Below are 561,030 nucleotides of genomic sequence, written 5' to 3' on the forward strand. Positions count from 1 at the left end.
TTCTTTCGTTCTGAACAAGTGTTAGTGTTTTCTGCACAAAAGCGATTCTTGCGAAGCAATGTGAACACTTCTGCTTCCCAGGCACAGAGAAGGTGCTATCAGGGAATTCTCTGCCTGCCTTTCCTCAATGCTCTGCAAGCTCTCCAGGACAACATAGAATCTGGGGCTCTGTGCTTTCTTTCGTTCTGAACAACTGTTACTGTTTTCTGCACAAAAGCGATTCTGCGAAGCAATGTGAACACTACTGCTTCCCAGGCACAGAGAAGGTGCTATCAGGGAATTCTCTGCCTGCCTTTCCCCAGTGCTCTGCAAGCTCTCCAGGACAACATGGAATCTGGGGCTCTGTGCTTTCTTTCGTTCTGAACAAGTGTTACTGTTTTCTGCACAAAAGCGATTCTTGCGAAGCAATGTGAACACTTCTGCTTCCCAGGCACAGAGAAGGTGCTAGCAAGGAATTCTCTGCCTGCCTTTCCCCAGTGCTCTGCAAGCTCTCCAGGACAACATAAAATATGGGGCTCTGTGCTTTCTTTCCTTCTGACCAAGTGTTACTATTTTCTGCACAAAAGCGATTCTGCGAAGCAATGTGAACAGGCACAGAGAAGGTGCTATCAGGGAATTCTCTGCCTGCCTTTCCCCAGTGCTCTGCAAGCTCTCCAGGACAACATAAAATCTGGGGCTCTGTGCTTTCTTTCCTTCTGAACAAGTGTTAATGTTTTCTGCACAAAAGCGATTCTGCGAAGCAATGTGAACACTTCTGCTAACCAGGCACAGAGAAGGTGCTAGCAAGGAATTCTCTGCCTGCCTTTCCCCAGTGCTCTGCAAGCTCTCCAGGACAACATAAAATCTGGGGCTCTGTGCTTTCTTTCCTTCTGAACAAGTGTACTGTTTTCTGCACAAAAGCGATTCTTGCGAAGCAATGTGAACACTTCTGCTTCCCAGGCACAGAGAAGGTGCTAGCAGGGAATTCTCTGCCTGCCTTTCCCCAGTGCTCTGCAAGCTCTCCAGGACAACAGCAAATCTGGGGCTCTGTGCTTTCTTTCCTTCTGAAAAAGTGTTACTGTTTTCTGCACAAAAGCGATTCTTGCGAAGCAATGTGAACACTTCTGCTTCCCAGGCACAGAGAAGGTGCTAGCAGGGAATTCTCTGCCTGCCTTTCCCCAGTGCTCTGCAAGCTCTCCAGGACAACATAGAATCTGGGGCTCTGTGCTTTCTTTCCTTCTGAACAAGTGTACTGTTTTCTGCACAAAAGCGATTCTTGCGAAGCAATGTGAACACTTCTGCTTCCCAGGCACAGAGAAGGTGCTAGCAGGGAATTCTCTGCCTGCCTTTCCCCAGTGCTCTGCAAGCTCTCCAGGACAACAGCAAATCTGGGGCTCTGTGCTTTCTTTCCTTCTGAAAAAGTGTTACTGTTTTCTGCACAAAAGCGATTCTTGCGAAGCAATGTGAACACTTCTGCTTCCCAGGCACAGAGAAGGTGCTAGCAGGGAATTCTCTGCCTGCCTTTCCCCAGTGCTCTGCAAGCTCTCCAGGACAACATAGAATCTGGGGCTCTGTGCTTTCTTTCGTTCTGAACAAGTGTTACTGTTTTCTGCACAAAAGCGATTCTGCGAAGCAATGTGAACAGGCACAGAGAAGGTGCTATCAGGGAATTCTCTGCCTGCCTTTCCCCAGTGCTCTGCAAGCTCTCCAGGACAACATAAAATCTGGGGCTCTGTGCTTTCTTTCCTTCTGAACAAGTGTACTGTTTTCTGCACAAAAGCGATTCTTGCGAAGCAATGTGAACACTTCTGCTTCCCAGGCACAGAGAAGGTGCTAGCAGGGAATTCTCTGCCTGCCTTTCCCCAGTGCTCTGCAAGCTCTCCAGGACAACAGCAAATCTGGGGCTCTGTGCTTTCTTTCCTTCTGAAAAAGTGTTACTGTTTTCTGCACAAAAGCGATTCTTGCGAAGCAATGTGAACACTTCTGCTTCCCAGGCACAGAGAAGGTGCTAGCAGGGAATTCTCTGCCTGCCTTTCCCCAGTGCTCTGCAAGCTCTCCAGGACAACATAGAATCTGGGGCTCTGTGCTTTCTTTCCTTCTGAACAAGTGTACTGTTTTCTGCACAAAAGCGATTCTTGCGAAGCAATGTGAACACTTCTGCTTCCCAGGCACAGAGAAGGTGCTAGCAGGGAATTCTCTGCCTGCCTTTCCCCAGTGCTCTGCAAGCTCTCCAGGACAACAGCAAATCTGGGGCTCTGTGCTTTCTTTCCTTCTGAAAAAGTGTTACTGTTTTCTGCACAAAAGCGATTCTTGCGAAGCAATGTGAACACTTCTGCTTCCCAGGCACAGAGAAGGTGCTAGCAGGGAATTCTCTGCCTGCCTTTCCCCAGTGCTCTGCAAGCTCTCCAGGACAACATAGAATCTGGGGCTCTGTGCTTTCTTTCCTTCTGAACAAGTGTACTGTTTTCTGCACAAAAGCGATTCTTGCGAAGCAATGTGAACACTTCTGCTTCCCAGGCACAGAGAAGGTGCTAGCAGGGAATTCTCTGCCTGCCTTTCCCCAGTGCTCTGCAAGCTCTCCAGGACAACAGCAAATCTGGGGCTCTGTGCTTTCTTTCCTTCTGAAAAAGTGTTACTGTTTTCTGCACAAAAGCGATTCTTGCGAAGCAATGTGAACACTTCTGCTTCCCAGGCACAGAGAAGGTGCTAGCAGGGAATTCTCTGCCTGCCTTTCCCCAGTGCTCTGCAAGCTCTCCAGGACAACATAGAATCTGGGGCTCTGTGCTTTCTTTCGTTCTGAACAAGTGTTACTGTTTTCTGCACAAAAGCGATTCTGCGAAGCAATGTGAACAGGCACAGAGAAGGTGCTATCAGGGAATTCTCTGCCTGCCTTTCCCCAGTGCTCTGCAAGCTCTCCAGGACAACATAAAATCTGGGGCTCTGTGCTTTCTTTCCTTCTGAACAAGTGTACTGTTTTCTGCACAAAAGCGATTCTTGCGAAGCAATGTGAACACTTCTGCTTCCCAGGCACAGAGAAGGTGCTAGCAGGGAATTCTCTGCCTGCCTTTCCCCAGTGCTCTGCAAGCTCTCCAGGACAACAGCAAATCTGGGGCTCTGTGCTTTCTTTCCTTCTGAAAAAGTGTTACTGTTTTCTGCACAAAAGCGATTCTTGCGAAGCAATGTGAACACTTCTGCTTCCCAGGCACAGAGAAGGTGCTAGCAGGGAATTCTCTGCCTGCCTTTCCCCAGTGCTCTGCAAGCTCTCCAGGACAACATAGAATCTGGGGCTCTGTGCTTTCTTTCCTTCTGAACAAGTGTACTGTTTTCTGCACAAAAGCGATTCTTGCGAAGCAATGTGAACACTTCTGCTTCCCAGGCACAGAGAAGGTGCTAGCAGGGAATTCTCTGCCTGCCTTTCCCCAGTGCTCTGCAAGCTCTCCAGGACAACAGCAAATCTGGGGCTCTGTGCTTTCTTTCGTTCTGAACAAGTGTTACTGTTTTCTGCACAAAAGCGATTCTTGCGAAGCAATGTGAACACTTCTGCTTCCCAGGCACAGAGAAGGTGCTAGCAAGGAATTCTCTGCCTGCCTTTCCCCAGTGCTCTGCAAGCTCTCCAGGACAACATAAAATATGGGGCTCTGTGCTTTCTTTCCTTCTGACCAAGTGTTACTATTTTCTGCACAAAAGCGATTCTGCGAAGCAATGTGAACAGGCACAGAGAAGGTGCTATCAGGGAATTCTCTGCCTGCCTTTCCCCAGTGCTCTGCAAGCTCTCCAGGACAACATAAAATCTGGGGCTCTGTGCTTTCTTTCCTTCTGAACAAGTGTTAATGTTTTCTGCACAAAAGCGATTCTGCGAAGCAATGTGAACACTTCTGCTAACCAGGCACAGAGAAGGTGCTAGCAAGGAATTCTCTGCCTGCCTTTCCCCAGTGCTCTGCAAGCTCTCCAGGACAACATAAAATCTGGGGCTCTGTGCTTTCTTTCCTTCTGAACAAGTGTACTGTTTTCTGCACAAAAGCGATTCTTGCGAAGCAATGTGAACACTTCTGCTTCCCAGGCACAGAGAAGGTGCTAGCAGGGAATTCTCTGCCTGCCTTTCCCCAGTGCTCTGCAAGCTCTCCAGGACAACAGCAAATCTGGGGCTCTGTGCTTTCTTTCCTTCTGAAAAAGTGTTACTGTTTTCTGCACAAAAGCGATTCTTGCGAAGCAATGTGAACACTTCTGCTTCCCAGGCACAGAGAAGGTGCTAGCAGGGAATTCTCTGCCTGCCTTTCCCCAGTGCTCTGCAAGCTCTCCAGGACAACATAGAATCTGGGGCTCTGTGCTTTCTTTCCTTCTGAACAAGTGTACTGTTTTCTGCACAAAAGCGATTCTTGCGAAGCAATGTGAACACTTCTGCTTCCCAGGCACAGAGAAGGTGCTAGCAGGGAATTCTCTGCCTGCCTTTCCCCAGTGCTCTGCAAGCTCTCCAGGACAACAGCAAATCTGGGGCTCTGTGCTTTCTTTCCTTCTGAAAAAGTGTTACTGTTTTCTGCACAAAAGCGATTCTTGCGAAGCAATGTGAACACTTCTGCTTCCCAGGCACAGAGAAGGTGCTAGCAGGGAATTCTCTGCCTGCCTTTCCCCAGTGCTCTGCAAGCTCTCCAGGACAACATAGAATCTGGGGCTCTGTGCTTTCTTTCGTTCTGAACAAGTGTTACTGTTTTCTGCACAAAAGCGATTCTGCGAAGCAATGTGAACAGGCACAGAGAAGGTGCTATCAGGGAATTCTCTGCCTGCCTTTCCCCAGTGCTCTGCAAGCTCTCCAGGACAACATAAAATCTGGGGCTCTGTGCTTTCTTTCCTTCTGAACAACTGTTACTGTTTTCTGCACAAAAGCGATTCTTGCGAAGCAATGTGAACACTTCTGCTTCCCAGGCACAGAGAAGGTGCTAGCAAGGAATTCTCTGCCTGCCTTTCCCCAGTGCTCTGCAAGCTCTCCAGGACAACATAGAATCTGGGGCTCTGTACTTTCTTTCGTTCTGAATAAGTGTTAGTGTTTTCTGCGCAAAAGCGATTCTGCTAAGCAATGTGAACAGGCATAGAGAAGGTGCTAGCAGGGAATTCTCTGCCTGCCTTTCCCCAGTGCTCTGCAAGCTCTCCAGGACAACATAAAATCTGGGGCTCTGTGCTTTCTTTCGTTCTGAACAAGTGTTACAGTTTTCTGCACAAAAGCTATTCTGCGAAACAATGTGAACAGGCACAGAGAAGGTGCTAGCAAGGAATTCTCTGCCTGCCTTTCCCCAGTGCTCTGCAAGCTCTCCAGGACAACATAGAATCTGGGGCTCTGTGCTTTCTTTCCTTCTGAACAAGTGTTACTGTTTTCTGCACAAAAGCGATTCTTGCGAAGCAATGTGAACACTTCTGCTTCCCAGGCACAGAGAAGGTGCTAGCAGGGAATTCTCTGCCTGCCTTTCCCCAGTGCTCTGCAAGCTCTCCAGGACAACAGCAAATCTGGGGCTCTGTGCTTTCTTTCCTTCTGAACAACTGTTACTGTTTTCTGCACAAAAGCGATTCTTGCGAAGCAATGTGAACACTTCTGCTTCCCAGGCACAGAGAAGGTGCTAGCAAGGAATTCTCTGCCTGCCTTTCCCCAGTGCTCTGCAAGCTCTCCAGGACAACATAAAATCTGGGGCTCTGTGCTTTCTTTCCTTCTGAACAAGTGTTACTGTTTTCTGCACAAAAGCGATTCTTGCGAAGCAATGTGAACACTTCTGCTTCCCAGGCACAGAGAAGGTGCTAGCAGGGAATTCTCTGCCTGCCTTTCCCCAGTGCTCTGCAAGCTCTCCAGGACAACATAAAATCTGGGGCTCTGTGCTTTCTTTCGTTCTGAACAAGTGTTACTGTTTTCTGCACAAAAGCTATTCTGCGAAACAATGTGAACAGGCACAGAGAAGGTGCTATCAGGGAATTCTCTGCCTGCCTTTCCCCAGTGCTCTGCAAGCTCTCCAGGACAACATAAAATCTGGGGCTCTGTGCTTTCTTTCCTTCTGAACAAGTGTTAGTTTTTTCTGCACAAAAGCAATTCTTGCGAAGCAATGTGAACACTTCTGCTTCCCAGGCACAGAGAAGGTGCTAGCAGGGAATTCTCTGCCTGCCTTTCCCCAGTGCTCTGCAAGCTCTCCAGGACAACATCAAATCTGGGGCTCTGTGCTTTCTTTCCTTCTGAACAACTGTTACTGTTTTCTGCACAAAAGCGATTCTTGCGAAGCAATGTGAACACTTCTGCTTCCCAGGCACAGAGAAGGTGCTAGCAAGGAATTCTCTGCCTGCCTTTCCCCAGTGCTCTGCAAGCTCTCCAGGACAACATAAAATCTGGGGCTCTGTGCTTTCTTTCGTTCTGAACAAGTGTTACTGTTTTCTGCACAAAAGCGATTCTGCGAAACAATGTGAACAGGCACAGAGAAGGTGCTATCAGGGAATTCTCTGCCTGCCTTTCCCCAGTGCTCTGCAAGCTCTCCAGGACAACATAGAATCTGGGGCTCTGTGCTTTCTTTCGTTCTGAACAAGTGTTACTGTTTTCTGCACAAAAGCGATTCTTGCGAAGCAATGTGAGCAGGCACAGAGAAGGTGCTAGCAGGGAATTCTCTGCCTGCCTTTCCCCAGTGCTCTGCAAGCTCTCCAGGACAACATAAAATCTGGGGCTCTGTGCTTTCTTTCCTTCTGAACAAGTGTTACTGTTTTCTGCACAAAAGCGATTCTTGCGAAGCAATGGGAACACTTCTGCTTCCCAGGCACAGAGAAGGTGCTAGCAAGGAATTCTCTGCCTGCCTTTCCCCAGTGCTCTGCAAGCTCTCCAGGACAACAGAGAATCTGGGGCTCTGTGCTTTCTTTCCTTCTGAACAAGTGTTACTGTTTTCTGCACAAAAGCGATTCTTGCGAAGCAATGTGAACACTTCTGCTTCCCAGGCACAGAGAAGGTGCTATCAGGGAATTCTCTGCCTGCCTTTCCCCAGTGCTCTGCAAGCTCTCCAGGACAACATAGAATCTGGGGCTCTGTGCTTTCTTTCGTTCTGAACAAGTGTTACTGTTTTCTGCACAAAAGCGATTCTGCGAAGCAATGTGAACAGGCACAGAGAAGGTGCTATCAGGGAATTCTCTGCCTGCCTTTCCCCAGTGCTCTGCAAGCTCTCCAGGACAACATAAAATCTGGGGCTCTGTGCTTTCTTTCGTTCTCAACAAGTGTTAGTGTTTTCTGCACAAAAGCGATTCTTGCGAAGCAATGTGAACACTTCTGCTTCCCAGGCACAGAGAAGGTGCTAGCAGGGAATTCTCTGCCTGCCTTTCCCCAGTGCTCTGCAAGCTCTCCAGGACAACAGCAAATCTGGGGCTCTGTGCTTTCTTTCGTTCTGAACAAGTGTTACTGTTTTCTGCACAAAAGCGATTCTTGCGAAGCAATGTGAACACTTCTGCTTCCCAGGCACAGAGAAGGTGCTAGCAGGGAATTCTCTGCCTGCCTTTCCCCAGTGCTCTGCAAGCTCTCCAGGACAACATAGAATCTGGGGCTCTGTGCTTTCTTTCGTTCTGAACAAGTGTTACTGTTTTCTGCACAAAAGCGATTCTGCGAAGCAATGTGAACAGGCACAGAGAAGGTGCTATCAGGGAATTCTCTGCCTGCCTTTCCCCAGTGCTCTGCAAGCTCTCCAGGACAACATAAAATCTGGGGCTCTGTGCTTTCTTTCCTTCTGAACAACTGTTACTGTTTTCTGCACAAAAGCGATTCTTGCGAAGCAATGTGAACACTTCTGCTTCCCAGGCACAGAGAAGGTGCTAGCAAGGAATTCTCTGCCTGCCTTTCCCCAGTGCTCTGCAAGCTCTCCAGGACAACATAGAATCTGGGGCTCTGTACTTTATTTCGTTCTGAATAAGTGTTAGTGTTTTCTGCGCAAAAGCGATTCTGCTAAGCAATGTGAACAGGCATAGAGAAGGTGCTAGCAGGGAATTCTCTGCCTGCCTTTCCCCAGTGCTCTGCAAGCTCTCCAGGACAACATAAAATCTGGGGCTCTGTGCTTTCTTTCGTTCTGAAAAAGTGTTACTGTTTTCTGCACAAAAGCTATTCTGCGAAACAATGTGAACAGGCACAGAGAAAGTGCTATCAGGGAATTCTCTGCCTGCCTTTCCCCAGTGCTCTGCAAGCTCTCCAGGACAACATAGAATCTGGGGCTCTGTGCTTTCTTTCCTTCTGAACAAGTGTTACTGTTTTCTGCACAAAAGCGATTCTTGCGAAGCAATGTGAACACTTCTGCTTCCCAGGCACAGAGAAGGTGCTAGCAGGGAATTCTCTGCCTGCCTTTCCCCAGTGCTCTGCAAGCTCTCCAGGACAACAGCAAATCTGGGGCTCTGTGCTTTCTTTCCTTCTGAACAACTGTTACTGTTTTCTGCACAAAAGCGATTCTTGCGAAGCAATGTGAACACTTCTGCTTCCCAGGCACAGAGAAGGTGCTAGCAAGGAATTCTCTGCCTGCCTTTCCCCAGTGCTCTGCAAGCTCTCCAGGACAACATAAAATCTGGGGCTATGTGCTTTCTTTCGTTCTGAACAAGTGTTACTGTTTTCTGCACAAAAGCGATTCTGCGAAACAATGTGAACAGGCACAGAGAAGGTGCTATCAGGGAATTCTCTGCCTGCCTTTCCCCAGTGCTCTGCAAGTTCTCCAGGACAACATAGAATCTGGGGCTCTGTGCTTTCTTTCCTTCTGAACAAGTGTTACTGTTTTCTGCACAAAAGCGATTCTTGCGAAGCAATGTGAACACTTCTGCTTCCCAGGCACAGAGAAGGTGCTAGCAGGGAATTCTCTGCCTGCCTTTCCCCAGTGCTCTGCAAGCTCTCCAGGACAACAGCAAATCTGGGGCTCTGTGCTTTCTTTCGTTCTGCACAAGTGTTAGTGTTTTCTGCACAAAAGCGATTCTTGCGAAGCAATGTGAACACTTCTGCTTCCCAGGCACAGAGAAGGTGCTAGCAAGGAATTCTCTGCCTGCCTTTCCCCAGTGCTCTGCAAGCTCTCCAGGACAACATAAAATCTGGGGCTCTGTGCTTTCTTTCGTTCTGAACAAGTGTTACTGTTTTCTGCACAAAAGCGTTTCTGCGAAATAATGTGAACAGGCACAGAGAAGGTGCTAGCAGGGAATTCTCTGCCTGCCTTTCCCCAGTGCTCTGCAAGCTCTCCAGGACAACATAGAATCTGGGGCTCTGTGCTTTCTTTCCTTCTGAACAAGTGTTACTGTTTTCTGCACAAAAGCGATTCTTGCGAAGCAATGTGAACACTTCTGCTTCCCAGGCACAGAGAAGGTGCTATCAGGGAATTCTCTGCCTGCCTTTCCCCAGTGCTCTGCAAGCTCTCCAGGACAACATAAAATCTGGGGCTCTGTGCTTTCTTTCCTTCTGAACAAGTGTTAGTGTTTTCTGCACAAAAGCGATTCTTGCGAAGCAATGTGAACACTTCTGCTTCCCAGGCACAGAGAAGGTGCTAGCAAGGAATTCTCTGCCTGCCTTTCCCCAGTGCTCTGCAAGCTCTCCAGGACAACATAGAATCTGGGGCTCTGTGCTTTCTTTCGTTCTGAACAAGTGTTACTGTTTTCTGCACAAAAGCGATTCTGCGAAGCAATGTGAACACTTCTGCTTCCCAGGCACAGAGAAGGTGCTATCAGGGAATTCTCTGCCTGCCTTTCCCCAGTGCTCTGCAAGCTCTCCAGGACAACATAAAATCTGGGGCTCTGTGCTTTCTTTCGTTCTGAACAAGTGTTAGTGTTTTCTGCACAAAAGCGATTCTTGCGAAGCAATGTGAACACTTCTGCTTCCCAGGCACAGAGAAGGTGCTAGCAAGGAATTCTCTGCCTGCCTTTCCCCAGTGCTCTGCAAGCTCTCCAGGACAACATAGAATCTGGGGCTCTGTGCTTTCTTTCGTTCTGAACAAGTGTTACTGTTTTCTGCACAAAAGCGATTCTTGCGAAGCAATGTGAGCAGGCACAGAGAAGGTGCTAGCAGGGAATTCTCTGCCTGCCTTTCCCCAGTGCTCTGCAAGCTCTCCAGGACAACATAAAATCTGGGGCTCTGTGCTTTCTTTCCTTCTGAACAAGTGTTACTGTTTTCTGCACAAAAGCGATTCTTGCGAAGCAATGTGAACACTTCTGCTTCCCAGGCACAGAGAAGGTGCTAGCAGGGAATTCTCTGCCTGCCTTTCCCCAGTGCTCTGCAAGCTCTCCAGGGCAACATAAAATCTGGGGCTCTGTGCTTTCTTTCCTTCTGAACAAGTGTTACTGTTTTCTGCACAAAAGCGATTCTGCAAAGCAATGTGAACACTTCTGCTTCCCAGGCACAGAGAAGGTGCTAGCAAGGAATTCTCTGCCTGCCTTTCCCCAGTGCTCTGCAAGCTCTCCAGGACAACATAGAATCTGGGGCTCTGTGCTTTCTTTCGTTCTGAACAAGTGTTAGTGTTTTCTGCACAAAAGCGATTCTGCGAAGCAATGTGAACACTTCTGCTTCCCAGGCACAGAGAAGGTGCTAGCAAGGAATTCTCTGCCTGCCTTTCCCCAGTGCTCTGCAAGCTCTCCAGGACAACATAGAATCTGGGGCTCTGTGCTTTCTTTCGTTCTGAACAAGTGTTAGTGTTTTCTGCACAAAAGCGATTCTTGCGAAGCAATGTGAACACTTCTGCTTCCCAGGCACAGAGAAGGTGCTATCAGGGAATTCTCTGCCTGCCTTTCCTCAATGCTCTGCAAGCTCTCCAGGACAACATAGAATCTGGGGCTCTGTGCTTTCTTTCGTTCTGAACAACTGTTACTGTTTTCTGCACAAAAGCGATTCTGCGAAGCAATGTGAACACTACTGCTTCCCAGGCACAGAGAAGGTGCTATCAGGGAATTCTCTGCCTGCCTTTCCCCAGTGCTCTGCAAGCTCTCCAGGACAACATGGAATCTGGGGCTCTGTGCTTTCTTTCGTTCTGAACAAGTGTTACTGTTTTCTGCACAAAAGCGATTCTTGCGAAGCAATGTGAACACTTCTGCTTCCCAGGCACAGAGAAGGTGCTAGCAAGGAATTCTCTGCCTGCCTTTCCCCAGTGCTCTGCAAGCTCTCCAGGACAACATAAAATCTGGGGCTCTGTGCTTTCTTTCCTTCTGACCAAGTGTTACTATTTTCTGCACAAAAGCGATTCTGCGAAGCAATGTGAACAGGCACAGAGAAGGTGCTATCAGGGAATTCTCTGCCTGCCTTTCCCCAGTGCTCTGCAAGCTCTCCAGGACAACATAAAATCTGGGGCTCTGTGCTTTCTTTCCTTCTGAACAAGTGTTAATGTTTTCTGCACAAAAGCGATTCTGCGAAGCAATGTGAACACTTCTGCTAACCAGGCACAGAGAAGGTGCTAGCAAGGAATTCTCTGCCTGCCTTTCCCCAGTGCTCTGCAAGCTCTCCAGGACAACATAAAATCTGGGGCTCTGTGCTTTCTTTCCTTCTGAACAAGTGTACTGTTTTCTGCACAAAAGCGATTCTTGCGAAGCAATGTGAACACTTCTGCTTCCCAGGCACAGAGAAGGTGCTAGCAGGGAATTCTCTGCCTGCCTTTCCCCAGTGCTCTGCAAGCTCTCCAGGACAACAGAGAATCTGGGGCTCTGTGCTTTCTTTCCTTCTGAACAAGTGTTACTGTTTTCTGCACAAAAGCGATTCTTGCGAAGCAATGTGAACACTTCTGCTTCCCAGGCACAGAGAAGGTGCTATCAGGGAATTCTCTGCCTGCCTTTCCCCAGTGCTCTGCAAGCTCTCCAGGACAACATAGAATCTGGGGCTCTGTGCTTTCTTTCGTTCTGAACAAGTGTTACTGTTTTCTGCACAAAAGCGATTCTGCGAAGCAATGTGAACAGGCACAGAGAAGGTGCTATCAGGGAATTCTCTGCCTGCCTTTCCCCAGTGCTCTGCAAGCTCTCCAGGACAACATAAAATCTGGGGCTCTGTGCTTTCTTTCGTTCTGAACAAGTGTTAGTGTTTTCTGCACAAAAGCGATTCTTGCGAAGCAATGTGAACACTTCTGCTTCCCAGGCACAGAGAAGGTGCTAGCAGGGAATTCTCTGCCTGCCTTTCCCCAGTGCTCTGCAAGCTCTCCAGGACAACAGCAAATCTGGGGCTCTGTGCTTTCTTTCCTTCTGAAAAAGTGTTACTGTTTTCTGCACAAAAGCGATTCTTGCGAAGCAATGTGAACACTTCTGCTTCCCAGGCACAGAGAAGGTGCTAGCAGGGAATTCTCTGCCTGCCTTTCCCCAGTGCTCTGCAAGCTCTCCAGGACAACATAGAATCTGGGGCTCTGTGCTTTCTTTCGTTCTGAACAAGTGTTACTGTTTTCTGCACAAAAGCGATTCTGCGAAGCAATGTGAACAGGCACAGAGAAGGTGCTATCAGGGAATTCTCTGCCTGCCTTTCCCCAGTGCTCTGCAAGCTCTCCAGGACAACATAAAATCTGGGGCTCTGTGCTTTCTTTCCTTCTGAACAACTGTTACTGTTTTCTGCACAAAAGCGATTCTTGCGAAGCAATGTGAACACTTCTGCTTCCCAGGCACAGAGAAGGTGCTAGCAAGGAATTCTCTGCCTGCCTTTCCCCAGTGCTCTGCAAGCTCTCCAGGACAACATAGAATCTGGGGCTCTGTACTTTCTTTCGTTCTGAATAAGTGTTAGTGTTTTCTGCGCAAAAGCGATTCTGCTAAGCAATGTGAACAGGCATAGAGAAGGTGCTAGCAGGGAATTCTCTGCCTGCCTTTCCCCAGTGCTCTGCAAGCTCTCCAGGACAACATAAAATCTGGGGCTCTGTGCTTTCTTTCGTTCTGAACAAGTGTTACAGTTTTCTGCACAAAAGCTATTCTGCGAAACAATGTGAACAGGCACAGAGAAGGTGCTAGCAAGGAATTCTCTGCCTGCCTTTCCCCAGTGCTCTGCAAGCTCTCCAGGACAACATAGAATCTGGGGCTCTGTGCTTTCTTTCCTTCTGAACAAGTGTTACTGTTTTCTGCACAAAAGCGATTCTTGCGAAGCAATGTGAACACTTCTGCTTCCCAGGCACAGAGAAGGTGCTAGCAGGGAATTCTCTGCCTGCCTTTCCCCAGTGCTCTGCAAGCTCTCCAGGACAACAGCAAATCTGGGGCTCTGTGCTTTCTTTCCTTCTGAACAACTGTTACTGTTTTCTGCACAAAAGCGATTCTTGCGAAGCAATGTGAACACTTCTGCTTCCCAGGCACAGAGAAGGTGCTAGCAAGGAATTCTCTGCCTGCCTTTCCCCAGTGCTCTGCAAGCTCTCCAGGACAACATAAAATCTGGGGCTCTGTGCTTTCTTTCCTTCTGAACAAGTGTTACTGTTTTCTGCACAAAAGCGATTCTTGCGAAGCAATGTGAACACTTCTGCTTCCCAGGCACAGAGAAGGTGCTAGCAGGGAATTCTCTGCCTGCCTTTCCCCAGTGCTCTGCAAGCTCTCCAGGACAACATAAAATCTGGGGCTCTGTGCTTTCTTTCGTTCTGAACAAGTGTTACTGTTTTCTGCACAAAAGCTATTCTGCGAAACAATGTGAACAGGCACAGAGAAGGTGCTATCAGGGAATTCTCTGCCTGCCTTTCCCCAGTGCTCTGCAAGCTCTCCAGGACAACATAAAATCTGGGGCTCTGTGCTTTCTTTCCTTCTGAACAAGTGTTAGTTTTTTCTGCACAAAAGCAATTCTTGCGAAGCAATGTGAACACTTCTGCTTCCCAGGCACAGAGAAGGTGCTAGCAGGGAATTCTCTGCCTGCCTTTCCCCAGTGCTCTGCAAGCTCTCCAGGACAACATCAAATCTGGGGCTCTGTGCTTTCTTTCCTTCTGAACAACTGTTACTGTTTTCTGCACAAAAGCGATTCTTGCGAAGCAATGTGAACACTTCTGCTTCCCAGGCACAGAGAAGGTGCTAGCAAGGAATTCTCTGCCTGCCTTTCCCCAGTGCTCTGCAAGCTCTCCAGGACAACATAAAATCTGGGGCTCTGTGCTTTCTTTCGTTCTGAACAAGTGTTACTGTTTTCTGCACAAAAGCGATTCTGCGAAACAATGTGAACAGGCACAGAGAAGGTGCTATCAGGGAATTCTCTGCCTGCCTTTCCCCAGTGCTCTGCAAGCTCTCCAGGACAACATAGAATCTGGGGCTCTGTGCTTTCTTTCGTTCTGAACAAGTGTTACTGTTTTCTGCACAAAAGCGATTCTTGCGAAGCAATGTGAGCAGGCACAGAGAAGGTGCTAGCAGGGAATTCTCTGCCTGCCTTTCCCCAGTGCTCTGCAAGCTCTCCAGGACAACATAAAATCTGGGGCTCTGTGCTTTCTTTCCTTCTGAACAAGTGTTACTGTTTTCTGCACAAAAGCGATTCTTGCGAAGCAATGGGAACACTTCTGCTTCCCAGGCACAGAGAAGGTGCTAGCAGGGAATTCTCTGCCTGCCTTTCCCCAGTGCTCTGCAAGCTCTCCAGGACAACAGAGAATCTGGGGCTCTGTGCTTTCTTTCGTTCTGAACAAGTGTTACTGTTTTCTGCACAAAAGCGATTCTTGCGAAGCAATGTGAACACTTCTGCTTCCCAGGCACAGAGAAGGTGCTATCAGGGAATTCTCTGCCTGCCTTTCCCCAGTGCTCTGCAAGCTCTCCAGGACAACATAAAATCTGGGGCTCTGTGCTTTCTTTCGTTCTGAACAAGTGTTACTGTTTTCTGCACAAAAGCGATTCTGCAAAGCAATGTGAACACTTCTGCTTCCCAGGCACAGAGAAGGTGCTAGCAAGGAATTCTCTGCCTGCCTTTCCCCAGTGCTCTGCAAGCTCTCCAGGACAACATAGAATCTGGGGCTCTGTGCTTTCTTTCGTTCTGAACAAGTGTTAGTGTTTTCTGCACAAAAGCGATTCTTGCGAAGCAATGTGAACACTTCTGCTTCCCAGGCACAGAGAAGGTGCTATCAGGGAATTCTCTGCCTGCCTTTCCCCAGTGCTCTGCAAGCTCTCCAGGGCAACATAAAATCTGGGGCTCTGTGCTTTCTTTCGTTCTGAACAAGTGTTACTTTTTTCTGCACAAAAGCAATTCTTGCGAAGCAATGTGAACACTTCTGCTTCCCAGGCACAGAGAAGGTGCTATCAGGGAATTCTCTGCCTGCCTTTCCCCAGTGCTCTGCAAGCTCTCCAGGACAACATGGAATCTGGGGCTCTGTGCTTTCTTTCGTTCTGAACAAGTGTTACTGTTTTCTGCACAAAAGCGATTCTTGCGAAGCAATGTGAACACTTCTGCTTCCCAGGCACAGAGAAGGTGCTAGCAAGGAATTCTCTGCCTGCCTTTCCCCAGTGCTCTGCAAGCTCTCCAGGACAACATAAAATATGGGGCTCTGTGCTTTCTTTCCTTCTGACCAAGTGTTACTATTTTCTGCACAAAAGCGATTCTGCGAAGCAATGTGAACAGGCACAGAGAAGGTGCTATCAGGGAATTCTCTGCCTGCCTTTCCCCAGTGCTCTGCAAGCTCTCCAGGACAACATAAAATCTGGGGCTCTGTGCTTTCTTTCCTTCTGAACAAGTGTTAATGTTTTCTGCACAAAAGCGATTCTGCGAAGCAATGTGAACACTTCTGCTAACCAGGCACAGAGAAGGTGCTAGCAAGGAATTCTCTGCCTGCCTTTCCCCAGTGCTCTGCAAGCTCTCCAGGACAACATAAAATCTGGGGCTCTGTGCTTTCTTTCCTTCTGAACAAGTGTACTGTTTTCTGCACAAAAGCGATTCTTGCGAAGCAATGTGAACACTTCTGCTTCCCAGGCACAGAGAAGGTGCTAGCAGGGAATTCTCTGCCTGCCTTTCCCCAGTGCTCTGCAAGCTCTCCAGGACAACAGAGAATCTGGGGCTCTGTGCTTTCTTTCCTTCTGAACAAGTGTTACTGTTTTCTGCACAAAAGCGATTCTTGCGAAGCAATGTGAACACTTCTGCTTCCCAGGCACAGAGAAGGTGCTATCAGGGAATTCTCTGCCTGCCTTTCCCCAGTGCTCTGCAAGCTCTCCAGGACAACATAGAATCTGGGGCTCTGTGCTTTCTTTCGTTCTGAACAAGTGTTACTGTTTTCTGCACAAAAGCGATTCTTGCGAAGCAATGTGAACACTTCTGCTTCCCAGGCACAGAGAAGGTGCTATCAGGGAATTCTCTGCCTGCCTTTCCCCAGTGCTCTGCAAGCTCTCCAGGACAACATAGAATCTGGGGCTCTGTGCTTTCTTTCCTTCTGAACAAGTGTTACTATTTTCTGCACAAAAGCGATTCTGCGAAGCAATGTGAACAGGCACAGAGAAGGTGCTATCAGGGAATTCTCTGCCTGCCTTTCCCCAGTGCTCTGCAAGCTCTCCAGGACAACATAAAATCTGGGGCTCTGTGCTTTCTTTCGTTCTGAACAAGTGTTAGTGTTTTCTGCACAAAAGCGATTCTTGTGAAGCAATGTGAACACTTCTGCTTCCCAGGCACAGAGAAGGTGCTAGCAGGGAATTCTCTGCCTGCCTTTCCCCAGTGCTCTGCAAGCTCTCCAGGACAACAGCAAATCTGGGGCTCTGTGCTTTCTTTCGTTCTGAACAAGTGTTACTGTTTTCTGCACAAAAGCGATTCTTGCGAAGCAATGTGAACACTTCTGCTTCCCAGGCACAGAGAAGGTGCTATCAGGGAATTCTCTGCCTGCCTTTCCTCAATGCTCTGCAAGCTCTCCAGGACAACATAGAATCTGGGGCTCTGTGCTTTCTTTCGTTCTGAACAAGTGTTACTGTTTTCTGCACAAAAGCGATTCTGCAAAGCAATGTGAACACTTCTGCTTCCCACGCACAGAGAAGGTGCTAGCAAGGAATTCTCTGCCTGCCTTTCCCCAGTGCTCTGCAAGCTCTCCAGGACAACATAGAATCTGGGGCTCTGTGCTTTCTTTCGTTCTGAACAAGTGTTAGTGTTTTCTGCACAAAAGCGATTCTTGCGAAGCAATGTGAACACTTCTGCTTCCCAGGCACAGAGAAGGTGCTATCAGGGAATTCTCTGCCTGCCTTTCCCCAGTGCTCTGCAAGCTCTCCAGGGCAACATAAAATCTGGGGCTCTGTGCTTTCTTTCGTTCTGAACAAGTGTTACTTTTTTCTGCACAAAAGCAATTCTTGCGAAGCAATGTGAACACTTCTGCTTCCCAGGCACAGAGAAGGTGCTATCAGGGAATTCTCTGCCTGCCTTTCCCCAGTGCTCTGCAAGCTCTCCAGGACAACATGGAATCTGGGGCTCTGTGCTTTCTTTCGTTCTGAACAAGTGTTACTGTTTTCTGCACAAAAGCGATTCTTGCGAAGCAATGTGAACACTTCTGCTTCCCAGGCACAGAGAAGGTGCTAGCAAGGAATTCTCTGCCTGCCTTTCCCCAGTGCTCTGCAAGCTCTCCAGGACAACATAAAATATGGGGCTCTGTGCTTTCTTTCCTTCTGACCAAGTGTTACTATTTTCTGCACAAAAGCGATTCTGCGAAGCAATGTGAACAGGCACAGAGAAGGTGCTATCAGGGAATTCTCTGCCTGCCTTTCCCCAGTGCTCTGCAAGCTCTCCAGGACAACATAAAATCTGGGGCTCTGTGCTTTCTTTCCTTCTGAACAAGTGTTAATGTTTTCTGCACAAAAGCGATTCTGCGAAGCAATGTGAACACTTCTGCTAACCAGGCACAGAGAAGGTGCTAGCAAGGAATTCTCTGCCTGCCTTTCCCCAGTGCTCTGCAAGCTCTCCAGGACAACATAAAATCTGGGGCTCTGTGCTTTCTTTCCTTCTGAACAAGTGTACTGTTTTCTGCACAAAAGCGATTCTTGCGAAGCAATGTGAACACTTCTGCTTCCCAGGCACAGAGAAGGTGCTAGCAGGGAATTCTCTGCCTGCCTTTCCCCAGTGCTCTGCAAGCTCTCCAGGACAACAGAGAATCTGGGGCTCTGTGCTTTCTTTCCTTCTGAACAAGTGTTACTGTTTTCTGCACAAAAGCGATTCTTGCGAAGCAATGTGAACACTTCTGCTTCCCAGGCACAGAGAAGGTGCTATCAGGGAATTCTCTGCCTGCCTTTCCCCAGTGCTCTGCAAGCTCTCCAGGACAACATAGAATCTGGGGCTCTGTGCTTTCTTTCCTTCTGAACAAGTGTTACTGTTTTCTGCACAAAAGCGATTCTGCGAAGCAATGTGAACAGGCACAGAGAAGGTGCTATCAGGGAATTCTCTGCCTGCCTTTCCCCAGTGCTCTGCAAGCTCTCCAGGACAACATAAAATCTGGGGCTCTGTGCTTTCTTTCGTTCTGAACAAGTGTTAGTGTTTTCTGCACAAAAGCGATTCTTGTGAAGCAATGTGAACACTTCTGCTTCCCAGGCACAGAGAAGGTGCTAGCAGGGAATTCTCTGCCTGCCTTTCCCCAGTGCTCTGCAAGCTCTCCAGGACAACAGCAAATCTGGGGCTCTGTGCTTTCTTTCGTTCTGAACAAGTGTTACTGTTTTCTGCACAAAAGCGATTCTTGCGAAGCAATGTGAACACTTCTGCTTCCCAGGCACAGAGAAGGTGCTAGCAGGGAATTCTCTGCCTGCCTTTCCCCAGTGCTCTGCAAGCTCTCCAGGACAACATAGAATCTGGGGCTCTGTGCTTTCTTTCGTTCTGAACAAGTGTTACTGTTTTCTGCACAAAAGCGATTCTGCGAAGCAATGTGAACAGGCACAGAGAAGGTGCTATCAGGGAATTCTCTGCCTGCCTTTCCCCAGTGCTCTGCAAGCTCTCCAGGACAACATAAAATCTGGGGCTCTGTGCTTTCTTTCCTTCTGAACAACTGTTACTGTTTTCTGCACAAAAGCGATTCTTGCGAAGCAATGTGAACACTTCTGCTTCCCAGGCACAGAGAAGGTGCTAGCAAGGAATTCTCTGCCTGCCTTTCCCCAGTGCTCTGCAAGCTCTCCAGGACAACATAGAATCTGGGGCTCTGTACTTTCTTTCGTTCTGAATAAGTGTTAGTGTTTTCTGCGCAAAAGCGATTCTGCTAAGCAATGTGAACAGGCATAGAGAAGGTGCTAGCAGGGAATTCTCTGCCTGCCTTTCCCCAGTGCTCTGCAAGCTCTCCAGGACAACATAAAATCTGGGGCTCTGTGCTTTCTTTCGTTCTGAACAAGTGTTACTGTTTTCTGCACAAAAGCTATTCTGCGAAACAATGTGAACAGGCACAGAGAAAGTGCTATCAGGGAATTCTCTGCCTGCCTTTCCCCAGTGCTCTGCAAGCTCTCCAGGACAACATAGAATCTGGGGCTCTGTGCTTTCTTTCCTTCTGAACAAGTGTTACTGTTTTCTGCACAAAAGCGATTCTTGCGAAGCAATGTGAACACTTCTGCTTCCCAGGCACAGAGAAGGTGCTAGCAGGGAATTCTCTGCCTGCCTTTCCCCAGTGCTCTGCAAGCTCTCCAGGACAACAGCAAATCTGGGGCTCTGTGCTTTCTTTCCTTCTGAACAACTGTTACTGTTTTCTGCACAAAAGCGATTCTTGCGAAGCAATGTGAACACTTCTGCTTCCCAGGCACAGAGAAGGTGCTAGCAAGGAATTCTCTGCCTGCCTTTCCCCAGTGCTCTGCAAGCTCTCCAGGACAACATAAAATCTGGGGCTATGTGCTTTCTTTCGTTCTGAACAAGTGTTACTGTTTTCTGCACAAAAGCGATTCTGCGAAACAATGTGAACAGGCACAGAGAAGGTGCTATCAGGGAATTCTCTGCCTGCCTTTCCCCAGTGCTCTGCAAGTTCTCCAGGACAACATAGAATCTGGGGCTCTGTGCTTTCTATCCTTCTGAACAAGTGTTAGTGTTTTCTGCACAAAAGCGATTCTTGCGAAGCAATGTGAACACTTCTGCTTCCCAGGCACAGAGAAGGTGCTAGCAGGGAATTCTCTGCCTGCCTTTCCCCAGTGCTCTGCAAGCTCTCCAGGACAACAGCAAATCTGGGGCTCTGTGCTTTCTTTCGTTCTGCACAAGTGTTAGTGTTTTCTGCACAAAAGCGATTCTTGCGAAGCAATGTGAACACTTCTGCTTCCCAGGCACAGAGAAGGTGCTAGCAAGGAATTCTCTGCCTGCCTTTCCCCAGTGCTCTGCAAGCTCTCCAGGACAACATAAAATCTGGGGCTCTGTGCTTTCTTTCGTTCTGAACAAGTGTTACTGTTTTCTGCACAAAAGCGTTTCTGCGAAATAATGTGAACAGGCACAGAGAAGGTGCTATCAGGGAATTCTCTGCCTGCCTTTCCCCAGTGCTCTGCAAGCTCTCCAGGACAACATAGAATCTGGGGCTCTGTGCTTTCTTTACTTCTGAACAAGTGTTACTGTTTTCTGCACAAAAGCGATTCTTGCGAAGCAATGTGAACACTTCTGCTTCCCAGGCACAGAGAAGGTGCTATCAGGGAATTCTCTGCCTGCCTTTCCCCAGTGCTCTGCAAGCTCTCCAGGACAACATAAAATCTGGGGCTCTGTGCTTTCTTTCCTTCTGAACAAGTGTTAGTGTTTTCTGCACAAAAGCGATTCTTGCGAAGCAATGTGAACACTTCTGCTTCCCAGGCACAGAGAAGGTGCTAGCAAGGAATTCTCTGCCTGCCTTTCCCCAGTGCTCTGCAAGCTCTCCAGGACAACATAGAATCTGGGGCTCTGTGCTTTCTTTCGTTCTGAACAAGTGTTACTGTTTTCTGCACAAAAGCGATTCTGCGAAGCAATGTGAACACTTCTCCTTCCCAGGCACAGAGAAGGTGCTAGCAGGGAATTCTCTGCCTGCCTTTCCCCAGTGCTCTGCAAGCTCTCCAGGACAACAGCAAATCTGGGGCTCTGTGCTTTCTTTCCTTCTGAACAACTGTTACTGTTTTCTGCACAAAAGCGATTCTTGCGAAGCAATGTGAACACTTCTGCTTCCCAGGCACAGAGAAGGTGCTAGCAAGGAATTCTCTGCCTGCCTTTCCCCAGTGCTCTGCAAGCTCTCCAGGACAACATAAAATCTGGGGCTATGTGCTTTCTTTCGTTCTGAACAAGTGTTACTGTTTTCTGCACAAAAGCGATTCTGCGAAACAATGTGAACAGGCACAGAGAAGGTGCTATCAGGGAATTCTCTGCCTGCCTTTCCCCAGTGCTCTGCAAGTTCTCCAGGACAACATAGAATCTGGGGCTCTGTGCTTTCTATCCTTCTGAACAAGTGTTAGTGTTTTCTGCACAAAAGCGATTCTTGCGAAGCAATGTGAACACTTCTGCTTCCCAGGCACAGAGAAGGTGCTAGCAGGGAATTCTCTGCCTGCCTTTCCCCAGTGCTCTGCAAGCTCTCCAGGACAACAGCAAATCTGGGGCTCTGTGCTTTCTTTCGTTCTGCACAAGTGTTAGTGTTTTCTGCACAAAAGCGATTCTTGCGAAGCAATGTGAACACTTCTGCTTCCCAGGCACAGAGAAGGTGCTAGCAAGGAATTCTCTGCCTGCCTTTCCCCAGTGCTCTGCAAGCTCTCCAGGACAACATAAAATCTGGGGCTCTGTGCTTTCTTTCGTTCTGAACAAGTGTTACTGTTTTCTGCACAAAAGCGTTTCTGCGAAATAATGTGAACAGGCACAGAGAAGGTGCTATCAGGGAATTCTCTGCCTGCCTTTCCCCAGTGCTCTGCAAGCTCTCCAGGACAACATAGAATCTGGGGCTCTGTGCTTTCTTTACTTCTGAACAAGTGTTACTGTTTTCTGCACAAAAGCGATTCTTGCGAAGCAATGTGAACACTTCTGCTTCCCAGGCACAGAGAAGGTGCTATCAGGGAATTCTCTGCCTGCCTTTCCCCAGTGCTCTGCAAGCTCTCCAGGACAACATAAAATCTGGGGCTCTGTGCTTTCTTTCCTTCTGAACAAGTGTTAGTGTTTTCTGCACAAAAGCGATTCTTGCGAAGCAATGTGAACACTTCTGCTTCCCAGGCACAGAGAAGGTGCTAGCAAGGAATTCTCTGCCTGCCTTTCCCCAGTGCTCTGCAAGCTCTCCAGGACAACATAGAATCTGGGGCTCTGTGCTTTCTTTCGTTCTGAACAAGTGTTACTGTTTTCTGCACAAAAGCGATTCTGCGAAGCAATGTGAACACTTCTCCTTCCCAGGCACAGAGAAGGTGCTAGCAGGGAATTCTCTGCCTGCCTTTCCCCAGTGCTCTGCAAGCTCTCCAGGACAACATAAAATCTGGGGCTCTGTGCTTTCTTTCGTTCTGAACAAGTGTTATTGTTTTCTGCACAAAAGCGATTCTTGCGAAGCAATGTGAACACTTCTGCTTCCCAGGCACAGAGAAGGTGCTAGCAAGGAATTCTCTGCCTGCCTTTCCCCAGTGCTCTGCAAGCTCTCCAGGACAACATAGAATCTGGGGCTCTGTGCTTTCTTTCGTTCTGAACAAGTGTTACTGTTTTCTGCACAAAAGCGATTCTTGCGAAGCAATGTGAGCAGGCACAGAGAAGGTGCTAGCAGGGAATTCTCTGCCTGCCTTTCCCCAGTGCTCTGCAAGCTCTCCAGGACAACATAAAATCTGGGGCTCTGTGCTTTCTTTCCTTCTGAACAAGTGTTACTGTTTTCTGCACAAAAGCGATTCTTGCGAAGCAATGTGAACACTTCTGCTTCCCAGGCACAGAGAAGGTGCTAGCAGGGAATTCTCTGCCTGCCTTTCCCCAGTGCTCTGCAAGCTCTCCAGGACAACATAGAATCTGGGGCTCTGTGCTTTCTTTCGTTCTGAACAAGTGTTACTGTTTTCTGCACAAAAGCGATTCTTGCGAAGCAATGTGAACACTTCTGCTTCCCAGGCACAGAGAAGGTGCTAGCAGGGAATTCTCTGCCTGCCTTTCCCCAGTGCTCTGCAAGCTCTCCAGGGCAACATAAAATCTGGGGCTCTGTGCTTTCTTTCGTTCTGAACAAGTGTTACTGTTTTCTGCACAAAAGCGATTCTGCAAAGCAATGGGAACACTTCTGCTTCCCAGGCACAGAGAAGGTGCTAGCAAGGAATTCTCTGCCTGCCTTTCCCCAGTGCTCTGCAAGCTCTCCAGGACAACATAGAATCTGGGGCTCTGTGCTTTCTTTCATTCTGAACAAGTGTTAGTGTTTTCTGCACAAAAGCGATTCTGCGAAGCAATGTGAACACTTCTGCTTCCCAGGCACAGAGAAGGTGCTAGCAAGGAATTCTCTGCCTGCCTTTCCCCAGTGCTCTGCAAGCTCTCCAGGACAACATAGAATCTGGGGCTCTGTGCTTTCTTTCGTTCTGAACAAGTGTTAGTGTTTTCTGCACAAAAGCGATTCTTGCGAAGCATTGTGAACACTTCTGCTTCCCAGGCACAGAGAAGGTGCTATCAGGGAATTCTCTGCCTGCCTTTCCCCAGTGCTCTGCAAGCTCTCCAGGGCAACATAAAATCTGGGGCTCTGTGCTTTCTTTCGTTCTGAACAAGTGTTAGTTTTTTCTGCACAAAAGCAATTCTTGCGAAGCAATGTGAACACTTCTGCTTCCCAGGCACAGAGAAGGTGCTATCAGGGAATTCTCTGCCTGCCTTTCCCCAGTGCTCTGCAAGCTCTCCAGGACAACATGGAATCTGGGGCTCTGTGCTTTCTTTCGTTCTGAACAAGTGTTACTGTTTTCTGCACAAAAGCGATTCTTGCGAAGCAATGTGAACACTTCTGCTTCCCAGGCACAGAGAAGGTGCTAGCAAGGAATTCTCTGCCTGCCTTTCCCCAGTGCTCTGCAAGCTCTCCAGGACAACATAAAATATGGGGCTCTGTGCTTTCTTTCCTTCTGACCAAGTGTTACTATTTTCTGCACAAAAGCGATTCTGCGAAGCAATGTGAACAGGCACAGAGAAGGTGCTATCAGGGAATTCTCTGCCTGCCTTTCCCCAGTGCTCTGCAAGCTCTCCAGGACAACATAAAATCTGGGGCTCTGTGCTTTCTTTCCTTCTGAACAAGTGTTAATGTTTTCTGCACAAAAGCGATTCTGCGAAGCAATGTGAACACTTCTGCTAACCAGGCACAGAGAAGGTGCTAGCAAGGAATTCTCTGCCTGCCTTTCCCCAGTGCTCTGCAAGCTCTCCAGGACAACATAAAATCTGGGGCTCTGTGCTTTCTTTCCTTCTGAACAAGTGTACTGTTTTCTGCACAAAAGCGATTCTTGCGAAGCAATGTGAACACTTCTGCTTCCCAGGCACAGAGAAGGTGCTAGCAGGGAATTCTCTGCCTGCCTTTCCCCAGTGCTCTGCAAGCTCTCCAGGACAACATAGAATCTGGGGCTCTGTGCTTTCTTTCCTTCTGAACAAGTGTTACTGTTTTCTGCACAAAAGCGATTCTTGCGAAGCAATGTGAACACTTCTGCTTCCCAGGCACAGAGAAGGTGCTATCAGGGAATTCTCTGCCTGCCTTTCCCCAGTGCTCTGCAAGCTCTCCAGGACAACATAGAATCTGGGGCTCTGTGCTTTCTTTCGTTCTGAACAAGTGTTAGTGTTTTCTGCACAAAAGCGATTCTGCGAAGCAATGTGAACACTTCTGCTTCCCAGGCACAGAGAAGGTGCTAGCAAGGAATTCTCTGCCTGCCTTTCCCCAGTGCTCTGCAAGCTCTCCAGGACAACATAGAATCTGGGGCTCTGTGCTTTCTTTCGTTCTGAACAAGTGTTAGTGTTTTCTGCACAAAAGCGATTCTTGCGAAGCAATGTGAACACTTCTGCTTCCCAGGCACAGAGAAGGTGCTATCAGGGAATTCTCTGCCTGCCTTTCCCCAGTGCTCTGCAAGCTCTCCAGGACAACATAAAATCTGGGGCTCTGTGCTTTCTTTCGTTCTGAACAAGTGTTAGTTTTTTCTGCACAAAAGCAATTCTTGCGAAGCAATGTGAACACTTCTGCTTCCCAGGCACAGAGAAGGTGCTATCAGGGAATTCTCTGCCTGCCTTTCCCCAGTGCTCTGCAAGCTCTCCAGGACAACATGGAATCTGGGGCTCTGTGCTTTCTTTCGTTCTGAACAAGTGTTACTGTTTTCTGCACAAAAGCGATTCTTGCGAAGCAATGTGAACACTTCTGCTTCCCAGGCACAGAGAAGGTGCTAGCAAGGAATTCTCTGCCTGCCTTTCCCCAGTGCTCTGCAAGCTCTCCAGGACAACATAAAATCTGGGGCTCTGTGCTTTCTTTCCTTCTGAACAAGTGTACTGTTTTCTGCACAAAAGCGATTCTTGCGAAGCAATGTGAACACTTCTGCTTCCCAGGCACAGAGAAGGTGCTAGCAGGGAATTCTCTGCCTGCCTTTCCCCAGTGCTCTGCAAGCTCTCCAGGACAACATAGAATCTGGGGCTCTGTGCTTTCTTTCGTTCTGAACAAGTGTTAGTGTTTTCTGCACAAAAGCGATTCTGCGAAGCAATGTGAACACTTCTGCTTCCCAGGCACAGAGAAGGTGCTAGCAAGGAATTCTCTGCCTGCCTTTCCCCAGTGCTCTGCAAGCTCTCCAGGACAACATAGAATCTGGGGCTCTGTGCTTTCTTTCGTTCTGAACAAGTGTTAGTGTTTTCTGCACAAAAGCGATTCTTGCGAAGCAATGTGAACACTTCTGCTTCCCAGGCACAGAGAAGGTGCTATCAGGGAATTCTCTGCCTGCCTTTCCCCAGTGCTCTGCAAGCTCTCCAGGGCAACATAAAATCTGGGGCTCTGTGCTTTCTTTCGTTCTGAACAAGTGTTAGTTTTTTCTGCACAAAAGCAATTCTTGCGAAGCAATGTGAACACTTCTGCTTCCCAGGCACAGAGAAGGTGCTATCAGGGAATTCTCTGCCTGCCTTTCCCCAGTGCTCTGCAAGCTCTCCAGGACAACATGGAATCTGGGGCTCTGTGCTTTCTTTCGTTCTGAACAAGTGTTACTGTTTTCTGCACAAAAGCGATTCTTGCGAAGCAATGTGAACACTTCTGCTTCCCAGGCACAGAGAAGGTGCTAGCAAGGAATTCTCTGCCTGCCTTTCCCCAGTGCTCTGCAAGCTCTCCAGGACAACATAAAATATGGGGCTCTGTGCTTTCTTTCCTTCTGACCAAGTGTTACTATTTTCTGCACAAAAGCGATTCTGCGAAGCAATGTGAACAGGCACAGAGAAGGTGCTATCAGGGAATTCTCTGCCTGCCTTTCCCCAGTGCTCTGCAAGCTCTCCAGGACAACATAAAATCTGGGGCTCTGTGCTTTCTTTCCTTCTGAACAAGTGTTAATGTTTTCTGCACAAAAGCGATTCTGCGAAGCAATGTGAACACTTCTGCTAACCAGGCACAGAGAAGGTGCTAGCAAGGAATTCTCTGCCTGCCTTTCCCCAGTGCTCTGCAAGCTCTCCAGGACAACATAAAATCTGGGGCTCTGTGCTTTCTTTCCTTCTGAACAAGTGTACTGTTTTCTGCACAAAAGCGATTCTTGCGAAGCAATGTGAACACTTCTGCTTCCCAGGCACAGAGAAGGTGCTAGCAGGGAATTCTCTGCCTGCCTTTCCCCAGTGCTCTGCAAGCTCTCCAGGACAACATAGAATCTGGGGCTCTGTGCTTTCTTTCCTTCTGAACAAGTGTTACTGTTTTCTGCACAAAAGCGATTCTTGCGAAGCAATGTGAACACTTCTGCTTCCCAGGCACAGAGAAGGTGCTATCAGGGAATTCTCTGCCTGCCTTTCCCCAGTGCTCTGCAAGCTCTCCAGGACAACATAGAATCTGGGGCTCTGTGCTTTCTTTCGTTCTGAACAAGTGTTACTGTTTTCTGCACAAAAGCGATTCTGCGAAGCAATGTGAACAGGCACAGAGAAGGTGCTATCAGGGAATTCTCTGCCTGCCTTTCCCCAGTGCTCTGCAAGCTCTCCAGGACAACATAAAATCTGGGGCTCTGTGCTTTCTTTCGTTCTGAACAAGTGTTAGTGTTTTCTGCACAAAAGCGATTCTTGCGAAGCAATGTGAACACTTCTGCTTCCCAGGCACAGAGAAGGTGCTAGCAGGGAATTCTCTGCCTGCCTTTCCCCAGTGCTCTGCAAGCTCTCCAGGACAACAGCAAATCTGGGGCTCTGTGCTTTCTTTCGTTCTGAACAAGTGTTACTGTTTTCTGCACAAAAGCGATTCTTGCGAAGCAATGTGAACACTTCTGCTTCCCAGGCACAGAGAAGGTGCTAGCAGGGAATTCTCTGCCTGCCTTTCCCCAGTGCTCTGCAAGCTCTCCAGGACAACATAGAATCTGGGGCTCTGTGCTTTCTTTCGTTCTGAACAAGTGTTACTGTTTTCTGCACAAAAGCGATTCTGCGAAGCAATGTGAACAGGCACAGAGAAGGTGCTATCAGGGAATTCTCTGCCTGCCTTTCCCCAGTGCTCTGCAAGCTCTCCAGGACAACATAAAATCTGGGGCTCTGTGCTTTCTTTCCTTCTGAACAACTGTTACTGTTTTCTGCACAAAAGCGATTCTTGCGAAGCAATGTGAACACTTCTGCTTCCCAGGCACAGAGAAGGTGATAGCAAGGAATTCTCTGCCTGCCTTTCCCCAGTGCTCTGCAAGCTCTCCAGGACAACATAGAATCTGGGGCTCTGTACTTTCTTTCGTTCTGAATAAGTGTTAGTGTTTTCTGCGCAAAAGCGATTCTGCTAAGCAATGTGAACAGGCATAGAGAAGGTGCTAGCAGGGAATTCTCTGCCTGCCTTTCCCCAGTGCTCTGCAAGCTCTCCAGGACAACATAAAATCTGGGGCTCTGTGCTTTCTTTCGTTCTGAACAAGTGTTACTGTTTTCTGCACAAAAGCTATTCTGCGAAACAATGTGAACAGGCACAGAGAAGGTGCTAGCAAGGAATTCTCTGCCTGCCTTTCCCCAGTGCTCTGCAAGCTCTCCAGGACAACATAGAATCTGGGGCTCTGTGCTTTCTTTCCTTCTGAACAAGTGTTACTGTTTTCTGCACAAAAGCGATTCTTGCGAAGCAATGTGAACACTTCTGCTTCCCAGGCACAGAGAAGGTGCTAGCAGGGAATTCTCTGCCTGCCTTTCCCCAGTGCTCTGCAAGCTCTCCAGGACAACAGCAAATCTGGGGCTCTGTGCTTTCTATCCTTCTGAACAACTGTTACTGTTTTCTGCACAAAAGCGATTCTTGCGAAGCAATGTGAACACTTCTGCTTCCCAGGCACAGAGAAGGTGCTAGCAAGGAATTCTCTGCCTGCCTTTCCCCAGTGCTCTGCAAGCTCTCCAGGACAACATAGAATCTGGGGCTCTGTACTTTCTTTCGTTCTGAATAAGTGTTAGTGTTTTCTGCGCAAAAGCGATTCTGCTAAGCAATGTGAACAGGCATAGAGAAGGTGCTAGCAGGGAATTCTCTGCCTGCCTTTCCCCAGTGCTCTGCAAGCTCTCCAGGACAACATAAAATCTGGGGCTCTGTGCTTTCTTTCGTTCTGAACAAGTGTTACTGTTTTCTGCACAAAAGCTATTCTGCGAAACAATGTGAACAGGCACAGAGAAGGTGCTAGCAAGGAATTCTCTGCCTGCCTTTCCCCAGTGCTCTGCAAGCTCTCCAGGACAACATAGAATCTGGGGCTCTGTGCTTTCTTTCCTTCTGAACAAGTGTTACTGTTTTCTGCACAAAAGCGATTCTTGCGAAGCAATGTGAACACTTCTGCTTCCCAGGCACAGAGAAGGTGCTAGCAGGGAATTCTCTGCCTGCCTTTCCCCAGTGCTCTGCAAGCTCTCCAGGACAACAGCAAATCTGGGGCTCTGTGCTTTCTTTCCTTCTGAACAACTGTTACTGTTTTCTGCACAAAAGCGATTCTTGCGAAGCAATGTGAACACTTCTGCTTCCCAGGCACAGAGAAGGTGCTAGCAAGGAATTCTCTGCCTGCCTTTCCCCAGTGCTCTGCAAGCTCTCCAGGGCAACATAAAATCTGGGGCTCTGTGCTTTCTTTCGTTCTGAACAAGTGTTACTTTTTTCTGCACAAAAGCAATTCTTGCGAAGCAATGTGAACACTTCTGCTTCCCAGGCACAGAGAAGGTGCTATCAGGGAATTCTCTGCCTGCCTTTCCCCAGTGCTCTGCAAGCTCTCCAGGACAACATGGAATCTGGGGCTCTGTGCTTTCTTTCGTTCTGAACAAGTGTTACTGTTTTCTGCACAAAAGCGATTCTTGCGAAGCAATGTGAACACTTCTGCTTCCCAGGCACAGAGAAGGTGCTAGCAAGGAATTCTCTGCCTGCCTTTCCCCAGTGCTCTGCAAGCTCTCCAGGACAACATAAAATCTGGGGCTCTGTGCTTTCTTTCCTTCTGAACAAGTGTTAATGTTTTCTGCACAAAAGCGATTCTGCGAAGCAATGTGAACACTTCTGCTAACCAGGCACAGAGAAGGTGCTAGCAAGGAATTCTCTGCCTGCCTTTCCCCAGTGCTCTGCAAGCTCTCCAGGACAACATAAAATCTGGGGCTCTGTGCTTTCTTTCCTTCTGAACAAGTGTACTGTTTTCTGCACAAAAGCGATTCTTGCGAAGCAATGTGAACACTTCTGCTTCCCAGGCACAGAGAAGGTGCTAGCAGGGAATTCTCTGCCTGCCTTTCCCCAGTGCTCTGCAAGCTCTCCAGGACAACAGAGAATCTGGGGCTCTGTGCTTTCTTTCCTTCTGAACAAGTGTTACTGTTTTCTGCACAAAAGCGATTCTTGCGAAGCAATGTGAACACTTCTGCTTCCCAGGCACAGAGAAGGTGCTATCAGGGAATTCTCTGCCTGCCTTTCCCCAGTGCTCTGCAAGCTCTCCAGGACAACATAGAATCTGGGGCTCTGTGCTTTCTTTCCTTCTGAACAAGTGTTACTGTTTTCTGCACAAAAGCGATTCTGCGAAGCAATGTGAACAGGCACAGAGAAGGTGCTATCAGGGAATTCTCTGCCTGCCTTTCCCCAGTGCTCTGCAAGCTCTCCAGGACAACATAAAATCTGGGGCTCTGTGCTTTCTTTCGTTCTGAACAAGTGTTAGTGTTTTCTGCACAAAAGCGATTCTTGCGAAGCAATGTGAACACTTCTGCTTCCCAGGCACAGAGAAGGTGCTAGCAGGGAATTCTCTGCCTGCCTTTCCCCAGTGCTCTGCAAGCTCTCCAGGACAACAGCAAATCTGGGGCTCTGTGCTTTCTTTCGTTCTGAACAAGTGTTACTGTTTTCTGCACAAAAGCGATTCTTGCGAAGCAATGTGAACACTTCTGCTTCCCAGGCACAGAGAAGGTGCTAGCAGGGAATTCTCTGCCTGCCTTTCCCCAGTGCTCTGCAAGCTCTCCAGGACAACATAGAATCTGGGGCTCTGTGCTTTCTTTCGTTCTGAACAAGTGTTACTGTTTTCTGCACAAAAGCGATTCTGCGAAGCAATGTGAACAGGCACAGAGAAGGTGCTATCAGGGAATTCTCTGCCTGCCTTTCCCCAGTGCTCTGCAAGCTCTCCAGGACAACATAAAATCTCGGGCTCTGTGCTTTCTTTCCTTCTGAACAACTGTTACTGTTTTCTGCACAAAAGCGATTCTTGCGAAGCAATGTGAACACTTCTGCTTCCCAGGCACAGAGAAGGTGCTAGCAAGGAATTCTCTGCCTGCCTTTCCCCAGTGCTCTGCAAGCTCTCCAGGACAACATAGAATCTGGGGCTCTGTACTTTCTTTCGTTCTGAATAAGTGTTAGTGTTTTCTGCGCAAAAGCGATTCTGCTAAGCAATGTGAACAGGCATAGAGAAGGTGCTAGCAGGGAATTCTCTGCCTGCCTTTCCCCAGTGCTCTGCAAGCTCTCCAGGACAACATAAAATCTGGGGCTCTGTGCTTTCTTTCGTTCTGAACAAGTGTTACTGTTTTCTGCACAAAAGCTAATCTGCGAAACAATGTGAACAGGCACAGAGAAAGTGCTATCAGGGAATTCTCTGCCTGCCTTTCCCCAGTGCTCTGCAAGCTCTCCAGGACAACATAGAATCTGGGGCTCTGTGCTTTCTTTCCTTCTGAACAAGTGTTACTGTTTTCTGCACAAAAGCGATTCTTGCGAAGCAATGTGAACACTTCTGCTTCCCAGGCACAGAGAAGGTGCTAGCAGGGAATTCTCTGCCTGCCTTTCCCCAGTGCTCTGCAAGCTCTCCAGGACAACATAGAATCTGGGGCTCTGTGCTTTCTTTCCTTCTGAACAAGTGTTACTGTTTTCTGCACAAAAGCGATTCTTGCGAAGCAATGTGAACACTTCTGCTTCCCAGGCACAGAGAAGGTGCTAGCAGGGAATTCTCTGCCTGCCTTTCCCCAGTGCTCTGCAAGCTCTCCAGGACAACAGCAAATCTGGGGCTCTGTGCTTTCTTTCCTTCTGAACAACTGTTACTGTTTTCTGCACAAAAGCGATTCTTGCGAAGCAATGTGAACACTTCTGCTTCCCAGGCACAGAGAAGGTGCTAGCAAGGAATTCTCTGCCTGCCTTTCCCCAGTGCTCTGCAAGCTCTCCAGGACAACATAAAATCTGGGGCTATGTGCTTTCTTTCGTTCTGAACAAGTGTTACTGTTTTCTGCACAAAAGCGATTCTGCGAAACAATGTGAACAGGCACAGAGAAGGTGCTATCAGGGAATTCTCTGCCTGCCTTTCCCCAGTGCTCTGCAAGTTCTCCAGGACAACATAGAATCTGGGGCTCTGTGCTTTCTTTCCTTCTGAACAAGTGTTACTGTTTTCTGCACAAAAGCGATTCTTGCGAAGCAATGTGAACACTTCTGCTTCCCAGGCACAGAGAAGGTGCTAGCAGGGAATTCTCTGCCTGCCTTTCCCCAGTGCTCTGCAAGCTCTCCAGGACAACAGCAAATCTGGGGCTCTGTGCTTTCTTTCGTTCTGCACAAGTGTTAGTGTTTTCTGCACAAAAGCGATTCTTGCGAAGCAATGTGAACACTTCTGCTTCCCAGGCACAGAGAAGGTGCTAGCAAGGAATTCTCTGCCTGCCTTTCCCCAGTGCTCTGCAAGCTCTCCAGGACAACATAAAATCTGGGGCTCTGTGCTTTCTTTCGTTCTGAACAAGTGTTACTGTTTTCTGCACAAAAGCGTTTCTGCGAAATAATGTGAACAGGCACAGAGAAGGTGCTATCAGGGAATTCTCTGCCTGCCTTTCCCCAGTGCTCTGCAAGCTCTCCAGGACAACATAGAATCTGGGGCTCTGTGCTTTCTTTACTTCTGAACAAGTGTTACTGTTTTCTGCACAAAAGCGATTCTTGCGAAGCAATGTGAACACTTCTGCTTCCCAGGCACAGAGAAGGTGCTATCAGGGAATTCTCTGCCTGCCTTTCCCCAGTGCTCTGCAAGCTCTCCAGGACAACATAAAATCTGGGGCTCTGTGCTTTCTTTCCTTCTGAACAAGTGTTAGTGTTTTCTGCACAAAAGCGATTCTTGCGAAGCAATGTGAACACTTCTGCTTCCCAGGCACAGAGAAGGTGCTAGCAAGGAATTCTCTGCCTGCCTTTCCCCAGTGCTCTGCAAGCTCTCCAGGACAACATAGAATCTGGGGCTCTGTGCTTTCTTTCGTTCTGAACAAGTGTTACTGTTTTCTGCACAAAAGCGATTCTGCGAAGCAATGTGAACACTTCTCCTTCCCAGGCACAGAGAAGGTGCTATCAGGGAATTCTCTGCCTGCCTTTCCCCAGTGCTCTGCAAGCTCTCCAGGACAACATAAAATCTGGGGCTCTGTGCTTTCTTTCGTTCTGAACAAGTGTTATTGTTTTCTGCACAAAAGCGATTCTTGCGAAGCAATGTGAACACTTCTGCTTCCCAGGCACAGAGAAGGTGCTAGCAAGGAATTCTCTGCCTGCCTTTCCCCAGTGCTCTGCAAGCTCTCCAGGACAACATAGAATCTGGGGCTCTGTGCTTTCTTTCGTTCTGAACAAGTGTTACTGTTTTCTGCACAAAAGCGATTCTTGCGAAGCAATGTGAGCAGGCACAGAGAAGGTGCTAGCAGGGAATTCTCTGCCTGCCTTTCCCCAGTGCTCTGCAAGCTCTCCAGGACAACATAAAATCTGGGGCTCTGTGCTTTCTTTCCTTCTGAACAAGTGTTACTGTTTTCTGCACAAAAGCGATTCTTGCGAAGCAATGTGAACACTTCTGCTTCCCAGGCACAGAGAAGGTGCTAGCAAGGAATTCTCTGTCTGCCTTTCCCCAGTGCTCTGCAAGCTCTCCAGGGCAACATAAAATCTGGGGCTCTGTGCTTTCTTTCGTTCTGAACAAGTGTTACTTTTTTCTGCACAAAAGCAATTCTTGCGAAGCAATGTGAACACTTCTGCTTCCCAGGCACAGAGAAGGTGCTATCAGGGAATTCTCTGCCTGCCTTTCCCCAGTGCTCTGCAAGCTCTCCAGGACAACATGGAATCTGGGGCTCTGTGCTTTCTTTCGTTCTGAACAAGTGTTACTGTTTTCTGCACAAAAGCGATTCTTGCGAAGCAATGTGAACACTTCTGCTTCCCAGGCACAGAGAAGGTGCTAGCAAGGAATTCTCTGCCTGCCTTTCCCCAGTGCTCTGCAAGCTCTCCAGGACAACATAAAATATGGGGCTCTGTGCTTTCTTTCCTTCTGACCAAGTGTTACTATTTTCTGCACAAAAGCGATTCTGCGAAGCAATGTGAACAGGCACAGAGAAGGTGCTATCAGGGAATTCTCTGCCTGCCTTTCCCCAGTGCTCTGCAAGCTCTCCAGGACAACATAAAATCTGGGGCTCTGTGCTTTCTTTCCTTCTGAACAAGTGTTAATGTTTTCTGCACAAAAGCGATTCTGCGAAGCAATGTGAACACTTCTGCTAACCAGGCACAGAGAAGGTGCTAGCAAGGAATTCTCTGCCTGCCTTTCCCCAGTGCTCTGCAAGCTCTCCAGGACAACATAAAATCTGGGGCTCTGTGCTTTCTTTCCTTCTGAACAAGTGTACTGTTTTCTGCACAAAAGCGATTCTTGCGAAGCAATGTGAACACTTCTGCTTCCCAGGCACAGAGAAGGTGCTAGCAGGGAATTCTCTGCCTGCCTTTCCCCAGTGCTCTGCAAGCTCTCCAGGACAACAGAGAATCTGGGGCTCTGTGCTTTCTTTCCTTCTGAACAAGTGTTACTGTTTTCTGCACAAAAGCGATTCTTGCGAAGCAATGTGAACACTTCTGCTTCCCAGGCACAGAGAAGGTGCTATCAGGGAATTCTCTGCCTGCCTTTCCCCAGTGCTCTGCAAGCTCTCCAGGACAACATAGAATCTGGGGCTCTGTGCTTTCTTTCCTTCTGAACAAGTGTTACTGTTTTCTGCACAAAAGCGATTCTGCGAAGCAATGTGAACAGGCACAGAGAAGGTGCTATCAGGGAATTCTCTGCCTGCCTTTCCCCAGTGCTCTGCAAGCTCTCCAGGACAACATAAAATCTGGGGCTCTGTGCTTTCTTTCGTTCTGAACAAGTGTTAGTGTTTTCTGCACAAAAGCGATTCTTGCGAAGCAATGTGAACACTTCTGCTTCCCAGGCACAGAGAAGGTGCTAGCAGGGAATTCTCTGCCTGCCTTTCCCCAGTGCTCTGCAAGCTCTCCAGGACAACAGCAAATCTGGGGCTCTGTGCTTTCTTTCGTTCTGAACAAGTGTTACTGTTTTCTGCACAAAAGCGATTCTTGCGAAGCAATGTGAACACTTCTGCTTCCCAGGCACAGAGAAGGTGCTAGCAGGGAATTCTCTGCCTGCCTTTCCCCAGTGCTCTGCAAGCTCTCCAGGACAACATAGAATCTGGGGCTCTGTGCTTTCTTTCGTTCTGAACAAGTGTTACTGTTTTCTGCACAAAAGCGATTCTGCGAAGCAATGTGAACAGGCACAGAGAAGGTGCTATCAGGGAATTCTCTGCCTGCCTTTCCCCAGTGCTCTGCAAGCTCTCCAGGACAACATAAAATCTCGGGCTCTGTGCTTTCTTTCCTTCTGAACAACTGTTACTGTTTTCTGCACAAAAGCGATTCTTGCGAAGCAATGTGAACACTTCTGCTTCCCAGGCACAGAGAAGGTGCTAGCAAGGAATTCTCTGCCTGCCTTTCCCCAGTGCTCTGCAAGCTCTCCAGGACAACATAGAATCTGGGGCTCTGTACTTTCTTTCGTTCTGAATAAGTGTTAGTGTTTTCTGCGCAAAAGCGATTCTGCTAAGCAATGTGAACAGGCATAGAGAAGGTGCTAGCAGGGAATTCTCTGCCTGCCTTTCCCCAGTGCTCTGCAAGCTCTCCAGGACAACATAAAATCTGGGGCTCTGTGCTTTCTTTCGTTCTGAACAAGTGTTACTGTTTTCTGCACAAAAGCTAATCTGCGAAACAATGTGAACAGGCACAGAGAAAGTGCTATCAGGGAATTCTCTGCCTGCCTTTCCCCAGTGCTCTGCAAGCTCTCCAGGACAACATAGAATCTGGGGCTCTGTGCTTTCTTTCCTTCTGAACAAGTGTTACTGTTTTCTGCACAAAAGCGATTCTTGCGAAGCAATGTGAACACTTCTGCTTCCCAGGCACAGAGAAGGTGCTAGCAGGGAATTCTCTGCCTGCCTTTCCCCAGTGCTCTGCAAGCTCTCCAGGACAACATAGAATCTGGGGCTCTGTGCTTTCTTTCCTTCTGAACAAGTGTTACTGTTTTCTGCACAAAAGCGATTCTTGCGAAGCAATGTGAACACTTCTGCTTCCCAGGCACAGAGAAGGTGCTAGCAGGGAATTCTCTGCCTGCCTTTCCCCAGTGCTCTGCAAGCTCTCCAGGACAACAGCAAATCTGGGGCTCTGTGCTTTCTTTCCTTCTGAACAACTGTTACTGTTTTCTGCACAAAAGCGATTCTTGCGAAGCAATGTGAACACTTCTGCTTCCCAGGCACAGAGAAGGTGCTAGCAAGGAATTCTCTGCCTGCCTTTCCCCAGTGCTCTGCAAGCTCTCCAGGACAACATAGAATCTGGGGCTCTGTGCTTTCTTTCGTTCTGAACAAGTGTTACTGTTTTCTGCACAAAAGCGATTCTGCGAAGCAATGTGAACAGGCACAGAGAAGGTGCTATCAGGGAATTCTCTGCCTGCCTTTCCCCAGTGCTCTGCAAGCTCTCCAGGACAACATAAAATCTCGGGCTCTGTGCTTTCTTTCCTTCTGAACAACTGTTACTGTTTTCTGCACAAAAGCGATTCTTGCGAAGCAATGTGAACACTTCTGCTTCCCAGGCACAGAGAAGGTGCTAGCAAGGAATTCTCTGCCTGCCTTTCCCCAGTGCTCTGCAAGCTCTCCAGGACAACATAGAATCTGGGGCTCTGTACTTTCTTTCGTTCTGAATAAGTGTTAGTGTTTTCTGCGCAAAAGCGATTCTGCTAAGCAATGTGAACAGGCATAGAGAAGGTGCTAGCAGGGAATTCTCTGCCTGCCTTTCCCCAGTGCTCTGCAAGCTCTCCAGGACAACATAAAATCTGGGGCTCTGTGCTTTCTTTCGTTCTGAACAAGTGTTACTGTTTTCTGCACAAAAGCTAATCTGCGAAACAATGTGAACAGGCACAGAGAAAGTGCTATCAGGGAATTCTCTGCCTGCCTTTCCCCAGTGCTCTGCAAGCTCTCCAGGACAACATAGAATCTGGGGCTCTGTGCTTTCTTTCCTTCTGAACAAGTGTTACTGTTTTCTGCACAAAAGCGATTCTTGCGAAGCAATGTGAACACTTCTGCTTCCCAGGCACAGAGAAGGTGCTAGCAGGGAATTCTCTGCCTGCCTTTCCCCAGTGCTCTGCAAGCTCTCCAGGACAACATAGAATCTGGGGCTCTGTGCTTTCTTTCCTTCTGAACAAGTGTTACTGTTTTCTGCACAAAAGCGATTCTTGCGAAGCAATGTGAACACTTCTGCTTCCCAGGCACAGAGAAGGTGCTAGCAGGGAATTCTCTGCCTGCCTTTCCCCAGTGCTCTGCAAGCTCTCCAGGACAACAGCAAATCTGGGGCTCTGTGCTTTCTTTCCTTCTGAACAACTGTTACTGTTTTCTGCACAAAAGCGATTCTTGCGAAGCAATGTGAACACTTCTGCTTCCCAGGCACAGAGAAGGTGCTAGCAAGGAATTCTCTGCCTGCCTTTCCCCAGTGCTCTGCAAGCTCTCCAGGACAACATAAAATCTGGGGCTATGTGCTTTCTTTCGTTCTGAACAAGTGTTACTGTTTTCTGCACAAAAGCGATTCTGCGAAACAATGTGAACAGGCACAGAGAAGGTGCTATCAGGGAATTCTCTGCCTGCCTTTCCCCAGTGCTCTGCAAGTTCTCCAGGACAACATAGAATCTGGGGCTCTGTGCTTTCTTTCCTTCTGAACAAGTGTTACTGTTTTCTGCACAAAAGCGATTCTTGCGAAGCAATGTGAACACTTCTGCTTCCCAGGCACAGAGAAGGTGCTAGCAGGGAATTCTCTGCCTGCCTTTCCCCAGTGCTCTGCAAGCTCTCCAGGACAACAGCAAATCTGGGGCTCTGTGCTTTCTTTCGTTCTGCACAAGTGTTAGTGTTTTCTGCACAAAAGCGATTCTTGCGAAGCAATGTGAACACTTCTGCTTCCCAGGCACAGAGAAGGTGCTAGCAAGGAATTCTCTGCCTGCCTTTCCCCAGTGCTCTGCAAGCTCTCCAGGACAACATAAAATCTGGGGCTCTGTGCTTTCTTTCGTTCTGAACAAGTGTTACTGTTTTCTGCACAAAAGCGTTTCTGCGAAATAATGTGAACAGGCACAGAGAAGGTGCTATCAGGGAATTCTCTGCCTGCCTTTCCCCAGTGCTCTGCAAGCTCTCCAGGACAACATAGAATCTGGGGCTCTGTGCTTTCTTTACTTCTGAACAAGTGTTACTGTTTTCTGCACAAAAGCGATTCTTGCGAAGCAATGTGAACACTTCTGCTTCCCAGGCACAGAGAAGGTGCTATCAGGGAATTCTCTGCCTGCCTTTCCCCAGTGCTCTGCAAGCTCTCCAGGACAACATAAAATCTGGGGCTCTGTGCTTTCTTTCCTTCTGAACAAGTGTTAGTGTTTTCTGCACAAAAGCGATTCTTGCGAAGCAATGTGAACACTTCTGCTTCCCAGGCACAGAGAAGGTGCTAGCAAGGAATTCTCTGCCTGCCTTTCCCCAGTGCTCTGCAAGCTCTCCAGGACAACATAGAATCTGGGGCTCTGTGCTTTCTTTCGTTCTGAACAAGTGTTACTGTTTTCTGCACAAAAGCGATTCTGCGAAGCAATGTGAACACTTCTCCTTCCCAGGCACAGAGAAGGTGCTATCAGGGAATTCTCTGCCTGCCTTTCCCCAGTGCTCTGCAAGCTCTCCAGGACAACATAAAATCTGGGGCTCTGTGCTTTCTTTCGTTCTGAACAAGTGTTATTGTTTTCTGCACAAAAGCGATTCTTGCGAAGCAATGTGAACACTTCTGCTTCCCAGGCACAGAGAAGGTGCTAGCAAGGAATTCTCTGCCTGCCTTTCCCCAGTGCTCTGCAAGCTCTCCAGGACAACATAGAATCTGGGGCTCTGTGCTTTCTTTCGTTCTGAACAAGTGTTACTGTTTTCTGCACAAAAGCGATTCTTGCGAAGCAATGTGAGCAGGCACAGAGAAGGTGCTAGCAGGGAATTCTCTGCCTGCCTTTCCCCAGTGCTCTGCAAGCTCTCCAGGACAACATAAAATCTGGGGCTCTGTGCTTTCTTTCCTTCTGAACAAGTGTTACTGTTTTCTGCACAAAAGCGATTCTTGCGAAGCAATGTGAACACTTCTGCTTCCCAGGCACAGAGAAGGTGCTAGCAAGGAATTCTCTGTCTGCCTTTCCCCAGTGCTCTGCAAGCTCTCCAGGGCAACATAAAATCTGGGGCTCTGTGCTTTCTTTCGTTCTGAACAAGTGTTACTTTTTTCTGCACAAAAGCAATTCTTGCGAAGCAATGTGAACACTTCTGCTTCCCAGGCACAGAGAAGGTGCTATCAGGGAATTCTCTGCCTGCCTTTCCCCAGTGCTCTGCAAGCTCTCCAGGACAACATGGAATCTGGGGCTCTGTGCTTTCTTTCGTTCTGAACAAGTGTTACTGTTTTCTGCACAAAAGCGATTCTTGCGAAGCAATGTGAACACTTCTGCTTCCCAGGCACAGAGAAGGTGCTAGCAAGGAATTCTCTGCCTGCCTTTCCCCAGTGCTCTGCAAGCTCTCCAGGACAACATAAAATATGGGGCTCTGTGCTTTCTTTCCTTCTGACCAAGTGTTACTATTTTCTGCACAAAAGCGATTCTGCGAAGCAATGTGAACAGGCACAGAGAAGGTGCTATCAGGGAATTCTCTGCCTGCCTTTCCCCAGTGCTCTGCAAGCTCTCCAGGACAACATAAAATCTGGGGCTCTGTGCTTTCTTTCCTTCTGAACAAGTGTTAATGTTTTCTGCACAAAAGCGATTCTGCGAAGCAATGTGAACACTTCTGCTAACCAGGCACAGAGAAGGTGCTAGCAAGGAATTCTCTGCCTGCCTTTCCCCAGTGCTCTGCAAGCTCTCCAGGACAACATAAAATCTGGGGCTCTGTGCTTTCTTTCCTTCTGAACAAGTGTACTGTTTTCTGCACAAAAGCGATTCTTGCGAAGCAATGTGAACACTTCTGCTTCCCAGGCACAGAGAAGGTGCTAGCAGGGAATTCTCTGCCTGCCTTTCCCCAGTGCTCTGCAAGCTCTCCAGGACAACAGAGAATCTGGGGCTCTGTGCTTTCTTTCCTTCTGAACAAGTGTTACTGTTTTCTGCACAAAAGCGATTCTTGCGAAGCAATGTGAACACTTCTGCTTCCCAGGCACAGAGAAGGTGCTATCAGGGAATTCTCTGCCTGCCTTTCCCCAGTGCTCTGCAAGCTCTCCAGGACAACATAGAATCTGGGGCTCTGTGCTTTCTTTCCTTCTGAACAAGTGTTACTGTTTTCTGCACAAAAGCGATTCTGCGAAGCAATGTGAACAGGCACAGAGAAGGTGCTATCAGGGAATTCTCTGCCTGCCTTTCCCCAGTGCTCTGCAAGCTCTCCAGGACAACATAAAATCTGGGGCTCTGTGCTTTCTTTCGTTCTGAACAAGTGTTAGTGTTTTCTGCACAAAAGCGATTCTTGCGAAGCAATGTGAACACTTCTGCTTCCCAGGCACAGAGAAGGTGCTAGCAGGGAATTCTCTGCCTGCCTTTCCCCAGTGCTCTGCAAGCTCTCCAGGACAACAGCAAATCTGGGGCTCTGTGCTTTCTTTCGTTCTGAACAAGTGTTACTGTTTTCTGCACAAAAGCGATTCTTGCGAAGCAATGTGAACACTTCTGCTTCCCAGGCACAGAGAAGGTGCTAGCAGGGAATTCTCTGCCTGCCTTTCCCCAGTGCTCTGCAAGCTCTCCAGGACAACATAGAATCTGGGGCTCTGTGCTTTCTTTCGTTCTGAACAAGTGTTACTGTTTTCTGCACAAAAGCGATTCTGCGAAGCAATGTGAACAGGCACAGAGAAGGTGCTATCAGGGAATTCTCTGCCTGCCTTTCCCCAGTGCTCTGCAAGCTCTCCAGGACAACATAAAATCTCGGGCTCTGTGCTTTCTTTCCTTCTGAACAACTGTTACTGTTTTCTGCACAAAAGCGATTCTTGCGAAGCAATGTGAACACTTCTGCTTCCCAGGCACAGAGAAGGTGCTAGCAAGGAATTCTCTGCCTGCCTTTCCCCAGTGCTCTGCAAGCTCTCCAGGACAACATAGAATCTGGGGCTCTGTACTTTCTTTCGTTCTGAATAAGTGTTAGTGTTTTCTGCGCAAAAGCGATTCTGCTAAGCAATGTGAACAGGCATAGAGAAGGTGCTAGCAGGGAATTCTCTGCCTGCCTTTCCCCAGTGCTCTGCAAGCTCTCCAGGACAACATAAAATCTGGGGCTCTGTGCTTTCTTTCGTTCTGAACAAGTGTTACTGTTTTCTGCACAAAAGCTAATCTGCGAAACAATGTGAACAGGCACAGAGAAAGTGCTATCAGGGAATTCTCTGCCTGCCTTTCCCCAGTGCTCTGCAAGCTCTCCAGGACAACATAGAATCTGGGGCTCTGTGCTTTCTTTCCTTCTGAACAAGTGTTACTGTTTTCTGCACAAAAGCGATTCTTGCGAAGCAATGTGAACACTTCTGCTTCCCAGGCACAGAGAAGGTGCTAGCAGGGAATTCTCTGCCTGCCTTTCCCCAGTGCTCTGCAAGCTCTCCAGGACAACATAGAATCTGGGGCTCTGTGCTTTCTTTCCTTCTGAACAAGTGTTACTGTTTTCTGCACAAAAGCGATTCTTGCGAAGCAATGTGAACACTTCTGCTTCCCAGGCACAGAGAAGGTGCTAGCAGGGAATTCTCTGCCTGCCTTTCCCCAGTGCTCTGCAAGCTCTCCAGGACAACAGCAAATCTGGGGCTCTGTGCTTTCTTTCCTTCTGAACAACTGTTACTGTTTTCTGCACAAAAGCGATTCTTGCGAAGCAATGTGAACACTTCTGCTTCCCAGGCACAGAGAAGGTGCTAGCAAGGAATTCTCTGCCTGCCTTTCCCCAGTGCTCTGCAAGCTCTCCAGGACAACATAAAATCTGGGGCTATGTGCTTTCTTTCGTTCTGAACAAGTGTTACTGTTTTCTGCACAAAAGCGATTCTGCGAAACAATGTGAACAGGCACAGAGAAGGTGCTATCAGGGAATTCTCTGCCTGCCTTTCCCCAGTGCTCTGCAAGTTCTCCAGGACAACATAGAATCTGGGGCTCTGTGCTTTCTTTCCTTCTGAACAAGTGTTACTGTTTTCTGCACAAAAGCGATTCTTGCGAAGCAATGTGAACACTTCTGCTTCCCAGGCACAGAGAAGGTGCTAGCAGGGAATTCTCTGCCTGCCTTTCCCCAGTGCTCTGCAAGCTCTCCAGGACAACAGCAAATCTGGGGCTCTGTGCTTTCTTTCGTTCTGCACAAGTGTTAGTGTTTTCTGCACAAAAGCGATTCTTGCGAAGCAATGTGAACACTTCTGCTTCCCAGGCACAGAGAAGGTGCTAGCAAGGAATTCTCTGCCTGCCTTTCCCCAGTGCTCTGCAAGCTCTCCAGGACAACATAAAATCTGGGGCTCTGTGCTTTCTTTCGTTCTGAACAAGTGTTACTGTTTTCTGCACAAAAGCGTTTCTGCGAAATAATGTGAACAGGCACAGAGAAGGTGCTATCAGGGAATTCTCTGCCTGCCTTTCCCCAGTGCTCTGCAAGCTCTCCAGGACAACATAGAATCTGGGGCTCTGTGCTTTCTTTACTTCTGAACAAGTGTTACTGTTTTCTGCACAAAAGCGATTCTTGCGAAGCAATGTGAACACTTCTGCTTCCCAGGCACAGAGAAGGTGCTATCAGGGAATTCTCTGCCTGCCTTTCCCCAGTGCTCTGCAAGCTCTCCAGGACAACATAAAATCTGGGGCTCTGTGCTTTCTTTCCTTCTGAACAAGTGTTAGTGTTTTCTGCACAAAAGCGATTCTTGCGAAGCAATGTGAACACTTCTGCTTCCCAGGCACAGAGAAGGTGCTAGCAAGGAATTCTCTGCCTGCCTTTCCCCAGTGCTCTGCAAGCTCTCCAGGACAACATAGAATCTGGGGCTCTGTGCTTTCTTTCGTTCTGAACAAGTGTTACTGTTTTCTGCACAAAAGCGATTCTGCGAAGCAATGTGAACACTTCTCCTTCCCAGGCACAGAGAAGGTGCTATCAGGGAATTCTCTGCCTGCCTTTCCCCAGTGCTCTGCAAGCTCTCCAGGACAACATAAAATCTGGGGCTCTGTGCTTTCTTTCGTTCTGAACAAGTGTTATTGTTTTCTGCACAAAAGCGATTCTTGCGAAGCAATGTGAACACTTCTGCTTCCCAGGCACAGAGAAGGTGCTAGCAAGGAATTCTCTGCCTGCCTTTCCCCAGTGCTCTGCAAGCTCTCCAGGACAACATAGAATCTGGGGCTCTGTGCTTTCTTTCGTTCTGAACAAGTGTTACTGTTTTCTGCACAAAAGCGATTCTTGCGAAGCAATGTGAGCAGGCACAGAGAAGGTGCTAGCAGGGAATTCTCTGCCTGCCTTTCCCCAGTGCTCTGCAAGCTCTCCAGGACAACATAAAATCTGGGGCTCTGTGCTTTCTTTCCTTCTGAACAAGTGTTACTGTTTTCTGCACAAAAGCGATTCTTGCGAAGCAATGTGAACACTTCTGCTTCCCAGGCACAGAGAAGGTGCTAGCAGGGAATTCTCTGCCTGCCTTTCCCCAGTGCTCTGCAAGCTCTCCAGGACAACAGAGAATCTGGGGCTCTGTGCTTTCTTTCGTTCTGAACAAGTGTTACTGTTTTCTGCACAAAAGCGATTCTTGCGAAGCAATGTGAACACTTCTGCTTCCCAGGCACAGAGAAGGTGCTAGCAGGGAATTCTCTGCCTGCCTTTCCCCAGTGCTCTGCAAGCTCTCCAGGGCAACATAAAATCTGGGGCTCTGTGCTTTCTTTCGTTCTGAACAAGTGTTACTGTTTTCTGCACAAAAGCGATTCTGCAAAGCAATGTGAACACTTCTGCTTCCCAGGCACAGAGAAGGTGCTAGCAAGGAATTCTCTGCCTGCCTTTCCCCAGTGCTCTGCAAGCTCTCCAGGACAACATAGAATCTGGGGCTCTGTGCTTTCTTTCGTTCTGAACAAGTGTTAGTGTTTTCTGCACAAAAGCGATTCTGCGAAGCAATGTGAACACTTCTGCTTCCCAGGCACAGAGAAGGTGCTAGCAAGGAATTCTCTGCCTGCCTTTCCCCAGTGCTCTGCAAGCTCTCCAGGACAACATAGAATCTGGGGCTCTGTGCTTTCTTTCGTTCTGAACAAGTGTTAGTGTTTTCTGCACAAAAGCGATTCTTGCGAAGCAATGTGAACACTTCTGCTTCCCAGGCACAGAGAAGGTGCTATCAGGGAATTCTCTGCCTGCCTTTCCCCAGTGCTCTGCAAGCTCTCCAGGGCAACATAAAATCTGGGGCTCTGTGCTTTCTTTCGTTCTGAACAAGTGTTAGTTTTTTCTGCACAAAAGCAATTCATGCGAAGCAATGTGAACACTTCTGCTTCCCATGCACAGAGAAGGTGCTATCAGGGAATTCTCTGCCTGCCTTTCCCCAGTGCTCTGCAAGCTCTCCAGGACAACATGGAATCTGGGGCTCTGTGCTTTCTTTCGTTCTGAACAAGTGTTACTGTTTTCTGCACAAAAGCGATTCTTGCGAAGCAATGTGAACACTTCTGCTTCCCAGGCACAGAGAAGGTGCTAGCAAGGAATTCTCTGCCTGCCTTTCCCCAGTGCTCTGCAAGCTCTCCAGGACAACATAAAATATGGGGCTCTGTGCTTTCTTTCCTTCTGACCAAGTGTTACTATTTTCTGCACAAAAGCGATTCTGCGAAGCAATGTGAACAGGCACAGAGAAGGTGCTATCAGGGAATTCTCTGCCTGCCTTTCCCCAGTGCTCTGCAAGCTCTCCAGGACAACATAAAATCTGGGGCTCTGTGCTTTCTTTCCTTCTGAACAAGTGTTAATGTTTTCTGCACAAAAGCGATTCTGCGAAGCAATGTGAACACTTCTGCTAACCAGGCACAGAGAAGGTGCTAGCAAGGAATTCTCTGCCTGCCTTTCCCCAGTGCTCTGCAAGCTCTCCAGGACAACATAAAATCTGGGGCTCTGTGCTTTCTTTCGTTCTGAACAAGTGTACTGTTTTCTGCACAAAAGCGATTCTTGCGAAGCAATGTGAACACTTCTGCTTCCCAGGCACAGAGAAGGTGCTAGCAGGGAATTCTCTGCCTGCCTTTCCCCAGTGCTCTGCAAGCTCTCCAGGACAACATAGAATCTGGGGCTCTGTGCTTTCTTTCCTTCTGAACAAGTGTTACTGTTTTCTGCACAAAAGCGATTCTTGCGAAGCAATGTGAACACTTCTGCTTCCCAGGCACAGAGAAGGTGCTAGCAGGGAATTCTCTGCCTGCCTTTCCCCAGTGCTCTGCAAGCTCTCCAGGACAACATAGAATCTGGGGCTCTGTGCTTTCTTTCGTTCTGAACAAGTGTTAGTGTTTTCTGCACAAAAGCGATTCTGCGAAGCAATGTGAACACTTCTGCTTCCCAGGCACAGAGAAGGTGCTAGCAAGGAATTCTCTGCCTGCCTTTCCCCAGTGCTCTGCAAGCTCTCCAGGACAACATAGAATCTGGGGCTCTGTGCTTTCTTTCGTTCTGAACAAGTGTTAGTGTTTTCTGCACAAAAGCGATTCTTGCGAAGCAATGTGAACACTTCTGCTTCCCAGGCACAGAGAAGGTGCTATCAGGGAATTCTCTGCCTGCCTTTCCCCAGTGCTCTGCAAGCTCTCCAGGGCAACATAAAATCTGGGGCTCTGTGCTTTCTTTCGTTCTGAACAAGTGTTAGTTTTTTCTGCACAAAAGCAATTCTTGCGAAGCAATGTGAACACTTCTGCTTCCCAGGCACAGAGAAGGTGCTATCAGGGAATTCTCTGCCTGCCTTTCCCCAGTGCTCTGCAAGCTCTCCAGGACAACATGGAATCTGGGGCTCTGTGCTTTCTTTCGTTCTGAACAAGTGTTACTGTTTTCTGCACAAAAGCGATTCTTGCGAAGCAATGTGAACACTTCTGCTTCCCAGGCACAGAGAAGGTGCTAGCAAGGAATTCTCTGCCTGCCTTTCCCCAGTGCTCTGCAAGCTCTCCAGGACAACATAAAATATGGGGCTCTGTGCTTTCTTTCCTTCTGACCAAGTGTTACTATTTTCTGCACAAAAGCGATTCTGCGAAGCAATGTGAACAGGCACAGAGAAGGTGCTATCAGGGAATTCTCTGCCTGCCTTTCCCCAGTGCTCTGCAAGCTCTCCAGGACAACATAAAATCTGGGGCTCTGTGCTTTCTTTCCTTCTGAACAAGTGTTAATGTTTTCTGCACAAAAGCGATTCTGCGAAGCAATGTGAACACTTCTGCTAACCAGGCACAGAGAAGGTGCTAGCAAGGAATTCTCTGCCTGCCTTTCCCCAGTGCTCTGCAAGCTCTCCAGGACAACATAAAATCTGGGGCTCTGTGCTTTCTTTCCTTCTGAACAAGTGTACTGTTTTCTGCACAAAAGCGATTCTTGCGAAGCAATGTGAACACTTCTGCTTCCCAGGCACAGAGAAGGTGCTAGCAGGGAATTCTCTGCCTGCCTTTCCCCAGTGCTCTGCAAGCTCTCCAGGACAACATAGAATCTGGGGCTCTGTGCTTTCTTTCCTTCTGAACAAGTGTTACTGTTTTCTGCACAAAAGCGATTCTTGCGAAGCAATGTGAACACTTCTGCTTCCCAGGCACAGAGAAGGTGCTATCAGGGAATTCTCTGCCTGCCTTTCCCCAGTGCTCTGCAAGCTCTCCAGGACAACATAGAATCTGGGGCTCTGTGCTTTCTTTCGTTCTGAACAAGTGTTACTGTTTTCTGCACAAAAGCGATTCTGCGAAGCAATGTGAACAGGCACAGAGAAGGTGCTATCAGGGAATTCTCTGCCTGCCTTTCCCCAGTGCTCTGCAAGCTCTCCAGGACAACATAAAATCTGGGGCTCTGTGCTTTCTTTCGTTCTGAACAAGTGTTAGTGTTTTCTGCACAAAAGCGATTCTTGCGAAGCAATGTGAACACTTCTGCTTCCCAGGCACAGAGAAGGTGCTAGCAGGGAATTCTCTGCCTGCCTTTCCCCAGTGCTCTGCAAGCTCTCCAGGACAACAGCAAATCTGGGGCTCTGTGCTTTCTTTCGTTCTGAACAAGTGTTACTGTTTTCTGCACAAAAGCGATTCTTGCGAAGCAATGTGAACACTTCTGCTTCCCAGGCACAGAGAAGGTGCTAGCAGGGAATTCTCTGCCTGCCTTTCCCCAGTGCTCTGCAAGCTCTCCAGGACAACATAGAATCTGGGGCTCTGTGCTTTCTTTCGTTCTGAACAAGTGTTACTGTTTTCTGCACAAAAGCGATTCTGCGAAGCAATGTGAACAGGCACAGAGAAGGTGCTATCAGGGAATTCTCTGCCTGCCTTTCCCCAGTGCTCTGCAAGCTCTCCAGGACAACATAAAATCTGGGGCTCTGTGCTTTCTTTCCTTCTGAACAACTGTTACTGTTTTCTGCACAAAAGCGATTCTTGCGAAGCAATGTGAACACTTCTGCTTCCCAGGCACAGAGAAGGTGATAGCAAGGAATTCTCTGCCTGCCTTTCCCCAGTGCTCTGCAAGCTCTCCAGGACAACATAGAATCTGGGGCTCTGTACTTTCTTTCGTTCTGAATAAGTGTTAGTGTTTTCTGCGCAAAAGCGATTCTGCTAAGCAATGTGAACAGGCATAGAGAAGGTGCTAGCAGGGAATTCTCTGCCTGCCTTTCCCCAGTGCTCTGCAAGCTCTCCAGGACAACATAAAATCTGGGGCTCTGTGCTTTCTTTCGTTCTGAACAAGTGTTACTGTTTTCTGCACAAAAGCTATTCTGCGAAACAATGTGAACAGGCACAGAGAAGGTGCTAGCAAGGAATTCTCTGCCTGCCTTTCCCCAGTGCTCTGCAAGCTCTCCAGGACAACATAGAATCTGGGGCTCTGTGCTTTCTTTCCTTCTGAACAAGTGTTACTGTTTTCTGCACAAAAGCGATTCTTGCGAAGCAATGTGAACACTTCTGCTTCCCAGGCACAGAGAAGGTGCTAGCAGGGAATTCTCTGCCTGCCTTTCCCCAGTGCTCTGCAAGCTCTCCAGGACAACAGCAAATCTGGGGCTCTGTGCTTTCTTTCCTTCTGAACAACTGTTACTGTTTTCTGCACAAAAGCGATTCTTGCGAAGCAATGTGAACACTTCTGCTTCCCAGGCACAGAGAAGGTGCTAGCAAGGAATTCTCTGCCTGCCTTTCCCCAGTGCTCTGCAAGCTCTCCAGGACAACATAAAATCTGGGGCTCTGTGCTTTCTTTCGTTCTGAACAAGTGTTACTGTTTTCTGCACAAAAGCGATTCTTGCGAAGCAATGTGAACACCTCTGCTTCCCAGGCACAGAGAAGGTGCTAGCAGGGAATTCTCTGCCTGCCTTTCCCCAGTGCTCTGCAAGCTCTCCAGGACAACATAAAATCTGGGGCTCTGTGCTTTCTTTCCTTCTGAACAACTGTTACTGTTTTCTGCACAAAAGCGATTCTGCGAAGCAATGTGAACACTTCTGCTTCCCAGGCACAGAGAAGGTGCTAGCAGGGAATTCTCTGCCTGCCTTTCCCCAGTGCTCTGCAAGCTCTCCAGGACAACATAGAATCTGGGGCTCTGTGCTTTCTTTCCTTCTGAACAAGTGTTAGTGTTTTCTGCACAAAAGCGATTCTTGCGAAGCAATGTGAACACTTCTGCTTCCCAGGCACAGAGAAGGTGCTAGCAGGGAATTCTCTGCCTGCCTTTCCCCAGTGCTCTGCAAGCTCTCCAGGACAACATAAAATCTGGGGCTCTGTGCTTTCTTTCGTTCTGAACAAGTGTTACTGTTTTCTGCACAAAAGCGATTCTGCGAAGCAATGTGAACAGGCACAGAGAAGGTGCTATCAGGGAATTCTCTGCCTGCCTTTCCCCAGTGCTCTGCAAGCTCTCGAGGACAACATAAAATCTGGGGCTCTGTGCTTTCTTTCCTTCTGAACAAGTGTTACTGTTTTCTGCACAAAAGCGATTCTTGCGAAGCAATGTGAACACTTCTGCTTCCCAGGCACAGAGAAGGTGCTAGCAAGGAATTCTCTGCCTGCCTTTCCCCAGTGCTCTGCAAGCTCTCCAGGACAACATAAAATCTGGGGCTCTGTGCTTTCTTTCCTTCTGAACAAGTGTTAGTGTTTTCTGCACAAAAGCGATTCTGCGAAGCAATGTGAACAGGCACAGAGAAGGTGTTAGCAGGGAATTCTCTGCCTGCCTTTCCCCAGTGCTCTGCAAGCTCTCCAGGACAACATAGAATCTGGGGCTCTGTGCTTTCTTTCGTTCTGAACAAGTGTTACTGTTTTCTGCACAAAAGCGATTCTGCGAAGCAATGTGAACAGGCACAGAGAAGGTGCTATCAGGGAATTCTCTGCCTGCCTTTCCCCAGTGCTCTGCAAGCTCTCCAGGACAACATAAAATCTGGGGCTCTGTGCTTTCTTTCGTTCTGAACAAGTGTTACTGTTTTCTGCACAAAAGCGATTCTGCGAAGCAATGTGAACACTTCTGCTTCCCAGGCACAGAGAAGGTGCTAGCAAGGAATTCTCTGCCTGCCTTTCCCCAGTGCTCTGCAAGCTCTCCAGGACAACATGGAATCTGGGGCTCTGTGCTTTCTTTCGTTCTGAACAAGTGTTACTGTTTTCTGCACAAAAGCGATTCTGCGAAGCAATGTGAACAGGCACAGAGAAGGTGCTATCAGGGAATTCTCTGCCTGCCTTTCCCCAGTGCTCTGCAAGCTCTCGAGGACAACATAAAATCTGGGGCTCTGTGCTTTCTTTCCTTCTGAACAAGTGTTACTGTTTTCTGCACAAAAGCGATTCTTGCGAAGCAATGTGAACACTTCTGCTTCCCAGGCACAGAGAAGGTGCTAGCAAGGAATTCTCTGCCTGCCTTTCCCCAGTGCTCTGCAAGCTCTCCAGGACAACATAAAATATGGGGCTCTGTGCTTTCTTTCCTTCTGACCAAGTGTTACTATTTTCTGCACAAAAGCGATTCTGCGAAGCAATGTGAACAGGCACAGAGAAGGTGCTATCAGGGAATTCTCTGCCTGCCTTTCCCCAGTGCTCTGCAAGCTCTCCAGGACAACATAAAATCTGGGGCTCTGTGCTTTCTTTCCTTCTGAACAAGTGTTAATGTTTTCTGCACAAAAGCGATTCTGCGAAGCAATGTGAACACTTCTGCTAACCAGGCACAGAGAAGGTGCTAGCAAGGAATTCTCTGCCTGCCTTTCCCCAGTGCTCTGCAAGCTCTCCAGGACAACATAAAATCTGGGGCTCTGTGCTTTCTTTCCTTCTGAACAAGTGTACTGTTTTCTGCACAAAAGCGATTCTTGCGAAGCAATGTGAACACTTCTGCTTCCCAGGCACAGAGAAGGTGCTAGCAGGGAATTCTCTGCCTGCCTTTCCCCAGTGCTCTGCAAGCTCTCCAGGACAACATAGAATCTGGGGCTCTGTGCTTTCTTTCCTTCTGAACAAGTGTTACTGTTTTCTGCACAAAAGCGATTCTTGCGAAGCAATGTGAACACTTCTGCTTCCCAGGCACAGAGAAGGTGCTATCAGGGAATTCTCTGCCTGCCTTTCCCCAGTGCTCTGCAAGCTCTCCAGGACAACATAGAATCTGGGGCTCTGTGCTTTCTTTCGTTCTGAACAAGTGTTACTGTTTTCTGCACAAAAGCGATTCTGCGAAGCAATGTGAACAGGCACAGAGAAGGTGCTATCAGGGAATTCTCTGCCTGCCTTTCCCCAGTGCTCTGCAAGCTCTCCAGGACAACATAAAATCTGGGGCTCTGTGCTTTCTTTCGTTCTGAACAAGTGTTAGTGTTTTCTGCACAAAAGCGATTCTTGCGAAGCAATGTGAACACTTCTGCTTCCCAGGCACAGAGAAGGTGCTAGCAGGGAATTCTCTGCCTGCCTTTCCCCAGTGCTCTGCAAGCTCTCCAGGACAACAGCAAATCTGGGGCTCTGTGCTTTCTTTCGTTCTGAACAAGTGTTACTGTTTTCTGCACAAAAGCGATTCTTGCGAAGCAATGTGAACACTTCTGCTTCCCAGGCACAGAGAAGGTGCTAGCAGGGAATTCTCTGCCTGCCTTTCCCCAGTGCTCTGCAAGCTCTCCAGGACAACATAGAATCTGGGGCTCTGTGCTTTCTTTCGTTCTGAACAAGTGTTACTGTTTTCTGCACAAAAGCGATTCTGCGAAGCAATGTGAACAGGCACAGAGAAGGTGCTATCAGGGAATTCTCTGCCTGCCTTTCCCCAGTGCTCTGCAAGCTCTCCAGGACAACATAAAATCTGGGGCTCTGTGCTTTCTTTCCTTCTGAACAACTGTTACTGTTTTCTGCACAAAAGCGATTCTTGCGAAGCAATGTGAACACTTCTGCTTCCCAGGCACAGAGAAGGTGATAGCAAGGAATTCTCTGCCTGCCTTTCCCCAGTGCTCTGCAAGCTCTCCAGGACAACATAGAATCTGGGGCTCTGTACTTTCTTTCGTTCTGAATAAGTGTTAGTGTTTTCTGCGCAAAAGCGATTCTGCTAAGCAATGTGAACAGGCATAGAGAAGGTGCTAGCAGGGAATTCTCTGCCTGCCTTTCCCCAGTGCTCTGCAAGCTCTCCAGGACAACATAAAATCTGGGGCTCTGTGCTTTCTTTCGTTCTGAACAAGTGTTACTGTTTTCTGCACAAAAGCTATTCTGCGAAACAATGTGAACAGGCACAGAGAAGGTGCTAGCAAGGAATTCTCTGCCTGCCTTTCCCCAGTGCTCTGCAAGCTCTCCAGGACAACATAGAATCTGGGGCTCTGTGCTTTCTTTCCTTCTGAACAAGTGTTACTGTTTTCTGCACAAAAGCGATTCTTGCGAAGCAATGTGAACACTTCTGCTTCCCAGGCACAGAGAAGGTGCTAGCAGGGAATTCTCTGCCTGCCTTTCCCCAGTGCTCTGCAAGCTCTCCAGGACAACAGCAAATCTGGGGCTCTGTGCTTTCTTTCCTTCTGAACAACTGTTACTGTTTTCTGCACAAAAGCGATTCTTGCGAAGCAATGTGAACACTTCTGCTTCCCAGGCACAGAGAAGGTGCTAGCAAGGAATTCTCTGCCTGCCTTTCCCCAGTGCTCTGCAAGCTCTCCAGGACAACATAAAATCTGGGGCTCTGTGCTTTCTTTCGTTCTGAACAAGTGTTACTGTTTTCTGCACAAAAGCGATTCTTGCGAAGCAATGTGAACACCTCTGCTTCCCAGGCACAGAGAAGGTGCTAGCAGGGAATTCTCTGCCTGCCTTTCCCCAGTGCTCTGCAAGCTCTCCAGGACAACATAAAATCTGGGGCTCTGTGCTTTCTTTCCTTCTGAACAACTGTTACTGTTTTCTGCACAAAAGCGATTCTGCGAAGCAATGTGAACACTTCTGCTTCCCAGGCACAGAGAAGGTGCTAGCAGGGAATTCTCTGCCTGCCTTTCCCCAGTGCTCTGCAAGCTCTCCAGGACAACATAGAATCTGGGGCTCTGTGCTTTCTTTCCTTCTGAACAAGTGTTAGTGTTTTCTGCACAAAAGCGATTCTTGCGAAGCAATGTGAACACTTCTGCTTCCCAGGCACAGAGAAGGTGCTAGCAGGGAATTCTCTGCCTGCCTTTCCCCAGTGCTCTGCAAGCTCTCCAGGACAACATAAAATCTGGGGCTCTGTGCTTTCTTTCGTTCTGAACAAGTGTTACTGTTTTCTGCACAAAAGCGATTCTGCGAAGCAATGTGAACAGGCACAGAGAAGGTGCTATCAGGGAATTCTCTGCCTGCCTTTCCCCAGTGCTCTGCAAGCTCTCGAGGACAACATAAAATCTGGGGCTCTGTGCTTTCTTTCCTTCTGAACAAGTGTTACTGTTTTCTGCACAAAAGCGATTCTTGCGAAGCAATGTGAACACTTCTGCTTCCCAGGCACAGAGAAGGTGCTAGCAAGGAATTCTCTGCCTGCCTTTCCCCAGTGCTCTGCAAGCTCTCCAGGACAACATAAAATCTGGGGCTCTGTGCTTTCTTTCCTTCTGAACAAGTGTTAGTGTTTTCTGCACAAAAGCGATTCTGCGAAGCAATGTGAACAGGCACAGAGAAGGTGTTAGCAGGGAATTCTCTGCCTGCCTTTCCCCAGTGCTCTGCAAGCTCTCCAGGACAACATAGAATCTGGGGCTCTGTGCTTTCTTTCGTTCTGAACAAGTGTTACTGTTTTCTGCACAAAAGCGATTCTGCGAAGCAATGTGAACAGGCACAGAGAAGGTGCTATCAGGGAATTCTCTGCCTGCCTTTCCCCAGTGCTCTGCAAGCTCTCCAGGACAACATAAAATCTGGGGCTCTGTGCTTTCTTTCGTTCTGAACAAGTGTTACTGTTTTCTGCACAAAAGCGATTCTGCGAAGCAATGTGAACACTTCTGCTTCCCAGGCACAGAGAAGGTGCTAGCAAGGAATTCTCTGCCTGCCTTTCCCCAGTGCTCTGCAAGCTCTCCAGGACAACATGGAATCTGGGGCTCTGTGCTTTCTTTCGTTCTGAACAAGTGTTACTGTTTTCTGCACAAAAGCGATTCTGCGAAGCAATGTGAACAGGCACAGAGAAGGTGCTATCAGGGAATTCTCTGCCTGCCTTTCCCCAGTGCTCTGCAAGCTCTCGAGGACAACATAAAATCTGGGGCTCTGTGCTTTCTTTCCTTCTGAACAAGTGTTACTGTTTTCTGCACAAAAGCGATTCTTGCGAAGCAATGTGAACACTTCTGCTTCCCAGGCACAGAGAAGGTGCTAGCAAGGAATTCTCTGCCTGCCTTTCCCCAGTGCTCTGCAAGCTCTCCAGGACAACATAAAATCTGGGGCTCTGTGCTTTCTTTCCTTCTGAACAAGTGTTAGTGTTTTCTGCACAAAAGCGATTCTGCGAAGCAATGTGAACAGGCACAGAGAAGGTGCTATCAGGGAATTCTCTGCCTGCCTTTCCCCAGTGCTCTGCAAGCTCTCCAGGACAACATAAAATCTGGGGCTCTGTGCTTTCTTTCGTTCTGAACAAGTGTTACTGTTTTCTGCACAAAAGCGATTCTGCGAAGCAATGTGAACACTTCTCCTTCCCAGGCACAGAGAAGGTGCTAGCAAGGAATTCTCTGCCTGCCTTTCCCCAGTGCTCTGCAAGCTCTCCAGGACAACATGGAATCTGGGGCTCTGTGCTTTCTTTCGTTCTGAACAAGTGTTAGTGTTTTCTGCACAAAAGCGATTCTTGCGAAGCAATGTGAACACTTCTGCTTCCCAGGCACAGAGAAGGTGCTAGCAGGGAATTCTCTGCCTGCCTTTCCCCAGTGCTCTGCAAGCTCTCCAGGACAACATAGAATCTGGGGCTCTGTGCTTTCTTTCGTTCTGAACAAGTGTTACTGTTTTCTGCACAAAAGCGATTCTGCGAAGCAATGTGAACAGGCACAGAGAAGGTGCTAGCAGGGAATTCTCTGCCTGCCTTTCCCCAGTGCTCTGCAAGTTCTCCAGGACAACATAGAATCTGGGGCTCTGTGCTTTCTTTCCTTCTGAACAAGTGTTACTGTTTTCTGCACAAAAGCGATTCTGCGAAGTAATGTGAACACTTCTGCTTCCCAGGCACAGAGAAGGTGCTAGCAGGGAATTCTCTGCCTGCCTTTCCCCAGTGCTCTGCAAGCTCTCCAGGACAACAGCAAATCTGGGGCTCTGTGCTTTCTTTCGTTCTGCACAAGTGTTAGTGTTTTCTGCACAAAAGCGATTCTTGCGAAGCAATGTGAACACTTCTGCTTCCCAGGCACAGAGAAGGTGCTAGCAAGGAATTCTCTGCCTGCCTTTCCCCAGTGCTCTGCAAGCTCTCCAGGACAACATAAAATCTGGGGCTCTGTGCTTTCTTTCGTTCTGAACAAGTGTTACTGTTTTCTGCACAAAAGCGTTTCTGCGAAATAATGTGAACAGGCACAGAGAAGGTGCTATCAGGGAATTCTCTGCCTGCCTTTCCCCAGTGCTCTGCAAGCTCTCCAGGACAACATAGAATCTGGGACTCTGTGCTTTCTTTCTTTCTGAACAAGTGTTACTGTTTTCTGCACAAAAGCGATTCTTGCGAAGCAATGTGAACACTTCTGCTTCCCAGGCACAGAGAAGGTGCTATCAGGGAATTCTCTGCCTGCCTTTCCCCAGTGCTCTGCAAGCTCTCCAGGACAACATAAAATCTGGGGCTCTGTGCTTTCTTTCCTTCTGAACAAGTGTTACTGTTTTCTGCACAAAAGCGATTCTTGCGAAGCAATGTGAACACTTCTGCTTCCCAGGCACAGAGAAGGTGCTAGCAAGGAATTCTCTGCCTGCCTTTCCCCAGTGCTCTGCAAGCTCTCCAGGACAACATAAAATCTGGGGCTCTGTGCTTTCTTTCCTTCTGAACAAGTGTTAGTGTTTTCTGCACAAAAGCGATTCTGCGAAGCAATGTGAACAGGCACAGAGAAGGTGCTATCAGGGAATTCTCTGCCTGCCTTTCCCCAGTGCTCTGCAAGCTCTCCAGGACAACATAGAATCTGGGGCTCTGTGCTTTCTTTCCTTCTGAACAAGTGTTACTGTTTTCTGCACAAAAGCGATTCTGCGAAGCAATGTGAACACTTCTGCTTCCCAGGCACAGAGAAGGTGCTAGCAAGGAATTCTCTGCCTGCCTTTCCCCAGTGCTCTGCAAGCTCTCCAGGACAACATGGAATCTGGGGCTCTGTGCTTTCTTTCGTTCTGAACAAGTGTTACTGTTTTCTGCACAAAAGCGATTCTGCGAAGCAATGTGAACAGGCACAGAGAAGGTGCTATCAGGGAATTCTCTGCCTGCCTTTCCCCAGTGCTCTGCAAGCTCTCGAGGACAACATAAAATCTGGGGCTCTGTGCTTTCTTTCCTTCTGAACAAGTGTTACTGTTTTCTGCACAAAAGCGATTCTTGCGAAGCAATGTGAACACTTCTGCTTCCCAGGCACAGAGAAGGTGCTAGCAAGGAATTCTCTGCCTGCCTTTCCCCAGTGCTCTGCAAGCTCTCCAGGACAACATAAAATCTGGGGCTCTGTGCTTTCTTTCCTTCTGAACAAGTGTTAGTGTTTTCTGCACAAAAGCGATTCTGCGAAGCAATGTGAACAGGCACAGAGAAGGTGTTAGCAGGGAATTCTCTGCCTGCCTTTCCCCAGTGCTCTGCAAGCTCTCCAGGACAACATAGAATCTGGGGCTCTGTGCTTTCTTTCGTTCTGAACAAGTGTTACTGTTTTCTGCACAAAAGCGATTCTGCGAAGCAATGTGAACAGGCACAGAGAAGGTGCTATCAGGGAATTCTCTGCCTGCCTTTCCCCAGTGCTCTGCAAGCTCTCCAGGACAACATAAAATCTGGGGCTCTGTGCTTTCTTTCGTTCTGAACAAGTGTTACTGTTTTCTGCACAAAAGCGATTCTGCGAAGCAATGTGAACACTTCTGCTTCCCAGGCACAGAGAAGGTGCTAGCAAGGAATTCTCTGCCTGCCTTTCCCCAGTGCTCTGCAAGCTCTCCAGGACAACATGGAATCTGGGGCTCTGTGCTTTCTTTCGTTCTGAACAAGTGTTAGTGTTTTCTGCACAAAAGCGATTCTTGCGAAGCAATGTGAACACTTCTGCTTCCCAGGCACAGAGAAGGTGCTAGCAGGGAATTCTCTGCCTGCCTTTCCCCAGTGCTCTGCAAGCTCTCCAGGACAACATAGAATCTGGGGCTCTGTGCTTTCTTTCGTTCTGAACAAGTGTTACTGTTTTCTGCACAAAAGCGATTCTGCGAAGCAATGTGAACAGGCACAGAGAAGGTGCTAGCAGGGAATTCTCTGCCTGCCTTTCCCCAGTGCTCTGCAAGTTCTCCAGGACAACATAGAATCTGGGGCTCTGTGCTTTCTTTCCTTCTGAACAAGTGTTACTGTTTTCTGCACAAAAGCGATTCTGCGAAGTAATGTGAACACTTCTGCTTCCCAGGCACAGAGAAGGTGCTAGCAGGGAATTCTCTGCCTGCCTTTCCCCAGTGCTCTGCAAGCTCTCCAGGACAACAGCAAATCTGGGGCTCTGTGCTTTCTTTCGTTCTGCACAAGTGTTAGTGTTTTCTGCACAAAAGCGATTCTTGCGAAGCAATGTGAACACTTCTGCTTCCCAGGCACAGAGAAGGTGCTAGCAAGGAATTCTCTGCCTGCCTTTCCCCAGTGCTCTGCAAGCTCTCCAGGACAACATAAAATCTGGGGCTCTGTGCTTTCTTTCGTTCTGAACAAGTGTTACTGTTTTCTGCACAAAAGCGTTTCTGCGAAATAATGTGAACAGGCACAGAGAAGGTGCTATCAGGGAATTCTCTGCCTGCCTTTCCCCAGTGCTCTGCAAGCTCTCCAGGACAACATAGAATCTGGGACTCTGTGCTTTCTTTCTTTCTGAACAAGTGTTACTGTTTTCTGCACAAAAGCGATTCTTGCGAAGCAATGTGAACACTTCTGCTTCCCAGGCACAGAGAAGGTGCTATCAGGGAATTCTCTGCCTGCCTTTCCCCAGTGCTCTGCAAGCTCTCCAGGACAACATAAAATCTGGGGCTCTGTGCTTTCTTTCCTTCTGAACAAGTGTTAGTGTTTTCTGCACAAAAGCGATTCTTGCGAAGCAATGTGAACACTTCTGCTTCCCAGGCACAGAGAAGGTGCTAGCAAGGAATTCTCTGCCTGCCTTTCCCCAGTGCTCTGCAAGCTCTCCAGGACAACATAGAATCTGGGGCTCTGTGCTTTCTTTCGTTCTGAACAAGTGTTACTGTTTTCTGCACAAAAGCGATTCTTGCGAAGCAATGTGAACACTTCTGCTTCCCAGGCACAGAGAAGGTGCTAGCAAGGAATTCTCTGCCTGCCTTTCCCCAGTGCTCTGCAAGCTCTCCAGGACAACATAGAATCTGGGGCTCTGTACTTTCTTTCGTTCTGAATAAGTGTTAGTGTTTTCTGCGCAAAAGCGATTCTGCTAAGCAATGTGAACAGGCATAGAGAAGGTGCTAGCAGGGAATTCTCTGCCTGTCTTTCCCCAGTGCTCTGCAAGCTCTCCAGGACAACATAGAATCTGGGGCTCTGTGCTTTCTTTCCTTCTGAACAAGTGTTACTGTTTTCTGCACAAAAGCGATTCTTGCGAAGCAATGTGAACACTTCTGCTTCCCAGGCACAGAGAAGGTGCTAGCAGGGAATTCTCTGGCTGCCTTTCCCCAGTGCTCTGCAAGCTCTCCAGGACAACATAGAATCTGGGGCTCTGTGCTTTCTTTCGTTCTGAACAAGTGTTAGTGTTTTCTGCACAAAAGCGATTCTGCGAAGCAATGTGAACAGGCACAGAGAAGGTGCTATCAGGGAATTCTCTGCCTGCCTTTCCCCAGTGCTCTGCAAGCTCTCCAGGACAACATAGAATCTGGGGCTCTGTGCTTTCTTTCCTTCTGAACAAGTGTTACTGTTTTCTGCACAAAAGCGATTCTTGCGAAGCAATGTGAACACTTCTGCTTCCCAGGCACAGAGAAGGTGCTAGCAGGGAATTCTCTGCCTGCCTTTCCCCAGTGCTCTGCAAGCTCTCCAGGACAACAGCAAATCTGGGGCTCTGTGCTTTCTTTCCTTCTGAACAACTGTTACTGTTTTCTGCACAAAAGCGATTCTTGCGAAGCAATGTGAACACTTCTGCTTCCCAGGCACAGAGAAGGTGCTAGCAAGGAATTCTCTGCCTGCCTTTCCCCAGTGCTCTGCAAGCTCTCCAGGACAACATAAAATCTGGGGCTATGTGCTTTCTTTCGTTCTGAACAAGTGTTACTGTTTTCTGCACAAAAGCGATTCTGCGAAACAATGTGAACAGGCACAGAGAAGGTGCTAGCAGGGAATTCTCTGCCTGCCTTTCCCCAGTGCTCTGCAAGCTCTCCAGGACAACATAGAATCTGGGGCTCTGTGCTTTCTTTCGTTCTGAACAAGTGTTACTGTTTTCTGCACAAAAGCGATTCTTGCGAAGCAATGTGAACACTTCTGCTTCCCAGGTACAGAGAAGGTGCTATCAGGGAATTCTCTGCCTGCCTTTCCCCAGTGCTCTGCAAGCTCTCCAGGACAACATAAAATCTGGGGCTCTGTGCTTTCTTTCCTTCTGAACAAGTGTTAGTGTTTTCTGCACAAAAGCGATTCTTGCGAAGCAATGTGAACACTTCTGCTTCCCAGGCACAGAGAAGGTGCTATCAGGGAATTCTCTGCCTGCCTTTCCCCAGTGCTCTGCAAGCTCTCCAGGACAACATAGAATCTGGGGCTCTGTGCTTTCTTTCGTTCTGAACAAGTGTTACTGTTTTCTGCACAAAAGCGATTCTGCGAAGCAATGTGAGCAGGCACAGAGAAGGTGCTAGCAGGGAATTCTCTGCCTGCCTTTCCCCAGTGCTCTGCAAGCTCTCCAGGACAACATAAAATCTGGGGCTCTGTGCTTTCTTTCCTTCTGAACAACTGTTACTGTTTTCTGCACAAAAGCGATTCTTGCGAAGCAATGTGAACACTTCTGCTTCCCAGGCACAGAGAAGGTGCTAGCAGGGAATTCTCTGCCTGCCTTTCCCCAGTGCTCTGCAAGCTCTCCAGGACAACATAGAATCTGGGGCTCTGTGCTTTCTTTCCTTCTGAACAAGTGTTACTGTTTTCTGCACAAAAGCGATTCTGCGAAGCAATGTGAACACTTCTGCTTCCCAGGCACAGAGAAGGTGCTAGCAGGGAATTCTCTGCCTGCCTTTCCCCAGTGCTCTGCAAGCTCTCCAGGACAACATAGAATCTGGGGCTCTGTGCTTTCTTTCCTTCTGAACAAGTGTTAGTGTTTTCTGCACAAAAGCGATTCTTGCGAAGCAATGTGAACACTTCTGCTTCCCAGGCACAGAGAAGGTGCTAGCAGGGAATTCTCTGCCTGCCTTTCCCCAGTGCTCTGCAAGCTCTCCAGGACAACATAAAATCTGGGGCTCTGTGCTTTCTTTCGTTCTGAACAAGTGTTACTGTTTTCTGCACAAAAGCGATTCTGCGAAGCAATGTGAACAGGCACAGAGAAGGTGCTATCAGGGAATTCTCTGCCTGCCTTTCCCCAGTGCTCTGCAAGCTCTCGAGGACAACATAAAATCTGGGGCTCTCTGCTTTCTTTCCTTCTGAACAAGTGTTACTGTTTTCTGCACAAAAGCGATTCTTGCGAAGCAATGTGAACACTTCTGCTTCCCAGGCACAGAGAAGGTGCTAGCAAGGAATTCTCTGCCTGCCTTTCCCCAGTGCTCTGCAAGCTCTCCAGGACAACATAAAATCTGGGGCTCTGTGCTTTCTTTCGTTCTGAACAAGTGTTACTGTTTTCTGCACAAAAGCGATTCTGCGAAGCAATGTGAACAGGCACAGAGAAGGTGCTAGCAGGGAATTCTCTGCCTGCCTTTCCCCAGTGCTCTGCAAGCTCTCCAGGACAACATAGAATCTGGGGCTCTGTGCTTTCTTTCGTTCTGAACAAGTGTTACTGTTTTCTGCACAAAAGCGATTCTGCGAAGCAATGTGAACAGGCACAGAGAAGGTGCTATCAGGGAATTCTCTGCCTGCCTTTCCCCAGTGCTCTGCAAGCTCTCCAGGACAATACAAAATCTGGGGCTCTGTGCTTTCTTTCCTTCTGAACAAGTGTTAGTGTTTTCTGCACAAAAGCGATTCTTGCGAAGCGATGTGAACACTTCTGCTTCCCAGGTACAGAGAAGGTGCTAGCAGGGAATTCTCTGCCTGCCTTTCCCCAGTGCTCTGCAAGCTCTCCAGGACAACATAAAATCTGGGGCTCTGTGCTTTCTTTCCTTCTGAACAACTGTTACTGTTTTCTGCACAAAAGCGATTCTTGCGAAGCAATGTGAACACTTCTGCTTCCCAGGCACAGAGAAGGTGCTAGCAGGGAATTCTCTGCCTGCCTTTCCCCAGTGCTCTGCAAGCTCTCCAGGACAACATAGAATCTGCGGCTCTGTGCTTTCTTTCGTTCTGAACAAGTGTTACTGTTTTCTGCACAAAAGCGATTCTGCGAAGCAATGTGAGCAGGCACAGAGAAGGTGCTAGCAGGGAATTCTCTGGCTGCCTTTCCCCAGTGCTCTGCAAGCTCTCCAGGACGACATAGAATCTGGGGCTCTGTGCTTTCTTTCGTTCTGAACAAGTGTTACTGTTTTCTGCACAAAAGCGATTCTTGCGAAGCAATGTGAACACTTCTGCTTCCCAGGCACAGAGAAGGTGCTAGCAGGGAATTCTCTGCCTGCCTTTCCCCAGTGCTCTGCAAGCTCTCCAGGACAACATAAAATCTGGGGCTCTGTGCTTTCTTTCGTTCTGAACAAGTGTTACTGTTTTCTGCACAAAAGCGATTCTGCGAAGCAATGTGAACAGGCACAGAGAAGGTGCTATCAGGGAATTCTCTGCCTGCCTTTCCCCAGTGCTCTGCAAGCTCTCCAGGACAACATAAAATCTGGGGCTCTGTGCTTTCTTTCCTTCTGAACAAGTGTTACTGTTTTCTGCACAAAAGCGATTCTGCGAAGCAATGTGAACACTTCTGCTTCCCAGGCACAGAGAAGGTGCTAGCAAGGAATTCTCTGCCTGCCTTTCCCCAGTGCTCTGCAAGCTCTCCAGGACAACATGGAATCTGGGGCTCTGTGCTTTCTTTCGTTCTGAACAAGTGTTAGTGTTTTCTGCACAAAAGCGATTCTTGCGAAGCAATGTGAACACTTCTGCTTCCCAGGCACAGAGAAGGTGCTATCAGGGAATTCTCTGCCTGCCTTTCCCCAGTGCTCTGCAAGCTCTCCAGGACAACATAAAATCTGGGGCTCTGTGCTTTCTTTCCTTCTGAACAAGTGTTAGTGTTTTCTGCACAAAAGCGATTCTTGCGAAGCTATGTGAACACTTCTGCTTCCCAGGCACAGAGAAGGTGCTAGCAAGGAATTCTCTGCCTGCCTTTCCCCAGTGCTCTGCAAGCTCTCCAGGACAACATAGAATCTGGGGCTCTGTGCTTTCTTTCGTTCTGAACAAGTGTTACTGTTTTCTGCACAAAAGCGATTCTGCGAAGCAATGTGAACACTTCTGCTTCCCAGGCACAGAGAAGGTGCTATCAGGGAATTCTCTGCCTGCCTTTCCCCAGTGCTCTGCAAGCTCTCCAGGACAACAGCAAATCTGGGGCTCTGTGCTTTCTTTCGTTCTGAACAAGTGTTAGTGTTTTCTGCACAAAAGCGATTCTTGCGAAGCAATGTGAACACTTCTGCTTCCCAGGCACAGAGAAGGTGCTAGCAAGGAATTCTCTGCCTGCCTTTCCCCAGTGCTCTGCAAGCTCTCCAGGACAACATAGAATCTGGGGCTCTGTGCTTTCTTTCGTTCTGAACAAGTGTTACTGTTTTCTGCACAAAAGCGATTCTTGCGAAGCAATGTGAGCAGGCACAGAGAAGGTGCTATCAGGGAATTCTCTGCCTGCCTTTCCCCAGTGCTCTGCAAGCTCTCCAGGACAACATAAAATCTGGGGCTCTGTGCTTTCTTTCCTTCTGAACAAGTGTTACTGTTTTCTGCACAAAAGCGATTCTTGCGAAGCAATGGGAACACTTCTGCTTCCCAGGCACAGAGAAGGTGCTAGCAGGGAATTCTCTGCCTGCCTTTCCCCAGTGCTCTGCAAGCTCTCCAGGACAACAGAGAATCTGGGGCTCTGTGCTTTCTTTCGTTCTGAACAAGTGTTACTGTTTTCTGCACAAAAGCGATTCTTGCGAAGCAATGTGAACACTTCTGCTTCCCAGGCACAGAGAAGGTGCTAGCAGGGAATTCTCTGCCTGCCTTTCCCCAGTGCTCTGCAAGCTCTCCAGGGCAACATAAAATCTGGGGCTCTGTGCTTTCTTTCGTTCTGAACAAGTGTTACTGTTTTCTGCACAAAAGCGATTCTGCAAAGCAATGTGAACACTTCTGCTTCCCAGGCACAGAGAAGGTGCTAGCAAGGAATTCTCTGCCTGCCTTTCCCCAGTGCTCTGCAAGCTCTCCAGGACAACATAGAATCTGGGGCTCTGTGCTTTCTTTCGTTCTGAACAAGTGTTAGTGTTTTCTGCACAAAAGCGATTCTTGCGAAGCAATGTGAACACTTCTGCTTCCCAGGCACAGAGAAGGTGCTATCAGGGAATTCTCTGCCTGCCTTTCCCCAGTGCTCTGCAAGCTCTCCAGGGCAACATAAAATCTGGGGCTCTGTGCTTTCTTTTGTTCTGAACAAGTGTTAATTTTTTCTGCACAAAAGCAATTCTTGCGAAGCAATGTGAACACTTCTGCTTCCCAGGCACAGAGAAGGTGCTATCAGGGAATTCTCTGCCTGCCTTTCCCCAGTGCTCTGCAAGCTCTCCAGGACAACATAAAATCTGGGGCTCTGTGCTTTCTTTCCTTCTGAACAAGTGTTACTGTTTTCTGCACAAAAGCGATTCTGCGAAGCAATGTGAACACTTCTGCTAACCAGGCACAGAGAAGGTGCTAGCAAGGAATTCTCTGCCTGCCTTTCCCCAGTGCTCTGCAAGCTCTCCAGGACAACATAAAATCTGGGGCTCTGTGCTTTCTTTCCTTCTGAACAAGTGTACTGTTTTCTGCACAAAAGCGATTCTTGCGAAGCAATGTGAACACTTCTGCTTCCCAGGCACAGAGAAGGTGCTAGCAGGGAATTCTCTGCCTGCCTTTCCCCAGTACTCTGCAAGCTCTCCAGGACAACAGAGAATCTGGGGCTCTGTGCTTTCTTTCCTTCTGAACAAGTGTTACTGTTTTCTGCACAAAAGCGATTCTTGCGAAGCAATGTGAACACTTCTGCTTCCCAGGCACAGAGAAGGTGCTATCAGGGAATTCTCTGCCTGCCTTTCCCCAGTGCTCTGCAAGCTCTCCAGGACAACATAGAATCTGGGGCTCTGTGCTTTCTTTCGTTCTGAACAAGTGTTACTGTTTTCTGCACAAAAGCGATTCTGCGAAGCAATGTGAACAGGCACAGAGAAGGTGCTATCAGGGAATTCTCTGCCTGCCTTTCCCCAGTGCTCTGCAAGCTCTCCAGGACAACATAAAATCTGGGGCTCTGTGCTTTCTTTCGTTCTGAACAAGTGTTAGTGTTTTCTGCACAAAAGCGATTCTTGCGAAGCAATGTGAACACTTCTGCTTCCCAGGCACAGAGAAGGTGCTAGCAGGGAATTCTCTGCCTGCCTTTCCCCAGTGCTCTGCAAGCTCTCCAGGACGACATAGAATCTGGGGCTCTGTGCTTTCTTTCGTTCTGAACAAGTGTTACTGTTTTCTGCACAAAAGCGATTCTTGCGAAGCAATGTGAACACTTCTGCTTCCCAGGCACAGAGAAGGTGCTATCAGGGAATTCTCTGCCTGCCTTTCCCCAGTGCTCTGCAAGCTCTCCAGGACAACATAAAATCTGGGGCTCTGTGCTTTCTTTCCTTCTGAACAAGTGTTACTGTTTTCTGCACAAAAGCGATTCTGCAAAGCAATGTGAACAGGCACAGAGAAGGTGCTAGCAGGGAATTCTCTGCATGCCTTTCCCCAGTGCTCTGCAAGCTCTCCAGGACAACATAAAATCTGGGGCTCTGTGCTTTCTTTCCTTCTGAACAAGTGTTACTGTTTTCTGCACAAAAGCGATTCTTGCGAAGCAATGTGAACACTTCTGCTTCCCAGGCACAGAGAAGGTGCTAGGAAGGAATTCTCTGCCTGCCTTTCCCCAGTGCTCTGCAAGCTCTCCAGGACAACATAGAATCTGGGGCTCTGTACTTTCTTTCGTTCTGAATAAGTGTTAGTGTTTTCTGCGCAAAAGCGATTCTGCTAAGCAATGTGAACAGGCACAGAGAAGGTGCTAGCAGGGAATTCTCTGCCTGCCTTTCCCCAGTGCTCTGCAAGCTCTCCAGGACAACATAAAATCTGGGGCTCTGTGCTTTCTTTCGTTCTGAACAAGTGTTACTGTTTTCTGCACAAAAGCTATTCTGCGAAACAATGTGAACAGGCACAGAGAAAGTGCTATCAGGGAATTCTCTGCCTGCCTTTCCCCAGTGCTCTGCAAGCTCTCCAGGACAACATAAAATCTGGGGCTCTGTGCTTTCTTTCCTTCTGAACAACTGTTACTGTTTTCTGCACAAAAGCGATTCTTGCGAAGCAATGTGAACACTTCTGCTTCCCAGGCACAGAGAAGGTGCTAGCAAGGAATTCTCTGCCTGCCTTTCCCCAGTGCTCTGCAAGCTCTCCAGGACAACATAAAATCTGGGGCTCTGTGCTTTCTTTCGTTCTGAACAAGTTTTAGTGTTTTCTGCACAAAAGCGATTCTGCGAAGCAATGTGAACAGGCACAGAGAAGGTGCTATCAGGGAATTCTCTGCCTGCCTTTCCCCAGTGCTCTGCAAGCTCTCCAGGACAATACAAAATCTGGGGCTCTGTGCTTTCTTTCCTTCTGAACAAGTGTTAGTGTTTTCTGCACAAAAGCGATTCTTGCGAAGCAATGTGAACACTTCTGCTTCCCAGGTACAGAGAAGGTGCTAGCAGGGAATTCTCTGCCTGCCTTTCCCCAGTGCTCTGCAAGCTCTCCAGGACAACATAAAATCTGGGGCTCTGTGCTTTCTTTCGTTCTGAACAAGTGTTACTGTTTTCTGCACAAAAGCGATTCTTGCGAAGCAATGTGAACACTTCTGCTTCCCAGGCACAGAGAAGGTGCTAGCAGGGAATTCTCTGCCTGCCTTTCCCCAGTGCTCTGCAAGCTCTCCAGGACAACATAGAATCTGGGGCTCTGTGCTTTCTTTCGTTCTGAACAAGTGTTACTGTTTTCTGCACAAAAGCGATTCTGCGAAGCAATGTGAGCAGGCACAGAGAAGGTGCTAGCAGGGAATTCTCTGGCTGCCTTTCCCCAGTGCTCTGCAAGCTCAGCAGGACAACATAAAATCTGGGGCTCTGTGCTTTCTTTCCTTCTGAACAAGTGTTACTGTTTTCTGCACAAAAGCGATTCTTGCGAAGCAATGTGAACACTTCTGCTTCCCAGGCACAGAGAAGGTGCTATCAGGGAATTCTCTGCCTGCCTTTCCCCAGTGCTCTGCAAGCTCTCCAGGACAACATAGAATCTGGGGCTCTGTGCTTTCTTTCGTTCTGAACAAGTGTTACTGTTTTCTGCACAAAAGCGATTCTGCGAAGCAATGTGAACAGGCACAGAGAAGGTGCTAGCAGGGAATTCTCTGCCTGCCTTTCCCCAGTGCTCTGCAAGCTCTCCAGGACAACATAAAATCTGGGGCTCTGTGCTTTCTTTCCTTCTGAACAACTGTTACTGTTTTCTGCACAAAAGCGATTCTTGCGAAGCAATGTGAACACTTCTGCTTCCCAGGCACAGAGAAGGTGCTAGCAGGGAATTCTCTGCCTGCCTTTCCCCAGTGCCCTGCAAGCTCTCCAGGACAACAGCAAATCTGGGGCTCTGTGCTTTCTTTCGTTCTGCACAAGTGTTAGTGTTTTCTGCACAAAAGCGATTCTTGCGAAGCAATGTGAACACTTCTGCTTCCCAGGCACAGAGAAGGTGCTAGCAAGGAATTCTCTGCCTGCCTTTCCCCAGTGCTCTGCAAGCTCTCCAGGACAACATAAAATCTGGGGCTATGTGCTTTCTTTCGTTCTGAACAAGTGTTACTGTTTTCTGCACAAAAGCGTTTCTGCGAAATAATGTGAACAGGCACAGAGAAGGTGCTAGCAGGGAATTCTCTGCCTGCCTTTCCCCAGTGCTCTGCAAGCTCTCCAGGACAACATAGAATCTGGGGCTCTGTGCTTTCTTTCCTTCTGAACAAGTGTTACTGTTTTCTGCACAAAAGCGATTCTTGCGAAGCAATGTGAACACTTCTGCTTCCCAGGCACAGAGAAGGTGCTATCAGGGAATTCTCTGCCTGCCTTTCCCCAGTGCTCTGCAAGCTCTCCAGGACAACATAAAATCTGGGGCTCTGTGCTTTCTTTCGTTCTGAACAAGTGTTAGTGTTTTCTGCACAAAAGCGATTCTTGCGAAGCAATGTGAACACTTCTGCTTCCCAGGCACAGAGAAGGTGCTAGCAAGGAATTCTCTGCCTGCCTTTCCCCAGTGCTCTGCAAGCTCTCCAGGACAACATAGAATCTGGGGCTCTGTGCTTTCTTTCGTTCTGAACAAGTGTTACTGTTTTCTGCACAAAAGCGATTCTGCGAAGCAATGTGAACACTTCTGCTTCCCAGGCACAGAGAAGGTGCTAGCAGGGAATTCTCTGCCTGCCTTTCCCCAGTGCTCTGCAAGCTCTCCAGGACAACATAAAATCTGGGGCTCTGTGCTTTCTTTCGTTCTGAACAAGTGTTACTGTTTTCTGCACAAAAGCGATTCTGCGAAGCAATGTGAACACTTCTGCTTCCCAGGCACAGAGAAGGTGCTAGCAAGGAATTCTCTGCCTGCCTTTCCCCAGTGCTCTGCAAGCTCTCCAGGACAACATAGAATCTGGGGCTCTGTGCTTTCTTTCCTTCTGAACAAGTGTTACTGTTTTCTGCACAAAAGCGATTCTTGCGAAGCAATGTGAGCAGGCACAGAGAAGGTGCTAGCAGGGAATTCTCTGCCTGCCTTTCCCCAGTGCTCTGCAAGCTCTCCAGGACAACATAAAATCTGGGGCTCTGTGCTTTCTTTCCTTCTGAACAAGTGTTACTGTTTTCTGCACAAAAGCGATTCTTGCGAAGCAATGTGAACACTTCTGCTTCCCAGGCACAGAGAAGGTGCTAGCAGGGAATTCTCTGCCTGCCTTTCCCCAGTGCTCTGCAAGCTCTCCAGGACAACATAGAATCTGGGGCTCTGTGCTTTCTTTCCTTCTGAACAAGTGTTACTGTTTTCTGCACAAAAGCGATTCTTGCGAAGCAATGTGAACACTTCTGCTTCCCAGGCACAGAGAAGGTGCTATCAGGGAATTCTCTGCCTGCCTTTCCCCAGTGCTCTGCAAGCTCTCCAGGACAACATAAAATCTGGGGCTCTGTGCTTTCTTTCCTTCTGAACAAGTGTTACTGTTTTCTGCACAAAAGCGATTCTTGCGAAGCAATGTGAACACTTCTGCTTCCCAGGCACAGGGAAGGTGCTAGCAAGGAATTCTCTGCCTGCCTTTCCCCAGTGCTCTGCAAGCTCTGCAGGACAACATAAAATCTGGGGCTCTGTGCTTTCTTTCCTTCTGAACAAGTGTTACTGTTTTCTGCACAAAAGCGATTCTGCGAAGCAATGTGAACAGGCACAGAGAAGGTGCTATCAGGGAATTCTCTGCCTGCCTTTCACCAGTGCTCTGCAAGCTCTCCAGGACAACATAGAATCTGGGGCTCTGTGCTTTCTTTCGTTCTGAACAAGTGTTAGTGTTTTCTGCACAAAAGCGATTCTGCGAAGCAATGTGAACAGGCACAGACAAGGTGCTAGCAGGGAATTCTCTGCCTGCCTTTCCCCAGTGCTCTGCAAGCTCTCCAGGACAATATAAAATCTGGGGCTCTGTGCTTTCTTTCGTTCTGAACAAGTGTTACTGTTTTCTGCACAAAAGCGATTCTGCAAAGCAATGTGAACACTTCTGCTTACCAGGCACAGAGAAGGTGCTAGCAAGGAATTCTCTGCCTGCCTTTCCCCAGTGCTCTGCAAGCTCTCCAGGACAACAGAGAATCTGGGGCTCTGTGCTTTCTTTCCTTCTGAACAAGTGTTAGTGTTTTCTGCACAAAAGCGATTCTTGCGAAGCAATGTGAACACTTCTGCTTCCCAGGCACAGAGAAGGTGCTAGCAGGGAATTCTCTGCCTGCCTTTCCCCAGTGCTCTGCAAGCTCTCCAGGACAACATAAAATCTGGGGCTCTGTGCTTTCTTTCGTTCTGAACAAGTGTTACTGTTTTCTGCACAAAAGCTATTCTGCGAAACAATGTGAACAGGCACAGAGAAAGTGCTATCAGGGAATTCTCTGCCTGCCTTTCCCCAGTGCTCTGCAAGCTCTCCAGGACAACATAGAATCTGGGGCTCTGTGCTTTCTTTCCTTCTGAACAAGTGTTACTGTTTTCTGCACAAAAGCGATTCTTGCGAAGCAATGTGAACACTTCTGCTTCCCAGGCACAGAGAAGGTGCTAGCAGGGAATTCTCTGCCTGCCTTTCCCCAGTGCTCTGCAAGCTCTCCAGGACAACATAGAATCTGGGGCTCTGTGCTTTCTTTCCTTCTGAACAAGTGTTACTGTTTTCTGCACAAAAGCGATTCTTGCGAAGCGATGTGAACACTTCTGCTTCCCAGGCACAGAGAAGGTGCTAGCAGGGAATTCTCTGCCTGCCTTTCCCCAGTGCTCTGCAAGCTCTCCAGGACAACAGCAAATCTGGGGCTCTGTGCTTTCTTTCCTTCTGAACAACTGTTACTGTTTTCTGCACAAAAGCGATTCTTGCGAAGCAATGTGAACACTTCTGCTTCCCAGGCACAGAGAAGGTGCTAGCAAGGAATTCTCTGCCTGCCTTTCCCCAGTGCTCTGCAAGCTCTCCAGGACAACATAGAATCTGGGGCTCTGTACTTTCTTTCGTTCTGAATAAGTGTTAGTGTTTTCTGCGCAAAAGCGATTCTGCTAAGCAATGTGAACAGGCATAGAGAAGGTGCTAGCAGGGAATTCTCTGCCTGCCTTTCCCCAGTGCTCTGCAAGCTCTCCAGGACAACATAAAATCTGGGGCTCTGTGCTTTCTTTCGTTCTGAACAAGTGTTACTGTTTTCTGCACAAAAGCTATTCTGCGAAACAATGTGAACAGGCACAGAGAAAGTGCTATCAGGGAATTCTCTGCCTGCCTTTCCCCAGTGCTCTGCAAGCTCTCCAGGACAACATAGAATCTGGGGCTCTGTGCTTTCTTTCCTTCTGAACAAGTGTTACTGTTTTCTGCACAAAAGCGATTCTTGCGAAGCAATGTGAACACTTCTGCTTCCCAGGCACAGAGAAGGTGCTAGCAGGGAATTCTCTGCCTGCCTTTCCCCAGTGCTCTGCAAGCTCTCCAGGACAACATAGAATCTGGGGCTCTGTGCTTTCTTTCCTTCTGAACAAGTGTTACTGTTTTCTGCACAAAAGCGATTCTTGCGAAGCAATGTGAACACTTCTGCTTCCCAGGCACAGAGAAGGTGCTAGCAGGGAATTCTCTGCCTGCCTTTCCCCAGTGCTCTGCAAGCTCTCCAGGACAACAGCAAATCTGGGGCTCTGTGCTTTCTTTCCTTCTGAACAACTGTTACTGTTTTCTGCACAAAAGCGATTCTTGCGAAGCAATGTGAACACTTCTGCTTCCCAGGCACAGAGAAGGTGCTAGCAAGGAATTCTCTGCCTGCCTTTCCCCAGTGCTCTGCAAGCTCTCCAGGACAACATAAAATCTGGGGCTATGTGCTTTCTTTCGTTCTGAACAAGTGTTACTGTTTTCTGCACAAAAGCGATTCTGCGAAACAATGTGAACAGGCACAGAGAAGGTGCTATCAGGGAATTCTCTGCCTGCCTTTCCCCAGTGCTCTGCAAGTTCTCCAGGACAACATAGAATCTGGGGCTCTGTGCTTTCTTTCCTTCTGAACAAGTGTTACTGTTTTCTGCACAAAAGCGATTCTTGCGAAGCAATGTGAACACTTCTGCTTCCCAGGCACAGAGAAGGTGCTAGCAGGGAATTCTCTGCCTGCCTTTCCCCAGTGCTCTGCAAGCTCTCCAGGACAACAGCAAATCTGGGGCTCTGTGCTTTCTTTCGTTCTGCACAAGTGTTAGTGTTTTCTGCACAAAAGCGATTCTTGCGAAGCAATGTGAACACTTCTGCTTCCCAGGCACAGAGAAGGTGCTAGCAAGGAATTCTCTGCCTGCCTTTCCCCAGTGCTCTGCAAGCTCTCCAGGACAACATAAAATCTGGGGCTCTGTGCTTTCTTTCGTTCTGAACAAGTGTTACTGTTTTCTGCACAAAAGCGTTTCTGCGAAATAATGTGAACAGGCACAGAGAAGGTGCTATCAGGGAATTCTCTGCCTGCCTTTCCCCAGTGCTCTGCAAGCTCTCCAGGACAACATAGAATCTGGGGCTCTGTGCTTTCTTTACTTCTGAACAAGTGTTACTGTTTTCTGCACAAAAGCGATTCTTGCGAAGCAATGTGAACACTTCTGCTTCCCAGGCACAGAGAAGGTGCTATCAGGGAATTCTCTGCCTGCCTTTCCCCAGTGCTCTGCAAGCTCTCCAGGACAACATAAAATCTGGGGCTCTGTGCTTTCTTTCCTTCTGAACAAGTGTTAGTGTTTTCTGCACAAAAGCGATTCTTGCGAAGCAATGTGAACACTTCTGCTTCCCAGGCACAGAGAAGGTGCTAGCAAGGAATTCTCTGCCTGCCTTTCCCCAGTGCTCTGCAAGCTCTCCAGGACAACATAGAATCTGGGGCTCTGTGCTTTCTTTCGTTCTGAACAAGTGTTACTGTTTTCTGCACAAAAGCGATTCTGCGAAGCAATGTGAACACTTCTCCTTCCCAGGCACAGAGAAGGTGCTATCAGGGAATTCTCTGCCTGCCTTTCCCCAGTGCTCTGCAAGCTCTCCAGGACAACATAAAATCTGGGGCTCTGTGCTTTCTTTCGTTCTGAACAAGTGTTATTGTTTTCTGCACAAAAGCGATTCTTGCGAAGCAATGTGAACACTTCTGCTTCCCAGGCACAGAGAAGGTGCTAGCAAGGAATTCTCTGCCTGCCTTTCCCCAGTGCTCTGCAAGCTCTCCAGGACAACATAGAATCTGGGGCTCTGTGCTTTCTTTCGTTCTGAACAAGTGTTACTGTTTTCTGCACAAAAGCGATTCTTGCGAAGCAATGTGAGCAGGCACAGAGAAGGTGCTAGCAGGGAATTCTCTGCCTGCCTTTCCCCAGTGCTCTGCAAGCTCTCCAGGACAACATAAAATCTGGGGCTCTGTGCTTTCTTTCCTTCTGAACAAGTGTTACTGTTTTCTGCACAAAAGCGATTCTTGCGAAGCAATGTGAACACTTCTGCTTCCCAGGCACAGAGAAGGTGCTAGCAGGGAATTCTCTGCCTGCCTTTCCCCAGTGCTCTGCAAGCTCTCCAGGACAACAGAGAATCTGGGGCTCTGTGCTTTCTTTCGTTCTGAACAAGTGTTACTGTTTTCTGCACAAAAGCGATTCTTGCGAAGCAATGTGAACACTTCTGCTTCCCAGGCACAGAGAAGGTGCTAGCAGGGAATTCTCTGCCTGCCTTTCCCCAGTGCTCTGCAAGCTCTCCAGGGCAACATAAAATCTGGGGCTCTGTGCTTTCTTTCGTTCTGAACAAGTGTTACTGTTTTCTGCACAAAAGCGATTCTGCAAAGCAATGTGAACACTTCTGCTTCCCAGGCACAGAGAAGGTGCTAGCAAGGAATTCTCTGCCTGCCTTTCCCCAGTGCTCTGCAAGCTCTCCAGGACAACATAGAATCTGGGGCTCTGTGCTTTCTTTCATTCTGAACAAGTGTTAGTGTTTTCTGCACAAAAGCGATTCTGCGAAGCAATGTGAACACTTCTGCTTCCCAGGCACAGAGAAGGTGCTAGCAAGGAATTCTCTGCCTGCCTTTCCCCAGTGCTCTGCAAGCTCTCCAGGACAACATAGAATCTGGGGCTCTGTGCTTTCTTTCGTTCTGAACAAGTGTTAGTGTTTTCTGCACAAAAGCGATTCTTGCGAAGCAATGTGAACACTTCTGCTTCCCAGGCACAGAGAAGGTGCTATCAGGGAATTCTCTGCCTGCCTTTCCCCAGTGCTCTGCAAGCTCTCCAGGGCAACATAAAATCTGGGGCTCTGTGCTTTCTTTCGTTCTGAACAAGTGTTAGTTTTTTCTGCACAAAAGCAATTCATGCGAAGCAATGTGAACACTTCTGCTTCCCATGCACAGAGAAGGTGCTATCAGGGAATTCTCTGCCTGCCTTTCCCCAGTGCTCTGCAAGCTCTCCAGGACAACATGGAATCTGGGGCTCTGTGCTTTCTTTCGTTCTGAACAAGTGTTACTGTTTTCTGCACAAAAGCGATTCTTGCGAAGCAATGTGAACACTTCTGCTTCCCAGGCACAGAGAAGGTGCTAGCAAGGAATTCTCTGCCTGCCTTTCCCCAGTGCTCTGCAAGCTCTCCAGGACAACATAAAATATGGGGCTCTGTGCTTTCTTTCCTTCTGACCAAGTGTTACTATTTTCTGCACAAAAGCGATTCTGCGAAGCAATGTGAACAGGCACAGAGAAGGTGCTATCAGGGAATTCTCTGCCTGCCTTTCCCCAGTGCTCTGCAAGCTCTCCAGGACAACATAAAATCTGGGGCTCTGTGCTTTCTTTCCTTCTGAACAAGTGTTAATGTTTTCTGCACAAAAGCGATTCTTGCGAAGCAATGTGAACACTTCTGCTTCCCAGGCACAGAGAAGGTGCTAGCAAGGAATTCTCTGCCTGCCTTTCCCCAGTGCTCTGCAAGCTCTCCAGGACAACATAGAATCTGGGGCTCTGTGCTTTCTTTCGTTCTGAACAAGTGTTACTGTTTTCTGCACAAAAGCGATTCTGCGAAGCAATGTGAACACTTCTCCTTCCCAGGCACAGAGAAGGTGCTATCAGGGAATTCTCTGCCTGCCTTTCCCCAGTGCTCTGCAAGCTCTCCAGGACAACATAAAATCTGGGGCTCTGTGCTTTCTTTCGTTCTGAACAAGTGTTATTGTTTTCTGCACAAAAGCGATTCTTGCGAAGCAATGTGAACACTTCTGCTTCCCAGGCACAGAGAAGGTGCTAGCAAGGAATTCTCTGCCTGCCTTTCCCCAGTGCTCTGCAAGCTCTCCAGGACAACATAGAATCTGGGGCTCTGTGCTTTCTTTCGTTCTGAACAAGTGTTACTGTTTTCTGCACAAAAGCGATTCTTGCGAAGCAATGTGAGCAGGCACAGAGAAGGTGCTAGCAGGGAATTCTCTGCCTGCCTTTCCCCAGTGCTCTGCAAGCTCTCCAGGACAACATAAAATCTGGGGCTCTGTGCTTTCTTTCCTTCTGAACAAGTGTTACTGTTTTCTGCACAAAAGCGATTCTTGCGAAGCAATGTGAACACTTCTGCTTCCCAGGCACAGAGAAGGTGCTAGCAAGGAATTCTCTGCCTGCCTTTCCCCAGTGCTCTGCAAGCTCTCCAGGACAACATGGAATCTGGGGCTCTGTGCTTTCTTTCGTTCTGAACAAGTGTTAGTGTTTTCTGCACAAAAGCGATTCTTGCGAAGCAATGTGAACACTTCTGCTTCCCAGGCACAGAGAAGGTGCTATCAGGGAATTCTCTGCCTGCCTTTCCCCAGTGCTCTGCAAGCTCTCCAGGGCAACATAAAATCTGGGGCTCTGTGCTTTCTTTCGTTCTGAACAAGTGTTAGTTTTTTCTGCACAAAAGCAATTCATGCGAAGCAATGTGAACACTTCTGCTTCCCATGCACAGAGAAGGTGCTATCAGGGAATTCTCTGCCTGCCTTTCCCCAGTGCTCTGCAAGCTCTCCAGGACAACATGGAATCTGGGGCTCTGTGCTTTCTTTCGTTCTGAACAAGTGTTACTGTTTTCTGCACAAAAGCGATTCTTGCGAAGCAATGTGAACACTTCTGCTTCCCAGGCACAGAGAAGGTGCTAGCAAGGAATTCTCTGCCTGCCTTTCCCCAGTGCTCTGCAAGCTCTCCAGGACAACATAAAATATGGGGCTCTGTGCTTTCTTTCCTTCTGACCAAGTGTTACTATTTTCTGCACAAAAGCGATTCTGCGAAGCAATGTGAACAGGCACAGAGAAGGTGCTATCAGGGAATTCTCTGCCTGCCTTTCCCCAGTGCTCTGCAAGCTCTCCAGGACAACATAAAATCTGGGGCTCTGTGCTTTCTTTCCTTCTGAACAAGTGTTAATGTTTTCTGCACAAAAGCGATTCTTGCGAAGCAATGTGAACACTTCTGCTTCCCAGGCACAGAGAAGGTGCTAGCAAGGAATTCTCTGCCTGCCTTTCCCCAGTGCTCTGCAAGCTCTCCAGGACAACATAGAATCTGGGGCTCTGTGCTTTCTTTCGTTCTGAACAAGTGTTACTGTTTTCTGCACAAAAGCGATTCTGCGAAGCAATGTGAACACTTCTCCTTCCCAGGCACAGAGAAGGTGCTATCAGGGAATTCTCTGCCTGCCTTTCCCCAGTGCTCTGCAAGCTCTCCAGGACAACATAAAATCTGGGGCTCTGTGCTTTCTTTCGTTCTGAACAAGTGTTATTGTTTTCTGCACAAAAGCGATTCTTGCGAAGCAATGTGAACACTTCTGCTTCCCAGGCACAGAGAAGGTGCTAGCAAGGAATTCTCTGCCTGCCTTTCCCCAGTGCTCTGCAAGCTCTCCAGGACAACATAGAATCTGGGGCTCTGTGCTTTCTTTCGTTCTGAACAAGTGTTACTGTTTTCTGCACAAAAGCGATTCTTGCGAAGCAATGTGAGCAGGCACAGAGAAGGTGCTATCAGGGAATTCTCTGCCTGCCTTTCCCCAGTGCTCTGCAAGCTCTCCAGGACAACATAAAATCTGGGGCTCTGTGCTTTCTTTCGTTCTGAACAAGTGTTATTGTTTTCTGCACAAAAGCGATTCTTGCGAAGCAATGTGAACACTTCTGCTTCCCAGGCACAGAGAAGGTGCTAGCAAGGAATTCTCTGCCTGCCTTTCCCCAGTGCTCTGCAAGCTCTCCAGGACAACAGAGAATCTGGGGCTCTGTGCTTTCTTTCGTTCTGAACAAGTGTTACTGTTTTCTGCACAAAAGCGATTCTTGCGAAGCAATGTGAACACTTCTGCTTCCCAGGCACAGAGAAGGTGCTAGCAGGGAATTCTCTGCCTGCCTTTCCCCAGTGCTCTGCAAGCTCTCCAGGGCAACATAAAATCTGGGGCTCTGTGCTTTCTTTCGTTCTGAACAAGTGTTACTGTTTTCTGCACAAAAGCGATTCTGCAAAGCAATGTGAACACTTCTGCTTCCCAGGCACAGAGAAGGTGCTAGCAAGGAATTCTCTGCCTGCCTTTCCCCAGTGCTCTGCAAGCTCTCCAGGACAACATAGAATCTGGGGCTCTGTGCTTTCTTTCATTCTGAACAAGTGTTAGTGTTTTCTGCACAAAAGCGATTCTGCGAAGCAATGTGAACACTTCTGCTTCCCAGGCACAGAGAAGGTGCTAGCAAGGAATTCTCTGCCTGCCTTTCCCCAGTGCTCTGCAAGCTCTCCAGGACAACATAGAATCTGGGGCTCTGTGCTTTCTTTCGTTCTGAACAAGTGTTAGTGTTTTCTGCACAAAAGCGATTCTTGCGAAGCAATGTGAACACTTCTGCTTCCCAGGCACAGAGAAGGTGCTATCAGGGAATTCTCTGCCTGCCTTTCCCCAGTGCTCTGCAAGCTCTCCAGGGCAACATAAAATCTGGGGCTCTGTGCTTTCTTTCGTTCTGAACAAGTGTTAGTTTTTTCTGCACAAAAGCAATTCATGCGAAGCAATGTGAACACTTCTGCTTCCCATGCACAGAGAAGGTGCTATCAGGGAATTCTCTGCCTGCCTTTCCCCAGTGCTCTGCAAGCTCTCCAGGACAACATGGAATCTGGGGCTCTGTGCTTTCTTTCGTTCTGAACAAGTGTTACTGTTTTCTGCACAAAAGCGATTCTTGCGAAGCAATGTGAACACTTCTGCTTCCCAGGCACAGAGAAGGTGCTAGCAAGGAATTCTCTGCCTGCCTTTCCCCAGTGCTCTGCAAGCTCTCCAGGACAACATAAAATATGGGGCTCTGTGCTTTCTTTCCTTCTGACCAAGTGTTACTATTTTCTGCACAAAAGCGATTCTGCGAAGCAATGTGAACAGGCACAGAGAAGGTGCTATCAGGGAATTCTCTGCCTGCCTTTCCCCAGTGCTCTGCAAGCTCTCCAGGACAACATAAAATCTGGGGCTCTGTGCTTTCTTTCCTTCTGAACAAGTGTTAATGTTTTCTGCACAAAAGCGATTCTGCGAAGCAATGTGAACACTTCTGCTAACCAGGCACAGAGAAGGTGCTAGCAAGGAATTCTCTGCCTGCCTTTCCCCAGTGCTCTGCAAGCTCTCCAGGACAACATAAAATCTGGGGCTCTGTGCTTTCTTTCCTTCTGAACAAGTGTACTGTTTTCTGCACAAAAGCGATTCTTGCGAAGCAATGTGAACACTTCTGCTTCCCAGGCACAGAGAAGGTGCTAGCAGGGAATTCTCTGCCTGCCTTTCCCCAGTGCTCTGCAAGCTCTCCAGGACAACATAGAATCTGGGGCTCTGTGCTTTCTTTCCTTCTGAACAAGTGTTACTGTTTTCTGCACAAAAGCGATTCTTGCGAAGCAATGTGAACACTTCTGCTTCCCAGGCACAGAGAAGGTGCTAGCAGGGAATTCTCTGCCTGCCTTTCCCCAGTGCTCTGCAAGCTCTCCAGGACAACATAGAATCTGGGGCTCTGTGCTTTCTTTCGTTCTGAACAAGTGTTAGTGTTTTCTGCACAAAAGCGATTCTGCGAAGCAATGTGAACACTTCTGCTTCCCAGGCACAGAGAAGGTGCTAGCAAGGAATTCTCTGCCTGCCTTTCCCCAGTGCTCTGCAAGCTCTCCAGGACAACATAGAATCTGGGGCTCTGTGCTTTCTTTCGTTCTGAACAAGTGTTAGTGTTTTCTGCACAAAAGCGATTCTTGCGAAGCAATGTGAACACTTCTGCTTCCCAGGCACAGAGAAGGTGCTATCAGGGAATTCTCTGCCTGCCTTTCCCCAGTGCTCTGCAAGCTCTCCAGGGCAACATAAAATCTGGGGCTCTGTGCTTTCTTTCGTTCTGAACAAGTGTTAGTTTTTTCTGCACAAAAGCAATTCTTGCGAAGCAATGTGAACACTTCTGCTTCCCAGGCACAGAGAAGGTGCTATCAGGGAATTCTCTGCCTGCCTTTCCCCAGTGCTCTGCAAGCTCTCCAGGACAACATGGAATCTGGGGCTCTGTGCTTTCTTTCGTTCTGAACAACTGTTACTGTTTTCTGCACAAAAGCGATTCTTGCGAAGCAATGTGAACACTTCTGCTTCCCAGGCACAGAGAAGGTGCTAGCAAGGAATTCTCTGCCTGCCTTTCCCCAGTGCTCTGCAAGCTCTCCAGGACAACATAAAATATGGGGCTCTGTGCTTTCTTTCCTTCTGACCAAGTGTTACTATTTTCTGCACAAAAGCGATTCTGCGAAGCAATGTGAACAGGCACAGAGAAGGTGCTATCAGGGAATTCTCTGCCTGCCTTTCCCCAGTGCTCTGCAAGCTCTCCAGGACAACATAAAATCTGGGGCTCTGTGCTTTCTTTCCTTCTGAACAAGTGTTAATGTTTTCTGCACAAAAGCGATTCTGCGAAGCAATGTGAACACTTCTGCTAACCAGGCACAGAGAAGGTGCTAGCAAGGAATTCTCTGCCTGCCTTTCCCCAGTGCTCTGCAAGCTCTCCAGGACAACATAAAATCTGGGGCTCTGTGCTTTCTTTCCTTCTGAACAAGTGTACTGTTTTCTGCACAAAAGCGATTCTTGCGAAGCAATGTGAACACTTCTGCTTCCCAGGCACAGAGAAGGTGCTAGCAGGGAATTCTCTGCCTGCCTTTCCCCAGTGCTCTGCAAGCTCTCCAGGACAACATAGAATCTGGGGCTCTGTGCTTTCTTTCCTTCTGAACAAGTGTTACTGTTTTCTGCACAAAAGCGATTCTTGCGAAGCAATGTGAACACTTCTGCTTCCCAGGCACAGAGAAGGTGCTATCAGGGAATTCTCTGCCTGCCTTTCCCCAGTGCTCTGCAAGCTCTCCAGGACAACATAGAATCTGGGGCTCTGTGCTTTCTTTCGTTCTGAACAAGTGTTACTGTTTTCTGCACAAAAGCGATTCTGCGAAGCAATGTGAACAGGCACAGAGAAGGTGCTATCAGGGAATTCTCTGCCTGCCTTTCCCCAGTGCTCTGCAAGCTCTCCAGGACAACATAAAATCTGGGGCTCTGTGCTTTCTTTCGTTCTGAACAAGTGTTAGTGTTTTCTGCACAAAAGCGATTCTTGCGAAGCAATGTGAACACTTCTGCTTCCCAGGCACAGAGAAGGTGCTAGCAGGGAATTCTCTGCCTGCCTTTCCCCAGTGCTCTGCAAGCTCTCCAGGACAACAGCAAATCTGGGGCTCTGTGCTTTCTTTCGTTCTGAACAAGTGTTACTGTTTTCTGCACAAAAGCGATTCTTGCGAAGCAATGTGAACACTTCTGCTTCCCAGGCACAGAGAAGGTGCTAGCAGGGAATTCTCTGCCTGCCTTTCCCCAGTGCTCTGCAAGCTCTCCAGGACAACATAGAATCTGGGGCTCTGTGCTTTCTTTCGTTCTGAACAAGTGTTACTGTTTTCTGCACAAAAGCGATTCTGCGAAGCAATGTGAACAGGCACAGAGAAGGTGCTATCAGGGAATTCTCTGCCTGCCTTTCCCCAGTGCTCTGCAAGCTCTCCAGGACAACATAAAATCTGGGGCTCTGTGCTTTCTTTCCTTCTGAACAACTGTTACTGTTTTCTGCACAAAAGCGATTCTTGCGAAGCAATGTGAACACTTCTGCTTCCCAGGCACAGAGAAGGTGATAGCAAGGAATTCTCTGCCTGCCTTTCCCCAGTGCTCTGCAAGCTCTCCAGGACAACATAGAATCTGGGGCTCTGTACTTTCTTTCGTTCTGAATAAGTGTTAGTGTTTTCTGCGCAAAAGCGATTCTGCTAAGCAATGTGAACAGGCATAGAGAAGGTGCTAGCAGGGAATTCTCTGCCTGCCTTTCCCCAGTGCTCTGCAAGCTCTCCAGGACAACATAAAATCTGGGGCTCTGTGCTTTCTTTCGTTCTGAACAAGTGTTACTGTTTTCTGCACAAAAGCTATTCTGCGAAACAATGTGAACAGGCACAGAGAAGGTGCTAGCAAGGAATTCTCTGCCTGCCTTTCCCCAGTGCTCTGCAAGCTCTCCAGGACAACATAGAATCTGGGGCTCTGTGCTTTCTTTCCTTCTGAACAAGTGTTACTGTTTTCTGCACAAAAGCGATTCTTGCGAAGCAATGTGAACACTTCTGCTTCCCAGGCACAGAGAAGGTGCTAGCAGGGAATTCTCTGCCTGCCTTTCCCCAGTGCTCTGCAAGCTCTCCAGGACAACAGCAAATCTGGGGCTCTGTGCTTTCTTTCCTTCTGAACAACTGTTACTGTTTTCTGCACAAAAGCGATTCTTGCGAAGCAATGTGAACACTTCTGCTTCCCAGGCACAGAGAAGGTGCTAGCAAGGAATTCTCTGCCTGCCTTTCCCCAGTGCTCTGCAAGCTCTCCAGGACAACATAAAATCTGGGGCTCTGTGCTTTCTTTCGTTCTGAACAAGTGTTACTGTTTTCTGCACAAAAGCGATTCTTGCGAAGCAATGTGAACACCTCTGCTTCCCAGGCACAGAGAAGGTGCTAGCAGGGAATTCTCTGCCTGCCTTTCCCCAGTGCTCTGCAAGCTCTCCAGGACAACATAAAATCTGGGGCTCTGTGCTTTCTTTCCTTCTGAACAACTGTTACTGTTTTCTGCACAAAAGCGATTCTGCGAAGCAATGTGAACACTTCTGCTTCCCAGGCACAGAGAAGGTGCTAGCAGGGAATTCTCTGCCTGCCTTTCCCCAGTGCTCTGCAAGCTCTCCAGGACAACATAGAATCTGGGGCTCTGTGCTTTCTTTCCTTCTGAACAAGTGTTAGTGTTTTCTGCACAAAAGCGATTCTTGCGAAGCAATGTGAACACTTCTGCTTCCCAGGCACAGAGAAGGTGCTAGCAGGGAATTCTCTGCCTGCCTTTCCCCAGTGCTCTGCAAGCTCTCCAGGACAACATAAAATCTGGGGCTCTGTGCTTTCTTTCGTTCTGAACAAGTGTTACTGTTTTCTGCACAAAAGCGATTCTGCGAAGCAATGTGAACAGGCACAGAGAAGGTGCTATCAGGGAATTCTCTGCCTGCCTTTCCCCAGTGCTCTGCAAGCTCTCGAGGACAACATAAAATCTGGGGCTCTGTGCTTTCTTTCCTTCTGAACAAGTGTTACTGTTTTCTGCACAAAAGCGATTCTTGCGAAGCAATGTGAACACTTCTGCTTCCCAGGCACAGAGAAGGTGCTAGCAAGGAATTCTCTGCCTGCCTTTCCCCAGTGCTCTGCAAGCTCTCCAGGACAACATAAAATCTGGGGCTCTGTGCTTTCTTTCCTTCTGAACAAGTGTTAGTGTTTTCTGCACAAAAGCGATTCTGCGAAGCAATGTGAACAGGCACAGAGAAGGTGTTAGCAGGGAATTCTCTGCCTGCCTTTCCCCAGTGCTCTGCAAGCTCTCCAGGACAACATAGAATCTGGGGCTCTGTGCTTTCTTTCGTTCTGAACAAGTGTTACTGTTTTCTGCACAAAAGCGATTCTGCGAAGCAATGTGAACAGGCACAGAGAAGGTGCTATCAGGGAATTCTCTGCCTGCCTTTCCCCAGTGCTCTGCAAGCTCTCCAGGACAACATAAAATCTGGGGCTCTGTGCTTTCTTTCGTTCTGAACAAGTGTTACTGTTTTCTGCACAAAAGCGATTCTGCGAAGCAATGTGAACACTTCTGCTTCCCAGGCACAGAGAAGGTGCTAGCAAGGAATTCTCTGCCTGCCTTTCCCCAGTGCTCTGCAAGCTCTCCAGGACAACATGGAATCTGGGGCTCTGTGCTTTCTTTCGTTCTGAACAAGTGTTACTGTTTTCTGCACAAAAGCGATTCTGCGAAGCAATGTGAACAGGCACAGAGAAGGTGCTATCAGGGAATTCTCTGCCTGCCTTTCCCCAGTGCTCTGCAAGCTCTCGAGGACAACATAAAATCTGGGGCTCTGTGCTTTCTTTCCTTCTGAACAAGTGTTACTGTTTTCTGCACAAAAGCGATTCTTGCGAAGCAATGTGAACACTTCTGCTTCCCAGGCACAGAGAAGGTGCTAGCAAGGAATTCTCTGCCTGCCTTTCCCCAGTGCTCTGCAAGCTCTCCAGGACAACATAAAATCTGGGGCTCTGTGCTTTCTTTCCTTCTGAACAAGTGTTAGTGTTTTCTGCACAAAAGCGATTCTGCGAAGCAATGTGAACAGGCACAGAGAAGGTGTTAGCAGGGAATTCTCTGCCTGCCTTTCCCCAGTGCTCTGCAAGCTCTCCAGGACAACATAGAATCTGGGGCTCTGTGCTTTCTTTCGTTCTGAACAAGTGTTACTGTTTTCTGCACAAAAGCGATTCTGCGAAGCAATGTGAACAGGCACAGAGAAGGTGCTATCAGGGAATTCTCTGCCTGCCTTTCCCCAGTGCTCTGCAAGCTCTCCAGGACAACATAAAATCTGGGGCTCTGTGCTTTCTTTCGTTCTGAACAAGTGTTACTGTTTTCTGCACAAAAGCGATTCTGCGAAGCAATGTGAACACTTCTGCTTCCCAGGCACAGAGAAGGTGCTAGCAAGGAATTCTCTGCCTGCCTTTCCCCAGTGCTCTGCAAGCTCTCCAGGACAACATGGAATCTGGGGCTCTGTGCTTTCTTTCGTTCTGAACAAGTGTTAGTGTTTTCTGCACAAAAGCGATTCTTGCGAAGCAATGTGAACACTTCTGCTTCCCAGGCACAGAGAAGGTGCTAGCAGGGAATTCTCTGCCTGCCTTTCCCCAGTGCTCTGCAAGCTCTCCAGGACAACATAGAATCTGGGGCTCTGTGCTTTCTTTCGTTCTGAACAAGTGTTACTGTTTTCTGCACAAAAGCGATTCTGCGAAGCAATGTGAACAGGCACAGAGAAGGTGCTAGCAGGGAATTCTCTGCCTGCCTTTCCCCAGTGCTCTGCAAGCTCTCCAGGGCAACATAGAATCTGGGGCTCTGTGCTTTCTTTCCTTCTGAACAAGTGTTACTGTTTTCTGCACAAAAGCGATTCTGCGAAGTAATGTGAACACTTCTGCTTCCCAGGCACAGAGAAGGTGCTAGCAGGGAATTCTCTGCCTGCCTTTCCCCAGTGCTCTGCAAGCTCTCCAGGACAACAGCAAATCTGGGGCTCTGTGCTTTCTTTCGTTCTGCACAAGTGTTAGTGTTTTCTGCACAAAAGCGATTCTTGCGAAGCAATGTGAACACTTCTGCTTCCCAGGCACAGAGAAGGTGCTAGCAAGGAATTCTCTGCCTGCCTTTCCCCAGTGCTCTGCAAGCTCTCCAGGACAACATAAAATCTGGGGCTCTGTGCTTTCTTTCGTTCTGAACAAGTGTTACTGTTTTCTGCACAAAAGCGTTTCTGCGAAATAATGTGAACAGGCACAGAGAAGGTGCTATCAGGGAATTCTCTGCCTGCCTTTCCCCAGTGCTCTGCAAGCTCTCCAGGACAACATAGAATCTGGGACTCTGTGCTTTCTTTCTTTCTGAACAAGTGTTACTGTTTTCTGCACAAAAGCGATTCTTGCGAAGCAATGTGAACACTTCTGCTTCCCAGGCACAGAGAAGGTGCTATCAGGGAATTCTCTGCCTGCCTTTCCCCAGTGCTCTGCAAGCTCTCCAGGACAACATAAAATCTGGGGCTCTGTGCTTTCTTTCCTTCTGAACAAGTGTTAGTGTTTTCTGCACAAAAGCGATTCTTGCGAAGCAATGTGAACACTTCTGCTTCCCAGGCACAGAGAAGGTGCTAGCAAGGAATTCTCTGCCTGCCTTTCCCCAGTGCTCTGCAAGCTCTCCAGGACAACATAGAATCTGGGGCTCTGTGCTTTCTTTCGTTCTGAACAAGTGTTACTGTTTTCTGCACAAAAGCGATTCTTGCGAAGCAATGTGAACACTTCTGCTTCCCAGGCACAGAGAAGGTGCTAGCAAGGAATTCTCTGCCTGCCTTTCCCCAGTGCTCTGCAAGCTCTCCAGGACAACATAGAATCTGGGGCTCTGTACTTTCTTTCGTTCTGAATAAGTGTTAGTGTTTTCTGCGCAAAAGCGATTCTGCTAAGCAATGTGAACAGGCATAGAGAAGGTGCTAGCAGGGAATTCTCTGCCTGTCTTTCCCCAGTGCTCTGCAAGCTCTCCAGGACAACATAGAATCTGGGGCTCTGTGCTTTCTTTCCTTCTGAACAAGTGTTACTGTTTTCTGCACAAAAGCGATTCTTGCGAAGCAATGTGAACACTTCTGCTTCCCAGGCACAGAGAAGGTGCTAGCAGGGAATTCTCTGGCTGCCTTTCCCCAGTGCTCTGCAAGCTCTCCAGGACAACATAGAATCTGGGGCTCTGTGCTTTCTTTCGTTCTGAACAAGTGTTAGTGTTTTCTGCACAAAAGCGATTCTGCGAAGCAATGTGAACAGGCACAGAGAAGGTGCTATCAGGGAATTTTCTGCCTGCCTTTCCCCAGTGCTCTGCAAGCTCTCCAGGACAACATAGAATCTGGGGCTCTGTGCTTTCTTTCCTTCTGAACAAGTGTTACTGTTTTCTGCACAAAAGCGATTCTTGCGAAGCAATGTGAACACTTCTGCTTCCCAGGCACAGAGAAGGTGCTAGCAGGGAATTCTCTGCCTGCCTTTCCCCAGTGCTCTGCAAGCTCTCCAGGACAACAGCAAATCTGGGGCTCTGTGCTTTCTTTCCTTCTGAACAACTGTTACTGTTTTCTGCACAAAAGCGATTCTTGCGAAGCAATGTGAACACTTCTGCTTCCCAGGCACAGAGAAGGTGCTAGCAAGGAATTCTCTGCCTGCCTTTCCCCAGTGCTCTGCAAGCTCTCCAGGACAACATAAAATCTGGGGCTATGTGCTTTCTTTCGTTCTGAACAAGTGTTACTGTTTTCTGCACAAAAGCGATTCTGCGAAACAATGTGAACAGGCACAGAGAAGGTGCTAGCAGGGAATTCTCTGCCTGCCTTTCCCCAGTGCTCTGCAAGCTCTCCAGGACAACATAGAATCTGGGGCTCTGTGCTTTCTTTCGTTCTGAACAAGTGTTACTGTTTTCTGCACAAAAGCGATTCTTGCGAAGCAATGTGAACACTTCTGCTTCCCAGGTACAGAGAAGGTGCTATCAGGGAATTCTCTGCCTGCCTTTCCCCAGTGCTCTGCAAGCTCTCCAGGACAACATAAAATCTGGGGCTCTGTGCTTTCTTTCCTTCTGAACAAGTGTTAGTGTTTTCTGCACAAAAGCGATTCTTGCGAAGCAATGTGAACACTTCTGCTTCCCAGGCACAGAGAAGGTGCTATCAGGGAATTCTCTGCCTGCCTTTCCCCAGTGCTCTGCAAGCTCTCCAGGACAACATAGAATCTGGGGCTCTGTGCTTTCTTTCGTTCTGAACAAGTGTTACTGTTTTCTGCACAAAAGCGATTCTGCGAAGCAATGTGAGCAGGCACAGAGAAGGTGCTAGCAGGGAATTCTCTGCCTGCCTTTCCCCAGTGCTCTGCAAGCTCTCCAGGACAACATAAAATCTGGGGCTCTGTGCTTTCTTTCCTTCTGAACAACTGTTACTGTTTTCTGCACAAAAGCGATTCTTGCGAAGCAATGTGAACACTTCTGCTTCCCAGGCACAGAGAAGGTGCTAGCAGGGAATTCTCTGCCTGCCTTTCCCCAGTGCTCTGCAAGCTCTCCAGGACAACATAGAATCTGGGGCTCTGTGCTTTCTTTCCTTCTGAACAAGTGTTACTGTTTTCTGCACAAAAGCGATTCTGCGAAGCAATGTGAACACTTCTGCTTCCCAGGCACAGAGAAGGTGCTAGCAGGGAATTCTCTGCCTGCCTTTCCCCAGTGCTCTGCAAGCTCTCCAGGACAACATAGAATCTGGGGCTCTGTGCTTTCTTTCCTTCTGAACAAGTGTTAGTGTTTTCTGCACAAAAGCGATTCTTGCGAAGCAATGTGAACACTTCTGCTTCCCAGGCACAGAGAAGGTGCTAGCAGGGAATTCTCTGCCTGCCTTTCCCCAGTGCTCTGCAAGCTCTCCAGGACAACATAAAATCTGGGGCTCTGTGCTTTCTTTCGTTCTGAACAAGTGTTACTGTTTTCTGCACAAAAGCGATTCTGCGAAGCAATGTGAACAGGCACAGAGAAGGTGCTATCAGGGAATTCTCTGCCTGCCTTTCCCCAGTGCTCTGCAAGCTCTCGAGGACAACATAAAATCTGGGGCTCTGTGCTTTCTTTCCTTCTGAACAAGTGTTACTGTTTTCTGCACAAAAGCGATTCTTGCGAAGCAATGTGAACACTTCTGCTTCCCAGGCACAGAGAAGGTGCTAGCAAGGAATTCTCTGCCTGCCTTTCCCCAGTGCTCTGCAAGCTCTCCAGGACAACATAAAATCTGGGGCTCTGTGCTTTCTTTCGTTCTGAACAAGTGTTACTGTTTTCTGCACAAAAGCGATTCTGCGAAGCAATGTGAACAGGCACAGAGAAGGTGCTAGCAGGGAATTCTCTGCCTGCCTTTCCCCAGTGCTCTGCAAGCTCTCCAGGACAACATAGAATCTGGGGCTCTGTGCTTTCTTTCGTTCTGAACAAGTGTTACTGTTTTCTGCACAAAAGCGATTCTGCGAAGCAATGTGAACAGGCACAGAGAAGGTGCTATCAGGGAATTCTCTGCCTGCCTTTCCCCAGTGCTCTGCAAGCTCTCCAGGACAATACAAAATCTGGGGCTCTGTGCTTTCTTTCCTTCTGAACAAGTGTTAGTGTTTTCTGCACAAAAGCGATTCTTGCGAAGCGATGTGAACACTTCTGCTTCCCAGGTACAGAGAAGGTGCTAGCAGGGAATTCTCTGCCTGCCTTTCCCCAGTGCTCTGCAAGCTCTCCAGGACAACATAAAATCTGGGGCTCTGTGCTTTCTTTCCTTCTGAACAACTGTTACTGTTTTCTGCACAAAAGCGATTCTTGCGAAGCAATGTGAACACTTCTGCTTCCCAGGCACAGAGAAGGTGCTAGCAGGGAATTCTCTGCCTGCCTTTCCCCAGTGCTCTGCAAGCTCTCCAGGACAACATAGAATCTGCGGCTCTGTGCTTTCTTTCGTTCTGAACAAGTGTTACTGTTTTCTGCACAAAAGCGATTCTGCGAAGCAATGTGAGCAGGCACAGAGAAGGTGCTAGCAGGGAATTCTCTGGCTGCCTTTCCCCAGTGCTCTGCAAGCTCTCCAGGACGACATAGAATCTGGGGCTCTGTGCTTTCTTTCGTTCTGAACAAGTGTTACTGTTTTCTGCACAAAAGCGATTCTTGCGAAGCAATGTGAACACTTCTGCTTCCCAGGCACAGAGAAGGTGCTAGCAGGGAATTCTCTGCCTGCCTTTCCCCAGTGCTCTGCAAGCTCTCCAGGACAACATAAAATCTGGGGCTCTGTGCTTTCTTTCGTTCTGAACAAGTGTTACTGTTTTCTGCACAAAAGCGATTCTGCGAAGCAATGTGAACAGGCACAGAAAGGTGCTATCAGGGAATTCTCTGCCTGCCTTTCCCCAGTGCTCTGCAAGCTCTCCAGGACAACATAAAATCTGGGGCTCTGTGCTTTCTTTCCTTCTGAACAAGTGTTACTGTTTTCTGCACAAAAGCGATTCTGCGAAGCAATGTGAACACTTCTGCTTCCCAGGCACAGAGAAGGTGCTAGCAAGGAATTCTCTGCCTGCCTTTCCCCAGTGCTCTGCAAGCTCTCCAGGACAACATGGAATCTGGGGCTCTGTGCTTTCTTTCGTTCTGAACAAGTGTTAGTGTTTTCTGCACAAAAGCGATTCTTGCGAAGCAATGTGAACACTTCTGCTTCCCAGGCACAGAGAAGGTGCTATCAGGGAATTCTCTGCCTGCCTTTCCCCAGTGCTCTGCAAGCTCTCCAGGACAACATAAAATCTGGGGCTCTGTGCTTTCTTTCCTTCTGAACAAGTGTTAGTGTTTTCTGCACAAAAGCGATTCTTGCGAAGCTATGTGAACACTTCTGCTTCCCAGGCACAGAGAAGGTGCTAGCAAGGAATTCTCTGCCTGCCTTTCCCCAGTGCTCTGCAAGCTCTCCAGGACAACATAGAATCTGGGGCTCTGTGCTTTCTTTCATTCTGAACAAGTGTTACTGTTTTCTGCACAAAAGCGATTCTGCGAAGCAATGTGAACACTTCTGCTTCCCAGGCACAGAGAAGGTGCTATCAGGGAATTCTCTGCCTGCCTTTCCCCAGTGCTCTGCAAGCTCTCCAGGACAACAGCAAATCTGGGGCTCTGTGCTTTCTTTCGTTCTGAACAAGTGTTAGTGTTTTCTGCACAAAAGCGATTCTTGCGAAGCAATGTGAACACTTCTGCTTCCCAGGCACAGAGAAGGTGCTAGCAAGGAATTCTCTGCCTGCCTTTCCCCAGTGCTCTGCAAGCTCTCCAGGACAACATAGAATCTGGGGCTCTGTGCTTTCTTTCGTTCTGAACAAGTGTTACTGTTTTCTGCACAAAAGCGATTCTTGCGAAGCAATGTGAGCAGGCACAGAGAAGGTGCTATCAGGGAATTCTCTGCCTGCCTTTCCCCAGTGCTCTGCAAGCTCTCCAGGACAACATAAAATCTGGGGCTCTGTGCTTTCTTTCCTTCTGAACAAGTGTTACTGTTTTCTGCACAAAAGCGATTCTTGCGAAGCAATGGGAACACTTCTGCTTCCCAGGCACAGAGAAGGTGCTAGCAGGGAATTCTCTGCCTGCCTTTCCCCAGTGCTCTGCAAGCTCTCCAGGACAACAGAGAATCTGGGGCTCTGTGCTTTCTTTCGTTCTGAACAAGTGTTACTGTTTTCTGCACAAAAGCGATTCTTGCGAAGCAATGTGAACACTTCTGCTTCCCAGGCACAGAGAAGGTGCTAGCAGGGAATTCTCTGCCTGCCTTTCCCCAGTGCTCTGCAAGCTCTCCAGGGCAACATAAAATCTGGGGCTCTGTGCTTTCTTTCGTTCTGAACAAGTGTTACTGTTTTCTGCACAAAAGCGATTCTGCAAAGCAATGTGAACACTTCTGCTTCCCAGGCACAGAGAAGGTGCTAGCAAGGAATTCTCTGCCTGCCTTTCCCCAGTGCTCTGCAAGCTCTCCAGGACAACATAGAATCTGGGGCTCTGTGCTTTCTTTCGTTCTGAACAAGTGTTAGTGTTTTCTGCACAAAAGCGATTCTGCGAAGCAATGTGAACACTTCTGCTTCCCAGGCACAGAGAAGGTGCTAGCAAGGAATTCTCTGCCTGCCTTTCCCCAGTGCTCTGCAAGCTCTCCAGGACAACATAGAATCTGGGGCTCTGTGCTTTCTTTCGTTCTGAACAAGTGTTAGTGTTTTCTGCACAAAAGCGATTCTTGCGAAGCAATGTGAACACTTCTGCTTCCCAGGCACAGAGAAGGTGCTATCAGGGAATTCTCTGCCTGCCTTTCCCCAGTGCTCTGCAAGCTCTCCAGGGCAACATAAAATCTGGGGCTCTGTGCTTTCTTTTGTTCTGAACAAGTGTTAATTTTTTCTGCACAAAAGCAATTCTTGCGAAGCAATGTGAACACTTCTGCTTCCCAGGCACAGAGAAGGTGCTATCAGGGAATTCTCTGCCTGCCTTTCCCCAGTGCTCTGCAAGCTCTCCAGGACAACATAAAATCTGGGGCTCTGTGCTTTCTTTCCTTCTGAACAAGTGTTACTGTTTTCTGCACAAAAGCGATTCTGCGAAGCAATGTGAACACTTCTGCTAACCAGGCACAGAGAAGGTGCTAGCAAGGAATTCTCTGCCTGCCTTTCCCCAGTGCTCTGCAAGCTCTCCAGGACAACATAAAATCTGGGGCTCTGTGCTTTCTTTCCTTCTGAACAAGTGTACTGTTTTCTGCACAAAAGCGATTCTTGCGAAGCAATGTGAACACTTCTGCTTCCCAGGCACAGAGAAGGTGCTAGCAGGGAATTCTCTGCCTGCCTTTCCCCAGTACTCTGCAAGCTCTCCAGGACAACAGAGAATCTGGGGCTCTGTGCTTTCTTTCCTTCTGAACAAGTGTTACTGTTTTCTGCACAAAAGCGATTCTTGCGAAGCAATGGGAACACTTCTGCTTCCCAGGCACAGAGAAGGTGCTATCAGGGAATTCTCTGCCTGCCTTTCCCCAGTGCTCTGCAAGCTCTCCAGGACAACATAGAATCTGGGGCTCTGTGCTTTCTTTCGTTCTGAACAAGTGTTACTGTTTTCTGCACAAAAGCGATTCTGCGAAGCAATGTGAACAGGCACAGAGAAGGTGCTATCAGGGAATTCTCTGCCTGCCTTTCCCCAGTGCTCTGCAAGCTCTCCAGGACAACATAAAATCTGGGGCTCTGTGCTTTCTTTCGTTCTGAACAAGTGTTAGTGTTTTCTGCACAAAAGCGATTCTTGCGAAGCAATGTGAACACTTCTGCTTCCCAGGCACAGAGAAGGTGCTAGCAGGGAATTCTCTGCCTGCCTTTCCCCAGTGCTCTGCAAGCTCTCCAGGACGACATAGAATCTGGGGCTCTGTGCTTTCTTTCGTTCTGAACAAGTGTTACTGTTTTCTGCACAAAAGCGATTCTTGCGAAGCAATGTGAACACTTCTGCTTCCCAGGCACAGAGAAGGTGCTATCAGGGAATTCTCTGCCTGCCTTTCCCCAGTGCTCTGCAAGCTCTCCAGGACAACATAGAATCTGGGGCTCTGTGCTTTCTTTCGTTCTGAACAAGTGTTACTGTTTTCTGCACAAAAGCGATTCTGCGAAGCAATGTGAACAGGCACAGAGAAGGTGCTATCAGGGAATTCTCTGCCTGCCTTTCCCCAGTGCTCTGCAAGCTCTCCAGGACAACATAAAATCTGGGGCTCTGTGCTTTCTTTCCTTCTGAACAACTGTTACTGTTTTCTGCACAAAAGCGATTCTTGCGAAGCAATGTGAACACTTCTGCTTCCCAGGCACAGAGAAGGTGCTAGCAAGGAATTCTCTGCCTGCCTTTCCCCAGTGCTCTGCAAGCTCTCCAGGACAACATAAAATCTGGGGCTCTGTGCTTTCTTTCCTTCTGAACAAGTGTTACTGTTTTCTGCACAAAAGCGATTCTGCAAAGCAATGTGAACAGGCACAGAGAAGGTGCTAGCAGGGAATTCTCTGCATGCCTTTCCCCAGTGCTCTGCAAGCTCTCCAGGACAACATAAAATCTGGGGCTCTGTGCTTTCTTTCCTTCTGAACAAGTGTTACTGTTTTCTGCACAAAAGCGATTCTTGCGAAGCAATGTGAACACTTCTGCTTCCCAGGCACAGAGAAGGTGCTAGGAAGGAATTCTCTGCCTGCCTTTCCCCAGTGCTCTGCAAGCTCTCCAGGACAACATAGAATCTGGGGCTCTGTACTTTCTTTCGTTCTGAATAAGTGTTAGTGTTTTCTGCGCAAAAGCGATTCTGCTAAGCAATGTGAACAGGCACAGAGAAGGTGCTAGCAGGGAATTCTCTGCCTGCCTTTCCCCAGTGCTCTGCAAGCTCTCCAGGACAACATAAAATCTGGGGCTCTGTGCTTTCTTTCGTTCTGAACAAGTGTTACTGTTTTCTGCACAAAAGCTATTCTGCGAAACAATGTGAACAGGCACAGAGAAAGTGCTATCAGGGAATTCTCTGCCTGCCTTTCCCCAGTGCTCTGCAAGCTCTCCAGGACAACATAAAATCTGGGGCTCTGTGCTTTCTTTCCTTCTGAACAACTGTTACTGTTTTCTGCACAAAAGCGATTCTTGCGAAGCAATGTGAACACTTCTGCTTCCCAGGCACAGAGAAGGTGCTAGCAAGGAATTCTCTGCCTGCCTTTCCCCAGTGCTCTGCAAGCTCTCCAGGACAACATAAAATCTGGGGCTCTGTGCTTTCTTTCGTTCTGAACAAGTTTTAGTGTTTTCTGCACAAAAGCGATTCTGCGAAGCAATGTGAACAGGCACAGAGAAGGTGCTATCAGGGAATTCTCTGCCTGCCTTTCCCCAGTGCTCTGCAAGCTCTCCAGGACAATACAAAATCTGGGGCTCTGTGCTTTCTTTCCTTCTGAACAAGTGTTAGTGTTTTCTGCACAAAAGCGATTCTTGCGAAGCAATGTGAACACTTCTGCTTCCCAGGTACAGAGAAGGTGCTATCAGGGAATTCTCTGCCTGCCTTTCCCCAGTGCTCTGCAAGCTCTCCAGGACAACATAAAATCTGGGGCTCTGTGCTTTCTTTCGTTCTGAACAAGTGTTACTGTTTTCTGCACAAAAGCGATTCTTGCGAAGCAATGTGAACACTTCTGCTTCCCAGGCACAGAGAAGGTGCTAGCAGGGAATTCTCTGCCTGCCTTTCCCCAGTGCTCTGCAAGCTCTCCAGGACAACATAGAATCTGGGGCTCTGTGCTTTCTTTCGTTCTGAACAAGTGTTACTGTTTTCTGCACAAAAGCGATTCTGCGAAGCAATGTGAGCAGGCACAGAGAAGGTGCTAGCAGGGAATTCTCTGGCTGCCTTTCCCCAGTGCTCTGCAAGCTCAGCAGGACAACATAAAATCTGGGGCTCTGTGCTTTCTTTCCTTCTGAACAAGTGTTACTGTTTTCTGCACAAAAGCGATTCTTGCGAAGCAATGTGAACACTTCTGCTTCCCAGGCACAGAGAAGGTGCTATCAGGGAATTCTCTGCCTGCCTTTCCCCAGTGCTCTGCAAGCTCTCCAGGACAACATAGAATCTGGGGCTCTGTGCTTTCTTTCGTTCTGAACAAGTGTTACTGTTTTCTGCACAAAAGCGATTCTGCGAAGCAATGTGAACAGGCACAGAGAAGGTGCTAGCAGGGAATTCTCTGCCTGCCTTTCCCCAGTGCTCTGCAAGCTCTCCAGGACAACATAAAATCTGGGGCTCTGTGCTTTCTTTCCTTCTGAACAACTGTTAACTGTTTTCTGCACAAAAGCGATTCTTGCGAAGCAATGTGAACACTTCTGCTTCCCAGGCACAGAGAAGGTGCTAGCAGGGAATTCTCTGCCTGCCTTTCCCCAGTGCCCTGCAAGCTCTCCAGGACAACAGCAAATCTGGGGCTCTGTGCTTTCTTTCGTTCTGCACAAGTGTTAGTGTTTTCTGCACAAAAGCGATTCTTGCGAAGCAATGTGAACACTTCTGCTTCCCAGGCACAGAGAAGGTGCTAGCAAGGAATTCTCTGCCTGCCTTTCCCCAGTGCTCTGCAAGCTCTCCAGGACAACATAAAATCTGGGGCTATGTGCTTTCTTTCGTTCTGAACAAGTGTTACTGTTTTCTGCACAAAAGCGTTTCTGCGAAATAATGTGAACAGGCACAGAGAAGGTGCTAGCAGGGAATTCTCTGCCTGCCTTTCCCCAGTGCTCTGCAAGCTCTCCAGGACAACATAGAATCTGGGGCTCTGTGCTTTCTTTCCTTCTGAACAAGTGTTACTGTTTTCTGCACAAAAGCGATTCTTGCGAAGCAATGTGAACACTTCTGCTTCCCAGGCACAGAGAAGGTGCTATCAGGGAATTCTCTGCCTGCCTTTCCCCAGTGCTCTGCAAGCTCTCCAGGACAACATAAAATCTGGGGCTCTGTGCTTTCTTTCGTTCTGAACAAGTGTTAGTGTTTTCTGCACAAAAGCGATTCTTGCGAAGCAATGTGAACACTTCTGCTTCCCAGGCACAGAGAAGGTGCTAGCAAGGAATTCTCTGCCTGCCTTTCCCCAGTGCTCTGCAAGCTCTCCAGGACAACATAGAATCTGGGGCTCTGTGCTTTCTTTCGTTCTGAACAAGTGTTACTGTTTTCTGCACAAAAGCGATTCTGCGAAGCAATGTGAACACTTCTGCTTCCCAGGCACAGAGAAGGTGCTAGCAGGGAATTCTCTGCCTGCCTTTCCCCAGTGCTCTGCAAGCTCTCCAGGACAACATAAAATCTGGGGCTCTGTGCTTTCTTTCGTTCTGAACAAGTGTTAGTGTTTTCTGCACAAAAGCGATTCTGCGAAGCAATGTGAACACTTCTGCTTCCCAGGCACAGAGAAGGTGCTAGCAAGGAATTCTCTGCCTGCCTTTCCCCAGTGCTCTGCAAGCTCTCCAGGACAACATAGAATCTGGGGCTCTGTGCTTTCTTTCCTTCTGAACAAGTGTTACTGTTTTCTGCACAAAAGCGATTCTTGCGAAGCAATGTGAGCAGGCACAGAGAAGGTGCTAGCAGGGAATTCTCTGCCTGCCTTTCCCCAGTGCTCTGCAAGCTCTCCAGGACAACATAAAATCTGGGGCTCTGTGCTTTCTTTCCTTCTGAACAAGTGTTACTGTTTTCTGCACAAAAGCGATTCTTGCGAAGCAATGGGAACACTTCTGCTTCCCAGGCACAGAGAAGGTGCTATCAGGGAATTCTCTGCCTGCCTTTCCCCAGTGCTCTGCAAGCTCTCCAGGACAACAGCAAATCTGGGGCTCTGTGCTTTCTTTCCTTCTGAACAAGTGTTACTGTTTTCTGCACAAAAGCGATTCTTGCGAAGCAATGTGAACACTTCTGCTTCCCAGGCACAGAGAAGGTGCTATCAGGGAATTCTCTGCCTGCCTTTCCCCAGTGCTCTGCAAGCTCTCCAGGACAACATAAAATCTGGGGCTCTGTGCTTTCTTTCCTTCTGAACAAGTGTTACTGTTTTCTGCACAAAAGCGATTCTTGCGAAGCAATGTGAACACTTCTGCTTCCCAGGCACAGAGAAGGTGCTAGCAAGGAATTCTCTGCCTGCCTTTCCCCAGTGCTCTGCAAGCTCTGCAGGACAACATAAAATCTGGGGCTCTGTGCTTTCTTTCCTTCTGAACAAGTGTTACTGTTTTCTGCACAAAAGCGATTCTGCGAAGCAATGTGAACAGGCACAGAGAAGGTGCTATCAGGGAATTCTCTGCCTGCCTTTCCCCAGTGCTCTGCAAGCTCTCCAGGACAACATAGAATCTGGGGCTCTGTGCTTTCTTTCGTTCTGAACAAGTGTTAGTGTTTTCTGCACAAAAGCGATTCTGCGAAGCAATGTGAACAGGCACAGACAAGGTGCTATCAGGGAATTCTCTGCCTGCCTTTCCCCAGTGCTCTGCAAGCTCTCCAGGACAATATAAAATCTGGGGCTCTGTGCTTTCTTTCGTTCTGAACAAGTGTTACTGTTTTCTGCACAAAAGCGATTCTGCAAAGCAATGTGAACACTTCTGCTTACCAGGCACAGAGAAGGTGCTAGCAAGGAATTCTCTGCCTGCCTTTCCCCAGTGCTCTGCAAGCTCTCCAGGACAACAGAGAATCTGGGGCTCTGTGCTTTCTTTCCTTCTGAACAAGTGTTACTGTTTTCTGCACAAAAGCGATTCTTGCGAAGCAATGTGAACACTTCTGCTTCCCAGGCACAGAGAAGGTGCTAGCAGGGAATTCTCTGCCTGCCTTTCCCCAGTGCTCTGCAAGCTCTCCAGGACAACATAGAATCTGGGGCTCTGTGCTTTCTTTCGTTCTGAACAAGTGTTACTGTTTTCTGCACAAAAGCGATTCTGCGAAGCAATGTGAACAGGCACAGAGAAGGTGCTAGCAGGGAATTCTCTGCCTGCCTTTCCCCAGTGCTCTGCAAGCTCTCCAGGACAACATAGAATCTGGGGCTCTGTGCTTTCTTTCCTTCTGAACAAGTGTTAGTGTTTTCTGCACAAAAGCGATTCTTGCGAAGCAATGTGAACACTTCTGCTTCCCAGGCACAGAGAAGGTGCTAGCAGGGAATTCTCTGCCTGCCTTTCCCCAGTGCTCTGCAAGTTCTCCAGGACAACATAGAATCTGGGGCTCTGTGCTTTCTTTCGTTCTGAACAAGTGTTAGTGTTTTCTGCACAAAAGCGATTCTTGCGAAGCAATGTGAACACTTCTGCTTCCCAGGCACAGAGAAGGTGCTAGCAGGGAATTCTCTGCCTGCCTTTCCCCAGTGCTCTGCAAGCTCTCCAGGGCAACATAAAATCTGGGGCTCTGTGCTTTCTTTCGTTCTGAACAAGTGTTACTGTTTTCTGCACAAAAGCGATTCTGTGAAGCAATGTGAACAGGCACAGAGAAGGTGCTAGCAGGGAATTCTCTGCCTGCCTTTCCCCAGTGCTCTGCAAGCTCTCCAGGGCAACATAAAATCTGGGGCTCTGTGCTTTCTTTCCTTCTGAACAAGTGTTACTGTTTTCTGCACAAAAGCGATTCTGTGAAGCAATGTGAACAGGCACAGAGAAGGTGCTAGCAGGGAATTCTCTGCCTGCCTTTCCCCAGTGCTCTGCAAGCTCTCCAGGACAACATAAAATCTGGGGCTCTGTGCTTTCTTTCCTTCTGAACAACTGTTACTGTTTTCTGCACAAAAGCGATTCTTGCGAAGCAATGTGAACACTTCTGCTTCCCAGGCACAGAGAAGGTGCTAGCAAGGAATTCTCTGCCTGCCTTTCCCCAGTGCTCTGCAAGCTCTCCAGGACAACATAGAATCTGGGGCTCTGTGCTTTCTTTCCTTCTGAACAAGTGTTACTGTTTTCTGCACAAAAGCGATTCTTGCGAAGCAATGTGAACACTTCTGCTTCCCAGGCACAGAGAAGGTGCTATCAGGGAATTCTCTGCCTGCCTTTCCCCAGTGCTCTGCAAGCTCTCCAGGACAACATAAAATCTGGGGCTCTGTGCTTTCTTTCCTTCTGAACAAGTGTTACTGTTTTCTGCACAAAAGCGATTCTTGCGAAGCAATGTGAACACTTCTGCTTCCCAGGCACAGAGAAGGTGCTAGCAAGGAATTCTCTGCCTGCCTTTCCCCAGTGCTCTGCAAGCTCTGCAGGACAACATAAAATCTGGGGCTCTGTGCTTTCTTTCCTTCTGAACAAGTGTTACTGTTTTCTGCACAAAAGCGATTCTGCGAAGCAATGTGAACAGGCACAGAGAAGGTGCTATCAGGGAATTCTCTGCCTGCCTTTCCCCAGTGCTCTGCAAGCTCTCCAGGACAACATAGAATCTGGGGCTCTGTGCTTTCTTTCGTTCTGAACAAGTGTTAGTGTTTTCTGCACAAAAGCGATTCTGCGAAGCAATGTGAACAGGCACAGACAAGGTGCTAGCAGGGAATTCTCTGCCTGCCTTTCCCCAGTGCTCTGCAAGCTCTCCAGGACAACATAAAATCTGGGGCTCTGTGCTTTCTTTCGTTCTGAACAAGTGTTACTGTTTTCTGCACAAAAGCGATTCTGCAAAGCAATGTGAACACTTCTGCTTCCCAGGCACAGAGAAGGTGCTAGCAAGGAATTCTCTGCCTGCCTTTCCCCAGTGCTCTGCAAGCTCTCCAGGACAACAGAGAATCTGGGGCTCTGTGCTTTCTTTCCTTCTGAACAAGTGTTACTGTTTTCTGCACAAAAGCGATTCTTGCGAAGCAATGTGAACACTTCTGCTTCCCAGGCACAGAGAAGGTGCTAGCAGGGAATTCTCTGCCTGCCTTTCCCCAGTGCTCTGCAAGCTCTCCAGGACAACATAGAATCTGGGGCTCTGTGCTTTCTTTCGTTCTGAACAAGTGTTACTGTTTTCTGCACAAAAGCGATTCTGCGAAGCAATGTGAACAGGCACAGAGAAGGTGCTAGCAGGGAATTCTCTGCCTGCCTTTCCCCAGTGCTCTGCAAGCTCTCCAGGACAACATAGAATCTGGGGCTCTGTGCTTTCTTTCCTTCTGAACAAGTGTTAGTGTTTTCTGCACAAAAGCGATTCTTGCGAAGCAATGTGAACACTTCTGCTTCCCAGGCACAGAGAAGGTGCTAGCAGGGAATTCTCTGCCTGCCTTTCCCCAGTGCTCTGCAAGTTCTCCAGGACAACATAGAATCTGGGGCTCTGTGCTTTCTTTCGTTCTGAACAAGTGTTAGTGTTTTCTGCACAAAAGCGATTCTTGCGAAGCAATGTGAACACTTCTGCTTCCCAGGCACAGAGAAGGTGCTATCAGGGAATTCTCTGCCTGCCTTTCCCCAGTGCTCTGCAAGCTCTCCAGGGCAACATAAAATCTGGGGCTCTGTGCTTTCTTTCCTTCTGAACAAGTGTTACTGTTTTCTGCACAAAAGCGATTCTGTGAAGCAATGTGAACAGGCACAGAGAAGGTGCTAGCAGGGAATTCTCTGCCTGCCTTTCCCCAGTGCTCTGCAAGCTCTCCAGGGCAACATAAAATCTGGGGCTCTGTGCTTTCTTTCCTTCTGAACAAGTGTTACTGTTTTCTGCACAAAAGCGATTCTGTGAAGCAATGTGAACAGGCACAGAGAAGGTGCTAGCAGGGAATTCTCTGCCTGCCTTTCCCCAGTGCTCTGCAAGCTCTCCAGGACAACATAAAATCTGGGGCTCTGTGCTTTCTTTCCTTCTGAACAACTGTTACTGTTTTCTGCACAAAAGCGATTCTTGCGAAGCAATGTGAACACTTCTGCTTCCCAGGCACAGAGAAGGTGCTAGCAAGGAATTCTCTGCCTGCCTTTCCCCAGTGCTCTGCAAGCTCTCCAGGACAACATAGAATCTGGGGCTCTGTGCTTTCTTTCGTTCTGAACAAGTGTTACTGTTTTCTGCACAAAAGCGATTCTGCGAAGCAATGTGAACAGGCACAGAGAAGGTGCTATCAGGGAATTCTCTGCCTGCCTTTCCCCAGTGCTCTGCAAGCTCTCCAGGACAACATAGAATCTGGGGCTCTGTGCTTTCTTTCCTTCTGAACAAGTGTTACTGTTTTCTCCACAAAAGCGATTCTGCGAAGCAATGTGAACACTTCTGCTTCCCAGGCACAGAGAAGGTGCTAGCAAGGAATTCTCTGCCTGCCTTTCCCCAGTGCTCTGCAAGCTCTCCAGGACAACATAGAATCTGGGGCTCTGTGCTTTCTTTCGTTCTGAACAAGTGTTAGTGTTTTCTGCACAAAAGCAATTCTGCGAAGCAATGTGAACACTTCTGCTAACCAGGCACAGAGAAGGTGCTAGCAAGGAATTCTCTGCCTGCCTTTCCCCAGTGCTCTGCAAGCTCTCCAGGACAACATAGAATCTGGGGCTCTGTGCTTTCTTTCGTTCTGAACAAGTGTTAGTGTTTTCTACATAAAAGCGATTCTGCGAAGCAATGTGAACAGGCACAGAGAAGGTGCTAGCAGGGAATTCTCTGCCTGCCTTTCCCCAGTGCTCTGCAAGCTCTCCAGGACAACATAGAATCTGGGGCTCTGTGCTTTCTTTCGTTCTGAACAAGTGTTACTGTTTTCTGCACAAAAGCGATTCTTGCGAAGCAATGTGAACAGGCACAGAGAAGGTGCTATCAGGGAATTCTCTGCCTGCCTTTCCCCAGTGCTCTGCATGCTCTCCAGGGCAACATAAAATCTGGGGCTCTGTGCTTTCTTTCCTTCTGAACAAGTGTTAGTGTTTTCTGCACAAAAGCGATTCTTGCGAAGCAATGTGAACACTTCTGCTTCCCAGGCACAGAGAAGGTGCTAGCAGGGAATTCTCTGCCTGCCTTTCCCCAGTGCTCTGCAAGCTCTCCAGGACAACATAGAATCTGGGGCTCTGTGCTTTCTTTCGTTCTGAACAAGTGTTACTGTTTTCTGCACAAAAGCGATTCTGCAAAGCAATGTGAACACTTCTGCTTCCCAGGCACAGAGAAGGTGCTAGCAAGGAATTCTCTGCCTGCCTTTCCCCAGTGCTCTGCAAGCTCTCCAGGACAACATAAAATATGGGGCTCTGTGCTTTCTTTCCTTCTGACCAAGTGTTACTGTTTTCTGCACAAAAGCGATTCTGCGAAGCAATGTGAACAGGCACAGAGAAGGTGCTTTCAGCGAATTCTCTGCCTGCCTTTCCCCAGTGCTCTGCAAGCTCTCCAGGACAACATAAAATCTGGGGCTCTGTGCTTTCTTTCCTTCTGAACAAGTGTTACTGTTTTCTGCACAAAAGCGATTCTTGCGAAGCAATGTGAACACTTCTGCTTCCCAGGCACAGAGAAGGTGCTAGCAGGGAATTCTCTGCCTGCCTTTCCCCAGTGCTCTGCAAGCTCTCCAGGACAACAGCAAATCTGGGGCTCTGTGCTTTCTTTCCTTCTGAACAAGTGTTACTGTTTTCTGCACAAAAGCGATTCTTGCGAAGCAATGTGAACACTTCTGCTTCCCAGGCACAGAGAAGGTGCTAGCAGGGAATTCTCTGCCTGCCTTTCCCCAGTGCTCTGCAAGCTCTCCAGGACAACATAGAATCTGGGGCTCTGTGCTTTCTTTCGTTCTGAACAAGTGTTACTGTTTTCTGCACAAAAGCGATTCTTGCGAAGCAATGTGAACACTTCTGCTTCCCAGGCACAGAGAAGGTGCTAGCAGGGAATTCTCTGCCTGCCTTTCCCCAGTGCTCTGCAAGCTCTCCAGGACAACATAAAATCTGGGGCTCTGTGCTTTCTTTCGTTCTGAACAAGTGTTACTGTTTTCTGCACAAAAGCGATTCTGCGAAGCAATGTGAACAGGCACAGAGAAGGTGCTATCAGGGAATTCTCTGCCTGCCTTTCCCCAGTGCTCTGCAAGCTCTCCAGGACAACATAAAATCTGGGGCTCTGTGCTTTCTTTCCTTCTGAACAAGTGTTACTGTTTTCTGCACAAAAGCGATTCTGCGAAGCAATGTGAACACTTCTGCTTCCCAGGCACAGAGAAGGTGCTAGCAGGGAATTCTCTGCCTGCCTTTCCCCAGTGCTCTGCAAGCTCTCCAGGACAACATGGAATCTGGGGCTCTGTGCTTTCTTTCGTTCTGAACAAGTGTTAGTGTTTTCTGCACAAAAGCGATTCTTGCGAAGCAATGTGAACACTTCTGCTTCCCAGGCACAGAGAAGGTGCTATCAGGGAATTCTCTGCCTGCCTTTCCCCAGTGCTCTGCAAGCTCTCCAGGACAACATAGAATCTGGGGCTCTGTGCTTTCTTTCGTTCTGAACAAGTGTTACTGTTTTCTGCACAAAAGCGATTCTGCGAAGCAATGTGAGCAGGCACAGAGAAGGTGCTAGCAGGGAATTCTCTGCCTGCCTTTCCCCAGTGCTCTGCAAGCTCTCCAGGACAACATAAAATCTGGGGCTCTGTGCTTTCTTTCCTTCTGAACAAGTGTTACTGTTTTCTGCACAAAAGCGATTCTTGCGAAGCAATGTGAACACTTCTGCTTCCCAGGCACAGAGAAGGTGCTAGCAGGGAATTCTCTGCCTGCCTTTCCCCAGTGCCCTGCAAGCTCTCCAGGACAACAGCAAATCTGGGGCTCTGTGCTTTCTTTCGTTCTGCACAAGTGTTAGTGTTTTCTGCACAAAAGCGATTCTTGCGAAGCAATGTGAACACTTCTGCTTCCCAGGCACAGAGAAGGTGCTAGCAAGGAATTCTCTGCCTGCCTTTCCCCAGTGCTCTGCAAGCTCTCCAGGACAACATAGAATCTGGGGCTCTGTGCTTTCTTTCGTTCTGAACAAGTGTTACTGTTTTCTGCACAAAAGCGTTTCTGCGAAATAATGTGAACAGGCACAGAGAAGGTGCTATCAGGGAATTCTCTGCCTGCCTTTCCCCAGTGCTCTGCAAGCTCTCCAGGACAACATAGAATCTGGGGCTCTGTGCTTTCTTTCCTTCTGAACAAGTGTTACTGTTTTCTGCACAAAAGCGATTCTTGCGAAGCAATGTGAACACTTCTGCTTCCCAGGCACAGAGAAGGTGCTATCAGGGAATTCTCTGCCTGCCTTTCCCCAGTGCTCTGCAAGCTCTCCAGGACAACATAAAATCTGGGGCTCTGTGCTTTCTTTCCTTCTGAACAAGTGTTTGTGTTTTCTGCACAAAAGCGATTCTTGCGAAGCAATGTGAACACTTCTGCTTCCCAGGCACAGAGAAGGTGCTAGCAAGGAATTCTCTGCCTGCCTTTCCCCAGTGCTCTGCAAGCTCTCCAGGACAACATAGAATCTGGGGCTCTGTGCTTTCTTTCGTTCTGAACAAGTGTTACTGTTTTCTGCACAAAAGCGATTCTGCGAAGCAATGTGAACACTTCTGCTTCCCAGGCACAGAGAAGGTGCTAGCAGGGAATTCTCTGCCTGCCTTTCCCCAGTGCTCTGCAAGCTCTCCAGGACAACATAAAATCTGGGGCTCTGTGCTTTCTTTCGTTCTGAACAAGTGTTAGTGTTTTCTGCACAAAAGCGATTCTGCGAAGCAATGTGAACACTTCTGCTTCCCAGGCACAGAGAAGGTGCTAGCAAGGAATTCTCTGCCTGCCTTTCCCCAGTGCTCTGCAAGCTCTCCAGGACAACATAGAATCTGGGGCTCTGTGCTTTCTTTCGTTCTGAACAAGTGTTAGTGTTTTCTGCACAAAAGCGATTCTTGCGAAGCAATGTGAGCAGGCACAGAGAAGGTGCTAGCAGGGAATTCTCTGCCTGCCTTTCCCCAGTGCTCTGCAAGCTCTCCAGGACAACATAAAATCTGGGGCTCTGTGCTTTCTTTCCTTCTGAACAAGTGTTACTGTTTTCTGCACAAAAGCGATTCTTGCGAAGCAATGTGAACACTTCTGCTTCCCAGGCACAGAGAAGGTGCTAGCAGGGAATTCTCTGCCTGCCTTTCCCCAGTGCTCTGCAAGCTCTCCAGGACAACATAGAATCTGGGGCTCTGTGCTTTCTTTCCTTCTGAACAAGTGTTACTGTTTTCTGCACAAAAGCGATTCTTGCGAAGCAATGTGAACACTTCTGCTTCCCAGGCACAGAGAAGGTGCTATCAGGGAATTCTCTGCCTGCCTTTCCCCAGTGCTCTGCAAGCTCTCCAGGACAACATAAAATCTGGGGCTCTGTGCTTTCTTTCGTTCTGAACAAGTGTTACTGTTTTCTGCACAAAAGCGATTCTGCGAAGCAATGTGAACAGGCACAGAGAAGGTGCTAGCAGGGAATTCTCTGCCTGCCTTTCCCCAGTGCTCTGCGAGCTCTCGAGGACAACATAAAATCTGGGGCTCTGTGCTTTCTTTCCTTCTGAACAACTGTTACTGTTTTCTGCACAAAAGCGATTCTTGCGAAGCAATGTGAACACTTCTGCTTCCCAGGCACAGAGAAGGTGCTAGCAAGGAATTCTCTGCCTGCCTTTCCCCAGTGCTCTGCAAGCTCTCCAGGACAACATAGAATCTGGGGCTCTGTGCTTTCTTTCCTTCTGAACAAGTGTTACTGTTTTCTGCACAAAAGCGATTCTGCGAAGCAATGTGAACAGGCACAGAGAAGGTGCTAGCAGGGAATTCTCTGCCTGCCTTTCCCCAGTGCTCTGCAAGCTCTCCAGGACAACATAGAATCTGGGGCTCTGTGCTTTCTTTCGTTCTGAACAAGTGTTAGTGTTTTCTGCACAAAAGCGATTCTGCGAAGCAATGTGAACAGGCACAGACAAGGTGCTAGCAGGGAATTCTCTGCCTGCCTTTCCCCAGTGCTCTGCAAGCTCTCCAGGACAACATAAAATCTGGGGCTCTGTGCTTTCTTTTGTTCTGAACAAGTGTTACTGTTTTCTGCACAAAAGCGATTCTGCAAAGCAATGTGAACACTTCTGCTTACCAGGCACAGAGAAGGTGCTAGCAAGGAATTCTCTGCCTGCCTTTCCCCAGTGCTCTGCAAGCTCTCCAGGACAACATAAAACATGGGGCTCTGTGCTTTCTTTCCTTCTGACCAAGTGTTACTGTTTTCTGCACAAAAGCGATTCTGCGAAGCAATGTGAACAGGCACAGAGAAGGTGCTTTCAGCGAATTCTCTGCCTGCCTTTCCCCAGTGCTCTGCAAGCTCTCCAGGACAACATAAAATCTGGGGCTCTGTGCTTTCTTTCCTTCTGAACAAGTGTTACTGTTTTCTGCACAAAAGCGATTCTGCGAAGCAATGGGAACACTTCTGCTAACCAGGCACAGAGAAGGTGCTAGCAAGGAATTCTCTGCCTGCCTTTCCCCAGTGCTCTGCAAGCTCTCCAGGACAACATAGAATTTGGGGCTCTGTGCTTTCTTTCCTTCTGAACAAGTGTTACTGTTTTCTGCACAAAAGCGATTCTTGCGAAGCAATGTGAACACTTCTGCTTCCCAGGCACAGAGAAGGTGCTAGCAGGGAATTCTCTGCCTGCCTTTCCCCAGTGCTCTGCAAGCTCTCCAGGACAACAGAGAATCTGGGGCTCTGTGCTTTCTTTCCTTCTGAACAAGTGTTACTGTTTTCTGCACAAAAGCGATTCTTGCGAAGCAATGTGAACACTTCTGCTTCCCAGGCACAGAGAAGGTGCTAGCAGGGAATTCTCTGCCTGCCTTTCCCCAGTGCTCTGCAAGCTCTCCAGGACAACATAGAATCTGGGGCTCTGTGCTTTCTTTCGTTCTGAACAAGTGTTACTGTTTTCTGCACAAAAGCGATTCTGCGAAGCAATGTGAACAGGCACAGAGAAGGTGCTAGCAGGGAATTCTCTGCCTGCCTTTCCCCAGTGCTCTGCAAGCTCTCCAGGACAACATAGAATCTGGGGCTCTGTGCTTTCTTTCCTTCTGAACAAGTGTTAGTGTTTTCTGCACAAAAGCGATTCTTGCGAAGCAATGTGAACACTTCTGCTTCCCAGGCACAGAGAAGGTGCTAGCAGGGAATTCTCTGCCTGCCTTTCCCCAGTGCTCTGCAAGCTCTCCAGGACAACATAAAATCTGGGGCTCTGTGCTTTCTTTCCTTCTGAACAACTGTTACTGTTTTCTGCACAAAAGCGATTCTTGCGAAGCAATGTGAACACTTCTGCTTCCCAGGCACAGAGAAGGTGCTAGCAGGGAATTCTCTGCCTGCCTTTCCCCAGTGCTCTGCAAGCTCTCCAGGACAACATAAAATCTGGGGCTCTGTGCTTTCTTTCGTTCTGAACAAGTGTTAATGTTTTCTGCACAAAAGCGATTCTTGCGAAGCAATGTGAACACTTCTGCTTCCCAGGCACAGAGAAGGTGCTATCAGGGAATTCTCTGCCTGCCTTTCCCCAGTGCTCTGCAAGCTCTCCAGGACAACATAAAATCTGGGGCTCTGTGCTTTCTTTCCTTCTGAACAAGTGTTACTGTTTTCTGCACAAAAGCGATTCTGCGAAGCAATGTGAACAGGCACAGAGAAGGTGCTAGCAGGGAATTCTCTGCCTGCCTTTCCCCAGTGCTCTGCGAGCTCTCGAGGACAACATAAAATCTGGGGCTCTGTGCTTTCTTTCCTTCTGAACAACTGTTACTGTTTTCTGCACAAAAGCGATTCTTGCGAAGCAATGTGAACACTTCTGCTTCCCAGGCACAGAGAAGGTGCTAGCAAGGAATTCTCTGCCTGCCTTTCCCCAGTGCTCTGCAAGCTCTCCAGGACAACAGCAAATCTGGGGCTCTGTGCTTTCTTTCCTTCTGAACAAGTGTTACTGTTTTCTGCACAAAAGCGATTCTGCGAAGCAATGTGAACAGGCACAGAGAAGGTGCTAGCAGGGAATTCTCTGCCTGCCTTTCCCCAGTGCTCTGCAAGCTCTCCAGGACAACATAGAATCTGGGGCTCTGTGCTTTCTTTCGTTCTGAACAAGTGTTAGTGTTTTCTGCACAAAAGCGATTCTGCGAAGCAATGTGAACAGGCACAGACAAGGTGCTAGCAGGGAATTCTCTGCCTGCCTTTCCCCAGTGCTCTGCAAGCTCTCCAGGACAACATAAAATCTGGGGCTCTGTGCTTTCTTTCGTTCTGAACAAGTGTTACTGTTTTCTGCATAAAAGCGATTCTGCAAAGCAATGTGAACACTTCTGCTTACCAGGCACAGAGAAGGTGCTAGCAAGGAATTCTCTGCCTGCCTTTCCCCAGTGCTCTGCAAGCTCTCCAGGACAACATAAAACATGGGGCTCTGTGCTTTCTTTCCTTCTGACCAAGTGTTACTGTTTTCTGCACAAAAGCGATTCTGCGAAGCAATGTGAACAGGCACAGAGAAGGTGCTTTCAGCGAATTCTCTGCCTGCCTTTCCCCAGTGCTCTGCAAGCTCTCCAGGACAACATAAAATCTGGGGCTCTGTGCTTTCTTTCCTTCTGAACAAGTGTTACTGTTTTCTGCACAAAAGCGATTCTGCGAAGCAATGTGAACACTTCTGCTTCCCAGGCACAGAGAAGGTGCTAGCAAGGAATTCTCTGCCTGCCTTTCCCCAGTGCTCTGCAAGCTCTCCAGGACAACATAGAATCTGGGGCTCTGTGCTTTCTTTCGTTCTGAACAAGTGTTACTGTTTTCTGCACAAAAGCGATTCTTGCGAAGCAATGTGAACACTTCTGCTTCCCAGGCACAGAGAAGGTGCTAGCAGGGAATTCTCTGCCTGCCTTTCCCCAGTGCTCTGCAAGCTCTCCAGGACAACATAAAATCTGGGGCTCTGTGCTTTCTTTCCTTCTGAACAAGTGTTAGTGTTTTCTGCACAAAAGCGATTCTTGCGAAGCAATGTGAACACTTCTGCTTCCCAGGCACAGAGAAGGTGCTATCAGGGAATTCTCTGCCTGCCTTTCCCCAGTGCTCTGCAAGCTCTCCAGGACAACATAGAATCTGGGGCTCTGTGCTTTCTTTCCTTCTGAACAAGTGTTACTGTTTTCTGCACAAAAGCGATTCTGCGAAGCAATGTGAACAGGCACAGAGAAGGTGCTATCAGGGAATTCTCTGCCTGCCTTTCCCCAGTGCTCTGCAAGCTCTCCAGGACAACATAAAATCTGGGGCTCTGTGCTTTCTTTCCTTCTGAACAAGTGTTACTGTTTTCTGCACAAAAGCGATTCTTGCGAAGCAATGGGAACACTTCTGCTTCCCAGGCACAGAGAAGGTGCTAGCAGGGAATTCTCTGCCTGCCTTTCCCCAGTGCTCTGCAAGCTCTCCAGGACAACAGAGAATCTGGGGCTCTGTGCTTTCTTTCGTTCTGAACAAGTGTTACTGTTTTCTGCACAAAAGCGATTCTTGCGAAGCAATGTGAACACTTCTGCTTCCCAGGCACAGAGAAGGTGCTAGCAGGGAATTCTCTGCCTGCCTTTCCCCAGTGCTCTGCAAGCTCTCCAGGGCAACATAAAATCTGGGGCTCTGTGCTTTCTTTCCTTCTGAACAAGTGTTAGTGTTTTCTGCACAAAAGCGATTCTGCGAAGCAGTGTGAACAGGCACAGAGAAGGTGCCAGCAGGGAATTCTCTGCCTGCCTTTCCCCAGTGCTCTGCAAGCTCAGCAGGACAACATAAAATCTGGGGCTCTGTGCTTTCTTTCCTTCTGAACAAGTGTTACTGTTTTCTGCACAAAAGCGATTCTGCGAAGCAATGTGAACACTTCTGCTAACCAGGCACAGAGAAGGTGCTAGCAAGGAATTCTCTGCCTGCCTTTCCCCAGTGCCCTGCAAGCTCTCCAGGACAACATAGAATCTGGGGCTCTGTGCTTTCTTTCCTTCTGAACAAGTGTTACTGTTTTCTGCACAAAAGCGATTCTTGCGAAGCAATGTGAACACTTCTGCTTCCCAGGCACAGAGAAGGTGCTAGCAAGGAATTCTCTGCCTGCCTTTCCCCAGTGCTCTGCAAGCTCTCCAGGACAACATAAAATATGGGGCTCTGTGCTTTCTTTCCTTCTGACCAAGTGTTACTGTTTTCTGCACAAAAGCGATTCTGCGAAGCAATGTGAACAGGCACAGAGAAGGTGCTTTCAGCGAATTCTCTGCCTGCCTTTCCCCAGTGCTCTGCAAGCTCTCCAGGACAACATAAAATCTGGGGCTCTGTGCTTTCTTTCCTTCTGAACAAGTGTTACTGTTTTCTGCACAAAAGCGATTCTTGCGAAGCAATGTGAATACTTCTGCTAACCAGGCACAGAGAAGGTGCTAGCAAGGAATTCTCTGCCTGCCTTTCCCCAGTGCTCTGCAAGCTCTCCAGGACAACATAGAATCTGGGGCTCTGTGCTTTCTTTCGTTCTGAACAAGTGTTACTGTTTTCTGCACAAAAGCGATTCTTGCGAAGCAATGTGAACACTTCTGCTTCCCAGGCACAGAGAAGGTGCTAGCAGGGAATTCTCTGCCTGCCTTTCCCCAGTGCTCTGCAAGCTCTCCAGGACAACATAGAATCTGGGGCTCTGTGCTTTCTTTCGTTCTGAACAAGTGTTACTGTTTTCTGCACAAAAGCGATTCTGCAAAGCAATGTGAACACTTCTGCTTCCCAGGCACAGAGAAGGTGCTAGCAAGGAATTCTCTGCCTGCCTTTCCCCAGTGCTCTGCAAGCTCTCCAGGACAACATAAAATATGGGGCTCTGTGCTTTCTTTCCTTCTGACCAAGTGTTACTGTTTTCTGCACAAAAGCGATTCTGCGAAGCAATGTGAACAGGCACAGAGAAGGTGCTTTCAGCGAATTCTCTGCCTGCCTTTCCCCAGTGCTCTGCAAGCTCTCCAGGACAACATAAAATCTGGGGCTCTGTGCTTTCTTTCCTTCTGAACAAGTGTTACTGTTTTCTGCACAAAAGCTATTCTGCGAAGCAATGTGAACACTTCTGCTAACCAGGCACAGAGAAGGTGCTAGCAAGGAATTCTCTGCCTGCCTTTCCCCAGTGCTCTGCAAGCTCTCCAGGACAACATAAAATCTGGGGCTCTGTGCTTTCTTTCGTTCTGAACAAGTGTTACTGTTTTCTGCACAAAAGCGATTCTTGCGAAGCAATGTGAACACTTCTGCTTCCCAGGCACAGAGAAGGTGCTAGCAGGGAATTCTCTGCCTGCCTTTCCCCAGTGCTCTGCAAGCTCTCCAGGACAACATAGAATCTGGGGCTCTGTGCTTTCTTTCGTTCTGAACAAGTGTTACTGTTTTCTGCACAAAAGCGATTCTGCAAAGCAATGTGAACACTTCTGCTTCCCAGGCACAGAGAAGGTGCTAGCAGGGAATTCTCTGCCTGCCTTTCCCCAGTGCTCTGCAAGCTCTCCAGGACAACATAAAATATGGGGCTCTGTGCTTTCTTTCCTTCTGACCAAGTGTTACTGTTTTCTGCACAAAAGCGATTCTGCGAAGCAATGTGAACAGGCACAGAGAAGGTGCTTTCAGCGAATTCTCTGCCTGCCTTTCCCCAGTGCTCTGCAAGCTCTCCAGGACAACATAAAATCTGGGGCTCTGTGCTTTCTTTCCTTCTGAACAAGTGTTACTGTTTTCTGCACAAAAGCTATTCTGCGAAGCAATGTGAACACTTCTGCTAACCAGGCACAGAGAAGGTGCTAGCAAGGAATTCTCTGCCTGCCTTTCCCCAGTGCTCTGCAAGCTCTCCAGGACAACATAGAATCTGGGGCTCTGTGCTTTCTTTCGTTCTGAACAAGTGTTACTGTTTTCTGCACAAAAGCGATTCTTGCGAAGCAATGTGAACACTTCTGCTTCCCAGGCACAGAGAAGGTGCTAGCAGGGAATTCTCTGCCTGCCTTTCCCCAGTGCTCTGCAAGCTCTCCAGGACAACATAAAATCTGGGGCTCTGTGCTTTCTTTCCTTCTGAACAAGTGTTAGTGTTTTCTGCACAAAAGCGATTCTTGCGAAGCAATGTGAACACTTCTGCTTCCCAGGCACAGAGAAGGTGCTATCAGGGAATTCTCTGCCTGCCTTTCCCCAGTGCTCTGCAAGCTCTCCAGGACAACATAGAATCTGGGGCTCTGTGCTTTCTTTCCTTCTGAACAAGTGTTACTGTTTTCTGCACAAAAGCGATTCTGCGAAGCAATGTGAACAGGCACAGAGAAGGTGCTATCAGGGAATTCTCTGCCTGCCTTTCCCCAGTGCTCTGCAAGCTCTCCAGGACAACATAAAATCTGGGGCTCTGTGCTTTCTTTCCTTCTGAACAAGTGTTACTGTTTTCTGCACAAAAGCGATTCTTGCGAAGCAATGGGAACACTTCTGCTTCCCAGGCACAGAGAAGGTGCTAGCAGGGAATTCTCTGCCTGCCTTTCCCCAGTGCTCTGCAAGCTCTCCAGGACAACAGAGAATCTGGGGCTCTGTGCTTTCTTTCGTTCTGAACAAGTGTTACTGTTTTCTGCACAAAAGCGATTCTTGCGAAGCAATGTGAACACTTCTGCTTCCCAGGCACAGAGAAGGTGCTAGCAGGGAATTCTCTGCCTGCCTTTCCCCAGTGCTCTGCAAGCTCTCCAGGGCAACATAAAATCTGGGGCTCTGTGCTTTCTTTCCTTCTGAACAAGTGTTAGTGTTTTCTGCAAAAAAGCGATTCTGCGAAGCAGTGTGAACAGGCACAGAGAAGGTGCCAGCAGGGAATTCTCTGCCTGCCTTTCCCCAGTGCTCTGCAAGCTCAGCAGGACAACATAAAATCTGGGGCTCTGTGCTTTCTTTCCTTCTGAACAAGTGTTACTGTTTTCTGCACAAAAGCGATTCTGCGAAGCAATGTGAACACTTCTGCTAACCAGGCACAGAGAAGGTGCTAGCAAGGAATTCTCTGCCTGCCTTTCCCCAGTGCCCTGCAAGCTCTCCAGGACAACATAGAATCTGGGGCTCTGTGCTTTCTTTCCTTCTGAACAAGTGTTACTGTTTTCTGCACAAAAGCGATTCTTGCGAAGCAATGTGAACACTTCTGCTTCCCAGGCACAGAGAAGGTGCTAGCAAGGAATTCTCTGCCTGCCTTTCCCCAGTGCTCTGCAAGCTCTCCAGGACAACATAAAATATGGGGCTCTGTGCTTTCTTTCCTTCTGACCAAGTGTTACTGTTTTCTGCACAAAAGCGATTCTGCGAAGCAATGTGAACAGGCACAGAGAAGGTGCTTTCAGCGAATTCTCTGCCTGCCTTTCCCCAGTGCTCTGCAAGCTCTCCAGGACAACATAAAATCTGGGGCTCTGTGCTTTCTTTCCTTCTGAACAAGTGTTACTGTTTTCTGCACAAAAGCGATTCTTGCTAAGCAATGTGAATACTTCTGCTAACCAGGCACAGAGAAGGTGCTAGCAAGGAATTCTCTGCCTGCCTTTCCCCAGTGCTCTGCAAGCTCTCCAGGACAACATAGAATCTGGGGCTCTGTGCTTTCTTTCGTTCTGAACAAGTGTTACTGTTTTCTGCACAAAAGCGATTCTTGCGAAGCAATGTGAACACTTCTGCTTCCCAGGCACAGAGAAGGTGCTAGCAGGGAATTCTCTGCCTGCCTTTCCCCAGTGCTCTGCAAGCTCTCCAGGACAACATAGAATCTGGGGCTCTGTGCTTTCTTTCGTTCTGAACAAGTGTTACTGTTTTCTGCACAAAAGCGATTCTGCAAAGCAATGTGAACACTTCTGCTTCCCAGGCACAGAGAAGGTGCTAGCAAGGAATTCTCTGCCTGCCTTTCCCCAGTGCTCTGCAAGCTCTCCAGGACAACATAAAATATGGGGCTCTGTGCTTTCTTTCCTTCTGACCAAGTGTTACTGTTTTCTGCACAAAAGCGATTCTGCGAAGCAATGTGAACAGGCACAGAGAAGGTGCTTTCAGCGAATTCTCTGCCTGCCTTTCCCCAGTGCTCTGCAAGCTCTCCAGGACAACATAAAATCTGGGGCTCTGTGCTTTCTTTCCTTCTGAACAAGTGTTACTGTTTTCTGCACAAAAGCTATTCTGCGAAGCAATGTGAACACTTCTGCTAACCAGGCACAGAGAAGGTGCTAGCAAGGAATTCTCTGCCTGCCTTTCCCCAGTGCTCTGCAAGCTCTCCAGGACAACATAGAATCTGGGGCTCTGTGCTTTCTTTCGTTCTGAACAAGTGTTACTGTTTTCTGCACAAAAGCGATTCTTGCGAAGCAATGTGAACACTTCTGCTTCCCAGGCACAGAGAAGGTGCTATCAGGGAATTCTCTGCCTGCCTTTCCCCAGTGCTCTGCAAGCTCTCCAGGACAACATAGAATCTGGGGCTCTGTGCTTTCTTTCGTTCTGAACAAGTGTTACTGTTTTCTGCACAAAAGCGATTCTGCGAAGCAATGTGAACAGGCACAGAGAAGGTGCTAGCAGGGAATTCTCTGCCTGCCTTTCCCCAGTGCTCTGCAAGCTCTCCAGGACAACATAGAATCTGGGGCTCTGTGCTTTCTTTCGTTCTGAACAAGTGTTACTGTTTTCTGCACAAAAGCGATTCTTGCGAAGCAATGTGAATAATTCTGCTTCCCAGGCACAGAGAAGGTGCTAGCAGGGAATTCTCTGCCTGCCTTTCCCCAGTGCTCTGCAAGCTCTCCAGGGCAACATAAAATCTGGGGCTCTGTGCTTTCTTTCCTTCTGAACAAGTGTTAGTGTTTTCTGCACAAAAGCGATTCTGCGAAGCAATGTGAACAGGCACAGAGAAGGTGCCAGCAGGGAATTCTCTGCCTGCCTTTCCCCAGTGCTCTGCAAGCTCTCCAGGACAACATAAAATCTGGGGCTCTGTGCTTTCTTTCCTTCTGAACAAGTGTTACTGTTTTCTGCACAAAAGCGATTCTGCGAAGCAATGTGAACACTTCTGCTAACCAGGCACAGAGAAGGTGCTAGCAAGGAATTCTCTGCCTGCCTTTCCCCAGTGCCCTGCAAGCTCTCCAGGACAACATAGAATCTGGGGCTCTGTGCTTTCTTTCCTTCTGAACAAGTGTTACTGTTTTCTGCACAAAAGCGATTCTTGCGAAGCAATGTGAACACTTCTGCTTCCCAGGCACAGAGAAGGTGCTAGCAAGGAATTCTCTGCCTGCCTTTCCCCAGTGCTCTGCAAGCTCTCCAGGACAACATAAAATATGGGGCTCTGTGCTTTCTTTCCTTCTGACCAAGTGTTACTGTTTTCTGCACAAAAGCGATTCTGCGAAGCAATGTGAACAGGCACAGAGAAGGTGCTTTCAGCGAATTCTCTGCCTGCCTTTCCCCAGTGCTCTGCAAGCTCTCCAGGACAACATAAAATCTGGGGCTCTGTGCTTTCTTTCCTTCTGAACAAGTGTTAGTGTTTTCTGCACAAAAGCGATTCTTGCGAAGCAATGTGAACACTTCTGCTAACCAGGCACAGAGAAGGTGCTAGCAAGGAATTCTCTGCCTGCCTTTCCCCAGTGCTCTGCAAGCTCTCCAGGACAACATAGAATCTGGGGCTCTGTGCTTTCTTTCGTTCTGAACAAGTGTTACTGTTTTCTGCACAAAAGCGATTCTTGCGAAGCAATGTGAACACTTCTGCTTCCCAGGCACAGAGAAGGTGCTAGCAGGGAATTCTCTGCCTGCCTTTCCCCAGTGCTCTGCAAGCTCTCCAGGACAACATAGAATCTGGGGCTCTGTGCTTTCTTTCCTTCTGAACAAGTGTTACTGTTTTCTGCACAAAAGCGATTCTGCAAAGCAATGGGAACACTTCTGCTTCCCAGGCACAGAGAAGGTGCTAGCAAGGAATTCTCTGCCTGCCTTTCCCCAGTGCTCTGCAAGCTCTCCAGGACAACATAAAATATGGGGCTCTGTGCTTTCTTTCCTTCTGACCAAGTGTTACTGTTTTCTGCACAAAAGCGATTCTGCGAAGCAATGTGAACAGGCACAGAGAAGGTGCTTTCAGCGAATTCTCTGCCTGCCTTTCCCCAGTGCTCTGCAAGCTCTCCAGGACAACATAAAATCTGGGGCTCTGTGCTTTCTTTCCTTCTGAACAAGTGTTACTGTTTTCTGCACAAAAGCTATTCTGCGAAGCAATGTGAACACTTCTGCTAACCAGGCACAGAGAAGGTGCTAGCAAGGAATTCTCTGCCTGCCTTTCCCCAGTGCTCTGCAAGCTCTCCAGGACAACATAGAATCTGGGGCTCTGTGCTTTCTTTCGTTCTGAACAAGTGTTACTCTTTTCTGCACAAAAGCGATTCTTGCGAAGCAATGTGAACACTTCTGCTTCCCAGGCACAGAGAAGGTGCTAGCAGGGAATTCTCTGCCTGCCTTTCCCCAGTGCTCTGCAAGCTCTCCAGGACAACATAGAATCTGGGGCTCTGTGCTTTCTTTCGTTCTGAACAAGTGTTACTGTTTTCTGCACAAAAGCGATTCTGCGAAGCAATGTGAACAGGCACAGAGAAGGTGCTAGCAGGGAATTCTCTGCCTGCCTTTCCCCAGTGCTCTGCAAGCTCTCCAGGACAACATAGAATCTGGGGCTCTGTGCTTTCTTTCCTTCTGAACAAGTGTTAGTGTTTTCTGCACAAAAGCGATTCTTGCGAAGCAATGTGAACACTTCTGCTTCCCAGGCACAGAGAAGGTGCTAGCAAGGAATTCTCTGCCTGCCTTTCCCCAGTGCTCTGCAAGCTCTCCAGGACAACATAGAATCTGGGGCTCTGTGCTTTCTTTCGTTCTGAACAAGTGTTAGTGTTTTCTGCACAAAAGCGATTCTGCGAAGCAATGTGAACACTTCTGCTTCCCAGGCACAGAGAAGGTGCTAGCAAGGAATTCTCTGCCTGCCTTTCCCCAGTGCTCTTCAAGCTCTCCAGGACAACAGAGAATCTGGGGCTCTGTGCTTTCTTTCGTTCTGAACAAGTTTTAGTGTTTTCTGCACAAAAGCGATTCTGCGAAGCAATGTGAACACTTCTGCTTCCCAGGCACAGAGAAGGTGCTAGCAGGAAATTCTCTGCCTGCCTTTCCCCAGTGCTCTTCAAGCTCTCCAGGACAACAGAGAATCTGGGGCTCTGTGCTTTCTTTCGTTCTGAACAAGTTTTAGTGTTTTCTGCACAAAAGCGATTCTGCGAAGCAATGTGAACACTTCTGCTTCCCAGGCACAGAGAAGGTGCTAGCAGGGAATTCTCTGCCTGCCTTTCCCCAGTGCTCTGCAAGCTCTCCAGGACAACATAGAATCTGGGGCTCTGTGCTTTCTTTCGTTCTGAACAAGTGTTAGTGTTTTCTGCATAAAAGCGATTCTGCGAAGCAATGTGAACAGGCACAGAGAAGGTGCTAGCAGGGAATTCTCTGCCTGCCTTTCCCCAGTGCTCTGCAAGCTCTCCAGGACAACATAAAATCTGGGGCTCTGTGCTTTCTTTCGTTCTGAACAAGTGTTACTGTTTTCTGCACAAAAGCGATTCTTGCGAAGCAATGTGAACACTTCTGCTTCCCAGGCACAGAGAAGGTGCTAGCAAGGAATTCTCTGCCTGCCTTTCCCCAGTGCTCTGCAAGCTCTCCAGGACAACATAGAATCTGGGGCTCTGTGCTTTCTTTCCTTCTGACCAAGTGTTAGTGTTTTCTGCGCAAAAGCGATTCTGCGAAGCAATGTGAACAGGCACAGAGAAGGTGCTAGCAGGGAATTCTCTGCCTGTCTTTCCCCAGTGCTCTGCAAGCTCTCCAGGACAACATAGAATCTGGGGCTCTGTGCTTTCTTTCCTTCTGAACAAGTGTTACTGTTTTCTGCACAAAAGCGATTCTTGCGAAGCAATGTGAACACTTCTGCTTCCCAGGCACAGAGAAGGTGCTAGCAGGGAATTCTCTGGCTGCCTTTCCCCAGTGCTCTGCAAGCTCTCCAGGACAACAGCAAATCTGGGGCTCTGTGCTTTCTTTCGTTCTGAACAAGTGTTACTGTTTTCTGCACAAAAGCGATTCTGCGAAGCAATGTGAACAGGCACAGAGAAGGTGCTAGCAGGGAATTCTCTGCCTGCCTTTCCCCAGTGCTCTGCAAGCTCTCCAGGACAACATAGAATCTGGGGCTCTGTGCTTTCTTTCCTTCTGAACAAGTGTTACTGTTTTCTGCACAAAAGCGATTCTTGCGAAGCAATGTGAACAGGCACAGACAAGGTGCTAGCAGGGAATTCTCTGCCTGCCTTTCCCCAGTGCTCTGCAAGCTCTCCAGGACAACATAAAATCTGGGGCTCTGTGCTTTCTTTCCTTCTGAACAAGTGTTACTGTTTTCTGCACAAAAGCGATTCTTGCGAAGCAATGGGAACACTTCTGCTTCCCAGGCACAGAGAAGGTGCTAGCAGGGAATTCTCTGCCTGCCTTTCCCCAGTGCTCTGCAAGCTCTCCAGGACAACATAGAATCTGGGGCTCTGTGCTTTCTTTCGTTCTGAACAAGTGTTACTGTTTTCTGCACAAAAGCGATTCTTGCGAAGCAATGTGAACACTTCTGCTTCCCAGGCACAGAGAAGGTGCTAGCAGGGAATTCTCTGCCTGCCTTTCCCCAGTGCTCTGCAAGCTCTCCAGGGCAACATAAAATCTGGGGCTCTGTGCTTTCTTTCCTTCTGAACAAGTGTTAGTGTTTTCTGCACAAAAGCGATTCTGCGAAGCAATGTGAACAGGCACAGAGAAGGTGCCAGCAGGGAATTCTCTGCCTGCCTTTCCCCAGTGCTCTGCAAGCTCAGCAGGACAACATAAAATCTGGGGCTCTGTGCTTTCTTTCCTTCTGAACAAGTGTTACTGTTTTCTGCACAAAAGCGATTCTGCGAAGCAATGTGAACACTTCTGCTAACCAGGCACAGAGAAGGTGCTAGCAAGGAATTCTCTGCCTGCCTTTCCCCAGTGCCCTGCAAGCTCTCCAGGACAACATAGAATCTGGGGCTCTGTGCTTTCTTTCCTTCTGAACAAGTGTTACTGTTTTCTGCACAAAAGCGATTCTTGCGAAGCAATGTGAACACTTCTGCTTCCCAGGCACAGAGAAGGTGCTAGCAAGGAATTCTCTGACTGCCTTTCCCCAGTGCTCTGCAAGCTCTCCAGGACAACATAAAATATGGGGCTCTGTGCTTTCTTTCCTTCTGACCAAGTGTTACTGTTTTCTGCACAAAAGCGATTCTGCGAAGCAATGTGAACAGGCACAGAGAAGGTGCTTTCAGCGAATTCTCTGCCTGCCTTTCCCCAGTGCTCTGCAAGCTCTCCAGGACAACATAAAATCTGGGGCTCTGTGCTTTCTTTCCTTCTGAACAAGTGTTACTGTTTTCTGCACAAAAGCTATTCTGCGAAGCAATGTGAACACTTCTGCTAACCAGGCACAGAGAAGGTGCTAGCAAGGAATTCTCTGCCTGCCTTTCCCCAGTGCTCTGCAAGCTCTCCAGGACAACATAAAATCTGGGGCTCTGTGCTTTCTTTCGTTCTGAACAAGTGTTACTGTTTTCTGCACAAAAGCGATTCTTGCGAAGCAATGTGAACACTTCTGCTTCCCAGGCACAGAGAAGGTGCTAGCAGGGAATTCTCTGCCTGCCTTTCCCCAGTGTCTGCAAGCTCTCCAGGACAACATAGAATCTGGGGCTCTGTGCTTTCTTTCGTTCTGAACAAGTGTTACTGTTTTCTGCACAAAAGCGATTCTGCAAAGCAATGTGAACACTTCTGCTTCCCAGGCACAGAGAAGGTGCTAGCAGGGAATTCTCTGCCTGCCTTTCCCCAGTGCTCTGCAAGCTCTCCAGGACAACATAAAATATGGGGCTCTGTGCTTTCTTTCCTTCTGACCAAGTGTTACTGTTTTCTGCACAAAAGCGATTCTGCGAAGCAATGTGAACAGGCACAGAGAAGGTGCTTTCAGCGAATTCTCTGCCTGCCTTTCCCCAGTGCTCTGCAAGCTCTCCAGGACAACATAAAATCTGGGGCTCTGTGCTTTCTTTCCTTCTGAACAAGTGTTACTGTTTTCTGCACAAAAGCTATTCTGCGAAGCAATGTGAACACTTCTGCTAACCAGGCACAGAGAAGGTGCTAGCAAGGAATTCTCTGCCTGCCTTTCCCCAGTGCTCTGCAAGCTCTCCAGGACAACATAGAATCTGGGGCTCTGTGCTTTCTTTCGTTCTGAACAAGTGTTACTGTTTTCTGCACAAAAGCGATTCTTGCGAAGCAATGTGAACACTTCTGCTTCCCAGGCACAGAGAAGGTGCTAGCAGGGAATTCTCTGCCTGCCTTTCCCCAGTGCTCTGCAAGCTCTCCAGGACAACATAAAATCTGGGGCTCTGTGCTTTCTTTCCTTCTGAACAAGTGTTAGTGTTTTCTGCACAAAAGCGATTCTTGCGAAGCAATGTGAACACTTCTGCTTCCCAGGCACAGAGAAGGTGCTATCAGGGAATTCTCTGCCTGCCTTTCCCCAGTGCTCTGCAAGCTCTCCAGGACAACATAGAATCTGGGGCTCTGTGCTTTCTTTCCTTCTGAACAAGTGTTACTGTTTTCTGCACAAAAGCGATTCTGCGAAGCAATGTGAACAGGCACAGAGAAGGTGCTATCAGGGAATTCTCTGCCTGCCTTTCCCCAGTGCTCTGCAAGCTCTCCAGGACAACATAAAATCTGGGGCTCTGTGCTTTCTTTCCTTCTGAACAAGTGTTACTGTTTTCTGCACAAAAGCGATTCTTGCGAAGCAATGGGAACACTTCTGCTTCCCAGGCACAGAGAAGGTGCTAGCAGGGAATTCTCTGCCTGCCTTTCCCCAGTGCTCTGCAAGCTCTCCAGGACAACAGAGAATCTGGGGCTCTGTGCTTTCTTTCGTTCTGAACAAGTGTTACTGTTTTCTGCACAAAAGCGATTCTTGCGAAGCAATGTGAACACTTCTGCTTCCCAGGCACAGAGAAGGTGCTAGCAGGGAATTCTCTGCCTGCCTTTCCCCAGTGCTCTGCAAGCTCTCCAGGGCAACATAAAATCTGGGGCTCTGTGCTTTCTTTCCTTCTGAACAAGTGTTAGTGTTTTCTGCACAAAAGCGATTCTGCGAAGCAGTGTGAACAGGCACAGAGAAGGTGCCAGCAGGGAATTCTCTGCCTGCCTTTCCCCAGTGCTCTGCAAGCTCAGCAGGACAACATAAAATCTGGGGCTCTGTGCTTTCTTTCCTTCTGAACAAGTGTTACTGTTTTCTGCACAAAAGCGATTCTGCGAAGCAATGTGAACACTTCTGCTAACCAGGCACAGAGAAGGTGCTAGCAAGGAATTCTCTGCCTGCCTTTCCCCAGTGCCCTGCAAGCTCTCCAGGACAACATAGAATCTGGGGCTCTGTGCTTTCTTTCCTTCTGAACAAGTGTTACTGTTTTCTGCACAAAAGCGATTCTTGCGAAGCAATGTGAACACTTCTGCTTCCCAGGCACAGAGAAGGTGCTAGCAAGGAATTCTCTGCCTGCCTTTCCCCAGTGCTCTGCAAGCTCTCCAGGACAACATAAAATATGGGGCTCTGTGCTTTCTTTCCTTCTGACCAAGTGTTACTGTTTTCTGCACAAAAGCGATTCTGCGAAGCAATGTGAACAGGCACAGAGAAGGTGCTTTCAGCGAATTCTCTGCCTGCCTTTCCCCAGTGCTCTGCAAGCTCTCCAGGACAACATAAAATCTGGGGCTCTGTGCTTTCTTTCCTTCTGAACAAGTGTTACTGTTTTCTGCACAAAAGCGATTCTTGCGAAGCAATGTGAATACTTCTGCTAACCAGGCACAGAGAAGGTGCTAGCAAGGAATTCTCTGCCTGCCTTTCCCCAGTGCTCTGCAAGCTCTCCAGGACAACATAGAATCTGGGGCTCTGTGCTTTCTTTCGTTCTGAACAAGTGTTACTGTTTTCTGCACAAAAGCGATTCTTGCGAAGCAATGTGAACACTTCTGCTTCCCAGGCACAGAGAAGGTGCTAGCAGGGAATTCTCTGCCTGCCTTTCCCCAGTGCTCTGCAAGCTCTCCAGGACAACATAGAATCTGGGGCTCTGTGCTTTCTTTCGTTCTGAACAAGTGTTACTGTTTTCTGCACAAAAGCGATTCTGCAAAGCAATGTGAACACTTCTGCTTCCCAGGCACAGAGAAGGTGCTAGCAAGGAATTCTCTGCCTGCCTTTCCCCAGTGCTCTGCAAGCTCTCCAGGACAACATAAAATATGGGGCTCTGTGCTTTCTTTCCTTCTGACCAAGTGTTACTGTTTTCTGCACAAAAGCGATTCTGCGAAGCAATGTGAACAGGCACAGAGAAGGTGCTTTCAGCGAATTCTCTGCCTGCCTTTCCCCAGTGCTCTGCAAGCTCTCCAGGACAACATAAAATCTGGGGCTCTGTGCTTTCTTTCCTTCTGAACAAGTGTTACTGTTTTCTGCACAAAAGCTATTCTGCGAAGCAATGTGAACACTTCTGCTAACCAGGCACAGAGAAGGTGCTAGCAAGGAATTCTCTGCCTGCCTTTCCCCAGTGCTCTGCAAGCTCTCCAGGACAACATAAAATCTGGGGCTCTGTGCTTTCTTTCGTTCTGAACAAGTGTTACTGTTTTCTGCACAAAAGCGATTCTTGCGAAGCAATGTGAACACTTCTGCTTCCCAGGCACAGAGAAGGTGCTAGCAGGGAATTCTCTGCCTGCCTTTCCCCAGTGCTCTGCAAGCTCTCCAGGACAACATAGAATCTGGGGCTCTGTGCTTTCTTTCGTTCTGAACAAGTGTTACTGTTTTCTGCACAAAAGCGATTCTGCAAAGCAATGTGAACACTTCTGCTTCCCAGGCACAGAGAAGGTGCTAGCAGGGAATTCTCTGCCTGCCTTTCCCCAGTGCTCTGCAAGCTCTCCAGGACAACATAAAATATGGGGCTCTGTGCTTTCTTTCCTTCTGACCAAGTGTTACTGTTTTCTGCACAAAAGCGATTCTGCGAAGCAATGTGAACAGGCACAGAGAAGGTGCTTTCAGCGAATTCTCTGCCTGCCTTTCCCCAGTGCTCTGCAAGCTCTCCAGGACAACATAAAATCTGGGGCTCTGTGCTTTCTTTCCTTCTGAACAAGTGTTACTGTTTTCTGCACAAAAGCTATTCTGCGAAGCAATGTGAACACTTCTGCTAACCAGGCACAGAGAAGGTGCTAGCAAGGAATTCTCTGCCTGCCTTTCCCCAGTGCTCTGCAAGCTCTCCAGGACAACATAGAATCTGGGGCTCTGTGCTTTCTTTCGTTCTGAACAAGTGTTACTGTTTTCTGCACAAAAGCGATTCTTGCGAAGCAATGTGAACACTTCTGCTTCCCAGGCACAGAGAAGGTGCTAGCAGGGAATTCTCTGCCTGCCTTTCCCCAGTGCTCTGCAAGCTCTCCAGGACAACATAAAATCTGGGGCTCTGTGCTTTCTTTCCTTCTGAACAAGTGTTAGTGTTTTCTGCACAAAAGCGATTCTTGCGAAGCAATGTGAACACTTCTGCTTCCCAGGCACAGAGAAGGTGCTATCAGGGAATTCTCTGCCTGCCTTTCCCCAGTGCTCTGCAAGCTCTCCAGGACAACATAGAATCTGGGGCTCTGTGCTTTCTTTCCTTCTGAACAAGTGTTACTGTTTTCTGCACAAAAGCGATTCTGCGAAGCAATGTGAACAGGCACAGAGAAGGTGCTATCAGGGAATTCTCTGCCTGCCTTTCCCCAGTGCTCTGCAAGCTCTCCAGGACAACATAAAATCTGGGGCTCTGTGCTTTCTTTCCTTCTGAACAAGTGTTAGTGTTTTCTGCACAAAAGCGGTTCTTGCGAAGCAATGGGAACACTTCTGCTTCCCAGGCACAGAGAAGGTGCTAGCAGGGAATTCTCTGCCTGCCTTTCCCCAGTGCTCTGCAAGCTCTCCAGGACAACAGAGAATCTGGGGCTCTGTGCTTTCTTTCGTTCTGAACAAGTGTTACTGTTTTCTGCACAAAAGCGATTCTTGCGAAGCAATGTGAACACTTCTGCTTCCCAGGCACAGAGAAGGTGCTAGCAGGGAATTCTCTGCCTGCCTTTCCCCAGTGCTCTGCAAGCTCTCCAGGGCAACATAAAATCTGGGGCTCTGTGCTTTCTTTCCTTCTGAACAAGTGTTAGTGTTTTCTGCACAAAAGCGATTCTGCGAAGCAGTGTGAACAGGCACAGAGAAGGTGCCAGCAGGGAATTCTCTGCCTGCCTTTCCCCAGTGCTCTGCAAGCTCAGCAGGACAACATAAAATCTGGGGCTCTGTGCTTTCTTTCCTTCTGAACAAGTGTTACTGTTTTCTGCACAAAAGCGATTCTGCGAAGCAATGTGAACACTTCTGCTAACCAGGCACAGAGAAGGTGCTAGCAAGGAATTCTCTGCCTGCCTTTCCCCAGTGCCCTGCAAGCTCTCCAGGACAACATAGAATCTGGGGCTCTGTGCTTTCTTTCCTTCTGAACAAGTGTTACTGTTTTCTGCACAAAAGCGATTCTTGCGAAGCAATGTGAACACTTCTGCTTCCCAGGCACAGAGAAGGTGCTAGCAAGGAATTCTCTGCCTGCCTTTCCCCAGTGCTCTGCAAGCTCTCCAGGACAACATAAAATATGGGGCTCTGTGCTTTCTTTCCTTCTGACCAAGTGTTACTGTTTTCTGCACAAAAGCGATTCTGCGAAGCAATGTGAACAGGCACAGAGAAGGTGCTTTCAGCGAATTCTCTGCCTGCCTTTCCCCAGTGCTCTGCAAGCTCTCCAGGACAACATAAAATCTGGGGCTCTGTGCTTTCTTTCCTTCTGAACAACTGTTACTGTTTTCTGCACAAAAGCGATTCTTGCTAAGCAATGTGAATACTTCTGCTAACCAGGCACAGAGAAGGTGCTAGCAAGGAATTCTCTGCCTGCCTTTCCCCAGTGCTCTGCAAGCTCTCCAGGACAACATAGAATCTGGGGCTCTGTGCTTTCTTTCGTTCTGAACAAGTGTTACTGTTTTCTGCACAAAAGCGATTCTTGCGAAGCAATGTGAACACTTCTGCTTCCCAGGCACAGAGAAGGTGCTAGCAGGGAATTCTCTGCCTGCCTTTCCCCAGTGCTCTGCAAGCTCTCCAGGACAACATAGAATCTGGGGCTCTGTGCTTTCTTTCGTTCTGAACAAGTGTTACTGTTTTCTGCACAAAAGCGATTCTGCAAAGCAATGTGAACACTTCTGCTTCCCAGGCACAGAGAAGGTGCTAGCAAGGAATTCTCTGCCTGCCTTTCCCCAGTGCTCTGCAAGCTCTCCAGGACAACATAAAATATGGGGCTCTGTGCTTTCTTTCCTTCTGACCAAGTGTTACTGTTTTCTGCACAAAAGCGATTCTGCGAAGCAATGTGAACAGGCACAGAGAAGGTGCTTTCAGCGAATTCTCTGCCTGCCTTTCCCCAGTGCTCTGCAAGCTCTCCAGGACAACATAAAATCTGGGGCTCTGTGCTTTCTTTCCTTCTGAACAAGTGTTACTGTTTTCTGCACAAAAGCTATTCTGCGAAGCAATGTGAACACTTCTGCTAACCAGGCACAGAGAAGGTGCTAGCAAGGAATTCTCTGCCTGCCTTTCCCCAGTGCTCTGCAAGCTCTCCAGGACAACATAGAATCTGGGGCTCTGTGCTTTCTTTCGTTCTGAACAAGTGTTACTGTTTTCTGCACAAAAGCGATTCTTGCGAAGCAATGTGAACACTTCTGCTTCCCAGGCACAGAGAAGGTGCTAGCAGGGAATTCTCTGCCTGCCTTTCCCCAGTGCTCTGCAAGCTCTCCAGGACAACATAGAATCTGGGGCTCTGTGCTTTCTTTCGTTCTGAACAAGTGTTACTGTTTTCTGCACAAAAGCGATTCTTGCGAAGCAATGTGAACACTTCTGCTTCCCAGGCACAGAGAAGGTGCTAGCAGGGAATTCTCTGCCTGCCTTTCCCCAGTGCTCTGCAAGCTCTCCAGGGCAACATAAAATCTGGGGCTCTGTGCTTTCTTTCCTTCTGAACAAGTGTTAGTGTTTTCTGCACAAAAGCGATTCTGCGAAGCAATGTGAACAGGCACAGAGAAGGTGCCAGCAGGGAATTCTCTGCCTGCCTTTCCCCAGTGCTCTGCAAGCTCAGCAGGACAACATAAAATCTGGGGCTCTGTGCTTTCTTTCCTTCTGAACAAGTGTTACTGTTTTCTGCACAAAAGCGATTCTGCGAAGCAATGTGAACACTTCTGCTAACCAGGCACAGAGAAGGTGCTAGCAAGGAATTCTCTGCCTGCCTTTCCCCAGTGCCCTGCAAGCTCTCCAGGACAACATAGAATCTGGGGCTCTGTGCTTTCTTTCCTTCTGAACAAGTGTTACTGTTTTCTGCACAAAAGCGATTCTTGCGAAGCAATGTGAACACTTCTGCTTCCCAGGCACAGAGAAGGTGCTAGCAAGGAATTCTCTGACTGCCTTTCCCCAGTGCTCTGCAAGCTCTCCAGGACAACATAAAATATGGGGCTCTGTGCTTTCTTTCCTTCTGACCAAGTGTTACTGTTTTCTGCACAAAAGCGATTCTGCGAAGCAATGTGAACAGGCACAGAGAAGGTGCTTTCAGCGAATTCTCTGCCTGCCTTTCCCCAGTGCTCTGCAAGCTCTCCAGGACAACATAAAATCTGGGGCTCTGTGCTTTCTTTCCTTCTGAACAAGTGTTACTGTTTTCTGCACAAAAGCTATTCTGCGAAGCAATGTGAACACTTCTGCTAACCAGGCACAGAGAAGGTGCTAGCAAGGAATTCTCTGCCTGCCTTTCCCCAGTGCTCTGCAAGCTCTCCAGGACAACATAAAATCTGGGGCTCTGTGCTTTCTTTCGTTCTGAACAAGTGTTACTGTTTTCTGCACAAAAGCGATTCTTGCGAAGCAATGTGAACACTTCTGCTTCCCAGGCACAGAGAAGGTGCTAGCAGGGAATTCTCTGCCTGCCTTTCCCCAGTGTCTGCAAGCTCTCCAGGACAACATAGAATCTGGGGCTCTGTGCTTTCTTTCGTTCTGAACAAGTGTTACTGTTTTCTGCACAAAAGCGATTCTGCAAAGCAATGTGAACACTTCTGCTTCCCAGGCACAGAGAAGGTGCTAGCAGGGAATTCTCTGCCTGCCTTTCCCCAGTGCTCTGCAAGCTCTCCAGGACAACATAAAATATGGGGCTCTGTGCTTTCTTTCCTTCTGACCAAGTGTTACTGTTTTCTGCACAAAAGCGATTCTGCGAAGCAATGTGAACAGGCACAGAGAAGGTGCTTTCAGCGAATTCTCTGCCTGCCTTTCCCCAGTGCTCTGCAAGCTCTCCAGGACAACATAAAATCTGGGGCTCTGTGCTTTCTTTCCTTCTGAACAAGTGTTACTGTTTTCTGCACAAAAGCTATTCTGCGAAGCAATGTGAACACTTCTGCTAACCAGGCACAGAGAAGGTGCTAGCAAGGAATTCTCTGCCTGCCTTTCCCCAGTGCTCTGCAAGCTCTCCAGGACAACATAGAATCTGGGGCTCTGTGCTTTCTTTCGTTCTGAACAAGTGTTACTGTTTTCTGCACAAAAGCGATTCTTGCGAAGCAATGTGAACACTTCTGCTTCCCAGGCACAGAGAAGGTGCTAGCAGGGAATTCTCTGCCTGCCTTTCCCCAGTGCTCTGCAAGCTCTCCAGGACAACATAAAATCTGGGGCTCTGTGCTTTCTTTCCTTCTGAACAAGTGTTAGTGTTTTCTGCACAAAAGCGATTCTTGCGAAGCAATGTGAACACTTCTGCTTCCCAGGCACAGAGAAGGTGCTATCAGGGAATTCTCTGCCTGCCTTTCCCCAGTGCTCTGCAAGCTCTCCAGGACAACATAGAATCTGGGGCTCTGTGCTTTCTTTCCTTCTGAACAAGTGTTACTGTTTTCTGCACAAAAGCGATTCTGCGAAGCAATGTGAACAGGCACAGAGAAGGTGCTATCAGGGAATTCTCTGCCTGCCTTTCCCCAGTGCTCTGCAAGCTCTCCAGGACAACATAAAATCTGGGGCTCTGTGCTTTCTTTCCTTCTGAACAAGTGTTACTGTTTTCTGCACAAAAGCGATTCTTGCGAAGCAATGGGAACACTTCTGCTTCCCAGGCACAGAGAAGGTGCTAGCAGGGAATTCTCTGCCTGCCTTTCCCCAGTGCTCTGCAAGCTCTCCAGGACAACAGAGAATCTGGGGCTCTGTGCTTTCTTTCGTTCTGAACAAGTGTTACTGTTTTCTGCACAAAAGCGATTCTTGCGAAGCAATGTGAACACTTCTGCTTCCCAGGCACAGAGAAGGTGCTAGCAGGGAATTCTCTGCCTGCCTTTCCCCAGTGCTCTGCAAGCTCTCCAGGGCAACATAAAATCTGGGGCTCTGTGCTTTCTTTCCTTCTGAACAAGTGTTAGTGTTTTCTGCACAAAAGCGATTCTGCGAAGCAGTGTGAACAGGCACAGAGAAGGTGCCAGCAGGGAATTCTCTGCCTGCCTTTCCCCAGTGCTCTGCAAGCTCAGCAGGACAACATAAAATCTGGGGCTCTGTGCTTTCTTTCCTTCTGAACAAGTGTTACTGTTTTCTGCACAAAAGCGATTCTGCGAAGCAATGTGAACACTTCTGCTAACCAGGCACAGAGAAGGTGCTAGCAAGGAATTCTCTGCCTGCCTTTCCCCAGTGCCCTGCAAGCTCTCCAGGACAACATAGAATCTGGGGCTCTGTGCTTTCTTTCCTTCTGAACAAGTGTTACTGTTTTCTGCACAAAAGCGATTCTTGCGAAGCAATGTGAACACTTCTGCTTCCCAGGCACAGAGAAGGTGCTAGCAAGGAATTCTCTGCCTGCCTTTCCCCAGTGCTCTGCAAGCTCTCCAGGACAACATAAAATATGGGGCTCTGTGCTTTCTTTCCTTCTGACCAAGTGTTACTGTTTTCTGCACAAAAGCGATTCTGCGAAGCAATGTGAACAGGCACAGAGAAGGTGCTTTCAGCGAATTCTCTGCCTGCCTTTCCCCAGTGCTCTGCAAGCTCTCCAGGACAACATAAAATCTGGGGCTCTGTGCTTTCTTTCCTTCTGAACAAGTGTTACTGTTTTCTGCACAAAAGCGATTCTTGCGAAGCAATGTGAATACTTCTGCTAACCAGGCACAGAGAAGGTGCTAGCAAGGAATTCTCTGCCTGCCTTTCCCCAGTGCTCTGCAAGCTCTCCAGGACAACATAGAATCTGGGGCTCTGTGCTTTCTTTCGTTCTGAACAAGTGTTACTGTTTTCTGCACAAAAGCGATTCTTGCGAAGCAATGTGAACACTTCTGCTTCCCAGGCACAGAGAAGGTGCTAGCAGGGAATTCTCTGCCTGCCTTTCCCCAGTGCTCTGCAAGCTCTCCAGGACAACATAGAATCTGGGGCTCTGTGCTTTCTTTCGTTCTGAACAAGTGTTACTGTTTTCTGCACAAAAGCGATTCTGCAAAGCAATGTGAACACTTCTGCTTCCCAGGCACAGAGAAGGTGCTAGCAAGGAATTCTCTGCCTGCCTTTCCCCAGTGCTCTGCAAGCTCTCCAGGACAACATAAAATATGGGGCTCTGTGCTTTCTTTCCTTCTGACCAAGTGTTACTGTTTTCTGCACAAAAGCGATTCTGCGAAGCAATGTGAACAGGCACAGAGAAGGTGCTTTCAGCGAATTCTCTGCCTGCCTTTCCCCAGTGCTCTGCAAGCTCTCCAGGACAACATAAAATCTGGGGCTCTGTGCTTTCTTTCCTTCTGAACAAGTGTTACTGTTTTCTGCACAAAAGCTATTCTGCGAAGCAATGTGAACACTTCTGCTAACCAGGCACAGAGAAGGTGCTAGCAAGGAATTCTCTGCCTGCCTTTCCCCAGTGCTCTGCAAGCTCTCCAGGACAACATAAAATCTGGGGCTCTGTGCTTTCTTTCGTTCTGAACAAGTGTTACTGTTTTCTGCACAAAAGCGATTCTTGCGAAGCAATGTGAACACTTCTGCTTCCCAGGCACAGAGAAGGTGCTAGCAGGGAATTCTCTGCCTGCCTTTCCCCAGTGCTCTGCAAGCTCTCCAGGACAACATAGAATCTGGGGCTCTGTGCTTTCTTTCGTTCTGAACAAGTGTTACTGTTTTCTGCACAAAAGCGATTCTGCAAAGCAATGTGAACACTTCTGCTTCCCAGGCACAGAGAAGGTGCTAGCAGGGAATTCTCTGCCTGCCTTTCCCCAGTGCTCTGCAAGCTCTCCAGGACAACATAAAATATGGGGCTCTGTGCTTTCTTTCCTTCTGACCAAGTGTTACTGTTTTCTGCACAAAAGCGATTCTGCGAAGCAATGTGAACAGGCACAGAGAAGGTGCTTTCAGCGAATTCTCTGCCTGCCTTTCCCCAGTGCTCTGCAAGCTCTCCAGGACAACATAAAATCTGGGGCTCTGTGCTTTCTTTCCTTCTGAACAAGTGTTACTGTTTTCTGCACAAAAGCTATTCTGCGAAGCAATGTGAACACTTCTGCTAACCAGGCACAGAGAAGGTGCTAGCAAGGAATTCTCTGCCTGCCTTTCCCCAGTGCTCTGCAAGCTCTCCAGGACAACATAGAATCTGGGGCTCTGTGCTTTCTTTCGTTCTGAACAAGTGTTACTGTTTTCTGCACAAAAGCGATTCTTGCGAAGCAATGTGAACACTTCTGCTTCCCAGGCACAGAGAAGGTGCTAGCAGGGAATTCTCTGCCTGCCTTTCCCCAGTGCTCTGCAAGCTCTCCAGGACAACATAAAATCTGGGGCTCTGTGCTTTCTTTCCTTCTGAACAAGTGTTAGTGTTTTCTGCACAAAAGCGATTCTTGCGAAGCAATGTGAACACTTCTGCTTCCCAGGCACAGAGAAGGTGCTATCAGGGAATTCTCTGCCTGCCTTTCCCCAGTGCTCTGCAAGCTCTCCAGGACAACATAGAATCTGGGGCTCTGTGCTTTCTTTCCTTCTGAACAAGTGTTACTGTTTTCTGCACAAAAGCGATTCTGCGAAGCAATGTGAACAGGCACAGAGAAGGTGCTATCAGGGAATTCTCTGCCTGCCTTTCCCCAGTGCTCTGCAAGCTCTCCAGGACAACATAAAATCTGGGGCTCTGTGCTTTCTTTCCTTCTGAACAAGTGTTAGTGTTTTCTGCACAAAAGCGGTTCTTGCGAAGCAATGGGAACACTTCTGCTTCCCAGGCACAGAGAAGGTGCTAGCAGGGAATTCTCTGCCTGCCTTTCCCCAGTGCTCTGCAAGCTCTCCAGGACAACAGAGAATCTGGGGCTCTGTGCTTTCTTTCGTTCTGAACAAGTGTTACTGTTTTCTGCACAAAAGCGATTCTTGCGAAGCAATGTGAACACTTCTGCTTCCCAGGCACAGAGAAGGTGCTAGCAGGGAATTCTCTGCCTGCCTTTCCCCAGTGCTCTGCAAGCTCTCCAGGGCAACATAAAATCTGGGGCTCTGTGCTTTCTTTCCTTCTGAACAAGTGTTAGTGTTTTCTGCACAAAAGCGATTCTGCGAAGCAGTGTGAACAGGCACAGAGAAGGTGCCAGCAGGGAATTCTCTGCCTGCCTTTCCCCAGTGCTCTGCAAGCTCAGCAGGACAACATAAAATCTGGGGCTCTGTGCTTTCTTTCCTTCTGAACAAGTGTTACTGTTTTCTGCACAAAAGCGATTCTGCGAAGCAATGTGAACACTTCTGCTAACCAGGCACAGAGAAGGTGCTAGCAAGGAATTCTCTGCCTGCCTTTCCCCAGTGCCCTGCAAGCTCTCCAGGACAACATAGAATCTGGGGCTCTGTGCTTTCTTTCCTTCTGAACAAGTGTTACTGTTTTCTGCACAAAAGCGATTCTTGCGAAGCAATGTGAACACTTCTGCTTCCCAGGCACAGAGAAGGTGCTAGCAAGGAATTCTCTGCCTGCCTTTCCCCAGTGCTCTGCAAGCTCTCCAGGACAACATAAAATATGGGGCTCTGTGCTTTCTTTCCTTCTGACCAAGTGTTACTGTTTTCTGCACAAAAGCGATTCTGCGAAGCAATGTGAACAGGCACAGAGAAGGTGCTTTCAGCGAATTCTCTGCCTGCCTTTCCCCAGTGCTCTGCAAGCTCTCCAGGACAACATAAAATCTGGGGCTCTGTGCTTTCTTTCCTTCTGAACAAGTGTTACTGTTTTCTGCACAAAAGCGATTCTTGCTAAGCAATGTGAATACTTCTGCTAACCAGGCACAGAGAAGGTGCTAGCAAGGAATTCTCTGCCTGCCTTTCCCCAGTGCTCTGCAAGCTCTCCAGGACAACATAGAATCTGGGGCTCTGTGCTTTCTTTCGTTCTGAACAAGTGTTACTGTTTTCTGCACAAAAGCGATTCTTGCGAAGCAATGTGAACACTTCTGCTTCCCAGGCACAGAGAAGGTGCTAGCAGGGAATTCTCTGCCTGCCTTTCCCCAGTGCTCTGCAAGCTCTCCAGGACAACATAGAATCTGGGGCTCTGTGCTTTCTTTCGTTCTGAACAAGTGTTACTGTTTTCTGCACAAAAGCGATTCTGCAAAGCAATGTGAACACTTCTGCTTCCCAGGCACAGAGAAGGTGCTAGCAAGGAATTCTCTGCCTGCCTTTCCCCAGTGCTCTGCAAGCTCTCCAGGACAACATAAAATATGGGGCTCTGTGCTTTCTTTCCTTCTGACCAAGTGTTACTGTTTTCTGCACAAAAGCGATTCTGCGAAGCAATGTGAACAGGCACAGAGAAGGTGCTTTCAGCGAATTCTCTGCCTGCCTTTCCCCAGTGCTCTGCAAGCTCTCCAGGACAACATAAAATCTGGGGCTCTGTGCTTTCTTTCCTTCTGAACAAGTGTTACTGTTTTCTGCACAAAAGCTATTCTGCGAAGCAATGTGAACACTTCTGCTAACCAGGCACAGAGAAGGTGCTAGCAAGGAATTCTCTGCCTGCCTTTCCCCAGTGCTCTGCAAGCTCTCCAGGACAACATAGAATCTGGGGCTCTGTGCTTTCTTTCGTTCTGAACAAGTGTTACTGTTTTCTGCACAAAAGCGATTCTTGCGAAGCAATGTGAACACTTCTGCTTCCCAGGCACAGAGAAGGTGCTATCAGGGAATTCTCTGCCTGCCTTTCCCCAGTGCTCTGCAAGCTCTCCAGGACAACATAGAATCTGGGGCTCTGTGCTTTCTTTCGTTCTGAACAAGTGTTACTGTTTTCTGCACAAAAGCGATTCTTGCGAAGCAATGTGAACAGGCACAGAGAAGGTGCTAGCAGGGAATTCTCTGCCTGCCTTTCCCCAGTGCTCTGCAAGCTCTCCAGGACAACATAGAATCTGGGGCTCTGTGCTTTCTTTCGTTCTGAACAAGTGTTACTGTTTTCTGCACAAAAGCGATTCTTGCGAAGCAATGTGAATAATTCTGCTTCCCAGGCACAGAGAAGGTGCTAGCAGGGAATTCTCTGCCTGCCTTTCCCCAGTGCTCTGCAAGCTCTCCAGGGCAACATAAAATCTGGGGCTCTGTGCTTTCTTTCCTTCTGAACAAGTGTTAGTGTTTTCTGCACAAAAGCGATTCTGCGAAGCAATGTGAACAGGCACAGAGAAGGTGCCAGCAGGGAATTCTCTGCCTGCCTTTCCCCAGTGCTCTGCAAGCTCTCCAGGACAACATAAAATCTGGGGCTCTGTGCTTTCTTTCCTTCTGAACAAGTGTTACTGTTTTCTGCACAAAAGCGATTCTGCGAAGCAATGTGAACACTTCTGCTAACCAGGCACAGAGAAGGTGCTAGCAAGGAATTCTCTGCCTGCCTTTCCCCAGTGCCCTGCAAGCTCTCCAGGACAACATAGAATCTGGGGCTCTGTGCTTTCTTTCCTTCTGAACAAGTGTTACTGTTTTCTGCACAAAAGCGATTCTTGCGAAGCAATGTGAACACTTCTGCTTCCCAGGCACAGAGAAGGTGCTAGCAAGGAATTCTCTGCCTGCCTTTCCCCAGTGCTCTGCAAGCTCTCCAGGACAACATAAAATATGGGGCTCTGTGCTTTCTTTCCTTCTGACCAAGTGTTACTGTTTTCTGCACAAAAGCGATTCTGCGAAGCAATGTGAACAGGCACAGAGAAGGTGCTTTCAGCGAATTCTCTGCCTGCCTTTCCCCAGTGCTCTGCAAGCTCTCCAGGACAACATAAAATCTGGGGCTCTGTGCTTTCTTTCCTTCTGAACAAGTGTTAGTGTTTTCTGCACAAAAGCGATTCTTGCGAAGCAATGTGAACACTTCTGCTAACCAGGCACAGAGAAGGTGCTAGCAAGGAATTCTCTGCCTGCCTTTCCCCAGTGCTCTGCAAGCTCTCCAGGACAACATAGAATCTGGGGCTCTGTGCTTTCTTTCGTTCTGAACAAGTGTTACTGTTTTCTGCACAAAAGCGATTCTTGCGAAGCAATGTGAACACTTCTGCTTCCCAGGCACAGAGAAGGTGCTAGCAGGGAATTCTCTGCCTGCCTTTCCCCAGTGCTCTGCAAGCTCTCCAGGACAACATAGAATCTGGGGCTCTGTGCTTTCTTTCCTTCTGAACAAGTGTTACTGTTTTCTGCACAAAAGCGATTCTGCAAAGCAATGGGAACACTTCTGCTTCCCAGGCACAGAGAAGGTGCTAGCAAGGAATTCTCTGCCTGCCTTTCCCCAGTGCTCTGCAAGCTCTCCAGGACAACATAAAATATGGGGCTCTGTGCTTTCTTTCCTTCTGACCAAGTGTTACTGTTTTCTGCACAAAAGCGATTCTGCGAAGCAATGTGAACAGGCACAGAGAAGGTGCTTTCAGCGAATTCTCTGCCTGCCTTTCCCCAGTGCTCTGCAAGCTCTCCAGGACAACATAAAATCTGGGGCTCTGTGCTTTCTTTCCTTCTGAACAAGTGTTACTGTTTTCTGCACAAAAGCTATTCTGCGAAGCAATGTGAACACTTCTGCTAACCAGGCACAGAGAAGGTGCTAGCAAGGAATTCTCTGCCTGCCTTTCCCCAGTGCTCTGCAAGCTCTCCAGGACAACATAGAATCTGGGGCTCTGTGCTTTCTTTCGTTCTGAACAAGTGTTACTCTTTTCTGCACAAAAGCGATTCTTGCGAAGCAATGTGAACACTTCTGCTTCCCAGGCACAGAGAAGGTGCTAGCAGGGAATTCTCTGCCTGCCTTTCCCCAGTGCTCTGCAAGCTCTCCAGGACAACATAGAATCTGGGGCTCTGTGCTTTCTTTCGTTCTGAACAAGTGTTACTGTTTTCTGCACAAAAGCGATTCTGCGAAGCAATGTGAACAGGCACAGAGAAGGTGCTAGCAGGGAATTCTCTGCCTGCCTTTCCCCAGTGCTCTGCAAGCTCTCCAGGACAACATAGAATCTGGGGCTCTGTGCTTTCTTTCCTTCTGAACAAGTGTTAGTGTTTTCTGCACAAAAGCGATTCTTGCGAAGCAATGTGAACACTTCTGCTTCCCAGGCACAGAGAAGGTGCTAGCAAGGAATTCTCTGCCTGCCTTTCCCCAGTGCTCTGCAAGCTCTCCAGGACAACATAGAATCTGGGGCTCTGTGCTTTCTTTCGTTCTGAACAAGTGTTAGTGTTTTCTGCACAAAAGCGATTCTGCGAAGCAATGTGAACACTTCTGCTTCCCAGGCACAGAGAAGGTGCTAGCAAGGAATTCTCTGCCTGCCTTTCCCCAGTGCTCTTCAAGCTCTCCAGGACAACAGAGAATCTGGGGCTCTGTGCTTTCTTTCGTTCTGAACAAGTTTTAGTGTTTTCTGCACAAAAGCGATTCTGCGAAGCAATGTGAACACTTCTGCTTCCCAGGCACAGAGAAGGTGCTAGCAGGAAATTCTCTGCCTGCCTTTCCCCAGTGCTCTTCAAGCTCTCCAGGACAACAGAGAATCTGGGGCTCTGTGCTTTCTTTCGTTCTGAACAAGTTTTAGTGTTTTCTGCACAAAAGCGATTCTGCGAAGCAATGTGAACACTTCTGCTTCCCAGGCACAGAGAAGGTGCTAGCAGGAAATTCTCTGCCTGCCTTTCCCCAGTGCTCTGCAAGCTCTCCAGGACAACATAGAATCTGGGGCTCTGTGCTTTCTTTCGTTCTGAACAAGTGTTAGTGTTTTCTGCATAAAAGCGATTCTGCGAAGCAATGTGAACAGGCACAGAGAAGGTGCTAGCAGGGAATTCTCTGCCTGCCTTTCCCCAGTGCTCTGCAAGCTCTCCAGGACAACATAAAATCTGGGGCTCTGTGCTTTCTTTCGTTCTGAACAAGTGTTACTGTTTTCTGCACAAAAGCGATTCTTGCGAAGCAATGTGAACACTTCTGCTTCCCAGGCACAGAGAAGGTGCTAGCAAGGAATTCTCTGCCTGCCTTTCCCCAGTGCTCTGCAAGCTCTCCAGGACAACATAGAATCTGGGGCTCTGTGCTTTCTTTCCTTCTGACCAAGTGTTAGTGTTTTCTGCGCAAAAGCGATTCTGCGAAGCAATGTGAACAGGCACAGAGAAGGTGCTAGCAGGGAATTCTCTGCCTGTCTTTCCCCAGTGCTCTGCAAGCTCTCCAGGACAACATAGAATCTGGGGCTCTGTGCTTTCTTTCCTTCTGAACAAGTGTTACTGTTTTCTGCACAAAAGCGATTCTTGCGAAGCAATGTGAACACTTCTGCTTCCCAGGCACAGAGAAGGTGCTAGCAGGGAATTCTCTGGCTGCCTTTCCCCAGTGCTCTGCAAGCTCTCCAGGACAACATAGAATCTGGGGCTCTGTGCTTTCTTTCGTTCTGAACAAGTGTTAGTGTTTTCTGCACAAAAGCGATTCTGCGAAGCAATGTGAACAGGCACAGAGAAGGTGCTAGCAGGGAATTCTCTGCCTGCCTTTCCCCAGTGCTCTGCAAGCTCTCCAGGACAACATAGAATCTGGGGCTCTGTGCTTTCTTTCCTTCTGAACAAGTGTTACTGTTTTCTGCACAAAAGCGATTCTTGCGAACCAATGTGAACACTTCTGCTTCCCAGGCACAGAGAAGGTGCTATCAGGGAATTCTCTGCCTGCCTTTCCCCAGTGCTCTACAAGCTCTCCAGGACAACATAGAATCTGGGGCTCTGTGCTTTCTTTCCTTCTGAACAAGTGTTACTGTTTTCTGCACAAAAGCGATTCTTGCGAAGCAATGTGAACACTTCTGCTTCCCAGGCACAGAGAAGGTGCTATCAGGGAATTCTCTGCCTGCCTTTCCCCAGTGCTCTGCAAGCTCTCCAGGACAACATAGAATCTGGGGCTCTGTGCTTTCTTTCGTTCTGAACAAGTGTTACTGTTTTCTGCACAAAAGCGATTCTTGCGAAGCAATGTGAACACTTCTGCTTCCCAGGCACAGAGAAGGTGCTAGCAGGGAATTCTCTGCCTGCCTTTCCCCAGTGCTCTGCAAGCTCTCCAGGACAACATAAAATCTGGGGCTCTGTGCTTTCTTTCCTTCTGAACAAGTGTTAGTGTTTTCTGCACAAAAGCGATTCTTGCGAAGCAATGTGAACACTTCTGCTTCCCAGGCACAGAGAAGGTGCTAGCAGGAAATTCTCTGCCTGCCTTTCCCCAGTGCTCTTCAAGCTCTCCAGGACAACAGAGAATCTGGGGCTCTGTGCTTTCTTTCGTTCTGAACAAGTTTTAGTGTTTTCTGCACAAAAGCGATTCTGCGAAGCAATGTGAACACTTCTGCTTCCCAGGCACAGAGAAGGTGCTAGCAGGAAATTCTCTGCCTGCCTTTCCCCAGTGCTCTGCAAGCTCTCCAGGACAACATAGAATCTGGGGCTCTGTGCTTTCTTTCGTTCTGAACAAGTGTTAGTGTTTTCTGCATAAAAGCGATTCTGCGAAGCAATGTGAACAGGCACAGAGAAGGTGCTAGCAGGGAATTCTCTGCCTGCCTTTCCCCAGTGCTCTGCAAGCTCTCCAGGACAACATAAAATCTGGGGCTCTGTGCTTTCTTTCCTTCTGAACAAGTGTTACTGTTTTCTGCACAAAAGCGATTCTTGCGAAGCAATGGGAACACTTCTGCTTCCCAGGCACAGAGAAGGTGCTAGCAAGGAATTCTCTGCCTGCCTTTCCCCAGTGCTCTGCAAGCTCTCCAGGACAACATAGAATCTGGGGCTCTGTGCTTTCTTTCGTTCTGAACAAGTGTTAGTGTTTTCTGCGCAAAAGCGATTCTGCGAAGCAATGTGAACACTTGTGCTAACCAGGCACAGAGAAGGTGCTAGCAAGGAATTCTCTGCCTGCCTTTCCCCAGTGCTCTGCAAGCTCTCCAGGACAACAGAGAATCTGGGGCTCTGTGCTTTCTTTCCTTCTGAACAAGTGTTACTGTTTTCTGCACAAAAGCGATTCTTGCGAAGCAATGTGAACACTTCTGCTTCCCAGGCACAGAGAAGGTGCTAGCAGGGAATTCTCTGCCTGCCTTTCCCCAGTGCTCTGCAAGCTCTCCAGGACAACAGAGAATCTGGGGCTCTGTGCTTTCTTTCCTTCTGAACAAGTGTTACTGTTTTCTGCACAAAAGCGATTCTGCGAAGCAATGTGAACAGGCACAGAGAAGGTGCTAGCAGGGAATTCTCTGCCTGCCTTTCCCCAGTGCTCTGCAAGCTCTCCAGGACAACATAAAATCTGGGGCTCTGTGCTTTCTTTCCTTCTGAACAAGTGTTACTGTTTTCTGCACAAAAGCGATTCTTGCGAAGCAATGGGAACACTTCTGCTTCCCAGGCACAGAGAAGGTGCTAGCAGGGAATTCTCTGCCTGCCTTTCCCCAGTGCTCTGCAAGCTCTCCAGGACAACAGAGAATCTGGGGCTCTGTGCTTTCTTTCGTTCTGAACAAGTGTTACTGTTTTCTGCACAAAAGCGATTCTTGCGAAGCAATGTGAACACTTCTGCTTCCCAGGCACAGAGAAGGTGCTAGCAGGGAATTCTCTGCCTGCCTTTCCCCAGTGCTCTGCAAGCTCTCCAGGGCAACATAAAATCTGGGGCTCTGTGCTTTCTTTCCTTCTGAACAAGTGTTAGTGTTTTCTGCACAAAAGCGATTCTGCGAAGCAATGTGAACAGGCACAGAGAAGGTGCTTTCAGCGAATTCTCTGCCTGCCTTTCCCCAGTGCTCTGCAAGCTCTCCAGGACAACATAAAATCTGGGGCTCTGTGCTTTCTTTCCTTCTGAACAAGTGTTACTGTTTTCTGCACAAAAGCTATTCTGCGAAGCAATGTGAACACTTCTGCTAACCAGGCACAGAGAAGGTGCTAGCAAGGAATTCTCTGCCTGCCTTTCCCCAGTGCTCTGCAAGCTCTCCAGGACAACATAGAATCTGGGGCTCTGTGCTTTCTTTCGTTCTGAACAAGTGTTAGTGTTTTCTGCACAAAAGCGATTCTTGCAAAGCAATGTGAACACTTCTGCTTCCCAGGCACAGAGAAGGTGCTAGCAGGGAATTCTCTGCCTGCCTTTCCCCAGTGCTCTGCAAGCTCTCCAGGACAACATAGAATCTGGGGCTCTGTGCTTTCTTTCGTTCTGAACAAGTGTTACTGTTTTCTGCACAAAAGCGATTCTGCGAAGCAATGTGAACAGGCACAGAGAAGGTGCTAGCAGGGAATTCTCTGCCTGCCTTTCCCCAGTGCTCTGCAAGCTCTCCAGGACAACATAGAATCTGGGGCTCTGTGCTTTCTTTCCTTCTGAACAAGTGTTAGTGTTTTCTGCACAAAAGCGATTCTTGCGAAGCAATGTGAACACTTCTGCTTCCCAGGCACAGAGAAGGTGCTAGCAAGGAATTCTCTGCCTGCCTTTCCCCAGTGCTCTGCAAGCTCTCCAGGACAACATAGAATCTGGGGCTCTGTGCTTTCTTTCGTTCTGAACAAGTGTTAGTGTTTTCTGCACAAAAGCGATTCTGCGAAGCAATGTGAACACTTCTGCTTCCCAGGCACAGAGAAGGTGCTAGCAAGGAATTCTCTGCCTGCCTTTCCCCAGTGCTCTTCAAGCTCTCCAGGACAACAGAGAATCTGGGGCTCTGTGCTTTCTTTCGTTCTGAACAAGTTTTAGTGTTTTCTGCACAAAAGCGATTCTGCGAAGCAATGTGAACACTTCTGCTTCCCAGGCACAGAGAAGGTGCTAGCAGGAAATTCTCTGCCTGCCTTTCCCCAGTGCTCTTCAAGCTCTCCAGGACAACAGAGAATCTGGGGCTCTGTGCTTTCTTTCGTTCTGAACAAGTTTTAGTGTTTTCTGCACAAAAGCGATTCTGCGAAGCAATGTGAACACTTCTGCTTCCCAGGCACAGAGAAGGTGCTAGCAGGGAATTCTCTGCCTGCCTTTCCCCAGTGCTCTGCAAGCTCTCCAGGACAACATAGAATCTGGGGCTCTGTGCTTTCTTTCGTTCTGAACAAGTGTTAGTGTTTTCTGCATAAAAGCGATTCTGCGAAGCAATGTGAACAGGCACAGAGAAGGTGCTAGCAGGGAATTCTCTGCCTGCCTTTCCCCAGTGCTCTGCAAGCTCTCCAGGACAACATAAAATCTGGGGCTCTGTGCTTTCTTTCCTTCTGAACAAGTGTTACTGTTTTCTGCACAAAAGCGATTCTTGCGAAGCAATGTGAACACTTCTGCTTCCCAGGCACAGAGAAGGTGCTAGCAAGGAATTCTCTGCCTGCCTTTCCCCAGTGCTCTGCAAGCTCTCCAGGACAACATAGAATCTGGGGCTCTGTGCTTTCTTTCGTTCTGAACAAGTGTTAGTGTTTTCTGCGCAAAAGCGATTCTGCGAAGCAATGTGAACAGGCACAGAGAAGGTGCTAGCAGGGAATTCTCTGCCTGTCTTTCCCCAGTGCTCTGCAAGCTCTCCAGGACAACATAGAATCTGGGGCTCTGTGCTTTCTTTCCTTCTGAACAAGTGTTACTGTTTTCTGCACAAAAGCGATTCTTGCGAAGCAATGTGAACACTTCTGCTTCCCAGGCACAGAGAAGGTGCTAGCAGGGAATTCTCTGGCTGCCTTTCCCCAGTGCTCTGCAAGCTCTCCAGGACAACATAGAATCTGGGGCTCTGTGCTTTCTTTCGTTCTGAACAAGTGTTAGTGTTTTCTGCACAAAAGCGATTCTGCGAAGCAATGTGAACAGGCACAGAGAAGGTGCTAGCAGGGAATTCTCTGCCTGCCTTTCCCCAGTGCTCTGCAAGCTCTCCAGGACAACATAGAATCTGGGGCTCTGTGCTTTCTTTCCTTCTGAACAAGTGTTACTGTTTTCTGCACAAAAGCGATTCTTGCGAAGCAATGTGAACACTTCTGCTTCCCAGGCACAGAGAAGGTGCTATCAGGGAATTCTCTGCCTGCCTTTCCCCAGTGCTCTACAAGCTCTCCAGGACAACATAGAATCTGGGGCTCTGTGCTTTCTTTCCTTCTGAACAAGTGTTACTGTTTTCTGCACAAAAGCGATTCTTGCGAAGCAATGTGAACACTTCTGCTTCCCAGGCACAGAGAAGGTGCTATCAGGGAATTCTCTGCCTGCCTTTCCCCAGTGCTCTGCAAGCTCTCCAGGACAACATAGAATCTGGGGCTCTGTGCTTTCTTTCGTTCTGAACAAGTGTTACTGTTTTCTGCACAAAAGCGATTCTTGCGAAGCAATGTGAACACTTCTGCTTCCCAGGCACAGAGAAGGTGCTAGCAGGGAATTCTCTGCCTGCCTTTCCCCAGTGCTCTGCAAGCTCTCCAGGACAACATAGAATCTGGGGCTCTGTGCTTTCTTTCCTTCTGAACAAGTGTTACTGTTTTCTGCACAAAAGCGATTCTGCGAAGCAATGTGAACAGGCACAGAGAAGGTGCTAGCAGGGAATTCTCTGCCTGCCTTTCCCCAGTGCTCTGCAAGCTCTCCAGGACAACATAAAATCTGGGGCTCTGTGCTTTCTTTCCTTCTGAACAAGTGTTAGTGTTTTCTGCACAAAAGCGATTCTGCGAAGCAATGTGAACAGGCACAGAGAAGGTGCCAGCAGGGAATTCTCTGCCTGCCTTTCCCCAGTGCTCTGCAAGCTCTCCAGGACAACATAGAATCTGGGGCTCTGTGCTTTCTTTCGTTCTGAACAAGTGTTACTGTTTTCTGCACAAAAGCGATTCTTGCGAAGCAATGTGAACACTTCTGCTTCCCAGGCACAGAGAAGGTGCTAGCAGGGAATTCTCTGCCTGCCTTTCCCCAGTGCTCTGCAAGCTCTCCAGGACAACATAGAATCTGGGGCTCTGTGCTTTCTTTCGTTCTGAACAAGTGTTACTGTTTTCTGCACAAAAGCGATTCTTGCGAAGCAATGTGAACACTTCTGCTTCCCAGGCACAGAGAAGGTGCTAGCAGGGAATTCTCTGCCTGCCTTTCCCCAGTGCTCTGCAAGCTCTCCAGGACAACATAGAATCTGGGGCTCTGTGCTTTCTTTCCTTCTGACCAAGTGTTACTGTTTTCTGCACAAAAGCGATTCTGCGAAGCAATGTGAACAGGCACAGAGAAGGTGCTTTCAGCGAATTCTCTGCCTGCCTTTCCCCAGTGCTCTGCAAGCTCTCCAGGACAACATAAAATCTGGGGCTCTGTGCTTTCTTTCCTTCTGAACAAGTGTTACTGTTTTCTGCACAAAAGCTATTCTGCGAAGCAATGTGAACACTTCTGCTAACCAGGCACAGAGAAGGTGCTAGCAAGGAATTCTCTGCCTGCCTTTCCCCAGTGCTCTGCAAGCTCTCCAGGACAACATAGAATCTGGGGCTCTGTGCTTTCTTTCGTTCTGAACAAGTGTTACTCTTTTCTGCACAAAAGCGATTCTTGCGAAGCAATGTGAACACTTCTGCTTCCCAGGCACAGAGAAGGTGCTAGCAGGGAATTCTCTGCCTGCCTTTCCCCAGTGCTCTGCAAGCTCTCCAGGACAACATAGAATCTGGGGCTCTGTGCTTTCTTTCGTTCTGAACAAGTGTTACTGTTTTCTGCACAAAAGCGATTCTGCGAAGCAATGTGAACAGGCACAGAGAAGGTGCTAGCAGGGAATTCTCTGCCTGCCTTTCCCCAGTGCTCTGCAAGCTCTCCAGGACAACATAGAATCTGGGGCTCTGTGCTTTCTTTCCTTCTGAACAAGTGTTAGTGTTTTCTGCACAAAAGCGATTCTTGCGAAGCAATGTGAACACTTCTGCTTCCCAGGCACAGAGAAGGTGCTAGCAAGGAATTCTCTGCCTGCCTTTCCCCAGTGCTCTGCAAGCTCTCCAGGACAACATAGAATCTGGGGCTCTGTGCTTTCTTTCGTTCTGAACAAGTGTTAGTGTTTTCTGCACAAAAGCGATTCTGCGAAGCAATGTGAACACTTCTGCTTCCCAGGCACAGAGAAGGTGCTAGCAAGGAATTCTCTGCCTGCCTTTCCCCAGTGCTCTTCAAGCTCTCCAGGACAACAGAGAATCTGGGGCTCTGTGCTTTCTTTCGTTCTGAACAAGTTTTAGTGTTTTCTGCACAAAAGCGATTCTGCGAAGCAATGTGAACACTTCTGCTTCCCAGGCACAGAGAAGGTGCTAGCAGGAAATTCTCTGCCTGCCTTTCCCCAGTGCTCTTCAAGCTCTCCAGGACAACAGAGAATCTGGGGCTCTGTGCTTTCTTTCGTTCTGAACAAGTTTTAGTGTTTTCTGCACAAAAGCGATTCTGCGAAGCAATGTGAACACTTCTGCTTCCCAGGCACAGAGAAGGTGCTAGCAGGAAATTCTCTGCCTGCCTTTCCCCAGTGCTCTGCAAGCTCTCCAGGACAACATAGAATCTGGGGCTCTGTGCTTTCTTTCGTTCTGAACAAGTGTTAGTGTTTTCTGCATAAAAGCGATTCTGCGAAGCAATGTGAACAGGCACAGAGAAGGTGCTAGCAGGGAATTCTCTGCCTGCCTTTCCCCAGTGCTCTGCAAGCTCTCCAGGACAACATAAAATCTGGGGCTCTGTGCTTTCTTTCGTTCTGAACAAGTGTTACTGTTTTCTGCACAAAAGCGATTCTTGCGAAGCAATGTGAACACTTCTGCTTCCCAGGCACAGAGAAGGTGCTAGCAAGGAATTCTCTGCCTGCCTTTCCCCAGTGCTCTGCAAGCTCTCCAGGACAACATAGAATCTGGGGCTCTGTGCTTTCTTTCCTTCTGACCAAGTGTTAGTGTTTTCTGCGCAAAAGCGATTCTGCGAAGCAATGTGAACAGGCACAGAGAAGGTGCTAGCAGGGAATTCTCTGCCTGTCTTTCCCCAGTGCTCTGCAAGCTCTCCAGGACAACATAGAATCTGGGGCTCTGTGCTTTCTTTCCTTCTGAACAAGTGTTACTGTTTTCTGCACAAAAGCGATTCTTGCGAAGCAATGTGAACACTTCTGCTTCCCAGGCACAGAGAAGGTGCTAGCAGGGAATTCTCTGGCTGCCTTTCCCCAGTGCTCTGCAAGCTCTCCAGGACAACATAGAATCTGGGGCTCTGTGCTTTCTTTCGTTCTGAACAAGTGTTAGTGTTTTCTGCACAAAAGCGATTCTGCGAAGCAATGTGAACAGGCACAGAGAAGGTGCTAGCAAGGAATTCTCTGCCTGCCTTTCCCCAGTGCTCTGCAAGCTCTCCAGGACAACATAGAATCTGGGGCTCTGTGCTTTCTTTCCTTCTGAACAAGTGTTACTGTTTTCTGCACAAAAGCGATTCTTGCGAAGCAATGTGAACACTTCTGCTTCCCAGGCACAGAGAAGGTGCTATCAGGGAATTCTCTGCCTGCCTTTCCCCAGTGCTCTACAAGCTCTCCAGGACAACATAGAATCTGGGGCTCTGTGCTTTCTTTCCTTCTGAACAAGTGTTACTGTTTTCTGCACAAAAGCGATTCTTGCGAAGCAATGTGAACACTTCTGCTTCCCAGGCACAGAGAAGGTGCTATCAGGGAATTCTCTGCCTGCCTTTCCCCAGTGCTCTGCAAGCTCTCCAGGACAACATAGAATCTGGGGCTCTGTGCTTTCTTTCGTTCTGAACAAGTGTTACTGTTTTCTGCACAAAAGCGATTCTTGCGAAGCAATGTGAACACTTCTGCTTCCCAGGCACAGAGAAGGTGCTAGCAGGGAATTCTCTGCCTGCCTTTCCCCAGTGCTCTGCAAGCTCTCCAGGACAACATAAAATCTGGGGCTCTGTGCTTTCTTTCCTTCTGAACAAGTGTTAGTGTTTTCTGCACAAAAGCGATTCTTGCGAAGCAATGTGAACACTTCTGCTTCCCAGGCACAGAGAAGGTGCTAGCAGGAAATTCTCTGCCTGCCTTTCCCCAGTGCTCTTCAAGCTCTCCAGGACAACAGAGAATCTGGGGCTCTGTGCTTTCTTTCGTTCTGAACAAGTTTTAGTGTTTTCTGCACAAAAGCGATTCTGCGAAGCAATGTGAACACTTCTGCTTCCCAGGCACAGAGAAGGTGCTAGCAGGAAATTCTCTGCCTGCCTTTCCCCAGTGCTCTGCAAGCTCTCCAGGACAACATAGAATCTGGGGCTCTGTGCTTTCTTTCGTTCTGAACAAGTGTTAGTGTTTTCTGCATAAAAGCGATTCTGCGAAGCAATGTGAACAGGCACAGAGAAGGTGCTAGCAGGGAATTCTCTGCCTGCCTTTCCCCAGTGCTCTGCAAGCTCTCCAGGACAACATAAAATCTGGGGCTCTGTGCTTTCTTTCCTTCTGAACAAGTGTTACTGTTTTCTGCACAAAAGCGATTCTTGCGAAGCAATGTGAACACTTCTGCTTCCCAGGCACAGAGAAGGTGCTAGCAAGGAATTCTCTGCCTGCCTTTCCCCAGTGCTCTGCAAGCTCTCCAGGACAACATAGAATCTGGGGCTCTGTGCTTTCTTTCGTTCTGAACAAGTGTTAGTGTTTTCTGCGCAAAAGCGATTCTGCGAAGCAATGTGAACACTTGTGCTAACCAGGCACAGAGAAGGTGCTAGCAAGGAATTCTCTGCCTGCCTTTCCCCAGTGCTCTGCAAGCTCTCCAGGACAACAGAGAATCTGGGGCTCTGTGCTTTCTTTCCTTCTGAACAAGTGTTACTGTTTTCTGCACAAAAGCGATTCTTGCGAAGCAATGTGAACACTTCTGCTTCCCAGGCACAGAGAAGGTGCTAGCAGGGAATTCTCTGCCTGCCTTTCCCCAGTGCTCTGCAAGCTCTCCAGGACAACAGAGAATCTGGGGCTCTGTGCTTTCTTTCCTTCTGAACAAGTGTTACTGTTTTCTGCACAAAAGCGATTCTGCGAAGCAATGTGAACAGGCACAGAGAAGGTGCTAGCAGGGAATTCTCTGCCTGCCTTTCCCCAGTGCTCTGCAAGCTCTCCAGGACAACATAAAATCTGGGGCTCTGTGCTTTCTTTCCTTCTGAACAAGTGTTACTGTTTTCTGCACAAAAGCGATTCTTGCGAAGCAATGGGAACACTTCTGCTTCCCAGGCACAGAGAAGGTGCTAGCAGGGAATTCTCTGCCTGCCTTTCCCCAGTGCTCTGCAAGCTCTCCAGGACAACAGAGAATCTGGGGCTCTGTGCTTTCTTTCGTTCTGAACAAGTGTTACTGTTTTCTGCACAAAAGCGATTCTTGCGAAGCAATGTGAACACTTCTGCTTCCCAGGCACAGAGAAGGTGCTAGCAGGGAATTCTCTGCCTGCCTTTCCCCAGTGCTCTGCAAGCTCTCCAGGGCAACATAAAATCTGGGGCTCTGTGCTTTCTTTCCTTCTGAACAAGTGTTAGTGTTTTCTGCACAAAAGCGATTCTGCGAAGCAATGTGAACAGGCACAGAGAAGGTGCTTTCAGCGAATTCTCTGCCTGCCTTTCCCCAGTGCTCTGCAAGCTCTCCAGGACAACATAAAATCTGGGGCTCTGTGCTTTCTTTCCTTCTGAACAAGTGTTACTGTTTTCTGCACAAAAGCTATTCTGCGAAGCAATGTGAACACTTCTGCTAACCAGGCACAGAGAAGGTGCTAGCAAGGAATTCTCTGCCTGCCTTTCCCCAGTGCTCTGCAAGCTCTCCAGGACAACATAGAATCTGGGGCTCTGTGCTTTCTTTCGTTCTGAACAAGTGTTAGTGTTTTCTGCACAAAAGCGATTCTTGCGAAGCAATGTGAACACTTCTGCTTCCCAGGCACAGAGAAGGTGCTAGCAGGGAATTCTCTGCCTGCCTTTCCCCAGTGCTCTGCAAGCTCTCCAGGACAACATAGAATCTGGGGCTCTGTGCTTTCTTTCGTTCTGAACAAGTGTTACTGTTTTCTGCACAAAAGCGATTCTGCGAAGCAATGTGAACAGGCACAGAGAAGGTGCTAGCAGGGAATTCTCTGCCTGCCTTTCCCCAGTGCTCTGCAAGCTCTCCAGGACAACATAGAATCTGGGGCTCTGTGCTTTCTTTCCTTCTGAACAAGTGTTAGTGTTTTCTGCACAAAAGCGATTCTTGCGAAGCAATGTGAACACTTCTGCTTCCCAGGCACAGAGAAGGTGCTAGCAAGGAATTCTCTGCCTGCCTTTCCCCAGTGCTCTGCAAGCTCTCCAGGACAACATAGAATCTGGGGCTCTGTGCTTTCTTTCGTTCTGAACAAGTGTTAGTGTTTTCTGCACAAAAGCGATTCTGCGAAGCAATGTGAACACTTCTGCTTCCCAGGCACAGAGAAGGTGCTAGCAAGGAATTCTCTGCCTGCCTTTCCCCAGTGCTCTTCAAGCTCTCCAGGACAACAGAGAATCTGGGGCTCTGTGCTTTCTTTCGTTCTGAACAAGTTTTAGTGTTTTCTGCACAAAAGCGATTCTGCGAAGCAATGTGAACACTTCTGCTTCCCAGGCACAGAGAAGGTGCTAGCAGGAAATTCTCTGCCTGCCTTTCCCCAGTGCTCTTCAAGCTCTCCAGGACAACAGAGAATCTGGGGCTCTGTGCTTTCTTTCGTTCTGAACAAGTTTTAGTGTTTTCTGCACAAAAGCGATTCTGCGAAGCAATGTGAACACTTCTGCTTCCCAGGCACAGAGAAGGTGCTAGCAGGGAATTCTCTGCCTGCCTTTCCCCAGTGCTCTGCAAGCTCTCCAGGACAACATAGAATCTGGGGCTCTGTGCTTTCTTTCGTTCTGAACAAGTGTTAGTGTTTTCTGCATAAAAGCGATTCTGCGAAGCAATGTGAACAGGCACAGAGAAGGTGCTAGCAGGGAATTCTCTGCCTGCCTTTCCCCAGTGCTCTGCAAGCTCTCCAGGACAACATAAAATCTGGGGCTCTGTGCTTTCTTTCCTTCTGAACAAGTGTTACTGTTTTCTGCACAAAAGCGATTCTTGCGAAGCAATGTGAACACTTCTGCTTCCCAGGCACAGAGAAGGTGCTAGCAAGGAATTCTCTGCCTGCCTTTCCCCAGTGCTCTGCAAGCTCTCCAGGACAACATAGAATCTGGGGCTCTGTGCTTTCTTTCGTTCTGAACAAGTGTTAGTGTTTTCTGCGCAAAAGCGATTCTGCGAAGCAATGTGAACAGGCACAGAGAAGGTGCTAGCAGGGAATTCTCTGCCTGTCTTTCCCCAGTGCTCTGCAAGCTCTCCAGGACAACATAGAATCTGGGGCTCTGTGCTTTCTTTCCTTCTGAACAAGTGTTACTGTTTTCTGCACAAAAGCGATTCTTGCGAAGCAATGTGAACACTTCTGCTTCCCAGGCACAGAGAAGGTGCTAGCAGGGAATTCTCTGGCTGCCTTTCCCCAGTGCTCTGCAAGCTCTCCAGGACAACATAGAATCTGGGGCTCTGTGCTTTCTTTCGTTCTGAACAAGTGTTACTGTTTTCTGCACAAAAGCGATTCTGCGAAGCAATGTGAACAGGCACAGAGAAGGTGCTAGCAGGGAATTCTCTGCCTGCCTTTCCCCAGTGCTCTGCAAGCTCTCCAGGACAACATAGAATCTGGGGCTCTGTGCTTTCTTTCCTTCTGAACAAGTGTTACTGTTTTCTGCACAAAAGCGATTCTTGCGAAGCAATGTGAACACTTCTGCTTCCCAGGCACAGAGAAGGTGCTATCAGGGAATTCTCTGCCTGCCTTTCCCCAGTGCTCTACAAGCTCTCCAGGACAACATAGAATCTGGGGCTCTGTGCTTTCTTTCCTTCTGAACAAGTGTTACTGTTTTCTGCACAAAAGCGATTCTTGCGAAGCAATGTGAACACTTCTGCTTCCCAGGCACAGAGAAGGTGCTATCAGGGAATTCTCTGCCTGCCTTTCCCCAGTGCTCTGCAAGCTCTCCAGGACAACATAGAATCTGGGGCTCTGTGCTTTCTTTCGTTCTGAACAAGTGTTACTGTTTTCTGCACAAAAGCGATTCTTGCGAAGCAATGTGAACACTTCTGCTTCCCAGGCACAGAGAAGGTGCTAGCAGGGAATTCTCTGCCTGCCTTTCCCCAGTGCTCTGCAAGCTCTCCAGGACAACATAAAATCTGGGGCTCTGTGCTTTCTTTCCTTCTGAACAAGTGTTAGTGTTTTCTGCACAAAAGCGATTCTTGCGAAGCAATGTGAACACTTCTGCTTCCCAGGCACAGAGAAGGTGCTAGCAGGGAATTCTCTGCCTGCCTTTCCCCAGTGCTCTGCAAGCTCTCCAGGACAACATAGAATCTGGGGCTCTGTGCTTTCTTTCCTTCTGAACAAGTGTTACTGTTTTCTGCACAAAAGCGATTCTGCGAAGCAATGTGAACAGGCACAGAGAAGGTGCTAGCAGGGAATTCTCTGCCTGCCTTTCCCCAGTGCTCTGCAAGCTCTCCAGGACAACATAAAATCTGGGGCTCTGTGCTTTCTTTCCTTCTGAACAAGTGTTACTGTTTTCTGCACAAAAGCGATTCTGCGAAGCAATGTGAACAGGCACAGAGAAGGTGCCAGCAGGGAATTCTCTGCCTGCCTTTCCCCAGTGCTCTGCAAGCTCAGCAGGACAACAGCAAATCTGGGGCTCTGTGCTTTCTTTCCTTCTGAACAAGTGTTACTGTTTTCTGCACAAAAGCGATTCTGCGAAGCAATGTGAACACTTGTGCTAACCAGGCACAGAGAAGGTGCTAGCAAGGAATTCTCTGCCTGCCTTTCCCCAGTGCCCTGCAAGCTCTCCAGGACAACATAGAATCTGGGGCTCTGTGCTTTCTTTCCTTCTGAACAAGTGTTAGTGTTTTCTGCACAAAAGCGATTCTTGCGAAGCAATGTGAACACTTCTGCTTCCCAGGCACAGAGAAGGTGCTAGCAGGGAATTCTCTGCCTGCCTTTCCCCAGTGCTCTGCAAGCTCTCCAGGACAACAGAGAATCTGGGGCTCTGTGCTTTCTTTCCTTCTGAACAAGTGTTACTGTTTTCTGCACAAAAGCGATTCTGCGAAGCAATGTGAACAGGCACAGAGAAGGTGCTAGCAGGGAATTCTCTGCCTGCCTTTCCCCAGTGCTCTGCAAGCTCTCCAGGACAACATAAAATCTGGGGCTCTGTGCTTTCTTTCCTTCTGAACAAGTGTTACTGTTTTCTGCACAAAAGCGATTCTTGCGAAGCAATGGGAACACTTCTGCTTCCCAGGCACAGAGAAGGTGCTAGCAGGGAATTCTCTGCCTGCCTTTCCCCAGTGCTCTGCAAGCTCTCCAGGACAACAGAGAATCTGGGGCTCTGTGCTTTCTTTCGTTCTGAACAAGTGTTACTGTTTTCTGCACAAAAGCGATTCTTGCGAAGCAATGTGAACACTTCTGCTTCCCAGGCACAGAGAAGGTGCTAGCAGGGAATTCTCTGCCTGCCTTTCCCCAGTGCTCTGCAAGCTCTCCAGGGCAACATAAAATCTGGGGCTCTGTGCTTTCTTTCCTTCTGAACAAGTGTTAGTGTTTTCTGCACAAAAGCGATTCTGCGAAGCAATGTGAACAGGCACAGAGAAGGTGCCAGCAGGGAATTCTCTGCCTGCCTTTCCCCAGTGCTCTGCAAGCTCAGCAGGACAACATAAAATCTGGGGCTCTGTGCTTTCTTTCCTTCTGAACAAGTGTTACTGTTTTCTGCACAAAAGCGATTCTGCGAAGCAATGTGAACACTTGTGCTAACCAGGCACAGAGAAGGTGCTAGCAAGGAATTCTCTGCCTGCCTTTCCCCAGTGCCCTGCAAGCTCTCCAGGACAACATAGAATCTGGGGCTCTGTGCTTTCTTTCCTTCTGAACAAGTGTTACTGTTTTCTGCACAAAAGCGATTCTTGCGAAGCAATGTGAACACTTCTGCTTCCCAGGCACAGAGAAGGTGCTAGCAGGGAATTCTCTGCCTGCCTTTCCCCAGTGCTCTGCAAGCTCTCCAGGACAACAGAGAATCTGGGGCTCTGTGCTTTCTTTCCTTCTGAACAAGTGTTAGTGTTTTCTGCACAAAAGCGATTCTGCGAAGCAATGTGAACAGGCACAGAGAAGGTGCCAGCAGGGAATTCTCTGACTGCCTTTCCCCAGTGCTCTGCAAGCTCAGCAGGACAACATAAAATCTGGGGCTCTGTGCTTTCTTTCCTTCTGAACAAGTGTTACTGTTTTCTGCACAAAAGCGATTCTTGCGAAGCAATGTGAACACTTGTGCTAACCAGGCACAGAGAAGGTGCTAGCAAGGAATTCTCTGCCTGCCTTTCCCCAGTGCCCTGCAAGCTCTCCAGGACAACATAGAATCTGGGGCTCTGTGCTTTCTTTCCTTCTGAACAAGTGTTACTGTTTTCTGCACAAAAGCGATTCTTGCGAAGCAATGTGAACACTTCTGCTTCCCAGGCACAGAGAAGGTGCTAGCAGGGAATTCTCTGCCTGCCTTTCCCCAGTGCTCTGCAAGCTCTCCAGGACAACAGAGAATCTGGGGCTCTGTGCTTTCTTTCCTTCTGAACAAGTGTTACTGTTTTCTGCACAAAAGCGATTCTGCGAAGCAATGTGAACAGGCACAGAGAAGGTGCTAGCAGGGAATTCTCTGCCTGCCTTTCCCCAGTGCTCTGCAAGCTCTCCAGGACAACATAAAATCTGGGGCTCTGTGCTTTCTTTCCTTCTGAACAAGTGTTACTGTTTTCTGCACAAAAGCGATTCTTGCGAAGCAATGGGAACACTTCTGCTTCCCAGGCACAGAGAAGGTGCTAGCAGGGAATTCTCTGCCTGCCTTTCCCCAGTGCTCTGCAAGCTCTCCAGGACAACAGCAAATCTGGGGCTCTGTGCTTTCTTTCGTTCTGAACAAGTGTTACTGTTTTCTGCACAAAAGCGATTCTTGCGAAGCAATGTGAACACTTCTGCTTCCCAGGCACAGAGAAGGTGCTAGCAGGGAATTCTCTGCCTGCCTTTCCCCAGTGCTCTGCAAGCTCTCCAGGGCAACATAAAATCTGGGGCTCTGTGCTTTCTTTCGTTCTGAACAAGTGTTAGTGTTTTCTGCACAAAAGCGATTCTGCGAAGCAATGTGAACAGGCACAGAGAAGGTGCCAGCAGGGAATTCTCTGCCTGCCTTTCCCCAGTGCTCTGCAAGCTCAGCAGGACAACATAAAATCTGGGGCTCTGTGCTTTCTTTCCTTCTGAACAAGTGTTACTGTTTTCTGCACAAAAGCGATTCTGCGAAGCAATGTGAACACTTCTGCTAACCAGGCACAGAGAAGGTGCTAGCAAGGAATTCTCTGCCTGCCTTTCCCCAGTGCCCTGCAAGCTCTCCAGGACAACATAGAATCTGGGGCTCTGTGCTTTCTTTCCTTCTGAACAAGTGTTACTGTTTTCTGCACAAAAGCGATTCTTGCGAAGCAATGTGAACACTTCTGCTTCCCAGGCACAGAGAAGGTGCTAGCAGGGAATTCTCTGCCTGCCTTTCCCCAGTGCTCTGCAAGCTCTCCAGGACAACAGAGAATCTGGGGCTCTGTGCTTTCTTTCCTTCTGAACAAGTGTTAGTGTTTTCTGCACAAAAGCGATTCTGCGAAGCAATGTGAACAGGCACAGAGAAGGTGCTAGCAGGGAATTCTCTGCCTGCCTTTCCCCAGTGCTCTGCAAGCTCTCCAGGACAACATAGAATCTGGGGCTCTGTGCTTTCTTTCGTTCTGAACAAGTGTTAGTGTTTTCTGCACAAAAGCGATTCTGCGAAGCAATGTGAACACTTCTGCTTCCCAGGCACAGAGAAGGTGCTAGCAAGGAATTCTCTGCCTGCCTTTCCCCAGTGCTCTTCAAGCTCTCCAGGACAACAGAGAATCTGGGGCTCTGTGCTTTCTTTCGTTCTGAACAAGTTTTAGTGTTTTCTGCACAAAAGCGATTCTGCGAAGCAATGTGAACACTTCTGCTTCCCAGGCACAGAGAAGGTGCTAGCAGGGAATTCTCTGCCTGCCTTTCCCCAGTGCTCTGCAAGCTCTCCAGGACAACATAGAATCTGGGGCTCTGTGCTTTCTTTCGTTCTGAACAAGTGTTACTGTTTTCTGCACAAAAGCGATTCTTGCGAAGCAATGTGAACACTTCTGCTAACCAGGCACAAAGAAGGTGCTAGCAGGGAATTCTCTGCCTGCCTTTCCCCAGTGCTCTGCAAGCTCTCCAGGACAACATAAAATCTGGGGCTCTGTGCTTTCTTTCCTTCTGAACAAGTGTTAGTGTTTTCTGCACAAAAGCGATTCTTGCGAAGCAATGGGAACACTTCTGCTTCCCAGGCACAGAGAAGGTGCTAGCAGGGAATTCTCTGCCTGCCTTTCCCCAGTGCTCTGCAAGCTCTCCAGGACAACATAGAATCTGGGGCTCTGTGCTTTCTTTCCTTCTGAACAAGTGTTAGTGTTTTCTGCACAAAAGCGATTCTGCGAAGCAATGTGAACAGGCACAGAGAAGGTGCTAGCAGGGAATTCTCTGCCTGCCTTTCCCCAGTGCTCTGCAAGCTCTCCAGGACAACATAAAATCTGGGGCTCTGTGCTTTCTTTCCTTCTGAACAAGTGTTACTGTTTTCTGCACAAAAGCGATTCTGCGAAGCAATGTGAACAGGCACAGAGAAGGTGCTAGCAGGGAATTCTCTGCCTGCCTTTCCCCAGTGCTCTGCAAGCTCTCCAGGACAACAGCAAATCTGGGGCTCTGTGCTTTCTTTCCTTCTGAACAAGTGTTACTGTTTTCTGCACAAAAGCGATTCTTGCGAAGCAATGGGAACACTTCTGCTTCCCAGGCACAGAGAAGGTGCTAGCAGGGAATTCTCTGCCTGCCTTTCCCCAGTGCTCTGCAAGCTCTCCAGGACAACAGAGAATCTGGGGCTCTGTGCTTTCTTTCGTTCTGAACAAGTGTTACTGTTTTCTGCACAAAAGCGATTCTTGCGAAGCAATGTGAACACTTCTGCTTCCCAGGCACAGAGAAGGTGCTAGCAGGGAATTCTCTGCCTGCCTTTCCCCAGTGCTCTGCAAGCTCTCCAGGGCAACATAAAATCTGGGGCTCTGTGCTTTCTTTCCTTCTGAACAAGTGTTAGTGTTTTCTGCACAAAAGCGATTCTGCGAAGCAATGTGAACAGGCACAGAGAAGGTGCCAGCAGGGAATTCTCTGCCTGCCTTTCCCCAGTGCTCTGCAAGCTCAGCAGGACAACATAAAATCTGGGGCTCTGTGCTTTCTTTCCTTCTGAACAAGTGTTACTGTTTTCTGCACAAAAGCGATTCTGCGAAGCAATGTGAACACTTGTGCTAACCAGGCACAGAGAAGGTGCTAGCAAGGAATTCTCTGCCTGCCTTTCCCCAGTGCCCTGCAAGCTCTCCAGGACAACATAGAATCTGGGGCTCTGTGCTTTCTTTCCTTCTGAACAAGTGTTACTGTTTTCTGCACAAAAGCGATTCTTGCGAAGCAATGTGAACACTTCTGCTTCCCAGGCACAGAGAAGGTGCTAGCAGGGAATTCTCTGCCTGCCTTTCCCCAGTGCTCTGCAAGCTCTCCAGGACAACAGAGAATCTGGGGCTCTGTGCTTTCTTTCCTTCTGAACAAGTGTTACTGTTTTCTGCACAAAAGCGATTCTGCGAAGCAATGTGAACAGGCACAGAGAAGGTGCTAGCAGGGAATTCTCTGCCTGCCTTTCCCCAGTGCTCTGCAAGCTCTCCAGGACAACATAAAATCTGGGGCTCTGTGCTTTCTTTCCTTCTGAACAAGTGTTACTGTTTTCTGCACAAAAGCGATTCTTGCGAAGCAATGGGAACACTTCTGCTTCCCAGGCACAGAGAAGGTGCTAGCAGGGAATTCTCTGCCTGCCTTTCCCCAGTGCTCTGCAAGCTCTCCAGGACAACAGAGAATCTGGGGCTCTGTGCTTTCTTTCGTTCTGAACAAGTGTTACTGTTTTCTGCACAAAAGCGATTCTTGCGAAGCAATGTGAACACTTCTGCTTCCCAGGCACAGAGAAGGTGCTAGCAGGGAATTCTCTGCCTGCCTTTCCCCAGTGCTCTGCAAGCTCTCCAGGGCAACATAAAATCTGGGGCTCTGTGCTTTCTTTCCTTCTGAACAAGTGTTAGTGTTTTCTGCACAAAAGCGATTCTGCGAAGCAATGTGAACAGGCACAGAGAAGGTGCCAGCAGGGAATTCTCTGCCTGCCTTTCCCCAGTGCTCTGCAAGCTCAGCAGGACAACATAAAATCTGGGGCTCTGTGCTTTCTTTCCTTCTGAACAAGTGTTACTGTTTTCTGCACAAAAGCGATTCTGCGAAGCAATGTGAACACTTCTGCTAACCAGGCACAGAGAAGGTGCTAGCAAGGAATTCTCTGCCTGCCTTTCCCCAGTGCCCTGCAAGCTCTCCAGGACAACATAGAATCTGGGGCTCTGTGCTTTCTTTCCTTCTGAACAAGTGTTACTGTTTTCTGCACAAAAGCGATTCTTGCGAAGCAATGTGAACACTTCTGCTTCCCAGGCACAGAGAAGGTGCTAGCAGGGAATTCTCTGCCTGCCTTTCCCCAGTGCTCTGCAAGCTCTCCAGGACAACATAGAATCTGGGGCTCTGTGCTTTCTTTCCTTCTGAACAAGTGTTAGTGTTTTCTGCACAAAAGCGATTCTGCGAAGCAATGTGAACAGGCACAGAGAAGGTGCCAGCAGGGAATTCTCTGCCTGCCTTTCCCCAGTGCTCTGCAAGCTCTCCAGGACAACATAAAATCTGGGGCTCTGTGCTTTCTTTCCTTCTGAACAAGTGTTACTGTTTTCTGCACAAAAGCGATTCTTGCGAAGCAATGGGAACACTTCTGCTTCCCAGGCACAGAGAAGGTGCTAGCAGGGAATTCTCTGCCTGCCTTTCCCCAGTGCTCTGCAAGCTCTCCAGGACAACAGAGAATCTGGGGCTCTGTGCTTTCTTTCGTTCTGAACAAGTGTTACTGTTTTCTGCACAAAAGCGATTCTTGCGAAGCAATGTGAACACTTCTGCTTCCCAGGCACAGAGAAGGTGCTAGCAGGGAATTCTCTGCCTGCCTTTCCCCAGTGCTCTGCAAGCTCTCCAGGGCAACATAAAATCTGGGGCTCTGTGCTTTCTTTCCTTCTGAACAAGTGTTAGTGTTTTCTGCACAAAAGCGATTCTGCGAAGCAATGTGAACAGGCACAGAGAAGGTGCCAGCAGGGAATTCTCTGCCTGCCTTTCCCCAGTGCTCTGCAAGCTCAGCAGGACAACATAAAATCTGGGGCTCTGTGCTTTCTTTCCTTCTGAACAAGTGTTACTGTTTTCTGCACAAAAGCGATTCTGCGAAGCAATGTGAACACTTCTGCTAACCAGGCACAGAGAAGGTGCTAGCAAGGAATTCTCTGCCTGCCTTTCCCCAGTGCCCTGCAAGCTCTCCAGGACAACATAGAATCTGGGGCTCTGTGCTTTCTTTCCTTCTGAACAAGTGTTACTGTTTTCTGCACAAAAGCGATTCTTGCGAAGCAATGTGAACACTTCTGCTTCCCAGGCACAGAGAAGGTGCTAGCAGGGAATTCTCTGCCTGCCTTTCCCCAGTGCTCTGCAAGCTCTCCAGGACAACATAAAATCTGGGGCTCTGTGCTTTCTTTCCTTCTGAACAAGTGTTAGTGTTTTCTGCACAAAAGCGATTCTTGCGAAGCAATGTGAACACTTCTGCTTCCCAGGCACAGAGAAGGTGCTAGCAGGGAATTCTCTGCCTGCCTTTCCCCAGTGCTCTGCAAGCTCTCCAGGACAACAGAGAATCTGGGGCTCTGTGCTTTCTTTCCTTCTGAACAAGTGTTAGTGTTTTCTGCACAAAAGCGATTCTGCGAAGCAATGTGAACAGGCACAGAGAAGGTGCTAGCAGGGAATTCTCTGCCTGCCTTTCCCCAGTGCTCTGCAAGCTCTCCAGGACAACATAGAATCTGGGGCTCTGTGCTTTCTTTCGTTCTGAACAAGTGTTAGTGTTTTCTGCACAAAAGCGATTCTGCGAAGCAATGTGAACACTTCTGCTTCCCAGGCACAGAGAAGGTGCTAGCAAGGAATTCTCTGCCTGCCTTTCCCCAGTGCTCTTCAAGCTCTCCAGGACAACAGAGAATCTGGGGCTCTGTGCTTTCTTTCGTTCTGAACAAGTTTTAGTGTTTTCTGCACAAAAGCGATTCTGCGAAGCAATGTGAACACTTCTGCTTCCCAGGCACAGAGAAGGTGCTAGCAGGAAATTCTCTGCCTGCCTTTCCCCAGTGCTCTGCAAGCTCTCCAGGACAACATAGAATCTGGGGCTCTGTGCTTTCTTTCCTTCTGAACAAGTGTTAGTGTTTTCTGCATAAAAGCGATTCTGCGAAGCAATGTGAACAGGCACAGAGAAGGTGCTAGCAGGGAATTCTCTGCCTGCCTTTCCCCAGTGCTCTGCAAGCTCTCCAGGACAACATAAAATCTGGGGCTCTGTGCTTTCTTTCCTTCTGAACAAGTGTTACTGTTTTCTGCACAAAAGCGATTCTTGCGAAGCAATGTGAACACTTCTGCTTCCCAGGCACAGAGAAGGTGCTAGCAAGGAATTCTCTGCCTGCCTTTCCCCAGTGCTCTGCAAGCTCTCCAGGACAACATAGAATCTGGGGCTCTGTGCTTTCTTTCCTTCTGAACAAGTGTTAGTGTTTTCTGCACAAAAGCGATTCTGCGAAGCAATGTGAACAGGCACAGAGAAGGTGCCAGCAGGGAATTCTCTGCCTGCCTTTCCCCAGTGCTCTGCAAGCTCTCCAGGACAACATAAAATCTGGGGCTCTGTGCTTTCTTTCCTTCTGAACAAGTGTTACTGTTTTCTGCACAAAAGCGATTCTGCGAAGCAATGTGAACACTTCTGCTAACCAGGCACAGAGAAGGTGCTAGCAAGGAATTCTCTGCCTGCCTTTCCCCAGTGCCCTGCAAGCTCTCCAGGACAACATAGAATCTGGGGCTCTGTGCTTTCTTTCCTTCTGAACAAGTGTTACTGTTTTCTGCACAAAAGCGATTCTTGCGAAGCAATGTGAACACTTCTGCTTCCCAGGCACAGAGAAGGTGCTAGCAGGGAATTCTCTGCCTGCCTTTCCCCAGTGCTCTGCAAGCTCTCCAGGACAACAGAGAATCTGGGGCTCTGTGCTTTCTTTCCTTCTGAACAAGTGTTAGTGTTTTCTGCACAAAAGCGATTCTTGCGAAGCAATGTGAACACTTCTGCTTCCCAGGCACAGAGAAGGTGCTAGCAGGGAATTCTCTGCCTGCCTTTCCCCAGTGCTCTGCAAGCTCTCCAGGACAACATAGAATCTGGGGCTCTGTGCTTTCTTTCCTTCTGAACAAGTGTTAGTGTTTTCTGCACAAAAGCGATTCTGTGAAGCAATGTGAACAGGCACAGAGAAGGTGCTAGCAGGGAATTCTCTGCCTGCCTTTCCCCAGTGCTCTGCAAGCTCTCCAGGACAACATAGAATCTGGGGCTCTGTGCTTTCTTTCCTTCTGAACAAGTGTTACTGTTTTCTGCACAAAAGCGATTCTTGCGAAGCAATGTGAACACTTCTGCTTCCCAGGCACAGAGAAGGTGCTATCAGGGAATTCTCTGCCTGCCTTTCCCCAGTGCTCTGCAAGCTCTCCAGGACAACATAAAATCTGGGGCTCTGTGCTTTCTTTCGTTCTGAACAAGTGTTACTGTTTTCTGCACAAAAGCGATTCTGCGAAGCAATGTGAACAGGCACAGAGAAGGTGCTAGCAGGGAATTCTCTGCCTGCCTTTCCCCAGTGCTCTGCAAGCTCTCCAGGACAACATAGAATCTGGGGCTCTGTGCTTTTTTTCGTTCTGAACAAGTGTTAGTGTTTTCTGCACAAAAGCGATTCTGCGAAGCAATGTGAACACTTCTGCTTCCCAGGCACAGAGAAGGTGCTAGCAAGGAATTCTCTGCCTGCCTTTCCCCAGTGCTCTTCAAGCTCTCCAGGACAACAGAGAATCTGGGGCTCTGTGCTTTCTTTCGTTCTGAACAAGTTTTAGTGTTTTCTGCACAAAAGCGATTCTGCGAAGCAATGTGAACACTTCTGCTTCCCAGGCACAGAGAAGGTGCTATCAGGAAATTCTCTGCCTGCCTTTCCCCAGTGCTCTGCAAGCTCTCCAGGACAACATAGAATCTGGGGCTCTGTGCTTTCTTTCGTTCTGAACAAGTGTTAGTGTTTTCTGCGCAAAAGCGATTCTGCGAAGCAATGTGAACAGGCACAGAGAAGGTGCTAGCAGGGAATTCTCTGCCTGTCTTTCCCCAGTGCTCTGCAAGCTCTCCAGGACAACATAAAATCTGGGGCTCTGTGCTTTCTTTCCTTCTGAACAAGTGTTACTGTTTTCTGCACAAAAGCGATTCTTGCGAAGCAATGTGAACACTTCTGCTTCCCAGGCACAGAGAAGGTGCTAGCAAGGAATTCTCTGCCTGCCTTTCCCCAGTGCTCTGCAAGCTCTCCAGGACAACATAAAATCTGGGGCTCTGTGCTTTCTTTCGTTCTTAACAAGTGTTACTGTTTTCTGCACAAAAGCGATTCTTGCGAAGCAATGGGAACACTTCTGCTTCCCAGGCACAGAGAAGGTGCTAGCAGGGAATTCTCTGCCTGCCTTTCCCCAGTGCTCTGCAAGCTCTCCAGGACAACAGAGAATCTGGGGCTCTGTGCTTTCTTTCGTTCTGAACAAGTGTTACTGTTTTCTGCACAAAAGCGATTCTTGCGAAGCAATGTGAACAGGCACAGAGAAGGTGCTATCAGGGAATTCTCTGCCTGCCTTTCCCCAGTGCTCTGCAAGCTCTCCAGGACAACATAAAATATGGGGCTCTGTGCTTTCTTTCGTTCTGTACAAGTGTTAGTGTTTTCTGCACAAAAGCGATTCTTGCGAAGCAATGGGAACACTTCTGCTTCCCAGGCACAGAGAAGGTGCTAGCAGGGAATTCTCTGCCTGCCTTTCCCCAGTGCTCTGCAAGCTCTCCAGGACAACAGAGAATCTGGGGCTCTGTGCTTTCTTTCGTTCTGAACAAGTGTTACTGTTTTCTGCACAAAAGCGATTCTTGCGAAGCAATGTGAACAGGCACAGAGAAGGTGCTATCAGGGAATTCTCTGCCTGCCTTTCCCCAGTGCTCTGCAAGCTCTCCAGGACAACAGAGAATCTGGGGCTCTGTGCTTTCTTTCGTTCTGAACAAGTTTTAGTGTTTTCTGCACAAAAGCGATTCTGCGAAGCAATGTGAACACTTCTGCTTCCCAGGCACAGAGAAGGTGCTAGCAGGGAATTCTCTGCCTGCCTTTCCCCAGTGCTCTGCAAGCTCTCCAGGACAACATAGAATCTGGGGCTCTGTGCTTTCTTTCGTTCTGTACAAGTGTTACTGTTTTCTGCACAAAAGCGATTCTTGCGAAGCAATGTGAACACTTCTGCTTCCCAGGCACAAAGAAGGTGCTAGCAGGGAATTCTCTGCCTGCCTTTCCCCAGTGCTCTGCAAGCTCTCCAGGACAACATAAAATCTGGGGCTCTGTGCTTTCTTTCCTTCTGAACAAGTGTTAGTGTTTTCTGCACAAAAGCGATTCTTGCGAAGCAATGGGAACACTTCTGCTTCCCAGGCACAGAGAAGGTGCTAGCAGGGAATTCTCTGCCTGCCTTTCCCCAGTGCTCTGCAAGCTCTCCAGGACAACATAGAATCTGGGGCTCTGTGCTTTCTTTCCTTCTGAACAAGTGTTAGTGTTTTCTGCACAAAAGCGATTCTGCGAAGCAATGTGAACAGGCACAGAGAAGGTGCTAGCAGGGAATTCTCTGCCTGCCTTTCCCCAGTGCTCTGCAAGCTCTCCAGGACAACATAAAATCTGGGGCTCTGTGCTTTCTTTCCTTCTGAACAAGTGTTACTGTTTTCTGCACAAAAGCGATTCTGCGAAGCAATGTGAACAGGCACAGAGAAGGTGCTAGCAGGGAATTCTCTGCCTGCCTTTCCCCAGTGCTCTGCAAGCTCTCCAGGACAACAGCAAATCTGGGGCTCTGTGCTTTCTTTCCTTCTGAACAAGTGTTACTGTTTTCTGCACAAAAGCGATTCTTGCGAAGCAATGGGAACACTTCTGCTTCCCAGGCACAGAGAAGGTGCTAGCAGGGAATTCTCTGCCTGCCTTTCCCCAGTGCTCTGCAAGCTCTCCAGGACAACAGAGAATCTGGGGCTCTGTGCTTTCTTTCGTTCTGAACAAGTGTTACTGTTTTCTGCACAAAAGCGATTCTTGCGAAGCAATGGGAACACTTCTGCTTCCCAGGCACAGAGAAGGTGCTAGCAGGGAATTCTCTGCCTGCCTTTCCCCAGTGCTCTGCAAGCTCTCCAGGGCAACATAAAATCTGGGGCTCTGTGCTTTCTTTCCTTCTGAACAAGTGTTAGTGTTTTCTGCACAAAAGCGATTCTGCGAAGCAATGTGAACAGGCACAGAGAAGGTGCCAGCAGGGAATTCTCTGCCTGCCTTTCCCCAGTGCTCTGCAAGCTCAGCAGGACAACATAAAATCTGGGGCTCTGTGCTTTCTTTCCTTCTGAACAAGTGTTACTGTTTTCTGCACAAAAGCGATTCTGCGAAGCAATGTGAACACTTGTGCTAACCAGGCACAGAGAAGGTGCTAGCAAGGAATTCTCTGCCTGCCTTTCCCCAGTGCCCTGCAAGCTCTCCAGGACAACATAGAATCTGGGGCTCTGTGCTTTCTTTCCTTCTGAACAAGTGTTACTGTTTTCTGCACAAAAGCGATTCTTGCGAAGCAATGTGAACACTTCTGCTTCCCAGGCACAGAGAAGGTGCTAGCAGGGAATTCTCTGCCTGCCTTTCCCCAGTGCTCTGCAAGCTCTCCAGGACAACAGAGAATCTGGGGCTCTGTGCTTTCTTTCCTTCTGAACAAGTGTTACTGTTTTCTGCACAAAAGCGATTCTGCGAAGCAATGTGAACAGGCACAGAGAAGGTGCTAGCAGGGAATTCTCTGCCTGCCTTTCCCCAGTGCTCTGCAAGCTCTCCAGGACAACATAAAATCTGGGGCTCTGTGCTTTCTTTCCTTCTGAACAAGTGTTACTGTTTTCTGCACAAAAGCGATTCTTGCGAAGCAATGGGAACACTTCTGCTTCCCAGGCACAGAGAAGGTGCTAGCAGGGAATTCTCTGCCTGCCTTTCCCCAGTGCTCTGCAAGCTCTCCAGGACAACAGAGAATCTGGGGCTCTGTGCTTTCTTTCGTTCTGAACAAGTGTTACTGTTTTCTGCACAAAAGCGATTCTTGCGAAGCAATGTGAACACTTCTGCTTCCCAGGCACAGAGAAGGTGCTAGCAGGGAATTCTCTGCCTGCCTTTCCCCAGTGCTCTGCAAGCTCTCCAGGGCAACATAAAATCTGGGGCTCTGTGCTTTCTTTCCTTCTGAACAAGTGTTAGTGTTTTCTGCACAAAAGCGATTCTGCGAAGCAATGTGAACAGGCACAGAGAAGGTGCCAGCAGGGAATTCTCTGCCTGCCTTTCCCCAGTGCTCTGCAAGCTCAGCAGGACAACATAAAATCTGGGGCTCTGTGCTTTCTTTCCTTCTGAACAAGTGTTACTGTTTTCTGCACAAAAGCGATTCTGCGAAGCAATGTGAACACTTCTGCTAACCAGGCACAGAGAAGGTGCTAGCAAGGAATTCTCTGCCTGCCTTTCCCCAGTGCCCTGCAAGCTCTCCAGGACAACATAGAATCTGGGGCTCTGTGCTTTCTTTCCTTCTGAACAAGTGTTACTGTTTTCTGCACAAAAGCGATTCTTGCGAAGCAATGTGAACACTTCTGCTTCCCAGGCACAGAGAAGGTGCTAGCAGGGAATTCTCTGCCTGCCTTTCCCCAGTGCTCTGCAAGCTCTCCAGGACAACATAGAATCTGGGGCTCTGTGCTTTCTTTCCTTCTGAACAAGTGTTAGTGTTTTCTGCACAAAAGCGATTCTGCGAAGCAATGTGAACAGGCACAGAGAAGGTGCCAGCAGGGAATTCTCTGCCTGCCTTTCCCCAGTGCTCTGCAAGCTCTCCAGGACAACATAAAATCTGGGGCTCTGTGCTTTCTTTCCTTCTGAACAAGTGTTACTGTTTTCTGCACAAAAGCGATTCTTGCGAAGCAATGGGAACACTTCTGCTTCCCAGGCACAGAGAAGGTGCTAGCAGGGAATTCTCTGCCTGCCTTTCCCCAGTGCTCTGCAAGCTCTCCAGGACAACATAGAATCTGGGGCTCTGTGCTTTCTTTCGTTCTGAACAAGTGTTACTGTTTTCTGCACAAAAGCGATTCTTGCGAAGCAATGTGAACACTTCTGCTTCCCAGGCACAGAGAAGGTGCTAGCAGGGAATTCTCTGCCTGCCTTTCCCCAGTGCTCTGCAAGCTCTCCAGGGCAACATAAAATCTGGGGCTCTGTGCTTTCTTTCCTTCTGAACAAGTGTTAGTGTTTTCTGCACAAAAGCGATTCTGCGAAACAATGTGAACAGGCACAGAGAAGGTGCCAGCAGGGAATTCTCTGCCTGCCTTTCCCCAGTGCTCTGCAAGCTCAGCAGGACAACATAAAATCTGGGGCTCTGTGCTTTCTTTCCTTCTGAACAAGTGTTACTGTTTTCTGCACAAAAGCGATTCTGCGAAGCAATGTGAACACTTCTGCTAACCAGGCACAGAGAAGGTGCTAGCAAGGAATTCTCTGCCTGCCTTTCCCCAGTGCCCTGCAAGCTCTCCAGGACAACATAGAATCTGGGGCTCTGTGCTTTCTTTCCTTCTGAACAAGTGTTACTGTTTTCTGCACAAAAGCGATTCTTGCGAAGCAATGTGAACACTTCTGCTTCCCAGGCACAGAGAAGGTGCTAGCAGGGAATTCTCTGCCTGCCTTTCCCCAGTGCTCTGCAAGCTCTCCAGGACAACATAAAATCTGGGGCTCTGTGCTTTCTTTCCTTCTGAACAAGTGTTAGTGTTTTCTGCACAAAAGCGATTCTTGCGAAGCAATGTGAACACTTCTGCTTCCCAGGCACAGAGAAGGTGCTAGCAGGGAATTCTCTGCCTGCCTTTCCCCAGTGCTCTGCAAGCTCTCCAGGACAACAGAGAATCTGGGGCTCTGTGCTTTCTTTCCTTCTGAACAAGTGTTAGTGTTTTCTGCACAAAAGCGATTCTGCGAAGCAATGTGAACAGGCACAGAGAAGGTGCTAGCAGGGAATTCTCTGCCTGCCTTTCCCCAGTGCTCTGCAAGCTCTCCAGGACAACATAGAATCTGGGGCTCTGTGCTTTCTTTCGTTCTGAACAAGTGTTAGTGTTTTCTGCACAAAAGCGATTCTGCGAAGCAATGTGAACACTTCTGCTTCCCAGGCACAGAGAAGGTGCTAGCAAGGAATTCTCTGCCTGCCTTTCCCCAGTGCTCTTCAAGCTCTCCAGGACAACAGAGAATCTGGGGCTCTGTGCTTTCTTTCGTTCTGAACAAGTTTTAGTGTTTTCTGCACAAAAGCGATTCTGCGAAGCAATGTGAACACTTCTGCTTCCCAGGCACAGAGAAGGTGCTAGCAGGAAATTCTCTGCCTGCCTTTCCCCAGTGCTCTGCAAGCTCTCCAGGACAACATAGAATCTGGGGCTCTGTGCTTTCTTTCGTTCTGAACAAGTGTTAGTGTTTTCTGCATAAAAGCGATTCTGCGAAGCAATGTGAACAGGCACAGAGAAGGTGCTAGCAGGGAATTCTCTGCCTGCCTTTCCCCAGTGCTCTGCAAGCTCTCCAGGACAACATAAAATCTGGGGCTCTGTGCTTTCTTTCCTTCTGAACAAGTGTTACTGTTTTCTGCACAAAAGCGATTCTTGCGAAGCAATGTGAACACTTCTGCTTCCCAGGCACAGAGAAGGTGCTAGCAAGGAATTCTCTGCCTGCCTTTCCCCAGTGCTCTGCAAGCTCTCCAGGACAACATAGAATCTGGGGCTCTGTGCTTTCTTTCCTTCTGAACAAGTGTTAGTGTTTTCTGCACAAAAGCGATTCTGCGAAGCAATGTGAACAGGCACAGAGAAGGTGCCAGCAGGGAATTCTCTGCCTGCCTTTCCCCAGTGCTCTGCAAGCTCTCCAGGACAACATAAAATCTGGGGCTCTGTGCTTTCTTTCCTTCTGAACAAGTGTTACTGTTTTCTGCACAAAAGCGATTCTGCGAAGCAATGTGAACACTTCTGCTAACCAGGCACAGAGAAGGTGCTAGCAAGGAATTCTCTGCCTGCCTTTCCCCAGTGCCCTGCAAGCTCTCCAGGACAACATAGAATCTGGGGCTCTGTGCTTTCTTTCCTTCTGAACAAGTGTTACTGTTTTCTGCACAAAAGCGATTCTTGCGAAGCAATGTGAACACTTCTGCTTCCCAGGCACAGAGAAGGTGCTAGCAGGGAATTCTCTGCCTGCCTTTCCCCAGTGCTCTGCAAGCTCTCCAGGACAACAGAGAATCTGGGGCTCTGTGCTTTCTTTCCTTCTGAACAAGTGTTACTGTTTTCTGCACAAAAGCGATTCTTGCGAAGCAATGTGAACACTTCTGCTTCCCAGGCACAGAGAAGGTGCTAGCAGGGAATTCTCTGCCTGCCTTTCCCCAGTGCTCTGCAAGCTCTCCAGGACAACATAGAATCTGGGGCTCTGTGCTTTCTTTCCTTCTGAACAAGTGTTAGTGTTTTCTGCACAAAAGCGATTCTGTGAAGCAATGTGAACAGGCACAGAGAAGGTGCTAGCAGGGAATTCTCTGCCTGCCTTTCCCCAGTGCTCTGCAAGCTCTCCAGGACAACATAGAATCTGGGGCTCTGTGCTTTCTTTCCTTCTGAACAAGTGTTACTGTTTTCTGCACAAAAGCGATTCTTGCGAAGCAATGTGAACACTTCTGCTTCCCAGGCACAGAGAAGGTGCTATCAGGGAATTCTCTGCCTGCCTTTCCCCAGTGCTCTGCAAGCTCTCCAGGACAACATAAAATCTGGGGCTCTGTGCTTTCTTTCGTTCTGAACAAGTGTTACTGTTTTCTGCACAAAAGCGATTCTGCGAAGCAATGTGAACAGGCACAGAGAAGGTGCTAGCAGGGAATTCTCTGCCTGCCTTTCCCCAGTGCTCTGCAAGCTCTCCAGGGCAACATAGAATCTGGGGCTCTGTGCTTTTTTTCGTTCTGAACAAGTGTTAGTGTTTTCTGCACAAAAGCGATTCTGCGAAGCAATGTGAACACTTCTGCTTCCCAGGCACAGAGAAGGTGCTAGCAAGGAATTCTCTGCCTGCCTTTCCCCAGTGCTCTTCAAGCTCTCCAGGACAACAGAGAATCTGGGGCTCTGTGCTTTCTTTCGTTCTGAACAACTTTTAGTGTTTTCTGCACAAAAGCGATTCTGCGAAGCAATGTGAACACTTCTGCTTCCCAGGCACAGAGAAGGTGCTATCAGGAAATTCTCTGCCTGCCTTTCCCCAGTGCTCTGCAAGCTCTCCAGGACAACATAGAATCTGGGGCTCTGTGCTTTCTTTCGTTCTGAACAAGTGTTAGTGTTTTCTGCGCAAAAGCGATTCTGCGAAGCAATGTGAACAGGCACAGAGAAGGTGCTAGCAGGGAATTCTCTGCCTGTCTTTCCCCAGTGCTCTGCAAGCTCTCCAGGACAACATAAAATCTGGGGCTCTGTGCTTTCTTTCCTTCTGAACAAGTGTTACTGTTTTCTGCACAAAAGCGATTCTTGCGAAGCAATGTGAACACTTCTGCTTCCCAGGCACAGAGAAGGTGCTAGCAAGGAATTCTCTGCCTGCCTTTCCCCAGTGCTCTGCAAGCTCTCCAGGACAACATAGAATCTGGGGCTCTGTGCTTTCTTTCGTTCTGAACAAGTGTTAGTGTTTTCTGCGCAAAAGCGATTCTGCGAAGCAATGTGAACAGGCACAGAGAAGGTGCTAGCAGGGAATTCTCTGCCTGTCTTTCCCCAGTGCTCTGCAAGCTCTCCAGGACAACATAGAATCTGGGGCTCTGTGCTTTCCTTCGTTCTGAACAAGTGTTACTGTTTTCTGCACAAAAGCGATTCTTGCGAAGCAATGTGAACACTTCTGCTTCCCAGGCACAGAGAAGGTGCTAGCAGGGAATTCTCTGGCTGCCTTTCCCCAGTGCTCTGCAAGCTCTCCAGGACAACATAGAATCTGGGGCTCTGTGCTTTCTTTCGTTCTGAACAAGTGTTAGTGTTTTCTGCACAAAAGCGATTCTGCGAAGCAATGTGAACAGGCACAGAGAAGGTGCTAGCAGGGAATTCTCTGCCTGCCTTTCCCCAGTGCTCTGCAAGCTCTCCAGGACAACATAAAATCTGGGGCTCTGTGCTTTCTTTCCTTATGAACAAGTGTTACTGTTTTCTGCACAAAAGCGATTCTTGCGAAGCAATGTGAACACTTCTGCTTCCCAGGCACAGAGAAGGTGCTAGCAGGGAATTCTCTGCCTGCCTTTCCCCAGTGCTCTACAAGCTCTCCAGGACAACATAGAATCTGGGGCTCTGTGCTTTCTTTCGTTCTGAACAAGTGTTACTGTTTTCTGCACAAAAGCGATTCTTGCGAAGCAATGTGAACACTTCTGCTTCCCAGGCACAGAGAAGGTGCTATCAGGGAATTCTCTGCCTGCCTTTCCCCAGTGCTCTGCAAGCTCTCCAGGACAACATAGAATCTGGGGCTCTGTGCTTTCTTTCGTTCTGAACAAGTGTTACTGTTTTCTGCACAAAAGCGATTCTGCGAAGCAATGTGAACACTTCTGCTTCCCAGGCAGAGAGAAGGTGCTAGCAGGAAATTCTCTGCCTGCCTTTCCCCAGTGCTCTGCAAGCTCTCCAGGACAACATAGAATCTGGGGCTCTGTGCTTTCTTTCGTTCTGAACAAGTGTTACTGTTTTCTGCACAAAAGCGATTCTTGCGAAGCAATGTGAACACTTCTGCTTCCCAGGCACAGAGAAGGTGCTAGCAGGGAATTCTCTGCCTGCCTTTCCCCAGTGCTCTGCAAGCTCTCCAGGACAACATAGAATCTGGGGCTCTGTGCTTTCTTTCCTTCTGAACAAGTGTTAGTGTTTTCTGCACAAAAGCGATTCTGCGAAGCAATGTGAACAGGCACAGAGAAGGTGCTAGCAGGGAATTCTCTGCCTGCCTTTCCCCAGTGCTCTGCAAGCTCTCCAGGACAACATAAAATCTGGGGCTCTGTGCTTTTTTTCCTTCTGAACAAGTGTTACTGTTTTCTGCACAAAAGCGATTCTTGCGAAGCAATGGGAACACTTCTGCTTCCCAGGCACAGAGAAGGTGCTAGCAGGGAATTCTCTGCCTGCCTTTCCCCAGTGCTCTGCAAGCTCTCCAGGACAACAGAGAATCTGGGGCTCTGTGCTTTCTTTCGTTCTGAACAAGTGTTACTGTTTTCTGCACAAAAGCGATTCTTGCGAAGCAATGTGAACACTTCTGCTTCCCAGGCACAGAGAAGGTGCTAGCAGGGAATTCTCTGCCTGCCTTTCCCCAGTGCTCTGCAAGCTCTCCAGGACAACATAAAATCTGGGGCTCTGTGCTTTCTTTCCTTCTGAACAAGTGTTAGTGTTTTCTGCACAAAAGCGATTCTGCGAAGCAATGTGAACAGGCACAGAGAAGGTGCTATCAGGGAATTCTCTGCCTGCCTTTCCCCAGTGCTCTGCAAGCTCTCCAGGACAACATAAAATCTGGGGCTCTGTGCTTTCTTTCCTTCTGAACAAGTGTTACTGTTTTCTGCACAAAAGCGATTCTGCGAAGCAATGTGAACACTTCTGCTAACCAGGCACAGAGAAGGTGCTAGCAAGGAATTCTCTGCCTGCCTTTCCCCAGTGCCCTGCAAGCTCTCCAGGACAACATAGAATCTGGGGCTCTGTGCTTTCTTTCCTTCTGAACAAGTGTTACTGTTTTCTGCACAAAAGCGATTCTTGCGAAGCAATGTGAACACTTCTGCTTCCCAGGCACAGAGAAGGTGCTAGCAGGGAATTCTCTGCCTGCCTTTCCCCAGTGCTCTGCAAGCTCTCCAGGACAACAGAGAATCTGGGGCTCTGTGCTTTCTTTCCTTCTGAACAAGTGTTAGTGTTTTCTGCACAAAAGCGATTCTTGCGAAGCAATGTGAACACTTCTGCTTCCCAGGCACAGAGAAGGTGCTAGCAGGGAATTCTCTGCCTGCCTTTCCCCAGTGCTCTGCAAGCTCTCCAGGACAACATAGAATCTGGGGCTCTGTGCTTTTTTTCCTTCTGAACAAGTGTTAGTGTTTTCTGCACAAAAGCGATTCTGTGAAGCAATGTGAACAGGCACAGAGAAGGTGCTAGCAGGGAATTCTCTGCCTGCCTTTCCCCAGTGCTCTGCAAGCTCTCCAGGACAACATAGAATCTGGGGCTCTGTGCTTTCTTTCCTTCTGAACAAGTGTTACTGTTTTCTGCACAAAAGCGATTCTTGCGAAGCAATGTGAACACTTCTGCTTCGCAGGCACAGAGAAGGTGCTAGCAGGGAATTCTCTGCCTGCCTTTCCCCAGTGCTCTGCAAGCTCTCCAGGACAACATAAAATCTGGGGCTCTGTGCTTTCTTTCGTTCTGAACAAGTGTTACTGTTTTCTGCACAAAAGCGATTCTGCGAAGCAATGTGAACAGGCACAGAGAAGGTGCTAGCAGGGAATTCTCTGCCTGCCTTTCCCCAGTGCTCTGCAAGCTCTCCAGGACAACATAGAATCTGGGGCTCTGTGCTTTCTTTCCTTCTGAACAAGTGTTACTGTTTTCTGCACAAAAGCGATTCTTGCGAAGCAATGTGAACACTTCTGCTTCCCAGGCACAGAGAAGGTGCTATCAGGGAATTCTCTGCCTGCCTTTCCCCAGTGCTCTGCAAGCTCTCCAGGACAACAGCAAATCTGGGGCTCTGTGCTTTCTTTCCTTCTGAACAAGTGTTACTGTTTTCTGCACAAAAGCGATTCTTGTGAAGCAATGTGAACACTTCTGCTTCCCAGGCACAGAGAAGGTGCTAGCAAGGAATTCTCTGCCTGCCTTTCCCCAGTGCTCTGCAAGCTCTCCAGGACAACATAAAATCTGGGGCTCTGTGCTTTCTTTCCTTCTGAACAAGTGTTAGTGTTTTCTGCACAAAAGCGATTCTTGCGAAGCAATGTGAACACTTCTGCTTCCCAGGCACAGAGAAGGTGCTAGCAGGGAATTCTCTGCCTGCCTTTCCCCAGTGCTCTGCAAGCTCTCCAGGACAACATAGAATCTGGGGCTCTGTGCTTTCTTTCGTTCTGAACAAGTGTTACTGTTTTCTGCACAAAAGCGATTCTGCGAAGCAATGTGAACAGGCCCAGAGAAGGTGCTAGCAGGGAATTCTCTGCCTGCCTTTCCCCAGTGCTCTGCAAGCTCTCCAGGACAACAGCAAATCTGGGGCTCTGTGCTTTCTTTCCTTCTGAACAAGTGTTACTGTTTTCTGCACAAAAGCGATTCTTGCGAAGCAATGGGAACACTTCTGCTTCCCAGGCACAGAGAAGGTGCTAGCAGGGAATTCTCTGCCTGCCTTTCCCCAGTCCTCTGCAAGCTCTCCAGGACAACAGAGAATCTGGGGCTCTGTGCTTTCTTTCGTTCTGAAAAAGTGTTACTGTTTTCTGCACAAAAGCGATTCTTGCGAAGCAATGTGAACACTTCTGCTTCCCAGGCACAGAGAAGGTGCTAGCAGGGAATTCTCTGCCTGCCTTTCCCCAGTGCTCTGCAAGCTCTCCAGGGCAACATAAAATCTGGGGCTCTGTGCTTTCTTTCCTTCTGAACAAGTGTTAGTGTTTTCTGCACAAAAGCGATTCTGTGAAGCAATGTGAACAGGCACAGAGAAGGTGCTAGCAGGGAATTCTCTGCCTGCCATTCCCCAGTGCTCTGCAAGCTCTCCAGGACAACATAAAATCTGGGGCTCTGTGCTTTCTTTCCTTCTGAACAACTGTTACTGTTTTCTGCACAAAAGCGATTCTTGCGAAGCAATGTGAACACTTCTGCTTCCCAGGCACAGAGAAGGTGCTAGCAAGGAATTCTCTGCCTGCCTTTCCCCAGTGCTCTGCAAGCTCTCCAGGACAACATAGAATCTGGGGCTCTGTGCTTTCTTTCCTTCTGAACAAGTGTTAGTGTTTTCTGCACAAAAGCGATTCTGCGAAGCAATGTGAACACTTCTGCTTCCCAGGCACAGAGAAGGTGCTAGCAGGGAATTCTCTGCCTGCCTTTCCCCAGTGCTCTGCAAGCTCTCCAGGACAACATAGAATCTGGGGCTCTGTGCTTTCTTTCGTTCTGAACAAGTGTTAGTGTTTTCTGCACAAAAGCGATTCTGCGAAGCAATGTGAACAGGCACAGAGAAGGTGCTAGCAGGGAATTCTCTGCCTGCCTTTCCCCAGTGCTCTGCAAGCTCTCCAGGACAACATAAAATCTGGGGCTCTGTGCTTTCTTTCGTTCTGAACAAGTGTTACTGTTTTCTGCACAAAAGCGATTCTGCAAAGCAATGTGAACACTTCTGCTTCCCAGGCACAGAGAAGGTGCTAGCAAGGAATTCTCTGCCTGCCTTTCCCCAGTGCTCTGCAAGCTCTGCAGGACAACATAAAATCTGGGGCTCTGTGCTTTCTTTCCTTCTGACCAAGTGTTACTGTTTTCTGCACAAAAGCGATTCTGCGAAGCAATGTGAACAGGCACAGAGAATGTGCTTTCAGCGAATTCTCTGCCTGCCTTTCCCCAGTGCTCTGCAAGCTCTCCAGGACAACATAAAATCTGGGGCTCTGTGCTTTCTTTCCTTCTGAACAAGTGTTACTGTTTTCTGCACAAAAGCGATTCTGCGAAGCAATGTGAACACTTCTGCTAACCAGGCACAGAGAAGGTGCTAGCAAGGAATTCTCTGCCTGCCTTTCCCCAGTGCTCTGCAAGCTCTCCAGGACAACATAGAATTTGGGGCTCTGTGCTTTCTTTCCTTCTGAACAAGTGTTACTGTTTTCTGCACAAAAGCGATTCTGCGAAGCAATGTGAACACTTCTGCTTCCCAGGCACAGAGAAGGTGCTAGCAAGGAATTCTCTGCCTGCCTTTCCCCAGTGCTCTGCAAGCTCTCCAGGACAACATAGAATCTGGGGCTCTGTGCTTTCTTTCCTTCTGACCAAGTGTTACTGTTTTCTGCACAAAAGCGATTCTGCGAAGCAATGTGAACAGGCACAGAGAAGGTGCTTTCAGCGAATTCTCTGCCTGCCTTTCCCCAGTGCTCTGCAAGCTCTCCAGGACAACATAAAATCTGGGGCTCTGTGCTTTCTTTCCTTCTGAACAAGTGTTACTGTTTTCTGCACAAAAGCTATTCTGCGAAGCAATGTGAACACTTCTGCTTCCCAGGCACAGAGAAGGTGCTAGCAAGGAATTCTCTGCCTGCCTTTCCCCAGTGCTCTGCAAGCTCTCCAGGACAACATAGAATCTGGGGCTCTGTGCTTTCTTTCGTTCTGAACAAGTGTTACTGTTTTCTGCACAAAAGCGATTCTTGCGAAGCAATGTGAACACTTCTGCTTCCCAGGCACAGAGAAGGTGCTAGCAGGGAATTCTCTGCCTGCCTTTCCCCAGTGCTCTGCAAGCTCTCCAGGACAACATAGAATCTGGGGCTCTGTGCTTTCTTTCGTTCTGAACAAGTGTTAGTGTTTTCTGCACAAAAGCGATTCTGCAAAGCAATGTGAACACTTCTGCTTCCCAGGCACAGAGAAGGTGCTAGCAAGGAATTCTCTGCCTGCCTTTCCCCAGTGCTCTGCAAGCTCTCCAGGACAACATAAAATATGGGGCTCTGTGCTTTCTTTCCTTCTGACCAAGTGTTACTGTTTTCTGCACAAAAGCGATTCTGCGAAGCAATGTGAACAGGCACAGAGAAGGTGCTTTCAGCGAATTCTCTGCCTGCCTTTCCCCAGTGCTCTGCAAGCTCTCCAGGACAACATAAAATCTGGGGCTCTGTGCTTTCTTTCCTTCTGAACAAGTGTTACTGTTTTCTGCACAAAAGCTATTCTGCGAAGCAATGTGAACACTTCTGCTAACCAGGCACAGAGAAGGTGCTAGCAAGGAATTCTCTGCCTGCCTTTCCCCAGTGCTCTGCAAGCTCTCCAGGACAACATAGAATCTGGGGCTCTGTGCTTTCTTTCCTTCTGAACAAGTGTTACTGTTTTCTGCACAAAAGCGATTCTGCGAAGCAATGTGAACACTTCTGCTAACCAGGCACAGAGAAGGTGCTAGCAAGGAATTCTCTGCCTGCCTTTCCCCAGTGCCCTGCAAGCTCTCCAGGACAACATAGAATCTGGGGCTCTGTGCTTTCTTTCCTTCTGAACAAGTGTTACTGTTTTCTGCACAAAAGCGATTCTTGCGAAGCAATGTGAACACTTCTGCTTCCCAGGCACAGAGAAGGTGCTAGCAAGGAATTCTCTGCCTGCCTTTCCCCAGTGCTCTGCAAGCTCTCCAGGACAACATAAAATATGGGGCTCTGTGCTTTCTTTCCTTCTGACCAAGTGTTACTGTTTTCTGCACAAAAGCGATTCTGTGAAGCAATGTGAACAGGCACAGAGAAGGTGCTAGCAGGGAATTCTCTGCCTGCCTTTCCCCAGTGCTCTGCAAGCTCTCCAGGACAACATAGAATCTGGGGCTCTGTGCTTTCTTTCCTTCTGAACAAGTGTTACTGTTTTCTGCACAAAAGCGATTCTTGCGAAGCAATGTGAACACTTCTGCTTCGCAGGCACAGAGAAGGTGCTAGCAGGGAATTCTCTGCCTGCCTTTCCCCAGTGCTCTGCAAGCTCTCCAGGACAACATAAAATCTGGGGCTCTGTGCTTTCTTTCGTTCTGAACAAGTGTTACTGTTTTCTGCACAAAAGCGATTCTGCGAAGCAATGTGAACAGGCACAGAGAAGGTGCTAGCAGGGAATTCTCTGCCTGCCTTTCCCCAGTGCTCTGCAAGCTCTCCAGGACAACATAGAATCTGGGGCTCTGTGCTTTCTTTCCTTCTGAACAAGTGTTACTGTTTTCTGCACAAAAGCGATTCTTGCGAAGCAATGTGAACACTTCTGCTTCCCAGGCACAGAGAAGGTGCTATCAGGGAATTCTCTGCCTGCCTTTCCCCAGTGCTCTGCAAGCTCTCCAGGACAACAGCAAATCTGGGGCTCTGTGCTTTCTTTCCTTCTGAACAAGTGTTACTGTTTTCTGCACAAAAGCGATTCTTGTGAAGCAATGTGAACACTTCTGCTTCCCAGGCACAGAGAAGGTGCTAGCAAGGAATTCTCTGCCTGCCTTTCCCCAGTGCTCTGCAAGCTCTCCAGGACAACATAAAATCTGGGGCTCTGTGCTTTCTTTCCTTCTGAACAAGTGTTAGTGTTTTCTGCACAAAAGCGATTCTTGCGAAGCAATGTGAACACTTCTGCTTCCCAGGCACAGAGAAGGTGCTAGCAGGGAATTCTCTGCCTGCCTTTCCCCAGTGCTCTGCAAGCTCTCCAGGACAACATAGAATCTGGGGCTCTGTGCTTTCTTTCGTTCTGAACAAGTGTTACTGTTTTCTGCACAAAAGCGATTCTGCGAAGCAATGTGAACAGGCCCAGAGAAGGTGCTAGCAGGGAATTCTCTGCCTGCCTTTCCCCAGTGCTCTGCAAGCTCTCCAGGACAACAGCAAATCTGGGGCTCTGTGCTTTCTTTCCTTCTGAACAAGTGTTACTGTTTTCTGCACAAAAGCGATTCTTGCGAAGCAATGGGAACACTTCTGCTTCCCAGGCACAGAGAAGGTGCTAGCAGGGAATTCTCTGCCTGCCTTTCCCCAGTCCTCTGCAAGCTCTCCAGGACAACAGAGAATCTGGGGCTCTGTGCTTTCTTTCGTTCTGAACAAGTGTTACTGTTTTCTGCACAAAAGCGATTCTTGCGAAGCAATGTGAACACTTCTGCTTCCCAGGCACAGAGAAGGTGCTAGCAGGGAATTCTCTGCCTGCCTTTCCCCAGTGCTCTGCAAGCTCTCCAGGGCAACATAAAATCTGGGGCTCTGTGCTTTCTTTCCTTCTGAACAAGTGTTAGTGTTTTCTGCACAAAAGCGATTCTGTGAAGCAATGTGAACAGGCACAGAGAAGGTGCTAGCAGGGAATTCTCTGCCTGCCATTCCCCAGTGCTCTGCAAGCTCTCCAGGACAACATAAAATCTGGGGCTCTGTGCTTTCTTTCCTTCTGAACAACTGTTACTGTTTTCTGCACAAAAGCGATTCTTGCGAAGCAATGTGAACACTTCTGCTTCCCAGGCACAGAGAAGGTGCTAGCAAGGAATTCTCTGCCTGCCTTTCCCCAGTGCTCTGCAAGCTCTCCAGGACAACATAGAATCTGGGGCTCTGTGCTTTCTTTCCTTCTGAACAAGTGTTAGTGTTTTCTGCACAAAAGCGATTCTGCGAAGCAATGTGAACACTTCTGCTTCCCAGGCACAGAGAAGGTGCTAGCAGGGAATTCTCTGCCTGCCTTTCCCCAGTGCTCTGCAAGCTCTCCAGGACAACATAGAATCTGGGGCTCTGTGCTTTCTTTCGTTCTGAACAAGTGTTACTGTTTTCTGCACAAAAGCGATTCTGCGAAGCAATGTGAACAGGCACAGAGAAGGTGCTAGCAGGGAATTCTCTGCCTGCCTTTCCCCAGTGCTCTGCAAGCTCTCCAGGACAACATAAAATCTGGGGCTCTGTGCTTTCTTTCGTTCTGAACAAGTGTTACTGTTTTCTGCACAAAAGCGATTCTGCAAAGCAATGTGAACACTTCTGCTTCCCAGGCACAGAGAAGGTGCTAGCAAGGAATTCTCTGCCTGCCTTTCCCCAGTGCTCTGCAAGCTCTGCAGGACAACATAAAATCTGGGGCTCTGTGCTTTCTTTCCTTCTGACCAAGTGTTACTGTTTTCTGCACAAAAGCGATTCTGCGAAGCAATGTGAACAGGCACAGAGAATGTGCTTTCAGCGAATTCTCTGCCTGCCTTTCCCCAGTGCTCTGCAAGCTCTCCAGGACAACATAAAATCTGGGGCTCTGTGCTTTCTTTCCTTCTGAACAAGTGTTACTGTTTTCTGCACAAAAGCGATTCTGCGAAGCAATGTGAACACTTCTGCTAACCAGGCACAGAGAAGGTGCTAGCAAGGAATTCTCTGCCTGCCTTTCCCCAGTGCTCTGCAAGCTCTCCAGGACAACATAGAATTTGGGGCTCTGTGCTTTCTTTCCTTCTGAACAAGTGTTACTGTTTTCTGCACAAAAGCGATTCTGCGAAGCAATGTGAACACTTCTGCTTCCCAGGCACAGAGAAGGTGCTAGCAAGGAATTCTCTGCCTGCCTTTCCCCAGTGCTCTGCAAGCTCTCCAGGACAACATAGAATCTGGGGCTCTGTGCTTTCTTTCCTTCTGACCAAGTGTTACTGTTTTCTGCACAAAAGCGATTCTGCGAAGCAATGTGAACAGGCACAGAGAAGGTGCTTTCAGCGAATTCTCTGCCTGCCTTTCCCCAGTGCTCTGCAAGCTCTCCAGGACAACATAAAATCTGGGGCTCTGTGCTTTCTTTCCTTCTGAACAAGTGTTACTGTTTTCTGCACAAAAGCTATTCTGCGAAGCAATGTGAACACTTCTGCTAACCAGGCACAGAGAAGGTGCTAGCAAGGAATTCTCTGCCTGCCTTTCCCCAGTGCTCTGCAAGCTCTCCAGGACAACATAGAATCTGGGGCTCTGTGCTTTCTTTCGTTCTGAACAAGTGTTACTGTTTTCTGCACAAAAGCGATTCTTGCGAAGCAATGTGAACACTTCTGCTTCCCAGGCACAGAGAAGGTGCTAGCAGGGAATTCTCTGCCTGCCTTTCCCCAGTGCTCTGCAAGCTCTCCAGGACAACATAGAATCTGGGGCTCTGTGCTTTCTTTCGTTCTGAACAAGTGTTAGTGTTTTCTGCACAAAAGCGATTCTGCAAAGCAATGTGAACACTTCTGCTTCCCAGGCACAGAGAAGGTGCTAGCAAGGAATTCTCTGCCTGCCTTTCCCCAGTGCTCTGCAAGCTCTCCAGGACAACATAAAATATGGGGCTCTGTGCTTTCTTTCCTTCTGACCAAGTGTTACTGTTTTCTGCACAAAAGCGATTCTGCGAAGCAATGTGAACAGGCACAGAGAAGGTGCTTTCAGCGAATTCTCTGCCTGCCTTTCCCCAGTGCTCTGCAAGCTCTCCAGGACAACATAAAATCTGGGGCTCTGTGCTTTCTTTCCTTCTGAACAAGTGTTACTGTTTTCTGCACAAAAGCTATTCTGCGAAGCAATGTGAACACTTCTGCTAACCAGGCACAGAGAAGGTGCTAGCAAGGAATTCTCTGCCTGCCTTTCCCCAGTGCTCTGCAAGCTCTCCAGGACAACATAGAATCTGGGGCTCTGTGCTTTCTTTCCTTCTGAACAAGTGTTACTGTTTTCTGCACAAAAGCGATTCTGCGAAGCAATGTGAACACTTCTGCTAACCAGGCACAGAGAAGGTGCTAGCAAGGAATTCTCTGCCTGCCTTTCCCCAGTGCCCTGCAAGCTCTCCAGGACAACATAGAATCTGGGGCTCTGTGCTTTCTTTCCTTCTGAACAAGTGTTACTGTTTTCTGCACAAAAGCGATTCTTGCGAAGCAATGTGAACACTTCTGCTTCCCAGGCACAGAGAAGGTGCTAGCAAGGAATTCTCTGCCTGCCTTTCCCCAGTGCTCTGCAAGCTCTCCAGGACAACATAAAATATGGGGCTCTGTGCTTTCTTTCCTTCTGACCAAGTGTTACTGTTTTCTGCACAAAAGCGATTCTGCGAAGCAATGTGAACAGGCACAGAGAAGGTGCTTTCAGCGAATTCTCTGCCTGCCTTTCCCCAGTGCTCTGCAAGCTCTCCAGGACAACATAAAATCTGGGGCTCTGTGCTTTCTTTCCTTCTGAACAAGTGTTACTGTTTTCTGCACAAAAGCGATTCTTGCGAAGCAATGTGAACACTTCTGCTTCCCAGGCACAGAGAAGGTGCTAGCAGGGAATTCTCTGCCTGCCTTTCCCCAGTGCTCTGCAAGCTCTCCAGGACAACATAGAATCTGGGGCTCTGTGCTTTCTTTCCTTCTGAACAAGTGTTAGTGTTTTCTGCACAAAAGCGATTCTGCGAAGCAATGTGAACAGGCACAGAGAAGGTGCTAGCAGGGAATTCTCTGCCTGCCTTTCCCCAGTGCTCTGCAAGCTCTCCAGGACAACATAGAATCTGGGGCTCTGTGCTTTCTTTCGTTCTGAACAAGTGTTAGTGTTTTCTGCACAAAAGCGATTCTGCGAAGCAATGTGAACACTTCTGCTTCCCAGGCACAGAGAAGGTGCTAGCAAGGAATTCTCTGCCTGCCTTTCCCCAGTGCTCTTCAAGCTCTCCAGGACAACAGAGAATCTGGGGCTCTGTGCTTTCTTTCGTTCTGAACAAGTTTTAGTGTTTTCTGCACAAAAGCGATTCTGCGAAGCAATGTGAACACTTCTGCTTCCCAGGCACAGAGAAGGTGCTAGCAGGGAATTCTCTGCCTGCCTTTCCCCAGTGCTCTGCAAGCTCTCCAGGACAACATAGAATCTGGGGCTCTGTGCTTTCTTTCGTTCTGAACAAGTGTTACTGTTTTCTGCACAAAAGCGATTCTTGCGAAGCAATGTGAACACTTCTGCTTCCCAGGCACAAAGAAGGTGCTAGCAGGGAATTCTCTGCCTGCCTTTCCCCAGTGCTCTGCAAGCTCTCCAGGACAACATAAAATCTGGGGCTCTGTGCTTTCTTTCCTTCTGAACAAGTGTTAGTGTTTTCTGCACAAAAGCGATTCTTGCGAAGCAATGGGAACACTTCTGCTTCCCAGGCACAGAGAAGGTGCTAGCAGGGAATTCTCTGCCTGCCTTTCCCCAGTGCTCTGCAAGCTCTCCAGGACAACATAGAATCTGGGGCTCTGTGCTTTCTTTCCTTCTGAACAAGTGTTAGTGTTTTCTGCACAAAAGCGATTCTGCAAAGCAATGTGAACAGGCACAGAGAAGGTGCTAGCAGGGAATTCTCTGCCTGCCTTTCCCCAGTGCTCTGCAAGCTCTCCAGGACAACATAAAATCTGGGGCTCTGTGCTTTCTTTCCTTCTGAACAAGTGTTACTGTTTTCTGCACAAAAGCGATTCTGCGAAGCAATGTGAACAGGCACAGAGAAGGTGCTAGCAGGGAATTCTCTGCCTGCCTTTCCCCAGTGCTCTGCAAGCTCTCCAGTACAACAGCAAATCTGGGGCTCTGTGCTTTCTTTCCTTCTGAACAAGTGTTACTGTTTTCTGCACAAAAGCGATTCTTGCGAAGCAATGGGAACACTTCTGCTTCCCAGGCACAGAGAAGGTGCTAGCAGGGAATTCTCTGCCTGCCTTTCCCCAGTGCTCTGCAAGCTCTCCAGGACAACAGAGAATCTGGGGCTCTGTGCTTTCTTTCGTTCTGAACAAGTGTTACTGTTTTCTGCACAAAAGCGATTCTTGCGAAGCAATGTGAACACTTCTGCTTCCCAGGCACAGAGAAGGTGCTAGCAGGGAATTCTCTGCCTGCCTTTCCCCAGTGCTCTGCAAGCTCTCCAGGGCAACATAAAATCTGGGGCTCTGTGCTTTCTTTCCTTCTGAACAAGTGTTAGTGTTTTCTGCACAAAAGCGATTCTGCGAAGCAATGTGAACAGGCACAGAGAAGGTGCCAGCAGGGAATTCTCTGCCTGCCTTTCCCCAGTGCTCTGCAAGCTCAGCAGGACAACATAAAATCTGGGGCTCTGTGCTTTCTTTCCTTCTGAACAAGTGTTACTGTTTTCTGCACAAAAGCGATTCTGCGAAGCAATGTGAACACTTGTGCTAACCAGGCACAGAGAAGGTGCTAGCAAGGAATTCTCTGCCTGCCTTTCCCCAGTGCCCTGCAAGCTCTCCAGGACAACATAGAATCTGGGGCTCTGTGCTTTCTTTCCTTCTGAACAAGTGTTACTGTTTTCTGCACAAAAGCGATTCTTGCGAAGCAATGTGAACACTTCTGCTTCCCAGGCACAGAGAAGGTGCTAGCAGGGAATTCTCTGCCTGCCTTTCCCCAGTGCTCTGCAAGCTCTCCAGGACAACAGAGAATCTGGGGCTCTGTGCTTTCTTTCCTTCTGAACAAGTGTTAGTGTTTTCTGCACAAAAGCGATTCTGCGAAGCAATGTGAACAGGCACAGAGAAGGTGCTAGCAGGGAATTCTCTGCCTGCCTTTCCCCAGTGCTCTGCAAGCTCTCCAGGACAACAGAGAATCTGGGGCTCTGTGCTTTCTTTCGTTCTGAACAAGTGTTACTGTTTTCTGCACAAAAGCGATTCTTGCGAAGCAATGTGAACACTTCTGCTTCCCAGGCACAGAGAAGGTGCTAGCAGGGAATTCTCTGCCTGCCTTTCCCCAGTGCTCTGCAAGCTCTCCAGGGCAACATAAAATCTGGGGCTCTGTGCTTTCTTTCCTTCTGAACAAGTGTTAGTGTTTTCTGCACAAAAGCGATTCTGCGAAGCAATGTGAACAGGCACAGAGAAGGTGCCAGCAGGGAATTCTCTGCCTGCCTTTCCCCAGTGCTCTGCAAGCTCAGCAGGACAACATAAAATCTGGGGCTCTGTGCTTTCTTTCCTTCTGAACAAGTGTTACTGTTTTCTGCACAAAAGCGATTCTGCGAAGCAATGTGAACACTTCTGCTAACCAGGCACAGAGAAGGTGCTAGCAAGGAATTCTCTGCCTGCCTTTCCCCAGTGCCCTGCAAGCTCTCCAGGACAACATAGAATCTGGGGCTCTGTGCTTTCTTTCCTTCTGAACAAGTGTTACTGTTTTCTGCACAAAAGCGATTCTTGCGAAGCAATGTGAACACTTCTGCTTCCCAGGCACAGAGAAGGTGCTAGCAGGGAATTCTCTGCCTGCCTTTCCCCAGTGCTCTGCAAGCTCTCCAGGACAACATAGAATCTGGGGCTCTGTGCTTTCTTTCCTTCTGAACAAGTGTTAGTGTTTTCTGCACAAAAGCGATTCTGCGAAGCAATGTGAACAGGCACAGAGAAGGTGCCAGCAGGGAATTCTCTGCCTGCCTTTCCCCAGTGCTCTGCAAGCTCTCCAGGACAACATAAAATCTGGGGCTCTGTGCTTTCTTTCCTTCTGAACAAGTGTTACTGTTTTCTGCACAAAAGCGATTCTGCGAAGCAATGTGAACACTTGTGCTAACCAGGCACAGAGAAGGTGCTAGCAAGGAATTCTCTGCCTGCCTTTCCCCAGTGCCCTGCAAGCTCTCCAGGACAACATAGAATCTGGGGCTCTGTGCTTTCTTTCCTTCTGAACAAGTGTTACTGTTTTCTGCACAAAAGCGATTCTTGCGAAGCAATGTGAACACTTCTGCTTCCCAGGCACAGAGAAGGTGCTAGCAGGGAATTCTCTGCCTGCCTTTCCCCAGTGCTCTGCAAGCTCTCCAGGACAACAGAGAATCTGGGGCTCTGTGCTTTCTTTCCTTCTGAACAAGTGTTAGTGTTTTCTGCACAAAAGCGATTCTGCGAAGCAATGTGAACAGGCACAGAGAAGGTGCTAGCAGGGAATTCTCTGCCTGCCTTTCCCCAGTGCTCTGCAAGCTCTCCAGGACAAGATAAAATCTGGGGCTCTGTGCTTTCTTTCCTTCTGAACAAGTGTTACTGTTTTCTGCACAAAAGCGATTCTTGCGAAGCAATGGGAACACTTCTGCTTCCCAGGCACAGAGAAGGTGCTAGCAGGGAATTCTCTGCCTGCCTTTCCCCAGTGCTCTGCAAGCTCTCCAGGACAACAGAGAATCTGGGGCTCTGTGCTTTCTTTCGTTCTGAACAAGTGTTACTGTTTTCTGCACAAAAGCGATTCTTGCGAAGCAATGTGAACACTTCTGCTTCCCAGGCACAGAGAAGGTGCTAGCAGGGAATTCTCTGCCTGCCTTTCCCCAGTGCTCTGCAAGCTCTCCAGGGCAACATAAAATCTGGGGCTCTGTGCTTTCTTTCCTTCTGAACAAGTGTTAGTGTTTTCTGCACAAAAGCGATTCTGCGAAGCAATGTGAACAGGCACAGAGAAGGTGCCAGCAGGGAATTCTCTGCCTGCCTTTCCCCAGTGCTCTGCAAGCTCAGCAGGACAACATAAAATCTGGGGCTCTGTGCTTTCTTTCCTTCTGAACAAGTGTTACTGTTTTCTGCACAAAAGCGATTCTGCGAAGCAATGTGAACACTTCTGCTAACCAGGCACAGAGAAGGTGCTAGCAAGGAATTCTCTGCCTGCCTTTCCCCAGTGCCCTGCAAGCTCTCCAGGACAACATAGAATCTGGGGCTCTGTGCTTTCTTTCCTTCTGAACAAGTGTTACTGTTTTCTGCACAAAAGCGATTCTTGCGAAGCAATGTGAACACTTCTGCTTCCCAGGCACAGAGAAGGTGCTAGCAGGGAATTCTCTGCCTGCCTTTCCCCAGTGCTCTGCAAGCTCTCCAGGACAACAGAGAATCTGGGGCTCTGTGCTTTCTTTCCTTCTGAACAAGTGTTAGTGTTTTCTGCACAAAAGCGATTCTTGCGAAGCAATGTGAACACTTCTGCTTCCCAGGCACAGAGAAGGTGCTAGCAGGGAATTCTCTGCCTGCCTTTCCCCAGTGCTCTGCAAGCTCTCCAGGACAACAGAGAATCTGGGGCTCTGTGCTTTCTTTCCTTCTGAACAAGTGTTAGTGTTTTCTGCACAAAAGCGATTCTGCGAAGCAATGTGAACAGGCACAGAGAAGGTGCTAGCAGGGAATTCTCTGCCTGCCTTTCCCCAGTGCTCTGCAAGCTCTCCAGGACAACATAGAATCTGGGGCTCTGTGCTTTCTTTCGTTCTGAACAAGTGTTAGTGTTTTCTGCACAAAAGCGATTCTGCGAAGCAATGTGAACACTTCTGCTTCCCAGGCACAGAGAAGGTGCTAGCAAGGAATTCTCTGCCTGCCTTTCCCCAGTGCTCTTCAAGCTCTCCAGGACAACAGAGAATCTGGGGCTCTGTGCTTTCTTTCGTTCTGAACAAGTTTTAGTGTTTTCTGCACAAAAGCGATTCTGCGAAGCAATGTGAACACTTCTGCTTCCCAGGCACAGAGAAGGTGCTAGCAGGAAATTCTCTGCCTGCCTTTCCCCAGTGCTCTGCAAGCTCTCCAGGACAACATAGAATCTGGGGCTCTGTGCTTTCTTTCGTTCTGAACAAGTGTTAGTGTTTTCTGCATAAAAGCGATTCTGCGAAGCAATGTGAACAGGCACAGAGAAGGTGCTAGCAGGGAATTCTCTGCCTGCCTTTCCCCAGTGCTCTGCAAGCTCTCCAGGACAACATAAAATCTGGGGCTCTGTGCTTTCTTTCCTTCTGAACAAGTGTTACTGTTTTCTGCACAAAAGCGATTCTTGCGAAGCAATGTGAACACTTCTGCTTCCCAGGCACAGAGAAGGTGCTAGCAAGGAATTCTCTGCCTGCCTTTCCCCAGTGCTCTGCAAGCTCTCCAGGACAACATAGAATCTGGGGCTCTGTGCTTTCTTTCCTTCTGAACAAGTGTTAGTGTTTTCTGCACAAAAGCGATTCTGCGAAGCAATGTGAACAGGCACAGAGAAGGTGCTAGCAGGGAATTCTCTGCCTGCCTTTCCCCAGTGCTCTGCAAGCTCTCCAGGACAACATAAAATCTGGGGCTCTGTGCTTTCTTTCCTTCTGAACAAGTGTTACTGTTTTCTGCACAAAAGCGATTCTGCGAAGCAATGTGAACACTTCTGCTAACCAGGCACAGAGAAGGTGCTAGCAAGGAATTCTCTGCCTGCCTTTCCCCAGTGCCCTGCAAGCTCTCCAGGACAACATAGAATCTGGGGCTCTGTGCTTTCTTTCCTTCTGAACAAGTGTTACTGTTTTCTGCACAAAAGCGATTCTTGCGAAGCAATGTGAACACTTCTGCTTCCCAGGCACAGAGAAGGTGCTAGCAGGGAATTCTCTGCCTGCCTTTCCCCAGTGCTCTGCAAGCTCTCCAGGACAACAGAGAATCTGGGGCTCTGTGCTTTCTTTCCTTCTGAACAAGTGTTAGTGTTTTCTGCACAAAAGCGATTCTTGCGAAGCAATGTGAACACTTCTGCTTCCCAGGCACAGAGAAGGTGCTAGCAGGGAATTCTCTGCCTGCCTTTCCCCAGTGCTCTGCAAGCTCTCCAGGACAACATAGAATCTGGGGCTCTGTGCTTTCTTTCCTTCTGAACAAGTGTTAGTGTTTTCTGCACAAAAGCGATTCTGTGAACCAATGTGAACAGGCACAGAGAAGGTGCTAGCAGGGAATTCTCTGCCTGCCTTTCCCCAGTGCTCTGCAAGCTCTCCAGGACAACATAGAATCTGGGGCTCTGTGCTTTCTTTCCTTCTGAACAAGTGTTACTGTTTTCTGCACAAAAGCGATTCTTGCGAAGCAATGTGAACACTTCTGCTTCCCAGGCACAGAGAAGGTGCTATCAGGGAATTCTCTGCCTGCCTTTCCCCAGTGCTCTGCAAGCTCTCCAGGACAACATAAAATCTGGGGCTCTGTGCTTTCTTTCGTTCTGAACAAGTGTTACTGTTTTCTGCACAAAAGCGATTCTGCGAAGCAATGTGAACAGGCACAGAGAAGGTGCTAGCAGGGAATTCTCTGCCTGCCTTTCCCCAGTGCTCTGCAAGCTCTCCAGGACAACATAGAATCTGGGGCTCTGTGCTTTTTTTCGTTCTGAACAAGTGTTAGTGTTTTCTGCACAAAAGCGATTCTGCGAAGCAATGTGAACACTTCTGCTTCCCAGGCACAGAGAAGGTGCTAGCAAGGAATTCTCTGCCTGCCTTTCCCCAGTGCTCTTCAAGCTCTCCAGGACAACAGAGAATCTGGGGCTCTGTGCTTTCTTTCGTTCTGAACAAGTTTTAGTGTTTTCTGCACAAAAGCGATTCTGCGAAGCAATGTGAACACTTCTGCTTCCCAGGCACAGAGAAGGTGCTAGCAGGAAATTCTCTGCCTGCCTTTCCCCAGTGCTCTGCAAGCTCTCCAGGACAACATAGAATCTGGGGCTCTGTGCTTTCTTTCGTTCTGAACAAGTGTTAGTGTTTTCTGCGCAAAAGCGATTCTGCGAAGCAATGTGAACAGGCACAGAGAAGGTGCTAGCAGGGAATTCTCTGCCTGTCTTTCCCCAGTGCTCTGCAAGCTCTCCAGGACAACATAAAATCTGGGGCTCTGTGCTTTCTTTCCTTCTGAACAAGTGTTACTGTTTTCTGCACAAAAGCGATTCTTGCGAAGCAATGTGAACACTTCTGCTTCCCAGGCACAGAGAAGGTGCTAGCAAGGAATTCTCTGCCTGCCTTTCCCCAGTGCTCTGCAAGCTCTCCAGGACAACATAGAATCTGGGGCTCTGTGCTTTCTTTCGTTCTGAACAAGTGTTAGTGTTTTCTGCGCAAAAGCGATTCTGCGAAGCAATGTGAACAGGCACAGAGAAGGTGCTATCAGGGAATTCTCTGCCTGTCTTTCCCCAGTGCTCTGCAAGCTCTCCAGGACAACATAGAATCTGGGGCTCTGTGCTTTCCTTCGTTCTGAACAAGTGTTACTGTTTTCTGCACAAAAGCGATTCTTGCGAAGCAATGTGAACACTTCTGCTTCCCAGGCACAGAGAAGGTGCTAGCAGGGAATTCTCTGGCTGCCTTTCCCCAGTGCTCTGCAAGCTCTCCAGGACAACATAAAATCTGGGGCTCTGTGCTTTCTTTCGTTCTGAACAAGTGTTACTGTTTTCTGCACAAAAGCGATTCTGCGAAGCAATGTGAACAGGCACAGAGAAGGTGCTAGCAGGGAATTCTCTGCCTGCCTTTCCCCAGTGCTCTGCAAGCTCTCCAGGACAACATAGAATCTGGGGCTCTGTGCTTTTTTTCGTTCTGAACAAGTGTTAGTGTTTTCTGCACAAAAGCGATTCTGCGAAGCAATGTGAACACTTCTGCTTCCCAGGCACAGAGAAGGTGCTAGCAAGGAATTCTCTGCCTGCCTTTCCCCAGTGCTCTTCAAGCTCTCCAGGACAACAGAGAATCTGGGGCTCTGTGCTTTCTTTCGTTCTGAACAAGTTTTAGTGTTTTCTGCACAAAAGCGATTCTGCGAAGCAATGTGAACACTTCTGCTTCCCAGGCACAGAGAAGGTGCTAGCAGGAAATTCTCTGCCTGCCTTTCCCCAGTGCTCTGCAAGCTCTCCAGGACAACATAGAATCTGGGGCTCTGTGCTTTCTTTCGTTCTGAACAAGTGTTAGTGTTTTCTGCGCAAAAGCGATTCTGCGAAGCAATGTGAACAGGCACAGAGAAGGTGCTAGCAGGGAATTCTCTGCCTGTCTTTCCCCAGTGCTCTGCAAGCTCTCCAGGACAACATAAAATCTGGGGCTCTGTGCTTTCTTTCCTTCTGAACAAGTGTTACTGTTTTCTGCACAAAAGCGATTCTTGCGAAGCAATGTGAACACTTCTGCTTCCCAGGCACAGAGAAGGTGCTAGCAAGGAATTCTCTGCCTGCCTTTCCCCAGTGCTCTGCAAGCTCTCCAGGACAACATAGAATCTGGGGCTCTGTGCTTTCTTTCGTTCTGAACAAGTGTTAGTGTTTTCTGCGCAAAAGCGATTCTGCGAAGCAATGTGAACAGGCACAGAGAAGGTGCTAGCAGGGAATTCTCTGCCTGTCTTTCCCCAGTGCTCTGCAAGCTCTCCAGGACAACATAGAATCTGGGGCTCTGTGCTTTCCTTCGTTCTGAACAAGTGTTACTGTTTTCTGCACAAAAGCGATTCTTGCGAAGCAATGTGAACACTTCTGCTTCCCAGGCACAGAGAAGGTGCTAGCAGGGAATTCTCTGGCTGCCTTTCCCCAGTGCTCTGCAAGCTCTCCAGGACAACATAGAATCTGGGGCTCTGTGCTTTCTTTCGTTCTGAACAAGTGTTAGTGTTTTCTGCACAAAAGCGATTCTGCGAAGCAATGTGAACAGGCACAGAGAAGGTGCTAGCAGGGAATTCTCTGCCTGCCTTTCCCCAGTGCTCTGCAAGCTCTCCAGGACAACATAAAATCTGGGGCTCTGTGCTTTCTTTCCTTCTGAACAAGTGTTACTGTTTTCTGCACAAAAGCGATTCTTGCGAAGCAATGTGAACACTTCTGCTTCCCAGGCACAGAGAAGGTGCTAGCAGGGAATTCTCTGCCTGCCTTTCCCCAGTGCTCTACAAGCTCTCCAGGACAACATAGAATCTGGGGCTCTGTGCTTTCTTTCGTTCTGAACAAGTGTTACTGTTTTCTGCACAAAAGCGATTCTTGCGAAGCAATGTGAACACTTCTGCTTCCCAGGCACAGAGAAGGTGCTATCAGGGAATTCTCTGCCTGCCTTTCCCCAGTGCTCTGCAAGCTCTCCAGGACAACATAGAATCTGGGGCTCTGTGCTTTCTTTCGTTCTGAACAAGTGTTACTGTTTTCTGCACAAAAGCGATTCTGCGAAGCAATGTGAACACTTCTGCTTCCCAGGCAGAGAGAAGGTGCTAGCAGGAAATTCTCTGCCTGCCTTTCCCCAGTGCTCTGCAAGCTCTCCAGGACAACATAAAATCTGGGGCTCTGTGCTTTCTTTCGTTCTGAACAAGTGTTAATGTTTTCTGCACAAAAGCGATTCTTGCGAAGCAATGTGAACACTTCTGCTTCCCAGGCACAGAGAAGGTGCTATCAGGGAATTCTCTGCCTGCCTTTCCCCAGTGCTCTGCAAGCTCTCCAGGACAACATAAAATCTGGGGCTCTGTGCTTTCTTTCCTTCTGAACAAGTGTTAGTGTTTTCTGCACAAAAGCGATTCTTGCGAAGCAATGTGAACACTTCTGCTTCCCAGGCACAGAGAAGGTGCTAGCAGGGAATTCTCTGCCTGCCTTTCCCCAGTGCTCTGCAAGCTCTCCAGGACAACATAGAATCTGGGGCTCTGTGCTTTCTTTCCTTCTGAACAAGTGTTAGTGTTTTCTGCACAAAAGCGATTCTGCGAAGCAATGTGAACAGGCACAGAGAAGGTGCTAGCAGGGAATTCTCTGACTGCCTTTCCCCAGTGCTCTGCAAGCTCTCCAGGACAACATAAAATCTGGGGCTCTGTGCTTTTTTTCCTTCTGAACAAGTGTTACTATTTTCTGCACAAAAGCGATTCTTGCGAAGCAATGGGAACACTTCTGCTTCCCAGGCACAGAGAAGGTGCTAGCAGGGAATTCTCTGCCTGCCTTTCCCCAGTGCTCTGCAAGCTCTCCAGGACAACAGAGAATCTGGGGCTCTGTGCTTTCTTTCGTTCTGAACAAGTGTTACTGTTTTCTGCACAAAAGCGATTCTTGCGAAGCAATGTGAACACTTCTGCTTCCCAGGCACAGAGAAGGTGCTATCAGGGAATTCTCTGCCTGCCTTTCCCCAGTGCTCTGCAAGCTCTCCAGGGCAACATAAAATCTGGGGCTCTGTGCTTTCTTTCCTTCTGAACAAGTGTTAGTGTTTTCTGCACAAAAGCGATTCTGCGAAGCAATGTGAACAGGCACAGAGAAGGTGCCAGCAGGGAATTCTCTGCCTGCCTTTCCCCAGTGCTCTGCAAGCTCAGCAGGACAACATAAAATCTGGGGCTCTGTGCTTTCTTTCCTTCTGAACAAGTGTTACTGTTTTCTGCACAAAAGCGATTCTGCGAAGCAATGTGAACACTTCTGCTAACCAGGCACAGAGAAGGTGCTAGCAAGGAATTCTCTGCCTGCCTTTCCCCAGTGCCCTGCAAGCTCTCCAGGACAACATAGAATCTGGGGCTCTGTGCTTTCTTTCCTTCTGAACAAGTGTTACTGCTTTCTGCACAAAAGCGATTCTTGCGAAGCAATGTGAACACTTCTGCTTCCCAGGCACAGAGAAGGTGCTAGCAGGGAATTCTCTGCCTGCCTTTCCCCAGTGCTCTGCAAGCTCTCCAGGACAACATAGAATCTGGGGCTCTGTGCTTTCTTTCCTTCTGAACAAGTGTTAGTGTTTTCTGCACAAAAGCGATTCTTGCGAAGCAATGTGAACACTTCTGCTTCCCAGGCACAGAGAAGGTGCTAGCAGGGAATTCTCTGCCTGCCTTTCCCCAGTGCTCTGCAAGCTCTCCAGGACAACATAGAATCTGGGGCTCTGTGCTTTTTTTCCTTCTGAACAAGTGTTAGTGTTTTCTGCACAAAAGCGATTCTGTGAAGCAATGTGAACAGGCACAGAGAAGGTGCTAGCAGGGAATTCTCTGCCTGCCTTTCCCCAGTGCTCTGCAAGCTCTCCAGGACAACATAGAATCTGGGGCTCTGTGCTTTCTTTCCTTCTGAACAAGTGTTACTGTTTTCTGCACAAAAGCGATTCTTGCGAAGCAATGTGAACACTTCTGCTTCGCAGGCACAGAGAAGGTGCTAGCAGGGAATTCTCTGCCTGCCTTTCCCCAGTGCTCTGCAAGCTCTCCAGGACAACATAAAATCTGGGGCTCTGTGCTTTCTTTCGTTCTGAACAAGTGTTACTGTTTTCTGCACAAAAGCGATTCTGCGAAGCAATGTGAACAGGCACAGAGAAGGTGCTAGCAGGGAATTCTCTGCCTGCCTTTCCCCAGTGCTCTGCAAGCTCTCCAGGACAACATAGAATCTGGGGCTCTGTGCTTTCTTTCCTTCTGAACAAGTGTTACTGTTTTCTGCACAAAAGCGATTCTTGCGAAGCAATGTGAACACTTCTGCTTCCCAGGCACAGAGAAGGTGCTATCAGGGAATTCTCTGCCTGCCTTTCCCCAGTGCTCTGCAAGCTCTCCAGGACAACAGCAAATCTGGGGCTCTGTGCTTTCTTTCCTTCTGAACAAGTGTTACTGTTTTCTGCACAAAAGCGATTCTTGTGAAGCAATGTGAACACTTCTGCTTCCCAGGCACAGAGAAGGTGCTAGCAAGGAATTCTCTGCCTGCCTTTCCCCAGTGCTCTGCAAGCTCTCCAGGACAACATAAAATCTGGGGCTCTGTGCTTTCTTTCCTTCTGAACAAGTGTTAGTGTTTTCTGCACAAAAGCGATTCTTGCGAAGCAATGTGAACACTTCTGCTTCCCAGGCACAGAGAAGGTGCTAGCAGGGAATTCTCTGCCTGCCTTTCCCCAGTGCTCTGCAAGCTCTCCAGGACAACATAGAATCTGGGGCTCTGTGCTTTCTTTCGTTCTGAACAAGTGTTACTGTTTTCTGCACAAAAGCGATTCTGCGAAGCAATGTGAACAGGCCCAGAGAAGGTGCTAGCAGGGAATTCTCTGCCTGCCTTTCCCCAGTGCTCTGCAAGCTCTCCAGGACAACAGCAAATCTGGGGCTCTGTGCTTTCTTTCCTTCTGAACAAGTGTTACTGTTTTCTGCACAAAAGCGATTCTTGCGAAGCAATGGGAACACTTCTGCTTCCCAGGCACAGAGAAGGTGCTAGCAGGGAATTCTCTGCCTGCCTTTCCCCAGTCCTCTGCAAGCTCTCCAGGACAACAGAGAATCTGGGGCTCTGTGCTTTCTTTCGTTCTGAAAAAGTGTTACTGTTTTCTGCACAAAAGCGATTCTTGCGAAGCAATGTGAACACTTCTGCTTCCCAGGCACAGAGAAGGTGCTAGCAGGGAATTCTCTGCCTGCCTTTCCCCAGTGCTCTGCAAGCTCTCCAGGGCAACATAAAATCTGGGGCTCTGTGCTTTCTTTCCTTCTGAACAAGTGTTAGTGTTTTCTGCACAAAAGCGATTCTGTGAAGCAATGTGAACAGGCACAGAGAAGGTGCTAGCAGGGAATTCTCTGCCTGCCATTCCCCAGTGCTCTGCAAGCTCTCCAGGACAACATAAAATCTGGGGCTCTGTGCTTTCTTTCCTTCTGAACAAGTGTTACTGTTTTCTGCACAAAAGCGATTCTTGCGAAGCAATGTGAACACTTCTGCTTCCCAGGCACAGAGAAGGTGCTAGCAAGGAATTCTCTGCCTGCCTTTCCCCAGTGCTCTGCAAGCTCTCCAGGACAACATAGAATCTGGGGCTCTGTGCTTTCTTTCCTTCTGAACAAGTGTTAGTGTTTTCTGCACAAAAGCGATTCTGCGAAGCAATGTGAACACTTCTGCTTCCCAGGCACAGAGAAGGTGCTAGCAGGGAATTCTCTGCCTGCCTTTCCCCAGTGCTCTGCAAGCTCTCCAGGACAACATAGAATCTGGGGCTCTGTGCTTTCTTTCGTTCTGAACAAGTGTTAGTGTTTTCTGCACAAAAGCGATTCTGCGAAGCAATGTGAACAGGCACAGAGAAGGTGCTAGCAGGGAATTCTCTGCCTGCCTTTCCCCAGTGCTCTGCAAGCTCTCCAGGACAACATAAAATCTGGGGCTCTGTGCTTTCTTTCGTTCTGAACAAGTGTTACTGTTTTCTGCACAAAAGCGATTCTGCAAAGCAATGTGAACACTTCTGCTTCCCAGGCACAGAGAAGGTGCTAGCAAGGAATTCTCTGCCTGCCTTTCCCCAGTGCTCTGCAAGCTCTGCAGGACAACATAAAATCTGGGGCTCTGTGCTTTCTTTCCTTCTGACCAAGTGTTACTGTTTTCTGCACAAAAGCGATTCTGCGAAGCAATGTGAACAGGCACAGAGAATGTGCTTTCAGCGAATTCTCTGCCTGCCTTTCCCCAGTGCTCTGCAAGCTCTCCAGGACAACATAAAATCTGGGGCTCTGTGCTTTCTTTCCTTCTGAACAAGTGTTACTGTTTTCTGCACAAAAGCGATTCTGCGAAGCAATGTGAACACTTCTGCTAACCAGGCACAGAGAAGGTGCTAGCAAGGAATTCTCTGCCTGCCTTTCCCCAGTGCTCTGCAAGCTCTCCAGGACAACATAGAATTTGGGGCTCTGTGCTTTCTTTCCTTCTGAACAAGTGTTACTGTTTTCTGCACAAAAGCGATTCTGCGAAGCAATGTGAACACTTCTGCTTCCCAGGCACAGAGAAGGTGCTAGCAAGGAATTCTCTGCCTGCCTTTCCCCAGTGCTCTGCAAGCTCTCCAGGACAACATAGAATCTGGGGCTCTGTGCTTTCTTTCGTTCTGAACAAGTGTTAGTGTTTTCTGCACAAAAGCAATTCTGCGAAGCAATGTGAACACTTCTGCTTCCCAGGCACAGAGAAGGTGCTAGCAGGAAATTCTCTGCCTGCCTTTCCCCAGTGCTCTGCAAGCTCTCCAGGACAACATAGAATCTGGGGCTCTGTGCTTTCTTTCGTTCTGAACAAGTGTTACTGTTTTCTGCACAAAAGCGATTCTGCGAAGCAATGTGAACAGGCACAGAGAAGGTGCTAGCAGGGAATTCTCTGCCTGCCTTTCCCCAGTGCTCTGCAAGCTCTCCAGGACAACAGCAAATCTGGGGCTCTGTGCTTTCTTTCCTTCTGAACAAGTGTTACTGTTTTCTGCACAAAAGCGATTCTTGCGAAGCAATGTGAACACTTCTGCTTCCCAGGCACAGAGAAGGTGCTAGCAGGGAATTCTCTGCCTGCCTTTCCCCAGTGCTCTGCAAGCTCTCCAGGACAACAGAGAATCTGGGGCTCTGTGCTTTCTTTCGTTCTGAACAAGTGTTACTGTTTTCTGCACAAAAGCGATTCTTGCGAAGCAATGTGAACACTTCTGCTTCCCAGGCACAGAGAAGGTGCTAGCAGGGAATTCTCTGCCTGCCTTTCCCCAGTGCTCTGCAAGCTCTCCAGGGCAACATAAAATCTGGGGCTCTGTGCTTTCTTTCCTTCTGAACAAGTGTTAGTGTTTTCTGCACAAAAGCGATTCTGCGAAGCAATGTGAACAGGCACAGAGAAGGTGCCAGCAGGGAATTCTCTGCCTGCCTTTCCCCAGTGCTCTGCAAGCTCTCCAGGACAACATAAAATCTGGGGCTCTGTGCTTTCTTTCCTTCTGAACAAGTGTTACTGTTTTCTGCACAAAAGCGATTCTGCGAAGCAATGTGAACACTTCTGCTAACCAGGCACAGAGAAGGTGCTAGCAAGGAATTCTCTGCCTGCCTTTCCCCAGTGCCCTGCAAGCTCTCCAGGACAACATAGAATCTGGGGCTCTGTGCTTTCTTTCCTTCTGAACAAGTGTTACTGTTTTCTGCACAAAAGCGATTCTTGCGAAGCAATGTGAACACTTCTGCTTCCCAGGCACAGAGAAGGTGCTAGCAAGGAATTCTCTGCCTGCCTTTCCCCAGTGCTCTGCAAGCTCTCCAGGACAACATAAAATATGGGGCTCTGTGCTTTCTTTCCTTCTGACCAAGTGTTACTGTTTTCTGCACAAAAGCGATTCTGCGAAGCAATGTGAACAGGCACAGAGAAGGTGCTTTCAGCGAATTCTCTGCCTGCCTTTCCCCAGTGCTCTGCAAGCTCTCCAGGACAACATAAAATCTGGGGCTCTGTGCTTTCTTTCCTTCTGAACAAGTGTTACTGTTTTCTGCACAAAAGCTATTCTGCGAAGCAATGTGAACACTTCTGCTAACCAGGCACAGAGAAGGTGCTAGCAAGGAATTCTCTGCCTGCCTTTCCCCAGTGCTCTGCAAGCTCTCCAGGACAACATAGAATCTGGGGCTCTGTGCTTTCTTTCGTTCTGAACAAGTGTTACTGTTTTCTGCACAAAAGCGATTCTTGCGAAGCAATGTGAACACTTCTGCTTCCCAGGCACAGAGAAGGTGCTAGCAGGGAATTCTCTGCCTGCCTTTCCCCAGTGCTCTGCAAGCTCTCCAGGACAACATAGAATCTGGGGCTCTGTGCTTTCTTTCGTTCTGAACAAGTGTTAGTGTTTTCTGCACAAAAGCGATTCTGCAAAGCAATGTGAACACTTCTGCTTCCCAGGCACAGAGAAGGTGCTAGCAAGGAATTCTCTGCCTGCCTTTCCCCAGTGCTCTGCAAGCTCTCCAGGACAACATAAAATATGGGGCTCTGTGCTTTCTTTCCTTCTGACCAAGTGTTACTGTTTTCTGCACAAAAGCGATTCTGCGAAGCAATGTGAACAGGCACAGAGAAGGTGCTTTCAGCGAATTCTCTGCCTGCCTTTCCCCAGTGCTCTGCAAGCTCTCCAGGACAACATAAAATCTGGGGCTCTGTGCTTTCTTTCCTTCTGAACAAGTGTTACTGTTTTCTGCACAAAAGCGATTCTGCGAAGCAATGTGAACACTTCTGCTAACCAGGCACAGAGAAGGTGCTAGCAAGGAATTCTCTGCCTGCCTTTCCCCAGTGCTCTGCAAGCTCTCCAGGACAACATAGAATCTGGGGCTCTGTGCTTTCTTTCCTTCTGAACAAGTGTTACTGTTTTCTGCACAAAAGCAATTCTGCGAAGCAATGTGAACACTTCTGCTAACCAGGCACAGAGAAGGTGCTAGCAAGGAATTCTCTGCCTGCCTTTCCCCAGTGCCCTGCAAGCTCTCCAGGACAACATAGAATCTGGGGCTCTGTGCTTTCTTTCCTTCTGAACAAGTGTTACTGTTTTCTGCACAAAAGCGATTCTTGCGAAGCAATGTGAACACTTCTGCTTCCCAGGCACAGAGAAGGTGCTAGCAAGGAATTCTCTGCCTGCCTTTCCCCAGTGCTCTGCAAGCTCTCCAGGACAACATAAAATATGGGGCTCTGTGCTTTCTTTCCTTCTGACCAAGTGTTACTGTTTTCTACACAAAAGCGATTCTGCGAAGCAATGTGAACAGGCACAGAGAAGGTGCTTTCAGCGAATTCTCTGCCTGCCTTTCCCCAGTGCTCTGCAAGCTCTCCAGGACAACATAAAATCTGGGGCTCTGTGCTTTCTTTCCTTCTGAACAAGTGTTACTGTTTTCTGCACAAAAGCGATTCTTGCGAAGCAATGTGAACACTTCTGCTAACCAGGCACAGAGAAGGTGCTAGCAGGGAATTCTCTGCCTGCCTTTCCCCAGTGCTCTGCAAGCTCTCCAGGACAACATAGAATCTGGGGCTCTGTGCTTTCTTTCGTTCTGAACAAGTGTTACTGTTTTCTGCACAAAAGCGATTCTTGCGAAGCAATGTGAACACTTCTGCTTCCCAGGCACAGAGAAGGTGCTAGCAGGGAATTCTCTGCCTGCCTTTCCCCAGTGCTCTGCAAGCTCTCCAGGACAACATAGAATCTGGGGCTCTGTGCTTTCTTTCGTTCTGAACAAGTGTTACTGTTTTCTGCACAAAAGCGATTCTGCAAAGCAATGGGAACACTTCTGCTTCCCAGGCACAGAGAAGGTGCTAGCAAGGAATTCTCTGCCTGCCTTTCCCCAGTGCTCTGCAAGCTCTCCAGGACAACATAAAATATGGGGCTCTGTGCTTTCTTTCCTTCTGACCAAGTGTTACTGTTTTCTGCACAAAAGCGATTCTGCGAAGCAATGTGAACAGGCACAGAGAAGGTGCTTTCAGCGAATTCTCTGCCTGCCTTTCCCCAGTGCTCTGCAAGCTCTCCAGGACAACATAAAATCTGGGGCTCTGTGCTTTCTTTCCTTCTGAACAAGTGTTACTGTTTTCTGCACAAAAGCGATTCTGCGAAGCAATGTGAACACTTCTGCTAACCAGGCACAGAGAAGGTGCTTTCAGCGAATTCTCTGCCTGCCTTTCCCCAGTGCTCTGCAAGCTCTCCAGGACAACATAAAATCTGGGGCTCTGTGCTTTCTTTCCTTCTGAACAAGTGTTACTGTTTTCTGCACAAAAGCGATTCTTGCGAAGCAATGTGAACACTTCTGCTTCCCAGGCACAGAGAAGGTGCTAGCAGGGAATTCTCTGCCTGCCTTTCCCCAGTGCTCTGCAAGCTCTCCAGGACAACATAGAATCTGGGGCTCTGTGCTTTCTTTCGTTCTGAACAAGTGTTACTGTTTTCTGCACAAAAGCGATTCTGCAAAGCAATGGGAACACTTCTGCTTCCCAGGCACAGAGAAGGTGCTAGCAAGGAATTCTCTGCCTGCCTTTCCCCAGTGCTCTGCAAGCTCTCCAGGACAACATAAAATATGGGGCTCTGTGCTTTCTTTCCTTCTGACCAAGTGTTACTGTTTTCTGCACAAAAGCGATTCTGCGAAGCAATGTGAACAGGCACAGAGAAGGTGCTTTCAGCGAATTCTCTGCCTGCCTTTCCCCAGTGCTCTGCAAGCTCTCCAGGACAACATAAAATCTGGGGCTCTGTGCTTTCTTTCCTTCTGAACAAGTGTTACTGTTTTCTGCACAAAAGCGATTCTGCGAAGCAATGTGAACACTTCTGCTAACCAGGCACAGAGAAGGTGCTAGCAGGGAATTCTCTGCCTGCCTTTCCCCAGTGCTCTGCAAGCTCTCCAGGACAACAGAGAATCTGGGGCTCTGTGCTTTCTTTCCTTCTGAACAAGTGTTACTGTTTTCTGCACAAAAGCGATTCTTGCGAAGCAATGTGAACACTTCTGCTTCCCAGGCACAGAGAAGGTGCTAGCAGGGAATTCTCTGCCTGCCTTTCCCCAGTGCTCTGCAAGCTCTCCAGGACAACATAGAATCTGGGGCTCTGTGCTTTCTTTCCTTCTGAACAAGTGTTACTGTTTTCTGCACAAAAGCGATTCTGCGAAGCAATGTGAACAGGCACAGAGAAGGTGCCAGCAGGGAATTCTCTGCCTGCCTTTCCCCAGTGCTCTGCAAGCTCAGCAGGACAACATAAAATCTGGGGCTCTGTGCTTTCTTTCCTTCTGAACAAGTGTTACTGTTTTCTGCACAAAAGCGATTCTGCGAAGCAATGTGAACACTTCTGTTAACCAGGCACAGAGAAGGTGCTAGCAAGGAATTCTCTGCCTGCCTTTCCCCAGTGCCCTGCAAGCTCTCCAGGACAACATAGAATCTGGGGCTCTGTGCTTTCTTTCCTTCTGAACAAGTGTTACTGTTTTCTGCACAAAAGCGATTCTTGCGAAGCAATGTGAACACTTCTGCTTCCCAGGCACAGAGAAGGTGCTAGCAAGGAATTCTCTGCCTGCCTTTCCCCAGTGCTCTGCAAGCTCTCCAGGACAACATAAAATATGGGGCTCTGTGCTTTCTTTCCTTCTGACCAAGTGTTACTGTTTTCTGCACAAAAGCGATTCTGCGAAGCAATGTGAACAGGCACAGAGAAGGTGCTTTCAGCGAATTCTCTGCCTGCCTTTCCCCAGTGCTCTGCAAGCTCTCCAGGACAACATAAAATCTGGGGCTCTGTGCTTTCTTTCCTTCTGAACAAGTGTTACTGTTTTCTGCACAAAAGCGATTCTTGCGAAGCAATGTGAACACTTCTGCTAACCAGGCACAGAGAAGGTGCTAGCAAGGAATTCTCTGCCTGCCTTTCCCCAGTGCTCTGCAAGCTCTCCAGGACAACATAGAATCTGGGGCTCTGTGCTTTCTTTCGTTCTGAACAAGTGTTACTGTTTTCTGCACAAAAGCGATTCTTGCGAAGCAATGTGAACACTTCTGCTTCCCAGGCACAGAGAAGGTGCTAGCAGGGAATTATCTGCCTGCCTTTCCCCAGTGCTCTGCAAGCTCTCCAGGACAACATAGAATCTGGGGCTCTGTGCTTTCTTTCGTTCTGAACAAGTGTTACTGTTTTCTGCACAAAAGCGATTCTGCAAAGCAATGTGAACACTTCTGCTTCCCAGGCACAGAGAAGGTGCTAGCAAGGAATTCTCTGCCTGCCTTTCCCCAGTGCTCTGCAAGCTCTCCAGGACAACATAAAATATGGGGCTCTGTGCTTTCTTTCCTTCTGACCAAGTGTTACTGTTTTCTGCACAAAAGCGATTCTGCGAAGCAATGTGAACAGGCACAGAGAAGGTGCTAGCAGGGAATTCTCTGCCTGCCTTTCCCCAGTGCTCTGCAAGCTCTCCAGGACAACATAAAATCTGGGGCTCTGTGCTTTCTTTCCTTCTGAACAAGTGTTACTGTTTTCTGCACAAAAGCGATTCTTGCGAAGCAATGTGAACACTTCTGCTAACCAGGCACAGAGAAGGTGCTAGCAAGGAATTCTCTGCCTGCCTTTCCCCAGTGCTCTGCAAGCTCTCCAGGACAACATAGAATCTGGGGCTCTGTGCTTTCTTTCCTTCTGAACAAGTGTTACTGTTTTCTGCACAAAAGCGATTCTGCGAAGCAATGTGAACACTTCTGCTAACCAGGCACAGAGAAGGTGCTAGCAAGGAATTCTCTGCCTGCCTTTCCCCAGTGCCCTGCAAGCTCTCCAGGACAACATAGAATCTGGGGCTCTGTGCTTTCTTTCCTTCTGAACAAGTGTTACTGTTTTCTGCACAAAACCGATTCTTGCGAAGCAATGTGAACACTTCTGCTTCCCAGGCACAGAGAAGGTGCTAGCAAGGAATTCTCTGCCTGCCTTTCCCCAGTGCTCTGCAAGCTCTCCAGGACAACATAAAATATGGGGCTCTGTGCTTTCTTTCCTTCTGACCAAGTGTTACTGTTTTCTGCACAAAAGCGATTCTGCGAAGCAATGTGAACAGGCACAGAGAAGGTGCTTTCAGCGAATTCTCTGCCTGCCTTTCCCCAGTGCTCTGCAAGCTCTCCAGGACAACATAAAATCTGGGGCTCTGTGCTTTCTTTCCTTCTGAACAAGTGTTACTGTTTTCTGCACAAAAGCGATTCTTGCGAAGCAATGTGAACACTTCTGCTAACCAGGCACAGAGAAGGTGCTAGCAAGGAATTCTCTGCCTGCCTTTCCCCAGTGCTCTGCAAGCTCTCCAGGACAACATAGAATCTGGGGCTCTGTGCTTTCTTTCGTTCTGAACAAGTGTTACTGTTTTCTGCACAAAAGCGATTCTTGCGAAGCAATGCGAACACTTCTGCTTCCCAGGCACAGAGAAGGTGCTAGCAGGGAATTCTCTGCCTGCCTTTCCCCAGTGCTCTGCAAGCTCTCCAGGACAACATAGAATCTGGGGCTCTGTGCTTTCTTTCGTTCTGAACAAGTGTTACTGTTTTCTGCACAAAAGCGATTCTGCAAAGCAATGGGAACACTTCTGCTTCCCAGGCACAGAGAAGGTACTAGCAAGGAATTCTCTGCCTGCCTTTCCCCAGTGCTCTGCAAGCTCTCCAGGACAACATAAAATATGGGGCTCTGTGCTTTCTTTCCTTCTGACCAAGTGTTACTGTTTTCTGCACAAAAGCGATTCTGCGAAGCAATGTGAACAGGCACAGAGAAGGTGCTTTCAGCGAATTCTCTGCCTGCCTTTCCCCAGTGCTCTGCAAGCTCTCCAGGACAACATAAAATCTGGGGCTCTGTGCTTTCTTTCCTTCTGAACAAGTGTTACTGTTTTCTGCACAAAAGCGATTCTGCGAAGCAATGTGAACACTTCTGTTAACCAGGCACAGAGAAGGTGCTAGCAAGGAATTCTCTGCCTGCCTTTCCCCAGTGCCCTGCAAGCTCTCCAGGACAACATAGAATCTGGGGCTCTGTGCTTTCTTTCCTTCTGAACAAGTGTTACTGTTTTCTGCACAAAAGCGATTCTTGCGAACCAATGTGAACACTTCTGCTTCCCAGGCACAGAGAAGGTGCTAGCAAGGAATTCTCTGCCTGCCTTTCCCCAGTGCTCTGCAAGCTCTCCAGGACAACATAAAATATGGGGCTCTGTGCTTTCTTTCCTTCTGACCAAGTGTTACTGTTTTCTGCACAAAAGCGATTCTGCGAAGCAATGTGAACAGGCACAGAGAAGGTGCTTTCAGCGAATTCTCTGCCTGCCTTTCCCCAGTGCTCTGCAAGCTCTCCAGGACAACATAAAATCTGGGGCTCTGTGCTTTCTTTCCTTCTGAACAAGTGTTACTGTTTTCTGCACAAAAGCGATTCTTGCGAAGCAATGTGAACACTTCTGCTAACCAGGCACAGAGAAGGTGCTAGCAAGGAATTCTCTGCCTGCCTTTCCCCAGTGCTCTGCAAGCTCTCCAGGACAACATAGAATCTGGGGCTCTGTGCTTTCTTTCGTTCTGAACAAGTGTTACTGTTTTCTGCACAAAAGCGATTCTTGCGAAGCAATGTGAACACTTCTGCTTCCCAGGCACAGAGAAGGTGCTAGCAGGGAATTCTCTGCCTGCCTTTCCCCAGTGCTCTGCAAGCTCTCCAGGACAACATAGAATCTGGGGCTCTGTGCTTTCTTTCGTTCTGAACAAGTGTTACTGTTTTCTGCACAAAAGCGATTCTGCGAAGCAATGTGAACAGGCACAGAGAAGGTGCCAGCAGGGAATTCTCTGCCTGCCTTTCCCCAGTGCTCTGCAAGCTCAGCAGGACAAAATAAAATCTGGGGCTCTGTGCTTTCTTTCCTTCTGAACAAGTGTTACTGTTTTCTGCACAAAAGCGATTCTGCGAAGCAATGTGAACACTTCTGCTTCCCAGGCACAGAGAAGGTGCTAGCAAGGAATTCTCTGCCTGCCTTTCCCCAGTGCCCTGCAAGCTCTCCAGGACAACATAAAATCTGGGGCTCTGTGCTTTCTTTCCTTCTGACCAAGTGTTACTGTTTTCTGCACAAAAGCGATTCTGCGAAGCAATGTGAACAGGCACAGAGAATGTGCTTTCAGCGAATTCTCTGCCTGCCTTTCCCCAGTGCTCTGCAAGCTCTCCAGGACAACATAAAATCTGGGGCTCTGTGCTTTCTTTCCTTCTGAACAAGTGTTACTGTTTTCTGCACAAAAGCGATTCTGCGAAGCAATGTGAACACTTCTGCTAACCAGGCACAGAGAAGGTGCTAGCAAGGAATTCTCTGCCTGCCTTTCCCCAGTGCTCTGCAAGCTCTCCAGGACAACATAGAATTTGGGGCTCTGTGCTTTCTTTCCTTCTGAACAAGTGTTACTGTTTTCTGCACAAAAGCGATTCTTGCGAAGCAATGTGAACACTTCTGCTTCCCAGGCACAGAGAAGGTGCTAGCAGGGAATTCTCTGCCTGCCTTTCCCCAGTGCTCTGCAAGCTCTCCAGGACAACATAGAATCTGGGGCTCTGTGCTTTCTTTCGTTCTGAACAAGTGTTACTGTTTTCTGCACAAAAGCGATTCTGCAAAGCAATGTGAACACTTCTGCTTCCCAGGCACAGAGAAGGTGCTAGCAAGGAATTCTCTGCCTGCCTTTCCCCAGTGCTCTGCAAGCTCTCCAGGACAACATAAAATATGGGGCTCTGTGCTTTCTTTCCTTCTGACCAAGTGTTACTGTTTTCTGCACAAAAGCGATTCTGCGAAGCAATGTGAACAGGCACAGAGAAGGTGCTTTCAGCGAATTCTCTGCCTGCCTTTCCCCAGTGCTCTGCAAGCTCTCCAGGACAACATAAAATCTGGGGCTCTGTGCTTTCTTTCCTTCTGAACAAGTGTTACTGTTTTCTGCACAAAAGCTATTCTGCGAAGCAATGTGAACACTTCTGCTAACCAGGCACAGAGAAGGTGCTAGCAAGGAATTCTCTGCCTGCCTTTCCCCAGTGCTCTGCAAGCTCTCCAGGACAACATAGAATCTGGGGCTCTGTGCTTTCTTTCCTTCTGAACAAGTGTTACTGTTTTCTGCACAAAAGCGATTCTGCGAAGCAATGTGAACACTTCTGCTAACCAGGCACAGAGAAGGTGCTAGCAAGGAATTCTCTGCCTGCCTTTCCCCAGTGCCCTGCAAGCTCTCCAGGACAACATAGAATCTGGGGCTCTGTGCTTTCTTTCCTTCTGAACAAGTGTTACTGTTTTCTGCACAAAAGCGATTCTTGCGAAGCAATGTGAACACTTCTGCTTCCCAGGCACAGAGAAGGTGCTAGCAAGGAATTCTCTGCCTGCCTTTCCCCAGTGCTCTGCAAGCTCTCCAGGACAACATAAAATATGGGGCTCTGTGCTTTCTTTCCTTCTGACCAAGTGTTACTGTTTTCTGCACAAAAGCGATTCTGCGAAGCAATGTGAACAGGCACAGAGAAGGTGCTTTCAGCGAATTCTCTGCCTGCCTTTCCCCAGTGCTCTGCAAGCTCTCCAGGACAACATAAAATCTGGGGCTCTGTGCTTTCTTTCCTTCTGAACAAGTGTTACTGTTTTCTGCACAAAAGCGATTCTGCGAAGCAATGTGAACACTTCTGCTAACCAGGCACAGAGAAGGTGCTAGCAGGGAATTCTCTGCCTGCCTTTCCCCAGTGCTCTGCAAGCTCTCCAGGACAACAGAGAATCTGGGGCTCTGTGCTTTCTTTCCTTCTGAACAAGTGTTACTGTTTTCTGCACAAAAGCGATTCTTGCGAAGCAATGTGAACACTTCTGCTTCCCAGGCACAGAGAAGGTGCTAGCAGGGAATTCTCTGCCTGCCTTTCCCCAGTGCTCTGCAAGCTCTCCAGGGCAACATAAAATCTGGGGCTCTGTGCTTTCTTTCCTTCTGAACAAGTGTTAGTGTTTTCTGCACAAAAGCGATTCTGCGAAGCAATGTGAACAGGCACAGAGAAGGTGCCAGCAGGGAATTCTCTGCCTGCCTTTCCCCAGTGCTCTGCAAGCTCTCCAGGACAACATAAAATCTGGGGCTCTGTGCTTTCTTTCCTTCTGAACAAGTGTTACTGTTTTCTGCACAAAAGCGATTCTGCGAAGCAATGTGAACACTTCTGCTAACCAGGCACAGAGAAGGTGCTAGCAAGGAATTCTCTGCCTGCCTTTCCCCAGTGCCCTGCAAGCTCTCCAGGACAACATAGAATCTGGGGCTCTGTGCTTTCTTTCCTTCTGAACAAGTGTTACTGTTTTCTGCACAAAAGCGATTCTTGCGAAGCAATGTGAACACTTCTGCTTCCCAGGCACAGAGAAGGTGCTAGCAAGGAATTCTCTGCCTGCCTTTCCCCAGTGCTCTGCAAGCTCTCCAGGACAACATAAAATATGGGGCTCTGTGCTTTCTTTCCTTCTGACCAAGTGTTACTGTTTTCTGCACAAAAGCGATTCTGCGAAGCAATGTGAACAGGCACAGAGAAGGTGCTTTCAGCGAATTCTCTGCCTGCCTTTCCCCAGTGCTCTGCAAGCTCTCCAGGACAACATAAAATCTGGGGCTCTGTGCTTTCTTTCCTTCTGAACAAGTGTTACTGTTTTCTGCACAAAAGCGATTCTTGCGAAGCAATGTGAACACTTCTGCTAACCAGGCACAGAGAAGGTGCTAGCAGGGAATTCTCTGCCTGCCTTTCCCCAGTGCTCTGCAAGCTCTCCAGGACAACATAGAATCTGGGGCTCTGTGCTTTCTTTCGTTCTGAACAAGTGTTACTGTTTTCTGCACAAAAGCGATTCTTGCGAAGCAATGTGAACACTTCTGCTTCCCAGGCACAGAGAAGGTGCTAGCAGGGAATTCTCTGCCTGCCTTTCCCCAGTGCTCTGCAAGCTCTCCAGGACAACATAGAATCTGGGGCTCTGTGCTTTCTTTCGTTCTGAACAAGTGTTACTGTTTTCTGCACAAAAGCGATTCTGCAAAGCAATGTGAACACTTCTGCTTCCCAGGCACAGAGAAGGTGCTAGCAAGGAATTCTCTGCCTGCCTTTCCCCAGTGCTCTGCAAGCTCTCCAGGACAACATAAAATATGGGGCTCTGTGCTTTCTTTCCTTCTGACCAAGTGTTACTGTTTTCTGCACAAAAGCGATTCTGCGAAGCAATGTGAACAGGCACAGAGAAGGTGCTTTCAGCGAATTCTCTGCCTGCCTTTCCCCAGTGCTCTGCAAGCTCTCCAGGACAACATAAAATCTGGGGCTCTGTGCTTTCTTTCCTTCTGAACAAGTGTTACTGTTTTCTGCACAAAAGCTATTCTGCGAAGCAATGTGAACACTTCTGCTAACCAGGCACAGAGAAGGTGCTAGCAAGGAATTCTCTGCCTGCCTTTCCCCAGTGCTCTGCAAGCTCTCCAGGACAACATAGAATCTGGGGCTCTGTGCTTTCTTTCCTTCTGAACAAGTGTTACTGTTTTCTGCACAAAAGCGATTCTGCGAAGCAATGTGAACACTTCTGCTAACCAGGCACAGAGAAGGTGCTAGCAAGGAATTCTCTGCCTGCCTTTCCCCAGTGCCCTGCAAGCTCTCCAGGACAACATAGAATCTGGGGCTCTGTGCTTTCTTTCCTTCTGAACAAGTGTTACTGTTTTCTGCACAAAAGCGATTCTTGCGAAGCAATGTGAACACTTCTGCTTCCCAGGCACAGAGAAGGTGCTAGCAAGGAATTCTCTGCCTGCCTTTCCCCAGTGCTCTGCAAGCTCTCCAGGACAACATAAAATATGGGGCTCTGTGCTTTCTTTCCTTCTGACCAAGTGTTACTGTTTTCTGCACAAAAGCGATTCTGCGAAGCAATGTGAACAGGCACAGAGAAGGTGCTTTCAGCGAATTCTCTGCCTGCCTTTCCCCAGTGCTCTGCAAGCTCTCCAGGACAACATAAAATCTGGGGCTCTGTGCTTTCTTTCCTTCTGAACAAGTGTTACTGTTTTCTGCACAAAAGCGATTCTGCGAAGCAATGTGAACAGGCACAGAGAAGGTGCTAGCAGGGAATTCTCTGCCTGCCTTTCCCCAGTGCTCTGCAAGCTCTCCAGGACAACATAGAATCTGGGGCTCTGTGCTTTTTTTCGTTCTGAACAAGTGTTAGTGTTTTCTGCACAAAAGCGATTCTGCGAAGCAATGTGAACACTTCTGCTTCCCAGGCACAGAGAAGGTGCTAGCAAGGAATTCTCTGCCTGCCTTTCCCCAGTGCTCTTCAAGCTCTCCAGGACAACAGAGAATCTGGGGCTCTGTGCTTTCTTTCGTTCTGAACAAGTTTTAGTGTTTTCTGCACAAAAGCGATTCTGCGAAGCAATGTGAACACTTCTGCTTCCCAGGCACAGAGAAGGTGCTAGCAGGAAATTCTCTGCCTGCCTTTCCCCAGTGCTCTGCAAGCTCTCCAGGACAACATAGAATCTGGGGCTCTGTGCTTTCTTTCGTTCTGAACAAGTGTTAGTGTTTTCTGCGCAAAAGCGATTCTGCGAAGCAATGTGAACAGGCACAGAGAAGGTGCTAGCAGGGAATTCTCTGCCTGTCTTTCCCCAGTGCTCTGCAAGCTCTCCAGGACAACATAAAATCTGGGGCTCTGTGCTTTCTTTCCTTCTGAACAAGTGTTACTGTTTTCTGCACAAAAGCGATTCTTGCGAAGCAATGTGAACACTTCTGCTTCCCAGGCACAGAGAAGGTGCTAGCAAGGAATTCTCTGCCTGCCTTTCCCCAGTGCTCTGCAAGCTCTCCAGGACAACATAGAATCTGGGGCTCTGTGCTTTCTTTCGTTCTGAACAAGTGTTAGTGTTTTCTGCGCAAAAGCGATTCTGCGAAGCAATGTGAACAGGCACAGAGAAGGTGCTATCAGGGAATTCTCTGCCTGTCTTTCCCCAGTGCTCTGCAAGCTCTCCAGGACAACATAGAATCTGGGGCTCTGTGCTTTCCTTCGTTCTGAACAAGTGTTACTGTTTTCTGCACAAAAGCGATTCTTGCGAAGCAATGTGAACACTTCTGCTTCCCAGGCACAGAGAAGGTGCTAGCAGGGAATTCTCTGGCTGCCTTTCCCCAGTGCTCTGCAAGCTCTCCAGGACAACATAAAATCTGGGGCTCTGTGCTTTCTTTCGTTCTGAACAAGTGTTACTGTTTTCTGCACAAAAGCGATTCTGCGAAGCAATGTGAACAGGCACAGAGAAGGTGCTAGCAGGGAATTCTCTGCCTGCCTTTCCCCAGTGCTCTGCAAGCTCTCCAGGACAACATAGAATCTGGGGCTCTGTGCTTTTTTTCGTTCTGAACAAGTGTTAGTGTTTTCTGCACAAAAGCGATTCTGCGAAGCAATGTGAACACTTCTGCTTCCCAGGCACAGAGAAGGTGCTAGCAAGGAATTCTCTGCCTGCCTTTCCCCAGTGCTCTTCAAGCTCTCCAGGACAACAGAGAATCTGGGGCTCTGTGCTTTCTTTCGTTCTGAACAAGTTTTAGTGTTTTCTGCACAAAAGCGATTCTGCGAAGCAATGTGAACACTTCTGCTTCCCAGGCACAGAGAAGGTGCTAGCAGGAAATTCTCTGCCTGCCTTTCCCCAGTGCTCTGCAAGCTCTCCAGGACAACATAGAATCTGGGGCTCTGTGCTTTCTTTCGTTCTGAACAAGTGTTAGTGTTTTCTGCGCAAAAGCGATTCTGCGAAGCAATGTGAACAGGCACAGAGAAGGTGCTAGCAGGGAATTCTCTGCCTGTCTTTCCCCAGTGCTCTGCAAGCTCTCCAGGACAACATAAAATCTGGGGCTCTGTGCTTTCTTTCCTTCTGAACAAGTGTTACTGTTTTCTGCACAAAAGCGATTCTTGCGAAGCAATGTGAACACTTCTGCTTCCCAGGCACAGAGAAGGTGCTAGCAAGGAATTCTCTGCCTGCCTTTCCCCAGTGCTCTGCAAGCTCTCCAGGACAACATAGAATCTGGGGCTCTGTGCTTTCTTTCGTTCTGAACAAGTGTTAGTGTTTTCTGCGCAAAAGCGATTCTGCGAAGCAATGTGAACAGGCACAGAGAAGGTGCTAGCAGGGAATTCTCTGCCTGTCTTTCCCCAGTGCTCTGCAAGCTCTCCAGGACAACATAGAATCTGGGGCTCTGTGCTTTCCTTCGTTCTGAACAAGTGTTACTGTTTTCTGCACAAAAGCGATTCTTGCGAAGCAATGTGAACACTTCTGCTTCCCAGGCACAGAGAAGGTGCTAGCAGGGAATTCTCTGGCTGCCTTTCCCCAGTGCTCTGCAAGCTCTCCAGGACAACATAGAATCTGGGGCTCTGTGCTTTCTTTCGTTCTGAACAAGTGTTAGTGTTTTCTGCACAAAAGCGATTCTGCGAAGCAATGTGAACAGGCACAGAGAAGGTGCTTTCAGCGAATTCTCTGCCTGCCTTTCCCCAGTGCTCTGCAAGCTCTCCAGGACAACATAAAATCTGGGGCTCTGTGCTTTCTTTCCTTCTGAACAAGTGTTACTGTTTTCTGCACAAAAGCGATTCTTGCGAAGCAATGTGAACACTTCTGCTTCCCAGGCACAGAGAAGGTGCTAGCAGGGAATTCTCTGCCTGCCTTTCCCCAGTGCTCTACAAGCTCTCCAGGACAACATAGAATCTGGGGCTCTGTGCTTTCTTTCGTTCTGAACAAGTGTTACTGTTTTCTGCACAAAAGCGATTCTTGCGAAGCAATGTGAACACTTCTGCTTCCCAGGCACAGAGAAGGTGCTATCAGGGAATTCTCTGCCTGCCTTTCCCCAGTGCTCTGCAAGCTCTCCAGGACAACATAGAATCTGGGGCTCTGTGCTTTCTTTCGTTCTGAACAAGTGTTACTGTTTTCTGCACAAAAGCGATTCTGCGAAGCAATGTGAACACTTCTGCTTCCCAGGCAGAGAGAAGGTGCTAGCAGGAAATTCTCTGCCTGCCTTTCCCCAGTGCTCTGCAAGCTCTCCAGGACAACATAAAATCTGGGGCTCTGTGCTTTCTTTCGTTCTGAACAAGTGTTAATGTTTTCTGCACAAAAGCGATTCTTGCGAAGCAATGTGAACACTTCTGCTTCCCAGGCACAGAGAAGGTGCTATCAGGGAATTCTCTGCCTGCCTTTCCCCAGTGCTCTGCAAGCTCTCCAGGACAACATAAAATCTGGGGCTCTGTGCTTTCTTTCCTTCTGAACAAGTGTTAGTGTTTTCTGCACAAAAGCGATTCTTGCGAAGCAATGTGAACACTTCTGCTTCCCAGGCACAGAGAAGGTGCTAGCAGGGAATTCTCTGCCTGCCTTTCCCCAGTGCTCTGCAAGCTCTCCAGGACAACATAGAATCTGGGGCTCTGTGCTTTCTTTCCTTCTGAACAAGTGTTAGTGTTTTCTGCACAAAAGCGATTCTGCGAAGCAATGTGAACAGGCACAGAGAAGGTGCTAGCAGGGAATTCTCTGACTGCCTTTCCCCAGTGCTCTGCAAGCTCTCCAGGACAACATAAAATCTGGGGCTCTGTGCTTTCTTTCGTTCTGAACAAGTGTTAGTGTTTTCTGCACAAAAGCGATTCTTGCGAAGCAATGTGAACACTTCTGCTTCCCAGGCACAGAGAAGGTGCTATCAGGGAATTCTCTGCCTGCCTTTCCCCAGTGCTCTGCAAGCTCTCCAGGACAACAGCAAATCTGGGGCTCTGTGCTTTCTTTCCTTCTGAACAAGTGTTACTGTTTTCTGCACAAAAGCGATTCTTGCGAAGCAATGGGAACACTTCTGCTTCCCAGGCACAGAGAAGGTGCTAGCAGGGAATTCTCTGCCTGCCTTTCCCCAGTCCTCTGCAAGCTCTCCAGGACAACAGAGAATCTGGGGCTCTGTGCTTTCTTTCGTTCTGAAAAAGTGTTACTGTTTTCTGCACAAAAGCGATTCTTGCGAAGCAATGTGAACACTTCTGCTTCCCAGGCACAGAGAAGGTGCTAGCAGGGAATTCTCTGCCTGCCTTTCCCCAGTGCTCTGCAAGCTCTCCAGGGCAACATAAAATCTGGGGCTCTGTGCTTTCTTTCCTTCTGAACAAGTGTTAGTGTTTTCTGCACAAAAGCGATTCTGTGAAGCAATGTGAACAGGCACAGAGAAGGTGCTAGCAGGGAATTCTCTGCCTGCCATTCCCCAGTGCTCTGCAAGCTCTCCAGGACAACATAAAATCTGGGGCTCTGTGCTTTCTTTCCTTCTGAACAACTGTTACTGTTTTCTGCACAAAAGCGATTCTTGCGAAGCAATGTGAACACTTCTGCTTCCCAGGCACAGAGAAGGTGCTAGCAAGGAATTCTCTGCCTGCCTTTCCCCAGTGCTCTGCAAGCTCTCCAGGACAACATAGAATCTGGGGCTCTGTGCTTTCTTTCCTTCTGAACAAGTGTTAGTGTTTTCTGCACAAAAGCGATTCTGCGAAGCAATGTGAACACTTCTGCTTCCCAGGCACAGAGAAGGTGCTAGCAGGGAATTCTCTGCCTGCCTTTCCCCAGTGCTCTGCAAGCTCTCCAGGACAACATAGAATCTGGGGCTCTGTGCTTTCTTTCGTTCTGAACAAGTGTTAGTGTTTTCTGCACAAAAGCGATTCTGCGAAGCAATGTGAACAGGCACAGAGAAGGTGCTAGCAGGGAATTCTCTGCCTGCCTTTCCCCAGTGCTCTGCAAGCTCTCCAGGACAACATAAAATCTGGGGCTCTGTGCTTTCTTTCGTTCTGAACAAGTGTTACTGTTTTCTGCACAAAAGCGATTCTGCAAAGCAATGTGAACACTTCTGCTTCCCAGGCACAGAGAAGGTGCTAGCAAGGAATTCTCTGCCTGCCTTTCCCCAGTGCTCTGCAAGCTCTGCAGGACAACATAAAATCTGGGGCTCTGTGCTTTCTTTCCTTCTGACCAAGTGTTACTGTTTTCTGCACAAAAGCGATTCTGCGAAGCAATGTGAACAGGCACAGAGAATGTGCTTTCAGCGAATTCTCTGCCTGCCTTTCCCCAGTGCTCTGCAAGCTCTCCAGGACAACATAAAATCTGGGGCTCTGTGCTTTCTTTCCTTCTGAACAAGTGTTACTGTTTTCTGCACAAAAGCGATTCTGCGAAGCAATGTGAACACTTCTGCTAACCAGGCACAGAGAAGGTGCTAGCAAGGAATTCTCTGCCTGCCTTTCCCCAGTGCTCTGCAAGCTCTCCAGGACAACATAGAATTTGGGGCTCTGTGCTTTCTTTCCTTCTGAACAAGTGTTACTGTTTTCTGCACAAAAGCGATTCTGCGAAGCAATGTGAACACTTCTGCTTCCCAGGCACAGAGAAGGTGCTAGCAAGGAATTCTCTGCCTGCCTTTCCCCAGTGCTCTGCAAGCTCTCCAGGACAACATAGAATCTGGGGCTCTGTGCTTTCTTTCGTTCTGAACAAGTGTTAGTGTTTTCTGCACAAAAGCAATTCTGCGAAGCAATGTGAACACTTCTGCTTCCCAGGCACAGAGAAGGTGCTAGCAGGAAATTCTCTGCCTGCCTTTCCCCAGTGCTCTGCAAGCTCTCCAGGACAACATAGAATCTGGGGCTCTGTGCTTTCTTTCGTTCTGAACAAGTGTTACTGTTTTCTGCACAAAAGCGATTCTGCGAAGCAATGTGAACAGGCACAGAGAAGGTGCTAGCAGGGAATTCTCTGCCTGCCTTTCCCCAGTGCTCTGCAAGCTCTCCAGGACAACAGCAAATCTGGGGCTCTGTGCTTTCTTTCCTTCTGAACAAGTGTTACTGTTTTCTGCACAAAAGCGATTCTTGCGAAGCAATGTGAACACTTCTGCTTCCCAGGCACAGAGAAGGTGCTAGCAGGGAATTCTCTGCCTGCCTTTCCCCAGTGCTCTGCAAGCTCTCCAGGACAACAGAGAATCTGGGGCTCTGTGCTTTCTTTCGTTCTGAACAAGTGTTACTGTTTTCTGCACAAAAGCGATTCTTGCGAAGCAATGTGAACACTTCTGCTTCCCAGGCACAGAGAAGGTGCTAGCAGGGAATTCTCTGCCTGCCTTTCCCCAGTGCTCTGCAAGCTCTCCAGGGCAACATAAAATCTGGGGCTCTGTGCTTTCTTTCCTTCTGAACAAGTGTTAGTGTTTTCTGCACAAAAGCGATTCTGCGAAGCAATGTGAACAGGCACAGAGAAGGTGCCAGCAGGGAATTCTCTGCCTGCCTTTCCCCAGTGCTCTGCAAGCTCTCCAGGACAACATAAAATCTGGGGCTCTGTGCTTTCTTTCCTTCTGAACAAGTGTTACTGTTTTCTGCACAAAAGCGATTCTGCGAAGCAATGTGAACACTTCTGCTAACCAGGCACAGAGAAGGTGCTAGCAAGGAATTCTCTGCCTGCCTTTCCCCAGTGCCCTGCAAGCTCTCCAGGACAACATAGAATCTGGGGCTCTGTGCTTTCTTTCCTTCTGAACAAGTGTTACTGTTTTCTGCACAAAAGCGATTCTTGCGAAGCAATGTGAACACTTCTGCTTCCCAGGCACAGAGAAGGTGCTAGCAAGGAATTCTCTGCCTGCCTTTCCCCAGTGCTCTGCAAGCTCTCCAGGACAACATAAAATATGGGGCTCTGTGCTTTCTTTCCTTCTGACCAAGTGTTACTGTTTTCTGCACAAAAGCGATTCTGCGAAGCAATGTGAACAGGCACAGAGAAGGTGCTTTCAGCGAATTCTCTGCCTGCCTTTCCCCAGTGCTCTGCAAGCTCTCCAGGACAACATAAAATCTGGGGCTCTGTGCTTTCTTTCCTTCTGAACAAGTGTTACTGTTTTCTGCACAAAAGCTATTCTGCGAAGCAATGTGAACACTTCTGCTAACCAGGCACAGAGAAGGTGCTAGCAAGGAATTCTCTGCCTGCCTTTCCCCAGTGCTCTGCAAGCTCTCCAGGACAACATAAAATCTGGGGCTCTGTGCTTTCTTTCGTTCTGAACAAGTGTTACTGTTTTCTGCACAAAAGCGATTCTTGCGAAGCAATGTGAACACTTCTGCTTCCCAGGCACAGAGAAGGTGCTAGCAGGGAATTCTCTGCCTGCCTTTCCCCAGTGCTCTGCAAGCTCTCCAGGACAACATAGAATCTGGGGCTCTGTGCTTTCTTTCGTTCTGAACAAGTGTTAGTGTTTTCTGCACAAAAGCGATTCTGCAAAGCAATGTGAACACTTCTGCTTCCCAGGCACAGAGAAGGTGCTAGCAAGGAATTCTCTGCCTGCCTTTCCCCAGTGCTCTGCAAGCTCTCCAGGACAACATAAAATATGGGGCTCTGTGCTTTCTTTCCTTCTGACCAAGTGTTACTGTTTTCTGCACAAAAGCGATTCTGCGAAGCAATGTGAACAGGCACAGAGAAGGTGCTTTCAGCGAATTCTCTGCCTGCCTTTCCCCAGTGCTCTGCAAGCTCTCCAGGACAACATAAAATCTGGGGCTCTGTGCTTTCTTTCCTTCTGAACAAGTGTTACTGTTTTCTGCACAAAAGCGATTCTGCGAAGCAATGTGAACACTTCTGCTAACCAGGCACAGAGAAGGTGCTAGCAAGGAATTCTCTGCCTGCCTTTCCCCAGTGCTCTGCAAGCTCTCCAGGACAACATAGAATCTGGGGCTCTGTGCTTTCTTTCCTTCTGAACAAGTGTTACTGTTTTCTGCACAAAAGCGATTCTGCGAAGCAATGTGAACACTTCTGCTAACCAGGCACAGAGAAGGTGCTAGCAAGGAATTCTCTGCCTGCCTTTCCCCAGTGCCCTGCAAGCTCTCCAGGACAACATAGAATCTGGGGCTCTGTGCTTTCTTTCCTTCTGAACAAGTGTTACTGTTTTCTGCACAAAAGCGATTCTTGCGAAGCAATGTGAACACTTCTGCTTCCCAGGCACAGAGAAGGTGCTAGCAAGGAATTCTCTGCCTGCCTTTCCCCAGTGCTCTGCAAGCTCTCCAGGACAACATAAAATATGGGGCTCTGTGCTTTCTTTCCTTCTGACCAAGTGTTACTGTTTTCTACACAAAAGCGATTCTGCGAAGCAATGTGAACAGGCACAGAGAAGGTGCTTTCAGCGAATTCTCTGCCTGCCTTTCCCCAGTGCTCTGCAAGCTCTCCAGGACAACATAAAATCTGGGGCTCTGTGCTTTCTTTCCTTCTGAACAAGTGTTACTGTTTTCTGCACAAAAGCGATTCTTGCGAAGCAATGTGAACACTTCTGCTAACCAGGCACAGAGAAGGTGCTAGCAGGGAATTCTCTGCCTGCCTTTCCCCAGTGCTCTGCAAGCTCTCCAGGACAACATAGAATCTGGGGCTCTGTGCTTTCTTTCGTTCTGAACAAGTGTTACTGTTTTCTGCACAAAAGCGATTCTTGCGAAGCAATGTGAACACTTCTGCTTCCCAGGCACAGAGAAGGTGCTAGCAGGGAATTCTCTGCCTGCCTTTCCCCAGTGCTCTGCAAGCTCTCCAGGACAACATAGAATCTGGGGCTCTGTGCTTTCTTTCGTTCTGAACAAGTGTTACTGTTTTCTGCACAAAAGCGATTCTGCAAAGCAATGGGAACACTTCTGCTTCCCAGGCACAGAGAAGGTGCTAGCAAGGAATTCTCTGCCTGCCTTTCCCCAGTGCTCTGCAAGCTCTCCAGGACAACATAAAATATGGGGCTCTGTGCTTTCTTTCCTTCTGACCAAGTGTTACTGTTTTCTGCACAAAAGCGATTCTGCGAAGCAATGTGAACAGGCACAGAGAAGGTGCTTTCAGCGAATTCTCTGCCTGCCTTTCCCCAGTGCTCTGCAAGCTCTCCAGGACAACATAAAATCTGGGGCTCTGTGCTTTCTTTCCTTCTGAACAAGTGTTACTGTTTTCTGCACAAAAGCGATTCTGCGAAGCAATGTGAACACTTCTGCTAACCAGGCACAGAGAAGGTGCTTTCAGCGAATTCTCTGCCTGCCTTTCCCCAGTGCTCTGCAAGCTCTCCAGGACAACATAAAATCTGGGGCTCTGTGCTTTCTTTCCTTCTGAACAAGTGTTACTGTTTTCTGCACAAAAGCGATTCTTGCGAAGCAATGTGAACACTTCTGCTTCCCAGGCACAGAGAAGGTGCTAGCAGGGAATTCTCTGCCTGCCTTTCCCCAGTGCTCTGCAAGCTCTCCAGGACAACATAGAATCTGGGGCTCTGTGCTTTCTTTCGTTCTGAACAAGTGTTACTGTTTTCTGCACAAAAGCGATTCTGCAAAGCAATGGGAACACTTCTGCTTCCCAGGCACAGAGAAGGTGCTAGCAAGGAATTCTCTGCCTGCCTTTCCCCAGTGCTCTGCAAGCTCTCCAGGACAACATAAAATATGGGGCTCTGTGCTTTCTTTCCTTCTGACCAAGTGTTACTGTTTTCTGCACAAAAGCGATTCTGCGAAGCAATGTGAACAGGCACAGAGAAGGTGCTTTCAGCGAATTCTCTGCCTGCCTTTCCCCAGTGCTCTGCAAGCTCTCCAGGACAACATAAAATCTGGGGCTCTGTGCTTTCTTTCCTTCTGAACAAGTGTTACTGTTTTCTGCACAAAAGCGATTCTGCGAAGCAATGTGAACACTTCTGCTAACCAGGCACAGAGAAGGTGCTAGCAGGGAATTCTCTGCCTGCCTTTCCCCAGTGCTCTGCAAGCTCTCCAGGACAACATAGAATCTGGGGCTCTGTGCTTTCTTTCCTTCTGAACAAGTGTTACTGTTTTCTGCACAAAAGCGATTCTGCGAAGCAATGTGAACAGGCACAGAGAAGGTGCCAGCAGGGAATTCTCTGCCTGCCTTTCCCCAGTGCTCTGCAAGCTCAGCAGGACAACATAAAATCTGGGGCTCTGTGCTTTCTTTCCTTCTGAACAAGTGTTACTGTTTTCTGCACAAAAGCGATTCTGCGAAGCAATGTGAACACTTCTGTTAACCAGGCACAGAGAAGGTGCTAGCAAGGAATTCTCTGCCTGCCTTTCCCCAGTGCCCTGCAAGCTCTCCAGGACAACATAGAATCTGGGGCTCTGTGCTTTCTTTCCTTCTGAACAAGTGTTACTGTTTTCTGCACAAAAGCGATTCTTGCGAAGCAATGTGAACACTTCTGCTTCCCAGGCACAGAGAAGGTGCTAGCAAGGAATTCTCTGCCTGCCTTTCCCCAGTGCTCTGCAAGCTCTCCAGGACAACATAAAATATGGGGCTCTGTGCTTTCTTTCCTTCTGACCAAGTGTTACTGTTTTCTGCACAAAAGCGATTCTGCGAAGCAATGTGAACAGGCACAGAGAAGGTGCTTTCAGCGAATTCTCTGCCTGCCTTTCCCCAGTGCTCTGCAAGCTCTCCAGGACAACATAAAATCTGGGGCTCTGTGCTTTCTTTCCTTCTGAACAAGTGTTACTGTTTTCTGCACAAAAGCGATTCTTGCGAAGCAATGTGAACACTTCTGCTAACCAGGCACAGAGAAGGTGCTAGCAAGGAATTCTCTGCCTGCCTTTCCCCAGTGCTCTGCAAGCTCTCCAGGACAACATAGAATCTGGGGCTCTGTGCTTTCTTTCGTTCTGAACAAGTGTTACTGTTTTCTGCACAAAAGCGATTCTTGCGAAGCAATGTGAACACTTCTGCTTCCCAGGCACAGAGAAGGTGCTAGCAGGGAATTCTCTGCCTGCCTTTCCCCAGTGCTCTGCAAGCTCTCCAGGACAACATAGAATCTGGGGCTCTGTGCTTTCTTTCGTTCTGAACAAGTGTTACTGTTTTCTGCACAAAAGCGATTCTGCAAAGCAATGTGAACACTTCTGCTTCCCAGGCACAGAGAAGGTGCTAGCAAGGAATTCTCTGCCTGCCTTTCCCCAGTGCTCTGCAAGCTCTCCAGGACAACATAAAATATGGGGCTCTGTGCTTTCTTTCCTTCTGACCAAGTGTTACTGTTTTCTGCACAAAAGCGATTCTGCGAAGCAATGTGAACAGGCACAGAGAAGGTGCTTTCAGCGAATTCTCTGCCTGCCTTTCCCCAGTGCTCTGCAAGCTCTCCAGGACAACATAAAATCTGGGGCTCTGTGCTTTCTTTCCTTCTGAACAAGTGTTACTGTTTTCTGCACAAAAGCGATTCTTGCGAAGCAATGTGAACACTTCTGCTAACCAGGCACAGAGAAGGTGCTAGCAAGGAATTCTCTGCCTGCCTTTCCCCAGTGCTCTGCAAGCTCTCCAGGACAACATAGAATCTGGGGCTCTGTGCTTTCTTTCCTTCTGAACAAGTGTTACTGTTTTCTGCACAAAAGCGATTCTGCGAAGCAATGTGAACACTTCTGCTAACCAGGCACAGAGAAGGTGCTAGCAAGGAATTCTCTGCCTGCCTTTCCCCAGTGCCCTGCAAGCTCTCCAGGACAACATAGAATCTGGGGCTCTGTGCTTTCTTTCCTTCTGAACAAGTGTTACTGTTTTCTGCACAAAACCGATTCTTGAGAAGCAATGTGAACACTTCTGCTTCCCAGGCACAGAGAAGGTGCTAGCAAGGAATTCTCTGCCTGCCTTTCCCCAGTGCTCTGCAAGCTCTCCAGGACAACATAAAATATGGGGCTCTGTGCTTTCTTTCCTTCTGACCAAGTGTTACTGTTTTCTGCACAAAAGCGATTCTGCGAAGCAATGTGAACAGGCACAGAGAAGGTGCTTTCAGCGAATTCTCTGCCTGCCTTTCCCCAGTGCTCTGCAAGCTCTCCAGGACAACATAAAATCTGGGGCTCTGTGCTTTCTTTCCTTCTGAACAAGTGTTACTGTTTTCTGCACAAAAGCGATTCTTGCGAAGCAATGTGAACACTTCTGCTAACCAGGCACAGAGAAGGTGCTAGCAAGGAATTCTCTGCCTGCCTTTCCCCAGTGCTCTGCAAGCTCTCCAGGACAACATAGAATCTGGGGCTCTGTGCTTTCTTTCGTTCTGAACAAGTGTTACTGTTTTCTGCACAAAAGCGATTCTTGCGAAGCAATGCGAACACTTCTGCTTCCCAGGCACAGAGAAGGTGCTAGCAGGGAATTCTCTGCCTGCCTTTCCCCAGTGCTCTGCAAGCTCTCCAGGACAACATAGAATCTGGGGCTCTGTGCTTTCTTTCGTTCTGAACAAGTGTTACTGTTTTCTGCACAAAAGCGATTCTGCAAAGCAATGGGAACACTTCTGCTTCCCAGGCACAGAGAAGGTACTAGCAAGGAATTCTCTGCCTGCCTTTCCCCAGTGCTCTGCAAGCTCTCCAGGACAACATAAAATATGGGGCTCTGTGCTTTCTTTCCTTCTGACCAAGTGTTACTGTTTTCTGCACAAAAGCGATTCTGCGAAGCAATGTGAACAGGCACAGAGAAGGTGCTTTCAGCGAATTCTCTGCCTGCCTTTCCCCAGTGCTCTGCAAGCTCTCCAGGACAACATAAAATCTGGGGCTCTGTGCTTTCTTTCCTTCTGAACAAGTGTTACTGTTTTCTGCACAAAAGCGATTCTGCGAAGCAATGTGAACACTTCTGTTAACCAGGCACAGAGAAGGTGCTAGCAAGGAATTCTCTGCCTGCCTTTCCCCAGTGCCCTGCAAGCTCTCCAGGACAACATAGAATCTGGGGCTCTGTGCTTTCTTTCCTTCTGAACAAGTGTTACTGTTTTCTGCACAAAAGCGATTCTTGCGAACCAATGTGAACACTTCTGCTTCCCAGGCACAGAGAAGGTGCTAGCAAGGAATTCTCTGCCTGCCTTTCCCCAGTGCTCTGCAAGCTCTCCAGGACAACATAAAATATGGGGCTCTGTGCTTTCTTTCCTTCTGACCAAGTGTTACTGTTTTCTGCACAAAAGCGATTCTGCGAAGCAATGTGAACAGGCACAGAGAAGGTGCTTTCAGCGAATTCTCTGCCTGCCTTTCCCCAGTGCTCTGCAAGCTCTCCAGGACAACATAAAATCTGGGGCTCTGTGCTTTCTTTCCTTCTGAACAAGTGTTACTGTTTTCTGCACAAAAGCGATTCTTGCGAAGCAATGTGAACACTTCTGCTAACCAGGCACAGAGAAGGTGCTAGCAAGGAATTCTCTGCCTGCCTTTCCCCAGTGCTCTGCAAGCTCTCCAGGACAACATAGAATCTGGGGCTCTGTGCTTTCTTTCGTTCTGAACAAGTGTTACTGTTTTCTGCACAAAAGCGATTCTTGCGAAGCAATGTGAACACTTCTGCTTCCCAGGCACAGAGAAGGTGCTAGCAGGGAATTCTCTGCCTGCCTTTCCCCAGTGCTCTGCAAGCTCTCCAGGACAACATAGAATCTGGGGCTCTGTGCTTTCTTTCGTTCTGAACAAGTGTTACTGTTTTCTGCACAAAAGCGATTCTGCGAAGCAATGTGAACAGGCACAGAGAAGGTGCCAGCAGGGAATTCTCTGCCTGCCTTTCCCCAGTGCTCTGCAAGCTCAGCAGGACAACATAAAATCTGGGGCTCTGTGCTTTCTTTCCTTCTGAACAAGTGTTACTGTTTTCTGCACAAAAGCGATTCTGCGAAGCAATGTGAACACTTCTGCTTCCCAGGCACAGAGAAGGTGCTAGCAAGGAATTCTCTGCCTGCCTTTCCCCAGTGCCCTGCAAGCTCTCCAGGACAACATAAAATCTGGGGCTCTGTGCTTTCTTTCCTTCTGACCAAGTGTTACTGTTTTCTGCACAAAAGCGATTCTGCGAAGCAATGTGAACAGGCACAGAGAATGTGCTTTCAGCGAATTCTCTGCCTGCCTTTCCCCAGTGCTCTGCAAGCTCTCCAGGACAACATAAAATCTGGGGCTCTGTGCTTTCTTTCCTTCTGAACAAGTGTTACTGTTTTCTGCACAAAAGCGATTCTGCGAAGCAATGTGAACACTTCTGCTAACCAGGCACAGAGAAGGTGCTAGCAAGGAATTCTCTGCCTGCCTTTCCCCAGTGCTCTGCAAGCTCTCCAGGACAACATAGAATTTGGGGCTCTGTGCTTTCTTTCCTTCTGAACAAGTGTTACTGTTTTCTGCACAAAAGCGATTCTTGCGAAGCAATGTGAACACTTCTGCTTCCCAGGCACAGAGAAGGTGCTAGCAGGGAATTCTCTGCCTGCCTTTCCCCAGTGCTCTGCAAGCTCTCCAGGACAACATAGAATCTGGGGCTCTGTGCTTTCTTTCGTTCTGAACAAGTGTTACTGTTTTCTGCACAAAAGCGATTCTGCAAAGCAATGTGAACACTTCTGCTTCCCAGGCACAGAGAAGGTGCTAGCAAGGAATTCTCTGCCTGCCTTTCCCCAGTGCTCTGCAAGCTCTCCAGGACAACATAAAATATGGGGCTCTGTGCTTTCTTTCCTTCTGACCAAGTGTTACTGTTTTCTGCACAAAAGCGATTCTGCGAAGCAATGTGAACAGGCACAGAGAAGGTGCTTTCAGCGAATTCTCTGCCTGCCTTTCCCCAGTGCTCTGCAAGCTCTCCAGGACAACATAAAATCTGGGGCTCTGTGCTTTCTTTCCTTCTGAACAAGTGTTACTGTTTTCTGCACAAAAGCTATTCTGCGAAGCAATGTGAACACTTCTGCTAACCAGGCACAGAGAAGGTGCTAGCAAGGAATTCTCTGCCTGCCTTTCCCCAGTGCTCTGCAAGCTCTCCAGGACAACATAGAATCTGGGGCTCTGTGCTTTCTTTCCTTCTGAACAAGTGTTACTGTTTTCTGCACAAAAGCGATTCTGCGAAGCAATGTGAACACTTCTGCTAACCAGGCACAGAGAAGGTGCTAGCAAGGAATTCTCTGCCTGCCTTTCCCCAGTGCCCTGCAAGCTCTCCAGGACAACATAGAATCTGGGGCTCTGTGCTTTCTTTCCTTCTGAACAAGTGTTACTGTTTTCTGCACAAAAGCGATTCTTGCGAAGCAATGTGAACACTTCTGCTTCCCAGGCACAGAGAAGGTGCTAGCAAGGAATTCTCTGCCTGCCTTTCCCCAGTGCTCTGCAAGCTCTCCAGGACAACATAAAATATGGGGCTCTGTGCTTTCTTTCCTTCTGACCAAGTGTTACTGTTTTCTGCACAAAAGCGATTCTGCGAAGCAATGTGAACAGGCACAGAGAAGGTGCTTTCAGCGAATTCTCTGCCTGCCTTTCCCCAGTGCTCTGCAAGCTCTCCAGGACAACATAAAATCTGGGGCTCTGTGCTTTCTTTCCTTCTGAACAAGTGTTACTGTTTTCTGCACAAAAGCGATTCTGCGAAGCAATGTGAACACTTCTGCTAACCAGGCACAGAGAAGGTGCTAGCAGGGAATTCTCTGCCTGCCTTTCCCCAGTGCTCTGCAAGCTCTCCAGGACAACAGAGAATCTGGGGCTCTGTGCTTTCTTTCCTTCTGAACAAGTGTTACTGTTTTCTGCACAAAAGCGATTCTTGCGAAGCAATGTGAACACTTCTGCTTCCCAGGCACAGAGAAGGTGCTAGCAGGGAATTCTCTGCCTGCCTTTCCCCAGTGCTCTGCAAGCTCTCCAGGGCAACATAAAATCTGGGGCTCTGTGCTTTCTTTCCTTCTGAACAAGTGTTAGTGTTTTCTGCACAAAAGCGATTCTGCGAAGCAATGTGAACAGGCACAGAGAAGGTGCCAGCAGGGAATTCTCTGCCTGCCTTTCCCCAGTGCTCTGCAAGCTCTCCAGGACAACATAAAATCTGGGGCTCTGTGCTTTCTTTCCTTCTGAACAAGTGTTACTGTTTTCTGCACAAAAGCGATTCTGCGAAGCAATGTGAACACTTCTGCTAACCAGGCACAGAGAAGGTGCTAGCAAGGAATTCTCTGCCTGCCTTTCCCCAGTGCCCTGCAAGCTCTCCAGGACAACATAGAATCTGGGGCTCTGTGCTTTCTTTCCTTCTGAACAAGTGTTACTGTTTTCTGCACAAAAGCGATTCTTGCGAAGCAATGTGAACACTTCTGCTTCCCAGGCACAGAGAAGGTGCTAGCAAGGAATTCTCTGCCTGCCTTTCCCCAGTGCTCTGCAAGCTCTCCAGGACAACATAAAATATGGGGCTCTGTGCTTTCTTTCCTTCTGACCAAGTGTTACTGTTTTCTGCACAAAAGCGATTCTGCGAAGCAATGTGAACAGGCACAGAGAAGGTGCTTTCAGCGAATTCTCTGCCTGCCTTTCCCCAGTGCTCTGCAAGCTCTCCAGGACAACATAAAATCTGGGGCTCTGTGCTTTCTTTCCTTCTGAACAAGTGTTACTGTTTTCTGCACAAAAGCGATTCTTGCGAAGCAATGTGAACACTTCTGCTAACCAGGCACAGAGAAGGTGCTAGCAGGGAATTCTCTGCCTGCCTTTCCCCAGTGCTCTGCAAGCTCTCCAGGACAACATAGAATCTGGGGCTCTGTGCTTTCTTTCGTTCTGAACAAGTGTTACTGTTTTCTGCACAAAAGCGATTCTTGCGAAGCAATGTGAACACTTCTGCTTCCCAGGCACAGAGAAGGTGCTAGCAGGGAATTCTCTGCCTGCCTTTCCCCAGTGCTCTGCAAGCTCTCCAGGACAACATAGAATCTGGGGCTCTGTGCTTTCTTTCGTTCTGAACAAGTGTTACTGTTTTCTGCACAAAAGCGATTCTGCAAAGCAATGTGAACACTTCTGCTTCCCAGGCACAGAGAAGGTGCTAGCAAGGAATTCTCTGCCTGCCTTTCCCCAGTGCTCTGCAAGCTCTCCAGGACAACATAAAATATGGGGCTCTGTGCTTTCTTTCCTTCTGACCAAGTGTTACTGTTTTCTGCACAAAAGCGATTCTGCGAAGCAATGTGAACAGGCACAGAGAAGGTGCTAGCAGCGAATTCTCTGCCTGCCTTTCCCCAGTGCTCTGCAAGCTCTCCAGGACAACATAAAATCTGGGGCTCTGTGCTTTCTTTCCTTCTGAACAAGTGTTACTGTTTTCTGCACAAAAGCTATTCTGCGAAGCAATGTGAACACTTCTGCTAACCAGGCACAGAGAAGGTGCTAGCAAGGAATTCTCTGCCTGCCTTTCCCCAGTGCTCTGCAAGCTCTCCAGGACAACATAGAATCTGGGGCTCTGTGCTTTCTTTCCTTCTGAACAAGTGTTACTGTTTTCTGCACAAAAGCGATTCTGCGAAGCAATGTGAACACTTCTGCTAACCAGGCACAGAGAAGGTGCTAGCAAGGAATTCTCTGCCTGCCTTTCCCCAGTGCCCTGCAAGCTCTCCAGGACAACATAGAATCTGGGGCTCTGTGCTTTCTTTCCTTCTGAACAAGTGTTACTGTTTTCTGCACAAAAGCGATTCTTGCGAAGCAATGTGAACACTTCTGCTTCCCAGGCACAGAGAAGGTGCTAGCAAGGAATTCTCTGCCTGCCTTTCCCCAGTGCTCTGCAAGCTCTCCAGGACAACATAAAATATGGGGCTCTGTGCTTTCTTTCCTTCTGACCAAGTGTTACTGTTTTCTGCACAAAAGCGATTCTGCGAAGCAATGTGAACAGGCACAGAGAAGGTGCTTTCAGCGAATTCTCTGCCTGCCTTTCCCCAGTGCTCTGCAAGCTCTCCAGGACAACATAAAATCTGGGGCTCTGTGCTTTCTTTCCTTCTGAACAAGTGTTACTGTTTTCTGCACAAAAGCGATTCTGCAAAGCAATGGGAACACTTCTGCTTCCCAGGCACAGAGAAGGTGCTAGCAAGGAATTCTCTGCCTGCCTTTCCCCAGTGCTCTGCAAGCTCTCCAGGACAACATAAAATATGGGGCTCTGTGCTTTCTTTCCTTCTGACCAAGTGTTACTGTTTTCTGCACAAAAGCGATTCTGCGAAGCAATGTGAACAGGCACAGAGAAGGTGCTTTCAGCGAATTCTCTGCCTGCCTTTCCCCAGTGCTCTGCAAGCTCTCCAGGACAACATAAAATCTGGGGCTCTGTGCTTTCTTTCCTTCTGAACAAGTGTTACTGTTTTCTGCACAAAAGCGATTCTGCGAAGCAATGTGAACACTTCTGTTAACCAGGCACAGAGAAGGTGCTAGCAAGGAATTCTCTGCCTGCCTTTCCCCAGTGCCCTGCAAGCTCTCCAGGACAACATAGAATCTGGGGCTCTGTGCTTTCTTTCCTTCTGAACAAGTGTTACTGTTTTCTGCACAAAAGCGATTCTTGCGAAGCAATGTGAACACTTCTGCTTCCCAGGCACAGAGAAGGTGCTAGCAAGGAATTCTCTGCCTGCCTTTCCCCAGTGCTCTGCAAGCTCTCCAGGACAACATAAAATATGGGGCTCTGTGCTTTCTTTCCTTCTGACCAAGTGTTACTGTTTTCTGCACAAAAGCGATTCTGCGAAGCAATGTGAACAGGCACAGAGAAGGTGCTTTCAGCGAATTCTCTGCCTGCCTTTCCCCAGTGCTCTGCAAGCTCTCCAGGACAACATAAAATCTGGGGCTCTGTGCTTTCTTTCCTTCTGAACAAGTGTTACTGTTTTCTGCACAAAAGCGATTCTTGCGAAGCAATGTGAACACTTCTGCTAACCAGGCACAGAGAAGGTGCTAGCAAGGAATTCTCTGCCTGCCTTTCCCCAGTGCTCTGCAAGCTCTCCAGGACAACATAGAATCTGGGGCTCTGTGCTTTCTTTCCTTCTGAACAAGTGTTACTGTTTTCTGCACAAAAGCGATTCTTGCGAAGCAATGTGAACACTTCTGCTTCCCAGGCACAGAGAAGGTGCTAGCAGGGAATTCTCTGCCTGCCTTTCCCCAGTGCTCTACAAGCTCTCCAGGACAACATAGAATCTGGGGCTCTGTGCTTTCTTTCGTTCTGAACAAGTGTTACTGTTTTCTGCACAAAAGCGATTCTGCGAAGCAATGTGAACAGGCACAGAGAAGGTGCCAGCAGGGAATTCTCTGCCTGCCTTTCCCCAGTGCTCTGCAAGCTCAGCAGGACAACATAGAATCTGGGGCTCTGCGCTTTCTTTCCTTCTGAACAAGTGTTACTGTTTTCTGCACAAAAGCGATTCTGCGAAGCAATGTGAACACTTCTGCTTCCCAGGCACAGAGAAGGTGCTAGCAAGGAATTCTCTGCCTGCCTTTCCCCAGTGCCCTGCAAGCTCTCCAGGACAACATAAAATCTGGGGCTCTGTGCTTTCTTTCCTTCTGACCAAGTGTTACTGTTTTCTGCACAAAAGCGATTCTGCGAAGCAATGTGAACAGGCACAGAGAATGTGCTTTCAGCGAATTCTCTGCCTGCCTTTCCCCAGTGCTCTGCAAGCTCTCCAGGACAACATAAAATCTGGGGCTCTGTGCTTTCTTTCCTTCTGAACAAGTGTTACTGTTTTCTGCACAAAAGCGATTCTGCGAAGCAATGTGAACACTTCTGCTAACCAGGCACAGAGAAGGTGCTAGCAAGGAATTCTCTGCCTGCCTTTCCCCAGTGCTCTGCAAGCTCTCCAGGACAACATAGAATTTGGGGCTCTGTGCTTTCTTTCCTTCTGAACAAGTGTTACTGTTTTCTGCACAAAAGCGATTCTGCGAAGCAATGTGAACACTTCTGCTTCCCAGGCACAGAGAAGGTGCTAGCAAGGAATTCTCTGCCTGCCTTTCCCCAGTGCTCTGCAAGCTCTCCAGGACAACATAGAATCTGGGGCTCTGTGCTTTCTTTCGTTCTGAACAAGTGTTAGTGTTTTCTGCACAAAAGCAATTCTGCGAAGCAATGTGAACACTTCTGCTTCCCAGGCACAGAGAAGGTGCTAGCAGGAAATTCTCTGCCTGCCTTTCCCCAGTGCTCTGCAAGCTCTCCAGGACAACATAGAATCTGGGGCTCTGTGCTTTCTTTCGTTCTGAACAAGTGTTACTGTTTTCTGCACAAAAGCGATTCTGCGAAGCAATGTGAACAGGCACAGAGAAGGTGCTAGCAGGGAATTCTCTGCCTGCCTTTCCCCAGTGCTCTGCAAGCTCTCCAGGACAACATAAAATCTGGGGCTCTGTGCTTTCTTTCCTTCTGAACAAGTGTTAGTGTTTTCTGCACAAAAGCGATTCTTGCGAAGCAATGGGAACACTTCTGCTTCCCAGGCACAGAGAAGGTGCTAGCAGGGAATTCTCTGCCTGCCTTTCCCCAGTGCTCTGCAAGCTCTCCAGGACAACAGAGAATCTGGGGCTCTGTGCTTTCTTTCGTTCTGAACAAGTGTTACTGTTTTCTGCACAAAAGCGATTCTTGCGAAGCAATGTGAACACTTCTGCTTCCCAGGCACAGAGAAGGTGCTAGCAGGGAATTCTCTGCCTGCCTTTCCCCAGTGCTCTGCAAGCTCTCCAGGGCAACATAAAATCTGGGGCTCTGTGCTTTCTTTCCTTCTGAACAAGTGTTAGTGTTTTCTGCACAAAAGCGATTCTGCGAAGCAATGTGAACAGGCACAGAGAAGGTGCCAGCAGGGAATTCTCTGCCTGCCTTTCCCCAGTGCTCTGCAAGCTCAGCAGGACAACATAAAATCTGGGGCTCTGTGCTTTCTTTCCTTCTGAACAAGTGTTACTGTTTTCTGCACAAAAGCGATTCTGCGAAGCAATGTGAACACTTCTGCTAACCAGGCACAGAGAAGGTGCTAGCAAGGAATTCTCTGCCTGCCTTTCCCCAGTGCCCTGCAAGCTCTCCAGGACAACATAGAATCTGGGGCTCTGTGCTTTCTTTCCTTCTGAACAAGTGTTACTGTTTTCTGCACAAAAGCGATTCTTGCGAAGCAATGTGAACACTTCTGCTTCCCAGGCACAGAGAAGGTGCTAGCAAGGAATTCTCTGCCTGCCTTTCCCCAGTGCTCTGCAAGCTCTCCAGGACAACATAAAATATGGGGCTCTGTGCTTTCTTTCGTTCTGAACAAGTGTTACTGTTTTCTGCACAAAAGCGATTCTGCAAAGCAATGTGAACACTTCTGCTTCCCAGGCACAGAGAAGGTGCTAGCAAGGAATTCTCTGCCTGCCTTTCCCCAGTGCTCTGCAAGCTCTCCAGGACAACATAGAATCTGGGGCTCTGTGCTTTCTTTCCTTCTGAACAAGTGTTACTGTTTTCTGCACAAAAGCGATTCTGCGAAGCAATGTGAACACTTCTGCTAACCAGGCACAGAGAAGGTGCTAGCAAGGAATTCTCTGCCTGCCTTTCCCCAGTGCCCTGCAAGCTCTCCAGGACAACATAGAATCTGGGGCTCTGTGCTTTCTTTCCTTCTGAACAAGTGTTACTGTTTTCTGCACAAAAGCGATTCTTGCGAAGCAATGTGAACACTTCTGCTTCCCAGGCACAGAGAAGGTGCTAGCAAGGAATTCTCTGCCTGCCTTTCCCCAGTGCTCTGCAAGCTCTCCAGGACAACATAAAATCTGGGGCTCTGTGCTTTCTTTCCTTCTGACCAAGTGTTACTGTTTTCTGCACAAAAGCGATTCTGCGAAGCAATGTGAACAGGCACAGAGAAGGTGCTTTCAGCGAATTCTCTGCCTGCCTTTCCCCAGTGCTCTGCAAGCTCTCCAGGACAACATAAAATCTGGGGCTCTGTGCTTTCTTTCGTTCTGAACAACTGTTACTGTTTTCTGCACAAAAGCGATTCTTGCGAAGCAATGTGAACACTTCTGCTAACCAGGCACAGAGAAGGTGCTAGCAAGGAATTCTCTGCCTGCCTTTCCCCAGTGCTCTGCAAGCTCTCCAGGACAACATAGAATCTGGGGCTCTGTGCTTTCTTTCGTTCTGAACAAGTGTTACTGTTTTCTGCACAAAAGCGATTCTGCAAAGCAATGGGAACACTTCTGCTTCCCAGGCACAGAGAAGGTGCTAGCAAGGAATTCTCTGCCTGCCTTTCCGCAGTGCTCTGCAAGCTCTCCAGGACAACATAAAATATGGGGCTCTGTGCTTTCTTTCCTTCTGACCAAGTGTTACTGTTTTCTGCACAAAAGCGATTCTGCGAAGCAATGTGAACAGGCACAGAGAAGGTGCTTTCAGCGAATTCTCTGCCTGCCTTTCCCCAGTGCTCTGCAAGCTCTCCAGGACAACATAGAATCTGGGGCTCTGTGCTTTCTTTCGTTCTGAACAAGTGTTAGTGTTTTCTGCACAAAAGCGATTCTGCGAAGCAATGTGAACACTTCTGCTTCCCAGGCACAGAGAAGGTGCTAGCAGGAAATTCTCTGCCTGCCTTTCCCCAGTGCTCTGCAAGCTCTCCAGGACAACATAGAATCTGGGGCTCTGTGCTTTCTTTCGTTCTGAACAAGTGTTAGTGTTTTCTGCACAAAAGCGATTCTGCGAAGCAATGTGAACAGGCACAGAGAAGGTGCTATCAGGGAATTCTCTGCCTGCCTTTCCCCAGTGCTCTGCAAGCTCTCCAGGACAACATAAAATCTGGGGCTCTGTGCTTTCTTTCGTTCTGAACAAGTGTTACTGTTTTCTGCACAAAAGCGATTCTTGCGAAGCAATGTGAACACTTCTGCTTCCCAGGCACAGAGAAGGTGCTAGCAAGGAATTCTCTGCCTGCCTTTCCCCAGTGCTCTGCAAGCTCTCCAGGACAACATGGAATCTGGGGCTCTGTGCTTTCTTTCCTTCTGAACAAGTGTTACTGTTTTCTGCACAAAAGCGATTCTTGCGAAGCAATGTGAACACTTCTGCTTCCCAGGCACAGAGAAGGTGCTAGCAGGGAATTCTCTGCCTGCCTTTCCCCAGTGCTCTGCAAGCTCTCCAGGACAACATAAAATCTGGGGCTCTGTGCTTTCTTTCGTTCTGAACAACTGTTACTGTTTTCTGCACAAAAGCGATTCTTGCAAAGCAATGTGAACACTTCTGCTTCCCAGGCACAGAGAAGGTGCTATCAGGGAATTCTCTGCCTGCCTTTCCCCAGTGCTCTGCAAGCTCTCCAGGACAACATGGAATCTGGGGCTCTGTGCTTTCTTTCGTTCTGAACAAGTGTTACTGTTTTCTGCACAAAAGCGATTCTGCAAAGCAATGTGAACACTTCTGCTTCCCAGGCACAGAGAAGGTGCTAGCAAGGAATTCTCTGCCTGCCTTTCCCCAGTGCTCTGCAAGCTCTCCAGGACAACATAAAATATGGGGTTCTGTGCTTTCTTTCCTTCTGACCAAGTGTTACTGTTTTCTGCACAAAAGCGATTCTGCGAAGCAATGTGAACAGGCACAGAGAAGGTGCTATCAGGGAATTCTCTGCCTGCCTTTCCCCAGTGCTCTGCAAGCTCTCCAGGACAACATAAAATCTGGGGCTCTGTACTTTCTTTCCTTCTGAACAAGTGTTACTGTTTTCTGCACAAAAGCGATTCTGCGAAGCAATGTGAACAGGCAGAGAGAAGGTGCTAGCAGGGAATTCTCTGCCTGCCTTTCCCCAGTGCTCTGCAAGCTCTCCAGGACAACATAGAATCTGGGGCTCTGTGCTTTCTTTCGTTCTGAACAACTGTTACTGTTTTCTGCACAAAAGCGATTCTTGCGAAGCAATGTGAACACTTCTGCTTCCCAGGCACAGAGAAGGTGCTAGCAAGGAATTCTCTGCCTGCCTTTCCCCAGTGCTCTGCAAGCTCTCCAGGACAACATAGAATCTGGGGCTCTGTGCTTTCTTTCGTTCTGAACAAGTGTTAGTGTTTTCTGCACAAAAGCGATTCTGCGAAGCAATGTGAACAGGCACAGAGAAGGTGCTAGCAGGGAATTCTCTGCCTGCCTTTCCCCAGTGCTCTGCAAGCTCTCCAGGACAACATAGAATCTGGGGCTCTGTGCTTTCTTTCGTTCTGAACAAGTGTTACTGTTTTCTGCACAAAAGCGATTCTGCGAAGCAATGTGAACACTTCTGCTTCCCAGGCACAGAGAAGGTGCTAGCAAGGAATTCTCTGCCTGCCTTTCCCCAGTGCTCTGCAAGCTCTCCAGGACAACATAGAATCTGGGGCTCTGTGCTTTCTTTCGTTCTGAACAAGTGTTAGTGTTTTCTGCACAAAAGCGATTCTGCGAAGCAATGTGAACACTTCTGCTTCCCAGGCACAGAGAAGGTGCTATCAGGGAATTCTCTGCCTGCCTTTCCCCAGTGCTCTGCAAGCTCTCCAGGACAACATGGAATCTGGGGCTCTGTGCTTTCTTTCGTTCTGAACAAGTGTTACTGTTTTCTGCACAAAAGCGATTCTGCAAAGCAATGTGAACACTTCTGCTTCCCAGGCACAGAGAAGGTGCTAGCAAGGAATTCTCTGCCTGCCTTTCCCCAGTGCTCTGCAAGCTCTCCAGGACAACATAAAATATGGGGTTCTGTGCTTTCTTTCCTTCTGACCAAGTGTTACTGTTTTCTGCACAAAAGCGATTCTGCGAAGCAATGTGAACAGGCACAGAGAAGGTGCTATCAGGGAATTCTCTGCCTGCCTTTCCCCAGTGCTCTGCAAGCTCTCCAGGACAACATAAAATCTGGGGCTCTGTACTTTCTTTCCTTCTGAACAAGTGTTACTGTTTTCTGCACAAAAGCGATTCTGCGAAGCAATGTGAACAGGCAGAGAGAAGGTGCTAGCAGGGAATTCTCTGCCTGCCTTTCCCCAGTGCTCTGCAAGCTCTCCAGGACAACATAGAATCTGGGGCTCTGTGCTTTCTTTCGTTCTGAACAACTGTTACTGTTTTCTGCACAAAAGCGATTCTTGCGAAGCAATGTGAACACTTCTGCTTCCCAGGCACAGAGAAGGTGCTAGCAAGGAATTCTCTGCCTGCCTTTCCCCAGTGCTCTGCAAGCTCTCCAGGACAACATAGAATCTGGGGCTCTGTGCTTTCTTTCGTTCTGAACAAGTGTTAGTGTTTTCTGCACAAAAGCGATTCTGCGAAGCAATGTGAACAGGCACAGAGAAGGTGCTAGCAGGGAATTCTCTGCCTGCCTTTCCCCAGTGCTCTGCAAGCTCTCCAGGACAACATAGAATCTGGGGCTCTGTGCTTTCTTTCGTTCTGAACAAGTGTTACTGTTTTCTGCACAAAAGCGATTCTGCGAAGCAATGTGAACACTTCTGCTTCCCAGGCACAGAGAAGGTGCTAGCAAGGAATTCTCTGCCTGCCTTTCCCCAGTGCTCTGCAAGCTCTCCAGGACAACATAGAATCTGGGGCTCTGTGCTTTCTTTCGTTCTGAACAAGTGTTAGTGTTTTCTGCACAAAAGCGATTCTGCGAAGCAATGTGAACACTTCTGCTTCCCAGGCACAGAGAAGGTGCTAGCAGGAAATTCTCTGCCTGCCTTTCCCCAGTGCTCTGCAAGCTCTCCAGGACAACATAGAATCTGGGGCTCTGTGCTTTCTTTCGTTCTGAACAAGTGTTAGTGTTTTCTGCACAAAAGCGATTCTGCGAAGCAATGTGAACAGGCACAGAGAAGTTGCTATCAGGGAATTCTCTGCCTGCCTTTCCCCAGTGCTCTGCAAGCTCTCCAGGACAACATAAAATCTGGGGCTCTGTGCTTTCTTTCGTTCTGAACAAGTGTTACTGTTTTCTGCACAAAAGCGATTCTGCGAAGCAATGTGAACACTTCTGCTTCCCAGGCACAGAGAAGGTGCTAGCAGGAAATTCTCTGCCTGCCTTTCCCCAGTGCTCTGCAAGCTCTCCAGGACAACATAGAATCTGGGGCTCTGTGCTTTCTTTCGTTCTGAACAAGTGTTAGTGTTTTCTGCACAAAAGCGATTCTGCGAAGCAATGTGAACAGGCACAGAGAAGGTGCTATCAGGGAATTCTCTGCCTGCCTTTCCCCAGTGCTCTGCAAGCTCTCCAGGACAACATAAAATCTGGGGCTCTGTGCTTTCTTTCGTTCTGAACAACTGTTACTGTTTTCTGCACAAAAGCGATTCTTGCAAAGCAATGTGAACACTTCTGCTTCCCAGGCACAGAGAAGGTGCTATCAGGGAATTCTCTGCCTGCCTTTCCCCAGTGCTCTGCAAGCTCTCCAGGACAACATGGAATCTGGGGCTCTGTGCTTTCTTTCGTTCTGAACAAGTGTTACTGTTTTCTGCACAAAAGCGATTCTGCAAAGCAATGTGAACACTTCTGCTTCCCAGGCACAGAGAAGGTGCTAGCAAGGAATTCTCTGCCTGCCTTTCCCCAGTGCTCTGCAAGCTCTCCAGGACAACATAAAATATGGGGTTCTGTGCTTTCTTTCCTTCTGACCAAGTGTTACTGTTTTCTGCACAAAAGCGATTCTGCGAAGCAATGTGAACAGGCACAGAGAAGGTGCTATCAGGGAATTCTCTGCCTGCCTTTCCCCAGTGCTCTGCAAGCTCTCCAGGACAACATAAAATCTGGGGCTCTGTACTTTCTTTCCTTCTGAACAAGTGTTACTGTTTTCTGCACAAAAGCGATTCTGCGAAGCAATGTGAACAGGCAGAGAGAAGGTGCTAGCAGGGAATTCTCTGCCTGCCTTTCCCCAGTGCTCTGCAAGCTCTCCAGGACAACATAAAGTCTGGGGCTCTGTGCTTTCTTTCCTTCTGAACAAGTGTTACTGTTTTCTGCACAAAAGCGATTCTGCAAAGCAATGTGAACACTTCTGCTTCCCAGGCACAGAGAAGGTTCTAGCAAGGAATTCTCTGCCTGCCTTTCCCCAGTGCTCTGCAAGCTCTGCAGGACAACATAAAATATGGGGCTCTGTGCTTTCTTTCGTTCTGAACAAGTGTTACTGTTTTCTGCACAAAAGCGATTCTTGCGAAGCAATGTGAACACTTCTGCTTCCCAGGCACAGAGAAGGTGCTAGCAAGGAATTCTCTGCCTGCCTTTCCCCAGTGCTCTGCAAGCTCTCCAGGACAACAGAGAATCTGGGGCTCTGTGCTTTCTTTCCTTCTGAACAAGTGTTACTGTTTTCTGCACAAAAGCGATTCTTGCGAAGCAATGTGAACAGGCACAGAGAAGGTGCTAGCAGGGAATTCTCTGCCTGCCTTTCCCCAGTGCTCTGCAAGCTCTCCAGGACAACATAAAATCTGGGGCTCTGTGCTTTCTTTCCTTCTGAACAAGTGTTACTGTTTTCTGCACAAAAGCGATTCTTGCGAAGCAATGTGAACACTTCTGCTTCCCAGGCACAGAGAAGGTGCTAGCAAGGAATTCTCTGCCTGCCTTTCCCCAGTGCTCTGCAAGCTCTCCAGGACAACAGAGAATCTGGGGCTCTGTGCTTTCTTTCCTTCTGAACAAGTGTTACTGTTTTCTGCACAAAAGCGATTCTTGCGAAGCAATGTGAACACTTCTGCTTCCCAGGCACAGAGAAGGTGCTAGCAGGGAATTCTCTGCCTGCCTTTCCCCAGTGCTCTGCAAGCTCTCCAGGACAACATAGAATCTGGGGCTCTGTGCTTTCTTTCGTTCTGAACAAGTGTTAGTGTTTTCTGCACAAAAGCGATTCTTGCGAAGCAATGTGAACAGGCACAGAGAAGGTGCTATCAGGGAATTCTCTGCCTGCCTTTCCCCAGTGCTCTGCAAGCTCTCCAGGACAACATAAAATCTGGGGCTCTGTGCTTTCTTTCGTTCTGAACAAGTGTTAGTGTTTTCTGCACAAAAGCGATTCTTGCGAAGCAATGTGAACACTTCTGCTTCCCAGGCACAGAGAAGGTGCTAGCAGGGAATTCTCTGCCTGCCTTTCCCCAGTGCTCTGCAAGCTCTCCAGGACAACATAGAATCTGGGGCTCTGTGCTTTCTTTCGTTCTGAACAAGTGTTACTGTTTTCTGCACAAAAGCGATTCTGCAAAGCAATGTGAACAGGCACAGAGAAGGTGCTAGCAGGGAATTCTCTGCCTGCCTTTCCCCAGTGCTCTGCAAGCTCTCCAGGACAACATAAAATCTGGGGCTCTGTGCTTTCTTTCCTTCTGTACAAGTGTTACTGTTTTCTGCACAAAAGCGATTCTTGCGAAGCAATGTGAACACTTCTGCTTCCCAGGCACAGAGAAGGTGCTATCAGGGAATTCTCTGCCTGCCTTTCCCCAGTGCTCTGCAAGCTCTCCAGGACAACATGGAATCTGGGGCTCTGTGCTTTCTTTCCTTCTGAACAAGTGTTACTGTTTTCTGCACAAAAGCGATTCTTGCGAAGCAATGTGAACACTTCTGCTTCCCAGGCACAGAGAAGGTGCTAGCAGGGAATTCTCTGCCTGCCTTTCCCCAGTGCTCTGCAAGCTCTCCAGGACAACATAGAATCTGGGGCTCTGTGCTTTCTTTCGTTCTGCACAAGTGTTACTGTTTTCTGCACAAAAGCGATTCTGCGAAGCAATGTGAACAGGCACAGAGAAGGTGCTAGCAGGGAATTCTCTGCCTGCCTTTCCCCAGTGCTCTGCAAGCTCTCCAGGACTACATAGAATCTGGGGCTCTGTGCTTTCTTTCGTTCTGAACAAGTGTTACTGTTTTCTGCACAAAAGCGATTCTTGCGAAGCAATGTGAACACTTCTGCTTCCCAGGCACAGAGAAGGTGCTATCAGGGAATTCTCTGCCTGCCTTTCCCCAGTGCTCTGCAAGCTCTCCAGGACAACATAGAATCTGGGGCTCTGTGCTTTCTTTCGTTCTGAACAAGTGTTACTGTTTTCTGCACAAAAGCGATTCTGCGAAGCAATCTGAACAGGCACAGAGAAGGTGCTATCAGGGAATTCTCTGCCTGCCTTTCCCCAGTGCTCTGCAAGCTCTCCAGGACAACATAAACTCTGGGGCTCTGTGCTTTCTTTCGTTCTGAACAAGTGTTAGTGTTATCTGCACAAAAGCGATTCTTGCGAAGCAATGTGAACACTTCTGCTTCCCAGGCACAGAGAAGGTGCTAGCAGGGAATTCTCTGCCTGCCTTTCCCCAGTGCTCTGCAAGCTCTCCAGGACAACATGGAATCTGGGGCTCTGTGCTTTCTTTCGTTCTGAACAAGTGTTACTGTTTTCTGCACAAAAGCGATTCTGCGAAGAAATGTGAACAGGCACAGAGAAGGTGCTAGCAGGGAATTCTCTGCCTGCCTTTCCCCAGTGCTCTGCAAGCTCTCCAGGACAACATAAAATCTGGGGCTCTGTGCTTTCTTTCCTTCTGAACAAGTGTTACTGTTTTCTGCACAAAAGCGATTCTTGCGAAGCAATGTGAACACTTCTGCTTCCCAGGCACAGAGAAGGTGCTAGCAGGGAATTCTCTGCCTGCCTTTCCCCAGTGCTCTGCAAGCTCTCCAGGACAACAGAGAATCTGGGGCTCTGTGCTTTCTTTCGTTCTGAACAAGTGTTACTGTTTTCTGCACAAAAGCGATTCTTGCGAAGCAATGTGAACACTTCTGCTTCCCAGGCACAGAGAAGGTGCTAGCAGGGAAGTCTCTGCCTGCCTTTCCCCAGTGCTCTGCAAGCTCTCCAGGACAACATAGAATCTGGGGCTCTGTGCTTTCTTTCGTTCTGAACAAGTGTTACTGTTTTCTGCACAAAAGTGATTCTGCGAAGCAATGTGAACAGGCACAGAGAAGGTGCTATCAGGGAATTCTCTGCCTGCCTTTCCCCAGTGCTCTGCAAGCTCTCCAGGACAACAGAGAATCTGGGGCTCTGTGCTTTCTTTCGTTCTGAACAAGTGTTACTGTTTTCTGCACAAAAGCGATTCTGCAAAGCAATGTGAACAGGCACAGAGAAGGTGCTAGCAGGGAATTCTCTGCCTGCCTTTCCCCAGTGCTCTGCAAGCTCTCCAGGACAACATAAAATCTGGGGCTCTGTGCTTTCTTTCCTTCTGTACAAGTGTTACTGTTTTCTGCACAAAAGCGATTCTTGCGAAGCAATGTGAACACTTCTGCTTCCCAGGCACAGAGAAGGTGCTATCAGGGAATTCTCTGCCTGCCTTTCCCCAGTGCTCTGCAAGCTCTCCAGGACAACATGGAATCTGGGGCTCTGTGCTTTCTTTCCTTCTGAACAAGTGTTACTGTTTTCTGCACAAAAGCGATTCTTGCGAAGCAATGTGAACACTTCTGCTTCCCAGGCACAGAGAAGGTGCTAGCAGGGAATTCTCTGCCTGCCTTTCCCCAGTGCTCTGCAAGCTCTCCAGGACAACATAGAATCTGGGGCTCTGTGCTTTCTTTCGTTCTGCACAAGTGTTACTGTTTTCTGCACAAAAGCGATTCTGCGAAGCAATGTGAACAGGCACAGAGAAGGTGCTAGCAGGGAATTCTCTGCCTGCCTTTCCCCAGTGCTCTGCAAGCTCTCCAGGACTACATAGAATCTGGGGCTCTGTGCTTTCTTTCGTTCTGAACAAGTGTTACTGTTTTCTGCACAAAAGCGATTCTTGCGAAGCAATGTGAACACTTCTGCTTCCCAGGCACAGAGAAGGTGCTATCAGGGAATTCTCTGCCTGCCTTTCCCCAGTGCTCTGCAAGCTCTCCAGGACAACATAGAATCTGGGGCTCTGTGCTTTCTTTCGTTCTGAACAAGTGTTACTGTTTTCTGCACAAAAGCGATTCTGCGAAGCAATCTGAACAGGCACAGAGAAGGTGCTATCAGGGAATTCTCTGCCTGCCTTTCCCCAGTGCTCTGCAAGCTCTCCAGGACAACATAAACTCTGGGGCTCTGTGCTTTCTTTCGTTCTGAACAAGTGTTAGTGTTATCTGCACAAAAGCGATTCTTGCGAAGCAATGTGAACACTTCTGCTTCCCAGGCACAGAGAAGGTGCTAGCAGGGAATTCTCTGCCTGCCTTTCCCCAGTGCTCTGCAAGCTCTCCAGGACAACATGGAATCTGGGGCTCTGTGCTTTCTTTCGTTCTGAACAAGTGTTACTGTTTTCTGCACAAAAGCGATTCTGCGAAGAAATGTGAACAGGCACAGAGAAGGTGCTAGCAGGGAATTCTCTGCCTGCCTTTCCCCAGTGCTCTGCAAGCTCTCCAGGACAACATAAAATCTGGGGCTCTGTGCTTTCTTTCCTTCTGAACAAGTGTTACTGTTTTCTGCACAAAAGCGATTCTTGCGAAGCAATGTGAACACTTCTGCTTCCCAGGCACAGAGAAGGTGCTAGCAGGGAATTCTCTGCCTGCCTTTCCCCAGTGCTCTGCAAGCTCTCCAGGACAACAGAGAATCTGGGGCTCTGTGCTTTCTTTCGTTCTGAACAAGTGTTACTGTTTTCTGCACAAAAGCGATTCTTGCGAAGCAATGTGAACACTTCTGCTTCCCAGGCACAGAGAAGGTGCTAGCAGGGAAGTCTCTGCCTGCCTTTCCCCAGTGCTCTGCAAGCTCTCCAGGACAACATAGAATCTGGGGCTCTGTGCTTTCTTTCGTTCTGAACAAGTGTTACTGTTTTCTGCACAAAAGTGATTCTGCGAAGCAATGTGAACAGGCACAGAGAAGGTGCTATCAGGGAATTCTCTGCCTGCCTTTCCCCAGTGCTCTGCAAGCTCTCCAGGACAACAGAGAATCTGGGGCTCTGTGCTTTCTTTCGTTCTGAACAAGTGTTACTGTTTTCTGCACAAAAGCGATTCTTGCGAATCAATGTGAACACTTCTGCTTCCCAGGCACAGAGAAGGTGCTAGCAGGGAATTCTCTGCCTGCCTTTCCCCAGTGCTCTGCAAGCTCTCCAGGACAACATAGAATCTGGGGCTCTGTGCTTTCTTTCGTTCTGAACAAGTGTTATTGTTTTCTGCACAAAAGCGATTCTGCGAAGCAATGTGAACAGGCACAGAGAAGGTGCTAGCAGGGAACTCTCTGCCTGCCTTTCCCCAGTGCTCTGCAAGCTCTCCAGGACAACATAAAATCTGGGGCTCTGTGCTTTCTTTCCTTCTGAACAAGTGTTACTGTTTTCTGCACAAAAGCGATTCTTGCAAAGCAATGTGAACACTTCTGCTTCCCAGGCACAGAGAAGGTGCTAGCAGGGAATTCTCTGCCTGCCTTTCCCCAGTGCTCTGCAATCTCTCCAGGACAACATAAAATCTGGGGTTCTGTGCTTTCTTTCCTTCTGACAAAGTGTTACTGTTTTCTGCACAAAAGCGATTCTGCGAAGCAATGTGAACAGGCACAGAGAAGGTGCTATCAGGGAATTCTCTGCCTGCCTTTCCCCAGTGCTCTGCAAGCTCTCCAGGACAACATAAAATCTGGGGCTCTGTGCTTTCTTTCCTTCTGAACAAGTGTTACTGTTTTCTGCACAAAAGCGATTCTGCGAAGCAATGTGAACACTTCTGCTTCCCAGGCACAGAGAAGGTGCTAGCAAGGAATTCTCTGCCTGCCTTTCCCCAGTGCTCTGCAAGCTCTCCAGGACAACAGAGAATCTGGGGCTCTGTGCTTTCTTTCCTACTGAACAAGTGTTAGTGTTTTCTGCACAAAAGCGATTCTTGCGAAGCAATGTGAACACTTCTGCTTCCCAGGCACAGAGAAGGTGCTAGCAGGGAATTCTCTGCCTGCCTTTCCCCAGTGCTCTGCAAGCTCTCCAGGACAACATAAAATCTGGGGCTCTGTGCTTTCTTTCCTTCTGAACAAGTGTTACTGTTTTCTGCACAAAAGCGATTCTTGCGAAGCAATGTGAACACTTCTGCTTCCCAGGCACAGAGAAGGTGCTAGCAAGGAATTCTCTGCCTGCCTTTCCCCAGTGCTCTGCAAGCTCTCCAGGACAACATAGAATCTGGGGCTCTGTGCTTTCTTTCGTTCTGAACAAGTGTTACTGTTTTCTGCACAAAAGCGATTCTGCAAAGCAATGTGAACAGGCACAGAGAAGGTGTAATCAGGGAATTCTCTGCCTGCCTTTCCCCAGTGCTCTGCAAGCTCTCCAGGACAACATAAAATCTGGGGCTCTGTGCTTTCTTTCGTTCTGAACAACTGTTACTGTTTTCTGCACAAAAGCGATTCTTGCGAAGCAATGTGAACACTTCTGCTTCCCAGGCACAGAGAAGGTGCTAGCAGGAAATTCTCTGCCTGCCTTTCCCCAGTGCTCTGCAAGCTCTCCAGGACAACATAGAATCTGGGGCTCTGTGCTTTCTTTCGTTCTGAACAAGTGTTAGTGTTTTCTGCACAAAAGCGGTTCTTGCGAAGCAATGTGAACAGGCACAGAGAAGGTGCTATCAGGGAATTCTCTGCCTGCCTTTCCCCAGTGCTCTGCAAGCTCTCCAGGACAACATAAAATCTGGGGCTCTGTGCTTTCTTTCGTTCTGAACAAGTGTTACTGTTTTCTGCACAAAAGCGATTCTTGCGAAGCAATGTGAACACTTCTGCTTCCCAGGCACAGAGAAGGTGCTAGCAGGGAATTCTCTGCCTGCCTTTCCCCAGTGCTCTGCAAGCTCTCCAGGACAACAGAGAATCTGGGGCTCTGTGCTTTCTTTCCTTCTGAACAAGTGTTACTGTTTTCTGCACAAAAGCGATTCTTGCGAAGCAATGTGAACACTTCTGCTTCCCAGGCACAGAGAAGGTGCTAGCAGGGAATTCTCTGCCTGCCTTTCCCCAGTGCTCTGCAAGCTCTCCAGGACAACATAGAATCTGGGGCTCTGTGCTTTCTTTCGTTCTGAACAACTGTTACTGTTTTCTGCACAAAAGCGATTCTGCGAAGCAATGTGAACAGGCACAGAGAAGGTGCTATCAGGGAATTCTCTGCCTGCCTTTCCCCAGTGCTCTGCGAGCTCTCCAGGACAACAGAGAATCTGGGGCTCTGTGCTTTCTTTCCTTCTGAACAAGTGTTACTGTTTTCTGCACAAAAGCGATTCTTGCGAATCAATGTGAACACTTCTGCTTCCCAGGCACAGAGAAGGTGCTAGCAGGGAATTCTCTGCCTGCCTTTCCCCAGTGCTCTGCAAGCTCTCCAGGACAACATAGAATCTGGGGCTCTGTGCTTTCTTTCGTTCTGAACAAGTGTTATTGTTTTCTGCACAAAAGCGATTCTGCGAAGCAATGTGAACAGGCACAGAGAAGGTGCTAGCAGGGAACTCTCTGCCTGCCTTTCCCCAGTGCTCTGCAAGCTCTCCAGGACAACATAAAATCTGGGGCTCTGTGCTTTCTTTCCTTCTGACCAAGTGTTACTGTTTTCTGCACAAAAGCGATTCTTGCGAAGCAATGTGAACACTTCTGCTTCCCAGGCACAGAGAAGGTGCTATCAGGGAATTCTCTGCCTGCCTTTCCCCAGTGCTCTGCAAGCTCTCCAGGACAACATGGAATCTGGGGCTCTGTGCTTTCTTTCGTTCTGAACAAGTGTTACTGTTTTCTGCACAAAAGCGATTCTTGCGAAGCAATGTGAACACTTCTGCTTCCCAGGCACAGAGAAGGTGCTAGCAGGGAATTCTCTGCCTGCCTTTCCCCAGTGCTCTGCAAGCTCTCCAGGACAACATAGAATCTGGGGCTCTGTGCTTTCTTTCGTTCTGAACAAGTGTTACTGTTTTCTGCACAAAAGCGATTCTGCGAAGCAATGTGAACAGGCACAGAGAAGGTGCTATCAGGGAATTCTCTGCCTGCCTTTCCCCAGTGCTCTGCAAGCTCTCCAGGACAACATAAAATCTGGGGCTCTGTGCTTTCTTTCCTTCTGTACAAGTGTTACTGTTTTCTGCACAAAAGCGATTCTTGCGAAGTAATGTGAACACTTCTGCTTCCCAGGCACAGAGAAGGTGCTATCAGGGAATTCTCTGCCTGCCTTTCCCCAGTGCTCTGCAAGCTCTCCAGGACAACATGGAATCTGGGGCTCTGTGCTTTCTTTCCTTCTGAACAAGTGTTACTGTTTTCTGCACAAAAGCGATTCTTGCGAAGCAATGTGAACACTTCTGCTTCCCAGGCACAGAGAAGGTGCTAGCAGGGAATTCTCTGCCTGCCTTTCCCCAGTGCTCTGCAAGCTCTCCAGGACAACATAGAATCTGGGGCTCTGTGCTTTCTTTCGTTCTGCACAAGTGTTAGTGTTTTCTGCACAAAAGCGATTCTGCGAAGCAATGTGAACAGGCACAGAGAAGGTGCTAGCAGGGAATTCTCTGCCTGCCTTTCCCCAGTGCTCTGCAAGCTCTCCAGGACAACATAAAATCTGGGGCTCTGTGCTTTCTTTCCTTCTGAACAACTGTTACTGTTTTCTGCACAAAAGCGATTCTTGCGAAGCAATGTGAACACTTCTGCTTCCCAGGCACAGAGAAGGTGCTAGCAGGGAATTCTCTGCCTGCCTTTCCCCAGTGCTCTGCAAGCTCTCCAGGACAACATAGAATCTGGGGCTCTGTGCTTTCTTTCGTTCTGCACAAGTGTTACTGTTTTCTGCACAAAAGCGATTCTGCGAAGCAATGTGAACAGGCACAGAGAAGGTGCTAGCAGGGAATTCTCTGCCTGCCTTTCCCCAGTGCTCCGCAAGCTCTCCAGGACAACATAAAATCTGGGGCTCTGTGCTTTCTTTCCTTCTGAACAAGTGTTACTGTTTTCTGCACAAAAGCGATTCTTGCGAAGCAATGTGAACACTTCTGCTTCCCAGGCACAGAGAAGGTGCTATCAGGGAATTCTCTGCCTGCCTTTCCCCAGTGCTCTGCAAGCTCTCCAGGACAACATAGAATCTGGGGCTCTGTGCTTTCTTTCGTTCTGAACAAGTGTTACTGTTTTCTGCACAAAAGCGATTCTGCGAAGCAATGTGAACAGGCACAGAGAAGGTGCTAGCAGGGAATTCTCTGCCTGCCTTTCCCCAGTGCTCTGCAAGCTCTCCAGGACAACATAAAATCTGGGGCTCTGTGCTTTCTTTCCTTCTGTACAAGTGTTACTGTTTTCTGCACAAAAGCGATTCTTGCGAAGCAATGTGAACACTTCTGCTTCCCAGGCACAGAGAAGGTGCTATCAGGGAATTCTCTGCCTGCCTTTCCCCAGTGCTCTGCAAGCTCTCCAGGACAACATGGAATCTGGGGCTCTGTGCTTTCTTTCCTTCTGAACAAGTGTTACTGTTTTCTGCACAAAAGCGATTCTGCGAAGCAATGTGAACAGGCACAGAGAAGGTGCTAGCAGGGAACTCTCTGCCTGCCTTTCCCCAGTGCTCTGCAAGCTCTCCAGGACAACATAAAATCTGGGGCTCTGTGCTTTCTTTCCTTCTGACCAAGTGTTACTGTTTTCTGCACAAAAGCGATTCTTGCGAAGCAATGTGAACACTTCTGCTTCCCAGGCACAGAGAAGGTGCTATCAGGGAATTCTCTGCCTGCCTTTCCCCAGTGCTCTGCAAGCTCTCCAGGACAACATAAAATCTGGGGCTCTGTGCTTTCTTTCCTTCTGAACAAGTGTTACTGTTTTCTGCACAAAAGCGATTCTTGCGAAGCAATGTGAACACTTCTGCTTCCCAGGCACAGAGAAGGTGCTAGCAGGGAATTCTCTGCCTGCCTTTCCCCAGTGCTCTGCAAGCTCTCCAGGACAACATAGAATCTGGGGCTCTGTGCTTTCTTTCGTTCTGAACAAGTGTTACTGTTTTCTGCACAAAAGCGATTCTGCGAAGCAATGTGAACAGGCACAGAGAAGGTGCTAGCAGGGAATTCTCTGCCTGCCTTTCCCCAGTGCTCTGCAAGCTCTCCAGGACAACATAGAATCTGGGGCTCTGTGCTTTCTTTCGTTCTGAACAAGTGTTAGTGTTTTCTGCACAAAAGCGATTCTGCGAAGCAATGTGAACAGGCACAGAGAAGGTGCTATCAGGGAATTCTCTGCCTGCCTTTCCCCAGTGCTCTGCAAGCTCTCCAGGACAACATAAAATCTGGGGCTCTGTGCTTTCTTTCCTTCTGAACATGTGTTACTGTTTTCTGCACAAAAGCGATTCTTGCGAAGCAATGTGAACACTTCTGCTTCCCAGGCACAGAGAAGGTGCTAGCAGGGAATTCTCTGCCTGCCTTTCCCCAGTGCTCTGCAAGCTCTCCAGGACAACATAGAATCTGGGGCTCTGTGCTTTCTTTCGTTCTGAACAAGTGTTACTGTTTTCTGCACAAAAGCGATTCTGCGAAGCAATGTGAACAGGCACAGAGAAGGTGCTAGCAGGGAATTCTCTGCCTGCCTTTCCCCAGTGCTCTGCAAGCTCTCCAGGACAACATAAAATCTGGGGCTCTGTGCTTTCTTTCCTTCTGTACAAGTGTTACTGTTTTCTGCACAAAAGCGATTCTTGCGAAGTAATGTGAACACTTCTGCTTCCCAGGCACAGAGAAGGTGCTATCAGGGAATTCTCTGCCTGCCTTTCCCCAGTGCTCTGCAAGCTCTCCAGGACAACATGGAATCTGGGGCTCTGTGCTTTCTTTCCTTCTGAACAAGTGTTACTGTTTTCTGCACAAAAGCGATTCTTGCGAAGCAATGTGAACACTTCTGCTTCCCAGGCACAGAGAAGGTGCTAGCAGGGAATTCTCTGCCTGCCTTTCCCCAGTGCTCTGCAAGCTCTCCAGGACAACATAGAATCTGGGGCTCTGTGCTTTCTTTCCTTCTGCACAAGTGTTACTGTTTTCTGCACAAAAGCGATTCTGCGAAGCAATGTGAACAGGCACAGAGAAGGTGCTAGCAGGGAATTCTCTGCCTGCCTTTCCCCAGTGCTCTGCAAGCTCTCCAGGACAACATAAAATCTGGGGCTCTGTGCTTTCTTTCCTTCTGAACAAGTGTTACTGTTTTCTGCACAAAAGCGATTCTTGCGAAGCAATGTGAACACTTCTGCTTCCCAGGCACAGAGAAGGTGCTAGCAGGGAATTCTCTGCCTGCCTTTCCCCAGTGCTCTGCAAGCTCTCCAGGACAACATAGAATCTGGGGCTCTGTGCTTTCTTTCGTTCTGAACAAGTGTTAGTGTTTTCTGCGCAAAAGCGATTCTGCGAAGCAATGTGAACAGGCACAGAGAAGGTGCTATCAGGGAATTCTCTGCCTGCCTTTCCCCAGTGCTCTGCAAGCTCTCCAGGACAACAGAGAATCTGGGGCTCTGTGCTTTCTTTCCTACTGAACAACTGTTACTGTTTTCTGCACAAAAGCGATTCTTGCGAAGCAATGTGAACACTTCTGCTTCCCAGGCACAGAGAAGGTGCTAGCAGGGAATTCTCTGCCTGCCTTTCCCCAGTGCTCTGCAAGCTCTCCAGGACAACATAGAATCTGGGGCTCTGTGCTTTCTTTCGTTCTGAACAAGTGTTAGTGTTTTCTGCACAAAAGCGATTCTGCGAAGCAATGTGAACAGGCACAGAGAAGGTGCTAGCAGGGAATTCTCTGCCTGCCTTTCCCCAGTGCTCTGCAAGCTCTCCAGGACAACATAGAATCTGGGGCTCTGTGCTTTCTTTCCTTCTGACCAAGTGTTACTGTTTTCTGCACAAAAGCGATTCTTGCGAAGCAATGTGAACACTTCTGCTTCCCAGGCACAGAGAAGGTGCTATCAGGGAATTCTCTGCCTGCCTTTCCCCAGTGCTCTGCAAGCTCTCCAGGACAACATAAAATCTGGGGCTCTGTGCTTTCTTTCGTTCTGAACAAGTGTTACTGTTTTCTGCACAAAAGCGATTCTTGCGAAGCAATGTGAACACTTCTGCTTCCCAGGCACAGAGAAGGTGCTAGCAGGGAATTCTCTGCCTGCCTTTCCCCAGTGCTCTGCAAGCTCTCCAGGACAACATAGAATCTGGGGCTCTGTGCTTTCTTTCGTTCTGAACAAGTGTTAGTGTTTTCTGCACAAAAGCGATTCTGCGAAGCAATGTGAACAGGCACAGAGAAGGTGCTATCAGGGAATTCTCTGCCTGCCTTTCCCCAGTGCTCTGCAAGCTCTCCAGGACAACATAAAATCTGGGGCTCTGTGCTTTCTTTCCTTCTGAACAAGTGTTACTGTTTTCTGCACAAAAGCGATTCTTGCGAAGCAATGTGAACACTTCTGCTTCCCAGGCACAGAGAAGGTGCTAGCAGGGAATTCTCTGCCTGCCTTTCCCCAGTGCTCTGCAAGCTCTCCAGGACAACATAGAATCTGGGGCTCTGTGCTTTCTTTCGTTCTGCACAAGTGTTACTGTTTTCTGCACAAAAGCGATTCTGCGAAGCAATGTGAACAGGCACAGAGAAGGTGCTAGCAGGGAATTCTCTGCCTGCCTTTCCCCAGTGCTCTGCAAGCTCTCCAGGACAACATAAAATCTGGGGCTCTGTGCTTTCTTTCCTTCTGAACAAGTGTTAGTGTTTTCTGCACAAAAGCGATTCTTGCGAAGCAATGTGAACACTTCTGCTTCCCAGGCACAGAGAAGGTGCTATCAGGGAATTCTCTGCCTGCCTTTCCCCAGTGCTCTGCAAGCTCTCCAGGACAACATAGAATCTGGGGCTCTGTGCTTTCTTTCGTTCTGAACAAGTGTTACTGTTTTCTGCACAAAAGCGATTCTGCGAAGCAATGTGAACAGGCACAGAGAAGGTGCTAGCAGGGAATTCTCTGCCTGCCTTTCCCCAGTGCTCTGCAAGCTCTCCAGGACAACATAAAATCTGGGGCTCTGTGCTTTCTTTCCTTCTGTACAAGTGTTACTGTTTTCTGCACAAAAGCGATTCTTGCGAAGCAATGTGAACACTTCTGCTTCCCAGGCACAGAGAAGGTGCTATCAGGGAATTCTCTGCCTGCCTTTCCCCAGTGCTCTGCAAGCTCTCCAGGACAACATGGAATCTGGGGCTCTGTGCTTTCTTTCCTTCTGAACAAGTGTTACTGTTTTCTGCACAAAAGCGATTCTTGCGAAGCAATGTGAACACTTCTGCTTCCCAGGCACAGAGAAGGTGCTAGCAGGGAATTCTCTGCCTGCCTTTCCCCAGTGCTCTGCAAGCTCTCCAGGACAACATAGAATCTGGGGCTCTGTGCTTTCTTTCGTTCTGCACAAGTGTTAGTGTTTTCTGCACAAAAGCGATTCTGCGAAGCAATGTGAACAGGCACAGAGAAGGTGCTAGCAGGGAATTCTCTGCCTGCCTTTCCCCAGTGCTCTGCAAGCTCTCCAGGACAACATAAAATCTGGGGCTCTGTGCTTTCTTTCCTTCTGAACAAGTGTTACTGTTTTCTGCACAAAAGCGATTCTTGCGAAGCAATGTGAACACTTCTGCTTCCCAGGCACAGAGAAGGTGCTAGCAGGGAATTCTCTGCCTGCCTTTCCCCAGTGCTCTGCAAGCTCTCCAGGACAACATAGAATCTGGGGCTCTGTGCTTTCTTTCGTTCTGCACAAGTGTTACTGTTTTCTGCACAAAAGCGATTCTGCGAAGCAATGTGAACAGGCACAGAGAAGGTGCTATCAGGGAATTCTCTGCCTGCCTTTCCCCAGTGCTCTGCAAGCTCTCCAGGACAACATAAAATCTGGGGCTCTGTGCTTTCTTTCCTTCTGAACAACTGTTACTGTTTTTTGCACAAAAGCGATTCTTGTGAAGCAATGTGAACACTTCTGCTTCCCAGGCACAGAGAAGGTGCTAGCAGGGAATTCTCTGCCTGCCTTTCCCCAGTGCTCTGCAAGCTCTCCAGGACAACATAGAATCTGGGGCTCTGTGCTTTCTTTCGTTCTGAACAAGTGTTACTGTTTTCTGCACAAAAGCGATTCTGCGAAGCAATGTGAACAGGCACAGAGAAGGTGCTAGCAGGGAATTCTCTGCCTGCCTTTCCCCAGTGCTCTGCAAGCTCTCCAGGACAACATAAAATCTGGGGCTCTGTGCTTTCTTTCGTTCTGAACAAGTGTTAGTGTTTTCTGCACAAAAGCGATTCTTGCGAAGCAATGTGAACACTTCTGCTTCCCAGGCACAGAGAAGGTGCTAGCAGGGAATTCTCTGCCTGCCTTTCCCCAGTGCTCTGCAAGCTCTCCAGGACAACATAGAATCTGGGGCTCTGTGCTTTCTTTCGTTCTGAACAAGTGTTACTGTTTTCTGCACAAAAGCGATTCTGCGAAGCAATGTGAACAGGCACAGAGAAGGTGCTAGCAGGGAATTCTCTGCCTGCCTTTCCCCAGTGCTCTGCAAGCTCTCCAGGACAACATAAAATATGGGGCTCTGTGCTTTCTTTCGTTCTGACCAAGTGTTACTGTTTTCTGCACAAAAGCGATTCTTGCGAAGCAATGTGAACACTTCTGCTTCCCAGGCACAGAGAAGGTGCTAGCAGGGAATTCTCTGCCTGCCTTTCCCCAGTGCTCTGCAAGCTCTCCAGGACAACATAGAATCTGGGGCTCTGTGCTTTCTTTCGTTCTGAACAAGTGTTACTGTTTTCTGCACAAAAACGATTCTGCGAAGCAATGTGAACAGGCACAGAGAAGGTGCTATCAGGGAATTCTCTGCCTGCCTTTCCCCAGTGCTCTGCAAGCTCTCCAGGACAACAGAGAATCTGGGGCTCTGTGCTTTCTTTCGTTCTGAACAAGTGTTACTGTTTTCTGCACAAAAGCGATTCTTGCGAATCAATGTGAACACTTCTGCTTCCCAGGCACAGAGAAGGTGCTAGCAGGGAATTCTCTGCCTGCCTTTCCCCAGTGCTCTGCAAGCTCTCCAGGACAACATAGAATCTGGGGCTCTGTGCTTTCTTTCGTTCTGAACAAGTGTTATTGTTTTCTGCACAAAAGCGATTCTGCGAAGAAATGTGAACAGGCACAGAGAAGGTGCTAGCAGGGAACTCTCTGCCTGCCTTTCCCCAGTGCTCTGCAAGCTCTCCAGGACAACATAAAATCTGGGGCTCTGTGCTTTCTTTCCTTCTGAACAAGTGTTACTGTTTTCTGCACAAAAGCGATTCTTGCGAAGCAATGTGAACACTTCTGCTTCCCAGGCACAGAGAAGGTGCTATCAGGGAATTCTCTGCCTGCCTTTCCCCATTGCTCTGCAATCTCTCCAGGACAACATAAAATCTGGGGTTCTGTGCTTTCTTTCCTTCTGACCAAGTGTTACTGTTTTCTGCACAAAAGCGATTCTGCGAAGCAATGTGAACAGGCACAGAGAAGGTGCTATCAGGGAATTCTCTGCCTGCCTTTCCCCAGTGCTCTGCAAGCTCTCCAGGACAACATAAAATCTGGGGCTCTGTGCTTTCTTTCCTTCTGAACAAGTGTTACTGTTTTCTGCACAAAAGCGATTCTGCAAAGCAATGTGAACACTTCTGCTTCCCAGGCACAGAGAAGGTGCTAGCAAGGAATTCTCTGCCTGCCTTTCCCCAGTGCTCTGCAAGCTCTCCAGGACAACATAGAATCTGGGGCTCTGTGCTTTCTTTCCTTCTGAACAAGTGTTACTGTTTTCTGCACAAAAGCGATTCTGCAAATCAATGTGAACACTTCTGCTTCCCAGGCACAGAGAAGGTGCTAGCAGGGAATTCTCTGCCTGCCTTTCCCCAGTGCTCTGCAAGCTCTCCAGGACAACATAGAATCTGGGGCTCTGTGCTTTCTTTCGTTCTGAACAAGTGTTACTGTTTTCTGCACAAAAGCGATTCTGCGAAGCAATGTGAACAGGCACAGAGAAGGTGCTAGCAGGGAACTCTCTGCCTGCCTTTCCCCAGTGCTCTGCAAGCTCTCCAGGACAACATAAAATCTGGGGCTCTGTGCTTTCTTTCCTTCTGAACAAGTGTTACTGTTTTCTGCACAAAAGCGATTCTTGCGAAGCAATGTGAACACTTCTGCTTCCCAGGCACAGAGAAGGTGCTATCAGGGAATTCTCTGCCTGCCTTTCCCCATTGCTCTGCAATCTCTCCAGGACAACATAAAATCTGGGGTTCTGTGCTTTCTTTCCTTCTGACCAAGTGTTACTGTTTTCTGCACAAAAGCGATTCTGCGAAGCAATGTGAACAGGCACAGAGAAGGTGCTATCAGGGAATTCTCTGCCTGCCTTTCCCCAGTGCTCTGCAAGCTCTCCAGGACAACATAAAATCTGGGGCTCTGTGCTTTCTTTCCTTCTGAACAAGTGTTACTGTTTTCTGCACAAAAGCGATTCTGCAAAGCAATGTGAACACTTCTGCTTCCCAGGCACAGAGAAGGTGCTAGCAAGGAATTCTCTGCCTGCCTTTCCCCAGTGCTCTGCAAGCTCTCCAGGACAACATAGAATCTGGGGCTCTGTGCTTTCTTTCCTTCTGAACAAGTGTTACTGTTTTCTGCACAAAAGCGATTCTGCAAATCAATGTGAACACTTCTGCTTCCCAGGCACAGAGAAGGTGCTAGCAGGGAATTCTCTGCCTGCCTTTCCCCAGTGCTCTGCAAGCTCTCCAGGACAACATAGAATCTGGGGCTCTGTGCTTTCTTTCGTTCTGAACAAGTGTTACTGTTTTCTGCACAAAAGCGATTCTGCGAAGCAATGTGAACAGGCACAGAGAAGGTGCTAGCAGGGAATTCTCTGCCTGCCTTTCCCCAGTGCTCTGCAAGCTCTCCAGGACAACATAAAATCTGGGGCTCTGTGCTTTCTTTCCTTCTGAACAAGTGTTACTGTTTTCTGCACAAAAGCGATTCTTGCGAAGCAATGTGAACACTTCTGCTTCCCAGGCACAGAGAAGGTGCTATCAGGGAATTCTCTGCCTGCCTTTCCCCAGTGCTCTGCAAGGTCTCCAGGACAACATAGAATCTGGGGCTCTGTGCTTTCTTTCGTTCTGAACAAGTGTTAGTGTTTTCTGCGCAAAAGCGATTCTGCAAAGCAATGTGAACAGGCACAGAGAAGGTGCTAGCAGGGAATTCTCTGCCTGCCTTTCCCCAGTGCTCTGCAAGCTCTCCAGGACAACAAAAATCTGGGGCTCTGTGCTTTCTTTCCTTCTGAACAAGTGTTACTGTTTTCTGCACAAAAGCGATTCTTGCGAATCAATGTGAACACTTCTGCTTCCCAGGCACAGAGAAGGTGCTAGCAGGGAATTCTCTGCCTGCCTTTCCCCAGTGCTCTGCAAGCTCTCCAGGAAAACAGAGAATCTGGGGCTCTGTGCTTTCTTTCCTTCTGAACAAGTGTTACTGTTTTCTGCACAAAAGCGCTTCTTGCGAAGCAATGTGAACACTTCTGCTTCCCAGGCACAGAGAAGGTGCTAGCAAGGAATTCTCTGCCTGCCTTTCCCCAGTGCTCTGCAAGCTCTCCAGGACAACATAGAATCTGGGGCTCTGTGCTTTCTTTCGTTCTGAACAAGTGTTAGTGTTTTCTGCACAAAAGCGATTCTGCGAAGCAATGTGAACAGGCACAGAGAAGGTGCTAGCAGGGAATTCTCTGCCTGCCTTTCCCCAGTGCTCTGCAAGCTCTCCAGGACAACATAGAATCTGGGGCTCTGTGCTTTCTTTCGTTCTGAACAAGTGTTAGTGTTTTCTGCACAAAAGCGATTCTTGCGAAGCAATGTGAACAGGCACAGAGAAGGTGCTATCAGGGAATTCTCTGCCTGCCTTTCCCCAGTGCTCTGCAAGCTCTCCAGGACAACATAAAATATGGGGCTCTGTGCTTTCTTTCGTTCTGAACAAGTGTTACTGTTTTCTGCACAAAAGCGATTCTGCGAAGCAATGTGAACACTTCTGCTTCCCAGGCACAGAGAAGGTGCTAGCAAGGAATTCTCTGCCTGCCTTTCCCCAGTGCTCTGCAAGCTCTCCAGGACAACATAGAATCTGGGGCTCTGTGCTTTCTTTCGTTCTGAACAAGTGTTAGTGTTTTCTGCACAAAAGCGATTCTGCGAAGCAATGTGAACACTTGTGCTTCCCAGGCACAGAGAAGGTGCTAGCAGGAAATTCTCTGCCTGCCTTTCCCCAGTGCTCTGCAAGCTCTCCAGGACAACATAGAATCTGGGGCTCTGTGCTTTCTTTCGTTCTGAACAAGTGTTAGTGTTTTCTGCACAAAAGCGATTCTTGCGAAGCAATGTGAACAGGCACAGAGAAGGTGCTATCAGGGAATTCTCTGCCTGCCTTTCCCCAGTGCTCTGCAAGCTCTCCAGGACAACATAAAATCTGGGGCTCTGTGCTTTCTTTCGTTCTGAACAAGTGTTACTGTTTTCTGCACAAAAGCGATTCTTGCGAAGCAATGTGAACACTTCTGCTTCCCAGGCACAGAGAAGGTGCTAGCAAGGAATTCTCTGCCTGCCTTTCCCCAGTGCTCTGCAAGCTCTCCAGGACAACATGGAATCTGGGGCTCTGTGCTTTCTTTCGTTCTGAACAAGTGTTACTGTTTTCTGCACAAAAGCGATTCTGCAAAGCAATGTGAACACTTCTGCTTCCCAGGCACAGAGAAGGTTCTAGCAAGGAATTCTCTGCCTGCCTTTCCCCAGTGCTCTGCAAGCTCTGCCGGACAACATAAAATATGGGGCTCTGTGCTTTCTTTCCTTCTGAACAAGTGTTACTGTTTTCTGCACAAAAGCGATTCTTGCGAAGCAATGTGAACACTTCTGCTTCCCAGGCACAGAGAAGGTGCTAGCAAGGAATTCTCTGCCTGCCTTTCCCCAGTGCTCTGCAAGCTCTCCAGGACAACAGAGAATCTGGGGCTCTGTGCTTTCTTTCGTTCTGAACAAGTGTTACTGTTTTCTGCACAAAAGCGATTCTGCGAAGCAATGTGAACAGGCACAGAGAAGGTGCTAGCAGGGAATTCTCTGCCTGCCTTTCCCCAGTGCTCTGCAAGCTCTCCAGGACAACATAAAATCTGGGGCTCTGTGCTTTCTTTCCTTCTGAACAAGTGTTACTGTTTTCTGCACAAAAGCGATTCTTGCGAAGCAATGTGAACACTTCTGCTTCCCAGGCACAGAGAAGGTGCTAGCAGGGAATTCTCTGCCTGCCTTTCCCCAGTGCTCTGCAAGCTCTCCAGGACAACATAGAATCTGGGGCTCTGTGCTTTCTTTCCTTCTGAACAAGTGTTACTGTTTTCTGCACAAAAGCGATTCTGCGAAGCAATGTGAACAGGCACAGAGAAGGTGCTAGCAGGGAATTCTCTGCCTGCCTTTCCCCAGTGCTCTGCAAGCTCTCCAGGACAACATAGAATCTGGGGCTCTGTGCTTTCTTTCGTTCTGAACAAGTGTTAGTGTTTTCTGCACAAAAGCGATTCTGCGAAGCAATGTGAACAGGCACAGAGAAGGTGCTAGCAGGGAATTCTCTGCCTGCCTTTCCCCAGTGCTCTGCAAGCTCTCCAGGACAACATAGAATCTGGGGCTCTGTGCTTTCTTTCGTTCTGAACAAGTGTTACTGTTTTCTGCACAAAAGCGATTCTGCGAAGCAATGTGAACACTTCTGCTTCCCAGGCACAGAGAAGGTGCTAGCAAGGAATTCTCTGCCTGCCTTTCCCCAGTGCTCTGCAAGCTCTCCAGGACAACATAGAATCTGGGGCTCTGTGCTTTCTTTCGTTCTGAACAAGTGTTAGTGTTTTCTGCACAAAAGCGATTCTGCGAAGCAATGTGAACAGGCACAGAGAAGGTGCTAGCAGGGAATTCTCTGCCTGCCTTTCCCCAGTGCTCTGCAAGCTCTCCAGGACAACATAGAATCTGGGGCTCTGTGCTTTCTTTCGTTCTGAACAAGTGTTACTGTTTTCTGCACAAAAGCGATTCTGCGAAGCAATGTGAACACTTCTGCTTCCCAGGCACAGAGAAGGTGCTAGCAAGGAATTCTCTGCCTGCCTTTCCCCAGTGCTCTGCAAGCTCTCCAGGACAACATAGAATCTGGGGCTCTGTGCTTTCTTTCGTTCTGAACAAGTGTTAGTGTTTTCTGCACAAAAGCGATTCTGCGAAGCAATGTGAACACTTCTGCTTCCCAGGCACAGAGAAGGTGCTAGCAGGAAATTCTCTGCCTGCCTTTCCCCAGTGCTCTGCAAGCTCTCCAGGACAACATAGAATCTGGGGCTCTGTGCTTTCTTTCGTTCTGAACAAGTGTTAGTGTTTTCTGCACAAAAGCGATTCTTGCGAAGCAATGTGAACAGGCACAGAGAAGGTGCTATCAGGGAATTCTCTGCCTGCCTTTCCCCAGTGCTCTGCAAGCTCTCCAGGACAACATAAAATCTGGGGCTCTGTGCTTTCTTTCGTTCTGAACAAGTGTTACTGTTTTCTGCACAAAAGCGATTCTTGCGAAGCAATGTGAACACTTCTGCTTCCCAGGCACAGAGAAGGTGCTAGCAAGGAATTCTCTGCCTGCCTTTCCCCAGTGCTCTGCAAGCTCTCCAGGACAACATGGAATCTGGGGCTCTGTGCTTTCTTTCGTTCTGAACAAGTGTTAGTGTTTTCTGCACAAAAGCGATTCTTGCGAAGCAATGTGAACACTTCTGCTTCCCAGGCACAGAGAAGGTGCTAGCAGGGAATTCTCTGCCTGCCTTTCCCCAGTGCTCTGCAAGCTCTCCAGGACAACATAAAATCTGGGGCTCTGTGCTTTCTTTCCTTCTGAACAAGTGTTACTGTTTTCTGCACAAAAGCGATTCTGCAAAGCAATGTGAACACTTCTGCTTCCCAGGCACAGAGAAGGTTCTAGCAAGGAATTCTCTGCCTGCCTTTCCCCAGTGCTCTGCAAGCTCTGCAGGACAACGTAAAATATGGGGCTCTGTGCTTTCTTTCCTTCTGAACAAGTGTTACTGTTTTCTGCACAAAAGCGATTCTTGCGAAGCAATGTGAACACTTCTGCTTCCCAGGCACAGAGAAGGTGCTAGCAAGGAATTCTCTGCCTGCCTTTCCCCAGTGCTCTGCAAGCTCTCCAGGACAACAGAGAATCTGGGGCTCTGTGCTTTCTTTCGTTCTGAACAAGTGTTACTGTTTTCTGCACAAAAGCGATTCTGCGAAGCAATGTGAACAGGCACAGAGAAGGTGCTAGCAGGGAATTCTCTGCCTGCCTTTCCCCAGTGCTCTGCAAGCTCTCCAGGACAACATAAAATCTGGGGCTCTGTGCTTTCTTTCCTTCTGAACAAGTGTTACTGTTTTCTGCACAAAAGCGATTCTTGCGAAGCAATGTGAACACTTCTGCTTCCCAGGCACAGAGAAGGTGCTAGCAGGGAATTCTCTGCCTGCCTTTCCCCAGTGCTCTGCAAGCTCTCCAGGACAACATAGAATCTGGGGCTCTGTGCTTTCTTTCGTTCTGAACAAGTGTTAGTGTTTTCTGCACAAAAGCGATTCTGCGAAGCAATGTGAACAGGCACAGAGAAGGTGCTATCAGGGAATTCTCTGCCTGCCTTTCCCCAGTGCTCTGCAAGCTCTCCAGGACAACATAAAATCTGGGGCTCTGTGCTTTCTTTCCTTCTGAACATGTGTTACTGTTTTCTGCACAAAAGCGATTCTGCGAAGTAATGTGAACAGGCACAGAGAAGGTGCTAGCAGGGAATTCTCTGCCTGCCTTTCCCCAGTGCTCTGCAAGCTCTCCAGGACAACATAAAATCTGGGGCGCTGTGCTTTCTTTCCTTCTGAACAAGTGTTACTGTTTTCTGCACAAAAGCGATTCTTGCGAAGCACTGTGAACACTTCTGCTTCCCAGGCACAGAGAAGGTGCTAGCAGGGAATTCTCTGCCTGCCTTTCCCCAGTGCTCTGCAAGCTCTCCAGGACAACATGGAATCTGGGGCTCTGTGCTTTCTTTCCTTCTGAACAAGTGTTACTGTTTTCTGCACAAAAGCGATTCTTGCGAAGCAATGTGAACACTTCTGCTTCCCAGGCACAGAGAAGGTGCTAGCAGGGAATTCTCTGCCTGCCTTTCCCCAGTGCTCTGCAAGCTCTCCAGGACAACATAGAATCTGGGGCTCTGTGCTTTCTTTCGTTCTGCACAAGTGTTACTGTTTTCTGCACAAAAGCGATTCTTGCGAAGCAATGTGAACAGGCACAGAGAAGGTGCTAGCAGGGAATTCTCTGCCTGCCTTTCCCCAGTGCTCTGCAAGCTCTCCAGGACAACATCAAATCTGGGGCTCTGTGCTTTCTTTCCTTCTGAACAACTGTTACTGTTTTCTGCACAAAAGCGATTCTTGCGAAGCAATGTGAACACTTCTGCTTCCCAGGCACAGAGAAGGTGCTAGCAGGGAATTCTCTGCCTGCCTTTCCCCAGTGCTCTGCAAGCTCTCCAGGACAACATAGAATCTGGGGCTCTGTGCTTTCTTTCGTTCTGCACAAGTGTTACTGTTTTCTGCACAAAAGCGATTCTACGAAGCAATGTGAACAGGCACAGAGAAGGTGCTAGCAGGGAATTCTCTGCCTGCCTTTCCCCAGTGCTCTGCAAGCTCTCCAGGACAACATAAAATCTGGGGCTCTGTGCTTTCTTTCCTTCTGAACAAGTGTTACTGTTTTCTGCACAAAAGCGATTCTTGCGAAGCAATGTGAACACTTCTGCTTCCCAGGCACAGAGAAGGTGCTATCAGGGAATTCTCTGCCTGCCTTTCCCCAGTGCTCTGCAAGCTCTCCAGGACAACATAAAATCTGGGGCTCTGTGCTTTCTTTCCTTCTGAACAAGTGTTACTGTTTTCTGCACAAAAGCGATTCTGCAAAGCAATGTGAACACTTCTGCTTCCCAGGCACAGAGAAGGTGCTAGCAAGGAATTCTCTGCCTGCCTTTCCCCAGTGCTCTGCAAGCTCTCCAGGACAACATAGAATCTGGGGCTCTGTGCTTTCTTTCCTTCTGAACAAGTGTTACTGTTTTCTGCACAAAAGCGATTCTGCAAATCAATGTGAACACTTCTGCTTCCCAGGCACAGAGAAGGTGCTAGCAGGGAATTCTCTGCCTGCCTTTCCCCAGTGCTCTGCAAGCTCTCCAGGACAACATAGAATCTGGGGCTCTGTGCTTTCTTTCGTTCTGAACAAGTGTTACTGTTTTCTGCACAAAAGCGATTCTGCGAAGCAATGTGAACAGGCACAGAGAAGGTGCTAGCAGGGAATTCTCTGCCTGCCTTTCCCCAGTGCTCTGCAAGCTCTCCAGGACAACATAAAATCTGGGGCTCTGTGCTTTCTTTCCTTCTGAACAAGTGTTACTGTTTTCTGCACAAAAGCGATTCTTGCGAAGCAATGTGAACACTTCTGCTTCCCAGGCACAGAGAAGGTGCTATCAGGGAATTCTCTGCCTGCCTTTCCCCAGTGCTCTGCAAGCTCTCCAGGACAACATAGAATCTGGGGCTCTGTGCTTTCTTTCGTTCTGAACAAGTGTTAGTGTTTTCTGCGCAAAAGCGATTCTGCGAAGCAATGTGAACAGGCACAGAGAAGGTGCTAGCAGGGAATTCTCTGCCTGCCTTTCCCCAGTGCTCTGCAAGCTCTCCAGGACAACAAAAATCTGGGGCTCTGTGCTTTCTTTCCTTCTGAACAAGTGTTACTGTTTTCTGCACAAAATCGATTCTTGCGAAGCAATGTGAACACTTCTGCTTCCCAGGCACAGAGAAGGTGCTAGCAAGGAATTCTCTGCCTGCCTTTCCCCAGTGCTCTGCAAGCTCTCCAGGACAACATAGAATCTGGGGCTCTGTGCTTTCTTTCGTTCTGAACAAGTGTTACTGTTTTCTGCACAAAAGCGATTCTGCAAAGCAATGTGAACACTTCTGCTTCCCAGGCACAGAGAAGGTGCTAGCAAGGAATTCTCTGCCTGCCTTTCCCCAGTGCTCTGCAAGCTCTCCAGGACAACATAAAATATGGGGCTCTGTGCTTTCTTTCCTTCTGAACAACTGTTACTGTTTTCTGCACAAAAGCGATTCTGCGAAGCAATGTGAACAGGCACAGAGAAGGTGCTATCAGGGAATTCTCTGCCTGCCTTTCCCCAGTGCTCTGCAAGCTCTCCAGGACAACATAAAATCTGGGGCTCTGTACTTTCTTTCCTTCTGAACAAGTGTTACTGTTTTCTGCACAAAAGCGATTCTGCGAAGCAATGTGAACAGGCACAGAGAAGGTGCTAGCAGGGAATTCTCTGCCTGCCTTTCCCCAGTGCTCTGCAAGCTCTCCAGGACAACATAAAATCTGGGGCTCTGTGCTTTCTTTCGTTCTGAACAACTGTTACTGTTTTCTGCACAAAAGCGATTCAAGCGAAGCAATGTGAACACTTCTGCTTCCCAGGCACAGAGAAGGTGCTAGCAAGGAATTCTCTGCCTGCCTTTCCCCAGTGCTCTGCAAGCTCTGCAGGACAACATAGAATCTGGGGCTCTGTGCTTTCTTTCGTTCTGAACAAGTGTTAGTGTTTTCTGCACAAAAGCGATTCTGCGAAGCAATGTGAACAGGCACAGAGAAGGTGCTAGCAGGGAATTCTCTGCCTGCCTTTCCCCAGTGCTCTGCAAGCTCTCCAGGACAACATAGAATCTGGGGCTCTGTGCTTTCTTTCCTTCTGAACAAGTGTTACTGTTTTCTGCACAAAAGCGATTCTGCGAAGCAATGTGAACACTTCTGCTTCCCAGGCACAGAGAAGGTGCTAGCAAGGAATTCTCTGCCTGCCTTTCCCCAGTGCTCTGCAAGCTCTCCAGGACAACATAGAATCTGGGGCTCTGTGCTTTCTTTCGTTCTGTACAAGTGTTACTGTTTTCTGCACAAAAGCGATTCTTGCGAAGTAATGTGAACACTTCTGCTTCCCAGGCACAGAGAAGGTGCTATCAGGGAATTCTCTGCCTGCCTTTCCCCAGTGCTCTGCAAGCTCTCCAGGACAACATGGAATCTGGGGCTCTGTGCTTTCTTTCCTTCTGAACAAGTGTTACTGTTTTCTGCACAAAAGCGATTCTTGCGAAGCAATGTGAACACTTCTGCTTCCCAGGCACAGAGAAGGTGCTAGCAGGGAATTCTCTGCCTGCCTTTCCCCAGTGCTCTGCAAGCTCTCCAGGACAACATAGAATCTGGGGCTCTGTGCTTTCTTTCGTTCTGCACAAGTGTTACTGTTTTCTGCACAAAAGCGATTCTGCGAAGCAATGTGAACAGGCACAGAGAAGGTGCTAGCAGGGAATTCTCTGCCTGCCTTTCCCCAGTGCTCTGCAAGCTCTCCAGGACAACATAAAATCTGGGGCTCTGTGCTTTCTTTCCTTCTGAACAAGTGTTAGTGTTTTCTGCACAAAAGCGATTCTTGCGAAGCAATGTGAACACTTCTGCTTCCCAGGCACAGAGAAGGTGCTATCAGGGAATTCTCTGCCTGCCTTTCCCCAGTGCTCTGCAAGCTCTCCAGGACAACATAGAATCTGGGGCTCTGTGCTTTCTTTCGTTCTGCACAAGTGTTACTGTTTTCTGCACAAAAGCGATTCTGCGAAGCAATGTGAACAGGCACAGAGAAGGTGCTAGCAGGGAATTCTCTGCCTGCCTTTCCCCAGTGCTCTGCAAGCTCTCCAGGACAACATAAAATCTGGGGCTCTGTGCTTTCTTTCCTTCTGAACAAGTGTTACTGTTTTCTGCACAAAAGCGATTCTTGCGAAGCAATGTGAACACTTCTGCTTCCCAGGCACAGAGAAGGTGCTAGCAGGGAATTCTCTGCCTGCCTTTCCCCAGTGCTCTGCAAGCTCTCCAGGACAACATAAAATCTGGGGCTCTGTGCTTTCTTTCCTTCTGAACAAGTGTTACTGTTTTCTGCACAAAAGCGATTCTGCAAAGCAATGTGAACACTTCTGCTTCCCAGGCACAGAGAAGGTGCTAGCAAGGAATTCTCTGCCTGCCTTTCCCCAGTGCTCTGCAAGCTCTCCAGGACAACATAAAATCTGGGGCTCTGTGCTTTCTTTCCTTCTGAACAAGTGTTACTGTTTTCTGCACAAAAGCGATTCTGCAAATCAATGTGAACACTTCTGCTTCCCAGGCACAGAGAAGGTGCTAGCAGGGAATTCTCTGCCTGCCTTTCCCCAGTGCTCTGCAAGCTCTCCAGGACAACATAGAATCTGGGGCTCTGTGCTTTCTTTCGTTCTGAACAAGTGTTACTGTTTTCTGCACAAAAGCGATTCTGCGAAGCAATGTGAACAGGCACAGAGAAGGTGCTAGCAGGGAATTCTCTGCCTGCCTTTCCCCAGTGCTCTGCAAGCTCTCCAGGACAACATAAAATCTGGGGCTCTGTGCTTTCTTTCCTTCTGAACAAGTGTTACTGTTTTCTGCACAAAAGCGATTCTTGCGAAGCAATGTGAACACTTCTGCTTCCCAGGCACAGAGAAGGTGCTATCAGGGAATTCTCTGCCTGCCTTTCCCCAGTGCTCTGCAAGGTCTCCAGGACAACATAGAATCTGGGGCTCTGTGCTTTCTTTCGTTCTGAACAAGTGTTAGTGTTTTCTGCGCAAAAGCGATTCTGCGAAGCAATGTGAACAGGCACAGAGAAGGTGCTAGCAGGGAATTCTCTGCCTGCCTTTCCCCAGTGCTCTGCAAGCTCTCCAGGACAACAAAAATCTGGGGCTCTGTGCTTTCTTTCCTTCTGAACAAGTGTTACTGTTTTCTGCACAAAAGCGATTCTTGCGAAGCAATGTGAACACTTCTGCTTCCCAGGCACAGAGAAGGTGCTAGCAAGGAATTCTCTGCCTGCCTTTCCCCAGTGCTCTGCAAGCTCTCCAGGACAACATAGAATCTGGGGCTCTGTGCTTTCTTTCGTTCTGAACAAGTGTTACTGTTTTCTGCACAAAAGCGATTCTGCAAAGCAATGTGAACACTTCTGCTTCCCAGGCACAGAGAAGGTGCTAGCAAGGAATTCTCTGCCTGCCTTTCCCCAGTGCTCTGCAAGCTCTCCAGGACAACATAAAATATGGGGCTCTGTGCTTTCTTTCCTTCTGAAAAACTGTTACTGTTTTCTGCACAAAAGCGATTCTGCGAAGCAATGTGAACAGGCACAGAGAAGGTGCTATCAGGGAATTCTCTGCCTGCCTTTCCCCAGTGCTCTGCAAGCTCTCCAGGACAACATAAAATCTGGGGCTCTGTACTTTCTTTCCTTCTGAACAACTGTTACTGTTTTCTGCACAAAAGCGATTCTGCGAAGCAATGTGAACAGGCACAGAGAAGGTGCTAGCAGGGAATTCTCTGCCTGCCTTTCCCCAGTGCTCTGCAAGCTCTCCAGGACAACATAAAATCTGGGGCTCTGTGCTTTCTTTCGTTCTGAACAACTGTTACTGTTTTCTGCACAAAAGCGATTCTTGCGAAGCAATGTGAACACTTCTGCTTCCCAGGCACAGAGAAGGTGCTAGCAAGGAATTCTCTGCCTGCCTTTCCCCAGTGCTCTGCAAGCTCTCCGGGACAACATAGAATCTGGGGCTCTGTGCTTTCTTTCGTTCTGAACAAGTGTTAGTGTTTTCTGCACAAAAGCGATTCTGCGAAGCAATGTGAACAGGCACAGAGAAGGTGCTAGCAGGGAATTCTCTGCCTGCCTTTCCCCAGTGCTCTGCAAGCTCTCCAGGACAACATAGAATCTGGGGCTCTGTGCTTTCTTTCCTTCTGAACAAGTGTTACTGTTTTCTGCACAAAAGCGATTCTGCGAAGCAATGTGAACACTTCTGCTTCCCAGGCACAGAGAAGGTGCTAGCAAGGAATTCTCTGCCTGCCTTTCCCCAGTGCTCTGCAAGCTCTCCAGGACAACATAGAATCTGGGGCTCTGTGCTTTCTTTCCTTCTGAACAAGTGTTACTGTTTTCTGCACAAAAGCGATTCTTGCGAAGCAATGTGAACACTTCTGCTTCCCAGGCACAGAGAAGGTGCTATCAGGGAATTCTCTGCCTGCCTTTCCCCAGTGCTCTGCAAGCTCTCCAGGACAACATAGAATCTGGGGCTCTGTGCTTTCTTTCCTTCTGAACAACTGTTACTGTTTTCTGCACAAAAGCGATTCTGCGAAGCAATGTGAACAGGCACAGAGAAGGTGCTATCAGGGAATTCTCTGCCTGCCTTTCCCCAGTGCTCTGCAAGCTCTCCAGGACAACATAAAATCTGGGGCTCTGTGCTTTCTTTCCTTCTGTACAAGTGTTACTGTTTTCTGCACAAAGGCGATTCTTGCGAAGCAATGTGAACACTTCTGCTTCCCAGGCACAGAGAAGGTGCTAGCAGGGAATTCTCTGCCTGCCTTTCCCCAGTGCTCTGCAAGCTCTCCAGGACAACATGGAATCTGGGGCTCTGTGCTTTCTTTCCTTCTGAACAAGTGTTACTGTTTTCTGCACAAAAGCGATTCTTGCGAAGCAATGTGAACACTTCTGCTTCCCAGGCACAGAGAAGGTGCTAGCAGGGAATTCTCTGCCTGCCTTTCCCCAGTGCTCTGCAAGCTCTCCAGGACAACATAGAATCTGGGGCTCTGTGCTTTCTTTCGTTCTGCACAAGTGTTACTGTTTTCTGCACAAAAGCGATTCTGCGAAGCAATGTGAACAGGCACAGAGAAGGTGCTTACAGGGAATTCTCTGCCTGCCTTTCCCCAGTGCTCTGCAAGCTCTCCAGGACAACATAAAATCTGGGGCTCTGTGCTTTCTTTCCTTCTGAACAACTGTTACTGTTTTCTGCACAAAAGCGATTCTTGCGAAGCAATGTGAACACTTCTGCTTCCCAGGCACAGAGAAGGTGCTAGCAGGGAATTCTCTGCCTGCCTTTCCCCAGTGCTCTGCAAGCTCTCCAGGACAACATAGAATCTGGGGCTCTGTGCTTTCTTTCGTTCTGCACAAGTGTTACTGTTTTCTGCACAAAAGCGATTCTGCGAAGCAATGTGAACAGGCACAGAGAAGGTGCTATCAGGGAATTCTCTGCCTGCCTTTCCCCAGTGCTCTGCAAGCTCTCCAGGACAACATAAAATCTGGGGCTCTGTGCTTTCTTTCCTTCTGAACAACTGTTACTGTTTTCTGCACAAAAGCGATTCTTGCGAAGCAATGTGAACACTTCTGCTTCCCAGGCACAGAGAAGGTGCTAGCAGGGAATTCTCTGCCTGCCTTTCCCCAGTGCTCTGCAAGCTCTCCAGGACAACATAAAATCTGGGGCTCTGTGCTTTCTTTCGTTCTGAACAAGTGTTACTGTTTTCTGCACAAAAGCGATTCTGCGAAGCAATGTGAACAGGCACAGAGAAGGTGCTAGCAGGGAATTCTCTGCCTGCCTTTCCCCAGTGCTCTGCAAGCTCTCCAGGACAACATAGAATCTGGGGCTCTGTGCTTTCTTTCGTTCTGAACAAGTCTTAGTGTTTTCTGCGCAAAAGCGATTCTGCGAAGCAATGTGAACAGGCACAGAGAAGGTGCTAGCAGGGAATTCTCTGCCTGCCTTTCCCCAGTGCTCTGCAAGCTCTCCAGGACAACATAGAATCTGGGGCTCTGTGCTTTCTTTCCTTCTGAACAACTGTTACTGTTTTCTGCACAAAAGCGATTCTTGCGAAGCAATGTGAACACTTCTGCTTCCCAGGCACAGAGAAGGTGCTATCAGGGAATTCTCTGCCTGCCTTTCCCCAGTGCTCTGCAAGCTCTCCAGGACAACATAGAATCTGGGGCTCTGTGCTTTCTTTCGTTCTGAACAAGTGTTAGTGTTTTCTGCACAAAAGCGATTCTGCGAAGCAATGTGAACACTTCTGCTTCCCAGGCACAGAGAAGGTGCTAGCAAGGAATTCTCTGCCTGCCTTTCCCCAGTGCTCTGCAAGCTCTCCAGGACAACATAGAATCTGGGGCTCTGTGCTTTCTTTCGTTCTGAACAAGTGTTAGTGTTTTCTGCACAAAAGCGATTCTGCGAAGCAATGTGAACACTTCTGATTCCCAGGCACAGAGAAGGTGCTAGCAGGAAATTCTCTGCCTGCCTTTCCCCAGTGCTCTGCAAGCTCTCCAGGACAACATAGAATCTGGGGCTCTGTGCTTTCTTTCGTTCTGAACAAGTGTTACTGTTTTCTGCACAAAAGCGATTCTGCGAAGCAATGTGAACAGGCACAGAGAAGGTGCTATCAGGGAATTCTCTGCCTGCCTTTCCCCAGTGCTCTGCAAGCTCTCCAGGACAACATAAAATCTGGGGCTCTGTGCTTTCTTTCGTTCTGAACAAGTGTTAGTGTTTTCTGCACAAAAGCGATTCTTGCGAAGCAATGTGAACACTTCTGCTTCCCAGGCACAGCGAAGGTGCTAGCAGGAAATTCTCTGCCTGCCTTTCCCCAGTGCTCTGCAAGCTCTCCAGGACAACATAGAATCTGGGGCTCTGTGCTTTCTTTCCTTCTGAACAACTGTTACTGTTTTCTGCACAAAAGCGATTCTGCGAAGCAATGTGAACAGGCACAGAGAAGGTGCTAGCAGGGAATTCTCTGCCTGCCTTTCCCCAGTGCTCTGCAAGCTCTCCAGGACAACATAAAATCTGGGGCTCTGTGCTTTCTTTCCTTCTGAACAACTGTTACTGTTTTCTGCACAAAAGCGATTCTGCAAAGCAATGTGAACACTTCTGCTTCCCAGGCACAGAGAAGGTGCTAGCAAGGAATTCTCTGCCTGCCTTTCCCCAGTGCTCTGCAAGCTCTCCAGGACAACATAAAATATGGGGCTCTGTGCTTTCTTTCCTTCTGAACAAGTGTTACTGTTTTCTGCACAAAAGCGATTCTTGCGAAGCAATGTGAACACTTCTGCTTCCCAGGCACAGAGAAGGTGCTAGCAAGGAATTCTCTGCCTGCCTTTCCCCAGTGCTCTGCAAGCTCTCCAGGACAACATAGAATCTGGGGCTCTGTGCTTTCTTTCGTTCTGAACAAGTGTTACTGTTTTCTGCACAAAAGCGATTCTTGCGAAGCAATGTGAACACTTCTGCTTCCCAGGCACAGAGAAGGTGCTAGCAAGGAATTCTCTGCCTGCCTTTCCCCAGTGCTCTGCAAGCTCTCCAGGACAACATAGAATCTGGGGCTCTGTGCTTTCTTTCGTTCTGAACAAGTGTTACTGTTTTCTGCACAAAAGCGATTCTGCGAAGCAATGTGAACACTTCTGATTCCCAGGCACAGAGAAGGTGCTATCAGGGAATTCTCTGCCTGCCTTTCCCCAGTGCTCTGCAAGCTCTCCAGGACAACATAGAATCTGGGGCTCTGTGCTTTCTTTCGTTCTGAACAAGTGTTATTGTTTTCTGCACAAAAGCGATTCTTGCGAAGCAATGTGAACACTTCTGCTTCCCAGGCACAGAGAAGGTGCTAGCAAGGAATTCTCTGCCTGCCTTTCCCCAGTGCTCTGCAAGCTCTCCAGGACAACATAGAATCTGGGGCTCTGTGCTTTCTTTCGTTCTGAACAAGTGTTACTGTTTTCTGCACAAAAGCGATTCTTGCGAAGCAATGTGAACACTTCTGCTTCCCAGGCACAGAGAAGGTGCTAGCAGGGAATTCTCTGCCTGCCTTTCCCCAGTGCTCTGCAAGCTCTCCAGGACAACATAGAATCTGGGGCTCTGTGCTTTCTTTCGTTCTGAACAAGTGTTACTGTTTTCTGCACAAAAGCGATTCTGCGAAGCAATGTGAACAGGCACAGAGAAGGTGCTATCAGGGAATTCTCTGCCTGCCTTTCCCCAGTGCTCTGCAAGCTCTCCAGGACAACATAGAATCTGGGGCTCTGTGCTTTCTTTCGTTCTGAACAAGTGTTACTGTTTTCTGCACAAAAGCGATTCTTGCGAAGCAATGTGAACACTTCTGCTTCCCAGGCACAGAGAAGGTGCTAGCAAGGAATTCTCTGCCTGCCTTTCCCCAGTGCTCTGCAAGCTCTCCAGGACAACATAAAATCTGGGGCTCTGTGCTTTCTTTCCTTCTGAACAAGTGTTACTGTTTTCTGCACAAAAGCGATTCTGCGAAGCAATGTGAACACTTCTGCTTCCCAGGCACAGAGAAGGTGCTAGCAAGGAATTCTCTGCCTGCCTTTCCCCAGTGCTCTGCAAGCTCTCCAGGACAACATAAAATCTGGGGCTCTGCGCTTTCTTTCCTTCTGACCAAGTGTTACTGTTTTCTGCACAAAAGCGATTCTGCGAAGCAATGTGAACAGGCACAGAGAAGGTGCTAGCAGGGAATTCTCTGCCTGCCTTTCCCCAGTGCTCTGCAAGCTCTCCAGGACAACATAGAATCTGGGGCTCTGTGCTTTCTTTCCTTCTGAACAAGTGTTAGTGTTTTCTGCACAAAAGCGCTTCTTGCGAAGCAATGTGAACACTTCTGCTTCCCAGGCACAGAGAAGGTGCTAGCAGGGAATTCTCTGCCAGCCTTTCCCCAGTGCTCTGCAAGCTCTCCAGGACAACATAGAATCTGGGGCTCTGTGCTTTCTTTCCTTCTGAACAAGTGTTACTGTTTTCTGCACAAAAGCGATTCTTGCGAAGCAATGTGAACACTTCTGCTTCCCAGGCACAGAGAAGGTGCTAGCAGGGAATTCTCTGCCTGCCTTTCCCCAGTGCTCTGCAAGCTCTCCAGGACAACATAGAATCTGGGGCTCTGTGCTTTCTTTCGTTCTGAACAAGTGTTACTGTTTTCTGCGCAAAAGCGATTCAGCGAAGCAATGTGAACAGGCACAGAGAAGGTGCTAGCAGGGAATTCTCTGCCTGCCTTTCCCCAGTGCTCTGCAAGCTCTCCAGGACAACATAAAATCTGGGGCTCTGTGCTTTCTTTCGTTCTGAACAAGTGTTAGTGTTTTCTGCACAAAAGCGATTCTTGCGAAGCAATGTGAACACTTCTGCTTCCCAGGCACAGAGAAGGTGCTAGCAAGGAATTCTCTGCCTGCCTTTCCCCAGTGCTCTGCAAGCTCTCCAGGGCAACATAAAATCTGGGGCTCTGTGCTTTCTTTCCTTCTGAACAAGTGTTAGTGTTTTCTGCACAAAAGCGCTTCTTGCGAAGCAATGTGAACACTTCTGCTTCCCAGGCACAGAGAAGGTGCTAGCAGGGAATTCTCTGCCTGCCTTTCCCCAGTGCTCTGCAAGCTCTCCAGGACAACATAAAATCTGGGGCTCTGTGCTTTCTTTCCTTCTGAACAAGTGTTACTGTTTTCTGCACAAAAGCGATTCTGCGAAGCAATGTGAACACTTCTGCTTCCCAGGCACAGAGAAGGTGCTAGCAGGGAATTCTCTGCCTGCCTTTCCCCAGTGCTCTGCAAGCTCTCCAGGACAACATAGAATCTGGGGCTCTGTGCTTTCTTTCCTTCTGAACAACTGTTACTGTTTTCTGCACAAAAGCGATTCTGCGAAGCAATGTGAACAGGCACAGAGAAGGTGCTAGCAGGGAATTCTCTGCCTGCCTTTCCCCAGTGCTCTGCAAGCTCTCCAGGACAACAGAGAATCTGGGGCTCTGTGCTTTCTTTCCTTCTGAACAAGTGTTACTGTTTTCTGCACAAAAGCGATTCTTGCGAAGCAATGTGAACACTTCTGCTTCCCAGGCACAGAGAAGGTGCTAGCAAGGAATTCTCTGCCTGCCTTTCCCCAGTGCTCTGCAAGCTCTCCAGGACAACATAGAATCTGGGGCTCTGTGCTTTCTTTCGTTCTGAACAAGTGTTAGTGTTTTCTGCACAAAAGCGATTCTGCGAAGCAATGTGAACAGGCACAGAGAAGGTGCTAGCAGGGAATTCTCTGCCTGCCTTTCCCCAGTGCTCTGCAAGCTCTCCAGGACAACATAAAATCTGGGGCTCTGTGCTTTCTTTCCTTCTGAACAAGTGTTACTGTTTTCTGCACAAAAGCGATTCTGCAAAGCAATGTGAACACTTCTGCTTCCCAGGCACAGAGAAGGTGCTAGCAAGGAATTCTCTGCCTGCCTTTCCCCAGTGCTCTGCAAGCTCTCCAGGACAACATAAAATCTGGGGCTCTGTGCTTTCTTTCCTTCTGAACAACTGTTACTGTTTTCTGCACAAAAGCGATTCTGCGAAGCAATGTGAACACTTCTGCTTCCCAGGCACAGAGAAGGTGCTAGCAAGGAATTCTCTGCCTGCCTTTCCCCAGTGCTCTGCAAGCTCTCCAGGACAACATAGAATCTGGGGCTCTGTGCTTTCTTTCGTTCTGAACAAGTGTTACTGTTTTCTGCACAAAAGCGCTTCTTGCGAAGCAATGTGAACACTTCTGCTTCCCAGGCACAGAGAAGGTGCTATCAGGGAATTCTCTGCCTGCCTTTCCCCAGTGCTCTGCAAGCTCTCCAGGACAACATAGAATCTGGGGCTCTGTGCTTTCTTTCCTTCTGAACAAGTGTTACTGTTTTCTGCACAAAAGCGATTCTGCGAAGCAATGTGAACAGGCACAGAGAAGGTGCTATCAGGGAATTCTCTGCCTGCCTTTCCCCAGTGCTCTGCAAGCTCTCCAGGACAACATAGAATCTGGGGCTCTGTGCTTTCTTTCGTTCTGAACAAGTGTTACTGTTTTCTGCACAAAAGCGATTCTTGCGAAGCAATGTGAACACTTCTGCTTCCCAGGCACAGAGAAGGTGCTAGCAGGGAATTCTCTGCCTGCCTTTCCCCAGTGCTCTGCAAGCTCTCCAGGACAACATAGAATCTGGGGCTCTGTGCTTTCTTTCGTTCTGAACAAGTGTTAGTGTTTTCTGCACAAAAGCGATTCTGCGAAGCAATGTGAACAGGCACAGAGAAGGTGCTATCAGGGAATTCTCTGCCTGCCTTTCCCCAGTGCTCTGCAAGCTCTCCAGGACAACATAGAATCTGGGGCTCTGTGCTTTCTTTCGTTCTGAACAAGTGTTACTGTTTTCTGCACAAAAGCGATTCTTGCGAAGCAATGTGAACACTTCTGCTTCCCAGGCACAGAGAACGTGCTAGCAAGAAATTCTCTGCCTGCCTTTCCCCAGTGCTCTGCAAGCTCTCCAGGACAACATAAAATCTGGGGCTCTGTGCTTTCTTTCCTTCTGAACAAGTGTTACTGTTTTCTGCACAAAAGCGATTCTGCGAAGCAATGTGAACACTTCTGCTTCCCAGGCACAGAGAAGGTGCTAGCAAGGAATTCTCTGCCTGCCTTTCCCCAGTGCTCTGCAAGCTCTCCAGGACAACATAAAATCTGGGGCTCTGCGCTTTCTTTCCTTCTGACCAAGTGTTACTGTTTTCTGCACAAAAGCGATTCTGCGAAGCAATGTGAACAGGCACAGAGAAGGTGCTAGCAGGGAATTCTCTGCCTGCCTTTCCCCAGTGCTCTGCAAGCTCTCCAGGACAACATAGAATCTGGGGCTCTGTGCTTTCTTTCCTTCTGAACAAGTGTTAGTGTTTTCTGCACAAAAGCGCTTCTTGCGAAGCAATGTGAACACTTCTGCTTCCCAGGCACAGAGAAGGTGCTAGCAGGGAATTCTCTGCCAGCCTTTCCCCAGTGCTCTGCAAGCTCTCCAGGACAACATAGAATCTGGGGCTCTGTGCTTTCTTTCCTTCTGAACAAGTGTTACTGTTTTCTGCACAAAAGCGATTCTTGCGAAGCAATGTGAACACTTCTGCTTCCCAGGCACAGAGAAGGTGCTAGCAGGGAATTCTCTGCCTGCCTTTCCCCAGTGCTCTGCAAGCTCTCCAGGACAACATAGAATCTGGGGCTCTGTGCTTTCTTTCGTTCTGAACAAGTGTTACTGTTTTCTGCGCAAAAGCGATTCAGCGAAGCAATGTGAACAGGCACAGAGAAGGTGCTAGCAGGGAATTCTCTGCCTGCCTTTCCCCAGTGCTCTGCAAGCTCTCCAGGACAACATAAAATCTGGGGCTCTGTGCTTTCTTTCGTTCTGAACAAGTGTTAGTGTTTTCTGCACAAAAGCGATTCTTGCGAAGCAATGTGAACACTTCTGCTTCCCAGGCACAGAGAAGGTGCTAGCAAGGAATTCTCTGCCTGCCTTTCCCCAGTGCTCTGCAAGCTCTCCAGGACAACATAAAATCTGGGGCTCTGTGCTTTCTTTCCTTCTGAACAAGTGTTAGTGTTTTCTGCACAAAAGCGATTCTTGCGAAGCAATGTGAACACTACTGCTTCCCAGGCACAGAGAAGGTGCTAGCAAGGAATTCTCTGCCTGCCTTTCCCCAGTGCTCTGCAAGCTCTCCAGGACAACATAAAATCTGGGGCTCTGTGCTTTCTTTCCTTCTGAACAAGTGTTACTGTTTTCTGCACAAAAGCGATTCTTGCGAAGCAATGTGAACACTTCTGCTTCCCAGGCACAGAGAAGGTGCTAGCAGGGAATTCTCTGCCTGCCTTTCCCCAGTGCTCTGCAAGCTCTCCAGGACAACATAGAATCTGGGGCTCTGTGCTTTCTTTCCTTCTGAACAACTGTTACTGTTTTCTGCACAAAAGCGATTCTGCGAAGCAATGTGAACAGGCACAGAGAAGGTGCTAGCAGGGAATTCTCTGCCTGCCTTTCCCCAGTGCTCTGCAAGCTCTCCAGGACAACAGAGAATCTGGGGCTCTGTGCTTTCTTTCCTTCTGAACAAGTGTTACTGTTTTCTGCACAAAAGCGATTCTTGCGAAGCAATGTGAACACTTCTGCTTCCCAGGCACAGAGAAGGTGCTAGCAAGGAATTCTCTGCCTGCCTTTCCCCAGTGCTCTGCAAGCTCTCCAGGACAACATAGAATCTGGGGCTCTGTGCTTTCTTTCGTTCTGAACAAGTGTTAGTGTTTTCTGCACAAAAGCGATTCTGCGAAGCAATGTGAACAGGCACAGAGAAGGTGCTAGCAGGGAATTCTCTGCCTGCCTTTCCCCAGTGCTCTGCAAGCTCTCCAGGACAACATAAAATCTGGGGCTCTGTGCTTTCTTTCCTTCTGAACAAGTGTTACTGTTTTCTGCACAAAAGCGATTCTGCAAAGCAATGTGAACACTTCTGCTTCCCAGGCACAGAGAAGGTGCTAGCAAGGAATTCTCTGCCTGCCTTTCCCCAGTGCTCTGCAAGCTCTCCAGGACAACATAAAATCTGGGGCTCTGTGCTTTCTTTCCTTCTGAACAACTGTTACTGTTTTCTGCACAAAAGCGATTCTGCGAAGCAATGTGAACACTTCTGCTTCCCAGGCACAGAGAAGGTGCTAGCAAGGAATTCTCTGCCTGCCTTTCCCCAGTGCTCTGCAAGCTCTCCAGGACAACATAGAATCTGGGGCTCTGTGCTTTCTTTCGTTCTGAACAAGTGTTACTGTTTTCTGCACAAAAGCGCTTCTTGCGAAGCAATGTGAACACTTCTGCTTCCCAGGCACAGAGAAGGTGCTATCAGGGAATTCTCTGCCTGCCTTTCCCCAGTGCTCTGCAAGCTCTCCAGGACAACATAGAATCTGGGGCTCTGTGCTTTCTTTCCTTCTGAACAAGTGTTACTGTTTTCTGCACAAAAGCGATTCTGCGAAGCAATGTGAACAGGCACAGAGAAGGTGCTATCAGGGAATTCTCTGCCTGCCTTTCCCCAGTGCTCTGCAAGCTCTCCAGGACAACATAAAATCTGGGGCTCTGTGCTTTCTTTCCTTCTGAACAAGTGTTACTGTTTTCTGCACAAAAGCGATTCTTGCGAAGCAATGTGAACACTTCTGCTTCCCAGGCACAGAGAAGGTGCTAGCAGGGAATTCTCTGCCTGCCTTTCCCCAGTGCTCTGCAAGCTCTCCAGGACAACAGAGAATCTGGGGCTCTGTGCTTTCTTTCGTTCTGAACAAGTGTTACTGTTTTCTGCACAAAAGCGATTCTGCGAAGCAATGTGAACAGGCACAGAGAAGGTGCTAGCAGGGAATTCTCTGCCTGCCTTTCCCCAGTGCTCTGCAAGCTCTCCAGGACAACATAAAATCTGGGGCTCTGTGCTTTCTTTCCTTCTGAACAAGTGTTACTGTTTTCTGCACAAAAGCGATTCTTGCGAAGCAATGTGAACACTTCTGCTTCCCAGGCACAGAGAAGGTGCTAGCAGGGAATTCTCTGCCTGCCTTTCCCCAGTGCTCTGCAAGCTCTCCAGGACAACATAGAATCTGGGGCTCTGTGCTTTCTTTCGTTCTGAACAAGTGTTAGTGTTTTCTGCACAAAAGCGATTCTGCGAAGCAATGTGAACAGGCACAGAGAAGGTGCTATCAGGGAATTCTCTGCCTGCCTTTCCCCAGTGCTCTGCAAGCTCTCCAGGACAACATAAAATCTGGGGCTCTGTGCTTTCTTTCCTTCTGAACAAGTGTTACTGTTTTCTGCACAAAAGCGATTCTTGCGAAGCAATGTGAACACTTCTGCTTCCCAGGCACAGAGAAGGTGCTAGCAAGGAATTCTCTGCCTGCCTTTCCCCAGTGCTCTGCAAGCTCTCCAGGACAACATAGAATCTGGGGCTCTGTGCTTTCTTTCTGAACAAGTGTTAGTGTTTTCTGCGCAAAAGCGATTCTGCGAAGCAATGTGAACAGGCACAGAGAAGGTGCTATCAGGGAATTCTCTGCCTGCCTTTCCCCAGTGCTCTGCAAGCTCTCCAGGACAACATAAAATCTGGGGCTCTGTGCTTTCTTTCCTTCTGAACAACTGTTACTGTTTTCTGCACAAAAGCGATTCTTGCGAAGCAATGTGAACACTTCTGCTTCCCAGGCACAGAGAAGGTGCTATCAGGGAATTCTCTGCCTGCCTTTCCCCAGTGCTCTGCAAGCTCTCCAGGACAACATAGAATCTGGGGCTCTGTGCTTTCTTTCGTTCTGCACAAGTGTTACTGTTTTCTGCACAAAAGCGATTCTGCGAAGCAATGTGAACAGGCACAGAGAAGGTGCTAGCAGGGAATTCTCTGCCTGCCTTTCCCCAGTGCTCTGCAAGCTCTCCAGGACAACATAAAATCTGGGGCTCTGTGCTTTCTTTCCTTCTGAACAAGTGTTACTGTTTTCTGCACAAAAGCGATTCTTGCGAAGCAATGTGAACACTTCTGCTTCCCAGGCACAGAGAAGGTGCTATCAGGGAATTCTCTGCCTGCCTTTCCCCAGTGCTCTGCAAGCTCTCCAGGACAACATAAAATCTGGGGCTCTGTGCTTTCTTTCCTTCTGAACAAGTGTTACTGTTTTCTGCACAAAAGCGATTCTGCAAAGCAATGTGAACACTTCTGCTTCCCAGGCACAGAGAAGGTGCTAGCAAGGAATTCTCTGCCTGCCTTTCCCCAGTGCTCTGCAAGCTCTCCAGGACAACATAGAATCTGGGGCTCTGTGCTTTCTTTCGTTCTGCACAAGTGTTACTGTTTTCTGCACAAAAGCGATTCTGCGAAGCAATGTGAACAGGCACAGAGAAGGTGCTAGCAGGGAATTCTCTGCCTGCCTTTCCCCAGTGCTCTGCAAGCTCTCCAGGACAACATAAAATCTGGGGCTCTGTGCTTTCTTTCCTTCTGAACAAGTGTTACTGTTTTCTGCACAAAAGCGATTCTTGCGAAGCAATGTGAACACTTCTGCTTCCCAGGCACAGAGAAGGTGCTATCAGGGAATTCTCTGCCTGCCTTTCCCCAGTGCTCTGCAAGCTCTCCAGGACAACATAGAATCTGGGGCTCTGTGCTTTCTTTCCTTCTGAACAACTGTTACTGTTTTCTGCACAAAAGCGATTCTGCGAAGCAATGTGAACAGGCACAGAGAAGGTGCTATCAGGGAATTCTCTGCCTGCCTTTCCCCAGTGCTCTGCAAGCTCTCCAGGACAACATAAAATCTGGGGCTCTGTGCTTTCTTTCCTTCTGTACAAGTGTTACTGTTTTCTGCACAAAAGCGATTCTTGCGAAGCAATGTGAACACTTCTGCTTCCCAGGCACAGAGAAGGTGCTAGCAGGGAATTCTCTGCCTGCCTTTCCCCAGTGCTCTGCAAGCTCTCCAGGACAACATAAAATCTGGGGCTCTGTGCTTTCTTTCCTTCTGAACAAGTGTTACTGTTTTCTGCACAAAAGCGATTCTTGCGAAGCAATGTGAACACTTCTGCTTCCCAGGCACAGAGAAGGTGCTAGCAGGGAATTCTCTGCCTGCCTTTCCCCAGTGCTCTGCAAGCTCTCCAGGACAACATAGAATCTGGGGCTCTGTGCTTTCTTTCGTTCTGCACAAGTGTTACTGTTTTCTGCACAAAAGCGATTCTGCGAAGCAATGTGAACAGGCACAGAGAAGGTGCTAGCAGGGAATTCTCTGCCTGCCTTTCCCCAGTGCTCTGCAAGCTCTCCAGGACAACATAAAATCTGGGGCTCTGTGCTTTCTTTCCTTCTGAACAAGTGTTACTGTTTTCTGCACAAAAGCGATTCTTGCGAAGCAATGTGAACACTTCTGCTTCCCAGGCACAGAGAAGGTGCTATCAGGGAATTCTCTGCCTGCCTTTCCCCAGTGCTCTGCAAGCTCTCCAGGACAACATAGAATCTGGGGCTCTGTGCTTTCTTTCCTTCTGAACAACTGTTACTGTTTTCTGCACAAAAGCGATTCTGCGAAGCAATGTGAACAGGCACAGAGAAGGTGCTATCAGGGAATTCTCTGCCTGCCTTTCCCCAGTGCTCTGCAAGCTCTCCAGGACAACATAAAATCTGGGGCTCTGTGCTTTCTTTCCTTCTGTACAAGTGTTACTGTTTTCTGCACAAAAGCGATTCTTGCGAAGCAATGTGAACACTTCTGCTTCCCAGGCACAGAGAAGGTGCTAGCAGGGAATTCTCTGCCTGCCTTTCCCCAGTGCTCTGCAAGCTCTCCAGGACAACATGGAATCTGGGGCTCTGTGCTTTCTTTCCTTCTGAACAAGTGTTACTGTTTTCTGCACAAAAGCGATTCTTGCGAAGCAATGTGAACACTTCTGCTTCCCAGGCACAGAGAAGGTGCTAGCAGGGAATTCTCTGCCTGCCTTTCCCCAGTGCTCTGCAAGCTCTCCAGGACAACATAGAATCTGGGGCTCTGTGCTTTCTTTCGTTCTGCACAAGTGTTACTGTTTTCTGCACAAAAGCGATTCTGCGAAGCAATGTGAACAGGCACAGAGAAGGTGCTTACAGGGAATTCTCTGCCTGCCTTTCCCCAGTGCTCTGCAAGCTCTCCAGGACAACATAAAATCTGGGGCTCTGTGCTTTCTTTCCTTCTGAACAACTGTTACTGTTTTCTGCACAAAAGCGATTCTTGCGAAGCAATGTGAACACTTCTGCTTCCCAGGCAGAGAGAAGGTGCTAGCAGGGAATTCTCTGCCTGCCTTTCCCCAGTGCTCTGCAAGCTCTCCAGGACAACATAGAATCTGGGGCTCTGTGCTTTCTTTCGTTCTGCACAAGTGTTACTGTTTTCTGCACAAAAGCGATTCTGCGAAGCAATGTGAACAGGCACAGAGAAGGTGCTATCAGGGAATTCTCTGCCTGCCTTTCCCCAGTGCTCTGCAAGCTCTCCAGGACAACATAAAATCTGGGGCTCTGTGCTTTCTTTCCTTCTGAACAACTGTTACTGTTTTCTGCACAAAAGCGATTCTTGCGAAGCAATGTGAACACTTCTGCTTCCCAGGCACAGAGAAGGTGCTAGCAAGGAATTCTCTGCCTGCCTTTCCCCAGTGCTCTGCAAGCTCTCCAGGACAACATAGAATCTGGGGCTCTGTGCTTTCTTTCGTTCTGAACAAGTGTTAGTGTTTTCTGCACAAAAGCGATTCTGCGAAGCAATGTGAACAGGCACAGAGAAGGTGCTAGCAGGGAATTCTCTGCCTGCCTTTCCCCAGTGCTCTGCAAGCTCTCCAGGACAACATAAAATCTGGGGCTCTGTGCTTTCTTTCCTTCTGAACAAGTGTTACTGTTTTCTGCACAAAAGCGATTCTGCAAAGCAATGTGAACACTTCTGCTTCCCAGGCACAGAGAAGGTGCTAGCAAGGAATTCTCTGCCTGCCTTTCCCCAGTGCTCTGCAAGCTCTCCAGGACAACATAAAATCTGGGGCTCTGTGCTTTCTTTCCTTCTGAACAACTGTTACTGTTTTCTGCACAAAAGCGATTCTGCGAAGCAATGTGAACACTTCTGCTTCCCAGGCACAGAGAAGGTGCTAGCAAGGAATTCTCTGCCTGCCTTTCCCCAGTGCTCTGCAAGCTCTCCAGGACAACATAGAATCTGGGGCTCTGTGCTTTCTTTCGTTCTGAACAAGTGTTACTGTTTTCTGCACAAAAGCGCTTCTTGCGAAGCAATGTGAACACTTCTGCTTCCCAGGCACAGAGAAGGTGCTATCAGGGAATTCTCTGCCTGCCTTTCCCCAGTGCTCTGCAAGCTCTCCAGGACAACATAGAATCTGGGGCTCTGTGCTTTCTTTCCTTCTGAACAAGTGTTACTGTTTTCTGCACAAAAGCGATTCTGCGAAGCAATGTGAACAGGCACAGAGAAGGTGCTATCAGGGAATTCTCTGCCTGCCTTTCCCCAGTGCTCTGCAAGCTCTCCAGGACAACATAAAATCTGGGGCTCTGTGCTTTCTTTCCTTCTGAACAAGTGTTACTGTTTTCTGCACAAAAGCGATTCTTGCGAAGCAATGTGAACACTTCTGCTTCCCAGGCACAGAGAAGGTGCTAGCAGGGAATTCTCTGCCTGCCTTTCCCCAGTGCTCTGCAAGCTCTCCAGGACAACAGAGAATCTGGGGCTCTGTGCTTTCTTTCGTTCTGAACAAGTGTTACTGTTTTCTGCACAAAAGCGATTCTGCGAAGCAATGTGAACAGGCACAGAGAAGGTGCTAGCAGGGAATTCTCTGCCTGCCTTTCCCCAGTGCTCTGCAAGCTCTCCAGGACAACATAAAATCTGGGGCTCTGTGCTTTCTTTCCTTCTGAACAAGTGTTACTGTTTTCTGCACAAAAGCGATTCTTGCGAAGCAATGTGAACACTTCTGCTTCCCAGGCACAGAGAAGGTGCTAGCAGGGAATTCTCTGCCTGCCTTTCCCCAGTGCTCTGCAAGCTCTCCAGGACAACATAGAATCTGGGGCTCTGTGCTTTCTTTCGTTCTGAACAAGTGTTAGTGTTTTCTGCACAAAAGCGATTCTGCGAAGCAATGTGAACAGGCACAGAGAAGGTGCTATCAGGGAATTCTCTGCCTGCCTTTCCCCAGTGCTCTGCAAGCTCTCCAGGACAACATAAAATCTGGGGCTCTGTGCTTTCTTTCCTTCTGAACAAGTGTTACTGTTTTCTGCACAAAAGCGATTCTTGCGAAGCAATGTGAACACTTCTGCTTCCCAGGCACAGAGAAGGTGCTAGCAAGGAATTCTCTGCCTGCCTTTCCCCAGTGCTCTGCAAGCTCTCCAGGACAACATAGAATCTGGGGCTCTGTGCTTTCTTTCTGAACAAGTGTTAGTGTTTTCTGCGCAAAAGCGATTCTGCGAAGCAATGTGAACAGGCACAGAGAAGGTGCTATCAGGGAATTCTCTGCCTGCCTTTCCCCAGTGCTCTGCAAGCTCTCCAGGACAACATAAAATCTGGGGCTCTGTGCTTTCTTTCCTTCTGAACAACTGTTACTGTTTTCTGCACAAAAGCGATTCTTGCGAAGCAATGTGAACACTTCTGCTTCCCAGGCACAGAGAAGGTGCTATCAGGGAATTCTCTGCCTGCCTTTCCCCAGTGCTCTGCAAGCTCTCCAGGACAACATAGAATCTGGGGCTCTGTGCTTTCTTTCGTTCTGCACAAGTGTTACTGTTTTCTGCACAAAAGCGATTCTGCGAAGCAATGTGAACAGGCACAGAGAAGGTGCTAGCAGGGAATTCTCTGCCTGCCTTTCCCCAGTGCTCTGCAAGCTCTCCAGGACAACATAAAATCTGGGGCTCTGTGCTTTCTTTCCTTCTGAACAAGTGTTACTGTTTTCTGCACAAAAGCGATTCTTGCGAAGCAATGTGAACACTTCTGCTTCCCAGGCACAGAGAAGGTGCTATCAGGGAATTCTCTGCCTGCCTTTCCCCAGTGCTCTGCAAGCTCTCCAGGACAACATAAAATCTGGGGCTCTGTGCTTTCTTTCCTTCTGAACAAGTGTTACTGTTTTCTGCACAAAAGCGATTCTGCAAAGCAATGTGAACACTTCTGCTTCCCAGGCACAGAGAAGGTGCTAGCAAGGAATTCTCTGCCTGCCTTTCCCCAGTGCTCTGCAAGCTCTCCAGGACAACATAGAATCTGGGGCTCTGTGCTTTCTTTCGTTCTGCACAAGTGTTACTGTTTTCTGCACAAAAGCGATTCTGCGAAGCAATGTGAACAGGCACAGAGAAGGTGCTAGCAGGGAATTCTCTGCCTGCCTTTCCCCAGTGCTCTGCAAGCTCTCCAGGACAACATAAAATCTGGGGCTCTGTGCTTTCTTTCCTTCTGAACAAGTGTTACTGTTTTCTGCACAAAAGCGATTCTTGCGAAGCAATGTGAACACTTCTGCTTCCCAGGCACAGAGAAGGTGCTAGCAAGGAATTCTCTGCCTGCCTTTCCCCAGTGCTCTGCAAGCTCTCCAGGACAACATAGAATCTGGGGCTCTGTGCTTTCTTTCCTTCTGAACAACTGTTACTGTTTTCTGCACAAAAGCGATTCTGCGAAGCAATGTGAACAGGCACAGAGAAGGTGCTATCAGGGAATTCTCTGCCTGCCTTTCCCCAGTGCTCTGCAAGCTCTCCAGGACAACATAAAATCTGGGGCTCTGTGCTTTCTTTCCTTCTGTACAAGTGTTACTGTTTTCTGCACAAAAGCGATTCTTGCGAAGCAATGTGAACACTTCTGCTTCCCAGGCACAGAGAAGGTGCTAGCAGGGAATTCTCTGCCTGCCTTTCCCCAGTGCTCTGCAAGCTCTCCAGGACAACATAAAATCTGGGGCTCTGTGCTTTCTTTCGTTCTGAACAAGTGTTACTGTTTTCTGCACAAAAGCGATTCTTGCGAAGCAATGTGAACACTTCTGCTTCCCAGGCACAGAGAAGGTGCTAGCAGGGAATTCTCTGCCTGCCTTTCCCCAGTGCTCTGCAAGCTCTCCAGGACAACATAGAATCTGGGGCTCTGTGCTTTCTTTCGTTCTGCACAAGTGTTACTGTTTTCTGCACAAAAGCGATTCTGCGAAGCAATGTGAACAGGCACAGAGAAGGTGCTAGCAGGGAATTCTCTGCCTGCCTTTCCCCAGTGCTCTGCAAGCTCTCCAGGACAACATAAAATCTGGGGCTCTGTGCTTTCTTTCCTTCTGAACAAGTGTTACTGTTTTCTGCACAAAAGCGATTCTTGCGAAGCAATGTGAACACTTCTGCTTCCCAGGCACAGAGAAGGTGCTATCAGGGAATTCTCTGCCTGCCTTTCCCCAGTGCTCTGCAAGCTCTCCAGGACAACATAGAATCTGGGGCTCTGTGCTTTCTTTCCTTCTGAACAACTGTTACTGTTTTCTGCACAAAAGCGACTCTGCGAAGCAATGTGAACAGGCACAGAGAAGGTGCTATCAGGGAATTCTCTGCCTGCCTTTCCCCAGTGCTCTGCAAGCTCTCCAGGACAACATAAAATCTGGGGCTCTGTGCTTTCTTTCCTTCTGTACAAGTGTTACTGTTTTCTGCACAAAAGCGATTCTTGCGAAGCAATGTGAACACTTCTGCTTCCCAGGCACAGAGAAGGTGCTAGCAGGGAATTCTCTGCCTGCCTTTCCCCAGTGCTCTGCAAGCTCTCCAGGACAACATGGAATCTGGGGCTCTGTGCTTTCTTTCCTTCTGAACAAGTGTTACTGTTTTCTGCACAAAAGCGATTCTTGCGAAGCAATGTGAACACTTCTGCTTCCCAGGCACAGAGAAGGTGCTAGCAGGGAATTCTCTGCCTGCCTTTCCCCAGTGCTCTGCAAGCTCTCCAGGACAACATAGAATCTGGGGCTCTGTGCTTTCTTTCGTTCTGCACAAGTGTTACTGTTTTCTGCACAAAAGCGATTCTGCGAAGCAATGTGAACAGGCACAGAGAAGGTGCTTACAGGGAATTCTCTGCCTGCCTTTCCCCAGTGCTCTGCAAGCTCTCCAGGACAACATAAAATCTGGGGCTCTGTGCTTTCTTTCCTTCTGAACAACTGTTACTGTTTTCTGCACAAAAGCGATTCTTGCGAAGCAATGTGAACACTTCTGCTTCCCAGGCACAGAGAAGGTGCTAGCAGGGAATTCTCTGCCTGCCTTTCCCCAGTGCTCTGCAAGCTCTCCAGGACAACATAGAATCTGGGGCTCTGTGCTTTCTTTCGTTCTGCACAAGTGTTACTGTTTTCTGCACAAAAGCGATTCTGCGAAGCAATGTGAACAGGCACAGAGAAGGTGCTATCAGGGAATTCTCTGCCTGCCTTTCCCCAGTGCTCTGCAAGCTCTCCAGGACAACATAAAATCTGGGGCTCTGTGCTTTCTTTCCTTCTGAACAACTGTTACTGTTTTCTGCACAAAAGCGATTCTTGCGAAGCAATGTGAACACTTCTGCTTCCCAGGCACAGAGAAGGTGCTAGCAGGGAATTCTCTGCCTGCCTTTCCCCAGTGCTCTGCAAGCTCTCCAGGACAACATAGAATCTGGGGCTCTGTGCTTTCTTTCGTTCTGAACAAGTGTTACTGTTTTCTGCACAAAAGCGATTCTGCGAAGCAATGTGAACAGGCACAGAGAAGGTGCTAGCAGGGAATTCTCTGCCTGCCTTTCCCCAGTGCTCTGCAAGCTCTCCAGGACAACATAGAATCTGGGGCTCTGTGCTTTCTTTCGTTCTGAACAAGTCTTAGTGTTTTCTGCGCAAAAGCGATTCTGCGAAGCAATGTGAACAGGCACAGAGAAGGTGCTAGCAGGGAATTCTCTGCCTGCCTTTCCCCAGTGCTCTGCAAGCTCTCCAGGACAACATAGAATCTGGGGCTCTGTGCTTTCTTTCCTTCTGAACAACTGTTACTGTTTTCTGCACAAAAGCGATTCTTGCGAAGCAATGTGAACACTTCTGCTTCCCAGGCACAGAGAAGGTGCTATCAGGGAATTCTCTGCCTGCCTTTCCCCAGTGCTCTGCAAGCTCTCCAGGACAACATAGAATCTGGGGCTCTGTGCTTTCTTTCGTTCTGAACAAGTGTTAGTGTTTTCTGCACAAAAGCGATTCTGCGAAGCAATGTGAACACTTCTGCTTCCCAGGCACAGAGAAGGTGCTAGCAAGGAATTCTCTGCCTGCCTTTCCCCAGTGCTCTGCAAGCTCTCCAGGACAACATAGAATCTGGGGCTCTGTGCTTTCTTTCGTTCTGAACAAGTGTTAGTGTTTTCTGCACAAAAGCGATTCTGCGAAGCAATGTGAACACTTCTGATTCCCAGGCACAGAGAAGGTGCTAGCAGGAAATTCTCTGCCTGCCTTTCCCCAGTGCTCTGCAATCTCTCCAGGACAACATAGAATCTGGGGCTCTGTGCTTTCTTTCGTTCTGAACAAGTGTTAGTGTTTTCTGCACAAAAGCGATTCTGCGAAGCAATGTGAACAGGCACAGAGAAGGTGCTATCAGGGAATTCTCTGCCTGCCTTTCCCCAGTGCTCTGCAAGCTCTCCAGGACAACATAAAATCTGGGGCTCTGTGCTTTCTTTCGTTCTGAACAAGTGTTAGTGTTTTCTGCACAAAAGCGATTCTTGCGAAGCAATGTGAACACTTCTGCTTCCCAGGCACAGCGAAGGTGCTAGCAGGAAATTCTCTGCCTGCCTTTCCCCAGTGCTCTGCAAGCTCTCCAGGACAACATAGAATCTGGGGCTCTGTGCTTTCTTTCCTTCTGAACAACTGTTACTGTTTTCTGCACAAAAGCGATTCTGCGAAGCAATGTGAACAGGCACAGAGAAGGTGCTAGCAGGGAATTCTCTGCCTGCCTTTCCCCAGTGCTCTGCAAGCTCTCCAGGACAACATAAAATCTGGGGCTCTGTGCTTTCTTTCCTTCTGAACAACTGTTACTGTTTTCTGCACAAAAGCGATTCTGCAAAGCAATGTGAACACTTCTGCTTCCCAGGCACAGAGAAGGTGCTAGCAAGGAATTCTCTGCCTGCCTTTCCCCAGTGCTCTGCAAGCTCTCCAGGACAACATAAAATATGGGGCTCTGTGCTTTCTTTCCTTCTGAACAAGTGTTACTGTTTTCTGCACAAAAGCGATTCTTGCGAAGCAATGTGAACACTTCTGCTTCCCAGGCACAGAGAAGGTGCTAGCAAGGAATTCTCTGCCTGCCTTTCCCCAGTGCTCTGCAAGCTCTCCAGGACAACATAGAATCTGGGGCTCTGTGCTTTCTTTCGTTCTGAACAAGTGTTACTGTTTTCTGCACAAAAGCGATTCTTGCGAAGCAATGTGAACACTTCTGCTTCCCAGGCACAGAGAAGGTGCTAGCAAGGAATTCTCTGCCTGCCTTTCCCCAGTGCTCTGCAAGCTCTCCAGGACAACATAGAATCTGGGGCTCTGTGCTTTCTTTCGTTCTGAACAAGTGTTACTGTTTTCTGCACAAAAGCGATTCTGCGAAGCAATGTGAACACTTCTGATTCCCAGGCACAGAGAAGGTGCTATCAGGGAATTCTCTGCCTGCCTTTCCCCAGTGCTCTGCAAGCTCTCCAGGACAACATAGAATCTGGGGCTCTGTGCTTTCTTTCGTTCTGAACAAGTGTTACTGTTTTCTGCACAAAAGCGATTCTTGCGAAGCAATGTGAACACTTCTGCTTCCCAGGCACAGAGAAGGTGCTAGCAAGGAATTCTCTGCCTGCCTTTCCCCAGTGCTCTGCAAGCTCTCCAGGACAACATAGAATCTGGGGCTCTGTGCTTTCTTTCGTTCTGAACAAGTGTTACTGTTTTCTGCACAAAAGCGATTCTTGCGAAGCAATGTGAACACTTCTGCTTCCCAGGCACAGAGAAGGTGCTAGCAGGGAATTCTCTGCCTGCCTTTCCCCAGTGCTCTGCAAGCTCTCCAGGACAACATAGAATCTGGGGCTCTGTGCTTTCTTTCGTTCTGAACAAGTGTTACTGTTTTCTGCACAAAAGCGATTCTGCGAAGCAATGTGAACAGGCACAGAGAAGGTGCTATCAGGGAATTCTCTGCCTGCCTTTCCCCAGTGCTCTGCAAGCTCTCCAGGACAACATAGAATCTGGGGCTCTGTGCTTTCTTTCGTTCTGAACAAGTGTTACTGTTTTCTGCACAAAAGCGATTCTTGCGAAGCAATGTGAACACTTCTGCTTCCCAGGCACAGAGAAGGTGCTAGCAAGGAATTCTCTGCCTGCCTTTCCCCAGTGCTCTGCAAGCTCTCCAGGACAACATAAAATCTGGGGCTCTGTGCTTTCTTTCCTTCTGAACAAGTGTTACTGTTTTCTGCACAAAAGCGATTCTGCGAAGCAATGTGAACACTTCTGCTTCCCAGGCACAGAGAAGGTGCTAGCAAGGAATTCTCTGCCTGCCTTTCCCCAGTGCTCTGCAAGCTCTCCAGGACAACATAAAATCTGGGGCTCTGCGCTTTCTTTCCTTCTGACCAAGTGTTACTGTTTTCTGCACAAAAGCGATTCTGCGAAGCAATGTGAACAGGCACAGAGAAGGTGCTAGCAGGGAATTCTCTGCCTGCCTTTCCCCAGTGCTCTGCAAGCTCTCCAGGACAACATAGAATCTGGGGCTCTGTGCTTTCTTTCCTTCTGAACAAGTGTTAGTGTTTTCTGCACAAAAGCGCTTCTTGCGAAGCAATGTGAACACTTCTGCTTCCCAGGCACAGAGAAGGTGCTAGCAGGGAATTCTCTGCCAGCCTTTCCCCAGTGCTCTGCAAGCTCTCCAGGACAACATAGAATCTGGGGCTCTGTGCTTTCTTTCCTTCTGAACAAGTGTTACTGTTTTCTGCACAAAAGCGATTCTTGCGAAGCAATGTGAACACTTCTGCTTCCCAGGCACAGAGAAGGTGCTAGCAGGGAATTCTCTGCCTGCCTTTCCCCAGTGCTCTGCAAGCTCTCCAGGACAACATAGAATCTGGGGCTCTGTGCTTTCTTTCGTTCTGAACAAGTGTTACTGTTTTCTGCGCAAAAGCGATTCAGCGAAGCAATGTGAACAGGCACAGAGAAGGTGCTAGCAGGGAATTCTCTGCCTGCCTTTCCCCAGTGCTCTGCAAGCTCTCCAGGACAACATAAAATCTGGGGCTCTGTGCTTTCTTTCGTTCTGAACAAGTGTTAGTGTTTTCTGCACAAAAGCGATTCTTGCGAAGCAATGTGAACACTTCTGCTTCCCAGGCACAGAGAAGGTGCTAGCAAGGAATTCTCTGCCTGCCTTTCCCCAGTGCTCTGCAAGCTCTCCAGGACAACATAAAATCTGGGGCTCTGTGCTTTCTTTCCTTCTGAACAAGTGTTAGTGTTTTCTGCACAAAAGCGATTCTTGCGAAGCAATGTGAACACTTCTGCTTCCCAGGCACAGAGAAGGTGCTAGCAAGGAATTCTCTGCCTGCCTTTCCCCAGTGCTCTGCAAGCTCTCCAGGACAACATAAAATCTGGGGCTCTGTGCTTTCTTTCCTTCTGAACAAGTGTTACTGTTTTCTGCACAAAAGCGATTCTGCGAAGCAATGTGAACACTTCTGCTTCCCAGGCACAGAGAAGGTGCTAGCAGGGAATTCTCTGCCTGCCTTTCCCCAGTGCTCTGCAAGCTCTCCAGGACAACATAGAATCTGGGGCTCTGTGCTTTCTTTCCTTCTGAACAACTGTTACTGTTTTCTGCACAAAAGCGATTCTGCGAAGCAATGTGAACAGGCACAGAGAAGGTGCTAGCAGGAAATTCTCTGCCTGCCTTTCCCCAGTGCTCTGCAAGCTCTCCAGGACAACATAGAATCTGGGGCTCTGTGCTTTCTTTCCTTCTGAACAACTGTTACTGTTTTCTGCACAAAAGCGATTCTGCGAAGCAATGTGAACACTTCTGCTTCCCAGGCACAGAGAAGGTGCTAGCAAGGAATTCTCTGCCTGCCTTTCCCCAGTGCTCTGCAAGCTCTCCAGGACAACATAAGATATGGGGCTCTGTGCTTTCTTTCCTTCTGAACAAGTGTTACTGTTTTCTGCACAAAAGCGATTCTTGCGAAGCAATGTGAACACTTCTGCTTCCCAGGCACAGAGAAGGTGCTAGCAAGGAATTCTCTGCCTGCCTTTCCCCAGTGCTCTGCAAGCTCTCCAGGACAACATAGAATCTGGGGCTCTGTGCTTTCTTTCGTTCTGAACAAGTGTTACTGTTTTCTGCACAAAAGCGATTCTTGCGAAGCAATGTGAACACTTCTGCTTCCCAGGCACAGAGAAGGTGCTAGCAAGGAATTCTCTGCCTGCCTTTCCCCAGTGCTCTGCAAGCTCTCCAGGACAACATAGAATCTGGGGCTCTGTGCTTTCTTTCGTTCTGAACAAGTGTTACTGTTTTCTGCACAAAAGCGATTCTGCGAAGCAATGTGAACACTTCTGATTCCCAGGCACAGAGAAGGTGCTATCAGGGAATTCTCTGCCTGCCTTTCCCCAGTGCTCTGCAAGCTCTCCAGGACAACATAGAATCTGGGGCTCTGTGCTTTCTTTCGTTCTGAACAAGTGTTACTGTTTTCTGCACAAAAGCGATTCTTGCGAAGCAATGTGAACACTTCTGCTTCCCAGGCACAGAGAAGGTGCTAGCAAGGAATTCTCTGCCTGCCTTTCCCCAGTGCTCTGCAAGCTCTCCAGGACAACATAGAATCTGGGGCTCTGTGCTTTCTTTCGTTCTGAACAAGTGTTACTGTTTTCTGCACAAAAGCGATTCTTGCGAAGCAATGTGAACACTTCTGCTTCCCAGGCACAGAGAAGGTGCTAGCAGGGAATTCTCTGCCTGCCTTTCCCCAGTGCTCTGCAAGCTCTCCAGGACAACATAGAATCTGGGGCTCTGTGCTTTCTTTCGTTCTGAACAAGTGTTACTGTTTTCTGCACAAAAGCGATTCTGCGAAGCAATGTGAACAGGCACAGAGAAGGTGCTATCAGGGAATTCTCTGCCTGCCTTTCCCCAGTGCTCTGCAAGCTCTCCAGGACAACATAGAATCTGGGGCTCTGTGCTTTCTTTCGTTCTGAACAAGTGTTACTGTTTTCTGCACAAAAGCGATTCTTGCGAAGCAATGTGAACACTTCTGCTTCCCAGGCACAGAGAAGGTGCTAGCAAGGAATTCTCTGCCTGCCTTTCCCCAGTGCTCTGCAAGCTCTCCAGGACAACATAAAATCTGGGGCTCTGTGCTTTCTTTCCTTCTGAACAAGTGTTACTGTTTTCTGCACAAAAGCGATTCTGCGAAGCAATGTGAACACTTCTGCTTCCCAGGCACAGAGAAGGTGCTAGCAAGGAATTCTCTGCCTGCCTTTCCCCAGTGCTCTGCAAGCTCTCCAGGACAACATAAAATCTGGGGCTCTGCGCTTTCTTTCCTTCTGACCAAGTGTTACTGTTTTCTGCACAAAAGCGATTCTGCGAAGCAATGTGAACAGGCACAGAGAAGGTGCTAGCAGGGAATTCTCTGCCTGCCTTTCCCCAGTGCTCTGCAAGCTCTCCAGGACAACATAGAATCTGGGGCTCTGTGCTTTCTTTCCTTCTGAACAAGTGTTAGTGTTTTCTGCACAAAAGCGCTTCTTGCGAAGCAATGTGAACACTTCTGCTTCCCAGGCACAGAGAAGGTGCTAGCAGGGAATTCTCTGCCAGCCTTTCCCCAGTGCTCTGCAAGCTCTCCAGGACAACATAGAATCTGGGGCTCTGTGCTTTCTTTCCTTCTGAACAAGTGTTACTGTTTTCTGCACAAAAGCGATTCTTGCGAAGCAATGTGAACACTTCTGCTTCCCAGGCACAGAGAAGGTGCTAGCAGGGAATTCTCTGCCTGCCTTTCCCCAGTGCTCTGCAAGCTCTCCAGGACAACATAGAATCTGGGGCTCTGTGCTTTCTTTCGTTCTGAACAAGTGTTACTGTTTTCTGCGCAAAAGCGATTCAGCGAAGCAATGTGAACAGGCACAGAGAAGGTGCTAGCAGGGAATTCTCTGCCTGCCTTTCCCCAGTGCTCTGCAAGCTCTCCAGGACAACATAAAATCTGGGGCTCTGTGCTTTCTTTCGTTCTGAACAAGTGTTAGTGTTTTCTGCACAAAAGCGATTCTTGCGAAGCAATGTGAACACTTCTGCTTCCCAGGCACAGAGAAGGTGCTAGCAAGGAATTCTCTGCCTGCCTTTCCCCAGTGCTCTGCAAGCTCTCCAGGACAACATAAAATCTGGGGCTCTGTGCTTTCTTTCCTTCTGAACAAGTGTTAGTGTTTTCTGCACAAAAGCGATTCTTGCGAAGCAATGTGAACACTTCTGCTTCCCAGGCACAGAGAAGGTGCTAGCAAGGAATTCTCTGCCTGCCTTTCCCCAGTGCTCTGCAAGCTCTCCAGGACAACATAAAATCTGGGGCTCTGTGCTTTCTTTCCTTCTGAACAAGTGTTACTGTTTTCTGCACAAAAGCGATTCTGCGAAGCAATGTGAACACTTCTGCTTCCCAGGCACAGAGAAGGTGCTAGCAGGGAATTCTCTGCCTGCCTTTCCCCAGTGCTCTGCAAGCTCTCCAGGACAACATAGAATCTGGGGCTCTGTGCTTTCTTTCCTTCTGAACAACTGTTACTGTTTTCTGCACAAAAGCGATTCTGCGAAGCAATGTGAACAGGCACAGAGAAGGTGCTAGCAGGGAATTCTCTGCCTGCCTTTCCCCAGTGCTCTGCAAGCTCTCCAGGACAACAGAGAATCTGGGGCTCTGTGCTTTCTTTCCTTCTGAACAAGTGTTACTGTTTTCTGCACAAAAGCGATTCTTGCGAAGCAATGTGAACACTTCTGCTTCCCAGGCACAGAGAAGGTGCTAGCAAGGAATTCTCTGCCTGCCTTTCCCCAGTGCTCTGCAAGCTCTCCAGGACAACATAGAATCTGGGGCTCTGTGCTTTCTTTCGTTCTGAACAAGTGTTAGTGTTTTCTGCACAAAAGCGATTCTGCGAAGCAATGTGAACAGGCACAGAGAAGGTGCTAGCAGGGAATTCTCTGCCTGCCTTTCCCCACTGCTCTGCAAGCTCTCCAGGACAACATAAAATCTGGGGCTCTGTGCTTTCTTTCCTTCTGAACAAGTGTTACTGTTTTCTGCACAAAAGCGATTCTGCAAAGCAATGTGAACACTTCTGCTTCCCAGGCACAGAGAAGGTGCTAGCAAGGAATTCTCTGCCTGCCTTTCCCCAGTGCTCTGCAAGCTCTCCAGGACAACATAAAATATGGGGCTCTGTGCTTTCTTTCCTTCTGAACAACTGTTACTGTTTTCTGCACAAAAGCGCTTCTTGCGAAGCAATGTGAACACTTCTGCTTCCCAGGCACAGAGAAGGTGCTATCAGGGAATTCTCTGCCTGCCTTTCCCCAGTGCTCTGCAAGCTCTCCAGGACAACATAGAATCTGGGGCTCTGTGCTTTCTTTCCTTCTGAACAAGTGTTACTGTTTTCTGCACAAAAGCGATTCTGCGAAGCAATGTGAACAGGCACAGAGAAGGTGCTATCAGGGAATTCTCTGCCTGCCTTTCCCCAGTGCTCTGCAAGCTCTCCAGGACAACATAAAATCTGGGGCTCTGTGCTTTCTTTCCTTCTGAACAAGTGTTACTGTTTTCTGCACAAAAGCGATTATTGCGAAGCAATGTGAACACTTCTGCTTCCCAGGCACAGAGAAGGTGCTAGCAGGGAATTCTCTGCCTGCCTTTCCCCAGTGCTCTGCAAGCTCTCCAGGACAACATAGAATCTGGGGCTCTGTGCTTTCTTTCGTTCTGAACAAGTGTTACTGTTTTCTGCACAAAAGCGATTCTGCGAAGCAATGTGAACAGGCACAGAGAAGGTGCTAGCAGGGAATTCTCTGCCTGCCTTTCCCCAGTGCTCTGCAAGCTCTCCAGGACAACATAAAATCTGGGGCTCTGTGCTTTCTTTCCTTCTGAACAAGTGTTACTGTTTTCTGCACAAAAGCGATTCTTGCGAAGCAATGTGAACACTTCTGCTTCCCAGGCACAGAGAAGGTGCTAGCAGGGAATTCTCTGCCTGCCTTTCCCCAGTGCTCTGCAAGCTCTCCAGGACAACATAGAATCTGGGGCTCTGTGCTTTCTTTCGTTCTGAACAAGTGTTAGTGTTTTCTGCACAAAAGCGATTCTGCGAAGCAATGTGAACAGGCACAGAGAAGGTGCTATCAGGGAATTCTCTGCCTGCCTTTCCCCAGTGCTCTGCAAGCTCTCCAGGACAACATAAAATCTGGGGCTCTGTGCTTTCTTTCCTTCTGAACAAGTGTTACTGTTTTCTGCACAAAAGCGATTCTTGCGAAGCAATGTGAACACTTCTGCTTCCCAGGCACAGAGAAGGTGCTAGCAAGGAATTCTCTGCCTGCCTTTCCCCAGTGCTCTGCAAGGTCTCCAGGACAACATAGAATCTGGGGCTCTGTGCTTTCTTTCGTTCTGAACAAGTGTTAGTGTTTTCTGCGCAAAAGCGATTCTGCGAAGCAATGTGAACAGGCACAGAGAAGGTGCTAGCAGGGAATTCTCTGCCTGCCTTTCCCCAGTGCTCTGCAAGCTCTCCAGGACAACATAAAATCTGGGGCTCTGTGCTTTCTTTCCTTCTGAACAACTGTTACTGTTTTCTGCACAAAAGCGATTCTTGCGAAGCAATGTGAACACTTCTGCTTCCCAGGCACAGAGAAGGTGCTAGCAGGGAATTCTCTGCCTGCCTTTCCCCAGTGCTCTGCAAGCTCTCCAGGACAACATAGAATCTGGGGCTCTGTGCTTTCTTTCCTTCTGAACAAGTGTTACTGTTTTCTGCACAAAAGCGATTCTGCGAAGCAATGTGAACAGGCACAGAGAAGGTGCTAGCAGGGAATTCTCTGCCTGCCTTTCCCCAGTGCTCTGCAAGCTCTCCAGGACAACATAAAATCTGGGGCTCTGTGCTTTCTTTCCTTCTGAACAACTCTTACTGTTTTCTGCACAAAAGCGATTCTTGCGAAGCAATGTGAACACTTCTGCTTCCCAGGCACAGAGAAGGTGCTATCAGGGAATTCTCTGCCTGCCTTTCCCCAGTGCTCTGCAAGCTCTCCAGGACAACATAGAATCTGGGGCTCTGTGCTTTCTTTCGTTCTGAACAAGTGTTAGTGTTTTCTGCACAAAAGCGATTCTGCGAAGCAATGTGAACACTTCTGATTCCCAGGCACAGAGAAGGTGCTAGCAGGAAATTCTCTGCCTGCCTTTCCCCAGTGCTCTGCAAGCTCTCCAGGACAACATAGAATCTGGGGCTCTGTGCTTTCTTTCGTTCTGAACAAGTGTTAGTGTTTTCTGCACAAAAGCGATTCTGCGAAGCAATGTGAACAGGCACAGAGAAGGTGCTAGCAGGGAATTCTCTGCCTGCCTTTCCCCAGTGCTCTGCAAGCTCTCCAGGACAACATAAAATCTGGGGCTCTGTGCTTTCTTTCGTTCTGAACAAGTGTTAGTGTTTTCTGCACAAAAGCGATTCTTGCGAAGCAATGTGAACACTTCTGCTTCCCAGGCACAGCGAAGGTGCTAGCAGGAAATTCTCTGCCTGCCTTTCCCCAGTGCTCTGCAAGCTCTCCAGGACAACATAGAATCTGGGGCTCTGTGCTTTCTTTCGTTCTGAACAAGTGTTAGTGTTTTCTGCACAAAAGCGATTCTGCGAAGCAATGTGAACAGGCACAGAGAAGGTGCTAGCAGGGAATTCTCTGCCTGCCTTTCCCCAGTGCTCTGCAAGCTCTCCAGGACAACATAAAATCTGGGGCTCTGTGCTTTCTTTCCTTCTGAACAACTGTTACTGTTTTCTGCACAAAAGCGATTCTGCAAAGCAATGTGAACACTTCTGCTTCCCAGGCACAGAGAAGGTGCTAGCAGGGAATTCTCTGCCTGCCTTTCCCCAGTGCTCTGCAAGCTCTCCAGGACAACATAGAATCTGGGGCTCTGTGCTTTCTTTCCTTCTGAACAAGTGTTACTGTTTTCTGCACAAAAGCGATTCTTGCGAAGCAATGTGAACACTTCTGCTTCCCAGGCACAGAGAAGGTGCTAGCAAGGAATTCTCTGCCTGCCTTTCCCCAGTGCTCTGCAAGCTCTCCAGGACAACATAGAATCTGGGGCTCTGTGCTTTCTTTCGTTCTGAACAAGTGTTACTGTTTTCTGCACAAAAGCGATTCTTGCGAAGCAATGTGAACACTTCTGCTTCCCAGGCACAGAGAAGGTGCTAGCAAGGAATTCTCTGCCTGCCTTTCCCCAGTGCTCTGCAAGCTCTCCAGGACAACATAGAATCTGGGGCTCTGTGCTTTCTTTCGTTCTGAACAAGTGTTACTGTTTTCTGCACAAAAGCGATTCTGCGAAGCAATGTGAACACTTCTGATTCCCAGGCACAGAGAAGGTGCTATCAGGGAATTCTCTGCCTGCCTTTCCCCAGTGCTCTGCAAGCTCTCCAGGACAACATAGAATCTGGGGCTCTGTGCTTTCTTTCGTTCTGAACAAGTGTTACTGTTTTCTGCACAAAAGCGATTCTTGCGAAGCAATGTGAACACTTCTGCTTCCCAGGCACAGAGAAGGTGCTAGCAAGGAATTCTCTGCCTGCCTTTCCCCAGTGCTCTGCAAGCTCTCCAGGACAACATAGAATCTGGGGCTCTGTGCTTTCTTTCGTTCTGAACAAGTGTTACTGTTTTCTGCACAAAAGCGATTCTTGCGAAGCAATGTGAACACTTCTGCTTCCCAGGCAGAGAGAAGGTGCTAGCAGGGAATTCTCTGCCTGCCTTTCCCCAGTGCTCTGCAAGCTCTCCAGGACAACATAGAATCTGGGGCTCTGTGCTTTCTTTCGTTCTGAACAAGTGTTACTGTTTTCTGCACAAAAGCGATTCTGCGAAGCAATGTGAACAGGCACAGAGAAGGTGCTATCAGGGAATTCTCTGCCTGCCTTTCCCCAGTGCTCTGCAAGCTCTCCAGGACAACATAGAATCTGGGGCTCTGTGCTTTCTTTCGTTCTGAACAAGTGTTACTGTTTTCTGCACAAAAGCGATTCTTGCGAAGCAATGTGAACACTTCTGCTTCCCAGGCACAGAGAAGGTGCTAGCAAGGAATTCTCTGCCTGCCTTTCCCCAGTGCTCTGCAAGCTCTCCAGGACAACATAAAATCTGGGGCTCTGTGCTTTCTTTCCTTCTGAACAAGTGTTACTGTTTTCTGCACAAAGGCGATTCTGCGAAGCAATGTGAACACTTCTGCTTCCCAGGCACAGAGAAGGTGCTAGCAAGGAATTCTCTGCCTGCCTTTCCCCAGTGCTCTGCAAGCTCTCCAGGACAACATAAAATCTGGGGCTCTGCGCTTTCTTTCCTTCTGACCAAGTGTTACTGTTTTCTGCACAAAAGCGATTCTGCGAAGCAATGTGAACAGGCACAGAGAAGGTGCTAGCAGGGAATTCTCTGCCTGCCTTTCCCCAGTGCTCTGCAAGCTCTCCAGGACAACATAAAATCTGGGGCTCTGTGCTTTCTTTCGTTCTGAACAAGTGTTAGTGTTTTCTGCACAAAAGCGCTTCTTGCGAAGCAATGTGAACACTTCTGCTTCCCAGGCACAGAGAAGGTGCTAGCAGGGAATTCTCTGCCAGCCTTTCCCCAGTGCTCTGCAAGCTCTCCAGGACAACATAGAATCTGGGGCTCTGTGCTTTCTTTCCTTCTGAACAAGTGTTACTGTTTTCTGCACAAAAGCGATTCTTGCGAAGCAATGTGAACACTTCTGCTTCCCAGGCACAGAGAAGGTGCTAGCAGGGAATTCTCTGCCTGCCTTTCCCCAGTGCTCTGCAAGCTCTCCAGGACAACATAGAATCTGGGGCTCTGTGCTTTCTTTCGTTCTGAACAAGTGTTACTGTTTTCTGCGCAAAAGCGATTCAGCGAAGCAATGTGAACAGGCACAGAGAAGGTGCTAGCAGGGAATTCTCTGCCTGCCTTTCCCCAGTGCTCTGCAAGCTCTCCAGGACAACATAAAATCTGGGGCTCTGTGCTTTCTTTCGTTCTGAACAAGTGTTAGTGTTTTCTGCACAAAAGCGATTCTTGCGAAGCAATGTGAACACTTCTGCTTCCCAGGCACAGAGAAGGTGCTAGCAAGGAATTCTCTGCCTGCCTTTCCCCAGTGCTCTGCAAGCTCTCCAGGACAACATAAAATCTGGGGCTCTGTGCTTTCTTTCCTTCTGAACAAGTGTTAGTGTTTTCTGCACAAAAGCGATTCTTGCGAAGCAATGTGAACACTTCTGCTTCCCAGGCACAGAGAAGGTGCTAGCAAGGAATTCTCTGCCTGCCTTTCCCCAGTGCTCTGCAAGCTCTCCAGGACAACATAAAATCTGGGGCTCTGTGCTTTCTTTCCTTCTGAACAAGTGTTACTGTTTTCTGCACAAAAGCGATTCTGCGAAGCAATGTGAACACTTCTGCTTCCCAGGCACAGAGAAGGTGCTAGCAGGGAATTCTCTGCCTGCCTTTCCCCAGTGCTCTGCAAGCTCTCCAGGACAACATAGAATCTGGGGCTCTGTGCTTTCTTTCCTTCTGAACAACTGTTACTGTTTTCTGCACAAAAGCGATTCTGCGAAGCAATGTGAACAGGCACAGAGAAGGTGCTAGCAGGGAATTCTCTGCCTGCCTTTCCCCAGTGCTCTGCAAGCTCTCCAGGACAACAGAGAATCTGGGGCTCTGTGCTTTCTTTCGTTCTGAACAAGTGTTAGTGTTTTCTGCACAAAAGCGATTCTGCGAAGCAATGTGAACAGGCACAGAGAAGGTGCTATCAGGGAATTCTCTGCCTGCCTTTCCCCAGTGCTCTGCAAGCTCTCCAGGACAACATAAAATCTGGGGCTCTGTGCTTTCTTTCCTTCTGAACAAGTGTTACTGTTTTCTGCACAAAAGCGATTCTTGCGAAGCAATGTGAACACTTCTGCTTCCCAGGCACAGAGAAGGTGCTAGCAAGGAATTCTCTGCCTGCCTTTCCCCAGTGCTCTGCAAGCTCTCCAGGACAACATAGAATCTGGGGCTCTGTGCTTTCTTTCGTTCTGAACAAGTGTTAGTGTTTTCTGCGCAAAAGCGATTCTGCGAAGCAATGTGAACAGGCACAGAGAAGGTGCTAGCAGGGAATTCTCTGCCTGCCTTTCCCCAGTGCTCTGCAAGCTCTCCAGGACAACATAAAATCTGGGGCTCTGTGCTTTCTTTCCTTCTGAACAACTGTTACTGTTTTCTGCACAAAAGCGATTCTTGCGAAGCAATGTGAACACTTCTGCTTCCCAGGCACAGAGAAGGTGCTATCAGGGAATTCTGTGCCTGCCTTTCCCCAGTGCTCTGCAAGCTCTCCAGGACAACATAGAATCTGGGGCTCTGTGCTTTCTTTCGTTCTGAACAAGTGTTAGTGTTTTCTGCACAAAAGCGATTCTGCAAAGCAATGTGAACACTTCTGCTTCCCAGGCACAGAGAAGGTGCTAGCAAGGAATTCTCTGCCTGCCTTTCCCCAGTGCTCTGCAAGCTCTCCAGGACAACATAAAATATGGGGCTCTGTGCTTTCTTTCCTTCTGAACAAGTGTTACTGTTTTCTGCACAAAAGCGATTCTGCGAAGCAATGTGAACACTTCTGCTTCCCAGGCACAGAGAAGGTGCTAGCAGGGAATTCTCTGCCTGCCTTTCCCCAGTGCTCTGCAAGCTCTCCAGGACAACATAGAATCTGGGGCTCTGTGCTTTCTTTCGTTCTGAACAAGTGTTACTGTTTTCTGCACAAAAGCGATTCTTGCGAAGCAATGTGAACACTTCTGCTTCCCAGGCACAGAGAAGGTGCTAGCAGGGAATTCTCTGCCTGCCTTTCCCCAGTGCTCTGCAAGCTCTCCAGGACAACATAGAATCTGGGGCTCTGTGCTTTCTTTCGTTCTGAACAAGTGTTACTGTTTTCTGCACAAAAGCGATTCTGCGAAGCAATGTGAACAGGCACAGAGAAGGTGCTATCAGGGAATTCTCTGCCTGCCTTTCCCCAGTGCTCTGCAAGCTCTCCAGGACAACATAGAATCTGGGGCTCTGTGCTTTCTTTCGTTCTGAACAAGTGTTAGTGTTTTCTGCACAAAAGCGATTCTTGCGAAGCAATGTGAACACTTCTGCTTCCCAGGCACAGAGAAGGTGCTAGCAAGGAATTCTCTGCCTGCCTTTCCCCAGTGCTCTGCAAGCTCTCCAGGACAACATAAAATCTGGGGCTCTGTGCTTTCTTTCCTTCTGAACAAGTGTTACTGTTTTCTGCACAAAAGCGATTCTGCAAAGCAATGTGAACACTTCTGCTTCCCAGGCACAGAGAAGGTGCTAGCAAGGAATTCTCTGCCTGCCTTTCCCCAGTGCTCTGCAAGCTCTCCAGGACAACATAAAATCTGGGGCTCTGCGCTTTCTTTCCTTCTGACCAAGTGTTACTGTTTTCTGCACAAAAGCGATTCTGCGAAGCAATGTGAACAGGCACAGAGAAGGTGCTAGCAGGGAATTCTCTGCCTGCCTTTCCCCAGTGCTCTGCAAGCTCTCCAGGACAACATAGAATCTGGGGCTCTGTGCTTTCTTTCCTTCTGAACAAGTGTTAGTGTTTTCTGCACAAAAGCGCTTCTTGCGAAGCAATGTGAACACTTCTGCTTCCCAGGCACAGAGAAGGTGCTATCACGGAATTCTCTGCCTGCCTTTCCCCAGTGCTCTGCAAGCTCTCCAGGACAACATAGAATCTGGGGCTCTGTGCTTTCTTTCCTTCTGAACAAGTGTTACTGTTTTCTGCACAAAAGCGATTCTTGCGAAGCAATGGGAACACTTCTGCTTCCCAGGCACAGAGAAGGTGCTAGCAGGGAATTCTCTGCCTGCCTTTCCCCAGTGCTCTGCAAGCTCTCCAGGACAACATAGAATCTGGGGCTCTGTGCTTTCTTTCGTTCTGAACAAGTGTTAGTGTTTTCTGCGCAAAAGCGATTCTGCGAAGCAATGTGAACAGGCACAGAGAAGGTGCTAGCAGGGAATTCTCTGCCTGCCTTTCCCCAGTGCTCTGCAAGCTCTCCAGGACAACATAAAATATGGGGCTCTGTGCTTTCTTTCCTTCTGAACAACTGTTACTGTTTTCTGCACAAAAGCGATTCTTGCGAAGCAATGTGAACACTTCTGCTTCCCAGGCACAGAGAAGGTGCTAGCAAGGAATTCTCTGCCTGCCTTTCCCCAGTGCTCTGCAAGCTCTCCAGGACAACATAAAATCTGGGGCTCTGTGCTTTCTTTCCTTCTGAACAAGTGTTAGTGTTTTCTGCACAAAAGCGATTCTTGCGAAGCAATGTGAACACTTCTGCTTCCCAGGCACAGAGAAGGTGCTAGCAAGGAATTCTCTGCCTGCCTTTCCCCAGTGCTCTGCAAGCTCTCCAGGACAACATAAAATCTGGGGCTCTGCGCTTTCTTTCCTTCTGACCAAGTGTTACTGTTTTCTGCACAAAAGCGATTCTGCGAAGCAATGTGAACAGGCACAGAGAAGGTGCTATCAGGGAATTCTCTGCCTGCCTTTCCCCAGTGCTCTGCAAGCTCTCCAGGACAACATAAAATCTGGGGCTCTGTGCTTTCTTTCCTTCTGAACAAGTGTTACTGTTTTCTGCACAAAAGCGATTCTGCGAAGCAATGTGAACACTTCTGCTTCCCAGGCACAGAGAAGGTGCTAGCAGGGAATTCTCTGCCTGCCTTTCCCCAGTGCTCTGCAAGCTCTCCAGGACAACATAGAATCTGGGGCTCTGTGCTTTCTTTCCTTCTGACCAAGTGTTACTGTTTTCTGCACAAAAGCGATTCTGCGAAGCAATGTGAACAGGCACAGAGAAGGTGCTAGCAGGGAATTCTCTGCCTGCCTTTCCCCAGTGCTCTGCAAGCTCTCCAGGACAACATAGAATCTGGGGCTCTGTGCTTTCTTTCGTTCTGAACAAGTGTTAGTGTTTTCTGCACAAAAGCGATTCTGCGAAGCAATGTGAACACTTCTGCTTCCCAGGCACAGAGAAGGTGCTAGCAAGGAATTCTCTGCCTGCCTTTCACCAGTGCTCTGCAAGCTCTCCAGGACAACATAAAATCTGGGGCTCTGTGCTTTCTTTCCTTCTGAACAAGTGTTAGTGTTTTCTGCACAAAAGCGATTCTTGCGAAGCAATGTGAACACTTCTGCTTCCCAGGCACAGAGAAGGTGCTAGCAAGGAATTCTCTGCCTGCCTTTCCCCAGTGCTCTGCAAGCTCTCCAGAACAACATAAAATCTGGGGCTCTGCGCTTTCTTTCCTTCTGACCAAGTGTTACTGTTTTCTGCACAAAAGCGATTCTGCGAAGCAATGTGAACAGGCACAGAGAAGGTGCTATCAGGGAATTCTCTGCCTGCCTTTCCCCAGTGCTCTGCAAGCTCTCCAGGACAACATAAAATCTGGGGCTCTGTGCTTTCTTTCCTTCTGAACAAGTGTTACTGTTTTCTGCACAAAAGCGATTCTGCGAAGCAATGTGAACACTTCTGCTTCCCAGGCACAGAGAAGGTGCTAGCAGGGAATTCTCTGCCTGCCTTTCCCCAGTGCTCTGCAAGCTCTCCAGGACAACATAGAATCTGGGGCTCTGTGCTTTCTTTCGTTCTGAACAAGTGTTACTGTTTTCTGCACAAAAGCGATTCTGCAAAGCAATGTGAACACTTCTGCTTCCCAGGCACAGAGAAGGTGCTAGCAAGGAATTCTCTGCCTGCCTTTCCCCAGTGCTCTGTAAGCTCTCCAGGACAACATAAAATCTGGGGCTCTGCGCTTTCTTTCCTTCTGACCAAGTGTTACTGTTTTCTGCACAAAAGCGATTCTGCGAAGCAATGTGAACAGGCACAGAGAAGGTGCTAGCAGGGAATTCTCTGCCTGCCTTTCCCCAGTGCTCTGCAAGCTCTCCAGGACAACATAAAATCTGGGGCTCTGTGCTTTCTTTCCTTCTGAACAAGTGTTACTGTTTTCTGCACAAAAGCGATTCTGCGAAGCAATGTGAACACTTCTGCTTCCCAGGCACAGAGAAGGTGCTAGCAGGGAATTCTCTGCCTGCCTTTCCCCAGTGCTCTGCAAGCTCTCCAGGACAACATAGAATCTGGGGCTCTGTGCTTTCTTTCGTTCTGAACAAGTGTTACTGTTTTCTGCACAAAAGCGATTCTGCGAAGCAATGTGAACAGGCACAGAGAAGGTGCTAGCAGGGAATTCTCTGCCTGCCTTTCCCCAGTGCTCTGCAAGCTCTCCAGGACAACATAAAATCTGGGGCTCTGTGCTTTCTTTCCTTCTGAACAAGTGTTACTGTTTTCTGCACAAAAGCGATTCTTGCGAAGCAATGTGAACACTTCTGCTTCCCAGGCACAGAGAAGGTGCTATCAGGGAATTCTCTGCCTGCCTTTCCCCAGTGCTCTGCAAGCTCTCCAGGACAACATAGAATCTGGGGCTCTGTGCTTTCTTTCGTTCTGAACAAGTGTTAATGTTTTCTGCACAAAAGCGATTCTGCGAAGCAATGTGAACAGGCACAGAGAAGGTGCTATCAGGGAATTCTCTGCCTGCCTTTCCCCAGTGCTCTGCAAGCTCTCCAGGACAACATGGAATCTGGGGCTCTGTGCTTTCTTTCCTTCTGAACAAGTGTTACTGTTTTCTGCACAAAAGCGATTCTTGAGAAGCAATGTGAACACTTCTGCTTCCCAGGCACAGAGAAGGTGCTAGCAAGGAATTCTCTGCCTGCCTTTCCCCCGTGCTCTGCAAGCTCTCCAGGACAACATAGAATCTGGGGCTCTGTGCTTTCTTTCGTTCTGAATAAGTGTTAGTGTTTTCTGCGCAAAAGCGATTCTGCGAAGCAATGTGAACAGGCACAGAGAAGGTGCTAGCAGGGAATTCTCTGCCTGCCTTTCCCCAGTGCTCTGCAAGCTCTCCAGGACAACATAAAATCTGGGGCTCTGTGCTTTCTTTCCTTCTGAACAAGTGTTACTGTTTTCTGCACAAAAGCGATTCTGCAAAGCAATGTGAACACTTCTGCTTCCCAGGCACAGAGAAGGTGCTAGCAAGGAATTCTCTGCCTGCCTTTCCCCAGTGCTCTGCAAGCTCTCCAGGACAACATAAAATATGGGGCTCTGTGCTTTCTTTCCTTCTGAACAAGTGTTACTGTTTTCTGCACAAAAGCGATTCTGCGAAGCAATGTGAACACTTCTGCTTCCCAGGCACAGAGAAGGTGCTAGCAAGGAATTCTCTGCCTGCCTTTCCCCAGTGCTCTGCAAGCTCTCCAGGACAACATAGAATCTGGGGCTCTGTGCTTTCTTTCGTTCTGAACAAGTGTTACTGTTTTCTGCACAAAAGCGATTCTTGCGAAGCAATGTGAACACTTCTGCTTCCCAGGCACAGAGAAGGTGCTAGCAGGGAATTCTCTGCCTGCCTTTCCCCAGTGCTCTGCAAGCTCTCCAGGACAACATAGAATCTGGGGCTCTGTGCTTTCTTTCGTTCTGAACAAGTGTTACTGTTTTCTGCACAAAAGCGATTCTGCGAAGCAATGTGAACAGGCACAGAGAAGGTGCTATCAGGGAATTCTCTGCCTGCCTTTCCCCAGTGCTCTGCAAGCTCTCCAGGACAACATAAAATCTGGGGCTCTGTGCTTTCTTTCCTTCTGAACAAGTGTTAGTGTTTTCTGCACAAAAGCGATTCTGCAAAGCAATGTGAACACTTCTGCTTCCCAGGCACAGAGAAGGTGCTAGCAAGGAATTCTCTGCCTGCCTTTCCCCAGTGCTCTGCAAGCTCTCCAGGACAACATAAAATCTGGGGCTCTGCGCTTTCTTTCCTTCTGAACAAGTGTTACTGTTTTCTGCACAAAAGCGATTCTGCGAAGCAATGTGGACAGGCACAGAGAAGGTGCTAGCAGGGAATTCTCTGCCTGCCTTTCCCCAGTGCTCTGCAAGCTCTCCAGGACAACATAGAATCTGGGGCTCTGTGCTTTCTTTCCTTCTGAACAAGTGTTACTGTTTTCTGCACAAAAGCGATTCTGCGAAGCAATGTGAACACTTCTGCTTCCCAGGCACAGAGAAGGTGCTAGCAAGGAATTCTCTGCCTGCCTTTCCCCAGTGCTCTGCAAGCTCTCCAGGACAACATAGAATCTGGGGCTCTGTGCTTTCTTTCCTTCTGAACAAGTGTTAGTGTTTTCTGCGCAAAAGCGATTCTGCGAAGCAATGTGAACACTTCTGCTTCCCAGGCACAGAGAAGGTGCTAGCAGGAAATTCTCTGCCTGCCTTTCCCCAGTGCTCTGCAAGCTCTCCAGGACAACATGGAATCTGGGGCTCTGTGCTTTCTTTCGTTCTGAACAAGTGTTAGTGTTTTCTGCACAAAAGCGATTCTGCGAAGCAATGTGAACAGGCACAGAGAAGGTGCTAGCAGGGAATTCTCTGCCTGCCTTTCCCCAGTGCTCTGCAAGCTCTCCAGGACAACATAAAATCTGGGGCTCTGTGCTTTCTTTCGTTCTGAACAAGTGTTATTGTTTTCTGCACAAAAGCGATTCTTGCGAAGCAATGTGAACACTTCTGCTTCCCAGGCACAGCGAAGGTGCTAGCAGAAATTCTCTGCCTGCCTTTCCCCAGTGCTCTGCAAGCTCTCCAGGACAACATAGAATCTGGGGCTCTGTGCTTTCTTTCCTTCTGAACAACTGTTACTGTTTTCTGCACAAAAGCGATTCTGCGAAGCAATGTGAACAGGCACAGAGAAGGTGCTAGCAGGGAATTCTCTGCCTGCCTTTCCCCAGTGCTCTGCAAGCTCTCCAGGACAACATAAAATCTGGGGCTCTGTGCTTTCTTTCGTTCTGAACAAGTGTTACTGTTTTCTGCACAAAAGCGATTCTGCAAAGCAATGTGAACACTTCTGCTTCCCAGGCACAGAGAAGGTGCTAGCAAGGAATTCTCTGCCTGCCTTTCCCCAGTGCTCTGCAAGCTCTCCAGGACAACATAAAATATGGGGCTCTGTGCTTTCTTTCCTTCTGAACAAGTGTTAGTGTTTTCTGCACAAAAGCGATTCTTGCGAAGCGATGTGAACACTTCTGCTTCCCAGGCACAGAGAAGGTGCTAGCAAGGAATTCTCTGCCTGCCTTTCCCCAGTGCTCTGCAAGCTCTCCAGGACAACATAGAATCTGGGGCTCTGTGCTTTCTTTCGTTCTGAACAAGTGTTACTGTTTTCTGCACAAAAGCGATTCTTGCGAAGCAATGTGAACACTTCTGCTTCCCAGGCACAGAGAAGGTGCTAGCAGGGAATTCTCTGCCTGCCTTTCCCCAGTGCTCTGCAAGCTCTCCAGGACAACATAGAATCTGGGGCTCTGTGCTTTCTTTCGTTCTGAACAAGTGTTACTGTTTTCTGCACAAAAGCGATTCTGCGAAGCAATGTGAACAGGCACAGAGAAGGTGCTAGCAGGGAATTCTCTGCCTGCCTTTCCCCAGTGCTCTGCAAGCTCTCCAGGACAACATAGAATCTGGGGCTCTGTGCTTTCTTTCGTTCTGAACAAGTGTTACTGTTTTCTGCACAAAAGCGATTCTTGCGAAGCAATGTGAACACTTCTGCTTCCCAGGCACAGAGAAGGTGCTAGCAAGGAATTCTCTGCCTGCCTTTCCCCAGTGCTCTGCAAGCTCTCCAGGACAACATAAAATCTGGGGCTCTGTGCTTTCTTTCCTTCTGACCAAGTGTTACTGTTTTCTGCACAAAAGCGATTCTGCAAAGCAATGTGAACACTTCTGCTTCCCAGGCACAGAGAAGGTGCTAGCAAGGAATTCTCTGCCTGCCTTTCCCCAGTGCTCTGCAAGCTCTCCAGGACAACATAAAATCTGGGGCTCTGCGCTTTCTTTCCTTCTGACCAAGTGTTACTGTTTTCTGCACAAAAGCGATTCTGCGAAGCAATGTGAACAGGCACAGAGAAGGTGCTAGCAGGGAATTCTCTGCCTGCCTTTCCCCAGTGCTCTGCAAGCTCTCCAGGACAACATAGAATCTGGGGCTCTGTGCTTTCTTTCCTTCTGAACAAGTGTTAGTGTTTTCTGCACAAAAGCGCTTCTTGCGAAGCAATGTGAACACTTCTGCTTCCCAGGCACAGAGAAGGTGCTATCACGGAATTCTCTGCCTGCCTTTCCCCAGTGCTCTGCAAGCTCTCCAGGACAACATAGAATCTGGGGCTCTGTGCTTTCTTTCCTTCTGAACAAGTGTTAGTGTTTTCTGCGCAAAAGCGATTCTGCGAAGCAATGTGAACAGGCACAGAGAAGGTGCTAGCAGGGAATTCTCTGCCTGCCTTTCCCCAGTGCTCTGCAAGCTCTCCAGGACAACATAAAATATGGGGCTCTGTGCTTTCTTTCCTTCTGAACAACTGTTACTGTTTTCTGCACAAAAGCGATTCTTGCGAAGCAATGTGAACACTTCTGCTTCCCAGGCACAGAGAAGGTGCTAGCAAGGAATTCTCTGCCTGCCTTTCCCCAGTGCTCTGCAAGCTCTCCAGGACAACATAAAATCTGGGGCTCTGTGCTTTCTTTCCTTCTGAACAAGTGTTAGTGTTTTCTGCACAAAAGCGATTCTTGCGAAGCAATGTGAACACTTCTGCTTCCCAGGCACAGAGAAGGTGCTAGCAAGGAATTCTCTGCCTGCCTTTCCCCAGTGCTCTGCAAGCTCTCCAGGACAACATAAAATCTGGGGCTCTGCGCTTTCTTTCCTTCTGACCAAGTGTTACTGTTTTCTGCACAAAAGCGATTCTGCGAAGCAATGTGAACAGGCACAGAGAAGGTGCTATCAGGGAATTCTCTGCCTGCCTTTCCCCAGTGCTCTGCAAGCTCTCCAGGACAACATAAAATCTGGGGCTCTGCGCTTTCTTTCCTTCTGACCAAGTGTTACTGTTTTCTGCACAAAAGCGATTCTGCGAAGCAATGTGAACACTTCTTCTTCCCAGGCACAGAGAAGGTGCTAGCAAGGAATTCTCTGCCTGCCTTTCCCCAGTGCTCTGCAAGCTCTCCAGGACAACATAGAATCTGGGGCTCTGTGCTTTCTTTCGTTCTGAACAAGTGTTAGTGTTTTCTGCACAAAAGCGATTCTGCGAAGCAATGTGAACAGGCACAGAGAAGGTGCTAGCAGGGAATTCTCTGCCTGCCTTTCCCCAGTGCTCTGCAAGCTCTCCAGGACAACATAAAATCTGGGGCTCTGTGCTTTCTTTCCTTCTGAACAAGTGTTACTGTTTTCTGCACAAAAGCGCTTCTTGCGAAGCAATGTGAACACTTCTGCTTCCCAGGCACAGAGAAGGTGCTATCAGGGAATTCTCTGCCTGCCTTTCCCCAGTGCTCTGCAAGCTCTCCAGGACAACATAGAATCTGGGGCTCTGTGCTTTCTTTCGTTCTGAACAAGTGTTACTGTTTTCTGCACAAAAGCGATTCTTGCGAAGCAATGTGAACACTTCTGCTTCCCAGGCACAGAGAAGGTTCTAGCAAGGAATTCTCTGCCTGCCTTTCCCCAGTGCTCTGCAAGCTCTCCAGGACAACATAGAATCTGGGGTCTGTGCTTTCTTTCCTTCTGAACAAGTGTTACTGTTTTCTGCACAAAAGCGATTCTGCAAAGCAATGTGAACACTTCTGCTTCCCAGGCACAGAGAAGGTGCTAGCAAGGAATTCTCTGCCTGCCTTTCCCCAGTGCTCTGCAAGCTCTCCAGGACAACATAGAATCTGGGGCTCTGTGCTTTCTTTCGTTCTGAACAAGTGTTACTGTTTTCTGCACAAAAGCGATTCTGCGAAGCAATGTGAACAGGCACAGAGAAGGTGCTAGCAGGGAATTCTCTGCCTGCCTTTCCCCAGTGCTCTGCAAGCTCTCCAGGACAACATAGAATCTGGGGCTCTGTGCTTTCTTTCCTTCTGAACAAGTGTTAGTGTTTTCTGCACAAAAGCGCTTCTTGCGAAGCAATGTGAACACTTCTGCTTCCCAGGCACAGAGAAGGTGCTATCACGGAATTCTCTGCCTGCCTTTCCCCAGTGCTCTGCAAGCTCTCCAGGACAACATAGAATCTGGGGCTCTGTGCTTTCTTTCCTTCTGAACAAGTGTTAGTGTTTTCTGCACAAAAGCGATTCTTGCGAAGCAATGTGAACACTTCTGCTTCCCAGGCACAGAGAAGGTGCTAGCAGGGAATTCTCTGCCTGCCTTTCCCCAGTGCTCTGCAAGCTCTCCAGGACAACATAGAATCTGGGGCTCTGTGCTTTCTTTCGTTCTGAACAAGTGTTAGTGTTTTCTGCGCAAAAGCGATTCTGCGAAGCAATGTGAACAGGCACAGAGAAGGTGCTAGCAGGGAATTCTCTGCCTGCCTTTCCCCAGTGCTCTGCAAGCTCTCCAGGACAACATAAAATATGGGGCTCTGTGCTTTCTTTCCTTCTGAACAACTGTTACTGTTTTCTGCACAAAAGCGATTCTTGCGAAGCAATGTGAACACTTCTGCTTCCCAGGCACAGAGAAGGTGCTAGCAAGGAATTCTCTGCCTGCCTTTCCCCAGTGCTCTGCAAGCTCTCCAGGACAACATAAAATCTGGGGCTCTGTGCTTTCTTTCCTTCTGAACAAGTGTTAGTGTTTTCTGCACAAAAGCGATTCTTGCGAAGCAATGTGAACACTTCTGCTTCCCAGGCACAGAGAAGGTGCTAGCAAGGAATTCTCTGCCTGCCTTTCCCCAGTGCTCTGCAAGCTCTCCAGGACAACATAAAATCTGGGGCTCTGCGCTTTCTTTCCTTCTGACCAAGTGTTACTGTTTTCTGCACAAAAGCGATTCTGCGAAGCAATGTGAACAGGCACAGAGAAGGTGCTATCAGGGAATTCTCTGCCTGCCTTTCCCCAGTGCTCTGCAAGCTCTCCAGGACAACATAAAATCTGGGGCTCTGTGCTTTCTTTCCTTCTGAACAAGTGTTACTGTTTTCTGCACAAAAGCGATTCTGCGAAGCAATGTGAACAGGCACAGAGAAGGTGCTATCAGGGAATTCTCTGCCTGCCTTTCCCCAGTGCTCTGCAAGCTCTCCAGGACAACATAAAATCTGGGGCTCTGTGCTTTCTTTCCTTCTGAACAAGTGTTACTGTTTTCTGCACAAAAGCGATTCTTGCGAAGCAATGTGAACACTTCTGCTTCCCAGGCACAGAGAAGGTGCTAGCAGGGAATTCTCTGCCTGCCTTTCCCCAGTGCTCTGCAAGCTCTCCAGGACAACATAGAATCTGGGGCTCTGTGCTTTCTTTCGTTCTGAACAAGTGTTAGTGTTTTCTGCACAAAAGCGATTCTGCGAAGCAATGTGAACAGGCACAGAGAAGGTGCTAGCAGGGAATTCTCTGCCTGCCTTTCCCCAGTGCTCTGCAAGCTCTCCAGGACAACATAAAATCTGGGGCTCTGTGCTTTCTTTCCTTCTGAACAACTGTTACTGTTTTCTGCACAAAAGCGATTCTTGCGAAGCAATGTGAACACTTCTGCTTCCCAGGCACAGAGAAGGTGCTATCAGGGAATTCTCTGCCTGCCTTTCCCCAGTGCTCTGCAAGCTCTCCAGGACAACATAGAATCTGGGGCTCTGTGCTTTCTTTCGTTCTGAACAAGTGTTAGTGTTTTCTGCACAAAAGCGATTCTGCGAAGCAATGTGAACACTTCTGCTTCCCAGGCACAGAGAAGGTGCTAGCAAGGAATTCTCTGCCTGCCTTTCCCCAGTGCTCTGCAAGCTCTCCAGGACAACATAGAATCTGGGGCTCTGTGCTTTCTTTCGTTCTGAACAAGTGTTAGTGTTTTCTGCGCAAAAGCGATTCTGCGAAGCAATGTGAACACTTCTGCTTCCCAGGCACAGAGAAGGTGCTAGCAGGAAATTCTCTGCCTGCCTTTCCCCAGTGCTCTGCAAGCTCTCCAGGACAACATAGAATCTGGGGCTCTGTGCTTTCTTTCGTTCTGAACAAGTGTTAGTGTTTTCTGCGCAAAAGCGATTCTGCGAAGCAATGTGAACAGGCACAGAGAAGGTGCTAGCAGGGAATTCTCTGCCTGCCTTTCCCCAGTGCTCTGCAAGCTCTCCAGGACAACATAAAATCTGGGGCTCTGTGCTTTCTTTCGTTCTGAACAAGTGTTATTGTTTTCTGCACAAAAGCGATTCTTGCGAAGCAATGTGAACACTTCTGCTTCCCAGGCACAGCGAAGGTGCTAGCAGGAAATTCTCTGCCTGCCTTTCCCCAGTGCTCTGCAAGCTCTCCAGGACAACATAGAATCTGGGGCTCTGTGCTTTCTTTCCTTCTGAACAACTGTTACTGTTTTCTGCACAAAAGCGATTCTGCGAAGCAATGTGAACAGGCACAGAGAAGGTGCTAGCAGGGAATTCTCTGCCTGCCTTTCCCCAGTGCTCTGCAAGCTCTCCAGGACAACATAAAATATGGGGCTCTGTGCTTTCTTTCGTTCTGAACAAGTGTTACTGTTTTCTGCACAAAAGCGATTCTGCAAAGCAATGTGAACACTTCTGCTTCCCAGGCACAGAGAAGGTGCTAGCAAGGAATTCTCTGCCTGCCTTTCCCCAGTGCTCTGCAAGCTCTCCAGGACAACATAGAATCTGGGGCTCTGTGCTTTCTTTCGTTCTGAACAAGTGTTACTGTTTTCTGCACAAAAGCGATTCTTGCGAAGCAATGTGAACACTTCTGCTTCCCAGGCACAGAGAAGGTGCTAGCAGGGAATTCTCTGCCTGCCTTTCCCCAGTGCTCTGCAAGCTCTCCAGGACAACATAGAATCTGGGGCTCTGTGCTTTCTTTCGTTCTGAACAAGTGTTACTGTTTTCTGCACAAAAGCGATTCTGCGAAGCAATGTGAACAGGCACAGAGAAGGTGCTATCAGGGAATTCTCTGCCTGCCTTTCCCCAGTGCTCTGCAAGCTCTCCAGGACAACATAGAATCTGGGGCTCTGTGCTTTCTTTCGTTCTGAACAAGTGTTACTGTTTTCTGCACAAAAGCGATTCTTGCGAAGCAATGTGAACACTTCTGCTTCCCAGGCACAGAGAAGGTGCTAGCAAGGAATTCTCTGCCTGCCTTTCCCCAGTGCTCTGCAAGCTCTCCAGGACAACATAAAATGTGGGGCTCTGTGCTTTCTTTCCTTCTGACCGAGTGTTACTGTTTTCTGCACAAAAGCGATTCTGCAAAGCAATGTGAACACTTCTGCTTCCCAGGCACAGAGAAGGTGCTAGCAAGGAATTCTCTGCCTGCCTTTCCCCAGTGCTCTGCAAGCTCTCCAGGACAACATAAAATCTGGGGCTCTGCGCTTTCTTTCCTTCTGAACAACTGTTACTGTTTTCTGCACAAAAGCGATTCTGCGAAGCAATGTGAACACGCACAGAGAAGGTGCTAGCAGGGAATTCTCTGCCTGCCTTTCCCCAGTGCTCTGCAAGCTCTCCAGGACAACATAGAATCTGGGGCTCTGTGCTTTCTTTCCTTCTGAACAAGTGTTAGTGTTTTCTGCACAAAAGCGCTTCTTGCGAAGCAATGTGAACACTTCTGCTTCCCAGGCACAGAGAAGGTGCTAGCAGGGAATTCTCTGCCTGCCTTTCCCCAGTGCTCTGCAAGCTCTCCAGGACAACATAGAATCTGGGGCTCTGTGCTTTCTTTCGTTCTGAACAAGTGTTACTGTTTTCTGCACAAAAGCGATTCTTGCGAAGCAATGTGAACACTTCTGCTTCCCAGGCACAGAGAAGGTGCTAGCAGGGAATTCTCTGCCTGCCTTTCCCCAGTGCTCTGCAAGCTCTCCAGGACAACATAGAATCTGGGGCTCTGTGCTTTCTTTCGTTCTGAACAAGTGTTAGTGTTTTCTGCGCAAAAGCGATTCTGCGAAGCAATGTGAACAGGCACAGAGAAGGTGCTAGCAGGGAATTCTCTGCCTGCCTTTCCCCAGTGCTCTGCAAGCTCTCCAGGACAACATAGAATCTGGGGCTCTGTGCTTTCTTTCCTTCTGAACAACTGTTACTGTTTTCTGCACAAAAGCGATTCTTGCGAAGCAATGTGAACACTTCTGCTTCCCAGGCACAGCGAAGGTGCTAGCAGGAAATTCTCTGCCTGCCTTTCCCCAGTGCTCTGCAAGCTCTCCAGGACAACATAGAATCTGGGGCTCTGTGCTTTCTTTCCTTCTGAACAACTGTTACTGTTTTCTGCACAAAAGCGATTCTGCGAAGCAATGTGAACAGGCACAGAGAAGGTGCTAGCAGGGAATTCTCTGCCTGCCTTTCCCCAGTGCTCTGCAAGCTCTCCAGGACAACATAAAATCTGGGGCTCTGTGCTTTCTTTCGTTCTGAACAAGTGTTACTGTTTTCTGCACAAAAGCGATTCTGCAAAGCAATGTGAACACTTCTGCTTCCCAGGCACAGAGAAGGTGCTAGCAAGGAATTCTCTGCCTGCCTTTCCCCAGTGCTCTGCAAGCTCTCCAGGACAACATAGAATCTGGGGCTCTGTGCTTTCTTTCGTTCTGAACAAGTGTTACTGTTTTCTGCACAAAAGCGATTCTTGCGAAGCAATGTGAACACTTCTGCTTCCCAGGCACAGAGAAGGTGCTAGCAGGGAATTCTCTGCCTGCCTTTCCCCAGTGCTCTGCAAGCTCTCCAGGACAACATAGAATCTGGGGCTCTGTGCTTTCTTTCGTTCTGAACAAGTGTTAGTGTTTTCTGCGCAAAAGCGATTCTGCGAAGCAATGTGAACAGGCACAGAGAAGGTGCTAGCAGGGAATTCTCTGCCTGCCTTTCCCCAGTGCTCTGCAAGCTCTCCAGGACAACATAAAATCTGGGGCTCTGTGCTTTCTTTCCTTCTGAACAACTGTTACTGTTTTCTGCACAAAAGCGATTCTTGCGAAGCAATGTGAACACTTCTGCTTCCCAGGCACAGCGAAGGTGCTAGCAGGAAATTCTCTGCCTGCCTTTCCCCAGTGCTCTGCAAGCTCTCCAGGACAACATAGAATCTGGGGCTCTGTGCTTTCTTTCCTTCTGAACAACTGTTACTGTTTTCTGCACAAAAGCGATTCTGCGAAGCAATGTGAACAGGCACAGAGAAGGTGCTAGCAGGGAATTCTCTGCCTGCCTTTCCCCAGTGCTCTGCAAGCTCTCCAGGACAACATAAAATCTGGGGCTCTGTGCTTTCTTTCGTTCTGAACAAGTGTTACTGTTTTCTGCACAAAAGCGATTCTGCAAAGCAATGTGAACACTTCTGCTTCCCAGGCACAGAGAAGGTGCTAGCAAGGAATTCTCTGCCTGCCTTTCCCCAGTGCTCTGCAAGCTCTCCAGGACAACATAGAATCTGGGGCTCTGTGCTTTCTTTCGTTCTGAACAAGTGTTACTGTTTTCTGCACAAAAGCGATTCTTGCGAAGCAATGTGAACACTTCTGCTTCCCAGGCACAGAGAAGGTGCTAGCAGGGAATTCTCTGCCTGCCTTTCCCCAGTGCTCTGCAAGCTCTCCAGGACAACATAAAATCTGGGGCTCTGTGCTTTCTTTCGTTCTGAACAAGTGTTACTGTTTTCTGCACAAAAGCGATTCTGCGAAGCAATGTGAACAGGCACAGAGAAGGTGCTAGCAGGGAATTCTCTGCCTGCCTTTCCCCAGTGCTCTGCAAGCTCTCCAGGACAACATAGAATCTGGGGCTCTGTGCTTTCTTTCGTTCTGAACAAGTGTTACTGTTTTCTGCACAAAAGCGATTCTTGCGAAGCAATGTGAACACTTCTGCTTCCCAGGCACAGAGAAGGTGCTAGCAAGGAATTCTCTGCCTGCCTTTCCCCAGTGCTCTGCAAGCTCTCCAGGACAACATAAAATGTGGGGCTCTGTGCTTTCTTTCCTTCTGACCAAGTGTTACTGTTTTCTGCACAAAAGCGATTCTGCAAAGCAATGTGAACACTTCTGCTTCCCAGGCACAGAGAAGGTGCTAGCAAGGAATTCTCTGCCTGCCTTTCCCCAGTGCTCTGCAAGCTCTCCAGGACAACATAAAATCTGGGGCTCTGCGCTTTCTTTCCTTCTGAACAACTGTTACTGTTTTCTGCACAAAAGCGATTCTGCGAAGCAATGTGAACAGGCACAGAGAAGGTGCTAGCAGGGAATTCTCTGCCTGCCTTTCCCCAGTGCTCTGCAAGCTCTCCAGGACAACATAGAATCTGGGGCTCTGTGCTTTCTTTCCTTCTGAACAAGTGTTAGTGTTTTCTGCACAAAAGCGCTTCTTGCGAAGCAATGTGAACACTTCTGCTTCCCAGGCACAGAGAAGGTGCTATCACGGAATTCTCTGCCTGCCTTTCCCCAGTGCTCTGCAAGCTCTCCAGGACAACATAGAATCTGGGGCTCTGTGCTTTCTTTCGTTCTGAACAAGTGTTACTGTTTTCTGCACAAAAGCGATTCTTGCGAAGCAATGTGAACACTTCTGCTTCCCAGGCACAGAGAAGGTGCTAGCAGGGAATTCTCTGCCTGCCTTTCCCCAGTGCTCTGCAAGCTCTCCAGGACAACATAGAATCTGGGGCTCTGTGCTTTCTTTCGTTCTGAACAAGTGTTAGTGTTTTCTGCGCAAAAGCGATTCTGCGAAGCAATGTGAACAGGCACAGAGAAGGTGCTAGCAGGGAATTCTCTGCCTGCCTTTCCCCAGTGCTCTGCAAGCTCTCCAGGACAACATAAAATATGGGGCTCTGTGCTTTCTTTCCTTCTGAACAACTGTTACTGTTTTCTGCACAAAAGCGATTCTTGCGAAGCAATGTGAACACTTCTGCTTCCCAGGCACAGAGAAGGTGCTAGCAAGGAATTCTCTGCCTGCCTTTCCCCAGTGCTCTGCAAGCTCTCCAGGACAACATAAAATCTGGGGCTCTGTGCTCTCTTTCCTTCTGAACAAGTGTTAGTGTTTTCTGCACAAAAGCGATTCTTGCGAAGCAATGTGAACACTTCTGCTTCCCAGGCACAGAGAAGGTGCTAGCAAGGAATTCTCTGCCTGCCTTTCCCCAGTGCTCTGCAAGCTCTCCAGGACAACATAAAATCTGGGGCTCTGCGCTTTCTTTCCTTCTGACCAAGTGTTACTGTTTTCTGCACAAAAGCGATTCTGCGAAGCAATGTGAACAGGCACAGAGAAGGTGCTATCAGGGAATTCTCTGCCTGCCTTTCCCCAGTGCTCTGCAAGCTCTCCAGGACAACATAAAATCTGGGGCTCTGTGCTTTCTTTCCTTCTGAACAAGTGTTAGTGTTTTCTGCACAAAAGCGATTCTTGCGAAGCAATGTGAACACTTCTGCTTCCCAGGCACAGAGAAGGTGCTAGCAGGGAATTCTCTGCCTGCCTTTCCCCAGTGCTCTGCAAGCTCTCCAGGACAACATAGAATCTGGGGCTCTGTGCTTTCTTTCCTTCTGAACAAGTGTTACTGTTTTCTGCACAAAAGCGATTCTGCAAAGCAATGTGAACACTTCTGCTTCCCAGGCACAGAGAAGGTGCTAGCAAGGAATTCTCTGCCTGCCTTTCCCCAGTGCTCTGCAAGCTCTCCAGGACAACATAAAATCTGGGGCTCTGCGCTTTCTTTCCTTCTGACCAAGTGTTACTGTTTTCTGCACAAAAGCGATTCTGCGAAGCAATGTGAACAGGCACAGAGAAGGTGCTAGCAGGGAATTCTCTGCCTGCCTTTCCCCAGTGCTCTGCAAGCTCTCCAGGACAACATAAAATTTGGGGCTCTGTGCTTTCTTTCCTTCTGAACAAGTGTTACTGTTTTCTGCACAAAAGCGATTCTTGCGAAGCAATGTGAACACTTCTGATTCCCAGGCACAGAGAAGGTGCTATCAGGGAATTCTCTGCCTGCCTTTCCCCAGTGCTCTGCAAGCTCTCCAGGACAACATAGAATCTGGGGCTCTGTGCTTTCTTTCGTTCTGAACAAGTGTTAGTGTTTTCTGCACAAAAGCGATTCTGCGAAGCAATGTGAACAGGCACAGAGAAGGTGCTAGCAGGGAATTCTCTGCCTGCCTTTCCCCAGTGCTCTGCAAGCTCTCCAGGACAACATAAAATCTGGGGCTCTGTGCTTTCTTTCGTTCTGAACAAGTGTTACTGTTTTCTGCACAAAAGCGATTCTGCAAAGCAATGTGAACACTTCTGCTTCCCAGGCACAGAGAAGGTGCTAGCAAGGAATTCTCTGCCTGCCTTTCCCCAGTGCTCTGCAAGCTCTCCAGGACAACATAAAATATGGGGCTCTGTGCTTTCTTTCCTTCTGAACAACTGTTACTGTTTTCTGCACAAAAGCGATTCTGCGAAGCAATGTGAACAGGCACAGAGAAGGTGCTAGCAGGGAATTCTCTGCCTGCCTTTCCCCAGTGCTCTGCAAGCTCTCCAGGACAACATAGAATCTGGGGCTCTGTGCTTTCTTTCCTTCTGAACAAGTGTTAGTGTTTTCTGCACAAAAGCGCTTCTTGCGAAGCAATGTGAACACTTCTGCTTCCCAGGCACAGAGAAGGTGCTATCACGGAATTCTCTGCCTGCCTTTCCCCAGTGCTCTGCAAGCTCTCCAGGACAACATAGAATCTGGGGCTCTGTGCTTTCTTTCCTTCTGAACAAGTGTTACTGTTTTCTGCACAAAAGCGATTCTTGCGAAGCAATGTGAACACTTCTACTTCCCAGGCACAGAGAAGGTGCTAGCAGGGAATTCTCTGCCTGCCTTTCCCCAGTGCTCTGCAAGCTCTCCAGGACAACATAGAATCTGGGGCTCTGTGCTTTCTTTCGTTCTGAACAAGTGTTAGTGTTTTCTGCGCAAAAGCGATTCTGCGAAGCAATGTGAACAGGCACAGAGAAGGTGCTAGCAGGGAATTCTCTGCCTGCCTTTCCCCAGTGCTCTGCAAGCTCTCCAGGACAACATAAAATATGGGGCTCTGTGCTTTCTTTCCTTCTGAACAACTGTTACTGTTTTCTGCACAAAAGCGATTCTTGCGAAGCAATGTGAACACTTCTGCTTCCCAGGCACAGAGAAGGTGCTAGCAAGGAATTCTCTGCCTGCCTTTCCCCAGTGCTCTGCAAGCTCTCCAGGACAACATAAAATCTGGGGCTCTGTGCTCTCTTTCCTTCTGAACAAGTGTTAGTGTTTTCTGCACAAAAGCGATTCTTGCGAAGCAATGTGAACACTTCTGCTTCCCAGGCACAGAGAAGGTGCTAGCAAGGAATTCTCTGCCTGCCTTTCCCCAGTGCTCTGCAAGCTCTCCAGGACAACATAAAATCTGGGGCTCTGCGCTTTCTTTCCTTCTGACCAAGTGTTACTGTTTTCTGCACAAAAGCGATTCTGCGAAGCAATGTGAACAGGCACAGAGAAGGTGCTATCAGGGAATTCTCTGCCTGCCTTTCCCCAGTGCTCTGCAAGCTCTCCAGGACAACATAAAATCTGGGGCTCTGTGCTTTCTTTCCTTCTGAACAAGTGTTAGTGTTTTCTGCACAAAAGCGATTCTGCGAAGCAATGTGAACACTTCTGCTTCCCAGGCACAGAGAAGGTGCTAGCAGGGAATTCTCTGCCTGCCTTTCCCCAGTGCTCTGCAAGCTCTCCAGGACAACATAGAATCTGGGGCTCTGTGCTTTCTTTCGTTCTGAACAAGTGTTACTGTTTTCTGCACAAAAGCGATTCTGCAAAGCAATGTGAACACTTCTGCTTCCCAGGCACAGAGAAGGTGCTAGCAAGGAATTCTCTGCCTGCCTTTCCCCAGCGCTCTGCAAGCTCTCCAGGACAACATAAAATCTGGGGCTCTGCGCTTTCTTTCCTTCTGACCAAGTGTTACTGTTTTCTGCACAAAAGCGATTCTGGGAAGCTATGTGAACAGGCACAGAGAAGGTGCTAGCAGGGAATTCTCTGCCTGCCTTTCCCCAGTGCTCTGCAAGCTCTCCAGGACAACATAAAATTTGGGGCTCTGTGCTTTCTTTCCTTCTGAACAAGTGTTACTGTTTTCTGCACAAAAGCGATTCTTGCGAAGCAATGTGAACACTTCTGATTCCCAGGCACAGAGAAGGTGCTATCAGGGAATTCTCTGCCTGCCTTTCCCCAGTGCTCTGCAAGCTCTCCAGGACAACATAGAATCTGGGGCTCTGTGCTTTCTTTCGTTCTGAACAAGTGTTAGTGTTTTCTGCACAAAAGCGATTCTGCGAAGCAATGAGAACAGGCACAGAGAAGGTGCTAGCAGGGAATTCTCTGCCTGCCTTTCCCCAGTGCTCTGCAAGCTCTCCAGGACAACATAAAATCTGGGGCTCTGTGCTTTCTTTCGTTCTGAACAAGTGTTACTGTTTTCTGCACAAAAGCGATTCTGCAAAGCAATGTGAACACTTCTGCTTCCCAGGCACAGAGAAGGTGCTAGCAAGGAATTCTCTGCCTGCCTTTCCCCAGTGCTCTGCAAGCTCTCCAGGACAACATAAAATATGGGGCTCTGTGCTTTCTTTCCTTCTGAACAAGTGTTACTGTTTTCTGCACAAAAGCGATTCTGCGAAGCAATGTGAACACTTCTGCTTCCCAGGCACAGAGAAGGTGCTATCACGGAATTCTCTGCCTGCCTTTCCCCAGTGCTCTGCAAGCTCTCCAGGACAACATAGAATCTGGGGCTCTGTGCTTTCTTTCCTTCTGAACAAGTGTTACTGTTTTCTGCACAAAAGCGATTCTTGCGAAGCAATGTGAACACTTCTGCTTCCCAGGCACAGAGAAGGTGCTAGCAGGGAATTCTCTGCCTGCCTTTCCCCAGTGCTCTGCAAGCTCTCCAGGACAACATAGAATCTGGGGCTCTGTGCTTTCTTTCGTTCTGAACAAGTGTTAGTGTTTTCTGCGCAAAAGCGATTCTGCGAAGCAATGTGAACAGGCACAGAGAAGGTGCTAGCAGGGAATTCTCTGCCTGCCTTTCCCCAGTGCTCTGCAAGCTCTCCAGGACAACATAAAATATGGGGCTCTGTGCTTTCTTTCCTTCTGAACAACTGTTACTGTTTTCTGCACAAAAGCGATTCTTGCGAAGCAATGTGAACACTTCTGCTTCCCAGGCACAGAGAAGGTGCTAGCAAGGAATTCTCTGCCTGCCTTTCCCCAGTGCTCTGCAAGCTCTCCAGGACAACATAAAATCTGGGGCTCTGCGCTTTCTTTCCTTCTGAACAAGTGTTAGTGTTTTCTGCACAAAAGCGCTTCTTGCGAAGCAATGTGAACAATTCTGCTTCCCAGGCACAGAGAAGGTGCTAGCAAGGAATTCTCTGCCTGCCTTTCCCCAGTGCTCTGCAAGCTCTCCAGGACAACATAAAATCTGGGGCTCTGCGCTTTCTTTCCTTCTGACCAAGTGTTACTGTTTTCTGCACAAAAGCGATTCTGCGAAGCAATGTGAACAGGCACAGAGAAGGTGCTATCAGGGAATTCTCTGCCTGCCTTTCCCCAGTGCTCTGCAAGCTCTCCAGGACAACATAAAATCTGGGGCTCTGTGCTTTCTTTCCTTCTGAACAAGTGTTACTGTTTTCTGCACAAAAGCGATTCTGCGAAGCAATGTGAACACTTCTGCTTCCCAGGCACAGAGAAGGTGCTAGCAGGGAATTCTCTGCCTGCCTTTCCCCAGTGCTCTGCAAGCTCTCCAGGACAACATAGAATCTGGGGCTCTGTGCTTTCTTTCGTTCTGAACAAGTGTTACTGTTTTCTGCACAAAAGCGATTCTGCGAAGCAATGTGAACAGGCACAGAGAAGGTGCTAGCAGGGAATTCTCTGCCTGCCTTTCCCCAGTGCTCTGCAAGCTCTCCAGGACAACATAAAATCTGGGGCTCTGTGCTTTCTTTCCTTCTGACCAAGTGTTACTGTTTTCTGCACAAAAGCGATTCTGCGAAGCAATGTGAACAGGCACAGAGAAGGTGCTAGCAGGGAATTCTCTGCCTGCCTTTCCCCAGTGCTCTGCAAGCTCTCCAGGACAACATAGAATCTGGGGCTCTGTGCTTTCTTTCGTTCTGAACAAGTGTTACTGTTTTCTGCACAAAAGCGATTCTTGCGAAGCAATGTGAACACTTCTGCTTCCCAGGCACAGAGAAGGTGCTAGCAAGGAATTCTCTGCCTGCCTTTCCCCAGTGCTCTGCAAGCTCTCCAGGACAACATAAAATCTGGGGCTCTGTGCTTTCTTTCCTTCTGAACAAGTGTTACTGTTTTCTGCACAAAAGCGATTCTTGCGAAGCAATGTGAACACTTCTGCTTCCCAGGCACAGAGAAGGTGCTAGCAAGGAATTCTCTGCCTGCCTTTCCCCAGTGCTCTGCAAGCTCTCCAGGACAACATAAAATCTGGGGCTCTGCGCTTTCTTTCCTTCTGACCAAGTGTTACTGTTTTCTGCACAAAAGCGATTCTGCGAAGCAATGTGAACAGGCACAGAGAAGGTGCTAGCAGGGAATTCTCTGCCTGCCTTTCCCCAGTGCTCTGCAAGCTCTCCAGGACAACATAGAATCTGGGGCTCTGTGCTTTCTTTCCTTCTGAACAAGTGTTAGTGTTTTCTGCACAAAAGCGCTTCTTGCGAAGCAATGTGAACACTTCTGCTTCCCAGGCACAGAGAAGGTGCTAGCAGGGAATTCTCTGCCTGCCTTTCCCCAGTGCTCTGCAAGCTCTCCAGGACAACATAGAATCTGGGGCTCTGTGCTTTCTTTCCTTCTGAACAAGTGTTACTGTTTTCTGCACAAAAGCGATTCTTGCGAAGCAATGTGAACACTTCTGCTTCCCAGGCACAGAGAAGGTGCTAGCAGGGAATTCTCTGCCTGCCTTTCCCCAGTGCTCTGCAAGCTCTCCAGGACAACATAGAATCTGGGGCTCTGTGCTTTCTTTCGTTCTGAACAAGTGTTAGTGTTTTCTGCGCAAAAGCGGTTCTGCGAAGCAATGTGAACAGGCACAGAGAAGGTGCTAGCAGGGAATTCTCTGCCTGCCTTTCCCCAGTGCTCTGCAAGCTCTCCAGGACAACATAAAATATGGGGCTCTGTGCTTTCTTTCCTTCTGAACAACTGTTACTGTTTTCTGCACAAAAGCGATTCTTGCGAAGCAATGTGAACACTTCTGCTTCCCAGGCACAGAGAAGGTGCTAGCAAGGAATTCTCTGCCTGCCTTTCCCCAGTGCTCTGCAAGCTCTCCAGGACAACATAAAATCTGGGGCTCTGTGCTTTCTTTCCTTCTGAACAAGTGTTAGTGTTTTCTGCACAAAAGCGATTCTTGCGAAGCAATGTGAACACTTTTGCTTCCCAGGCACAGAGAAGGTGCTAGCAAGGAATTCTCTGCCTGCCTTTCCCCAGTGCTCTGCAAGCTCTCCAGGACAACATAAAATCTGGGGCTCTGCGCTTTCTTTCCTTCTGACCAAGTGTTACTGTTTTCTGCACAAAAGCGATTCTGCGAAGCAATGTGAACAGGCACAGAGAAGGTGCTATCAGGGAATTCTCTGCCTGCCTTTCCCCAGTGCTCTGCAAGCTCTCCAGGACAACATAAAATCTGGGGCTCTGTGCTTTCTTTCCTTCTGAACAAGTGTTAGTGTTTTCTGCACAAAAGCGATTCTGCGAAGCAATGTGAACACTTCTGCTTCCCAGGCACAGAGAAGGTGCTAGCAGGGAATTCTCTGCCTGCCTTTCCCCAGTGCTCTGCAAGCTCTCCAGGACAACATAAAATATGGGGCTCTGTGCTTTCTTTCCTTCTGCACAAGTGTTACTGTTTTCTGCACAAAAGCGATTCTGCAAAGCAATGTGAACACTTCTGCTTCCCAGGCACAGAGAAGGTGCTAGCAGGAAATTCTCTGCCTGCCTTTCCCCAGTGCTCTGCAAGCTCTCCAGGACAACATAAAATCTGGGGCTCTGCGCTTTCTTTCCTTCTGACCAAGTGTTACTGTTTTCTGCACAAAAGCGATTCTGCGAAGCAATGTGGACAGGCACAGAGAAGGTGCTAGCAGGGAATTCTCTGCCTGCCTTTCCCCAGTGCTCTGCAAGCTCTCCAGGACAACATAGAATCTGGGGCTCTGTGCTTTCTTTCCTTCTGAACAAGTGTTACTGTTTTCTGCACAAAAGCGATTCTGCGAAGCAATGTGAACACTTCTGCTTCCCAGGCACAGAGAAGGTGCTAGCAGGGAATTCTCTGCCTGCCTTTCCCCAGTGCTCTGCAAGCTCTCCAGGACAACATAGAATCTGGGGCTGTGTGCTTTCTTTCCTTCTGAACAACTGTTACTGTTTTCTGCACAAAAGCGATTCTGCGAAGCAATGTGAACAGGCACAGAGAAGGTGCTAGCAGGGAATTCTCTGCCTGCCTTTCCCCAGTGCTCTGCAAGCTCTCCAGGACAACATAAAATTTGGGGCTCTGTGCTTTCTTTCCTTCTGAACAAGTGTTACTGTTTTCTGCACAAAAGCGATTCTTGCGAAGCAATGTGAACACTTCTGCTTCCCAGGCACAGAGAAGGTGCTAGCAAGGAATTCTCTGCCTGCCTTTCCCCAGTGCTCTGCAAGCTCTCCAGGACAACATAGAATCTGGGGCTCTGTGCTTTCTTTCGTTCTGAACAAGTGTTACTGTTTTCTGCACAAAAGCGATTCTGCAAAGCAATGTGAACACTTCTGCTTCCCAGGCACAGAGAAGGTGCTAGCAAGGAATTCTCTGCCTGCCTTTCCCCAGTGCTCTGTAAGCTCTCCAGGACAACATAGAATCTGGGGCTCTGCGCTTTCTTTCCTTCTGACCAAGTGTTACTGTTTTCTGCACAAAAGCGATTCTGCGAAGGAATGTGAACAGGCACAGAGAAGGTGCTAGCAGGGAATTCTCTGCCTGCCTTTCCCCAGTGCTCTGCAAGCTCTCCAGGACAACATAAAATCTGGGGCTCTGTGCTTTCTTTCCTTCTGAACAAGTGTTACTGTTTTCTGCACAAAAGCGATTCTTGCGAAGCAATGTGAACACTTCTGCTTCCCAGGCACAGAGAAGGTGCTAGCAGGGAATTCTCTGCCTGCCTTTCCCCAGTGCTCTGCAAGCTCTCCAGGACAACATAGAATCTGGGGCTCTGTGCTTTCTTTCCTTCTGAACAACTGTTACTGTTTTCTGCACAAAAGCGATTCTGCGAAGCAATGTGAACAGGCACAGAGAAGGTGCTAGCAGGGAATTCTCTGCCTGCCTTTCCCCAGTGCTCTGCAAGCTCTCCAGGACAACATGGAATCTGGGGCTCTGTGCTTTCTTTCCTTCTGAACAAGTGTTACTGTTTTCTGCACAAAAGCGATTCTTGCGAAGCAATGTGAACACTTCTGCTTCCCAGGCACAGAGAAGGTGCTAGCAAGGAATTCTCTGCCTGCCTTTCCCCAGTGCTCTGCAAGCTCTCCAGGACAACATAGAATCTGGGGCTCTGTGCTTTCTTTCGTTCTGAACAAGTGTTAGTGTTTTCTGCACAAAAGCGATTCTGCGAAGCAATGTGAACAGGCACAGAGAAGGTGCTAGCAGGGAATTCTCTGCCTGCCTTTCCCCAGTGCTCTGCAAGCTCTCCAGGACAACATAAAATCTGGGGCTCTGTGCTTTCTTTCGTTCTGAACAAGTGTTACTGTTTTCTGCACAAAAGCGATTCTGCAAAGCAATGTGAACACTTCTGCTTCCCAGGCACAGAGAAGGTGCTAGCAAGGAATTCTCTGCCTGCCTTTCCCCAGTGCTCTGCAAGCTCTCCAGGACAACATAAAATATGGGGCTCTGTGCTTTCTTTCCTTCTGAACAAGTGTTACTGTTTTCTGCACAAAAGCGATTCTGCGAAGCAATGTGAACACTTCTGCTTCCCAGGCACAGAGAAGGTGCTAGCAAGGAATTCTCTGCCTGCCTTTCCCCAGTGCTCTGCAAGCTCTCCAGGACAACATAGAATCTGGGGCTCTGTGCTTTCTTTTGTTCTGAACAAGTGTTACTGTTTTCTGCACAAAAGCGATTCTGCGAAGCAATGTGAACAGGCACAGAGAAGGTGCTAGCAGGGAATTCTCTGCCTGCCTTTCCCCAGTGCTCTGCAAGCTCTCCAGGACAACATAAAATCTGGGGCTCTGTGCTTTCTTTCCTTCTGAACAAGTGTTAGTGTTTTCTGCACAAAAGCGATTCTGCAAAGCAATGTGAACACTTCTGCTTCCCAGGCACAGAGAAGGTGCTAGCAAGGAATTCTCTGCCTGCCTTTCCCCAGTGCTCTGCAAGCTCTCCAGGACAACATAGAATCTGGGGCTCTGCGCTTTCTTTCCTTCTGACCAAGTGTTACTGTTTTCTGCACAAAAGCGATTCTGCGAAGCAATGTGGACAGGCACAGAGAAGGTGCTAGCAGGGAATTCTCTGCCTGCCTTTCCCCAGTGCTCTGCAAGCTCTCCAGGACAACATAGAATCTGGGGCTCTGTGCTTTCTTTCGTTCTGAACAACTGTTAGTGTTTTCTGCACAAAAGCGATTCTGCAAAGCAATGTGAACACTTCTGCTTCCCAGGCACAGAGAAGGTGCTAGCAGGGAATTCTCTGCCTGCCTTTCCCCAGTGCTCTGCAAGCTCTCCAGGACAACATAGAATCTGGGGCTCTGTGCTTTCTTTCCTTCTGAACAAGTGTTACTGTTTTCTGCACAAAAGCGATTCTGCGAAGCAATGTGAACAGGCACAGAGAAGGTGCTAGCAGGGAATTCTCTGCCTGCCTTTCCCCAGTGCTCTGCAAGCTCTCCAGGACAACATAAAATCTGGGGCTCTGTGCTTTCTTTCCTTCTGAACAACTGTTACTGTTTTCTGCACAAAAGCGATTCTTGCGAAGCAATGTGAACACTTCTGCTTCCCAGGCACAGAGAAGGTGCTAGTAAGGAATTCTCTGCCTGCCTTTCCCCAGTGCTCTGCAAGCTCTCCAGGACAACATAAAATATGGGGCTCTGTGCTTTCTTTCCTTCTGAACAAGTGTTACTGTTTTCTGCACAAAAGCGATTCTTGCGAAGCAATGTGAACACTTCTGCTTCCCAGGCACAGAGAAGGTGCTAGCAGGGAATTCTCTGCCTGCCTTTCCCCAGTGCTCTGCAAGCTCTCCAGGACAACATAAAATCTGGGGCTCTGTGCTTTCTTTCCTTCTGTACAAGTGTTACTGTTTTCTGCACAAAAGCGATTCTTGCGAAGCAATGTGAACACTTCTGCTTCCCAGGCACAGAGAAGGTGCTATCAGGGAATTCTCTGCCTGCCTTTCCCCAGTGCTCTGCAAGCTCTCCAGGACAACATAGAATCTGGGGCTCTGTGCTTTCTTTCGTTCTGAACAAGTGTTACTGTTTTCTGCACAAAAGCGATTCTGCGAAGCAATGTGAACAGGCACAGAGAAGGTGCTATCAGGGAATTCTCTGCCTGCCTTTCCCCAGTGCTCTGCAAGCTCTCCAGGACAACATGGAATCTGGGGCTCTGTGCTTTCTTTCCTTCTGAACAAGTGTTACTGTTTTCTGCACAAAAGCGATTCTTGCGAAGCAATGTGAACACTTCTGCTTCCCAGGCACAGAGAAGGTGCTAGCAAGGAATTCTCTGCCTGCCTTTCCCCCGTGCTCTGCAAGCTCTCCAGGACAACATAGAATCTGGGGCTCTGTGCTTTCTTTCGTTCTGAATAAGTGTTAGTGTTTTCTGCGCAAAAGCGATTCTGCGAAGCAATGTGAACAGGCACAGAGAAGGTGCTAGCAGGGAATTCTCTGCCTGCCTTTCCCCAGTGCTCTGCAAGCTCTCCAGGACAACATAAAATCTGGGGCTCTGTGCTTTCTTTCCTTCTGAACAAGTGTTACTGTTTTCTGCACAAAAGCGATTCTGCAAAGCAATGTGAACACTTCTGCTTCCCAGGCACAGAGAAGGTGCTAGCAAGGAATTCTCTGCCTGCCTTTCCCCAGTGCTCTGCAAGCTCTCCAGGACAACATAAAATATGGGGCTCTGTGCTTTCTTTCCTTCTGAACAAGTGTTACTGTTTTCTGCACAAAAGCGATTCTGCGAAGCAATGTGAACACTTCTGCTTCCCAGGCACAGAGAAGGTGCTAGCAAGGAATTCTCTGCCTGCCTTTCCCCAGTGCTCTGCAAGCTCTCCAGGACAACATAGAATCTGGGGCTCTGTGCTTTCTTTCGTTCTGAACAAGTGTTACTGTTTTCTGCACAAAAGCGATTCTTGCGAAGCAATGTGAACACTTCTGCTTCCCAGGCACAGAGAAGGTGCTAGCAAGGAATTCTCTGCCTGCCTTTCCCCAGTGCTCTGCAAGCTCTCCATGACAACATAAAATCTGGGGCTCTGCGCTTTCTTTCCTTCTGAACAAGTGTTACTGTTTTCTGCACAAAAGCGATTCTGCGAAGCAATGTGGACAGGCACAGAGAAGGTGCTAGCAGGGAATTCTCTGCCTGCCTTTCCCCAGTGCTCTGCAAGCTCTCCAGGACAACATAGAATCTGGGGCTCTGTGCTTTCTTTCCTTCTGAACAACTGTTAGTGTTTTCTGCACAAAAGCGCTTCTTGCGAAGCAATGTGAACACTTCTGCTTCCCAGGCACAGAGAAGGTGCTAGCAGGGAATTCTCTGCCTGCCTTTCCCCAGTGCTCTGCAAGCTCTCCAGGACAACATAGAATCTGGGGCTCTGTGCTTTCTTTCCTTCTGAACAAGTGTTACTGTTTTCTGCACAAAAGCGATTCTTGCGAAGCAATGTGAACACTTCTGCTTCCCAGGCACAGAGAAGGTGCTAGCAGGGAATTCTCTGCCTGCCTTTCCCCAGTGCTCTGCAAGCTCTCCAGGACAACATAGAATCTGGGGCTCTGTGCTTTCTTTCGTTCTGAACAAGTGTTAGTGTTTTCTGCGCAAAAGCGATTCTGCGAAGCAATGTGAACAGGCACAGAGAAGGTGCTAGCAGGGAATTCTCTGCCTGCCTTTCCCCAGTGCTCTGCAAGCTCTCCAGGACAACATAAAATCTGGGGCTCTGTGCTTTCTTTCCTTCTGAACAACTGTTACTGTTTTCTGCACAAAAGCGATTCTTGCGAAGCAATGTGAACACTTCTGCTTCCCAGGCACAGAGAAGGTGCTAGTAAGGAATTCTCTGCCTGCCTTTCCCCAGTGCTCTGCAAGCTCTCCAGGACAACATAGAATCTGGGGCTCTGTGCTTTCTTTCCTTCTGAACAAGTGTTACTGTTTTCTGCACAAAAGCGATTCTGCGAAGCAATGTGAACACTTCTGCTTCCCAGGCACAGAGAAGGTGCTAGCAAGGAATTCTCTGCCTGCCTTTCCCCAGTGCTCTGCAAGCTCTCCAGGACAACATAGAATCTGGGGCTCTGTGCTTTCTTTCCTTCTGAACAAGTGTTAGTGTTTTCTGCGCAAAAGCGATTCTGCGAAGCAATGTGAACACTTCTGCTTCCCAGGCACAGCGAAGGTGCTAGCAGGAAATTCTCTGCCTGCCTTTCCCCAGTGCTCTGCAAGCTCTCCAGGACAACATAGAATCTGGGGCTCTGTGCTTTCTTTCCTTCTGAACAACTGTTAATGTTTTCTGCACAAAAGCGATTCTGCGAAGCAATGTGAACAGGCACAGAGAAGGTGCTAGCAGGGAATTCTCTGCCTGCCTTTCCCCAGTGCTCTGCAAGCTCTCCAGGACAACATAAAATATGGGGCTCTGTGCTTTCTTTCCTTCTGAACAAGTGTTACTGTTTTCTGCACAAAAGCGATTCTGCAAAGCAATGTGAACACTTCTGCTTCCCAGGCACAGAGAAGGTGCTAGCAAGGAATTCTCTGCCTGCCTTTCCCCAGTGCTCTGCAAGCTCTCCAGGACAACATAGAATCTGGGGCTCTGTGCTTTCTTTCGTTCTGAACAAGTGTTACTGTTTTCTGCACAAAAGCGATTCTGCGAAGCAATGTGAACAGGCACAGAGAAGGTGCTAGCAGGGAATTCTCTGCCTGCCTTTCCCCAGTGCTCTGCAAGCTCTCCAGGACAACATAGAATCTGGGGCTCTGTGCTTTCTTTCGTTCTGAACAAGTGTTACTGTTTTCTGCACAAAAGCGATTCTTGCGAAGCAATGTGAACACTTCTGCTTCCCAGGCACAGAGAAGGTGCTAGCAAGGAATTCTCTGCCTGCCTTTCCCCAGTGCTCTGCAAGCTCTCCAGGACAACATAAAATCTGGGGCTCTGTGCTTTCTTTCCTTCTGAACAAGTGTTAGTGTTTTCTGCACAAAAGCGATTCTGCAAAGCAATGTGAACACTTCTGCTTCCCAGGCACAGAGAAGGTGCTAGCAAGGAATTCTCTGCCTGCCTTTCCCCAGTGCTCTGCAAGCTCTCCAGGACAACATAAAATCTGGGGCTCTGCGCTTTCTTTCCTTCTGACCAAGTGTTACTGTTTTCTGCACAAAAGCGATTCTGCGAAGCAATGTGAACAGGCACAGAGAAGGTGCTAGCAGGGAATTCTCTGCCTGCCTTTCCCCAGTGCTCTGCAAGCTCTCCAGGACAACATAGAATCTGGGGCTCTGTGCTTTCTTTCCTTCTGAACAAGTGTTAGTGTTTTCTGCACAAAAGCGATTCTGCGAAGCAATGTGAACACTTCTGCTTCCCAGGCACAGAGAAGGTGCTAGCAGGGAATTCTCTGCCTGCCTTTCCCCAGTGCTCTGCAAGCTCTCCAGGACAACATAGAATCTGGGGCTCTGTGCTTTCTTTCCTTCTGAACAAGTGTTACTGTTTTCTGCACAAAAGCGATTCTTGCGAAGCAATGTGAACACTTCTGCTTCCCAGGCACAGAGAAGGTGCTAGCAGGGAATTCTCTGCCTGCCTTTCCCCAGTGCTCTGCAAGCTCTCCAGGACAACATAGAATCTGGGGCTCTGTGCTTTCTTTCGTTCTGAACAAGTGTTAGTGTTTTCTGCGCAAAAGCGATTCTGCGAAGCAATGTGAACAGGCACAGAGAAGGTGCTAGCAGGGAATTCTCTGCCTGCCTTTCCCCAGTGCTCTGCAAGCTCTCCAGGACAACATAAAATATGGGGCTCTGTGCTTTCTTTCCTTCTGAACAACTGTTACTGTTTTCTGCACAAAAGCGATTCTTGCGAAGCAATGTGAACACTTCTGCTTCCCAGGCACAGAGAAGGTGCTAGCAAGGAATTCTCTGCCTGCCTTTCCCCAGTGCTCTGCAAGCTCTCCAGGACAACATAAAATCTGGGGCTCTGTGCTCTCTTTCCTTCTGAACAAGTGTTAGTGTTTTCTGCACAAAAGCGATTCTTGCGAAGCAATGTGAACACTTCTGCTTCCCAGGCACAGAGAAGGTGCTAGCAAGGAATTCTCTGCCTGCCTTTCCCCAGTGCTCTGCAAGCTCTCCAGGACAACATAAAATCTGGGGCTCTGCGCTTTCTTTCCTTCTGACCAAGTGTTACTGTTTTCTGCACAAAAGCGATTCTGCGAAGCAATGTGAACAGGCACAGAGAAGGTGCTATCAGGGAATTCTCTGCCTGCCTTTCCCCAGTGCTCTGCAAGCTCTCCAGGACAACATAAAATCTGGGGCTCTGTGCTTTCTTTCCTTCTGAACAAGTGTTAGTGTTTTCTGCACAAAAGCGATTCTGCGAAGCAATGTGAACACTTCTGCTTCCCAGGCACAGAGAAGGTGCTATCAGGGAATTCTCTGCCTGCCTTTCCCCAGTGCTCTGCAAGCTCTCCAGGACAACATAGAATCTGGGGCTCTGTGCTTTCTTTCGTTCTGAACAAGTGTTACTGTTTTCTGCACAAAAGCGATTCTGCAAAGCAATGTGAACACTTCTGCTTCCCAGGCACAGAGAAGGTGCTAGCAAGGAATTCTCTGCCTGCCTTTCCCCAGTGCTCTGCAAGCTCTCCAGGACAACATAAAATATGGGGCTCTGTGCTTTCTTTCCTTCTGAACAAGTGTTACTGTTTTCTGCACAAAAGCGATTCTGCGAAGCAATGTGAACACTTCTGCTTCCCAGGCACAGAGAAGGTGCTATCACGGAATTCTCTGCCTGCCTTTCCCCAGTGCTCTGCAAGCTCTCCAGGACAACATAGAATATGGGGCTCTGTGCTTTCTTTCCTTCTGAACAAGTGTTACTGTTTTCTGCACAAAAGCGATTCTTGCGAAGCAATGTGAACACTTCTGCTTCCCAGGCACAGAGAAGGTGCTAGCAGGGAATTCTCTGCCTGCCTTTCCCCAGTGCTCTGCAAGCTCTCCAGGACAACATAGAATCTGGGGCTCTGTGCTTTCTTTCGTTCTGAACAAGTGTTAGTGTTTTCTGCGCAAAAGCGATTCTGCGAAGCAATGTGAACAGGCACAGAGAAGGTGCTAGCAGGGAATTCTCTGCCTGCCTTTCCCCAGTGCTCTGCAAGCTCTCCAGGACAACATAAAATATGGGGCTCTGTGCTTTCTTTCCTTCTGAACAACTGTTACTGTTCTCTGCACAAAAGCGATTCTTGCGAAGCAATGTGAACACTTCTGCTTCCCAGGCACAGAGAAGGTGCTAGCAAGGAATTCTCTGCCTGCCTTTCCCCAGTGCTCTGCAAGCTCTCCAGGACAACATAAAATCTGGGGCTCTGTGCTCTCTTTCCTTCTGAACAAGTGTTAGTGTTTTCTGCACAAAAGCGATTCTTGCGAAGCAATGTGAACACTTCTGCTTCCCAGGCACAGAGAAGGTGCTAGCAAGGAATTCTCTGCCTGCCTTTCCCCAGTGCTCTGCAAGCTCTCCAGGACAACATAAAATCTGGGGCTCTGCGCTTTCTTTCCTTCTGACCAAGTGTTACTGTTTTCTGCACAAAAGCGATTCTGCGAAGCAATGTGAACAGGCACAGAGAAGGTGCTATCAGGGAATTCTCTGCCTGCCTTTCCCCAGTGCTCTGCAAGCTCTCCAGGACAACATAAAATCTGGGGCTCTGTGCTTTCTTTCGTTCTGAACAAGTGTTAGTGTTTTCTGCACAAAAGCGATTCTGCGAAGCAATGTGAACACTTCTGCTTCCCAGGCACAGAGAAGGTGCTATCAGGGAATTCTCTGCCTGCCTTTCCCCAGTGCTCTGCAAGCTCTCCAGGACAACATAGAATCTGGGGCTCTGTGCTTTCTTTCGTTCTGAACAAGTGTTACTGTTTTCTGCACAAAAGCGATTCTTGCGAAGCAATGTGAACACTTCTGCTTCCCAGGCACAGAGAAGGTGCTAGCAAGGAATTCTCTGCCTGCCTTTCCCCAGTGCTCTGCAAGCTCTCCAGGACAACATAAAATCTGGGGCTCTGTGCTTTCTTTCCTTCTGACCAAGTGTTACTGTTTTCTGCACAAAAGCGATTCTGCAAAGCAATGTGAACACTTCTGCTTCCCAGGCACAGAGAAGGTGCTAGCAAGGAATTCTCTGCCTGCCTTTCCCCAGTGCTCTGCAAGCTCTCCAGGACAACATAAAATCTGGGGCTCTGCGCTTTCTTTCCTTCTGAACAACTGTTACTGTTTTCTGCACAAAAGCGATTCTGCGAAGCAATGTGAACACGCACAGAGAAGGTGCTAGCAGGGAATTCTCTGCCTGCCTTTCCCCAGTGCTCTGCAAGCTCTCCAGGACAACATAGAATCTGGGGCTCTGTGCTTTCTTTCCTTCTGAACAAGTGTTAGTGTTTTCTGCACAAAAGCGCTTCTTGCGAAGCAATGTGAACACTTCTGCTTCCCAGGCACAGAGAAGGTGCTATCACGGAATTCTCTGCCTGCCTTTCCCCAGTGCTCTGCAAGCTCTCCAGGACAACATAGAATCTGGGGCTCTGTGCTTTCTTTCGTTCTGAACAAGTGTTACTGTTTTCTGCACAAAAGCGATTCTTGCGAAGCAATGTGAACACTTCTGCTTCCCAGGCACAGAGAAGGTGCTAGCAGGGAATTCTCTGCCTGCCTTTCCCCAGTGCTCTGCAAGCTCTCCAGGACAACATAGAATCTGGGGCTCTGTGCTTTCTTTCGTTCTGAACAAGTGTTAGTGTTTTCTGCGCAAAAGCGATTCTGCGAAGCAATGTGAACAGGCACAGAGAAGGTGCTAGCAGGGAATTCTCTGCCTGCCTTTCCCCAGTGCTCTGCAAGCTCTCCAGGACAACATAGAATCTGGGGCTCTGTGCTTTCTTTCCTTCTGAACAACTGTTACTGTTTTCTGCACAAAAGCGATTCTTGCGAAGCAATGTGAACACTTCTGCTTCCCAGGCACAGCGAAGGTGCTAGCAGGAAATTCTCTGCCTGCCTTTCCCCAGTGCTCTGCAAGCTCTCCAGGACAACATAGAATCTGGGGCTCTGTGCTTTCTTTCCTTCTGAACAACTGTTACTGTTTTCTGCACAAAAGCGATTCTGCGAAGCAATGTGAACAGGCACAGAGAAGGTGCTAGCAGGGAATTCTCTGCCTGCCTTTCCCCAGTGCTCTGCAAGCTCTCCAGGACAACATAAAATCTGGGGCTCTGTGCTTTCTTTCGTTCTGAACAAGTGTTACTGTTTTCTGCACAAAAGCGATTCTGCAAAGCAATGTGAACACTTCTGCTTCCCAGGCACAGAGAAGGTGCTAGCAAGGAATTCTCTGCCTGCCTTTCCCCAGTGCTCTGCAAGCTCTCCAGGACAACATAGAATCTGGGGCTCTGTGCTTTCTTTCGTTCTGAACAAGTGTTACTGTTTTCTGCACAAAAGCGATTCTTGCGAAGCAATGTGAACACTTCTGCTTCCCAGGCACAGAGAAGGTGCTAGCAGGGAATTCTCTGCCTGCCTTTCCCCAGTGCTCTGCAAGCTCTCCAGGACAACATAGAATCTGGGGCTCTGTGCTTTCTTTCGTTCTGAACAAGTGTTAGTGTTTTCTGCGCAAAAGCGATTCTGCGAAGCAATGTGAACAGGCACAGAGAAGGTGCTAGCAGGGAATTCTCTGCCTGCCTTTCCCCAGTGCTCTGCAAGCTCTCCAGGACAACATAAAATCTGGGGCTCTGTGCTTTCTTTCCTTCTGAACAAGTGTTAGTGTTTTCTGCACAAAAGCGATTCTTGCGAAGCAATGTGAACACTTCTGCTTCCCAGGCACAGCGAAGGTGCTAGCAGGAAATTCTCTGCCTGCCTTTCCCCAGTGCTCTGCAAGCTCTCCAGGACAACATAGAATCTGGGGCTCTGTGCTTTCTTTCCTTCTGAACAACTGTTACTGTTTTCTGCACAAAAGCGATTCTGCGAAGCAATGTGAACACTTCTGCTTCCCAGGCACAGAGAAGGTGCTAGCAAGGAATTCTCTGCCTGCCTTTCCCCAGTGCTCTGCAAGCTCTCCAGGACAACATAAAATCTGGGGCTCTGTGCTTTCTTTCCTTCTGACCAAGTGTTACTGTTTTCTGCACAAAAGCGATTCTGCAAAGCAATGTGAACACTTCTGCTTCCCAGGCACAGAGAAGGTGCTAGCAAGGAATTCTCTGCCTGCCTTTCCCCAGTGCTCTGCAAGCTCTCCAGGACAACATAAAATCTGGGGCTCTGCGCTTTCTTTCCTTCTGAACAACTGTTACTGTTTTCTGCACAAAAGCGATTCTGCGAAGCAATGTGAACACGCACAGAGAAGGTGCTAGCAGGGAATTCTCTGCCTGCCTTTCCCCAGTGCTCTGCAAGCTCTCCAGGACAACATAGAATCTGGGGCTCTGTGCTTTCTTTCCTTCTGAACAAGTGTTAGTGTTTTCTGCACAAAAGCGCTTCTTGCGAAGCAATGTGAACACTTCTGCTTCCCAGGCACAGAGAAGGTGCTATCACGGAATTCTCTGCCTGCCTTTCCCCAGTGCTCTGCAAGCTCTCCAGGACAACATAGAATCTGGGGCTCTGTGCTTTCTTTCGTTCTGAACAAGTGTTACTGTTTTCTGCACAAAAGCGATTCTTGCGAAGCAATGTGAACACTTCTGCTTCCCAGGCACAGAGAAGGTGCTAGCAGGGAATTCTCTGCCTGCCTTTCCCCAGTGCTCTGCAAGCTCTCCAGGACAACATAGAATCTGGGGCTCTGTGCTTTCTTTCGTTCTGAACAAGTGTTAGTGTTTTCTGCGCAAAAGCGATTCTGCGAAGCAATGTGAACAGGCACAGAGAAGGTGCTAGCAGGGAATTCTCTGCCTGCCTTTCCCCAGTGCTCTGCAAGCTCTCCAGGACAACATAGAATCTGGGGCTCTGTGCTTTCTTTCCTTCTGAACAACTGTTACTGTTTTCTGCACAAAAGCGATTCTTGCGAAGCAATGTGAACACTTCTGCTTCCCAGGCACAGCGAAGGTGCTAGCAGGAAATTCTCTGCCTGCCTTTCCCCAGTGCTCTGCAAGCTCTCCAGGACAACATAGAATCTGGGGCTCTGTGCTTTCTTTCCTTCTGAACAACTGTTACTGTTTTCTGCACAAAAGCGATTCTGCGAAGCAATGTGAACAGGCACAGAGAAGGTGCTAGCAGGGAATTCTCTGCCTGCCTTTCCCCAGTGCTCTGCAAGCTCTCCAGGACAACATAAAATCTGGGGCTCTGTGCTTTCTTTCGTTCTGAACAAGTGTTACTGTTTTCTGCACAAAAGCGATTCTGCAAAGCAATGTGAACACTTCTGCTTCCCAGGCACAGAGAAGGTGCTAGCAAGGAATTCTCTGCCTGCCTTTCCCCAGTGCTCTGCAAGCTCTCCAGGACAACATAGAATCTGGGGCTCTGTGCTTTCTTTCGTTCTGAACAAGTGTTACTGTTTTCTGCACAAAAGCGATTCTTGCGAAGCAATGTGAACACTTCTGCTTCCCAGGCACAGAGAAGGTGCTAGCAGGGAATTCTCTGCCTGCCTTTCCCCAGTGCTCTGCAAGCTCTCCAGGACAACATAGAATCTGGGGCTCTGTGCTTTCTTTCGTTCTGAACAAGTGTTAGTGTTTTCTGCGCAAAAGCGATTCTGCGAAGCAATGTGAACAGGCACAGAGAAGGTGCTAGCAGGGAATTCTCTGCCTGCCTTTCCCCAGTGCTCTGCAAGCTCTCCAGGACAACATAAAATCTGGGGCTCTGTGCTTTCTTTCCTTCTGAACAAGTGTTAGTGTTTTCTGCACAAAAGCGATTCTTGCGAAGCAATGTGAACACTTCTGCTTCCCAGGCACAGCGAAGGTGCTAGCAGGAAATTCTCTGCCTGCCTTTCCCCAGTGCTCTGCAAGCTCTCCAGGACAACATAGAATCTGGGGCTCTGTGCTTTCTTTCCTTCTGAACAACTGTTACTGTTTTCTGCACAAAAGCGATTCTGCGAAGCAATGTGAACAGGCACAGAGAAGGTGCTAGCAGGGAATTCTCTGCCTGCCTTTCCCCAGTGCTCTGCAAGCTCTCCAGGACAACATAAAATCTGGGGCTCTGTGCTTTCTTTCGTTCTGAACAAGTGTTACTGTTTTCTGCACAAAAGCGATTCTGCAAAGCAATGTGAACACTTCTGCTTCCCAGGCACAGAGAAGGTGCTAGCAAGGAATTCTCTGCCTGCCTTTCCCCAGTGCTCTGCAAGCTCTCCAGGACAACATAGAATCTGGGGCTCTGTGCTTTCTTTCGTTCTGAACAAGTGTTACTGTTTTCTGCACAAAAGCGATTCTTGCGAAGCAATGTGAACACTTCTGCTTCCCAGGCACAGAGAAGGTGCTAGCAGGGAATTCTCTGCCTGCCTTTCCCCAGTGCTCTGCAAGCTCTCCAGGACAACATAAAATCTGGGGCTCTGTGCTTTCTTTCGTTCTGAACAAGTGTTACTGTTTTCTGCACAAAAGCGATTCTGCGAAGCAATGTGAACAGGCACAGAGAAGGTGCTAGCAGGGAATTCTCTGCCTGCCTTTCCCCAGTGCTCTGCAAGCTCTCCAGGACAACATAGAATCTGGGGCTCTGTGCTTTCTTTCGTTCTGAACAAGTGTTACTGTTTTCTGCACAAAAGCGATTCTTGCGAAGCAATGTGAACACTTCTGCTTCCCAGGCACAGAGAAGGTGCTAGCAAGGAATTCTCTGCCTGCCTTTCCCCAGTGCTCTGCAAGCTCTCCAGGACAACATAAAATGTGGGGCTCTGTGCTTTCTTTCCTTCTGACCAAGTGTTACTGTTTTCTGCACAAAAGCGATTCTGCAAAGCAATGTGAACACTTCTGCTTCCCAGGCACAGAGAAGGTGCTAGCAAGGAATTCTCTGCCTGCCTTTCCCCAGTGCTCTGCAAGCTCTCCAGGACAACATAAAATCTGGGGCTCTGCGCTTTCTTTCCTTCTGAACAACTGTTACTGTTTTCTGCACAAAAGCGATTCTGCGAAGCAATGTGAACAGGCACAGAGAAGGTGCTAGCAGGGAATTCTCTGCCTGCCTTTCCCCAGTGCTCTGCAAGCTCTCCAGGACAACATAGAATCTGGGGCTCTGTGCTTTCTTTCCTTCTGAACAAGTGTTAGTGTTTTCTGCACAAAAGCGCTTCTTGCGAAGCAATGTGAACACTTCTGCTTCCCAGGCACAGAGAAGGTGCTATCACGGAATTCTCTGCCTGCCTTTCCCCAGTGCTCTGCAAGCTCTCCAGGACAACATAGAATCTGGGGCTCTGTGCTTTCTTTCGTTCTGAACAAGTGTTACTGTTTTCTGCACAAAAGCGATTCTTGCGAAGCAATGTGAACACTTCTGCTTCCCAGGCACAGAGAAGGTGCTAGCAGGGAATTCTCTGCCTGCCTTTCCCCAGTGCTCTGCAAGCTCTCCAGGACAACATAGAATCTGGGGCTCTGTGCTTTCTTTCGTTCTGAACAAGTGTTAGTGTTTTCTGCGCAAAAGCGATTCTGCGAAGCAATGTGAACAGGCACAGAGAAGGTGCTAGCAGGGAATTCTCTGCCTGCCTTTCCCCAGTGCTCTGCAAGCTCTCCAGGACAACATAAAATATGGGGCTCTGTGCTTTCTTTCCTTCTGAACAACTGTTACTGTTTTCTGCACAAAAGCGATTCTTGCGAAGCAATGTGAACACTTCTGCTTCCCAGGCACAGAGAAGGTGCTAGCAAGGAATTCTCTGCCTGCCTTTCCCCAGTGCTCTGCAAGCTCTCCAGGACAACATAAAATCTGGGGCTCTGTGCTCTCTTTCCTTCTGAACAAGTGTTAGTGTTTTCTGCACAAAAGCGATTCTTGCGAAGCAATGTGAACACTTCTGCTTCCCAGGCACAGAGAAGGTGCTAGCAAGGAATTCTCTGCCTGCCTTTCCCCAGTGCTCTGCAAGCTCTCCAGGACAACATAAAATCTGGGGCTCTGCGCTTTCTTTCCTTCTGACCAAGTGTTACTGTTTTCTGCACAAAAGCGATTCTGCGAAGCAATGTGAACAGGCACAGAGAAGGTGCTATCAGGGAATTCTCTGCCTGCCTTTCCCCAGTGCTCTGCAAGCTCTCCAGGACAACATAAAATCTGGGGCTCTGTGCTTTCTTTCCTTCTGAACAAGTGTTAGTGTTTTCTGCACAAAAGCGATTCTTGCGAAGCAATGTGAACACTTCTGCTTCCCAGGCACAGAGAAGGTGCTAGCAGGGAATTCTCTGCCTGCCTTTCCCCAGTGCTCTGCAAGCTCTCCAGGACAACATAGAATCTGGGGCTCTGTGCTTTCTTTCGTTCTGAACAAGTGTTACTGTTTTCTGCACAAAAGCGATTCTGCAAAGCAATGTGAACACTTCTGCTTCCCAGGCACAGAGAAGGTGCTAGCAAGGAATTCTCTGCCTGCCTTTCCCCAGTGCTCTGCAAGCTCTCCAGGACAACATAAAATCTGGGGCTCTGCGCTTTCTTTCCTTCTGACCAAGTGTTAGTGTTTTCTGCACAAAAGCGATTCTGCGAAGCAATGTGAACAGGCACAGAGAAGGTGCTAGCAGGGAATTCTCTGCCTGCCTTTCCCCAGTGCTCTGCAAGCTCTCCAGGACAACATAAAATTTGGGGCTCTGTGCTTTCTTTCCTTCTGAACAAGTGTTACTGTTTTCTGCACAAAAGCGATTCTTGCGAAGCAATGTGAACACTTCTGATTCCCAGGCACAGAGAAGGTGCTATCAGGGAATTCTCTGCCTGCCTTTCCCCAGTGCTCTGCAAGCTCTCCAGGACAACATAGAATCTGGGGCTCTGTGCTTTCTTTCGTTCTGAACAAGTGTTAGTGTTTTCTGCACAAAAGCGATTCTGCGAAGCAATGTGAACAGGCACAGAGAAGGTGCTAGCAGGGAATTCTCTGCCTGCCTTTCCCCAGTGCTCTGCAAGCTCTCCAGGACAACATAAAATCTGGGGCTCTGTGCTTTCTTTCGTTCTGAACAAGTGTTACTGTTTTCTGCACAAAAGCGATTCTGCAAAGCAATGTGAACACTTCTGCTTCCCAGGCACAGAGAAGGTGCTAGCAAGGAATTCTCTGCCTGCCTTTCCCCAGTGCTCTGCAAGCTCTCCAGGACAACATAAAATATGGGGCTCTGTGCTTTCTTTCCTTCTGAACAACTGTTACTGTTTTCTGCACAAAAGCGATTCTGCGAAGCAATGTGAACAGGCACAGAGAAGGTGCTAGCAGGGAATTCTCTGCCTGCCTTTCCCCAGTGCTCTGCAAGCTCTCCAGGACAACATAGAATCTGGGGCTCTGTGCTTTCTTTCCTTCTGAACAAGTGTTAGTGTTTTCTGCACAAAAGCGCTTCTTGCGAAGCAATGTGAACACTTCTGCTTCCCAGGCACAGAGAAGGTGCTATCACGGAATTCTCTGCCTGCCTTTCCCCAGTGCTCTGCAAGCTCTCCAGGACAACATAGAATCTGGGGCTCTGTGCTTTCTTTCCTTCTGAACAAGTGTTACTGTTTTCTGCACAAAAGCGATTCTTGCGAAGCAATGTGAACACTTCTACTTCCCAGGCACAGAGAAGGTGCTAGCAGGGAATTCTCTGCCTGCCTTTCCCCAGTGCTCTGCAAGCTCTCCAGGACAACATAGAATCTGGGGCTCTGTGCTTTCTTTCGTTCTGAACAAGTGTTAGTGTTTTCTGCGCAAAAGCGATTCTGCGAAGCAATGTGAACAGGCACAGAGAAGGTGCTAGCAGGGAATTCTCTGCCTGCCTTTCCCCAGTGCTCTGCAAGCTCTCCAGGACAACATAAAATATGGGGCTCTGTGCTTTCTTTCCTTCTGAACAACTGTTACTGTTTTCTGCACAAAAGCGATTCTTGCGAAGCAATGTGAACACTTCTGCTTCCCAGGCACAGAGAAGGTGCTAGCAAGGAATTCTCTGCCTGCCTTTCCCCAGTGCTCTGCAAGCTCTCCAGGACAACATAAAATCTGGGGCTCTGTGCTCTCTTTCCTTCTGAACAAGTGTTAGTGTTTTCTGCACAAAAGCGATTCTTGCGAAGCAATGTGAACACTTCTGCTTCCCAGGCACAGAGAAGGTGCTAGCAAGGAATTCTCTGCCTGCCTTTCCCCAGTGCTCTGCAAGCTCTCCAGGACAACATAAAATCTGGGGCTCTGCGCTTTCTTTCCTTCTGACCAAGTGTTACTGTTTTCTGCACAAAAGCGATTCTGCGAAGCAATGTGAACAGGCACAGAGAAGGTGCTATCAGGGAATTCTCTGCCTGCCTTTCCCCAGTGCTCTGCAAGCTCTCCAGGACAACATAAAATCTGGGGCTCTGTGCTTTCTTTCCTTCTGAACAAGTGTTAGTGTTTTCTGCACAAAAGCGATTCTGCGAAGCAATGTGAACACTTCTGCTTCCCAGGCACAGAGAAGGTGCTAGCAGGGAATTCTCTGCCTGCCTTTCCCCAGTGCTCTGCAAGCTCTCCAGGACAACATAGAATCTGGGGCTCTGTGCTTTCTTTCGTTCTGAACAAGTGTTACTGTTTTCTGCACAAAAGCGATTCTGCAAAGCAATGTGAACACTTCTGCTTCCCAGGCACAGAGAAGGTGCTAGCAAGGAATTCTCTGCCTGCCTTTCCCCAGCGCTCTGCAAGCTCTCCAGGACAACATAAAATCTGGGGCTCTGCGCTTTCTTTCCTTCTGACCAAGTGTTACTGTTTTCTGCACAAAAGCGATTCTGCGAAGCTATGTGAACAGGCACAGAGAAGGTGCTAGCAGGGAATTCTCTGCCTGCCTTTCCCCAGTGCTCTGCAAGCTCTCCAGGACAACATAAAATTTGGGGCTCTGTGCTTTCTTTCCTTCTGAACAAGTGTTACTGTTTTCTGCACAAAAGCGATTCTTGCGAAGCAATGTGAACACTTCTGATTCCCAGGCACAGAGAAGGTGCTATCAGGGAATTCTCTGCCTGCCTTTCCCCAGTGCTCTGCAAGCTCTCCAGGACAACATAGAATCTGGGGCTCTGTGCTTTCTTTCGTTCTGAACAAGTGTTAGTGTTTTCTGCACAAAAGCGATTCTGCGAAGCAATGAGAACAGGCACAGAGAAGGTGCTAGCAGGGAATTCTCTGCCTGCCTTTCCCCAGTGCTCTGCAAGCTCTCCAGGACAACATAAAATCTGGGGCTCTGTGCTTTCTTTCGTTCTGAACAAGTGTTACTGTTTTCTGCACAAAAGCGATTCTGCAAAGCAATGTGAACACTTCTGCTTCCCAGGCACAGAGAAGGTGCTAGCAAGGAATTCTCTGCCTGCCTTTCCCCAGTGCTCTGCAAGCTCTCCAGGACAACATAAAATATGGGGCTCTGTGCTTTCTTTCCTTCTGAACAAGTGTTACTGTTTTCTGCACAAAAGCGATTCTGCGAAGCAATGTGAACACTTCTGCTTCCCAGGCACAGAGAAGGTGCTATCACGGAATTCTCTGCCTGCCTTTCCCCAGTGCTCTGCAAGCTCTCCAGGACAACATAGAATCTGGGGCTCTGTGCTTTCTTTCCTTCTGAACAAGTGTTACTGTTTTCTGCACAAAAGCGATTCTTGCGAAGCAATGTGAACACTTCTGCTTCCCAGGCACAGAGAAGGTGCTAGCAGGGAATTCTCTGCCTGCCTTTCCCCAGTGCTCTGCAAGCTCTCCAGGACAACATAGAATCTGGGGCTCTGTGCTTTCTTTCGTTCTGAACAAGTGTTAGTGTTTTCTGCGCAAAAGCGATTCTGCGAAGCAATGTGAACAGGCACAGAGAAGGTGCTAGCAGGGAATTCTCTGCCTGCCTTTCCCCAGTGCTCTGCAAGCTCTCCAGGACAACATAAAATATGGGGCTCTGTGCTTTCTTTCCTTCTGAACAACTGTTACTGTTTTCTGCACAAAAGCGATTCTTGCGAAGCAATGTGAACACTTCTGCTTCCCAGGCACAGAGAAGGTGCTAGCAAGGAATTCTCTGCCTGCCTTTCCCCAGTGCTCTGCAAGCTCTCCAGGACAACATAAAATCTGGGGCTCTGCGCTTTCTTTCCTTCTGAACAAGTGTTAGTGTTTTCTGCACAAAAGCGCTTCTTGCGAAGCAATGTGAACAATTCTGCTTCCCAGGCACAGAGAAGGTGCTAGCAAGGAATTCTCTGCCTGCCTTTCCCCAGTGCTCTGCAAGCTCTCCAGGACAACATAAAATCTGGGGCTCTGCGCTTTCTTTCCTTCTGACCAAGTGTTACTGTTTTCTGCACAAAAGCGATTCTGCGAAGCAATGTGAACAGGCACAGAGAAGGTGCTATCAGGGAATTCTCTGCCTGCCTTTCCCCAGTGCTCTGCAAGCTCTCCAGGACAACATAAAATCTGGGGCTCTGTGCTTTCTTTCCTTCTGAACAAGTGTTACTGTTTTCTGCACAAAAGCGATTCTGCGAAGCAATGTGAACACTTCTGCTTCCCAGGCACAGAGAAGGTGCTAGCAGGGAATTCTCTGCCTGCCTTTCCCCAGTGCTCTGCAAGCTCTCCAGGACAACATAGAATCTGGGGCTCTGTGCTTTCTTTCGTTCTGAACAAGTGTTACTGTTTTCTGCACAAAAGCGATTCTGCGAAGCAATGTGAACAGGCACAGAGAAGGTGCTAGCAGGGAATTCTCTGCCTGCCTTTCCCCAGTGCTCTGCAAGCTCTCCAGGACAACATAAAATCTGGGGCTCTGTGCTTTCTTTCCTTCTGACCAAGTGTTACTGTTTTCTGCACAAAAGCGATTCTGCGAAGCAATGTGAACAGGCACAGAGAAGGTGCTAGCAGGGAATTCTCTGCCTGCCTTTCCCCAGTGCTCTGCAAGCTCTCCAGGACAACATAGAATCTGGGGCTCTGTGCTTTCTTTCGTTCTGAACAAGTGTTACTGTTTTCTGCACAAAAGCGATTCTTGCGAAGCAATGTGAACACTTCTGCTTCCCAGGCACAGAGAAGGTGCTAGCAAGGAATTCTCTGCCTGCCTTTCCCCAGTGCTCTGCAAGCTCTCCAGGACAACATAAAATCTGGGGCTCTGTGCTTTCTTTCCTTCTGAACAAGTGTTACTGTTTTCTGCACAAAAGCGATTCTTGCGAAGCAATGTGAACACTTCTGCTTCCCAGGCACAGAGAAGGTGCTAGCAAGGAATTCTCTGCCTGCCTTTCCCCAGTGCTCTGCAAGCTCTCCAGGACAACATAAAATCTGGGGCTCTGCGCTTTCTTTCCTTCTGACCAAGTGTTACTGTTTTCTGCACAAAAGCGATTCTGCGAAGCAATGTGAACAGGCACAGAGAAGGTGCTAGCAGGGAATTCTCTGCCTGCCTTTCCCCAGTGCTCTGCAAGCTCTCCAGGACAACATAGAATCTGGGGCTCTGTGCTTTCTTTCCTTCTGAACAAGTGTTAGTGTTTTCTGCACAAAAGCGCTTCTTGCGAAGCAATGTGAACACTTCTGCTTCCCAGGCACAGAGAAGGTGCTAGCAGGGAATTCTCTGCCTGCCTTTCCCCAGTGCTCTGCAAGCTCTCCAGGACAACATAGAATCTGGGGCTCTGTGCTTTCTTTCCTTCTGAACAAGTGTTACTGTTTTCTGCACAAAAGCGATTCTTGCGAAGCAATGTGAACACTTCTGCTTCCCAGGCACAGAGAAGGTGCTAGCAGGGAATTCTCTGCCTGCCTTTCCCCAGTGCTCTGCAAGCTCTCCAGGACAACATAGAATCTGGGGCTCTGTGCTTTCTTTCGTTCTGAACAAGTGTTAGTGTTTTCTGCGCAAAAGCGGTTCTGCGAAGCAATGTGAACAGGCACAGAGAAGGTGCTAGCAGGGAATTCTCTGCCTGCCTTTCCCCAGTGCTCTGCAAGCTCTCCAGGACAACATAAAATATGGGGCTCTGTGCTTTCTTTCCTTCTGAACAACTGTTACTGTTTTCTGCACAAAAGCGATTCTTGCGAAGCAATGTGAACACTTCTGCTTCCCAGGCACAGAGAAGGTGCTAGCAAGGAATTCTCTGCCTGCCTTTCCCCAGTGCTCTGCAAGCTCTCCAGGACAACATAAAATCTGGGGCTCTGTGCTTTCTTTCCTTCTGAACAAGTGTTAGTGTTTTCTGCACAAAAGCGATTCTTGCGAAGCAATGTGAACACTTTTGCTTCCCAGGCACAGAGAAGGTGCTAGCAAGGAATTCTCTGCCTGCCTTTCCCCAGTGCTCTGCAAGCTCTCCAGGACAACATAAAATCTGGGGCTCTGCGCTTTCTTTCCTTCTGACCAAGTGTTACTGTTTTCTGCACAAAAGCGATTCTGCGAAGCAATGTGAACAGGCACAGAGAAGGTGCTATCAGGGAATTCTCTGCCTGCCTTTCCCCAGTGCTCTGCAAGCTCTCCAGGACAACATAAAATCTGGGGCTCTGTGCTTTCTTTCCTTCTGAACAAGTGTTAGTGTTTTCTGCACAAAAGCGATTCTGCGAAGCAATGTGAACACTTCTGCTTCCCAGGCACAGAGAAGGTGCTAGCAGGGAATTCTCTGCCTGCCTTTCCCCAGTGCTCTGCAAGCTCTCCAGGACAACATAAAATATGGGGCTCTGTGCTTTCTTTCCTTCTGCACAAGTGTTACTGTTTTCTGCACAAAAGCGATTCTGCAAAGCAATGTGAACACTTCTGCTTCCCAGGCACAGAGAAGGTGCTAGCAAGGAATTCTCTGCCTGCCTTTCCCCAGTGCTCTGCAAGCTCTCCAGGACAACATAAAATCTGGGGCTCTGCGCTTTCTTTCCTTCTGACCAAGTGTTACTGTTTTCTGCACAAAAGCGATTCTGCGAAGCAATGTGGACAGGCACAGAGAAGGTGCTAGCAGGGAATTCTCTGCCTGCCTTTCCCCAGTGCTCTGCAAGCTCTCCAGGACAACATAGAATCTGGGGCTCTGTGCTTTCTTTCCTTCTGAACAAGTGTTACTGTTTTCTGCACAAAAGCGATTCTGCGAAGCAATGTGAACACTTCTGCTTCCCAGGCACAGAGAAGGTGCTAGCAGGGAATTCTCTGCCTGCCTTTCCCCAGTGCTCTGCAAGCTCTCCAGGACAACATAGAATCTGGGGCTGTGTGCTTTCTTTCCTTCTGAACAACTGTTACTGTTTTCTGCACAAAAGCGATTCTGCGAAGCAATGTGAACAGGCACAGAGAAGGTGCTAGCAGGGAATTCTCTGCCTGCCTTTCCCCAGTGCTCTGCAAGCTCTCCAGGACAACATAAAATTTGGGGCTCTGTGCTTTCTTTCCTTCTGAACAAGTGTTACTGTTTTCTGCACAAAAGCGATTCTTGCGAAGCAATGTGAACACTTCTGCTTCCCAGGCACAGAGAAGGTGCTAGCAAGGAATTCTCTGCCTGCCTTTCCCCAGTGCTCTGCAAGCTCTCCAGGACAACATAGAATCTGGGGCTCTGTGCTTTCTTTCGTTCTGAACAAGTGTTACTGTTTTCTGCACAAAAGCGATTCTGCAAAGCAATGTGAACACTTCTGCTTCCCAGGCACAGAGAAGGTGCTAGCAAGGAATTCTCTGCCTGCCTTTCCCCAGTGCTCTGTAAGCTCTCCAGGACAACATAGAATCTGGGGCTCTGCGCTTTCTTTCCTTCTGACCAAGTGTTACTGTTTTCTGCACAAAAGCGATTCTGCGAAGGAATGTGAACAGGCACAGAGAAGGTGCTAGCAGGGAATTCTCTGCCTGCCTTTCCCCAGTGCTCTGCAAGCTCTCCAGGACAACATAAAATCTGGGGCTCTGTGCTTTCTTTCCTTCTGAACAAGTGTTACTGTTTTCTGCACAAAAGCGATTCTTGCGAAGCAATGTGAACACTTCTGCTTCCCAGGCACAGAGAAGGTGCTAGCAGGGAATTCTCTGCCTGCCTTTCCCCAGTGCTCTGCAAGCTCTCCAGGACAACATAGAATCTGGGGCTCTGTGCTTTCTTTCCTTCTGAACAACTGTTACTGTTTTCTGCACAAAAGCGATTCTGCGAAGCAATGTGAACAGGCACAGAGAAGGTGCTAGCAGGGAATTCTCTGCCTGCCTTTCCCCAGTGCTCTGCAAGCTCTCCAGGACAACATGGAATCTGGGGCTCTGTGCTTTCTTTCCTTCTGAACAAGTGTTACTGTTTTCTGCACAAAAGCGATTCTTGCGAAGCAATGTGAACACTTCTGCTTCCCAGGCACAGAGAAGGTGCTAGCAAGGAATTCTCTGCCTGCCTTTCCCCAGTGCTCTGCAAGCTCTCCAGGACAACATAGAATCTGGGGCTCTGTGCTTTCTTTCGTTCTGAACAAGTGTTAGTGTTTTCTGCACAAAAGCGATTCTGCGAAGCAATGTGAACAGGCACAGAGAAGGTGCTAGCAGGGAATTCTCTGCCTGCCTTTCCCCAGTGCTCTGCAAGCTCTCCAGGACAACATAAAATCTGGGGCTCTGTGCTTTCTTTCGTTCTGAACAAGTGTTACTGTTTTCTGCACAAAAGCGATTCTGCAAAGCAATGTGAACACTTCTGCTTCCCAGGCACAGAGAAGGTGCTAGCAAGGAATTCTCTGCCTGCCTTTCCCCAGTGCTCTGCAAGCTCTCCAGGACAACATAAAATATGGGGCTCTGTGCTTTCTTTCCTTCTGAACAAGTGTTACTGTTTTCTGCACAAAAGCGATTCTGCGAAGCAATGTGAACACTTCTGCTTCCCAGGCACAGAGAAGGTGCTAGCAAGGAATTCTCTGCCTGCCTTTCCCCAGTGCTCTGCAAGCTCTCCAGGACAACATAGAATCTGGGGCTCTGTGCTTTCTTTTGTTCTGAACAAGTGTTACTGTTTTCTGCACAAAAGCGATTCTTGCGAAGCAATGTGAACACTTCTGCTTCCCAGGCACAGAGAAGGTGCTAGCAGGGAATTCTCTGCCTGCCTTTCCCCAGTGCTCTGCAAGCTCTCCAGGACAACATAGAATCTGGGGCTCTGTGCTTTCTTTCCTTCTGAACAAGTGTTACTGTTTTCTGCACAAAAGCGATTCTGCGAAGCAATGTGAACAGGCACAGAGAAGGTGCTAGCAGGGAATTCTCTGCCTGCCTTTCCCCAGTGCTCTGCAAGCTCTCCAGGACAACATAAAATCTGGGGCTCTGTGCTTTCTTTCCTTCTGAACAAGTGTTAGTGTTTTCTGCACAAAAGCGATTCTGCAAAGCAATGTGAACACTTCTGCTTCCCAGGCACAGAGAAGGTGCTAGCAAGGAATTCTCTGCCTGCCTTTCCCCAGTGCTCTGCAAGCTCTCCAGGACAACATAGAATCTGGGGCTCTGCGCTTTCTTTCCTTCTGACCAAGTGTTACTGTTTTCTGCACAAAAGCGATTCTGCGAAGCAATGTGGACAGGCACAGAGAAGGTGCTAGCAGGGAATTCTCTGCCTGCCTTTCCCCAGTGCTCTGCAAGCTCTCCAGGACAACATAGAATCTGGGGCTCTGTGCTTTCTTTCCTTCTGAACAAGTGTTACTGTTTTCTGCACAAAAGCGATTCTGCAAAGCAATGTGAACACTTCTGCTTCCCAGGCACAGAGAAGGTGCTAGCAGGGAATTCTCTGCCTGCCTTTCCCCAGTGCTCTGCAAGCTCTCCAGGACAACATAGAATCTGGGGCTCTGTGCTTTCTTTCCTTCTGAACAAGTGTTACTGTTTTCTGCACAAAAGCGATTCTGCGAAGCAATGTGAACAGGCACAGAGAAGGTGCTAGCAGGGAATTCTCTGCCTGCCTTTCCCCAGTGCTCTGCAAGCTCTCCAGGACAACATAAAATCTGGGGCTCTGTGCTTTCTTTCCTTCTGAACAACTGTTACTGTTTTCTGCACAAAAGCGATTCTTGCGAAGCAATGTGAACACTTCTGCTTCCCAGGCACAGAGAAGGTGCTAGTAAGGAATTCTCTGCCTGCCTTTCCCCAGTGCTCTGCAAGCTCTCCAGGACAACATAAAATATGGGGCTCTGTGCTTTCTTTCCTTCTGAACAAGTGTTACTGTTTTCTGCACAAAAGCGATTCTTGCGAAGCAATGTGAACACTTCTGCTTCCCAGGCACAGAGAAGGTGCTAGCAGGGAATTCTCTGCCTGCCTTTCCCCAGTGCTCTGCAAGCTCTCCAGGACAACATAAAATCTGGGGCTCTGTGCTTTCTTTCCTTCTGTACAAGTGTTACTGTTTTCTGCACAAAAGCGATTCTTGCGAAGCAATGTGAACACTTCTGCTTCCCAGGCACAGAGAAGGTGCTATCAGGGAATTCTCTGCCTGCCTTTCCCCAGTGCTCTGCAAGCTCTCCAGGACAACATAGAATCTGGGGCTCTGTGCTTTCTTTCGTTCTGAACAAGTGTTACTGTTTTCTGCACAAAAGCGATTCTGCGAAGCAATGTGAACAGGCACAGAGAAGGTGCTATCAGGGAATTCTCTGCCTGCCTTTCCCCAGTGCTCTGCAAGCTCTCCAGGACAACATGGAATCTGGGGCTCTGTGCTTTCTTTCCTTCTGAACAAGTGTTACTGTTTTCTGCACAAAAGCGATTCTTGCGAAGCAATGTGAACACTTCTGCTTCCCAGGCACAGAGAAGGTGCTAGCAAGGAATTCTCTGCCTGCCTTTCCCCCGTGCTCTGCAAGCTCTCCAGGACAACATAGAATCTGGGGCTCTGTGCTTTCTTTCGTTCTGAATAAGTGTTAGTGTTTTCTGCGCAAAAGCGATTCTGCGAAGCAATGTGAACAGGCACAGAGAAGGTGCTAGCAGGGAATTCTCTGCCTGCCTTTCCCCAGTGCTCTGCAAGCTCTCCAGGACAACATAAAATCTGGGGCTCTGTGCTTTCTTTCCTTCTGAACAAGTGTTACTGTTTTCTGCACAAAAGCGATTCTGCAAAGCAATGTGAACACTTCTGCTTCCCAGGCACAGAGAAGGTGCTAGCAAGGAATTCTCTGCCTGCCTTTCCCCAGTGCTCTGCAAGCTCTCCAGGACAACATAAAATATGGGGCTCTGTGCTTTCTTTCCTTCTGAACAAGTGTTACTGTTTTCTGCACAAAAGCGATTTTGCGAAGCAATGTGAACACTTCTGCTTCCCAGGCACAGAGAAGGTGCTAGCAAGGAATTCTCTGCCTGCCTTTCCCCAGTGCTCTGCAAGCTCTCCAGGACAACATAGAATCTGGGGCTCTGTGCTTTCTTTCGTTCTGAACAAGTGTTACTGTTTTCTGCACAAAAGCGATTCTTGCGAAGCAATGTGAACACTTCTGCTTCCCAGGCACAGAGAAGGTGCTAGCAAGGAATTCTCTGCCTGCCTTTCCCCAGTGCTCTGCAAGCTCTCCAGGACAACATAAAATCTGGGGCTCTGCGCTTTCTTTCCTTCTGAACAAGTGTTACTGTTTTCTGCACAAAAGCGATTCTGCGAAGCAATGTGGACAGGCACAGAGAAGGTGCTAGCAGGGAATTCTCTGCCTGCCTTTCCCCAGTGCTCTGCAAGCTCTCCAGGACAACATAGAATCTGGGGCTCTGTGCTTTCTTTCCTTCTGAACAAGTGTTACTGTTTTCTGCACAAAAGCGATTCTGCGAAGCAATGTGAACAGGCACAGAGAAGGTGCTAGCAGGGAATTCTCTGCCTGCCTTTCCCCAGTGCTCTGCAAGCTCTCCAGGACAACATAGAATCTGGGGCTCTGTGCTTTCTTTCCTTCTGAACAAGTGTTACTGTTTTCTGCACAAAAGCGATTCTTGCGAAGCAATGTGAACACTTCTGCTTCCCAGGCACAGAGAAGGTGCTAGCAGGGAATTCTCTGCCTGCCTTTCCCCAGTGCTCTGCAAGCTCTCCAGGACAACATAGAATCTGGGGCTCTGTGCTTTCTTTCGTTCTGAACAAGTGTTAGTGTTTTCTGCGCAAAAGCGATTCTGCGAAGCAATGTGAACAGGCACAGAGAAGGTGCTAGCAGGGAATTCTCTGCCTGCCTTTCCCCAGTGCTCTGCAAGCTCTCCAGGACAACATAAAATCTGGGGCTCTGTGCTTTCTTTCCTTCTGAACAACTGTTACTGTTTTCTGCACAAAAGCGATTCTTGCGAAGCAATGTGAACACTTCTGCTTCCCAGGCACAGAGAAGGTGCTAGTAAGGAATTCTCTGCCTGCCTTTCCCCAGTGCTCTGCAAGCTCTCCAGGACAACATAGAATCTGGGGCTCTGTGCTTTCTTTCCTTCTGAACAAGTGTTACTGTTTTCTGCACAAAAGCGATTCTGCGAAGCAATGTGAACACTTCTGCTTCCCAGGCACAGAGAAGGTGCTAGCAAGGAATTCTCTGCCTGCCTTTCCCCAGTGCTCTGCAAGCTCTCCAGGACAACATAGAATCTGGGGCTCTGTGCTTTCTTTCCTTCTGAACAAGTGTTAGTGTTTTCTGCGCAAAAGCGATTCTGCGAAGCAATGTGAACACTTCTGCTTCCCAGGCACAGCGAAGGTGCTAGCAGGAAATTCTCTGCCTGCCTTTCCCCAGTGCTCTGCAAGCTCTCCAGGACAACATAGAATCTGGGGCTCTGTGCTTTCTTTCCTTCTGAACAACTGTTACTGTTTTCTGCACAAAAGCGATTCTGCGAAGCAATGTGAACAGGCACAGAGAAGGTGCTAGCAGGGAATTCTCTGCCTGCCTTTCCCCAGTGCTCTGCAAGCTCTCCAGGACAACATAAAATATGGGGCTCTGTGCTTTCTTTCCTTCTGAACAAGTGTTACTGTTTTCTGCACAAAAGCGATTCTGCAAAGCAATGTGAACACTTCTGCTTCCCAGGCACAGAGAAGGTGCTAGCAAGGAATTCTCTGCCTGCCTTTCCCCAGTGCTCTGCAAGCTCTCCAGGACAACATAGAATCTGGGGCTCTGTGCTTTCTTTCGTTCTGAACAAGTGTTACTGTTTTCTGCACAAAAGCGATTCTGCGAAGCAATGTGAACAGGCACAGAGAAGGTGCTAGCAGGGAATTCTCTGCCTGCCTTTCCCCAGTGCTCTGCAAGCTCTCCAGGACAACATAGAATCTGGGGCTCTGTGCTTTCTTTCGTTCTGAACAAGTGTTACTGTTTTCTGCACAAAAGCGATTCTTGCGAAGCAATGTGAACACTTCTGCTTCCCAGGCACAGAGAAGGTGCTAGCAAGGAATTCTCTGCCTGCCTTTCCCCAGTGCTCTGCAAGCTCTCCAGGACAACATAAAATCTGGGGCTCTGTGCTTTCTTTCCTTCTGAACAAGTGTTAGTGTTTTCTGCACAAAAGCGATTCTGCAAAGCAATGTGAACACTTCTGCTTCCCAGGCACAGAGAAGGTGCTAGCAAGGAATTCTCTGCCTGCCTTTCCCCAGTGCTCTGCAAGCTCTCCAGGACAACATAAAATCTGGGGCTCTGCGCTTTCTTTCCTTCTGACCAAGTGTTACTGTTTTCTGCACAAAAGCGATTCTGCGAAGCAATGTGAACAGGCACAGAGAAGGTGCTAGCAGGGAATTCTCTGCCTGCCTTTCCCCAGTGCTCTGCAAGCTCTCCAGGACAACATAGAATCTGGGGCTCTGTGCTTTCTTTCCTTCTGAACAAGTGTTAGTGTTTTCTGCACAAAAGCGATTCTGCGAAGCAATGTGAACACTTCTGCTTCCCAGGCACAGAGAAGGTGCTAGCAGGGAATTCTCTGCCTGCCTTTCCCCAGTGCTCTGCAAGCTCTCCAGGACAACATAGAATCTGGGGCTCTGTGCTTTCTTTCCTTCTGAACAAGTGTTACTGTTTTCTGCACAAAAGCGATTCTTGCGAAGCAATGTGAACACTTCTGCTTCCCAGGCACAGAGAAGGTGCTAGCAGGGAATTCTCTGCCTGCCTTTCCCCAGTGCTCTGCAAGCTCTCCAGGACAACATAGAATCTGGGGCTCTGTGCTTTCTTTCGTTCTGAACAAGTGTTAGTGTTTTCTGCGCAAAAGCGATTCTGCGAAGCAATGTGAACAGGCACAGAGAAGGTGCTAGCAGGGAATTCTCTGCCTGCCTTTCCCCAGTGCTCTGCAAGCTCTCCAGGACAACATAAAATATGGGGCTCTGTGCTTTCTTTCCTTCTGAACAACTGTTACTGTTTTCTGCACAAAAGCGATTCTTGCGAAGCAATGTGAACACTTCTGCTTCCCAGGCACAGAGAAGGTGCTAGCAAGGAATTCTCTGCCTGCCTTTCCCCAGTGCTCTGCAAGCTCTCCAGGACAACATAAAATCTGGGGCTCTGTGCTCTCTTTCCTTCTGAACAAGTGTTAGTGTTTTCTGCACAAAAGCGATTCTTGCGAAGCAATGTGAACACTTCTGCTTCCCAGGCACAGAGAAGGTGCTAGCAAGGAATTCTCTGCCTGCCTTTCCCCAGTGCTCTGCAAGCTCTCCAGGACAACATAAAATCTGGGGCTCTGCGCTTTCTTTCCTTCTGACCAAGTGTTACTGTTTTCTGCACAAAAGCGATTCTGCGAAGCAATGTGAACAGGCACAGAGAAGGTGCTATCAGGGAATTCTCTGCCTGCCTTTCCCCAGTGCTCTGCAAGCTCTCCAGGACAACATAAAATCTGGGGCTCTGTGCTTTCTTTCGTTCTGAACAAGTGTTAGTGTTTTCTGCACAAAAGCGATTCTGCGAAGCAATGTGAACACTTCTGCTTCCCAGGCACAGAGAAGGTGCTATCAGGGAATTCTCTGCCTGCCTTTCCCCAGTGCTCTGCAAGCTCTCCAGGACAACATAGAATCTGGGGCTCTGTGCTTTCTTTCGTTCTGAACAAGTGTTACTGTTTTCTGCACAAAAGCGATTCTGCAAAGCAATGTGAACACTTCTGCTTCCCAGGCACAGAGAAGGTGCTAGCAAGGAATTCTCTGCCTGCCTTTCCCCAGTGCTCTGCAAGCTCTCCAGGACAACATAAAATATGGGGCTCTGTGCTTTCTTTCCTTCTGAACAAGTGTTACTGTTTTCTGCACAAAAGCGATTCTGCGAAGCAATGTGAACACTTCTGCTTCCCAGGCACAGAGAAGGTGCTATCACGGAATTCTCTGCCTGCCTTTCCCCAGTGCTCTGCAAGCTCTCCAGGACAACATAGAATCTGGGGCTCTGTGCTTTCTTTCCTTCTGAACAAGTGTTACTGTTTTCTGCACAAAAGCGATTCTTGCGAAGCAATGTGAACACTTCTGCTTCCCAGGCACAGAGAAGGTGCTAGCAGGGAATTCTCTGCCTGCCTTTCCCCAGTGCTCTGCAAGCTCTCCAGGACAACATAGAATCTGGGGCTCTGTGCTTTCTTTCGTTCTGAACAAGTGTTAGTGTTTTCTGCGCAAAAGCGATTCTGCGAAGCAATGTGAACAGGCACAGAGAAGGTGCTAGCAGGGAATTCTCTGCCTGCCTTTCCCCAGTGCTCTGCAAGCTCTCCAGGACAACATAAAATATGGGGCTCTGTGCTTTCTTTCCTTCTGAACAACTGTTACTGTTCTCTGCACAAAAGCGATTCTTGCGAAGCAATGTGAACACTTCTGCTTCCCAGGCACAGAGAAGGTGCTAGCAAGGAATTCTCTGCCTGCCTTTCCCCAGTGCTCTGCAAGCTCTCCAGGACAACATAAAATCTGGGGCTCTGTGCTCTCTTTCCTTCTGAACAAGTGTTAGTGTTTTCTGCACAAAAGCGATTCTTGCGAAGCAATGTGAACACTTCTGCTTCCCAGGCACAGAGAAGGTGCTAGCAAGGAATTCTCTGCCTGCCTTTCCCCAGTGCTCTGCAAGCTCTCCAGGACAACATAAAATCTGGGGCTCTGCGCTTTCTTTCCTTCTGACCAAGTGTTACTGTTTTCTGCACAAAAGCGATTCTGCGAAGCAATGTGAACAGGCACAGAGAAGGTGCTATCAGGGAATTCTCTGCCTGCCTTTCCCCAGTGCTCTGCAAGCTCTCCAGGACAACATAAAATCTGGGGCTCTGTGCTTTCTTTCCTTCTGAACAAGTGTTAGTGTTTTCTGCACAAAAGCGATTCTGCGAAGCAATGTGAACACTTCTGCTTCCCAGGCACAGAGAAGGTGCTATCAGGGAATTCTCTGCCTGCCTTTCCCCAGTGCTCTGCAAGCTCTCCAGGACAACATAGAATCTGGGGCTCTGTGCTTTCTTTCGTTCTGAACAAGTGTTACTGTTTTCTGCACAAAAGCGATTCTGCAAAGCAATGTGAACACTTCTGCTTCCCAGGCACAGAGAAGGTGCTAGCAAGGAATTCTCTGCCTGCCTTTCCCCAGTGCTCTGCAAGCTCTCCAGGACAACATAAAATATGGGGCTCTGTGCTTTCTTTCCTTCTGAACAAGTGTTACTGTTTTCTGCACAAAAGCGATTCTGCGAAGCAATGTGAACACTTCTGCTTCCCAGGCACAGAGAAGGTGCTATCACGGAATTCTCTGCCTGCCTTTCCCCAGTGCTCTGCAAGCTCTCCAGGACAACATAGAATCTGGGGCTCTGTGCTTTCTTTCCTTCTGAACAAGTGTTACTGTTTTCTGCACAAAAGCGATTCTTGCGAAGCAATGTGAACACTTCTGCTTCCCAGGCACAGAGAAGGTGCTAGCAGGGAATTCTCTGCCTGCCTTTCCCCAGTGCTCTGCAAGCTCTCCAGGACAACATAGAATCTGGGGCTCTGTGCTTTCTTTCGTTCTGAACAAGTGTTAGTGTTTTCTGCGCAAAAGCGATTCTGCGAAGCAATGTGAACAGGCACAGAGAAGGTGCTAGCAGGGAATTCTCTGCCTGCCTTTCCCCAGTGCTCTGCAAGCTCTCCAGGACAACATAAAATATGGGGCTCTGTGCTTTCTTTCCTTCTGAACAACTGTTACTGTTTTCTGCACAAAAGCGATTCTTGCGAAGCAATGTGAACACTTCTGCTTCCCAGGCACAGAGAAGGTGCTAGCAAGGAATTCTCTGCCTGCCTTTCCCCAGTGCTCTGCAAGCTCTCCAGGACAACATAAAATCTGGGGCTCTGTGCTTTCTTTCCTTCTGAACAAGTGTTAGTGTTTTCTGCACAAAAGCGATTCTTGCGAAGCAATGTGAACAATTCTGCTTCCCAGGCACAGAGAAGGTGCTAGCAAGGAATTCTCTGCCTGCCTTTCCCCAGTGCTCTGCAAGCTCTCCAGGACAACATAAAATCTGGGGCTCTGCGCTTTCTTTCCTTCTGACCAAGTGTTACTGTTTTCTGCACAAAAGCGATTCTGCGAAGCAATGTGAACAGGCACAGAGAAGGTGCTATCAGGGAATTCTCTGCCTGCCTTTCCCCAGTGCTCTGCAAGCTCTCCAGGACAACATAAAATCTGGGGCTCTGTGCTTTCTTTCCTTCTGAACAAGTGTTACTGTTTTCTGCACAAAAGCGATTCTTGCGAAGCAATGTGAACACTTCTGCTTCCCAGGCACAGAGAAGGTGCTAGCAGGGAATTCTCTGCCTGCCTTTCCCCAGTGCTCTGCAAGCTCTCCAGGACAACATAAAATCTGGGGCTCTGTGCTTTCTTTCCTTCTGTACAAGTGTTACTGTTTTCTGCACAAAAGCGATTCTTGCGAAGCAATGTGAACACTTCTGCTTCCCAGGCACAGAGAAGGTGCTATCAGGGAATTCTCTGCCTGCCTTTCCCCAGTGCTCTGCAAGCTCTCCAGGACAACATAGAATCTGGGGCTCTGTGCTTTCTTTCGTTCTGAACAAGTGTTACTGTTTTCTGCACAAAAGCGATTCTGCGAAGCAATGTGAACAGGCACAGAGAAGGTGCTATCAGGGAATTCTCTGCCTGCCTTTCCCCAGTGCTCTGCAAGCTCTCCAGGACAACATGGAATCTGGGGCTCTGTGCTTTCTTTCCTTCTGAACAAGTGTTACTGTTTTCTGCACAAAAGCGATTCTTGCGAAGCAATGTGAACACTTCTGCTTCCCAGGCACAGAGAAGGTGCTAGCAAGGAATTCTCTGCCTGCCTTTCCCCCGTGCTCTGCAAGCTCTCCAGGACAACATAGAATCTGGGGCTCTGTGCTTTCTTTCGTTCTGAATAAGTGTTAGTGTTTTCTGCGCAAAAGCGATTCTGCGAAGCAATGTGAACAGGCACAGAGAAGGTGCTAGCAGGGAATTCTCTGCCTGCCTTTCCCCAGTGCTCTGCAAGCTCTCCAGGACAACATAAAATCTGGGGCTCTGTGCTTTCTTTCCTTCTGAACAAGTGTTACTGTTTTCTGCACAAAAGCGATTCTGCAAAGCAATGTGAACACTTCTGCTTCCCAGGCACAGAGAAGGTGCTAGCAAGGAATTCTCTGCCTGCCTTTCCCCAGTGCTCTGCAAGCTCTCCAGGACAACATAAAATATGGGGCTCTGTGCTTTCTTTCCTTCTGAACAAGTGTTACTGTTTTCTGCACAAAAGCGATTCTGCGAAGCAATGTGAACACTTCTGCTTCCCAGGCACAGAGAAGGTGCTAGCAAGGAATTCTCTGCCTGCCTTTCCCCAGTGCTCTGCAAGCTCTCCAGGACAACATAGAATCTGGGGCTCTGTGCTTTCTTTCGTTCTGAACAAGTGTTACTGTTTTCTGCACAAAAGCGATTCTTGCGAAGCAATGTGAACACTTCTGCTTCCCAGGCACAGAGAAGGTGCTAGCAAGGAATTCTCTGCCTGCCTTTCCCCAGTGCTCTGCAAGCTCTCCAGGACAACATAAAATCTGGGGCTCTGCGCTTTCTTTCCTTCTGAACAAGTGTTACTGTTTTCTGCACAAAAGCGATTCTGCGAAGCAATGTGGACAGGCACAGAGAAGGTGCTAGCAGGGAATTCTCTGCCTGCCTTTCCCCAGTGCTCTGCAAGCTCTCCAGGACAACATAGAATCTGGGGCTCTGTGCTTTCTTTCCTTCTGAACAACTGTTAGTGTTTTCTGCACAAAAGCGCTTCTTGCGAAGCAATGTGAACACTTCTGCTTCCCAGGCACAGAGAAGGTGCTAGCAGGGAATTCTCTGCCTGCCTTTCCCCAGTGCTCTGCAAGCTCTCCAGGACAACATAGAATCTGGGGCTCTGTGCTTTCTTTCCTTCTGAACAAGTGTTACTGTTTTCTGCACAAAAGCGATTCTTGCGAAGCAATGTGAACACTTCTGCTTCCCAGGCACAGAGAAGGTGCTAGCAGGGAATTCTCTGCCTGCCTTTCCCCAGTGCTCTGCAAGCTCTCCAGGACAACATAGAATCTGGGGCTCTGTGCTTTCTTTCGTTCTGAACAAGTGTTAGTGTTTTCTGCGCAAAAGCGATTCTGCGAAGCAATGTGAACAGGCACAGAGAAGGTGCTAGCAGGGAATTCTCTGCCTGCCTTTCCCCAGTGCTCTGCAAGCTCTCCAGGACAACATAAAATCTGGGGCTCTGTGCTTTCTTTCCTTCTGAACAACTGTTACTGTTTTCTGCACAAAAGCGATTCTTGCGAAGCAATGTGAACACTTCTGCTTCCCAGGCACAGAGAAGGTGCTAGTAAGGAATTCTCTGCCTGCCTTTCCCCAGTGCTCTGCAAGCTCTCCAGGACAACATAGAATCTGGGGCTCTGTGCTTTCTTTCCTTCTGAACAAGTGTTACTGTTTTCTGCACAAAAGCGATTCTGCGAAGCAATGTGAACACTTCTGCTTCCCAGGCACAGAGAAGGTGCTAGCAAGGAATTCTCTGCCTGCCTTTCCCCAGTGCTCTGCAAGCTCTCCAGGACAACATAGAATCTGGGGCTCTGTGCTTTCTTTCCTTCTGAACAAGTGTTAGTGTTTTCTGCGCAAAAGCGATTCTGCGAAGCAATGTGAACACTTCTGCTTCCCAGGCACAGCGAAGGTGCTAGCAGGAAATTCTCTGCCTGCCTTTCCCCAGTGCTCTGCAAGCTCTCCAGGACAACATAGAATCTGGGGCTCTGTGCTTTCTTTCCTTCTGAACAACTGTTACTGTTTTCTGCACAAAAGCGATTCTGCGAAGCAATGTGAACAGGCACAGAGAAGGTGCTAGCAGGGAATTCTCTGCCTGCCTTTCCCCAGTGCTCTGCAAGCTCTCCAGGACAACATAAAATCTGGGGCTCTGTGCTTTCTTTCCTTCTGAACAAGTGTTACTGTTTTCTGCACAAAAGCGATTCTGCAAAGCAATGTGAACACTTCTGCTTCCCAGGCACAGAGAAGGTGCTAGCAAGGAATTCTCTGCCTGCCTTTCCCCAGTGCTCTGCAAGCTCTCCAGGACAACATAGAATCTGGGGCTCTGTGCTTTCTTTCGTTCTGAACAAGTGTTACTGTTTTCTGCACAAAAGCGATTCTGCGAAGCAATGTGAACAGGCACAGAGAAGGTGCTAGCAGGGAATTCTCTGCCTGCCTTTCCCCAGTGCTCTGCAAGCTCTCCAGGACAACATAGAATCTGGGGCTCTGTGCTTTCTTTCGTTCTGAACAAGTGTTACTGTTTTCTGCACAAAAGCGATTCTTGCGAAGCAATGTGAACACTTCTGCTTCCCAGGCACAGAGAAGGTGCTAGCAAGGAATTCTCTGCCTGCCTTTCCCCAGTGCTCTGCAAGCTCTCCAGGACAACATAAAATCTGGGGCTCTGTGCTTTCTTTCCTTCTGAACAAGTGTTAGTGTTTTCTGCACAAAAGCGATTCTGCAAAGCAATGTGAACACTTCTGCTTCCCAGGCACAGAGAAGGTGCTAGCAAGGAATTCTCTGCCTGCCTTTCCCCAGTGCTCTGCAAGCTCTCCAGGACAACATAAAATCTGGGGCTCTGCGCTTTCTTTCCTTCTGACCAAGTGTTACTGTTTTCTGCACAAAAGCGATTCTGCGAAGCAATGTGAACAGGCACAGAGAAGGTGCTAGCAGGGAATTCTCTGCCTGCCTTTCCCCAGTGCTCTGCAAGCTCTCCAGGACAACATAGAATCTGGGGCTCTGTGCTTTCTTTCCTTCTGAACAAGTGTTAGTGTTTTCTGCACAAAAGCGATTCTGCGAAGCAATGTGAACACTTCTGCTTCCCAGGCACAGAGAAGGTGCTAGCAGGGAATTCTCTGCCTGCCTTTCCCCAGTGCTCTGCAAGCTCTCCAGGACAACATAGAATCTGGGGCTCTGTGCTTTCTTTCCTTCTGAACAAGTGTTACTGTTTTCTGCACAAAAGCGATTCTTGCGAAGCAATGTGAACACTTCTGCTTCCCAGGCACAGAGAAGGTGCTAGCAGGGAATTCTCTGCCTGCCTTTCCCCAGTGCTCTGCAAGCTCTCCAGGACAACATAGAATCTGGGGCTCTGTGCTTTCTTTCGTTCTGAACAAGTGTTAGTGTTTTCTGCGCAAAAGCGATTCTGCGAAGCAATGTGAACAGGCACAGAGAAGGTGCTAGCAGGGAATTCTCTGCCTGCCTTTCCCCAGTGCTCTGCAAGCTCTCCAGGACAACATAAAATATGGGGCTCTGTGCTTTCTTTCCTTCTGAACAACTGTTACTGTTTTCTGCACAAAAGCGATTCTTGCGAAGCAATGTGAACACTTCTGCTTCCCAGGCACAGAGAAGGTGCTAGCAAGGAATTCTCTGCCTGCCTTTCCCCAGTGCTCTGCAAGCTCTCCAGGACAACATAAAATCTGGGGCTCTGTGCTCTCTTTCCTTCTGAACAAGTGTTAGTGTTTTCTGCACAAAAGCGATTCTTGCGAAGCAATGTGAACACTTCTGCTTCCCAGGCACAGAGAAGGTGCTAGCAAGGAATTCTCTGCCTGCCTTTCCCCAGTGCTCTGCAAGCTCTCCAGGACAACATAAAATCTGGGGCTCTGCGCTTTCTTTCCTTCTGACCAAGTGTTACTGTTTTCTGCACAAAAGCGATTCTGCGAAGCAATGTGAACAGGCACAGAGAAGGTGCTATCAGGGAATTCTCTGCCTGCCTTTCCCCAGTGCTCTGCAAGCTCTCCAGGACAACATAAAATCTGGGGCTCTGTGCTTTCTTTCCTTCTGAACAAGTGTTAGTGTTTTCTGCACAAAAGCGATTCTGCGAAGCAATGTGAACACTTCTGCTTCCCAGGCACAGAGAAGGTGCTATCAGGGAATTCTCTGCCTGCCTTTCCCCAGTGCTCTGCAAGCTCTCCAGGACAACATAGAATCTGGGGCTCTGTGCTTTCTTTCGTTCTGAACAAGTGTTACTGTTTTCTGCACAAAAGCGATTCTGCAAAGCAATGTGAACACTTCTGCTTCCCAGGCACAGAGAAGGTGCTAGCAAGGAATTCTCTGCCTGCCTTTCCCCAGTGCTCTGCAAGCTCTCCAGGACAACATAAAATATGGGGCTCTGTGCTTTCTTTCCTTCTGAACAAGTGTTACTGTTTTCTGCACAAAAGCGATTCTGCGAAGCAATGTGAACACTTCTGCTTCCCAGGCACAGAGAAGGTGCTATCACGGAATTCTCTGCCTGCCTTTCCCCAGTGCTCTGCAAGCTCTCCAGGACAACATAGAATATGGGGCTCTGTGCTTTCTTTCCTTCTGAACAAGTGTTACTGTTTTCTGCACAAAAGCGATTCTTGCGAAGCAATGTGAACACTTCTGCTTCCCAGGCACAGAGAAGGTGCTAGCAGGGAATTCTCTGCCTGCCTTTCCCCAGTGCTCTGCAAGCTCTCCAGGACAACATAGAATCTGGGGCTCTGTGCTTTCTTTCGTTCTGAACAAGTGTTAGTGTTTTCTGCGCAAAAGCGATTCTGTGAAGCAATGTGAACAGGCACAGAGAAGGTGCTAGCAGGGAATTCTCTGCCTGCCTTTCCCCAGTGCTCTGCAAGCTCTCCAGGACAACATAAAATATGGGGCTCTGTGCTTTCTTTCCTTCTGAACAACTGTTACTGTTCTCTGCACAAAAGCGATTCTTGCGAAGCAATGTGAACACTTCTGCTTCCCAGGCACAGAGAAGGTGCTAGCAAGGAATTCTCTGCCTGCCTTTCCCCAGTGCTCTGCAAGCTCTCCAGGACAACATAAAATCTGGGGCTCTGTGCTCTCTTTCCTTCTGAACAAGTGTTAGTGTTTTCTGCACAAAAGCGATTCTTGCGAAGCAATGTGAACACTTCTGCTTCCCAGGCACAGAGAAGGTGCTAGCAAGGAATTCTCTGCCTGCCTTTCCCCAGTGCTCTGCAAGCTCTCCAGGACAACATAAAATCTGGGGCTCTGCGCTTTCTTTCCTTCTGACCAAGTGTTACTGTTTTCTGCACAAAAGCGATTCTGCGAAGCAATGTGAACAGGCACAGAGAAGGTGCTATCAGGGAATTCTCTGCCTGCCTTTCCCCAGTGCTCTGCAAGCTCTCCAGGACAACATAAAATCTGGGGCTCTGTGCTTTCTTTCCTTCTGAACAAGTGTTAGTGTTTTCTGCACAAAAGCGATTCTGCGAAGCAATGTGAACACTTCTGCTTCCCAGGCACAGAGAAGGTGCTATCAGGGAATTCTCTGCCTGCCTTTCCCCAGTGCTCTGCAAGCTCTCCAGGACAACATAGAATCTGGGGCTCTGTGCTTTCTTTCGTTCTGAACAAGTGTTACTGTTTTCTGCACAAAAGCGATTCTGCAAAGCAATGTGAACACTTCTGCTTCCCAGGCACAGAGAAGGTGCTAGCAAGGAATTCTCTGCCTGCCTTTCCCCAGTGCTCTGCAAGCTCTCCAGGACAACATAAAATATGGGGCTCTGTGCTTTCTTTCCTTCTGAACAAGTGTTACTGTTTTCTGCACAAAAGCGATTCTGCGAAGCAATGTGAACACTTCTGCTTCCCAGGCACAGAGAAGGTGCTATCACGGAATTCTCTGCCTGCCTTTCCCCAGTGCTCTGCAAGCTCTCCAGGACAACATAGAATCTGGGGCTCTGTGCTTTCTTTCCTTCTGAACAAGTGTTACTGTTTTCTGCACAAAAGCGATTCTTGCGAAGCAATGTGAACACTTCTGCTTCCCAGGCACAGAGAAGGTGCTAGCAGGGAATTCTCTGCCTGCCTTTCCCCAGTGCTCTGCAAGCTCTCCAGGACAACATAGAATCTGGGGCTCTGTGCTTTCTTTCGTTCTGAACAAGTGTTAGTGTTTTCTGCGCAAAAGCGATTCTGCGAAGCAATGTGAACAGGCACAGAGAAGGTGCTAGCAGGGAATTCTCTGCCTGCCTTTCCCCAGTGCTCTGCAAGCTCTCCAGGACAACATAAAATATGGGGCTCTGTGCTTTCTTTCCTTCTGAACAACTGTTACTGTTTTCTGCACAAAAGCGATTCTTGCGAAGCAATGTGAACACTTCTGCTTCCCAGGCACAGAGAAGGTGCTAGCAAGGAATTCTCTGCCTGCCTTTCCCCAGTGCTCTGCAAGCTCTCCAGGACAACATAAAATCTGGGGCTCTGTGCTTTCTTTCCTTCTGAACAAGTGTTAGTGTTTTCTGCACAAAAGCGATTCTTGCGAAGCAATGTGAACAATTCTGCTTCCCAGGCACAGAGAAGGTGCTAGCAAGGAATTCTCTGCCTGCCTTTCCCCAGTGCTCTGCAAGCTCTCCAGGACAACATAAAATCTGGGGCTCTGCGCTTTCTTTCCTTCTGACCAAGTGTTACTGTTTTCTGCACAAAAGCGATTCTGCGAAGCAATGTGAACAGGCACAGAGAAGGTGCTATCAGGGAATTCTCTGCCTGCCTTTCCCCAGTGCTCTGCAAGCTCTCCAGGACAACATAAAATCTGGGGCTCTGTGCTTTCTTTCCTTCTGAACAAGTGTTACTGTTTTCTGCACAAAAGCGATTCTGCGAAGCAATGTGAACACTTCTGCTTCCCAGGCACAGAGAAGGTGCTAGCAGGGAATTCTCTGCCTGCCTTTCCCCAGTGCTCTGCAAGCTCTCCAGGACAACATAGAATCTGGGGCTCTGTGCTTTCTTTCGTTCTGAACAAGTGTTACTGTTTTCTGCACAAAAGCGATTCTGCGAAGCAATGTGAACAGGCACAGAGAAGGTGCTAGCAGGGAATTCTCTGCCTGCCTTTCCCCAGTGCTCTGCAAGCTCTCCAGGACAACATAAAATCTGGGGCTCTGTGCTTTCTTTCCTTCTGAACAAGTGTTACTGTTTTCTGCACAAAAGCGATTCTGCGAAGCAATGTGAACACTTCTTCTTCCCAGGCACAGAGAAGGTGCTAGCAAGGAATTCTCTGCCTGCCTTTCCCCAGTGCTCTGCAAGCTCTCCAGGACAACATAGAATCTGGGGCTCTGTGCTTTCTTTCGTTCTGAACAAGTGTTAGTGTTTTCTGCACAAAAGCGATTCTGCGAAGCAATGTGAACAGGCACAGAGAAGGTGCTAGCAGGGAATTCTCTGCCTGCCTTTCCCCAGTGCTCTGCAAGCTCTCCAGGACAACATAAAATCTGGGGCTCTGTGCTTTCTTTCGTTCTGAACAAGTGTTACTGTTTTCTGCACAAAAGCGCTTCTTGCGAAGCAATGTGAACACTTCTGCTTCCCAGGCACAGAGAAGGTGCTATCAGGGAATTCTCTGCCTGCCTTTCCCCAGTGCTCTGCAAGCTCTCCAGGACAACATAGAATCTGGGGCTCTGTGCTTTCTTTCGTTCTGAACAAGTGTTACTATTTTCTGCACAAAAGCGATTCTTGCGAAGCAATGTGAACACTTCTGCTTCCCAGGCACAGAGAAGGTTCTAGCAAGGAATTCTCTGCCTGCCTTTCCCCAGTGCTCTGCAAGCTCTCCAGGACAACATAGAATCTGGGGCTCTGTGCTTTCTTTCCTTCTGAACAACTGTTACTGTTTTCTGCACAAAAGCGATTCTGCGAAGCAATGTGAACACTTCTGCTTCCCAGGCACAGAGAAGGTGCTAGCAAGGAATTCTCTGCCTGCCTTTCCCCAGTGCTCTGTAAGCTCTCCAGGACAACATAAAATCTGGGGCTCTGCGCTTTCTTTCCTTCTGACCAAGTGTTACTGTTTTCTGCACAAAAGCGATTCTGCGAAGCAATGTGAACAGGCACAGAGAAGGTGCTAGCAGGGAATTCTCTGCCTGCCTTTCCCCAGTGCTCTGCAAGCTCTCCAGGACAACATAGAATCTGGGGCTCTGTGCTTTCTTTCGTTCTGAACAAGTGTTAGTGTTTTCTGCGCAAAAGCGATTCTGCGAAGCAATGTGAACAGGCACAGAGAAGGTGCTAGCAGGGAATTCTCTGCCTGCCTTTCCCCAGTGCTCTGCAAGCTCTCCAGGACAACATAGAATCTGGGGCTCTGTGCTTTCTTTCCTTCTGAACAAGTGTTACTGTTTTCTGCACAAAAGCGATTCTTGCGAAGCAATGTGAACACTTCTGCTTCCCAGGCACAGAGAAGGTGCTAGCAGGGAATTCTCTGCCTGCCTTTCCCCAGTGCTCTGCAAGCTCTCCAGGACAACATAGAATCTGGGGCTCTGTGCTTTCTTTCGTTCTGAACAAGTGTTAGTGTTTTCTGCGCAAAAGCGATTCTGCGAAGCAATGTGAACAGGCACAGAGAAGGTGCTAGCAGGGAATTCTCTGCCTGCCTTTCCCCAGTGCTCTGCAAGCTCTCCAGGACAACATAAAATATGGGGCTCTGTGCTTTCTTTCCTTCTGAACAACTGTTACTGTTCTCTGCACAAAAGCGATTCTTGCGAAGCAATGTGAACACTTCTGCTTCCCAGGCACAGAGAAGGTGCTAGCAAGGAATTCTCTGCCTGCCTTTCCCCAGTGCTCTGCAAGCTCTCCAGGACAACATAAAATCTGGGGCTCTGTGCTCTCTTTCCTTCTGAACAAGTGTTAGTGTTTTCTGCACAAAAGCGATTCTTGCGAAGCAATGTGAACACTTCTGCTTCCCAGGCACAGAGAAGGTGCTAGCAAGGAATTCTCTGCCTGCCTTTCCCCAGTGCTCTGCAAGCTCTCCAGGACAACATAAAATCTGGGGCTCTGCGCTTTCTTTCCTTCTGACCAAGTGTTACTGTTTTCTGCACAAAAGCGATTCTGCGAAGCAATGTGAACAGGCACAGAGAAGGTGCTATCAGGGAATTCTCTGCCTGCCTTTCCCCAGTGCTCTGCAAGCTCTCCAGGACAACATAAAATCTGGGGCTCTGTGCTTTCTTTCCTTCTGAACAAGTGTTAGTGTTTTCTGCACAAAAGCGATTCTGCGAAGCAATGTGAACACTTCTGCTTCCCAGGCACAGAGAAGGTGCTATCAGGGAATTCTCTGCCTGCCTTTCCCCAGTGCTCTGCAAGCTCTCCAGGACAACATAGAATCTGGGGCTCTGTGCTTTCTTTCGTTCTGAACAAGTGTTACTGTTTTCTGCACAAAAGCGATTCTGCAAAGCAATGTGAACACTTCTGCTTCCCAGGCACAGAGAAGGTGCTAGCAAGGAATTCTCTGCCTGCCTTTCCCCAGTGCTCTGCAAGCTCTCCAGGACAACATAAAATATGGGGCTCTGTGCTTTCTTTCCTTCTGAACAAGTGTTACTGTTTTCTGCACAAAAGCGATTCTGCGAAGCAATGTGAACACTTCTGCTTCCCAGGCACAGAGAAGGTGCTATCACGGAATTCTCTGCCTGCCTTTCCCCAGTGCTCTGCAAGCTCTCCAGGACAACATAGAATCTGGGGCTCTGTGCTTTCTTTCCTTCTGAACAAGTGTTACTGTTTTCTGCACAAAAGCGATTCTTGCGAAGCAATGTGAACACTTCTGCTTCCCAGGCACAGAGAAGGTGCTAGCAGGGAATTCTCTGCCTGCCTTTCCCCAGTGCTCTGCAAGCTCTCCAGGACAACATAGAATCTGGGGCTCTGTGCTTTCTTTCGTTCTGAACAAGTGTTAGTGTTTTCTGCGCAAAAGCGATTCTGCGAAGCAATGTGAACAGGCACAGAGAAGGTGCTAGCAGGGAATTCTCTGCCTGCCTTTCCCCAGTGCTCTGCAAGCTCTCCAGGACAACATAAAATATGGGGCTCTGTGCTTTCTTTCCTTCTGAACAACTGTTACTGTTTTCTGCACAAAAGCGATTCTTGCGAAGCAATGTGAACACTTCTGCTTCCCAGGCACAGAGAAGGTGCTAGCAAGGAATTCTCTGCCTGCCTTTCCCCAGTGCTCTGCAAGCTCTCCAGGACAACATAAAATCTGGGGCTCTGTGCTTTCTTTCCTTCTGAACAAGTGTTAGTGTTTTCTGCACAAAAGCGATTCTTGCGAAGCAATGTGAACAATTCTGCTTCCCAGGCACAGAGAAGGTGCTAGCAAGGAATTCTCTGCCTGCCTTTCCCCAGTGCTCTGCAAGCTCTCCAGGACAACATAAAATCTGGGGCTCTGCGCTTTCTTTCCTTCTGACCAAGTGTTACTGTTTTCTGCACAAAAGCGATTCTGCGAAGCAATGTGAACAGGCACAGAGAAGGTGCTATCAGGGAATTCTCTGCCTGCCTTTCCCCAGTGCTCTGCAAGCTCTCCAGGACAACATAAAATCTGGGGCTCTGTGCTTTCTTTCCTTCTGAACAAGTGTTACTGTTTTCTGCACAAAAGCGATTCTGCGAAGCAATGTGAACACTTCTGCTTCCCAGGCACAGAGAAGGTGCTAGCAGGGAATTCTCTGCCTGCCTTTCCCCAGTGCTCTGCAAGCTCTCCAGGACAACATAGAATCTGGGGCTCTGTGCTTTCTTTCGTTCTGAACAAGTGTTACTGTTTTCTGCACAAAAGCGATTCTGCGAAGCAATGTGAACAGGCACAGAGAAGGTGCTAGCAGGGAATTCTCTGCCTGCCTTTCCCCAGTGCTCTGCAAGCTCTCCAGGACAACATAAAATCTGGGGCTCTGTGCTTTCTTTCCTTCTGAACAAGTGTTACTGTTTTCTGCACAAAAGCGATTCTGCGAAGCAATGTGAACACTTCTTCTTCCCAGGCACAGAGAAGGTGCTAGCAAGGAATTCTCTGCCTGCCTTTCCCCAGTGCTCTGCAAGCTCTCCAGGACAACATAGAATCTGGGGCTCTGTGCTTTCTTTCGTTCTGAACAAGTGTTAGTGTTTTCTGCACAAAAGCGATTCTGCGAAGCAATGTGAACAGGCACAGAGAAGGTGCTAGCAGGGAATTCTCTGCCTGCCTTTCCCCAGTGCTCTGCAAGCTCTCCAGGACAACATAAAATCTGGGGCTCTGTGCTTTCTTTCGTTCTGAACAAGTGTTACTGTTTTCTGCACAAAAGCGCTTCTTGCGAAGCAATGTGAACACTTCTGCTTCCCAGGCACAGAGAAGGTGCTATCAGGGAATTCTCTGCCTGCCTTTCCCCAGTGCTCTGCAAGCTCTCCAGGACAACATAGAATCTGGGGCTCTGTGCTTTCTTTCGTTCTGAACAAGTGTTACTATTTTCTGCACAAAAGCGATTCTTGCGAAGCAATGTGAACACTTCTGCTTCCCAGGCACAGAGAAGGTTCTAGCAAGGAATTCTCTGCCTGCCTTTCCCCAGTGCTCTGCAAGCTCTCCAGGACAACATAGAATCTGGGGCTCTGTGCTTTCTTTCCTTCTGAACAACTGTTACTGTTTTCTGCACAAAAGCGATTCTGCAAAGCAATGTGAACACTTCTGCTTCCCAGGCACAGAGAAGGTGCTAGCAAGGAATTCTCTGCCTGCCTTTCCCCAGTGCTCTGTAAGCTCTCCAGGACAACATAAAATCTGGGGCTCTGCGCTTTCTTTCCTTCTGACCAAGTGTTACTGTTTTCTGCACAAAAGCGATTCTGCGAAGCAATGTGAACAGGCACAGAGAAGGTGCTAGCAGGGAATTCTCTGCCTGCCTTTCCCCAGTGCTCTGCAAGCTCTCCAGGACAACATAAAATCTGGGGCTCTGTGCTTTCTTTCCTTCTGAACAAGTGTTACTGTTTTCTGCACAAAAGCGATTCTGCAAAGCAATGTGAACACTTCTGCTTCCCAGGCACAGAGAAGGTGCTAGCAAGGAATTCTCTGCCTGCCTTTCCCCAGTGCTCTGCAAGCTCTCCAGGACAACATAAAATATGGGGCTCTGTGCTTTCTTTCCTTCTGAACAAGTGTTACTGTTTTCTGCACAAAAGCGATTCTGCGAAGCAATGTGAACACTTCTGCTTCCCAGGCACAGAGAAGGTGCTATCACGGAATTCTCTGCCTGCCTTTCCCCAGTGCTCTGCAAGCTCTCCAGGACAACATAGAATCTGGGGCTCTGTGCTTTCTTTCCTTCTGAACAAGTGTTACTGTTTTCTGCACAAAAGCGATTCTTGCGAAGCAATGTGAACACTTCTGCTTCCCAGGCACAGAGAAGGTGCTAGCAGGGAATTCTCTGCCTGCCTTTCCCCAGTGCTCTGCAAGCTCTCCAGGACAACATAGAATCTGGGGCTCTGTGCTTTCTTTCGTTCTGAACAAGTGTTAGTGTTTTCTGCGCAAAAGCGATTCTGCGAAGCAATGTGAACAGGCACAGAGAAGGTGCTAGCAGGGAATTCTCTGCCTGCCTTTCCCCAGTGCTCTGCAAGCTCTCCAGGACAACATAAAATATGGGGCTCTGTGCTTTCTTTCCTTCTGAACAACTGTTACTGTTTTCTGCACAAAAGCGATTCTTGCGAAGCAATGTGAACACTTCTGCTTCCCAGGCACAGAGAAGGTGCTAGCAAGGAATTCTCTGCCTGCCTTTCCCCAGTGCTCTGCAAGCTCTCCAGGACAACATAAAATCTGGGGCTCTGTGCTTTCTTTCCTTCTGAACAAGTGTTAGTGTTTTCTGCACAAAAGCGATTCTTGCGAAGCAATGTGAACAATTCTGCTTCCCAGGCACAGAGAAGGTGCTAGCAAGGAATTCTCTGCCTGCCTTTCCCCAGTGCTCTGCAAGCTCTCCAGGACAACATAAAATCTGGGGCTCTGCGCTTTCTTTCCTTCTGACCAAGTGTTACTGTTTTCTGCACAAAAGCGATTCTGCGAAGCAATGTGAACAGGCACAGAGAAGGTGCTATCAGGGAATTCTCTGCCTGCCTTTCCCCAGTGCTCTGCAAGCTCTCCAGGACAACATAAAATCTGGGGCTCTGTGCTTTCTTTCCTTCTGAACAAGTGTTACTGTTTTCTGCACAAAAGCGATTCTGCGAAGCAATGTGAACACTTCTGCTTCCCAGGCACAGAGAAGGTGCTAGCAGGGAATTCTCTGCCTGCCTTTCCCCAGTGCTCTGCAAGCTCTCCAGGACAACATAGAATCTGGGGCTCTGTGCTTTCTTTCGTTCTGAACAAGTGTTACTGTTTTCTGCACAAAAGCGATTCTGCGAAGCAATGTGAACAGGCACAGAGAAGGTGCTAGCAGGGAATTCTCTGCCTGCCTTTCCCCAGTGCTCTGCAAGCTCTCCAGGACAACATAAAATCTGGGGCTCTGTGCTTTCTTTCCTTCTGAACAAGTGTTACTGTTTTCTGCACAAAAGCGATTCTGCGAAGCAATGTGAACACTTCTTCTTCCCAGGCACAGAGAAGGTGCTAGCAAGGAATTCTCTGCCTGCCTTTCCCCAGTGCTCTGCAAGCTCTCCAGGACAACATAGAATCTGGGGCTCTGTGCTTTCTTTCGTTCTGAACAAGTGTTAGTGTTTTCTGCACAAAAGCGATTCTGCGAAGCAATGTGAACAGGCACAGAGAAGGTGCTAGCAGGGAATTCTCTGCCTGCCTTTCCCCAGTGCTCTGCAAGCTCTCCAGGACAACATAAAATCTGGGGCTCTGTGCTTTCTTTCGTTCTGAACAAGTGTTACTGTTTTCTGCACAAAAGCGCTTCTTGCGAAGCAATGTGAACACTTCTGCTTCCCAGGCACAGAGAAGGTGCTATCAGGGAATTCTCTGCCTGCCTTTCCCCAGTGCTCTGCAAGCTCTCCAGGACAACATAGAATCTGGGGCTCTGTGCTTTCTTTCGTTCTGAACAAGTGTTACTATTTTCTGCACAAAAGCGATTCTTGCGAAGCAATGTGAACACTTCTGCTTCCCAGGCACAGAGAAGGTTCTAGCAAGGAATTCTCTGCCTGCCTTTCCCCAGTGCTCTGCAAGCTCTCCAGGACAACATAGAATCTGGGGCTCTGTGCTTTCTTTCCTTCTGAACAACTGTTACTGTTTTCTGCACAAAAGCGATTCTGCGAAGCAATGTGAACACTTCTGCTTCCCAGGCACAGAGAAGGTGCTAGCAAGGAATTCTCTGCCTGCCTTTCCCCAGTGCTCTGTAAGCTCTCCAGGACAACATAAAATCTGGGGCTCTGCGCTTTCTTTCCTTCTGACCAAGTGTTACTGTTTTCTGCACAAAAGCGATTCTGCGAAGCAATGTGAACAGGCACAGAGAAGGTGCTAGCAGGGAATTCTCTGCCTGCCTTTCCCCAGTGCTCTGCAAGCTCTCCAGGACAACATAGAATCTGGGGCTCTGTGCTTTCTTTCGTTCTGAACAAGTGTTAGTGTTTTCTGCGCAAAAGCGATTCTGCGAAGCAATGTGAACAGGCACAGAGAAGGTGCTAGCAGGGAATTCTCTGCCTGCCTTTCCCCAGTGCTCTGCAAGCTCTCCAGGACAACATAGAATCTGGGGCTCTGTGCTTTCTTTCCTTCTGAACAAGTGTTACTGTTTTCTGCACAAAAGCGATTCTTGCGAAGCAATGTGAACACTTCTGCTTCCCAGGCACAGAGAAGGTGCTAGCAGGGAATTCTCTGCCTGCCTTTCCCCAGTGCTCTGCAAGCTCTCCAGGACAACATAGAATCTGGGGCTCTGTGCTTTCTTTCGTTCTGAACAAGTGTTAGTGTTTTCTGCGCAAAAGCGATTCTGCGAAGCAATGTGAACAGGCACAGAGAAGGTGCTAGCAGGGAATTCTCTGCCTGCCTTTCCCCAGTGCTCTGCAAGCTCTCCAGGACAACATAAAATATGGGGCTCTGTGCTTTCTTTCCTTCTGAACAACTGTTACTGTTCTCTGCACAAAAGCGATTCTTGCGAAGCAATGTGAACACTTCTGCTTCCCAGGCACAGAGAAGGTGCTAGCAAGGAATTCTCTGCCTGCCTTTCCCCAGTGCTCTGCAAGCTCTCCAGGACAACATAAAATCTGGGGCTCTGTGCTCTCTTTCCTTCTGAACAAGTGTTAGTGTTTTCTGCACAAAAGCGATTCTTGCGAAGCAATGTGAACACTTCTGCTTCCCAGGCACAGAGAAGGTGCTAGCAAGGAATTCTCTGCCTGCCTTTCCCCAGTGCTCTGCAAGCTCTCCAGGACAACATAAAATCTGGGGCTCTGCGCTTTCTTTCCTTCTGACCAAGTGTTACTGTTTTCTGCACAAAAGCGATTCTGCGAAGCAATGTGAACAGGCACAGAGAAGGTGCTATCAGGGAATTCTCTGCCTGCCTTTCCCCAGTGCTCTGCAAGCTCTCCAGGACAACATAAAATCTGGGGCTCTGTGCTTTCTTTCCTTCTGAACAAGTGTTAGTGTTTTCTGCACAAAAGCGATTCTGCGAAGCAATGTGAACACTTCTGCTTCCCAGGCACAGAGAAGGTGCTATCAGGGAATTCTCTGCCTGCCTTTCCCCAGTGCTCTGCAAGCTCTCCAGGACAACATAGAATCTGGGGCTCTGTGCTTTCTTTCGTTCTGAACAAGTGTTACTGTTTTCTGCACAAAAGCGATTCTGCAAAGCAATGTGAACACTTCTGCTTCCCAGGCACAGAGAAGGTGCTAGCAAGGAATTCTCTGCCTGCCTTTCCCCAGTGCTCTGCAAGCTCTCCAGGACAACATAAAATATGGGGCTCTGTGCTTTCTTTCCTTCTGAACAAGTGTTACTGTTTTCTGCACAAAAGCGATTCTGCGAAGCAATGTGAACACTTCTGCTTCCCAGGCACAGAGAAGGTGCTATCACGGAATTCTCTGCCTGCCTTTCCCCAGTGCTCTGCAAGCTCTCCAGGACAACATAGAATCTGGGGCTCTGTGCTTTCTTTCCTTCTGAACAAGTGTTACTGTTTTCTGCACAAAAGCGATTCTTGCGAAGCAATGTGAACACTTCTGCTTCCCAGGCACAGAGAAGGTGCTAGCAGGGAATTCTCTGCCTGCCTTTCCCCAGTGCTCTGCAAGCTCTCCAGGACAACATAGAATCTGGGGCTCTGTGCTTTCTTTCGTTCTGAACAAGTGTTAGTGTTTTCTGCGCAAAAGCGATTCTGCGAAGCAATGTGAACAGGCACAGAGAAGGTGCTAGCAGGGAATTCTCTGCCTGCCTTTCCCCAGTGCTCTGCAAGCTCTCCAGGACAACATAAAATATGGGGCTCTGTGCTTTCTTTCCTTCTGAACAACTGTTACTGTTTTCTGCACAAAAGCGATTCTTGCGAAGCAATGTGAACACTTCTGCTTCCCAGGCACAGAGAAGGTGCTAGCAAGGAATTCTCTGCCTGCCTTTCCCCAGTGCTCTGCAAGCTCTCCAGGACAACATAAAATCTGGGGCTCTGTGCTTTCTTTCCTTCTGAACAAGTGTTAGTGTTTTCTGCACAAAAGCGATTCTTGCGAAGCAATGTGAACAATTCTGCTTCCCAGGCACAGAGAAGGTGCTAGCAAGGAATTCTCTGCCTGCCTTTCCCCAGTGCTCTGCAAGCTCTCCAGGACAACATAAAATCTGGGGCTCTGCGCTTTCTTTCCTTCTGACCAAGTGTTACTGTTTTCTGCACAAAAGCGATTCTGCGAAGCAATGTGAACAGGCACAGAGAAGGTGCTATCAGGGAATTCTCTGCCTGCCTTTCCCCAGTGCTCTGCAAGCTCTCCAGGACAACATAAAATCTGGGGCTCTGTGCTTTCTTTCCTTCTGAACAAGTGTTACTGTTTTCTGCACAAAAGCGATTCTGCGAAGCAATGTGAACACTTCTGCTTCCCAGGCACAGAGAAGGTGCTAGCAGGGAATTCTCTGCCTGCCTTTCCCCAGTGCTCTGCAAGCTCTCCAGGACAACATAGAATCTGGGGCTCTGTGCTTTCTTTCGTTCTGAACAAGTGTTACTGTTTTCTGCACAAAAGCGATTCTGCGAAGCAATGTGAACAGGCACAGAGAAGGTGCTAGCAGGGAATTCTCTGCCTGCCTTTCCCCAGTGCTCTGCAAGCTCTCCAGGACAACATAAAATCTGGGGCTCTGTGCTTTCTTTCCTTCTGAACAAGTGTTACTGTTTTCTGCACAAAAGCGATTCTGCGAAGCAATGTGAACACTTCTTCTTCCCAGGCACAGAGAAGGTGCTAGCAAGGAATTCTCTGCCTGCCTTTCCCCAGTGCTCTGCAAGCTCTCCAGGACAACATAGAATCTGGGGCTCTGTGCTTTCTTTCGTTCTGAACAAGTGTTAGTGTTTTCTGCACAAAAGCGATTCTGCGAAGCAATGTGAACAGGCACAGAGAAGGTGCTAGCAGGGAATTCTCTGCCTGCCTTTCCCCAGTGCTCTGCAAGCTCTCCAGGACAACATAAAATCTGGGGCTCTGTGCTTTCTTTCGTTCTGAACAAGTGTTACTGTTTTCTGCACAAAAGCGCTTCTTGCGAAGCAATGTGAACACTTCTGCTTCCCAGGCACAGAGAAGGTGCTATCAGGGAATTCTCTGCCTGCCTTTCCCCAGTGCTCTGCAAGCTCTCCAGGACAACATAGAATCTGGGGCTCTGTGCTTTCTTTCGTTCTGAACAAGTGTTACTATTTTCTGCACAAAAGCGATTCTTGCGAAGCAATGTGAACACTTCTGCTTCCCAGGCACAGAGAAGGTTCTAGCAAGGAATTCTCTGCCTGCCTTTCCCCAGTGCTCTGCAAGCTCTCCAGGACAACATAGAATCTGGGGCTCTGTGCTTTCTTTCCTTCTGAACAACTGTTACTGTTTTCTGCACAAAAGCGATTCTGCAAAGCAATGTGAACACTTCTGCTTCCCAGGCACAGAGAAGGTGCTAGCAAGGAATTCTCTGCCTGCCTTTCCCCAGTGCTCTGTAAGCTCTCCAGGACAACATAAAATCTGGGGCTCTGCGCTTTCTTTCCTTCTGACCAAGTGTTACTGTTTTCTGCACAAAAGCGATTCTGCGAAGCAATGTGAACAGGCACAGAGAAGGTGCTAGCAGGGAATTCTCTGCCTGCCTTTCCCCAGTGCTCTGCAAGCTCTCCAGGACAACATAAAATCTGGGGCTCTGTGCTTTCTTTCCTTCTGAACAAGTGTTACTGTTTTCTGCACAAAAGCGATTCTGCAAAGCAATGTGAACACTTCTGCTTCCCAGGCACAGAGAAGGTGCTAGCAAGGAATTCTCTGCCTGCCTTTCCCCAGTGCTCTGCAAGCTCTCCAGGACAACATAAAATATGGGGCTCTGTGCTTTCTTTCCTTCTGAACAAGTGTTACTGTTTTCTGCACAAAAGCGATTCTGCGAAGCAATGTGAACACTTCTGCTTCCCAGGCACAGAGAAGGTGCTAGCAAGGAATTCTCTGCCTGCCTTTCCCCAGTGCTCTGCAAGCTCTCCAGGACAACATAGAATCTGGGGCTCTGTGCTTTCTTTCGTTCTGAACAAGTGTTACTGTTTTCTGCACAAAAGCGATTCTTGCGAAGCAATGTGAACACTTCTGCTTCCCAGGCACAGAGAAGGTGCTATCAGGGAATTCTCTGCCTGCCTTTCCCCAGTGCTCTGCAAGCTCTCCAGGACAACATAGAATCTGGGGCTCTGTGCTTTCTTTCGTTCTGAACAAGTGTTACTGTTTTCTGCACAAAAGCGATTCTGCGAAGCAATGTGAACAGGCACAGAGAAGGTGCTAGCAGGGAATTCTCTGCCTGCCTTTCCCCAGTGCTCTGCAAGCTCTCCAGGACAACATAGAATCTGGGGCTCTGTGCTTTCTTTCCTTCTGAACAAGTGTTAGTGTTTTCTGCACAAAAGCGATTCTGCAAAGCAATGTGAACACTTCTGCTTCCCAGGCACAGAGAAGGTGCTAGCAAGGAATTCTCTGCCTGCCTTTCCCCAGTGCTCTGCAAGCTCTCCAGGACAACATAAAATCTGGGGCTCTGCGCTTTCTTTCCTTCTGACCAAGTGTTACTGTTTTCTGCACAAAAGCGATTCTGCGAAGCAATGTGGACAGGCACAGAGAAGGTGCTAGCAAGGAATTCTCTGCCTGCCTTTCCCCAGTGCTCTGCAAGCTCTCCAGGACAACATAAAATCTGGGGCTCTGCGCTTTCTTTCCTTCTGACCAAGTGTTACTGTTTTCTGCACAAAAGCGATTCTGCAAAGCAATGTGAACACTTCTGCTTCCCAGGCACAGAGAAGGTGCTAGCAGGGAATTCTCTGCCTGCCTTTCCCCAGTGCTCTGCAAGCTCTCCAGGACAACATAGAATCTGGGGCTCTGTGCTTTCTTTCGTTCTGAACAAGTGTTACTGTTTTCTGCACAAAAGCGATTCTGCGAAGCAATGTGAACAGGCACAGAGAAGGTGCTAGCAGGGAATTCTCTGCCTGCCTTTCCCCAGTGCTCTGCAAGCTCTCCAGGACAACATAAAATCTGGGGCTCTGTGCTTTCTTTCCTTCTGTACAAGTGTTACTGTTTTCTGCACAAAAGCGATTCTTGCGAAGCAATGTGAACACTTCTGCTTCCCAGGCACAGAGAAGGTGCTATCAGGGAATTCTCTGCCTGCCATTCCCCAGTGCTCTGCAAGCTCTCCAGGACAACATAGAATCTGGGGCTCTGTGCTTTCTTTCGTTCTGAACAAGTGTTACTGTTTTCTGCACAAAAGCGATTCTGCGAAGCAATGTGAACAGGCACAGAGAAGGTGCTATCAGGGAATTCTCTGCCTGCCTTTCCCCAGTGCTCTGCAAGCTCTCCAGGACAACATGGAATCTGGGGCTCTGTGCTTTCTTTCCTTCTGAACAAGTGTTACTGTTTTCTGCACAAAAGCGATTCTTGCGAAGCAATGTGAACACTTCTGCTTCCCAGGCACAGAGAAGGTGCTAGCAAGGAATTCTCTGCCTGCCTTTCCCCCGTGCTCTGCAAGCTCTCCAGGACAACATAGAATCTGGGGCTCTGTGCTTTCTTTCGTTCTGAACAAGTGTTACTGTTTTCTGCACAAAAGCGATTCTTGCGAAGCAATGTGAACACTTCTGCTTCCCAGGCACAGAGAAGGTGCTATCAGGGAATTCTCTGCCTGCCTTTCCCCAGTGCTCTGCAAGCTCTCCAGGACAACATAGAATCTGGGGCTCTGTGCTTTCTTTCGTTCTGAACAAGTGTTACTGTTTTCTGCACAAAAGCGATTATGCGAAGCAATGTGAACAGGCACAGAGAAGGTGCTAGCAGGGAATTCTCTGCCTGCCTTTCCCCAGTGCTCTGCAAGCTCTCCAGGACAACATAGAATCTGGGGCTCTGTGCTTTCTTTCCTTCTGAACAAGTGTTAGTGTTTTCTGCACAAAAGCGATTCTGCAAAGCAATGTGAACACTTCTGCTTCCCAGGCACAGAGAAGGTGCTAGCAAGGAATTCTCTGCCTGCCTTTCCCCAGTGCTCTGCAAGCTCTCCAGGACAACATAAAATCTGGGGCTCTGCGCTTTCTTTCCTTCTGACCAAGTGTTACTGTTTTCTGCACAAAAGCGATTCTGCGAAGCAATGTGGACAGGCACAGAGAAGGTGCTAGCAGGGAATTCTCTGCCTGCCTTTCCCCAGTGCTCTGCAAGCTCTCCAGGACAACATAGAATCTGGGGCTCTGTGCTTTCTTTCCTTCTGAACAACTGTTAGTGTTTTCTGCACAAAAGCGATTCTGCAAAGCAATGTGAACACTTCTGCTTCCCAGGCACAGAGAAGGTGCTAGCAGGGAATTCTCTGCCTGCCTTTCCCCAGTGCTCTGCAAGCTCTCCAGGACAACATAGAATCTGGGGCTCTGTGCTTTCTTTCCTTCTGAACAAGTGTTACTGTTTTCTGCACAAAAGCGATTCTGCGAAGCAATGTGAACAGGCACAGAGAAGGTGCTAGCAGGGAATTCTCTGCCTGCCTTTCCCCAGTGCTCTGCAAGCTCTCCAGGACAACATAAAATCTGGGGCTCTGTGCTTTCTTTCCTTCTGTACAAGTGTTACTGTTTTCTGCACAAAAGCGATTCTTGCGAAGCAATGTGAACACTTCTGCTTCCCAGGCACAGAGAAGGTGCTATCAGGGAATTCTCTGCCTGCCATTCCCCAGTGCTCTGCAAGCTCTCCAGGACAACATAGAATCTGGGGCTCTGTGCTTTCTTTCGTTCTGAACAAGTGTTACTGTTTTCTGCACAAAAGCGATTCTGCGAAGCAATGTGAACAGGCACAGAGAAGGTGCTATCAGGGAATTCTCTGCCTGCCTTTCCCCAGTGCTCTGCAAGCTCTCCAGGACAACATGGAATCTGGGGCTCTGTGCTTTCTTTCCTTCTGAACAAGTGTTACTGTTTTCTGCACAAAAGCGATTCTTGCGAAGCAATGTGAACACTTCTGCTTCCCAGGCACAGAGAAGGTGCTAGCAAGGAATTCTCTGCCTGCCTTTCCCCCGTGCTCTGCAAGCTCTCCAGGACAACATAGAATCTGGGGCTCTGTGCTTTCTTTCGTTCTGAATGAGTGTTAGTGTTTTCTGCACAAAAGCGATTCTGCGAAGCAATGTGAACAGGCACAGAGAAGGTGCTAGCAGGGAATTCTCTGCCTGCCTTTCCCCAGTGCTCTGCAAGCTCTCCAGGACAACATAGAATCTGGGGCTCTGTGCTTTCTTTCCTTCTGAACAAGTGTTAGTGTTTTCTGCACAAAAGCGATTCTGCAAAGCAATGTGAACACTTCTGCTTCCCAGGCACAGAGAAGGTGCTAGCAAGGAATTCTCTGCCTGCCTTTCCCCAGTGCTCTGCAAGCTCTCCAGGACAACATAAAATCTGGGGCTCTGCGCTTTCTTTCCTTCTGACCAAGTGTTACTGTTTTCTGCACAAAAGCGATTCTGCAAAGCAATGTGAACACTTCTGCTTCCCAGGCACAGAGAAGGTGCTAGCAGGGAATTCTCTGCCTGCCTTTCCCCAGTGCTCTGCAAGCTCTCCAGGACAACATAGAATCTGGGGCTCTGTGCTTTCTTTCGTTCTGAACAAGTGTTACTGTTTTCTGCACAAAAGCGATTCTGCGAAGCAATGTGAACAGGCACAGAGAAGGTGCTAGCAGGGAATTCTCTGCCTGCCTTTCCCCAGTGCTCTGCAAGCTCTCCAGGACAACATAAAATCTGGGGCTCTGTGCTTTCTTTCCTTCTGTACAAGTGTTACTGTTTTCTGCACAAAAGCGATTCTTGCGAAGCAATGTGAACACTTCTGCTTCCCAGGCACAGAGAAGGTGCTATCAGGGAATTCTCTGCCTGCCATTCCCCAGTGCTCTGCAAGCTCTCCAGGACAACATAGAATCTGGGGCTCTGTGCTTTCTTTCGTTCTGAACAAGTGTTACTGTTTTCTGCACAAAAGCGATTCTGCGAAGCAATGTGAACAGGCACAGAGAAGGTGCTATCAGGGAATTCTCTGCCTGCCTTTCCCCAGTGCTCTGCAAGCTCTCCAGGACAACATGGAATCTGGGGCTCTGTGCTTTCTTTCCTTCTGAACAAGTGTTACTGTTTTCTGCACAAAAGCGATTCTTGCGAAGCAATGTGAACACTTCTGCTTCCCAGGCACAGAGAAGGTGCTAGCAAGGAATTCTCTGCCTGCCTTTCCCCCGTGCTCTGCAAGCTCTCCAGGACAACATAGAATCTGGGGCTCTGTGCTTTCTTTCGTTCTGAACAAGTGTTACTGTTTTCTGCACAAAAGCGATTCTTGCGAAGCAATGTGAACACTTCTGCTTCCCAGGCACAGAGAAGGTGCTATCAGGGAATTCTCTGCCTGCCTTTCCCCAGTGCTCTGCAAGCTCTCCAGGACAACATAGAATCTGGGGCTCTGTGCTTTCTTTCGTTCTGAACAAGTGTTACTGTTTTCTGCACAAAAGCGATTATGCGAAGCAATGTGAACAGGCACAGAGAAGGTGCTAGCAGGGAATTCTCTGCCTGCCTTTCCCCAGTGCTCTGCAAGCTCTCCAGGACAACATAGAATCTGGGGCTCTGTGCTTTCTTTCCTTCTGAACAAGTGTTAGTGTTTTCTGCACAAAAGCGATTCTGCAAAGCAATGTGAACACTTCTGCTTCCCAGGCACAGAGAAGGTGCTAGCAAGGAATTCTCTGCCTGCCTTTCCCCAGTGCTCTGCAAGCTCTCCAGGACAACATAAAATCTGGGGCTCTGCGCTTTCTTTCCTTCTGACCAAGTGTTACTGTTTTCTGCACAAAAGCGATTCTGCGAAGCAATGTGGACAGGCACAGAGAAGGTGCTAGCAGGGAATTCTCTGCCTGCCTTTCCCCAGTGCTCTGCAAGCTCTCCAGGACAACATAGAATCTGGGGCTCTGTGCTTTCTTTCCTTCTGAACAACTGTTAGTGTTTTCTGCACAAAAGCGATTCTGCAAAGCAATGTGAACACTTCTGCTTCCCAGGCACAGAGAAGGTGCTAGCAGGGAATTCTCTGCCTGCCTTTCCCCAGTGCTCTGCAAGCTCTCCAGGACAACATAGAATCTGGGGCTCTGTGCTTTCTTTCCTTCTGAACAAGTGTTACTGTTTTCTGCACAAAAGCGATTCTGCGAAGCAATGTGAACAGGCACAGAGAAGGTGCTAGCAGGGAATTCTCTGCCTGCCTTTCCCCAGTGCTCTGCAAGCTCTCCAGGACAACATAAAATCTGGGGCTCTGTGCTTTCTTTCCTTCTGTACAAGTGTTACTGTTTTCTGCACAAAAGCGATTCTTGCGAAGCAATGTGAACACTTCTGCTTCCCAGGCACAGAGAAGGTGCTATCAGGGAATTCTCTGCCTGCCATTCCCCAGTGCTCTGCAAGCTCTCCAGGACAACATAGAATCTGGGGCTCTGTGCTTTCTTTCGTTCTGAACAAGTGTTACTGTTTTCTGCACAAAAGCGATTCTGCGAAGCAATGTGAACAGGCACAGAGAAGGTGCTATCAGGGAATTCTCTGCCTGCCTTTCCCCAGTGCTCTGCAAGCTCTCCAGGACAACATGGAATCTGGGGCTCTGTGCTTTCTTTCCTTCTGAACAAGTGTTACTGTTTTCTGCACAAAAGCGATTCTTGCGAAGCAATGTGAACACTTCTGCTTCCCAGGCACAGAGAAGGTGCTAGCAAGGAATTCTCTGCCTGCCTTTCCCCCGTGCTCTGCAAGCTCTCCAGGACAACATAGAATCTGGGGCTCTGTGCTTTCTTTCGTTCTGAATGAGTGTTAGTGTTTTCTGCACAAAAGCGATTCTGCGAAGCAATGTGAACAGGCACAGAGAAGGTGCTAGCAGGGAATTCTCTGACTGCCTTTCCCCAGTGCTCTGCAAGCTCTCCAGGACAACATAAAATCTGGGGCTCTGTGCTTTCTTTCCTTCTGAACAAGTGTTACTGTTTTCTGCACAAAAGCGATTCTGCAAAGCAATGTGAACACTTCTGCTTCCCAGGCACAGAGAAGGTGCTAGCAAGGAATTCTCTGCCTGCCTTTCCCCAGTGCTCTGCAAGCTCTCCAGGACAACATAAAATATGGGGCTCTGTGCTTTCTTTCCTTCTGAACAAGTGTTACTGTTTTCTGCACAAAAGCGATTCTGCGAAGCAATGTGAACACTTCTGCTTCCCAGGCACAGAGAAGGTGCTAGCAAGGAATTCTCTGCCTGCCTTTCCCCAGTGCTCTGCAAGCTCTCCAGGACAACATAGAATCTGGGGCTCTGTGCTTTCTTTCGTTCTGAACAAGTGTTACTGTTTTCTGCACAAAAGCGATTCTTGCGAAGCAATGTGAACACTTCTGCTTCCCAGGCACAGAGAAGGTGCTAGCAGGGAATTCTCTGCCTGCCTTTCCCCAGTGCTCTGCAAGCTCTCCAGGACAACATAGAATCTGGGGCTCTGTGCTTTCTTTCGTTCTGAACAAGTGTTACTGTTTTCTGCACAAAAGCGATTCTGCAAAGCAATGTGAACAGGCACAGAGAAGGTGCTATCAGGGAATTCTCTGCCTGCCTTTCCCCAGTGCTCTGCAAGCTCTCCAGGACAACATAAAATCTGGGGCTCTGTGCTTTCTTTCCTTCTGAACAAGTGTTAGTGTTTTCTGCACAAAAGCGATTCTGCAAAGCAATGTGAACACTTCTGCTTCCCAGGCACAGAGAAGGTGCTAGCAAGGAATTCTCTGCCTGCCTTTCCCCAGTGCTCTGCAAGCTCTCCAGGACAACATAAAATCTGGGGCTCTGCGCTTTCTTTCCTTCTGAACAAGTGTTACTGTTTTCTGCACAAAAGCGATTCTGCGAAGCAATGTGGACAGGCACAGAGAAGGTGCTAGCAGGGAATTCTCTGCCTGCCTTTCCCCAGTGCTCTGCAAGCTCTCCAGGACAACATAGAATCTGGGGCTCTGTGCTTTCTTTCCTTCTGAACAACTGTTAGTGTTTTCTGCACAAAAGCGCTTCTTGCGAAGCAATGTGAACACTTCTGCTTCCCAGGCACAGAGAAGGTGCTAGCAGGGAATTCTCTGCCTGCCTTTCCCCAGTGCTCTGCAAGCTCTCCAGGACAACATAAAATCTGGGGCTCTGTGCTTTCTTTCCTTCTGAACAAGTGTTACTGTTTTCTGCACAAAAGCGATTCTTGCGAAGCAATGTGAACACTTCTGCTTCCCAGGCACAGAGAAGGTGCTAGCAGGGAATTCTCTGCCTGCCTTTCCCCAGTGCTCTGCAAGCTCTCCAGGACAACATAGAATCTGGGGCTCTGTGCTTTCTTTCGTTCTGAACAAGTGTTAGTGTTTTCTGCGCAAAAGCGATTCTGCGAAGCAATGTGAACAGGCACAGAGAAGGTGCTAGCAGGGAATTCTCTGCCTGCCTTTCCCCAGTGCTCTGCAAGCTCTCCAGGACAACATAAAATCTGGGGCTCTGTGCTTTCTTTCCTTCTGAACAACTGTTACTGTTTTCTGCACAAAAGCGATTCTTGCGAAGCAATGTGAACACTTCTGCTTCCCAGGCACAGAGAAGGTGCTAGTAAGGAATTCTCTGCCTGCCTTTCCCCAGTGCTCTGCAAGCTCTCCAGGACAACATAGAATCTGGGGCTCTGTGCTTTCTTTCCTTCTGAACAAGTGTTACTGTTTTCTGCACAAAAGCGATTCTGCGAAGCAATGTGAACACTTCTGCTTCCCAGGCACAGAGAAGGTGCTAGCAAGGAATTCTCTGCCTGCCTTTCCCCAGTGCTCTGCAAGCTCTCCAGGACAACATAGAATCTGGGGCTCTGTGCTTTCTTTCCTTCTGAACAAGTGTTAGTGTTTTCTGCGCAAAAGCGATTCTGCGAAGCAATGTGAACACTTCTGCTTCCCAGGCACAGAGAAGGTGCTAGCAGGAAATTCTCTGCCTGCCTTTCCCCAGTGCTCTGCAAGCTCTCCAGGACAACATAGAATCTGGGGCTCTGTGCTTTCTTTCGTTCTGAACAAGTGTTAGTGTTTTCTGCACAAAAGCGATTCTGCGAAGCAATGTGAACAGGCACAGAGAAGGTGCTAGCAGGGAATTCTCTGCCTGCCTTTCCCCAGTGCTCTGCAAGCTCTCCAGGACAACATAAAATCTGGGGCTCTGTGCTTTCTTTCGTTCTGAACAAGTGTTATTGTTTTCTGCACAAAAGCGATTCTTGCGAAGCAATGTGAACACTTCTGCTTCCCAGGCACAGCGAAGGTGCTAGCAGGAAATTCTCTGCCTGCCTTTCCCCAGTGCTCTGCAAGCTCTCCAGGACAACATAGAATCTGGGGCTCTGTGCTTTCTTTCCTTCTGAACAACTGTTACTGTTTTCTGCACAAAAGCGATTCTGCGAAGCAATGTGAACAGGCACAGAGAAGGTGCTAGCAGGGAATTCTCTGCCTGCCTTTCCCCAGTGCTCTGCAAGCTCTCCAGGACAACATAAAATCTGGGGCTCTGTGCTTTCTTTCGTTCTGAACAAGTGTTACTGTTTTCTGCACAAAAGCGATTCTGCAAAGCAATGTGAACACTTCTGCTTCCCAGGCACAGAGAAGGTGCTAGCAAGGAATTCTCTGCCTGCCTTTCCCCAGTGCTCTGCAAGCTCTCCAGGACAACATAGAATCTGGGGCTCTGTGCTTTCTTTCCTTCTGAACAAGTGTTACTGTTTTCTGCACAAAAGCGATTCTGCGAAGCAATGTGAACACTTCTGCTTCCCAGGCACAGAGAAGGTGCTAGCAGGGAATTCTCTGCCTGCCTTTCCCCAGTGCTCTGCAAGCTCTCCAGGACAACATAGAATCTGGGGCTCTGTGCTTTCTTTCGTTCTGAACAAGTGTTACTGTTTTCTGCACAAAAGCGATTCTTGCGAAGCAATGTGAACACTTCTGCTTCCCAGGCACAGAGAAGGTGCTAGCAGGGAATTCTCTGCCTGCCTTTCCCCAGTGCTCTGCAAGCTCTCCAGGACAACATAGAATCTGGGGCTCTGTGCTTTCTTTCGTTCTGAACAAGTGTTACTGTTTTCTGCACAAAAGCGATTCTGCGAAGCAATGTGAACAGGCACAGAGAAGGTGCTATCAGGGAATTCTCTGCCTGCCTTTCCCCAGTGCTCTGCAAGCTCTCCAGGACAACATAGAATCTGGGGCTCTGTGCTTTCTTTCGTTCTGAACAAGTGTTACTGTTTTCTGCACAAAAGCGATTCTTGCGAAGCAATGTGAACACTTCTGCTTCCCAGGCACAGAGAAGGTGCTAGCAAGGAATTCTCTGCCTGCCTTTCCCCAGTGCTCTGCAAGCTCTCCAGGACAACATAAAATCTGGGGCTCTGTGCTTTCTTTCCTTCTGACCAAGTGTTACTGTTTTCTGCACAAAAGCGATTCTGCAAAGCAATGTGAACACTTCTGCTTCCCAGGCACAGAGAAGGTGCTAGCAAGGAATTCTCTGCCTGCCTTTCCCCAGTGCTCTGCAAGCTCTCCAGGACAACATAAAATCTGGGGCTCTGCGCTTTCTTTCCTTCTGACCAAGTGTTACTGTTTTCTGCACAAAAGCGATTCTGCGAAGCAATGTGAACAGGCACAGAGAAGGTGCTAGCAGGGAATTCTCTGCCTGCCTTTCCCCAGTGCTCTGCAAGCTCTCCAGGACAACATAGAATCTGGGGCTCTGTGCTTTCTTTCCTTCTGAACAAGTGTTAGTGTTTTCTGCACAAAAGCGCTTCTTGCGAAGCAATGTGAACACTTCTGCTTCCCAGGCACAGAGAAGGTGCTATCACGGAATTCTCTGCCTGCCTTTCCCCAGTGCTCTGCAAGCTCTCCAGGACAACATAGAATCTGGGGCTCTGTGCTTTCTTTCCTTCTGAACAAGTGTTACTGTTTTCTGCACAAAAGCGATTCTTGCGAAGCAATGTGAACACTTCTGCTTCCCAGGCACAGAGAAGGTGCTAGCAGGGAATTCTCTGCCTGCCTTTCCCCAGTGCTCTGCAAGCTCTCCAGGACAACATAGAATCTGGGGCTCTGTGCTTTCTTTCGTTCTGAACAAGTGTTAGTGTTTTCTGCGCAAAAGCGATTCTGCGAAGCAATGTGAACAGGCACAGAGAAGGTGCTAGCAGGGAATTCTCTGCCTGCCTTTCCCCAGTGCTCTGCAAGCTCTCCAGGACAACATAAAATATGGGGCTCTGTGCTTTCTTTCCTTCTGAACAACTGTTACTGTTTTCTGCACAAAAGCGATTCTTGCGAAGCAATGTGAACACTTCTGCTTCCCAGGCACAGAGAAGGTGCTAGCAAGGAATTCTCTGCCTGCCTTTCCCCAGTGCTCTGCAAGCTCTCCAGGACAACATAAAATTTGGGGCTCTGTGCTTTCTTTCCTTCTGAACAAGTGTTACTGTTTTCTGCACAAAAGCGATTCTTGCGAAGCAATGTGAACACTTCTGCTTCCCAGGCACAGAGAAGGTGCTAGCAGGGAATTCTCTGCCTGCCTTTCCCCAGTGCTCTGCAAGCTCTCCAGGACAACATAGAATCTGGGGCTCTGTGCTTTCTTTCGTTCTGAACAAGTGTTAGTGTTTTCTGCACAAAAGCGATTCTGCGAAGCAATGTGAACAGGCACAGAGAAGGTGCTAGCAGGGAATTCTCTGCCTGCCTTTCCCCAGTGCTCTGCAAGCTCTCCAGGACAACATAAAATCTGGGGCTCTGTGCTTTCTTTCCTTCTGAACAAGTGTTACTGTTTTCTGCACAAAAGCGATTCTGCGAAGCAATGTGAACACTTCTTCTTCCCAGGCACAGAGAAGGTGCTAGCAAGGAATTCTCTGCCTGCCTTTCCCCAGTGCTCTGCAAGCTCTCCAGGACAACATAGAATCTGAGGCTCTGTGCTTTCTTTCGTTCTGAACAAGTGTTAGTGTTTTCTGCACAAAAGCGATTCTGCGAAGCAATGTGAACAGGCACAGAGAAGGTGCTAGCAGGGAATTCTCTGCCTGCCTTTCCCCAGTGCTCTGCAAGCTCTCCAGGACAACATAAAATATGGGGCTCTGTGCTTTCTTTCCTTCTGAACAAGTGTTAGTGTTTTCTGCACAAAAGCGATTCTGCGAAGCAATGTGAACACTTCTGCTTCCCAGGCACAGAGAAGGTGCTATCACGGAATTCTCTGCCTGCCTTTCCCCAGTGCTCTGCAAGCTCTCCAGGACAACATAGAATCTGGGGCTCTGTGCTTTCTTTCCTTCTGAACAAGTGTTACTGTTTTCTGCACAAAAGCGATTCTTGCGAAGCAATGTGAACACTTCTGCTTCCCAGGCACAGAGAAGGTGCTAGCAGGGAATTCTCTGCCTGCCTTTCCCCAGTGCTCTGCAAGCTCTCCAGGACAACATAGAATCTGGGGCTCTGTGCTTTCTTTCGTTCTGAACAAGTGTTAGTGTTTTCTGCGCAAAAGCGATTCTGCGAAGCAATGTGAACAGGCACAGAGAAGGTGCTAGCAGGGAATTCTCTGCCTGCCTTTCCCCAGTGCTCTGCAAGCTCTCCAGGACAACATAAAATATGGGGCTCTGTGCTTTCTTTCCTTCTGAACAACTGTTACTGTTTTCTGCACAAAAGCGATTCTTGCGAAGCAATGTGAACACTTCTGCTTCCCAGGCACAGAGAAGGTGCTAGCAAGGAATTCTCTGCCTGCCTTTCCCCAGTGCTCTGCAAGCTCTCCAGGACAACATAAAATCTGGGGCTCTGTGCTTTCTTTCCTTCTGAACAAGTGTTAGTGTTTTCTGCACAAAAGCGATTCTTGCGAAGCAATGTGAACAATTCTGCTTCCCAGGCACAGAGAAGGTGCTAGCAAGGAATTCTCTGCCTGCCTTTCCCCAGTGCTCTGCAAGCTCTCCAGGACAACATAAAATCTGGGGCTCTGCGCTTTCTTTCCTTCTGACCAAGTGTTACTGTTTTCTGCACAAAAGCGATTCTGCGAAGCAATGTGAACAGGCACAGAGAAGGTGCTATCAGGGAATTCTCTGCCTGCCTTTCCCCAGTGCTCTGCAAGCTCTCCAGGACAACATAAAATCTGGGGCTCTGTGCTTTCTTTCCTTCTGAACAAGTGTTACTGTTTTCTGCACAAAAGCGATTCTGCGAAGCAATGTGAACACTTCTGCTTCCCAGGCACAGAGAAGGTGCTAGCAGGGAATTCTCTGCCTGCCTTTCCCCAGTGCTCTGCAAGCTCTCCAGGACAACATAGAATCTGGGGCTCTGTGCTTTCTTTCGTTCTGAACAAGTGTTACTGTTTTCTGCACAAAAGCGATTCTGCGAAGCAATGTGAACAGGCACAGAGAAGGTGCTAGCAGGGAATTCTCTGCCTGCCTTTCCCCAGTGCTCTGCAAGCTCTCCAGGACAACATAAAATCTGGGGCTCTGTGCTTTCTTTCCTTCTGAACAAGTGTTACTGTTTTCTGCACAAAAGCGATTCTGCGAAGCAATGTGAACACTTCTTCTTCCCAGGCACAGAGAAGGTGCTAGCAAGGAATTCTCTGCCTGCCTTTCCCCAGTGCTCTGCAAGCTCTCCAGGACAACATAGAATCTGGGGCTCTGTGCTTTCTTTCGTTCTGAACAAGTGTTAGTGTTTTCTGCACAAAAGCGATTCTGCGAAGCAATGTGAACAGGCACAGAGAAGGTGCTAGCAGGGAATTCTCTGCCTGCCTTTCCCCAGTGCTCTGCAAGCTCTCCAGGACAACATAAAATCTGGGGCTCTGTGCTTTCTTTCGTTCTGAACAAGTGTTACTGTTTTCTGCACAAAAGCGCTTCTTGCGAAGCAATGTGAACACTTCTGCTTCCCAGGCACAGAGAAGGTGCTATCAGGGAATTCTCTGCCTGCCTTTCCCCACTGCTCTGCAAGCTCTCCAGGACAACATAGAATCTGGGGCTCTGTGCTTTCTTTCGTTCTGAACAAGTGTTACTATTTTCTGCACAAAAGCGATTCTTGCGAAGCAATGTGAACACTTCTGCTTCCCAGGCACAGAGAAGGTTCTAGCAAGGAATTCTCTGCCTGCCTTTCCCCAGTGCTCTGCAAGCTCTCCAGGACAACATAGAATCTGGGGCTCTGTGCTTTCTTTCCTTCTGAACAACTGTTACTGTTTTCTGCACAAAAGCGATTCTGCAAAGCAATGTGAACACTTCTGCTTCCCAGGCACAGAGAAGGTGCTAGCAAGGAATTCTCTGCCTGCCTTTCCCCAGTGCTCTGTAAGCTCTCCAGGACAACATAAAATCTGGGGCTCTGCGCTTTCTTTCCTTCTGACCAAGTATTACTGTTTTCTGCACAAAAGCGATTCTGCGAAGCAATGTGAACAGGCACAGAGAAGGTGCTAGCAGGGAATTCTCTGCCTGCCTTTCCCCAGTGCTCTGCAAGCTCTCCAGGACAACATAAAATCTGGGGCTCTGTGCTTTCTTTCCTTCTGAACAAGTGTTACTGTTTTCTGCACAAAAGCGATTCTGCAAAGCAATGTGAACACTTCTGCTTCCCAGGCACAGAGAAGGTGCTAGCAAGGAATTCTCTGCCTGCCTTTCCCCAGTGCTCTGCAAGCTCTCCAGGACAACATAAAATATGGGGCTCTGTGCTTTCTTTCCTTCTGAACAAGTGTTACTGTTTTCTGCACAAAAGCGATTCTGCGAAGCAATGTGAACACTTCTGCTTCCCAGGCACAGAGAAGGTGCTAGCAAGGAATTCTCTGCCTGCCTTTCCCCAGTGCTCTGCAAGCTCTCCAGGACAACATAGAATCTGGGGCTCTGTGCTTTCTTTCGTTCTGAACAAGTGTTACTGTTTTCTGCACAAAAGCGATTCTTGCGAAGCAATGTGAACACTTCTGCTTCCCAGGCACAGAGAAGGTGCTATCAGGGAATTCTCTGCCTGCCTTTCCCCAGTGCTCTGCAAGCTCTCCAGGACAACATAGAATCTGGGGCTCTGTGCTTTCTTTCGTTCTGAACAAGTGTTACTGTTTTCTGCACAAAAGCGATTCTGCGAAGCAATGTGAACAGGCACAGAGAAGGTGCTAGCAGGGAATTCTCTGCCTGCCTTTCCCCAGTGCTCTGCAAGCTCTCCAGGACAACATAGAATCTGGGGCTCTGTGCTTTCTTTCCTTCTGAACAAGTGTTAGTGTTTTCTGCACAAAAGCGATTCTGCAAAGCAATGTGAACACTTCTGCTTCCCAGGCACAGAGAAGGTGCTAGCAAGGAATTCTCTGCCTGCCTTTCCCCAGTGCTCTGCAAGCTCTCCAGGACAACATAAAATCTGGGGCTCTGCGCTTTCTTTCCTTCTGACCAAGTGTTACTGTTTTCTGCACAAAAGCGATTCTGCGAAGCAATGTGGACAGGCACAGAGAAGGTGCTAGCAGGGAATTCTCTGCCTGCCTTTCCCCAGTGCTCTGCAAGCTCTCCAGGACAACATAGAATCTGGGGCTCTGTGCTTTCTTTCCTTCTGAACAACTGTTAGTGTTTTCTGCACAAAAGCGATTCTGCAAAGCAATGTGAACACTTCTGCTTCCCAGGCACAGAGAAGGTGCTAGCAGGGAATTCTCTGCCTGCCTTTCCCCAGTGCTCTGCAAGCTCTCCAGGACAACATAGAATCTGGGGCTCTGTGCTTTCTTTCCTTCTGAACAAGTGTTACTGTTTTCTGCACAAAAGCGATTCTGCGAAGCAATGTGAACAGGCACAGAGAAGGTGCTAGCAGGGAATTCTCTGCCTGCCTTTCCCCAGTGCTCTGCAAGCTCTCCAGGACAACATAAAATCTGGGGCTCTGTGCTTTCTTTCCTTCTGAACAACTGTTACTGTTTTCTGCACAAAAGCGATTCTTGCGAAGCAATGTGAACACTTCTGCTTCCCAGGCACAGAGAAGGTGCTAGTAAGGAATTCTCTGCCTGCCTTTCCCCAGTGCTCTGCAAGCTCTCCAGGACAACATAAAATCTGGGGCTCTGTGCTTTCTTTCCTTCTGAACAAGTGTTACTGTTTTCTGCACAAAAGCGATTCTTGCGAAGCAATGTGAACACTTCTGCTTCCCAGGCACAGAGAAGGTGCTAGCAGGGAATTCTCTGCCTGCCTTTCCCCAGTGCTCTGCAAGCTCTCCAGGACAACATAAAATCTGGGGCTCTGTGCTTTCTTTCCTTCTGTACAAGTGTTACTGTTTTCTGCACAAAAGCGATTCTTGCGAAGCAATGTGAACACTTCTGCTTCCCAGGCACAGAGAAGGTGCTATCAGGGAATTCTCTGCCTGCCATTCCCCAGTGCTCTGCAAGCTCTCCAGGACAACATAGAATCTGGGGCTCTGTGCTTTCTTTCGTTCTGAACAAGTGTTACTGTTTTCTGCACAAAAGCGATTCTGCGAAGCAATGTGAACAGGCACAGAGAAGGTGCTATCAGGGAATTCTCTGCCTGCCTTTCCCCAGTGCTCTGCAAGCTCTCCAGGACAACATGGAATCTGGGGCTCTGTGCTTTCTTTCCTTCTGAACAAGTGTTACTGTTTTCTGCACAAAAGCGATTCTTGCGAAGCAATGTGAACACTTCTGCTTCCCAGGCACAGAGAAGGTGCTAGCAAGGAATTCTCTGCCTGCCTTTCCCCCGTGCTCTGCAAGCTCTCCAGGACAACATAGAATCTGGGGCTCTGTGCTTTCTTTCGTTCTGAATAAGTGTTAGTGTTTTCTGCGCAAAAGCGATTCTGCGAAGCAATGTGAACAGGCACAGAGAAGGTGCTAGCAGGGAATTCTCTGCCTGCCTTTCCCCAGTGCTCTGCAAGCTCTCCAGGACAACATAAAATCTGGGGCTCTGTGCTTTCTTTCCTTCTGAACAAGTGTTACTGTTTTCTGCACAAAAGCGATTCTGCAAAGCAATGTGAACACTTCTGCTTCCCAGGCACAGAGAAGGTGCTAGCAAGGAATTCTCTGCCTGCCTTTCCCCAGTGCTCTGCAAGCTCTCCAGGACAACATAAAATATGGGGCTCTGTGCTTTCTTTCCTTCTGAACAAGTGTTACTGTTTTCTGCACAAAAGCGATTCTGCGAAGCAATGTGAACACTTCTGCTTCCCAGGCACAGAGAAGGTGCTAGCAAGGAATTCTCTGCCTGCCTTTCCCCAGTGCTCTGCAAGCTCTCCAGGACAACATAGAATCTGGGGCTCTGTGCTTTCTTTCGTTCTGAACAAGTGTTACTGTTTTCTGCACAAAAGCGATTCTTGCGAAGCAATGTGAACACTTCTGCTTCCCAGGCACAGAGAAGGTGCTAGCAGGGAATTCTCTGCCTGCCTTTCCCCAGTGCTCTGCAAGCTCTCCAGGACAACATAAAATCTGGGGCTCTGTGCTTTCTTTCCTTCTGAACAACTGTTACTGTTTTCTGCACAAAAGCGATTCTTGCGAAGCAATGTGAACACTTCTGCTTCCCAGGCACAGAGAAGGTGCTAGTAAGGAATTCTCTGCCTGCCTTTCCCCAGTGCTCTGCAAGCTCTCCAGGACAACATAGAATCTGGGGCTCTGTGCTTTCTTTCCTTCTGAACAAGTGTTACTGTTTTCTGCACAAAAGCGATTCTGCGAAGCAATGTGAACACTTCTGCTTCCCAGGCACAGAGAAGGTGCTAGCAAGGAATTCTCTGCCTGCCTTTCCCCAGTGCTCTGCAAGCTCTCCAGGACAACATAGAATCTGGGGCTCTGTGCTTTCTTTCCTTCTGAACAAGTGTTAGTGTTTTCTGCGCAAAAGCGATTCTGCGAAGCAATGTGAACACTTCTGCTTCCCAGGCACAGAGAAGGTGCTAGCAGGAAATTCTCTGCCTGCCTTTCCCCAGTGCTCTGCAAGCTCTCCAGGACAACATAGAATCTGGGGCTCTGTGCTTTCTTTCGTTCTGAACAAGTGTTAGTGTTTTCTGCACAAAAGCGATTCTGCGAAGCAATGTGAACAGGCACAGAGAAGGTGCTAGCAGGGAATTCTCTGCCTGCCTTTCCCCAGTGCTCTGCAAGCTCTCCAGGACAACATAAAATCTGGGGCTCTGTGCTTTCTTTCGTTCTGAACAAGTGTTATTGTTTTCTGCACAAAAGCGATTCTTGCGAAGCAATGTGAACACTTCTGCTTCCCAGGCACAGCGAAGGTGCTAGCAGGAAATTCTCTGCCTGCCTTTCCCCAGTGCTCTGCAAGCTCTCCAGGACAACATAGAATCTGGGGCTCTGTGCTTTCTTTCCTTCTGAACAACTGTTACTGTTTTCTGCACAAAAGCGATTCTGCGAAGCAATGTGAACAGGCACAGAGAAGGTGCTAGCAGGGAATTCTCTGCCTGCCTTTCCCCAGTGCTCTGCAAGCTCTCCAGGACAACATAAAATCTGGGGCTCTGTGCTTTCTTTCGTTCTGAACAAGTGTTACTGTTTTCTGCACAAAAGCGATTCTGCAAAGCAATGTGAACACTTCTGCTTCCCAGGCACAGAGAAGGTGCTAGCAAGGAATTCTCTGCCTGCCTTTCCCCAGTGCTCTGCAAGCTCTCCAGGACAACATAGAATCTGGGGCTCTGTGCTTTCTTTCGTTCTGAACAAGTGTTACTGTTTTCTGCACAAAAGCGATTCTTGCGAAGCAATGTGAACACTTCTGCTTCCCAGGCACAGAGAAGGTGCTAGCAGGGAATTCTCTGCCTGCCTTTCCCCAGTGCTCTGCAAGCTCTCCAGGACAACATAGAATCTGGGGCTCTGTGCTTTCTTTCGTTCTGAACAAGTGTTACTGTTTTCTGCACAAAAGCGATTCTGCGAAGCAATGTGAACAGGCACAGAGAAGGTGCTATCAGGGAATTCTCTGCCTGCCTTTCCCCAGTGCTCTGCAAGCTCTCCAGGACAACATAGAATCTGGGGCTCTGTGCTTTCTTTCGTTCTGAACAAGTGTTACTGTTTTCTGCACAAAAGCGATTCTTGCGAAGCAATGTGAACACTTCTGCTTCCCAGGCACAGAGAAGGTGCTAGCAAGGAATTCTCTGCCTGCCTTTCCCCAGTGCTCTGCAAGCTCTCCAGGACAACATAAAATCTGGGGCTCTCTGCTTTCTTTCCTTCTGAACAAGTGTTACTGTTTTCTGCACAAAAGCGATTCTGCAAAGCAATGTGAACACTTCTGCTTCCCAGGCACAGAGAAGGTGCTAGCAAGGAATTCTCTGCCTGCCTTTCCCCAGTGCTCTGCAAGCTCTCCAGGACAACATAAAATCTGGGGCTCTGCGCTTTCTTTCCTTCTGACCAAGTGTTACTGTTTTCTGCACAAAAGCGATTCTGCGAAGCAATGTGAACAGGCACAGAGAAGGTGCTAGCAGGGAATTCTCTGCCTGCCTTTCCCCAGTGCTCTGCAAGCTCTCCAGGACAACATAGAATCTGGGGCTCTGTGCTTTCTTTCCTTCTGAACAAGTGTTAGTGTTTTCTGCACAAAAGCGCTTCTTGCGAAGCAATGTGAACACTTCTGCTTCCCAGGCACAGAGAAGGTGCTATCACGGAATTCTCTGCCTGCCTTTCCCCAGTGCTCTGCAAGCTCTCCAGGACAACATAGAATCTGGGGCTCTGTGCTTTCTTTCCTTCTGAACAAGTGTTACTGTTTTCTGCACAAAAGCGATTCTTGCGAAGCAATGTGAACACTTCTGCTTCCCAGGCACAGAGAAGGTGCTAGCAGGGAATTCTCTGCCTGCCTTTCCCCAGTGCTCTGCAAGCTCTCCAGGACAACATAGAATCTGGGGCTCTGTGCTTTCTTTCGTTCTGAACAAGTGTTAGTGTTTTCTGCGCAAAAGCGATTCTGCGAAGCAATGTGAACAGGCACAGAGAAGGTGCTAGCAGGGAATTCTCTGCCTGCCTTTCCCCAGTGCTCTGCAAGCTCTCCAGGACAACATAAAATATGGGGCTCTGTGCTTTCTTTCCTTCTGAACAACTGTTACTGTTTTCTGCACAAAAGCGATTCTTGCGAAGCAATGTGAACACTTCTGCTTCCCAGGCACAGAGAAGGTGCTAGCAAGGAATTCTCTGCCTGCCTTTCCCCAGTGCTCTGCAAGCTCTCCAGGACAACATAAAATCTGGGGCTCTGTGCTCTCTTTCCTTCTGAACAAGTGTTAGTGTTTTCTGCACAAAAGCGATTCTTGCGAAGCAATGTGAACACTTCTGCTTCCCAGGCACAGAGAAGGTGCTAGCAAGGAATTCTCTGCCTGCCTTTCCCCAGTGCTCTGCAAGCTCTCCAGGACAACATAAAATCTGGGGCTCTGCGCTTTCTTTCCTTCTGACCAAGTGTTACTGTTTTCTGCACAAAAGCGATTCTGCGAAGCAATGTGAACAGGCACAGAGAAGGTGCTAGCAGGGAATTCTCTGCCTGCCTTTCCCCAGTGCTCTGCAAGCTCTCCAGGACAACATAAAATTTGGGGCTCTGTGCTTTCTTTCCTTCTGACCAAGTGTTACTGTTTTCTGCACAAAAGCGATTCTTGCGAAGCAATGTGAACACTTCTGCTTCCCAGGCACAGAGAAGGTGCTAGCAAGGAATTCTCTGCCTGCCTTTCCCCAGTGCTCTGCAAGCTCTCCAGGACAACATAGAATCTGGGGCTCTGTGCTTTCTTTCGTTCTGAACAAGTGTTACTGTTTTCTGCACAAAAGCGATTCTGCGAAGCAATGTGAACAGGCACAGAGAAGGTGCTAGCAGGGAATTCTCTGCCTGCCTTTCCCCAGTGCTCTGCAAGCTCTCCAGGACAACATAAAATCTGGGGCTCTGCGCTTTCTTTCCTTCTGACCAAGTGTTACTGTTTTCTGCACAAAAGCGATTCTGCGAAGCAATGTGAACAGGCACAGAGAAGGTGCTATCAGGGAATTCTCTGCCTGCCTTTCCCCAGTGCTCTGCAAGCTCTCCAGGACAACATAAAATCTGGGGCTCTGTGCTTTCTTTCCTTCTGAACAAGTGTTAGTGTTTTCTGCACAAAAGCGATTCTGCGAAGCAATGTGAACACTTCTGCTTCCCAGGCACAGAGAAGGTGCTAGCAGGGAATTCTCTGCCTGCCTTTCCCCAGTGCTCTGCAAGCTCTCCAGGACAACATAGAATCTGGGGCTCTGTGCTTTCTTTCCTTCTGAACAAGTGTTACTGTTTTCTGCACAAAAGCGATTCTTGCGAAGCAATGTGAACACTTCTGCTTCCCAGGCACAGAGAAGGTGCTAGCAGGGAATTCTCTGCCTGCCTTTCCCCAGTGCTCTGCAAGCTCTCCAGGACAACATAGAATCTGGGGCTCTGTGCTTTCTTTCGTTCTGAACAAGTGTTAGTGTTTTCTGCGCAAAAGCGATTCTGCGAAGCAATGTGAACAGGCACAGAGAAGGTGCTAGCAGGGAATTCTCTGCCTGCCTTTCCCCAGTGCTCTGCAAGCTCTCCAGGACAACATAAAATATGGGGCTCTGTGCTTTCTTTCCTTCTGAACAACTGTTACTGTTTTCTGCACAAAAGCGATTCTTGCGAAGCAATGTGAACACTTCTGCTTCCCAGGCACAGAGAAGGTGCTAGCAAGGAATTCTCTGCCTGCCTTTCCCCAGTGCTCTGCAAGCTCTCCAGGACAACATAAAATCTGGGGCTCTGCGCTTTCTTTCCTTCTGACCAAGTGTTACTGTTTTCTGCACAAAAGCGATTCTGCGAAGCAATGTGAACAGGCACAGAGAAGGTGCTATCAGGGAATTCTCTGCCTGCCTTTCCCCAGTGCTCTGCAAGCTCTCCAGGACAACATAAAATCTGGGGCTCTGTGCTTTCTTTCCTTCTGAACAAGTGTTACTGTTTTCTGCACAAAAGCGATTCTGCGAAGCAATGTGAACACTTCTGCTTCCCAGGCACAGAGAAGGTGCTAGCAGGGAATTCTCTGCCTGCCTTTCCCCAGTGCTCTGCAAGCTCTCCAGGACAACATAGAATCTGGGGCTCTGTGCTTTCTTTCGTTCTGAACAAGTGTTACTGTTTTCTGCACAAAAGCGATTCTGCGAAGCAATGTGAACAGGCACAGAGAAGGTGCTAGCAGGGAATTCTCTGCCTGCCTTTCCCCAGTGCTCTGCAAGCTCTCCAGGACAACATAAAATCTGGGGCTCTGTGCTTTCTTTCCTTCTGAACAAGTGTTACTGTTTTCTGCACAAAAGCGATTCTGCGAAGCAATGTGAACACTTCTTCTTCCCAGGCACAGAGAAGGTGCTAGCAAGGAATTCTCTGCCTGCCTTTCCCCAGTGCTCTGCAAGCTCTCCAGGACAACATAGAATCTGGGGCTCTGTGCTTTCTTTCGTTCTGAACAAGTGTTAGTGTTTTCTGCACAAAAGCGATTCTGCGAAGCAATGTGAACAGGCACAGAGAAGGTGCTAGCAGGGAATTCTCTGCCTGCCTTTCCCCAGTGCTCTGCAAGCTCTCCAGGACAACATAAAATCTGGGGCTCTGTGCTTTCTTTCGTTCTGAACAAGTGTTACTGTTTTCTGCACAAAAGCGCTTCTTGCGAAGCAATGTGAACACTTCTGCTTCCCAGGCACAGAGAAGGTGCTATCAGGGAATTCTCTGCCTGCCTTTCCCCAGTGCTCTGCAAGCTCTCCAGGACAACATAGAATCTGGGGCTCTGTGCTTTCTTTCCTTCTGAACAAGTGTTACTGTTTTCTGCACAAAAGCGATTCTGCAAAGCAATGTGAACACTTCTGCTTCCCAGGCACAGAGAAGGTGCTAGCAAGGAATTCTCTGCCTGCCTTTCCCCAGTGCTCTGTAAGCTCTCCAGGACAACATAAAATCTGGGGCTCTGCGCTTTCTTTCCTTCTGACCAAGTGTTACTGTTTTCTGCACAAAAGCGATTCTGCGAAGCAATGTGAACAGGCACAGAGAAGGTGCTAGCAGGGAATTCTCTGCCTGCCTTTCCCCAGTGCTCTGCAAGCTCTCCAGGACAACATAGAATCTGGGGCTCTGTGCTTTCTTTCCTTCTGAACAAGTGTTAGTGTTTTCTGCACAAAAGCGCTTCTTGCGAAGCAATGTGAACACTTCTGCTTCCCAGGCACAGAGAAGGTGCTAGCAGGGAATTCTCTGCCTGCCTTTCCCCAGTGCTCTGCAAGCTCTCCAGGACAACATAGAATCTGGGGCTCTGTGCTTTCTTTCGTTCTGAACAAGTGTTAGTGTTTTCTGCGCAAAAGCGATTCTGCGAAGCAATGTGAACAGGCACAGAGAAGGTGCTAGCAGGGAATTCTCTGCCTGCCTTTCCCCAGTGCTCTGCAAGCTCTCCAGGACAACATAAAATATGGGGCTCTCTGCTTTCTTTCCTTCTGAACAACTGTTACTGTTTTCTGCACAAAAGCGATTCTTGCGAAGCAATGTGAACACTTCTGCTTCCCAGGCACAGAGAAGGTGCTAGCAAGGAATTCTCTGCCTGCCTTTCCCCAGTGCTCTGCAAGCTCTCCAGGACAACATAAAATCTGGGGCTCTGTGCTTTCTTTCCTTCTGAACAAGTGTTAGTGTTTTCTGCACAAAAGCGATTCTTGCGAAGCAATGTGAACACTTCTGCTTCCCAGGCACAGAGAAGGTGCTAGCAAGGAATTCTCTGCCTGCCTTTCCCCAGTGCTCTGCAAGCTCTCCAGGACAACATAAAATCTGGGGCTCTGCGCTTTCTTTCCTTCTGACCAAGTGTTACTGTTTTCTGCACAAAAGCGATTCTGCGAAGCAATGTGAACAGGCACAGAGAAGGTGCTATCAGGGAATTCTCTGCCTGCCTTTCCCCAGTGCTCTGCAAGCTCTCCAGGACAACATAAAATCTGGGGCTCTGTGCTTTCTTTCCTTCTGAACAAGTGTTACTGTTTTCTGCACAAAAGCGATTCTGCGAAGCAATGTGAACAGGCACAGAGAAGGTGCTATCAGGGAATTCTCTGCCTGCCTTTCCCCAGTGCTCTGCAAGCTCTCCAGGACAACATAAAATCTGGGGCTCTGTGCTTTCTTTCCTTCTGAACAAGTGTTACTGTTTTCTGCACAAAAGCGATTCTTGCGAAGCAATGTGAACACTTCTGCTTCCCAGGCACAGAGAAGGTGCTAGCAAGGAATTCTCTGCCTGCCTTTCCCCAGTGCTCTGCAAGCTCTCCAGGACAACATAGAATCTGGGGCTCTGTGCTTTCTTTCGTTCTGAACAAGTGTTAGTGTTTTCTGCACAAAAGCGATTCTGCGAAGCAATGTGAACAGGCACAGAGAAGGTGCTAGCAGGGAATTCTCTGCCTGCCTTTCCCCAGTGCTCTGCAAGCTCTCCAGGACAACATAAAATCTGGGGCTCTGTGCTTTCTTTCCTTCTGAACAACTGTTACTGTTTTCTGCACAAAAGCGATTCTTGCGAAGCAATGTGAACACTTCTGCTTCCCAGGCACAGAGAAGGTGCTAGCAGGGAATTCTCTGCCTGCCTTTCCCCAGTGCTCTGCAAGCTCTCCAGGACAACATAGAATCTGGGGCTCTGTGCTTTCTTTCGTTCTGAACAAGTGTTAGTGTTTTCTGCACAAAAGCGATTCTGCGAAGCAATGTGAACACTTCTGCTTCCCAGGCACAGAGAAGGTGCTAGCAAGGAATTCTCTGCCTGCCTTTCCCCAGTGCTCTGCAAGCTCTCCAGGACAACATAGAATCTGGGGCTCTGTGCTTTCTTTCGTTCTGAACAAGTGTTAGTGTTTTCTGCGCAAAAGCGATTCTGCGAAGCAATGTGAACACTTCTGCTTCCCAGGCACAGAGAAGGTGCTAGCAGGAAATTCTCTGCCTGCCTTTCCCCAGTGCTCTGCAAGCTCTCCAGGACAACATAGAATCTGGGGCTCTGTGCTTTCTTTCGTTCTGAACAAGTGTTAGTGTTTTCTGCGCAAAAGCGATTCTGCGAAGCAATGTGAACAGGCACAGAGAAGGTGCTAGCAGGGAATTCTCTGCCTGCCTTTCCCCAGTGCTCTGCAAGCTCTCCAGGACAACATAAAATATGGGGCTCTCTGCTTTCTTTCCTTCTGAACAACTGTTACTGTTTTCTGCACAAAAGCGATTCTTGCGAAGCAATGTGAACACTTCTGCTTCCCAGGCACAGAGAAGGTGCTAGCAAGGAATTCTCTGCCTGCCTTTCCCCAGTGCTCTGCAAGCTCTCCAGGACAACATAAAATCTGGGGCTCTGTGCTTTCTTTCCTTCTGAACAAGTGTTAGTGTTTTCTGCACAAAAGCGATTCTTGCGAAGCAATGTGAACACTTCTGCTTCCCAGGCACAGAGAAGGTGCTAGCAAGGAATTCTCTGCCTGCCTTTCCCCAGTGCTCTGCAAGCTCTCCAGGACAACATAAAATCTGGGGCTCTGCGCTTTCTTTCCTTCTGACCAAGTGTTACTGTTTTCTGCACAAAAGCGATTCTGCGAAGCAATGTGAACAGGCACAGAGAAGGTGCTATCAGGGAATTCTCTGCCTGCCTTTCCCCAGTGCTCTGCAAGCTCTCCAGGACAACATAAAATCTGGGGCTCTGTGCTTTCTTTCCTTCTGAACAAGTGTTACTGTTTTCTGCACAAAAGCGATTCTGCGAAGCAATGTGAACAGGCACAGAGAAGGTGCTATCAGGGAATTCTCTGCCTGCCTTTCCCCAGTGCTCTGCAAGCTCTCCAGGACAACATAAAATCTGGGGCTCTGTGCTTTCTTTCCTTCTGAACAAGTGTTACTGTTTTCTGCACAAAAGCGATTCTTGCGAAGCAATGTGAACACTTCTGCTTCCCAGGCACAGAGAAGGTGCTAGCAAGGAATTCTCTGCCTGCCTTTCCCCAGTGCTCTGCAAGCTCTCCAGGACAACATAGAATCTGGGGCTCTGTGCTTTCTTTCGTTCTGAACAAGTGTTAGTGTTTTCTGCACAAAAGCGATTCTGCGAAGCAATGTGAACAGGCACAGAGAAGGTGCTAGCAGGGAATTCTCTGCCTGCCTTTCCCCAGTGCTCTGCAAGCTCTCCAGGACAACATAAAATCTGGGGCTCTGTGCTTTCTTTCCTTCTGAACAACTGTTACTGTTTTCTGCACAAAAGCGATTCTTGCGAAGCAATGTGAACACTTCTGCTTCCCAGGCACAGAGAAGGTGCTAGCAGGGAATTCTCTGCCTGCCTTTCCCCAGTGCTCTGCAAGCTCTCCAGGACAACATAGAATCTGGGGCTCTGTGCTTTCTTTCGTTCTGAACAAGTGTTAGTGTTTTCTGCACAAAAGCGATTCTGCGAAGCAATGTGAACACTTCTGCTTCCCAGGCACAGAGAAGGTGCTAGCAAGGAATTCTCTGCCTGCCTTTCCCCAGTGCTCTGCAAGCTCTCCAGGACAACATAGAATCTGGGGCTCTGTGCTTTCTTTCGTTCTGAACAAGTGTTAGTGTTTTCTGCGCAAAAGCGATTCTGCGAAGCAATGTGAACACTTCTGCTTCCCAGGCACAGAGAAGGTGCTAGCAGGAAATTCTCTGCCTGCCTTTCCCCAGTGCTCTGCAAGCTCTCCAGGACAACATAGAATCTGGGGCTCTGTGCTTTCTTTCGTTCTGAACAATTGTTAGCGTTTTCTGCACAAAAGCGATTCTGCGAAGCAATGTGAACAGGCACAGAGAAGGTGCTAGCAGGGAATTCTCTGCCTGCCTTTCCCCAGTGCTCTGCAAGCTCTCCAGGACAACATAAAATCTGGGGCTCTGTGCTTTCTTTCGTTCTGAACAAGTGTTACTGTTTTCTGCACAAAAGCGATTCTTGCGAAGCAATGTGAACACTTCTGCTTCCCAGGCACAGCGAAGGTGCTAGCAGGAAATTCTCTGCCTGCCTTTCCCCAGTGCTCTGCAAGCTCTCCAGGACAACATAGAATCTGGGGCTCTGTGCTTTCTTTCCTTCTGAACAAGTGTTACTGTTTTCTGCACAAAAGCGATTCTGCGAAGCAATGTGAACAGGCACAGAGAAGGTGCTAGCAGGGAATTCTCTGCCTGCCTTTCCCCAGTGCTCTGCAAGCTCTCCAGGACAACATAAAATCTGGGGCTCTGTGCTTTCTTTCGTTCTGAACAAGTGTTACTGTTTTCTGCACAAAAGCGATTCTGCAAAGCAATGTGAACACTTCTGCTTCCCAGGCACAGAGAAGGTGCTAGCAAGGAATTCTCTGCCTGCCTTTCCCCAGTGCTCTGCAAGCTCTCCAGGACAACATAGAATCTGGGGCTCTGTGCTTTCTTTCCTTCTGAACAAGTGTTACTGTTTTCTGCACAAAAGCGATTCTTGCGAAGCAATGTGAACACTTCTGCTTCCCAGGCACAGAGAAGGTGCTAGCAGGGAATTCTCTGCCTGCCTTTCCCCAGTGCTCTGCAAGCTCTCCAGGACAACATAGAATCTGGGGCTCTGTGCTTTCTTTCCTTCTGAACAAGTGTTACTGTTTTCTGCACAAAAGCGATTCTGCGAAGCAATGTGAACAGGCACAGAGAAGGTGCTATCAGGGAATTCTCTGCCTGCCTTTCCCCAGTGCTCTGCAAGCTCTCCAGGACAACATAAAATCTGGGGCTCTGTGCTTTCTTTCCTTCTGAACAAGTGTTACTGTTTTCTGCACAAAAGCGATTCTTGCGAAGCAATGTGAACACTTCTGCTTCCCAGGCACAGAGAAGGTGCTAGCAAGGAATTCTCTGCCTGCCTTTCCCCAGTGCTCTGCAAGCTCTCCAGGACAACATAAAATCTGGGGCTCTGTGCTCTCTTTCCTTCTGAACAAGTGTTAGTGTTTTCTGCACAAAAGCGATTCTGCAAAGCAATGTGAACACTTCTGCTTCCCAGGCACAGAGAAGGTGCTAGCAAGGAATTCTCTGCCTGCCTTTCCCCAGTGCTCTGCAAGCTCTCCAGGACAACATAAAATCTGGGGCTCTGCGCTTTCTTTCCTTCTGACCAAGTGTTACTGTTTTCTGCACAAAAGCGATTCTGCGAAGCAATGTGAACAGGCACAGAGAAGGTGCTATCAGGGAATTCTCTGCCTGCCTTTCCCCAGTGCTCTGCAAGCTCTCCAGGACAACATAAAATCTAGGGCTCTGTGCTTTCTTTCCTTCTGAACAAGTGTTACTGTTTTCTGCACAAAAGCGATTCTGCAAAGCAATGTGAACACTTCTGCTTCCCAGGCACAGAGAAGGTGCTAGCAAGGAATTCTCTGCCTGCCTTTCCCCAGTGCTCTGCAAGCTCTCCAGGACAACATAAAATCTGGGGCTCTGCGCTTTCTTTCCTTCTGACCAAGTGTTACTGTTTTCTGCACAAAAGCGATTCTGCGAAGCAATGTGAACAGGCACAGAGAAGGTGCTAGCAGGGAATTCTCTGCCTGCCTTTCCCCAGTGCTCTGCAAGCTCTCCAGGACAACATAAAATCTGGGGCTCTGTGCTTTCTTTCCTTCTGAACAAGTGTTACTGTTTTCTGCACAAAAGCGATTCTGCGAAGCAATGTGAACACTTCTGCTTCCCAGGCACAGAGAAGGTGCTAGCAGGGAATTCTCTGCCTGCCTTTCCCCAGTGCTCTGCAAGCTCTCCAGGACAACATAGAATCTGGGGCTCTGTGCTTTCTTTCGTTCTGAACAAGTGTTACTGTTTTCTGCACAAAAGCGATTCTTGCGAAGCAATGTGAACACTTCTGCTTCCCAGGCACAGAGAAGGTGCTAGCAAGGAATTCTCTGCCTGCCTTTCCCCAGTGCTCTGCAAGCTCTCCAGGACAACATAAAATCTGGGGCTCTGCGCTTTCTTTCCTTCTGACCAAGTGTTACTGTTTTCTGCACAAAAGCGATTCTGCGAAGCAATGTGAACAGGCACAGAGAAGGTGCTATCAGGGAATTCTCTGCCTGCCTTTCCCCAGTGCTCTGCAAGCTCTCCAGGACAATATAAAATCTGGGGCTCTGTGCTTTCTTTCCTTCTGAACAAGTGTTAGTGTTTTCTGCACAAAAGCGATTCTGCGAAGCAATGTGAACACTTCTGCTTCCCAGGCACAGAGAAGGTGCTAGCAGGGAATTCTCTGCCTGCCTTTCCCCAGTGCTCTGCAAGCTCTCCAGGACAACATAGAATCTGGGGCTCTGTGCTTTCTTTCGTTCTGAACAAGTGTTACTGTTTTCTGCACAAAAGCGATTCTGCAAAGCAATGTGAACACTTCTGCTTCCCAGGCACAGAGAAGGTGCTAGCAAGGAATTCTCTGCCTGCCTTTCCCCAGTGCTCTGCAAGCTCTCCAGGACAACATAAAATCTGGGGCTCTGCGCTTTCTTTCCTTCTGACCAAGTGTTACTGTTTTCTGCACAAAAGCGATTCTGCGAAGCAATGTGAACAGGCACAGAGAAGGTGCTAGCAGGGAATTCTCTGCCTGCCTTTCCCCAGTGCTCTGCAAGCTCTCCAGGACAACATAAAATCTGGGGCTCTGTGCTTTCTTTCCTTCTGAACAAGTGTTACTGTTTTCTGCACAAAAGCGATTCTTGCGAAGCAATGTGAACACTTCTGATTCCCAGGCACAGAGAAGGTGCTATCAGGGAATTCTCTGCCTGCCTTTCCCCAGTGCTCTGCAAGCTCTCCAGGACAACATAGAATCTGGGGCTCTGTGCTTTCTTTCGTTCTGAACAAGTGTTAGTGTTTTCTGCACAAAAGCGATTCTGCGAAGCAATGTGAACAGGCACAGAGAAGGTGCTAGCAGGGAATTCTCTGCCTGCCTTTCCCCAGTGCTCTGCAAGCTCTCCAGGACAACATAAAATCTGGGGCTCTGTGCTTTCTTTCGTTCTGAACAAGTGTTAATGTTTTCTGCACAAAAGCGATTCTGCAAAGCAATGTGAACACTTCTGCTTCCCAGGCACAGAGAAGGTGCTAGCAAGGAATTCTCTGCCTGCCTTTCCCCAGTGCTCTGTAAGCTCTCCAGGACAACATAAAATCTGGGGCTCTGCGCTTTCTTTCCTTCTGACCAAGTGTTACTGTTTTCTGCACAAAAGCGATTCTGCGAAGCAATGTGAACAGGCACAGAGAAGGTGCTAGCAGGGAATTCTCTGCCTGCCTTTCCCCAGTGCTCTGCAAGCTCTCCAGGACAACATAGAATCTGGGGCTCTGTGCTTTCTTTCCTTCTGAACAAGTGTTACTGTTTTCTGCACAAAAGCGCTTCTTGCGAAGCAATGTGAACACTTCTGCTTCCCAGGCACAGAGAAGGTGCTAGCAGGGAATTCTCTGCCTGCCTTTCCCCAGTGCTCTGCAAGCTCTCCAGGACAACATAGAATCTGGGGCTCTGTGCTTTCTTTCGTTCTGAACAAGTGTTACTGTTTTCTGCACAAAAGCGATTCTGCAAAGCAATGTGAACAGGCACAGAGAAGGTGCTAGCAGGGAATTCTCTGCCTGCCTTTCCCCAGTGCTCTGCAAGCTCTCCAGGACAACATAAAATATGGGGCTCTCTGCTTTCTTTCCTTCTGAACAACTGTTACTGTTTTCTGCACAAAAGCGATTCTTGCGAAGCAATGTGAACACTTCTGCTTCCCAGGCACAGAGAAGGTGCTAGCAAGGAATTCTCTGCCTGCCTTTCCCCAGTGCTCTGCAAGCTCTCCAGGACAACATAAAATCTGGGGCTCTGTGCTTTCTTTCCTTCTGAACAAGTGTTAGTGTTTTCTGCACAAAAGCGATTCTTGCGAAGCAATGTGAACACTTCTGCTTCCCAGGCACAGAGAAGGTGCTAGCAAGGAATTCTCTGCCTGCCTTTCCCCAGTGCTCTGCAAGCTCTCCAGGACAACATAAAATCTGGGGCTCTGCGCTTTCTTTCCTTCTGACCAAGTGTTACTGTTTTCTGCACAAAAGCGATTCTGCGAAGCAATGTGAACAGGCACAGAGAAGGTGCTATCAGGGAATTCTCTGCCTGCCTTTCCCCAGTGCTCTGCAAGCTCTCCAGGACAACATAAAATCTGGGGCTCTGTGCTTTCTTTCCTTCTGAACAAGTGTTACTGTTTTCTGCACAAAAGCGATTCTGCGAAGCAATGTGAACAGGCACAGAGAAGGTGCTATCAGGGAATTCTCTGCCTGCCTTTCCCCAGTGCTCTGCAAGCTCTCCAGGACAACATAAAATCTGGGGCTCTGTGCTTTCTTTCCTTCTGAACAAGTGTTACTGTTTTCTGCACAAAAGCGATTCTTGCGAAGCAATGTGAACACTTCTGCTTCCCAGGCACAGAGAAGGTGCTAGCAAGGAATTCTCTGCCTGCCTTTCCCCAGTGCTCTGCAAGCTCTCCAGGACAACATAGAATCTGGGGCTCTGTGCTTTCTTTCGTTCTGAACAAGTGTTAGTGTTTTCTGCACAAAAGCGATTCTGCGAAGCAATGTGAACAGGCACAGAGAAGGTGCTAGCAGGGAATTCTCTGCCTGCCTTTCCCCAGTGCTCTGCAAGCTCTCCAGGACAACATAGAATCTGGGGCTCTGTGCTTTCTTTCGTTCTGAACAAGTGTTAGTGTTTTCTGCACAAAAGCGATTCTGCGAAGCAATGTGAACACTTCTGCTTCCCAGGCACAGAGAAGGTGCTAGCAAGGAATTCTCTGCCTGCCTTTCCCCAGTGCTCTGCAAGCTCTCCAGGACAACATAGAATCTGGGGCTCTGTGCTTTCTTTCGTTCTGAACAAGTGTTAGTGTTTTCTGCGCAAAAGCGATTCTGCGAAGCAATGTGAACACTTCTGCTTCCCAGGCACAGAGAAGGTGCTAGCAGGAAATTCTCTGCCTGCCTTTCCCCAGTGCTCTGCAAGCTCTCCAGGACAACATAGAATCTGGGGCTCTGTGCTTTCTTTCGTTCTGAACAATTGTTAGCGTTTTCTGCACAAAAGCGATTCTGCGAAGCAATGTGAACAGGCACAGAGAAGGTGCTAGCAGGGAATTCTCTGCCTGCCTTTCCCCAGTGCTCTGCAAGCTCTCCAGGACAACATAAAATCTGGGGCTCTGTGCTTTCTTTCGTTCTGAACAAGTGTTACTGTTTTCTGCACAAAAGCGATTCTTGCGAAGCAATGTGAACACTTCTGCTTCCCAGGCACAGCGAAGGTGCTAGCAGGAAATTCTCTGCCTGCCTTTCCCCAGTGCTCTGCAAGCTCTCCAGGACAACATAGAATCTGGGGCTCTGTGCTTTCTTTCCTTCTGAACAAGTGTTACTGTTTTCTGCACAAAAGCGATTCTGCGAAGCAATGTGAACAGGCACAGAGAAGGTGCTAGCAGGGAATTCTCTGCCTGCCTTTCCCCAGTGCTCTGCAAGCTCTCCAGGACAACATAAAATCTGGGGCTCTGTGCTTTCTTTCGTTCTGAACAAGTGTTACTGTTTTCTGCACAAAAGCGATTCTGCAAAGCAATGTGAACACTTCTGCTTCCCAGGCACAGAGAAGGTGCTAGCAAGGAATTCTCTGCCTGCCTTTCCCCAGTGCTCTGCAAGCTCTCCAGGACAACATAGAATCTGGGGCTCTGTGCTTTCTTTCGTTCTGAACAAGTGTTACTGTTTTCTGCACAAAAGCGATTCTTGCGAAGCAATGTGAACACTTCTGCTTCCCAGGCACAGAGAAGGTGCTAGCAGGGAATTCTCTGCCTGCCTTTCCCCAGTGCTCTGCAAGCTCTCCAGGACAACATAGAATCTGGGGCTCTGTGCTTTCTTTCCTTCTGAACAAGTGTTACTGTTTTCTGCACAAAAGCGATTCTGCGAAGCAATGTGAACAGGCACAGAGAAGGTGCTATCAGGGAATTCTCTGCCTGCCTTTCCCCAGTGCTCTGCAAGCTCTCCAGGACAACATAAAATCTGGGGCTCTGTGCTTTCTTTCCTTCTGAACAAGTGTTACTGTTTTCTGCACAAAAGCGATTCTTGCGAAGCAATGTGAACACTTCTGCTTCCCAGGCACAGAGAAGGTGCTAGCAAGGAATTCTCTGCCTGCCTTTCCCCAGTGCTCTGCAAGCTCTCCAGGACAACATAAAATCTGGGGCTCTGTGCTCTCTTTCCTTCTGAACAAGTGTTAGTGTTTTCTGCACAAAAGCGATTCTGCAAAGCAATGTGAACACTTCTGCTTCCCAGGCACAGAGAAGGTGCTAGCAAGGAATTCTCTGCCTGCCTTTCCCCAGTGCTCTGCAAGCTCTCCAGGACAACATAAAATCTGGGGCTCTGCGCTTTCTTTCCTTCTGACCAAGTGTTACTGTTTTCTGCACAAAAGCGATTCTGCGAAGCAATGTGAACAGGCACAGAGAAGGTGCTATCAGGGAATTCTCTGCCTGCCTTTCCCCAGTGCTCTGCAAGCTCTCCAGGACAACATAAAATCTGGGGCTCTGTGCTTTCTTTCCTTCTGAACAAGTGTTACTGTTTTCTGCACAAAAGCGATTCTGCAAAGCAATGTGAACACTTCTGCTTCCCAGGCACAGAGAAGGTGCTAGCAAGGAATTCTCTGCCTGCCTTTCCCCAGTGCTCTGCAAGCTCTCCAGGACAACATAAAATCTGGGGCTCTGCGCTTTCTTTCCTTCTGACCAAGTGTTACTGTTTTCTGCACAAAAGCGATTCTGCGAAGCAATGTGAACAGGCACAGAGAAGGTGCTAGCAGGGAATTCTCTGCCTGCCTTTCCCCAGTGCTCTGCAAGCTCTCCAGGACAACATAAAATCTGGGGCTCTGTGCTTTCTTTCCTTCTGAACAAGTGTTACTGTTTTCTGCACAAAAGCGATTCTGCGAAGCAATGTGAACACTTCTGCTTCCCAGGCACAGAGAAGGTGCTAGCAGGGAATTCTCTGCCTGCCTTTCCCCAGTGCTCTGCAAGCTCTCCAGGACAACATAGAATCTGGGGCTCTGTGCTTTCTTTCGTTCTGAACAAGTGTTACTGTTTTCTGCACAAAAGCGATTCTTGCGAAGCAATGTGAACACTTCTGCTTCCCAGGCACAGAGAAGGTGCTAGCAAGGAATTCTCTGCCTGCCTTTCCCCAGTGCTCTGCAAGCTCTCCAGGACAACATAAAATCTGGGGCTCTGCGCTTTCTTTCCTTCTGAACAAGTGTTACTGTTTTCTGCACAAAAGCGATTCTGCGAAGCAATGTGAACAGGCACAGAGAAGGTGCTATCAGGGAATTCTCTGCCTGCCTTTCCCCAGTGCTCTGCAAGCTCTCCAGGACAATATAAAATCTGGGGCTCTGTGCTTTCTTTCCTTCTGAACAAGTGTTAGTGTTTTCTGCACAAAAGCGATTCTGCGAAGCAATGTGAACACTTCTGCTTCCCAGGCACAGAGAAGGTGCTAGCAGGGAATTCTCTGCCTGCCTTTCCCCAGTGCTCTGCAAGCTCTCCAGGACAACATAGAATCTGGGGCTCTGTGCTTTCTTTCGTTCTGAACAAGTGTTACTGTTTTCTGCACAAAAGCGATTCTGCAAAGCAATGTGAACACTTCTGCTTCCCAGGCACAGAGAAGGTGCTAGCAAGGAATTCTCTGCCTGCCTTTCCCCAGTGCTCTGCAAGCTCTCCAGGACAACATAAAATCTGGGGCTCTGCGCTTTCTTTCCTTCTGACCAAGTGTTACTGTTTTCTGCACAAAAGCGATTCTGCGAAGCAATGTGAACAGGCACAGAGAAGGTGCTAGCAGGGAATTCTCTGCCTGCCTTTCCCCAGTGCTCTGCAAGCTCTCCAGGACAACATAAAATCTGGGGCTCTGTGCTTTCTTTCCTTCTGAACAAGTGTTACTGTTTTCTGCACAAAAGCGATTCTTGCGAAGCAATGTGAACACTTCTGATTCCCAGGCACAGAGAAGGTGCTATCAGGGAATTCTCTGCCTGCCTTTCACCAGTGCTCTGCAAGCTCTCCAGGACAACATAGAATCTGGGGCTCTGTGCTTTCTTTCGTTCTGAACAAGTGTTAGTGTTTTCTGCACAAAAGCGATTCTGCGAAGCAATGTGAACAGGCACAGAGAAGGTGCTAGCAGGGAATTCTCTGCCTGCCTTTCCCCAGTGCTCTGCAAGCTCTCCAGGACAACATAAAATCTGGGGCTCTGTGCTTTCTTTCTTTCTGAACAAGTGTTAATGTTTTCTGCACAAAAGCGATTCTGCGAAGCAATGTGAACACTTCTGCTTCCCAGGCACAGAGAAGGTGCTAGCAGGGAATTCTCTGCCTGCCTTTCCCCAGTGCTCTGCAAGCTCTCCAGGACAACATAGAATCTGGGGCTCTGTGCTTTCTTTCGTTCTGAACAAGTGTTACTGTTTTCTGCACAAAAGCGATTCTGCGAAGCAATGTGAACACTTCTGCTTCCCAGGCACAGAGAAGGTGCTAGCAGGGAATTCTCTGCCTGCCTTTCCCCAGTGCTCTGCAAGCTCTCCAGGACAACATAGAATCTGGGGCTCTGTGCTTTCTTTCCTTCTGAACAAGTGTTACTGTTTTCTGCACAAAAGCGATTCTTGCGAAGCAATGTGAACACTTCTGCTTCCCAGGCACAGAGAAGGTGCTAGCAGGGAATTCTCTGCCTGCCTTTCCCCAGTGCTCTGCAAGCTCTCCAGGACAACATAGAATCTGGGGCTCTGTGCTTTCTTTCGTTCTGAACAAGTGTTAGTGTTTTCTGCGCAAAAGCGATTCTGCGAAGCAATGTGAACAGGCACAGAGAAGGTGCTAGCAGGGAATTCTCTGCCTGCCTTTCCCCAGTGCTCTGCAAGCTCTCCAGGACAACATAAAATATGGGGCTCTGTGCTTTCTTTCCTTCTGAACAACTGTTACTGTTTTCTGCACAAAAGCGATTCTTGCGAAGCAATGTGAACACTTCTGCTTCCCAGGCACAGAGAAGGTGCTAGCAAGGAATTCTCTGCCTGCCTTTCCCCAGTGCTCTGCAAGCTCTCCAGGACAACATAAAATCTGGGGCTCTGTGCTTTCTTTCCTTCTGAACAAGTGTTAGTGTTTTCTGCACAAAAGCGATTCTTGCGAAGCAATGTGAACAATTCTGCTTCCCAGGCACAGAGAAGGTGCTAGCAAGGAATTCTCTGCCTGCCTTTCCCCAGTGCTCTGCAAGCTCTCCAGGACAACATAAAATCTGGGGCTCTGCGCTTTCTTTCGTTCTGAACAAGTGTTACTGTTTTCTGCACAAAAGCGATTCTGCGAAGCAATGTGAACAGGCACAGAGAAGGTGCTATCAGGGAATTCTCTGCCTGCCTTTCCCCAGTGCTCTGCAAGCTCTCCAGGACAACATAAAATCTGGGGCTCTGTGCTTTCTTTCCTTCTGAACAAGTGTTACTGTTTTCTGCACAAAAGCGATTCTGCGAAGCAATGTGAACAGTTCTGCTTCCCAGGCACAGAGAAGGTGCTAGCAGGGAATTCTCTGCCTGCCTTTCCCCAGTGCTCTGCAAGCTCTCCAGGACAACAGAGAATCTGGGGCTCTGTGCTTTCTTTCGTTCTGAACAAGTGTTACTGTTTTCTGCACAAAAGCGATTCTGCGAAGCAATGTGAACAGGCACAGAGAAGGTGCTAGCAGGGAATTCTCTGCCTGCCTTTCCCCAGTGCTCTGCAAGCTCTCCAGGACAACATAAAATCTGGGGCTCTGTGCTTTCTTTCCTTCTGAACAAGTGTTACTGTTTTCTGCACAAAAGCGATTCTGCGAAGCAATGTGAACACTTTGCTTCCCAGGCACAGAGAAGGTGCTAGCAGGGAATTCTCTGCCTGCCTTTCCCCAGTGCTCTGCAAGCTCTCCAGGACAACATAGAATCTGGGGCTCTGTGCTTTCTTTCGTTCTGAACAAGTGTTAGTGTTTTCTGCACAAAAGCGATTCTGCGAAGCAATGTGAACAGGCACAGAGAAGGTGCTAGCAGGGAATTCTCTGCCTGCCTTTCCCCAGTGCTCTGCAAGCTCTCCAGGACAACATAAAATCTGGGGCTCTGTGCTTTCTTTCCTTCTGAACAAGTGTTACTGTTTTCTGCACAAAAGCGATTCTGCAAAGCAATGTGAACACTTCTGCTTCCCAGGCACAGAGAAGGTGCTAGCAAGGAATTCTCTGCCTGCCTTTCCCCAGTGCTCTGCAAGCTCTCCAAGACAACATAAAATATGGGGCTCTGTGCTTTCTTTCCTTCTGAACAAGTGTTACTGTTTTCTGCACAAAAGCGATTCTGCGAAGCAATGTGAACACTTCTGCTTCCCAGGCACAGAGAAGGTGCTAGCAAGGAATTCTCTGCCTGCCTTTCCCCAGTGCTCTGCAAGCTCTCCAGGACAACATAGAATCTGGGGCTCTGTGCTTTCTTTCGTTCTGAACAAGTGTTACTGTTTTCTGCACAAAAGCGATTCTTGCGAAGCAATTTGAACACTTCTGCTTCCCAGGCACAGAGAAGGTGCTAGCAGGGAATTCTCTGCCTGCCTTTCCCCAGTGCTCTGCAAGCTCTCCAGGACAACATAGAATCTGGGGCTCTGTGCTTTCTTTCGTTCTGAACAAGTGTTAGTGTTTTCTGCGCAAAAGCGATTCTGCGAAGCAATGTGAACAGGCACAGAGAAGGTGCTAGCAGGGAATTCTCTGCCTGCCTTTCCCCAGTGCTCTGCAAGCTCTCCAGGACAACATAAAATATGGGGTTCTGTGCTTTCTTTCCTTCTGAACAACTGTTACTGTTTTCTGCACAAAAGCGATTCTTGCGAAGCAATGTGAACACTTCTGCTTCCCAGGCACAGAGAAGGTGCTAGCAAGGAATTCTCTGCCTGCCTTTCCCCAGTGCTCTGCAAGCTCTCCAGGACAACATAAAATCTGGGGCTCTGTGCTTTCTTTCCTTCTGAACAAGTATTAGTGTTTTCTGCACAAAAGCGATTCTTGCGAAGCATGTGAACACTTCTGCTTCCCAGGCACAGAGAAGGTGCTAGCAAGGAATTCTCTGCCTGCCTTTCCCCAGTGCTCTGCAAGCTCTCCAGGACAACATAAAATCTGGGGCTCTGCGCTTTCTTTCCTTCTGACCAAGTGTTACTGTTTTCTGCACAAAAGCGATTCTGCGAAGCAATGTGAACAGGCACAGAGAAGGTGCTATCAGGGAATTCTCTGCCTGCCTTTCCCCAGTGCTCTGCAAGCTCTCCAGGACAACATAAAATCTGGGGCTCTGTGCTTTCTTTCCTTCTGAACAAGTGTTACTGTTTTCTGCACAAAAGCGATTCTGCGAAGCAATGTGAACACTTCTGCTTCCCAGGCACAGAGAAGGTGCTAGCAGGGAATTCTCTGCCTGCCTTTCCCCAGTGCTCTGCAAGCTCTCCAGGACAACATAGAATCTGGGGCTCTGTGCTTTCTTTCGTTCTGAACAAGTGTTACTGTTTTCTGCACAAAAGCGATTCTGCGAAGCAATGTGAACACTTCTGCTTCCCAGGCACAGAGAAGGTGCTAGCAGGGAATTCTCTGCCTGCCTTTCCCCAGTGCTCTGCAAGCTCTCCAGGACAACATAGAATCTGGGGCTCTGTGCTTTCTTTCCTTCTGAACAACTGTTACTGTTTTCTGCACAAAAGCGATTCTGCGAAGCAATGTGAACAGGCACAGAGAAGGTGCTAGCAGGGAATTCTCTGCCTGCCTTTCCCCAGTGCTCTGCAAGCTCTCCAGGACAACATAAAATTTGGGGCTCTGTGCTTTCTTTCCTTCTGAACAAGTGTTACTGTTTTCTGCACAAAAGCGATTCTTGCGAAGCAATGTGAACACTTCTGCTTCCCAGGCACAGAGAAGGTGCTAGCAAGGAATTCTCTGCCTGCCTTTCCCCAGTGCTCTGCAAGCTCTCCAGGACAACATAGAATCTGGGGCTCTGTGCTTTCTTTCGTTCTGAACAAGTGTTAGTGTTTTCTGCACAAAAGCGATTCTGCGAAGCAATGTGAACACTTCTGCTTCCCAGGCACAGAGAAGGTGCTAGCAAGGAATTCTCTGCCTGCCTTTCCCCAGTGCTCTGCAAGCTCTCCAGGACAACATAAAATCTGGGGCTCTGTGCTTTCTTTCCTTCTGAACAAGTGTTAGTGTTTTCTGCACAAAAGCGATTCTTGCGAAGCAATGTGAACAGGCACAGAGAAGGTGCTATCAGGGAATTCTCTGCCTGCCTTTCCCCAGTGCTCTGCAAGCTCTCCAGGACAACATAAAATCTGGGGCTCTGTGCTTTCTTTCGTTCTGAACAAGTGTTACTGTTTTCTGCACAAAAGCGATTCTGCGAAGCAATGTGAACACTTCTGCTTCCCAGGCACAGAGAAGGTGCTAGCAGGGAATTCTCTGCCTGCCTTTCCCCAGTGCTCTGCAAGCTCTCCAGGACAACATAGAATCTGGGGCTCTGTGCTTTCTTTCGTTCTGAACAAGTGTTACTGTTTTCTGCACAAAAGCGATTCTGCAAAGCAATGTGAACACTTCTGCTTCCCAGGCACAGAGAAGGTGCTAGCAGGGAATTCTCTGCCTGCCTTTCCCCAGTGCTCTGTAAGCTCTCCAGGACAACATAAAATCTGGGGCTCTGCGCTTTCTTTCCTTCTGAACAAGTGTTACTGTTTTCTGCACAAAAGCGATTCTGCGAAGCAATGTGAACAGGCACAGAGAAGGTGCTATCAGGGAATTCTCTGCCTGCCTTTCCCCAGTGCTCTGCAAGCTCTCCAGGACAACATAAAATATGGGGCTCTGTGCTTTCTTTCCTTCTGAACAAGTGTTACTGTTTTCTGCACAAAAGCGATTCTTGCGAAGCAATGTGAACACTTCTGCTTCCCAGGCACAGAGAAGGTGCTAGCAAGGAATTCTCTGCCTGCCTTTCCCCAGTGCTCTGCAAGCTCTCCAGGACAACATAGAATCTGGGGCTCTGTGCTTTCTTTCCTTCTGAACAAGTGTTAGTGTTTTCTGCACAAAAGCGATTCTGCGAAGCAATGTGAACAGGCACAGAGAAGGTGCTAGCAGGGAATTCTCTGCCTGCCTTTCCCCAGTGCTCTGCAAGCTCTCCAGGACAACATAAAATCTGGGGCTCTGTGCTTTCTTTCCTTCTGAACAAGTGTTACTGTTTTCTGCACAAAAGCGATTCTGCAAAGCAATGTGAACACTTCTGCTTCCCAGGCACAGAGAAGGTGCTAGCAAGGAATTCTCTGCCTGCCTTTCCCCAGTGCTCTGCAAGCTCTCCAGGACAACATAGAATCTGGGGCTCTGTGCTTTCTTTCGTTCTGAACAAGTGTTACTGTTTTCTGCACAAAAGCGATTCTGCGAAGCAATGTGAACAGGCACAGAGAAGGTGCTATCAGGGAATTCTCTGCCTGCCTTTCCCCAGTGCTCTGCAAGCTCTCCAGGACAACATAAAATCTGGGGCTCTGTGCTTTCTTTCCTTCTGAACAAGTGTTAGTGTTTTCTGCACAAAAGCGATTCTGCAAAGCAATGTGAACACTTCTGCTTCCCAGGCACAGAGAAGGTGCTAGCAAGGAATTCTCTGCCTGCCTTTCCCCAGTGCTCTGCAAGCTCTCCAGGACAACATAAAATCTGGGGCTCTGCGCTTTCTTTCCTTCTGACCAAGTGTTACTGTTTTCTGCACAAAAGCGATTCTGCGAAGCAATGTGGACAGGCACAGAGAAGGTGCTAGCAGGGAATTCTCTGCCTGCCTTTCCCCAGTGCTCTGCAAGCTCTCCAGGACAACATAAAATCTGGGGCTCTGTGCTTTCTTTCCTTCTGAACAAGTGTTACTGTTTTCTGCACAAAAGCGATTCTTGCGAAGCAATGTGAACACTTCTGCTTCCCAGGCACAGAGAAGGTGCTAGTAAGGAATTCTCTGCCTGCCTTTCCCCAGTGCTCTGCAAGCTCTCCAGGACAACATAAAATCTGGGGCTCTGTGCTTTCTTTCCTTCTGAACAAGTGTTACTGTTTTCTGCACAAAAGCGATTCTTGCGAAGCAATGTGAACACTTCTGCTTCCCAGGCACAGAGAAGGTGCTAGCAGGGAATTCTCTGCCTGCCTTTCCCCAGTGCTCTGCAAGCTCTCCAGGACAACATAGAATCTGGGGCTCTGTGCTTTCTTTCGTTCTGCACAAGTGTTACTGTTTTCTGCACAAAAGCGATTCTGCGAAGCAATGTGAACAGGCACAGAGAAGGTGCTAGCAGGGAATTCTCTGCCTGCCTTTCCCCAGTGCTCTGCAAGCTCTCCAGGACAACATGGAATCTGGGGCTCTGTGCTTTCTTTCCTTCTGAACAAGTGTTACTGTTTTCTGCACAAAAGCGATTCTTGCGAAGCAATGTGAACACTTCTGCTTCCCAGGCACAGAGAAGGTGCTAGCAAGGAATTCTCTGCCTGCCTTTCCCCAGTGCTCTGCAAGCTCTCCAGGACAACATAGAATCTGGGGCTCTGTGCTTTCTTTCGTTCTGAATAAGTGTTAGTGTTTTCTGCGCAAAAGCGATTCTGCGAAGCAATGTGAACAGGCACAGAGAAGGTGCTAGCAGGGAATTCTCTGCCTGCCTTTCCCCAGTGCTCTGCAAGCTCTCCAGGACAACATAAAATCTGGGGCTCTGTGCTTTCTTTCCTTCTGAACAAGTGTTACTGTTTTCTGCACAAAAGTGATTCTGCAAAGCAATGTGAACACTTCTGCTTCCCAGGCACAGAGAAGGTGCTAGCAAGGAATTCTCTGCCTGCCTTTCCCCAGTGCTCTGCAAGCTCTCCAGGACAACATAAAATATGGGGCTCTGTGCTTTCTTTCCTTCTGAACAAGTGTTACTGTTTTCTGCACAAAAGCGATTCTGCGAAGCAATGTGAACACTTCTGCTTCCCAGGCACAGAGAAGGTGCTAGCAAGGAATTCTCTGCCTGCCTTTCCCCAGGGCTCTGCAAGCTCTCCAGGACAACATAGAATCTGGGGCTCTGTGCTTTCTTTCGTTCTGAACAAGTGTTACTGTTTTCTGCACAAAAGCGATTCTTGCGAAGCAATGTGAACACTTCTGCTTCCCAGGCACAGAGAAGGTGCTAGCAAGGAATTCTCTGCCTGCCTTTCCCCAGTGCTCTGCAAGCTCTCCAGGACAACATAGAATCTGGGGCTCTGTGCTTTCTTTCGTTCTGAACAAGTGTTAGTGTTTTCTGCACAAAAGCGATTCTGCGAAGCAATGTGAACACTTCTGCTTCCCAGGCACAGAGAAGGTGCTAGCAAGGAATTCTCTGCCTGCCTTTCCCCAGTGCTCTGCAAGCTCTCCAGGACAACATAAAATCTGGGGCTCTGTGCTTTCTTTCCTTCTGAACAAGTGTTAGTGTTTTCTGCACAAAAGCGATTCTTGCGAAGCAATGTGAACACTTCTGCTTCCCAGGCACAGAGAAGGTGCTAGCAAGGAATTCTCTGCCTGCCTTTCCCCAGTGCTCTGCAAGCTCTCCAGGACAACATAAAATCTGGGGCTCTGCGCTTTCTTTCCTTCTGACCAAGTGTTACTGTTTTCTGCACAAAAGCGATTCTGCGAAGCAATGTGAACAGGCACAGAGAAGGTGCTATCAGGGAATTCTCTGCCTGCCTTTCCCCAGTGCTCTGCAAGCTCTCCAGGACAACATAAAATCTGGGGCTCTGTGCTTTCTTTCGTTCTGAACAAGTGTTACTGTTTTCTGCACAAAAGCGATTCTGCGAAGCAATGTGAACACTTCTGCTTCCCAGGCACAGAGAAGGTGCTAGCAGGGAATTCTCTGCCTGCCTTTCCCCAGTGCTCTGCAAGCTCTCCAGGACAACATAGAATCTGGGGCTCTGTGCTTTCTTTCGTTCTGAACAAGTGTTACTGTTTTCTGCACAAAAGCGATTCTGCAAAGCAATGTGAACACTTCTGCTTCCCAGGCACAGAGAAGGTGCTAGCAAGGAATTCTCTGCCTGCCTTTCCCCAGTGCTCTGTAAGCTCTCCAGGACAACATAAAATCTGGGGCTCTGCGCTTTCTTTCCTTCTGAACAAGTGTTACTGTTTTCTGCACAAAAGCGATTCTGCGAAGCAATGTGAACAGGCACAGAGAAGGTGCTATCAGGGAATTCTCTGCCTGCCTTTCCCCAGTGCTCTGCAAGCTCTCCAGGACAACATAAAATATGGGGCTCTGTGCTTTCTTTCCTTCTGAACAAGTGTTACTGTTTTCTGCACAAAAGCGATTCTTGCGAAGCAATGTGAACACTTCTGCTTCCCAGGCACAGAGAAGGTGCTAGCAAGGAATTCTCTGCCTGCCTTTCCCCAGTGCTCTGCAAGCTCTCCAGGACAACATAGAATCTGGGGCTCTGTGCTTTCTTTCCTTCTGAACAAGTGTTAGTGTTTTCTGCACAAAAGCGATTCTGCGAAGCAATGTGAACAGGCACAGAGAAGGTGCTAGCAGGGAATTCTCTGCCTGCCTTTCCCCAGTGCTCTGCAAGCTCTCCAGGACAACATAGAATGTGGGGCTCTGTGCTTTCTTTCCTTCTGAACAAGTGTTACTGTTTTCTGCACAAAAGCGATTCTGCGAAGCAATGTGAACACTTCTGCTTCCCAGGCACAGAGAAGGTGCTAGCAAGGAATTCTCTGCCTGCCTTTCCCCAGTGCTCTGCAAGCTCTCCAGGACAACATAGAATCTGGGGCTCTGTGCTTTCTTTCGTTCTGAACAAGTGTTACTGTTTTCTGCACAAAAGCGATTCTGCGAAGCAATGTGAACAGGCACAGAGAAGGTGCTATCAGGGAATTCTCTGCCTGCCTTTCCCCAGTGCTCTGCAAGCTCTCCAGGACAACATAAAATCTGGGGCTCTGTGCTTTCTTTCCTTCTGAACAAGTGTTAGTGTTTTCTGCACAAAAGCGATTCTGCAAAGCAATGTGAACACTTCTGCTTCCCAGGCACAGAGAAGGTGCTAGCAAGGAATTCTCTGCCTGCCTTTCCCCAGTGCTCTGCAAGCTCTCCAGGACAACATAAAATCTGGGGCTCTGCGCTTTCTTTCCTTCTGACCAAGTGTTACTGTTTTCTGCACAAAAGCGATTCTGCGAAGCAATGTGGACAGGCACAGAGAAGGTGCTAGCAGGGAATTCTCTGCCTGCCTTTCCCCAGTGCTCTGCAAGCTCTCCAGGACAACATAGAATCTGGGGCTCTGTGCTTTCTTTCCTTCTGAACAACTGTTAGTGTTTTCTGCACAAAAGCGATTCTGCAAAGCAATGTGAACACTTCTGCTTCCCAGGCACAGAGAAGGTGCTAGCAGGGAATTCTCTGCCTGCCTTTCCCCAGTGCTCTGCAAGCTCTCCAGGACAACATAGAATCTGGGGCTCTGTGCTTTCTTTCCTTCTGAACAAGTGTTACTGTTTTCTGCACAAAAGCGATTCTGCGAAGCAATGTGAACAGGCACAGAGAAGGTGCTATCAGGGAATTCTCTGCCTGCCTTTCCCCAGTGCTCTGCAAGCTCTCCAGGACAACATAAAATCTGGGGCTCTGTGCTTTCTTTCCTTCTGAACAAGTGTTACTGTTTTCTGCACAAAAGCGATTCTTGCGAAGCAATGTGAACACTTCTGCTTCCCAGGCACAGAGAAGGTGCTAGCAAGGAATTCTCTGCCTGCCTTTCCCCAGTGCTCTGCAAGCTCTCCAGGACAACATAAAATCTGGGGCTCTGTGCTTTCTTTCCTTCTGAACAAGTGTTACTGTTTTCTGCACAAAAGCGATTCTTGCGAAGCAATGTGAACACTTCTGCTTCCCAGGCACAGAGAAGGTGCTAGCAAGGAATTCTCTGCCTGCCTTTCCCCAGTGCTCTGCAAGCTCTCCAGGACAACATAGAATCTGGGGCTCTGTGCTTTCTTTCGTTCTGAACAAGTGTTACTGTTTTCTGCACAAAAGCGATTCTGCGAAGCAATGTGAACAGGCACAGAGAAGGTGCTATCAGGGAATTCTCTGCCTGCCTTTCCCCAGTGCTCTGCAAGCTCTCCAGGACAACATGGAATCTGGGGCTCTGTGCTTTCTTTCCTTCTGAACAAGTGTTACTGTTTTCTGCACAAAAGCGATTCTTGCGAAGCAATGTGAACACTTCTGCTTCCCAGGCACAGAGAAGGTGCTAGCAAGGAATTCTCTGCCTGCCTTTCCCCAGTGCTCTGCAAGCTCTCCAGGACAACATAGAATCTGGGGCTCTGTGCTTTCTTTCGTTCTGAATAAGTGTTAGTGTTTTCTGCGCAAAAGCGATTCTGCGAAGCAATGTGAACAGGCACAGAGAAGGTGCTAGCAGGGAATTCTCTGCCTGCCTTTCCCCAGTGCTCTGCAAGCTCTCCAGGACAACATAAAATCTGGGGCTCTGTGCTTTCTTTCCTTCTGAACAAGTGTTAGTGTTTTCTGCACAAAAGCGATTCTGCAAAGCAATGTGAACACTTCTGCTTCCCAGGCACAGAGAAGGTGCTAGCAAGGAATTCTCTGCCTGCCTTTCCCCAGTGCTCTGCAAGCTCTCCAGGACAACATAAAATCTGGGGCTCTGCGCTTTCTTTCCTTCTGAACAAGTGTTACTGTTTTCTGCACAAAAGCGATTCTGCGAAGCAATGTGGACAGGCACAGAGAAGGTGCTAGCAGGGAATTCTCTGCCTGCCTTTCCCCAGTGCTCTGCAAGCTCTCCAGGACAACATAGAATCTGGGGCTCTGTGCTTTCTTTCCTTCTGAACAACTGTTAGTGTTTTCTGCACAAAAGCGCTTCTTGCGAAGCAATGTGAACACTTCTGCTTCCCAGGCACAGAGAAGGTGCTAGCAGGGAATTCTCTGCCTGCCTTTCCCCAGTGCTCTGCAAGCTCTCCAGGACAACATAGAATCTGGGGCTCTGTGCTTTCTTTCCTTCTGAACAAGTGTTACTGTTTTCTGCACAAAAGCGATTCTTGCGAAGCAATGTGAACACTTCTGCTTCCCAGGCACAGAGAAGGTGCTAGCAGGGAATTCTCTGCCTGCCTTTCCCCAGTGCTCTGCAAGCTCTCCAGGACAACATAGAATCTGGGGCTCTGTGCTTTCTTTCGTTCTGAACAAGTGTTAGTGTTTTCTGCGCAAAAGCGATTCTGCGAAGCAATGTGAACAGGCACAGAGAAGGTGCTAGCAGGGAATTCTCTGCCTGCCTTTCCCCAGTGCTCTGCAAGCTCTCCAGGACAACATAAAATCTGGGGCTCTGTGCTTTCTTTCCTTCTGAACAACTGTTACTGTTTTCTGCACAAAAGCGATTCTTGCGAAGCAATGTGAACACTTCTGCTTCCCAGGCACAGAGAAGGTGCTAGTAAGGAATTCTCTGCCTGCCTTTCCCCAGTGCTCTGCAAGCTCTCCAGGACAACATAGAATCTGGGGCTCTGTGCTTTCTTTCCTTCTGAACAAGTGTTACTGTTTTCTGCACAAAAGCGATTCTGCGAAGCAATGTGAACACTTCTGCTTCCCAGGCACAGAGAAGGTGCTAGCAAGGAATTCTCTGCCTGCCTTTCCCCAGTGCTCTGCAAGCTCTCCAGGACAACATAGAATCTGGGGCTCTGTGCTTTCTTTCCTTCTGAACAAGTGTTAGTGTTTTCTGCGCAAAAGCGATTCTGCGAAGCAATGTGAACACTTCTGCTTCCCAGGCACAGAGAAGGTGCTAGCAGGAAATTCTCTGCCTGCCTTTCCCCAGTGCTCTGCAAGCTCTCCAGGACAACATAGAATCTGGGGCTCTGTGCTTTCTTTCGTTCTGAACAAGTGTTAGTGTTTTCTGCACAAAAGCGATTCTGCGAAGCAATGTGAACAGGCACAGAGAAGGTGCTAGCAGGGAATTCTCTGCCTGCCTTTCCCCAGTGCTCTGCAAGCTCTCCAGGACAACATAGAATCTGGGGCTCTGTGCTTTCTTTCCTTCTGAACAAGTGTTACTGTTTTCTGCACAAAAGCGATTCTTGCGAAGCAATGTGAACACTTCTGCTTCCCAGGCACAGAGAAGGTGCTAGCAGGGAATTCTCTGCCTGCCTTTCCCCAGTGCTCTGCAAGCTCTCCAGGACAACATAGAATCTGGGGCTCTGTGCTTTCTTTCCTTCTGAACAAGTGTTAGTGTTTTCTGCACAAAAGCGATTCTGCAAAGCAATGTGAACACTTCTGCTTCCCAGGCACAGAGAAGGTGCTAGCAAGGAATTCTCTGCCTGCCTTTCCCCAGTGCTCTGCAAGCTCTCCAGGACAACATAAAATCTGGGGCTCTGCGCTTTCTTTCCTTCTGACCAAGTGTTACTGTTTTCTGCACAAAAGCGATTCTGCGAAGCAATGTGGACAGGCACAGAGAAGGTGCTAGCAGGGAATTCTCTGCCTGCCTTTCCCCAGTGCTCTGCAAGCTCTCCAGGACAACATAGAATCTGGGGCTCTGTGCTTTCTTTCCTTCTGAACAACTGTTAGTGTTTTCTGCACAAAAGCGATTCTGCAAAGCAATGTGAACACTTCTGCTTCCCAGGCACAGAGAAGGTGCTAGCAGGGAATTCTCTGCCTGCCTTTCCCCAGTGCTCTGCAAGCTCTCCAGGACAACATAGAATCTGGGGCTCTGTGCTTTCTTTCCTTCTGAACAAGTGTTACTGTTTTCTGCACAAAAGCGATTCTGCGAAGCAATGTGAACAGGCACAGAGAAGGTGCTATCAGGGAATTCTCTGCCTGCCTTTCCCCAGTGCTCTGCAAGCTCTCCAGGACAACATAAAATCTGGGGCTCTGTGCTTTCTTTCCTTCTGAACAAGTGTTACTGTTTTCTGCACAAAAGCGATTCTTGCGAAGCAATGTGAACACTTCTGCTTCCCAGGCACAGAGAAGGTGCTAGCAAGGAATTCTCTGCCTGCCTTTCCCCAGTGCTCTGCAAGCTCTCCAGGACAACATAAAATCTGGGGCTCTGTGCTTTCTTTCCTTCTGAACAAGTGTTACTGTTTTCTGCACAAAAGCGATTCTTGCGAAGCAATGTGAACACTTCTGCTTCCCAGGCACAGAGAAGGTGCTAGCAAGGAATTCTCTGCCTGCCTTTCCCCAGTGCTCTGCAAGCTCTCCAGGACAACATAGAATCTGGGGCTCTGTGCTTTCTTTCGTTCTGAACAAGTGTTACTGTTTTCTGCACAAAAGCGATTCTGCGAAGCAATGTGAACAGGCACAGAGAAGGTGCTATCAGGGAATTCTCTGCCTGCCTTTCCCCAGTGCTCTGCAAGCTCTCCAGGACAACATGGAATCTGGGGCTCTGTGCTTTCTTTCCTTCTGAACAAGTGTTACTGTTTTCTGCACAAAAGCGATTCTTGCGAAGCAATGTGAACACTTCTGCTTCCCAGGCACAGAGAAGGTGCTAGCAAGGAATTCTCTGCCTGCCTTTCCCCAGTGCTCTGCAAGCTCTCCAGGACAACATAGAATCTGGGGCTCTGTGCTTTCTTTCGTTCTGAATAAGTGTTAGTGTTTTCTGCGCAAAAGCGATTCTGCGAAGCAATGTGAACAGGCACAGAGAAGGTGCTAGCAGGGAATTCTCTGCCTGCCTTTCCCCAGTGCTCTGCAAGCTCTCCAGGACAACATAAAATCTGGGGCTCTGTGCTTTCTTTCCTTCTGAACAAGTGTTAGTGTTTTCTGCACAAAAGCGATTCTGCAAAGCAATGTGAACACTTCTGCTTCCCAGGCACAGAGAAGGTGCTAGCAAGGAATTCTCTGCCTGCCTTTCCCCAGTGCTCTGCAAGCTCTCCAGGACAACATAAAATCTGGGGCTCTGCGCTTTCTTTCCTTCTGAACAAGTGTTACTGTTTTCTGCACAAAAGCGATTCTGCGAAGCAATGTGGACAGGCACAGAGAAGGTGCTAGCAGGGAATTCTCTGCCTGCCTTTCCCCAGTGCTCTGCAAGCTCTCCAGGACAACATAGAATCTGGGGCTCTGTGCTTTCTTTCCTTCTGAACAACTGTTAGTGTTTTCTGCACAAAAGCGCTTCTTGCGAAGCAATGTGAACACTTCTGCTTCCCAGGCACAGAGAAGGTGCTAGCAGGGAATTCTCTGCCTGCCTTTCCCCAGTGCTCTGCAAGCTCTCCAGGACAACATAGAATCTGGGGCTCTGTGCTTTCTTTCCTTCTGAACAAGTGTTACTGTTTTCTGCACAAAAGCGATTCTTGCGAAGCAATGTGAACACTTCTGCTTCCCAGGCACAGAGAAGGTGCTAGCAGGGAATTCTCTGCCTGCCTTTCCCCAGTGCTCTGCAAGCTCTCCAGGACAACATAGAATCTGGGGCTCTGTGCTTTCTTTCGTTCTGAACAAGTGTTAGTGTTTTCTGCGCAAAAGCGATTCTGCGAAGCAATGTGAACAGGCACAGAGAAGGTGCTAGCAGGGAATTCTCTGCCTGCCTTTCCCCAGTGCTCTGCAAGCTCTCCAGGACAACATAAAATCTGGGGCTCTGTGCTTTCTTTCCTTCTGAACAACTGTTACTGTTTTCTGCACAAAAGCGATTCTTGCGAAGCAATGTGAACACTTCTGCTTCCCAGGCACAGAGAAGGTGCTAGTAAGGAATTCTCTGCCTGCCTTTCCCCAGTGCTCTGCAAGCTCTCCAGGACAACATAGAATCTGGGGCTCTGTGCTTTCTTTCCTTCTGAACAAGTGTTACTGTTTTCTGCACAAAAGCGATTCTGCGAAGCAATGTGAACACTTCTGCTTCCCAGGCACAGAGAAGGTGCTAGCAAGGAATTCTCTGCCTGCCTTTCCCCAGTGCTCTGCAAGCTCTCCAGGACAACATAGAATCTGGGGCTCTGTGCTTTCTTTCCTTCTGAACAAGTGTTAGTGTTTTCTGCGCAAAAGCGATTCTGCGAAGCAATGTGAACACTTCTGCTTCCCAGGCACAGAGAAGGTGCTAGCAGGAAATTCTCTGCCTGCCTTTCCCCAGTGCTCTGCAAGCTCTCCAGGACAACATAGAATCTGGGGCTCTGTGCTTTCTTTCGTTCTGAACAAGTGTTAGTGTTTTCTGCACAAAAGCGATTCTGCGAAGCAATGTGAACAGGCACAGAGAAGGTGCTAGCAGGGAATTCTCTGCCTGCCTTTCCCCAGTGCTCTGCAAGCTCTCCAGGACAACATAGAATCTGGGGCTCTGTGCTTTCTTTCCTTCTGAACAAGTGTTACTGTTTTCTGCACAAAAGCGATTCTTGCGAAGCAATGTGAACACTTCTGCTTCCCAGGCACAGAGAAGGTGCTAGCAGGGAATTCTCTGCCTGCCTTTCCCCAGTGCTCTGCAAGCTCTCCAGGACAACATAGAATCTGGGGCTCTGTGCTTTCTTTCGTTCTGAACAAGTGTTAGTGTTTTCTGCGCAAAAGCGATTCTGCGAAGCAATGTGAACAGGCACAGAGAAGGTGCTAGCAGGGAATTCTCTGCCTGCCTTTCCCCAGTGCTCTGCAAGCTCTCCAGGACAACATAAAATCTGGGGCTCTGTGCTTTCTTTCCTTCTGAACAACTGTTACTGTTTTCTGCACAAAAGCGATTCTTGCGAAGCAATGTGAACACTTCTGCTTCCCAGGCACAGAGAAGGTGCTAGTAAGGAATTCTCTGCCTGCCTTTCCCCAGTGCTCTGCAAGCTCTCCAGGACAACATAGAATCTGGGGCTCTGTGCTTTCTTTCCTTCTGAACAAGTGTTACTGTTTTCTGCACAAAAGCGATTCTGCGAAGCAATGTGAACACTTCTGCTTCCCAGGCACAGAGAAGGTGCTAGCAAGGAATTCTCTGCCTGCCTTTCCCCAGTGCTCTGCAAGCTCTCCAGGACAACATAGAATCTGGGGCTCTGTGCTTTCTTTCCTTCTGAACAAGTGTTAGTGTTTTCTGCGCAAAAGCGATTCTGCGAAGCAATGTGAACACTTCTGCTTCCCAGGCACAGAGAAGGTGCTAGCAGGAAATTCTCTGCCTGCCTTTCCCCAGTGCTCTGCAAGCTCTCCAGGACAACATAGAATCTGGGGCTCTGTGCTTTCTTTCCTTCTGAACAAGTGTTAGTGTTTTCTGCACAAAAGCGATTCTGCGAAGCAATGTGAACAGGCACAGAGAAGGTGCTAGCAGGGAATTCTCTGCCTGCCTTTCCCCAGTGCTCTGCAAGCTCTCCAGGACAACATAAAATCTGGGGCTCTGTGCTTTCTTTCGTTCTGAACAAGTGTTATTGTTTTCTGCACAAAAGCGATTCTTGCGAAGCAATGTGAACACTTCTGCTTCCCAGGCACAGCGAAGGTGCTAGCAGGAAATTCTCTGCCTGCCTTTCCCCAGTGCTCTGCAAGCTCTCCAGGACAACATAGAATCTGGGGCTCTGTGCTTTCTTTCCTTCTGAACAACTGTTACTGTTTTCTGCACAAAAGCGATTCTGCGAAGCAATGTGAACAGGCACAGAGAAGGTGCTAGCAGGGAATTCTCTGCCTGCCTTTCCCCAGTGCTCTGCAAGCTCTCCAGGACAACATAAAATCTGGGGCTCTGCGCTTTCTTTCCTTCTGACCAAGTGTTACTGTTTTCTGCACAAAAGCGATTCTGCGAAGCAATGTGAACAGGCACAGAGAAGGTGCTATCAGGGAATTCTCTGCCTGCCTTTCCCCAGTGCTCTGCAAGCTCTCCAGGACAACATAAAATCTGGGGCTCTGTGCTTTCTTTCGTTCTGAACAAGTGTTACTGTTTTCTGCACAAAAGCGATTCTGCGAAGCAATGTGAACACTTCTGCTTCCCAGGCACAGAGAAGGTGCTAGCAGGGAATTCTCTGCCTGCCTTTCCCCAGTGCTCTGCAAGCTCTCCAGGACAACATAGAATCTGGGGCTCTGTGCTTTCTTTCGTTCTGAACAAGTGTTACTGTTTTCTGCACAAAAGCGATTCTGCAAAGCAATGTGAACACTTCTGCTTCCCAGGCACAGAGAAGGTGCTAGCAAGGAATTCTCTGCCTGCCTTTCCCCAGTGCTCTGTAAGCTCTCCAGGACAACATAAAATCTGGGGCTCTGCGCTTTCTTTCCTTCTGAACAAGTGTTACTGTTTTCTGCACAAAAGCGATTCTGCGAAGCAATGTGAACAGGCACAGAGAAGGTGCTATCAGGGAATTCTCTGCCTGCCTTTCCCCAGTGCTCTGCAAGCTCTCCAGGACAACATAAAATATGGGGCTCTGTGCTTTCTTTCCTTCTGAACAAGTGTTACTGTTTTCTGCACAAAAGCGATTCTTGCGAAGCAATGTGAACACTTCTGCTTCCCAGGCACAGAGAAGGTGCTAGCAAGGAATTCTCTGCCTGCCTTTCCCCAGTGCTCTGCAAGCTCTCCAGGACAACATAGAATCTGGGGCTCTGTGCTTTCTTTCCTTCTGAACAAGTGTTAGTGTTTTCTGCACAAAAGCGATTCTGCGAAGCAATGTGAACAGGCACAGAGAAGGTGCTAGCAGGGAATTCTCTGCCTGCCTTTCCCCAGTGCTCTGCAAGCTCTCCAGGACAACATAAAATCTGGGGCTCTGTGCTTTCTTTCCTTCTGAACAAGTGTTACTGTTTTCTGCACAAAAGCGATTCTGCAAAGCAATGTGAACACTTCTGCTTCCCAGGCACAGAGAAGGTGCTAGCAAGGAATTCTCTGCCTGCCTTTCCCCAGTGCTCTGCAAGCTCTCCAGGACAACATAGAATCTGGGGCTCTGTGCTTTCTTTCGTTCTGAACAAGTGTTACTGTTTTCTGCACAAAAGCGATTCTGCGAAGCAATGTGAACAGGCACAGAGAAGGTGCTATCAGGGAATTCTCTGCCTGCCTTTCCCCAGTGCTCTGCAAGCTCTCCAGGACAACATAAAATCTGGGGCTCTGTGCTTTCTTTCCTTCTGAACAAGTGTTAGTGTTTTCTGCACAAAAGCGATTCTGCAAAGCAATGTGAACACTTCTGCTTCCCAGGCACAGAGAAGGTGCTAGCAAGGAATTCTCTGCCTGCCTTTCCCCAGTGCTCTGCAAGCTCTCCAGGACAACATAAAATCTGGGGCTCTGCGCTTTCTTTCCTTCTGACCAAGTGTTACTGTTTTCTGCACAAAAGCGATTCTGCGAAGCAATGTGGACAGGCACAGAGAAGGTGCTAGCAGGGAATTCTCTGCCTGCCTTTCCCCAGTGCTCTGCAAGCTCTCCAGGACAACATAGAATCTGGGGCTCTGTGCTTTCTTTCCTTCTGAACAACTGTTAGTGTTTTCTGCACAAAAGCGATTCTGCAAAGCAATGTGAACACTTCTGCTTCCCAGGCACAGAGAAGGTGCTAGCAGGGAATTCTCTGCCTGCCTTTCCCCAGTGCTCTGCAAGCTCTCCAGGACAACATAGAATCTGGGGCTCTGTGCTTTCTTTCCTTCTGAACAAGTGTTACTGTTTTCTGCACAAAAGCGATTCTGCGAAGCAATGTGAACAGGCACAGAGAAGGTGCTATCAGGGAATTCTCTGCCTGCCTTTCCCCAGTGCTCTGCAAGCTCTCCAGGACAACATAAAATCTGGGGCTCTGTGCTTTCTTTCCTTCTGAACAAGTGTTACTGTTTTCTGCACAAAAGCGATTCTTGCGAAGCAATGTGAACACTTCTGCTTCCCAGGCACAGAGAAGGTGCTAGCAAGGAATTCTCTGCCTGCCTTTCCCCAGTGCTCTGCAAGCTCTCCAGGACAACATAGAATCTGGGGCTCTGTGCTTTCTTTCGTTCTGAACAAGTGTTACTGTTTTCTGCACAAAAGCGATTCTGCGAAGCAATGTGAACAGGCACAGAGAAGGTGCTATCAGGGAATTCTCTGCCTGCCTTTCCCCAGTGCTCTGCAAGCTCTCCAGGACAACATGGAATCTGGGGCTCTGTGCTTTCTTTCCTTCTGAACAAGTGTTACTGTTTTCTGCACAAAAGCGATTCTTGCGAAGCAATGTGAACACTTCTGCTTCCCAGGCACAGAGAAGGTGCTAGCAAGGAATTCTCTGCCTGCCTTTCCCCAGTGCTCTGCAAGCTCTCCAGGACAACATAGAATCTGGGGCTCTGTGCTTTCTTTCGTTCTGAATAAGTGTTAGTGTTTTCTGCGCAAAAGCGATTCTGCGAAGCAATGTGAACAGGCACAGAGAAGGTGCTAGCAGGGAATTCTCTGCCTGCCTTTCCCCAGTGCTCTGCAAGCTCTCCAGGACAACATAAAATCTGGGGCTCTGTGCTTTCTTTCCTTCTGAACAAGTGTTACTGTTTTCTGCACAAAAGTGATTCTGCAAAGCAATGTGAACACTTCTGCTTCCCAGGCACAGAGAAGGTGCTAGCAAGGAATTCTCTGCCTGCCTTTCCCCAGTGCTCTGCAAGCTCTCCAGGACAACATAAAATATGGGGCTCTGTGCTTTCTTTCGTTCTGAACAAGTGTTACTGTTTTCTGCACAAAAGCGATTCTGCGAAGCAATGTGAACACTTCTGCTTCCCAGGCACAGAGAAGGTGCTAGCAAGGAATTCTCTGCCTGCCTTTCCCCAGGGCTCTGCAAGCTCTCCAGGACAACATAGAATCTGGGGCTCTGTGCTTTCTTTCGTTCTGAACAAGTGTTACTGTTTTCTGCACAAAAGCGATTCTTGCGAAGCAATGTGAACACTTCTGCTTCCCAGGCACAGAGAAGGTGCTAGCAGGGAATTCTCTGCCTGCCTTTCCCCAGTGCTCTGCAAGCTCTCCAGGACAACATAGAATCTGGGGCTCTGTGCTTTCTTTCGTTCTGAACAAGTGTTACTGTTTTCTGCACAAAAGCGATTCTGCGAAGCAATGTGAACAGGAACAGAGAAGGTGCTAGCAGGGAATTCTCTGCCTGCCTTTCCCCAGTGCTCTGCAAGCTCTCCAGGACAACATAAAATCTGGGGCTCTGTGCTTTCTTTCCTTCTGAACAAGTGTTAGTGTTTTCTGCACAAAAGCGATTCTGCAAAGCAATGTGAACACTTCTGCTTCCCAGGCACAGAGAAGGTGCTAGCAAGGAATTCTCTGCCTGCCTTTCCCCAGTGCTCTGCAAGCTCTCCAGGACAACATAAAATCTGGGGCTCTGCGCTTTCTTTCCTTCTGAACAAGTGTTACTGTTTTCTGCACAAAAGCGATTCTGCGAAGCAATGTGGACAGGCACAGAGAAGGTGCTAGCAGGGAATTCTCTGCCTGCCTTTCCCCAGTGCTCTGCAAGCTCTCCAGGACAACATAGAATCTGGGGCTCTGTGCTTTCTTTCCTTCTGAACAACTGTTAGTGTTTTCTGCACAAAAGCGCTTCTTGCGAAGCAATGTGAACACTTCTGCTTCCCAGGCACAGAGAAGGTGCTAGCAGGGAATTCTCTGCCTGCCTTTCCCCAGTGCTCTGCAAGCTCTCCAGGACAACATAGAATCTGGGGCTCTGTGCTTTCTTTCCTTCTGAACAAGTGTTACTGTTTTCTGCACAAAAGCGATTCTTGCGAAGCAATGTGAACACTTCTGCTTCCCAGGCACAGAGAAGGTGCTAGCAGGGAATTCTCTGCCTGCCTTTCCCCAGTGCTCTGCAAGCTCTCCAGGACAACATAGAATCTGGGGCTCTGTGCTTTCTTTCGTTCTGAACAAGTGTTAGTGTTTTCTGCGCAAAAGCGATTCTGCGAAGCAATGTGAACAGGCACAGAGAAGGTGCTAGCAGGGAATTCTCTGCCTGCCTTTCCCCAGTGCTCTGCAAGCTCTCCAGGACAACATAAAATCTGGGGCTCTGTGCTTTCTTTCCTTCTGAACAACTGTTACTGTTTTCTGCACAAAAGCGATTCTTGCGAAGCAATGTGAACACTTCTGCTTCCCAGGCACAGAGAAGGTGCTAGTAAGGAATTCTCTGCCTGCCTTTCCCCAGTGCTCTGCAAGCTCTCCAGGACAACATAGAATCTGGGGCTCTGTGCTTTCTTTCCTTCTGAACAAGTGTTACTGTTTTCTGCACAAAAGCGATTCTGCGAAGCAATGTGAACACTTCTGCTTCCCAGGCACAGAGAAGGTGCTAGCAAGGAATTCTCTGCCTGCCTTTCCCCAGTGCTCTGCAAGCTCTCCAGGACAACATAGAATCTGGGGCTCTGTGCTTTCTTTCCTTCTGAACAAGTGTTAGTGTTTTCTGCGCAAAAGCGATTCTGCGAAGCAATGTGAACACTTCTGCTTCCCAGGCACAGAGAAGGTGCTAGCAGGAAATTCTCTGCCTGCCTTTCCCCAGTGCTCTGCAAGCTCTCCAGGACAACATAGAATCTGGGGCTCTGTGCTTTCTTTCGTTCTGAACAAGTGTTAGTGTTTTCTGCACAAAAGCGATTCTGCGAAGCAATGTGAACAGGCACAGAGAAGGTGCTAGCAGGGAATTCTCTGCCTGCCTTTCCCCAGTGCTCTGCAAGCTCTCCAGGACAACATAAAATCTGGGGCTCTGTGCTTTCTTTCGTTCTGAACAAGTGTTATTGTTTTCTGCACAAAAGCGATTCTTGCGAAGCAATGTGAACACTTCTGCTTCCCAGGCACAGCGAAGGTGCTAGCAGGAAATTCTCTGCCTGCCTTTCCCCAGTGCTCTGCAAGCTCTCCAGGACAACATAGAATCTGGGGCTCTGTGCTTTCTTTCCTTCTGAACAACTGTTACTGTTTTCTGCACAAAAGCGATTCTGCGAAGCAATGTGAACAGGCACAGAGAAGGTGCTAGCAGGGAATTCTCTGCCTGCCTTTCCCCAGTGCTCTGCAAGCTCTCCAGGACAACATAAAATATGGGGCTCTGTGCTTTCTTTCGTTCTGAACAAGTGTTACTGTTTTCTGCACAAAAGCGATTCTGCAAAGCAATGTGAACACTTCTGCTTCCCAGGCACAGAGAAGGTGCTAGCAAGGAATTCTCTGCCTGCCTTTCCCCAGTGCTCTGCAAGCTCTCCAGGACAACATAAAATATGGGGCTCTGTGCTTTCTTTCCTTCTGAACAAGTGTTACTGTTTTCTGCACAAAAGCGATTCTGCGAAGCAATGTGAACACTTCTGCTTCCCAGGCACAGAGAAGGTGCTAGCAAGGAATTCTCTGCCTGCCTTTCCCCAGTGCTCTGCAAGCTCTCCAGGACAACATAGAATCTGGGGCTCTGTGCTTTCTTTCGTTCTGAACAAGTGTTACTGTTTTCTGCACAAAAGCGATTCTTGCGAAGCAATGTGAACACTTCTGCTTCCCAGGCACAGAGAAGGTGCTAGCAGGGAATTCTCTGCCTGCCTTTCCCCAGTGCTCTGCAAGCTCTCCAGGACAACATAGAATCTGGGGCTCTGTGCTTTCTTTCGTTCTGAACAACTGTTACTGTTTTCTGCACAAAAGCGATTCTGCGAAGCAATGTGAACAGGCACAGAGAAGGTGCTATCAGGGAATTCTCTGCCTGCCTTTCCCCAGTGCTCTGCAAGCTCTCCAGGACAACATAGAATCTGGGGCTCTGTGCTTTCTTTCGTTCTGAACAAGTGTTACTGTTTTCTGCACAAAAGCGATTCTTGCGAAGCAATGTGAACACTTCTGCTTCCCAGGCACAGAGAAGGTGCTAGCAAGGAATTCTCTGCCTGCCTTTCCCCAGTGCTCTGCAAGCTCTCCAGGACAACATAGAATCTGGGGCTCTGTGCTTTCTTTCCTTCTGAACAACTGTTACTGTTTTCTGCACAAAAGCGATTCTGCAAAGCAATGTGAACACTTCTGCTTCCCAGGCACAGAGAAGGTGCTAGCAAGGAATTCTCTGCCTGCCTTTCCCCAGTGCTCTGCAAGCTCTCCAGGACAACATAAAATCTGGGGCTCTGCGCTTTCTTTCCTTCTGACCAAGTGTTACTGTTTTCTGCACAAAAGCGATTCTGCAAAGCAATGTGAACAGGCACAGAGAAGGTGCTAGCAGGGAATTCTCTGCCTGCCTTTCCCCAGTGCTCTGCAAGCTCTCCAGGACAACATAGAATCTGGGGCTCTGTGCTTTCTTTCCTTCTGAACAAGTGTTAGTGTTTTCTGCACAAAAGCGCTTCTTGCGAAGCAATGTGAACACTTCTGCTTCCCAGGCACAGAGAAGGTGCTATCACGGAATTCTCTGCCTGCCTTTCCCCAGTGCTCTGCAAGCTCTCCAGGACAACATAGAATCTGGGGCTCTGTGCTTTCTTTCCTTCTGAACAAGTGTTACTGTTTTCTGCACAAAAGCGATTCTTGCGAAGCAATGTGAACACTTCTGATTCCCAGGCACAGAGAAGGTGCTAGCAGGGAATTCTCTGCCTGCCTTTCCCCAGTGCTCTGCAAGCTCTCCAGGACAACATAGAATCTGGGGCTCTGTGCTTTCTTTCGTTCTGAACAAGTGTTAGTGTTTTCTGCGCAAAAGCGATTCTGCGAAGCAATGTGAACAGGCACAGAGAAGGTGCTAGCAGGGAATTCTCTGCCTGCCTTTCCCCAGTGCTCTGCAAGCTCTCCAGGACAACATAAAATCTGGGGCTCTGTGCTTTCTTTCCTTCTGAACAACTGTTACTGTTTTCTGCACAAAAGCGATTCTTGCGAAGCAATGTGAACACTTCTGCTTCCCAGGCACAGAGAAGGTGCTAGCAAGGAATTCTCTGCCTGCCTTTCCCCAGTGCTCTGCAAGCTCTCCAGGACAACATAAAATCTGGGGCTCTGTGCTCTCTTTCCTTCTGAACAAGTGTTAGTGTTTTCTGCACAAAAGCGATTCTTGCGAAGCAATGTGAACACTTCTGCTTCCCAGGCACAGAGAAGGTGCTAGCAAGGAATTCTCTGCCTGCCTTTCCCCAGTGCTCTGCAAGCTCTCCAGGACAACATAAAATCTGGGGCTCTGCGCTTTCTTTCCTTCTGACCAAGTGTTACTGTTTTCTGCACAAAAGCGATTCTGCGAAGCAATGTGAACAGGCACAGAGAAGGTGCTATCAGGGAATTCTCTGCCTGCCTTTCCCCAGTGCTCTGCAAGCTCTCCAGGACAACATAAAATCTGGGGCTCTGTGCTTTCTTTCGTTCTGAACAAGTGTTAGTGTTTTCTGCACAAAAGCGATTCTGCGAAGCAATGTGAACACTTCTGCTTCCCAGGCACAGAGAAGGTGCTAGCAGGGAATTCTCTGCCTGCCTTTCCCCAGTGCTCTGCAAGCTCTCCAGGAAAACATAGAATCTGGGGCTCTGTGCTTTCTTTCGTTCTGAACAAGTGTTACTGTTTTCTGCACAAAAGCGATTCTGGAAAGCAATGTGAACACTTCTGCTTCCCAGGCACAGAGAAGGTGCTAGCAAGGAATTCTCTGCCTGCCTTTCCCCAGTGCTCTGCAAGCTCTCCAGGACAACATAGAATCTGGGGCTCTGTGCTTTCTTTCGTTCTGAACAAGTGTTAGTGTTTTCTGCACAAAAGCGATTCTGCGAAGCAATGTGAACAGGCACAGAGAAGGTGCTAGCAGGGAATTCTCTGCCTGCCTTTCCCCAGTGCTCTGCAAGCTCTCCAGGACAACATAAAATCTGGGGCTCTGTGCTTTCTTTCGTTCTGAACAAGTGTTACTGTTTTCTGCACAAAAGCGATTCTGCAAAGCAATGTGAACACTTCTGCTTCCCAGGCACAGAGAAGGTGCTAGCAGGGAATTCTCTGCCTGCCTTTCCCCAGTGCTCTGCAAGCTCTCCAGGACAACATAAAATCTGGGGCTCTGTGCTTTCTTTCCTTCTGAACAAGTGTTACTGTTTTCTGCACAAAAGCGATTCTGCGAAGCAATGTGAACACTTCTGCTTCCCAGGCACAGAGAAGGTGCTATCACGGAATTCTCTGCCTGCCTTTCCCCAGTGCTCTGCAAGCTCTCCAGGACAACATAGAATCTGGGGCTCTGTGCTTTCTTTCCTTCTGAACAAGTGTTACTGTTTTCTGCACAAAAGCGATTCTTGCGAAGCAATGTGAACACTTCTGCTTCCCAGGCACAGAGAAGGTGCTAGCAGGGAATTCTCTGCCTGCCTTTCCCCAGTGCTCTGCAAGCTCTCCAGGACAACATAGAATCTGGGGCTCTGTGCTTTCTTTCGTTCTGAACAAGTGTTAGTGTTTTCTGCGCAAAAGCGATTCTGCGAAGCAATGTGAACAGGCACAGAGAAGGTCTAGCAGGGAATTCTCTGCCTGCCTTTCCCCAGTGCTCTGCAAGCTCTCCAGGACAACATAAAATATGGGGCTCTGTGCTTTCTTTCCTTCTGAACAACTGTTACTGTTTTCTGCACAAAAGCGATTCTTGCGAAGCAATGTGAACACTTCTGCTTCCCAGGCACAGAGAAGGTGCTAGCAAGGAATTCTCTGCCTGCCTTTCCCCAGTGCTCTGCAAGCTCTCCAGGACAACATAAAATCTGGGGCTCTGTGCTTTCTTTCCTTCTGAACAAGTGTTAGTGTTTTCTGCACAAAAGCGATTCTTGCGAAGCAATGTGAACAATTCTGCTTCCCAGGCACAGAGAAGGTGCTAGCAAGGAATTCTCTGCCTGCCTTTCCCCAGTGCTCTGCAAGCTCTCCAGGACAACATAAAATCTGGGGCTCTGCGCTTTCTTTCCTTCTGACCAAGTGTTACTGTTTTCTGCACAAAAGCGATTCTGCGAAGCAATGTGAACAGGCACAGAGAAGGTGCTATCAGGGAATTCTCTGCCTGCCTTTCCCCAGTGCTCTGCAAGCTCTCCAGGACAACATAAAATCTGGGGCTCTGTGCTTTCTTTCCTTCTGAACAAGTGTTACTGTTTTCTGCACAAAAGCGATTCTGCGAAGCAATGTGAACACTTCTGCTTCCCAGGCACAGAGAAGGTGCTAGCAGGGAATTCTCTGCCTGCCTTTCCCCAGTGCTCTGCAAGCTCTCCAGGACAACATAGAATCTGGGGCTCTGTGCTTTCTTTCGTTCTGAACAAGTGTTACTGTTTTCTGCACAAAAGCGATTCTGCGAAGCAATGTGAACAGGCACAGAGAAGGTGCTAGCAGGGAATTCTCTGCCTGCCTTTCCCCAGTGCTCTGCAAGCTCTCCAGGACAACATAAAATCTGGGGCTCTGTGCTTTCTTTCGTTCTGAACAAGTGTTAGTGTTTTCTGCACAAAAGCGATTCTGCGAAGCAATGTGAACAGGCACAGAGAAGGTGCTAGCAGGGAATTCTCTGCCTGCCTTTCCCCAGTGCTCTGCAAGCTCTCCAGGACAACATAAAATCTGGGGCTCTGTGCTTTCTTTCGTTCTGAACAAGTGTTACTGTTTTCTGCACAAAAGCGCTTCTTGCGAAGCAATGTGAACACTTCTGCTTCCCAGGCACAGAGAAGGTGCTATCAGGGAATTCTCTGCCTGCCTTTCCCCAGTGCTCTGCAAGCTCTCCAGGACAACATAGAATCTGGGGCTCTGTGCTTTCTTTCGTTCTGAACAAGTGTTACTGTTTTCTGCACAAAAGCGATTCTTGCGAAGCAATGTGAACACTTCTGCTTCCCAGGCACAGAGAAGGTTCTAGCAAGGAATTCTCTGCCTGGCTTTCCCCAGTGCTCTGCAAGCTCTCCAGGACAACATAGAATCTGGGGCTCTGTGCTTTCTTTCCTTCTGAACAAGTGTTACTGTTTTCTGCACAAAAGCGATTCTGCAAAGCAATGTGAACACTTCTGCTTCCCAGGCACAGAGAAGGTGCTAGCAAGGAATTCTCTGCCTGCCTTTCCCCAGTGCTCTGCAAGCTCTCCAGGACAACATAGAATCTGGGGCTCTGCGCTTTCTTTCCTTCTGACCAAGTGTTACTGTTTTCTGCACAAAAGCGATTCTGCGAAGCAATGTGAACAGGCACAGAGAAGGTGCTAGCAGGGAATTCTCTGCCTGCCTTTCCCCAGTGCTCTGCAAGCTCTCCAGGACAACATAGAATCTGGGGCTCTGTGCTTTCTTTCCTTCTGAACAAGTGTTAGTGTTTTCTGCACAAAAGCGCTTCTTGCGAAGCAATGTGAACACTTCTGCTTCCCAGGCACAGAGAAGGTGCTATCACGGAATTCTCTGCCTGCCTTTCCCCAGTGCTCTGCAAGCTCTCCAGGACAACATAGAATCTGGGGCTCTGTGCTTTCTTTCCTTCTGAACAAGTGTTAGTGTTTTCTGCACAAAAGCGCTTCTTGCGAAGCAATGTGAACACTTCTGCTTCCCAGGCACAGAGAAGGTGCTATCACGGAATTCTCTGCCTGCCTTTCCCCAGTGCTCTGCAAGCTCTCCAGGACAACATAGAATCTGGGGCTCTGTGCTTTCTTTCCTTCTGAACAAGTGTTAGTGTTTTCTGCACAAAAGCGATTCTTGCGAAGCAATGTGAACACTTCTGCTTCCCAGGCACAGAGAAGGTGCTAGCAGGGAATTCTCTGCCTGCCTTTCCCCAGTGCTCTGCAAGCTCTCCAGGACAACATAGAATCTGGGGCTCTGTGCTTTCTTTCCTTCTGAACAAGTGTTAGTGTTTTCTGCGCAAAAGCGATTCTGCGAAGCAATGTGAACAGGCACAGAGAAGGTGCTAGCAGGGAATTCTCTGCCTGCCTTTCCCCAGTGCTCTGCAAGCTCTCCAGGACAACATAAAATCTGGGGCTCTGTGCTTTCTTTCCTTCTGAACAAGTGTTACTGTTTTCTGCACAAAAGCGATTCTTGCGAAGCAATGTGAACACTTCTGCTTCCCAGGCACAGAGAAGGTGCTAGCAGGGAATTCTCTGCCTGCCTTTCCCCAGTGCTCTGCAAGCTCTCCAGGACAACATAAAATCTGGGGCTCTGTGCTTTCTTTCCTTCTGAACAAGTGTTACTGTTTTCTGCACAAAAGCGATTCTTGCGAAGCAATGTGAACACTTCTGCTTCCCAGGCACAGAGAAGGTGCTAGCAAGGAATTCTCTGCCTGCCTTTCCCCAGTGCTCTGCAAGCTCTCCAGGACAACATAAAATCTGGGGCTCTGCGCTTTCTTTCCTTCTGACCAAGTGTTACTGTTTTCTGCGCAAAAGCGATTCTGCGAAGCAATGTGAACAGGCACAGAGAAGGTGCTATCAGGGAATTCTCTGCCTGCCTTTCCCCAGTGCTCTGCAAGCTCTCCAGGACAACATAAAATCTGGGGCTCTGTGCTTTCTTTCCTTCTGAACAAGTGTTACTGTTTTCTGCACAAAAGCGATTCTGCGAAGCAATGTGAACAGGCACAGAGAAGGTGCTAGCAGGGAATTCTCTGCCTGCCTTTCCCCAGTGCTCTGCAAGCTCTCCAGGACAACATAAAATCTGGGGCTCTGTGCTTTCTTTCCTTCTGAACAAGTGTTACTGTTTTCTGCACAAAAGCGATTCTTGCGAAGCAATGTGAACACTTCTGCTTCCCAGGCACAGAGAAGGTGCTAGCAGGGAATTCTCTGCCTGCCTTTCCCCAGTGCTCTGCAAGCTCTCCAGGACAACATAGAATCTGGGGCTCTGTGCTTTCTTTCGTTCTGAACAAGTGTTAGTGTTTTCTGCACAAAAGCGATTCTGCGAAGCAATGTGAACAGGCACAGAGAAGGTGCTAGCAGGGAATTCTCTGCCTGCCTTTCCCCAGTGCTCTGCAAGCTCTCCAGGACAACATAAAATCTGGGGCTCTGTGCTTTCTTTCCTTCTGAACAACTGTTACTGTTTTCTGCACAAAAGCGATTCTTGCGAAGCAATGGGAACACTTCTGCTTCCCAGGCACAGAGAAGGTGCTATCAGGGAATTCTCTGCCTGCCTTTCCCCAGTGCTCTGCAAGCTCTCCAGGACAACATAGAATCTGGGGCTCTGTGCTTTCTTTCGTTCTGAACAAGTGTTACTGTTTTCTGCACAAAAGCGATTCTGCGAAGCAATGTGAACACTTCTGCTTCCCAGGCACAGAGAAGGTGCTAGCAAGGAATTCTCTGCCTGCCTTTCCCCAGTGCTCTGCAAGCTCTCCAGGACAACATAGAATCTGGGGCTCTGTGCTTTCTTTCGTTCTGAACAAGTGTTAGTGTTTTCTGCGCAAAAGCGATTCTGCGAAGCAATGTGAACACTTCTGCTTCCCAGGCACAGAGAAGGTGCTAGCAGGAAATTCTCTGCCTGCCTTTCCCCAGTGCTCTGCAAGCTCTCCAGGACAACATGGAATCTGGGGCTCTGTGCTTTCTTTCGTTCTGAACAAGTGTTAGTGTTTTCTGCACAAAAGCGATTCTGCGAAGCAATGTGAACAGGCACAGAGAAGGTGCTAGCAGGGAATTCTCTGCCTGCCTTTCCCCAGTGCTCTGCAAGCTCTCCAGGACAACATAAAATCTGGGGCTCTGTGCTTTCTTTCGTTCTGAACAAGTGTTAGTGTTTTCTGCACAAAAGCGATTCTTGCGAAGCAATGTGAACACTTCTGCTTCCCAGGCACAGCGAAGGTGCTAGCAGGAAATTCTCTGCCTGCCTTTCCCCAGTGCTCTGCAAGCTCTCCAGGACAACATAGAATCTGGGGCTCTGTGCTTTCTTTCCTTCTGAACAACTGTTACTGTTTTCTGCACAAAAGCGATTCTGCGAAGCAATGTGAACAGGCACAGAGAAGGTGCTAGCAGGGAATTCTCTGCCTGCCTTTCCCCAGTGCTCTGCAAGCTCTCCAGGACAACATAGAATCTGGGGCTCTGTGCTTTCTTTCGTTCTGAACAAGTGTTACTGTTTTCTGCACAAAAGCGATTCTGCAAAGCAATGTGAACACTTCTGCTTCCCAGGCACAGAGAAGGTGCTAGCAAGGAATTCTCTGCCTGCCTTTCCCCAGTGCTCTGCAAGCTCTCCAGGACAACATAGAATCTGGGGCTCTGTGCTTTCTTTCGTTCTGAACAAGTGTTACTGTTTTCTGCACAAAAGCGATTCTTGCGAAGCAATGTGAACACTTCTGCTTCCCAGGCACAGAGAAGGTGCTAGCAGGGAATTCTCTGCCTGCCTTTCCCCAGTGCTCTGCAAGCTCTCCAGGACAACATAGAATCTGGGGCTCTGTGCTTTCTTTCGTTCTGAACAAGTGTTACTGTTTTCTGCACAAAAGCGATTCTGCGAAGCAATGTGAACAGGCACAGAGAAGGTGCTATCAGGGAATTCTCTGCCTGCCTTTCCCCAGTGCTCTGCAAGCTCTCCAGGACAACATAGAATCTGGGGCTCTGTGCTTTCTTTCCTTCTGAACAAGTGTTACTGTTTTCTGCACAAAAGCGATTCTTGCGAAGCAATGTGAACACTTCTGCTTCCCAGGCACAGAGAAGGTGCTATCAGGGAATTCTCTGCCTGCCTTTCCCCAGTGCTCTGCAAGTTCTCCAGGACAACATGGAATCTGGGGCTCTGTGCTTTCTTTCGTTCTGAACAAGTGTTAGTGTTTTCTGCAGAAAAGCGCTTCTTGCGAATCAATGTGAACACTTCTGCTTCCCAGGCACAGAGAAGGTGCTAGCAGGGAATTCTCTGCCTGCCTTTCCCCAGTGCTCTGCAAGCTCTCCAGGACAACATAGAATCTGGGGCTCTGTGCTTTCTTTCCTTCTGAACAAGTGTTACTGTTTTCTGCACAAAAGCGATTCTGCGAAGCAATGTGAACAGGCACAGAGAAGGTGCTAGCAGGGAATTCTCTGCCTGCCTTTCCCCAGTGCTCTGCAAGCTCTCCAGGACAACATTAAATGTGGGGCTCTGTGCTTTCTTTCGTTCTGAACAAGTGTTACTGTTTTCTGCACAAAAGCGATTCTGCGAAGCAATGTGAACACTTCTGCTTCCCAGGCACAGAGAAGGTGCTAGCAAGGAATTCTCTGCCTGCCTTTCCCCAGTGCTCTGCAAGCTCTCCAGGACAACATAAAATGTGGGGCTCTGTGCTTTCTTTCCTTCTGACCAAGTGTTACTGTTTTCTGCACAAAAGCGATTCTGCAAAGCAATGTGAACACTTCTGCTTCCCAGGCACAGAGAAGGTGCTAGCAAGGAATTCTCTGCCTGCCTTTCCCCAGTGCTCTGCAAGCTCTCCAGGACAACATAAAATCTGGGGCTCTGCGCTTTCTTTCCTTCTGACCAAGTGTTACTGTTTTCTGCACAAAAGCGATTCTGCGAAGCAATGTGAACAGGCACAGAGAAGGTGCTATCAGGGAATTCTCTGCCTGCCTTTCCCCAGTGCTCTGCAAGCTCTCCAGGACAACATAAAATATGGGGCTCTGTGCTTTCTTTCCTTCTGAACAAGTGTTACTGTTTTCTGCACAAAAGCGATTCTTGCGAAGCAATGTGAACACTTCTGCTTCCCAGGCACAGAGAAGGTGCTAGCAAGGAATTCTCTGCCTGCCTTTCCCCAGTGCTCTGCAAGCTCTCCAGGACAACATAGAATCTGGGGCTCTGTGCTTTCTTTCGTTCTGAACAAGTGTTAGTGTTTTCTGCACAAAAGCGATTCTGGAAAGCAATGTGAACACTTCTGCTTCCCAGGCACAGAGAAGGTGCTAGCAAGGAATTCTCTGCCTGCCTTTCCCCAGTGCTCTGCAAGCTCTCCAGGACAACATAGAATCTGGGGCTCTGTGCTTTCTTTCGTTCTGAACAAGTGTTAGTGTTTTCTGCACAAAAGCGATTCTGCGAAGCAATGTGAACAGGCACAGAGAAGGTGCTAGCAGGGAATTCTCTGCCTGCCTTTCCCCAGTGCTCTGCAAGCTCTCCAGGACAACATAAAATCTGGGGCTCTGTGCTTTCTTTCGTTCTGAACAAGTGTTACTGTTTTCTGCACAAAAGCGATTCTGCAAAGCAATGTGAACACTTCTGCTTCCCAGGCACAGAGAAGGTGCTAGCAAGGAATTCTCTGCCTGCCTTTCCCCAGTGCTCTGCAAGCTCTCCAGGACAACATAAAATATGGGGCTCTGTGCTTTCTTTCCTTCTGAACAAGTGTTACTGTTTTCTGCACAAAAGCGATTCTGCGAAGCAATGTGAACACTTCTGCTTCCCAGGCACAGAGAAGGTGCTATCACGGAATTCTCTGCCTGCCTTTCCCCAGTGCTCTGCAAGCTCTCCAGGACAACATAGAATCTGGGGCTCTGTGCTTTCTTTCCTTCTGAACAAGTGTTACTGTTTTCTGCACAAAAGCGATTCTTGCGAAGCAATGTGAACACTTCTGCTTCCCAGGCACAGAGAAGGTGCTAGCAGGGAATTCTCTGCCTGCCTTTCCCCAGTGCTCTGCAAGCTCTCCAGGACAACATAGAATCTGGGGCTCTGTGCTTTCTTTCGTTCTGAACAAGTGTTAGTGTTTTCTGCGCAAAAGCGATTCTGCGAAGCAATGTGAACAGGCACAGAGAAGGTGCTAGCAGGGAATTCTCTGCCTGCCTTTCCCCAGTGCTCTGCAAGCTCTCCAGGACAACATAAAATATGGGGCTCTGTGCTTTCTTTCCTTCTGAACAACTGTTACTGTTTTCTGCACAAAAGCGATTCTTGCGAAGCAATGTGAACACTTCTGCTTCCCAGGCACAGAGAAGGTGCTAGCAAGGAATTCTCTGCCTGCCTTTCCCCAGTGCTCTGCAAGCTCTCCAGGACAACATAAAATCTGGGGCTCTGTGCTTTCTTTCCTTCTGAACAAGTGTTAGTGTTTTCTGCACAAAAGCGATTCTTGCGAAGCAATGTGAACAATTCTGCTTCCCAGGCACAGAGAAGGTGCTAGCAAGGAATTCTCTGCCTGCCTTTCCCCAGTGCTCTGCAAGCTCTCCAGGACAACATAAAATCTGGGGCTCTGCGCTTTCTTTCCTTCTGACCAAGTGTTACTGTTTTCTGCACAAAAGCGATTCTGCGAAGCAATGTGAACAGGCACAGAGAAGGTGCTATCAGGGAATTCTCTGCCTGCCTTTCCCCAGTGCTCTGCAAGCTCTCCAGGACAACATAAAATCTGGGGCTCTGTGCTTTCTTTCCTTCTGAACAAGTGTTACTGTTTTCTGCACAAAAGCGATTCTGCGAAGCAATGTGAACACTTCTGCTTCCCAGGCACAGAGAAGGTGCTAGCAGGGAATTCTCTGCCTGCCTTTCCCCAGTGCTCTGCAAGCTCTCCAGGACAACATAGAGTCTGGGGCTCTGTGCTTTCTTTCGTTCTGAACAAGTGTTACTGTTTTCTGCACAAAAGCGCTTCTTGCGAAGCAATGTGAACACTTCTGCTTCCCAGGCACAGAGAAGGTGCTATCAGGGAATTCTCTGCCTGCCTTTCCCCAGTGCTCTGCAAGCTCTCCAGGACAACATAGAATCTGGGGCTCTGTGCTTTCTTTCGTTCTGAACAAGTGTTACTGTTTTCTGCACAAAAGCGATTCTTGCGAAGCAAAGTGAACACTTCTGCTTCCCAGGCACAGAGAAGGTTCTAGCAAGGAATTCTCTGCCTGGCTTTCCCCAGTGCTCTGCAAGCTCTCCAGGACAACATAGAATCTGGGGCTCTGTGCTTTCTTTCCTTCTGAACAAGTGTTACTGTTTTCTGCACAAAAGCGATTCTGCAAAGCAATGTGAACACTTCTGCTTCCCAGGCACAGAGAAGGTGCTAGCAAGGAATTCTCTGCCTGCCTTTCCCCAGTGCTCTGCAAGCTCTCCAGGACAACATAGAATCTGGGGCTCTGCGCTTTCTTTCCTTCTGACCAAGTGTTACTGTTTTCTGCACAAAAGCGATTCTGCGAAGCAATGTGAACAGGCACAGAGAAGGTGCTAGCAGGGAATTCTCTGCCTGCCTTTCCCCAGTGCTCTGCAAGCTCTCCAGGACAACATAGAATCTGGGGCTCTGTGCTTTCTTTCCTTCTGAACAAGTGTTAGTGTTTTCTGCACAAAAGCGCTTCTTGCGAAGCAATGTGAACACTTCTGCTTCCCAGGCACAGAGAAGGTGCTATCACGGAATTCTCTGCCTGCCTTTCCCCAGTGCTCTGCAAGCTCTCCAGGACAACATAGAATCTGGGGCTCTGTGCTTTCTTTCCTTCTGAACAAGTGTTAGTGTTTTCTGCACAAAAGCGCTTCTTGCGAAGCAATGTGAACACTTCTGCTTCCCAGGCACAGAGAAGGTGCTATCAGGGAATTCTCTGCCTGCCTTTCCCCAGTGCTCTGCAAGCTCTCCAGGACAACATAGAATCTGGGGCTCTGTGCTTTCTTTCGTTCTGAACAAGTGTTACTGTTTTCTGCACAAAAGCGATTCTTGCGAAGCAAAGTGAACACTTCTGCTTCCCAGGCACAGAGAAGGTTCTAGCAAGGAATTCTCTGCCTGGCTTTCCCCAGTGCTCTGCAAGCTCTCCAGGACAACATAGAATCTGGGGCTCTGTGCTTTCTTTCCTTCTGAACAAGTGTTACTGTTTTCTGCACAAAAGCGATTCTGCAAAGCAATGTGAACACTTCTGCTTCCCAGGCACAGAGAAGGTGCTAGCAAGGAATTCTCTGCCTGCCTTTCCCCAGTGCTCTGCAAGCTCTCCAGGACAACATAGAATCTGGGGCTCTGCGCTTTCTTTCCTTCTGACCAAGTGTTACTGTTTTCTGCACAAAAGCGATTCTGCGAAGCAATGTGAACAGGCACAGAGAAGGTGCTAGCAGGGAATTCTCTGCCTGCCTTTCCCCAGTGCTCTGCAAGCTCTCCAGGACAACATAGAATCTGGGGCTCTGTGCTTTCTTTCCTTCTGAACAAGTGTTAGTGTTTTCTGCACAAAAGCGCTTCTTGCGAAGCAATGTGAACACTTCTGCTTCCCAGGCACAGAGAAGGTGCTATCACGGAATTCTCTGCCTGCCTTTCCCCAGTGCTCTGCAAGCTCTCCAGGACAACATAGAATCTGGGGCTCTGTGCTTTCTTTCCTTCTGAACAAGTGTTAGTGTTTTCTGCACAAAAGCGCTTCTTGCGAAGCAATGTGAACACTTCTGCTTCCCAGGCACAGAGAAGGTGCTAGCAGGGAATTCTCTGCCTGCCTTTCCCCAGTGCTCTGCAAGCTCTCCAGGACAACATAGAATCTGGGGCTCTGTGCTTTCTTTCGTTCTGAACAAGTGTTACTGTTTTCTGCACAAAAGCGATTCTGCGAAGCAATGTGAACAGGCACAGAGAAGGTGCTATCAGGGAATTCTCTGCCTGCCTTTCCCCAGTGCTCTGCAAGCTCTCCAGGACAACATAGAATCTGGGGCTCTGTGCTTTCTTTCCTTCTGAACAAGTGTTACTGTTTTCTGCACAAAAGCGATTCTTGCGAAGCAATGTGAACACTTCTGCTTCCCAGGCACAGAGAAGGTGCTATCAGGGAATTCTCTGCCTGCCTTTCCCCAGTGCTCTGCAAGTTCTCCAGGACAACATGGAATCTGGGGCTCTGTGCTTTCTTTCGTTCTGAACAAGTGTTAGTGTTTTCTGCACAAAAGCGCTTCTTGCGAATCAATGTGAACACTTCTGCTTCCCAGGCACAGAGAAGGTGCTAGCAGGGAATTCTCTGCCTGCCTTTCCCCAGTGCTCTGCAAGCTCTCCAGGACAACATAGAATCTGGGGCTCTGTGCTTTCTTTCCTTCTGAACAAGTGTTACTGTTTTCTGCACAAAAGCGATTCTGCGAAGCAATGTGAACAGGCACAGAGAAGGTGCTAGCAGGGAATTCTCTGCCTGCCTTTCCCCAGTGCTCTGCAAGCTCTCCAGGACAACATAAAATCTGGGGCTCTGTGCTTTCTTTCGTTCTGAACAAGTGTTACTGTTTTCTGCACAAAAGCGATTCTGCGAAGCAATGTGAACACTTCTGCTTCCCAGGCACAGAGAAGGTGCTAGCAAGGAATTCTCTGCCTGCCTTTCCCCAGTGCTCTGCAAGCTCTCCAGGACAACATAAAATGTGGGGCTCTGTGCTTTCTTTCCTTCTGACCAAGTGTTACTGTTTTCTGCACAAAAGCGATTCTGCAAAGCAATGTGAACACTTCTGCTTCCCAGGCACAGAGAAGGTGCTAGCAAGGAATTCTCTGCCTGCCTTTCCCCAGTGCTCTGCAAGCTCTCCAGGACAACATAAAATCTGGGGCTCTGCGCTTTCTTTCCTTCTGACCAAGTGTTACTGTTTTCTGCACAAAAGCGATTCTGCGAAGCAATGTGAACAGGCACAGAGAAGGTGCTATCAGGGAATTCTCTGCCTGCCTTTCCCCAGTGCTCTGCAAGCTCTCCAGGACAACATAAAATCTGGGGCTCTGTGCTTTCTTTCCTTCTGAACAAGTGTTACTGTTTTCTGCACAAAAGCGATTCTTGCGAAGCAATGTGAACACTTCTGCTTCCCAGGCACAGAGAAGGTGCTAGCAAGGAAATCTCTGCCTGCCTTTCCCCAGTGCTCTGCAAGCTCTCCAGGACAACATAGAATCTGGGGCTCTGTGCTTTCTTTCGTTCTGAACAAGTGTTAGTGTTTTCTGCACAAAAGCGATTCTGGAAAGCAATGTGAACACTTCTGCTTCCCAGGCACAGAGAAGGTGCTAGCAAGGAATTCTCTGCCTGCCTTTCCCCAGTGCTCTGCAAGCTCTCCAGGACAACATAGAATCTGGGGCTCTGTGCTTTCTTTCGTTCTGAACAAGTGTTAGTGTTTTCTGCACAAAAGCGATTCTGCGAAGCAATGTGAACAGGCACAGAGAAGGTGCTAGCAGGGAATTCTCTGCCTGCCTTTCCCCAGTGCTCTGCAAGCTCTCCAGGACAACATAAAATCTGGGGCTCTGTGCTTTCTTTCGTTCTGAACAAGTGTTACTGTTTTCTGCACAAAAGCGATTCTGCAAAGCAATGTGAACACTTCTGCTTCCCAGGCACAGAGAAGGTGCTAGCAAGGAATTCTCTGCCTGCCTTTCCCCAGTGCTCTGCAAGCTCTCCAGGACAACATAATATATGGGGCTCTGTGCTTTCTTTCCTTCTGAACAAGTGTTACTGTTTTCTGCACAAAAGCGATTCTGCGAAGCAATGTGAACACTTCTGCTTCCCAGGCACAGAGAAGGTGCTATCACGGAATTCTCTGCCTGCCTTTCCCCAGTGCTCTGCAAGCTCTCCAGGACAACATAGAATCTGGGGCTCTGTGCTTTCTTTCCTTCTGAACAAGTGTTACTGTTTTCTGCACAAAAGCGATTCTTGCGAAGCAATGTGAACACTTCTGCTTCCCAGGCACAGAGAAGGTGCTAGCAGGGAATTCTCTGCCTGCCTTTCCCCAGTGCTCTGCAAGCTCTCCAGGACAACATAGAATCTGGGGCTCTGTGCTTTCTTTCGTTCTGAACAAGTGTTAGTGTTTTCTGCGCAAAAGCGATTCTGCGAAGCAATGTGAACAGGCACAGAGAAGGTGCTAGCAGGGAATTCTCTGCCTGCCTTTCCCCAGTGCTCTGCAAGCTCTCCAGGACAACATAAAATATGGGGCTCTGTGCTTTCTTTCCTTCTGAACAACTGTTACTGTTTTCTGCACAAAAGCGATTCTTGCGAAGCAATGTGAACACTTCTGCTTCCCAGGCACAGAGAAGGTGCTAGCAAGGAATTCTCTGCCTGCCTTTCCCCAGTGCTCTGCAAGCTCTCCAGGACAACATAAAATCTGGGGCTCTGTGCTTTCTTTCCTTCTGAACAAGTGTTAGTGTTTTCTGCACAAAAGCGATTCTTGCGAAGCAATGTGAACAATTCTGCTTCCCAGGCACAGAGAAGGTGCTAGCAAGGAATTCTCTGCCTGCCTTTCCCCAGTGCTCTGCAAGCTCTCCAGGACAACATAAAATCTGGGGCTCTGCGCTTTCTTTCCTTCTGACCAAGTGTTACTGTTTTCTGCACAAAAGCGATTCTGCGAAGCAATGTGAACAGGCACAGAGAAGGTGCTATCAGGGAATTCTCTGCCTGCCTTTCCCCAGTGCTCTGCAAGCTCTCCAGGACAACATAAAATCTGGGGCTCTGTGCTTTCTTTCCTTCTGAACAAGTGTTACTGTTTTCTGCACAAAAGCGATTCTGCGAAGCAATGTGAACACTTCTGCTTCCCAGGCACAGAGAAGGTGCTAGCAGGGAATTCTCTGCCTGCCTTTCCCCAGTGCTCTGCAAGCTCTCCAGGACAACATAAAATCTGGGGCTCTGTGCTTTCTTTCGTTCTGAACAAGTGTTACTGTTTTCTGCACAAAAGCGCTTCTTGCGAAGCAATGTGAACACTTCTGCTTCCCAGGCACAGAGAAGGTGCTATCAGGGAATTCTCTGCCTGCCTTTCCCCAGTGCTCTGCAAGCTCTCCAGGACAACATAGAATCTGGGGCTCTGTGCTTTCTTTCGTTCTGAACAAGTGTTACTGTTTTCTGCACAAAAGCGATTCTTGCGAAGCAATGTGAACACTTCTGCTTCCCAGGCACAGAGAAGGTTCTAGCAAGGAATTCTCTGCCTGGCTTTCCCCAGTGCTCTGCAAGCTCTCCAGGACAACATAGAATCTGGGGCTCTGTGCTTTCTTTCCTTCTGAACAAGTGTTACTGTTTTCTGCACAAAAGCGATTCTGCAAAGCAATGTGAACACTTCTGCTTCCCAGGCACAGAGAAGGTGCTAGCAAGGAATTCTCTGCCTGCCTTTCCCCAGTGCTCTGCAAGCTCTCCAGGACAACATAGAATCTGGGGCTCTGCGCTTTCTTTCCTTCTGACCAAGTGTTACTGTTTTCTGCACAAAAGCGATTCTGCGAAGCAATGTGAACAGGCACAGAGAAGGTGCTAGCAGGGAATTCTCTGCCTGCCTTTCCCCAGTGCTCTGCAAGCTCTCCAGGACAACATAGAATCTGGGGCTCTGTGCTTTCTTTCCTTCTGAACAAGTGTTAGTGTTTTCTGCACAAAAGCGCTTCTTGCGAAGCAATGTGAACACTTCTGCTTCCCAGGCACAGAGAAGGTGCTAGCAGGGAATTCTCTGCCTGCCTTTCCCCAGTGCTCTGCAAGCTCTCCAGGACAACATAGAATCTGGGGCTCTGTGCTTTCTTTCGTTCTGAACAAGTGTTAGTGTTTTCTGCACAAAAGCGATTCTGCGAAGCAATCTGAACAGGCACAGAGAAGGTGCTAGCAGGGAATTCTCTGCTTGCCTTTCCCCAGTGCTCTGCAAGCTCTCCAGGACAACATAAAATCTGGGGCTCTGTGCTTTCTTTCCTTCTGAACAAGTGTTACTGATTTCTGCACAAAAGCGATTCTTGCGAAGCAATGTGAACACTTCTGCTTCCCAGGCACAGAGAAGGTGCTATCAGGGAATTCTCTGCCTGCCTTTCCCCAGTGCTCTGCAAGCTCTCCAGGACAACATGGAATCTGGGGCTCTGTGCTTTCTTTCGTTCTGAACAAGTGTTAGTGTTTTCTGCACAAAAGCGATTCTTGCGAAGCAATGTGAACACTTCTGCTTCCCAGGCACAGAGAAGGTGCTAGCAGGGAATTCTCTGCCTGCCTTTCCCCAGTGCTCTGCAAGCTCTCCAGGACAACATAAAATCTGGGGCTCTGTGCTTTCTTTCGTTCTGAACAAGTGTTACTGTTTTCTGCACAAAAGCGATTCTGCAAAGCAATGTGAACACTTCTGCTTCCCAGGCACAGAGAAGGTGCTAGCAAGGAATTCTCTGCCTGCCTTTCCCCAGTGCTCTGCAAGCTCTCCAGGACAACATAGAATCTGGGGCTCTGTGCTTTCTTTCCTTCTGAACAAGTGTTAGAGTTTTCTGCGCAAAAGCGATTCTGCGAAGCAATGTGAACAGGCACAGAGAAGGTGCTAGCAGGGAATTCTCTGCCTGCCTTTCCCCAGTGCTCTGCAAGCTCTCCAGGACAACATAGAATCTGGGGCTCTGTGCTTTCTTTCCTTCTGAACAACTGTTACTGTTTTCTGCACAAAAGCTATTCTTGCGAAGCAATGTGAACACTTCTGCTTCCCAGGCACAGAGAAGGTGCTATCAGGGAATTCTCTGCCTGCCTTTCCCCAGTGCTCTGCAAGCTCTCCAGGACAACATAGAATCTGGGGCTCTGTGCTTTCTTTCGTTCTGAACAAGTGTTAGTGTTTTCTGCAGAAAAGCAATTCTTGCGAAGCAATGTGAACACTTCTGCTTCCCAGGCACAGAGAAGGTGCTAGCAAGGAATTCTCTGCCTGCCTTTCCCCAGTGCTCTGCAAGCTCTCCAGGACAACATAGAATCTGGGGCTCTGTGCTTTCTTTCGTTCTGAACAAGTGTTAGTGTTTTCTGCACAAAAGCGATTCTGCGAAGCAATGTGAACACTTCTGCTTCCCAGGCACAGAGAAGGTGCTAGAAGGAAATTCTCTGCCTGCCTTTCCCCAGTGCTCTGCAAGCTCTCCAGGACAACATAGAATCTGGGGCTCTGTGCTTTCTTTCGTTCTGAACAAGTGTTAGTGTTTTCTGCACAAAAGCGATTCTGCGAAGCAATGTGAACAGGCACAGAGAAGGTGCTAGCAGGGAATTCTCTGCCTGCCTTTCCCCAGTGCTCTGCAAGCTCTCCAGAACAACAGCAAATCTGGGGCTCTGTGCTTTCTTTTGTTCTGAACAAGTGTTAGTGTTTTCTGCACAAAGGCGATTCTGCGAAGCAATGTGAACACTTCTGCTTCCCAGGCACAGAGAAGGTGCTATCAGGGAATTCTCTGCCTGCCTTTCCCCAGTGCTCTGCAAGTTCTCCAGGACAACATGGAATCTGGGGCTCTGTGCTTTCTTTCGTTCTGAACAAGTGTTAGTGTTTTCTGCACAAAAGCGCTTCTTGCGAAGCAATGTGAACACTTCTGCTTCCCAGGCACAGAGAAGGTGCTAGCAGGGAATTCTCTGCCTGCCTTTCCCCAGTGCTCTGCAAGCTCTCCAGGACAACATAGAATCTGGGGCTCTGTGCTTTCTTTCCTTCTGAACAAGTGTTACTGTTTTCTGCACAAAAGCGATTCTGCGAAGCAATGTGAACAGGCACAGAGAAGGTGCTATCAGGGAATTCTCTGCCTGCCTTTCCCCAGTGCTCTGCAAGCTCTCCAGGACAACATAAAATCTGGGGCTCTGTGCTTTCTTTCCTTCTGAACAAGTGTTACTGTTTTCTGCACAAAAGCGATTCTTGCGAAGCAATGTGAACACTTCTGCTTCCCAGGCACAGAGAAGGTGCTAGCAAGGAATTCTCTGCCTGCCTTTCCCCAGTGCTCTGCAAGCTCTCCAGGACAACATAGAATCTGGGGCTCTGTGCTTTCTTTCGTTCTGAACAAGTGTTAGTGTTCTCTGCGCAAAAGCGATTCTGCGAAGCAATGTGAACAGGCACAGAGAAGGTGCTAGCAGGGAATTCTCTGCCTGCCTTTCCCCAGTGCTCTGCAAGCTCTCCAGGACAACATAGAATCTGGGGCTCTGTGCTTTCTTTCCTTCTGAACAAGTGTTAGTGTTTTCTGCACAAAAGCGATTCTTGCGAAGCAATGTGAACACTTCTGCTTCCCAGGCACAGAGAAGGTGCTATCACGGAATTCTCTGCCTGCCTTTCCCCAGTGCTCTGCAAGCTCTCCAGGACAACATGGAATCTGGGGCTCTGTGCTTTCTTTCGTTCTGAACAAGTGTTACTGTTTTCTGCACAAAAGCGATTCTTGCGAAGCAATGTGAACACTTCTGCTTCCCAGGCACAGAGAAGGTGCTAGCAGGAAATTCTCTGCCTGCCTTTCCCCAGTGCTCTGCAAGCTCTCCAGGACAACATAGAATCTGGGGCTCTGTGCTTTCTTTCCTTCTGAACAACTGTTACTGTTTTCTGCACAAAAGCGATTCTGCGAAGCAATGTGAACAGGCACAGAGAAGGTGCTAGCAGGGAATTCTCTGCCTGCCTTTCCCCAGTGCTCTGCAAGCTCTCCAGGACAACATAAAATCTGGGGCTCTGTGCTTTCTTTCGTTCTGAACAAGTGTTACTGTTTTCTGCACAAAAGCGATTCTGCGAAGCAATGTGAACAGGCACAGAGAAGGTGCTAGCAAGGAATTCTCTGCCTGCCTTTCCCCAGTGCTCTGCAAGCTCTCCAGGACAACATAAAATCTGGGGCTCTGTGCTTTCTTTCCTTCTGAACAAGTGTTAGTGTTTTCTGCACAAAAGCGATTCTTGCGAAGCAATGTGAACACTTCTGCTTCCCAGGCACAGAGAAGGTGCTAGCAAGGAATTCTCTGCCTGCCTTTCCCCAGTGCTCTGCAAGCTCTCCAGGACAACATAGAATCTGGGGCTCTGTGCTTTCTTTCGTTCTGAACAAGTGTTAGTGTTTTCTGCGCAAAAGCGATTCTGCGAAGCAATGTGAACAGGCACAGAAAAGGTGCTAGCAGGGAATTCTCTGCCTGTCTTTCCCCAGTGCTCTGCAAGCTCTCCAGGACAACATAAAATCTGGGGCTCTGTGCTTTCTTTCGTTCTGAACAAGTGTTACTGTTTTCTGCACAAAAGCGATTCTGCGAAGCAATGTGAACACTTCTCCTTCCCAGGCACAGAGAAGGTGCTATCAGGGAATTCTCTGCCTGCCTTTCCCCAGTGCTCTGCAAGCTCTCCAGGACAACAGAGAATCTGGGGCTCTGTGCTTTCTTTCCTTCTGAACAAGTGTTACTGTTTTCTGCACAAAAGCGATTCTTGCGAAGCAATGTGAACACTTCTGCTTCCCAGGCACAGAGAAGGTGCTAGCAGGGAATTCTCTGCCTGCCTTTCCCCAGTGCTCTGCAAGCTCTCCAGGACAACATAGAATCTGGGGCTCTGTGCTTTCTTTCCTTCTGAACAAGTGTTAGTGTTTTCTGCACAAAAGCGATTCTGCGAAGCAATCTGAACAGGCACAGAGAAGGTGCTAGCAGGGAATTCTCTGCCTGCCTTTCCCCAGTGCTCTGCAAGCTCTCCAGGACAACATGGAATCTGGGGCTCTGTGCTTTCTTTCCTTCTGAACAAGTGTTACTGATTTCTGCACAAAAGCGATTCTTGCGAAGCAATGTGAACACTTCTGCTTCCCAGGCACAGAGAAGGTGCTATCAGGGAATTCTCTGCCTGCCTTTCCCCAGTGCTCTGCAAGCTCTCCAGGACAACATGGAATCTGGGGCTCTGTGCTTTCTTTCGTTCTGAACAAGTGTTACTGTTTTCTGCACAAAAGCGATTCTGCGAAGCAATGTGAACACTTCTGCTTCCCAGGCACAGAGAAGGTGCTAGCAGGGAATTCTCTGCCTGCCTTTCCCCAGTGCTCTGCAAGCTCTCCAGGACAACATAGAATCTGGGGCTCTGTGCTTTCTTTCCTTCTGAACAACTGTTACTGTTTTCTGCACAAAAGCGATTCTGCGAAGCAATGTGAACAGGCACAGAGAAGGTGCTAGCAGGGAATTCTCTGCCTGCCTTTCCCCAGTGCTCTGCAAGCTCTCCAGGACAACATAAAATCTGGGGCTCTGTGCTTTCTTTCGTTCTGAACAAGTGTTACTGTTTTCTGCACAAAAGCGATTCTGCAAAGCAATGTGAACACTTCTGCTTCCCAGGCACAGAGAAGGTGCTATCAGGGAATTCTCTGCCTGCCTTTCCCCAGTGCTTGCAAGCTCTCCAGGACAACATAAAATCTGGGGCTCTGTGCTTTCTTTCCTTCTGACCAAGTGTTACTGTTTTCTGCACAAAAGCGATTCTGCGAAGCAATGTGAACAGGCACAGAGAAGGTGCTAGCAGGGAATTCTCTGCCTGCCTTTCCCCAGTGCTCTGCAAGCTCTCCAGGACAACATAAAATCTGGGGCTCTGTGCTTTCTTTCCTTCTGAACAAGTGTTACTGTTTTCTGCACAAAAGCGATTCTGCGAAGCAATGTGAACACTTCTGCTTCCCAGGCACAGAGAAGGTGCTAGCAGGGAATTCTCTGCCTGCCTTTCCCCAGTGCTCTGCAAGCTCTCCAGGACAACATAGAATCTGGGGCTCTGTGCTTTCTTTCGTTCTGAACAAGTGTTACTGTTTTCTGCACAAAAGCGATTCTGCGAAGCAATGTGAACAGGCACAGAGAAGGTGCTATCAGGGAATTCTCTGCCTGCCTTTCCCCAGTGCTCTGCAAGCTCTCCAGGACAACATAAAATCTGGGGCTCTGTGCTTTCTTTCCTTCTGAACAAGTGTTACTGTTTTCTGCACAAAAGCGATTCTTGCGAAGCAATGTGAACACTTCTGCTTCCCAGGCACAGAGAAGGTGCTAGCAAGGAATTCTCTGCCTGCCTTTCCCCAGTGCTCTGCAAGCTCTCCAGGACAACATAGAATCTGGGGCTCTGTGCTTTCTTTCGTTCTGAACAAGTGTTAGTGTTTTCTGCGCAAAAGCGATTCTGCGAAGCAATGTGAACAGGCACAGAGAAGGTGCTATCAGGGAATTCTCTGCCTGTCTTTCCCCAGTGCTCTGCAAGCTCTCCAGGACAACATAAAATCTGGGGCTCTGTGCTTTCTTTCGTTCTGAACAAGTGTTACTGTTTTCTGCACAAAAGCGATTCTGCGAAGCAATGTGAACACTTCTGCTTCCCAGGCACAGAGAAGGTGCTATCAGGGAATTCTCTGCCTGCCTTTCCCCAGTGCTCTGCAAGCTCTCCAGGACAACATAAAATCTGGGGCTCTGTGCTTTCTTTCCTTCTGAACAAGTGTTACTTTTTTCTGCACAAAAGCGATTCTTGCGAAGCAATGTGAACACTTCTGCTTCCCAGGCACAGAGAAGGTGCTAGCAGGGAATTCTCTGCCTGCCTTTCCCCAGTGCTCTGCAAGCTCTCCAGGACAACATAGAATCTGGGGCTCTGTGCTTTCTTTCCTTCTGAACAAGTGTTAGTGTTTTCTGCACAAAAGCGATTCTGCGAAGCAATCTGAACAGGCACAGAGAAGGTGCTAGCAGGGAATTCTCTGCCTGCCTTTCCCCAGTGCTCTGCAAGCTCTCCAGGACAACATGGAATCTGGGGCTCTGTGCTTTCTTTCCTTCTGAACAAGTGTTACTGATTTCTGCACAAAAGCGATTCTTGCGAAGCAATGTGAACACTTCTGCTTCCCAGGCACAGAGAAGGTGCTATCAGGGAATTCTCTGCCTGCCTTTCCCCAGTGCTCTGCAAGCTCTCCAGGACAACATGGAATCTGGGGCTCTGTGCTTTCTTTCGTTCTGAACAAGTGTTACTGTTTTCTGCACAAAAGCGATTCTGCGAAGCAATGTGAACACTTCTGCTTCCCAGGCACAGAGAAGGTGCTAGCAGGGAATTCTCTGCCTGCCTTTCCCCAGTGCTCTGCAAGCTCTCCAGGACAACATAGAATCTGGGGCTCTGTGCTTTCTTTCCTTCTGAACAACTGTTACTGTTTTCTGCACAAAAGCGATTCTGCGAAGCAATGTGAACAGGCACAGAGAAGGTGCTAGCAGGGAATTCTCTGCCTGCCTTTCCCCAGTGCTCTGCAAGCTCTCCAGGACAACATAAAATCTGGGGCTCTGTGCTTTCTTTCGTTCTGAACAAGTGTTACTGTTTTCTGCACAAAAGCGATTCTGCAAAGCAATGTGAACACTTCTGCTTCCCAGGCACAGAGAAGGTGCTATCAGGGAATTCTCTGCCTGCCTTTCCCCAGTGCTCTGCAAGCTCTCCAGGACAACATAAAATCTGGGGCTCTGTGCTTTCTTTCCTTCTGACCAAGTGTTACTGTTTTCTGCACAAAAGCGATTCTGCGAAGCAATGTGAACAGGCACAGAGAAGGTGCTAGCAGGGAATTCTCTGCCTGCCTTTCCCCAGTGCTCTGCAAGCTCTCCAGGACAACATAAAATCTGGGGCTCTGTGCTTTCTTTCCTTCTGAACAAGTGTTACTGTTTTCTGCACAAAAGCGATTCTGCGAAGCAATGTGAACACTTCTGCTTCCCAGGCACAGAGAAGGTGCTAGCAGGGAATTCTCTGCCTGCCTTTCCCCAGTGCTCTGCAAGCTCTCCAGGACAACATAGAATCTGGGGCTCTGTGCTTTCTTTCGTTCTGAACAAGTGTTACTGTTTTCTGCACAAAAGCGATTCTGCGAAGCAATGTGAACAGGCACAGAGAAGGTGCTATCAGGGAATTCTCTGCCTGCCTTTCCCCAGTGCTCTGCAAGCTCTCCAGGACAACATAAAATCTGGGGCTCTGTGCTTTCTTTCCTTCTGAACAAGTGTTACTGTTTTCTGCACAAAAGCGATTCTTGCGAAGCAATGTGAACACTTCTGCTTCCCAGGCACAGAGAAGGTGCTAGCAAGGAATTCTCTGCCTGCCTTTCCCCAGTGCTCTGCAAGCTCTCCAGGACAACATAGAATCTGGGGCTCTGTGCTTTCTTTCGTTCTGAACAAGTGTTAGTGTTTTCTGCGCAAAAGCGATTCTGCGAAGCAATGTGAACAGGCACAGAGAAGGTGCTATCAGGGAATTCTCTGCCTGTCTTTCCCCAGTGCTCTGCAAGCTCTCCAGGACAACATAAAATCTGGGGCTCTGTGCTTTCTTTCGTTCTGAACAAGTGTTACTGTTTTCTGCACAAAAGCGATTCTGCGAAGCAATGTGAACACTTCTGCTTCCCAGGCACAGAGAAGGTGCTATCAGGGAATTCTCTGCCTGCCTTTCCCCAGTGCTCTGCAAGCTCTCCAGGACAACATAAAATCTGGGGCTCTGTGCTTTCTTTCCTTCTGAACAAGTGTTACTTTTTTCTGCACAAAAGCGATTCTTGCGAAGCAATGTGAACACTTCTGCTTCCCAGGCACAGAGAAGGTGCTAGCAGGGAATTCTCTGCCTGCCTTTCCCCAGTGCTCTGCAAGCTCTCCAGGACAACATAGAATCTGGGGCTCTGTGCTTTCTTTCCTTCTGAACAAGTGTTAGTGTTTTCTGCACAAAAGCGATTCTGCGAAGCAATCTGAACAGGCACAGAGAAGGTGCTAGCAGGGAATTCTCTGCCTGCCTTTCCCCAGTGCTCTGCAAGCTCTCCAGGACAACATGGAATCTGGGGCTCTGTGCTTTCTTTCCTTCTGAACAAGTGTTACTGATTTCTGCACAAAAGCGATTCTTGCGAAGCAATGTGAACACTTCTGCTTCCCAGGCACAGAGAAGGTGCTATCAGGGAATTCTCTGCCTGCCTTTCCCCAGTGCTCTGCAAGCTCTCCAGGACAACATGGAATCTGGGGCTCTGTGCTTTCTTTCGTTCTGAACAAGTTTTAGTGTTTTCTGCACAAAAGCGATTCTGCGAAGCAATGTGAACACTTCTGCTTCCCAGGCACAGAGAAGGTGCTAGCAGGGAATTCTCTGCCTGCCTTTCCCCAGTGCTCTGCAAGCTCTCCAGGACAACATAGAATCTGGGGCTCTGTGCTTTCTTTCCTTCTGAACAACTGTTACTGTTTTCTGCACAAAAGCGATTCTGCGAAGCAATGTGAACAGGCACAGAGAAGGTGCTAGCAGGGAATTCTCTGCCTGCCTTTCCCCAGTGCTCTGCAAGCTCTCCAGGACAACATAAAATCTGGGGCTCTGTGCTTTCTTTCGTTCTGAACAAGTGTTACTGTTTTCTGCACAAAAGCGATTCTGCAAAGCAATGTGAACACTTCTGCTTCCCAGGCACAGAGAAGGTGCTATCAGGGAATTCTCTGCCTGCCTTTCCCCAGTGCTCTGCAAGCTCTCCAGGACAACATAAAATCTGGGGCTCTGTGCTTTCTTTCCTTCTGACCAAGTGTTACTGTTTTCTGCACAAAAGCGATTCTGCGAAGCAATGTGAACAGGCACAGAGAAGGTGCTAGCAGGGAATTCTCTGCCTGCCTTTCCCCAGTGCTCTGCAAGCTCTCCAGGACAACATAAAATCTGGGGCTCTGTGCTTTCTTTCCTTCTGAACAAGTGTTACTGTTTTCTGCACAAAAGCGATTCTGCGAAGCAATGTGAACACTTCTGCTTCCCAGGCACAGAGAAGGTGCTAGCAGGGAATTCTCTGCCTGCCTTTCCCCAGTGCTCTGCAAGCTCTCCAGGACAACATAGAATCTGGGGCTCTGTGCTTTCTTTCGTTCTGAACAAGTGTTACTGTTTTCTGCACAAAAGCGATTCTGCGAAGCAATGTGAACAGGCACAGAGAAGGTGCTATCAGGGAATTCTCTGCCTGCCTTTCCCCAGTGCTCTGCAAGCTCTCCAGGACAACATAAAATCTGGGGCTCTGTGCTTTCTTTCCTTCTGAACAAGTGTTACTGTTTTCTGCACAAAAGCGATTCTTGCGAAGCAATGTGAACACTTCTGCTTCCCAGGCACAGAGAAGGTGCTAGCAAGGAATTCTCTGCCTGCCTTTCCCCAGTGCTCTGCAAGCTCTCCAGGACAACATAGAATCTGGGGCTCTGTGCTTTCTTTCGTTCTGAACAAGTGTTAGTGTTTTCTGCGCAAAAGCGATTCTGCGAAGCAATGTGAACAGGCACAGAGAAGGTGCTATCAGGGAATTCTCTGCCTGTCTTTCCCCAGTGCTCTGCAAGCTCTCCAGGACAACATAAAATCTGGGGCTCTGTGCTTTCTTTCGTTCTGAACAAGTGTTACTGTTTTCTGCACAAAAGCGATTCTGCGAAGCAATGTGAACACTTCTGCTTCCCAGGCACAGAGAAGGTGCTATCAGGGAATTCTCTGCCTGCCTTTCCCCAGTGCTCTGCAAGCTCTCCAGGACAACATAAAATCTGGGGCTCTGTGCTTTCTTTCCTTCTGAACAAGTGTTACTTTTTTCTGCACAAAAGCGATTCTTGCGAAGCAATGTGAACACTTCTGCTTCCCAGGCACAGAGAAGGTGCTAGCAGGGAATTCTCTGCCTGCCTTTCCCCAGTGCTCTGCAAGCTCTCCAGGACAACATAGAATCTGGGGCTCTGTGCTTTCTTTCCTTCTGAACAAGTGTTAGTGTTTTCTGCACAAAAGCGATTCTGCGAAGCAATCTGAACAGGCACAGAGAAGGTGCTAGCAGGGAATTCTCTGCCTGCCTTTCCCCAGTGCTCTGCAAGCTCTCCAGGACAACATAAAATCTGGGGCTCTGTGCTTTCTTTCCTTCTGAACAAGTGTTACTGTTTTCTGCACAAAAGCGATTCTTGCGAAGCAATGTGAACACTTCTGCTTCCCAGGCACAGAGAAGGTGCTATCAGGGAATTCTCTGCCTGCCTTTCCCCAGTGCTCTGCAAGCTCTCCAGGACAACATAGAATCTGGGGCTCTGTGCTTTCTTTCCTTCTGAACAAGTGTTAGTGTTTTCTGCGCAAAAGCGATTCTGCGAAGCAATGTGAACACTTCTGCTTCCCAGGCACAGAGAAGGTGCTAGCAAGGAATTCTCTGCCTGCCTTTCCCCAGTGCTCTGCAAGCTCTCCAGGACAACATAGAATGTGGGGCTCTGTGCTTTCTTTCCTTCTGAACAAGTGTTACTGTTTTCTGCACAAAAGCGATTCTGCGAAGCAATGTGAACACTTCTGCTTCCCAGGCACAGAGAAGGTGCTAGCAAGGAATTCTCTGCCTGCCTTTCCCCAGTGCTCTGCAAGATCTCCAGGACAACATAAAATCTGGGGCTCTGTGCTTTCTTTCCTTCTGACCAAGTGTTACTGTTTTCTGCACAAAAGCGATTCTGCGAAGCAATGTGAACAGGCACAGATAAGGTGCTAGCAGGGAATTCTCTGCCTGCCTTTCCCCAGTACTCTGCAAGCTCTCCAGGACAACATAGAATCTGGGGCTCTGTGCTTTCTTTCCTTCTGAACAAGTGTTACTGTTTTCTGCACAAAAGCGATTCTGCGAAGCAATGTGAACACTGCTGCTTCCCAGGCACAGAGAAGGTGCTAGCAAGGAATTCTCTGCCTGCCTTTCCCCAGTGCTCTGCAAGCTCTCCAGGACAACATAAAATCTGGGGCTCTGTGCTTTCTTTCGTTCTGAACAAGTGTTAGTGTTTTCTGCACAAAAGCGATTCTTGCGAAGCAATGTGAACACTTCTGCTTCCCAGGCACAGAGAAGGTGCTAGCAGGAAATTCTCTGCCTGCCTTTCCCCAGTGCTCTGCAAGCTCTCCAGGACAACATAAAATCTGGGGCTCTGTGCTTTCTTTCCTTCTGAACAAGTGTTAGTGTTTTCTGCACAAAAGCGATTCTGCGAAGCAATGTGAACAGGCACAGAGGAGGTGCTATCAGGGAATTCTCTGCCTGCCTTTCCCCAGTGCTCTGCAAGCTCTCCAGGACAACATGGAATCTGGGGCTCTGTGCTTTCTTTCCTTCTGAACAAGTGTTACTGTTTTCTGCACAAAAGCGATTCTGCGAAGCAATGTGAACAGGCACAGAGAAGGTGCTATCAGGGAATTCTCTGCCTGCCTTTCCCCAGTGCTCTGCAAGCTCTCCAGGACAACATAAAATCTGGGGCTCTGTGCTTTCTTTCCTTCTGAACAAGTGTTACTGTTTTCTGCACAAAAGCGATTCTGCAAAGCAATGTGAACACTTCTGCTTCCCAGGCACAGAGAAGGTGCTAGCAAGGAATTCTCTGCCTGCCTTTCCCCAGTGCTCTGCAAGCTCTCCAGGACAACATAAAATCTGGGGCTCTGCGCTTTCTTTCCTTCTGACCAAGTGTTACTGTTTTCTGCACAAAAGCGATTCTGCGAAGCAATGTTAACAGGCACAGAGAAGGTGCTATCAGGGAATTCTCTGCCTGCCTTTCCCCAGTGCTCTGCAAGCTCTCCAGGACAACATAAAATCTGGGGCTCTGTGCTTTCTTTCCTTCTGAACAAGTGTTACTGTTTTCTGCACAAAAGCGATTCTTGCGAAGCAATGTGAACACTTCTGCTTCCCAGGCACAGAGAAGGTGCTAGCAGGGAATTCTCTGCCTGCCTTTCCCCAGTGCTCTGCAAGCTCTCCAGGACAACATAAAATCTGGGGCTCTGTGCTTTCTTTCCTTCTGAACAAGTGTTACTGTTTTCTGCACAAAAGCGATTCTTGCGAAGCAATGTGAACACTTCTGCTTCCCAGGCACAGAGAAGGTGCTATCAGGGAATTCTCTGCCTGCCTTTCCCCAGTGCTCTGCAAGCTCTCCAGGACAACATAGAATCTGGGGCTCTGTGCTTTCTTTCGTTCTGAACAAGTGTTACTGTTTTCTGCACAAAAGCGATTCTGCGAAGCAATGTGAACACTTCTGCTTCCCAGGCACAGAGAAGGTGCTAGCAGGGAATTCTCTGCCTGCCTTTCCCCAGTGCTCTGCAAGCTCTCCAGGACAACATAGAATCTGGGGCTCTGTGCTTTCTTTCCTTCTGAACAAGTGTTACTGTTTTCTGCACAAAAGCGATTCTGCGAAGCAATGTGAACAGGCACAGAGAAGGTGCTAGCAGGGAATTCTCTGCCTGCCTTTCCCCAGTGCTCTGCAAGCTCTCCAGGACAACATAAAATCTGGGGCTCTGTGCTTTCTTTCGTTCTGAACAAGTGTTACTGTTTTCTGCACAAAAGCGATTCTTGCGAAGCAATGTGAACACTTCTGCTTCCCAGGCACAGAGAAGGTGCTAGCAAGGAATTCTCTGCCTGCCTTTCCCCAGTGCTCTACAAGCTCTCCAGGACAACATAGAATCTGGGGCTCTGTGCTTTCTTTCCTTCTGAACAAGTGTTAGTGTTTTCTGCGCAAAAGCGATTCTGCGAAGCAATGTGAACAGGCACAGAGAAGGTGCTATCAGGGAATTCTCTGCCTGCCTTTCCCCAGTGCTCTGCAAGCTCTCCAGGACAACATAGAATCTGGGGCTCTGTGCTTTCTTTCCTTCTGAACAACTGTTACTGTTTTCTGCTCAAAAGCGATTCTGCAAAGCAATGTGAACACTTCTGCTTCCCAGGCACAGAGAAGGTGCTAGCAAGGAATTCTCTGCCTGCCTTTCCCCAGTGCTCTGCAAGCTCTCCAGGACAACAAAAAATCTGGGGCTCTGTGCTTTCTTTCCTTATGACCAAGTGTTACTGTTTTCTGCACAAAAGCGATTCTGCGAAGCAATGTGAACAGGCACAGAGAAGGTGCTATCAGGGAATTCTCTGCCTGCCTTTCCCCAGTGCTCTGCAAGCTCTCCAGGACAACATAAAATCTGGGGCTCTGTGCTTTCTTTCCTTCTGAACAAGTGTTACTTTTTTCTGCACAAAAGCGATTCTGCGAAGCAATGTGAACACTTCTGCTTCCCAGGCACAGAGAAGGTGCTATCAGGGAATTCTCTGCCTGCCTTTCCCCAGTGCTCTGCAAGCTCTCCAGGACAACATAAAATCTGGGGCTCTGTGCTTTCTTTCCTTCTGAACAAGTGTTACTTTTTTCTGCACAAAAGCGATTCTTGCGAAGCAATGTGAACACTTCTGCTTCCCAGGCACAGAGAAGGTGCTAGCAGGGAATTCTCTGCCTGCCTTTCCCCAGTGCTCTGCAAGCTCTCCAGGACAACATAGAATCTGGGGCTCTGTGCTTTCTTTCGTTCTGAACAAGTGTTAGTGTTTTCTGCACAAAAGCGATTCTGCGAAGCAATCTGAACAGGCACAGAGAAGGTGCTAGCAGGGAATTCTCTGCCTGCCTTTCCCCAGTACTCTGCAAGCTCTCCAGGACAACATAGAATCTGGGGCTCTGTGCTTTCTTTCCTTCTGAACAAGTGTTACTGTTTTCTGCACAAAAGCGATTCTGCGAAGCAATGTGAACACTGCTGCTTCCCAGGCACAGAGAAGGTGCTAGCAAGGAATTCTCTGCCTGCCTTTCCCCAGTGCTCTGCAAGCTCTCCAGGACAACATAAAATCTGGGGCTCTGTGCTTTCTTTCCTTCTGAACAAGTGTTAGTGTTTTCTGCACAAAAGCGATTCTTGCGAAGCAATGTGAACACTTCTGCTTCCCAGGCACAGAGAAGGTGCTAGCAGGAAATTCTCTGCCTGCCTTTCCCCAGTGCTCTGCAAGCTCTCCAGGACAACATAAAATCTGGGGCTCTGTGCTTTCTTTCCTTCTGAACAAGTGTTAGTGTTTTCTGCACAAAAGCGATTCTGCGAAGCAATGTGAACAGGCACAGAGGAGGTGCTATCAGGGAATTCTCTGCCTGCCTTTCCCCAGTGCTCTGCAAGCTCTCCAGGACAACATGGAATCTGGGGCTCTGTGCTTTCTTTCCTTCTGAACAAGTGTTACTGTTTTCTGCACAAAAGCGATTCTGCGAAGCAATGTGAACAGGCACAGAGAAGGTGCTATCAGGGAATTCTCTGCCTGCCTTTCCCCAGTGCTCTGCAAGCTCTCCAGGACAACATAAAATCTGGGGCTCTGTGCTTTCTTTCCTTCTGAACAAGTGTTACTGTTTTCTGCACAAAAGCGATTCTGCAAAGCAATGTGAACACTTCTGCTTCCCAGGCACAGAGAAGGTGCTAGCAAGGAATTCTCTGCCTGCCTTTCCCCAGTGCTCTGCAAGCTCTCCAGGACAACATAAAATCTGGGGCTCTGCGCTTTCTTTCCTTCTGACCAAGTGTTACTGTTTTCTGCACAAAAGCGATTCTGCGAAGCAATGTTAACAGGCACAGAGAAGGTGCTATCAGGGAATTCTCTGCCTGCCTTTCCCCAGTGCTCTGCAAGCTCTCCAGGACAACATAAAATCTGGGGCTCTGTGCTTTCTTTCCTTCTGAACAAGTGTTACTGTTTTCTGCACAAAAGCGATTCTTGCGAAGCAATGTGAACACTTCTGCTTCCCAGGCACAGAGAAGGTGCTAGCAGGGAATTCTCTGCCTGCCTTTCCCCAGTGCTCTGCAAGCTCTCCAGGACAACATAAAATCTGGGGCTCTGTGCTTTCTTTCCTTCTGAACAAGTGTTACTGTTTTCTGCACAAAAGCGATTCTTGCGAAGCAATGTGAACACTTCTGCTTCCCAGGCACAGAGAAGGTGCTATCAGGGAATTCTCTGCCTGCCTTTCCCCAGTGCTCTGCAAGCTCTCCAGGACAACATAGAATCTGGGGCTCTGTGCTTTCTTTCGTTCTGAACAAGTGTTACTGTTTTCTGCACAAAAGCGATTCTGCGAAGCAATGTGAACACTTCTGCTTCCCAGGCACAGAGAAGGTGCTAGCAGGGAATTCTCTGCCTGCCTTTCCCCAGTGCTCTGCAAGCTCTCCAGGACAACATAGAATCTGGGGCTCTGTGCTTTCTTTCCTTCTGAACAAGTGTTACTGTTTTCTGCACAAAAGCGATTCTGCGAAGCAATGTGAACAGGCACAGAGAAGGTGCTAGCAGGGAATTCTCTGCCTGCCTTTCCCCAGTGCTCTGCAAGCTCTCCAGGACAACATAAAATCTGGGGCTCTGTGCTTTCTTTCGTTCTGAACAAGTGTTACTGTTTTCTGCACAAAAGCGATTCTTGCGAAGCAATGTGAACACTTCTGCTTCCCAGGCACAGAGAAGGTGCTAGCAAGGAATTCTCTGCCTGCCTTTCCCCAGTGCTCTACAAGCTCTCCAGGACAACATAGAATCTGGGGCTCTGTGCTTTCTTTCCTTCTGAACAAGTGTTAGTGTTTTCTGCGCAAAAGCGATTCTGCGAAGCAATGTGAACAGGCACAGAGAAGGTGCTATCAGGGAATTCTCTGCCTGCCTTTCCCCAGTGCTCTGCAAGCTCTCCAGGACAACATAGAATCTGGGGCTCTGTGCTTTCTTTCCTTCTGAACAACTGTTACTGTTTTCTGCTCAAAAGCGATTCTGCAAAGCAATGTGAACACTTCTGCTTCCCAGGCACAGAGAAGGTGCTAGCAAGGAATTCTCTGCCTGCCTTTCCCCAGTGCTCTGCAAGCTCTCCAGGACAACAAAAAATCTGGGGCTCTGTGCTTTCTTTCCTTATGACCAAGTGTTACTGTTTTCTGCACAAAAGCGATTCTGCGAAGCAATGTGAACAGGCACAGAGAAGGTGCTATCAGGGAATTCTCTGCCTGCCTTTCCCCAGTGCTCTGCAAGCTCTCCAGGACAACATAAAATCTGGGGCTCTGTGCTTTCTTTCCTTCTGAACAAGTGTTACTTTTTTCTGCACAAAAGCGATTCTGCGAAGCAATGTGAACACTTCTGCTTCCCAGGCACAGAGAAGGTGCTATCAGGGAATTCTCTGCCTGCCTTTCCCCAGTGCTCTGCAAGCTCTCCAGGACAACATAAAATCTGGGGCTCTGTGCTTTCTTTCCTTCTGAACAAGTGTTACTTTTTTCTGCACAAAAGCGATTCTTGCGAAGCAATGTGAACACTTCTGCTTCCCAGGCACAGAGAAGGTGCTAGCAGGGAATTCTCTGCCTGCCTTTCCCCAGTGCTCTGCAAGCTCTCCAGGACAACATAGAATCTGGGGCTCTGTGCTTTCTTTCGTTCTGAACAAGTGTTAGTGTTTTCTGCACAAAAGCGATTCTGCGAAGCAATCTGAACAGGCACAGAGAAGGTGCTAGCAGGGAATTCTCTGCCTGCCTTTCCCCAGTGCTCTGCAAGCTCTCCAGGACAACATAAAATCTGGGGCTCTGTGCTTTCTTTCCTTCTGAACAAGTGTTACTGTTTTCTGCACAAAAGCGATTCTTGCGAAGCAATGTGAACACTTCTGCTTCCCAGGCACAGAGAAGGTGCTATCACGGAATTCTCTGCCTGCCTTTCCCCAGTGCTCTGCAAGCTCTCCAGGACAACATGGAATCTGGGGCTCTGTGCTTTCTTTCGTTCTGAACAAGTGTTAGTGTTTTCTGCACAAAAGCGATTCTTGCGAAGCAATGTGAACACTTCTGCTTCCCAGGCACAGAGAAGGTGCTAGCAGGAAATTCTCTGCCTGCCTTTCCCCAGTGCTCTGCAAGCTCTCCAGGACAACATAAAATCTGGGGCTCTGTGCTTTCTTTCGTTCTGAACAAGTGTTACTGTTTTCTGCACAAAAGCGATTCTGCGAAGCAATGTGAACAGGCACAGAGAAGGTGCTATCAGGGAATTCTCTGCCTGCCTTTCCCCAGTGCTCTGCAAGCTCTCCAGGACAACATAAAATCTGGGGCTCTGTGCTTTCTTTCGTTCTGAACAAGTGTTACTGTTTTCTGCACAAAAGCGATTCTGCAAAGCAATGTGAACACTTCTGCTTCCCAGGCACAGAGAAGGTGCTAGCAAGGAATTCTCTGCCTGCCTTTCCCCAGTGCTCTGCAAGCTCTCCAGGACAACATAAAATATGGGGCTCTGTGCTTTCTTTCCTTCTGAACAAGTGTTACTGTTTTCTGCACAAAAGCGATTCTGCGAAGCAATGTGAACAGGCACAGAGAAGGTGCTATCAGGGAATTCTCTGCCTGCCTTTCCCCAGTGCTCTGCAAGCTCTCCAGGACAACATAAAATCTGGGGCTCTGTGCTTTCTTTCCTTCTGAACAAGTGTTACTGTTTTCTGCACAAAAGCGATTCTGCGAAGCAATGTGAACACTTCTGCTTCCCAGGCACAGAGAAGGTGCTAGCAGGGAATTCTCTGCCTGCCTTTCCCCAGTGCTCTGCAAGCTCTCCAGGACAACATAAAATCTGGGGCTCTGTGCTTTCTTTCGTTCTGAACAAGTGTTACTGTTTTCTGCACAAAAGCGATTCTTGCGAAGCAATGTGAACACTTCTGCTTCCCAGGCACAGAGAAGGTGCTAGCAGGGAATTCTCTGCCTGCCTTTCCCCAGTGCTCTGCAAGCTCTCCAGGACAACATAGAATCTGGGGCTCTGTGCTTTCTTTCGTTCTGAACAAGTGTTAGTGTTTTCTGCGCAAAAGCGATTCTGCGAAGCAATGTGAACAGGCACAGAGAAGGTGCTAGCAGGGAATTCTCTGCCTGCCTTTCCCCAGTGCTCTGCAAGCTCTCCAGGACAACATAGAATCTGGGGCTCTGTGCTTTCTTTCCTTCTGAACAAGTGTTAGTGTTTTCTGCACAAAAGCGCTTCTTGCGAAGCAATGTGAACACTTCTGCTTCCCAGGCACAGAGAAGGTGCTATCACGGAATTCTCTGCCTGCCTTTCCCCAGTGCTCTGCAAGCTCTCCAGGACAACATAAAATCTGGGGCTCTGTGCTTTCTTTCCTTCTGAACAAGTGTTACTGTTTTCTGCACAAAAGCGATTCTTGCGAAGCAATGTGAACACTTCTGCTTCCCAGGCACAGAGAAGGTGCTAGCAAGGAATTCTCTGCCTGCCTTTCCCCAGTGCTCTGCAAGCTCTCCAGGATAACATAAAATCTGGGGCTCTGTGCTTTCTTTCCTTCTGAACAAGTGTTACTGTTTTCTGCACAAAAGCGATTCTGCAAAGCAATGTGAACACTTCTGCTTCCCAGGCACAGAGAAGGTGCTAGCAAGGAATTCTCTGCCTGCCTTTCCCCAGTGCTCTGCAAGCTCTCCAGGACAACATAAAATCTGGGGCTCTGCGCTTTCTTTCCTTCTGACCAAGTGTTACTGTTTTCTGCACAAAAGCGATTCTGCGAAGCAATGTGAACAGGCACAGAGAAGGTGCTATCAGGGAATTCTCTGCCTGCCTTTCCCCAGTGCTCTGCAAGCTCTCCAGGACAACATAAAATCTGGGGCTCTGTGCTTTCTTTCCTTCTGAACAAGTGTTACTGTTTTCTGCACAAAAGCGATTCTTGCGAAGCAATGTGAACACTTCTGCTTCCCAGGCACAGAGAAGGTGCTAGCAGGGAATTCTCTGCCTGCCTTTCCCCAGTGCTCTGCAAGCTCTCCAGGACAACATAGAATCTGGGGCTCTGTGCTTTCTTTCGTTCTGAACAAGTGTTACTGTTTTCTGCACAAAAGCGATTCTGCGAAGCAATGTGAACAGGCACAGAGAAGGTGCTAGCAGGGAATTCTCTGCCTGCCTTTCCCCAGTGCTCTGCAAGCTCTCCAGGACAACATAAAATCTGGGGCTCTGTGCTTTCTTTCCTTCTGAACAAGTGTTAGTGTTTTCTGCACAAAAGCGATTCTTGCGAAGCAATGTGAACACTTCTGCTTCCCAGGCACAGAGAAGGTGCTAGCAGGGAATTCTCTGCCTGCCTTTCCCCAGTGCTCTGCAAGCTCTCCAGGACAACATAGAATCTGGGGCTCTGTGCTTTCTTTCCTTCTGAACAAGTGTTACTGTTTTCTGCACAAAAGCGATTCTGCGAAGCAATGTGAACAGGCACAGAGAAGGTGCTAGCAGGGAATTCTCTGCCTGCCTTTCCCCAGTGCTCTGCAAGCTCTCCAGGACAACATAAAATCTGGGGCTCTGTGCTTTCTTTCCTTCTGAACAAGTGTTACTGTTTTCTGCACAAAAGCGATTCTTGCGAAGCAATGTGAACACTTCTGCTTCCCAGGCACAGAGAAGGTGCTAGCAAGGAATTCTCTGCCTGCCTTTCCCCAGTGCTCTGCAAGCTCTCCAGGACAACATAGAATCTGGGGCTCTGTGCTTTCTTTCGTTCTGAACAAGTGTTAGTGTTTTCTGCGCAAAAGTGATTCTGCGAAGCAATGTGAACAGGCACAGAGAAGGTGCTATCAGGGAATTCTCTGCCTGCCTTTCCCCAGTGCTCTGCAAGCTCTCCAGGACAACATAGAATCTGGGGCTCTGTGCTTTCTTTCCTTCTGAACAACTGTTACTGTTTTCTGCTCAAAAGCGATTCTGCAAAGCAATGTGAACACTTCTGCTTCCCAGGCACAGAGAAGGTGCTAGCAAGGAATTCTCTGCCTGCCTTTCCCCAGTGCTCTGCAAGCTCTCCAGGACAACATAAAATCTGGGGCTCTGTGCTTTCTTTCCTTCTGAACAAGTGTTAGTGTTCTCTGCGCAAAAGCGATTCTGCGAAGCAATGTGAACAGGCACAGAGAAGGTGCTAGCAGGGAATTCTCTGCCTGCCTTTCCCCAGTGCTCTGCAAGCTCTCCAGGACAACATAAAATCTGGGGCTCTGCGCTTTCTTTCCTTCTGACCAAGTGTTACTGTTTTCTGCACAAAAGCGATTCTGCGAAGCAATGTGAACAGGCACAGAGAAGGTGCTATCAGGGAATTCTCTGCCTGCCTTTCCCCAGTGCTCTGCAAGCTCTCCAGGACAACATAAAATCTGGGGCTCTGTGCTTTCTTTCCTTCTGAACAAGTGTTAGTGTTTTCTGCACAAAAGCGATTCTTGCGAAGCAATGTGAACACTTCTGCTTCCCAGGCACAGAGAAGGTGCTAGCAAGGAATTCTCTGCCTGCCTTTCCCCAGTGCTCTGCAAGCTCTCCAGGACAACATAGAATCTGGGGCTCTGTGCTTTCTTTCGTTCTGAACAAGTGTTAGTGTTTTCTGCGCAAAAGCGATTCTGCGAAGCAATGTGAACAGGCACAGAGAAGGTGCTATCAGGGAATTCTCTGCCTGCCTTTCCCCAGTGCTCTGCAAGCTCTCCAGGACAACATAAAATCTGGGGCTCTGTGCTTTCTTTCCTTCTGAACAAGTGTTACTGTTTTCTGCACAAAAGCGATTCTGCGAAGCAATGTGAACACTTCTGCTTCCCAGGCACAGAGAAGGTGCTAGCAGGGAATTCTCTGCCTGCCTTTCCCCAGTGCTCTGCAAGCTCTCCAGGACAACATAAAATATGGGGCTCTGTGCTTTCTTTCCTTCTGAACAAGTGTTACTGTTTTCTGCACAAAAGCGATTCTGCGAAGCAATGTGAACAGGCACAGAGAAGGTGCTATCAGGGAATTCTCTGCCTGCCTTTCCCCAGTGCTCTGCAAGCTCTCCAGGACAACATAAAATCTGGGGCTCTGTGCTTTCTTTCCTTCTGAACAAGTGTTACTGTTTTCTGCACAAAAGCGATTCTTGCGAAGCAATGTGAACACTCTGCTTCCCAGGCACAGAGAAGGTGCTATCAGGGAATTCTCTGCCTGCCTTTCCCCAGTGCTCTGCAAGCTCTCCAGTGTTATAGACTATCTTGCCAAAATGATGCAAGTTAGGACAAATTAAATTTCAATTATTTATTTTAGCAAGCGGCAATAAGCAAAACAGCGCTGGGCGGCCGGGGAGTCCCTGCTCCACCAACGGCGCGCACCCACTTCCCGAGGGTCCGTCTTTTTTATATCCTCCGCCTTCCGTTATCGGGTCTCTCTGAGAGGTGTATCCTGCGTCTGCGCACTTTGCAGCTAGGGGGTCGCTCCATCCGGGTCTTCCTCACGTCACCAGCTTCTCGTATTTCCTACTTTCCTGAGAGTGGCTCACAAAGTCTTTGTTTATATCTTACAGAATATAGACACTACCCCCCTTTTTTTTTTTCTTCTTCTTCTTCCCTTTGTCTTTCTCCCCTTTGTCCTTCTTCCCTTTCTCCCTCTTTTCAGTCTTTTGCCTAGTAGGAGTCCTTGCTTCAGCATTTCAACTTAGATAAGCACTTACAGTCAGTTAGTCGTTACACAGTGTAATAGTTAAGATTAAGCTTAGGCCAACATAGTTTATGGAATAACATGTCACGAGCTCCCAGTATCTTCAATGGAATTTGATGAACAAACAGTTTACTGTCTATCACAATCCCCCCTTTTTCTTTTTATCATTTTGTTCATCAAATCGTTGCAATTCTTGTTGACTTAACAGGAGAGTTTTTTTCAATTTAAAGTCGTCATCTAATTGATTGTTTTTGGCTTTAATGAGTATTGGACGGGTGACAGACATCAGATATGTTACCCGTTGCATCATTCTCCAAGTTATGACATATAATATTATTGACAAAGTCAAACTGATTAAGATTAATATCAAGAGAACCACAATGGGGTGACACAACTTGTTCAAGATGCCTGTAGCAGTAGGTGACCATCCAAAAAGGGTGTCCCACCAGTTATGTTCTGCATTCTTTTTTGCTCTTTCCAAGACTCGGTGTATTTCTTCCACATTGTGATGAACAGTTATTAGAGTTTTCTGTCCGTTTTCTCTAACTTTCTCTAAAATTCTAACTAAGTCTTTGTGTTGAAGTAACTGCTTAACCAAAGTGAGGTTCATTCCAATGGGTGTAGGTTGTAGATTATGTATTAATGTATAATTGGATTGCAGGAGTTGGTAAGACGTGACTGGGGCTAAATAGGAAAAGTCACATCCGATTACCTTTGTGAAGTTGCAAACACAGAGATTTGAATAATTTTTTGTCTCTATTATGATCTTGTCTACGGTTAAGAATTCACAAACCGTCCTCAAACATACACAACCTTCGCCAATATATATAAGTACTGTTTTAGGATTTTCATTGGGATGGACCTCAAAGTGACAAATATTTTGTTCGGTATCTAAACAAATATCTTGTGCCTCAATTGCATTGCCTTCACAAATGAATCCCTGTTGTTCCCGTACAATGCAGGACTCTAGATTGACAGTTTGCCATTTTTCGTTTACCTTTCGGGCCCATACTCTATGCTCAGAAGGATAGAGTATGGTTCCATTGTGATTCAGCCCTAATGCAATGATAGGATAAATTTGGTATATGGTGGCATTGTAAATAGTGAGTATAAAGGTAGTAGCTGTGTTTGTGATGGGGTCATAGGTAAAGTTTACCAGGTTCCACCAGGATTGGAGTTTCTTTTCAAAATTAGTAGCACTGTCCCAAATTATTCTTCGAATTTCAGTAGAAAGAATACCTTCTTCACCTTCTCTTATAATTGAGGCAGCTATCGACTGCATCCATATTTGAGCCTGGATGCAGCTGAGAGCTAAAGAGAGGTTATTTTGGAGCACACTGAGTGCATCTGTAATCAATTCATGATCCTTTATATTTACCTTTTCCCCTTTTGGTAATATATTCGACAACAGCCACTGGTTAGCCCCCAAAGCCAATAAGGAAGATCGCAAAGGCCTTTGTATATTAGTTAAATCACTAATTGAGGTAGCCAATTTGTTCATTATCACCTCTGAATCAATACTATTTAAAACTCCCAATCCTGTTCCCAAAGCACCGGTTAAGTCTCTCTGCGTTCTTTTTGTGTGAGGAGTTTGTTTTTGCAGCCAGGTTGTCCATCCCTCGTAAGAAGTCTTTAGGAAAGGTGAACAGGCTGGCTGAATATTTGAAACATTATTTTGCATTAACAATTCAACTTGTTTGAGAGACCACGCCGGGTTAAACAGCATTTGTTGTTTACCTGTATTTCTAATTGCATATGGTCCAATTTTAAAAATTCTTGGGCTAAGCACGACTGTTGGTTGTGTTGGAACAGTATGAGTAGTCTGAGTAGTCTCTTTGGGAGCGTGGGTTGTGATTGTTGTAGTTTCCTCCTGTATATTCAATGGAAATCGGAAAGATATAGCTTGATCTCCTGACCTGGTCCCTCCCAAACAAACTATGGACACCGGTTGGGTTGCAGTAAATGCATACCAACAGGTTTCTGACTCACAACGGGTTTGAGCTATTTTAGATTCCGTTTTGTCTCTGATAACGATTTGAGTAAAAGGGGGCTGACGGACGGTTTGAATTAAAGGGTGCCGACTTATTATCACATTTACATTGAATACTCTGCAGCCTATCTGTATCTCATCTCCTTTTTTAGTTGTCCAGGTATGGGATGAATTCTCCCATTTATATGTTTGGAGTGTTAGGTTATTGCTTAGTATGGCAGTTGTTAACTCTGTCCCATACAAATCTGCATCCATACTTCCTGTATGTCCATAATAAGCATCTGTCCAAGGCCATATAATTTGATTAGTTAGGGTATGTTCAAAAGGTTGGTGGGATTGGTTAGTCGTTCTAGCCCATCCTGGTAGTGTATTCATTGTAGCTAATACACCTAGCCAGACTATCCAATAGCTCCAATAGAAGGCTGACGGGATTCTATAGATTTGCATATTTTTTCTTAGTCTTTTTTGTATCGGGGTGTCTGACACTCTCGTCTGGTCCTTCTCCCTCAGAGGTCCTTTTTTCTTCAGAGTAGGGCAGTAAAGTTTTCCCCACTTTGATACGTCTCTGCCTCCTCTGCCTACTCTGTTGCTTAGAGCAGCAGGGTGTTCCATCTTCTCGGCAGCAGCCGTATTCTTCAGGGGTACGTTTGCCTCTACTCCGGGACACATAGGTCTCCCAGTTTTTATCTTTGACCTCGGGTTCACGACAGGGGACCCAGAGGATGTGCTTTCTACAGATCACCCTTAGGATCTGAGAGTGTTATTGAGTAGGCCAATTAGAGTGAGTGCACTCTCTTTAGTAAATATTTTCTACCAAGTTTTAGAATCTCCAGTTTTAGGGCCTGATTAGTTAATCGCTGTTCTCGTTAATAACACTGATTACAACTAGACCGAAGATTTATTCCATGTGCATTATGAATTCCCCAGCCTTCTTTACATACATTACACTTTACACTTTATGCATATAAAAGGAAAACAAATATAAGTTTCAATTGGACAAAAATATCAGGGTCTCACTCATCGAGTCCTTCGTAGGTTCTTATCTCATAATGTGTAGAGAGTTCTTTCAGGTTTTCCGAAGGGTGACTCGTAGATCCCCAGGAGGGCTGGTCACTTTTCAGGCCGGATCCTGTATAGGTCCCTTTACTCGGCTTGCGTGTGTCCACCCCTTCTCAGCAGTCCGAACAGCAGTTTCTGTAGTGATAAGAGCAACATAGGGTCCTTCCCAACGGGGGGTTAAAGAAGATTCTTTCCATGATTTGATTAGTACTTTATCTCCTGGTTGGATTTGATGCATGGCCACATCTAATGGAGGCCTTTGTACTACCATCCCCCGAGCCTGTAGTTGTTTTCTCCTTGCCATTAGCTGTATCAGGTAGGACTTTATCTTTAATTCTTCAAGTTGGGGGTGATCCGGTGGCATTTCTAAATCATAGGGCATCCCATATAGCATTTCAAAGGGAGAAATGCCTACATCAGTTCGGGGCTGAGTTCTGATATTTAACAAGGCTAAAGGGAGACACTTTACCCATGACATTTTAGTTTCTAACATTAGTTTGGTAAGTTGTTTTTTTATTTCTCCGTTCATACGTTCAACTTTCCCTGAGCTCTGCGGGTGCCACGGAGTATGGTATTGCCACTGTGTACCCAGGGCAGCCAAAGTCTCTTTGGCTACTCTGGATACAAAGTGTGGACCTCTATCTGAGTCTATTGCTTCTATTGCTCCATACCGAGGTATAATTTCTTCAAGTAATATCCTTGTTACTGTGTGAGCTGTGGCTCGGGCTGTGGGAAAGGCTTCTACGAATTGAGTTAAATGATCTATAATTACTAATAGGTATTTATACCTCCCCACCTTTGGTAATTCAGTAAAGTCTATTTGTATTCTTGCAAAAGGTCTATGAGTCAATTCTCGCTCCCCATATACTCGTTTTCTTATTTGATGTTTATTTACTTTTTGACAAACGAGACATTCTCTTATCACTCGTTTGGCTATATCATATATCCCAATGCACATGTATTTAGTTGCAAATTGATCCACTAATGCCTGAGTTCCCCAATGAGTGTTTTTATGGAATTGCTGCATTATCTTGGTAGCTATGGGTTTTGGGAGAACTTCTCGGCCGTCCGGGAGTTCCCATTTTCCATTAGCTTTCTGTTTAATCCCCATTTGATTTAATTTTGCTTGTTCTTGAACAGTAAAACTTAAAAGTTCATAGGATTTTCCATGGAAAAAGCACCACTTAAACCCTGGTCTTTCACATACACATTCTATACCGTCTACTCCGTATTCTTTCCAGCAACCATAACAGGGGAGGTAATTATCTCCACAATTAACACACTGCTTTCTGTCCTCTATCGGATCATCCAAGTCCAGTGCTGATAGCGCTGCTCTCTTTGCCTCTGGATCAGCAAGGTTATTCCCCCGTACTAAAGGATTTAGCCCCCTCTGGTGTCCTTTTACGTGTACTACCGTAATTTCGCTGGGCCCTCGTATAGCTTGCAAAATTTGTGATATTAACTCCTGATGTACTAGGCTCTTCCCCCGAGAATTGATTAAACCTCTTTCTTCCCATATTTTCCCAAAGGTATGTACTATTCCGAAGGCATATCTAGAATTGGTGTATATAGTTCCCACTTTTCCATTTAGTAATTGTAAAGCCTTTAATACTGCATATAATTCACATGCCTGTGCTGACCAGCTGGGACTCAAGGGTCCTGATTCTATCACCTTAAAAGTTTTTCCATCAATTATGGCATACCCTGATTTTCTTTTCCCTTCTACCACTCGAGAGGATCCATCTACAAATAATTTTTCTCCTTTCCCTAATTCCTCCTCTTCCAAATCTGGTCTTATCTTAGTCTGTTCCTCGATGTTACGGAGGCAATCATGAAAAAGATCTTGACTAGGTTCTCCATACAAAAATTGGGCTGGATTTTGTAACGATGTTGTTTCAAGGGTCAGGTGGGGGGACGTAATGAGGATTGCCTCATATTTTACTAGTCTAGCATCGGTTATCCATTTTTCTGCTTTTTGCTGTAACACACCTCTAATATTATGGGGTGATAGTACCCTTAATTCACTACCAAAAGTTATTTTATGCGCTTCCTCAACTAACAAAGCAGCTGCCACCACAACTTGTAGGCACGTAGGCCATCCCCGACTTACGGGGTCCAGTAATTTTGAGATATATGCTACTGGTTTCTTTTTTCCTGCCCATTCCTGGGCTAATACTCCAAATGCAGTTCCTTCCTCTGTGTTGACAAATAAGAAAAATGGTCTTTTCAGGTCGGGCAAGCTCAGAACAGGAGCATTTACTAATTCAGTTTTTAGTTCTTTTAACCGTTGATCATCTTCCTGAGTCCATTTTAATAATCCATTTTTAGTTATTTTGGTGTATAAAAACTTTACTTTTCCACTATACCCTTCAATCCACTGCTTACAATATCCAAATAGCCTTAATAGCTGCCGGACTTGTTTTTTAGTTTTTGGACTTGGTAGGGAAAGTATCCCTTTCACCCTTTCTGGATCCAATTTCTTAGTTCCTTGACTTAATCGATGCCCTAGGTATTTAACTTCCTTTTCAACAAATTGCAATTTGGATTTTGACACTTTCAGTCCCTTTAAGCTCAGGAAATTTAACAACTTGATGCTTTCTTCCCGAACCCTTTCCTCATCCTCCCCTGCTATTAAAAGATCATCTACATACTGGACTAGGGTAAGGGTATCTCCTATCTGGTAATCCTGTAAAATTTGTTCTAAAGCTTGCCCAAACAGGTTTGGGGATTCAGTGAAACCTTGGGGTAGGACTGTCCACCGGAGTTGAGTTTTCCTGTGGGTGTCTGGGTCCTCCCACTCAAAAGCAAAATAGTTTCTACACTCCTCTTTTAAGGGACATGCCCAGAAAGCGTCCTTCAAGTCTATTACACTGTACCACCGGTCGTTCGGGCCTAATTGACTTAAGAGAGTGTGTGGGTTAGCTACTACAGGGAATCTAGTTACAGTCCTTTTGTTAATTTCCCTTAGGTCATGGACTAATCTGTACCCCCCATCCGCCTTCTTGACAGGTAAAATGGGAGTATTAAAAGGGGACATGCAGGGTTCCAATAATCCCTGCTTTATTAATCTCTGAATTTCTGGTTTTAATCCTTGCCTTCCCTCCAGAGGTATGGGATATTGCTTAATCCTCACCGGTACTTCAGGATCCCGGATGGTTACCATAAAAGGTTCAACATTCAGTTTTCCCACCGTATCCGGAGTGTACCACACTTCAGGGTTGATTTTAGTCTCATCTTCAACCCGTAGGGGGCATAGTTTGATTTCAAGTTTGTGTTCTGTTACTTCCAAACTAATTCCTAATTCAATCATTAGATCTCTCCCCAGTAGGTTATAATCTGCCTCAGGTACTAACAATAAGGATCCCACCCCCACTTTAGAATCTGTTTCAAGGAGTACATCTTTAATTACCGGTACTCCGAATGGTTCTCCTTTCGCCCCAACTACTTGTACTTTTTCTGATGAAATCTTACATCCTTGGGGCAATGATTGAACAGTAGATCTCTCCGCTCCTGAATCTACTAAAAATTCTACCTCCTGTTGCTGAGGACCTACTTTTAACTTTATCAAGGGCTCAGTTCGTTCTCGGGTCCCCAGCAAATAGAGCCCCTGACACCCCTAATCTTCTTTAAACATTCTCTCATCCATCATTCTCCTTCTGCAGCTCTTCTTTGTGTGACCTTTTCTTCCGCAATAAAAGCAGACAATACTCCCTTTTTCTCTCTCTCTCTCCGGTTCCTTTGATCTATAGCCTGTTCTTTGACCTTCTTGTTTTCTCCCAGCACTGTTCACTCTCTGTCCTTCCCTTATCGCAGCTACCATCATTCTGGTATGTTTCTTTTGAGTCTCGTCCTCCCTTCGGACATAGACTTTCTGTGCTTCTCTCAGTAATTCATCCAACCCCCGATCCTGCCAATCTTCTATTTTTTCTAGCTTCTTTCTAATATCTATCCATGCTTTTGCCACAAATTGTGTCTTTAACAATGCCTGTCCCACTGGGGTATTAGGGTCTAGTCCTGAGTAAAGCTGAAGATTTTTCCTCAGTCTCTCTAACCACTCAGTAGGAGTTTCATCCTTTTTCTGATGTTCACTAAAGGCTTTGTTTATATTTTGTCCTCTAGGGACTGATTCCCTTATACCCTGGATTACAATCGTCCTCAGGTCTTGCATATGACCTCTATCGATTTCATTTTGATTATTCCAATTAGGTCGATTTAGAGGCCATTTTACATCTGCTGCCGGACCTTGCTGATGCTGTTGATCCCAAATTCTCATTCCTGCTCTCCTGATCATATCCCTTTCTTCAACAGTGAATAGTATAGCCATTATGGCTTGTATTTCATCCCAGGTATAGATGTTTGGTCCTAAAAACTGATCCACCCGCTCCGCCACACCTAAGGGATCCTCCAATAGATTCCCCATCTCTTTTTTAAATTCTCTGACGTCCCCTGAATTAAGAGGGACAGTCACATATCCCATGCCAGGCTGGGGTCCCCCCATCGCAACCTCCCTTAGGGGGTACAAGCCACTATCACCCCACCCCATTCTAGTTTGACTACGGGTTATTCGTCTCGGTTCTTTCGGGGATTCAGGTGGGGAGTCTGAATTCTCTGGGTCCTCCGGCGCAGTCGGAGGAGGTGAAGGCGCCGGAGGTGGGGGTGGAGGTATGTAAGGAGGAGGAGAGGTGGGAGGTTCGTCCTCATCACGTACCTTCTTTTTCTTAACTTTTTCTTTTAGAGGATATAGATTTATTCGGGTATCTGATGCTATCCATACCTTTGCATATTCACTCTCCTCTAAATTAAAGGGTTCCCTTGAGTTGACATAAATGTTTAGGGCTTGGCAGACCCATTCTTCAAAGGACCCAAAAACAGGCCAATAGAGATGATCGCCTCTGATTTGTTTCCCTCCCCAAACTTCCATACAATAATAAATCATTTTTGCTTTGTCCTTACCCCGCCTAGAGGGGTAATCTTCCCAATGGTTTAACATCAAGCCTAAAGGGCTATCTGGTGGTATTTGGGGGTACCTCACCTCGGGTCCCAAATCACCCATGGGATCAGAAGGCTTGCTTTTCTTCTGTCCCATCTTCCGGAGCGCCTTCACACACTCACACAATTCGCTTCCCCCTTTTCGTGACCCAGTCCCTCGCGGGATATGGGAACTGCACTACCGAGGGGTCCGCACTCGCTTCGCCCTGCTGGGCGTCTCACACACCACGCTCCGGGAAACCCAACCCCAACCGAACGGTAACCGGCCTATACTCACGCAACCCTGCGTCTTCGTCCGGGGCTTCGTGCACAAAGATTACGGGGTTACCGGTATTTTTTTTTTTGCTTGTTGCCGAGTTTTGGAGTTCGTCGGTAGAGGGCGTGATGTGATAGCACTCAGCCGGGGCCGCTGAACTCAGCGGGGCGCGCCTCCCCGTATGGGGCTTCCCACCAGATTGCCTCTATCCGAGTCACGGCACCAATTTTGTTATAGACTATCTTGCCAAAATGATGCAAGTTAGGACAAATTAAATTTCAATTATTTATTTTAGCAAGCGGCAATAAGCAAAACAGCGCTGGGCGGCCGGGGAGTCCCTGCTCCACCAACGGCGCGCACCCACTTCCCGAGGGTCCGTCTTTTTTATATCCTCCGCCTTCCGTTATCGGGTCTCTCTGAGAGGTGTATCCTGCGTCTGCGCACTTTGCAGCTAGGGGGTCGCTCCATCCGGGTCTTCCTCACGTCACCAGCTTCTCGTATTTCCTACTTTCCTGAGAGTGGCTCACAAAGTCTTTGTTTATATCTTACAGAATATAGACACTACCCCCCTTTTTTTTTTTCTTCTTCTTCTTCCCTTTGTCTTTCTCCCCTTTGTCCTTCTTCCCTTTCTCCCTCTTTTCAGTCTTTTGCCTAGTAGGAGTCCTTGCTTCAGCATTTCAACTTAGATAAGCACTTACAGTCAGTTAGTCGTTACACAGTGTAATAGTTAAGATTAAGCTTAGGCCAACATAGTTTATGGAATAACATGTCACGAGCTCCCAGTATCTTCAATGGAATTTGATGAACAAACAGTTTACTGTCTATCACATCCAGGACAACAGAGAATCTGGGGCTCTGTGCTTTCTTTCGTTCTGAACAAGTGTTACTGTTTTCTGCACAAAAGCGATTCTGCGAAGCAATGTGAACAGGCACAGAGAAGGTGCTATCAGGGAATTCTCTGCCTGCCTTTCCCCAGTGCTCTGCAAGCTCTCCAGGACAACATAAAATCTGGGGCTCTGTGCTTTCTTTCCTTCTGAACAAGTGTTACTGTTTTCTGCACAAAAGCGATTCTTGCGAAGCAATGTGAACACTTCTGCTTCCCAGGCACAGAGAAGGTGCTAGCAAGGAATTCTCTGCCTGCCTTTCCCCAGTGCTCTGCAAGCTCTCCAGGACAACATAGAATCTGGGGCTCTGTGCTTTCTTTCGTTCTGAACAAGTGTTAGTGTTTTCTGCGCAAAAGCGATTCTGCGAAGCAATGTGAACAGGCACAGAGAAGGTGCTATCAGGGAATTCTCTGCCTGCCTTTCCCCAGTGCTCTGCAAGCTCTCCAGGACAACATAAAATCTGGGGCTCTGTGCTTTCTTTCCTTCTGACCAAGTGTTACTGTTTTCTGCACAAAAGCGATTCTTGCGAAGCAATGTGAACACTTCTGCTTCCCAGGCACAGAGAAGGTGCTAGCAAGGAATTCTCTGCCTGCCTTTCCCCAGTGCTCTGCAAGCTCTCCAGGACAACATAGAATCTGGGGCTCTGTGCTTTCTTTCCTTCTGAACAAGTGTTAGTGTTCTCTGCGTAAAAGCGATTCTGCGAAGCAATGTGAACAGGCACAGAGAAGGTGCTAGCAGGGAATTCTCTGCCTGCCTTTCCCCAGTGCTCTGCAAGCTCTCCAGGACAACATAGAATCTGGGGCTCTGTGCTTTCTTTCCTTCTGAACAACTGTTACTGTTTTCTGCACAAAAGCTATTCTTGCGAAGCAATGTGAACACTTCTGCTTCCCAGGCACAGAGAAGGTGCTATCAGGGAATTCTCTGCCTGCCTTTCCCCAGTGCTCTGCAAGCTCTCCAGGACAACATAGAATCTGGGGCTCTGTGCTTTCTTTCGTTCTGAACAAGTGTTAGTGTTTTCTGCACAAAAGCGATTCTTGCGAAGCAATGTGAACACTTCTGCTTCCCAGGCACAGAGAAGGTGCTAGCAAGGAATTCTCTGCCTGCCTTTCCCCAGTGCTCTGCAAGCTCTCCAGGACAACAGAGAATCTGGGGCTCTGTGCTTTCTTTCGTTCTGAACAAGTGTTAGTGTTCTCTGTGCAAAAGCGATTCTGCGAAGCAATGTGAACAGGCACAGAGAAGGTGCTAGCAGGGAATTCTCTGCCTGCCTTTCCCCAGTGCTCTGCAAGCTCTCCAGGACAACATAGAATCTGGGGCTCTGTGCTTTCTTTCCTTCTGAACAAGTGTTAGTGTTTTCTGCACAAAAGCGATTCTTGCGAAGCAATGTGAACACTTCTGCTTCCCAGGCACAGAGAAGGTGCTATCACGGAATTCTCTGCCTGCCTTTCCCAAGTGCTCTGCAAGCTCTCCAGGACAACATGGAATCTGGGGCTCTGTGCTTTCTTTCGTTCTGAACAAGTGTTAGTGTTTTCTGCACAAAAGCGATTCTTGCGAAGCAATGTGAACACTTCTGCTTCCCAGGCACAGAGAAGGTGCTAGCAGGAAATTCTCTGCCTGCCTTTCCCCAGTGCTCTGCAAGCTCTCCAGGACAACATAGAATCTGGGGCTCTGTGCTTTCTTTCCTTCTGAACAACTGTTACTGTTTTCTGCACAAAAGCGATTCTGCGAAGCAATGTGAACAGGCACAGAGAAGGTGCTAGCAGGGAATTCTCTGCCTGCCTTTCCCCAGTGCTCTGCAAGCTCTCCAGGACAACATAAAATCTGGGGCTCTGTGCTTTCTTTCGTTCTGAACAAGTGTTAGTGTTTCCTGCACAAAAGCGATTCTTGCGAAGCAATGTGAACACTTCTGCTTCCCAGGCACAGAGAAGGTGCTAGCAAGGAATTCTCTGCCTGCCTTTCCCCAGTGCTCTGCAAGCTCTCCAGGACAACATAAAATCTGGGGCTCTGTGCTTTCTTTCCTTCTGACCAAGTGTTACTGTTTTCTGCACAAAAGCGATTCTGCGAAGCAATGTGAACAGGCACAGAGAAGGTGCTAGCAGGGAATTCTCTGCCTGCCTTTCCCCAGTGCTCTGCAAGCTCTCCAGGACAACATAAAATCTGGGGCTCTGTGCTTTCTTTCCTTCTGAACAAGTGTTACTGTTTTCTGCACAAAAGCGATTCTGCGAAGCAATGTGAACACTTCTGCTTCCCAGGCACAGAGAAGGTGCTAGCAGGGAATTCTCTGCCTGCCTTTCCCCAGTGCTCTGCAAGCTCTCCAGGACAACATAGAATCTGGGGCTCTGTGCTTTCTTTCGTTCTGAACAAGTGTTACTGTTTTCTGCACAAAAGCGATTCTGCGAAGCAATGTGAACAGGCACAGAGAAGGTGCTAGCAAGGAATTCTCTGCCTGCCTTTCCCCAGTGCTCTGCAAGCTCTCCAGGACAACATAAAATCTGGGGCTCTGTGCTTTCTTTCCTTCTGAACAAGTGTTAGTGTTTTCTGCACAAAAGCGATTCTTGCGAAGCAATGTGAACACTTCTGCTTCCCAGGCACAGAGAAGGTGCTAGCAAGGAATTCTCTGCCTGCCTTTCCCCAGTGCTCTGCAAGCTCTCCAGGACAACATAGAATCTGGGGCTCTGTGCTTTCTTTCGTTCTGAACAAGTGTTAGTGTTTTCTGCGCAAAAGCGATTCTGCGAAGCAATGTGAACAGGCACAGAGAAGGTGCTAGCAGGGAATTCTCTGCCTGTCTTTCCCCAGTGCTCTGCAAGCTCTCCAGGACAACATAAAATCTGGGGCTCTGTGCTTTCTCTCGTTCTGAACAAGTGTTACTGTTTTCTGCACAAAAGCGATTCTGCGAAGCAATGTGAACACTTCTGCTTCCCAGGCACAGAGAAGGTGCTATCAGGGAATTCTCTGCCTGCCTTTCCCCAGTGCTCTGCAAGCTCTCCAGTGTTATAGACTATCTTGCCAAAATGATGCAAGTTAGGACAAATTAAATTTCAATTATTTATTTTAGCAAGCGGCAATAAGCAAAACAGCGCTGGGCGGCCGGGGAGTCCCTGCTCCACCAACGGCGCGCACCCACTTCCCGAGGGTCCGTCTTTTTTATATCCTCCGCCTTCCGTTATCGGGTCTCTCTGAGAGGTGTATCCTGCGTCTGCGCACTTTGCAGCTAGGGGGTCGCTCCATCCGGGTCTTCCTCACGTCACCAGCTTCTCGTATTTCCTACTTTCCTGAGAGTGTCTCACAAAGTCTTTGTTTATATCTTACAGAATATAGACACTACCCCCCTTTTTTTTTTTCTTCTTCTTCTTCCCTTTGTCTTTCTCCCCTTTGTCCTTCTTCCCTTTCTCCCTCTTTTCAGTCTTTTGCCTAGTAGGAGTCCTTGCTTCAGCATTTCAACTTAGATAAGCACTTACAGTCAGTTAGTCGTTACACAGTGTAATAGTTAAGATTAAGCTTAGGCCAACATAGTTTATGGAATAACATGTCACGAGCTCCCAGTATCTTCAATGGAATTTGATGAACAAACAGTTTACTGTCTATCACAATCCCCCCTTTTTCTTTTTATCATTTTGTTCATCAAATCGTTGCAATTCTTGTTGACTTAACAGGAGAGTTTTTTTCAATTTAAAGTCGTCATCTAATTGATTGTTTTTGGCTTTAATGAGTATTGGACGGGTGACAGACATCAGATATGTTACCCGTTGCATCATTCTCCAAGTTATGACATATAATATTATTGACAAAGTCAAACTGATTAAGATTAATATCAAGAGAACCACAATGGGGTGACACAACTTGTTCAAGATGCCTGTAGCAGTAGGTGACCATCCAAAAAGGGTGTCCCACCAGTTATGTTCTGCATTCTTTTTTGCTCTTTCCAAGACTCGGTGTATTTCTTCCACATTGTGATGAACAGTTATTAGAGTTTTCTGTCCGTTTTCTCTAACTTTCTCTAAAATTCTAACTAAGTCTTTGTGTTGAAGTAACTGCTTAACCAAAGTGAGGTTCATTCCAATGGGTGTAGGTTGTAGATTATGTATTAATGTATAATTGGATTGCAGGAGTTGGTAAGACGTGACTGGGGCTAAATAGGAAAAGTCACATCCGATTACCTTTGTGAAGTTGCAAACACAGAGATTTGAATAATTTTTTGTCTCTATTATGATCTTGTCTACGGTTAAGAATTCACAAACCGTCCTCAAACATACACAACCTTCGCCAATATATATAAGTACTGTTTTAGGATTTTCATTGGGATGGACCTCAAAGTGACAAATATTTTGTTCGGTATCTAAACAAATATCTTGTGCCTCAATTGCATTGCCTTCACAAATGAATCCCTGTTGTTCCCGTACAATGCAGGACTCTAGATTGACAGTTTGCCATTTTTCGTTTACCTTTCGGGCCCATACTCTATGCTCAGAAGGATAGAGTATGGTTCCATTGTGATTCAGCCCTAATGCAATGATAGGATAAATTTGGTATATGGTGGCATTGTAAATAGTGAGTATAAAGGTAGTAGCTGTGTTTGTGATGGGGTCATAGGTAAAGTTTACCAGGTTCCACCAGGATTGGAGTTTCTTTTCAAAATTAGTAGCACTGTCCCAAATTATTCTTCGAATTTCAGTAGAAAGAATACCTTCTTCACCTTCTCTTATAATTGAGGCAGCTATCGACTGCATCCATATTTGAGCCTGGATGCAGCTGAGAGCTAAAGAGAGGTTATTTTGGAGCACACTGAGTGCATCTGTAATCAATTCATGATCCTTTATATTTACCTTTTCCCCTTTTGGTAATATATTCGACAACAGCCACTGGTTAGCCCCCAAAGCCAATAAGGAAGATCGCAAAGGCCTTTGTATATTAGTTAAATCACTAATTGAGGTAGCCAATTTGTTCATTATCACCTCTGAATCAATACTATTTAAAACTCCCAATCCTGTTCCCAAAGCACCGGTTAAGTCTCTCTGCGTTCTTTTTGTGTGAGGAGTTTGTTTTTGCAGCCAGGTTGTCCATCCCTCGTAAGAAGTCTTTAGGAAAGGTGAACAGGCTGGCTGAATATTTGAAACATTATTTTGCATTAACAATTCAACTTGTTTGAGAGACCACGCCGGGTTAAACAGCATTTGTTGTTTACCTGTATTTCTAATTGCATATGGTCCAATTTTAAAAATTCTTGGGCTAAGCACGACTGTTGGTTGTGTTGGAACAGTATGAGTAGTCTGAGTAGTCTCTTTGGGAGCGTGGGTTGTGATTGTTGTAGTTTCCTCCTGTATATTCAATGGAAATCGGAAAGATATAGCTTGATCTCCTGACCTGGTCCCTCCCAAACAAACTATGGACACCGGTTGGGTTGCAGTAAATGCATACCAACAGGTTTCTGACTCACAACGGGTTTGAGCTATTTTAGATTCCGTTTTGTCTCTGATAACGATTTGAGTAAAAGGGGGCTGACGGACGGTTTGAATTAAAGGGTGCCGACTTATTATCACATTTACATTGAATACTCTGCAGCCTATCTGTATCTCATCTCCTTTTTTAGTTGTCCAGGTATGGGATGAATTCTCCCATTTATATGTTTGGAGTGTTAGGTTATTGCTTAGTATGGCAGTTGTTAACTCTGTCCCATACAAATCTGCATCCATACTTCCTGTATGTCCATAATAAGCATCTGTCCAAGGCCATATAATTTGATTAGTTAGGGTATGTTCAAAAGGTTGGTGGGATTGGTTAGTCGTTCTAGCCCATCCTGGTAGTGTATTCATTGTAGCTAATACACCTAGCCAGACTATCCAATAGCTCCAATAGAAGGCTGACGGGATTCTATAGATTTGCATATTTTTTCTTAGTCTTTTTTGTATCGGGGTGTCTGACACTCTCGTCTGGTCCTTCTCCCTCAGAGGTCCTTTTTTCTTCAGAGTAGGGCAGTAAAGTTTTCCCCACTTTGATACGTCTCTGCCTCCTCTGCCTACTCTGTTGCTTAGAGCAGCAGGGTGTTCCATCTTCTCGGCAGCAGCCGTATTCTTCAGGGGTACGTTTGCCTCTACTCCGGGACACATAGGTCTCCCAGTTTTTATCTTTGACCTCGGGTTCACGACAGGGGACCCAGAGGATGTGCTTTCTACAGATCACCCTTAGGATCTGAGAGTGTTATTGAGTAGGCCAATTAGAGTGAGTGCACTCTCTTTAGTAAATATTTTCTACCAAGTTTTAGAATCTCCAGTTTTAGGGCCTGATTAGTTAATCGCTGTTCTCGTTAATAACACTGATTACAACTAGACCGAAGATTTATTCCATGTGCATTATGAATTCCCCAGCCTTCTTTACATACATTACACTTTACACTTTATGCATATAAAAGGAAAACAAATATAAGTTTCAATTGGACAAAAATATCAGGGTCTCACTCATCGAGTCCTTCGTAGGTTCTTATCTCATAATGTGTAGAGAGTTCTTTCAGGTTTTCCGAAGGGTGACTCGTAGATCCCCAGGAGGGCTGGTCACTTTTCAGGCCGGATCCTGTATAGGTCCCTTTACTCGGCTTGCGTGTGTCCACCCCTTCTCAGCAGTCCGAACAGCAGTTTCTGTAGTGATAAGAGCAACATAGGGTCCTTCCCAACGGGGGGTTAAAGAAGATTCTTTCCATGATTTGATTAGTACTTTATCTCCTGGTTGGATTTGATGCATGGCCACATCTAATGGAGGCCTTTGTACTACCATCCCCCGAGCCTGTAGTTGTTTTCTCCTTGCCATTAGCTGTATCAGGTAGGACTTTATCTTTAATTCTTCAAGTTGGGGGTGATCCGGTGGCATTTCTAAATCATAGGGCATCCCATATAGCATTTCAAAGGGAGAAATGCCTACATCAGTTCGGGGCTGAGTTCTGATATTTAACAAGGCTAAAGGGAGACACTTTACCCATGACATTTTAGTTTCTAACATTAGTTTGGTAAGTTGTTTTTTTATTTCTCCGTTCATACGTTCAACTTTCCCTGAGCTCTGCGGGTGCCACGGAGTATGGTATTGCCACTGTGTACCCAGGGCAGCCAAAGTCTCTTTGGCTACTCTGGATACAAAGTGTGGACCTCTATCTGAGTCTATTGCTTCTATTGCTCCATACCGAGGTATAATTTCTTCAAGTAATATCCTTGTTACTGTGTGAGCTGTGGCTCGGGCTGTGGGAAAGGCTTCTACGAATTGAGTTAAATGATCTATAATTACTAATAGGTATTTATACCTCCCCACCTTTGGTAATTCAGTAAAGTCTATTTGTATTCTTGCAAAAGGTCTATGAGTCAATTCTCGCTCCCCATATACTCGTTTTCTTATTTGATGTTTATTTACTTTTTGACAAACGAGACATTCTCTTATCACTCGTTTGGCTATATCATATATCCCAATGCACATGTATTTAGTTGCAAATTGATCCACTAATGCCTGAGTTCCCCAATGAGTGTTTTTATGGAATTGCTGCATTATCTTGGTAGCTATGGGTTTTGGGAGAACTTCTCGGCCGTCCGGGAGTTCCCATTTTCCATTAGCTTTCTGTTTAATCCCCATTTGATTTAATTTTGCTTGTTCTTGAACAGTAAAACTTAAAAGTTCATAGGATTTTCCATGGAAAAAGCACCACTTAAACCCTGGTCTTTCACATACACATTCTATACCGTCTACTCCGTATTCTTTCCAGCAACCATAACAGGGGAGGTAATTATCTCCACAATTAACACACTGCTTTCTGTCCTCTATCGGATCATCCAAGTCCAGTGCTGATAGCGCTGCTCTCTTTGCCTCTGGATCAGCAAGGTTATTCCCCCGTACTAAAGGATTTAGCCCCCTCTGGTGTCCTTTTACGTGTACTACCGTAATTTCGCTGGGCCCTCGTATAGCTTGCAAAATTTGTGATATTAACTCCTGATGTACTAGGCTCTTCCCCCGAGAATTGATTAAACCTCTTTCTTCCCATATTTTCCCAAAGGTATGTACTATTCCGAAGGCATATCTAGAATTGGTGTATATAGTTCCCACTTTTCCATTTAGTAATTGTAAAGCCTTTAATACTGCATATAATTCACATGCCTGTGCTGACCAGCTGGGACTCAAGGGTCCTGATTCTATCACCTTAAAAGTTTTTCCATCAATTATGGCATACCCTGATTTTCTTTTCCCTTCTACCACTCGAGAGGATCCATCTACAAATAATTTTTCTCCTTTCCCTAATTCCTCCTCTTCCAAATCTGGTCTTATCTTAGTCTGTTCCTCGATGTTACGGAGGCAATCATGAAAAAGATCTTGACTAGGTTCTCCATACAAAAATTGGGCTGGATTTTGTAACGATGTTGTTTCAAGGGTCAGGTGGGGGGACGTAATGAGGATTGCCTCATATTTTACTAGTCTAGCATCGGTTATCCATTTTTCTGCTTTTTGCTGTAACACACCTCTAATATTATGGGGTGATAGTACCCTTAATTCACTACCAAAAGTTATTTTATGCGCTTCCTCAACTAACAAAGCAGCTGCCACCACAACTTGTAGGCACGTAGGCCATCCCCGACTTACGGGGTCCAGTAATTTTGAGATATATGCTACTGGTTTCTTTTTTCCTGCCCATTCCTGGGCTAATACTCCAAATGCAGTTCCTTCCTCTGTGTTGACAAATAAGAAAAATGGTCTTTTCAGGTCGGGCAAGCTCAGAACAGGAGCATTTACTAATTCAGTTTTTAGTTCTTTTAACCGTTGATCATCTTCCTGAGTCCATTTTAATAATCCATTTTTAGTTATTTTGGTGTATAAAAACTTTACTTTTCCACTATACCCTTCAATCCACTGCTTACAATATCCAAATAGCCTTAATAGCTGCCGGACTTGTTTTTTAGTTTTTGGACTTGGTAGGGAAAGTATCCCTTTCACCCTTTCTGGATCCAATTTCTTAGTTCCTTGACTTAATCGATGCCCTAGGTATTTAACTTCCTTTTCAACAAATTGCAATTTGGATTTTGACACTTTCAGTCCCTTTAAGCTCAGGAAATTTAACAACTTGATGCTTTCTTCCCGAACCCTTTCCTCATCCTCCCCTGCTATTAAAAGATCATCTACATACTGGACTAGGGTAAGGGTATCTCCTATCTGGTAATCCTGTAAAATTTGTTCTAAAGCTTGCCCAAACAGGTTTGGGGATTCAGTGAAACCTTGGGGTAGGACTGTCCACCGGAGTTGAGTTTTCCTGTGGGTGTCTGGGTCCTCCCACTCAAAAGCAAAATAGTTTCTACACTCCTCTTTTAAGGGACATGCCCAGAAAGCGTCCTTCAAGTCTATTACACTGTACCACCGGTCGTTCGGGCCTAATTGACTTAAGAGAGTGTGTGGGTTAGCTACTACAGGGAATCTAGTTACAGTCCTTTTGTTAATTTCCCTTAGGTCATGGACTAATCTGTACCCCCCATCCGCCTTCTTGACAGGTAAAATGGGAGTATTAAAAGGGGACATGCAGGGTTCCAATAATCCCTGCTTTATTAATCTCTGAATTTCTGGTTTTAATCCTTGCCTTCCCTCCAGAGGTATGGGATATTGCTTAATCCTCACCGGTACTTCAGGATCCCGGATGGTTACCATAAAAGGTTCAACATTCAGTTTTCCCACCGTATCCGGAGTGTACCACACTTCAGGGTTGATTTTAGTCTCATCTTCAACCCGTAGGGGGCATAGTTTGATTTCAAGTTTGTGTTCTGTTACTTCCAAACTAATTCCTAATTCAATCATTAGATCTCTCCCCAGTAGGTTATAATCTGCCTCAGGTACTAACAATAAGGATCCCACCCCCACTTTAGAATCTGTTTCAAGGAGTACATCTTTAATTACCGGTACTCCGAATGGTTCTCCTTTCGCCCCAACTACTTGTACTTTTTCTGATGAAATCTTACATCCTTGGGGCAATGATTGAACAGTAGATCTCTCCGCTCCTGAATCTACTAAAAATTCTACCTCCTGTTGCTGAGGACCTACTTTTAACTTTATCAAGGGCTCAGTTCGTTCTCGGGTCCCCAGCAAATAGAGCCCCTGACACCCCTAATCTTCTTTAAACATTCTCTCATCCATCATTCTCCTTCTGCAGCTCTTCTTTGTGTGACCTTTTCTTCCGCAATAAAAGCAGACAATACTCCCTTTTTCTCTCTCTCTCTCCGGTTCCTTTGATCTATAGCCTGTTCTTTGACCTTCTTGTTTTCTCCCAGCACTGTTCACTCTCTGTCCTTCCCTTATCGCAGCTACCATCATTCTGGTATGTTTCTTTTGAGTCTCGTCCTCCCTTCGGACATAGACTTTCTGTGCTTCTCTCAGTAATTCATCCAACCCCCGATCCTGCCAATCTTCTATTTTTTCTAGCTTCTTTCTAATATCTATCCATGCTTTTGCCACAAATTGTGTCTTTAACAATGCCTGTCCCACTGGGGTATTAGGGTCTAGTCCTGAGTAAAGCTGAAGATTTTTCCTCAGTCTCTCTAACCACTCAGTAGGAGTTTCATCCTTTTTCTGATGTTCACTAAAGGCTTTGTTTATATTTTGTCCTCTAGGGACTGATTCCCTTATACCCTGGATTACAATCGTCCTCAGGTCTTGCATATGACCTCTATCGATTTCATTTTGATTATTCCAATTAGGTCGATTTAGAGGCCATTTTACATCTGCTGCCGGACCTTGCTGATGCTGTTGATCCCAAATTCTCATTCCTGCTCTCCTGATCATATCCCTTTCTTCAACAGTGAATAGTATAGCCATTATGGCTTGTATTTCATCCCAGGTATAGATGTTTGGTCCTAAAAACTGATCCACCCGCTCCGCCACACCTAAGGGATCCTCCAATAGATTCCCCATCTCTTTTTTAAATTCTCTGACGTCCCCTGAATTAAGAGGGACAGTCACATATCCCATGCCAGGCTGGGGTCCCCCCATCGCAACCTCCCTTAGGGGGTACAAGCCACTATCACCCCACCCCATTCTAGTTTGACTACGGGTTATTCGTCTCGGTTCTTTCGGGGATTCAGGTGGGGAGTCTGAATTCTCTGGGTCCTCCGGCGCAGTCGGAGGAGGTGAAGGCGCCGGAGGTGGGGGTGGAGGTATGTAAGGAGGAGGAGAGGTGGGAGGTTCGTCCTCATCACGTACCTTCTTTTTCTTAACTTTTTCTTTTAGAGGATATAGATTTATTCGGGTATCTGATGCTATCCATACCTTTGCATATTCACTCTCCTCTAAATTAAAGGGTTCCCTTGAGTTGACATAAATGTTTAGGGCTTGGCAGACCCATTCTTCAAAGGACCCAAAAACAGGCCAATAGAGATGATCGCCTCTGATTTGTTTCCCTCCCCAAACTTCCATACAATAATAAATCATTTTTGCTTTGTCCTTACCCCGCCTAGAGGGGTAATCTTCCCAATGGTTTAACATCAAGCCTAAAGGGCTATCTGGTGGTATTTGGGGGTACCTCACCTCGGGTCCCAAATCACCCATGGGATCAGAAGGCTTGCTTTTCTTCTGTCCCATCTTCCGGAGCGCCTTCACACACTCACACAATTCGCTTCCCCCTTTTCGTGACCCAGTCCCTCGCGGGATATGGGAACTGCACTACCGAGGGGTCCGCACTCGCTTCGCCCTGCTGGGCGTCTCACACACCACGCTCCGGGAAACCCAACCCCAACCGAACGGTAACCGGCCTATACTCACGCAACCCTGCGTCTTCGTCCGGGGCTTCGTGCACAAAGATTACGGGGTTACCGGTATTTTTTTTTTTGCTTGTTGCCGAGTTTTGGAGTTCGTCGGTAGAGGGCGTGATGTGATAGCACTCAGCCGGGGCCGCTGAACTCAGCGGGGCGCGCCTCCCCGTATGGGGCTTCCCACCAGATTGCCTCTATCCGAGTCACGGCACCAATTTTGTTATAGACTATCTTGCCAAAATGATGCAAGTTAGGACAAATTAAATTTCAATTATTTATTTTAGCAAGCGGCAATAAGCAAAACAGCGCTGGGCGGCCGGGGAGTCCCTGCTCCACCAACGGCGCGCACCCACTTCCCGAGGGTCCGTCTTTTTTATATCCTCCGCCTTCCGTTATCGGGTCTCTCTGAGAGGTGTATCCTGCGTCTGCGCACTTTGCAGCTAGGGGGTCGCTCCATCCGGGTCTTCCTCACGTCACCAGCTTCTCGTATTTCCTACTTTCCTGAGAGTGGCTCACAAAGTCTTTGTTTATATCTTACAGAATATAGACACTACCCCCCTTTTTTTTTTTCTTCTTCTTCTTCCCTTTGTCTTTCTCCCCTTTGTCCTTCTTCCCTTTCTCCCTCTTTTCAGTCTTTTGCCTAGTAGGAGTCCTTGCTTCAGCATTTCAACTTAGATAAGCACTTACAGTCAGTTAGTCGTTACACAGTGTAATAGTTAAGATTAAGCTTAGGCCAACATAGTTTATGGAATAACATGTCACGAGCTCCCAGTATCTTCAATGGAATTTGATGAACAAACAGTTTACTGTCTATCACATCCAGGACAACAGAGAATCTGGGGCTCTGTGCTTTCTTTCGTTCTGAACAAGTGTTACTGTTTTCTGCACAAAAGCGATTCTGCGAAGCAATGTGAACAGGCACAGAGAAGGTGCTATCAGGGAATTCTCTGCCTGCCTTTCCCCAGTGCTCTGCAAGCTCTCCAGGACAACATAAAATCTGGGGCTCTGTGCTTTCTTTCCTTCTGAACAAGTGTTACTGTTTTCTGCACAAAAGCGATTCTTGCGAAGCAATGTGAACACTTCTGCTTCCCAGGCACAGAGAAGGTGCTAGCAAGGAATTCTCTGCCTGCCTTTCCCCAGTGCTCTGCAAGCTCTCCAGGACAACATAGAATCTGGGGCTCTGTGCTTTCTTTCGTTCTGAACAAGTGTTAGTGTTTTCTGCGCAAAAGCGATTCTGCGAAGCAATGTGAACAGGCACAGAGAAGGTGCTATCAGGGAATTCTCTGCCTGCCTTTCCCCAGTGCTCTGCAAGCTCTCCAGGACAACATAAAATCTGGGGCTCTGTGCTTTCTTTCCTTCTGACCAAGTGTTACTGTTTTCTGCACAAAAGCGATTCTTGCGAAGCAATGTGAACACTTCTGCTTCCCAGGCACAGAGAAGGTGCTAGCAAGGAATTCTCTGCCTGCCTTTCCCCAGTGCTCTGCAAGCTCTCCAGGACAACATAGAATCTGGGGCTCTGTGCTTTCTTTCCTTCTGAACAAGTGTTAGTGTTCTCTGCGCAAAAGCGATTCTGCGAAGCAATGTGAACAGGCACAGAGAAGGTGCTAGCAGGGAATTCTCTGCCTGCCTTTCCCCAGTGCTCTGCAAGCTCTCCAGGACAACATAGAATCTGGGGCTCTGTGCTTTCTTTCCTTCTGAACAACTGTTACTGTTTTCTGCACAAAAGCTATTCTTGCGAAGCAATGTGAACACTTCTGCTTCCCAGGCACAGAGAAGGTGCTATCAGGGAATTCTCTGCCTGCCTTTCCCCAGTGCTCTGCAAGCTCTCCAGGACAACATAGAATCTGGGGCTCTGTGCTTTCTTTCGTTCTGAACAAGTGTTAGTGTTTTCTGCACAAAAGCGATTCTTGCGAAGCAATGTGAACACTTCTGCTTCCCAGGCACAGAGAAGGTGCTAGCAAGGAATTCTCTGCCTGCCTTTCCCCAGTGCTCTGCAAGCTCTCCAGGACAACAGAGAATCTGGGGCTCTGTGCTTTCTTTCGTTCTGAACAAGTGTTAGTGTTCTCTGTGCAAAAGCGATTCTGCGAAGCAATGTGAACAGGCACAGAGAAGGTGCTAGCAGGGAATTCTCTGCCTGCCTTTCCCCAGTGCTCTGCAAGCTCTCCAGGACAACATAGAATCTGGGGCTCTGTGCTTTCTTTCCTTCTGAACAAGTGTTAGTGTTTTCTGCACAAAAGCGATTCTTGCGAAGCAATGTGAACACTTCTGCTTCCCAGGCACAGAGAAGGTGCTATCACGGAATTCTCTGCCTGCCTTTCCCAAGTGCTCTGCAAGCTCTCCAGGACAACATGGAATCTGGGGCTCTGTGCTTTCTTTCGTTCTGAACAAGTGTTAGTGTTTTCTGCACAAAAGCGATTCTTGCGAAGCAATGTGAACACTTCTGCTTCCCAGGCACAGAGAAGGTGCTAGCAGGAAATTCTCTGCCTGCCTTTCCCCAGTGCTCTGCAAGCTCTCCAGGACAACATAGAATCTGGGGCTCTGTGCTTTCTTTCCTTCTGAACAACTGTTACTGTTTTCTGCACAAAAGCGATTCTGCGAAGCAATGTGAACAGGCACAGAGAAGGTGCTAGCAGGGAATTCTCTGCCTGCCTTTCCCCAGTGCTCTGCAAGCTCTCCAGGACAACATAAAATCTGGGGCTCTGTGCTTTCTTTCGTTCTGAACAAGTGTTAGTGTTTCCTGCACAAAAGCGATTCTGCAAAGCAATGTGAACACTTCTGCTTCCCAGGCACAGAGAAGGTGCTAGCAAGGAATTCTCTGCCTGCCTTTCCCCAGTGCTCTGCAAGCTCTCCAGGACAACATAAAATCTGGGGCTCTGTGCTTTCTTTCCTTCTGACCAAGTGTTACTGTTTTCTGCACAAAAGCGATTCTGCGAAGCAATGTGAACAGGCACAGAGAAGGTGCTATCAGGGAATTCTCTGCCTGCCTTTCCCCAGTGCTCTGCAAGCTCTCCAGGACAACATAAAATCTGGGGCTCTGTGCTTTCTTTCCTTCTGAACAAGTGTTACTGTTTTCTGCACAAAAGCGATTCTGCGAAGCAATGTGAACACTTCTGCTTCCCAGGCACAGAGAAGGTGCTAGCAGGGAATTCTCTGCCTGCCTTTCCCCAGTGCTCTGCAAGCTCTCCAGGACAACATAGAATCTGGGGCTCTGTGCTTTCTTTCCTTCTGAACAAGTGTTAGTGTTTTCTGCGCAAAAGCGATTCTGCGAAGCAATGTGAACAGGCACAGAGAAGGTGCTAGCAGGGAATTCTCTGCCTGCCTTTCCCCAGTGCTCTGCAAGCTCTCCAGGACAACATAAAATCTGGGGCTCTGTGCTTTCTTTCCTTCTGAACAAGTGTTACTGTTTTCTGCACAAAAGCGATTCTTGCGAAGCAATGTGAACACTTCTGCTTCCCAGGCACAGAGAAGGTGCTAGAAAGGAATTCTCTGCCTGCCTTTCCCCAGTGCTCTGCAAGCTCTCCAGGACAACATAAAATCTGGGGCTCTGTGCTTTCTTTCCTTCTGAACAAGTGTTAGTGTTTTCTGCACAAAAGCGATTCTTGCGAAGCAATGTGAACACTTCTGCTTCCCAGGCACAGAGAAGGTGCTAGCAAGGAATTCTCTGCCTGCCTTTCCCCAGTGCTCTGCAAGCTCTCCAGGACAACATAAAATCTGGGGCTCTGCGCTTTCTTTCCTTCTGACCAAGTGTTACTGTTTTCTGCACAAAAGCGATTCTGCGAAGCAATGTGAACAGGCACAGAGAAGGTGCTATCAGGGAATTCTCTGCCTGCCTTTCCCCAGTGCTCTGCAAGCTCTCCAGGACAACATAAAATCTGGGGCTCTGTGCTTTCTTTCCTTCTGAACAAGTGTTACTGTTTTCTGCACAAAAGCGATTCTGCGAAGCAATGTGAACAGGCACAGAGAAGGTGCTATCAGGGAATTCTCTGCCTGCCTTTCCCCAGTGCTCTGCAAGCTCTCCAGGACAACATGGAATCTGGGGCTCTGTGCTTTCTTTCCTTCTGAACAAGTGTTACTGTTTTCTGCACAAAAGCGATTCTTGCGAAGCAATGTGAACACTTCTGCTTCCCAGGCACAGAGAAGGTGCTAGCAAGGAATTCTCTGCCTGCCTTTCCCCAGTGCTCTGCAAGCTCTCCAGGACAACATAGAATCTGGGGCTCTGTGCTTTCTTTCGTTCTGAACAAGTGTTAGTGTTTTCTGCACAAAAGCGATTCTGCGAAGCAATGTGAACAGGCACAGAGAAGGTGCTATCAGGGAATTCTCTGCCTGCCTTTCCCCAGTGCTCTGCAAGCTCTCCAGGACAACATAAAATCTGGGGCTCTGTGCTTTCTTTCCTTCTGAACAACTGTTACTGTTTTCTGCACAAAAGCGATTCTTGCGAAGCAATGTGAACACTTCTGCTTCCCAGGCACAGAGAAGGTGCTATCAGGGAATTCTCTGCCTGCCTTTCCCCAGTGCTCTGCAAGCTCTCCAGGACAACATAGAATCTGGGGCTCTGTGCTTTCTTTCGTTCTGAACAAGTGTTAGTGTTTTCTGCACAAAAGCGATTCTGCGAAGCAATGTGAACACTTCTGCTTCCCAGGCACAGAGAAGGTGCTAGCAAGGAATTCTCTGCCTGCCTTTCCCCAGTGCTCTGCAAGCTCTCCAGGACAACATAGAATCTGGGGCTCTGTGCTTTCTTTCGTTCTGAACAAGTGTTAGTGTTTTCTGCGCAAAAGCGATTCTGCGAAGCAATGTGAACACTTCTGCTTCCCAGGCACAGAGAAGGTGCTAGCAGGAAATTCTCTGCCTGCCTTTCCCCAGTGCTCTGCAAGCTCTCCAGGACAACATGGAATCTGGGGCTCTGTGCTTTCTTTCGTTCTGAACAAGTGTTAGTGTTTTCTGCGCAAAAGCGATTCTGCGAAGCAATGTGAACAGGCACAGAGAAGGTGCTAGCAGGGAATTCTCTGCCTGCCTTTCCCCAGTGCTCTGCAAGCTCTCCAGGACAACATAAAATCTGGGGCTCTGTGCTTTCTTTCGTTCTGAACAAGTGTTAGTGTTTTCTGCACAAAAGCGATTCTTGCGAAGCAATGTGAATACTTCTGCTTCCCAGGCACAGCGAAGGTGCTAGCAGGAAATTCTCTGCCTGCCTTTCCCCAGTGCTCTGCAAGCTCTCCAGGACAACATAGAATCTGGGGCTCTGTGTTTCTTTCCTTCTGAACAACTGTTACTGTTTTCTGCACAAAAGCGATTCTGCGAAGCAATGTGAACAGGCACAGAGAAGGTGCTAGCAGGGAATTCTCTGCCTGCCTTTCCCCAGTGCTCTGCAAGCTCTCCAGGACAACATAAAATCTGGGGCTCTGCGCTTTCTTTCGTTCTGAACAAGTGTTACTGTTTTCTGCACAAAAGCGATTCTGCAAAGCAATGTGAACACTTCTGCTTCCCAGGCACAGAGAAGGTGCTAGCAAGGAATTGTCTGCCTGCCTTTCCCCAGTGCTCTGCAAGCTCTCCAGGACAACATAGAATCTGGGGCTCTGTGCTTTCTTTCGTTCTGAACAAGTGTTACTGTTTTCTGCACAAAAGCGATTCTTGCGAAGCAATGTGAACACTTCTGCTTCCCAGGCACAGAGAAGGTGCTAGCAGGGAATTCTCTGCCTGCCTTTCCCCAGTGCTCTGCAAGCTCTCCAGGACAACATAGAATCTGGGGCTCTGTGCTTTCTTTCGTTCTGAACAAGTGTTACTGTTTTCTGCACAAAAGCGATTCTGCGAAGCAATGTGAACAGGCACAGAGAAGGTGCTAGCAAGGAATTCTCTGCCTGCCTTTCCCCAGTGCTCTGCAAGCTCTCCAGGACAACATAGAATCTGGGGCTCTGTGCTTTCTTTCCTTCTGAACAAGTGTTACTGTTTTCTGCACAAAAGCGATTCTTGCGAAGCAATGTGAACACTTCTGCTTCCCAGGCACAGAGAAGGTGCTAGCAGGGAATTCTCTGCCTGCCTTTCCCCAGTGCTCTGCAAGTTCTCCAGGACAACATGGAATCTGGGGCTCTGTGCTTTCTTTCGTTCTGAACAAGTGTTAGTGTTTTCTGCACAAAAGCGCTTCTTGCGAATCAATGTGAACACTTCTGCTTCCCAGGCACAGAGAAGGTGCTAGCAGGGAATTCTCTGCCTGCCTTTCCCCAGTGCTCTGCAAGCTCTCCAGGACAACATAGAATCTGGGGCTCTGTGCTTTCTTTCCTTCTGAACAAGTGTTACTGTTTTCTGCACAAAAGCGATTCTGCGAAGCAATGTGAACAGGCACAGAGAAGGTGCTATCAGGGAATTCTCTGCCTGCCTTTCCCCAGTGCTCTGCAAGCTCTCCAGGACAACATAGAATCTGGGGCTCTGTGCTTTCTTTCGTTCTGAACAAGTGTTACTGTTTTCTGCACAAAAGCGATTCTTGCGAAGCAATGTGAACACTTCTGCTTCCCAGGCACAGAGAAGGTGCTAGCAAGGAATTCTCTGCCTGCCTTTCCCCAGTGCTCTGCAAGCTCTCCAGGACAACATAAAATGTGGGGCTCTGTGCTTTCTTTCCTTCTGACCAAGTGTTACTGTTTTCTGCACAAAAGCGATTCTGCAAAGCAATGTGAACACTTCTGCTTCCCAGGCACAGAGAAGGTGCTAGCAAGGAATTCTCTGCCTGCCTTTCCCCAGTGCTCTGCAAGCTCTCCAGGACAACATAAAATCTGGGGCTCTGCGCTTTCTTTCCTTCTGACCAAGTGTTACTGTTTTCTGCACAAAAGCGATTCTGCGAAGCAATGTGAACAGGCACAGAGAAGGTGCTATCAGGGAATTCTCTGCCTGCCTTTCCCCAGTGCTCTGCAAGCTCTCCAGGACAACATAAAATCTGGGGCTCTGTGCTTTCTTTCCTTCTGAACAAGTGTTACTGTTTTCTGCACAAAAGCGATTCTTGCGAAGCAATGTGAACACTTCTGCTTCCCAGGCACAGAGAAGGTGCTAGCAGGGAATTCTCTGCCTGCCTTTCCCCAGTGCTCTGCAAGCTCTCCAGGACAACATAGAATCTGGGGCTCTGTGCTTTCTTTCGTTCTGAACAAGTGTTACTGTTTTCTGCACAAAAGCGATTCTGCGAAGCAATGTGAACAGGCACAGAGAAGGTGCTAGCAGGGAATTCTCTGCCTGCCTTTCCCCAGTGCTCTGCAAGCTCTCCAGGACAACATAAAATCTGGGGCTCTGTGCTTTCTTTCGTTCTGAACAAGTGTTAGTGTTTTCTGCACAAAAGCGATTCTTGCGAAGCAATGTGAACACTTCTGCTTCCCAGGCACAGAGAAGGTGCTAGCAAGGAATTCTCTGCCTGCCTTTCCCCAGTGCTCTGCAAGCTCTCCAGGACAACACAGAATCTGGGGCTCTGTGCTTTCTTTCGTTCTGAACAAGTGTTAGTGTTTTCTGCGCAAAAGCGATTCTGCGAAGCAATGTGAACAGGCACAGAGAAGGTGCTATCAGGGAATTCTCTGCCTGCCTTTCCCCAGTGCTCTGCAAGCTCTCCAGGACAACATAGAATCTGGGGCTCTGTGCTTTCTTTCCTTCTGAACAACTGTTAGTGTTTTCTGCTCAAAAGCGATTCTGCAAAGCAATGTGAACACTTCTGCTTCCCAGGCACAGAGAAGGTGCTAGCAAGGAATTCTCTGCCTGCCTTTCCCCAGTGCTCTGCAAGCTCTCCAGGACAACATAGAATCTGGGGCTCTGTGCTTTCTTTCGTTCTGAACAAGTGTTACTGTTTTCTGCACAAAAGCGATTCTGCGAAGCAATGTGAACAGGCACAGAGAAGGTGCTTGCAGGGAATTCTCTGCCTGCCTTTCCCCAGTGCTCTGCAAGCTCTCCAGGACAACATAAAATCTGGGGCTCTGTGCTTTCTTTCCTTCTGAACAAGTGTTACTGTTTTCTGCACAAAAGCGATTCTGCGAAGCAATGTGAACACTTCTGCTTCCCAGGCACAGAGAAGGTGCTAGCAGGGAATTCTCTGCCTGCCTTTCCCCAGTGCTCTGCAAGCTCTCCAGGACAACATAGAATCTGGGGCTCTGTGCTTTCTTTCCTTCTGAACAAGTGTTACTGTTTTCTGCACAAAAGCGATTCTGCGAAGCAATGTGAACAGGCACAGAGAAGGTGCTAGCAGGGAATTCTCTGCCTGCCTTTCCCCAGTGCTCTGCAAGCTCTCCAGGACAACATAAAATCTGGGGCTCTGTGCTTTCTTTCCTTCTGAACAAGTGTTACTGTTTTCTGCACAAAAGCGATTCTTGCGAAGCAATGTGAACACTTCTGCTTCCCAGGCACAGAGAAGGTGCTAGCAAGGAATTCTCTGCCTGCCTTTCCCCAGTGCTCTGCAAGCTCTCCAGGACAACATAGAATCTGGGGCTCTGTGCTTTCTTTCGTTCTGAACAAGTGTTAGTGTTTTCTGCGCAAAAGCGATTCTGCGAAGCAATGTGAAGAGGCACAGAGAAGGTGCTAGCAGGGAATTCTCTGCCTGCCTTTCCCCAGTGCTCTGCAAGCTCTCCAGGACAACATAGAATCTGGGGCTCTGTGCTTTCTTTCCTTCTGAACAACTGTTAGTGTTTTCTGCTCAAAAGCGATTCTGCAAAGCAATGTGAACACTTCTGCTTCCCAGGCACAGAGAAGGTGCTAGCAAGGAATTCTCTGCCTGCCTTTCCCCAGTGCTCTGCAAGCTCTCCAGGACAACATAAAATCTGGGGCTCTGTGCTTTCTTTCCTTCTGACCAAGTGTTACTGTTTTCTGCACAAAAGCGATTCTGCGAAGCAATGTGAACAGGCACAGAGAAGGTGCTAGCAGGGAATTCTCTGCCTGCCTTTCCCCAGTGCTCTGCAAGCTCTCCAGGACAACATAAAATCTGGGGCTCTGTGCTTTCTTTCCTTCTGAACAAGTGTTAGTGTTTTCTGCGCAAAAGCGATTCTGCGAAGCAATGTGAACAGGCACAGAGAAGGTGCTAGCAGGGAATTCTCTGCCTGCCTTTCCCCAGTGCTCTGCAAGCTCTCCAGGACAACATAAAATCTGGGGCTCTGTGCTTTCTTTCCTTCTGAACAAGTGTTACTGTTTTCTGCACAAAAGCGATTCTTGCGAAGCAATGTGAACACTTCTGCTTCCCAGGCACAGAGAAGGTGCTAGCAAGGAATTCTCTGCCTGCCTTTCCCCAGTGCTCTGCAAGCTCTCCAGGACAACATAGAATCTGGGGCTCTGTGCTTTCTTTCGTTCTAAAAAAGTGTTAGTGTTTTCTGCGCAAAAGCGATTCTGCGAAGCAATGTCAACAGGCACAGAGAAGGTGCTATCAGGGAATTCTCTGCCTGCCTTTCCCCAGTGCTCTGCAAGCTCTCCAGGACAACATAAAATCTGGGGCTCTGTGCTTTCTTTCCTTCTGAACAAGTGTTACTGTTTTCTGCACAAAAGCGATTCTGCGAAGCAATGTGAACACTTCTGCTTCCCAGGCACAGAGAAGGTGCTAGCAGGGAATTCTCTGCCTGCCTTTCCCCAGTGCTCTGCAAGCTCTCCAGGACAACATAAAATATGGGGCTCTGTGCTTTCTTTCCTTCTGACCAAGTGTTACTGTTTTCTGCACAAAAGCGATTCTGCGAAGCAATGTGAACAGGCACAGAGAAGGTGCTAGCAGGGAATTCTCTGCCTGCCTTTCCCCAGTGCTCTGCAAGCTCTCCAGGACAACATAAAATCTGGGGCTCTGTGCTTTCTTTCCTTCTGAACAAGTGTTAGTGTTTTCTGCACAAAAGCGATTCTTGCGAAGCAATGTGAAAACTTCTGCTTCCCAGGCACAGAGAAGGTGCTATCAGGGAATTCTCTGCCTGCCTTTCCCCAGTGCTCTGCAAGCTCTCCAGGACAACATGGACTCTGGGGCTCTGTGCTTTCTTTCCTTCTGAACAAGTGTTACTGTTTTCTGCACAAAAGCGATTCTTGCGAAGCAATGTGAACACTTCTGCTTCCCAGGCACAGAGAAGGTGCTAGCAGGGAATTCTCTGCCTGCCTTTCCCCAGTGCTCTGCAAGCTCTCCAGGACAACATAGAATCTGGGGCTCTGTGCTTTCTTTCGTTCTGAACAAGTGTTACTGTTTTCTGCACAAAAGCGATTCTGCGAAGCAATGTGAACAGGCACAGAGAAGGTGCTATCAGGGAATTCTCTGCCTGCCTTTCCCCAGTGCTCTGCAAGCTCTCCAGGACAACATAAAATCTGGGGCTCTGTGCTTTCTTTCCTTCTGAACAAGTGTTACTGTTTTCTGCACAAAAGCGATTCTTGCGAAGCAATGTGAACACTTCTGCTTCCCAGGCACAGAGAAGGTGCTAGCAAGGAATTCTCTGCCTGCCTTTCCCCAGTGCTCTGCAAGCTCTCCAGGACAACATAGAATCTGGGGCTCTGTGCTTTCTTTCGTTCTGAACAAGTGTTAGTGTTTTCTGCGCAAAAGCGATTCTTGCGAAGCAATGTGAACAGGCACAGAGAAGGTGCTATCAGGGAATTCTCTGCCTGCCTTTCCCCAGTGCTCTGCAAGCTCTCCAGGACAACATAAAATCTGGGGCTCTGTGCTTTCTTTCCTTCTGACCAAGTGTTACTGTTTTCTGCACAAAAGCGATTCTTGCGAAGCAATGTGAACACTTCTGCTTCCCAGGCACAGAGAAGGTGCTAGCAAGGAATTCTCTGCCTGCCTTTCCCCAGTGCTCTGCAAGCTCTCCAGGACAACATAGAATCTGGGGCTCTGTGCTTTCTTTCCTTCTGAACAAGTGTTAGTATTCTCTGCGCAAAAGCGATTCTGCGAAGCAATGTGAACAGGCACAGAGAAGGTGCTAGCAGGGAATTCTCTGCCTGCCTTTCCCCAGTGCTCTGCAAGCTCTCCAGGACAACATAGAATCTGGGGCTCTGTGCTTTCTTTCCTTCTGAACAACTGTTACTGTTTTCTGCACAAAAGCTATTCTTGCGAAGCAATGTGAACACTTCTGCTTCCCAGGCACAGAGAAGGTGCTATCAGGGAATTCTCTGCCTGCCTTTCCCAGTGCTCTGCAAGCTCTCCAGGACAACATAGAATCTGGGGCTCTGTGCTTTCTTTCGTTCTGAACAAGTGTTAGTGTTTTCTGCACAAAAGCGATTCTTGCGAAGCAATGTGAACACTTCTGCTTCCCAGGCACAGAGAAGGTGCTAGCAAGGAATTCTCTGCTTGCCTTTCCCCAGTGCTCTGCAAGCTCTCCAGGACAACATAGAATCTGGGGCTCTGTGCTTTCTTTCCTTCTGAACAAGTGTTAGTGTTTTCTGCACAAAAGCGATTCTGCGAAGCAATGTGAACACTTCTGCTTCCCAGGCACAGAGAAGGTGCTAGCAGGAAATTCTCTGCCTGCCTTTCCCCAGTGCTCTGCAAGCTCTCCAGGACAACATAGAATCTGGGGCTCTGTGCTTTCTTTCGTTCTGAACAAGTGTTAGTGTTTTCTGCACAAAAGCGATTCTGCGAAGCAATGTGAACAGGCACAGAGAAGGTGCTAGCAGGGAATTCTCTGCCTGCCTTTCCCCAGTGCTCTGCAAGCTCTCCAGGACAACATAAAATCTGGGGCTCTGTGCTTTCTTTCCTTCTGAACAAGTGTTAGTGTTTTCTGCACAAAAGCGATTCTTGCGAAGCAATGTGAACACTTCTGCTTCCCAGGCACAGAGAAGGTGCTATCAGGGAATTCTCTGCCTGCCTTTCCCCAGTGCTCTGCAAGTTCTCCAGGACAACATGGAATCTGGGGCTCTGTGCTTTCTTTCGTTCTGAACAAGTGTTAGTGTTTTCTGCACAAAAGCGCTTCTTGCGAAGCAATGTGAACACTTCTGCTTCCCAGGCACAGAGAAGGTGCTAGCAGGGAATTCTCTGCCTGCCTTTCCCCAGTGCTCTGCAAGCTCTCCAGGACAACATAGAATCTGGGGCTCTGTGCTTTCTTTCCTTCTGAACAAGTGTTACTGTTTTCTGCACAAAAGCGATTCTGCGAAGCAATGTGAACAGGCACAGAGAAGGTGCTATCAGGGAATTCTCTGCCTGCCTTTCCCCAGTGCTCTGCAAGCTCTCCAGGACAACATAAAATCTGGGGCTCTGTGCTTTCTTTCCTTCTGAACAAGTGTTACTGTTTTCTGCACAAAAGCGATTCTTGCGAAGCAATGTGAACACTTCTGCTTCCCAGGCACAGAGAAGGTGCTAGCAAGGAATTCTCTGCCTGCCTTTCCCCAGTGCTCTGCAAGCTCTCCAGGACAACATAGAATCTGGGGCTCTGTGCTTTCTTTCGTTCTGAACAAGTGTTAGTGTTTTCTGCGCAAAAGCGATTCTGCGAAGCAATGTGAACAGGCACAGAGAAGGTGCTAGCAGGGAATTCTCTGCCTGCCTTTCCCCAGTGCTCTGCAAGCTCTCCAGGACAACATAGAATCTGGGGCTCTGTGCTTTCTTTCGTTCTGAACAAGTGTTAGTGTTTTCTGCACAAAAGCGATTCTTGCGAAGCAATGTGAACACTTCTGCTTCCCAGGCACAGAGAAGGTGCTATCACGGAATTCTCTGCCTGCCTTTCCCCAGTGCTCTGCAAGCTCTCCAGGACAACATAAAATCTGGGGCTCTGTGCTTTCTTTCGTTCTGAACAAGTGTTAGTGTTTTCTGCACAAAAGCGATTCTTGCGAAGCAATGTGAACACTTCTGCTTCCCAGGCACAGAGAAGGTGCTAGCAGGAAATTCTCTGCCTGCCTTTCCCCAGTGCTCTGCAAGCTCTCCAGGACAACATAGAATCTGGGGCTCTGTGCTTTCTTTCCTTCTGAACAAGTGTTACTGTTTTCTGCACAAAAGCGATTCTGCGAAGCAATGTGAACACTTCTGCTTCCCAGGCACAGAGAAGGTGCTAGCAGGGAATTCTCTGCCTGCCTTTCCCCAGTGCTCTGCAAGCTCTCCAGGACAACATAAAATATGGGGCTCTGTGCTTTCTTTCCTTCTGACCAAGTGTTACTGTTTTCTGCACAAAAGCGATTCTGCGAAGCAATGTGAACAGGCACAGAGAAGGTGCTAGCAGGGAATTCTCTGCCTGCCTTTCCCCAGTGCTCTGCAAGCTCTCCAGGACAACATAAAATCTGGGGCTCTGTGCTTTCTTTCCTTCTGAACAAGTGTTAGTGTTTTCTGCACAAAAGCGATTCTTGCGAAGCAATGTGAAAACTTCTGCTTCCCAGGCACAGAGAAGGTGCTATCAGGGAATTCTCTGCCTGCCTTTCCCCAGTGCTCTGCAAGCTCTCCAGGACAACATGGACTCTGGGGCTCTGTGCTTTCTTTCCTTCTGAACAAGTGTTACTGTTTTCTGCACAAAAGCGATTCTTGCGAAGCAATGTGAACACTTCTGCTTCCCAGGCACAGAGAAGGTGCTAGCAGGGAATTCTCTGCCTGCCTTTCCCCAGTGCTCTGCAAGCTCTCCAGGACAACATAGAATCTGGGGCTCTGTGCTTTCTTTCGTTCTGAACAAGTGTTACTGTTTTCTGCACAAAAGCGATTCTGCGAAGCAATGTGAACAGGCACAGAGAAGGTGCTATCAGGGAATTCTCTGCCTGCCTTTCCCCAGTGCTCTGCAAGCTCTCCAGGACAACATAAAATCTGGGGCTCTGTGCTTTCTTTCCTTCTGAACAAGTGTTACTGTTTTCTGCACAAAAGCGATTCTTGCGAAGCAATGTGAACACTTCTGCTTCCCAGGCACAGAGAAGGTGCTAGCAAGGAATTCTCTGCCTGCCTTTCCCCAGTGCTCTGCAAGCTCTCCAGGACAACATAGAATCTGGGGCTCTGTGCTTTCTTTCGTTCTGAACAAGTGTTAGTGTTTTCTGCGCAAAAGCGATTCTTGCGAAGCAATGTGAACAGGCACAGAGAAGGTGCTATCAGGGAATTCTCTGCCTGCCTTTCCCCAGTGCTCTGCAAGCTCTCCAGGACAACATAAAATCTGGGGCTCTGTGCTTTCTTTCCTTCTGACCAAGTGTTACTGTTTTCTGCACAAAAGCGATTCTTGCGAAGCAATGTGAACACTTCTGCTTCCCAGGCACAGAGAAGGTGCTAGCAAGGAATTCTCTGCCTGCCTTTCCCCAGTGCTCTGCAAGCTCTCCAGGACAACATAGAATCTGGGGCTCTGTGCTTTCTTTCCTTCTGAACAAGTGTTAGTGTTCTCTGCGCAAAAGCGATTCTGCGAAGCAATGTGAACAGGCACAGAGAAGGTGCTAGCAGGGAATTCTCTGCCTGCCTTTCCCCAGTGCTCTGCAAGCTCTCCAGGACAACATAGAATCTGGGGCTCTGTGCTTTCTTTCCTTCTGAACAACTGTTACTGTTTTCTGCACAAAAGCTATTCTTGCGAAGCAATGTGAACACTTCTGCTTCCCAGGCACAGAGAAGGTGCTATCAGGGAATTCTCTGCCTGCCTTTCCCAGTGCTCTGCAAGCTCTCCAGGACAACATAGAATCTGGGGCTCTGTGCTTTCTTTCGTTCTGAACAAGTGTTAGTGTTTTCTGCACAAAAGCGATTCTTGCGAAGCAATGTGAACACTTCTGCTTCCCAGGCACAGAGAAGGTGCTAGCAAGGAATTCTCTGCTTGCCTTTCCCCAGTGCTCTGCAAGCTCTCCAGGACAACATAGAATCTGGGGCTCTGTGCTTTCTTTCCTTCTGAACAAGTGTTAGTGTTTTCTGCACAAAAGCGATTCTGCGAAGCAATGTGAACACTTCTGCTTCCCAGGCACAGAGAAGGTGCTAGCAGGAAATTCTCTGCCTGCCTTTCCCCAGTGCTCTGCAAGCTCTCCAGGACAACATAGAATCTGGGGCTCTGTGCTTTCTTTCGTTCTGAACAAGTGTTAGTGTTTTCTGCACAAAAGCGATTCTGCGAAGCAATGTGAACAGGCACAGAGAAGGTGCTAGCAGGGAATTCTCTGCCTGCCTTTCCCCAGTGCTCTGCAAGCTCTCCAGGACAACATAAAATCTGGGGCTCTGTGCTTTCTTTCCTTCTGAACAAGTGTTAGTGTTTTCTGCACAAAAGCGATTCTTGCGAAGCAATGTGAACACTTCTGCTTCCCAGGCACAGAGAAGGTGCTATCAGGGAATTCTCTGCCTGCCTTTCCCCAGTGCTCTGCAAGTTCTCCAGGACAACATGGAATCTGGGGCTCTGTGCTTTCTTTCGTTCTGAACAAGTGTTAGTGTTTTCTGCACAAAAGCGCTTCTTGCGAAGCAATGTGAACACTTCTGCTTCCCAGGCACAGAGAAGGTGCTAGCAGGGAATTCTCTGCCTGCCTTTCCCCAGTGCTCTGCAAGCTCTCCAGGACAACATAGAATCTGGGGCTCTGTGCTTTCTTTCCTTCTGAACAAGTGTTACTGTTTTCTGCACAAAAGCGATTCTGCGAAGCAATGTGAACAGGCACAGAGAAGGTGCTATCAGGGAATTCTCTGCCTGCCTTTCCCCAGTGCTCTGCAAGCTCTCCAGGACAACATAAAATCTGGGGCTCTGTGCTTTCTTTCCTTCTGAACAAGTGTTACTGTTTTCTGCACAAAAGCGATTCTTGCGAAGCAATGTGAACACTTCTGCTTCCCAGGCACAGAGAAGGTGCTAGCAAGGAATTCTCTGCCTGCCTTTCCCCAGTGCTCTGCAAGCTCTCCAGGACAACATAGAATCTGGGGCTCTGTGCTTTCTTTCGTTCTGAACAAGTGTTAGTGTTTTCTGCGCAAAAGCGATTCTGCGAAGCAATGTGAACAGGCACAGAGAAGGTGCTAGCAGGGAATTCTCTGCCTGCCTTTCCCCAGTGCTCTGCAAGCTCTCCAGGACAACATAGAATCTGGGGCTCTGTGCTTTCTTTCGTTCTGAACAAGTGTTAGTGTTTTCTGCACAAAAGCGATTCTTGCGAAGCAATGTGAACACTTCTGCTTCCCAGGCACAGAGAAGGTGCTATCACGGAATTCTCTGCCTGCCTTTCCCCAGTGCTCTGCAAGCTCTCCAGGACAACATAAAATCTGGGGCTCTGTGCTTTCTTTCGTTCTGAACAAGTGTTAGTGTTTTCTGCGCAAAAGCGATTCTGCGAAGCAATGTGAACAGGCACAGAGAAGGTGCTAGCAGGGAATTCTCTGCCTGCCTTTCCCCAGTGCTCTGCAAGCTCTCCAGGACAACATAAAATCTGGGGCTCTGTGCTTTCTTTCCTTCTGAACAAGTGTTACTGTTTTCTGCACAAAAGCGATTCTTGCGAAGCAATGTGAACACTTCTGCTTCCCAGGCACAGAGAAGGTGCTAGCAAGGAATTCTCTGCCTGCCTTTCCCCAGTGCTCTGCAAGCTCTCCAGGACAACATAGAATCTGGGGCTCTGTGCTTTCTTTCGTTCTGAACAAGTGTTAGTGTTTTCTGCGCAAAAGCGATTCTGCGAAGCAATGTGAACAGGCACAGAGAAGGTGCTATCAGGGAATTCTCTGCCTGCCTTTCCCCAGTGCTCTGCAAGCTCTCCAGGACAACATAAAATCTGGGGCTCTGTGCTTTCTTTCCTTCTGAACAAGTGTTACTGTTTTCTGCACAAAAGCGATTCTGCGAAGCAATGTGAACACTTCTGCTTCCCAGGCACAGAGAAGGTGCTAGCAGGGAATTCTCTGCCTGCCTTTCCCCAGTGCTCTGCAAGCTCTCCAGGACAACATAAAATATGGGGCTCTGTGCTTTCTTTCCTTCTGACCAAGTGTTACTGTTTTCTGCACAAAAGCGATTCTGCGAAGCAATGTGAACAGGCACAGAGAAGGTGCTATCAGGGAATTGTCTGCCTGCCTTTCCCCAGTGCTCTGCAAGCTCTCCAGGACAACATAAAATCTGGGGCTCTGTGCTTTCTTTCCTTCTGAACAAGTGTTACTGTTTTCTGCACAAAAGCGATTCTTGCGAAGCAATGTGAAAACTTCTGCTTCCCAGGCACAGAGAAGGTGCTATCAGGGAATTCTCTGCCTGCCTTTCCCCAGTGCTCTGCAAGCTCTCCAGGACAACATGGACTCTGGGGCTCTGTGCTTTCTTTCCTTCTGAACAAGTGTTACTGTTTTCTGCACAAAAGCGATTCTTGCGAAGCAATGTGAACACTTCTGCTTCCCAGGCACAGAGAAGGTGCTAGCAGGGAATTCTCTGCCTGCCTTTCCCCAGTGCTCTGCAAGCTCTCCAGGACAACATAGAATCTGGGGCTCTGTGCTTTCTTTCGTTCTGAACAAGTGTTACTGTTTTCTGCACAAAAGCGATTCTGCGAAGCAATGTGAACAGGCACAGAGAAGGTGCTATCAGGGAATTCTCTGCCTGCCTTTCCCCAGTGCTCTGCAAGCTCTCCAGGACAACATAAAATCTGGGGCTCTGTGCTTTCTTTCCTTCTGAACAAGTGTTACTGTTTTCTGCACAAAAGCGATTCTTGCGAAGCAATGTGAACACTTCTGCTTCCCAGGCACAGAGAAGGTGCTAGCAAGGAATTCTCTGCCTGCCTTTCCCCAGTGCTCTGCAAGCTCTCCAGGACAACATAGAATCTGGGGCTCTGTGCTTTCTTTTGTTCTGAACAAGTGTTAGTGTTTTCTGCGCAAAAGCGATTCTGCGAAGCAATGTGAACAGGCACAGAGAAGGTGCTATCAGGGAATTCTCTGCCTGCCTTTCCCCAGTGCTCTGCAAGCTCTCCAGGACAACATAAAATCTGGGGCTCTGTGCTTTCTTTCCTTCTGACCAAGTGTTACTGTTTTCTGCACAAAAGCGATTCTTGCGAAGCAATGTGAACACTTCTGCTTCCCAGGCACAGAGAAGGTGCTAGCAAGGAATTCTCTGCCTGCCTTTCCCCAGTGCTCTGCAAGCTCTCCAGGACAACATAGAATCTGGGGCTCTGTGCTTTCTTTCCTTCTGAACAAGTGTTAGTGTTTTCTGCGCAAAAGCGATTCTGCGAAGCAATGTGAACAGGCACAGAGAAGGTGCTAGCAGGGAATTCTCTGCCTGCCTTTCCCCAGTGCTCTGCAAGCTCTCCAGGACAACATAGAATCTGGGGCTCTGTGCTTTCTTTCCTTCTGAACAACTGTTACTGTTTTCTGCACAAAAGCGATTCTTGCGAAGCAATGTGAACACTTCTGCTTCCCAGGCACAGAGAAGGTGCTATCAGGGAATTCTCTGCCTGCCTTTCCCCAGTGCTCTGCAAGCTCTCCAGGACAACATAGAATCTGGGGCTCTGTGCTTTCTTTCGTTCTGAACAAGTGTTAGTGTTTTCTGCACAAAAGCGATTCTTGCGAAGCAATGTGAACACTTCTGCTTCCCAGGCACAGAGAAGGTGCTAGCAAGGAATTCTCTGCCTGCCTTTCCCCAGTGCTCTGCAAGCTCTCCAGGACAACATAGAATCTGGGGCTCTGTGCTTTCTTTCGTTCTGAACAAGTGTTAGTGTTTTCTGCACAAAAGCGATTCTGCGAAGCAATGTGAACACTTCTGCTTCCCAGGCACAGAGAAGGTGCTAGCAGGGAATTCTCTGCCTGCCTTTCCCCAGTGCTCTGCAAGCTCTCCAGGACAACATAGAATCTGGGGCTCTGTGCTTTCTTTCGTTCTGAACAAGTGTTAGTGTTTTCTGCACAAAAGCGATTCTGCGAAGCAATGTGAACAGGCACAGAGAAGGTGCTAGCAGGGAATTCTCTGCCTGCCTTTCCCCAGTGCTCTGCAAGCTCTCCAGGACAACATAAAATCTGGGGCTCTGTGCTTTCTTTCCTTCTGAACAAGTGTTACTGTTTTCTGCACAAAAGCGATTCTTGCGAAGCAATGTGAACACTTCTGCTTCCCAGGCACAGAGAAGGTGCTATCAGGGAATTCTCTGCCTGCCTTTCCCCAGTGCTCTGCAAGTTCTCCAGGACAACATGGAATCTGGGGCTCTGTGCTTTCTTTCGTTCTGAACAAGTGTTAGTGTTTTCTGCACAAAAGCGCTTCTTGCGAAGCAATGTGAACACTTCTGCTTCCCAGGCACAGAGAAGGTGCTAGCAGGGAATTCTCTGCCTGCCTTTCCCCAGTGCTCTGCAAGTTCTCCAGGACAACATGGAATCTGGGGCTCTGTGCTTTCTTTCGTTCTGAACAAGTGTTAGTGTTTTCTGCACAAAAGCGCTTCTTGCGAAGCAATGTGAACACTTCTGCTTCCCAGGCACAGAGAAGGTGCTAGCAGGAAATTCTCTGCCTGCCTTTCCCCAGTGCTCTGCAAGCTCTCCAGGACAACATAGAATCTGGGGCTCTGTGCTTTCTTTCCTTCTGAACAACTGTTACTGTTTTCTGCACAAAAGCGATTCTGCGAAGCAATGTGAACAGGCACAGAGAAGGTGCTAGCAGGGAATTCTCTGCCTGCCTTTCCCCAGTGCTCTGCAAGCTCTCCAGGACAACATAAAATCTGGGGCTCTGTGCTTTCTTTCGTTCTGAACAAGTGTTACTGTTTTCTGCACAAAAGCGATTCTGCGAAGCAATGTGAACAGGCACAGAGAAGGTGCTAGCAAGGAATTCTCTGCCTGCCTTTCCCCAGTGCTCTGCAAGCTCTCCAGGACAACATAAAATCTGGGGCTCTGTGCTTTCTTTCCTTCTGAACAAGTGTTAGTGTTTTCTGCACAAAAGCGATTCTTGCGAAGCAATGTGAACACTTCTGCTTCCCAGGCACAGAGAAGGTGCTAGCAAGGAATTCTCTGCCTGCCTTTCCCCAGTGCTCTGCAAGCTCTCCAGGACAACATAGAATCTGGGGCTCTGTGCTTTCTTTCGTTCTGAACAAGTGTTAGTGTTTTCTGCGCAAAAGCGATTCTGCGAAGCAATGTGAACAGGCACAGAAAAGGTGCTAGCAGTGAATTCTCTGCCTGTCTTTCCCCAGTGCTCTGCAAGCTCTCCAGGACAACATAAAATCTGGGGCTCTGTGCTTTCTTTCGTTCTGAACAAGTGTTACTGTTTTCTGCACAAAAGCGATTCTGCGAAGCAATGTGAACACTTCTCCTTCCCAGGCACAGAGAAGGTGCTATCAGGGAATTCTCTGCCTGCCTTTCCCCAGTGCTCTGCAAGCTCTCCAGGACAACAGAGAATCTGGGGCTCTGTGCTTTCTTTCCTTCTGAACAAGTGTTACTGTTTTCTGCACAAAAGCGATTCTTGCGAAGCAATGTGAACACTTCTGCTTCCCAGGCACAGAGAAGGTGCTAGCAGGGAATTCTCTGCCTGCCTTTCCCCAGTGCTCTGCAAGCTCTCCAGGACAACATAGAATCTGGGGCTCTGTGCTTTCTTTCGTTCTGAACAAGTGTTAGTGTTTCCTGCACAAAAGCGATTCTGCGAAGCAATCTGAACAGGCACAGAGAAGGTGCTAGCAGGGAATTCTCTGCTTGCCTTTCCCCAGTGCTCTGCAAGCTCTCCAGGACAACATAAAATCTGGGGCTCTGTGCTTTCTTTCCTTCTGAACAAGTGTTACTGATTTCTGCACAAAAGCGATTCTTGCGAAGCAATGTGAACACTTCTGCTTCCCAGGCACAGAGAAGGTGCTATCAGGGAATTCTCTGCCTGCCTTTCCCCAGTGCTCTGCAAGCTCTCCAGGACAACATGGAATCTGGGGCTCTGTGCTTTCTTTCGTTCTGAACAAGTGTTAGTGTTTTCTGCACAAAAGCGATTCTTGCGAAGCAATGTGAACACTTCTGCTTCCCAGGCACAGAGAAGGTGCTAGCAGGAAATTCTCTGCCTGCCTTTCCCCAGTGCTCTGCAAGCTCTCCAGGACAACATAGAATCTGGGGCTCTGTGCTTTCTTTCCTTCTGAACAACTGTTACTGTTTTCTGCACAAAAGCGATTCTGCGAAGCAATGTGAACAGGCACAGAGAAGGTGCTAGCAGGGAATTCTCTGCCTGCCTTTCCCCAGTGCTCTGCAAGCTCTCCAGGACAACATAAAATCTGGGGCTCTGTGCTTTCTTTCGTTCTGAACAAGTGTTACTGTTTTCTGCACAAAAGCGATTCTGCAAAGCAATGTGAACACTTCTGCTTCCCAGGCACAGAGAAGGTGCTAGCAAGGAATTCTCTGCCTGCCTTTCCCCAGTGCTCTGCAAGCTCTCCAGGACAACATAGAATCTGGGGCTCTGTGCTTTCTTTCCTTCTGAACAAGTGTTAGAGTTTTCTGCGCAAAAGCGATTCTGCGAAGCAATGTGAACAGGCACAGAGAAGGTGCTAGCAGGGAATTCTCTGCCTGCCTTTCCCCAGTGCTCTGCAAGCTCTCCAGGACAACATAGAATCTGGGGCTCTGTGCTTTCTTTCCTTCTGAACAACTGTTACTGTTTTCTGCACAAAAGCTATTCTTGCGAAGCAATGTGAACACTTCTGCTTCCCAGGCACAGAGAAGGTGCTATCAGGGAATTCTCTGCCTGCCTTTCCCCAGTGCTCTGCAAGCTCTCCAGGACAACATAGAATCTGGGGCTCTGTGCTTTCTTTCGTTCTGAACAAGTGTTAGTGTTTTCTGCACAAAAGCGATTCTTGCGAAGCAATGTGAACACTTCTGCTTCCCAGGCACAGAGAAGGTGCTAGCAGGGAATTCTCTGCCTGCCTTTCCCCAGTGCTCTGCAAGCTCTCCAGGACAACATAGAATCTGGGGCTCTGTGCTTTCTTTCGTTCTGAACAAGTGTTAGTGTTTTCTGCACAAAAGCGATTCTGCGAAGCAATCTGAACAGGCACAGAGAAGGTGCTAGCAGGGAATTCTCTGCTTGCCTTTCCCCAGTGCTCTGCAAGCTCTCCAGGACAACATAAAATCTGGGGCTCTGTGCTTTCTTTCCTTCTGAACAAGTGTTACTGATTTCTGCACAAAAGCGATTCTTGCGAAGCAATGTGAACACTTCTGCTTCCCAGGCACAGAGAAGGTGCTATCAGGGAATTCTCTGCCTGCCTTTCCCCAGTGCTCTGCAAGCTCTCCAGGACAACATGGAATCTGGGGCTCTGTGCTTTCTTTCGTTCTGAACAAGTGTTAGTGTTTTCTGCACAAAAGCGATTCTTGCGAAGCAATGTGAACACTTCTGCTTCCCAGGCACAGAGAAGGTGCTAGCAGGAAATTCTCTGCCTGCCTTTCCCCAGTGCTCTGCAAGCTCTCCAGGACAACATAGAATCTGGGGCTCTGTGCTTTCTTTCCTTCTGAACAACTGTTACTGTTTTCTGCACAAAAGCGATTCTGCGAAGCAATGTGAACAGGCACAGAGAAGGTGCTAGCAGGGAATTCTCTGCCTGCCTTTCCCCAGTGCTCTGCAAGCTCTCCAGGACAACATAAAATCTGGGGCTCTGTGCTTTCTTTCGTTCTGAACAAGTGTTACTGTTTTCTGCACAAAAGCGATTCTGCAAAGCAATGTGAACACTTCTGCTTCCCAGGCACAGAGAAGGTGCTAGCAAGGAATTCTCTGCCTGCCTTTCCCCAGTGCTCTGCAAGCTCTCCAGGACAACATAGAATCTGGGGCTCTGTGCTTTCTTTCCTTCTGAACAACTGTTAGAGTTTTCTGCGCAAAAGCGATTCTGCGAAGCAATGTGAACAGGCACAGAGAAGGTGCTAGCAGGGAATTCTCTGCCTGCCTTTCCCCAGTGCTCTGCAAGCTCTCCAGGACAACATAGAATCTGGGGCTCTGTGCTTTCTTTCCTTCTGAACAACTGTTACTGTTTTCTGCACAAAAGCTATTCTTGCGAAGCAATGTGAACACTTCTGCTTCCCAGGCACAGAGAAGGTGCTATCAGGGAATTCTCTGCCTGCCTTTCCCCAGTGCTCTGCAAGCTCTCCAGGACAACATAGAATCTGGGGCTCTGTGCTTTCTTTCGTTCTGAACAAGTGTTAGTGTTTTCTGCACAAAAGCGATTCTTGCGAAGCAATGTGAACACTTCTGCTTCCCAGGCACAGAGAAGGTGCTAGCAAGGAATTCTCTGCCTGCCTTTCCCCAGTGCTCTGCAAGCTCTCCAGGACAACATAGAATCTGGGGCTCTGTGCTTTCTTTCGTTCTGAACAAGTGTTAGTGTTTTCTGCACAAAAGCGATTCTGCGAAGCAATGTGAACACTTCTGCTTCCCAGGCACAGAGAAGGTGCTAGAAGGAAATTCTCTGCCTGCCTTTCCCCAGTGCTCTGCAAGCTCTCCAGGACAACATAGAATCTGGGGCTCTGTGCTTTCTTTCGTTCTGAACAAGTGTTAGTGTTTTCTGCACAAAAGCGATTCTGCGAAGCAATGTGAACAGGCACAGAGAAGGTGCTAGCAGGGAATTCTCTGCCTGCCTTTCCCCAGTGCTCTGCAAGCTCTCCAGGACAACATAAAATCTGGGGCTCTGTGCTTTCTTTCCTTCTGAACAAGTGTTACTGTTTTCTGCACAAAAGCGATTCTTGCGAAGCAATGTGAACACTTCTGCTTCCCAGGCACAGAGAAGGTGCTATCAGGGAATTCTCTGCCTGCCTTTCCCCAGTGCTCTGCAAGTTCTCCAGGACAACATGGAATCTGGGGCTCTGTGCTTTCTTTCGTTCTGAACAAGTGTTAGTGTTTTCTGCACAAAAGCGCTTCTTGCGAAGCAATGTGAACACTTCTGCTTCCCAGGCACAGAGAAGGTGCTAGCAGGGAATTCTCTGCCTGCCTTTCCCCAGTGCTCTGCAAGCTCTCCAGGACAACATAGAATCTGGGGCTCTGTGCTTTCTTTCCTTCTGAACAAGTGTTACTGTTTTCTGCACAAAAGCGATTCTGCGAAGCAATGTGAACAGGCACAGAGAAGGTGCTATCAGGGAATTCTCTGCCTGCCTTTCCCCAGTGCTCTGCAAGCTCTCCAGGACAACATAAAATCTGGGGCTCTGTGCTTTCTTTCCTTCTGAACAAGTGTTACTGTTTTCTGCACAAAAGCGATTCTTGCGAAGCAATGTGAACACTTCTGCTTCCCAGGCACAGAGAAGGTGCTAGCAAGGAATTCTCTGCCTGCCTTTCCCCAGTGCTCTGCAAGCTCTCCAGGACAACATAGAATCTGGGGCTCTGTGCTTTCTTTCGTTCTGAACAAGTGTTAGTGTTCTCTGCGCAAAAGCGATTCTGCGAAGCAATGTGAACAGGCACAGAGAAGGTGCTAGCAGGGAATTCTCTGCCTGCCTTTCCCCAGTGCTCTGCAAGCTCTCCAGGACAACATAGAATCTGGGGCTCTGTGCTTTCTTTCCTTCTGAACAAGTGTTAGTGTTTTCTGCACAAAAGCGATTCTTGCGAAGCAATGTGAACACTTCTGCTTCCCAGGCACAGAGAAGGTGCTATCACGGAATTCTCTGCCTGCCTTTCCCCAGTGCTCTGCAAGCTCTCCAGGACAACATGGAATCTGGGGCTCTGTGCTTTCTTTCGTTCTGAACAAGTGTTACTGTTTTCTGCACAAAAGCGATTCTTGCGAAGCAATGTGAACACTTCTGCTTCCCAGGCACAGAGAAGGTGCTAGCAGGAAATTCTCTGCCTGCCTTTCCCCAGTGCTCTGCAAGCTCTCCAGGACAACATAGAATCTGGGGCTCTGTGCTTTCTTTCCTTCTGAACAACTGTTACTGTTTTCTGCACAAAAGCGATTCTGCGAAGCAATGTGAACAGGCACAGAGAAGGTGCTAGCAGGGAATTCTCTGCCTGCCTTTCCCCAGTGCTCTGCAAGCTCTCCAGGACAACATAAAATCTGGGGCTCTGTGCTTTCTTTCGTTCTGAACAAGTGTTACTGTTTTCTGCACAAAAGCGATTCTGCGAAGCAATGTGAACAGGCACAGAGAAGGTGCTAGCAAGGAATTCTCTGCCTGCCTTTCCCCAGTGCTCTGCAAGCTCTCCAGGACAACATAAAATCTGGGGCTCTGTGCTTTCTTTCCTTCTGAACAAGTGTTAGTGTTTTCTGCACAAAAGCGATTCTTGCGAAGCAATGTGAACACTTCTGCTTCCCAGGCACAGAGAAGGTGCTAGCAAGGAATTCTCTGCCTGCCTTTCCCCAGTGCTCTGCAAGCTCTCCAGGACAACATAGAATCTGGGGCTCTGTGCTTTCTTTCGTTCTGAACAAGTGTTAGTGTTTTCTGCGCAAAAGCGATTCTGCGAAGCAATGTGAACAGGCACAGAGAAGGTGCTAGCAGGGAATTCTCTGCCTGTCTTTCCCCAGTGCTCTGCAAGCTCTCCAGGACAACATAAAATCTGGGGCTCTGTGCTTTCTTTCGTTCTGAACAAGTGTTACTGTTTTCTGCACAAAAGCGATTCTGCGAAGCAATGTGAACACTTCTCCTTCCCAGGCACAGAGAAGGTGCTATCAGGGAATTCTCTGCCTGCCTTTCCCCAGTGCTCTGCAAGCTCTCCAGGACAACAGAGAATCTGGGGCTCTGTGCTTTCTTTCCTTCTGAACAAGTGTTACTGTTTTCTGCACAAAAGCGATTCTTGCGAAGCAATGTGAACACTTCTGCTTCCCAGGCACAGAGAAGGTGCTAGCAGGGAATTCTCTGCCTGCCTTTCCCCAGTGCTCTGCAAGCTCTCCAGGACAACATAGAATCTGGGGCTCTGTGCTTTCTTTCGTTCTGAACAAGTGTTAGTGTTTTCTGCACAAAAGCGATTCTGCGAAGCAATCTGAACAGGCACAGAGAAGGTGCTAGCAGGGAATTCTCTGCCTGCCTTTCCCCAGTGCTCTGCAAGCTCTCCAGGACAACATGGAATCTGGGGCTCTGTGCTTTCTTTCCTTCTGAACAAGTGTTACTGATTTCTGCACAAAAGCGATTCTTGCGAAGCAATGTGAACACTTCTGCTTCCCAGGCACAGAGAAGGTGCTATCAGGGAATTCTCTGCCTGCCTTTCCCCAGTGCTCTGCAAGCTCTCCAGGACAACATGGAATCTGGGGCTCTGTGCTTTCTTTCGTTCTGAACAAGTGTTACTGTTTTCTGCACAAAAGCGATTCTGCGAAGCAATGTGAACACTTCTGCTTCCCAGGCACAGAGAAGGTGCTAGCAGGGAATTCTCTGCCTGCCTTTCCCCAGTGCTCTGCAAGCTCTCCAGGACAACATAGAATCTGGGGCTCTGTGCTTTCTTTCCTTCTGAACAACTGTTACTGTTTTCTGCACAAAAGCGATTCTGCGAAGCAATGTGAACAGGCACAGAGAAGGTGCTAGCAGGGAATTCTCTGCCTGCCTTTCCCCAGTGCTCTGCAAGCTCTCCAGGACAACATAAAATCTGGGGCTCTGTGCTTTCTTTCGTTCTGAACAAGTGTTACTGTTTTCTGCACAAAAGCGATTCTGCAAAGCAATGTGAACACTTCTGCTTCCCAGGCACAGAGAAGGTGCTATCAGGGAATTCTCTGCCTGCCTTTCCCCAGTGCTTGCAAGCTCTCCAGGACAACATAAAATCTGGGGCTCTGTGCTTTCTTTCCTTCTGACCAAGTGTTACTGTTTTCTGCACAAAAGCGATTCTGCGAAGCAATGTGAACAGGCACAGAGAAGGTGCTAGCAGGGAATTCTCTGCCTGCCTTTCCCCAGTGCTCTGCAAGCTCTCCAGGACAACATAAAATCTGGGGCTCTGTGCTTTCTTTCCTTCTGAACAAGTGTTACTGTTTTCTGCACAAAAGCGATTCTGCGAAGCAATGTGAACACTTCTGCTTCCCAGGCACAGAGAAGGTGCTAGCAGGGAATTCTCTGCCTGCCTTTCCCCAGTGCTCTGCAAGCTCTCCAGGACAACATAGAATCTGGGGCTCTGTGCTTTCTTTCGTTCTGAACAAGTGTTACTGTTTTCTGCACAAAAGCGATTCTGCGAAGCAATGTGAACAGGCACAGAGAAGGTGCTATCAGGGAATTCTCTGCCTGCCTTTCCCCAGTGCTCTGCAAGCTCTCCAGGACAACATAAAATCTGGGGCTCTGTGCTTTCTTTCCTTCTGAACAAGTGTTACTGTTTTCTGCACAAAAGCGATTCTTGCGAAGCAATGTGAACACTTCTGCTTCCCAGGCACAGAGAAGGTGCTAGCAAGGAATTCTCTGCCTGCCTTTCCCCAGTGCTCTGCAAGCTCTCCAGGACAACATAGAATCTGGGGCTCTGTGCTTTCTTTCGTTCTGAACAAGTGTTAGTGTTTTCTGCGCAAAAGCGATTCTGCGAAGCAATGTGAACAGGCACAGAGAAGGTGCTATCAGGGAATTCTCTGCCTGTCTTTCCCCAGTGCTCTGCAAGCTCTCCAGGACAACATAAAATCTGGGGCTCTGTGCTTTCTTTCGTTCTGAACAAGTGTTACTGTTTTCTGCACAAAAGCGATTCTGCGAAGCAATGTGAACACTTCTGCTTCCCAGGCACAGAGAAGGTGCTATCAGGGAATTCTCTGCCTGCCTTTCCCCAGTGCTCTGCAAGCTCTCCAGGACAACATAAAATCTGGGGCTCTGTGCTTTCTTTCCTTCTGAACAAGTGTTACTTTTTTCTGCACAAAAGCGATTCTTGCGAAGCAATGTGAACACTTCTGCTTCCCAGGCACAGAGAAGGTGCTAGCAGGGAATTCTCTGCCTGCCTTTCCCCAGTGCTCTGCAAGCTCTCCAGGACAACATAGAATCTGGGGCTCTGTGCTTTCTTTCCTTCTGAACAAGTGTTAGTGTTTTCTGCACAAAAGCGATTCTGCGAAGCAATCTGAACAGGCACAGAGAAGGTGCTAGCAGGGAATTCTCTGCCTGCCTTTCCCCAGTGCTCTGCAAGCTCTCCAGGACAACATGGAATCTGGGGCTCTGTGCTTTCTTTCCTTCTGAACAAGTGTTACTGATTTCTGCACAAAAGCGATTCTTGCGAAGCAATGTGAACACTTCTGCTTCCCAGGCACAGAGAAGGTGCTATCAGGGAATTCTCTGCCTGCCTTTCCCCAGTGCTCTGCAAGCTCTCCAGGACAACATGGAATCTGGGGCTCTGTGCTTTCTTTCGTTCTGAACAAGTTTTAGTGTTTTCTGCACAAAAGCGATTCTGCGAAGCAATGTGAACACTTCTGCTTCCCAGGCACAGAGAAGGTGCTAGCAGGGAATTCTCTGCCTGCCTTTCCCCAGTGCTCTGCAAGCTCTCCAGGACAACATAGAATCTGGGGCTCTGTGCTTTCTTTCCTTCTGAACAACTGTTACTGTTTTCTGCACAAAAGCGATTCTGCGAAGCAATGTGAACAGGCACAGAGAAGGTGCTAGCAGGGAATTCTCTGCCTGCCTTTCCCCAGTGCTCTGCAAGCTCTCCAGGACAACATAAAATCTGGGGCTCTGTGCTTTCTTTCGTTCTGAACAAGTGTTACTGTTTTCTGCACAAAAGCGATTCTGCAAAGCAATGTGAACACTTCTGCTTCCCAGGCACAGAGAAGGTGCTATCAGGGAATTCTCTGCCTGCCTTTCCCCAGTGCTCTGCAAGCTCTCCAGGACAACATAAAATCTGGGGCTCTGTGCTTTCTTTCCTTCTGACCAAGTGTTACTGTTTTCTGCACAAAAGCGATTCTGCGAAGCAATGTGAACAGGCACAGAGAAGGTGCTAGCAGGGAATTCTCTGCCTGCCTTTCCCCAGTGCTCTGCAAGCTCTCCAGGACAACATAAAATCTGGGGCTCTGTGCTTTCTTTCCTTCTGAACAAGTGTTACTGTTTTCTGCACAAAAGCGATTCTGCGAAGCAATGTGAACACTTCTGCTTCCCAGGCACAGAGAAGGTGCTAGCAGGGAATTCTCTGCCTGCCTTTCCCCAGTGCTCTGCAAGCTCTCCAGGACAACATAGAATCTGGGGCTCTGTGCTTTCTTTCGTTCTGAACAAGTGTTACTGTTTTCTGCACAAAAGCGATTCTGCGAAGCAATGTGAACAGGCACAGAGAAGGTGCTATCAGGGAATTCTCTGCCTGCCTTTCCCCAGTGCTCTGCAAGCTCTCCAGGACAACATAAAATCTGGGGCTCTGTGCTTTCTTTCCTTCTGAACAAGTGTTACTGTTTTCTGCACAAAAGCGATTCTTGCGAAGCAATGTGAACACTTCTGCTTCCCAGGCACAGAGAAGGTGCTAGCAAGGAATTCTCTGCCTGCCTTTCCCCAGTGCTCTGCAAGCTCTCCAGGACAACATAGAATCTGGGGCTCTGTGCTTTCTTTCGTTCTGAACAAGTGTTAGTGTTTTCTGCGCAAAAGCGATTCTGCGAAGCAATGTGAACAGGCACAGAGAAGGTGCTATCAGGGAATTCTCTGCCTGTCTTTCCCCAGTGCTCTGCAAGCTCTCCAGGACAACATAAAATCTGGGGCTCTGTGCTTTCTTTCGTTCTGAACAAGTGTTACTGTTTTCTGCACAAAAGCGATTCTGCGAAGCAATGTGAACACTTCTGCTTCCCAGGCACAGAGAAGGTGCTATCAGGGAATTCTCTGCCTGCCTTTCCCCAGTGCTCTGCAAGCTCTCCAGGACAACATAAAATCTGGGGCTCTGTGCTTTCTTTCCTTCTGAACAAGTGTTACTTTTTTCTGCACAAAAGCGATTCTTGCGAAGCAATGTGAACACTTCTGCTTCCCAGGCACAGAGAAGGTGCTAGCAGGGAATTCTCTGCCTGCCTTTCCCCAGTGCTCTGCAAGCTCTCCAGGACAACATAGAATCTGGGGCTCTGTGCTTTCTTTCCTTCTGAACAAGTGTTAGTGTTTTCTGCACAAAAGCGATTCTGCGAAGCAATCTGAACAGGCACAGAGAAGGTGCTAGCAGGGAATTCTCTGCCTGCCTTTCCCCAGTGCTCTGCAAGCTCTCCAGGACAACATGGAATCTGGGGCTCTGTGCTTTCTTTCGTTCTGAACAAGTTTTAGTGTTTTCTGCACAAAAGCGATTCTGCGAAGCAATGTGAACACTTCTGCTTCCCAGGCACAGAGAAGGTGCTAGCAGGGAATTCTCTGCCTGCCTTTCCCCAGTGCTCTGCAAGCTCTCCAGGACAACATAGAATCTGGGGCTCTGTGCTTTCTTTCCTTCTGAACAACTGTTACTGTTTTCTGCACAAAAGCGATTCTGCGAAGCAATGTGAACAGGCACAGAGAAGGTGCTAGCAGGGAATTCTCTGCCTGCCTTTCCCCAGTGCTCTGCAAGCTCTCCAGGACAACATAAAATCTGGGGCTCTGTGCTTTCTTTCGTTCTGAACAAGTGTTACTGTTTTCTGCACAAAAGCGATTCTGCAAAGCAATGTGAACACTTCTGCTTCCCAGGCACAGAGAAGGTGCTATCAGGGAATTCTCTGCCTGCCTTTCCCCAGTGCTCTGCAAGCTCTCCAGGACAACATAAAATCTGGGGCTCTGTGCTTTCTTTCCTTCTGACCAAGTGTTACTGTTTTCTGCACAAAAGCGATTCTGCGAAGCAATGTGAACAGGCACAGAGAAGGTGCTAGCAGGGAATTCTCTGCCTGCCTTTCCCCAGTGCTCTGCAAGCTCTCCAGGACAACATAAAATCTGGGGCTCTGTGCTTTCTTTCCTTCTGAACAAGTGTTACTGTTTTCTGCACAAAAGCGATTCTGCGAAGCAATGTGAACACTTCTGCTTCCCAGGCACAGAGAAGGTGCTAGCAGGGAATTCTCTGCCTGCCTTTCCCCAGTGCTCTGCAAGCTCTCCAGGACAACATAGAATCTGGGGCTCTGTGCTTTCTTTCGTTCTGAACAAGTGTTACTGTTTTCTGCACAAAAGCGATTCTGCGAAGCAATGTGAACAGGCACAGAGAAGGTGCTATCAGGGAATTCTCTGCCTGCCTTTCCCCAGTGCTCTGCAAGCTCTCCAGGACAACATAAAATCTGGGGCTCTGTGCTTTCTTTCCTTCTGAACAAGTGTTACTGTTTTCTGCACAAAAGCGATTCTTGCGAAGCAATGTGAACACTTCTGCTTCCCAGGCACAGAGAAGGTGCTAGCAAGGAATTCTCTGCCTGCCTTTCCCCAGTGCTCTGCAAGCTCTCCAGGACAACATAGAATCTGGGGCTCTGTGCTTTCTTTCGTTCTGAACAAGTGTTAGTGTTTTCTGCGCAAAAGCGATTCTGCGAAGCAATGTGAACAGGCACAGAGAAGGTGCTATCAGGGAATTCTCTGCCTGTCTTTCCCCAGTGCTCTGCAAGCTCTCCAGGACAACATAAAATCTGGGGCTCTGTGCTTTCTTTCGTTCTGAACAAGTGTTACTGTTTTCTGCACAAAAGCGATTCTGCGAAGCAATGTGAACACTTCTGCTTCCCAGGCACAGAGAAGGTGCTATCAGGGAATTCTCTGCCTGCCTTTCCCCAGTGCTCTGCAAGCTCTCCAGGACAACATAAAATCTGGGGCTCTGTGCTTTCTTTCCTTCTGAACAAGTGTTACTTTTTTCTGCACAAAAGCGATTCTTGCGAAGCAATGTGAACACTTCTGCTTCCCAGGCACAGAGAAGGTGCTAGCAGGGAATTCTCTGCCTGCCTTTCCCCAGTGCTCTGCAAGCTCTCCAGGACAACATAGAATCTGGGGCTCTGTGCTTTCTTTCCTTCTGAACAAGTGTTAGTGTTTTCTGCACAAAAGCGATTCTGCGAAGCAATCTGAACAGGCACAGAGAAGGTGCTAGCAGGGAATTCTCTGCCTGCCTTTCCCCAGTGCTCTGCAAGCTCTCCAGGACAACATAAAATCTGGGGCTCTGTGCTTTCTTTCCTTCTGAACAAGTGTTACTGTTTTCTGCACAAAAGCGATTCTTGCGAAGCAATGTGAACACTTCTGCTTCCCAGGCACAGAGAAGGTGCTATCAGGGAATTCTCTGCCTGCCTTTCCCCAGTGCTCTGCAAGCTCTCCAGGACAACATAGAATCTGGGGCTCTGTGCTTTCTTTCCTTCTGAACAAGTGTTAGTGTTTTCTGCGCAAAAGCGATTCTGCGAAGCAATGTGAACACTTCTGCTTCCCAGGCACAGAGAAGGTGCTAGCAAGGAATTCTCTGCCTGCCTTTCCCCAGTGCTCTGCAAGCTCTCCAGGACAACATAGAATGTGGGGCTCTGTGCTTTCTTTCCTTCTGAACAAGTGTTACTGTTTTCTGCACAAAAGCGATTCTGCGAAGCAATGTGAACACTTCTGCTTCCCAGGCACAGAGAAGGTGCTAGCAAGGAATTCTCTGCCTGCCTTTCCCCAGTGCTCTGCAAGATCTCCAGGACAACATAAAATCTGGGGCTCTGTGCTTTCTTTCCTTCTGACCAAGTGTTACTGTTTTCTGCACAAAAGCGATTCTGCGAAGCAATGTGAACAGGCACAGATAAGGTGCTAGCAGGGAATTCTCTGCCTGCCTTTCCCCAGTACTCTGCAAGCTCTCCAGGACAACATAGAATCTGGGGCTCTGTGCTTTCTTTCCTTCTGAACAAGTGTTACTGTTTTCTGCACAAAAGCGATTCTGCGAAGCAATGTGAACACTGCTGCTTCCCAGGCACAGAGAAGGTGCTAGCAAGGAATTCTCTGCCTGCCTTTCCCCAGTGCTCTGCAAGCTCTCCAGGACAACATAAAATCTGGGGCTCTGTGCTTTCTTTCCTTCTGAACAAGTGTTAGTGTTTTCTGCACAAAAGCGATTCTTGCGAAGCAATGTGAACACTTCTGCTTCCCAGGCACAGAGAAGGTGCTAGCAGGAAATTCTCTGCCTGCCTTTCCCCAGTGCTCTGCAAGCTCTCCAGGACAACATAAAATCTGGGGCTCTGTGCTTTCTTTCCTTCTGAACAAGTGTTAGTGTTTTCTGCACAAAAGCGATTCTGCGAAGCAATGTGAACAGGCACAGAGGAGGTGCTATCAGGGAATTCTCTGCCTGCCTTTCCCCAGTGCTCTGCAAGCTCTCCAGGACAACATGGAATCTGGGGCTCTGTGCTTTCTTTCCTTCTGAACAAGTGTTACTGTTTTCTGCACAAAAGCGATTCTGCGAAGCAATGTGAACAGGCACAGAGAAGGTGCTATCAGGGAATTCTCTGCCTGCCTTTCCCCAGTGCTCTGCAAGCTCTCCAGGACAACATAAAATCTGGGGCTCTGTGCTTTCTTTCCTTCTGAACAAGTGTTACTGTTTTCTGCACAAAAGCGATTCTGCAAAGCAATGTGAACACTTCTGCTTCCCAGGCACAGAGAAGGTGCTAGCAAGGAATTCTCTGCCTGCCTTTCCCCAGTGCTCTGCAAGCTCTCCAGGACAACATAAAATCTGGGGCTCTGCGCTTTCTTTCCTTCTGACCAAGTGTTACTGTTTTCTGCACAAAAGCGATTCTGCGAAGCAATGTTAACAGGCACAGAGAAGGTGCTATCAGGGAATTCTCTGCCTGCCTTTCCCCAGTGCTCTGCAAGCTCTCCAGGACAACATAAAATCTGGGGCTCTGTGCTTTCTTTCCTTCTGAACAAGTGTTACTGTTTTCTGCACAAAAGCGATTCTTGCGAAGCAATGTGAACACTTCTGCTTCCCAGGCACAGAGAAGGTGCTAGCAGGGAATTCTCTGCCTGCCTTTCCCCAGTGCTCTGCAAGCTCTCCAGGACAACATAAAATCTGGGGCTCTGTGCTTTCTTTCCTTCTGAACAAGTGTTACTGTTTTCTGCACAAAAGCGATTCTTGCGAAGCAATGTGAACACTTCTGCTTCCCAGGCACAGAGAAGGTGCTATCAGGGAATTCTCTGCCTGCCTTTCCCCAGTGCTCTGCAAGCTCTCCAGGACAACATAGAATCTGGGGCTCTGTGCTTTCTTTCGTTCTGAACAAGTGTTACTGTTTTCTGCACAAAAGCGATTCTGCGAAGCAATGTGAACACTTCTGCTTCCCAGGCACAGAGAAGGTGCTAGCAGGGAATTCTCTGCCTGCCTTTCCCCAGTGCTCTGCAAGCTCTCCAGGACAACATAGAATCTGGGGCTCTGTGCTTTCTTTCCTTCTGAACAAGTGTTACTGTTTTCTGCACAAAAGCGATTCTGCGAAGCAATGTGAACAGGCACAGAGAAGGTGCTAGCAGGGAATTCTCTGCCTGCCTTTCCCCAGTGCTCTGCAAGCTCTCCAGGACAACATAAAATCTGGGGCTCTGTGCTTTCTTTCGTTCTGAACAAGTGTTACTGTTTTCTGCACAAAAGCGATTCTTGCGAAGCAATGTGAACACTTCTGCTTCCCAGGCACAGAGAAGGTGCTAGCAAGGAATTCTCTGCCTGCCTTTCCCCAGTGCTCTACAAGCTCTCCAGGACAACATAGAATCTGGGGCTCTGTGCTTTCTTTCCTTCTGAACAAGTGTTAGTGTTTTCTGCGCAAAAGCGATTCTGCGAAGCAATGTGAACAGGCACAGAGAAGGTGCTATCAGGGAATTCTCTGCCTGCCTTTCCCCAGTGCTCTGCAAGCTCTCCAGGACAACATAGAATCTGGGGCTCTGTGCTTTCTTTCCTTCTGAACAACTGTTACTGTTTTCTGCTCAAAAGCGATTCTGCAAAGCAATGTGAACACTTCTGCTTCCCAGGCACAGAGAAGGTGCTAGCAAGGAATTCTCTGCCTGCCTTTCCCCAGTGCTCTGCAAGCTCTCCAGGACAACAAAAAATCTGGGGCTCTGTGCTTTCTTTCCTTATGACCAAGTGTTACTGTTTTCTGCACAAAAGCGATTCTGCGAAGCAATGTGAACAGGCACAGAGAAGGTGCTATCAGGGAATTCTCTGCCTGCCTTTCCCCAGTGCTCTGCAAGCTCTCCAGGACAACATAAAATCTGGGGCTCTGTGCTTTCTTTCCTTCTGAACAAGTGTTACTTTTTTCTGCACAAAAGCGATTCTGCGAAGCAATGTGAACACTTCTGCTTCCCAGGCACAGAGAAGGTGCTATCAGGGAATTCTCTGCCTGCCTTTCCCCAGTGCTCTGCAAGCTCTCCAGGACAACATAAAATCTGGGGCTCTGTGCTTTCTTTCCTTCTGAACAAGTGTTACTTTTTTCTGCACAAAAGCGATTCTTGCGAAGCAATGTGAACACTTCTGCTTCCCAGGCACAGAGAAGGTGCTAGCAGGGAATTCTCTGCCTGCCTTTCCCCAGTGCTCTGCAAGCTCTCCAGGACAACATAGAATCTGGGGCTCTGTGCTTTCTTTCGTTCTGAACAAGTGTTAGTGTTTTCTGCACAAAAGCGATTCTGCGAAGCAATCTGAACAGGCACAGAGAAGGTGCTAGCAGGGAATTCTCTGCCTGCCTTTCCCCAGTACTCTGCAAGCTCTCCAGGACAACATAGAATCTGGGGCTCTGTGCTTTCTTTCCTTCTGAACAAGTGTTACTGTTTTCTGCACAAAAGCGATTCTGCGAAGCAATGTGAACACTGCTGCTTCCCAGGCACAGAGAAGGTGCTAGCAAGGAATTCTCTGCCTGCCTTTCCCCAGTGCTCTGCAAGCTCTCCAGGACAACATAAAATCTGGGGCTCTGTGCTTTCTTTCCTTCTGAACAAGTGTTAGTGTTTTCTGCACAAAAGCGATTCTTGCGAAGCAATGTGAACACTTCTGCTTCCCAGGCACAGAGAAGGTGCTAGCAGGAAATTCTCTGCCTGCCTTTCCCCAGTGCTCTGCAAGCTCTCCAGGACAACATAAAATCTGGGGCTCTGTGCTTTCTTTCCTTCTGAACAAGTGTTAGTGTTTTCTGCACAAAAGCGATTCTGCGAAGCAATGTGAACAGGCACAGAGGAGGTGCTATCAGGGAATTCTCTGCCTGCCTTTCCCCAGTGCTCTGCAAGCTCTCCAGGACAACATGGAATCTGGGGCTCTGTGCTTTCTTTCCTTCTGAACAAGTGTTACTGTTTTCTGCACAAAAGCGATTCTGCGAAGCAATGTGAACAGGCACAGAGAAGGTGCTATCAGGGAATTCTCTGCCTGCCTTTCCCCAGTGCTCTGCAAGCTCTCCAGGACAACATAAAATCTGGGGCTCTGTGCTTTCTTTCCTTCTGAACAAGTGTTACTGTTTTCTGCACAAAAGCGATTCTGCAAAGCAATGTGAACACTTCTGCTTCCCAGGCACAGAGAAGGTGCTAGCAAGGAATTCTCTGCCTGCCTTTCCCCAGTGCTCTGCAAGCTCTCCAGGACAACATAAAATCTGGGGCTCTGCGCTTTCTTTCCTTCTGACCAAGTGTTACTGTTTTCTGCACAAAAGCGATTCTGCGAAGCAATGTTAACAGGCACAGAGAAGGTGCTATCAGGGAATTCTCTGCCTGCCTTTCCCCAGTGCTCTGCAAGCTCTCCAGGACAACATAAAATCTGGGGCTCTGTGCTTTCTTTCCTTCTGAACAAGTGTTACTGTTTTCTGCACAAAAGCGATTCTTGCGAAGCAATGTGAACACTTCTGCTTCCCAGGCACAGAGAAGGTGCTAGCAGGGAATTCTCTGCCTGCCTTTCCCCAGTGCTCTGCAAGCTCTCCAGGACAACATAAAATCTGGGGCTCTGTGCTTTCTTTCCTTCTGAACAAGTGTTACTGTTTTCTGCACAAAAGCGATTCTTGCGAAGCAATGTGAACACTTCTGCTTCCCAGGCACAGAGAAGGTGCTATCAGGGAATTCTCTGCCTGCCTTTCCCCAGTGCTCTGCAAGCTCTCCAGGACAACATAGAATCTGGGGCTCTGTGCTTTCTTTCGTTCTGAACAAGTGTTACTGTTTTCTGCACAAAAGCGATTCTGCGAAGCAATGTGAACACTTCTGCTTCCCAGGCACAGAGAAGGTGCTAGCAGGGAATTCTCTGCCTGCCTTTCCCCAGTGCTCTGCAAGCTCTCCAGGACAACATAGAATCTGGGGCTCTGTGCTTTCTTTCCTTCTGAACAAGTGTTACTGTTTTCTGCACAAAAGCGATTCTGCGAAGCAATGTGAACAGGCACAGAGAAGGTGCTAGCAGGGAATTCTCTGCCTGCCTTTCCCCAGTGCTCTGCAAGCTCTCCAGGACAACATAAAATCTGGGGCTCTGTGCTTTCTTTCGTTCTGAACAAGTGTTACTGTTTTCTGCACAAAAGCGATTCTTGCGAAGCAATGTGAACACTTCTGCTTCCCAGGCACAGAGAAGGTGCTAGCAAGGAATTCTCTGCCTGCCTTTCCCCAGTGCTCTACAAGCTCTCCAGGACAACATAGAATCTGGGGCTCTGTGCTTTCTTTCCTTCTGAACAAGTGTTAGTGTTTTCTGCGCAAAAGCGATTCTGCGAAGCAATGTGAACAGGCACAGAGAAGGTGCTATCAGGGAATTCTCTGCCTGCCTTTCCCCAGTGCTCTGCAAGCTCTCCAGGACAACATAGAATCTGGGGCTCTGTGCTTTCTTTCCTTCTGAACAACTGTTACTGTTTTCTGCTCAAAAGCGATTCTGCAAAGCAATGTGAACACTTCTGCTTCCCAGGCACAGAGAAGGTGCTAGCAAGGAATTCTCTGCCTGCCTTTCCCCAGTGCTCTGCAAGCTCTCCAGGACAACAAAAAATCTGGGGCTCTGTGCTTTCTTTCCTTATGACCAAGTGTTACTGTTTTCTGCACAAAAGCGATTCTGCGAAGCAATGTGAACAGGCACAGAGAAGGTGCTATCAGGGAATTCTCTGCCTGCCTTTCCCCAGTGCTCTGCAAGCTCTCCAGGACAACATAAAATCTGGGGCTCTGTGCTTTCTTTCCTTCTGAACAAGTGTTACTTTTTTCTGCACAAAAGCGATTCTGCGAAGCAATGTGAACACTTCTGCTTCCCAGGCACAGAGAAGGTGCTATCAGGGAATTCTCTGCCTGCCTTTCCCCAGTGCTCTGCAAGCTCTCCAGGACAACATAAAATCTGGGGCTCTGTGCTTTCTTTCCTTCTGAACAAGTGTTACTTTTTTCTGCACAAAAGCGATTCTTGCGAAGCAATGTGAACACTTCTGCTTCCCAGGCACAGAGAAGGTGCTAGCAGGGAATTCTCTGCCTGCCTTTCCCCAGTGCTCTGCAAGCTCTCCAGGACAACATAGAATCTGGGGCTCTGTGCTTTCTTTCGTTCTGAACAAGTGTTAGTGTTTTCTGCACAAAAGCGATTCTGCGAAGCAATCTGAACAGGCACAGAGAAGGTGCTAGCAGGGAATTCTCTGCCTGCCTTTCCCCAGTGCTCTGCAAGCTCTCCAGGACAACATAAAATCTGGGGCTCTGTGCTTTCTTTCCTTCTGAACAAGTGTTACTGTTTTCTGCACAAAAGCGATTCTTGCGAAGCAATGTGAACACTTCTGCTTCCCAGGCACAGAGAAGGTGCTATCACGGAATTCTCTGCCTGCCTTTCCCCAGTGCTCTGCAAGCTCTCCAGGACAACATGGAATCTGGGGCTCTGTGCTTTCTTTCGTTCTGAACAAGTGTTAGTGTTTTCTGCACAAAAGCGATTCTTGCGAAGCAATGTGAACACTTCTGCTTCCCAGGCACAGAGAAGGTGCTAGCAGGAAATTCTCTGCCTGCCTTTCCCCAGTGCTCTGCAAGCTCTCCAGGACAACATAAAATCTGGGGCTCTGTGCTTTCTTTCGTTCTGAACAAGTGTTACTGTTTTCTGCACAAAAGCGATTCTGCGAAGCAATGTGAACAGGCACAGAGAAGGTGCTATCAGGGAATTCTCTGCCTGCCTTTCCCCAGTGCTCTGCAAGCTCTCCAGGACAACATAAAATCTGGGGCTCTGTGCTTTCTTTCGTTCTGAACAAGTGTTACTGTTTTCTGCACAAAAGCGATTCTGCAAAGCAATGTGAACACTTCTGCTTCCCAGGCACAGAGAAGGTGCTAGCAAGGAATTCTCTGCCTGCCTTTCCCCAGTGCTCTGCAAGCTCTCCAGGACAACATAAAATATGGGGCTCTGTGCTTTCTTTCCTTCTGAACAAGTGTTACTGTTTTCTGCACAAAAGCGATTCTGCGAAGCAATGTGAACAGGCACAGAGAAGGTGCTATCAGGGAATTCTCTGCCTGCCTTTCCCCAGTGCTCTGCAAGCTCTCCAGGACAACATAAAATCTGGGGCTCTGTGCTTTCTTTCCTTCTGAACAAGTGTTACTGTTTTCTGCACAAAAGCGATTCTGCGAAGCAATGTGAACACTTCTGCTTCCCAGGCACAGAGAAGGTGCTAGCAGGGAATTCTCTGCCTGCCTTTCCCCAGTGCTCTGCAAGCTCTCCAGGACAACATAAAATCTGGGGCTCTGTGCTTTCTTTCGTTCTGAACAAGTGTTACTGTTTTCTGCACAAAAGCGATTCTTGCGAAGCAATGTGAACACTTCTGCTTCCCAGGCACAGAGAAGGTGCTAGCAGGGAATTCTCTGCCTGCCTTTCCCCAGTGCTCTGCAAGCTCTCCAGGACAACATAGAATCTGGGGCTCTGTGCTTTCTTTCGTTCTGAACAAGTGTTAGTGTTTTCTGCGCAAAAGCGATTCTGCGAAGCAATGTGAACAGGCACAGAGAAGGTGCTAGCAGGGAATTCTCTGCCTGCCTTTCCCCAGTGCTCTGCAAGCTCTCCAGGACAACATAGAATCTGGGGCTCTGTGCTTTCTTTCCTTCTGAACAAGTGTTAGTGTTTTCTGCACAAAAGCGCTTCTTGCGAAGCAATGTGAACACTTCTGCTTCCCAGGCACAGAGAAGGTGCTATCACGGAATTCTCTGCCTGCCTTTCCCCAGTGCTCTGCAAGCTCTCCAGGACAACATAAAATCTGGGGCTCTGTGCTTTCTTTCCTTCTGAACAAGTGTTACTGTTTTCTGCACAAAAGCGATTCTTGCGAAGCAATGTGAACACTTCTGCTTCCCAGGCACAGAGAAGGTGCTAGCAAGGAATTCTCTGCCTGCCTTTCCCCAGTGCTCTGCAAGCTCTCCAGGATAACATAAAATCTGGGGCTCTGTGCTTTCTTTCCTTCTGAACAAGTGTTACTGTTTTCTGCACAAAAGCGATTCTGCAAAGCAATGTGAACACTTCTGCTTCCCAGGCACAGAGAAGGTGCTAGCAAGGAATTCTCTGCCTGCCTTTCCCCAGTGCTCTGCAAGCTCTCCAGGACAACATAAAATCTGGGGCTCTGCGCTTTCTTTCCTTCTGACCAAGTGTTACTGTTTTCTGCACAAAAGCGATTCTGCGAAGCAATGTGAACAGGCACAGAGAAGGTGCTATCAGGGAATTCTCTGCCTGCCTTTCCCCAGTGCTCTGCAAGCTCTCCAGGACAACATAAAATCTGGGGCTCTGTGCTTTCTTTCCTTCTGAACAAGTGTTACTGTTTTCTGCACAAAAGCGATTCTTGCGAAGCAATGTGAACACTTCTGCTTCCCAGGCACAGAGAAGGTGCTAGCAGGGAATTCTCTGCCTGCCTTTCCCCAGTGCTCTGCAAGCTCTCCAGGACAACATAGAATCTGGGGCTCTGTGCTTTCTTTCGTTCTGAACAAGTGTTACTGTTTTCTGCACAAAAGCGATTCTGCGAAGCAATGTGAACAGGCACAGAGAAGGTGCTAGCAGGGAATTCTCTGCCTGCCTTTCCCCAGTGCTCTGCAAGCTCTCCAGGACAACATAAAATCTGGGGCTCTGTGCTTTCTTTCCTTCTGAACAAGTGTTAGTGTTTTCTGCACAAAAGCGATTCTTGCGAAGCAATGTGAACACTTCTGCTTCCCAGGCACAGAGAAGGTGCTAGCAGGGAATTCTCTGCCTGCCTTTCCCCAGTGCTCTGCAAGCTCTCCAGGACAACATAGAATCTGGGGCTCTGTGCTTTCTTTCCTTCTGAACAAGTGTTACTGTTTTCTGCACAAAAGCGATTCTGCGAAGCAATGTGAACAGGCACAGAGAAGGTGCTAGCAGGGAATTCTCTGCCTGCCTTTCCCCAGTGCTCTGCAAGCTCTCCAGGACAACATAAAATCTGGGGCTCTGTGCTTTCTTTCCTTCTGAACAAGTGTTACTGTTTTCTGCACAAAAGCGATTCTTGCGAAGCAATGTGAACACTTCTGCTTCCCAGGCACAGAGAAGGTGCTAGCAAGGAATTCTCTGCCTGCCTTTCCCCAGTGCTCTGCAAGCTCTCCAGGACAACATAGAATCTGGGGCTCTGTGCTTTCTTTCGTTCTGAACAAGTGTTAGTGTTTTCTGCGCAAAAGTGATTCTGCGAAGCAATGTGAACAGGCACAGAGAAGGTGCTATCAGGGAATTCTCTGCCTGCCTTTCCCCAGTGCTCTGCAAGCTCTCCAGGACAACATAGAATCTGGGGCTCTGTGCTTTCTTTCCTTCTGAACAACTGTTACTGTTTTCTGCTCAAAAGCGATTCTGCAAAGCAATGTGAACACTTCTGCTTCCCAGGCACAGAGAAGGTGCTAGCAAGGAATTCTCTGCCTGCCTTTCCCCAGTGCTCTGCAAGCTCTCCAGGACAACATAAAATCTGGGGCTCTGTGCTTTCTTTCCTTCTGAACAAGTGTTAGTGTTCTCTGCGCAAAAGCGATTCTGCGAAGCAATGTGAACAGGCACAGAGAAGGTGCTAGCAGGGAATTCTCTGCCTGCCTTTCCCCAGTGCTCTGCAAGCTCTCCAGGACAACATAAAATCTGGGGCTCTGCGCTTTCTTTCCTTCTGACCAAGTGTTACTGTTTTCTGCACAAAAGCGATTCTGCGAAGCAATGTGAACAGGCACAGAGAAGGTGCTATCAGGGAATTCTCTGCCTGCCTTTCCCCAGTGCTCTGCAAGCTCTCCAGGACAACATAAAATCTGGGGCTCTGTGCTTTCTTTCCTTCTGAACAAGTGTTAGTGTTTTCTGCACAAAAGCGATTCTTGCGAAGCAATGTGAACACTTCTGCTTCCCAGGCACAGAGAAGGTGCTAGCAAGGAATTCTCTGCCTGCCTTTCCCCAGTGCTCTGCAAGCTCTCCAGGACAACATAGAATCTGGGGCTCTGTGCTTTCTTTCGTTCTGAACAAGTGTTAGTGTTTTCTGCGCAAAAGCGATTCTGCGAAGCAATGTGAACAGGCACAGAGAAGGTGCTATCAGGGAATTCTCTGCCTGCCTTTCCCCAGTGCTCTGCAAGCTCTCCAGGACAACATAAAATCTGGGGCTCTGTGCTTTCTTTCCTTCTGAACAAGTGTTACTGTTTTCTGCACAAAAGCGATTCTGCGAAGCAATGTGAACACTTCTGCTTCCCAGGCACAGAGAAGGTGCTAGCAGGGAATTCTCTGCCTGCCTTTCCCCAGTGCTCTGCAAGCTCTCCAGGACAACATAAAATATGGGGCTCTGTGCTTTCTTTCCTTCTGAACAAGTGTTACTGTTTTCTGCACAAAAGCGATTCTGCGAAGCAATGTGAACAGGCACAGAGAAGGTGCTATCAGGGAATTCTCTGCCTGCCTTTCCCCAGTGCTCTGCAAGCTCTCCAGGACAACATAAAATCTGGGGCTCTGTGCTTTCTTTCCTTCTGAACAAGTGTTACTGTTTTCTGCACAAAAGCGATTCTTGCGAAGCAATGTGAACACTCTGCTTCCCAGGCACAGAGAAGGTGCTATCAGGGAATTCTCTGCCTGCCTTTCCCCAGTGCTCTGCAAGCTCTCCAGTGTTATAGACTATCTTGCCAAAATGATGCAAGTTAGGACAAATTAAATTTCAATTATTTATTTTAGCAAGCGGCAATAAGCAAAACAGCGCTGGGCGGCCGGGGAGTCCCTGCTCCACCAACGGCGCGCACCCACTTCCCGAGGGTCCGTCTTTTTTATATCCTCCGCCTTCCGTTATCGGGTCTCTCTGAGAGGTGTATCCTGCGTCTGCGCACTTTGCAGCTAGGGGGTCGCTCCATCCGGGTCTTCCTCACGTCACCAGCTTCTCGTATTTCCTACTTTCCTGAGAGTGGCTCACAAAGTCTTTGTTTATATCTTACAGAATATAGACACTACCCCCCTTTTTTTTTTTCTTCTTCTTCTTCCCTTTGTCTTTCTCCCCTTTGTCCTTCTTCCCTTTCTCCCTCTTTTCAGTCTTTTGCCTAGTAGGAGTCCTTGCTTCAGCATTTCAACTTAGATAAGCACTTACAGTCAGTTAGTCGTTACACAGTGTAATAGTTAAGATTAAGCTTAGGCCAACATAGTTTATGGAATAACATGTCACGAGCTCCCAGTATCTTCAATGGAATTTGATGAACAAACAGTTTACTGTCTATCACAATCCCCCCTTTTTCTTTTTATCATTTTGTTCATCAAATCGTTGCAATTCTTGTTGACTTAACAGGAGAGTTTTTTTCAATTTAAAGTCGTCATCTAATTGATTGTTTTTGGCTTTAATGAGTATTGGACGGGTGACAGACATCAGATATGTTACCCGTTGCATCATTCTCCAAGTTATGACATATAATATTATTGACAAAGTCAAACTGATTAAGATTAATATCAAGAGAACCACAATGGGGTGACACAACTTGTTCAAGATGCCTGTAGCAGTAGGTGACCATCCAAAAAGGGTGTCCCACCAGTTATGTTCTGCATTCTTTTTTGCTCTTTCCAAGACTCGGTGTATTTCTTCCACATTGTGATGAACAGTTATTAGAGTTTTCTGTCCGTTTTCTCTAACTTTCTCTAAAATTCTAACTAAGTCTTTGTGTTGAAGTAACTGCTTAACCAAAGTGAGGTTCATTCCAATGGGTGTAGGTTGTAGATTATGTATTAATGTATAATTGGATTGCAGGAGTTGGTAAGACGTGACTGGGGCTAAATAGGAAAAGTCACATCCGATTACCTTTGTGAAGTTGCAAACACAGAGATTTGAATAATTTTTTGTCTCTATTATGATCTTGTCTACGGTTAAGAATTCACAAACCGTCCTCAAACATACACAACCTTCGCCAATATATATAAGTACTGTTTTAGGATTTTCATTGGGATGGACCTCAAAGTGACAAATATTTTGTTCGGTATCTAAACAAATATCTTGTGCCTCAATTGCATTGCCTTCACAAATGAATCCCTGTTGTTCCCGTACAATGCAGGACTCTAGATTGACAGTTTGCCATTTTTCGTTTACCTTTCGGGCCCATACTCTATGCTCAGAAGGATAGAGTATGGTTCCATTGTGATTCAGCCCTAATGCAATGATAGGATAAATTTGGTATATGGTGGCATTGTAAATAGTGAGTATAAAGGTAGTAGCTGTGTTTGTGATGGGGTCATAGGTAAAGTTTACCAGGTTCCACCAGGATTGGAGTTTCTTTTCAAAATTAGTAGCACTGTCCCAAATTATTCTTCGAATTTCAGTAGAAAGAATACCTTCTTCACCTTCTCTTATAATTGAGGCAGCTATCGACTGCATCCATATTTGAGCCTGGATGCAGCTGAGAGCTAAAGAGAGGTTATTTTGGAGCACACTGAGTGCATCTGTAATCAATTCATGATCCTTTATATTTACCTTTTCCCCTTTTGGTAATATATTCGACAACAGCCACTGGTTAGCCCCCAAAGCCAATAAGGAAGATCGCAAAGGCCTTTGTATATTAGTTAAATCACTAATTGAGGTAGCCAATTTGTTCATTATCACCTCTGAATCAATACTATTTAAAACTCCCAATCCTGTTCCCAAAGCACCGGTTAAGTCTCTCTGCGTTCTTTTTGTGTGAGGAGTTTGTTTTTGCAGCCAGGTTGTCCATCCCTCGTAAGAAGTCTTTAGGAAAGGTGAACAGGCTGGCTGAATATTTGAAACATTATTTTGCATTAACAATTCAACTTGTTTGAGAGACCACGCCGGGTTAAACAGCATTTGTTGTTTACCTGTATTTCTAATTGCATATGGTCCAATTTTAAAAATTCTTGGGCTAAGCACGACTGTTGGTTGTGTTGGAACAGTATGAGTAGTCTGAGTAGTCTCTTTGGGAGCGTGGGTTGTGATTGTTGTAGTTTCCTCCTGTATATTCAATGGAAATCGGAAAGATATAGCTTGATCTCCTGACCTGGTCCCTCCCAAACAAACTATGGACACCGGTTGGGTTGCAGTAAATGCATACCAACAGGTTTCTGACTCACAACGGGTTTGAGCTATTTTAGATTCCGTTTTGTCTCTGATAACGATTTGAGTAAAAGGGGGCTGACGGACGGTTTGAATTAAAGGGTGCCGACTTATTATCACATTTACATTGAATACTCTGCAGCCTATCTGTATCTCATCTCCTTTTTTAGTTGTCCAGGTATGGGATGAATTCTCCCATTTATATGTTTGGAGTGTTAGGTTATTGCTTAGTATGGCAGTTGTTAACTCTGTCCCATACAAATCTGCATCCATACTTCCTGTATGTCCATAATAAGCATCTGTCCAAGGCCATATAATTTGATTAGTTAGGGTATGTTCAAAAGGTTGGTGGGATTGGTTAGTCGTTCTAGCCCATCCTGGTAGTGTATTCATTGTAGCTAATACACCTAGCCAGACTATCCAATAGCTCCAATAGAAGGCTGACGGGATTCTATAGATTTGCATATTTTTTCTTAGTCTTTTTTGTATCGGGGTGTCTGACACTCTCGTCTGGTCCTTCTCCCTCAGAGGTCCTTTTTTCTTCAGAGTAGGGCAGTAAAGTTTTCCCCACTTTGATACGTCTCTGCCTCCTCTGCCTACTCTGTTGCTTAGAGCAGCAGGGTGTTCCATCTTCTCGGCAGCAGCCGTATTCTTCAGGGGTACGTTTGCCTCTACTCCGGGACACATAGGTCTCCCAGTTTTTATCTTTGACCTCGGGTTCACGACAGGGGACCCAGAGGATGTGCTTTCTACAGATCACCCTTAGGATCTGAGAGTGTTATTGAGTAGGCCAATTAGAGTGAGTGCACTCTCTTTAGTAAATATTTTCTACCAAGTTTTAGAATCTCCAGTTTTAGGGCCTGATTAGTTAATCGCTGTTCTCGTTAATAACACTGATTACAACTAGACCGAAGATTTATTCCATGTGCATTATGAATTCCCCAGCCTTCTTTACATACATTACACTTTACACTTTATGCATATAAAAGGAAAACAAATATAAGTTTCAATTGGACAAAAATATCAGGGTCTCACTCATCGAGTCCTTCGTAGGTTCTTATCTCATAATGTGTAGAGAGTTCTTTCAGGTTTTCCGAAGGGTGACTCGTAGATCCCCAGGAGGGCTGGTCACTTTTCAGGCCGGATCCTGTATAGGTCCCTTTACTCGGCTTGCGTGTGTCCACCCCTTCTCAGCAGTCCGAACAGCAGTTTCTGTAGTGATAAGAGCAACATAGGGTCCTTCCCAACGGGGGGTTAAAGAAGATTCTTTCCATGATTTGATTAGTACTTTATCTCCTGGTTGGATTTGATGCATGGCCACATCTAATGGAGGCCTTTGTACTACCATCCCCCGAGCCTGTAGTTGTTTTCTCCTTGCCATTAGCTGTATCAGGTAGGACTTTATCTTTAATTCTTCAAGTTGGGGGTGATCCGGTGGCATTTCTAAATCATAGGGCATCCCATATAGCATTTCAAAGGGAGAAATGCCTACATCAGTTCGGGGCTGAGTTCTGATATTTAACAAGGCTAAAGGGAGACACTTTACCCATGACATTTTAGTTTCTAACATTAGTTTGGTAAGTTGTTTTTTTATTTCTCCGTTCATACGTTCAACTTTCCCTGAGCTCTGCGGGTGCCACGGAGTATGGTATTGCCACTGTGTACCCAGGGCAGCCAAAGTCTCTTTGGCTACTCTGGATACAAAGTGTGGACCTCTATCTGAGTCTATTGCTTCTATTGCTCCATACCGAGGTATAATTTCTTCAAGTAATATCCTTGTTACTGTGTGAGCTGTGGCTCGGGCTGTGGGAAAGGCTTCTACGAATTGAGTTAAATGATCTATAATTACTAATAGGTATTTATACCTCCCCACCTTTGGTAATTCAGTAAAGTCTATTTGTATTCTTGCAAAAGGTCTATGAGTCAATTCTCGCTCCCCATATACTCGTTTTCTTATTTGATGTTTATTTACTTTTTGACAAACGAGACATTCTCTTATCACTCGTTTGGCTATATCATATATCCCAATGCACATGTATTTAGTTGCAAATTGATCCACTAATGCCTGAGTTCCCCAATGAGTGTTTTTATGGAATTGCTGCATTATCTTGGTAGCTATGGGTTTTGGGAGAACTTCTCGGCCGTCCGGGAGTTCCCATTTTCCATTAGCTTTCTGTTTAATCCCCATTTGATTTAATTTTGCTTGTTCTTGAACAGTAAAACTTAAAAGTTCATAGGATTTTCCATGGAAAAAGCACCACTTAAACCCTGGTCTTTCACATACACATTCTATACCGTCTACTCCGTATTCTTTCCAGCAACCATAACAGGGGAGGTAATTATCTCCACAATTAACACACTGCTTTCTGTCCTCTATCGGATCATCCAAGTCCAGTGCTGATAGCGCTGCTCTCTTTGCCTCTGGATCAGCAAGGTTATTCCCCCGTACTAAAGGATTTAGCCCCCTCTGGTGTCCTTTTACGTGTACTACCGTAATTTCGCTGGGCCCTCGTATAGCTTGCAAAATTTGTGATATTAACTCCTGATGTACTAGGCTCTTCCCCCGAGAATTGATTAAACCTCTTTCTTCCCATATTTTCCCAAAGGTATGTACTATTCCGAAGGCATATCTAGAATTGGTGTATATAGTTCCCACTTTTCCATTTAGTAATTGTAAAGCCTTTAATACTGCATATAATTCACATGCCTGTGCTGACCAGCTGGGACTCAAGGGTCCTGATTCTATCACCTTAAAAGTTTTTCCATCAATTATGGCATACCCTGATTTTCTTTTCCCTTCTACCACTCGAGAGGATCCATCTACAAATAATTTTTCTCCTTTCCCTAATTCCTCCTCTTCCAAATCTGGTCTTATCTTAGTCTGTTCCTCGATGTTACGGAGGCAATCATGAAAAAGATCTTGACTAGGTTCTCCATACAAAAATTGGGCTGGATTTTGTAACGATGTTGTTTCAAGGGTCAGGTGGGGGGACGTAATGAGGATTGCCTCATATTTTACTAGTCTAGCATCGGTTATCCATTTTTCTGCTTTTTGCTGTAACACACCTCTAATATTATGGGGTGATAGTACCCTTAATTCACTACCAAAAGTTATTTTATGCGCTTCCTCAACTAACAAAGCAGCTGCCACCACAACTTGTAGGCACGTAGGCCATCCCCGACTTACGGGGTCCAGTAATTTTGAGATATATGCTACTGGTTTCTTTTTTCCTGCCCATTCCTGGGCTAATACTCCAAATGCAGTTCCTTCCTCTGTGTTGACAAATAAGAAAAATGGTCTTTTCAGGTCGGGCAAGCTCAGAACAGGAGCATTTACTAATTCAGTTTTTAGTTCTTTTAACCGTTGATCATCTTCCTGAGTCCATTTTAATAATCCATTTTTAGTTATTTTGGTGTATAAAAACTTTACTTTTCCACTATACCCTTCAATCCACTGCTTACAATATCCAAATAGCCTTAATAGCTGCCGGACTTGTTTTTTAGTTTTTGGACTTGGTAGGGAAAGTATCCCTTTCACCCTTTCTGGATCCAATTTCTTAGTTCCTTGACTTAATCGATGCCCTAGGTATTTAACTTCCTTTTCAACAAATTGCAATTTGGATTTTGACACTTTCAGTCCCTTTAAGCTCAGGAAATTTAACAACTTGATGCTTTCTTCCCGAACCCTTTCCTCATCCTCCCCTGCTATTAAAAGATCATCTACATACTGGACTAGGGTAAGGGTATCTCCTATCTGGTAATCCTGTAAAATTTGTTCTAAAGCTTGCCCAAACAGGTTTGGGGATTCAGTGAAACCTTGGGGTAGGACTGTCCACCGGAGTTGAGTTTTCCTGTGGGTGTCTGGGTCCTCCCACTCAAAAGCAAAATAGTTTCTACACTCCTCTTTTAAGGGACATGCCCAGAAAGCGTCCTTCAAGTCTATTACACTGTACCACCGGTCGTTCGGGCCTAATTGACTTAAGAGAGTGTGTGGGTTAGCTACTACAGGGAATCTAGTTACAGTCCTTTTGTTAATTTCCCTTAGGTCATGGACTAATCTGTACCCCCCATCCGCCTTCTTGACAGGTAAAATGGGAGTATTAAAAGGGGACATGCAGGGTTCCAATAATCCCTGCTTTATTAATCTCTGAATTTCTGGTTTTAATCCTTGCCTTCCCTCCAGAGGTATGGGATATTGCTTAATCCTCACCGGTACTTCAGGATCCCGGATGGTTACCATAAAAGGTTCAACATTCAGTTTTCCCACCGTATCCGGAGTGTACCACACTTCAGGGTTGATTTTAGTCTCATCTTCAACCCGTAGGGGGCATAGTTTGATTTCAAGTTTGTGTTCTGTTACTTCCAAACTAATTCCTAATTCAATCATTAGATCTCTCCCCAGTAGGTTATAATCTGCCTCAGGTACTAACAATAAGGATCCCACCCCCACTTTAGAATCTGTTTCAAGGAGTACATCTTTAATTACCGGTACTCCGAATGGTTCTCCTTTCGCCCCAACTACTTGTACTTTTTCTGATGAAATCTTACATCCTTGGGGCAATGATTGAACAGTAGATCTCTCCGCTCCTGAATCTACTAAAAATTCTACCTCCTGTTGCTGAGGACCTACTTTTAACTTTATCAAGGGCTCAGTTCGTTCTCGGGTCCCCAGCAAATAGAGCCCCTGACACCCCTAATCTTCTTTAAACATTCTCTCATCCATCATTCTCCTTCTGCAGCTCTTCTTTGTGTGACCTTTTCTTCCGCAATAAAAGCAGACAATACTCCCTTTTTCTCTCTCTCTCTCCGGTTCCTTTGATCTATAGCCTGTTCTTTGACCTTCTTGTTTTCTCCCAGCACTGTTCACTCTCTGTCCTTCCCTTATCGCAGCTACCATCATTCTGGTATGTTTCTTTTGAGTCTCGTCCTCCCTTCGGACATAGACTTTCTGTGCTTCTCTCAGTAATTCATCCAACCCCCGATCCTGCCAATCTTCTATTTTTTCTAGCTTCTTTCTAATATCTATCCATGCTTTTGCCACAAATTGTGTCTTTAACAATGCCTGTCCCACTGGGGTATTAGGGTCTAGTCCTGAGTAAAGCTGAAGATTTTTCCTCAGTCTCTCTAACCACTCAGTAGGAGTTTCATCCTTTTTCTGATGTTCACTAAAGGCTTTGTTTATATTTTGTCCTCTAGGGACTGATTCCCTTATACCCTGGATTACAATCGTCCTCAGGTCTTGCATATGACCTCTATCGATTTCATTTTGATTATTCCAATTAGGTCGATTTAGAGGCCATTTTACATCTGCTGCCGGACCTTGCTGATGCTGTTGATCCCAAATTCTCATTCCTGCTCTCCTGATCATATCCCTTTCTTCAACAGTGAATAGTATAGCCATTATGGCTTGTATTTCATCCCAGGTATAGATGTTTGGTCCTAAAAACTGATCCACCCGCTCCGCCACACCTAAGGGATCCTCCAATAGATTCCCCATCTCTTTTTTAAATTCTCTGACGTCCCCTGAATTAAGAGGGACAGTCACATATCCCATGCCAGGCTGGGGTCCCCCCATCGCAACCTCCCTTAGGGGGTACAAGCCACTATCACCCCACCCCATTCTAGTTTGACTACGGGTTATTCGTCTCGGTTCTTTCGGGGATTCAGGTGGGGAGTCTGAATTCTCTGGGTCCTCCGGCGCAGTCGGAGGAGGTGAAGGCGCCGGAGGTGGGGGTGGAGGTATGTAAGGAGGAGGAGAGGTGGGAGGTTCGTCCTCATCACGTACCTTCTTTTTCTTAACTTTTTCTTTTAGAGGATATAGATTTATTCGGGTATCTGATGCTATCCATACCTTTGCATATTCACTCTCCTCTAAATTAAAGGGTTCCCTTGAGTTGACATAAATGTTTAGGGCTTGGCAGACCCATTCTTCAAAGGACCCAAAAACAGGCCAATAGAGATGATCGCCTCTGATTTGTTTCCCTCCCCAAACTTCCATACAATAATAAATCATTTTTGCTTTGTCCTTACCCCGCCTAGAGGGGTAATCTTCCCAATGGTTTAACATCAAGCCTAAAGGGCTATCTGGTGGTATTTGGGGGTACCTCACCTCGGGTCCCAAATCACCCATGGGATCAGAAGGCTTGCTTTTCTTCTGTCCCATCTTCCGGAGCGCCTTCACACACTCACACAATTCGCTTCCCCCTTTTCGTGACCCAGTCCCTCGCGGGATATGGGAACTGCACTACCGAGGGGTCCGCACTCGCTTCGCCCTGCTGGGCGTCTCACACACCACGCTCCGGGAAACCCAACCCCAACCGAACGGTAACCGGCCTATACTCACGCAACCCTGCGTCTTCGTCCGGGGCTTCGTGCACAAAGATTACGGGGTTACCGGTATTTTTTTTTTTGCTTGTTGCCGAGTTTTGGAGTTCGTCGGTAGAGGGCGTGATGTGATAGCACTCAGCCGGGGCCGCTGAACTCAGCGGGGCGCGCCTCCCCGTATGGGGCTTCCCACCAGATTGCCTCTATCCGAGTCACGGCACCAATTTTGTTATAGACTATCTTGCCAAAATGATGCAAGTTAGGACAAATTAAATTTCAATTATTTATTTTAGCAAGCGGCAATAAGCAAAACAGCGCTGGGCGGCCGGGGAGTCCCTGCTCCACCAACGGCGCGCACCCACTTCCCGAGGGTCCGTCTTTTTTATATCCTCCGCCTTCCGTTATCGGGTCTCTCTGAGAGGTGTATCCTGCGTCTGCGCACTTTGCAGCTAGGGGGTCGCTCCATCCGGGTCTTCCTCACGTCACCAGCTTCTCGTATTTCCTACTTTCCTGAGAGTGGCTCACAAAGTCTTTGTTTATATCTTACAGAATATAGACACTACCCCCCTTTTTTTTTTTCTTCTTCTTCTTCCCTTTGTCTTTCTCCCCTTTGTCCTTCTTCCCTTTCTCCCTCTTTTCAGTCTTTTGCCTAGTAGGAGTCCTTGCTTCAGCATTTCAACTTAGATAAGCACTTACAGTCAGTTAGTCGTTACACAGTGTAATAGTTAAGATTAAGCTTAGGCCAACATAGTTTATGGAATAACATGTCACGAGCTCCCAGTATCTTCAATGGAATTTGATGAACAAACAGTTTACTGTCTATCACATCCAGGACAACAGAGAATCTGGGGCTCTGTGCTTTCTTTCGTTCTGAACAAGTGTTACTGTTTTCTGCACAAAAGCGATTCTGCGAAGCAATGTGAACAGGCACAGAGAAGGTGCTATCAGGGAATTCTCTGCCTGCCTTTCCCCAGTGCTCTGCAAGCTCTCCAGGACAACATAAAATCTGGGGCTCTGTGCTTTCTTTCCTTCTGAACAAGTGTTACTGTTTTCTGCACAAAAGCGATTCTTGCGAAGCAATGTGAACACTTCTGCTTCCCAGGCACAGAGAAGGTGCTAGCAAGGAATTCTCTGCCTGCCTTTCCCCAGTGCTCTGCAAGCTCTCCAGGACAACATAGAATCTGGGGCTCTGTGCTTTCTTTCGTTCTGAACAAGTGTTAGTGTTTTCTGCGCAAAAGCGATTCTGCGAAGCAATGTGAACAGGCACAGAGAAGGTGCTATCAGGGAATTCTCTGCCTGCCTTTCCCCAGTGCTCTGCAAGCTCTCCAGGACAACATAAAATCTGGGGCTCTGTGCTTTCTTTCCTTCTGACCAAGTGTTACTGTTTTCTGCACAAAAGCGATTCTTGCGAAGCAATGTGAACACTTCTGCTTCCCAGGCACAGAGAAGGTGCTAGCAAGGAATTCTCTGCCTGCCTTTCCCCAGTGCTCTGCAAGCTCTCCAGGACAACATAGAATCTGGGGCTCTGTGCTTTCTTTCCTTCTGAACAAGTGTTAGTGTTCTCTGCGCAAAAGCGATTCTGCGAAGCAATGTGAACAGGCACAGAGAAGGTGCTAGCAGGGAATTCTCTGCCTGCCTTTCCCCAGTGCTCTGCAAGCTCTCCAGGACAACATAGAATCTGGGGCTCTGTGCTTTCTTTCCTTCTGAACAACTGTTACTGTTTTCTGCACAAAAGCTATTCTTGCGAAGCAATGTGAACACTTCTGCTTCCCAGGCACAGAGAAGGTGCTATCAGGGAATTCTCTGCCTGCCTTTCCCCAGTGCTCTGCAAGCTCTCCAGGACAACATAGAATCTGGGGCTCTGTGCTTTCTTTCGTTCTGAACAAGTGTTAGTGTTTTCTGCACAAAAGCGATTCTTGCGAAGCAATGTGAACACTTCTGCTTCCCAGGCACAGAGAAGGTGCTAGCAAGGAATTCTCTGCCTGCCTTTCCCCAGTGCTCTGCAAGCTCTCCAGGACAACAGAGAATCTGGGGCTCTGTGCTTTCTTTCGTTCTGAACAAGTGTTAGTGTTCTCTGTGCAAAAGCGATTCTGCGAAGCAATGTGAACAGGCACAGAGAAGGTGCTAGCAGGGAATTCTCTGCCTGCCTTTCCCCAGTGCTCTGCAAGCTCTCCAGGACAACATAGAATCTGGGGCTCTGTGCTTTCTTTCCTTCTGAACAAGTGTTAGTGTTTTCTGCACAAAAGCGATTCTTGCGAAGCAATGTGAACACTTCTGCTTCCCAGGCACAGAGAAGGTGCTATCACGGAATTCTCTGCCTGCCTTTCCCAAGTGCTCTGCAAGCTCTCCAGGACAACATGGAATCTGGGGCTCTGTGCTTTCTTTCGTTCTGAACAAGTGTTAGTGTTTTCTGCACAAAAGCGATTCTTGCGAAGCAATGTGAACACTTCTGCTTCCCAGGCACAGAGAAGGTGCTAGCAGGAAATTCTCTGCCTGCCTTTCCCCAGTGCTCTGCAAGCTCTCCAGGACAACATAGAATCTGGGGCTCTGTGCTTTCTTTCCTTCTGAACAACTGTTACTGTTTTCTGCACAAAAGCGATTCTGCGAAGCAATGTGAACAGGCACAGAGAAGGTGCTAGCAGGGAATTCTCTGCCTGCCTTTCCCCAGTGCTCTGCAAGCTCTCCAGGACAACATAAAATCTGGGGCTCTGTGCTTTCTTTCGTTCTGAACAAGTGTTAGTGTTTCCTGCACAAAAGCGATTCTGCAAAGCAATGTGAACACTTCTGCTTCCCAGGCACAGAGAAGGTGCTAGCAAGGAATTCTCTGCCTGCCTTTCCCCAGTGCTCTGCAAGCTCTCCAGGACAACATAAAATCTGGGGCTCTGTGCTTTCTTTCCTTCTGACCAAGTGTTACTGTTTTCTGCACAAAAGCGATTCTGCGAAGCAATGTGAACAGGCACAGAGAAGGTGCTAGCAGGGAATTCTCTGCCTGCCTTTCCCCAGTGCTCTGCAAGCTCTCCAGGACAACATAAAATCTGGGGCTCTGTGCTTTCTTTCCTTCTGAACAAGTGTTACTGTTTTCTGCACAAAAGCGATTCTGCGAAGCAATGTGAACACTTCTGCTTCCCAGGCACAGAGAAGGTGCTAGCAGGAAATTCTCTGCCTGCCTTTCCCCAGTGCTCTGCAAGCTCTCCAGGACAACATAGAATCTGGGGCTCTGTGCTTTCTTTCCTTCTGAACAACTGTTACTGTTTTCTGCACAAAAGCGATTCTGCGAAGCAATGTGAACAGGCACAGAGAAGGTGCTAGCAGGGAATTCTCTGCCTGCCTTTCCCCAGTGCTCTGCAAGCTCTCCAGGACAACATAAAATCTGGGGCTCTGTGCTTTCTTTCGTTCTGAACAAGTGTTAGTGTTTCCTGCACAAAAGCGATTCTGCAAAGCAATGTGAACACTTCTGCTTCCCAGGCACAGAGAAGGTGCTAGCAAGGAATTCTCTGCCTGCCTTTCCCCAGTGCTCTGCAAGCTCTCCAGGACAACATAAAATCTGGGGCTCTGTGCTTTCTTTCCTTCTGACCAAGTGTTACTGTTTTCTGCACAAAAGCGATTCTGCGAAGCAATGTGAACAGGCACAGAGAAGGTGCTAGCAGGGAATTCTCTGCCTGCCTTTCCCCAGTGCTCTGCAAGCTCTCCAGGACAACATAAAATCTGGGGCTCTGTGCTTTCTTTCCTTCTGAACAAGTGTTACTGTTTTCTGCACAAAAGCGATTCTGCGAAGCAATGTGAACACTTCTGCTTCCCAGGCACAGAGAAGGTGCTAGCAGGGAATTCTCTGCCTGCCTTTCCCCAGTGCTCTGCAAGCTCTCCAGGACAACATAGAATCTGGGGCTCTGTGCTTTCTTTCGTTCTGAACAAGTGTTACTGTTTTCTGCACAAAAGCGATTCTGCGAAGCAATGTGAACAGGCACAGAGAAGGTGCTAGCAAGGAATTCTCTGCCTGCCTTTCCCCAGTGCTCTGCAAGCTCTCCAGGACAACATAAAATCTGGGGCTCTGTGCTTTCTTTCCTTCTGAACAAGTGTTAGTGTTTTCTGCACAAAAGCGATTCTTGCGAAGCAATGTGAACACTTCTGCTTCCCAGGCACAGAGAAGGTGCTAGCAAGGAATTCTCTGCCTGCCTTTCCCCAGTGCTCTGCAAGCTCTCCAGGACAACATAGAATCTGGGGCTCTGTGCTTTCTTTCGTTCTGAACAAGTGTTAGTGTTTTCTGCGCAAAAGCGATTCTGCGAAGCAATGTGAACAGGCACAGAGAAGGTGCTAGCAGGGAATTCTCTGCCTGTCTTTCCCCAGTGCTCTGCAAGCTCTCCAGGACAACATAAAATCTGGGGCTCTGTGCTTTCTCTCGTTCTGAACAAGTGTTACTGTTTTCTGCACAAAAGCGATTCTGCGAAGCAATGTGAACACTTCTGCTTCCCAGGCACAGAGAAGGTGCTATCAGGGAATTCTCTGCCTGCCTTTCCCCAGTGCTCTGCAAGCTCTCCAGTGTTATAGACTATCTTGCCAAAATGATGCAAGTTAGGACAAATTAAATTTCAATTATTTATTTTAGCAAGCGGCAATAAGCAAAACAGCGCTGGGCGGCCGGGGAGTCCCTGCTCCACCAACGGCGCGCACCCACTTCCCGAGGGTCCGTCTTTTTTATATCCTCCGCCTTCCGTTATCGGGTCTCTCTGAGAGGTGTATCCTGCGTCTGCGCACTTTGCAGCTAGGGGGTCGCTCCATCCGGGTCTTCCTCACGTCACCAGCTTCTCGTATTTCCTACTTTCCTGAGAGTGTCTCACAAAGTCTTTGTTTATATCTTACAGAATATAGACACTACCCCCCTTTTTTTTTTTCTTCTTCTTCTTCCCTTTGTCTTTCTCCCCTTTGTCCTTCTTCCCTTTCTCCCTCTTTTCAGTCTTTTGCCTAGTAGGAGTCCTTGCTTCAGCATTTCAACTTAGATAAGCACTTACAGTCAGTTAGTCGTTACACAGTGTAATAGTTAAGATTAAGCTTAGGCCAACATAGTTTATGGAATAACATGTCACGAGCTCCCAGTATCTTCAATGGAATTTGATGAACAAACAGTTTACTGTCTATCACAATCCCCCCTTTTTCTTTTTATCATTTTGTTCATCAAATCGTTGCAATTCTTGTTGACTTAACAGGAGAGTTTTTTTCAATTTAAAGTCGTCATCTAATTGATTGTTTTTGGCTTTAATGAGTATTGGACGGGTGACAGACATCAGATATGTTACCCGTTGCATCATTCTCCAAGTTATGACATATAATATTATTGACAAAGTCAAACTGATTAAGATTAATATCAAGAGAACCACAATGGGGTGACACAACTTGTTCAAGATGCCTGTAGCAGTAGGTGACCATCCAAAAAGGGTGTCCCACCAGTTATGTTCTGCATTCTTTTTTGCTCTTTCCAAGACTCGGTGTATTTCTTCCACATTGTGATGAACAGTTATTAGAGTTTTCTGTCCGTTTTCTCTAACTTTCTCTAAAATTCTAACTAAGTCTTTGTGTTGAAGTAACTGCTTAACCAAAGTGAGGTTCATTCCAATGGGTGTAGGTTGTAGATTATGTATTAATGTATAATTGGATTGCAGGAGTTGGTAAGACGTGACTGGGGCTAAATAGGAAAAGTCACATCCGATTACCTTTGTGAAGTTGCAAACACAGAGATTTGAATAATTTTTTGTCTCTATTATGATCTTGTCTACGGTTAAGAATTCACAAACCGTCCTCAAACATACACAACCTTCGCCAATATATATAAGTACTGTTTTAGGATTTTCATTGGGATGGACCTCAAAGTGACAAATATTTTGTTCGGTATCTAAACAAATATCTTGTGCCTCAATTGCATTGCCTTCACAAATGAATCCCTGTTGTTCCCGTACAATGCAGGACTCTAGATTGACAGTTTGCCATTTTTCGTTTACCTTTCGGGCCCATACTCTATGCTCAGAAGGATAGAGTATGGTTCCATTGTGATTCAGCCCTAATGCAATGATAGGATAAATTTGGTATATGGTGGCATTGTAAATAGTGAGTATAAAGGTAGTAGCTGTGTTTGTGATGGGGTCATAGGTAAAGTTTACCAGGTTCCACCAGGATTGGAGTTTCTTTTCAAAATTAGTAGCACTGTCCCAAATTATTCTTCGAATTTCAGTAGAAAGAATACCTTCTTCACCTTCTCTTATAATTGAGGCAGCTATCGACTGCATCCATATTTGAGCCTGGATGCAGCTGAGAGCTAAAGAGAGGTTATTTTGGAGCACACTGAGTGCATCTGTAATCAATTCATGATCCTTTATATTTACCTTTTCCCCTTTTGGTAATATATTCGACAACAGCCACTGGTTAGCCCCCAAAGCCAATAAGGAAGATCGCAAAGGCCTTTGTATATTAGTTAAATCACTAATTGAGGTAGCCAATTTGTTCATTATCACCTCTGAATCAATACTATTTAAAACTCCCAATCCTGTTCCCAAAGCACCGGTTAAGTCTCTCTGCGTTCTTTTTGTGTGAGGAGTTTGTTTTTGCAGCCAGGTTGTCCATCCCTCGTAAGAAGTCTTTAGGAAAGGTGAACAGGCTGGCTGAATATTTGAAACATTATTTTGCATTAACAATTCAACTTGTTTGAGAGACCACGCCGGGTTAAACAGCATTTGTTGTTTACCTGTATTTCTAATTGCATATGGTCCAATTTTAAAAATTCTTGGGCTAAGCACGACTGTTGGTTGTGTTGGAACAGTATGAGTAGTCTGAGTAGTCTCTTTGGGAGCGTGGGTTGTGATTGTTGTAGTTTCCTCCTGTATATTCAATGGAAATCGGAAAGATATAGCTTGATCTCCTGACCTGGTCCCTCCCAAACAAACTATGGACACCGGTTGGGTTGCAGTAAATGCATACCAACAGGTTTCTGACTCACAACGGGTTTGAGCTATTTTAGATTCCGTTTTGTCTCTGATAACGATTTGAGTAAAAGGGGGCTGACGGACGGTTTGAATTAAAGGGTGCCGACTTATTATCACATTTACATTGAATACTCTGCAGCCTATCTGTATCTCATCTCCTTTTTTAGTTGTCCAGGTATGGGATGAATTCTCCCATTTATATGTTTGGAGTGTTAGGTTATTGCTTAGTATGGCAGTTGTTAACTCTGTCCCATACAAATCTGCATCCATACTTCCTGTATGTCCATAATAAGCATCTGTCCAAGGCCATATAATTTGATTAGTTAGGGTATGTTCAAAAGGTTGGTGGGATTGGTTAGTCGTTCTAGCCCATCCTGGTAGTGTATTCATTGTAGCTAATACACCTAGCCAGACTATCCAATAGCTCCAATAGAAGGCTGACGGGATTCTATAGATTTGCATATTTTTTCTTAGTCTTTTTTGTATCGGGGTGTCTGACACTCTCGTCTGGTCCTTCTCCCTCAGAGGTCCTTTTTTCTTCAGAGTAGGGCAGTAAAGTTTTCCCCACTTTGATACGTCTCTGCCTCCTCTGCCTACTCTGTTGCTTAGAGCAGCAGGGTGTTCCATCTTCTCGGCAGCAGCCGTATTCTTCAGGGGTACGTTTGCCTCTACTCCGGGACACATAGGTCTCCCAGTTTTTATCTTTGACCTCGGGTTCACGACAGGGGACCCAGAGGATGTGCTTTCTACAGATCACCCTTAGGATCTGAGAGTGTTATTGAGTAGGCCAATTAGAGTGAGTGCACTCTCTTTAGTAAATATTTTCTACCAAGTTTTAGAATCTCCAGTTTTAGGGCCTGATTAGTTAATCGCTGTTCTCGTTAATAACACTGATTACAACTAGACCGAAGATTTATTCCATGTGCATTATGAATTCCCCAGCCTTCTTTACATACATTACACTTTACACTTTATGCATATAAAAGGAAAACAAATATAAGTTTCAATTGGACAAAAATATCAGGGTCTCACTCATCGAGTCCTTCGTAGGTTCTTATCTCATAATGTGTAGAGAGTTCTTTCAGGTTTTCCGAAGGGTGACTCGTAGATCCCCAGGAGGGCTGGTCACTTTTCAGGCCGGATCCTGTATAGGTCCCTTTACTCGGCTTGCGTGTGTCCACCCCTTCTCAGCAGTCCGAACAGCAGTTTCTGTAGTGATAAGAGCAACATAGGGTCCTTCCCAACGGGGGGTTAAAGAAGATTCTTTCCATGATTTGATTAGTACTTTATCTCCTGGTTGGATTTGATGCATGGCCACATCTAATGGAGGCCTTTGTACTACCATCCCCCGAGCCTGTAGTTGTTTTCTCCTTGCCATTAGCTGTATCAGGTAGGACTTTATCTTTAATTCTTCAAGTTGGGGGTGATCCGGTGGCATTTCTAAATCATAGGGCATCCCATATAGCATTTCAAAGGGAGAAATGCCTACATCAGTTCGGGGCTGAGTTCTGATATTTAACAAGGCTAAAGGGAGACACTTTACCCATGACATTTTAGTTTCTAACATTAGTTTGGTAAGTTGTTTTTTTATTTCTCCGTTCATACGTTCAACTTTCCCTGAGCTCTGCGGGTGCCACGGAGTATGGTATTGCCACTGTGTACCCAGGGCAGCCAAAGTCTCTTTGGCTACTCTGGATACAAAGTGTGGACCTCTATCTGAGTCTATTGCTTCTATTGCTCCATACCGAGGTATAATTTCTTCAAGTAATATCCTTGTTACTGTGTGAGCTGTGGCTCGGGCTGTGGGAAAGGCTTCTACGAATTGAGTTAAATGATCTATAATTACTAATAGGTATTTATACCTCCCCACCTTTGGTAATTCAGTAAAGTCTATTTGTATTCTTGCAAAAGGTCTATGAGTCAATTCTCGCTCCCCATATACTCGTTTTCTTATTTGATGTTTATTTACTTTTTGACAAACGAGACATTCTCTTATCACTCGTTTGGCTATATCATATATCCCAATGCACATGTATTTAGTTGCAAATTGATCCACTAATGCCTGAGTTCCCCAATGAGTGTTTTTATGGAATTGCTGCATTATCTTGGTAGCTATGGGTTTTGGGAGAACTTCTCGGCCGTCCGGGAGTTCCCATTTTCCATTAGCTTTCTGTTTAATCCCCATTTGATTTAATTTTGCTTGTTCTTGAACAGTAAAACTTAAAAGTTCATAGGATTTTCCATGGAAAAAGCACCACTTAAACCCTGGTCTTTCACATACACATTCTATACCGTCTACTCCGTATTCTTTCCAGCAACCATAACAGGGGAGGTAATTATCTCCACAATTAACACACTGCTTTCTGTCCTCTATCGGATCATCCAAGTCCAGTGCTGATAGCGCTGCTCTCTTTGCCTCTGGATCAGCAAGGTTATTCCCCCGTACTAAAGGATTTAGCCCCCTCTGGTGTCCTTTTACGTGTACTACCGTAATTTCGCTGGGCCCTCGTATAGCTTGCAAAATTTGTGATATTAACTCCTGATGTACTAGGCTCTTCCCCCGAGAATTGATTAAACCTCTTTCTTCCCATATTTTCCCAAAGGTATGTACTATTCCGAAGGCATATCTAGAATTGGTGTATATAGTTCCCACTTTTCCATTTAGTAATTGTAAAGCCTTTAATACTGCATATAATTCACATGCCTGTGCTGACCAGCTGGGACTCAAGGGTCCTGATTCTATCACCTTAAAAGTTTTTCCATCAATTATGGCATACCCTGATTTTCTTTTCCCTTCTACCACTCGAGAGGATCCATCTACAAATAATTTTTCTCCTTTCCCTAATTCCTCCTCTTCCAAATCTGGTCTTATCTTAGTCTGTTCCTCGATGTTACGGAGGCAATCATGAAAAAGATCTTGACTAGGTTCTCCATACAAAAATTGGGCTGGATTTTGTAACGATGTTGTTTCAAGGGTCAGGTGGGGGGACGTAATGAGGATTGCCTCATATTTTACTAGTCTAGCATCGGTTATCCATTTTTCTGCTTTTTGCTGTAACACACCTCTAATATTATGGGGTGATAGTACCCTTAATTCACTACCAAAAGTTATTTTATGCGCTTCCTCAACTAACAAAGCAGCTGCCACCACAACTTGTAGGCACGTAGGCCATCCCCGACTTACGGGGTCCAGTAATTTTGAGATATATGCTACTGGTTTCTTTTTTCCTGCCCATTCCTGGGCTAATACTCCAAATGCAGTTCCTTCCTCTGTGTTGACAAATAAGAAAAATGGTCTTTTCAGGTCGGGCAAGCTCAGAACAGGAGCATTTACTAATTCAGTTTTTAGTTCTTTTAACCGTTGATCATCTTCCTGAGTCCATTTTAATAATCCATTTTTAGTTATTTTGGTGTATAAAAACTTTACTTTTCCACTATACCCTTCAATCCACTGCTTACAATATCCAAATAGCCTTAATAGCTGCCGGACTTGTTTTTTAGTTTTTGGACTTGGTAGGGAAAGTATCCCTTTCACCCTTTCTGGATCCAATTTCTTAGTTCCTTGACTTAATCGATGCCCTAGGTATTTAACTTCCTTTTCAACAAATTGCAATTTGGATTTTGACACTTTCAGTCCCTTTAAGCTCAGGAAATTTAACAACTTGATGCTTTCTTCCCGAACCCTTTCCTCATCCTCCCCTGCTATTAAAAGATCATCTACATACTGGACTAGGGTAAGGGTATCTCCTATCTGGTAATCCTGTAAAATTTGTTCTAAAGCTTGCCCAAACAGGTTTGGGGATTCAGTGAAACCTTGGGGTAGGACTGTCCACCGGAGTTGAGTTTTCCTGTGGGTGTCTGGGTCCTCCCACTCAAAAGCAAAATAGTTTCTACACTCCTCTTTTAAGGGACATGCCCAGAAAGCGTCCTTCAAGTCTATTACACTGTACCACCGGTCGTTCGGGCCTAATTGACTTAAGAGAGTGTGTGGGTTAGCTACTACAGGGAATCTAGTTACAGTCCTTTTGTTAATTTCCCTTAGGTCATGGACTAATCTGTACCCCCCATCCGCCTTCTTGACAGGTAAAATGGGAGTATTAAAAGGGGACATGCAGGGTTCCAATAATCCCTGCTTTATTAATCTCTGAATTTCTGGTTTTAATCCTTGCCTTCCCTCCAGAGGTATGGGATATTGCTTAATCCTCACCGGTACTTCAGGATCCCGGATGGTTACCATAAAAGGTTCAACATTCAGTTTTCCCACCGTATCCGGAGTGTACCACACTTCAGGGTTGATTTTAGTCTCATCTTCAACCCGTAGGGGGCATAGTTTGATTTCAAGTTTGTGTTCTGTTACTTCCAAACTAATTCCTAATTCAATCATTAGATCTCTCCCCAGTAGGTTATAATCTGCCTCAGGTACTAACAATAAGGATCCCACCCCCACTTTAGAATCTGTTTCAAGGAGTACATCTTTAATTACCGGTACTCCGAATGGTTCTCCTTTCGCCCCAACTACTTGTACTTTTTCTGATGAAATCTTACATCCTTGGGGCAATGATTGAACAGTAGATCTCTCCGCTCCTGAATCTACTAAAAATTCTACCTCCTGTTGCTGAGGACCTACTTTTAACTTTATCAAGGGCTCAGTTCGTTCTCGGGTCCCCAGCAAATAGAGCCCCTGACACCCCTAATCTTCTTTAAACATTCTCTCATCCATCATTCTCCTTCTGCAGCTCTTCTTTGTGTGACCTTTTCTTCCGCAATAAAAGCAGACAATACTCCCTTTTTCTCTCTCTCTCTCCGGTTCCTTTGATCTATAGCCTGTTCTTTGACCTTCTTGTTTTCTCCCAGCACTGTTCACTCTCTGTCCTTCCCTTATCGCAGCTACCATCATTCTGGTATGTTTCTTTTGAGTCTCGTCCTCCCTTCGGACATAGACTTTCTGTGCTTCTCTCAGTAATTCATCCAACCCCCGATCCTGCCAATCTTCTATTTTTTCTAGCTTCTTTCTAATATCTATCCATGCTTTTGCCACAAATTGTGTCTTTAACAATGCCTGTCCCACTGGGGTATTAGGGTCTAGTCCTGAGTAAAGCTGAAGATTTTTCCTCAGTCTCTCTAACCACTCAGTAGGAGTTTCATCCTTTTTCTGATGTTCACTAAAGGCTTTGTTTATATTTTGTCCTCTAGGGACTGATTCCCTTATACCCTGGATTACAATCGTCCTCAGGTCTTGCATATGACCTCTATCGATTTCATTTTGATTATTCCAATTAGGTCGATTTAGAGGCCATTTTACATCTGCTGCCGGACCTTGCTGATGCTGTTGATCCCAAATTCTCATTCCTGCTCTCCTGATCATATCCCTTTCTTCAACAGTGAATAGTATAGCCATTATGGCTTGTATTTCATCCCAGGTATAGATGTTTGGTCCTAAAAACTGATCCACCCGCTCCGCCACACCTAAGGGATCCTCCAATAGATTCCCCATCTCTTTTTTAAATTCTCTGACGTCCCCTGAATTAAGAGGGACAGTCACATATCCCATGCCAGGCTGGGGTCCCCCCATCGCAACCTCCCTTAGGGGGTACAAGCCACTATCACCCCACCCCATTCTAGTTTGACTACGGGTTATTCGTCTCGGTTCTTTCGGGGATTCAGGTGGGGAGTCTGAATTCTCTGGGTCCTCCGGCGCAGTCGGAGGAGGTGAAGGCGCCGGAGGTGGGGGTGGAGGTATGTAAGGAGGAGGAGAGGTGGGAGGTTCGTCCTCATCACGTACCTTCTTTTTCTTAACTTTTTCTTTTAGAGGATATAGATTTATTCGGGTATCTGATGCTATCCATACCTTTGCATATTCACTCTCCTCTAAATTAAAGGGTTCCCTTGAGTTGACATAAATGTTTAGGGCTTGGCAGACCCATTCTTCAAAGGACCCAAAAACAGGCCAATAGAGATGATCGCCTCTGATTTGTTTCCCTCCCCAAACTTCCATACAATAATAAATCATTTTTGCTTTGTCCTTACCCCGCCTAGAGGGGTAATCTTCCCAATGGTTTAACATCAAGCCTAAAGGGCTATCTGGTGGTATTTGGGGGTACCTCACCTCGGGTCCCAAATCACCCATGGGATCAGAAGGCTTGCTTTTCTTCTGTCCCATCTTCCGGAGCGCCTTCACACACTCACACAATTCGCTTCCCCCTTTTCGTGACCCAGTCCCTCGCGGGATATGGGAACTGCACTACCGAGGGGTCCGCACTCGCTTCGCCCTGCTGGGCGTCTCACACACCACGCTCCGGGAAACCCAACCCCAACCGAACGGTAACCGGCCTATACTCACGCAACCCTGCGTCTTCGTCCGGGGCTTCGTGCACAAAGATTACGGGGTTACCGGTATTTTTTTTTTTGCTTGTTGCCGAGTTTTGGAGTTCGTCGGTAGAGGGCGTGATGTGATAGCACTCAGCCGGGGCCGCTGAACTCAGCGGGGCGCGCCTCCCCGTATGGGGCTTCCCACCAGATTGCCTCTATCCGAGTCACGGCACCAATTTTGTTATAGACTATCTTGCCAAAATGATGCAAGTTAGGACAAATTAAATTTCAATTATTTATTTTAGCAAGCGGCAATAAGCAAAACAGCGCTGGGCGGCCGGGGAGTCCCTGCTCCACCAACGGCGCGCACCCACTTCCCGAGGGTCCGTCTTTTTTATATCCTCCGCCTTCCGTTATCGGGTCTCTCTGAGAGGTGTATCCTGCGTCTGCGCACTTTGCAGCTAGGGGGTCGCTCCATCCGGGTCTTCCTCACGTCACCAGCTTCTCGTATTTCCTACTTTCCTGAGAGTGGCTCACAAAGTCTTTGTTTATATCTTACAGAATATAGACACTACCCCCCTTTTTTTTTTTCTTCTTCTTCTTCCCTTTGTCTTTCTCCCCTTTGTCCTTCTTCCCTTTCTCCCTCTTTTCAGTCTTTTGCCTAGTAGGAGTCCTTGCTTCAGCATTTCAACTTAGATAAGCACTTACAGTCAGTTAGTCGTTACACAGTGTAATAGTTAAGATTAAGCTTAGGCCAACATAGTTTATGGAATAACATGTCACGAGCTCCCAGTATCTTCAATGGAATTTGATGAACAAACAGTTTACTGTCTATCACATCCAGGACAACAGAGAATCTGGGGCTCTGTGCTTTCTTTCGTTCTGAACAAGTGTTACTGTTTTCTGCACAAAAGCGATTCTGCGAAGCAATGTGAACAGGCACAGAGAAGGTGCTATCAGGGAATTCTCTGCCTGCCTTTCCCCAGTGCTCTGCAAGCTCTCCAGGACAACATAAAATCTGGGGCTCTGTGCTTTCTTTCCTTCTGAACAAGTGTTACTGTTTTCTGCACAAAAGCGATTCTTGCGAAGCAATGTGAACACTTCTGCTTCCCAGGCACAGAGAAGGTGCTAGCAAGGAATTCTCTGCCTGCCTTTCCCCAGTGCTCTGCAAGCTCTCCAGGACAACATAGAATCTGGGGCTCTGTGCTTTCTTTCGTTCTGAACAAGTGTTAGTGTTTTCTGCGCAAAAGCGATTCTGCGAAGCAATGTGAACAGGCACAGAGAAGGTGCTATCAGGGAATTCTCTGCCTGCCTTTCCCCAGTGCTCTGCAAGCTCTCCAGGACAACATAAAATCTGGGGCTCTGTGCTTTCTTTCCTTCTGACCAAGTGTTACTGTTTTCTGCACAAAAGCGATTCTTGCGAAGCAATGTGAACACTTCTGCTTCCCAGGCACAGAGAAGGTGCTAGCAAGGAATTCTCTGCCTGCCTTTCCCCAGTGCTCTGCAAGCTCTCCAGGACAACATAGAATCTGGGGCTCTGTGCTTTCTTTCCTTCTGAACAAGTGTTAGTGTTCTCTGCGCAAAAGCGATTCTGCGAAGCAATGTGAACAGGCACAGAGAAGGTGCTAGCAGGGAATTCTCTGCCTGCCTTTCCCCAGTGCTCTGCAAGCTCTCCAGGACAACATAGAATCTGGGGCTCTGTGCTTTCTTTCCTTCTGAACAACTGTTACTGTTTTCTGCACAAAAGCTATTCTTGCGAAGCAATGTGAACACTTCTGCTTCCCAGGCACAGAGAAGGTGCTATCAGGGAATTCTCTGCCTGCCTTTCCCCAGTGCTCTGCAAGCTCTCCAGGACAACATAGAATCTGGGGCTCTGTGCTTTCTTTCGTTCTGAACAAGTGTTAGTGTTTTCTGCACAAAAGCGATTCTTGCGAAGCAATGTGAACACTTCTGCTTCCCAGGCACAGAGAAGGTGCTAGCAAGGAATTCTCTGCCTGCCTTTCCCCAGTGCTCTGCAAGCTCTCCAGGACAACAGAGAATCTGGGGCTCTGTGCTTTCTTTCGTTCTGAACAAGTGTTAGTGTTCTCTGTGCAAAAGCGATTCTGCGAAGCAATGTGAACAGGCACAGAGAAGGTGCTAGCAGGGAATTCTCTGCCTGCCTTTCCCCAGTGCTCTGCAAGCTCTCCAGGACAACATAGAATCTGGGGCTCTGTGCTTTCTTTCCTTCTGAACAAGTGTTAGTGTTTTCTGCACAAAAGCGATTCTTGCGAAGCAATGTGAACACTTCTGCTTCCCAGGCACAGAGAAGGTGCTATCACGGAATTCTCTGCCTGCCTTTCCCAAGTGCTCTGCAAGCTCTCCAGGACAACATGGAATCTGGGGCTCTGTGCTTTCTTTCGTTCTGAACAAGTGTTAGTGTTTTCTGCACAAAAGCGATTCTTGCGAAGCAATGTGAACACTTCTGCTTCCCAGGCACAGAGAAGGTGCTAGCAGGAAATTCTCTGCCTGCCTTTCCCCAGTGCTCTGCAAGCTCTCCAGGACAACATAGAATCTGGGGCTCTGTGCTTTCTTTCCTTCTGAACAACTGTTACTGTTTTCTGCACAAAAGCGATTCTGCGAAGCAATGTGAACAGGCACAGAGAAGGTGCTAGCAGGGAATTCTCTGCCTGCCTTTCCCCAGTGCTCTGCAAGCTCTCCAGGACAACATAAAATCTGGGGCTCTGTGCTTTCTTTCGTTCTGAACAAGTGTTAGTGTTTCCTGCACAAAAGCGATTCTGCAAAGCAATGTGAACACTTCTGCTTCCCAGGCACAGAGAAGGTGCTAGCAAGGAATTCTCTGCCTGCCTTTCCCCAGTGCTCTGCAAGCTCTCCAGGACAACATAAAATCTGGGGCTCTGTGCTTTCTTTCCTTCTGACCAAGTGTTACTGTTTTCTGCACAAAAGCGATTCTGCGAAGCAATGTGAACAGGCACAGAGAAGGTGCTATCAGGGAATTCTCTGCCTGCCTTTCCCCAGTGCTCTGCAAGCTCTCCAGGACAACATAAAATCTGGGGCTCTGTGCTTTCTTTCCTTCTGAACAAGTGTTACTGTTTTCTGCACAAAAGCGATTCTGCGAAGCAATGTGAACACTTCTGCTTCCCAGGCACAGAGAAGGTGCTAGCAGGGAATTCTCTGCCTGCCTTTCCCCAGTGCTCTGCAAGCTCTCCAGGACAACATAGAATCTGGGGCTCTGTGCTTTCTTTCGTTCTGAACAAGTGTTACTGTTTTCTGCACAAAAGCGATTCTGCGAAGCAATGTGAACAGGCACAGAGAAGGTGCTAGCAAGGAATTCTCTGCCTGCCTTTCCCCAGTGCTCTGCAAGCTCTCCAGGACAACATAAAATCTGGGGCTCTGTGCTTTCTTTCCTTCTGAACAAGTGTTAGTGTTTTCTGCACAAAAGCGATTCTTGCGAAGCAATGTGAACACTTCTGCTTCCCAGGCACAGAGAAGGTGCTAGCAAGGAATTCTCTGCCTGCCTTTCCCCAGTGCTCTGCAAGCTCTCCAGGACAACATAGAATCTGGGGCTCTGTGCTTTCTTTCGTTCTGAACAAGTGTTAGTGTTTTCTGCGCAAAAGCGATTCTGCGAAGCAATGTGAACAGGCACAGAGAAGGTGCTAGCAGGGAATTCTCTGCCTGTCTTTCCCCAGTGCTCTGCAAGCTCTCCAGGACAACATAAAATCTGGGGCTCTGTGCTTTCTCTCGTTCTGAACAAGTGTTACTGTTTTCTGCACAAAAGCGATTCTGCGAAGCAATGTGAACACTTCTGCTTCCCAGGCACAGAGAAGGTGCTATCAGGGAATTCTCTGCCTGCCTTTCCCCAGTGCTCTGCAAGCTCTCCAGGACAACATGGAATCTGGGGCTCTGTGCTTTCTTTCGTTCTGAACAAGTGTTAGTGTTTTCTGCACAAAAGCGATTCTTGCGAAGCAATGTGAACACTTCTGCTTCCCAGGCACAGAGAAGGTGCTAGCAGGGAATTCTCTGCCTGCCTTTCCCCAGTGCTCTGCAAGCTCTCCAGGACAACATAGAATCTGGGGCTCTGTGCTTTCTTTCCTTCTGAACAACTGTTACTGTTTTCTGCACAAAAGCGATTCTGCGAAGCAATCTGAACAGGCACAGAGAAGGTGCTAGCAGGGAATTCTCTGCCTGCCTTTCCCCAGTGCTCTGCAAGCTCTCCAGGACAACATAAAATCTGGGGCTCTGTGCTTTCTTTCGTTCTGAACAAGTGTTAGTGTTTTCTGCACAAAAGCGATTCTTGCGAAGCAATGTGAACACTTCTGCTTCCCAGGCACAGAGAAGGTGCTAGCAGGAAATTCTCTGCCTGCCTTTCCCCAGTGCTCTGCAAGCTCTCCAGGACAACATAGAATCTGGGGCTCTGTGCTTTCTTTCCTTCTGAACAAGTGTTACTGTTTTCTGCACAAAAGCGATTCTTGCGAAGCAATGTGAACACTCTGCTTCCCAGGCACAGAGAAGGTGCTAGCAGGGAATTCTCTGCCTGCCTTTCCCCAGTGCTCTGCAAGCTCTCCAGGACAACAGAGAATCTGGGGCTCTGTGCTTTCTTTCGTTCTGAACAAGTGTTACTGTTTTCTGCACAAAAGCGATTCTGCGAAGCAATGTGAACAGGCACAGAGAAGGTGCTATCAGGGAATTCTCTGCCTGCCTTTCCCCAGTGCTCTGCAAGCTCTCCAGGACAACATAAAATCTGGGGCTCTGTGCTTTCTTTCCTTCTGAACAAGTGTTACTGTTTTCTGCACAAAAGCGATTCTTGCGAAGCAATGTGAACACTTCTGCTTCCCAGGCACAGAGAAGGTGCTAGCAAGGAATTCTCTGCCTGCCTTTCCCCAGTGCTCTGCAAGCTCTCCAGGACAACATAGAATCTGGGGCTCTGTGCTTTCTTTCGTTCTGAACAAGTGTTAGTGTTTTCTGCGCAAAAGCGATTCTGCGAAGCAATGTGAACAGGCACAGAGAAGGTGCTATCAGGGAATTCTCTGCCTGCCTTTCCCCAGTGCTCTGCAAGCTCTCCAGGACAACATAAATTCTGGGGCTCTGTGCTTTCTTTCCTTCTGACCAAGTGTTACTGTTTTCTGCACAAAAGCGATTCTTGCGAAGCAATGTGAACACTTCTGCTTCCCAGGCACAGAGAAGGTGCTATCAGGGAATTCTCTGCCTGCCTTTCCCCAGTGCTCTGCAAGCTCTCCAGGACAACATAGAATCTGGGGCTCTGTGCTTTCTTTCGTTCTGAACAAGTGTTAGTGTTTTCTGCACAAAAGCGATTCTTGCGAAGCAATGTGAACACTTCTGCTTCCCAGGCACAGAGAAGGTGCTAGCAAGGAATTCTCTGCCTGCCTTTCCCCAGTGCTCTGCAAGCTCTCCAGGACAACAGAGAATCTGGGGCTCTGTGCTTTCTTTCGTTCTGAACAAGTGTTAGTGTTCTCTGTGCAAAAGCGATTCTGCGAAGCAATGTGAACAGGCACAGAGAAGGTGCTAGCAGGGAATTCTCTGCCTGCCTTTCCCCAGTGCTCTGCAAGCTCTCCAGGACAACATAGAATCTGGGGCTCTGTGCTTTCTTTCCTTCTGAACAAGTGTTAGTGTTTTCTGCACAAAAGCGATTCTTGCGAAGCAATGTGAACACTTCTGCTTCCCAGGCACAGAGAAGGTGCTATCACGGAATTCTCTGCCTGCCTTTCCCAAGTGCTCTGCAAGCTCTCCAGGACAACATGGAATCTGGGGCTCTGTGCTTTCTTTCGTTCTGAACAAGTGTTAGTGTTTTCTGCACAAAAGCGATTCTTGCGAAGCAATGTGAACACTTCTGCTTCCCAGGCACAGAGAAGGTGCTAGCAGGAAATTCTCTGCCTGCCTTTCCCCAGTGCTCTGCAAGCTCTCCAGGACAACATAGAATCTGGGGCTCTGTGCTTTCTTTCCTTCTGAACAACTGTTACTGTTTTCTGCACAAAAGCGATTCTGCGAAGCAATGTGAACAGGCACAGAGAAGGTGCTAGCAGGGAATTCTCTGCCTGCCTTTCCCCAGTGCTCTGCAAGCTCTCCAGGACAACATAAAATCTGGGGCTCTGTTCTTTCTTTCGTTCTGAACAAGTGTTAGTGTTTCCTGCACAAAAGCGATTCTGCAAAGCAATGTGAACACTTCTGCTTCCCAGGCACAGAGAAGGTGCTAGCAAGGAATTCTCTGCCTGCCTTTCCCCAGTGCTCTGCAAGCTCTCCAGGACAACATAAAATCTGGGGCTCTGTGCTTTCTTTCCTTCTGACCAAGTGTTACTGTTTTCTGCACAAAAGCGATTCTGCGAAGCAATGTGAACAGGCACAGAGAAGGTGCTATCAGGGAATTCTCTGCCTGCCTTTCCCCAGTGCTCTGCAAGCTCTCCAGGACAACATAAAATCTGGGGCTCTGTGCTTTCTTTCCTTCTGAACAAGTGTTACTGTTTTCTGCACAAAAGCGATTCTGCGAAGCAATGTGAACACTTCTGCTTCCCAGGCACAGAGAAGGTGCTAGCAGGGAATTCTCTGCCTGCCTTTCCCCAGTGCTCTGCAAGCTCTCCAGGACAACATAGAATCTGGGGCTCTGTGCTTTCTTTCGTTCTGAACAAGTGTTACTGTTTTCTGCACAAAAGCGATTCTGCGAAGCAATGTGAACAGGCACAGAGAAGGTGCTAGCAAGGAATTCTCTGCCTGCCTTTCCCCAGTGCTCTGCAAGCTCTCCAGGACAACATAAAATCTGGGGCTCTGTGCTTTCTTTCCTTCTGAACAAGTGTTAGTGTTTTCTGCACAAAAGCGATTCTTGCGAAGCAATGTGAACACTTCTGCTTCCCAGGCACAGAGAAGGTGCTAGCAAGGAATTCTCTGCCTGCCTTTCCCCAGTGCTCTGCAAGCTCTCCAGGACAACATAGAATCTGGGGCTCTGTGCTTTCTTTCGTTCTGAACAAGTGTTAGTGTTTTCTGCGCAAAAGCGATTCTGCGAAGCAATGTGAACAGGCACAGAGAAGGTGCTAGCAGGGAATTCTCTGCCTGTCTTTCCCCAGTGCTCTGCAAGCTCTCCAGGACAACATAAAATCTGGGGCTCTGTGCTTTCTTTCCTTCTGAACAAGTGTTACTGTTTTCTGCACAAAAGCGATTCTTGCGAAGCAATGTGAACACTTCTGCTTCCCAGGCACAGAGAAGGTGCTATCACGGAATTCTCTGCCTGCCTTTCCCCAGTGCTCTGCAAGCTCTCCAGGACAACATGGAATCTGGGGCTCTGTGCTTTCTTTCGTTCTGAACAAGTGTTAGTGTTTTCTGCACAAAAGCGATTCTTGCGAAGCAATGTGAACACTTCTGCTTCCCAGGCACAGAGAAGGTGCTAGCAGGAAATTCTCTGCCTGCCTTTCCCCAGTGCTCTGCAAGCTCTCCAGGACAACATAGAATCTGGGGCTCTGTGCTTTCTTTCCTTCTGAACAAGTGTTACTGTTTTCTGCACAAAAGCGATTCTTGCGAAGCAATGTGAACACTCTGCTTCCCAGGCACAGAGAAGGTGCTAGCAGGGAATTCTCTGCCTGCCTTTCCCCAGTGCTCTGCAAGCTCTCCAGGACAACAGAGAATCTGGGGCTCTGTGCTTTCTTTCGTTCTGAACAAGTGTTACTGTTTTCTGCACAAAAGCGATTCTGCGAAGCAATGTGAACAGGCACAGAGAAGGTGCTATCAGGGAATTCTCTGCCTGCCTTTCCCCAGTGCTCTGCAAGCTCTCCAGGACAACATAAAATCTGGGGCTCTGTGCTTTCTTTCCTTCTGAACAAGTGTTACTGTTTTCTGCACAAAAGCGATTCTTGCGAAGCAATGTGAACACTTCTGCTTCCCAGGCACAGAGAAGGTGCTAGCAAGGAATTCTCTGCCTGCCTTTCCCCAGTGCTCTGCAAGCTCTCCAGGACAACATAGAATCTGGGGCTCTGTGCTTTCTTTCGTTCTGAACAAGTGTTAGTGTTTTCTGCGCAAAAGCGATTCTGCGAAGCAATGTGAACAGGCACAGAGAAGGTGCTATCAGGGAATTCTCTGCCTGCCTTTCCCCAGTGCTCTGCAAGCTCTCCAGGACAACATAGAATCTGGGGCTCTGTGCTTTCTTTCCTTCTGACCAAGTGTTACTGTTTTCTGCACAAAAGCGATTCTTGCGAAGCAATGTGAACACTTCTGCTTCCCAGGCACAGAGAAGGTGCTAGCAAGGAATTCTCTGCCTGCCTTTCCCCAGTGCTCTGCAAGCTCTCCAGGACAACATAGAATCTGGGGCTCTGTGCTTTCTTTCCTTCTGAACAAGTGTTAGTGTTCTCTGCGCAAAAGCGATTCTGCGAAGCAATGTGAACAGGCACAGAGAAGGTGCTAGCAGGGAATTCTCTGCCTGCCTTTCCCCAGTGCTCTGCAAGCTCTCCAGGACAACATAGAATCTGGGGCTCTGTGCTTTCTTTCCTTCTGAACAACTGTTACTGTTTTCTGCACAAAAGCTATTCTTGCGAAGCAATGTGAACACTTCTGCTTCCCAGGCACAGAGAAGGTGCTATCAGGGAATTCTCTGCCTGCCTTTCCCCAGTGCTCTGCAAGCTCTCCAGGACAACATAGAATCTGGGGCTCTGTGCTTTCTTTCGTTCTGAACAAGTGTTAGTGTTTTCTGCACAAAAGCGATTCTTGCGAAGCAATGTGAACACTTCTGCTTCCCAGGCACAGAGAAGGTGCTAGCAAGGAATTCTCTGCCTGCCTTTCCCCAGTGCTCTGCAAGCTCTCCAGGACAACAGAGAATCTGGGGCTCTGTGCTTTCTTTCGTTCTGAACAAGTGTTAGTGTTCTCTGTGCAAAAGCGATTCTGCGAAGCAATGTGAACAGGCACAGAGAAGGTGCTAGCAGGGAATTCTCTGCCTGCCTTTCCCCAGTGCTCTGCAAGCTCTCCAGGACAACATAGAATCTGGGGCTCTGTGCTTTCTTTCCTTCTGAACAAGTGTTAGTGTTTTCTGCACAAAAGCGATTCTTGCGAAGCAATGTGAACACTTCTGCTTCCCAGGCACAGAGAAGGTGCTATCACGGAATTCTCTGCCTGCCTTTCCCAAGTGCTCTGCAAGCTCTCCAGGACAACATGGAATCTGGGGCTCTGTGCTTTCTTTCGTTCTGAACAAGTGTTAGTGTTTTCTGCACAAAAGCGATTCTTGCGAAGCAATGTGAACACTTCTGCTTCCCAGGCACAGAGAAGGTGCTAGCAGGAAATTCTCTGCCTGCCTTTCCCCAGTGCTCTGCAAGCTCTCCAGGACAACATAGAATCTGGGGCTCTGTGCTTTCTTTCCTTCTGAACAACTGTTACTGTTTTCTGCACAAAAGCGATTCTGCGAAGCAATGTGAACAGGCACAGAGAAGGTGCTAGCAGGGAATTCTCTGCCTGCCTTTCCCCAGTGCTCTGCAAGCTCTCCAGGACAACATAAAATCTGGGGCTCTGTGCTTTCTTTCGTTCTGAACAAGTGTTAGTGTTTTCTGCACAAAAGCGATTCTGCAAAGCAATGTGAACACTTCTGCTTCCCAGGCACAGAGAAGGTGCTAGCAAGGAATTCTCTGCCTGCCTTTCCCCAGTGCTCTGCAAGCTCTCCAGGACAACATAAAATCTGGGGCTCTGTGCTTTCTTTCCTTCTGACCAAGTGTTACTGTTTTCTGCACAAAAGCGATTCTTGCGAAGCAATGTGAACAGGCACAGAGAAGGTGCTATCAGGGAATTCTCTGCCTGCCTTTCCCCAGTGCTCTGCAAGCTCTCCAGGACAACATAAAATCTGGGGCTCTGTGCTTTCTTTCCTTCTGAACAAGTGTTACTGTTTTCTGCACAAAAGCGATTCTGCGAAGCAATGTGAACACTTCTGCTTCCCAGGCACAGAGAAGGTGCTAGCAGGGAATTCTCTGCCTGCCTTTCCCCAGTGCTCTGCAAGCTCTCCAGGACAACATAGAATCTGGGGCTCTGTGCTTTCTTTCGTTCTGAACAAGTGTTACTGTTTTCTGCACAAAAGCGATTCTGCGAAGCAATGTGAACAGGCACAGAGAAGGTGCTAGCAAGGAATTCTCTGCCTGCCTTTCCCCAGTGCTCTGCAAGCTCTCCAGGACAACATAAAATCTGGGGCTCTGTGCTTTCTTTCCTTCTGAACAAGTGTTAGTGTTTTCTGCACAAAAGCGATTCTTGCGAAGCAATGTGAACACTTCTGCTTCCCAGGCACAGAGAAGGTGCTAGCAAGGAATTCTCTGCCTGCCTTTCCCCAGTGCTCTGCAAGCTCTCCAGGACAACATAGAATCTGGGGCTCTGTGCTTTCTTTCGTTCTGAACAAGTGTTAGTGTTTTCTGCGCAAAAGCGATTCTGCGAAGCAATGTGAACAGGCACAGAGAAGGTGCTAGCAGGGAATTCTCTGCCTGTCTTTCCCCAGTGCTCTGCAAGCTCTCCAGGACAACATAAAATCTGGGGCTCTGTGCTTTCTCTCGTTCTGAACAAGTGTTACTGTTTTCTGCACAAAAGCGATTCTGCGAAGCAATGTGAACACTTCTGCTTCCCAGGCACAGAGAAGGTGCTATCAGGGAATTCTCTGCCTGCCTTTCCCCAGTGCTCTGCAAGCTCTCCAGGACAACATGGAATCTGGGGCTCTGTGCTTTCTTTCGTTCTGAACAAGTGTTAGTGTTTTCTGCACAAAAGCGATTCTTGCGAAGCAATGTGAACACTTCTGCTTCCCAGGCACAGAGAAGGTGCTAGCAGGGAATTCTCTGCCTGCCTTTCCCCAGTGCTCTGCAAGCTCTCCAGGACAACATAGAATCTGGGGCTCTGTGCTTTCTTTCCTTCTGAACAACTGTTACTGTTTTCTGCACAAAAGCGATTCTGCGAAGCAATCTGAACAGGCACAGAGAAGGTGCTAGCAGGGAATTCTCTGCCTGCCTTTCCCCAGTGCTCTGCAAGCTCTCCAGGACAACATAAAATCTGGGGCTCTGTGCTTTCTTTCCTTCTGAACAAGTGTTACTGTTTTCTGCACAAAAGCGATTCTTGCGAAGCAATGTGAACACTTCTGCTTCCCAGGCACAGAGAAGGTGCTATCACGGAATTCTCTGCCTGCCTTTCCCCAGTGCTCTGCAAGCTCTCCAGGACAACATGGAATCTGGGGCTCTGTGCTTTCTTTCGTTCTGAACAAGTGTTAGTGTTTTCTGCACAAAAGCGATTCTTGCGAAGCAATGTGAACACTTCTGCTTCCCAGGCACAGAGAAGGTGCTAGCAGGAAATTCTCTGCCTGCCTTTCCCCAGTGCTCTGCAAGCTCTCCAGGACAACATAGAATCTGGGGCTCTGTGCTTTCTTTCCTTCTGAACAAGTGTTAGTGTTTTCTGCACAAAAGCGATTCTTGCGAAGCAATGTGAACACTTCTGCTTCCCAGGCACAGAGAAGGTGCTATCATGGAATTCTCTGCCTGCCTTTCCCCAGTGCTCTGCAAGCTCTCCAGGACAACATGGAATCTGGGGCTCTGTGCTTTCTTTCGTTCTGAACAAGTGTTAGTGTTTTCTGCACAAAAGCGATTCTTGCGAAGCAATGTGAACACTTCTGCTTCCCAGGCACAGAGAAGGTGCTAGCAGGAAATTCTCTGCCTGCCTTTCCCCAGTGCTCTGCAAGCTCTCCAGGACAACATAGAATCTGGGGCTCTGTGCTTTCTTTCCTTCTGAACAACTGTTACTGTTTTCTGCACAAAAGCGATTCTGCGAAGCAATGTGAACAGGCAGAGAGAAGGTGCTAGCAGGGAATTCTCTGCCTGCCTTTCCCCAGTGCTCTGCAAGCTCTCCAGGACAACATAAAATCTGGGGCTCTGTGCTTTCTTTCGTTCTGAACAAGTGTTAGTGTTTTCTGCACAAAAGCGATTCTGCAAAGCAATGTGAACACTTCTGCTTCCCAGGCACAGAGAAGGTGCTAGCAAGGAATTCTCTGCCTGCCTTTCCCCAGTGCTCTGCAAGCTCTCCAGGACAACATAAAATCTGGGGCTCTGTGCTTTCTTTCCTTCTGAACAACTGTTACTGTTTTCTGCACAAAAGCGATTCTGCGAAGCAATGTGAACAGGCACAGAGAAGGTGCTATCAGGGAATTCTCTGCCTGCCTTTCCCCAGTGCTCTGCAAGCTCTCCAGGACAACATAAAATCTGGGGCTCTGTGCTTTCTTTCCTTCTGAACAAGTGTTACTGTTTTCTGCACAAAAGCGATTCTGCGAAGCAATGTGAACACTTCTGCTTCCCAGGCACAGAGAAGGTGCTAGCAGGGAATTCTCTGCCTGCCTTTCCCCAGTGCTCTGCAAGCTCTCCAGGACAACATAAAATCTGGGGCTCTGTGCTTTCTTTCGTTCTGAACAAGTGTTACTGTTTTCTGCACAAAAGCGATTCTGCGAAGCAATGTGAACAGGCACAGAGAAGGTGCTAGCAAGGAATTCTCTGCCTGCCTTTCCCCAGTGCTCTGCAAGCTCTCCAGGACAACATAAAATCTGGGGCTCTGTGCTTTCTTTCCTTCTGAACAAGTGTTACTGTTTTCTGCACAAAAGCGATTCTTGCGAAGCAATGTGAACACTTCTGCTTCCCAGGCACAGAGAAGGTGCTAGCAAGGAATTCTCTGCCTGCCTTTCCCCAGTGCTCTGCAAGCTCTCCAGGACAACATAGAATCTGGGGCTCTGTGCTTTCTTTCGTTCTGAACAAGTGTTAGTGTTTTCTGCGCAAAAGCGATTCTGCGAAGCAATGTGAACAGGCACAGAGAAGGTGCTAGCAGGGAATTCTCTGCCTGTCTTTCCCCAGTGCTCTGCAAGCTCTCCAGGACAACATAAAATCTGGGGCTCTGTGCTTTCTCTCGTTCTGAACAAGTGTTACTGTTTTCTGCACAAAAGCGATTCTGCGAAGCAATGTGAACACTTCTGCTTCCCAGGCACAGAGAAGGTGCTATCAGGGAATTCTCTGCCTGCCTTTCCCCAGTGCTCTGCAAGCTCTCCAGGACAACATGGAATCTGGGGCTCTGTGCTTTCTTTCGTTCTGAACAAGTGTTAGTGTTTTCTGCACAAAAGCGATTCTTGCGAAGCAATGTGAACACTTCTGCTTCCCAGGCACAGAGAAGGTGCTAGCAGGGAATTCTCTGCCTGCCTTTCCCCAGTGCTCTGCAAGCTCTCCAGGACAACATAGAATCTGGGGCTCTGTGCTTTCTTTCCTTCTGAACAACTGTTACTGTTTTCTGCACAAAAGCGATTCTGCGAAGCAATCTGAACAGGCACAGAGAAGGTGCTAGCAGGGAATTCTCTGCCTGCCTTTCCCCAGTGCTCTGCAAGCTCTCCAGGACAACATAAAATCTGGGGCTCTGTGCTTTCTTTCCTTCTGAACAAGTGTTAGTGTTTTCTGCACAAAAGCGATTCTTGCGAAGCAATGTGAACACTTCTGCTTCCCAGGCACAGAGAAGGTGCTATCACGGAATTCTCTGCCTGCCTTTCCCCAGTGCTCTGCAAGCTCTCCAGGACAACATGGAATCTGGGGCTCTGTGCTTTCTTTCGTTCTGAACAAGTGTTAGTGTTTTCTGCACAAAAGCGATTCTTGCGAAGCAATGTGAACACTTCTGCTTCCCAGGCACAGAGAAGGTGCTAGCAGGGAATTCTCTGCCTGCCTTTCCCCAGTGCTCTGCAAGCTCTCCAGGACAACATAGAATCTGGGGCTCTGTGCTTTCTTTCCTTCTGAACAACTGTTACTGTTTTCTGCACAAAAGCGATTCTGCAAAGCAATGTGAACACTTCTGCTTCCCAGGCACAGAGAAGGTGCTAGCAGGGAATTCTCTGCCTGCCTTTCCCCAGTGCTCTGCAAGCTCTCCAGGACAACATAAAATATGGGGCTCTGTGCTTTCTTTCCTTCTGACCAAGTGTTACTGTTTTCTGCACAAAAGCGATTCTGCGAAGCAATGTGAACAGGCACAGAGAAGGTGCTATCAGGGAATTCTCTGCCTGCCTTTCCCCAGTGCTCTGCAAGCTCTCCAGGACAACATAAAATCTGGGGCTCTGTGCTTTCTTTCCTTCTGAACAAGTGTTACTGTTTTCTGCACAAAAGCGATTCTTGCGAAGCAATGTGAACACTCTGCTTCCCAGGCACAGAGAAGGTGCTATCAGGGAATTCTCTGCCTGCCTTTCCCCAGTGCTCTGCAAGCTCTCCAGGACAACATGGAATCTGGGGCTCTGTGCTTTCTTTCGTTCTGAACAAGTGTTACTGTTTTCTGCACAAAAGTAATTCTGCGAAGCAATGTGAACAGGCACAGAGAAGGTGCTATCAGGGAATTCTCTGCCTGCCTTTCCCCAGTGCTCTGCAAGCTCTCCAGGACAACATAAAATCTGGGGCTCTGTGCTTTCTTTCCTTCTGAACAAGTGTTACTGTTTTCTGCACAAAAGCGATTCTTGCGAAGCAATGTGAACACTTCTGCTTCCCAGGCACAGAGAAGGTGCTAGCAAGGAATTCTCTGCCTGCCTTTCCCCAGTGCTCTGCAAGCTCTCCAGGACAACATAGAATCTGGGGCTCTGTGCTTTCTTTCCTTCTGAACAAGTGTTAGTGTTCTCTGCGCAAAAGCGATTCTGCGAAGCAATGTGAACAGGCACAGAGAAGGTGCTAGCAGGGAATTCTCTGCCTGCCTTTCCCCAGTGCTCTGCAAGCTCTCCAGGACAACATAGAATCTGGGGCTCTGTGCTTTCTTTCGTTCTGAACAAGTGTTAGTGTTTTCTGCACAAAAGCGATTCTTGCGAAGCAATGTGAACACTTCTGCTTCCCAGGCACAGAGAAGGTGCTAGCAAGGAATTCTCTGCCTGCCTTTCCCCAGTGCTCTGCAAGCTCTCCAGGACAACATAGAATCTGGGGCTCTGTGCTTTCTTTCGTTCTGAACAAGTGTTAGTGTTTTCTGCACAAAAGCGATTCTGCGAAGCAATGTGAACAGGCACAGAGAAGGTGCTAGCAGGGAATTCTCTGCCTGCCTTTCCCCAGTGCTCTGCAAGCTCTCCAGGACAACATAGAATCTGGGGCTCTGTGCTTTCTTTCCTTCTGAACAACTGTTACTGTTTTCTGCTCAAAAGCGATTCTGCAAAGCAATGTGAACACTTCTGCTTCCCAGGCACAGAGAAGGTGCTAGCAAGGAATTCTCTGCCTGCCTTTCCCCAGTGCTCTGCAAGCTCTCCAGGACAACATAAAATCTGGGGCTCTGTGCTTTCTTTCCTTATGACCAAGTGTTACTGTTTTCTGCACAAAAGCGATTCTGCGAAGCAATGTGGACAGGCACAGAGAAGGTGCTATCAGGGAATTCTCTGCCTGCCTTTCCCCAGTGCTCTGCAAGCTCTCCAGGACAACATAAAATCTGGGGCTCTGTGCTTTCTTTCCTTCTGAACAAGTGTTAGTGTTTTCTGCACAAAAGCGATTCTTGCGAAGCAATGTGAACACTTCTGCTTCCCAGGCACAGAGAAGGTGCTAGCAAGGAATTCTCTGCCTGCCTTTCCCCAGTGCTCTGCAAGCTCTCCAGGACAACATAGAATCTGGGGCTCTGTGCTTTCTTTCGTTCTGAACAAGTGTTAGTGTTTTCTGCGCAAAAGCGATTCTGCGAAGCAATGTGAACAGGCACAGAGAAGGTGCTATCAGGGAATTCTCTGCCTGCCTTTCCCCAGTGCTCTGCAAGCTCTCCAGGACAACATAAAATCTGGGGCTCTGTGCTTTCTTTCCTTCTGAACAAGTGTTACTGTTTTCTGCACAAAAGCGATTCTGCGAAGCAATGTGAACACTTCTGCTTCCCAGGCACAGAGAAGGTGCTAGCAGGGAATTCTCTGCCTGCCTTTCCCCAGTGCTCTGCAAGCTCTCCAGGACAACATAAAATATGGGGCTCTGTGCTTTCTTTCCTTCTGACCAAGTGTTACTGTTTTCTGCACAAAAGCGATTCTGCGAAGCAATGTGAACAGGCACAGAGAAGGTGCTATCAGGGAATTCTCTGCCTGCCTTTCCCCAGTGCTCTGCAAGCTCTCCAGGACAACATAAAATCTGGGGCTCTGTGCTTTCTTTCCTTCTGAACAAGTGTTACTGTTTTCTGCACAAAAGCGATTCTTGCGAAGCAATGTGAACACTCTGCTTCCCAGGCACAGAGAAGGTGCTATCAGGGAATTCTCTGCCTGCCTTTCCCCAGTGCTCTGCAAGCTCTCCAGGACAACATGGAATCTGGGGCTCTGTGCTTTCTTTCGTTCTGAACAAGTGTTACTGTTTTCTGCACAAAAGCGATTCTGCGAAGCAATGTGAACAGGCCCAGAGAAGGTGCTATCAGGGAATTCTCTGCCTGCCTTTCCCCAGTGCTCTGCAAGCTCTCCAGGACAACATAAAATCTGGGGCTCTGTGCTTTCTTTCCTTCTGAACAAGTGTTACTGTTTTCTGCACAAAAGCGATTCTTGCGAAGCAATGTGAACACTTCTGCTTCCCAGGCACAGAGAAGGTGCTAGCAAGGAATTCTCTGCCTGCCTTTCCCCAGTGCTCTGCAAGCTCTCCAGGACAACATAGAATCTGGGGCTCTGTGCTTTCTTTCGTTCTGAACAAGTGTTAGTGTTTTCTGCGCAAAAGCGATTCTGCGAAGCAATGTGAACAGGCACAGAGAAGGTGCTAGCAGGGAATTCTCTGCCTGCCTTTCCCCAGTGCTCTGCAAGCTCTCCAGGACAACATGGAATCTGGGGCTCTGTGCTTTCTTTCCTTCTGAACAAGTGTTACTGTTTTCTGCACAAAAGCGATTCTTGCGAAGCAATGTGAACACTTCTGCTTCCCAGGCACAGAGAAGGTGCTAGCAAGGAATTCTCTGCCTGCCTTTCCCCAGTGCTCTGCAAGCTCTCCAGGACAACATAGAATCTGGGGCTCTGTGCTTTCTTTCCTTCTGAACAAGTGTTAGTGTTCTCTGCGCAAAAGCGATTCTGCGAAGCAATGTGAACAGGCACAGAGAAGGTGCTAGCAGGGAATTCTCTGCCTGCCTTTCCCCAGTGCTCTGCAAGCTCTCCAGGACAACATAGAATCTGGGGCTCTGTGCTTTCTTTCGTTCTGAACAAGTGTTAGTGTTTTCTGCACAAAAGCGATTCTTGCGAAGCAATGTGAACACTTCTGCTTCCCAGGCACAGAGAAGGTGCTAGCAAGGAATTCTCTGCCTGCCTTTCCCCAGTGCTCTGCAAGCTCTCCAGGACAACATAGAATCTGGGGCTCTGTGCTTTCTTTCGTTCTGAACAAGTGTTAGTGTTTTCTGCACAAAAGCGATTCTGCGAAGCAATGTGAACACTTCTGCTTCCCAGGCACAGAGAAGGTGCTAGCAGGGAATTCTCTGCCTGCCTTTCCCCAGTGCTCTGCAAGCTCTCCAGGACAACATAGAATCTGGGGCTCTGTGCTTTCTTTCGTTCTGAACAAGTGTTAGTGTTTTCTGCACAAAAGCGATTCTGCGAAGCAATGTGAACAGGCACAGAGAAGGTGCTAGCAGGGAATTCTCTGCCTGCCTTTCCCCAGTGCTCTGCAAGCTCTCCAGGACAACATAAAATCTGGGGCTCTGTGCTTTCTTTCCTTCTGAACAAGTGTTACTGTTTTCTGCACAAAAGCGATTCTTGCGAAGCAATGTGAACACTTCTGCTTCCCAGGCACAGAGAAGGTGCTATCAGGGAATTCTCTGCCTGCCTTTCCCCAGTGCTCTGCAAGTTCTCCAGGACAACATGGAATCTGGGGCTCTGTGCTTTCTTTCGTTCTGAACAAGTGTTAGTGTTTTCTGCACAAAAGCGCTTCTTGCGAAGCAATGTGAACACTTCTGCTTCCCAGGCACAGAGAAGGTGCTAGCAGGGAATTCTCTGCCTGCCTTTCCCCAGTGCTCTGCAAGCTCTCCAGGACAACATAGAATCTGGGGCTCTGTGCTTTCTTTCGTTCTGCACAAGTGTTACTGTTTTCTGCACAAAAGCGATTCTGCGAAGCAATGTGAACAGGCACAGAGAAGGTGCTATCAGGGAATTCTCTGCCTGCCTTTCCCCAGTGCTCTGCAAGCTCTCCAGGACAACATAAAATCTGGGGCTCTGTGCCTTCTTTCGTTCTGAACAAGTGTTACTGTTTTCTGCACAAAAGCGATTCTTGCGAAGCAATGTGAACACTTCTGCTTCCCAGGCACAGAGAAGGTGCTAGCAAGGAATTCTCTGCCTGCCTTTCCCCAGTGCTCTGCAAGCTCTCCAGGACAACATAGAATCTGGGGCTCTGTGCTTTCTTTCGTTCTGAACAAGTGTTAGTGTTCTCTGCGCAAAAGCGATTCTGCGAAGCAATGTGAACAGGCACAGAGAAGGTGCTAGCAGGGAATTCTCTGCCTGCCTTTCCCCAGTGCTCTGCAAGCTCTCCAGGACAACATAGAATCTGGGGCTCTGTGCTTTCTTTCCTTCTGAACAAGTGTTAGTGTTTTCTGCACAAAAGCGATTCTTGCGAAGCAATGTGAACACTTCTGCTTCCCAGGCACAGAGAAGGTGCTATCACGGAATTCTCTGCCTGCCTTTCCCCAGTGCTCTGCAAGCTCTCCAGGACAACATGGAATCTGGGGCTCTGTGCTTTCTTTCGTTCTGAACAAGTGTTAGTGTTTTCTGCACAAAAGCGATTCTTGCGAAGCAATGTGAACACTTCTGCTTCCCAGGCACAGAGAAGGTGCTAGCAGGGAATTCTCTGCCTGCCTTTCCCCAGTGCTCTGCAAGCTCTCCAGGACAACATAGAATCTGGGGCTCTGTGCTTTCTTTCGTTCTGAACAAGTGTTAGTGTTTTCTGCACAAAAGCGATTCTGCGAAGCAATGTGAACAGGCACAGAGAAGGTGCTAGCAGGGAATTCTCTGCCTGCCTTTCCCCAGTGCTCTGCAAGCTCTCCAGGACAACATAAAATCTGGGGCTCTGTGCTTTCTTTCGTTCTGAACAAGTGTTACTGTTTTCTGCACAAAAGCGATTCGGCAAAGCAATGTGAACACTTCTGCTTCCCAGGCACAGAGAAGGTGCTAGCAGGGAATTCTCTGCCTGCCTTTCCCCAGTGCTCTGCAAGCTCTCCAGGACAACATAGAATCTGGGGCTCTGTGCTTTCTTTCGTTCTGAACAAGTGTTAGTG

Source organism: Strix aluco, chromosome 8 (assembly GCF_031877795.1).
Source record: "Strix aluco isolate bStrAlu1 chromosome 8, bStrAlu1.hap1, whole genome shotgun sequence".
NCBI classification, from domain to species: Eukaryota; Metazoa; Chordata; class Aves; order Strigiformes; family Strigidae; genus Strix; species Strix aluco.